The following is a 520,543-nucleotide window of genomic DNA, read 5'->3' as shown; positions in this document are numbered from 1 at the left end:
ATGGGTTATTTAGTCTAGTTTGTTTGGAGGAGTAGCTTTCTTATTGAGGTTTGAATTAAAAGCAGATTTCTGCCATTGAACAGAAATGAGAATACCATGACACATCATATGGCTGCTATGTCTTCGGAGGTTTACTGTTTAACATTTTCATGCCCAGTATTACATAGGCAACAATAACATAGTGTAGTTGCTAAAAAAAAAGTGGGGGCAACCAATCAGACCATAATGCCTATTGTTGGAAAAATAATTCTCTGTTAAATCATTTATATCAAATTTTGGGATGAAAATATTTGCTCATGGGGTAGAAGTCTCTGCTATTGAAATATTGTTATACAGAATTTTCTCCTTGTCAGAAACACGAATATCTTATTAATTTCAAATGAGTCAACAGATCAACCTCAGTAAAAGGGAAAAATGAAGAGAAACTAATGAAAAAGAAAAAAATGCAGAAGGAGGAAGAAATACTGACAGCCATTCATAAATAAATACCCACAGCATAAAGAATATGGTCAACATATTTCCCACTACTATAAACATCACCAATAAGGTTTTCAACCATATCCTTCCTGATATTTTTCTATCTATTCTTAAGTAGATATACAGATATTTTCTATTTAGACATAGGCATATGTCTTTATATGTACATGCATTTCAATTAATGTATTGTGTGCATTATTCAATGTCAGTACATAGAAATCTAAGCAACCATTTTTAAATGCTGAATGTATGATGTACAATAAATTATTTTACCAGCTATGCTTAACAGATGTTCATGGAATTTTTTTAAATATTTTTTCCTACTGAGAACAATGAATAAACCTACTTTTACATACATCTTTGCACAACTGCTTATTTCCTTAAAATAAATTTTAAAGAAATTAGGTTTTAAAGAAATCAGCTTTTAAAAACTGTATGCACTTACAAAAAAATAAACAAGTATATACATTCAAAATATCCTGAAAGTCTATACCAATTTACACTCTTACTGTTAGTGAAGAGAATTTTACTTACACATGCATTCAGCATCACTAAAATTTATCTATCTTTTTATTCCTCCTAGCAAATCACTTTGTAGGAGTCTGGGAAAGTAGGAAGCAAAGATAGAAAAAATGTCCCTAAAACTGCATAATCTTTCAGTCTATGCAGCCCTGAACTCATGACTTACATCAATTTTTAGTTTATATCTTTAATATATCCAGGGGCACTTTTTCAACTTCTTCTGAAAAATTCAATTTTAATTTATATTTGTTCACATCCTTTTATATGTGATTTGGACAGATTCAGGCTACTGAATATAATGGAAGAAAATTCCTCACTGCTTCCCTTGAGCTATTTCATACTTCCTGCTTTAACAGGCAGGAGATAGTCAAGAAATAATGATTCAGCTATTTCTTAAAGATTTCACAATTCTACATTAAATAACGAAAATGTGAATTCCTGGAAGGTATGGTATTTTTGAAGTTTTAGTGTCAGCTCCCATGAAGGGCTTGGACATATCCAGACCTCAAATCTCATAGGATTCCATGTTGCAGAATTTGCTAGTTTGATGATTTCCCCAATGGGATTTGAGCATCACCGTGTGAGCTGCAGGTTACTTTTGCAGGAAAGGGTATCAAAATAGTTTATAGTAAAGTTTAACTGTTGACTAAATGGCAGCAATGCTTTTTTTTTTTTTTTTCCAGTTTGAAAGAACAATGAAGGGGAGCATCAGGGGATAATATCTTACTTATCTCACTATCTGGATTATAAATGTGAAAGGATATTACTAAAACCAAAAGCATAAAGAGGCAATATGATGTTCCACATTTAATTTGTTTACTTAACGCATCATAGTAATAGATTTCCGAATGTTGACCCATGGGATGCCATAGATATTGAAATATAAAGATAAAATGAATGGATAAGATGACATGACTTGAATATATTTCAATTTTAAGTGCTTATTCCTAAACAGAAGAAAAGGCTGTAGCAGAAACGTTAGCCAGGATATGAAACGTGAAAAATATGCAACTGTTGCTACAAAACTCAAGTATTGGTTGTTGGCAAGGGTGTACAGTTTCTTCAGGATGGAGGGGTGGGGGCGAGTGGGATTGTCTTCAGTGGGTTAGGAGGGGATGGGTGGGGATAGGAGGCAATGGGCAAATGAAATATTTTGATGGCTACAGTTATTTATTTTTACGTGTTAATAGAGATACATAGATTTTAATATTATTCTTAGAATAGTAAGGTAATATTTAAGGGCATGAGGAATCATAATATAACATTAATTTAAAAGTGAGAGTGAGAGGATTGAATAAAAACTTAACAGGACTAACAAAATAGCTTAATATAATGAGCAAGAACATAGAGAAAGGTAAAAAGAGGAAAATTAATAAACAGTAAGTATGATGAGAATAAAACCAAAATATTGTCTTCACAATTTGATTGAAATGAAAATGAATAAAATTTCCCTGTCATGAAACAAGGAATATTAAATTGGCTATAAATATATATACAGATGTGTGTTATCTATGATAAACACACCTAAAATAAAATGAAGAAAAAGGTTGAAGAGAACAGGGTGAGCAAAATTATAGACACATACAAAGAAAAAAAGGACTGACCACTTCAATACATGAGATAAAGCAAAATCTACCACAAATGCATTAAATGAAAGAAAGGAATTATATCATGGTAAAAGCTAGAGACCCAAGTAAAGTTTATAACTTTATTCACCAGGCACACAACATCAAAAATATATAAAACAAAATCCTCCAGAGATACAAGGATAATTTAATCAAATAAACATGCAATGCATTTAAAAAAAAGGAGCAGAAGACTCCTTTTGAAATATGTGAAAACATATGTATATTTTACACGTTTGTCTTCTACTGACGGAGATTCTGCATTATTTCCTTCCATTATTAAAACATACAATTGTGAATCATGTACTTCATCTCACAGAGAGCCACAGGGGCCACATTCTCCAGTCAACCCAATAAAACTAAAAATCAACCCGAAAAAATCATGAATAAATAACCAAAAGTACTTTTCTAAACAAATACCAGATAAGAGTAGAAATCACATGGCTAATAATGGCAAACTAATTAATTTTATGAGCACTTCAAAAATCTATGGAATTGTGGCCTTGAACATTCTATTAACAAAGAAAGAAAGAAAGTCTAAAATTTAACAATTAATTGCACTTAAGGAAGGAGAAGACTAAGTTCTATTAGTCTAAGAGCAGAACTAATTTAGGCTCTGGCTTATCTAGTGTATTTAAGGTCATACTCACAAAATTTATGGGGAGATCTGGCAAGGATTTCAGACCTTTTTTTGACAATTTCCCTGTTATGGCCGTGCATGAGTCAGGCTTCTCTGGCCCTGTGGGGCCCAGGGACTGATTTCCAGCAAGGGAGAGGCATCTCACTCCAGTAGGAACTTTGGAGGAGTTCCAAGAACTCCTCTCTGCCGCACCCTTTCTTGCCCCTCCCTCCCCCCCTCCCACCCAAGGCAGGGGACATGTCTATCACTGGCAGCTGGATGCGTACTCAGGAGTCTGAGTGGGTCTCTGCAGGCTAATAGTGCCAGGATCGGGGAGAAGCACCAGAAAGGCAGTGATGCAGTTTGTGGCTTGCCCAAGTGGCCACTGAGAGTGAGTGGAGCCTTCAATCCAGCCCTGCTCCACTGGCCAAGTTGTGCCTCAGTTTGCCCACATTTCTGTCTCCAGTGGAGGGGTACCCTCTGACTTGCGCAAAGGTGTCTTGGGGCCACGAATGACAATGGTAGTGGAAGTATCATAGACTACACTACAAGTCAGAGGCTGCTGTCTTTCTGGGATGAAAGAGGAGTTGGGGAAGCCATGCAGATAGATGATGCAGTAATGAACTGATGCAATGGTCTGGCTCAACCTTCTGCTGGGAGGTGGGGACAGCAGGAAGGGAAACGCTGTCTTCTGGAAAGTTGAAGGCTTGGAAGCCATAAGAGCAAAGGGTTAGTATACCCTCCTGCACTCTCCTTTGCTCCCCATGAATGAGGACACAGTCTTTTAGGTCATGATGCTTTGTGGGCCTATGTGACATTGACTTCCACTCTCTGTGCTGTGCTCCTGAGATCCCTCAGCCTCCAGCCATGGAAGGAACAAGGCTGCCTGGCCCTTCTTTGAACATCACATGCATCAAATGTGGCCTAAGCATGTACCAACAGGACAGAGCCCTAAGTCAGGCTTGGAGCTTCCAATCACCTCTGAGGTTACACATACCCCACCCAATGCCACCTTCCACTGGTTTAAACAGCCAACTTTGAGGAAGGGCAGCACTGTCCCAGCCCTTTGGAACCCACCAGATTCAGTGTACCATACAGGGCAATATGGTATTCTGAGATCTTGCTACTCAGTCCAAGATCCAGGAGCATCAATATCTCCTGGGAGACACGGCCCCCAGGTGACTGGTGTGCACTCTCAAATATGGGAAGCATTTCACTACCAGGCCATTTCCTTTCTAAGTTAGAATTAGTGCAAGAAAAGATTTGGCATTGTTTTAAAGCTGAGATCTTTGAGTGGCGTGTGGTTGTCATGTTTCTACCCTTTTTCCTCTGGTTTATGTTGCTGAAAGGTCCTTAAGGCTGGGTCTGCATTCATGATTGAAAATTGCTGTTGGCATATGGAGCTTGTTTCATCCCTTCCTGGAACCCCAAGTCTGATTCTCACATCTATAGTTCTCAACGTTCTCTGGGGCTCTGCTGTTTGAAGAATGTAATGTAAATGCCACTCAGTTGGACAGCGAAGGACTTGCTCTTGATGAGTTTATCCTTTTCAGAACCCTGAACTGGTTAGTGCCCATCTTAGAAAACGTCATGGCATCATATTTCACATTCACCAGGAAACACCACCTTACACTCAGTAGTTCTATTTCCTGGAAGATGTGTGATGTGTTCATCTCCCTTCTTTCAAAGGAAACAATCCTTTGTTAGCAAGCCAAGATTTACCCAAAATGCTGAAATTAACTGCTCAGGAAGGGGCAGTTTTACTTTATTTTATTTTATTTTGTTTTATTTTATTTATGTTATATTTTATTTAGACACAGTCTATTATATTTCTATGGCATGATTTCAACAATAACAGCATACACTTCAATTATTTTATTCACACTGAGGTGTAGACTAATAAATAGTCTATTCATCATGAGGAAGGTTGCCAAATACCTATTATATATACGTGCTTTGTGAAGTTATTTTCAAAAAGGACTCATAAAGTATCTTTAAATGTGGTGTTTTCGAATTCCCCAGGACACTGAGCTTTTGTTCTCACCGTGTTCCTAAAGAAGGGAGTAGTGCATACTATACAATCAGCTGCGGTCTGATCTCTGCACAAGAAGGAAACACGTGGCCTCTCTCAGAGAGTTTACAGTCTAAAAAACATCCACAAAATAGAGAAAATTGAATATTGTGTTATGGTTGTACTGCCTAGCTTGAAGGTCAAAGAGAGAACCCATCTCTGCTGTAAGAATCAAGGAAGACTGTATACAAAACATGTGACTTAAACATTCCACATAAACAAGGTCAGGCTTGTCAGTGAATATGGGCGTGGGAATAGGAATTAAATGTCAGTCCGAATTTGTGTGCAGATAAACTATAAAATACCTTTCCCAGAATTTCTAAAAAAACATCTTTTTTTTTTTTTTCTAGCTTAAAATTATCATGAGAATGTCCTGCTCATGACAAGTACACTGGTTAGAGACCAGGGTCCAAGTCATGGGGCTGGAAATGCAAAGAAACTTGCAGTCTATATCAGAACACACAACATATACATACAGCATGAGGAAAACTGGGATTAGAATTATAATAGTATAATATATCTTCTGATTATCAGTGTAATGCATATCCATTGCAAAAAAAAATAGAAACAACAGGAAAGTAATAAAGATGCTGTTTGATCTGATATATTAATCAGAGGTGATTACTATAAGCATTTAGGACCATATTTTACTAGAATTTTTTGTGTGTGCATTTATATTCAAATATAAACACATGTGTTGATATCCTGCTGTGAATTCTTGGGACTGATAAGGTGAGATGAGAGGGATAAAGGAAGCTACAACACAATGTCTCTTTCAGTTGAAATTGCTTTGTCTTGCATTGATTTTCAGTGCTTTCATTTTGATGTATGGCATGACAAATTACCCTCTTTCACACCATTCAGTATTCGCTTATGTTGTCTACACTGTTCTATGTGAGGTTTGACACATATACAGGCTTAACAAAATGGAAATGATTCCCTTAGAATTCTTTCATGGGCTTTGATTGAGTATGCACAGGAAAGTTGAGAGTTACTCAATTATTTCTTAAAAGGTTTCAAGCGTCTGTATCTGTTCCAATATGAGTAAAATGTCTTGAAAATTGTGTTTCTGATGCAATTAATGTAAACCTTTGCACTGGGTTTGTATGTCTCTTAATCCCAAATTACCTGTGTTTTGCAGAATGGAACTGCTTTACTGAAAGTTTATGTCTTAAAGACATTATTTTAGACCATGTGCAAGAGAATCTGTGTCAAATATGGCCTTCATATATAGAACTCACTATTTGGAATGAGAGATACAAAGCATGTGGACTACACTAATGATGAGCTTAACAATGGATGTAAGTTCCAGAAAAGAGCAGAGGCAACTTGCCTTCGTGCCTCCTTGAGGAATCCCAATCACTCTGCCACATTCTCTTGGGCGTCATGTTCACCAGGAAACCTTCTCGGTGTCCTTAGCTGACACTGTAGACCCCCTTTCATGAAACTTTCATTAGATTATGCTTGTCTGTATCACTGTACTTAACTCCATTATTTTCTTCTATCTTTCTTTTTTTCTAGATTGTGAATATATTGAGAGAAAGTAGTACAGCATTCATTTTTGCATCCCTGGGAAATAGCACCTGGGACATAAATTTTTAAATAAACACTATTGGAATTTATGAAATTAAGGGAAGTTCAGGAAGGAAACTAGAAGGTATTATTTTGATTTTTTAGTTGCAAGCAGCTTTTTTAAGAAGCTACATTTTGGAAAGCAGTTATACTATACAGTGAAACTGAAAAGATTGCTCAGGGTTCAAAATGCTATGTCACTTAAGAGATCCTGGTTTGTTTAATATTTTTAAAGTTGTGCTACAAAATTCAAAGACAAGTTAATTTTACCAACTAGCCTTTATTTAAATAAGACAGTGAAGCTGGAAAAATGAAACTTCTTTCAGAATTTTTAAAACAAGTGATTTTCTAAATAATTGTATGGTCTCCAATTATTTAAACATAGTCTTTCCCAAACTCTTTTTTGTCTCCATCATTCCTTTTACCTTTTACCACTTTTTAAAAGTGTTTTATTAAGATATAGCAAACATACAATATTATACTAGTTTCAGGTATACACAATAGTTATTCAACATTTCTTTACCTAAAGAAGTGATCACCATGATAAATCCAGCAACCATCCAACGTGGTATGATGCTATCACAATACTACTGACTATATTCCCCATGCTGTACATCACATCCCCACGATTTATTTCTTTTATACCTGGAAATTTGAACCTCTTATTCCCGGTTACCTTTTCTCCTCACTTTTAAAATTTTTGAAGTAGAGTTGACATTCAATATTACTTTATATTAATTTCTGGTGTACAGCATAGTGGTTAGACGTTGATATAATTTAAGAAGTGACCCCCCTGACTAGTCTAGTACCCACCTGGCACTATACATAGTTATTACCGTATTATTGCCTACATTCTCTATGCTTTACTTTTACATCCCCATGACTATTTTGTAACTACCAGTTTGTACTTCTTAATGTCTTCTCCTTTTTCACCTTGTCCCCCAATCCCCTCCCATCTGTCACTCCAATAAATCTAGTACCCCTCTGACACCATACATAGTTATTACAATATTATTGACTATATTCCTTATGTTATACCCTACACCCCCAAGACTACTCTGTAACAATTTGTACTTCTTAATCCCTTCCTGTTTTTCACCCATTCCCAACCACAATCCTGTCTGGTAACCAACAAAATGTTCTCTGTATCAACAAGTTTCTGTTTTGTTTGTTTATTTTGTTCCTTAGATTCCATATAAGTGAAATCACATTGCATCTGTCTTTCTCTGTCTGACATACTCCACTCAGCACAATACCCTCCAGGTCCATCCATGCCGCCACATATGGGAAGAGGTCATTCCCTTCCATGGCCAAGAAATAAGCAATATTCCATTGTATCTATGTACCACCTCCTCTTTATCCATTCTTCGTTTGACAGACACCCAGGCTGCCTCCACATCTTGGCCATTGTAAACAATGCTGTAATGAACATATGGATGCACATGTCTCCTTGAAGTAACATTTTGGGTTTCTTTGGATAATTGCCCAGAAGTGGGATTACTGGGTCCTTCATTGTCACTTGTTATAGCTTTTGTTTTAAAGTCTATTTTGTCTGGTATAAATATTGCAACCACAGCTATTTATCTTTTTTCTTTTTTATGAAATACCTTTTTCCCATCCCTTTATTTTCAGTCTCTGTGTGTTTTTTGATCTGAAGTGAGTTTCTTATAGGCAGCATACAAGTATGTAAGGGTCTTATTTTCTTATCCATTCAGCCACTCTCTATTTTGATTGGAGTATTTTATCCATTTACATTTAAAGTAATTGTTGATAGATATGTAACTATTGCCATTTTATTATTCATATTTTTATTTATTTATTTTTTCATCGTAAAGAAGTCCCTCTAAGATTCCTTGTAATACTGCTTTGGTGGTGAGGAACCCCTTTGGCTTTTTCTTGTCTGGGAAGCTCTTTATCTGTCCCTCGATTCTAAATGATAGCTTTGCTGGGTAGGTTAATTGTGGTTGTAGGTCCTTGCTTTTCATCACTTGGAATGTTTTCTGCCAATCCCTTCTGGTTTGCAAAGTTTTTGCTGAGAAATCAGCTGACAGTCTTATGGGAGATGCCTTGTAGGTAACTAACTGCTTTTCTCTTGCTGCTTTTAAGAGCCTCTCTGTTTTTATCCTTTGGCATTTCAATTATGATGTATCTTGGTGTGGGCCTCTTTGATTTTATCTTGTTTGGGACTCTGTGCACTTTCTGGGCTTGAATATCTATTTCCTACAGCAGGTTAGAAAGTTTTCAGTCATTATTTCTTCAAATAGGTTTTCAATGTTTTGCGCTCTCTCTCTCTCTCTCTCTCTCTCTCTCTCTCTCTTCTTCTTCTGGTACCCCTATGATGCAAATGTTGGTACGCTTGATGTTGTCCCAGAGGCCCCTTAAAGTATCCTCATTTGTGTGGATTCTTATTTTCATTTTACTCTTCTAATTGGGTATTTTCTGCTATCTTATTTTCTAAATTGCTGATTCAATCCTCTGCTTCATCTAATTTACTATTGATTCTCTGTAATGTATTTTTCATTTCAGTTAGTGTAGTCTTTATTTCTGACTGGTTCTTTTTTAGGTTTTCTATCTCCATTTTTATGTTTCCTGCCTCTTTTTTGAAGTTCTCCTTATAACTTCACTGAGCATCTTATAACCAGTGTTTGGAACTCTACATCTGGTAGATTACATATCTCCATTTTGTTTAGTGTTTTTTTTTTTTTTCTGGAGCTTTGTTCTGTTCTTTTATTTGGGACATGTTTCTTTGTTTCCCCATTTTGGCTGCCTCCCTGTGTTTGTTTCTCTGTGTTAGGTAGGGATGCTGTGCCTCCTGGTCTTAGTAGAGTGACCTTATGTAGCAGGTGTCCTGTGGCACCCAGTGATGTAGTCTTCCTGGTCACCAGAACTGGGTACTCCAGGTGTGTCCCTTGTGTGGTTTCTGTGTGCCCTCCTGATGTCACTGAAGTTGATTGCTGTTTGCATTGAATGTATCGGATTGACCCTCAGGCTGATTGTTTGTGAGCACTAGCCATGACTATAATGGAGGGACAGTTGTGTGGGGGCTGACTCTACAGGGCAGGGTTTGCTTTAGCGGGATTCTGGTTCCTGCCTAGTCTTCTCTTTGGGTGTGTTGTCTTTGGAGGTGGCCAGGTGATGGTCCAGGCCAGTCTGAAGCTGGCCACCTGGACTGCCGGACCCAGGACCTCCTGGGAAGGGACCTGCTACAAGCCAAGTTCAGCCACAGTCTGGCAACCTCCAAGCAATCCAGAGATGCCTGCTTCCTGCATTGTGCTTGGAGGTGACTTGAGAGGCCAAGCCACAAACCGAAGCCAGCTATTGCTAGTGCCAGGCTTAGAGCTGCTCAGCCAGAGACTTGGGAAGTCCCTAAGCCAGATGCTGCCTATTTCAGTTTTGTGAACTTTTCAGAGATTTTAGGAAAGTCTGCAGCGTGAGCCAAGGCTGGCCATTTATACATAAAAGCCACTGGGAGTGGCTTCAGCGTGCCCAAATGTTGGGTGGGGGTGTGGTCTCAGGGAATCACTAGGGCAGGGCAGACCTAAGGTAATAGCCAGTTTGATGGAGACTCAGATATGGCGTCTGCCTGCGTCTGCACGCAGGGAAGGGGAGGGCTCAACAAAGGAACAATGAATTCTGCCAGCACCTCCATCTGGGAGAAAGCTGCCTCTCCAGCCCTTACCCTAAATCTAGAAAATTCAGTTCCTCTCCATATGCACCTGGTGCCTTCTGAGCTGCTGCCCCAGCACTGGAGCTCAGAGCAAATGAATCCGTCAAAGAGTAAGTCCATGCGCGGACCCTTTTAGAGGAGAGCCTGGAAGTACAGCCTCCCTCATCTCACTCAGTGAGTTTTCACAGCCAGAAGTTATGAGGACTTCTCTTCCTGGCACTGAAATCTGGAGGTGGGAAGAGTCTGGGATCCCTCACTCCTCAGGGGGCGGGGACCTGTGAAGATGAGTTTTCCCTTCCGATTTTAAATGGTTACATATGGATGTGCAACCAGTCCATTCTGAGTCTCTGTCCCTCTTACCAGTCTCGAGGTGGCGGCTTCTGTATGTCTGTAGTTGTAGGGATTCAGTTCAGCTGGATTTCAGGCAATTTTCAATAATAGTTGTGTTACCAGGAATGAGGCTGTACTTCAGTTCTTGTCTTCTTGAAGGAAAGAATTGAGTCAAGAGACAGAGTTTGTGCAGCATAGGACAGCACATTTATTAGTAAAAGCTAATACACTCCAAGACCTAGAATAGGCCAACCCAAGAGAGGGAAGCAAACTCTACTTACATTGTGTGAAGGTTTTTATCTCTATGGGTAGCATTGTCTCCCCCTCTCCCTCTCTGTTATCTTTTTCTTTCTCAGCTGAGGTGTCCTATTCTTCCCTCTGGTTCTCAAGGTTGTTTCTCAGGGTATCAGCATGAACCTATTAATTTCCCATGATTTATTTGAGAAGCTCATTAAAAATGGTCCTGAGAAGCAGGATGTATATTCTGATAAGCAGAATGGTTTTCCTCCCTCTCTGGTATTTTTTTCTTCTGATGATGATATATCTTGTTCACAATATCTTGCTGAGCAAGCAAGGTGTTTGTGCCCCAAGTAGGAGCAGCTGCAAGGAGCCTCCTAACTAGAGCTAGTTCCCTCCTTCTCCTGCTTCTTTCTATCTTTCTATGTACCTATCAATTATTCTTTGGTTTTGTTGTAATTGATGTCATCCTGAGAGGAGGTGAGCTCAGCATTTACCTACTCCACCATCTTGATCAGAAATCACCTCTACCACCTTTTAAGTCAACCTTTTAAAACACAAATATTTTTGTAATAGGTATCCAATGTGAAGCAGTTTGGCTGTAGGAGGCTTTTAGTGAAGGGAGAAGGTCATATTATTTGAGGAGGTTGTCATATTATTTGAGGAGGGTGTTCATAATATATACATATATGATTTATAGGGAAACTATCAGATCTAGTTAGCTTAATTAATATGTTTAAGAACAATTTGGGAAGAGTAGAGGTTAATATATTTGAATGTAAAGTGCAATGGTTCCAGTTTATCATATAATTCATATCACCTTAATCAAATCTATAAGGAGATGATTGTACTGCATTGTTGTTCTCAAATTTTTCATTGGCTTTTCTTGTAAAATCCCTTTAGGAATGGGTCATTTTCTAAGTATTATCTTTAGCCTGATTAACATTATTTTTAAGTTGAAACCCAATTTTCTTGAGGTTGTGTATATGGATTACAGTATTTTATTACAGAACTAGGAAAAAAGTGTTAGAGGCAGAGGGGATCTTGTAACTAACCCTGAACAAGATGAATATAAAGACAAGTACTTGTCACAGTACTAGAAAAGAACATAAGTTTGGTAATCAAGTGATCTTGGCTGTTTCTCTAGTTCTACTATCTACCTTGTAGATTTTCTATTAAGTAGGAATGAATCAAATCATTAAATACTTGAATTAAAATTGTTGATTACAATAAATGTTCTAAATATTTTGATTGAGAGCCTACTGAATTAAATATTCCCATAGAATACAAGCTCCATCAATGCAGGGATTTTTATCTGTTTTCCAGAGCCTAGAAACAACGCCTGAAACATAATAGGTGATCTATGAAATCTTCTTAAATCAATGAGTTTAATAAATTAATAGCTATGAGAAAATAAATCATTTAACATTAAAACTGTACTGAATGTAATTCAGTTTTGAATAATTCAGAATCAATATTATAACTACCACGTATCATAACATCATTAAAATGTTTTGATTTGGAGGTGCCAGATGTTTATTTTGGGGGTTCTCTTTTTATGGGTTGATGGGAATGAAGTTTATTGGGACTTAAGCTCTGCTTTAAAGTGTTTAGAGACCTGAAGCTTACTGTGTATTTGTTCAAACTTAGGCTTTTTATTAATGTTATTGAAACTATTCTCCATGTGATTCGTGGTAGAAGACCAAGAAATATGACTTAATTATAGGTAGCAAAATTTTGGCAGTAAACTATCAAATAAATTAACTCATTAATCTACCCAACCACCCATCTATTCATAATGGTTCTGCACTGGAAGCTGGCACGATGGATGAACTAGGAAGTATATGGTGTAGAGTGGTTCGATAAAGTCTTCCTGTTTAATATTTATTGGGCATCCTCAGTGTGCCAAGTAACCCACAGAATACAGATTAGATCACAGTTCTCACCTTCAAAGAGTAAGACATAAACATTTTGTAAAGTCTCTGTGGAATGAGGCAACTTGCCAAACCAAAAAATAAATACATTTTAAAAGGAATGACTGCAATTTTACTCTTGAATCTTGATTCATTCATGTTCAGTCTGAAGGAATAAATCTGAAACAGAGCAAATGGGGCATAGCTAGCCTGTGTTCAGTTACCAGGCCATTGAAAGTAGACCCATCCATCTGCAAAAGGCTATATTGAGCTGCCATTGTGGAAGAAAAGTTTGATTTGTGTTTTAGGAGACAATAAATTTCATCAGTTCTTAAAAAGTTGTGATATAGAGTCCAAGGAAAAGTTTTTCTAGAAAGTTGCCTCTATTTAATTAGGCAGTAACTTAGGAAAAATATGGCTTCCAGATAATTTTTTATTCATTTATTTTTTATTTTTTTCTTATTTTTTTAAATTCCCATTCCCCCACTCCCTCCCCTTTGGCAACCATAAGCTTGTTCTCTATATCTATGAGTCTGTTTCTGTTTTGTTTGTACATTCATTTTGTTTTTTTGGATTCCATGTATAAGTCAGATCATAGGTGTTGTCTGACTTCTTTTACTCTAATGTCCTCTAGGTCCATCCATGTTGTTGCAAATGGCCAGATTTTATTCTTTTTTATTGCTGAGTAATATTTCTCTCTCTCTCTGTATGTGTGTGAGTGTGAGTGTTTGTGTGTGTGTGTGTGTGTGTGTGTTTGTATTACATCTTCTTTATCCATTCATCTATTAATGAACACCTAAGTTGCTTCCATGTTTTGGCTATTGTAAATAATGCTGCAATGAACATAGAGGTGTATATATCTTTTCAAATTTGTGTTTTTGTTTTCTTCAGATAAATACCTGACATTTTTAAACAACTGACTTCTTAAACTGAACTATTCATTCTACCAGCTATTCATTCATTCAACTTCAACCAAATAATATACTCCCAAGAGCAATGATTTTGGGGGACAGGCTTCTGCCTTTCCACCAGGTGTTCACATTCCACCCACCCCCGAGTCAAATGATGACACTTGGGTGGTAGGGGATGGGAATAAGATCTTGAAATTTCCTGCAAGAGGTGGAGCTATGCCTTTTGCCTCCATCCCTGGCTGGATGCCTGATCCATTGCAGGATCTGAGGACGACATTGGTGGACTATCAGAGTATACTGGAGAGTGAAAGATTCATTGGGAAAGCTGATGGGAATATCCTGAACTGGAACCCTCTTTTTAGTCTAGAAATGTATAAAGGCAGGAGGCTTGTGTAACAGTTTGCCTAGCAAAGAGGTCTGTTCTGAAATTTGTTTCTGAAGAAAAGTCAAAGGGAGGAAATAGGATCATCATCCCAAGTCCGGTGGCCCCAGGAGGGAACACAAGAGGACTGCTTTGTTTCCAATGGCTTCCTGGAAGGAACACGGAGAGTAGACGAGAGAGCATAGGTGATAGGGTTGTCTAGGCACCCTGGCCAAGTGAGGGGACCTTCCACCTCACCAGTAATGCTGTAGGCCTTCTTTTGTTTTCCCCAGCACTGCTTGTCTGAGGGGAGGTATGTGTGTGTGGGAGGGGGGAGTGGGTTGGGCGGGGGGGGGGGAGGTAAAGGTAAAGCCTGTTGCCTGAATAATTAATATTCTTTTTAGAATATGAGGTATTGGTCCTAAATATGAGCTCTAATACCAAATTCTACCTACATACTCACCTGTCTCACTGCCCTGTTCAAATGCTGCTAGTGGCCTCCCAGTGTCTGCAAGGCAAAAATCCTAATTCCTTAGAAGATCATCGTTATGGCATTTGATCTTTACCTAGTTTCCCTTTTCTGTTAACCCCAATCTTTCTGTGTTTTATCCAGATAGAACAACCTAGTATTATTCACTTTCTCGTGAAATCATGATTTCACCCATTTGACAAAATATATAGATCACCTCTTATGCATCAGACACTCTTCCCGGCATTAACGATACAGTAGTTAAATCAGACATTCTTTTTCCTAACACAGAGCATATAGTCTGATGAATAGAATGTTTTTGTCTTAGTAAATTCTGTCCCTGCTCCTTAAATATGCTCCCTTCCCTCTTCCACTGCAGAGTAAACGTTACCTCCACTGTGAAGCCTTTATTCAGATAGAATAAATGCTAACTGGCTCTGTACTTTGTGTTTCTTGTTTGATAGAACTTTGTCTCTATTATTTGATTATCTCCCCCACCTAATTTAAGATCTCAGTGACAGGAGCTGTGCTATACCTATGTACACATCTACAATATCTGGCACACTGTGGGTACTTAAAAAAATGTGTGCTGAAACGCCTCAACTCTGTTGTCTTTTATTTAAATGTCTTTATTTATTTCTTTTATATTTTCTCAGGGATTATATAACATCCAGAGATTTGGCAATCCCAGTTTAGTTCAGAACAGTTACACAATCAAAATATGCTTTAAAGAAGTCTATTCCAAGCAGCACTGGTTGAATGATTTAACATATTTCTTTCTGTACCTAAACAATGAAGTCATTCCTGTCTTTTGGGCAAAAAATAAAGTACATAGCTCTCCAAATTATTCTCAAAATTAAGGATAAACAGCTGCTATCATTTTGAAAATATAAAACGCTTTTGACCACCAGAAGCTCATTTCAATGCATACAAAAATAAAGCTATATATAGTTAACAAAGATTTGGGTGTTGCTAAATTATAATCACTGAGTCACTGATTAAGGAATGGCTTCCATTTGGGACTTGTCTTGAAAATAAGATTTTTACCATCAAAATGGTTGTTTTCCTTTCTTCAGCATTTGATAAAAACTAAAGTAATACAAGATTTCAAACGGTAATCTGTGGCACTTTCAAAACTATCAGTTGAACTTTATTGATCTCTTCTTTCAGGAGAACTAAAATAAGTAGGTATATAGTTGATCAGAGCCCTAGACAACCTCAGAATTTACAAGACATAGAGTAAATTCAAGCATCTGAAATTAGCATCATAGCAGTGATGGTCTCAGCCTCCCATCGTGTCTGACAGCCCAGCATGGTATGAGAGTAGTAGAAGAAAGGCAGGATGGGGCCGCAGGGAGGATATCGTGCAATAAGGTAGCAGCAATCTGTATATAAAATCTATCACCCAACAGAATAATGGCAAACTCAGGAGATGACAGCATGGCTGGGTTATGACATAAGGCCAACTATCCACACACAACCCCAACACCTCTGCTCTGTGCATGCCTCTGGTTCTTAGATGCAACACCAGAAAAATGTCAAGGAATTAATCCTGAAATGAAAGAGATTTATTTTTACCACCTGGTGCAATGGGCTTGAAGTATAAATCAAGTTGACTTATAGGAAAAAAATTACATTTCTTGCATACTTGAGCTTAGATGCTGCTATGCAAATATGTTGTACTATATTCCTGTATATTTATGTGTATTTCTGAAGATATATTTCTAGAAGTGAAATGCTGGGTCAAAGTGTATGTATCTTGTACATTTTGGTAACTGCTACCAAATTGCCCTCTAAAATCATATATAGTTTTATTTCTCTACTAATGATGTATGAGTGCCCTTTGTCTGATGCTTTTGCTAATATTTATCAATAGCTTCTCAAAGATTAATTTGCCTGAAATATCTCCTTTAATTTTTAATTTATTTCCACAGAAATATCTCTTTTGGTTTGCCTCCAGAAAGGCCTTGTCCAAAGATAAGTGTATTTAGCTCAATTCCATTCAAATGCAATGTCACTAATTCATTTTTATCGTTTACTTTCTTTGCTTTGAGGACATGTGCAATAGAGGTGGAGGGCAACAGACTAACATTCATTAGGTGGTTACATTGAATCAGGTACTTTATAAATAGTATTTCTCATCCTAATAGCACTATTTCAGTGGTTTTCGAAGTGTGGTCAATAAACAAGCACATCAGCATCACCTGGGACCTTTTTAAAAATGCAAATTCTCAGGCCCTGCTTTAGACCTATGGAATCAGAAACTCTCTGGAGTTTCTGCACTCTGTTTTTCCTTTTCATAAGCCTTCCAGGTAATTCCAACATACCTGCCATTTCAGAATGACTGCATTATACCCATTTTATAGATGAGGAACTGAATTGAAAAGTAATCAGCTTGCTTCAAGTCACCAGCTATATAAGGTTGGTCTGACTTCAAAGTCAGCACAATTCTTCCTCCTTGTGTAAAGGTGACTTTGAATAGGATACAAGGTATAAAATCCGCTCTTAGGGAAGACAATATGGTAATATATGATAGTGTGGGACTCTGAGAAAACCAAGAAGCAGCAAAAGTTTGTGGATAACTACTAGTATTATGGTCAGGCAGTCACTAACAGAGGCTTCCAAGGCTCAAACACTGGGAGTGATAGACTTTGCCAATATATCAGTTGGGCCTAAAATTGACCCTGGGTCTGTGATTCCTTTTATTCTCACAAATATGCCAGAAATAAACAGTATTCAAGGGCATTGTCCCATGATATTTGGGCTAGAATTATTGTAGTGGTCATTTTTTAATCAGATTGTTTGGGTAATTTTTTCTATTGAATTCTATGAGTTCGTTACATACCGTGTTTCGCCGACAATAAGACCTAGTCAGACCATCAGTTCTAATGGGTCTTTTGGAGCAAAAATTAATATAAAACCCAGTCTTATTTTAATATAATGTAAGACCGGGTCTAATATAACATAACATAACATAACATAACATAACATAACATAACATAACATAACATAACATAACATAACATAACATAACACAATACTGGGTCTTATATAATATAAGACCAGGTCTTATATTAATTTTTGCTCCAAAAGATGCATTAGAGCTGATGGTCCAGTTAGGTCTTATTTTCAGGGAAACACAGTATTTTGGATATTAATCTCCTATCAGATACATTATTTGCAAATGCTTTCTCACATTCAGTATGTTGCATTTATATATTTTTAATGGTTCCCTTTGCTGTGTAGATTTTTAGTTTGATGTAATCTCACTTGTTGATTTTTGCTTTTGTTGCTATTACGCATACTTGGGGAGTCAGATTCAAAAAAATCATCGCCGAGATCTGTGTCAAAGAGCTTACCACCTACATTTTCTTCTAGAAGTTTTATAGTTTCAGGTCTCACTTTCAAGACTTTGATCCATTTTGAATTAATTTTTGTGTGTGGTGTTAGAGAGTGGTCCAGTATCGTTCTTTTGCACGTGGCTGGCTGGTTTTCCCAACATCATTTATTGAAGAGACAATCCTTTCCCCATTATATATTCTTGGCTCTTTTGCCATAAATTAATTGACCATATGTGTATGGATTTATTTCTGGGCTCTCTATTCTGTTCCATTGATCCATGTGTCTGTTTTTATACCAGTTCCATACTAATTTCACTACCATAGCTTTGCAATAGAGTTTGAAATCAGGTAGCATGAAACTTTCAGTTTTGTTCTTCTTTCTCAAGATTGTTTTGACACTCAGAGACTTTTGTGGTTCCATACAAATTTTCTGATTGTTTGTTCTATTACTGTGAAAAATGCCACTGGAGTTTTCATAGTGATTGCACTGAATCTGTAAATTGCTTTGGGTAGTATAAACATTTTAACTATATTAATTCTTCCAATCCATGGACACAGAATATCTTTCCATGTATTTTGTCTTCTTCAATGTCTTTTCTTAGTGTTCAGTATACAAGTCTTTCACCTCCTTGGTTAAATTTATTCCTAGGTATTCTATTCTTTTTGATGCAGTTGTACATGGTATTTTTTTTTTTATTTCTCTTTCTGATAGTTTGTTTTTAGTGTTTAGAATTACAACAGATTTTTGCATATTAATTTTTGAATCTTGCAACATTACTCAATTGGCTTATTAGTTCTAATAGTTTTTTTTTCCATGGCATCTTCATGGATTTATATATGTAATATCATGTCACCTGCAAATAGTGACAATTTTGCCTTTTTCTTTCCAATTTGGAGGTCTTTGATTTCTGATTCTTGCCTGATTGCTCTAGATAAGACTTTCAATACTCTTGAATAAAAGTGTTCAGAGGGGGGCATCCTTGTCTTATTCCTGATGTTAGAGGAAAGGCTTTTAGCTCTTCACAATTAAGTATGATGTCAGCTGTGGACTGTTCATATATGACTTTTATTATGTTGAGGTATGTTCCCTCTATACCTGCTTTGTTGAGAGTTTTATCTTAAGTGGATGCTGAATTTTGTCAAATGCTTTTCTTTCAAAGAAGACATACAGATAGCCAAAAGGTACATAAAAAGATTCTCAACATCATTAATCATCAGGGAAATGCAAATCAAAACCACAGTGAGATGTCACCTTGCACTTGTTAAAATGGCTATTACCCAAAATACAAGAAATAACAAGTGTTATTGAGGATGTGGAGAAAAGGGAACATTTGTGCATTGTTGGTAGGAACGTAAATTGTTGCAGCCACTATGGAAAACAGTGTGGAAGTTCCTCCAAAAGATTGAAAATAAAATATCCACATGATCCAACATTTCCACTTTTAGGTATTTATACAAGGAAAATGAGAACACTAAATTGAAAGGATATATGCAACCCTTGCTTATTGCAGCACTATTTACAACAGCCAAGATCATGGAAACCAACTAAGAGTTTATCAATGGATGAATGCATAAAGAAATTATTTAATTATGTGTTGAATATTATTGAACCAAAAAAAGAATGAAATCTAGGCATTTGCGACAACATGAGTAGGTCGCAAGGGCATTGCACTAAGTGAAATAAGTCAGACAGAGAACAATAAATACCATATGATAGTTCTTCTACATGGAATCTAGAAAACAAACAAAACAAAAAAACACAAGCTCACAGATACAGAGAATAAAGCGGTGGTTGCCAGATGTTGGGGAGTGTGGTTGGGAGAAATGAATGAAGGGGGTCAAAGGTAAAAAATAAAAATAAAAAATAGAAGTAAAAATAAAATTAACTAATTAAATATGAGACCTGAAAAAAAAAAAATGGCATGCACCTTAACCACAATAAAATCTATAGCAAACTCTAAAAAAACCTGTTCAAAATTTGCAAGCCTCTTCAATATTTAATAGATTGATTACTTAAGGACTAAAATTCATTACATAAGTTTATAGAGATTGAAATTTCTATAGACTCTTAAACACAGTATACCTTCAAGAAGAAAAATAGTTTTCAATGGTAATATAGAAATTTTTACTATTAAAGAGCCTTGTATCTCATTTCTGCTTATAATGTGCAGCATGGTCCTTTCACTTAATAAATCTTAGAGTTCATTTTGACTTACAGATTTCCTATATTACATACTTCTTATAGATCATTGACCAGGTCTGTTGTTATTGCCATAACATTAAAGAATAAATTCTTAAGGCATAAACTAGACCCTATTTTAACTTGGAAAGAGAATAACAATGTTGGTGTTATACTTATTTGTATTTCTTTAATAAGCAAAAGTATGGAGGGGATTATTATACCTGTGGCTGGGAAATATTCCTTTATAAAGTAATTGCTATGCACCAAAAATATAAATTGTGATTTATCTACTTTCCTGTGTTTTGGTATGAAGGATTCACCTGAACATTGAATCTGGTTGGAGTATTTACAGGGCTCACTTAACAACACTAACTAAATCACCATAAAAATGCTGTGTACTGGGAATTCTGCTCTAATAGGAGGGAAGGATTCTTTATTAGAGCTGTCTTCCTCATGACCAAGAATATTCATTGTTAAGATTGAGATTTCAGTGTCTGATTAAGGCTTTTATATATGGCCAGTAAGTACAAAAACTAAAAAAAAATTATTGTAATACTGATAATATAGCAAATGATAGAATCAAAGTTCAAAGAAGGCAAACTTATCTTGTGCTAGAATTAGGGCATATTTGTCAGAAATGATTATTAGTCACTGAAATATCTTTTGTTTTTTTAAGGAGAAAATACTACAGGTTTGTGGTAAAAAGCTTGGGTCACAGAAGAATGTGGGAAATAGAGAGTAAAGGGCTTTCATTCTTGGCAGAAGACAGAGCTCAGTGTGACTCATTGTTAAGTAAAAGAAAATTGGTTCTATGAGATGCAAACTTTTCCTAACTTGCTTTGCCTGCTTATATAGAAATATAACTCAGGCTGCATATAAGGAGTACCTGGCCACTACTAATTTAATTCAAGAATGTAAGCTTGGAAATGGGGCCCAATTGGTGGATCCTAAATTTAAGAGCCCTTTGAATCTGGAAGTAGGGTAAAGACAACTTTGACTTCTTATGATGTACTTGAATACCCACTAAGTATTTCCTGGTTTGACCATTAGGAAAGGGCAGTGCTTCTTTTCTCTGCCAAACTGTAAAACGACCAGACAAAAATTCCGATCAAGTTAGGGGAAAGTAGTGTGGGTTTTAGGGTGTAGTCCAGTGGTTCTCAAACTTTAAGCATCAGAATAACTTGGAGTGTTTGTTAAATATGGGTTGTTGTGTCAGACTCCCAGAATTTCTGGTTTATTTCATCAGGGGTATGGCCCAAGAATTTGCTTTTCTAACAAGTTCCCAGATAAGACTGATACTATAAGAACCACTGTAGTAGGGAAAGGGTTTGCATTTGGGAATCAGATTACTACCTCCAAGTCCTAACATTTAATTGCCAAGTGCTCTTGGACAAATCACTTAACCTCTCTGATTTGTGATCTCTTCATTGTAAACTATGCATGATGGTAGTAACAACAACTTAATGAGATTGCCCAGAATTGTTCGGAGGACCAAATGCAGTGATGCAGGAAAATGTTTGTGAATGTTGGTTAATAATGAACATGTAATGTTTAACTTTATGTGTTGGTTTGACTGAGCTAAGGGATGCCCACATAGCTCATAAAATATTCCTGGGTGTGTCTATGAAAGTGTTTCCAAAAGAGATTAGCATTTGAATGAGTAGACTGAATAAAGATATCTGCCCTCCCCAATGTGAGTGGCCATCATCCAATCTGTTTAGGGCCTTAATGGAATAAAATGGTGGTGGATGGTCAAAGTCTCTTTTTTTTCTTGAGCTGGAATATCCAACCATCCTCTCTTATCCTTAGACATCGGCTCCTGTTTCTTGGGCCTTCAGACTAGAATTGAATTATATCATTAGCTTTCTTTGTTCTCTAGCTTGCAGATAGCAGAATGTATTAATTCTCAGCCTCCATAACCACATGAACTAATCTCTATTGTAAATCTCTTTAGATAAATAGATATAGATATAGATATGTAGATATAGATATATATCTCATTTGTTCTGTTTCTCTGGAGAACCCAGAGTAATATAGTATGTTTCTTCCCCTTTATTTTTATAGTCAAAAACAAAACAAAACTCCTCCATCCACAAACTTACCTCCAGATGGCTTTGCCTTGCTTTTCTTAGGGCTGATGTAAGCCAAAGCAGGTGAGCAGTCTATCACAACAATAATTTGGAAATTCTGGTAGACAGTGTTGGCAACCTACCCAGTATCCACTTCTTCCCCATTTTTCTTGTTAACAGACCATTAATTTTGTTCAAGAATGAGGTAACTTTATGCTCAAAGAAGAAGAGTCCCTCCCCTAGCCCAGGAATGTGAATCAAGATTGGTCTAATCCCATCTTGGTAACCTTGGCTTTTTCTCACATGAATAATGCTAAGAGGAACAAATTTATACGTTCAATATATATTTATTCAATGTCAAATACTGTTCTTGGTACAGGGATGTAAAGAGGAAGAAGAGTGACTAACTAATAGTCCTAAATGGGAGGCCTACATTGAACAGATAATAACACAAATAATTTCACCAATGAAGTAAAAGTACTGTGTGCAATAAGACTGTGTAAATTAGAATCCTAACTCATTCTGGGGGAAAAGGGGAAAGGAGTATCAAGGAAGATTTTTGTAATTAAGTGTTACTTAAGCCAAGAATTAAGGATGGATAAGAGTGAAGATATTTCAAGTTTGCATAAAAGCTGTGAATTAAGAAGTTTTGTACATTACACAAGCTAGGAATATCAAATGAGATCAGATCATAGATGTTACATAGGTTATGCTGGAAGTTTCGGACTTTAGCCAAAGGGAAAAATGGGAATTTAATGAAGGATCGTTAGTCACAAGAGCAGATTTGCATTAAAAAAAGATCACCCTGGTTGCCCATGAAAAATGAATTGAAAAGGGACTAAGTGGGCCTATATGAAGGCTATTAACAGACACTGCAACAAGAAATGGTCACGGCTTGGACTAGAGCTGATCTGTCCAATATGGCAGGCGCTAGCAACATGTGCCTAGTGAGCACTTGAAATGTGGCTTGTCCAAGTTACAATATGCTGTACGTAGAAAATACACACCACGTTTTAAAGACTTAGCAAGAGAAAAAAAGAATGTAAATATCTCATTAACAATATTTTATATTGATGTCATGTTAAAATGAGAATATTTTGAATAGATTGAATTAAATAATAACATTAAATGCAACTTCACCTATTTCTTTTTACTTTTTTAATGTGGCTACTAGAAAATTTGAAATTATATGTGACTTGCAGGTGTGGATGCCATTATATTCCATCAGACTGCTGATCACTGTGTTTACAATGGAGATGGAAAGAAGCGGGCACATTTGAAAAGGGTTTAGGAAACTAAATTGACTAATTTGATGATTTATTGTGAGAGAGAGGATTATCAAGGATTGTATCTCTGTTTCTGATATGAATAAATGGATGGATACATTTCTTGAGCTACTGAAGAAGGAGCTGGGTTGAGGAGAGTGTGTGTGCAAGAGAATGTGCTCACATTCAGTTGTATTGAGTTTGATGTTCCTCAGAAAAGATATCTCAGCAGGATATATGAATTTTGGAGTTGGTCAAAGATAGCAAATGAAGACATAGAAATGGGTGCGTTCAAGGGAAAACTGATAGTTTCAAGAAAAGGAGACTGAGAAAGACATGTGTTGTCACACAGCTGCATGCCTCTCAGTCCCCTCGTACCCACCCCTAAAAAGAAAGAAGAGGCTGTGAGACTATTCCTTTCAGGGACATTGCTTCACCTTTATGTCATCTCCTTGTTTGGCCCCAAAGGATGGCTGGCTAGCCAATTACGGGTAAGATTCCTCAAGAAAGGAACAACCTAAGACAGGCACAGTAATGTGGGGACCACCAGGAGAATTCACAGGGTTGATAGAGGTGGGCATAGACTCCCAACTTCCCAGTCTAAAGAGAGCATCTGCCTCTGTGGCTGTATTCCTTCCCACAACCTGCTTGGGAAGTGATAACATCAGTTGTCCATCTCAGTAAGTTTTCAACATAAAGGTTTTGTCCCCTGGGGAGGTACAAACAATAATTATTTATACATCATGGGACTTTTGACAGGCAAGAGTGATTGGTTTGAACCACTTTTCTGGTATGGTGTATGAGACTCACAGACCCCAGTAAAAACAATGCTACTTCCTTGTATGTGCATCAATAAAAGCCACAAGGTGGCCCGATTCGGGGCTCTCAGTCCTGTGAAACCTTTGGCCCCTGTTTCAAAACTTTCTTGACTTCTGTTTCTTTCTTACCCCTTTGCCACCCCTTCTTGTTCTCTCACTGCCTGTGTTGCGCTGGACGTGACAGATCTGCCAGAGGGGTAAGAGGCAAACCGGGAGAGTGTGTTATTAGAAGAAAAAAAGGGAGCTGTCACCATATCAATAACTGCTGCAACAAAAACAGTAAAATGTTAATAATTACAACAGAGAGCCTTGTTCAATGAAGAAATACCTTATGTATATTTCCTCTTCCATGGCAATATCAGTATAATTTTATGTAATTAAGAAGGGAGAATGTAAGAAATGCAGGTACTCATTTTCCATAGGTGAGAAAGAGGATAAGAATAAGACAGTTCAGATCATGTCCTTTGAATTTTCATTCGTCTCACTGATGAAAAGAAGGAACAAGATAGAGAGGTGTAAAACTGAGACTTCAATCACTTGGATGATATGACACAGTACAGTTTCATGGTTTGCTATTAACATTTTAGCCAATGAAGAGGGAGTATTTCTAAGGCTTTGTGCTTGCTATATTGTAATTATTTTTATTATGAATTCAAATTCCTGAACTTTGAGTATAATGATTCTAAATATCAAGAATCAATAGATCATTAATGTTTTTTTTTCTTTTCTAGTACAAGTAGACTAGAATTCTAAGATAAGTGAAAATATGAAAAAGTAATAGTTTAAGTTATATAGATTGCATTAAAAATTTTAACACAATGTGAACCATAGGAAAACTTGCTTTTTAAAGTTTCTTCAAATATATACTAGATATTTATCTCTTTGTAGAAAAATAATTCATTTTTTAATATGGAAGGAATAGAAAATTCACAAACAGGATATATAAGAATTAAGTATTGAAAAAATTCAAGTTAGCAGATTGTCTGGATTATTCAATGAGTGCCTTTTAAACAGCTGATCAACTATTTGTGATAATCTATAATAAGATAGAATTACATTTCTTGCACAATATGCGCAACTATACTAAAATAAGCTCCATATGGTTAAATATCCAAGTGCAAAATGAAACAAATGCTAAATAATGCATAAGTGATTATACACATAAGCAGAAAACATAAAGAAGGATGGTGATAGATTTAACTTTATAAAATTGAAAACATTAAAAACACTCTAAAATGAAAGGCAAACTACAACTTGGAAGAAATATTCACACTATATGAGAAAGGTTAATATATTTAATATAAAAAATCTTACAGAACTGTAAGTAAAAAGATAAAAGTCTATTTAAGGTATAGTCAAAATTATGAAACAGAAATTACAAAAGTAAAAAGAGTAGAATTCTATTTCACGTAATTATTAGAGATTTTTTTAAATAATAAGTACTATTTTGAGTGCATGGAATCTTTCATATTCTGATGATATAACTTAATATAATCTTTTTGGAGAGCAATTTCAAAACATGCTTTAAACTTAGAAAACTGTGTATAGTTTTGACCCAGAAATTCTGCTTATATGGAAATTATATGTACAAAATACATGTACAAGAACATTCACTATAACATTATTTAAAATTATGAAAATTAAAACAGCCTACGTTTCTAGAAAGGGAGGATTGATTAAATAAAGCACGTTACAAACATACAATGAAATGTCATTCTAGAAAGATGTAAGAATAAACATTTAATATTCTGAACATATGTTAACAATATAAAATTTTTAAATGGTAACAAAATGTATGATGTCATTTACCACACATATGACTGTAGAATACACACCAAAATGTAGATGTGGTTACTTCTGGATGGTAGAATTATGGTGGTAGAGTAATGAAAAATTATTTTCTCCTTTTGGCTTGTCAGAATTTTTTTAAAAAATTTTTCTTTTATCTTTGTCTTCAATAACTTGCTTTTTAAAATTATGACATAGTTCAAACATACAGAAAAGTATAAAGTATAATATAACAAACATTCCAGAACTGACAATTTAAAGTGCCAAATCGTAACAATACTTCTCTATGTCAGTTTCAGAGTTTTTGTTTTTTGTTGTTTTTTTTTGGTCTTTTTTGGTTGTTATTTTTCAGATTTATTAAGATTTGCACCTCAGCCGTAAGGAAATAAGAGTCAGGAATTACTTTTCTACCGTAAGTAACTTAAATAAAATGAATTATAGAGGACAACTTTCTGATATCAAACTAAAGGCAGTCAGCACTGGGAACCTTTAGGAAAGGCAGATAAGCCCTAGAATCACCTATATGTTTTCATGAAGGTAATTGTTAGACTGTAGTGTTAATACATACATTTGACCTCTTCCTTCCTTCAATACCCTTCTTTGATCTCATTTCTAGTCTTTTCTCTTCATCTCCACTATCTTGCATTTGTTGTTTATCAATCCATGCAGGTTTTTGTATTTTTACTATGTACATCCATTTAGTAGTATATGGTACTGTTTTGTATAGCTTAAAATTTTATAGAAATGATATTACTATATATATATGTATATATATACATATATATATACACACACACACATATATATATTGCTCAATACTGTTTTTGAGATTTTTTTTCACATTAATCCCTGGAACTCTATTTTTTAAATTAATACATAGTGTTCTATTGTATGAATCTGCAATAATTTATCCATTCCTGTTTTGATGAACATTTAGTTCATATTTTATACAATAAATTGATATTACTTCTATAAAATCACAAAATTTACTGAAATTGTTGAGCAGTGGTGAAAAATATGATTTGATGGGCTTCAAATAATATACATTTGTCTGGAGTATCTTTATCTTGTACGTATTATCTCTTTTTGACTAAAATGCAAATATCCATAGATAAGTTCCCCTTACATAGATATGAACTGTGTTTAAACTCATAATAACTTGAAATTCTTCCATCTTTAATTAAAAAAACAAAAATAAAACCTTTACTCTCCTAAATGCTAAGAAGAATGTAAAGGAAAAAGCAAAAACCTGTGTTAGCCTTTTTTAAATGTAAGTTTCCTAGGCAGTCACACAACAGGCACAAAGAGAAAGTTTTAACCTTTTCTAAAGGTCAGCTGAATTTTAATGTATAATTCCCCATTAAGTTGACATAGAGCTACCTACTTTTCTGAACCCAAAGGTAGTGCTGATTGATGTTCACGCCTCTACCCTTGGGGCTTGGAACATAATGGACAGCTAGTAAATATTTGGTGACTACATGGATATTGAATATATTGATTTTGGGCTTTGAGAGAAAGTCTGGGAGAAGGCATGATGGTATTAAAATGTGGAAATTTCAAAAACACTTGGGTGTTTTACAAAAATGAGTGTCGGCAGAATATGCACTTTAAATTGGTATTTTCCTAGAAAATCTGACAAACATAATTATGGTAAATTACGATAGATTCTTGTATGTCTCGCTAACCCTTTTATTCAGTACTTACTAGATGACATTAAAGCTTCAATAAAGAAGTATCAGATAGCAGTATATTGGCACATAAATCAATGCCCATTTAGGGAAATATATATATATATAACATATGATGTATACATATTATGTACTAAATTGAAATTATGAGAAATTTTAAAAAGTTGATGTTATATTAATTCTTTAAAAATGTATAGTTTCAGTTCTATCATTGAATATTTTCTTTCGCATTTATTCTTATTTTCTTCAATATACACTCATATTCAGGTAACAACTTTCAAATCATAACTGCTTTGCAGGTAATGCACATTTTCCCTCTCTGAACTGTCTTATATTTTATTTTCTTTTAAAATAGTGATTAAAACGTAAAGGTAACTTTGAAAGGAAACAAAACTGATGTCTAGCTAACTATAAAAATGGAACCACTCTCCCAGCTGTGTTAGTGAAAATTCATAGCAGATAAATTTGTGAAGACGTAGCATTACATTTTATGCATTTAATTTCCACTCATTAATTTGCTCCACAATATCTTTGAGTGCCTAAAATGTGACAAGTTGTGTAGTAACTGTACTGACTGTGCTTGGTAGTCCTGAGCCCTGGGTTCAAACTATGACACCGCAACCAATATGCAGTTCGGTGCAGTGAGTAAGAATGCTGCCTCTGAAGAAGGACTTAAATTGTATCCATGTGACCCTGAGTATGATATACAATTGCTTCAAGCATCAGTTTCCTCATTAATTAATCGGGATAAAAATAGCCCCTAGGATTATTAAAAGGATGACATGGTGCAAAGTGTATAAAGCTCAGTGGTTGACACAGAGAGGGTGCACATTTAGTGTCCACACGATGATGCTTATGCTCAGGGAAAGCTGCATCTCTTTGGGTGTATGTTTCCTCAACAGTAAAACGCAGGGTTGAATAGCGTTCTCTTAAGTGGAAATAAATGATTATTTGAGGGGTTGGGAAAGCTTCTAGTAAAAAACATTTCGACTTCTATTGCCTTAGAATATATTAAGCATCCTAGTTGGAAGTTCAAATACACAGAGATAACAATTGTGTTCCTGAGCTATGCACAGGTGAAGTTTTTCATAATGCTTACTTTGCCACCTCTGAGACTCTTGCCAAATCCTAGCAATGGTAATACTTTCTTTAACATTGTGAAATAAAAAAGTGATCTTGGTCAGGATTGAAGCTAAATAGTTACCATTGTAGGAACCACTGATTATATTTTTTCCCACTTTCAAAAACGTTAAGGCCTGCCTTGTAGACATACAGTCATAATACCAGAGACGTTAATACTCAATATGTTACTCATAGTATTTACTGAATGTATCAGGATTTTAACACTTAAAATATAGCACTATTTATTTTTGAAAACCAGTTTTAAAATACACGTTCCAAAGATCATATTTGATGATCTGTTATTTACTTATACTTATATTAAAATTTGTTCTATTTTTGTTGTTGCCATAATAATATTTGGAGCAGATAGTTTGTTTTAAGCTATTGATTTCAATTGTTGGTTTTTGCTTGACATTTTGGGTTTGGGGGTTTTATCTGTTCTGTTTTGATTTTGAAACTTATTCTAAGAGCTTTCTAGTATCAATAGCCTGAACTCAGTTTGTCTATCAGGGGGAAAAATGCATACAAAACTGATAAATTGCCCGTAAGTCTTCCCTCATCTGTTCTGTTATCATTTAGAACTTCTATAGCATGTTGTATTTTCAAACTATTTTAGCACTGTTTTAATTTGTGTTATGCCTGTGCAATGAGAATGCCATAAATAGCCCCAAAGTAGGTTCATTTATAAGGGATCAGTACATATCTTGACTTTTAAAAGAAAATAAAGGCCCAAACTCAAAATCAGAAGTAACAGGTAAATATATTTAAATAAGCGCAGTATGAAAACAAGTCTAAAGGAAGTGGTCCTTGCAACAGAGGAAGAAGGACAAAATAACAAAATAACAAAAGCTATTTTAAAAATGCTTTAATAAGTTCTTTTTGTAACAGTACTTTAAAAAATGTATTATGTTGCCTACAATAAACAGCACAAATCTTAACTTTCTACAACTCAATTCATTTTGACAGATGCCCACCCTGAGCTTCCCTCTATCACACGCCTTGCACAGGATCTTAACTGCCTGTGTACATTTCTGTCTCTTCCCCCAACCTCTTTCTACAAGAGTGTAAGCTCTCTGAGGGTAGGGGTTGAGCCAAGCTCATTTGCTTCTCTGTGCCCTCACAGGTAGGTGCTCAGACAATGGAGAATAAATTCATAAACGAATAAACATTCATTAATAGGATATCTTATTATATGGCTTGGCTGCTTTCCTTAGTGGTTCAGATCTGGGAAGAGATGACGATGTTAAAGGTCAATAGGTACATGTAGCAGCTTCAGCCTGAGGGTGTAAGTGCAGTTCAGAGCTGAGAGAGAGAGAGAATGAACCAGGCAAAGATGCAGTGTCCTGGGGCAGACTGGTCCAGGAAACAAAAGGCAGTTTCATGTATTTGGTTCTTGGAGTCAGAAGCAGAGGTGGTGAAATCTAATCAACATCGGTTTGTTGACTCACTAGGCCTGTATAAAGGGGCTACTTAAGGTGTCAGCATCAAAAATCCTTCCTGAAAATAATATCCTGCATTGTTCAACAGTTTTTAGTGAAAGCAACCTCACAAAGATCAAGTATTAATTTAAAGTAAGTATGCCTTGCTAATTGGAGACCACATTGTGATCTAGGATACGTATATTTTGTAGTGTGTTACACATTTTGGTAAAATGTCAGGGCAAAGAAAAATGGATAAAAATACAAGTGGATGCAGCATGCTTATGAGAATAATTCAGTCATATATATGCTTGGAAGTCACAGTAGGCTAACAGTTATGATAAACAAATAGACTCAAATTTAGCGTCTTAACTATACAAGTGTTAGCTGTTGCTCATGGATAGGTCAAATGAGTGTTCTTGGCCTCATGGCTCTTCTGGACATCTCTTCTCCAAGTGGCAACTTGGAACCAGGCTCCTTTCCTCTTGGGGTTTCTTTCAGCACCTAGGGCCTGATCCCTCTCTGGGCATTCTGCACCCAGCCAGCAGGTGAGAGGAGAGAAAGAGCTGGAGGATAATAAATGACATACATATGTCCGCTTACATACCTTTTGCCAGAATTTAGTTATTTGCTGCACCCAGCTGCAAGGCAAGATGGGATATGCTGTGTGCCAAGGAGAAAAACAAACCAGTGATTTAAAGTTAGCCTTTTTTTTTTTTGCCACATGGCTAGTTCTATATTTTTCCCTTCCTATGAACTGTTAGGTTCATTTTTATTTTCATACTTTTTTGACCACCTTCACCCATTTCCCCCACCCCAATTCCCCAGCCCTTGGCAACTGCCAATCTGTTCTGTTTTGATGAGTTCAGTTTTTTAGATTCCACATATAAGTGAAATCATACGTATTAGTCTTTTTCTGTCTAATTTATTTAACACAATGCCCTCAAGTTTCATCTATATTGTCACAAATAGCAGTATTTCCTTCCTTATTTTTTTTGGCTAAATGATATTCTGGTCTGTGTGTGTGTGTGCGTGTGTGTGTGTGTCACATTGTCTTTATCCATTCATCTATACATAGACACTTAGGCTGTTTCCATGTCTTGACTATTGTAAATAATGTTGCAATGGACATGGGGGTACAGAAATCTCTGTAAGACAGTGATTTAATTTCCTTTGAATATGTAACCAGAAGTGGAATTGCAGGATCGTATGGTAAAATTTTTGAGGAACCTCCATGCTGTTTTCCATAGTGTCTGTACCAGTTTATATCCCCATCAACAGTACACAATATTTCCCTTTTCTCCACATCCTCAACAGCACATGTTATCACTTATCATGTTGATGATGGCCCTTCTGATGGATGTGAGGTGACAGCTCATCATGGCTTTGACTTGCATTTCCCTGATGATTACTGATGTTGAACATGTTTTCATGTACCTGTTGGCCATCTGTATGTCTACTTTAGAAAAATGTCTATTCATTTCCTCTGTCCATTTTGTAATCAGAGTGTTTGTTTTTCTGCTATTGAGAGTTTCTTTTTGTAATTGTTTTAAATTTTAAAAAATTAATTCTCCAAAGAAAATATCTTCTGTTTGACTGTAACTGCAATTTTCACTTTAAGGAGAAGCATAGCAGGTACTAGGCCAGACCAGAGAAGCTGGGGTTGCAGGGTGGGTGTGGATATGACTTGGACCTAGTTTAGGTTGCCAGTACTTGAGTTTATCCCCCAAACAGCAAGGAGCAGTACAAAGGATATAAATACCAGATGTGGGTGGGTGGACACAGTATTTCATGCCTCCCTTATAGTGGTTGCCCAAGAGTGTATGGTCTTGGTGACATTCGTGGAGGGAGATCTCCCGGAGATCGGAGGAGCAGGAGGACTGTGAATTGTTCTTGTCTGTTCCCAGCCTGTTCATTGCCCAGAAACAGCTTCTATGCCTGTCAATGGCTATAAATCTACTACTTAGGAACTTTGTCATCTTGTAATAATACCAAATTCTGAACATAAAAATCCTTTCTGTGCCAGCACTGGAATAACCTTCTAGCTGTGGCTTACCACAGGTGATACGCCATTGCCCTAACTCCAAAGACAAGGTTTGGGGGTCTAAAAATGTTTTACTGCTAATGTAAAATAATAGCGAATGTCAACTATAATTGAAAACTTAAATACATACATACATACATACACACATACTACATACATACATAAATACATAAATAAAATGCTATACTAACGGAGAAACAACTTCTAGCTGACAAGATAAGATCATAGGCTTTGATGTATCTTTATTTTTCATTAGAATGATTTTTTGGTACCTTTTCCTTTTTTACATACCTATACAGATCAATAGATAAGCACTTTTTGCAGTGTTACGTACAGAAGCAAACAAGTGTAAAATTCAATATGATTATGCAGCCACATGAGCATTTCTTTAAAGAGAACATCTCTCTAGAAATGTTTTCTACTTTCAAGTAAACAATTTCTTACATTTTTTTGTGTGTGCTAACAATGTCATGCATATTAGAAAATGGTTGGTTTCATTAGTTAAGAAAACTTATCAAATTGAGAAGATAATTAAAATCATGCATTTTGGCAGGTTTTCTTTCAGTGCAGAAGGAAATAAATCAGCATATTGAGGAAAAAAAAACAATCACCAGAAGGTCATTTTTGCCTCCCATTTGGGATTTATATAGAAGTGGGCCTCTTTCCCTTGCTTCCTAAAGAACTCACCATTTCATCTATGCCCAGTTGCACCCAATATGAGCTCTTGTCCTAACATCATCTGCTAAAGCAGTTGCCTCCTCCAACCAGATTTCAAGAGCCTTAAGACCCTGTTGGGTCTGTGTTTAATTCATCTTTGTATCTTTAGTGCATGATAAATTAGTAATTGCTAAGTGAATAAATATGGAGAAAACTTCAGTAAAAGGAAAAGTGACCACCAAAGTTACTGGTGGTGATGGCTTTCATACACCTAGTTATGAGAATTTGCTTTTTGAAATATTTTCACTGAGACATCCTTTTTTGAAACGTAAGGGACAACTTCCAAAAAAAGTTGCCTCTAAATCCATGTGTGCATAGCAATCAGTCCCTTGTAGCTAAGAATATTTAAGAATTTTAAATCTAACGTATTTTACACATTCAAAGGCATAGAAGAGCCTTCTTTAATAAATGATAGGTTACTCTCTCTATCAGTTAATGGTAAAAGCAATCTTGGAAAAACCAACGAAACTATCTTTTCTCCATGATTTTGTCACTGTAGTTAAAACAGAGGTTTATAGATTCCCCTTTAATCTGTGTGGATGTGAATCAGAAGGAGACTATTCAACAGGGGAGGTAACAAGAATTGTAATAATTCATTTACAATTTGTGTCGTGAGTACACTACCAAAAGAGAAAAGAGAATTATTTTTACTTTTTTTTATGGCCCAAGCTGTGTTTTTTTTGTCAATTTTATCTGCATTCTGGCTGGCAATGGAATCTTTTACAGACATCAAAGACATCATAGAATGGGTATAAAGATCTTTTACAGGATCTTTAACCTGGAGTTTTTATGTCCATTGAGTTAAAAATATTCCATTTCCAATCTGAATCAGAAATTAGCTAGATGGAATTATACCATGAAAATGAAAATGATTTTATTTCAATAGAGTAAAAGATTCTTACTCTAGTCTATGAAAGTTGGCATTGAATGTCAGCGACTTATTCCAGGGTAAACTTTTATAGTTACGTGTAGATCTGGAAAGATAGACTGTAAGATTACCAACTGCTGTGTGACTATTGTGAAGATTTTTTTCATCTAACTTCTTTAAATGTTGAAATAAAAGTGGTTACTACCCTTATTAGTTTATTAGGATTACAGTGACATCTTGTGGCATTTATTGTCGCTTTTAAAATTTGCCCAGGTAAATATTTAACACTTTAGTTCTTAATAAAGAATTTTAGCTTTATTAATGTAATATATAAATGGAACAACCCAGAAACCATTAATTGAAATAGAAGTCAAATGAAGAAAATGCTTTCTGTTTTATTTGGTTCAAGAAAATATTTCTGAATGATTTCAATTAGAAAAATATTTCTTTCAAAATTATCAAGATCTAGCATTTACTTTTTAAATTTTCTTCCATTAGCACCATTATGACAGAGGAAATGCCCTAGAAATTGGTTTCAATTCGATCCATGTGAAGACAATAAAGTTGAAAATTAAAAGTCTGCTGCTATGGAAGTATTGTGTGATCATAGCTTCTGTAAATTGCGAAGACCAGCTAATTAAAACAGTCTTACTGGAGGAAAGAGTTTTATTGAAAGAATAAAAAATTAGGGCAAAATTAAACCTCTGCCATTTAAATCTAATAATTATCAGCCTTCTCATAGACTGCCTCTAATTAGTGTGTACAATATGTAAAGTGAGAACGCTATTAAGCTACATTAAGAGATTAATTTTTTTAAAGACAAACTAGATTCAAGATTTCCACTCTCCCACTCTGCCCTTGTCACACACACACATTGCAGTTGTTAATGTTCACTTCTGCATGATGGATAGCAGAAAAATTCTTCTTTCAGATGTTTTTTAGTAATTGAGTTTAGTCTGCTTCAGGTACTGTAGAGTCATTTTGTGGAAAAGAATTGCCATTTGTAGGTAGCTTGTGAATATTTGCTTTTCTACTTCCTTCTTCCTTTTCTCCCTCCCCCACTCCCTTCCTCCTCTCTTTTTGAATTCAAACTTCTACATAAACCTCTGATAGCCAATGAAAACAATGCCTTTTGGAAATTATAGGTGATACCATTTCCACTTGCTATGCACTTTAATAGACATGATTCCCTCCCAAGTCTTGCTATGGATAACATATTATTTTCTAATTCAAGACATCAATTACAAGATACTCCTTTGTTTTATGTACTACTAAGGAAGAAAAAAATCACAGTTAGACTGTGACACATTGAATAGAATTATTTTAAACTCATTCAAAACATGAAATACATCTTTTAGACTTATTTAAGTGAATTTGATTATATATCATACTTATGTATATTGTACAATGAACATACAAGCAAAATACAATGTTTTTAAAACACAGTGTCCAGCTCCAAGTCACTTTCTGGGATGTCTGTGTTTACCCATACCATTGTCGTCTATCCGACTAAGAGCAGAGGTGATACAGTCATGCCCAGAAAGCAAGTTTTATCTCTAGGACTTTCTTCTAAGCTATTGACAAGTTTTGAAACTGGCATTTTATCTTACAGAAAAATCAATGAAAGGTTTTTCAGACAATAACCAGGATTTTCAGTGCTTCCTCAAATAGTCATTATGATTCTTTCTCGAATGGTTTGTTGACCGAGAAGCCAAGGGATTATAGTTAGACAACCCTCATGCAACAAGATTACGGCATGCAGAGGCAAACACCATCTAAAGTCATGACCGCTACCTTTACCAGCAATTGTAAAACACCAGTGCTCGCTCCATTTTCATAAACGTTAAAATGTGAAAAATGATGTGCCATAGTAAAGCTGAAATATGGTAATGTGAATGCTAATAGCTCGCCTTTTATAAGTGACTGCTATGTGTCTGGTACTACTTATATTTTTCATATACATTTATACCATTTAATCATTGATATACTTCTACGAAGTAGAAGTTATCATTTAAATATGTAGTTAAAACTTAAACAATTTGTTCCAGGGACAGACATCTAATAAGTGGTAGATCTCATGTTTAAACTTGGTTCTGTGTCATTCCACTGCCCATATTTTTCCCATAGGTATCTAGTTATAAATACTTAAACAGAAAATCCCAAAAGAAGGAGGTCACTCAATCATTTGGAAAAAGACAATCTCTCCATCAGAAATTTTCCTTGAATAATAGACAGAGGAAAGAACAATTGTGTGAACAAATGTCAGGTTTATATATTTGTGAAATATTACAAAACTTTCAGAAAAGTAAAGAGATGAAATATGATCTATTTGAGGGAGAGAAAAAAATGCTATACCAGCTAGAAACTGTGGTGACTGCAGAAGAAACATTTTTTGAAATATGCCATATATCACAAATAACCACTTAATTTTTCCAAATAAACAAAAACTCTGCAATTTTTAAAGAGAGGAAAAGTTCATCTATACTTAATGTATAATAAAGAGTGGATTTTGACCCAAAAAAATACATGTTTTGTTTGCATTGATTTTATTTTCATTAATTAAACATTCTTTTTACAAATCCATGGATCTGTCTCACCAAAATCATATGAACATAATGCACTTTTAGCTTTAAGCTTATTAATGTAAAAATATCTTTTATACTTTGAACTAAAGTAGTTAATAAAAAATTAAACTGGTTCTGTGAAAATCTCTCTCCCTGTCTTCATAAGACACAGATATTTTTTCCATAAGCTGTGTTTATGTGCATTCAGAGGCTTCCACATTCCCTCAAGAATAACTTTGTTGGCAATCATGAAACAAAGCAGCTGGGCTAAGTATCATACACTCTATGTTTGCATTACTAGAAGGAGACATAGAGAAAATGCACCTTAGCATTTGTCTTGGCAATAATTTTTTGGATATGACACCAAAGGCATAGGCAGCAAAAGAAAAAATAACAAATGGGACTACATCAAACTAAAAAGCTTCTGTACAGCAAAGGAACTATCAACAAAACACAAAGGCAACCTACAGAATAGAAGAAAATATAGGCAAATCATATATATAATGAGGGACTAATATCTAAAATACATAGGAAGCAAAATCAAAGAGATGTCTGTTTATTTCAGTATTATTCATAATAGCCAAGATATGGAAAAAAACTAACTGTCCATCAATGCATGAATGGATAAAGAAAATGTAATATATATATATATATATATATATATAATATATAATATATGTTATATGACATATATAATATATATAATATAATATATAAGAATATATACACTCCTATGTTATATATATGTACATATATAAACACACATATATGTGTGTGTGTACACACACACACACACACACACACACTCATACATAGGAATATTATTCAGCCATAAAAAGAAGGAAATCCTGCCATTTGTGACAATGTGGATGAATCTGGAGGGCATTATGCTAAGTGAAATAAGCCAGACAAAGAATGACAAAGACTGCATGATCTCACTCATAATGTAGAATCTGAAAAAAATAAGTAGAATTCACAGAAACAGAGAGTAGAATGGCAGTTGCTAGGGGCTGGGGTTTTGGAAAAATCAGGTGATATTGCTCAAAAGGTACATACTTTCAGTTATAAGATGAATAAGTTCTGGGAATCTAATGTACAGCATGGTGACTATAGTTATGAATACTATATTGTATGCTTGAAAATTGCTAAAGAGTAAATCTCAAGCATTCTCACCACACAACACAAAAAATAATGGGGGTGATGGATGCACTAATTTGATTGTGTTAATTATTTTACAATGGACATGTACATCAAATCATCACATTGTAGTACACTTTAAATATGCACAGTTTTGTCAAATACACCTCAGTAAAGCTGGGAAAAAAAATTAAATTAAAAGCAAATGATGCCTAATTGTTGATTTCCTCTGCCAAAATATGTTCAAAGAGAAAGAAGTTTCTGGAGGTTGTGCACACTGTGTGTGTGTGTGTGTGTGTGTGTGTGTGTCTGTGTGTGTAGTAATTTATGCATTTCAAAGGAATTGAAACTAAACTATAAGATGTTCCCTTCTCAATAGAAAGAAAAATATTGAAGAAATTATAAACAAAGTCAAGCAATAGGAAAAACTCGGTACTGTCAAGTATTCTATTTTGAAGCACTCCATAAACATACTAATAACAAGATTTTATTCTAAGGAGCATCTAAATTGTATTGAAATATGTTAAGGTAAACATTCTGAGTGGTAGCGTTTCATCTTATATTAGCTTTAAAAATTGTATTTTGGGCTTTATAAAACCCACGTGCCTGTCTAATGATGTTTGCTCTTCCTTCAGGTAACTCAATTTAGTTGACTAATAGATATACAACTACAGCAAATATGTAATGCTTAACAAGTAGTGATCCAGTAATGAAGACTCTCACAAACTCAGAATAACAATCCTCAGTCAACAGCAGTTAGCCCAATCTGTGTACATTATAAATGAAAACAAGAGCACTGTTCTAGAATAACCTCAGGTTCATGAATAAACTATGAGTTTTCTGAGACTATAAGCTGTAAAAGATTTAGTGTTAAGCATGGTGGCCTTGGGTATTCATAAATTCTTTTATGGGCTTTACCTATAAATGTACCTATATTTTTTTAAAAGAATATATGTCAAGGGTTCAAATATGCAGAGGAAGTCTGCATTTTTCTGTAATATGTAATAGGAAAAAAGGCTTTAGAGCAAAACCATATTTTTCTTTGTGTGTAAGTGCATTGCATTTTTAATGGAGACTACAGCTCCATCCCCTGAATCTCTCTAAGCTGTATGAAAATTACACAGTTTTTCTGTTTCCGTGTATAAAAATATCAAACATGAAACCTTTCTGTTAAGTGTAGTTTTGCTATCAACCTGAGTCCATGGATGCACAGCAATGGCATCAACTGGGAGCTTGTTAGAAATGCAGGCTCTGAGGTGCCACTCCAGGTCTGCTAAATGAAACTCTGTGTTACCATCCCCAGGTAATTCCAATACACAAAAATTTGAGACGCACTAATTTTGGATACTTTGTTGATTGATCTAATTTTCTATAAATTATATCTAAGTAACTACTACATAAATAAGTATTCCACATGTATCCTTTATTTTAGCAATATTCAAGATTTAGTGTGTAACAAAATCACCAAGGGGATTTGTTAAAAAAAAAAAACAAACACAGATTTTCTAGTTTTTCCTCAGAGTTTAGAATACAGTATGTCTAGGATCAGGCCTGGTTTCCCTAAACTACAACCCCCCTGAACAGAATTAAAGTTAATGATAATATCAATTCTTGGTAACAGCTCCAAATCTTAGGAAAATACCTAACACATGAGAAAGTTACATGCAAACTGTTTCTGTTAAATTCTGAAATGTTTCAAACTTTTTCTGAAACCGTTAATCACAGAATCAAAAGTTTGGTAATTAAATGTGCCTAGTTTCATTCATGGGACATGAGGAGATCATTCCTTCTTTTTCCCTCCCTGCCCCCGCTAAAGGAATACCATTATTTCAGCCAAAGTATAACAAAATAATTTACTAGAGACCTTAAGAAGTTAGTACTACCTCCATTGTAATCAACTACTTCTTATTCTAGAAAATAAGACCAATATAGTCTGCAAAGTAGTTGTTAAATCTCACCAGAGATCTCAAACACAGATGCATCCAGGAGCCATCCATCAGGTAACCAACGGGAGACACAAAAACATGATATCCCAATTACAGACGTTCAAGTTCAAAACAAAAATCTCTCACACAGAACAAACAAGAACACCTTTGTGGGAAGCATTCAGCCTGTGACCTGCTGGTTTCTGGTATATGTACTAGCACAGTTCTTCTACCGTGTTTCCCTGAAAATAAGACCTAGACAGACAATCAGTTCTAATGCATCTTTTGAAGCAAAAATTAATATAAGACCATGTCTTATAATATATTATGTAAGACCCAGTATTATATTATATTATATTATATTATATTATATTATATTATATTATATTATATTATATTATATTATATTATATGAGACCGGGTCTTATAGCAAAATAAGACCAGGTTTATATATTAATTTTTGCTCCAAAAGACGCATTTAGAGCTGATTGTCTGGCTAGATCTTATTTTCGGGAAAACATGGTAGTTATCCGGTAACATACCAAAGGGCGTATTTGTATTATTCATTTGCTCATATGGATTATTTGGGGACTTTTGGGAACTTGGTTGTAGTCTGTATTTTACTTAGGAAGCCAAGTGGATTTTTAAAGACATATTAAATAAGCTATAGCTATAATCTATGGGTTTGCATAGCCCTGTTTTTTTTTCTAAGAAGTTTAGACAAGGAGCCATATAGAAGATGTTCAGTTCACATTCTTTTACACTACACAGTAATACACCATCTTCAGAGAAAAAACAATTAGAATTTTTGTGGAGTACCTGTCTTTATTTCCCTTGTTAATTACTTATTAGGTAAAAGCGTATGATGCTAATTTACTTTGGTGCTTTGATTCTGCATGATTAGGAAAGATTTAAGATGTCCAGAAGTTTTCATACTTTGCAAAAGTCAAAAATTCCTTAATATCGTTAAATGTCTAGTAAATGTTTTTTTGTTTGTTTGTTTGTTTGTTTTAAATGTCCAGAAGCATAACTGTTTCCAAATTTCACCTAGAGGTGTATTTATACTGCAACTTCTCAAATGAAAAAGAGAGCTGTTTCCATGTTCAATATGTACTTTTATTTTAAATACCAGCACAACAAACACATGACATGACAGGACCATTACCTTAATAATACTGATAACATTCCTTGACAAATTGGCTTATAATTTACATACATTGTTTTTAATCTGGAGCTATTTTAAATATTATCTTGACATATACTGTAAAACACAAATCTTAAATATATACCAGTTGCAAACATAATGTGCTTTGTTACTATTTTCCTTGTCATTCGAATGAAATGATTTAAAGTTCCTCAAAATCATGTCCACTTGTATTCATTGTTTCAGGATGCATGACTCGTCCCATGAATAGGATTGTACCTGCATTGGGTTGGAAGTGAACAACAGAGGGGATAAAAAAAGGGGGGGGGGGCAATTATTTCCCTTCTTGCTTATAATGCAATGATCTCAAAATGAAAATATAAATAATTTCATTTAAAAAATCATTTGAACATTAGAAATTATCTGATAAATAATGTAGAAAGCGTTCTCATTTAAAAGAAAATTATTTCTCTTTAACCTATTAAAAAAGTTCTGTTTTCATAACAGACTTACCTGTTCTCCTATTCCTGATAAGAAAGAAAAATGGATGGTCGACAATAACTTGAGGATACAGCACAGCCATCCTACTAATTGCAATCATTCCTACAGTGCAGAGAGAAAGTAATTACATGTCTGTGGATGTGCAGGGAATAATGAGAAATTTCTTCAAACCATCTATGTTTAATACAAAGGCAATGGTTTACAGGAAACATGATTTTAAAGACTTAAGGAGAGAAAAAGTCTAACGGTGCTAACACTTCTACTGTAAATACACACACACACACACACACACACACACACACACACACACACACAGTTTCCTATCTCCACCCCTCCAAAACTAATAGGGCAATTAATTCTGCCTGTGACAATATTTTTAGTCTCAGTCTCAGATAAATACTTACGGGTTTACTAAAATGACCTTTGAGTTAAGGGAAGAGAGAAGTAACCCTCCCCCCCCCAAAAAAAAAAAAAAAAAAGTTTCTTTATACTCTCAAATCATTATTTGTCTGAAATGGGTATTTTTACATAGCAAGTCACCAGGCTTTTAGTAAGCGGCTGGAATGGCAGTGATTAAAGGGAAAATACAGCAATGGGAACCGAGATGTGTTTCCTACAGCTGGGAAACTGAATTCCCCTGAGATCCTTCTTCTGCACGATCATTTTATACTTGCTCAAGGGTAACTCGATTGTGAGAAAAAGGTCACTATTAAATTATGTAAGATTTTAAGTTTTCTTGATATCTGCGAATACTGTGTATCTATTTCCTCCTGAAAATACTTTTTTAACTGGTGTCATCCTTTTAATGGACAAATTTATGCAAAGGTAGAATATTGTGTACAACTATGATGTGTTACATTTTATGTATGTGTGTGTGTGGGGGGGGAACTCAACTAAACTTTGATGATGAGGTTGAAACCAATCCAAAAAATTAAAGAAAGGAAAAAAAAAAGCAATGGAAAAATCATTCTCACTTAACTAGGGAAGTCAGAATGATCAAAATGACCAAGGACATTTGCCTTTTGGCTTTGGACACATGATTTATGGCAATTTTTTTGAATTATTTATTTAAAATTGTGATTTTATTAGTATTATAATTCAGTTAAAGTTATTTATTACTTGCTATCATATGCTCTTGTTCATGTATATGCTTTTAAAAAATCAAAACCTTTCACTGACAAAATTAAAAACTAATCTGCACAAGTAATTAAGCAGGAAGAAAATGTTTCAGTGGGCAGCAGGGAAATATTTAAAACATTGAAACAGGCAGCAGAGCATGAAAGTCTACTCTACAGAGCTGCCAAATGTCCTCCCACCTTTCATTAGAAAATGGGAGGTGGGAGTCACGCCACATGGGGCACTAGAGTGAGTTTAGAACATTCTAGCTAGTTTTAGCTATACTTCTAAGTTAGAGCAGAGCCAGAGAAGAGTCAGTTTTATGGTTGGGTTCTAAAAATGACCCCTATCCCCTGCCCAAGATTGCTTCAAAAATACAAATCTAGAAAAGATGAGAAGATTTTAGAAAACAGCTTGGCACCTGAGGTGGCAGCGGCTTCGGAGCCTTCTTCATTAACCTCTATGAAGGACTTGTGAATTGCTTTGGAAAGAAAAATCTCTTTGTTATCTGCAAAAAAAAAAAAAAAAAAAAAAAAGATAATACAAGCATTTCTTCAGTGGCAGAGGTAGGGAAGCATTTTAACCTTTAGTTAAATGGATTTGAAAAATATAAGAAGAGGCATAAGATACTAATATATGATATAAACATAATGATGTAAAACATAAGATATAATGTTGTAAGATTACATTTATGATTTGAGAGAACCATTGAAAATGTGTATTCTGATTGTCCTCATTTCATATTCTCTTGTTAATTTTCTCTTCATTTTTATTGGTAATTTTCTTATTGCTTATTTCTTATATTGCCAGAAAAAGCAGAAAGTGTCTGTTTTAATAGCAACTTCAAATTAGTTCATAGCGCAGTATGAAAACATCTTACATGTTGTGCTCTAGTTTGAAATTTGCAAACACACACACACAAAAAAAAGATAGAAATCTAGATATAACCAGAAAAAGCATTAAAAAAAATCTAATCTCTAATTATTGTTGTAATGTAAATAACCTTGGCAAAGAAAAATAAAATTGTTTTTAAGTTGTAGAAATGTGAACATATAAAAAAGTTACTTTACATTGCATCCAGTTAATTGGCTTATTTGAGGAATACCCTAAAGTCAGAGGAAATAACATATTTTCAATATTAGGAGGACTGCTTTTCCCTTTGAATTATCTTTCTATTTATGCTTATTTTTAAATTAATGGTGGTTATCTGCTGACTTGTGTTCTCTCAAACTTCATATGTTGAATTTCTAACCCTCAAGGCTTCAAAACATGACTGTATTTGGAGATAGATTTAAGTTAAAATGAGGTCAATACAGTGGGCCTTAATCCAATTATGACTGGTGTCCTTATAAGACGAGGAAATTTGGACACAGATAGGTACAGAGGGAAGACCACGTGTGATGGTTAAATGTATGTATCAACTTGGCTGGGCCACAGTGTCCAGATAGTCAAACATATTCTGGGTGTTTCTGTGAAGATGCTTTCTGGATGAAATTAACATTTAAGTTGGTGGACTTTGAGTAAAGCATGATCCAATCAGCTAAAGACCTTAATAGACCAAAGATTGACTTTCTATGAACACGAAGGAATTCTGCCAACCACTGCCTTTGTACTTGAGCTGAAACTATTCCCTGAGTCTTCAGCCTGTCTGCCTACCCTTTAGATTTTGGATTTCCAAAGTCGCTACACTGTGTGAGCCAATTTCTTATACTACATCTCTCAATAGATGATGATGATTGATAGATAGACAGACAGATAGATATGCATAAATATGCATAGCTAGCTAGATGGATAGATAGATAGATTTGATCTAGATAGAGATTTTCCTGTTCTGTTTCTTTGGAAAACCTTGACAACATGTGAAGCCATAGGGAGAAGGTAGCCATTTACAAGCCAAGGAAAGAGGACTCAGAAGAAACTAACTCCAAAGACACCTTGACCTCAGACTTCCAGTCTCCAGAACTGTTACTAGAAAGTAGATGTCCATTGTTCAAGTCACTCAGTCTGTGGTACTTGGTTAGGTCAGTCCTGGCAAACTATACAATAGAGTGGCCTTTAGCCTTAGGTTTCCAATTTATCCCCAACAGTCAACAAAACAAACAAAAGATACCTCAAATACAAAAAAAAAAAAAAAAATAGCACAGGGTAGTTTACTCAAGTTTGTTCTCCCAACCTTTTTTCCAATTCTTGGAGGTATAATTCAAATTTAAGATAAATAACTTCATTGCTGATGACCAGCACCGATCAGTATTAGTAAAAGCACAGTTGATTTCCCATTAGGCTGCTTAGTAATATTCCATAAGTAACAAAGTCCTATCCACAACACTCATTTTCCTTTCAAGTTTTCAAAAATACGTAATTATCTTATATGGATAGGGAATGATGTTCAACAACGTTTTTGGTACATCTGTTGCACAGCACCTGCTTATTCTGAATAAAATCCAAGACAACTGAGAGGCATCTCTGAATATTCTTTTAATAGGGATATTACTTTCTAAGCTCATCTTTAGTGTTCAGATATAAGCATTGCATTGCGAAATAGTCCATCTCACATATTATGACATTTTCTTCTAGAATGCATTTGATGACTAGAAGAAAAATAAAAAGCAATAAAGATTTTACATTAAACAATTAAGTATAATTAGCTCCTTCAAATCCAGAAGACTAGTTTTTCAATGAATAAAAATAAAATTATAAATTGCCTTTATAACTAGTCAAACGTATTTAATTGGCAAAACAAACACATGATTTTCAAGACAGTAAAACACATTAACGATTTAGTAGTTAACTGATGCTGTATGATTTTCAGACTCTGCTGTGCATTTTCATCAGTCTGATCGGGTCATCCACTAAGAGCCAATATTACGGCCCTGAATGCAAAAGTGACAGAACCCAGTTCCTGAAGGGTAATGAGTGTCCACATCGCCAGCTAAGTCCTCTTCAAATATTCTGAGGGGAGTTCTCAAAAACACCTAATGATATTTCAGCCACATCAATTTGCATAGAGGAAACTACCTCCAGTAACTCCTGAACCTGATCTGCTGGCTTCAGTAGGCAACTTGAGAGAAAAGAATCTTGTTCCTTCAACTCTGGCCTCTGCCCCAAGAGTACCCTCCTCTAATCACCTATCCTTTCATATGCTTTCTTTTACTTATACAAAATGGTGGTAAGGAACTGTGGCAGAAAAGTCAAGACAAGGATACTAAGGGTTCTCCCAGAGAGCTAGTTATTTAAAAGATAATGAAATGGACAGATTTTTAACCAGATGCTTGAAGAAGAAAGAGAGATTGCCCAAATAAACAATATTAAGACCAAAAAAAAGGAGAACAAATCTAAAGATACAGAAGGTAATTTTATTAAAATCACAAAAAGTGCTATGTATAATTTTCTGCAGATAAATATTAACCAACTTTGTGAGGTATGATTTATTTGCTATAAACTGTATCTCTATACAATACACAGTTTGGTAAGTTTTGATAGATGTATATATCTGTGAACCCACCTCCACAAATAAGATACAGAATGTTTCCATCTCCCCTAAAAGATTCTTGTATTTCTTTATGCAGATAACTTTGAAAATGAATAGGCTTATGATCAATTTTTTACAGAAATGTATAAATTATAAATTGAACCAAGGGAAAAAAAATAGAAGATCTGGATAATCAAGTAAGCATTAAAGTACTAGTTGAATCAGTAGAGAAAAACTTCCCTCATCCTCAGAATTAAAGACTCCAAGTCTAGAGGGTTTGCTGAATGATAATAACCAAATCTTTAAGGAACAGATAAAAATTTCTGTTATAAGACCTTTCTAGATTCTAGAAAAAGTAATCTAAGTCTTACGTTGATATTAAAATTGAGCAAGGGCAGTCTTAAGAGAGAAAAAATATCATTAACCAAACTCACCTAATACCATGGAGATAAAAGTTCATTTTTATCAGAAAATTAAATCCAGCAAGATATACAAATATTTTTATAAAATGAATTTCAACGTTGTCACAATGTGTCATGACACCGCAGTTGAGAACAGCTCTAACAGACTCGAGTTTATATTAAAGCATCTCTGGGATGATCTTATCAAAATAGAAACCAATTTAAGCCACTACCCTACTTAAACATGTTTACCCCCTCTCCTGCTTGCTCTATCTCCCATCTCTATTTCAGTATCTCTCATCCCCCTGTAGCTGCTCAGTATTCAATAAGAGGGCCTCTATTAGGTCGCTTCTCCTTCATTCATGTAGCATTCTTCACTTCATACCCTGTGCTGCAGTGTATTTGAACTCCAATAGCCTGAACCTACCAAACTTTATCATTTCTGTGTCTTTGCTTCTCTAGAAACTCCCTTACCCCTTGTTGTTGTTCAGTCAGACAGCTAATCTACATTTAAGGCTCAGCTTCGAGGCCTACCAGGCCTTTTCTGCTCTCCTCTGATTTCTATCCCCCACTAAAGGAGAGCTGACCACTCTTCCCCACTGAACCCAGGACCTAATTCTATTGACGTCTTCATAGTATATCATAGTGGTATTGATCACTCTCTCTTTCTGGACTGTCAGCTTCCTTAAAACAAGGATTGTGTCATTCCCTTTAGTATCCCTGGCTTCTGGCATTCAGTAGGCCTAATAAATGAACTACCCTAGTAGAGGGAGTTTCCTGGTAATGTGTAATTTTCCAGTATTTAACCCAGTCCACAGCATAAACAGAAATGTATTAATAGTTGAATGAAAAGGTCAGCTATTTCGTAGGATTTGGGGTGTTGTCACGCTCTGGGCACCATGACCACAATTCTGTTCATAATTATTGCTATACAGTTGATTCCTGTAATAAATAAAATATGGCACTAATCCAAAGTAGATGCTCTAGGTAATTGATGGAGAACAGCACCAGAGAAGGAAAGAATACAAAGACCACACACACACTAAATAACTTAAAAATATAATCAAGTAGAAGAGCAAAGGGAATTGTATCCACCAGACCCGTGTCATTGTATACATTTCAAAGACAGCAAAATAAAGATCCAATCCAGTGTCCCAGCCCTCTGGGGTGGTTAACTGATGCATGATGGACAGCAAAGGTCTACACATGTAAACAAGACCTCAGAACCCTTAGCCTTCAGAGAAACAGTATCCTTTGCATATACAAGAGGCAGAGAACGTAACAAATAAGAAATTACATCACAGATACCGAAGGGGAAAAAATGATTTTTTTTTTCTTTTGGGGCAAGCTTCAAGTAGAAAGGTTAAAATAAAATATAAGCCCAAAGTGGTTTCATCAAGAATGTTTCTGTTGTCACTAAATTTTAGAAAGAGATCAGGTCATGCAAGGATACAGGCGAGCTTATAGCTTCCTATGCTTGCCTTCCGTCGTGTAATAGCTCATCGTCATGTAATTATGTGCCAGTCATGTTTCGTGCTAGGCCATACCCTTTCTCGAGGGCCTGGACCTTGTTTGTCCTATTCATCTCTTATCAATTCCTTGCACACTGCCAGGCACCAAGTTCTCACTCAGATATTTGATGAATGATAATGTGATAGGACTTAAGGAGATTTATTTTACACTGATAAGCTCATCTTATTGGCTAGAGAAAAGTTAACTATTCTCTAAAAAAGAAAATAAATAAGTCAAAGGCAAACAGAGCTACCAAAAAAAAAAAAAATCATACTGGCCCCAAGCAGTCTAATCGTGGCCACAACAGATGTTGCTGCCAAATGACGGCTCCCGCTTTCCTTGGGGCAGTGTGGAGCCAGGCTTTTCGCAGGGGTAAGATGGGAACTGGGCCAGTAAAACGCTAGGTTCCCCAGAGAAGAGCTGGGCTATAATTCAAGCTCTTCTAAAAGAAGCAGGGCAAAATACTTAGCATTGAGCAAATATGTAGTGAGTACCCTGTTTGTGTGAGGTATTGTGCAGGGCACCAAAGCCTCTAAGTATCTGTGCTTAGCATAATGTTGGCAGGATGGCCCTCAGATGCAAGTGGATGCTGTTACTTCCTTTGTGGCACTGTTCCCAAATACAGACAATTTACATAGATGTCTGCGTCAGGAAGGACATGCTTAAAATAACAAAATAAAAACTGTTCCATAACAGAACGCCAGAATATCAAAAGCATTTCTGCACTTAAGTTGCTAAAATATTTTTAGCTTCGGCCCGCGAACTTTAGAAAGGTTTTTAGAATTTGGGTTCCTTCAAGGTAGGAATAGTTTGTTTGTTTTTCTGGATAGATTTTGTTATAGACCAGCAAATATCATTTATTCATGCATTCATTCACTCATTCATTCATTTATTCATGCATTCATGTACTAAGCACCTCCTATGAGCCAAACATAGCTGATGCACTGGGTATACCTTGGTGAACTAAATATTTCCTTCTAATGGGGTTAGGACAATAAATGACAAGAACAATATAAAAGCAAATCAATACATGACCACAATTTCGGGGTGTGGTAAATGTAACTAAGAAATAAGATAAAGTATTGTGTTGGCTGGTAACTAGAGCATGGAAGAGGAGCTTCTTAGCACAGGCTGTTAGGAAAGGCATGTATGAGGTCAATTTGAGCTGAGACCTAAAGACTACAAAGGAGCCAGTGATGGGAAGATCTCAAAGTAGAGCTTCCAATGGAAGAAAACCTAGTGCAGAGGCAGACACAAGCCAGACGTGTTCAAGGAGACAGGAGATGGCCTGTGTGTCTGGAGCAGGAGGAGTGAGGAGGGCTGGAGGTTTGAGAGAAGCCCCCACATGTGGCGCAAGGCAGGGCCAGCACCATCTCCTCACAGCACACACACACCCAGTATCTGTCTTCCTCCCCATACCATGCTGGGCTCTGAGGACAGAAAGATGTCTATGACCCAGTCCCTGCTTCTGAGGACAGAGACACATATGTGAACAAATAATCTAAGGAACAGGTAAAATGTGTGATAGCACTTTGCACTATGAGACTCTGAATGAGGGAAAGTAAATCATCTAGGAAGAGCGAGATATCAGGGAAAGTTTCTCAGAAGTGGTGACATTTGGGCTGGGTCTTGAAAAATAAGCAGAAGGGTGAGGGTCAGAGAAGGGGGCAAGGGCATTCCAAGCAGAGGGTTATGTTTGCAAAGTGAGAGAAGCAGTGGGGAAGACCCAAGTCCAAGTAGAGCCTGGGCTATGAGGAGGTGGGAGTGGCAGGGGATGCACCTGATCTAAGAGCTTGGACCATGATGCTAGAAAGCTGGGCTTTATCCAGAAGTAAAGGAACACAACTGCTTTGATTTTAGAAGACACCTGAGGCAGAAGCTGTAAAGGGTGAATTGGATGAGAGAAAGCTAGGGGCAGGAAGATCAAGCTTAACTGTTGCAACAGTCCAGGTAAGAAAGTAGGAGCAGAAATGGAATTATGGCATTGAAAGATAAATCTATCCCTCCAGCTTACAGGTACAAGGAGAAAGAGAACAAACAAGGGCAGGGTGTAAGAGTCAGTCCAGCATAAATCTAAGCTCTTGAGTCTGACCTGGATATGGCTTCTGCTGTGTCTTCTTAACTCCTTTATTTTATTGGCTCCTTTATTAAAGCTCGTACTTCATGCTGAAGGATTTAGTACTCACTTTCTCCTTCTCCTTACACCTTCCAAGAGGATTATCTATTAATCGAAATGCTGACAGTCATTCATTTCCATTACAAAAATAGCCCTACTCTATAAAAGGATCCTTACTTCAACTAGATGAGCATTTTACATCCAGCCCAGGAAGAAAATGTTTCTCAGCACTCTCTACATTCCATGTTTATTGTATGAATGCTTACTATGCTTTATGTTAATGAAATTCGACATTAAAAGCAATGGATATTAAACTGATATGAAAAATATAGATACAATAAATACAGAGCATCTCATCTGATTCATTCCTTATTCAGTGAGTACAAAGGGAAAAGCACAGTGCTGGGTGCTTCCTAAGCACACAGAGGGATCAATCTTTGGTGGGTTGAAATTCTGGCAGGGAATATCAGATGCATAAGTAACGATAATATGAGATCAGATGTGAAATGTGACACAAAGTGAAGTGCAGAATATTGTAGAATTTAAGAAAGAGTGACTATTTCTGGTTGTTGTAATCATGGAGGCTTGAAAAAGTCAGGGATATGTGAGCTGAGGCCCAGTTATAGAGGTATTTTGGGTAGGAGAGATTTCATAAAGATGGGGCACTGGGGAGATGTGTGGCCCAGAGGGCATGTTCAGTTTTGCTGGGGCACAAGCTGTGTAAGGAATTAGCCAGAGTTAAAGCTGATGGGGGGCTGAGGTCTGAATGCCCCGCAGTGGACAGTACACAGCTGGCTGAAGGGAGGCTTTGAACAGGAACTGGAATGATCTGTGAGTGAGTTTTAAGGTGATTAATCTCAGTAATAGTAGATAAGTGGTAGATAAAACAGATTAAATGGAAGAGAGATTGGAAACCACTTAGGAGGCTATTGAAATAGTCCAGGGCAGCAGTAATGGGACTCTGAAATGAAGGTGGATGTCATGAAATAGAAAATAAAAGAGTGGATTCAAAGGGTCTTAGCAAAGGATTCTCAAGTCACTCTTTTTCCAGAAGCAGAACATGAAGCCGAGGTTGTTTTTGTTTTTATCCACCAGTAAATCACATTTCTTATTTTTGAAGAGAGATGAAAATTTTATTACATAATTGGAGAATGTAGCAGTATCACAGTAGTACCTAATCATTTTCTGGGTGCTTTTGAATTTACAAAATCTAATAATGTTATTTTTAAAAGTTTTTCTCAGTTTTTAAGAATTTTAACTGAAGAAATAATAAAGTAAAATTCCAAACAGTATACACAGTGGCACGTGAAACAAAAACTCCTGTTATCAAAGAACCTCTGTCCCATATTCTAGAGCCAACCACTGCTATTACTTTCTAAGATGTTGTTCAAAAATGTTCTATGCATTTAATAACTTAATACATCCCTATATTCTTCTCCTCCATCTTTAGACCAAATACTATGCTCCCATTTTGCTCTTCGATTTTTTTTTCCTCTCTCTGCTTCTGCTTCCATAGCGCTTTCTCTAGTATAGGGTTTCTTACCTCATCGTTATGGACATTTTGGGCACGATGATTCTTTGTTGTGGGGACTGTGCTGTGCAGTGTAGATCACAAGGATGTAAACTTCATCCCTGGCCTCTGCACCCAAATTATCAGCCGCACTCCCCAGTAGCGACAACCCAAAAGGTTGCCAGCTATTGTCAGTTGTCCCGTGGAGGGAAAAATAGTCCTGGTTGAGAACCCCTGTGCTATTAAAACATTTTAGTCACTGCTCCGTTTATTAATTCCAGCTGTTACGTCCTTCTCCCCACAAGTCTGCGTGTTTCTTTAGAGGAGGTATGATATTTTAATCGCTCTTTCATTTTTATGACATAGTACTTTGCTCACACTATCTGCTTCTCAAAGAGTTGTTAAATGAAAGAGATATAGCATTGAATATAATTAATGCTATACATCTTAAACACCATGAAGTTCTCATTAAAGTAGGAGATAATAACCAAATAATATATGCTAATAATTTTCCTGGATACTTCTGGGGAGGACTAAGTGTCATAGACACTTGAATCATTATTTGGAGATGCAACAACTAGACATGTGAAAAGGATACCAAGCACATAAGGCAGAGAATACGGTGCCCAAATAGATGATGCAGGGAATAAATGTACTGAATTCAGAGGAAACATAGAGGCAAGTGTTATGGTTGTGTCACTAGATAGTTTTTGAATGAATGATGCATACATTAATGTGTGTGTGTGCGTGTATATGAGAGAGAAAGAGAGAGAAGGATGTATTGGGTATTGGTTGGGGTGGCTGGCTGGAATGTTGGGGCCGCCAAGACTCAGATAAAACTAGAAATTTAAGAATCAAAGAATTCCCATTGAAAGCTTGAGAGGCTGGCTTTAGATCTTTCATCAAGTTATCCTAAGAATTGAATTGGGTTTGAGGATGGCCAATCCTGGATTTCTTACTGATGTTTTAAGGAGTTAATGTTCAAAGAAATGTAATGTATAAAGTGGTCCCAAGGAAACCTCTTCCCTCCTCCCCACCCCTCATTTTATCACTTAACGAACAGGTACTGTGTACCAACTATGTGTCAGCCCCATGCCAGGTACCAGGCATGAATCTGGGAGCAGGATGCTCAGAAGGATTCAATTCTGATGGAGATTTGATCAAACAGAGGTTTTGCGTATAGAGCAGGGGTGTCCAAACTGCAGCCCGCGGGCCAACTGTGGCCCACAATCCATTTTTAATTGGCCCGCAGCAAATTCTAAAAATATATTTAGTTTACTTAAATAAACCAGGTGAGGCAATACGTACTTCACCTCGACTGAGTGGCCTGGCTGTTTATGTATTTTACCGCATATGGCCCTTGGTGAAAAACGTTGAAAAAAGTTTGGACACCCCTGATATAGAGTATAGGAACTCTAAAAGATCTTATTGTGATTTCTAATCTCCAAACCATCTGCATTCATAATATATATCTATGGTGTACTCTCTCTGTACATAGTAAAGGTGATTAAATATTATGTTATAAACCTTCCAGATATGTAAAAAAAGTTTAAGCTACCCTGACCACCATAACTGATTTGCCATGGCAGTGCTACTCTCTCAGGACTGAAAAGCAGCAGATGTTCTATGCGTCTGAAATAACTGACTAGATGTTTGGGTGAAAAAGTGAAGAAGGAATCTCTAATCAAAGTGAAAATAACGCCATGGTAAGACAGCAGAATGTAATTATCCATTTGGAATTTGGCCAGTATTGTAGACAGATTCTCTCAGTTCCTAAGGGAGCATAGGAACTTTATACTGTACTTGAGCCGTGAATGTATTTCTGACTCAAACACAAACGTACCCATGACCTTTGGAATCTCTAACCATCCTATCTTCCTGACAATCTCACTGAAGAGTTCATAGCCTTAGTTGCTGGATGTAAGTCACGAAAACCTTTACTCAGGGAAAATTCATTTCTTTGTGTGGACAGGAATGTTTATATAGTAGACATTTAGAACAGCTCTACTAGTGTTTTGTGACGTAAGCTCTCTTACTGAGGGGTAGAAGTTGTAGTATCAAGTGCATCAGTGTCATCTCATTGCTGGAAGCTGGCTGCTGCTTAGAAAACGATCTGCCCAATCCTAAATCTGAGAGGACAGGCCTTTTTTGATTGTAGACCCCTTGAGAATTTATTGAAAATTATGACCAGTCTCTCTCCACCCAGTCTCTCTCTCTCTCTCTCTCTCTCTCTGTCTCTCTTCCTCCGTACCCCTATACGCAGTTTCAGGGATGGAGGCATCCACTCCTCTGAACTCAGTCCATGAGTCCTCACACTCCAGGTTTAGAAGCTATTTTTTGCTCAGATTGATTTTCCTGCTACTTCAGGAGAGGAAAACTCAATTCTTTCCTGTAACTCATGAACTGCTAAGGAATCTTCTATCACCTCAGCTCTGTCTAGTTGGAGAATTGGGTTCAATAAATTGCATATAAAGATGCTTTACATGTTGAGTTTCTTTTATCTTGATATGTAGTTGACTTTATCTCATGAAAAAAAAAACCAGATTATTTTCCGTGTTCTATAGAAATAGAAGTAATCATTATATAAGCTGAGTCTTAAACTCACAGGTACCTTATTTCAATGATAAATGTCTTATCATTAGCTGCTTAAAAATATTTCCAAAAGGATTTTACATGTTCTAAGTACTTCAGTGTTACTAACATGTTATGATTTTTACCCTGAACAAATTAGGGCATTTGAATCAAATAATTTAACTGGATTTTTTTCTTGCAATATTTAAATAAATTACTCAGTGTCAAATTTGCTAGGTATATTTCAAAGCTACTTCTTCAAAACCACTGTTTTTTATTAAAGACTTAGAATAATATTCACATCATCTCACTAGGCATTATTTTAAAATGTGTCTAGCTTTTACAGCAGACACTCATCCTCTCTTCCTTCTTCCTTCCTATATGATGTATTATAACCAGACATTTTGAGATATTCAATCAACACATTTATTGATTATCTACTCTACAAAGCATTGTGCCAGATGGGATGGGAGTTAAAAGATGTGTAAGACAGGTCTTGTAGAGAATATAATCTGCTATTGAAAATAAGACATGAACCAGAATAATATAAGCTTAATGTTATGATTATTCATAGCTTTACTTATAGAAGTTAAATGTGTTTGTTGTATTTAACTGGCAAATGATAGCTATATTTTACCTCAGAACTGCATAATATATAAAGGGTAATATAATACAAGGGATTCAGCATCATCATTTTTAAAAGCTTTTGTGGTATAAAATTTTTTTAAATTGATGTTTATTTCCTACCAGACAAGGCTGTCAAATTTGCATTTTTGATGAAAACTTCAGTAATTCCAAGAGCCTTCAAAACATCTTTTAAATCAATTTGCTGTTCCACTGTGAACCTGGAGAACACATAGGGGAAAAAATATTTAGTTACGGCACTTTAAAAGTGTTTAGTTACAGTATCACGGACAAGAATAAAATATTAGATATGATTTTTAAAGTCGGTTTTATAGAAGGTAAATTATACTAAAACTGGCTTTTAACTGCAAGTAATATTTGATTGTGCTTGTAAAACGGGGAATCGGAGAATAACATAACACAATAGTACTAAATTATTAATTAGGAAAAATATATAAAATGGACACAAAATCACAATGTATGGTAGAAAAATGAGTTTTGAGATCAAGAATCATTACCACTGTACTATGTAAAACTTGTAAATGAATAGCTTTCAATAGTCTATGACCTACTTCTATATTTGACTTTTTAAGCTGGTAATGATTAATCATACATTTACCCGAGGTATTTCATTCTCTTCTTAGTATCCTGGTCAACTTTCCACACTATGGAAAGCGTTAACTACATCCAACATTTCAACTCCATACAAATCAGAGAAAGGAAACATAAAAACTACCATGATATAGTTTACGTATATCATGATATGGTTTACATATACAATTTCTCCTGCTAGCACACAGAAAAACTGTTAATCAATGAAAGTGAGTTACATATTACATCTTAAAAACTATGCACTTTTACAATTACAGTAGAGATTTTTTTAAACAAAAGAATAGTAAATATTTTTTGTTTCAATGGATTTTATGAATTATTACACAAAAATTTGTCTCACTCTTATAAGAAGAAATAAAACATCATTGAAAAACTTAAAAGTAACTACAGTGGTCATAAACAGAATACTAACTTTTAAAAAAATTGTATCAACAGAAATCCAGATTGTTCCTAAAATGGAATATCTCCCAAAATAATGAATTGTATTACTCATCTTTCTATTATAGTAAACCATATGGACCAAATGGATGTATTAAAAAATGCATTTTTTAAAAAGTAAAGGGCTTTATTAATTTTTATAAAAACTGAAAACAACTAGTTAGAACTAAATATTTTTTTTTAACTTATATGTTGCCTCCTCATCAATACAGATCATAAGTTTTTAGGCAATGTCTGTATCCTTAAAAGAGCTAAGTCTCTTAGCTATTTAGTGAAAGTCACTAAAAGTTATATTAGCATCACTTCTGATGTTTAGTTTTTAGAGAATAACAGGGAATGATGGCTATAAACGAGACTCAAGACACCAAGAGGAATGATCATGGGAAAATAGTTTTAACAGGTTCATGTTTATGGAAAAATATGACCAACAGTGGAGTAAATATATAGTAAACATATTAAACTAAGTACTAAATTTTAGCTATATCCTACACTTTAACATGGACTTAATGTTTATTTTCTTTTTTTTTTTATTAAATTTATTGGGGTGACAATTGTTAGTAAAATTACATAGATTTCAGGTGTACAATTCTGTATTACATCATCTATAAATCCCATTGTGTGTTCATCACCCAGAGTCAGTTCTCCTTCCATCACCATATATTCGATCCCATATTTTCTATAAAAAGCAGATATTGATTGTGAAAGTACAAAAAGGGGATGAGAGGAAAGTATGGAATGTCTTGGAGTGTACATTTGATGGCTTTATTAAGGTGTTTGTGTGTGTATGTCTGTGTGTGTGTACACTCTGTTACTATTATGATTAATTTATCTTTTAGTCACTAATATGGAGCTTATGATATACTAGGAACTGTTCCAAGAGTAGGAAAAACAGATTAGTTTAAAAAACATCAGAGCCCTTTGAGGTAAATATTATAATTATCCTCAGTTAATAGAAGAAGAAACTTAGGAGCAGAAAGGTCATACAGGGATATGGGTCCAGGTCATAGGACGTATGTTCTAATTCTCCTAAAATAGAAACTTAAGGGAAGATATCAGTGGGGGATTCTTTTTACCTCTTAAAACAATTTGGTTTGTTTCACACTTCTGAGGCTGGTTGTTTAGGCGCAGATGGTAACTTACCCAGACTGAACTTGGGCATGTTCCTTCATTTCTTAGCCTCAGTTTTAGCACATGTAAAATGGCAATAATAATAATATCCACTTCATAGTATTATTGAGGGGGTTAAATAAGGCTTTTAAAAGTCTTAGGATGGTCCTGGCATATAGCAGGCATGCAATAAAGGGCAGATACTGTCAATAATACTTATTCTATTGCATTTATGTATACTATTCACATTATTATAGATGTTAAGGTGTTGTAAATTTGCATTTTATTGGTAGTGGAGTAATTTAAGTAAATAGCTGAATTCATTCCTGCTACTTTAACTGTAAATTAGTCAACTCTAGCATCTTTTTCATTTTAATATTTGTGGTATCTGGCCTAAGACAAAGCATATAGGTTGAAGTGAAATAAAATGTTGGTGTCATGGTAGTGTTTGTTCTAAGTTGAAGACAGTATGTAAACAATTTCCACTTATCCATTCTTTGTCTTTTTTTCCTTGTCAAACTATTTAAAAATAGCTATTATCCATTACTATCTCTTTCCTCTTAATATAGAATAATACTGACCTAAATAATCATTATGTCCCATATACTAAGTGCTTTCTATGTCCCAGACACTATGCATGTCCTTTTATGTATAGTACCTTACTCATCCAATCATCTGTATGACAATCTCACACAATCCTATGAGATAGGTACGATTTCTATTCCACAAAAAACAAACTGAAGTTCAACAAAGCTAAGCAACTTGCCCTAGTCACACAGCTAGGAAGTGGCAGAATTGGTTTTTCTAACTGCAAAGCCCCCCAGTACTAATCACTATAATTCTGACAATGGTTTAGTTAAAAACAAACAAACAAACTACAGGCACATTTTATACTTCAGCTACTGAATTTAAATATGAAAATCTATAAAATTGCTTTTTAAAATCAAAAGGCATGCCTGCTTTAACAAAGACTTACAATGTAGTTGTGTATTTGCAACTTTTTATCTGAATAAGTTGAAGAGGTATGCAGAGGGAAGAAGCATTGGAGACTGAGTAGATATATATGGAGAGCAAAGGTGAGAAAAGAACAAATATGTATATATATTACCTTTAAGGAAATTTATAAATTTATAAGCAATTAAACAAACCCTTTGTAGATGTTAAAGAACAAAATCTGATGGCTTACGTATTGTGCTTTTTTTTTTTGTTTTTTTTTTTTACAAACATGAAACTGAAGTACTTTATTAGTAGATAATCATTTCAAAATAACAATGTGATTTCTGGTTACAAAATAGAGAATGACTTTACATCCTTTGATTTCTAGCACTGATCACATATGGCAAATCTGAGACAGCAAAAGTCAGAATGAAAGGTACTACTACAGCCAGGTACCTCTGCCTTCCAAGTATTAAGATATTTGTTTTTGATTTTAGAAAACTCTTCTTATACTTAAACTGTATCATTAAAGACTGAAATGCCGGAGAATACAATGAAGAGGGTAATGTTCATTAGAACCAGATTTTTAAAAATCCTACCTAGAGAAAAGTATATATAAAACTACCCATAGATTAACACAAGATAAATACTAGGACTTAAAATGCACATTGAAAAATAAACAATAATAGCAATAACCATTTTTCTAAAGTGCTTTTTAGATTGTATATATTTTATATATTAGCCAAACTTCTTTTCTTTCTTTCTTCCTTTCCTTCCTTCCTCCTTCCTGCCTTCCTTCCTCCTTCCTTCCTTCCTTCCTCCTTCCTTCCTTCCTTCCTTCCTTCCTTCCTTCCTTCCTTCCTTCCTTCCTTCCTTCCTTCTTCCTTCCCTTCCCTCCCTCCCTCCCTCCCTCCCTCCCTCCCTCCCTCTCTCTCTCTCTCTCTCTCTCTCTCTCTCTCTCTCTTTCTTTCTTTCTTTCTAATTTTTTAAAATTTATTGGGGTGACAATTGTTAGTAAAGTTACATAGGTTTCAGGTGTACAATTCTGTAATACATCACCTGTATATCACATTGTGTGTTCACCCCCAAGAGTCAGTTCTCCTTCCATCGCCATATATTTTATCCCTTTTTGCTATCATGGATAAATTGGAAGAATATCTGACAATCTCATTTAAATCTTAGAGATGTGTGACTGTGAATAAACCTTGTAGTATTTCACTGGATTTGGTGATACCATATAGCAATCTTACTCTCTCCTGAATAGATTATTGTATTTTGGATTAAAATACCATTTCAATTCAGCTTCTGAGTCCTGTAGAATTTATTGTTGAGGGGGGAAAAAAATAACAAAAATACAAAAGTCATTGACCCTACTCCCCTCCCCCCTCCACAAATATACCCTACACATCTTAAGAAAACATTTTAAAGCTATTTGTATAAAATCTAGTATAATAGAAAGTAAAAGTACTGTCAGCAGGACAGGAACTGGTCAAATTACAAAAATGCAAAGTTGCATTTTCAGGTAATAATCTCCATATGAATAAAACTGTATAAACCATTTAAGACAGATACTTTAGTAAACCTAGAACACAGCTATTAGACCATTTTCACCTTTGCTAAAATTGGATCATATAAATCATTACCCTCGTTGAACATTCCTAATGCTGTAAAATGGAGGAGGTGGATAGTTTCTTGTTGATTATCATTGACATGTAAATATTTAAAAACAGTCAGTCAATCTCTTAAAAAGGGAAACCAAATTTATCTTTTCCAGTTTTTAGCCTTCCTCTCTATGCATTAGCCATGCAGAGGGAGATTTCGTAGAACTCCTAGAGAATTGGCTACATGGTAATTAATTGTGCCTAGGATAGTAACAGGCATTAATATAAGCAAGTGAGCTAAGCTATTTTATAATTGAAGAGTATCTCTTAGAATATGAAAAATTAATTTTCTTCTGCTGCTACATTCAGTTTCTCAGTGGACAGGACCTGGAGGCCACATTTTCTAGTGAATATGGTTGAAATAGAATATGTGATACTTATTAAGCATTTATTTAGAATTCTGTTAAAATACTGCTAACAACTTTGAATCTTCACAGAATTGAAGCATTTGGAGATGCTGCTCTTAATACATAAAATTTAATAAGGGAAGAATTAACACTGCTGAATTTCTCATATTATCAAAAGGAATTCATTGTAAAATGCAAGGAAAATACAAAATTAATGATAAAAAGTCTGGATGAGAGTTTAGATCTGACTGAGTTATTTAAATTTAATTGTTAAGTTTAAAAGTAAATTCTTTTAAAGTTAAGAGACATTGTTTATATAATAAGCATGCAGATGTCAATTATATATTAAAAAGAAAAAAAACTTGGTTTAGTTGTATTTCTTAGATATTTATTGACTACCTCTCCTTCAGAATAGACGTATAGTGGACTCTTTCTACATAAATATATTCTAATGGAAAGTTATGCAAGCTTAATATTTTAGCCAAAATATCCCACAAAACACAAACAATTTATAGTATGATTATCTTAAGTTTTATATGTAGACTAAGAAATGTATGACTATATATTATGCATAGTTATGTATTATGGATACATAACAGTAACATAACGTGTATATATATTTCAAGCCAAAATGTATACAGTTCTGAATAGTTTCCATTAACATAAGCAAACATCAACTAAGTATTTTTTGGAAAAGTAAGCATTTATATAATATGTATCTTTTAAATGACAATTTCTAACATTAGAATATGAATGAACTTTTAATAATTCAATTTTAATACTAAATGTCCTATTTATTACCTTTCAATGTTCATATTAATTAATCTTCTTTGTATAATTTTCCTAATATGGAATGAGTTAGAACTGTATTTCCACATGCACATACATATATGTTTATCTGTTATTTGTGTGTGTGTGTGTGTTGTTTTCTAGTCCAGAATTTACATACTACGTTTATAAACTTGTTTGTGTTTACTGTTCTAGCTCCCTTACAGAGTTTTAAGGTATTCAAGGACAGAATAAATATCTTCAGTTGGTTTTGGTTTTGCAAACATTTATTGTGCCTCCGTTATGGGGGAGAGATCTGTCTCTACACTAGAAGAAAAGCAAGACTCACAAAAGGGTAATTTCATTATACAGTCATAACATAAATGCATTGTCATGACAGTGACGTGCGTAAGTGAGGCCAAAGTGAGGGTCACCTGCTCCATCAGGAGTTCCATGGAAGGCTTCCTAGAAGAGCCAGAGCTGCACTCTGCAGGCTAAGTAAATAAATCTGGCAAAGCAATGTGAGGAGGACATTTCAGGCCAATGCAAAAACCACACACAGAGACCAGGGGCATGAAAACAGCATCGTGTCTTTGGCATAACTGCAAGCACACAGACAGCACATGTTACAAAATGTTTGATGTATTGAGTGGCCAGAGGTAGGGATGAGGACGAGAATGGTAGTCAGAACATCAAGCCCTGCAGGGATTTTATTCTTTCAGCCACAGGGAGATGTTAAGCTTCTTCTTGCTTATTTAGGGTTGCGTCTCTGCAACTAGCACAGTGACTTGCTTGCACTTTTCCCAACAATGTCAGAGATGATTTTTCCAGATACAATCAGCTTTAAATATTAATGAATTACCGAAGACTTTCAAGGGAAATGATACTAAGAGACAATCTATTGGAAAATCTTCTAAAATGAAGCTAAGAATACTGACTCATAGCTGAAACAAGGTCTTGTTAAATAGTACTGAATGAACCAAGAGAGCCTGTGTCTCTGGGCAGGACTGCATGCGTGTGAAAGAATACTTTTTAAAAAGGAGAAGAAGAAGGAGAAGGAGGAGGAGGAAGACGAGGAGGAGGAGGAGGAGGAACAGAAGGAAGAGGAAAGTAGCACAAGACTTAAAATTCAAAAGTAGTGGCAAAATATTTTGGGGGTCAGAACCTTCATGCTACCCCTTCCCCCATGGTATCCTAGGGAGTCACAACAGGAGCCTCTCACCTGGGCAGGTACACTTCCACTTTTTGCTTCTTCACAGAGTTCGCCCATTCTTCAATCAGCTGTGCTTTGACCAATGGCTCCAGGGTGGCCAGTGGAACTTCCTGTCTGGACAATATCAGCATCATACTTATCTCATCTCCCTCGTATGGTATTTCGAGGACTTGGTAGATACCCCCAGCTTCATTGGAGCCATCACTAAATTCCCCTAAAAAGAAAAGAAAGGTGACAAAAAAAGCTCATTACAAAGCTGAAAGAAAAGGTTTAAAGTTGTTATAACTTTTTTTCAAAATAGTGAATAGGAAATAAGAAATGCAGGCATCTGAGAAAAAGAGGGTTTATTTAAAAATAGACCTTGAAATTTAAGTGAGTCCTCAGCTCTGCAGAATTTATTTTATTTTAGAATCCCCAGAATTATTTCACATTTGTCACAACATGTTCTCTAGACTTACTTTTTATTTTTAAATAATACTTCAAATGAATATAGATTTAAAAGCTATTATTAGAAACAATGAAAAATTCTGGTTAGAAAAATACAGCCCTGGATCCAAGTTGGATATAAGTCACATTTAGTAATAGCCACCTGATTTCTGAGAAGAGAAAAATTGACCACGTAATACCTGGTACTTTATTAATACCACAGCTAAAAGCTTTGCGGCAAAGGCAGCACAGCCAAAATGAAATCTATTGCATTCTACAATAGCTATCTAGTGTATTTGTGGTGATTACGACCTTCAAATTAGGTACTTAGGTAAATTAGATCATTGGCTTTGTGTTCTATGAACTTAGCTAAATTGAGTAGGCTTTCATAAAATATAAATAAAGAAGTCTTTAAAACAAATGGTCCTGCCACTACTTTATAATTTCCCCCATTCAAAACAAAATGTAATGCTTTTGGCATGAATATTTTCATATAATTGATCTAGGGCCTTTAGATGTTCTCAAATAATGGGTATTCTCCCTTTGTTTTAACTGTTAAATTGATTAACTATGATTATAATCTTTTAATTTTACAATTTTTTTAAAAAATAGAATAAGCTATTAGTTCTAACATATATTTAGTTTATAATTATATTTCTGCTTCTGACAACAAACTATTGCAGTTCAATATGGTGTGTAGGAAGGATTAACACCAGAAACTTGAAAAGTCCAATGAATCATCTTTGAAAATAATTCCAAGAATATTGAGTTGTATCACAAATCATAGACCCTCAGTAAGTGAAACTATGAATGAATAATTATGCCTGACCATACATACACAAGTGTGAAAGCAAAATTTTAAAGGAATGCTTGTAATTTAAAAAGTTGTGAGAAGTCCAAGTCAAGAGCTGGGTGCAACATATGGTTCACTAAAAAACATCCCAAAGCCGACTTTTCGTAGCCAACATTCTTACACAAGGTCATGCATTTCCAAGTGAATAAAGCCACTCTACTGGTGTGATCAAATTTATAAATTAAAGAAACAGATTGGAAAGCTGTCAATGCATATAATACTCACTCAGGATCTAATTAGAGACTTTTGAAAATGGAGCCAAGGAAATTGAATTGTAGCCCAAACTAGATTGACAAGAAATTTAAGTAATGAATATTTAATGTTCCTTTTTAGAAATTTATTGATACACCACAAGAAGAGAAAAATGAAAGCCGAAATATCTTACCATAATAAAATTCTCCTTGTTGATACATCATTGGAATTTGGACTTCACTTTCATCATCTTTAGTGAAGGAAAAGGTTCTAGTATTTTCAGGTCTAAATTGGGACTTCCAGTTTCCCTTGAAATAGACAGCATTGATGAGGGCCAGATGAGTGACGGCATCAAAATCTCTTGGGGATACCAAGTCTTTGAACAAACCTATTCAAAAAAATAAATAAACAAATGGATGAAAATTTATATTAAATCGGAAGGTGAAAGGAGACCATCGGATAGAGCAATCCAGAAAAACTGTGTACCATTATCAAATTTGCAATAAAAATTGAAAGTATCTTATTTTCAAAGGAAAAGTTACACACACACGATTATATACGATTGTGACATAGAGTAAGCCTCAATAAATGTTTCTAAGTTAACTTTTAAACAATGTACATGATTAAAATGTCATCCCGTTTACAATTTCCTCCATGTATATTGGATATCTTTCTACCAAATGTAACAGGCACTTTTGACTACGTGGACACAGATGAGTGAAAGCTAATTTAAGTCATGATGCCTCATTGTCTATCCTTTGAAATGTTCCTTTCCAAATCGATTCTTAAAGACACTGGGTCTTTGTCGATTATTAAGTGTTTAAGAGAGTTTGGAAACAGTTTTTAATAATTCAGTCTACTCCAGGTAGATTATTATTCTTGATTCATTCTTTGAATGTTAAAAAATCAAGTGTATGTGTCTTTTATCCTACATTTCAATCTCAGAGTTGAAAACGTGGTCTTAGTGAAAGTGATCACAGTGGGAAGTAGTCTCATAGATTTATTCGATTAACATTATTTGAGGAATTTGAAAATATGAATTAATTTAATGAACATCTGTAGTAATCTACCTAGTTTCAATTTAGTCTTATTTTTTAGACTCTAATTTCAATTATTTTCATGGTAAAATTGGAAAATAAAATGACAAAATATGAAACATTTGAAAAAATGAAATACATTTACAACATATGAGTTAGAAATAAAATTTTAAATTAATGCATCTTTCTAATTTCTCTCCATTGAATTGGGCTTAAAATGAGCTACTCTTTATTAAAGGAATCCTATTCAAACTTTTGAGTACCAATCCAGTTCAGTGGTTTAAAACCACATGCAAAAGAATAAAATTAGACTGCTTATCACCATACACCAAAATGAACTCCAAATGGATCAAAGATATAAATATAAGACCTGAAACAATAAATTGCACAAAAGAAAACATAGGTACTAGACTTATGAACCTTAGTCTTAGAAAGAATTTTACGAATTTGACCTCAAAGGCAAGGGAAATAGAAACAAAAATAAATGAATGGGACTACATCAAATTAAAAAGCTTCTGCACAGCAAAAGAAACATGAACAAAATAGAGAGGACACCAACTGAATGGGAGAAGATTTATAAACAACACCACTGATAAGGGGCTAATATCCAAAATATATAAAGAACTCATAAAACTCAACAACAAAAAAACAAACAATCCAATTTAAAAAGTGGGCAGAGGACCTGAACAAACACCTCTTTCTAGAAGACATACACAGAATGGCCAACAGATACATGAAAAGATGCTCAACTCACTAGCTATTAGGGAAATACAAATTAAAACCACAATAAGATACTACCTCACACCTGTTAGAATGGCTATCATCAACAAGACAAGTAATAACAGGTGTTAGACAGATTGTGGGGGTAGGGGGAAAGAACCCTCATACATTGCTGGTGGTTATGTAAACTGGTACAGTTATCATGGAAAACAGTATGGAGGTTACTCAAAAAATTAAGAACAGAGTTAGCATATGTCCTAGGAATCCCTCTTCTGAGTATCTACCCCCAAAATTTGAAAACATTTATCTGTAAAAAATATATGTATCCCTATGTTTATTGCAACATTAGTCACAGTGGCCAAGACAAAAAGAATCAGAGTGTCCTTTGATAGATGATGGATAAAGAAGATGTGGCACATATATACAATGGAATATTACTCAGCCATAAGAAAAGATGATTGTTTTATTATACTACCATTTGTGACAACATGGATGTATCTTGAGATTATAATACTAAGCAAAATAAGTCAGACAGAAAAAGTTGAGAACCATTGATTTCACTTATATGTGGAATATAAAGCTGAAAGCAACAAATGAAAAAGAAAGAAACAAACAAACAAATGAAAACTCATAGACACAGAAAACAGTTTAGTGGTTACCAGAGGGTAAAGAGTGGGGAGAGACAGAAGAGGGTAAAGGCAGTCAAATGTATGGTGACAAAGGAGATTTGACTTCAGATGGTGAACACACAATGCACTATACAAATGATGTACCATAGAACTGTACACTTGAAACCTATATAATTTTACTAACCAATGTCACTGCAACAAATTTAATAAAAAAATAAAAGCCAACAAATATTTTTAAAATATGATTTTTAACTCTCTCTTATTCTATTTTAATGATAAGAGAGCCACCAACTGCCATTCTAATTAGATCTAATTTATTAAATAGCTCAAGCAAAATTTCATATAGTAGCTAAGATTATTATACAGAAGAAACCCACTAATTCGAAAGCACAGATTTCAGATTAGTTTATCAGTGCCAAAACTCTATGCATGCTGAAAGACTTATCTCCCTTATCAAATGTTTATTCACAAACAGTGCTTCTAAAAAGACTGTTCTATACAAAATAGTTATTAAATACTGAATTAAATGCTATCTAACATTCAAAATGCTAAAGGAATGTGGGGACAAATAATTTCAGTAGTAAGAGAGAGTTAAACCTAAGCTATTTGAGAAAGAAAAGAACCAAATGACATACTATTTGTGTTATTCTCCACCCACTTATTGATGTGGTTGGCCACAGCAATATTTTGACTGAAGTCCACATGATTTACTTCTCCACGAAAGTATTTTTTCATCATTTGCAAAAACTCATCATTGACATGTAATCCATTTTGCACAAAAAGGGAATTGGCAATTTTCATCACATACTGGCTCTCTTCAGCAGTTACCATATTAGAAAAATCCTTCAAAAAAGAAAATTCTTCACCTGCAAAATGCCAAAGGATAAGTTTATTAGTGTAACAATCACAGTGAAAGATCTAGGAAAGTGGAGGAGCACTAAAATCACAAGGGGGGTGGTGAATAAATCAGAGGCCCAAGGGAAAAGAACTGGCTCATTTTCCACAGTGACACGGTAAGGAGGTTCCAATATTTGTGCTGTTGCTAGATGTTCAAATTAACTTGTTTCCAGCTTAGTGTTATCAACTAATTATTTTTCATTTTAGTCAATATTTTGGTAAAATCTATAAAGTAAAGATTTGGGGGTTGTTTTCTCTCAAAGCACTTAGGTTACTTTCATTCAATTAGTCTTATTTTATGTTTATCAGGAATAAAAATTAAATTTAAGTATCACGATTAAAAATCAAATCAATCCTTTAAATTTACTTTTACTAGACAATTTTTAACCTTATAATTAGAAAATCCATTAGAAATTGTTTTACTTCTTAACTTTTAGAGTTAATTCACATGTATATTCGAATCATTAAAGTAGAAATCTTACATCATGTCAAAATGATTACAAAATATCTTTTGGTTAGAAATTTTCTCCAATCCAAGTACAACTCGTACATATAATTTTGATAACAACACAACATTAAAAAAAATCTTTGATGCTATTTAAACAGTGAAGACAGTTGATTTTAAGCAAAAAAATTCTGATATTCTTAGAGAATCATGTTGTTTTTCATTATAACACTCGTTGCAGTTGTAATTTTTTATTTATGTATGTGATGACTGATTAGTGTATGTCTCTCACTCTAGACTAAAAACTCCATCAGAGCAAGAACAATGTTTACTTTTGTTTATCACAGTAAGGTTTATTTAAATAATAATACTAAAATATATAATTTCCTTAGGTGAACTCAGCCAGAGATGGAACCAGGAATTAACACCTTTCTTGGGTTTCTGAATGCTTCTCTGAGACATACCATTTCAATGAGATCACTTTCCTACCCTGTATAAAAATTGCTGCCTCTGACATAAGACAACATAACTGAGTTGAAAGTGAAGGTCAAACCATCTTGAGAAATCAAACCTAAGACACTTACCATTTTTCAGTCTGTCATATCCCATTGAATGACGGATTTCTTTCAGGGTAGATCCTTGGGCCCCAAGTTCCATCACTCCCATTGCAAGGGTGACACTCAATGGAGAGAAAAGAATATTTTCATCTTCTCCAGTGTCTCGAAGATGGTTATACATATTCACTGAGAACTCAGCAATGGTTTCATCGGGGAATGCAGCCCCTAAAGCCAAACTTTGCAGAAACAGCAAAGAGAAGAGTCCAAGGAAAGCCATGTTGGAATAGTTTCAAGCCTGGAAAACAATAATTTATGTAACAATTATTAATTATTTCAGATAAATGGAGTGAGGTAAAATATATATGCAGAGAGTGCCGAAACAATGCATACACCTTTTAAAAAAGGAAAAAACTGTATTAAAATTATACTGATGGTAACCCCTTTGGGCACCTCTTGTAATTACAGAAGTCAAATGTGACTTGTATTCATCTTTTGTTATTGGTATATATTGAGTATTACAATGAACAGATTTTCCTTTCTTAAAATGTGTATAGATATTTTTGGCACTGTGTGTGTGTGTGTGTGTGTGTCTGTGTGTTTGTGTGTGTATGCATATATATTTATATATACATATGTATATACATTCATATATATACATATATGTATATACACACACAAACATGTGTGTTTATGTGTGTATATGAATTATTTCTTTAAAAAGTTGTAAAGTAACCCCAAAGTTTTTAAACATATACAGTGTTAATCTCTGCAACAAAATCCCTAATAAATGATACATTGGAAAGTCCAATTTTTTTAAAAGCCAACTAATAGTCAAATGAACAAACAATATTCATAACTTCTGAGATTACTCCCAGGAATGAGATAGCCCTGGTGCCCACCTTCATGGGGTTGTGTGTGTGTGTGTGTGTGTGTGTGTGTGTGTGTGTGTGTGTGTGTATGTGTGTGTGTGTATGTGTGTGTAGTAAGTAAATTATAGGTTATATTTGTTGAGGTTAATCTATCAATTTTTCTCAGCCTCACTGTATGTGTTTTGGTCAGGATTTTGAAACAGTTCACTCTATCTTATACTAAACTATATAGGTTCAGGACAGCTATTTATATGTATAGGGTTTAAGATGAACTAGTGAAGTTAGACATTTGAAAACGCCACATTACTACAGTTTATTACATTAGTGCATCGTGCATCTGGGCTACCAACTAGTGGGAAGTATCAGACACATACCTGCCATGAGCCCCAGTTTATTCAGCGCAGGCTGCAGAAACTACAGGAAGTGGTAACCCAGAGAAAAAGCAGATTCAGCTCATCCTTGTGTGGTTTTCTCTTACACATTGGTTCCCTAGGAGGCTGCTACTCCCAGTAACAATCTCTGAGCAGAGAGGAACCCCCTAAATATGTCCTTCTATATTTAGGATTATGCTACCATTTCAGCTTATACCAGCAAACTGATTATTCTGCTTAAGTGAATGTGTCCAAATATCAAGCTCATCTGGTTCTTGGACCGTTTTCTCTTGGGAAGAGAAAACAATGTCAGTGTCCAGATATCTCTGAATAATATTTCTGCCTCTAGGCACACCAGGGTTCCAAAAGCCTCGTCTCTCTGACAAACAGCCTTACTGGCACACACACACTGGGGATACGATACCCTCTTTCCTTAATATCCTTATACTTTGTCACTGTAGGCATCTGAAAGCTAAGCTGCGCATTTAACCAATTAAGCAGCCTATGTGTCCTTGACATTTTTAAAAAACATCATTAAAGCAACATACAAAGTGATGTTGAGCCAACACATTTGAAAAATTGTATTTTAATTAGTATAGAACATTAACAGCCCCCATTACTCAGTGAACAGAACGCATACACATTTAACTTAAGAGCAGTGTGTTTCCAACAGGTTTTTGAGTCAGAGCTTCCTAATGAGTTCTGTAATATTTTTAATTCCAATTTCAAAGAACTGCCTGGACATTTTATAAGTCATTCACATTTTAGGGTTCAGTTTTAGGTATCAGGTTTTTTTTTTGACTGAGAAATTCCAAGTTTCTGCCCTCCCCCTCCCATTTTGCTTTAAGTTTTAAATAATACTCGCATGTGTAGGAAGGTGAGGTCAGCTTTGTGTAAATATGGACACTCACAACTTGCTCTGTGAGGAAGCAAAGGATGCCTGCCTGTGGGAGATCAAGTGCACTGCTGCAGAACAGCATGTGACCTGCACGTCACATGGGGACAGCAGCCTTGGGACAGAAGGCAGGTGCCAAGAGAACACAGCTACCCTGCTAGTGTGCCATGGCTGGGAGGCTGCAGTGCCATCCTCTCTTCCTTTTCTACGGAGAGAACTCCAGGAAAAGGGGGAAACAGAATAGATGAGTTTTTCTCGTTTTAGATTCAGATGGAAATTTAGTAGGTACCTTCCAAGTTGAAAGAGAACTTAAAACACATCCGGTGTTTGATACTTAGAATGTAATGCTGTTTAGGAGAACTTTGAAATCCAAGTAAGATCCGAAAGCCCAAGCTCTTAATCACAACGCTATATTGCTATCAGATGTGCCATCTTGCCTTCCACTCTGTAAAGACTCAAATCTGGACCTCATAACTTTCCTTTAATGTTATCTAGTATAAGACCAAGCAATGAACGTCACTATGTGATAGTGTCTGTCACGTTATAACACAGCTATTTGGAAACCACTGCACTTAGCATGAATATCAAATTTCAGGCTAATAAATATATTTCATTCAGATAAAACAAAACTCAACTTATTGACAACCAATAAGAATTCCAGAAAACAAGGTCACATCTATTACGTTCATAGGCATTTTTGTTTACAAATGAATGTACCATAAGATAATAATAGCAAACATATGTTTGACCTTTGGCAAGTCACATGCATTCTCTGTCTTAGCTTTCGCATTCATGAAATAAAGACTAATCCCTACTCTGGATAACAGTAAAGAAATAAATGAGATCCTGTGTGTGAAGCACTCATTTTAAACTACAAGATATACCAGTTATTATTAGAAAAATATGTTTCCTAGTTGTGTATATTTGCTAAGTCAAACAAGAGTCTATAGAGTCAAAATGAGTGTTTTATTATTGTTTTGGCCCATCTATTGTAGCACCATTAGTCATTCATTCAATCAAGATTGATAGAGGTACTGTGAAAAATACCAAAATGTATAAGAACAGACTCTTATCCTCAAGGAACCCATATCACTGTGCAAGAGTATATAATCTATTACAATAGTTCTTATCTATTTAAGAAAAGAGACTCTTATAAGAATCAGAAGGGTAAATCATTTCTTCAGGAATATTAATATACATGGACAACAGAACTTTGTATTTACTGGCAGTGATATTCACTGGTCTCAAGTGAGGAACCTCTGGTCTACAGCAGACAGACCAGAGGCAAAATGAATTAGTGTTTTATGGCCTTCAGCTTGGCAGGGTTCCCTCACTGTGGGAAAGAGATGCCCAAACCACTAATGCATCTTCAGGCTACTAGAGGACTCCTAGAAAGAGTACCCATGTTCGTGAGAGGGGGCTCTTCCCAGGGCAGTGAGCAGAAGCCCAGAACAATCTTTCAGGTTCTGCTATGAATTTAGGAGTAGCATGGCTGTGAGTGGTGGGAGTGGGTCATATCAGGAAACTCCTTAGTAAAGATTTAAAGAACTCTGCTCTGGAAACACACAGATTATCCATAGTTAAGTGATCTTTCCTCCTTTTGAAGGCAAGATTTCCAGTGGGCAAGCAAAATGACCTCTGCTAGCCTGGTCTAGCATTTCTGATCTCACCTACCTCATCCCTGTTCCTTGGCCCCTTCACCTCTGCTGCCTCTGACGATTCTTTCGAGTCTATTTTTTTTCCGGGGGAGAGAGGAAGGTTTCCTTTTCCCCTGCTCCCTTCTAAGCGTACGTGTTCTCCATGGATCTATTCCTGGCCCTCTTAACTCTGGAATGTTCTTCTCACTACTGCTGGTGAACTTTTCTCAAAACAAAGATACTTCAAATGTTATCCCAATCATACTATTCCCAAGTAAGTAAAATTCTAGCTCTGGCTTTATTTTTATCTAAATTTCTGATGTGCATTGCAAATTGTTCTTGGGATATATAGTCTTTGATTCTTGCCAGCACTTCAAGTTCAAGGTGGCTCAAACAATACTCTGTCTTATCAATCAAACCTGTTCTTTTTTTTATTTTAATGATGAAAATTCATCTCAGTTTCCCTTATGTTCAATAAACTGTCCACACTTATTCCATACTGCAAACCTGACACCTCCTCCCCATCATCCCATGGTCATTGCCACGGCCACAGTGACATGCTTTCTTTCATGCATTCTCAAGGACTCCACCAATAGCTATCAGCCATTCTCTGAACCCCAGGTTACTATCCTTTTTGATCTAACATATGCATAGACTCCAGATGAATTATCTTCATGTACTGTTATGAACAGATATTCTTATATTTATAAAACCTCAGGATATCCTTCATGCCTCTAGACTAAAGCCCAAAATCTTTGGTCTCGAACATAACCCACTGAACTGTGATTTAACATCGCTGTCTATCCACAACTCTCCTTCATGGATCCTACAATTCTAGCCAGACTCCCTTTTGCAATACATATCCCAGAATTTCTCTCTTCTGTTGCTCGTTCTCCGGGAACTACTTCAGCCTGGTTCTATATGTTCAAATCCTCACCACTCCTCAAAGTTCTGCTCCACTTCCATTTCCTTCATTAATACCCTCCTGTTTCTTCAGTGAAAACAGCAATTTCCCCATCCTCTGAAATCTTGGCACATTTTATCTCTACCACAGCATATAACATTGCTTCCATTACAGATAATTCTGTACATGCCTCATCTCTTTTCCTAGGCTTTCTGAAGGCATAAATTAAAGTACGTTCACCTCCATATATCTTAAGATACTCAGAACAAGCACCTAATGAATTACACATAGTAGGTGCCAAATAAATATTTGTTGAATTAATAAAGCATGAGAGGTGAAGGCCCAGAATGTTGCATTAGAAGCAACATCAAGAGAAGTTGTTGCTTCTAAATTCTTGAGACTAATTTAATATGAGTCCACAGGTAGTACCTCATTTCCATTTTTTATTCCTTTTGATAAAGTGTTTTCTTATTGAGTCTGAGACCATCTTTCCAGCCTGACAAAGTGGCACTGTCACCAATGCTGACATAATGCAATGACTGGACATGGGATGCATTAACAAACAAGTATACCACCTTGAAAAATCACAAAAGGTGCTACCCAAATGTTACTGTATTAACATTAGTCTCCAAAATGCCAAGTCCCCACAATTAATCATAACACATTCTAAAATGAGTTACTCTCACACAGAGCATTACTTTGTACATTCATTATTTTCAAACTACTGAATAAAATGCCTTTACATAAAAACAAGAGGCTGTAGTACCACAATAGTAGTAGATAGTGCTGCTGTGCTAGAAAAGGCAGAAGTAGTTGAGTTGTAAACAAACTACCATTATTTCTTGCATCTCTACGCCTGTTGCCAGGGGTAGGGTAGGTTGTGGGCATTATAGGTGTGTATACTGCTTTAGAAAACACTTCTTTGAAACAAAATCGTCTTGTAGCTGAGGTATGAGGAATCACAAAACTAAAAACTAGCATAATAAAAAAGAAAATCTTTTTAAAACTTCCCTAGTAGTTTATCTTATTTATAGAGATTGGTTATTCATAAATGCAACTTATTTTTCTTTGATAACCCAATTATTTGAAATTAAAAAAAATCATTTCTTAATTATGAGTTGAGAAAAAAGGGTATTCTTTAGCAGGTGAGAAAAATGACTGAAGAAGTTTCTTTCTCTAGGAAAAAAATAAATAAATAAATAACAGCCATAGCAAATGACTAAGGAGAAATGTCTAATGCAAAAAGCACTGCCTTAAAGCTCTCTGGCCTATTAAACTCAAATTTTTGCATGTACAGGACTAGAAAAAAATGTTAATTAAGGGAACAAATATTATGTTGCAGAATTTTTATTTTACCAGGTAAATACATTGTGATGGGTGCAAAATAAATAAATAAATAACACGAAGAATGCCTCATAATCACATAAGAGAATGAACATTTCAGCATGAAAATAAGACAGTCCTTTAAAGTGATTTTTCCCCCCCGCAAGTGTTGGCACCAGGTGTTTGGGAACCATTGCTCTAACTTTAGTTATTACTAGGTCACTTGTTGAAATTTGGAACAGGTCAAAGTCTCCAGTCCTTTGTTTCCTGACTTACTGAGAGAAAGGGTTAACCTAGATCAGCAGCCATGAACCTGGGAAATTTGTCAAAGAATTTGTCACACACAAATAAAGTCATTACCTTCTGAAACAATCTATATTTTAGCTATCTGTAGTTTAGCAAGTTTCCTCAATTATAACATGCATGGTATTCCTTCTTGCCCCGAATTTTAACTTATCTGAAAGTGTAATAAATCATACAATGTCCACAGAAACCAGCAAATCCTCAAGCAAACAGGAAGTTGTGACACTGTTGTCATTTCCTGTGTTAAGGGTCATAACCTGGACAAACGTGAACTTTCGGCTCCTTATTTACTAGTATCATTGTTCCCTCAGTTGACTTATTTCCATCGGCGCTGCCTAACACTATTAAATTTTTGCTCAAACTTGAATCCAGAATTGTCCTCAACAGGACTATACATAGTAGCAGCACTGAAAACATAAAGGACCATTTGTGAAAAAGAGAACAAAAAGGAGGATATACATTTATTATAAGTGATGCCAGTATTTATCCCTTGAGAAATGAACTAACTGATTTTCTTGTAAAACAAATGTTTTATAAAGGATCCAAAAATAGAAGCCACATGCAAGTAGATACATTTGCGCAAGTAGATACATCTCTTGTACTTGGGATATATACAAAAGAAATTTCTGTTGAATGCCAAACAGGACAATTAAAAACAAAAGGATTTGTCAAATCTCTCAAAATAAATCAGTGTATTGAAAGCAAGAGAAGGTGAATGAGCCATGCGTGCTTTAAGGTTTGTTGCTCAGGTACTGAGCTGTCAAAAGCTTCCTGATAATTTTCAAACTTAGCTGTATAGATGTGTGGAAGATAGAGATGTGGGGGAGACTAGTCAAATAATCAAATGGAAATTTAGAGAATATACCAAAGTCATACTTCAAAATACCTTAAGATTACGTTTTCAATCACAAATGTCTTAAAAAGTTTTGATCAGAAAATGCATTATGAAAACTAACGTGTCATGATTAATGATGGCCAGTCTGATTCAGACAAATGATAAGAAAGCTTAGATTTAAACTTTGATTATTAAATGCATAATATGCTTGGGTATGAATAAATATACTCCATTATGCTATTTTTTTAAGAACTGTACATTTTTTTCCTTTTAAAATTTTATTTCTCCCCAAAAATGTGTTACCAAATAGAGATGTATCTTAAAACCAAGTGGTCAGAACCAAGTAAGGAAGGAAATACAAGGAGGTTTAATTCTGTAATCATAACATCTATTAAATTATCATATAAATGATTTAATCCTTTCTCTCTTTATCTTAAACTATATCTCTTTTTTTTTTTTTGCTTCTCTCTCCAGCTATTGAACCCACTGCGACCCTTTCCATACTCTCGCACTTTTCAATAAAATACATCTTTATGTTCTTTTTTCCTGTTTTATTGAATCAAGCAAAAAAGGAAAGCTCACCAGGAATCTCTCAAACAAGGAAGAAATGGGCAGATAAATCAAAGGGGCAGAACTATGCAGAGAGTAAACTATAAATATTTAATTTACTAGAAAAAAATTATGAAAGATTGGAAATGGACTAGAATGATTACTAGGTGTCTTTGATGAAAACCTATACATTATCTGAAGCATAACTCATCAGGTTATCTGACTCTATGGATTTTGGGCCCTACGTTATCTTTGAACAATATTACAGCTCTCAAAATCTCAGATATCTGATAGCGATGCAAGTAATTCTTGTCCATAAAAATGCACAGTGCACATGTATGGTTGAATGCAATTGATTATTGCTTTGTGGATATTGGGCAGTTTTGTATCTATTAAGCAAATGTATTTCAGTCTTGGTTTACATATTCATTTGATGGGTTTACATATTCATTTGTGTGTTTTTTTTGGATTCTCCCATAAATTGGTTGTAGCATCTTCCTGGTTCTCATTAATTAATGAGCTAAATAAAATCTTTGACATTTGTTCATTTTATATTTGTATGAGAGTCAAGATTTTAACCTTTTAAAAACATCTATTCTTAACTAATTTTTAAATCCTCAAAATTAGAGATTTTTCATTCAAAAAATATTTGGCCCGACAACTAAACTGAGAAACAATGGCTTAAAAACTGGGGAGGGGGGGTGAAGGAGGAGGGGTGTGTGGAAGGGTGGGAGGACGGGGTCAAAGAAAAAAAAATATTTGTTTTCATATGCTACTCCAATGAACAGAGTAGAAAGGAAGTGTAGCATAAGTCTTTTCATAATCAGTGAATATTCCTTAATTATTGGTTGAATTAGTACTGTACCACTGGTACCCCAAAATGATTCAGTAGGACTGTGTGACTTGGAATTACTGATGAGCTGGCTGTGCTACGGCCTAAAATTCTTGGGTATTTGGCAAGCATCCCAGAGGAAGTTTAGGCCTGGAATAGTCTATCATGTCCTGCTCACTTACGGACAAACCAGTCCTAGAAATGTTGAAAAACAACAGAGGGAAAGTGTAGTGCTAAAATTCTCCAGAAGATCTAAAGTGCTTCGGTGTATATGAGTATGTTAATTAGGAACACCTCAGCATGAAGAGGTGGTTAAATGGAATGAAGATAAACTTTGATTTAGAAGATTCGATTTCTTTGGCAGGACCCAAGTCTTTCAAGGAGCTTTTCAGTTTTCCTGGTAACTTCCCTGGGCCACACACTCTAACAGGAAGTAGGAGCTGTAAACTTTCAAGAATATTTCACAGCAAAGATAACCTCAGGAATTTATTTTGACTCAATAAATAGATGCTGAATAAATAAATCTCTGGTCAAAACTTTTCCTACCATAGGCCATAAGAAAGTTCTAAAATTAAAAGCCAAAATACTTTATTACTCTATGTCCTTCAAAAAGGTAGAAAAATGTGGTCCAATAAAACTTTCTGTGATGATAGAAATATTGCATATGTGTACTTGTTCAATAAGGTAGCCATTTGCCACTTGTGGCTAGCAGGCACTTACATAATATGGCTAGTGCAACTGAGAAACAGGAATTTTAATTGCGTTTTATTTTAATTAATTTAAAGCCATGTGGCTAGTGGTTACCATATTTGACAGGGCTAGAAGTAGGTTAAACAGATCTACTCTTCATAACATTGGTACTTGAACAAATAGCCCATAATACAAGTATTTAAAACAAAAAAATGGAGCAAAGTTAGTAGCATGAACCTCCCCAAAACATGTCTCTTTACTTGAGATGTTTTGTTTTGAAATATACTCCCTTCCTTCTTTATTTGGGAGCTATCAACTGATAAAGAGGCTCCATTTGGAGTTTCAAGAGCTTTTGGTTAAAGCTGGTGACTACTGAGGAAAAAAAAGTCAATGCCAACAAGAACCAGTGAGCTGGCAGGTCCCCAGCCTGCCTGGAAATGGGATTTGGACTTTCCATAAAATGATAATGAATAATTCTGGTTGGCACAATTGGGGAGACTATACTTGCCAATGAATGACTTCCTTTGGAATACTGTCAGGAGAGCTAAACAAGTGACACACAATCCCGAAGGCAAATTCAGAGAGTAGTTTCAGGGAGACCTGTTAAAAAGTCATCATTAATCAAGGTCATGTGTGGCCCAAGGGCATTTTGGAAGAAAGCCAGGCATTAATGGTTTCAGCTTACCCATTAATGTTGTAAGAAATCTCTACTGATTGTTCTCTTCCCCAGTCTGTGGGTTTAGCTGTTTACAAGGTTGTAGATGGTTCCTGCTGGAAACATTAATCCAGCCCCTCATTTTATAGGTGTGAAACAGTCATTTGTACTAGACAACTTCTGGTACACAAAGGATGTTCAATGAGCTAATATAGATGCTAAAAATAATTAAATTCAAATGTGAATACAATACCTGGAATTTCATTGATTGATTAACTTATTGATTCATTGATTGATTGATTCATTCAATAAACCTTGTCCTTGACAACTACATGCCAGGCCATGTACTAAGTGCTAGTGATACAGAGAAAAAAGGATGGCATAAAGTATATGTCTTTGTGATATTTTTCTTCATGTGTTACATCTACATTGCTCAAAGAGATGCCCAGCCTTTTGTTTAAAGCTTTAAAAATATTGACTTTTCTAATTTTCCAATATTAAAGTGTCGCTTGTGTAATAGAGTATTTAAAAGTTGTCCATAAAAAAACAAAAAATAAAAGTTGTCCATGTCTTCTAAAATCTCAAAATACCAGGTGTAAAGCTTCCTTTTCAACTGTTTTGCTAACGGAGGGAATCGCCTGGGAGTAGCCTCAGAGAGTAACCGCCAATCATTCACTAACATGTGAGTATATCCTGAAGGTCTGGGAAATGAGGTAAAATACTCAGAAAAGTTATGTAGTGCACAACCCTAAAGGACGAATTCTTACAGAAAGACTTTCAGAGCATCCAAAGCTAGTTTTAAACTTGTCTTAATAATACATAAACAGAACTGTAAATACACTGTTGTAATGTGATGATATCCTAATAGGGACAGTAGTAGTGAAGGCTGTTGGCCATACGCACCAAAGTATCACAGATTCTCAGTATTTATATCAGTTATCATATCATATTATATTGTATTATGTTCATTTATATTAAATTATATTTGGGTTCTTTACAGTGTTTCTGTCTTTTCTTTCTTTTTTAGATACCCTATAACACAGCCCTCACAGCTGTTGAAACCACACAAAGCTATTTCTGCATCTTAGCTAAAAACGAATAATCCCAATATCTGAGTGCTCTTTTAGTAAGATGGTTAGGCTCAAGGGATACTGACACCAAGGTGAATAAGGAAGGATATTAACATGACATCAAAACTTGTGAATTTTCATAGGTCAGAGTGGTCAAACATAGGCAACTTCAACCTACTACTTACTCAGCATTTACTTCCAGATGGAAGAGAACTTTCATATACTGTTTTGGTACTTTATGTTCAAACAGTTGTTTCTATGTTTTGAAAAATCATATCTTATATTTCAAAAAATGCATACTAGTTTAGAAATTTGGGAAAAAAACTTACTGTGATTTCCTGTTAGAATTCTTTTCTCTTCACTTTGTTGAGAAATGTTAGAAACTGACAGAAGGAACTAACTGATAAAAACACCAACTTAAATTAGATGGTTTTTTCTTAAAAAGAAAAAAAAAAACACAAAATACTTTTGGCTCACACTTTCTGTACCCTGGGGAAATTAATTTACATACATTACTTTTTAAACAGTCTTTTGCAGGACTACAGACCAGTGTGGAAAGTGAAAGTGTGACAATGTGTCTAAAATAATTTTCCTGCTTTGCTTTTTTAAATTTTTATTACATTTATTGCAGTGACATTGGTTAATAAAATTCTATAAGTTTCAAGTATACAATTCTATAAAACATCATATATATATATATATATATATATATATATATATATATATTGCATTGTGTTCACCTCCCAAAGTCAAATCTCCTTTGTCACCATATATTTGACCCCCTTTACCCATTTCTACCTCCCTCCCTCCTTCTTTTCCCTCTGGTAACCACTAAACTGTTGTTTTTGTCTAGCGTTTTTGTTTATTTGTTTGTTCATTTGTTGCTTTCAATTTCATATCCCACATATAAGTGAAATCATATGGTTCTCGAATTTTTCCATCTGACTTATGTTGCTTGACATGATATTCTCAAGATCCATCCATGTTGTTGCAAATGGCAGTATTTCACCTTTTCTTATGACTGAGTAATATCCCATCGTATATTGTACCACACCTTCTTTAACCATCATTTATCGAAGGACACTCTGGCTCTTTTTATGACTTGGACACCGTGAATAATGCTGCAATGAACATAGGGATACATATATCTTTACAGATAAATGTTTTCAGATTCTTTGGGTAGATACTCAGAAGAGGGATTACTGGGTCATATGGTAATTCTACTAAATTTTTGAGGAACCTCCATACTATTTTCCATAGTGGGTGTACCAATTTACATTTCCACCATACTGCTTTGTTTTTTAATGCTCCTATAAACTAAAAATACAAAATTTCCTGGATATTGATTAATGTATTAATGCTATCCTAAAAATATCCACCTGTTAACTCTACTTATAAATCTGCCACACACATTGTAATAGGGGGATTTCTAAAAGAAACTTTGGTTTCCTCTTCCTGTTTATCACTGTGAATGACTGAAAAAGTCACTTGTAATTTTTATTGCAGGGTGTGGGCGAACAAGTAAAACATAAGTAGATATAAAAAGGCTCTATAAAAGTATCCTGGTTACATTTCCTGGTAATTTTCAGAACCACATTAACGATATAGTAACACCACCTTTAGAAATAGTGTAGAAAGATGAATCAAGGAAATCAACCAATGTTAATATTGGATAGGAACAAAAAAGTTAGGGGAGATTGTGTACTTCTCTCCACAAAGCAAAGATAAAACCACTCTAAATAGTAATCAACCACTCTTATTTTCAGAGATCTCGAGACAAATGGATTTAATTACTTTCTTCTGAATCTCTTCCAAGCTTACCAGTCCTCAGTAATAGTAAATTGTCCCTTATTGTCCTTTATCAAGCTCCTTTCAACAGCTTATGGCTTTTCCCATCACTGGACAGGTAAAATAGGGGATGTTTTATGGATCTTATATTATGAGCATCAGTGCTCACAACTCTAGCACACCATTAAGGCACACTGTTTTCCTTAGTTCACCACTGAAGGGTCTCAGAATAGTCACGGTGAAATGCAGGCAAGGATGTTGGCTTTTTGTTTTGCTATCATGTGGGTTGCTTCTTACAGATCTGAAACATTGAAAGTTAAAGCCACGGGATGTAAAGTACCACATAGGGAAGATAGTCAATGGTAATTGTAATAGCAATGTACCATGTCAGAGGGGTACTAGATTGGGGGGGGGGGTTATCACTTTGTGAGGGGTCTTAATGTCTAATTATTATGCTGTTTTGTACACCTGAAACTAATAAAAAATAAAAAATAAAGTTAAAGCTAGTTGTATCAGAGAAATTTCAGAGAATATACTTATGACTCTAAAATATGTGTATTCTTCCTGAAATAAGGACAGATGAACATGATAAACAGCACCATGGGGTACAATCAGCCAAGATCCAGGTGGTGGGAAATTCCACATGACAACTGATTCAGTTTCAACAAATAAAACATAGAAATAAAGGGCAGTGAGAGTCAGGGAGGCAGAGAGACAGATGGCTTAAAAGAGACTTGAGAGATATATCAACAAATTGCAATGTCTGGACTTTATTTGGATGCTGGTTTAAACAAACAAACTGTAAAAATAATTTATGTTATTATGATACAATTGGGGAGAAAGAGTAGAATAAGTGGAAATTAATACCTTATTCTTAGATAGGAATACTCAGTATCATAAAAATGCCAGTTCTTCCTATATTACTCTATACTTGAATGCAATTTCAATACAAATAACAACTTAAAATACAAGCTATTTTAAATTTCATGTAGAAAAAAATTAAGAAGCAGGAATAACAAGAAAAATTCTAGAGAAAAACAAACAGTGATGTGATACTACAATGCATTAAAAAGCTATAATGATTAGAATAGAATAGTGAAAAAATATAATTTGGTATATGATAAAATTTGGCAGTGAAATCAGTGAGGTAAGATACATCATTCAGTACATGTAAAGAAGATGAATACTTTGTACTTTAAAACAAATAAATTCCAGATGGATCAAACTTTAATCGTGAAAATGAAACTTTAAAATTCCAGGGAGAAATCATGGGAATTTTAAAACATATTCATAAGTCTGTGTGTGTATATTTCATATATACAAATATTTATGTGGGTATATACATATGTGTGTATATATACATATATATGTGTATATATATACATATATATATATTGCATATGTATATCATATAAAACACACACATATAGTGTTGAAATGGAGAAGGCTTAAGTGTAACAAAGACTCAGGAACCATTAAAGAAAAGATTAATAAACGTGATACACAAAATAAAAAATCTGCACAGCAAAACCCATATGAGTAAAGTCAAATGACATGTGACAAACTGAAAAATATTAAATTACAGACTAAAGGATTATTTCCCTACTCTATGGAGAATTTCTATAAATCAATAAAACAAAAAAAATATTATAGAAAAATAGGCAATGGTTATGAATAGTTCACACAAAAAAAGATTTAAAACAGCTCTTAAACACATTAAAAATGGTCAAAGTCAATAATTACTGATTACAGTAAAATTATACTGAGGTACCATTTGCTACATCATTTTGATAAAAGTAATATTAAACCCTAAACTCTTAGTATTATTAGAGAATAACCATAGGCCATTTGCCTTGTGGACAAAAAACAAATGGGAATCAAAAAGCTGTAACCTCTTAGACATGAGAGAATATGCCTTTAATCTCTAGGTTTGGCTCTATGGTTCCATCTCACTTATGCAAAGATGACAATCTCAGATGATTTCTTCTATCCAGAATGCAACTGAAAAAGTAGAACAAGCAAATTCTTTAAGGTTTTTAAACAACCAAAATTAAAAATCCATAAAGAAAGATATTTTGTACTAAAGCTTCTTATACTTAACTCAGAAGAGTATGTCGTGGTCCCTACTCCAAACTCCTTATTTTATTTTATGCAGAATCCAATCTTAACATACATGCTTGTTTTGATTTCCCATTTTTAGCAAATAAAAAAACAAAGAAAAAAGAATCAGAGAAAGGGATTCCTGGAGACAGGCACAGTGATTCTAGGAAGAAGCCACAAAAAATGTTGGTCTTACAAGCAGATGAAAAGCTATCTAGCTCTGTCATAAGGCCTTAAAATGTAGGACCACTTACTACAGGCACATTTCCTGTATCGATTAGGGTATTACAGCAGCACCCAGTGTTGGATATTCATGATGATGCCCTTGAACCATCGCAAAAATATGAATTTACTGTTTGGTAGATTCCAGAGGAATGCATGTAATATACGTTAGATAAACTACCATAAGCCATTTGAAATAAAATACTGGGGCATTTACCAGTATACATTTCAGTTTTCTAGAAAACGAAAACACAAGAAAACAAATTCCTCCTTGGACGCAGCTAACTACATTACTGTAATTTAAAAGACAAATTATAAATTGCTGTTGGTGTCCTTTTGCCTTTAACAAACAAGTCAGATTTTCCAGCCGTCCATAATCCTGAATTGAGTAATATATAACTTACCTTATGATTACTAATTAAGGAATAGTTCTCTGGGTTTAATGACCTTATCGCAAAACATGGCCACATGTCATATTTCAAAATTACTTGACTTGGCATAATTATGTTAACAGAGTGAAATTATGTTTATATTTGAAGCTGCATGGCTTAATAACGGCAGCAGTCAGCACCATCTGTTGATGGCTCTCTGTCTGTAGCAGGAAGGCTCATCTGTGGTCAATTTTCTTTTTGGTTGCGAATCTCTTCACTGTTCCTCACTGTTTAGCCATGAAAATGGATGGCATTTTAAAACTCTTCCAGTGCTTTTTGCAATCAAGCTACTAGGCAACAAAATGTATCCTCACGGGAATGAGTTATTTTAAGATTGAGAATCCAGCATAATTAGGTGGTGTGGGTGGAGCCTCTTAGGGTCATTAATATAAGTAACGTGAGGCCAAAAGTCCTAGATTAAATGGTGTCTGTGAGAGCGTACCTCATTCAGAATGACATGACTTTAAAATATTTTTATAACCTATTTTTAAAAATCGAGACGATAAAACAATTTATCTAAATCAGCACTTCTCAGTGTGAGGTCTGGGGACTTCTGCATCAGAATTTCCTAGCAGGTGGCAAAAATGCAGGTTGGGGCCATATCACCAACCGCTTGAATCAGAAATGCTAGACATGTTGCCTGTATTTTTAAGAGATATTTCGGGTGATTGTTAGATGCAATCAAGTGTGAAAACTAAGTTGGTAGGATACCAATTAGGATGTGCCTGTCAGCAAAACTGAGGTGAAAACAAGGCAGTGACAGTGTGAGAGGAATGGGGAAGTAGAACTAATTACAAACAAGGCTCTTTACAAGCCAGCTCATTCATACTTTTACACTCGAGTGGCTGTGATGTTTCCATTTATTTCTAGGATTATTATTTAATATCTACCTCCTCCCTGGACTGCAAGCCCCACAAGGGCAGGAATCACACCGGTCTCACTCAGGACTACCTGGGACTAGCGTATTGCTTGCCTACTGCGTGAACGACTTAGGTATATTATCTCCACTTACAGATGAGCAAACTGAGACTCGGAGAGGGTAGCTAGCTTAGACCACACGGTTTATGATTAGCAGAGCCAGGCCCCTACCCCGCAACAGCCTTTCTTTGACATGTGCCATTCAATTTGTTTCCAGAGGAGACCAATATCAATATTGCCTGTCAAACACTCAAATCCAAAACAAAAAGACAACAACAAAAAAATCAACCTGTATCGGAGTTTATTTAGAAAATAAAACAATATGTTACTTTAGAATGTGGTAAATATCCTGGGGGCGGGGGGGGGTTGGTGTGGGGAACTGCACAGGGGGATAAGAGAGTGAGGGGGTGAGAAGGAATATTGCAATTTTAAATAAAAAGATTAGGAAGGTTTCAGTGCATAGGTGATTTTTGAGCAAAGGCTTCCAGGAAGATGTAAGCCACTGTTAACTGGGGTCAGAGGCGAGTGATTAGCAAGAGCAGATGCCTGAGGAAGGAGTGAATCTATTTAGGCCAAAGATCAGCAAGCAGGAAGCTGACACACAAGGCAATGGAGAGGGCCAGAAGGAGAGTGGGTGAACGCTTGATCAGAGTGAGTTAAGGAAGAATGGGAAGAGAGGATTCAGAAACTCAGCAAAGACAATTCTTTGGAAGAACAGACATTGGGCAGTAGCTAGATGGAGAAGAGGGTAGTCAAGGGAAGGTTTTCTTCATGTACTTGTTTTTTAAGGTAAAAGGAAAAACAGGATGTTCATTTCCTAGTAGTGATGCTCCAGAAAAGAGGGAGGACTGATAGTTCAGGAAAGAGAGGCATTGTGGAGTGGTGGTGTGAGGAGAGCGGATGAGAACCTATGCACAGATGGGGCGGGAGGAGGGGGTGGCCTTAGATAGTAGCAGACAATTCATCTGTAGAAACAGGAGAATAGGCAAAGTATATGGGTACAAATGCTTTTAGGTGGGGACCTGTGGTAGTGGGAGGCCATGGAAGTTTTTTGATGGATTCCTTTATCTCCATGAATTAGGTTCAAGGTTGTTAGCTGAGAACAAGGCTGGGAGCAGGTACTAGAGAGCCTGTGTTCATAAGAACATTTTCCACTGCATTCTACTGGTAGATATGCACTGTTTGGTATTTCTGCTTAAACATGTGGAAATATCGTATGCACATACTCTTGCCAAAGCAGTGTTACTCATCTTTGGTTAGAATTAACTTTGAAACTACAGTGTACAAGTAATGAGTTTTGAAAAATAAATTAATAGATGGAATACCTTCTCCTCTGCTCCCATTTATACTGCAACTTTATTCGCTCAAATTATTTCATATTCTGAATGTCACTGAGAAATTTAGATCACAGATGTGTACCCCAGAAGTGGGTTTCCAACCGTAATTTAATTGAAAGGGTTATAACTAAGTTTCACCATATGGGACTGTCAGATGTAATCAGTGAAATATAAGTTTTAAAGAAGACATTATTGAGTGTGTGGAAGCACATTTTCTAAGCAATGAGAGCAATCATTTAAGCAACAGAAATCACTCTAATATCATAGTAAATTAGGACATCAGTAGAATATATAAGTGTTAGAGTTAATGTTCTCATAGAATGAGTCATTTTGATTGAAAGAGAATATACCCTTTACAGACAAACATAAGACAGATAATAAAGGTATTACTCACCACTTGCCGCCCTACCACATCAATCAAATCTGTAAGGATAACATGGCTTCAAGTTTTTATACCAATACAATTAATGATACAATTGTAAATTGATACAATTGGGAATTTCGTTTTATTAACATGAGAGAATCTGGCAAATTCCTCAGCCATAAAGTAGAGGCCCACAAAGTTTTTAACCCGGGGTCAATGGTTAAAATGGTTTAATACACTCAAATTGCCATCACTGAACTTTCAGCTTGATATTTGGACTCTTCAAGTCTCTAAGCATTGCAACTTAGGGGCTAGTTTTGCAGTGGACTAACTTTATAACAAAACCAGTGATCCCAAAAGTCTATTATTCTAATGCCTAAAGGCAGGCTCAGAACAAAACATCACACCTGAGTAAACCATGTAAGAGGCACTGTTTTCTACCCCTCTAAGTCAGAGTTCACCTGCCCTAATTGTGCATGAGGAGTAGCTATTGTGCTAGTATTAGATCTTGCTCAAATATTGATGCTTAGATCCCATATTATCCCATATACTACCAAACACTGGCACTCCAAAGATCAAGATACAAGACTACCCACCCCACAGAAAATAATCATCTGGTCTTACTCTCCTTGAACTAGGCTAGAGTTATTTGCAGAGTTGTGATGAATGAATCTTAAATGTTACTGCCTTAAATCCCCATGATGTTGAACTCATCCCCCTTATAGGCAAATCTGAACACACGTGTAAAACCAGTGAAGGAAAGGTAAACTCATTCTGAACTGTGATCTTTGACCAGATTAGATAAATTCAGCAGAGCTGTTCCACTTCAATAACGCCTTGGTTTAAGCAGGTTAAGGGTTGTATGAATAAAGCAGTCAAGAACACACACACACGCACACGCACACGCACACGCACACACACTTTGCAGCCAGGCTACCAGAACTGAGTAATCTGTTGCCAGCTCACGAATTTAGGCTGAGGCAGTATGTTCAAGCAAAGGCCATAGTGTGAGAGGATTGGAGGCCGCATGTCTTCTCTCTGCTCAGCTGCCTTCTGCTGCCCTTGTGCCAGAACAGCATGTGGCACTCAGCGTTCCAAAGGCAGGCGGGCCCATCTCCTCTTGATATTAGGTACCCAGTCAGCGGCTGGCCTTTCTCCTACCAGAATCACTATAACTTTGGTAAGATCCGATTGATGGCACCAAGTAGAGGAATTGATGAGGCGAGATAGCTGGCCCACCGATGTATATGGGCAGCAAGGCTAATTTAAGCTTGCCAGGAAAGCAGAATGTAAGTAGATTCTAAAACAATCTCCAAAGCAGTTCACGTGAAGAAAATAAAGCGTACATTTAAACAGCAGCCTGTAAATGGTCTTTCACTGGTGGACAGGCACCAAATGTTTAGAGAAGTCGTAACAGGGACTGCGAGGACGCTGGGCTTCAAAGCCAATGTTGTTGTACTCTTGCTACCGTTTGCAGAGGCTGCGTTACCATCATTGCTACTTAGAATGACATTCCTAACCCTTGTCTCTTTCCAAACTCACCTCATGGAAGACGCCTCGCCAAAAGTCATTTCCATTATTGTATGCATGGTGCTCAGGGCAGTGTCTTGCCTAGAAGATGCTAAACAAATGTTTGTCACATGAAAGAAAGAAACAGAAATAGCTACATTGATGTAATATAAGTGAAAACTGGATTAAGAGGGAGAAGATTTGAAATGGAGGTCCAATTCTGTCCCTCACTAACTAAATGGTAAATCTTTTCTTCTTGCTGGAATTGTTTTCAAGTCTATAGAATGGGAATAATAATGCCTTCTCCAACTTCCTTGTGAAGTAGTTATGAGACTGCAGGGGTCATAATGAGGAAAATAAAATCTAGCAGAACACCTGGCTCCATACTGGGTAGCCTTGGGCAAATCACCAGCTGGCATCTATATCCTGTGTCAAGTGTGCATCATAAAAACATCCTTATTTCTTAGGCTTCTTTTATCAAGAGTCATTCAAATATCAGAATGTGTGATGACCTTTTTATTTATTTTAAAAAAATTTATATTTTAATTCTGAAATAATTTTAGACTTGCAAAGTGTTTGAAAAACATAGAAACAGTTCCCATATACTCTTTACTCTTTCCTCAAATGTTACATTTTACTTACAACTGATGCAGAATGATCAAAACCAGGAAACTAACATTGACATAATACTATTAACTGTCTACAGACCTTATTCAAGTGTTTCCAACTATTCCAATAATGTCCCTTTTCTTGTCCTGGATTCTATCCAGGGTCCCACATTGCATTTAGTTGTCATATCTCCTGCAATGTTCAAAGTATCTCATGAGTGGATACATTAAGACTATGCAAATATCCTAGTTCTCATCATACTATTGGCCACTAATTTTAACATCCCTTGATTATTCTTGTCTGCAGTTATTAACATGGTGTTTGCCAAATGGTGATTTTTCTGCTTGCATCACTTTTTACATTCATCAATTGGAATTGTACTGTAAGGAAGAGATATCCTTTCTCTCTCATTTATTTATGTATCCAAATTATTTGTATGAGCATGGACTCTTAGGTATTTATTTTATTCTATGGGTTATCGTCATTCCTGTCATTATGTATTTTTCAAATTGCCCTAGATTTGCTATGGCCTTTTTAGATGGTTCAACTCACATAGATCAATGCCTTGCTAAAAATCAATCCATTCCTAGAAATGTCTGTTTGGAGATGGGTATATGAGAAAATAAATAAATAAATAAATAAATAAATAAATAAATAAATAAAATGTATAGCTGAAGAAGGAAAAAAATGTCTGGGGTATCACACACATAGCATACTGGATGCAGATACCAGCAGCTCCAAAAGAAGACAAAGGACCTATAAGGAGATGGAAGCTCAGGATACTGAATACCCTTGCCATTTATACTCTGGCTGGAGATTTGGCCATCTGGTAATTGGCAAGAATTATCCCATCGTCCTTGCCACTTCCTTGCCAAATATCGGTGTTTAGCAATATTTATATTCCTGGTTAATCCGAATATATAACAGCCAGCAAGAAGTATAACTATGAGTTCAATAGCTGTATCTCATGGTGTGTGTGTGTGTGTGTGTGTGTGTGTGTGTGTGTGTGAGAGAGAGAGAGAAAGAGAGAAAGATCATCAGTTTATGCTACTTTAATGACAGAGCTTTTGAAAATACATAAAATCAACCTTGAGTATGATTTGTATAGCACAAATCCCTGTGCAAAAGATAGGTGATCATGTTTGTTTATAAAATCACTTATGAATTCATCACACAGACTCATACTTTGAATGTTTAACATATTCCTAACACTGGGCAAACACCGGATTAGACTAACAAAAACTGTCTTCATTGGTTTTGCAGTTTGGTGGAATGAGGTCTTTTCAAAAAGCTGGCGTGTTCCAGGTAGTCTTAGAAAAAGCTCTGGGATGCATCAGTGAAATGGCAGGGTCGTCTTTGCTCTTTAAGATTCTTTCCAGCACTAAAGTCATTTGATACTGTGATTAATAACTTGATTATTTAAAAATTACTGTTTAATGTGCCTTTTTCTCAAAATAGACTAATGAGTAATAGATGCACTTTTCTCTTTAATAAATCCTGTGTAGCTGTTTAAATACTGAATCTCACAGAGCTGATTCCCTGCGGGTGGAAAACCTCATTTACATAGTCACAGTCACCAACTCTATTTTTCACACAGTGGTTTAGACTCATGACATAATGAAGAGTCAGCTGAGTCTCATAATACATTATTTTTCAAGTCAGAGGAAGACGGTTGAATATTGTAGTTACTTAGTTTTCTTGTCTTCTTTTGATTAATGGAAATCAAATAGCTAATCTAAATAATTGTAGTGGTGGACTAGAAATTTCTTTCACGGCTATGACGGCCATATTAATTACAAGGAGCATATGCTTATCTACATCTTCCAAAATAAGATAGATGACTTATCTTATGACTGATGGCCAGACGTACTTATTTGGAAGTTTAATTCAGAAAACAATTTTAGAAAACCAGCAACACCTAGTAGTATTTTAATAGCTCATAATATAGGCTTGGGGCTTATTAACCTAAACCTAAACCATTTCATTAGTACTAGAACCTCAGGGATTACAGAGAAGAAAAGTGAAAAACATATGAAAACCAAAGTATTTTTTAAACGAGTATTTATGCCATAATATCAAATTCACATTTTAAATTTACAGAAATTTCAAGTAGGAATAGTCAGTGATATTGGTCTGCATTGTACAAATGTCCCAGTACCAAGCACATGCTGTTTATAGTACCCTTTTCCCTAACTTCTTAACCTAAAATAACAGATCTTTTTACAAAGCATAGCTATACCACAATGGACTTATTTGAAGAGGTCTAAGGCGATCATTTTACTTTTTTTAAAAAAGAACTGGTTTTCACTTGTAAATTCATTTTAAAATATTGATTCTACCAAGTAGATTCAAAATTAGGAAGTGCTTCCAAACTCTTATTGTGAAATATATCATGGATTAAAATGTATCACTTTTCCCCCTGCAGATACACTTATGTAGATGTGGAGCTTTATGTGTAATACTTACAGTGAGAGAGAGGACACAGTAGGCTGCTAGGAGAGTTGAAAGACTAAAGTGAAAGTGAGAAAGGGATTGGATTTGTTGACTACGTTCTGGAAATATCAGTTCAGACATCATAATGGCTCACTGAGCTGCCTGAGGCTGCAGGGAAGTTATCAAAGATGTTTGTGAACAGCAGGAAATGAAGAAAAGAAGTAATCCAGGGAGATCAACTAGGTGTCAGTGCTGGTGGGAATCCAGGAAGCAAGCAGCTCCTCGGCTGCAGAGGACAGAGACAAGACCAGTTTAACCCTGAACTCCATGGGTGGGCACGCAGACTAGTAATGAAAGACTGAGAAATCCTGACGTGGAAGAAAACTAAGGCATTTAGCTGATCAAATCCGGAAGCCCTATAGAGTAACAGCCTGCAAATGAGTTATGCTGTAAGTGAACAACTAACTGATGAGGGTGTGGCCAATTAACTTCCCTTCTTGAATGTCGCTCTATCAGAAGTGGTTTTACTTCCAATGGGTTTCTCTGATTAGTGACTTTCCTAGTATGTCCCAAAGATGTGTAAATTCAGATTTTACACTGTGGATTTCCTTAAAGCCAGGTCGTAAACCTTAATGTTATTCTATGGTGACATTTAAAATATTCAAATTTGAACAGTCTCCATATACTATAGAAAGCAGAGCTTCATGCTAGAAACTGCAACTTACGAAAATATATGCCCCATAGAAGCAGGGCACTTAGAATTGCTTAAATATTTCAATTGCATGAACGATCCAAATGCTTGTAAGTATTTTACAATTATAGACCAGCAGAGGGCTTTAAGAAGTACTTTCATCTATTCCAGTTGTTGAATTTGTGTCTCTGTAGCCTAAGGTCTGGCTGTAGTGTGTGGTTCTATTGGTTGATGGATTCTCACTTCTATTTCTGGGATTTGCAGACATCCTGTGATGATTCTAACCCTCATCCTTTTTTCCCTTCTGGATTTCATGCCTAATTAACTGATATAAAAATGATTGCAGAGCTCACAAATTCTTAAACCGAGGTAAAACAAAGGTAAATGTGGCATAACTGAGTCTCTTCCAACCACAGTCATCGGGACTATAACTATTTCCCTTGAGAAAGGAGCCTGAAGTAACATTAATACATGATTTGGGAGAGTCAGAAATCTATCGCACCATTTCTTTTTTTTAAGTTATGGGCTAGCAACTGTATTTAGAATTAAATCCAAGGTAATACACCTAGAGAAACACTCTGCAAGCACACATTATGATATTTCTTACCAACAGCAGACAGTAGCATCACTGTATAATCATTGCAGGTTCTTTTATATATATGTATATAAAATATATATACATATAAAATATGCACACGTTTACATTTATAATAATAATAATAATAATTATTATTATTATTGGCTAACCATTGAAAGTCCTCTGGTGTAGAGCCTTCATTTATCAGCTATTATTCTGGTGACACTGGTTCTAGGCAAGATTTAGATATGGTTCTTAATTTTTGCCTCAGCACACTTGCGTAATATATTTAAAAATAGCCCTGGAGTAGGCAATGGAGGAGATAGACAAGTTTAAGTAGTTTGCAAGAAGCTGCAGAGGTTATTCTAATGCACCCACCTCACTGCCCCCCATTCTCAATCTTCATGGGGTCCCAGGGCTTTTGAAAATCACTGGTACAAAAAAAAAAAAGAATCAAAATCAGGTTTTGAAAAAGGCACTAGATTTTCTGGCATTTATTGACTACCTGCTATATACTAAGCATTTTCTGTGTTTTCTTTTATTAAATCCTGCACCATATCATGAGAAAGGAACTTTGCAAAAGAGGAAACAAGAAGTTCATTCACTCAACAAATATTTATTAAGTATCTACTATTTACCAGACACTTTTTTAGGTGTTAGTGATACAGCGGTGAACAAAACAGACAAAGCATCTACTTTCAAAAGCTTACAATCTTAGGGCTCGGACAAATTGAGTTAACTCACCCAAAATGAAGATGAGGTTTGAGAGCAGCCTGTGTTCTACGTACTGTATACCACTTCTAGAGGCCCCTCATCATCATATCATCTTCTGAACAATCTGGTTTTCTTCAAGCACCAACATCCAAGATCGACTGTCACTTCAGGTACAACATCTACTAGGAACTGGGCCCTGGACACAGTGAGGAGCACAGCAGACAAGGGCCCGGCCTTACGGAGCTTAAGCAGCCAAATAAACAACACACACATGCATTTAATTGTAAATTGTGTTAAGTGCAATTAAAAAAGAGTGATGTGCTCTCTGAAAGAGTCATGGGGGCCTACTCTAGATTGGGGTGAGGGATCAGTATCAGGAAAGGCCTCTCTGAGCAAGGGTCATTTATGCTGACAGTTGAAGGATAAATGAGTTGAGGAGAGAAGCAGTACTCCAGATAGAAGGGAAAATGAAGGCCGGGAAGCAGGAAAGAGCTTTAACAATGTGAGGTGCTGAAAGAAATCAGTGACTAAAAGGGAAAGAGGAGGCTGGCTTAAGTAGGTAGGGGGCAGATCACATAGGGCTTTGGAGGCAGAAAGGATGTTGCATTTTCTTCTAAATACAGAACATTTAACAAGGTATTTATGGAAAGGGTTGTAGGGAATCTAGAGCAGAAGCCTAAGAACAAATTAGGTGGTCACTGCAACAATCTAGGTGAAAGGAGATAGTAGCTAGATTAAGGTGGTTGCAATGGAGATAGAAAAGAGTAAAGAGATTATTCTGGATATCCTTATTTAAGAGAGACTGAACAGGATACAGGTAATGCAAAGGAAGGATGAGTCATGATGACGCCCAGGTCTCTCCTGGACCATCTGTGTGGGTGGAAGTGCCCTTCACTGCAATGGAGAAGGATGGAGCGAGAACAGAGAAGGATGGGAGATGAAGTCAGGAATTTTGTTTTGGATAGGTAAATCTGAGAAGCCTATGAGACATCTACTTGGGAAGTTAAGGAAGTAGTTTGATAAGCAAGATTAGAGTTCAGAGTAAAGGTCTGGGATAAAGATACATTTGGGAGTGCTCAGCACATTTTAGACTATCTGGATGGATGAGATTTCCTGGGGAGTGTGGAGAAGAGACAGACTATGACCAAGCTCTGGGAAATTCCAATACCTGCCAGACTTAAGAAGATGAAGAGAGAAAATGATCATCCACGTGAGCACAGGGTCTGGCAGACAACAGACAGAATGTACGTATGTTTATTACTAACATAGCAACTATATTTTAGTTTCTTTTGGAAAACAGTTTCCCAGTTTGGAACAAATACCCTGTAGGATGGAATAGCTGACATACGATGTTGAACCATGTGAATTGTCCTTTTTTCTTTTTTTTTTTTTTTGTAGGTCAACAATAGTCAAATGTGGGCAATTTCATAAAGTTCACCCTAACATAAACACAATTTGGAACAAAATCCATTTATATCGTGAGACAGTATACAGTTCTACTACAATGTTGTTCTTTTGTACATGAGGAGTAATCTTTTGCTAACACTAGAGACTTGTTTTACAAAAGATGTTAAAACAAATCATACATGGTAATGCTGCATACCACTTACCAATCAATTAGTTTTACCCTGGCAGTCAAGCTGACAGCTTGAAAATGTCATTGCTAACTTATCACCATATTCTGACTGTTGATAACCCCAATACTATTCCATGATTATCATTCAGCAGGGTAAACCCATGCACATTTCACACATCTCGACTTTTCCGTCTGGCTTTAAACTTTTTTTCTGATTTCCTACTTACTCCTGTGCAGCCATCCTGTTCTTATTTCCCCATGCAAAACTGTGCTGCTGAAGTATTTCATAGAGCTTCTTAAACTCAACCTGGAAAAGCCTACATAATGCATAACCAGTCACATCTCTAAAGTAAACATATCACCATTAACAATGATTATTTTAGACGTTCGGATAGATACGCATATGTAAGTATACATAGAAAAACTTTGGTTTTCTTAATTTCTCTGAAAATAAGTCACCCTGGCTGAGTGTTTGCCAATAGCTGTGAATTTACTATTTAAGCACCTAACTTTTCTTAGACGATTTGCATAAAACTTACAGAAAATATATAATACACTTTCTTTTTATTCAGAAAACTGGAAATGTAACTATTTCTCTTCTTTGTCATATCTGAACATCATCATTCTAAACTTACTAGTCTTCACCCATCCGACTAATACCTATTGAATATTGTCCCAGGGCATATGAGTATGTGACACTGGACTTCACTGAGGTATCAAGATATGTACGAGGTGTGATTGAAAAATACGGTGAATGTTTAATTAAAAAAAAAAACAAATGTGCATTACAGTAAAAGACACATTGCCATGAATCCCCATCAAAATACTCCCCCTTCCTTCGAACACACTTATCCCATCTTCCTTGCCACTTTCTGAAGCAGTTCTGGACGTCCTATTTTGTGAGTATCCTTAGTTATGCTGCGGTAGCTGCCTCAATGTCCTGAATTGATTCAAAATGTTTACCTTTCATGGTCATTTTGACTTTGGGGAAGAGCGAGAACTTGCATGGTGCCAGATCCCATGAATAAAGTGGATAAGGACACACCATAATGCTTTTATTTGCTGCAAATTGCTGTATACCAGCAGTGATGTGTGACATGGAGCATTGTCATGATAGACGATGAAGTAGACACTCACAAAAGAAGACTTCCAGAACTGCATCAGAAAGTGGCAGGAATGGTGGGATAAGTGTGTTTGAAGCGAAGGGGGGGGGGGTATTTTGATGGGGATTCATGGCACTGTGTCTTTTATTGTAATAAATTATTTTTACTTAAATATTCACCGTATTTTTCAATCATACCTCATATATTTCAGAAAACCATACTTTTTTGTTTCCATTGTTTTCCCTCCTTCATTTATATTAAGAAGGTATATCAGTAAATCATTGTTAATTTGTCTAAACGTACAAATTAAACCTTGTTAAGCAGTAAATTAAACAGTTTATTAAAAGTAAATCGAATGCTCTGAATAAGGGATTAAGGTACTGCGGGACGAATAAAGTGGATTTTACAGCAAGAAATTTGGCTGGATTGGGAAGCTTAGGTTCTAAGGTATGCTTTGGTGGGAATTTTGGATCCATTTGATCAATAAGATCTTCCTGTTACAGGTTTTCATTTCCAAGTTATTCTAAAAGGAAGAAGAAAACATAAAATATTAGCTGGTACAGTATTATACTGAAAGTGAAACTGGGTTTATGGTTTTAAGTTGTCAGCCATATAAGCAAATGAGTGCCTTTACTTGCATAAAAATAGCAATTATTTCTAGTTTGTAATATATGGTTAACGATTCTCAGTGATGGATTATTCATGCTAGTTAGCTAGCTGAACGTTATGTTCAGTAAGCGCAGTAAGCATAATCAATATGTTTTGTGGTAGTTAAGAAGCGGGTATCAACTCCAAAACTAAAATTTTCCAACATAAAAGGAAAATGATATGAGAGTAACAAAAATTTTAAGACTGAAAATAAAGGAAATGAGATAGTATTTTAACTAAGGTTGACTTCCTTAATCTAAAAGCAAGGTTAGAATTTTTACATGGTGATGTATCAACATCTCAATGAACCATTACTTTTTATAATATGAAGCAAACTGAAGCAGATGAATAGAATCCTTTTAAGACAAACACATTTAAATGCTTCAGCTGATTTTTAATTATTACTTTCTAAAGGTTTCTGAACTTATTTTTTATTGTGGTAAAACACCAACATTTTTTCCATCTTAACCATTTTAAGTGTACACAATTGTTACTTTTTGAACTACTACAATGATTTAGTCTTCTATGGCTCACTCACAACTTTCTTAAGTCATTCTTCCTTAACCATCTCCCTTAACCTCATCCTGGGGGGTCACAAACTGAAATGCCTACAGAGGCCACGGTGGTAAGGTAAATGGCCCCAACTAGCTCAATACTCGTGTAAGACAATAGAGAAAGTTGGTAATTGTGGAACACTGGCATTTAAAAACAGTAACACACACACACACACACACACACACACACACACACTATTACCTGTGGGCTGACTTCTGCCTTGTTTTATAATACCTGTGCTGTAGCTAACAAGGAAAAACTGTCGATTATGTGTCTCAAGTCTTCCTTGAATCTATATTATCATTGGTACCGTATCTGGGCCACTGTCTTAACCTCTGTTTCTTCCTGAGTCGATTTTTGTCCTTTCCTTATTCTTCACTTGTATGTTTATTTTCTTGTTTCCCTTGAATCCAGATCTGATACCAAGGACCATATTTTCTTTTTCAGATTGTTTTATGTATTTTAATTCTATACAACCAGTACAGATAGGCTCCTGGCTATTAGATCTTTACCAATACAAATTGCCTTTTTGACCAGATTCAAGTTTTCTTGCCTTCAATTGTCTTATCTGAAAGACAAAGATACAGCTACCCTATATTTTTAAATTGATTTTTGTCTATTATTGCTTTGCCATCCTTTTACTTCCAACTGGTATGTTTTGTTTAGCTCTGTCTCTTTAAAAAATGAAATAATTTGATTTTGTTTCCACACAGCATGGCAGTTTCTATCTTTCAATAAAGGACTATATTTTTTGGTAATTGTGATAAATTCATTTAGCATTTTGTCATGCTTCTTGTTTATTCTTTTTCTTTTTGCATTGATCTTAAATATAGATTTTCCTTTCTTCTTAAATATATATTTTCTGTGAATATGAAGAATAAAACAATATCAACTAACTGACTCTACAATTTGCAAAATAAGGCATTTAAATATGCTTTCTTATACATCCTGTCCTGTGTTTTTGAAGTGATCTGGGGTATTTGATCCAGATATATATTTTTTCTACCAAAAGTCATTATATATTATAATCATTTTTTAATTTTTCTTACTTTTTATTTTTTTCAATTTATTGGGGGTGACAATTGTTAGTGAAATTACATAGATTTCAGGTGTACAATTCTGTATTACATCATCTATAAATCCTGTTGTGTGTTCACCACCCAGAGTCAGTTCTCCTTCCAGCACCATATATTTGATCCCCCTTACCCTCATCTCTCACCCTCCACCTCCCTTACCCTCTGGGAACCACTAAACTATTGTCTCTGTCTATGAGTTTTTGTTTCTCATCTGTTTGTCTTGTTCTTTTGTTGCTTTTGGTTTATATACCACATATCAGTGAAATCATTTGGTTCTCTGCTTATTCTGTCTGACTTATTTCGCTTAGCATCATACTCTCAAGATCCATCCATGTTGTCACAAATGTTCCTATATCATCTATTACTGCTGAATAGTATTCCATTGTGTATATATACCACAACTTCTTTATCCATTCACCTATCCAAGAACATTTTGGTTGTTTCCATGTCTTGGCCACCGTAAACAAAGCTGCAATGAACATTGGAGCACGCGTGTCTTTATGTATAAATGTTTTCAGATTTTTTGGGTAGATACCCAGGAGAGGGATTGCTGGGTCATATGGTAATTCTATTCGTAATTTTTTGAGGAACCTCCACACTGCCTTCCATAACGGCTGCACCAGTCTGCATTCCCACCAACAGTGTATGAGAGTTCCTTTTTCTCCACAGCCTCTCCACCACTTGTTACTATTTGTCTTGTTGATGATAGCCATTCTGACTGGGGTGAGGTGATATCTCATTGTGGTTTTTATTTGCATTTCTCTGATGATTAGTGATGTTGAGCATTTTTTCATGTCTATTTGCCATTTGTATGTCCTCTTTGGAGAAATGTCTCTTCAGGTCCTCTGCCCATTTTTCAATTGGGTTGTTTTTTGTTGTTGAGTTTCATGAGTTCCTTGTATATTATGGATATTAGCACCTTATTGGAGGCACTTTGCAAAAACCCTCTCCCATTCAGTTGGTTGCCTCTTTATTTTGTCGATGGTTTCTTTTGTTGTGCAGAAGCTTTTAAGTTGCATATAGTCCCATTCGTTTACTTTAGCTTTTACTTCCATTGCCTTTGGAGTCAAATTCATAAAATGCTCTTTGAACCCAAGGTCCATAAGTTTAGTACCTATGTTTTCTTCTATGCAGTTTATTGTGTCAGGTCTTATGCTTAAGTCTTTGATCCATTTTGAATTAATTTTGGTACATGGTGACAGATAGCAGTCCAGTTTCATTCTTTTGCATGTGGCTATCCAATTCTCCCAGCACCATTTATTGAAGAGGCTGTCTTTCCTCCATTGTATGTTTTTAGCTTCTTTGTCAAAAATTATCTGTCCATATTTATGTGGTTTTATTTCTGGGTTCTCAATTCTATTCCATTGGTCTATGTGTCTGTTTTTCTGCCAATACCATGCTGTTTTGATTATTGTAGCCCTGTAGTACAAGCTAAAGTCAGGGAGTGTGATACCTCCAGTATTGTTCTTTTTTCTTAAGATTGCTTTGGCTATTCAGGGTCTTTTGTGGTTCCAAACAAATCTGATGATTTTTTGTTCTATTTCTTTAAAAAATGCCATTGGGATTTTGATGGGGATTGCATTAAATCTGTATATTGCTTTGGGTAATATGGCCATTTTAACTATGTTGATTCTTCCAATCCATGAGCACGGAATGTCTTTCCATTTCTTTGTGTCTTCTTCAATTTCTTTCAAAAATGTCTTATAGTTTTCAGCATATAGGTCCTTCACATCCTTGGTTAAGTTTATTCCTAGGTATTTTATTCTTTTTGCTGCAATTGCAAAAGGAATTGTTTTTTGTATTTCTTTTTCAGAGATTTCATTGTTAGTATATAGGAATGCAATGGACTTTTGTATGTTGATTTTGTAGCCAGCAACTTTATTGTATTCGTTGATTATTTCTAATAGTTTTTTGGTGGAGTCTTTAGGGTTTTCTATATATAGCATCATGTCATCTGCAAAGAGTGATAATTTAACTTCGTCATTCCCAATTTGGATGCCTTTTATTTCTTTCTCTTGCCTGATTGCTCTGCCAAGGACTTCCAACACTATGTTGAAAAGCAGAGGTGATAGGGGACATCCCTGTCGTGTTCCTGAACGTAGAGCAAAGGGCTTCAGTTTTTCACCATTAATTATGAGATTAGCAGAGGGCTTGTCATATATGGCCTTTATTATGTTAAGGTATTTTCCTTCTATACCTATTTTATTAAGTGTTTTAATCATAAATGGATGTTGTATCTTGTCAAATGCTTTTTATGCATCAATTGATATAATCATATGATTTTTGTCCTTTATTTTGTTTATGTGATGTATCACATTGATGGATTTGGATGTTGAACCATCCTTGTGCCCCGGGATGAACCCCACTTGGTCGTGATGAATAATCTTTTTAATGCATTGTTGTATTCGATTTGCTAGAATTTTGTTTAGGATTTTTGCATCTGTATTCATCAGAGATATTGGTCTGTAGTTTTCTTTTTTGTGTTGTCCTTACCAGGTTTTGGTATCAGGGTAATGTTGGCCTCATAAAATGAGTTAGGAGTACTGTCTCTTCTTCAATTTTTGTAGAAGAGTTTGAGCAGGATTGGTATTAGATCCTCTTTGAAGGTTTGGTAGAATTCACTAGTGAAGCCATCTGGTCCCGGACTTTTGCTTTTGGGAAGGTTTTGGATGACTGATTCAATTTCATTACTGGTGATCGGTCTGTTTAGATTTTCCAGTTCTTCATGGTTCAGCCTTGGAAGGCTATATGTTTCTAAGGACTTGTCCATTTCTTCTAGGTTGTTGAATTTGGTGGCATATAGTCCTTCATAGTATTCTTGGATGATCCTTTGTATTTCTGTGGTGTCCATGGTAACTTACCTTTTTCCTTTCTGATTTTGTTAATTAGTGTCTTCTCTCTTTTTATCTTAGCGAGTCTAGCCAAGGGTTTTTCAATTTGGTTAATCTTTTCACAGCACCAGCTCTTTGTCACATTAATTTTTTTCTATTGTCTTTTTTTCTCTATTTCATTTAGTTCTGCTCTGATTTTTGTTATTTCCTTTCTTCTGCTGACCTTGGGTTTCACTTGTTCTTCTTTTTCTAGTTCTTTAAGGTGTAACATGAGGTTATTTATTTAGCATTTTTCTTGTCTCTTGAGATAGGCCTGTAATGATATAAATTTCCCTCTTAAAACTGTTTTGCTGCATCCCGAAAATTTTGATAGGATGTATTTTCATTGTCATTTGTTTCTATGTGTCTTTTGATCTCTCCTCTAATTTCTTCTTTGACCCAGTCGTTCTTTAAAAGTATGTTGTTTAATCTCCATGTATTTGTGTTTTTTCCTGCTTTCTTTTTGCAGTTGATATCCAATTTCAAAGCCTTGGGATCAGAGAATATGCTTGGTATGATTTCAATCTTCTTAAATTTGCTGAGGCTGATTTTATGTCCCAATATATGGTCTATCCTTGAGAATGTTCCATGTACACTAGAAAAGAATGTATAGTCTGATGTTTTAGGATGAAGTGCTCTATAAATGTCAATTATGTCCATTTCATCTAATGTGTCATTTAGGGCTGCTATTTCATTATTTTCTGTTTGGATGATCTATCCATAGCTGTCAATGATGTATTTAAGTCCCCTAGTATAATTGTGTTTTGGTCAATTTCTCCCTTTAGTTCTGTTAGTAGTTGCTTGGTATATTTCAGTGCTCCCTGATTGGGGGCATAAATATTGATGACTGTTATGTCTTCTTGTTGTATAGTCCCCTTCATCATTATGAAATGTCCATCTTTGTCTCTTGTTATCTTTTTCACCCTGAAGTCTGTTTCATCTGATATCATTATGGCTACACCTGATTTTCTCTGGGTACCATTTGCTTGAAGTGTCAATTTCCACCCTTTCACTTTGAGTCTATGCTTGTCCTTGTAGCTGAGGTGTGTTTCTTGGAGACAGCATATGGTTGGGTTTAGGTTTTTGATCCAATCTGCTACACTGTGCCTTTTTATTGGTTAGTTCAGTCCATTTACATTTAGGGTGATTATTGATATGTGAGGATTTCCTGTCATTCTATCTTTAGTTTTCTGGTAAGGCTGTGTCTCCATTGTTTCTTTGCCTTTTTGTTGTTGTCTATTATTTCTGAATGGTGGTATTCTATGATGTTTCCCTCTGTTTCTTCTTTTATTACAGTATATATTTCAGTTCTGGATTTTTTTGAGTGGTTACCCTTAAGTTTATGTAAAAGAAAGTTTGATATTTAGAGTATTCCATTTTCTTCAGCACGCTTACTTTCTCCATTCCCATATTCGGTTCAGGCCTTTACTCTCCCCTTTTTATGTTTTGGTTGCCACAAATTGTCCCTGTTGATGGTGGTCGAATAGCCTCCTTTAGTATTTCTTGTAGTGCAGGTTGTGTATTAGAAAATTCCCTCAGCTTCTGTATGTCTGGAAAGGTCTTTATTCCTCCTTCATATCTAAAGGATATCTTTGCTGGATATATTATTCTTGGCTCATGATTTCTCTCTTTCAATAGTTTGAATATTTGGTTCCACTCCCTCCTGGCTTGTAGAGTTTCTGCTGAAAAATCTGATGATAATCTAATGGGCTTTCCTTTGTAAGTTACCGTCTTCTTTTCCCTGGCTGCCTTGAGGATTCTTTCTTTGTCGTTAATTTTAGACAGCTTCAATACAATGTGCCTTGGAGAAGGCCTGTTGGGATTGAGGTAATTAGGTGTTCTATTTGCTTCTTGGATTCGAGGATCCAGTTCTGTCCACAAGTTTGGGAAGTTCTCATCGACAATTTGTTTGAATATATTCTCTGTTCCCTTCTCTCTTTCTTCTCCTTCTTGTATGCCCATTATTCTTATATTGCTCTTTCTGATGGAGTCAGAAAGTTCTTGTAGAGTTCTTTTATTTCTTTTAAGGCTCAAGTCTCTTTCTTCTTCCATCTGTGTAATTTCCAGGTTTCTATTTGATGTCACGATTCTTTCCTTCCTCTGGTCAACTCTACTACCTAAGCTGGTTATTTCATTTTAATTTCTTCTATTGAGTTCTTAATCTCCAGAAATTCTATTTGGTTCTTTTTAAAAATTTCAATCTCTTTCGTAAAATGCTCATGTTGTTCTTTGATTGTGTTTCTGAGTTCATTAAACTGCCTCTCTGTGTTTTCTTGCATCTCGTTGATTTTTTTCCGAACTGCAATCTTGAATTCTCTGTCATTTAAGTCACATATTTCCATATCTTTAAGTTCCTTTTCTGGAGACTTTTCGTTTTCTTTCTGAGCTGTCTTGTTGCCTTGGTTATTAATGGCAATTACTGATTTATTATTTCTCTTCCTAGACATCTACAGGAGTGGCTTCTGCAACAGGTTGATAGGAAGAGGTCTTTCTTTTGTTTTCCAGTACTTGTTGGTAGAATGTTTTATTTTCTCTCCGACTGTAGCCTGTTTTTCTCTCTCACATGGTAGTGCTATGTTTTCTCTTCACTATTCCAGCTTCTCACACAATGGGGGGATTCCTTGGGAGACAGGCTTCGCCTGGGTCACAGGGCGCAGTGTCCATGTGGGTATGCAGAGAGCTTTTGAAGTTCCAAAGCTCTTCCTGCACCAGATTCAGAGCCAGTATCTTTCAGCAGTTCTGTTTACTCCTGGAGGTATCCACCCAGATAGGTGGGGCCAGGGGCGGGGTGAGTTGTGAGACTTGGCCCAGAGCAATGGCAGCGACCACCACCATAGCCGGCCCCGCCTCCACAGCTCCCTCCCCTTTGCCAGAACCAGCTGCTCTGCGCATCTGTGTGTCCGAGGTCCACAGTTCTCAGAACAGCAAATATTCTGTTCTTTTGATCTGACACTGCCACTGTTCCACTTCTAGCACCGGGCAGGTGGGGGTGGGGCGAGCTCTGGGAGGGTAGGGAGGGGGCGGCTAGTCTCAGCTCCTAAGGCTTCCGTTCTCTGCTCGGCAGTGAGGGCTTAAACCACCATTTTCAGCCTTCTTCCCTCAGTCTTTTCTCTGAGGTCTCTGCCGTGTTGGGTTCAGCCATGTTATATGCTGTCCCCTCAGTCCTGTGGGCCATAAATGGAGCCCTAGCAGTCCGAGTTCTTCCCTCTCCCGCAGCCATGGTAGTTCTGGGATGCAGCGAGTTCGGAGCACTGAGCTAGGTCTGTGTCCTGTGCACGCGCAGCTCTGTCTCCTCACTTCTCTCTTCCCTCCTCCCCTGTTCTCGCAATTCACCCACCTTTAGGTGAATTCAGTAGTGGGCCTCTTCGTCTTGACTGTCTGCTGTGCAGGCAGTCCTTTGTGGAGTTATTGTTGTTCGATTAGTTGTAAATTCCAGGGGAGCTTTACAGAGTCTCACCTCACACCACCATTTTGATGACGTCTCCCATATTATAATTATTTTTAACATATTGTTTTAAAACAAAGTAGCAGGAACTATTTAAATGTCATTTGTTTCATTGTTTTATAATCCCAATCTTGAATTTTTGATTCTGATTATCTGGCCATCAAAGTATGCAATTGTTGATGTTGGTGCCACTGTGTGTCCTTGTGTGATTGAGAAGATTTTTCTTTTATCCTCATGCACACTGAATCATACTTTGGCTGGATAAGCTATTTTGAATCATAAACGTATTCCATTGCAATTGTATATTCATTGTTCCATTACCTACTATCATTAAATGCTGCAAAAGAGATGTCTGATGACAAGCTGATATTTCCACTCTTTTATTTGTATCTGTTTGGAATTGTTTAGGTTCTCTCCCCACCCCACCCCCACCCCCCACACAGCCCTTTCAGTAATTAAAAAAAAAAAAAACTTGAACAAAGTGTGGCTAGATCTAGGTCTGTTCATGAACTTTTGTGTTTTGAGACCAACTAGCACATAATGAGAATATTTCCTTCTATTTCACTTCTATCTGCTAGCCTAGGTTACTTATAATTTAATCTTGCATAACTCTACCCTGTTTTTTGGTGTTTTTTTTCATTTTCTATTCACTTATACTTTTAAATTCTACAATTTAGTGTTTTTTAATATATTCATAAAGCTATACAATCATCACCACTATGTAATTTTGGGACATTTCATTACCCCAGAAAGAAACCCCATAACCATTAGCAGTCACTCCCCATTCTCCCAATCTCTTAGGACTAATCTACTTTGTCTTTATAGATTTACCTATGCTGGGTATTTTATATGAAATCTGGCCTGCTATGTCTAGCTTTTTTTGTGTAGCATGTTTTCAAGTCATCCATTTTGTAGCATCTATCAGTTCTTCATTTAAGATCAATTAATATTCCATTGTATGGCCATACAACATTGTGTTTACCTATTCATTCACTGATAGACATGGGGATGTTTCTGGGTTTCGGCATTTTGAATAATGCTGTTATGAACATTGGTGTACAAGTTCTGGTGTGAACGTATATTTTCAAATCTATTAGGCATATGCCTTACAGTGGAATTTCTGGGTCATATGCTAACCATATGGTTAACATTTTGAGGACTAGCCAAATCGTTTTTCAGTGTGGTTGCACCATTTTACAATCCCACCAAAAATTTATGAGGGTTCAATTTTTTTCTACATCCTAATATTTGTTATTGTATTTTTATTTTAGCTATCTAGTGGATGTGAAGTAGTATCTCTCTGGTGGTTTTGATTTGTATTTCCCTCTGGACTACTGTTGTGTATTTTTTCATGTGCTTATTGGGCATTTTTATATCTTGTTTGGATAAAGAAATGTCTATTCAAATCCTTTGCCTATTTTAATTGGGTTATCTTTTTATTTTTAAATTGTAAGAGTTCTTTATGTCCTTTGGATGCAAACCTCTTCTCAAATATTTAATTTACAAACATTTTCTCCTAATCTTGGCTTGTATTTTCACTTTTTTTGTGTTCTTTGAAACAGTTTTAAATTTGATGAAGTCCACTTTGTTTATACATTTTGTCACTTGTGCTTTTGGTGTCATATTTAAGGAACCACTGACTAGTGCAAAGTGACAAAAATATACCCTTATGTTTTCTTCTAAGTTTTATACTTTTAGCTCTTATGGTTAGGCCTGTAATCCATCTTGAGTTACATTTTTGTAAATGGTGTCAGGTAGGGACCAATTTCATTCTTTTACATGCAGATATCCGTTTCAGTATTATTTGTGGAAGACTATCCTTTCTCTTGTCAAAAATCAACTGACTATTAATGCAAGGTATTTTTTCTAGACGTTTAATTCCATTCCACTGATGCATATATATGTGGTTAGGTCCTTTGCATTTCCATGTAAGTTTTAAGATTGGCTTGTCAATTTTTGCAAAAAAAAAAAAAAAAGTAGCTGATGTTTTGATACATTGAATCTGTAGATTAATTTGGTGAATATTGCCCTCTTAACATTAACTTTCAACCTACAAGCATGAGTTATCTTCCAATTTATTTAGGATTTCTTTAATCTCTTTTAGTGATATTTTGTGTACCATTTTGTTTTTGCGATTAAGTCTTATACTTCCTTTTGTAAAATTTACTAAGTATTTTTTATTAAGTACTTCTTTTTGATGCTATTGTAAATACATTATTTTTAATTTCATTTTTGGATGTTCATTGCTAGTGTATAAAAATACAATTGATTTATTTATCTTCATCTTATACCTTGCAACCTTGTTGAACTTGTTTATTAGTTCCAATATTTTATTATTTTTAATTTTTTGGTTGTTGTTGTTGATTCCTTAGGACTTTCTATATACAAGATATTTCGTCTGTGAGCAGAAATAGATTTACTTCATTTCCAACCTGGATGCTTCTCACTTTTATTGTCCAGAACCTCTAGTATGATATTGAATAGAAGGTGAAAGCAGACTTCTGTCTCTTATTCATGATCTTAAAGTAAAATGTTCAGTCTTTCACCATTAAAAATGCTGTCAGCTGTGGCGTTTTTGTAGATGTCCTTTATCAGGTTTAGGAGGTTCCTTTCTATTCCTATATTTTTGTGTTTTCATCATGAAAATGTGCTGGATTTTGTCAAATGTTTTTCTGCATCTATTGAGATGATCGCATGTCTTCTTTCTGTTGATATAGTACGTTACACTGATTTTATGTTGAATCAACCTTGAATTCCTGGAATAAATTCCATTTGATCATGGTATATAATTTTTAATTGTTGCCAGATTCAATTTGCTAGTATTTTACTGAGGATTTTTGAGTCTACAGATATTCTATTTCATTGTATTGGTAGTTCATGTTTTTGTAGCAATCTGTCCATTTCAGCTAGTTTATCTAATTTGTTATCATATAATTGTTCATAGTGTACCCTAATAATCTCTTTTATTTCTGTAAGATTGGTAGTGATGCCCCCTCTTTACTGTATTCACTTTTTCGTATCCTTTTCCTCTATAAAGTATCTTAACTTTTTTAATTGACTGGCATAGTTTCCCATTCAATATGCTGTTCAGTCTTAATTATAGGCAGACCTCACTTTATTGTGTTTTACTTTATTGTGCTTTGTAGATATTGCATTGTTTACAAATTTAAGTCTTGTGGCAACCCTGACTCAAGCAAGTCTATCAGTGCCATTTTTCCAATAGGCTTAGATGATGCTTAGTGTTTGTGAGCAATATTTTTTAGTTGAGGTATGTATATTTAGACATAATGCTAGTGCAATTCATAGACTATAGTATAATGTAAACATAACTTTTATATGCACTAGGAAACAAAAAAAATGGTGTGATTTGCTTAATTGCAATATTTGCTTTATTGCAGTGGTCTGGAACCAAACCCATAATATTTCCACAGTACGACTCTAATTGTATTTTAAAGACTGGGCTTTACTTTTCCATACATTTCCGTTGTTTGGCTCTTACATCAAGCTCATTGTCCCTATACAATAGTTTGTGCAACTCTTGAAAATTTCTTACAATTAGATGATACCCTTCCCAGTTTCCTGAACATTTATTTTAGGAGCAGGAAACACTTAAATGTAAAGCTTCAAATCTCAACTAGAATTTCAAATCACTCCATTTAAATTAAAAATTATAGTTCATTTAAGATAATAAATCCTAATAAAATCTAATAAATTTAATAAATATTTAATGAACACCTACCACATGCCAGGTATTGTACAATGCACTTTATGTGAAATCTTATATCAACATAAACAACCTTTGGGTCAAGTCACAGATTACAAAACCAAATTTGAACCCAGTTTTGTCTGACTGCAGAGCCCACATTCTTAACCAATGGTTGACAGAATTTTTTTTTTTTTTTTTTTTTTAAGGGCCAGGTAGGAAATATTTTAGGCTTGTGGGCTATGTGGTCTTTTTCACAATGACTCAACTCTGCTGTTGTAGCAAGAAAGCAATCTTAACAGTATGTAAATGATGGGCATAGCCATGTTCCAATAAAATTTGATTTACGAAAAAAAGGTAGTGTGTCTGCAAGCTGTAGCTTGCTGTCCCCAGCTCTTAACCAATGAACCACACTGCTCAAAGCGTTCCCTGATGATATCATAAACCACTTTCTTCTGCTTCTGGACTTCTATCATAGTAACTGTTGTAATACCACAGTCCAAAGGCACATATCCTTGTTTTCATGTCTTGTAATATCTTCTGTTGTTAACTACACTGACAAAAGATTATGCCAAGGAGTAAGTGATTTCATATAGTTTGTTGTTTCTCTCTATAGCACTCAACCCCATGTTACAGACTGTAAAAGTAATTTAGAAATTTACATGTAACTATATCTGGAGAGTTTTGTCCCAATAAAGCCATTCACCAAAGGTCACATGAGAAAATGCAAAAATTGGACAACAAAGTGTCAATATGAAAATGTAGAAAACTGAAGTATAGCCAAGGTTCTACGATCAACATCTTTGATTATTTTTTTATGTAGAAAAAAATTTTCATTTTCTGTTTTAATTTTCTCCTCAAACTTTCCTATCTCTAGAAATCATAATTGATCAAAACTCTAAGTCCAAAATGTGTCATTGTAAGAATGAGACATAATTTAGGTGATGGTCACTGTAGAGATGTCGATAATATTTTTCACATTTTAAAAATGGTTAATAACACAATTTTCCAGGATTAAAGATTTTTAGAGTGAGTTCTTCTTTATGAAACAATGGCATATTTTGCTTTTTCAGGCAGATAAACAAATTTTCTTAAAAAGAATCCTAATATTCAATTGTTCTTTCGTTTGCATTATACCCATAGTCTTGAATGCAGTCTACATGGGGATTTTTTGATACTTTGAGATTTAAAAGAGATTTATCATGAAATCACCCTTTTAAGCATTACTGAATATAACTGTAATGAAAAGTACAGGACAAGTATTAAATGAGGTATGGGCTCATGACTTTTTAACCAGAGATACCAAGTTTCTGCAGAATGTCTTTGCCTAGAGACTTGAAATTTGGTAGTCACAGAAGTGAAAACTTGGTATTCAGAAGATTATTGTTTTCTAACCTGGGGATAAAACAAACATACATGAGGAACTGAGTCAGAATGAGAAAGAATACAATTTAAAGTTAACATGATTTAATTATCAGATTATGGCTGAAACTACTAACTGGTTACCCCCAAATTATTTTCAAACCACTGTTCCCCTGCTTTATCCACCATAAAGGCCACAAGTCTTTGATATCTTACTGTCTTGAGCTTGGGGCAGCCACATGCCATGAACCAGTAAGTCCACAACGGACATTGGGAGGTCATTGGGAAAACTTTCATTTCCTGATTAAAAGAGAAAGACTGAATAGGTACAGCCATTCCTCATTCTTCCTACTCTGAACTAGAATGTGGTATCTGGATCAGCAGAAGCATCCACATTGCAGCAGGCACGAAAGCAAGCATGAAGACTAAACCCTGACAACATTGAGCCTCTAAACAAAAAGTAAATGAGTACTTTCCTCTAGACATCTTGTTCTGGAAAAATAAATCTCTATTGTTTTATATCATTGTGCATAAAACTTACAGCTGAAGGCATTTCTAATTGATACATACTTTAAAACTATTTTTTTTAATTGTCAATACTTTTGGGTCCTATAATGTGAGTAAAATTTTGCTTTTTAGATAATCTTGGATGAAAAGATTTGTTTTTCCTTCAAAATGTTTAATTTTATATTACTAATTATTAGATAATTCTGCTGTCATATTAAAAACATTAATAGTGATTATTAGGCCTTTATAATTTTATTAGTGTCTTATTTTTAAAAGACCATATCAGAAACTTTGAAATACAGAAAAAATTACCTTTCTGACTTAGATTTAGTTAATATACCTTGTGCTCAAGACCTCATAACATAATTTTTAAGGTTCCCTAATTTAGCAAAAACAAAAGTTATACCATTGTTACCTAGCTGTGAGAATACTGGTATTATACAAATTTCATCCAGTATTATATGTGAAATGATATGATATAAAATACAATTTAATCTGCTTTGAACATAGAACGAGTAATTCAATATCAAACAATTTAGGATACTTTGTAGTGGTTTCTTAACCAGAAGGCTGAATGTATCTAAAAAACATTAATTGCTTCAATGATTTTAAATTGCTTTGTGAAGTACATAACAATTAAATGCTCCAATAACTGATTTAATTCAAGTGAATGGCAAAAATTATATACATCATAATACAGTGTCTATAGTATATTACTAAAAGGTGGAAAACTAATAAAATTAACTAACTCTTCAAGTTACATTGGGTTAAAAGACCTCATATAAAGCTAGTTTTTTAAAAACAAAATTTAGGTTATCAAAAAAATGACAGAAGCAATCCAGTGTGGGGGAAAATATCAAAAGTGTTCCAGTGAACTCTTCCAGGTCCATTCAAATGAAGCCAAGATACTAGGGGTGGGGTGAGTAATGGGGGAATGGAAGGGGGTGGACTACAAAGTTGATAAGTAATCACTGAATTGCTACATTGTGCTATGGAGATCACTTTGTGACACCGAGTTACTATTACTTAGAACTCTGGTCTGAGACCTATCTGGGGGAAAAATACACAGGAAAACCAGACTGGTTAAATCCAAGTCAATTCCCTGCCTTCCTTCCTCACACACATTACAAGATGTGAGGAGCTCAGAAAGCTCCTTCCCTAGGCTGCACCAGAAGGGGGCCTGGAAGCAGTGCATGGACTTCCCAGTACCATGCACACTTCAGCAGCTACGCTAAAAGGCCAGCACTGAGCACTGTTAATGCCAAAGTTCAGAACTCATCTCTTCCTATGCTGACTCACAGATGACAGATACCTGCATAATTTCATTTAATAAGCCTGAATAAGGCCTTGCAATGCAACCATTTCACTGAAAATAGAACATTCAAGACCAGTTAAGTTTTAATTAAAATAAAGCCTCCCTCATATTACATTCATCTGTTTTTCTCTAAGTTTCTATTTCTATGTGTTGTGTCAAGGGAAAAAAAAGTCCTGGAAAGTGTATGGATGTGTGGGGAGTGTCCTTTAAAAGTACATCTTTAAGTCAAAGAGGCCAGAGAAGACTACACAAATTCCAAATGACATCCAGTTAATAAATTTATATCTAAAGTACACACACATATGCAAGGTTGCAGTTAATAGCAATGTTTGCTATATTCATTCAGAAATCCAACAAGAGACAGCAATATTTAAATTTAGCTCTACATAAGCAACTGTTGTGGGCAGAGGGCTGAATTTTGTGCTAAAACAGACGTCTAATAAAAACCCATTTTTGTAGTTGTACTTGTTAGTGAAAAATGTAAAATGATGTTTCACTATAGGTTGTCAAACATTTAAATAAGTTGTTACCCAGTACAGACTATAAATGAGGCTCTCCAAGCAAATACAAAGGTAAATGAAATTGTCTTACTCCTGAAGATAGGAAGCATGCGGTGAAGACTGTTACGAACTCAGCTACACAAGGCACAGTGCTAAGTATTAAGACAAATGCCAAAGGAACATGAAGAAGGAAGATTAATCATCAGTTCTAAGCCAATTTGTAGCAGCATGCTATTAATAGTAAAAGTATGTTAAAACAGAAACAAAAGGCAGTTGAATGTTATTATTACATTTACTACTAAAGAACTGTTTACAATTAACTAGAATTCTCCAGTCCTTATAATAAAAGAAAAATCATGTTTGCATTCTTAATTCTAACACTAATCATATTAAGCTGTTTCTGGAAGGTCAAATGCAAAAAACAATCAACGTGAAACCCCGCATTCAGTTAAACATAATCAGTCTGACTTTTTTTTTTTCTAAAAGAAACAATTAGAAAAATGGAAGAGCAAATTCAGTTTTTATAGAATGAAATATGCTCTTTATAGATAAGCATTAACAAAGATATTTTACTTAAAGTAAAATGGTGGTGAGGCACACACAGGCTACCCTAGTTGTAAAATGCAGACCCAAGGTGCCACTGGTTGGAGAGCCTATTCCCCCACCCATATTCCCTATCCTTGGGATGAATTTAGAAACACTGGCAGACAAAGTTGTAGATAAGTCTTTTTGCAGCCCACACTGTATGAATCAAACTGCACTCAATCGACAGTTTTGCAAAAGCTAACCAGCACAAAGATATTCTCAGTAGGTCTAATGTATAGTAATTATTCTGCGAGGTCAACTGACTCTTATCAAAGTGCAAGATGTCTCAATGCATACCTTAAAGAAGTACCGGTTAAGGGTTCTAACTCAGTAAGTGGTTATAGGGCTACTTCTTTATGCTGAGCATGATATAAGGTGCTCAGAACCAGCAGGACACAGAAAAAAATTATAGTCTCCAGGAGCTAATAATCTAGCTATTTAAAATACACCAAACTTGAGGGACTTAATTCTGAACACATTAGAGGAAAGATTGAAAACAGTACAAAAATAACTCCTTACCTTTGTATAATAATTAATCCTGATCCCCAAAGCAGTGTTTAACCTTAGGAGTTTGCTTTAAAGGTGCAGGGGTGGGGTGGGGTAGGGTGGCTCTTGCTCAGTTTTAGGGTCTGGCTCAGGTACCTCTGTTATTAAGGAGCAAAACATCATTTTAGGTTTTTATTTCTTTTCAATGGTATGTCCAAATAATAGTTAAGTTTAATTAGAAGTAACTGTATGCATGCACAATCTTTTCAGCTTTGCTTCAATAACCTATGATTATTTAAAATCTCATGAATCAGTATCAGTCTGACTCCAGTTAAAATGACGATATAGGAAAGTAACTGTATCATTATGGATATAGGCCTTTAGAAATTAATGAGTGGGATGGAGGGAGGGAAAACCATGGAATTGCTTACAGGCATTTAACAAAACAAAGATCTAACCTCTTTTTTTCTTGCTAAGGGTATCTTTCCCAAACAGTTTTCTTCATAACTATCCCCACTTGTAAACCACCTACCCCACCCCATCACACAAAAACCATTTGATCTGATCCTGAACCTTTAAGTCTTGCTCTTTGAAGTGCTGCATGCATCAGTGAATCCTCTTGTTAGAGAAATCCATGCTACTCAATAGTCTTAAGAGTCAAAATTTTGAATAAAAAAAAGCCCAAAATATATTTTGTAATTTGAAATTAACCAAATCCTTTGGCTAAAGAACATTAATCCCAAGAGCATCTTCCATTCAAGAGAGAAATTCTGCACTTCCTTGGTTTTTCTTTTTCATCCTATCATATATTCATTCACTGATAGCCATACACAAATAGTAAAAATCAGGAGAATAAATATGCTTCTAACCTAGGCAGTGCTTTACATAAAATTATGAACTGTCATGTAATAAACCTTCTCCACACCAGGAACATACACTCAAGAAGTCTTCAGATTATCTGATTTAATGTGAACATCAATTTAAAATGTGTCATGAGTTCAAGGTAACAAATACCTAAGTATCATATATTGCTAATGATTTTCTCCCTTATAAAAACATGATCTTCTTACTGTCAAATGATATAGGAACCTAATCTCTTACATTGACAAAATAAAAAGGATTCAAATCTTGGAAACAGGCAAAAAATCCAGTACTTTAATACCACAAACTCATTCATTCCTACCGATATTCTATCCTATCCCATATTCTGTCAGAGTAGACCTATAAATAGTTGTGATCAAAATACATCTGAATTTCAACAGTTTGATATTTATTTTCAATCCCATTTATTTATTAACCAATCTCCAACCAAACTCTTTCAAAAAGATCTTTTAATAAAGGCTCTGAAAGAACTTCATTGCCAGTGTTATTATTACAGGGGAGAAATAAGCCAGTGACAGCCAATGTTCAATTTCACAAAATGAATCAATAGCAGAGCCTGAGAGAGAATCTAAGACAGATTCAGTACAATCTACTTAATCACAAATAACAAGGGTAAAGAATCTTTTCCAAGCATCATTACACCCTATCCCCATTTTTCCCCCTACAATCATTTTCACAGGGGCCTATCAGCTACGTGGATTAAAAGACTCTCCAGTGATGTAGCAGATAAAATGGGATCCTTACCATGGCTGCTAAGTTTAGGGGCTACTGTGGCTTTTCTTTCTTCTAAGGTCTCTGCTGCTTCTAATACTTACCTGATCTGCTTGGGGACAATCTAAAAACCATTTTTTTTTTCCCCTAAGGTCTGTCAGTCTATATATTTCTCTGGTGTGTGAGAGTGTGGAAGGGGCTCCAGAGGGGAAGGGTAAATACACTGATAAGTCACTTGGGCTTATCAGTAGTAGCACTCAGTAGGAATGAACTTTAAGCTATGAATATAATTTCTTCCAGCCATTTATTTTCAAAAGGGAATTTTTGTGTGCCTTACAGAAACAAAATCCCAAAATCCTAAGTAAATCAGGAAAACGTGAAAACAAGAAACAGAAGGTAATTACTCCATTTTATTGACCCTCGTTGAAAAAAATCCAGATGAAAGTACCCAGGCAGACTCTAAAATATACAACTGTCAAAATGAAAGCATTTCAGAGGAAAATGTGCTGCAATATGCTACTATGATTAAAAGCTATGTAATCTGGGGAACCTCTGTAACAAAAAGAAAAAGAACTAGGCATATTGCTTTTTACATACTTTTCTATAAAGAAAAGGCTTTATAGATTTTGTCATTGTTACATCAAGATACATGCGGCTTTCATCTTTACCTCCTATTAAAACATATTTTCATCTATAGGTATTTAATTACATTCAAAGAAATGACATGGTTTAATATCAACCATGAACTATTATCTTATACTACTAACTGTGTTTTAAGTCTGAATCCATCATAACACATACTAAGAGTGATCAATTAGTACATACTCTCTAAACAGAAAAGATCCTAGCACTGCTCTTCTTGTACTTTTGTTGTTTAAAATGTACAAATATTACCGGACACCAGTGAGAGAATAAGGCGCACCAATGTAGTACACGGTATGTTCCTACTGTATAGGCTGAGTCTTGGTCTTTGTTCCAACATCTAGAGCCACTGGAAAGAAAGCTAAGTATCCATTTATTAAAACACATTTTTACATTGTTGCTGGCAAAAGTTATACTTCTGATAGGTTCAGTCATCTTGATTCTTCCTGCCTGGATTTGCTTCTTTAACACAGATCTCTTTCAATTCTAGGAACCTGCCATACAACCACCCTAGAAAACAGGTCGGTAGCACAATAATCTGATTAAGCAACGTAAAGGGTAGGTAGACATTGAAGAATGCAAAGTTATTTTTCTAGGGAGAGTTCTGAAGTCATTCTGTTCCATGACATTATTTTTTTTCCTGCCAGCTACGCACCTATGCTGATAGCATCCTTGTTCTCAATTAGCAGGGTTTCCTTCAATCCCCAAACAGTTTTCATGGTACAACTCACATCAAAAACACTAACCACGCCCTTTATACCCAAGTCAAGCACCTTTTCCTTTTTCCCCCTTCAAGTCTAAAACTGTACATTTCACCTAAAAGGGTTTGCACCAGTTCTCTAACGCGAGTCAAAGACTCTTTTTAGCTGTGCCTTGATATAATTCCTACTGGAAGACGCTTTCTCTCGGGCAGCGTGCGGACGCCAGAAGAGGCAGCCGCGCTTACCTCCCACACACCTGCAACCCCAGGCGGGATGCGGGAGCTGATGCTCCGAGGATTGCGCTCCGCTCCGCTCCTCCTGCTCTCTTCTCTCCTGGGAAACTACAGTCCAGGCTGAGCCTTCGGCTGCTACAGGGACCCAAGCTCCGCCTCCCCCTCCTCTAGTTGGTGAATTCGGCAGCTGTTGCTCCTCCCTCTGCTGGAGGCGGTGGGAAGCTGCTACCCGGGTTATCTTCCCGCTCCCTGCACTTTTGCAGCTGTTCTGCCACTTCCCTTTCCCTGGGGAGCCCTCTCTCATTCCCTGGCCTCACACCTGGAGCTGCCTCCCGCCCCGCCCCGGCGCCTTCGAGAGAAGCCCAGGCTCAATCTAGCCCTCCTCGACCCGCAGGTCTGGTCGCCTGGTGTGCCTGGGGCTTGGAAGGTTTCGGGGAAGCAGCTCCTCCCGCCCGGGCGCATCCCCACATCGCGCCCTCTCTCCATCCCGGCGATTCCCCCGATGCTCCCTCTCCGTCCGCGCAGCGTCCACAGATCAGCCTTTCCAAGTTCCCTACTTTGAACTCCCCCCCACTTGATCCCCTTCTTCCTCTGCTCCGCTAGACCGCCCCCACAAAGGGTGAGTTGCTGCGGGGCCGACCATGCACTCTGATTGGCGCAGGTGAGAGTTGACCCCTCCCTTCCTCCTCTTTCCGTGCATCCTCTCTTCATTTCACCTCCTCCCGCAAAGGCAGGGAACTCTCCTACTATTGGCTAAAAGTGTCCCCACCCATCGCCTTAGGCTCCACCGCACGGTCTGCCGGGAATTGTAGTCTTGTATGTACAGGAATTGCCGACGACGTCCGTGAGTGAGACTACGAGTCCCCATAGGCCCCTGCGCGACTCCGGCTGGGCAGGATTCCGGACAACGCCTGGTTCCTCTCGGGTCCTTCCGGCGTCGCCGGAGTGAATTGATCCGGGAGTTGAAGAGGGCTCCAGGGTGGGAAGTGAAGTGAGTGCCTCAGTTACCGGTAAGGTGTGGCTGTTCTGTCCAAGTCTCTGTAGCCCCGGGCGGAGCAGAAGAGGTTTGGGCTTACTCAGGGGCCCTGGCTGAGGCGCTGGGGCTTGGTTCTGGCAGGCGGAGCCGACGGGGCTGGGAACGGGGCCCTATGGGCGTAAGCGAGGTTACCCTACGCGAGTGGCGTAAAACGGGTTTGTAAATGCCGCCTGCCCTGCTCGGGCCTGAACGCCTCCAGGAAGTCTCCTCTAGGTGGGGGCGGGAGGGGAAGGGCGAGGTTGGCCTCTTGTAGCCCCGGAGAAGGGAGAGGGCGGATGTGTCTGGGGTGGGGTCCTCTAAAGGTGTGGCTTGGGAGGGGAGGTGAGACTGCTGTTTTCCCCCCTCTTTAGAAGTAGGGTGGGGAAGGAAAGGGCGTTGGGAGTCTTCTCTTAGAGTGACTCAGGTTATACCCTCTGAGGAAAGAGGAGAACTGTAAAAAAGAGTCAAATGTTGACAGAGACCTACAGATTCAGTTCCATTTTCATGATGTGGCCCCTCTAAGGAGGTAATTTTGCCCTAAGCAGAAAACCTTACCCCTCTTAGATGTAATTGTTAAGCTATGTTTGTACACCTTTACTGTTTTCAAAGAGCATTCTCTTTGGGATGCTGATGGGGAAACGGAGGGGATAAATGAGGTGCCCAAGGTCACACACGTAGAGGCATATCTTCTGATTCCAATCCAGTTGTAGTCCAGACTGAATCATAGTTGCTGCACCAGAAAGGAAGAGTTGGTTATGTTTTTTGAAGAGGGTGGAGGAAGTTGCAAAGTAATGCATTTTATGTATTTCTCAGAGTGCGTTTGTAAGGTGAAGACTTTTTGAACTGGGGAGAAATTCCTGAATAAAAGAAAGACACACACTAACCTTTTGGAAAAATAAGGAAAAAATCGACTTCAACTTACATATTTTTTCCTTTATTTCGGGTATATTAAATGATGGACTGTACTACCCCTTTAAATAGTAGATAATCATATAGGAGAACGTCAGTTAAACAGTATATCCCATCCTTACAGTTAGAAGATAGTCTTTTCCTAACTTAGGAATGTTTTTACTCTCATTTTGTAAAACTAACAACAGTGGGATTGGAATTCTTTCACAAAACTTACTTTGCACTTTTTGCAAATAATGCAGCATTGAGAGAGTTTAGTGTATGCTTTACTAGAAAAAAAGATAAGTTGCATTTTTTGCAGGTAAGATCACATTTTGTTGATTTTTATTTACGTTTCCCCTTCTTTCTTGGTTCTGGGATGTTTGTGTGTGTAAATAGCATCAGGCTTTTACATATTTCTCTTAGTGTCATCTGTTATTTTTAACACATTTTACGTTAAGGAATGGGAAAATAAGACATTGTTTTTTATATTGTGCAGAAAGTGTACTTGTTTCAGTCCTATCCTATATAATGGTTACTATGACCAATTATAGCTCATGAATATTATTGGATAGTTCTTTAATATAATTTTGGAGTATATTCATTGACATCAGGATTTCTTCATAGTAAGTTTATAAATAAGAATTAGGTATCTACAGATAGCCGGTAATCAATCATGGCTTACTGTTATATAAGTTGACCCTTGAAATACACTACAATTTGTATGTATTCTGCAATTATTTCTGAATGCACACTTTCTAGAGTCAGATTTTAACATTCCCAATGACTGAAGTTAAGATGGTCTGGACATTAATATGACCTTTAAAATAGAAGGGAAGTATGGTACTATAGAATGAAGTAAAATCAGGCATAATATGGTACCAAGAATAATGCAGACAGCAAGGAAGACCAACTAAACAAATGGAAAATTATTGGGGGATAATTGGCTTTGTGCTATATTAAAATGGTGAGATAGTTTAGACCATAAACAAGAGACAGTGACAGTAAAGCAAGAATGTCCATGTATTTTCTAGATGGTAGAGTAGGCATTTGCTTTTTGTTTGGGGGAAGTGTGAAATGAGTTCTAGCTTTCCACATGCAGGTAAGAGGTTGTGGAATGAACTTTTGAACTAAAAATTGGGAAGATTTGGAAATAAGTACAATTAATAATATACTTCTTCAGGATGTGTAAGTGTTTATCCTTGGTTCAGTTCTACCAATAACTTCTCTTTTCTGAGTTCCATTATAGTTATACTATTTCACCTAAGTTGCAGTGGTGGAATAATGTTTCTATTGTGTTTATCATCTTTCAGTCACATGCTGGGGTACTGTGGTCATTTTGGATATCTGCACTTTGAATAATTTAGAGTTCACAGAATTATGTGTACACTTGCATTTTTATAGTAGTTTGAAGTTCACCAATGTCTATATTCTCATTTTGGATTTTGTAGGAGCCTTGTGTCAGCCTTTGGACATCATCTCTTACGGGACTTAGCATGTCTCCCATATACATCTATCTCTTTCTCTTTAAGGATATAAGGTCATAAAAACAGGACTGTATTGATGTATTCCCAGTAGGTACAATAGTGAGTACCTGCTCGCAAAGAGAATGTAGAAGTTCAGAGTGGTTAAGTGCAAGGTCAGATAACTGGTCACAGGTGGAGTGAAGGCATAATCTACGTCTTCTTATTGCAAATCTTGAATATTGCAGACTCAGTTCCCTTAGATTATTTATTTTACAAGAAGAAAGATTTAAAATGACTTCAATATTCAAATACTATTATCATCGTACTCTGATTTTGTACTGACAGTTTATCTTTTGACTCTTATCCAGCTCTCCATCCTTATTCCCAGCCTTTTTCATTTACTGTGCCTTTTAGTTACTGTATACATAAATTTCTTCCTGACTTAGAAGTTTTTGTACATGTTCTATTGCCTATGTCTGGACTGCTTCCCCTCCCCTTTCCAATTCTGGCCAACTCCTAGTTAATTTTCAAGTCTCAGTTTAAATGTCATTCATCAGGGAACTTTTGCTGACCTCTTGACCTCTCCTTCCTAAAATTAGAGTAAGTTCCCATGATATCTTCACCATACTCTGTACTTCTTCTTTGTAGTATCATCACAATAGGGACTGTTTCTGTATTTATTTGATAAATGCCTGTCTCCCTTATTAGACTGTAAGCTACCTGGGCAGGGCCTTCTCATTTGTCCTGTGCCTTACCTAAATACTACACAGTATCTGAAACAAAGTAAGTGCCCAATAAATACCTGCTGAATGAATGAATAAATGATTGAATGAACGAGTACATTCACAGAGCCTCCAGCACTGTGCTAGGGACAGAAAGACAGAAATGAGTAAAACAGACATGCTTCCCACCCTTAAGTAAAAAGGAATTATTGACAGAAGCTTAATGTAAATTGTAGAAAGATATTTGTTCTTTTTTGGAAGTCTCTAAAAATCAGGATAGGTAGTTTTTTGTGGGCAAATGACAAAGGGGTAATTTCCTCTTATAACAAACTTTCTGTATAACAGCATTTTGGAGATCTTATCACTGTTCTGTTTTTTGCAAGCAACATTTATTATAACAAAATACAAACATGGAAGAAACTATTAATGGATTCTATTCTTCCCTAATGTTAATCTCATTTTGTCCTCAACAAAATCTATTTCCTTTTTTCTTTGTTGTTTCCTTTTCTAATCTTGCTATCTTTATGAATTTTACGTTTATGTAATATTACCTGCTTTTGATGCTTTCGACAAGGTGACTTTGTAAAGTTGAGTAGTGCTAGTTTCAACGCAGCTTATATTTTGGGATTCTTGAAAATTTTCGTATTTCAGTGGGTCTTATGATAATATTTGCTCTCATCCTAGATACTTATGAGAGTAAAAAAAAAAATCATTATTTTCAAAACATGCAAACAAAATTTCAAGAATAAATTGCATTAGGTTTTTACCCTGAAAACAAATCCTAATGCTTTACAGTACTATAGTAATGGCATAAAATAAATTCAACAGCTTTGAGTTGCTGTGCCCTTACATGCTTTCATGAATATACCAGTTTACTCTCTCATAAGGTGTTGTCAGAAAGTGCTTGCTGATATTTGGCTTTAAAATTTGATAATGATCACAGTTTTATTATTAAATATGTCTTTAATAAGTCCTAAATTTACATTTTTTAAAGTTGGTCCTTATGTTATTTGAATCTTGGATAAAAAATTTACACTTACCTATAATAACCAATGTATGGAGGATAAAAGTGAAGTACTGCTTCTTACATGTTGTTGTTTTCTTAAGGTCATTATGATGCATGTTACTAAGAATTTTAAGTCAATCCCATGATAAATTTTTTCTCCATTATATAAACTGTAAAAGTGATTTAGAAGTTAAATAATGTGATTGTGTATATTATTGCATTTAAAATGTTAAAGAAAGTTGCAGTCATAAAAGACTTACGTTTTAAGAATACACACAATGTAAAACATGAACACCTTCACTGCAGCAATTTGAAATAATTTATTTGCAGAAAGGTAAACAATGTAGTTTGGTGGTCTATTTTTACCTGTATGAAGGTTAAAAATACAGTTTTCTCATTTTAGCTACAAAATTAATTGCATCTTGAAAATGTAAAGTATTATTACAATCTTAGTTTTCAAGGACACCCTTACATTTTCTAATGGGTAACTTTTTTTTAACCAAAAAGTTAATTGAATCTATTCAATCTTATAGAGTTGCCTAGAATCAGGTGTCATTTAAAAAAACGAAACAAAACAAAAAACAAAAAAGAAGAAAGAAAGAGGATTTTATCAGCAAGCTTATATTGGGTAACAGCAGTGGAACGTATTAAATGGTAGCCACTACTGTTTACTCAGGCCAGTCCCTTGGAAATAAATTTACCAGAAGTAAGTATAGGTTGCATAATAATGACAATTTGGTTCATTCATTTATCAAATATTTATTGAGTGTATATTATGTGTGAAGCTGCCTTACATTTTCTTTGCGATGAGCTGGTATATAATATGATAGCCATTATTTATTGAACAGTAACTAAGTGCCAGGCATCACGCTAAGCATTTTACATGATCTCATGTAATCCTTGCAACAATCCTATGAGGTAGAGGCAGTATTGTCCCCAATTAAATGAGGAAACTAAAGTACAGAGAGATTAAGCAACTTGCCCAAGGTCACACAACCAGTAATTGCTTAGAATTAGGATTTGAATCCAGGCTGCCTGGCTCAAGACCATATTTTTGATCATTGTAGTAGAAATTATGTTACTGATTGAGCTCCATTGGAGGGCAGTTAGATTTAGAGTTGCAATAAAAAGCTAAAGTGTGTGGCAAAAATTAACTTGTATTCAAACTTACTCTAAAAAAATCCCTCTGGAGGTTACCACATTGGAGACTAACATAACTTCAACACAGCCAATTTTTCCTCTAGCATTGGAATACATAGAATTACATGCTCTTTGAATGCTAGTTGAAATATTTGACTTGTTATTCAGAGACCACGTTGGCAAATAAGTACATATGTATATTGTCATTCAGGACTCACAGTGTGGAGGGCTGCTCATTGTAAGAGACACTAAGTCTGGCGGGGGCAAATAGCGGATCCATGTCTCTTATCTATTTTATTCTGGGGTTTATGTGCATGTAATGGAATTACGAAGGTCGGACAGTTAAGTTCGTGAGCTCATGTTAGAAAAAGTGCTACATACCTCATTGCTGAATTATCACTACGGTCACCTTCGAAGTACTCTCCTTAGGAAGCTATGCACCGCAGCGCCTAGTCCATCCTTCAAAGCAATTTTGGAACTCTTTTTCTGGGATGGCCATCTGAGCTGTCAGCGTTACCCCTGATGTCCTGAATGTTATCAAAATATCTTCCTTTCAATATTTCCTTTATCTTCAGGTAAAGAAAGAAGTCATTGGGGGCCAGATCAGGTGAGTAGCGCAGGTGTTCCAACACAGTTCTTTGTTTACTGGCTAAAAACTCCCTCACAGACAGTTCCGTGTAAGGTGGTGCATTGTCGTGATGCAAGAACCATGAATTGTTGGCAAAAAGTTCAAGTTGTATAACTTTTTCACGCAGCTTTTCCAGCACTTCCAAATAGTAAACTTGGTTAACTGTTTGTCCAGTGGGTACAAATTAATAATGAATAATCCCTCTGATATCAAAAAAGGTTAGCAATATCATTGCAACTAGTTTGCAGATTTAATTGTCAGACCTCATATGATCACCTGTGTATTTCAATAGTTATTTTTCTGTTTTGTTTTCACAAAAAAATATTAAGCACATCCTATATATATATGTGGTTGTGTGTGTGTAAAGAACGTGATGTGTGTAAAGAACGTGATGCATAACTCCAGGTATGCTCCTGGAGTTATGCAAAGCGGCAGATTGACATGTTTTATTTCTTTATTGTCTCTCTTCCATGCAAGACTACACAACCTCAAGGGCATGGATTGTACCTGTTTATCACCACATCTCCAACTAACACTGTTGCTGACTTAGATTGACTCTGTAGATTACTGTGCTAGGTACTAGGAAATAGAGAAAGGAATAAAACTTCTCTTCAGGGCATTTGTAATTTAGGAATAGAAGAGGAAGGGAATGGCAAGACCATTACATGGACATTCAGCCTTTCTGATGTATATTTTTTTTCTGGGTTTTGTTTTCTTTGTTCCTTTTGATTCCCTTCACCCCCTTCCTGGTATATTAAGTACTTTCACGTTCATCAGTTCATTTGATAATTTTGGGTCAGAGTTGATAGGAAGGGAAAATATGAGTTTCTCTAACTTACCATTTGGCCCCTGGCACTGAAACATCCTTTCCGCTTTATTCAACCATCCTGTCTTCAGGACGAACTGGAGCCCCAGTGGAGATTGAGTTAAGGAATGGCCCTGACATGTTACACCCCTGCTGCCTTGGCGGACCTCTGTAAGGTGGCTATAACAAAAGTCAGCTGTGAATGGTAAATGAGAGACCTTGCTGCAACTGCTCCTTGCGCTTGTTCAGATTGTTGCAAGGCTTTCTTATTTCTTAATTTAATTCCAGAGATTTTGAATAATGCTGTGGTCTTATTCAGAAATCACATACTTTGTGAGTGCTTTTATCTACAAAAAAATTGGCATTTTGGTAATATTGTCAAAACTTGAGAGATTTCTGAGGCCCTACCTTATTTTGGCATGCTTCCTTAAAAATGAATTATAGTTTTGCAAGTGAAAGTTACAGGAGTAATTGAATATATAATATAAGCAGATACCATGTTGTGTCCCTCATTTCTTATTGTACTGTATTTGTATTTGAGATCAACTGTGTTCTAAAGGAAAGTTAAATGTCATTATCAAGATGGCACTTGCCCTTGTTAGCACCTAGTGTTCAATGAGCCAGAGGCAATTTGTTATCTGGGGCTAATAATTTTATCAACATTGGAGTGCTGTGCAGCAGTGTTTTGGTGCAAAGAAATTTTGTAAAGTAAGGTAAAGAAAGTACACACTGCATACTGTAGAGGACCTTAGGCAATTAGGAGTCGTTAAGTTTACTAGTAGTTGTCTAAGATTATACGTGCTACAGAGCAGGTAGGCCAGAACTGTTGTGGTACAGTCGCCTTAAATTGTACTTTCAAACAGAGAACATAGGAATAGGATAAGGGCTTAAATTCAGTTGAATTTCTAAGGGATTTTAGAGGAAGTCAACATTATATTGGAGAAATTAAAACAGGAGATCACAAATACTAGTAAAAAGACAGTAGATGTATCTCAGTTAAGCACGTAATGACTATTTAGTTAGGACTTATTTGATTCATGAGCCACTAGATTAAGAACTTTATGGGTAAAGGATGAACATATTCAAGGGGACAAATTTGTTTCCTGCCTCTAACAAATGTGTTTATTTCAGTTTTTTTCAGTACAGGATTTAACAAAAATTTAGGCATTGGAATAGGAAAAAAATTGAGGCTTTTCAAAACTAAGGAGATGTGTATTCTTACCCCTGAAAGAGTTGTGCAGAAATATCTTAGAAGTCAGTAGCTGCTGTTTTTGTTCTTGTTGCCTTTTTCCATCAGCTAATTCAGAGGTTAGGAGCCCTTTGATTGTATTGTCATCATTTGATCATCTGATATAGATTAGCTTTTATGGATTATTTCAAGAAGGTCCTTGATCGCATCTTGATTTCACTCTGCTGCCTAGTCTGCTTTTGGGCTGCACCCATCTTTATTAAGTTGATCTAAGAGAATAAAAAGTACTTTTAGCATACGTTTGGCAAATAGTTTTAATACATTTTTTGCGGGAAACGAGTAAACTCGTCATATCGCTTCTAGTTGGAACCGGCAAAAATTTTGCAAAGTAAATAAATAGAGACCTCTTTTTAAACTAAAACACTGAAAGTTTCATAGAAAAATATCAAATAGATCGAAAGATATGAATATTTTACGGAAAGTCTAATTTTGGCGAGAAAATGTCAAAAAAGCCCTGCGTTACGACGCGATTTGATGGGAAAATGCCCGCTTACAAAGTGTCCAATGCAGTTGTTAACCAAACTCGAAGTATTCCAAAACTATGTAATTTGCTTTGGATGATACATAACTTATTTCTGGTGGCTCAGTAATTTATTTATGCCTCCATTTTGGCAAATGGGGGATACAATGTTTTTACAATATGTATGTAAGCATATGGCCTTTATGACATTGTGATACCAGTATTAGGCTATCACTATGTGTGGCTATGCTGGGGCACAGCCAGAATGAAGCAAACAGAGCTTAAGGGCAAAATTTAAGAATGCACTCACTCTGTGTCATGCCAGTCAGAGCTAAATTTTGTGCTCTAGGCATCTGATTTGCATCACCTTAGTCCTGATGCCTTGTGTTTGGGTAAAATTCTATATCAATAACAATATGAATTGAATCCTTATTGTGTGTTAGTCACTGTATTAAGTGCTTTATATGCATTTAATACTCATAATAACCCTGTGAAGTGTTTCAGTTAATATTTCCATTAATCTCTCACTGAGTTTAGAGAGAGAGATTAATCTATAACTTAAATGATACCATCCAACTGAGCAAAAATTCAAACTTAGGTCTTTGTTTCAAATCTGAGCACTTACCCACTGCTCTATATGCTATCCATCTGTGTGTAAAAACAAAACAAAACAAAACAAAACTTCATTACTCTTGTTCATTTTATACATTTCTGTATTTAGAACTTCTCCCCAAAATATGCAAGTGCGTACACTGATAGGATGCATTTAACTTTTAAGGGTGAGTCTGATGTCTCAGCATCCCCAGTTTGGAGATCCACAAATGTGTGCTGCTGAGTACCATGAAGTAACCTTGAATCAAGCCCCATTCCAGCTGGCTCCAGTCTCCAAACATTCTACATGGGGTCAGGGGGCCTTGGCTATAAGCTGATTGACCCATGGATGACACAAACAACAGAGCGGGTTAGTCTAGAAGTAGTTCGCTTTGGCAGACTAACATGTCCTGTACAATAGACTATAGTAACTCAGTGTCTGTCACCATTCTGTTCTGTTTCTTCATGTGAATTTCTGTGGACTTTCATTTTTAAATTGTCAAATTTGGAGATTGGACTAGATAATATATGAAGTGTAACAATTAATTTTGTGAACTTGTTGCAACGATGTTGCTAACCTTTTTTGATACCAGAGGGTTTATACATTATTAATTTGTACCGACTGAACAAGCAGTTAACCAAGTTTACTGTTTGGAAGTGCTGAAAAGGCTGACTGAAAAAGTTAGGTGAAAACGACCTGAATTTTTCACCAACAATTCGTGGCTCTTGCATCGCGACAATGCACCAGCTCACATGGCACTGTCTGTGAGGGAGTTTTTAGCCAGTAAACAAATAACTGTATTGGAACACCCTCCCTATTCACCTGATCTGGCCTCCAATTACTTCTTTCTTTACCTGAAGATAAAGGAAATATTGAAAGGAAGACATTTTGATGACATTCAGGACATCAAGGGTAATTAATACGATGACAGCTCTGATGGCCATTCCAGAAAAAGAGTTCCAAAATTGCTTTGAAGGATGGACTAGGCGCTGGTGTTGGTGCATAGCTTCCCAAGGGGAGGACTTCGAAGGTGACCATAGTGATAGTCAGCAGTGAGGTATGTAGCACTTTTTCTGGAATGTGTTTGAGAACTTAATTGCCCGACCTCGTATAATGGCTGTTTTCACTTTAAATTTTATGGTCTTAACATTTAAGTTTCTTAAATATGTAAGCCTGTGACATGAGTAAGGTTACATTTGGAGATCTTATTTATGGAAAAATTTGGGTCGAGATATCTTTTGCAAGCCCTTAACTTTACCATTGGGGCCGTTCACCTTTGTTCTTCATAATGCTTTGTTTATCATGCTTCTGTACTGCTTGGCCTAGACAAGTGGTTTTCAAATTGTAGAGAGAGGGTGTTTAAAAGCATCTGAGAGGGAGGTTCTGGTAAATTGTAATTACTTAATACATTATTGGATGAATGAGCAGTTAAGTGTTTTATCTCTTACATATAGAGTTTGATAAAATATTTTATTTGAAAAAACAAACAAACAGAATGGATTTCTGCTGTTTTAAAGATGATTAAAATCATCTATTTTCCTCTATCTGGCTTTCAAGAGCCCTTGGTTCCCCTGGCTAGATGCTTATGCCAGAAACCTGACTTCTAGAAAGAGATTGGATCTTGTCATTCTTTTATAGATTAAAATGTACTTAATTGTAATAACTAATAGTGAATAATTGCTACATGCCATGCACTGTTCTAAATGCTTTATCTGTTAATAACATATTTAATCTTTACGTCAACCTTATGAGATAGATAACTTGTTATTCCCATTTCATAGATGAGAAAACTGTAGCACAGAGATGTTAGATAACTTACCTCAGGTCATACAACTAGTAAGTGGTAGACCCAGGATTCCAGGATTGAACCCAGGCCACTCTGGTTGTAGAATCACTTTGCTTATTACTCACCTCTCTGATGACAGTGCTATTTATTCATGTTGGCCAAATATGATTGAAACAATAGAGTTCCTAGTAACATTGTAGATTTTGAAGTTTTTCTTAGAATCTTAACTCTAATTTAACCCTGTATAGAAAAATAAATGAGTGATTTTAAATGGGTGATTTATAAGCATATGTTTAGAAGCAAGTGTGGTTCTATAATGATAGACTTAGATTAACAAAAAAATGATAAAATGAATTAAATTTAGAGCACTTACATATTTAGGCATTTTTCCTTCATGGGTCATCTAATTTGCCAGTGTTATCTGTTTTCAAAGACCTCAACTTTCAGGTGATATTTTATTTAGAACCTGTGTTACTTGTTAATTAATAGCTCAGCAAATGCTTATTTGATCAGTCATGTTTACAGAGATATTGAAGATTATATCTGTTTTATCTTGTTTTTTTTTTAAAAAAAAAAGACTAAAGCTGGACTCCTTCAACCAGTTGCTGGTATCAGATACCCAGAAATTGTGGTATAACAGAGAACGTGCCTTTAAAAATTTATCTGAGTGGAGTAGATCTTCAAATGAGGTGATAATTCATTGTAGAATGCATACTTTCTTTGAAGAGGTATTTAAAAGTACAAAAATACAGTGCTTAGTAACTTAGTGAAATTAAATGAAGTCTTTAATATAGAGGCTTATGGTTTGATTTAAAAATTACCTCATCTTTTATTCTAACGGCATCTCTTTCAAGTATACAGCTCAGCTTTCGTCCATGGTAAAGAGGAAACTAAAGCATAGAAAGGTAAAGTGACTTGAACAGACACGACGGTTTGTAATTGACAATACCAGGAGTTGAGCCTGTTTTCAGACCTTAATTCTTATGCTCTTTTGCCATACTGCTGCACAAATTACTCATTTGATATTTTGAGGAAGCCTCTCCCCCCAATTTTTTTGATATGTATAAACAAATAGAGTGGCAATGTGTCATGTATTACACTTACCATTAACAAGAGATTATTTCTAGATGTCCCTAAATGCAAAATTCAGTAAATGGTGAACTGACAGCCTTTCATGTTCAGGGAGGTTGAGTTCCACATTACATTATTTAAAAAGAAAACTATAGAACGAAGACCATAAATTACAAAAAATGTAATTTGAAGAGGAAGGAGGGAGATGTAGGTATATCTTGAAGGCTTCTAGCTCATGTTGGTCTCAGTAGGATATCCTACTTACTTTATTCCTCTGCCTCCCTTTTTCCTAGCTTCTTCCTCTAAACTTTTGTCTCTTGTTTGGAAGTGGCTCCGACACTTAGACATGAGAAGGCCCTAAAGGTAGGTTGTGATATCACATGCCCACCTTTCCAGCTATGGGAAATGGCCCGACTGAGCTACACAGCCTTGGAATAAATTCAGTTTCTCTACGAGCCTTATGGGTATAAATTGTGGTGCCAGGTGCTTGAGAAGAAAGCAAGGGATTGTCAGTTATTTGAAACTTGGAATCAATCAACTATTGAAGAGGATCTCCTTATTAGAGTTTGTGAAGAGTTTTTATGATTTGATGAGATATTTTCCTTTTTTTTAATTTTCCATGATATTACTTTTGAACCTAGAGTAGATATCAACACATAATAAAATTTTATCACTTAGTTTTAGAGTTCAGACCTTAAGGTGATATAATTTCACCCCTTCTGCTTCTGGTGGGGGAAACAAGGCCAGTGATAAAGTGAAACTTCCACAAAGTCAGAACCGAAAACCCCTGTCTCAGGTGCTTAGTCAAATTTAATTTTACCTATGTCCCTGAGACTGGCCTTAGCAGCTACATTTTCTGACTCTAGTCTGTGTTCTTTCCGTATCAGTGAATATCATCTTGTTCTGTTTCTGAGAGTCATCTGGGCTGTCTGCTAAAAATACAGTTCACTGGCCCTTTTTTTTTTTTGAAGATTCTGGTTAATCTTAGGAATATGTGTTTTTAATAGGCACTGAAGTGATTGACTGTGAAGGCTTAGGCCGCCCAACGTTTGGAAACTGCATCACTCTTGTACCTTTTCCCACAGAGAAAGTTTTCCTTTCTGCTAAAAGTGACATCACTTTTTGGATTTTGCTTATGTGTCAGGCAAGGTTAACAACTATGTTGGAAATTCTTGCGCTTTGAGAATTTTGTGAACTATTAACTTATACAATAGTTGTATCCCCAGGATTTAAAAAATATCCTAGCAGCCCTAATAAAAAATGAGACATCAGAATTTATAATCTCTGTTTTATTTTTCTTTATATTATTCTTATATCGTGTGCCACAGTTAATGCAAAAAGTTTTAAGTTATAATAAGTGTCTTTTATGTGTTGCTTATATTCTCCTAGTTTACTATAGTAGGAAGAGCTTGGGATAGCAAGAAATAAAAGCTGGTAAATGTGTCTGAGTTCAGACTTTGTTAATCGAAATAATTGGATTTCCATTTTTTGTTTTGTTTTGCTAGGCTTGATACTTTAAAAGTATTAGCAAGGCTGATTCAACTTATAAATTGCCAATCTCTTATCTCATTAATTTGTTTGTTCAACAAACATTGTGTACTGGGTACCTGCTATCCTGACTTCTAATATCTCTAATGGGAAAAAGAAATACACTTACAAACGGTAACAAACACATGGATGCTGCCTACTCCTAGAATGAATAAATGTCTTTTAGCTAAATGTTCAAGGGCAGGTTGGAGATCCAACAAAAATAAATAAAACTTCTCCCTTTAGGGAGGGAAATGAAAGGAATTAATAAGAATTTAGGATCACGTAAGAGGGCTAAGTACTGGATTTGACTATAGAGAAAAACTAGACAAATAGACCTGTGTACAAACGTTTCAGTTGTAGAATTTACTTAGGAATCTTCTTTTTCTCCCCAAGAACTGCATATATCAGTACCAAGGATTTCCTTTTGTCTACTTCTTTTATTTGTGAGTAAGTAAATAGCTTTAGCCCTGGTTATCTCATGCCCCAGATGAAGTAAAGTGAGGCTGTTGTAGGAAATGCTGATTCTGAGCCTTGAGATAAACCAGAGTGTAGTTCTGCAAATGAGTAAGCTCCCGTTGTTCGGTTGTTTGGGCAGGACAGGACAGCAACTCCTAAGAGTAGGAGTTTGGCATTGGAATGGCCAAGAACCTAGTTTTGTTGCCTCCTCAGTCTAAACAAATAATTGTCTTAAGCCCAGGAAGATATTTAAAACTAATTCATCTTGTGTTAGAAATTAGCAGGACTATTTTGAACATTCAAAAAAATAAAAGGAAAAGTATAAATAGATAGGTTGCTTATTCTATTCATTTGGTATCCCCATGTTACAAAGGTGTTTCTGAAGAAAAGTTGGTTGAAAAGTATACCTTTTATCTAAATTATTAGTATCTATAGCTCTGGTTCTTTTCTCTTTTTTAATTCTGTGGATAATCACCACTCAAAAAACAAAACTTACTTTGAAATGAAAACTTTTACCCCCAAACAATACATTTGAAATGGGAAACTAATGGTTCTTGCTGTGTTGCCACCATGCCCATGTATTTATCTATTTATCAGCCAGCAGTTGTAACCATAGGCAAGTTATTTTTGGGACTTTGGTTTCTGCTGTGTTAGAGCGTCTTTGAGGTGACTTTTTAAGACCTTTCCAGATTTGGGAGTTAGCGTCAGTAACCTTCAGTTGGCTATGCGTGATCAGTACTCACCCCAGAAGCCAGTATCCCCTAGAGGACTGATAATGTGCTGCCTGGCTGGCCAAGGCCTGGTCACACCCAGACTGAAAGGAAGGAAGCAACCTTCTCAAAGGGGCAGAGCCTCAGCCCCTGCTCAGTCAGGTGAACCTTGCTCTTTATCCTTAGGTAGCAGGCTCTTTGTTCCAGGTGATTGCAGGTTGTCCATTTAATGATTTCCAATAAAGCATATAGAAGGAATGACAGTATATTTTAACTTGAAGTTGAAATTAGAACAGTTTAATTTTTTAAAAGCCTTATTGGAATTGTTGGTTTTTAATCTCATGTAAACATTAGTGAAACCATGAGTGGCCCTCATTTGTGAATGTGTACTCTGAAAATTAGTAAATTTGTTCTTTGAAGCATTTTCTGTAGGAACAGTATTAAAAGGTGGTTAAGTGTGTTTAGGCCAGCCACCTATTTAGCCCATAATGTTGCTATACTACCCTTTTGTTGACAAATAGTAGTTAATAGTACTGAAATTTAGTTTAGGGGAAATATGTAGTTAATTTGAGTCATAAATATCTTAAGTGAAAATTTCCTGACATCGTACAATATTACTTACTAAACACAATTTAAAAAAAAAAAAAATCAATGCCAGTATTTGCAAAAGGTGAAACTTAAGTATTTGAGTAGGTTTTGTGTGGTAGATAGGTAGATGTCAGCAGGAATTCTGAAAGTGACCCTAGGCACTTTACTGAGCCCTTCATCTGTTTCTGCCTTTATGTATGCAGGAATAAGCACGTGTGTTTGAAAGAGTAAAAGACAAAAATGATTCTGTGGAGCCTACTTTAGTGTTTCACCTTCTTTATAATTTCACCTCCTTTTACTGAGATTATTGGGCTCAGACTTCCCTCTCACCAGCTTACTACATCAGCCCCTGCAGGCAGTTCCCTCACCCATTATGCTAGTGTACAAGTGACACTATTCTTGAGTGTTACTCTTGGCCTTATCAAAGGAATCAAATACAGAGGGTGCCAAATATATATATATATATATATAATATATATTCATTACCAGTTCTCTCATCCAGTTCTCCCATAGCAGTATAGCATCATGACGTCTCCTGTGTGATACTCAGTATTGTTCATTTTCTGTTTTTCCTTCCACGGTCTAGCCTTGTTTGTTGTTAGTACCAGGCTTAATACTGTATAGGTGATGAATAACTATTAAATAAATAATTTGTTAAATAAACAAATGACTCTTTTTGTCTGTTACCCAGTGAGACAGTTCTTTATTTAAGTTCGGTTGTTCCCCCTGTCCTGTTTCTCACTTGCTTTGTTCATTGATACCAGTGCCGCCTTTTCCTATCTAAACTGAGTATACAGTATCCATCATTTTCTTTTTTTTTTTTTAAATTTTATTTTATTAAATTTATTGGGATGACAATTGTTAGTAAAATTACATAGATTTCAGGTGTACAATTCTGTATTACATCATCTATAAATCCCATTGTGTGTTCATCACCCAGAGTCAGTTCTCCTTCCATCACCATATATTCGATCCCCCTTACCCTCATTTTCATTTTGACTAGTATCTCTATATTTCAATCCCTTTTCTTTGTTCCAGGTTTATAATGAACAGGTATTCACAATTTATTTCTGAGTGGAAAACTAGATTACCAAAATGACCTATTGAGTACTTAAATAGGCACAGCAGGGCCACAACTGATATTTACCTATTTCCTCTTGCCTATTATTCAGGTCCAATTGATCTCTTATAAAGATAATAGGAGGGCCCTTCAGATTTCCCTGCCTTCAGCTTCTGTTCCTTCATTCTATTTATAATGCTGTGACCAAAGCAATTAATGTTTGATCAGGTAATGGTTGTCTCTTGCCCTATAGAATAAAATTTAGGAATTGGCCATTTTTGTTGTTGTTGTTTTGTGAAGTCAGAGAGTGGATTTGAGCCTAGAAGTAGGAAAAACTCGATGTTTAGAACCGTCAGAAATGGAACCAGATTGTTCAAGTAGATGTTGAGTTACCCTTCACTGGTCTGGATATGGAAGGATAGTAAGCGGTTCCTAAATGGGGTGGGTTATTGGAGATTTTTGAAGTTATAAGTACTCCAGGCCTTTGATTATATCTCTCAAGCTGCTTAGATCTTCCTCAATTTGTCGCAGATAAGTTTTTAATAGGACCACATCTTTCTCATCCCCCACTGCATCTTGCGTGTAGTTGTTGCTAAACGGGTATTTATTCCATGAATAAATAAGCTCTGGGTATTTTACTTCTGGGTATTTTCTTGTGTAGATGAGCTGAAGTTCTTTGTTTCCACTTCAAACTTGATTTTCTGATGTGGGAGGCTCAGATCTGCATTCTGAGTACTGGCATTGAATCTTAGTCCTCTGCGTGTGTGATCTTGGACAAGTGATTGGTTATCTCTGAGCCTATTTTTTCATTTGTAAAATTAGAATGACAGTTACTGTAAAGTAAGTTATCGTGGTGTTTGTATTTTCTCCTTAATATAGTAAATCTCTGTTCTTTCTCCACTTTAACCAGGTCAGTATATGTTTTGTGACCTGTTCTTTTATCACAAAAAAGAGAAGAAATACTTCAGTGAATGAAGATTCCTCTGCATTTTAGCACTGCTTTTTCTACTGTAGTTGGCTTTTGAATGAGGATGACAATGGAAGAGATGAAGAATGAAGCTGAGACCACTTCCATGGTTTCTATGCCCCTCTACGCAGTCATGTATCCTGTGTTTAATGAGGTAAGTGGGTAAATATTTCCTCACACGATCTCTGCATTTCCTTAATGCTTCCTTCATGTATTCATTTGTTCCTTAATATAACAAAACTTGTATAAATGAACTCCATCTATGTGTTAGGCAATGTGCCAAGACTGCACATAAAACTATGGGAAAAACCCGATGTGTTGTGCCCCCTCTGGAGGTTTCACTGTAGTGGGAGAGAGAGACATTAAACAAAATAATAGAAATAATTAGATAAATGAAAAATTGTCGTAAATGCTGTGAAGTTAAAAAATAGCAGGTTGGACTTATGGATCAGGGCAGGCCTCACTAAAGAAGAGACATGCTGAGATCGGAAAAGGGTAAATAAGGGTTAGACAGTTGAAGAGTTGGGAGTAAGAACATTTTAGGTAGCCAGAGGAGCAGACACAAAAATATCCTAATGAGTTATATAGTCAGTGATGACAAACGTTTTTACTGATCAGTAGAAGATACAAGTCCTTTGTATTTAGAGACTATGTAGTTGCTTTTTTTTATTTGAAGGGTTTTCTAGGATTTAATATCAATACATTTTTGTTTTTTCTTTTAAATTAATATTAATATGCTAAAATATATAGAGCTAGAAGTTCCTTAGAAATGTAATTTAATCACTCCCCTTCTTTTAATGGTGAACTGAGGTCCTGATATGTGAAATTATTTTCCTGAAATTACTGAGGACTAAAATCTAGGACTCTAAATTTAATGGCTTCAGGCTTTTTGTCTATTTAATTATATTTTTTTGGTTGCTGTTTTACTAATCTAATTATGAAGCTATCAACACCATTAACCTTATTGTTGCTTCTATAACCTGGAAGCCCGCACCATTTCTAATAACTTTGCATCTCTTTTTGTAAAATATTTATATTACAGTAAGATTGTGGGTGTCAAAACTATTTCTCCTACATTATTAGGTTTAATGATAATGTATTTGATGTATTTTATGGTCTTGTGTCTTAGGGACAATAGAGAGTGATTCATCCTCTTCAACTTGAAATCCACAGACTTAGTTTCCATGTCTGATACATATTTTGGAACTTCAAACACTATCAAATAGTGTTAGGTTCAGTGACCATAGAAGAAAACTCAAAACAGCAGCTTGGATAAAATTTATTTCTCTTACATAAAAAAATGATAGAGGTAAGTGGTCCAGGACTAATATTATGGCACACAATTGTCAGAAACTCAGGTTCCTATTTCTGTCTCATCTTCCTAGTGCTTGCCCTCTGTTATCGAGGTTATCTCAGCATGTGGGAAGGCAGCTGAAGCTCCAGTCATCGTGGCCTAAGTTGTTTCCTGGAAGGGGCAAAAAGTGGAGCCAGGGAATGGGGTGATATTTCCAGCTGCTTTCAGCTTTCTTAATAATCTTTTTGAAAGTCCTACACAAGATTTCATTTACTACATGTTTTGGCAAGAACTTAGTCTTATTCTTATGACCATACCTAGCTGCAAAGGAGGTTGGGAAATTTAGACGTTTGGTACTAAAGAGGAAGCAAGTAGGAGTCTTCTTTTGAAAAAAATGTCACTATTATACTACTATCATGGTGGCATTGGAGACACTCTTTTAGGCCTGCTTATACCCATCTCTGGCAGCTGTAGTCAACACTATAGCACTTAATTCTACCATGTTGTTCTAATACTTTACCCATTCATTGCAAGACTAGAGTTAGAAGCAAGTGCTTCAGTCCTGTTTAGTAAATGTTTACTAAATTCCAACCATTTATTTGCTGAGTACTCTGCTAGGATCTGGAGATGCAGAGGAAAAAAGGCAACATAGCACTTCTCAAGAATCATAGAGAACACAGATATTTAAGGAAATAAATTAATTATCCTTATATCAGGTAGGAGGTAAGGAGACAGTCATTGAAAGCTAGTGAGTAATCTGTCCTGAGAAATAGTGTTTGGACTTCTCACATACTTCAAGAACCCTTATGACAGTGCCTCCCAGAGATGCTCCCTCTTTTTATATCTATAGGCTAACCCCATAGCTAACTAAATAGGCTGTTGGACCAAGTTGTTTGGGGTATATTCCATATTTATCTGATATTTTGAGTCTTTTCTTGAAGGGAGGTCAATTACATTGCTGAGCTTCAGTTTGATCCTCTAGTTAATGAAGAAGAATGAGAAAATTTTTTTCCTAACAATTTGAGTGATCTTTTTATACATATGGAAAATGGATTTTATTTAAATCTTGACTTTGGAAAATAATTATATAGGATGTGGGATTCTGGTAAAATGAACTGTTCAAATTAATATTGATACACCTTTTCTAATTTATTCACGTATATGGAAAGATAACTTGAAAGAAAAACAAATGGCTATGAATGGACTAGTAAATCTCTTTCAGAATTAAAGGCAGTGATTCTCTCCAGATGAGATCTGAAAACATGTGGATTAATGGGCCCAGAATTAGAATATGTTGCCAAATGATTTATAGTTGGTTCAAGAACTAATTGTTAGAAGTGAAATTTGGAAATGAAATGGCTGAATGTGGCGGGCTGAGAGATACTACATCAAATTGTCAGGGTCTAATTCTCAAATTGAGTTTACTGATCTGACATTAAGATACTAAGCTTTATAAAAATTTATTTGTGTAATGTTTTTAAAAAAGAATATTCAGAAATAGGCTTTTGGGAATAGTGTGATAGCAGGTTTTCTCTTTGATAGAGATAAAATCTAGGGCTTGGTTTAGGAATGGAGTCAAATAATTATTGTGTCTTCAAATGTGTAGTGTTGGGTTAAAAAGAATAAAATACTAGCATTGTTCTCTGACATTCCAGTGTATTAATGTTAACATCTGAAATAAGAAACCTAATCAGTTAAATGTTAATGTTTAACCATAGTTCAAATGTGGGTTTTCTATAAGTCTACTAGCACCTAAATTAGTTAAGTTTGGTTTTGTTTTTCTGGTTGTCAACTTAATCTTACAGAAAGTAGCAACACAGTAGGGATGAGCATTTTACTCTGAAGCTATATTATTCCCTAAGTTTTTCCAGAGTGCATTCATTGTAAGAGTTAAAAAGCTTATGCATTCTCGCAATATTATTACATCCATAACAGTAACAATGGTGGTCAAGAAGTCATCTTGTAGAACAGATTTTTAAAGATAGTAGGACATCCTTACACCTGAGGAAGTTTTAGTACTCCGGCTTACAAGGTAAAGTTATTTATGGCATTCTGGGAGCTTGATGCTTGCTAAACTTAATGAAGCTGTTCAAGAGAGCTGAAAGAGGAGGCTTCTTTTTTAATAAGCTGCTGCAGAGTTCAGAGTCCAAGTATATTGCATGTGTTGTAAATGTACTGTGAAATAGGTCTCCTAGTTGCATTATGAAATGAGTTTATAGACACCTCATGCCAAGTGTTAGATCAGGTTCTCATATACTGTGTTATTTTTTTACTAATTCTTTATATACGGAAGAGGAGTATGGTTCGTCCAGTTCTTCATTCTAGGAAAACATATACCATGTGTCTTCTTTTCCTGTGACTTTTTGGAGGAATTGTTTTAAGGTGAAATATAGTTTATGAAGAATTACGTATTGTATTTTGAGATAGAAATAATTTTGCAAACAAATACAAATTTTAGATCATCAAAGTTTATATGGTTGCTTATTAATAAAGCACACAAATGTGCTTCTGAATAAGCAGTTAGTATCATTCTATTCAGAAGCATCCGAAGCAGCTCTTCCTGCTCGCAGCAGAATGTGCTGTTCATAATTTTTCCCAGTAAGCAAATGAATTTTGGGAAAACTTCTCCAATTTTACCTAACTAGCCCCCCCCTCCTTTTTTTTAATGAAAAAAAAATCTCACCCAAATTTTGAAACTGATAAATATACTTATCCACAGTGAAGGCATGGGTTTCACCTGCAGTCCCACATTCCAGAAGTGATCAATATTTACCTTGGAAACAGGCTGTATAATCTTGTCTTAGTTCCCTTATCTGTAAAATGAAGCTAAACAATAATTCTCACAACTCTGAAATAAATGAATTCATATATTATAGTGCTTAAAATATACCCGACATGTAGTAAGTGTTAGCTGTTATTATTAAGGAGTCATCCACATAATTTCTGACAAAACTGTGATCATACCCTAGACTTTTGCTAACTTATAGGCAATGTTTTAATGGAATATTTTTATGCTAGTTAGATGACTCTGTTGACCTTTTTTGCCAGACAATGTGACTGCCCCAGGAACTGATTCTTTTAGAAACATTTATTGAACTTAATAAGTACTTAACAAGTATGAATTTACGTGAACTTAATATGAACTTAATCTGTGACACAGATGATTGCATTTGCTTCCTCTTTGGTAGCACAAAAGTTAATAGGTGGACTCTTGATTCCATCTACTTACTGTTCTGGCATTTATAGTTTTTGATCTGACTCATCTTATTCTCATTTGAATCATAAGAGGTGTTATGTGGAGTTTTTATTGTGACTTGGCCCAGTTTAATTCCTTTCATGGAATAGGATCCATAATCTTGGGTGGAGGGGGAAGGCAGATCAGCATGGGAAATCATGCTTGATTTTGAGGAAGTGAGATTTGTAGACAATTGAGAACCAACTAACCTAATTATTTTGACCTTAAAAAAAGACTTTTCAAAATATTTTATGCAAGCCTCTTTAAAAGTTGAGCAAATGGTTCAATGGATTTTTTCTTTTAAATTATGGATTTAAGAAACTGGCTTGGTACTGAAATATAAAGTATAAGATAAACAGAGCAAATAATAAATGAGGTCTCTGGATTCAAAAATATGCGTAAGCTTTTAAAATATTTTTATAAATGACCAGAGAGTTAAATTTGACAAGTTTGTAATTAACAGTAAGTGCTCTCAAAAACTATGAAGAATAGTAAGTTGTAGGAGGAAGTCACAAAACTGGGCAGAACATGAGGTTGGGATGAGACTCTGTGTTAGGCTTGCCATCATTTCCCTCCAAATGTACTTCAGCAGGCGCATTTCCTTTTAGGTGAGCTGAGATGTTGTGTATCCTTTTTTCTTTGATTTTCTTCTTTTCCTTTTACTGATAAAATGGAAGTCCTATAAGGCGGAGGCCCAGGGAGTACCTGTCATCTCAGTATCCATTAATGTAATTATATGTTCCCTCTTCCTTCTTTTGATTCAAAATACGTATAGTGTATTCACTTCACTATCTAGTACTACTGAAAAATGAATTCATTGGCTCCTTAAAGATTCCCCAGCCAATAACTGTTATCCCAAAAGCTAAAAAAAAAATACTAGATTTATTAGTAAAAGTATTGGAAACAAAATGGAAACTGAAACTTTTTCTGTTGCAATCTTACATAAAATCATTATGCCGTATTTTAAACCTGAAGAAAGCCATAAATGGGAGGACTGCCAAGAAACATGAGTTTAAGAGGTCACACTCTTCAAGGACCAGTTCAAATCTCATCTTTATAAAGACTTCCCTTTCTACTTCAGCTGTCAGTGGTTCCATTAGTTTCTATCTGATTCTTTGCCTTTCTTACCCTGACTTCCTTACATATTGCAGAAACTCAGGAATTTGTTGATTTGGGTAGTTGAAGGGATTCAGTGATAGGGTAGACTCCAGTCTAGAAAGGGTGAGTACAGGGAGGCAGGGTAGCATTAATGGTTTGTGCATGGGTTTTGGAGCTAGACAGATCTGGTATGAATCCTGTGTCTGTACTTACTAGCTATTTAATATTTGCATACACTTATGCAAATTGAATTTCTTCTGCTGTAAAATGGAGATGATGATAGCTAGTTACAGATTTATTTTGAGTATCTCAGAAATACTCTATGTAATAAAGTTCATGATAGGTGCTTAGTAAATGGTAGCTGTTATTAGAATATTACCAGAACCAGATACTCTCGTGGAAGGTACTGGTAAGAAGAATATGATTTTGTTACGAAATCACGTATCACAAATGTGAGGCCTAAAATAGAAGCACTTTTTAATAGAGAAGATAAAAACACATCCTGCTACCTAAGTATTGCAGGCTTTAATTATAGATTCAGGAACATATGAGTAATAAAGCCTAGTGGGCTTGCCACAAGATGCGTGGGTGTGCGATGCATCCCAGAATGACTCCCCACAGACTTCTGGTGAGGCACTTCACAGCTCCCAGATTTGATTTAATATGTTCATGTCTGACCTTCCCCTTTCTTGTCTAAGGTACACATACATAAACTTAATCAAGAATTCGAGAGATGTTGATGTTTATCTTGGCTAATTTTGAGTTCTTCACTGACTTTTCTGGACCTTTTATTGCCTTGACCCTTTCACATATTAGCGCACTACAGAATGAGTTATACTGATAATTGAGGGCACACATCTGACTCAGATCTTTAACTCCTTGAAAGAGGTCAGAGGGTGGTGTAAACCCAAATAAGGAAATGGGTTCCTATCAGGGTGGATATATTCATCTTGTCTGTCTACCTCTGCCTCCCTTGCACAAGAACTTGAGATCAGAAGAGCTGAATTATTATTTTAATCTTCAGTAATATTCATTATAATTAAATGAGTTGTGTGGAAGAGTAACATTTTTTATTTTTGGAAACATTCCTTTGTTAATTTTATAAACTTCTCATGGAGTTGCTATTTTGCTATATTTGTCTACCTGGTCCCCTTGAGTCTTCCCTTTTACTTACTAAGGCAATGTTCAATTTTACAAGGTTTGTAGAAGCCAAGTTAAATACTAACTCAAATGGTCCATTGTTTATTTTTAGAGATGAATTATGTATCTTTGCAGATTTTGTTGCTTTTGCCTGTGCTGAAGGTGAATCGCTTATAAGGAGATACAGGGTTCTTGGTATTCCTGTCTTGTTTAGAAAATAAATCGATATAAAGTGTTAGGGAGATTCCTTAAACCTGTGTGTATATGTTGTTTATAAAGAAAAACACATTTTCATTGCCTCAAGGGATTGAAAGGAATATTTATTGCATAATGGGATGTATGTTCATAAGGTTTTTGTAGAAATATTCTACTTGCATAATAATCTAGAAAGTTTGTAATACTTTTGAACATTTAATATTGTCCCAAATGTCACATATATTGAGTTTTATTAATTGGCCTAATCCTTAGGGACCAAAGAAACCTGGATTTAACTGCGGCTAGTTATTTTAAGCTTGGCAATAAATTCTTCAACAAATGAGATGTTTTTTTTATTTTTGTTTTTGTTTTCAGTAAAATAGTATGCCTTCTTTGGCTTACTGAGAAATGAATTATATAAAGTGTCTAATAAGGATGTTTGTCTTTCAAAATTATAAATCTCATATTTGATATAAAAATTAAAAGCATTTGGATTGAACTTTTGATTCAGTATTTTAGGTAACCATTTTTTAATCCTGATAAAATAGGACAGATATAAGCATCTCTGAAATCCAGATGATCCATTGTCTTCAATTTGAGTATCAAACAAACTGTTTATCAGCACTATTTGGTAATTAATAAAATAGACTAATCTCAGCTTAATCCCTGGCTGAGGATATTGAAAAGCAATTATAAAAAGGAGTAAGTTAGTAAATACCTTAAGTAATAAATGTTTCCTTTGTGTTGGTCATTTTATATTCAGAACACACACACACACACTTTGCCATATATTTGCAACAGAGCATTGAGAGTTAATCTTGAACCTTCCCTATTTTCAATAATTCAAGTGAATATGTTTTTTCTTTCTATAGAGACTTACTATTTTGTATTCTGTGCTTATCTTAGATCTACCTTTAAGGTGAGGTTTTTAATTTTTTTTATAAAAAAGAATAAAGTGCTGATATACATACCTTAATGTTTCATGGTTTCTAATAAAAATTTTAGATAGCCCATCTGTTTGAAGAATTATGGTGACTTAGAGTTATTAGCAAATATTTTTGTTAGTTGAATAATTGGTATGTCAATGTGATCACTATAGAATGCAGTACCAGAAATGTTGCTTTTTTCTAAGAAAATAGATAATAATGGTTTAAAATTTTTATTGCAGCTAGAACGAGTAAATCTCTCTGCAGCTCAGACACTGAGAGCAGCTTTCATTAAGGTAAGGTGCAAATAATTTATTGTGATTATATTGAAGTGTACATTATATATCAATCTAAATACCACCTGATAATTTATAGTTTGGTTCCTTTTAGCGAAAACCCTTTCAGCTATCTTGTGCTGGTTTTAGTGTACTATGGAAAGCTTAAAACACTTCCAAAATGTGAGCTGGAGCACATGTTCTTTCCTTAATATTCATCTTTTCTGCTTTTCAAGCTGACTTTGAATGCTCTCTCTTTAGCTTTTTGCATATTTTTTTATTTGACTTGTTAAAAACTTTTGTAAAATTACAACTCAAAGAGATTTTCTTCATATTGTTTAATAGTAGAACATAAGACAATGTTTTTGAGTGAGAAAATAAGACATCTGTGTATATCAGGTTAAAGACATTTTGAGAATATACTGCTAAGTCATTCAGAGTGAATTTTTTTTATTGTCTCTAGACCTGAGGTGTTCAATGGATAATCAGTAGCCACATGTTGCTGTTGAGCATGTAAAATATGGCTAGTTTGCATTGAGTTGTACTCCAAATATAAAATACACACCGGATTTCAAAGACTTAGTATGAGAAAGTAAAATAACTCAGTAATAGGTATTTTATATTGATTGAATGTTGAAATGATATTTTTGATCTACTCTTAACATGATTGCACGTGTTTTTTAGTTTTTTAATGGGCTACTAGAAAATTTAAAATTAAAGGGCTTGTATTTGTTTCTTGCATTATATTTCTACTGAGTGGCCCTGCTCTACATATTGGGTGCATTCTTTCATATAAAACAATATTTGCCCCCCTCCGTCCCCCTCAAATACATATCATGGTGCTCAAAACTTTTAATATTTATTTACTTTTTGTGTGTTTGTCCTATCAGTAGCTAAAACAATTTACATTTTGTGTAAAGTATTTCAATGTTTAAATCTATAGTTGAGTTTTATGGGGTTGAAACTGTAAATCTATCCAGCTTGATTCTATGGCAAAGATTAGTTTATAGCTACCACTCTAACTGGTAGCATAGATAGTGTCACTAGACATCTCTCTTACCTCACCACAAGAAATTACAGTGTATATGTTCGATTAGAACTATTTTGATGTATTTAATACTCTACAGTGTAGTGCCTGTATACATATGCATACTAGCTTCTTTAAAATATATCCTGCCAAATTATTGGGTTAATGAAGAGAATCAACTGAGCAATACCATCATCAGTTTGTTTATTTTTCTTTCCTTTGAGTATCGGTGTGGTTCAGAATGGCATATTTGGTCATTAGGGAGGCATAATGGAGATTTTTAAGCATCTTTGTGACCAAAGGAAAGAAGGAAAGGTGATGTGTTACACAGTGTAGTATTAATAAGGCAAAAGCCAGTTTTTTTAGCTTTCATTATACCCAGAACAGAGAGAAATTTCTCCTGTGTACCCTGATAAAGAAGGCTCTAAGTAGTAGATAGTATACTCTATGATATTCATAAAAGAGATAAAGTAATGAATATCATGAAACCTTTTCTTGTAATATCCTTATATTATATATAAGCTGATGTTTTAACACTGAAGTACAATTAAAAAGCAAAAACTGTATTTAAAGTATGTGGCTATGGTAGATCTGGTTTGATACATGGGAAAATTTTGCTGTCCATGGCCCTGATTCTTAATTGAGGATAGTGGAGGTTATTTTGGAGGACATTAGTTTTTCATTGATTTATTCTTAATTATATTTAATTTGTTAAATTTCAAATGAAATTAAAGGAGGGCATGCATTAAAAAGATAAAGATTTTTGTGTCTTTTAAACTATAACTTACTTGAAAAAGATTGAAAAACCTCACTCATTTATATGCATGTTTCCAGTTCTTGGTCCACAACAACAGTGATATTTATCAAGCTTTAATACCTATTTTTGTTACTTGGAGAAAAAGGATTAAAATATTTTTTTTCAAGATAAAATAATACTAGTGAATGTTATCTTTTAAGATACTGATACTGCTTTTGATTCCTTTCCCCCTCTGGGAGGTTCTGATCGGTTGTGCTGTTGAGAATCACTGATCCACAAGAGTGGATATTACTGCCCTTGGAGATAGTTTTCTCTCACAGTTGGATTCCTCATAAAAATTCGACACCCACAGAGTTGAGGGTTTTATTCTGGGGGAAAATCTAGAGGTATAAATAGAGTCTTTGATTGAAGGGTAGATCTGTTTATTTTGTCAGAGTCATTGGGTAAATTTAAAGGTTTTTAAAATTAAAAAAAAAAAAATCTTAACTGAGACTCAGCCAGAAGATACTGAGGCGCTTGTTCTTAAATTGTGCTCTGAGGCACTCTGGGGCTCCACAGCTATCTCGGGGGTGTCATGAGATATTTTTAAATTTTTGGAGAAATACAGCGATAATCAACATCTGGTTGACGCTGAACTTGAGGTAGCTTTCAGTTTCAACATATTTGATTGGGCTACATTCCTTTCAGTGATGTCATCTTTTTTAGCTGGACTTTTGGCCACTGCTGTGATAAAAAGTAAATACCACAAGAAAATCAGTGTACAAGGAAATGAGGGTGGAAGGGTCCAATCTAATTCCAACGTTGGAGAAATTGGCCAGAGTCCAACAGAGGCACAGATCTCATTAATAAATAATCATGGTTATTTAAAAATGAAATAAGACACTTTTCTTTCAGTTTGTGTATTTTTTTAAGGCTACTAAATTGTTAGGACATAAGTCCTAACTTATTGTTTGAACCTAACTACGTAATACACAGTACTATTAGGCATTTCTTTTGGCACTAAGAACACTGAACTGAGACAGTTAGGGATCTCTGTGAGATTTCTGTTATATTCTAGCTTTGGCATTTTGGGGCTCCAGACCAACTTGTTCTTAAAAACTTTGTTCTCAGGCTTTCAGCATTGAATTCTCTCAGCACCTTATTATAACTTAATCAGAGAGAGATTACTTTCTGCTGGCATCAATAGAGTATGCTCTCCTGCTTCGTAAGATAATATATTGTGTGTATAGATTTAATGCTACTTAGGGCAGATAAAGCATTTATCAAATATTGGCTTATTTGAATAGTGTATTATATGTAATTTTGTGGCAGTTCACAAAATTAATACAGTTTACACTACCTTAGGCTTATTTATATATCTTTTCTTTTAAAGGCAGCTTGTTTTATTTCCATAAGTTTCTAAAATATATTCATGGAAGGAAAAATCAAAACATTATATAGTGGTCACCTTATCTGCAGTTTCACTTCAGTTACTACTGTGGTTAACCACAGTTTGAAAATATGAAGTGGAAAATTCCAGAAATAATTCGTAAGTTTTTAAATTGCGCGCTGTTTTGAGTAGCATGATGAAATCTCATGCCTCATGCTCAGTCCCACCTGGGCCATGAATCGTCCCTTTGTCCAGTGTATTAATGCTGTGTGCTCCCCACCTGTTGGTTACCAAGTAGCCTTCTCGGTTATCAGATCATCTGCCACAGTCTCCAGTGCTTACGTTTAAGTAACCCTTATTTTACTTAATAATGGACCCAAGCTCAAGTATTGTGATGCTAGCAATCAGGATATGCCAAAGAGAGAAGCCTTAAAGGGCTTCCTCTAAGTGAAAAGGTGAAAGTTTTTGACTTAATAAGGAAGGAAATAATCGTATGCTGAGGTTGCTAAGATCTAGTAAGTACAAATGCAATTGTGAAGAGGGAAAAATAAATTTGCAAGTTTGCTGTTGCACTTTATACTGCAAAAGTTACGGCCACAGTGGATGGTAAGTGTTTAGTTAAGATAGAGTGTCATTAAATTTGTGGGTAGAATGCATGGACAGAAAAAATTCCAAATGATGACAAAAACATGTTGCACCAGAAAGCATTGCTCCTACATGAAGACATTGGCAAAGGATCATCAGCGGGTGACACAAAGTCATTTACTGCAAGTAAAGGATAGTTACAGTATTTTGAGAGAACACATTCGCATAACTATTATTAAAGCATGTTGTTATAATTGTTCTATTCTATTAGGTCTCTTACTGTGCCTAATTTATAAATTAAATTTTATAGATACGTATGTATAGGAAAAAAACGATATGGACAGCCCCCAACTTACAATGGTTTGACCTAATGATTTTTCGATTTAGAATTGTGTGAAAGCTGTATGCATTCAGTAGAAACCATGTTTGGAATTTTGAACTTTTGTTCGTTTCCTGGGCTAGCGGTATATGTGGTATGATACCCCCGTGATTCTGGGCAGTGGCAGCATGACCACAGTTCCTAGTCAGGCACTCATCTGTAACAGTAAAGGACTGATACTCTGCAGTGTACTGTGTTGCCAGCGTTTTTTGAATATTGTGTCCTGAGCATGTTTAAGATAGGCTTGGCTAAGCTATGATGTTCAATTGGTTAGATGTATAAAATGCATTTTCGACGTCATACTTTCAATTTACAGTGGGTTTATAGGGAATAGTCCTGTGGTAAGCTGAAGAGCATCTGTATATATAGGGTTTGGTACTTCCAAGATTACAGGCACCCACTGGGGGTCTTGGAACATATCCTCTGCGGATAAGGGGGCACTACTGTTAAAAGAAATGGAATTCAGTAGAACACATTTTATTGTTATTAATCATCTATTAAAATGATTTCCCTGAATAGAATTTGACAACAGTGAATATGATCTCAGGATTGAGATAAATGTATGTGTTTTCTTTTCTCATTTCATTCTACAACTTTATAGTTTTTGATACTGAAATCTAATGAGAAACAAGATGTTATAATGAATGGAAAGAACAATAAGAATAGCCGAAAGCTGGATCTGCTGCAGTGATACCAGAATGAAATTGAAAAGTCAGAGGTTAAATGTGCTTGATACATAACAAAACAAATAGATCACCATCTGATTAAGATCATCAGTTGTTTCAATTTTCTATTTAATATCAGGGCAAGAAAAGATAGAAAATCATCAGCATAATGATTGCAATTGGCAGATATCCTAAAAGAAACAAACTTAGATTGTGATTATAAAATTTAAAAAGTAATAAAATGGGACAAAATTACTGGAGAAAACCAAAATCTTCAAAATTAACTTTGGTAAACTCAGAACTCTATACTTACTCAATCTTGAAATGGCTGGAAGGTTTTGGTGCCCTAGAGAGTAACATAGAACCGATGTAAACTCGTTAGTGAAACTAGCTCAGGAGGTACTAAAAGGATTACTGATGTTCTGAAAACTAGTGAAGGGAATATTCTTGCTACAAAAGTAAAATAGAAAGTGAAAATCATTGTGTGGGAAAGTATTTAAGGGATTATATAGCTTCAATAAAACTTGGAAGAAATCCTGTTTTGTTTTTTTTCCCCCTTCCGTTAATTTAAATGCAAAGAATCTACAAAATACTGGTGAGAAGAGTAGTTGCTTGATCCTGAAGTTGAGAGATTAGCTAATGAAAAAAAGTTTAAAATCTTCAGTATATTTAAACTACTGAAAAGAAAAATGGTTGGATTACCAAAATACATGTAATGTTTATTTCTATCTTTATTATTAGTTTGATTGCAGAACAGTATAAAGGAGAAGTGAAAAATATTAAGTACTTTATGTTCAAATGTAAAATGGGACCATGGCTGTAATAAGAAGTTACTGATACACAAGCTTTAATAAAACATATGTGAATGCCATCCTCACACCTGCTTTGCAAAGATTTCTGCTCTTACAATTTGATTGGTCTAAGTTCCCAATAGATTCTAAACAGTTAACTTTTCATTTTGAAATTCGGATTTAGTTTCTATATTTCAAAACTAGCTTTCTCTTTCTTAATAGGCTGAAAAAGAAAATCCAGGACTCACACAAGACATCATTATGAAAATTTTAGAGAAAAAAAGTGTAGAAGTTAACTTCACAGAGTCCCTTCTTCGAATGGCAGCTGATGATGTAGAAGGTAATCAGAAAGACGCTTGTTTACTTTTCTTACAATTGTTGAAAAGCACTTCTTTCAAATCTTAATTATTTGACAAAAGGAGCTGCCACCTCTTATCTCCCCCCCCTTCTTTTTCATTATTATTATTATTATTATTATTATTGAGAGGATAGTGGGGAAAAAAACTATATAAAATAGAAAAGTAGTTCTGGCTTTTTGTTTTATATTTGTCAGATTTAATTACTTGAAGTAAATGAAGTGTTTGTTTATGCTGTACACTTTAACATTTTTTTTCCTATTAATATATTTGATGAGTTCTAGTTTTGCCAAAAGATAAGCTCTATGGAATGGTTAATTTTGTGTTGACCATATGCAAATAGAAGTTTGAAAGTAATGAGTTTGTGTGTTTTTTTTTAACTTTAGTATAACGTATTATTTTCAAGCATGGATTTGAGAGAACAGTATAACCATCCTTTCTGCTGCTTTCTTGTTTTTTGCTTTTTAAAATAATTAGGAATTGGTTTCACTTAAATTTAGTAGCTACATTTTCCCACCAATTTAGGAGAACATAGAGGTATAATTACGCATGTTTATTAAAGGATTGAAGGAGAAAAACAAATATTTTAACTGATTCCGTAACTTATAAGAAAGTCCTCATCATTATTCTAGACTTAAGCATGCCTGTTAGGCCAGGTTATATTGATTGGTCGGTAGAGTTTCTAGGTCTGCAGTGACTCTGGTAGTAACCTTTTTGCCTCTGCCAGGTCTGATTTAACTTCCTTTCCAAAACTGCTATTCTGTGATCCCAGCCCTTGTGTTGGATTTATAGTGGTGTTTTTGTTTTTAAGTGAGATTAAAATGTGTTGAATATTTTAGTAGGTTGTTTGGGGTTTTGACATACCTTGTTTCCCTGAAAATACGACCTAGCCAGACAATCAGCTCTAATGCGTCTTTTGAAGCAAAAATTAATATAAGACCCGGTATTATATGATATGATGTGATATGAAATGATATTATGTAAGACCCAGTCTTATAGTAAAATAAGACCAGGTATTGTATTGTATTATATTGTATTAGACCCGGTCTTACAGTAAAATAAGTAAAATTTTATAGTAAAATTTATAGTAAAATAAGACCGGGTCTTATATTAATTTTTGCTCCAAAAGACCCATTAGAGCTGATTGCCTGGCTAGGTCTTATTTTGGGGGAAACATGATAGTAAGCCACTATATATTCAGTCTAGAGGTTTTTGTTACAATAAATTAATCTTCCCCATTGGCGATGTATATTGCTGTTATATTTGTTATGAAAGTCATTACTTACTTTAAGGTTTCCTTGTAAAATGTAGCCTCAGAGGCCTGATAAATTTGATTGACTCCCTTCGAATTTTACTTATTTATTTATTTTTTAAGATTTCATGGGCTTTCCATTTATTCCAAATTAAAAGTGTACTCTTTTATCTTCTGCTTTTAACTTGTTAGGACCCCTCTTATTACCCAAATAAATTGAACTCTAACAGTTTCTGCTTTGTTACCTGTCTTTTCTAATTACCTGTCCTTCCCTACCCCACCCTTTAACCAACACTGTAAATTCTTAGACTTGAATTTGACAGGAAGTTACATGATGCTTTTTATTATGTATCTATTTTATCAGAGTATATGATTGAACGACCAGAGCCAGAATTCCAGGACCTAAATGAAAAGGCACGAGCACTTAAGCAAATTCTCAGTAAGATACCAGATGAGATCAATGACAGAGTGAGGTTTCTGCAGACAATCAAGTAAGAAACTTTTTGTTTTTGTTCTTCTTTTCTCAAAAGTACTTCAAAAGAACCACTCATTCTAGATGTTTTATTTTGGTATGACATTAATATTAAAATATTAATTTGAAATAAAAAATTTGGAATTTTTAAATGATACTTTTTTAACTTCTAAGCTGTGACATTTGACTTCAAAGTACAGTAACTTTTTTTAATGTTTGATTATAAAACAGTGAATGAAATGTATGTAAAAAATGGAAAAATGTAAATGTCAGATTAAAGTGAATAGAGAAGTTGGATAAATTATAGGGACTGATAACAAAGGATACCAATATTGTTTTTATTTCAGAAATGGTACACAATTCATTAGGATAAGTAATGTACTCTTGGTGAAGAACATTTTCTAATACTGACCTAATTGTGAAGCTCCAAATCCTTGCGTTTTGGAAACAGGTTTAAAAATACTAAAAATATGAGTGGAGCCAGGAGGCTGACTGTTAAGAAAGGTCATCCTAGAGGAGTGGTTCTCAAACCAAGAACCCTCTCTTCAGGGGTGAAAGGCTGGAGGAAATGAGGCAGTAACTGCAATCATAATTTCTAGATGAGGTTTTTTAAACAGAAGAATTTGGTCATTTTCTTCAGCCTCCATTGATAGAAAACAGGGAAATTTGGGGATAATTGTAGTGGTCCTATCAATACAACCTTTTGGTGAAACCACAAGTAGAAATTGCTAGAAAGGAAAGATGTAGCACAGTTCTTTTTTCTGGAAGAGGTCCATCATATATTTTTAAATAACTTAGGCTCATTTGGAATAAATATTAACACTCATTTCTCAGAAATAGTATTTTTTTTGTAATTCACATTGCAAAATGCGATTTTAGCTAGTTTGGGCACCTATTTTTAGTGATACAGTGAGAGGAGTATGTCCCATTTTAGAAAAGAATGGTTCGTGATGGGTATCTAACCCAGCTCTCAAGGAGTGACCCTCCTCTTTTTGGTCCTCTAATTGAGGACCAGAAAGGATGGTAAAGGCTTCATTGACTAGCAAAATCCATGTGACAGGACAAACACTAAGGTAAATATTTTACCTTTATTGAAAAGCCCCAACTTCCTTTAATCATTTCTAATATGTGAAGAAGGAAGACAGTCAACTGTTTATGGATTTTTATTTTTAGTTTGGTATATAAACATTTGGCCATTACAAGAACAAATTGTCAGTGATCTCAAACACAGTTGTAAACAGTTTATTCCTAGAATTTTCAAATAATTTAATAGTTTTAATTTGTTTTGGTGATGTATACTACATTTCTATGAAGATTTGACATTTTCCAAACAGTATTTTCAGCAAATTTTGATTCAAGTCATTGAAGTAGAGGTTTACAGAATCAATGTCATCTTAATAAATAATATTAATCACTTGTATGGAACTTACGTGCTAAGTACTTTTCAAAGTACTTTATATACGTACATATTAACTTATGCCCTGTAACAAATGAGGAAAGTGAGGCATAATAATTGAAGTAACTTTCCCAAGGTCACAGCTGGTACGTTGGTAGAGCTTGGTGCTGCTTCCCATAGATCATAATGTTGATGTAATCTGATAACTGACAAAAAAAAAGTTTCTGCTGTTTGGAAGAATGTAAAGGACATCTTATATAGAATGCCAGTAGGTAAGAGGGAGAACAGTTTTTTGGTTGAAACTGGGGTAGAAATGATTGGCCTAGAGCTCTCGCCATGCTATTTGACTCCCTTTCTCCCCTCTAGTGAATCCATGAAGCATCTCTGCTAAACCCATTATGGCTTTAGAGAGATACAGTTTGAAAACCACTTTAATAAGACGGCCACATTTTAATCATAAGGGTGTTGAGGTCAAGAGCCTTAGTTTTGCCCATAGTCACTGACAGGGCTGAATTAGGGGCTTCTCTCATTTATGGGGCCATAGAAATAGTTCAGTTCTGTTTTCTGGAGTGTACTCAGCCAACTGAATTAAGATTATTGGCAATTAAAATTTACTTCTTAACCATTTTAGGAGGGATAATTTGCCATGGAAACTTTGTTGATAATATGCATTATTTCCAAGACTAAAATTCAACAATGTATGAATTAGCATTCATTGCTAAAGTTGTAATTATTTCTATTACATATACATGTATATAATACATAATATTATTAGATATATGTATATAATATATATGTGTGTGTGTGTATATATATATGTGTGTGTGTATATATATATACATATGTGTGTATATATATATATATATATATATATATATATATATGTATACACACGTGGTGCCAAAAAAATGTATACAGTTTTTAAGAAAGGAAAATGTATTAAAATTGTAATACTCAAAATATGTTCATAACAAAAGATGAATACAAGTCATGTTTGACTCTGCAATTACAAGAGGTGCTCAAAGTGGTTACCATCAGTGTATAGTTTTTTCCTTTCTTAAAATGTGTATACTGTGTGTCTGTGTGGAGAGAGAGAGAGAGAGAGAGAGAGAGAGAGAGAGAGATACAGATTTATAGATACATATTGTTACCACGTAACTGCGTAACAAATTAGTGGGTAAAGCTGCACCAAAATTAAAAAATGACTTATTCTTTAGGCACAACATAGTGTGCAGTTACTATTATTCTTTAAAATATTTTACTTTCTTGTATTTAAGGTAGTTGTCACCTTCATTTTTTAAGCAATATTTTTCAATAAGCATGTTTAATATACCTCACATACCAAGTACTGTATGTGGTGTTATAGGTTATATCAAAGTAGAAAAACAGATTCTTGTCAGCTAACAAATATCCAGGTATTTGTGTATCTATTAGCAGATCTAGGCTTAAATCTCCATTCCGATTATTTAGTTTTGTGACCTTGGATAAGTTGCTTAACTTCTGTAATTCTGGTTTCTGCCTGTGAAGATGAGGGTGATAATTATGAGAATTGAAAGAAATGATATACGTAAAGTGCCTAGCACAAGTACTTAGCTTATTTTCCAGTTTCTCTCTATAGAGTTGATTAGGAACAATGATCCAGCAAACAGATATTTTAAAGTACTTTTAATTAATGAATGTTTCTGTTTGACTACATTTTAACTCACACAAATAATTTATAAAATTAATTCATAGGATTTTTTAAAGTCTGATACATTCTAATTAAAGGATGACTAGTGGAGACTTGTGATTTAATAGACCAGAAAGCTGTGCATTTATCTATTTACTCATTATAATCTACATTTGCATATTCATAAGCAAAAATTCACCAGAGTTTGGTTTTCAGTGTGGCTTTAAATTAGTTTTTCCAGAGTTGGCCAATCTAGACAAACTAAACATACAGCATAGGAATTTACTTCCTTTAGAGTGTTCGCATAAACATGTATTATGCAGATTTGGGTGAGATTAGCAACTCTACTATTCCATGCAATTTTTTGATAAGATGTGTATTTACATTTCATCTGCTACTGGTTGTCCTTTTTTACAGTGTGTGTCTTTCTCCAAAATTGCCCCATTAAGTATTTAGCTGCAAATTGCTAAGAGTCTTTCCTATTATACCCATACTATGTGTCCCTTGTCACAGAATCCATTAACTCCAGCATATAATTACACTATAGGTATTTTACCCTCAAGTTTTCTCTAGTTCTTTATCTATTTAATAAGTGTTTTGTGTGTGTGCTGGTATTTCCTTTTGTAGGAAACAAACCTTCAGGTATTTACTAATGTAATTTAGTTTCCTTGAAGCCATAAATGAAAATGCTGTTCTGTGTGCATACAGATGACTTAGTATTTGACATAAATTGCTGCAGATTGTTTTAGAGAAGGCCAGGCCTAGGGCTAAACAGCCTTCGTCTTTATAAAGTTCTGTGGCATATAATGGATCAAACCTTAGCTCTAGTATCTGAGTATCCAGGCAGTAGTTTTCAAACCTGGTTTGTCAGCAGAATCACCTAGCAAACTTATTTTTGTTTTCCTTTTTAAAGCACAAATTCCCAATATTTATTAGTAGGCCTGGAGTACTATCCACTAAACTCTTCCGTCTCCTGCTCCTGCCCCTCTTGTTTTTGCTGTCCAAGTGAGTGAGTGAGCATCCAGTTTCAGAACTGCTTTTTTGACCTATGGAATCCAGTCATTATCATTGAATATGAAATATATGTTCATCTTGTTGATTAGCCTTCAAAGCACATTTTTATAATCCTATTTTAGCAGAATTTAGTCAGTTGTGTATAAACAGGTAACTGATCGCTGTGTAATTTGCTCCTTTATATTCTGTATTAAATAGGCTCATTGTGGATTTGAAGAATCATCCATATTCAGAGATTTGACATTTTTTATTTGTTGAAATTATAATTTTCTTAAACAAAATAGGATGGTCATATGACACCATTTTATTAAGCAGAAGTGGACTTGTGGCCATCACAGCAATGCAGAAGGATTCAACTTGCTTGAAACCATGAATGAAAGGAATAGTTGTATAACTTAAAACTGCTATTACTAAACTAGAGGCAGAAAAAAGCGCATAGGTATCATTTCTATGTAAAATTCTTTGTCTTATTTGAATATTCAATGTTTTAATGTTTCTGAGTCATACTGATGGTTGGCATTCAGGAGGTATAAGTAAATATTTACTGAAATATTTAATAAAAATGTCATTATTACTTTAAAATAGGCTAAAATACCTTTTTATACCAAAATCCAGTCTACTTGTAATTTTTAAAATTCCCACATTTATTTACTAGAACCGTGCTATGAAATACACACATGCATACAGAAATCTGGGCAGTCTTGACACTGATCTTTTTTGTTTCTTTCAATCGTAGAGCTGAAGTGTGATAGGTACAAAATAATTGAAAGCTGGGATTTGTTATTAAAAATCAGTAATAAAAAGTTATATTTGAAACAGTCTAGATTTATATTTTACTAATTCATATCGTCATACTTGCATTTGAACAGCAAAAGTTTTGTAACAACAGCTAACAGAATGGATGTGAAAAAAGAGAAGGCTTGCTTAGAGAATGTGAGACTGTTTGAGAGGGCAGAATTACATTAAGTTCAGTTTGACAAAAAGACTAATTGCTATGAAGTTAGAACATGGAAATTGAAAAGCATAGATATAAAAGACAAAAAGAGTTCAGGAAAAATGATGCATGGATAGGAAGCATAATCAAATCAAATGAGAATTAGATTTTTTTTCTCTTCCATTAGAAAGGGGAGGAAAGTATTGATGCACATACATATAGCAAAGGATGATTGCTGTAAAAGTTAAGGTAGACTATTCTGATATTGTCTCTCCCAGAAATTTAAATATATTTTCTAAAGGAAATAGTCACAGATGAGGTTTGGAAGGGGAGGATACACAGTCATTGGATAGAAGGTAAATGCATCTTAAGAGAGAAGAGCTGTGCCTGAGGAGGCAATATTTTAAACATCAAACTATTAGGTATGTAACTTGAAGTGTGGATAAATATAGAAATAAGTTACATGTAGTAGCAAAATTTCATATAATTGTTCATGAGATAGCAAGAGTAGAGAATATGGTAACTTGAATTCAGCTATATTAGTGAAAGAAAGGAAAAATCATAACTGGAAAAGATGAGAGGCAGAGGCATATTCTTACAAACTTAAGTAAGTGATGCTGAGTGAAATGCTGCTTATTTGGGCAAGTTAATGTTGTAGAACGTCTGGTCAGCAGTGCAGGAGAAGTCAGGATCACAGAAGGGTCTGGGCTAAAACCCCCACTCAACCAGCCAGTCATATATTTGTGCTTGATGCGGTGTTTATGGTAGTTAACAGTGTGATTAGTAATTTGTAAACATGTATACACAAACTTCTTTCAAATGTAACTTATTTTAAGAAGATTCTTTTTTCCTTACCCCACAGGGATATAGCTAGTGCAATAAAAGAACTTCTTGATACAGTGAATAATGTCTTCAAGAAATATCAATACCAGAACCGCAGGGTAAGTTCAGTAGAAACCTTATGTGCTGCCACCCTAGATGAAACAGCTTGTTGTTTTGTTGAATTAAATCCTAAGACGGTTTGATTATTGGGAAGTTTTGTATCATTAACCACTGAATTTAAATATCCTATTACATGCGTTTACCTAAATATTCCTAAAAATGCTTGTCTGTTTTATAAAGTCTATTCTGCATTCTGTGTAATCTCCTATCTTTGACTTTGGCTTTTGTGTTATTTCTGTTATTTATTACTTTTTTCTTACTGTTTTTTGATGTCTGTAGGCACTTGAACACCAAAAGAAAGAATTTGTAAAGTACTCCAAAAGTTTCAGTGATACTCTGAAAACCTATTTTAAAGATGGCAAGTAAGTACTGTTATCATCCTTCTCTTTTAAAATGTAAATAAATTATGTGGTTTATATGATAGTAATACCATATAAATATAAAGCCTTTTACTATATCGTTAATACTTAAGCTAATACTAAGATAGACTGTTAAAAGTAGAAAGGAAATAGTTGATAATCCAGCCATAACTCGACTCTAGTGCAGGGGTTGGCAGACTTTTTATGGAAAGGGCCAAATAGCAAATATTTTGACTTGGTGGGCTTGTTGCAACTGCCACCTTCACTTCTGCTGTTGTTCAAAAGCAGCCATAGATGATACAGAAATGTGAGCACGATGACCTGTTCTAATAAAATTATTTGTAGACATTGCAATTTGAATTTTACATACTTTTCACTTGTTGCGTGTTATTCTTTTGATTTATTTTTATTTTTTTACCCATTAAAAATGTAAAAGTATTCTTAGCTTGCAGGCCATACAGAAACAAAGTGAGTGAGATGTGGCTTACTGACCCCTGAAGCAGTGGTTCTCAAACTTGAGTAGCAGTGGAATCACTTGGAGGGCCTCTTAAAGCACAAATTGCTTTTGGCTCCCATCCCCCGGAGCTTCTGATTCTGTAAGTCTAAGGTGGGCCCAAGAATGTGCATTTACTTCTAAGAAGTTTCCAGATAGTACTGATGCTGTAGGTCTATTGAGAACTGCTGTGCTAAGGTTAAAACAATGGTTCTCAATCTTGTTTGCACATTAGATTCTCTTAAGTTCTGTTTTTAAATATCCCAGTGCCTTGGCCCTACCTTCGGAAATTGTTATTCATTTGGCTTGCAGGGGGGCCAGGGTTTAGGTGTTTTATAAAAGTGCTCCAGGTGATTTTAAAGTGCTGCAAAGGTTGTGATCCATTGTCCTAGAAGGAGGGAGGCTTTCAGGCTTATTCTATAAAACAGGTAGAATACTGAAATGGTAAATTGGACATTATTTTTTAATTTACATATATTTGACTGTAGAATAGTCCAGAAACCAAGAAATTTTGTGTGTGTATGTGTGTGTGTGTATGTATGTATGTACATACAGAGGGTGCCAAAAAAAATGTATACATATTTTAAGAAAGGAAAAAAGTATTAAAATGATAATATATACCGATAAGAAAAGATGAATACAAGTCACGTTTGACTTCTGCAATTACAAGACGTTTTCAAAGTGGTTACCATCAGCATCCAGACACTCCTGATTACTGCGAACTGCTGCTTGAGCAAAGTTGACCAAAGTGTCCACTTGTATTGCTGCACATGCTGTTTCAATTCCTTTACACAGTATTATGCATCTCAAATTTATCATGAATGCATGTGCTTGTTTGGTGTGTTGGAGGTTCTTTTGCATAGTCACGCCTCCATTGCCGTTGTACTTCCGCAGTGTTCTCAAATTTCAAATACCACCTCAAAATGGTCTTGCGCTTCTTGAACGATAACTGTGCTTCCGCCATTTTCTTTGTCCTGCCTGTTGCATGGTGACGCTAGCATTCATTTGATTAACACCATCTTTTGAGTGAACATCGTACTACACATTGCTACCGTAATTCAATTCAACTTCGAAAAGTAATATATAGATAACATCGCTTAAAATATGTATACTTTTTTTGGCACCCTGGGTGTGTGTGTGTGTGTGTGTGTATAAAAATAAAATGTGTAAGGTGATGCAGAGGCCATGTCTTCTGCAGCATCGGACCTTATAGTGAATTCTTTGTAGCTCAAGTGGATTGCTAGGAAACTTGTTGACAAAAACATTTCTAATAGTTCTTAAACTCATTAAAATAGCAGTTATTTCAGCTATAATTAACAGGGGCCTCAAACATCATATCTTTCCATTGAAGTTTTAAGATCCCTACATCCATGTCAAGCTATTGCAATGTTATAATATTTTAAAATAATAAAATAATACATTAGAGTAGTTTGTTGATTTTTAAAGTTATTTTTAACCGTTCAAACTGGTCAGAATGTTTGTATGTATATATATTATGAATTGAAGACACTCAGCTAAAGCTTTAATGGTTTTGTGTTGTTCCATACTACTATTCAGGTTGTCTTGGGTAAATGTTCCTTGATGACTTAGTTTAATAAGCTGGCAGGTGTGTTCTGGAAGTAAACTTACATCTGTTTTTCCCGGATCTCCTCTGCTAAGCCCAAATAACCAAAAACACATTAAAAGAATAATTTACATGATGGGATCATTATTTCTGGTTCTAATTAATTAAGAACTATGTGCAATAAGCACATTGAAAGGTAGAAATTCATATAGAGCCTAATTTTCATTAATCTGAAATTATTTACTGTCTGTCATGTTTATATATTAGAATCACTTGGGTTCAGTATTTTAAAATCCCAATGCTTTGGACCCATAATTATTTTTAACAGTTTAAAGAGGCATATGGATTGTTCAAGTTTCCTGCTACTACTTTTCTCCATTCGGCAGCTTCTTTAAATTACAGTTATTATTTGTGTATGACAAATGTGTCATGAGTTTCATACCTGTTGCCTCAAACTGAAAATTATTACTGGAGCCTGATCTTTGAGCTGTCTTTCAAGGACGAATTAACTTTCATTCAACTAATTCTTCTTTGGCCCTCTTTTTCTGAGAACTGCAGGATAAAGATAACAATCTTTAACTAGGCTACTAAGAAACCGATAAGGCCACACAGTGGGACTAGGGCATCAGCTCTATGCTCTAGTCACATGAAGATGGGCTGATAGGAAATGTGATACAGCACAATGTAATTTTTTAACAACATTTTTATATACTACCAACTTCGAAATACTGAAACTACATGCTTATTTTGTTTTAAAAGTAGAATAAGCCTAAAAGTAGATTAGAAATCACAGATTTTCGTTTTGAAAGCAGGTAAGAGAGATTGGGATGAATCAAATTTGAAATAATTGGCTTTTTCTTCAGGATTTATAATGCTCATTGATATGTAGGTTTTGAGACTGAGTATAATGCTTTCGCAGATTTTATTTTGTTAAGTTCTTTGAACCACAGCTGGAGACTACATTTGAATCCTCTTCTTTTGACCAGTTATTTGACCTATAAATGAACCCTGGTACTTCAGGCACCACCTGTTGTTAGCCGGCCACCAACACCTAATTGCCCACCAGTACCACTAGGGAGCAGTAATTCCTAGACAGTTTCAAGTGATGGAGGACCATTCAATTCCATCTGGAATAAAAGTTGTTATACTCAGTACTAACCCTTTTTTTCTAAATTGACTTCATTGCTACTGTTAGTATATGGCATTGAGTATAATATTTTTAAAGAATGAATTTTTTGGATAAAATTAATGCTTTTTCTTTTTTTTGAACAGGGCAATAAATGTGTTCATAAGTGCCAACCGACTAATTCATCAAACCAACTTGATACTTCAGACCTTCAAAACTGTGGCCTGAAAGTTGTATATGTTAAGAGATGTACTTCCCAGTGGCAGTATTGAACTGCCTTTATCTGTAAATTTTAAAGTTTGACTGTATAAATTATAAGTCCCTCCTGCAGGGATCTAATCCAGGATGTTGAATGGGATTATTGCCATCTTACACCATATTTTTGTAAAATGTAGCTTAATCATAATCTCACACTGAAGATTTTGCATCACTTTTGCTATTATCATTCTTTTAAGAATTATAAGCCAAAAGAATTTACGCCTTAATGTGTCATTATATAACATTCCTTAAAAGAATTGTAAATATTGGTGTTTGTTTCTGACATTTTAACTTGAAAGCGATATGCTGCAAGATAATGTATTTAACAATATTTGGTGGCAAATATTCAATAAATAGTTTACATCTGTTAAACATTTCTTTACTTGAAAACATGGATATATATGTGAATATATATGTATATGTATGTGCATACATATATGTATGTACATACATGTATACACATATATATGAGATCAGAAGACCAAAACTACTTGGGGTAATGTCTAAAGAACGTCTAGCAGACGCTTACTAGCAATTTATCAGATAATAAAGCAGCAAGAATTTTAATTTTTTGTCCTTAATCACTGGGCAAAAACTAGTCAATGGAAATATTTTTGTTAGTTATTATATATAGGGTACTAAATATTTTTCCAGCCTGTTTTAAGAGACATGAGAGAGATGGCAATTTATAGTGTCTTCACACTGTAATGCCACTTTTTGAACTCTGTGACAATGTAAAATTAAGTCTTTCTGGTATGCTGGGCCCTAATAAGCTTTGCACCTTTTTTCCAAAAATAGCCACAGCTAGTAGTAATTTGAAGCTATACCAATGTTAGTTGGTTTGGAATTGTTATGAGTGTTAATAATATTAGATACACTCTTTAAATATGTATAGTTTTGTTTCACCATAGAGAAGTTTTAAGGAAATTATGTTTTAAGTATTCATGTTAAGTGATTTCATTTTTTGGTTATGATAAAATAAAGGAAAAAATCAGAATTTGTTTATCTTTTATAAAGATTTTAAATGTTAAATATTCTGTTGGCAATATAAATTTTGCTTTAATGCAATATAGTTATTTGAAAAACTTTTTTCTCCATTTTTAAAAATAGATGTTTTAAAGAATCAGTATCGTTGGCAACAGAAAAGGAATTTGTCTTGTTAGATGTAAACAGGAAATATGTGGAAAGAAGCCAAAAAACAACAGTTGGATGGAATCTCATAATTTATGAACATTTTACTGAATTTTTTTTTTTTCTTCCAAGATACATAGCTGGTAAAACATAGAAATTGGTGATCTTACTGCTATTTATTTCTGATACGAACCATTATTTACTCTTGGAAGTAGACTGATGTTCATTTGCAAAATAGACTTATGAATACATGAAAAAGTATAATTTTTTTTGATCAGCAGACTTTTCTAACATTAGCCTTTCTTCCTGTTGTCTGTACCTCCTTAACAGAACACATCAGTTACCAGCCGCGCCCCAACTCATCTGTTTTTATAAGCCCTTTATCTTTTCATTCCATTATCCAATATCTCTCATTTGTGTTTTCATGATGTTTACCTCCAGAAAGGAGGTTTATTCTCAGAATAATTCAGATTCTAATGTAACCCAAGGGGGGCTGAGTTTGTTGCGTGAGGAAAGGGCCAATGTGGCACCAGTTGGATAACATCTTCAGAGAACACAAACGTGGCTGGCTCCCAACGGAAAGGAAGAAAAGGAGACATTTCTTGAGCACCTCTGTAAGAAGCACTATTCTAGTTAACATTAATTTTCAACAGTCCTATTAACTATCTCTTGCACTTGAAGAAACTGGCTAAGAGAACTTAGGTTACAAGTGCTGGTAACAGCTGGAACCAGGGTTTGAATTCAGCATTTGTCTCCAGACTCCAGACTCTTTCCACTGAACTGTATTTCTCCATTGCCGAAATGCACCTTGTTTAAAATACTCCCTGACAAAGCTCTCCTTGGTCCACAGGAAATGAGAAAAACTAGGACAATGTGATCTCTTTTTTAATCTAAATTTATTTTAAAAGGTAATTTTTTATTTAGTGATCATAGCTATTTTTCGAATGTTAAAAATGTTCCTCATACTTCCTTTAAACACAATGATATAAATAGTAGATGGTAGTTTTGTTTTCTTTAATGATTGCATATTAATAAGCTTATAAGGTGAAACATGAAGTTGGCAACTCAATAATCAGTCCCTCCTAATTTTTTTTAACCTTTTTTATGGAAATAATTTCAAATTTACAGAAAATTGGCAAGAATAAAGTAGTACAAAGAACATCCACATGTTTTTCACCTATTGTTAAGATTTTACCATTTTGATTTTATCATTTGCTTTTTTCTTTTTTTTTCTTGTTTCTTTACCTTCCCTGAAGTCTCCTTTACTCTGGTTCATTTCCATGGCCACCGTTGTCTTTTATGGCATTGACATGACATGTTTTTGAAGAATACAGTCTTCTGCCTCCTCCCCTTTTTAATAGAATGTTCTTCATTTTGGGGTTCCTCGTTAGATTGAGGTTATGCGTTCCTGGTCAGAATAACCACGTTGGTGATACTATGTCATCAGGTTTTGGGCATACAGGGTCCATCTGCTCTTCGTTGGAGATGTTCATTTTGGTCATTGGGTCAAGGTGGTGTTCAGTTTGTCCAATGTATAGTTTATGTTTTTTTTTTACCTTGTATCTAATAAACAACCTGTGGGAGACTGAAGTCATGCTAACATCAGTATTTAGCATCCATTGATGGTTCTTGCTTACTCAGTCTTTAATAGTGGCAAAATGGTGACTTTCCAACTCCAGCATTCCTGCATGTACCAGTTGGCACTCAGCATTCTACTGTAAGAAGGAAGCCTCCTTCCTCATCCATCCATTCAGCCACGTGAATTTATTAACCATTGTTTTGGACTCTCGGTTTTCTATTTTTTCAGTGGCTTATTATTCATTACTTTGTTGCTTAAATTGTCTTAGATTTGAACAGTAGAAGCTTCTTCAGTGTGGTTTCTATGTCTTTGTGGCATCCACTACATTTTTTGTTTTTGTTTTTTTAAGCACATTGTCTTAAATAAAAGATGTTCCAAGATCTGAAATCAGCAGTGTCTCCAAGGAACCCTCGGGAATGGTGGATACATGGATCTGGCTACTGGATGTGTGCTCAATGCTGCTGGGCTTGGCCTGTTCAGCCGACAGTAGTAGGAAATGTGCATGTATGTGCATATACACACAAGTATGCATGCACACGTATGTTTTACCTGTGCTCTTATACATCTTACATTTGATTTCAGAAATCGTGTTCGTAGGATTCTTTCTTGTCTTTCCCATTCCATATTTCTCTGTCCCTTCCTCAGAATCCTGGCTCCCAAAAAAGTCTGTTTTTCAATTGTTCAATCCCTATAATACATCTAAAATAGTTTTTCTTGCATTTACCCACATCACTGTAAAAAACACACTTAAAAGACTGCAAGATTGTAGTTCTCTCCCTATCTGTATTCTGCCTAAGGCTAAGATACATAATTACATCCTGTGTTCATAAATTACTTGGATTCATTCTTTGTTCCTCCTTCACTGTGATTATGTTATTTGAAATAAATTGAGTTTATTTGTTTCAGTTTTCTTCCAGGTTTAAGCCTCCACTCTCCCCCCTCCCCCCCCCCCACACACTTCCCATCCTTGTTGGTTTAATTTTATTTTTTAAATATAGAACATTAACATGCTTACAAAAACTATATACCAAAAGGTATTCTGAGAGAAGTGTCACTCATATGTCTTCTGTCCATCCCCCCTGACCCCCTGTAGGTATCCAACTTCACTGTTTTTCCCTGTTTCTTTTTATGAAGAAAGGTAAATGAGTTTTCTTATCCCCTCTTTCTTACACAATTCAGTGCCACAAAATTGACCCATTTTAAGAGTTGTGCATTCTGACCGCAATCCAGTTGTAGGCCATTTTCATCCTAATAAAAATCCCTCATGCCCATTACAATTAATCCTTGTTCCCACCCAATCCTGGCTCCTTAGTTCCAGGCAACCAATAGCTACTTTATATCTCCATAGATATTTTTTTTTCTGGACATTTCATATAAATAGAATTATACAGTGATACCTTTTTAGTCTGGCTTTTATGTAGTATAAGGTATTTGAGGTCCATATCATTGCATATGTCAGCATTTCTGTCAATACGACTTGCTGAATAGTATTCCAGTATATGAACTTTGCATGTCTATTTACAGTTGGACATGGGTTGCTTCCTTTTTGGCTATGATGCATAATGTTTCTATGGGCATTGACCTGCAAGGATTTTTTGTGGGCATAGTTTTCATTGAGTAGAAACCTGAGTGGAATTGTTGGCTTGTATAATAAATTTATATTTAACTTTTTAACAAATTTTTCCAAGTGGCTGTACCATGTTACATTCCCACCAGCAATGTGTGAGGGTTCTTGTTTCTCCACATCCTCACCAACATATGTTAACATTTATATTATAGACATTCTTGTAGATACAAAGTGGTATCTAATGGTTTAAATTTGTATTTCCCTAATGACAAAGGAAATTGAACACCTTTCATGTGCTTATTATTAGCTACTTTACATACATGCTATTACGGACTTCACATTTTTCACTAAACATCTCCAATAAACACTCCATGTGAACTCATATCTTTATCTCCCAATCTCTATCTATCTATCAGTCCAGCATTGCATGGTGTGTAGGTACCACAGTTTATCTGTTAATCTCCTATGCTTGGGCATTTTGGTAGTGCTTATAATTTTGCAAAATTTCACATAATTTACAGTGAATGATGTGTTTCTGTTTTGTTTGAGGTATACCTTTGGAGTACATTCCTAGAAGTGGGGTTACAGAGTCAAAGGACATATGCATATGTAGTTTTATTAGATACTGCCAAATCTCCATAAAGGTTATTGCAATTCATATTCCACCAGGAGACCCCAAAGCTTCACTAACAATAAATTGTCAAGCTTTCTAGTTTTTGCCAATCTGATGGGTGAGAAATGGTGTCTAATTTTATCTTTAATTTCCATTTCTCCTATGAGTGAAGTTTAGCATCTTTCATTTTTAAGGACCACTTTTATACCTTTTTTGTGATTCTTATTTTGCATTTTTAATGCAAATTTAAAATATGTAGACAAATGTATCGATTCCTCTATGAAACCATCTGGGCTTGGTGCTTTTTTTATGAAGTAATTTCTTGATAATTATTTCTTTTATGCAAACTTTTTAAAACTTTGTACAGTAGTCATTTTGCTAAACTGTATTTTTCTAAGAAAGTATCCATATCCTCTAGGTTTTCAGATACATTTGCGTTGAAGTGAATAAAATAATTTTTTTATTTATTTTCCATCAATAGCTTTTTATTGTTATTTCTTATTCTGTGTGTCTTCAACATCTCCCCTTTTATTTTGTTTATTAAACAAGCAAATCCTCTGTCGATGTTTTTGTTTTACGGGATTTTACTCATTAATTTGATGTATTATTTTTCTATGCTCTAATTTTAAAAAAATTTTCAGCTCTTCATTTTATCTTGGACTTTCTTTTATTTTACTTAGTTCTGGCTCTTTCAGTTGAGAATGTAATTAATCTTCATTTTTTATTAATACAGGTATTTCTATGAAATTTTCTGTGATCAGTGCTTAGAATGTATTCCACAGATATATTTATTGTTTTCAGAAATTGTTTAATTTTTGGTTGTATTTCCTGTTTTGCCTGACAGTTAAGTTATCAGAATACCTTTAATTCCTAAGTGGAAGAGCCTTTTTGGTTGCATTATTTTCTATTTTTATTGCTTTATGATTAGCAAAGTTTGTGATAACTTTGTAGTACCTGCTGATGTTTTCTTTGTGCCCTAATATATGATCAGTGTTTTTTACACAGCTATGTGAATGTGTCATGTATACTTGTGAAGATTGTATTTTCTCTATTATTAGGATGTAGTAGTTAATATATATCCAAAATATTTACCTATGTTCTCTAGTTCTTATATATCCTTACTTTTTTGTGTTGTTCACTGGATCTGTCTTGTACCATGTGTAAAAGTGTCTAATAGTGGTGTGTTTCTGTCTTACCTTGCCTCTCGTAGTATTTGTTTTTATAGGTGGTGACTTGTGTTATTTGTTGTATAGATATTCATACCTGTTACATCCTAAATGTGAAATGTGGATTTTAATGTTATAAAGTGACCTTTTTTGTCTCATTTAATGCTTTTTTGAAGTTTGTCTTTTGACCTTGAGTTAAATCCATTCACATTTATTGAAGTGACTGTTATGTTTGGGCTTAATTTTATTATATTATTTGTTATAATTTCTGTGTATATTGTAAGTACTGTGAATCCTTGTGGATTTTTTTGTTTGTTTTTTGTAATGTGTCCTCTTTGCTTTTGAAAAAAGTTCCTAAGTGAGAGTCAATGTTCTTTTTCTACATTTTTTTACTCTCCCATCTCTCATTTTTAATTGCATTTTTCTACTTTATCAAAACAATATTTACATATTATCCTACCCCTGCCCCCACCATTGTTTCAGTCTTAACCTCTACAATTAAAAATGTGAATTGCTCGTGATTAGTACTTTTGCCTAAGTTTTCTCAATCATCTAGGTTGGATGAAAGTCATCCTCTAGTAGCTTTTATATTACACATTTATATTTATTCTCTCAGTTCTTGCATGTTCAACATTGTTTTCCTATAGTCGTATTTAAAGGATACCTTGGTTGTATATATCTTTCTTGGTTCACATTTTCTTTCCTTAAGTTTTATGAAAATGTAGCTTCACTGTTGCCTTGCTTTGTATGCTGTTTTGAGCAGTCTGATTTCAGTCTAATTTTGCTTTTTGATTATTTATCTTTGCCTGAAGACCCTAAAGATTTTTTATTTTATTTTAATTTTCAGAGTCCAGTAGTTTTATTAAGATATGTATCAGAGTTGATAATTCCAGGTCAATTTTTCTGGTACCTGATGGGCCCTTTCTATGTATAGATTCAACTCTTCCTTTATTTCTGGAAAGTTTTCTTTTACAGTTTTAAGTATTAGTTTGATTCCATTGTTTTTGTCCTTCTGTGACATTAGTTAGCATATGTTCAGCCCTGTTTGCCAGTCTTCTTCTATTTTAACCACTTTCTCTGTGACCTTTTTAACTTCTTTATTTCCTTTTTATTCTCTTGGTTGTTTTTCCCTGCTTTTTTTCAAGCCTTAAATTTTTATCCAAATAACTCTCTCAGGTACCTTTGAATGTATTCTTTATTTCTGATATAATTTCTTTTTTCTATGTCTTTCCAGCATTCAGTCAACTCTCATGTCTCCCTTGTGTTGCACTTTTCTATTTTTAGAACTCATACTTCTGATTTAGGCTAGTTTTTCATATACCACATGCCTTGTTTGAGGATATTTTATTTAGGTGGAGTGTGCTGGTATGATTTTTAGCTGCGTAGGTCTTTTTTTGGACGGGGATTTTCAGCAGCAGAAATGAGTTGTGTTGCTGGGGAAAGAGAAAGCTCAGCGTGCCTTGTCTCTTTTGTCACCTTCAGATACTTGATTTCCCTTTCTTATTTCTGTCTTTCCTTCTACTGCCCCTTCTTTTCTGGATACAGCTTCTTCAAAGCTGCCACTTCCAGTCCTGCCTCTTCTGTGTACCTACTTCCATGAACTATCAAATACCGATCTATGTTCAGAATTTTGGCCTTCATTGTTGCACTTTCTAGGGATGGTTTTACTTTTGCTTTTTTTTCAGTCCTCTGGTCCCACCTACTCCTTTTCACAGAATTTCTTAAACTCCCCCTTACGTGCTGTCCTCACCACAGGCCTGCCAGCAGTAGTAGAGAAGTGGGAACTCTGTTGAAGTGTTTCTTCTCTACTTACCGGTGATTTGAAGGTTGCAGTGTTCACTGTCTCCTAACACTGGAGGCATAAGTCATCTAAGGTTTAACTTACTCTCCTTGCTAAATGTATCGTTTTATTTAGGAGGACCTAGGGGATGTTAAGAATCAGACAGCCACCATTTTCTTTTTCCAATTTCTGGAATTTCCTTTTCCAATTTCTAAAATAATTTTGCTGGTTTGTGAAATGCAAAATTCCTGAATCTATGGATTGAAAGCCTGGGCCTTAGAGATCATCATCCTCCTGTATTTTCCCTTGGGAAGACGGATGAAGGAGAAAGCTGTTGGCTCCTCCCAGTTCTTCCTGTCCCCTTTTCCCATAGGCAGCACTAGTAGGAAATAAGCTCCATTTCTCTTTACCCTGGTCTTGGTACTCTTGCTGTTAACTTGCAGGTTAACTTGACATAGTTTTCTGTTCTGAGAAAGTTCTAAGTGGCATACCCATGTTGGCCAAAATGGAATACTCATGGGCTTCAAATTAGGAGATGTGTCTGTCAAGTCCAGTGATGATCCAATGAACTATGCAAACCAACTGTGATAAATTAGTAAAACCTGGTGTTACTAATAATGGCTAAACCCACTTGTATCAGTGTACTCTGGCTGCCATAACAAAATACCATAGACTTCATGGCTTAAACAACAAAATTTTATTTTCTACAGGTCTGGAGGCTGGAAGTCCAAGATCAGGGTGCCAGTATGGTCAGGTTTTGGTGAGGGCTCTCGTCCTGGCTTGTAGGTGGCCACCTTCTCACTGTGTCCTCATACGGAGGAGAGAGAGAGGGAGACAACAAGCTCTCTGGTGTCTCTTACAAGGGACTAATTCCATCGTGAAGGCCCTACCCTCATGACCTCATGTAAACCTAATGACCTCCAAAAGGTCTGATCTGTAAATATCACATTGGCTGTTGAGCCTTTAACATCTGAATTTTGGGGAACACGCTTCAGTCTACTGCACCACTCAAGAAATTGCCTGCCTGGAGTATGGAATTCAGGACTTAATAGGACAAATAAAATCTGATACGAATGGTTGAAAAAACAGTGTTTTTGAAAATGACAAAACTAAGTTGTGTTGTTTATATTGTGTGATAAAATGGAAATGAGTCCCACAAAGAATTGAGAGAGAGCACAGGAGATACCAGCCAAAAGAAATGGTGAGTGCTTATTAATGAACTGCTTTATAGCAAGGTAATGCCACAAAAGAAAAAATACACTAGTCATTCCTGAGAATACTCCAGAAGAGAAAGACTATACCGACTCAGATATAAGGAGATAGGGAATGGCAATTACAATGTAAATTTTATTTCCCTGGAACATATTTTTGGATGAGATACCTATTCTGCCTCTTATTAGTTATGTGACCTTATACAAATCATAACTTCCTGAACTTCAATTTCCTCAGCTGTAAAATTATGGAGCAGATGAGAGATGCCTCCCACCCCCACCAAAAAAATATTTATCTCCTTAGCCCTTTTACTCTCTTAATGAAACTACCCTCCTTGTGTTTTGCCCATGGCTACCTGTCTGCTTCCTCCCTCCACGAGAAGATAGAATGGAGGATGGCTGGCCAGTAGGATTTTGTATTAGTTAGGTCTCCAGAGAAATGGATCCAATAGGAGATGCCAGATTTTGTATATAAATACGAGAGAGAGAGAGAGTGAGAGAGAGAGAGAGAGAGAGAGAGAGAGAGCCCAACTTAATTGTTCAGCTTAGGATTTTTTGACTTCATGATGGTGTGGGAGGGGTACGCATTCAGTAGAAACCATACTTCAAATTTGATTGTTTCCCCACCTAGCAATACGCTGTAGGACACTTGTGAAGCTGGGCAGTAGCAGTTAGCCACAGCTCCCAGTCAGTCGTGCGACCTGGAGGGTAAACAACCCATGCTCTACAGTGTATTCATTGTGTTAGATGGTTTTGCCCAGTTAGAGGCTAATGGAAGTGTTCTGAGCACCTTGAAGATAGGTTCAGCTAAACTATGATGGTCGGTAGGTTAGGTGTATTAAATGCATTTTTGATTTATGCTATTTTCAACTTACAGTGGGTTTATTGGGACGTAACCCTATCATGAGTCAAGGTGCATCTGTACAGAGCTGAGAGAGAACAAGATTGAGTGGTTTTCAGATAAGGATTTGGCTCATGGGATTGAGGCTGGCAGGTCCCACGATCTGCACGGTGAGTTGGCAAGCCGGAGACGCAGCAAGGACAATAATAGTTAAGTGCCAGGTGAGGCCCTGAGAAACAGGAGAGCCAATGGTGCAGGTCCAGTCTAAGGACAGGCAGAAAAACCCAATATCCCAGGTCAAGGACCATCAGTCAGGCAAGAAAGAATTCTCTCTTACTCAGGGAAGAGTTAGCCTGTTTGTTAAAATCAGGCCTTCCACTGATTGTATGAGGCCCACCCACCTTAAGGAGGCAATCCACTTTACTCAGTCAATGATTTAAATGTCAGTCTCATTCAAAAATACCCATACAGAAACACCCAGAATAATATTTGACCAATTATCTGAGCACCTCTTCACCCATTCAATCTGATACAAAACTAACCATCACAGACTGCAAGGAAGGAGTCTTGGATCTGTTAGTAAGACTTGAAAAGGGAAAAGAGGCAACAGAACAACCTAGAAGAACTGACAAAACATCTGAATTTAGAATGTAATCAATAAGTGAAATATTCCATTGTCTTTGAAATATGATTATGACACCACTAATGAGTCCATTATAGTAATTTGGGTTCTGGATACAAAATTACCTTAATTTTTTTAAAAATTATTTTTCAATTATAGTTGACATTCAATATTATAGTAGTTTCAGGCATACAACATAGTGATTAGACATTTATATAACTTATGAAGTGATTCCCCCCAATAAGTCTAGTACTCACCTGGCACCATATAGAGTTATTGCAATAGTATTGACTATATTCCTTATGCTGTATTTCACATCCCTGTGACTGTTTGGTAACTGCCATTTGTACTTCCTAATCCCTTCACCTTTTTTACCCATCCCCCTCCACCCCTCTCCTACCTGGGAAACATCAAAATGTTCTCTGTATCTATGAGTTTGTTTCTGTTTTGTTTGTTCGTTTATTTTGTTTTTGGTTTTGGTTTTGGTTTTTAGTTTCCAAGTGTAAGTGAAATCATATGGTATCTGTCTTTCTCTGTAAAATGACCTTAAGTTTTGACTTTGGCAAATCATGTATTTTGGACATCCTCCCTTCCCCCATACAAAACAAATTATAGCTTTCCAACAAGTAGTGCCAAAGAAAGATGAAATGTAGTTCATTTTAGGCGAAAAATAAGTAGGACTAGTAAATTATATTTGTTAAATTACTGTATTGACAGTAGAATGCTACAGAATGCCATCCTCATCCTAAAACATACACAAAAACATTCAGAGACCAGAAGAGGAAAGGCAACATATTATCTGGTCAAGCAGCCTTCCCAGTGTTTAACACTTAATAGGCACTTCATAAATATTGAAAGAATGACTGCTTAGACTACTTGAGTTTCAGCAATATCCAATTTATATTAGGTATAGAAAAATCTGTAGAGAAGATTAAGAGACGAGTAAAGGTGTTAAATGAAGACTGTTTTTCTCTTGCAGAGCAACAGAGAAAAGAAATTAGGGAAAAGAATGCCAATAAAATCTATTGAAACTTCAGATAGCTTAAAAGGAAGACCTAAGGTAGGTGGCCTCACTTGTTAAAAGTAATACTAAAGAAAGAAGGGACGAAGACCATGATAAAAAAACACACAAGAATGTAAAAATGAATTTGCAGACTATGCCTTTCAGCTACAAGAAAAGAACTGAGGGGAAGAAGGTAAATGTCCTAGAGGATTCTAAATAACATTACCTTATAAATGTACTAAAATGCTTCACTCAGCATAAAATAATTAAGATACATTGTAAACGTGCTAAATAAGAGAGCAAACAGTGTTTCAGAAAGGATGTCTCTACACCTGGGCACATTGCCTGAAAAGATACAAAGTATCAACAGGACATTATCCTAAATGGAATTTGAAAAAATAAATTACATAGATTAAATTCTAAATGAGTTAAGATTTCTGTGGGGGAAAAAATGGCTGTATACTGTTCTATTTCACCTACTTTCCTGATTGGCATTTGTATTTGGTTTCTTTATAATGTTCATGCATTTTTCTTTTCTATTAAGCTTTTTTCAAAAATTGTTTCAGAGAGTTTTTTTTTTTTTTTATGATTTTGACAGTTTGACGTTTATATCCCAAGCAAAAGTGCTAAGCTTGTTGAAACATGTGTTACTAAGGTCTTTGAGAAAATAAACCCAGTCATTTGATACCACTGCAGGGAAATAGCAGTCATCTTTCTAAATCGAATCAGCTATTCACACACGTATTTATTCTATAATTATCCTATAATGTCTGGTTCTGAAACTATAGATAGGAAGTTACTCTCTGCATGGCAGTATGCGCACTAACATATTTCTTAACTGCCCCCTTTTTGATGGTTCTCAGAAGCGCTAAATGAGCTAACTTGGTTTCCTCCAGACTCGCTGTCTGCAAGGAATGGCCCCCTCACCCATGGTCCTTGCTAAAGGGAAGGGATCTTGGCTTGTACCTATGTGATCCTTCCTAGCTACACTGATTGAAACAGGAGTGAAACCTCATCCAAGGGGAAAACTTGCTGGCGGATGGCCTTTGAGACAGCCAATCCATAGTATAGCTCTGCTCAGTCAGGATGAGCCCGGCCACTTCAGATTCCTGCTCCAAATTCTACATTGGGCAGTTCTAAAGATTGATTGGCAGTGGGAGAGGGAGCTGAAAGAATACAATGAGCTATAAAGCAGAAGGGGCATGAGTAACATTAGGAGGCAGCAGAAACCATGAGTAAGGATGAGGTGGAGAAAATTGATCAGAGGGTAAATTGTCTGTAGTGGAAAAGTAGTGTAGAAACCTGAAAAGAAACAGCTGGAGAGTTTCTCAAGTTACATGTAGGTTAAAATCCAATTGACTGCTGTTGAAATAAAATAATCCAATTCCAAATCCTGGTTAGGTTCCAGAATGACCTTCCAGTACTTTCCCATACTGCAACAAACTTGGCAGTGCCATAATTCCTTATTTCTCCAGGAGTGCCTAATTTCTTTTTCTCTCCCATCCTCACCCCCTCTTTTCAATAACACTCCATAACAAATCTTCATTGTTTGGCTATCTGACTGAGCTTGTTTTTCATAACCAAAATAACCTAACCTACATTGCCTAATGGGAGTGTTGGAGTAGCTCTCTGTTTGCAGAGTATTGATAGTTGGGCACTAGTTTATTTTCCTAATGCCAAAATACTACAATTTAGTCTCTTAATTTCTCCGTTTTCCCCACTATATCCCTTTCCTCTTTTTTTCTGATAATTTACCACTAAAATAAAGGAGGGAGAGACAAAAGGTAACAGTGTAATTATGCATTGCTCTTCTTTCTGCTGGTCTGCAGTTATCTACTAAAGAACACCCGTGGCCAATCAGAATTTCCTTATAGTTTAGAAAAGATTGAACCCTGAAATTCTCCCTATCACTAACAGTAAAAGACTGCCAGACTTTTGTTTGTTTTTCGTTTTTTCTTTCCTACTTAAGAGAGAAAAACGTACACAACAGACACTTCCCAGGTAACAGAAAAAGCTTGAAGGAACTACAATCCTTAGCCATTCCTTTGCCTCCTGTGTGTTCAAAATATAAAAAGCACAGAAACAGGACAGTGATTTCAGGTGTAGCCTGTCTATGATCAGTGGTCAGGATGCTGATCTGACCTCCATCCCCAACTTCGTCCCCCTCATTCCTGCCTTCCCTCCATCCTTCCCAAATGCAAAACACCGAAGAAAACATGCCAACATACACAACCAGTTCTTGCTTGGACACCCCACTTAGCTGGTTCTCAGAAACTTGAGTCCAACAAATCTAAAATTGAACTTATTGCTGAAACTTTTCATATACTTCAGTATTTTCCAACAAGATAAATGTTGTTATCTTCCTAATTGTTAAGAAGTATTAGGTTGCAGGTAACAAAATTCTAATGTTTAAGTAAATAGGATTTTTTTTTTTTTTTTTTAATGTAAGAAATCTAGAAAAGGGCAGTTGCCACAGTTGGTTAAGTGTCTCAAGCATGGACTTTGAGATTTTTTGTCGTCTTGCCTTCAGCTACTCCAGTCATCATGTCCACATTCAGGGCAGGATGAAGAAAAAGGGGAGCACCTTTCCGCTTTTATCATATAAAACAAAAGCCTTCCCAGGCCCCCCCACTGTCTTGCACTTATGGTTTCATTGTCCAGAGTTGTGTCACTGTGTCTCATGGCTGTAAGGTATCGGATAAAAGCACCTTGTCTTGCCCGGTGTTGGACACAACGTTCTGCATGAAATGAGGTTTTTGTTAATCGAGCAAGAGGCAAGGAAGAGATAGGAAACCCAAACTGCTTGCACGATGGCTAGAAAAGGTTCAAGGTGGGTCCAGAATCGCCCTTGACACATTGACTGTAGGAGTTACAAGGAGCTTCTATATCCTAGACCTAAGGAAAATGAGAATCCCACCAAGGACTGTAACAGTTCAAGCACCTCTACTTCCCTATCGCAAATGATTCTGAAGACGTGAATAACTAGTATTGTGAAACGCTGGCTGCCCTGCAGAATGGGCACAGTCATGGGAACCTGGGTGGAGAAGGGGTGCTGTGCCACTCCCAGGTGTAAAAGCTGACGTGACCCCGGAGCCAGTGGCTTCCCTGAGTGCGCTTGTCAGATGAGAACCACAGGGCATCAGTGATCTTCCATAAATGCACATCTCATCACATCACATCCTCTGCTTAAAAACTTCTGTAGCTCCAGTGCCCTCAGCATGACACCTGGCTCCTCAGCACATCTGTCGTGAGCTAGACCCCCTCACCTCCCTCACTTCCCCAGCTGGAAGCCTGCCCCTTCTTCACAGCCCTCCTTCGCTGTGCGGCATGAGCCACGTAGATTAAACTGCTTTTATCCCCAGGCACTCAGTCTCCTCCAGACCTTTGACATACTGTTTCCTCTGCTTAAACCCCCTTCTCCCTACTCTTTATCTGGTGAATACCTAGCTATCATTTGGGTGCCATCATAACTATCAATTTTTTCAATCACATCTTCTTTCCTGATCACTCAGCTGTGGGTTCGTAGCCCCTGTGTGTTCTTGAATACACCGCATCACTGCTCCAGCAGCATTGTATAAGCATCTGCTTGTTTGTTTATCTCACCCTACTCGATTGGGAGCTTCATGAGACCAGGGGCCGGTCTGTCTTTGTCGTTTTATATCACCAATGCCTAACACTATGCTTGGCCTATCATACCCATCAATGCATGGGGAAATGAATGGATGGGTGAATAAGGAAACACATGTAAATTGTATTCTTTTGAGAGAATTCATGTGCCACAATTAAGCACTAAAACACCCACTGGTAATCCAACAAGAGAAGCAGGTGGTGTAGGACTCAGCAGGTGGCAGGTGTGCAGAAGTTTAACTGACAGATGCAGTAATTGACCATGTGATGATTTCATTCATCATCATTAAAAAAAAATATTTACAATGTCTACATTTATACTCTGGGTAGGACAAGTATGAATGCAATGCTATTACCTGGGACATAGCATCTTTTCTTTTCTGCAGAGGTCACAGAATTCTTATGCTTTCCCCTCTTCTCTTATTAAGTACTGGGAGTTTAAAGATCATGTGATTTAATTTTCTTTTTTTAATTTTACAAATGAAGATTCTGAAATCAGTGAAGTTGAATAACTTTCCCCAAGGTCATGCAGCTGGTTGTTCTCATGGATTTGTATCATTTTCCCCTTAGTTGGAAACCTGACTCACTTCCCTAAATTTAGCATCCACTTTGTAAATTTCTGAGCCAGACTGTTATCGCTGCTATATTTTCCCAGTAGGTGGATGAGCTCTTTTTCCTGAGCTGACTGCCCAACCCCCTCACACATCTGTAGTGGACACGGACACAGTAATCAGCCCCCACCCCCATCTTCATAACTCTGTACCCGACTCCAGAATGCATTTTAAAAGCTTGCCTTTTAAGAGCCTCATGTTTTTCAGCCATTGGCAAGAATTAATCTTGAAAATTACAAAACCAAAATATGTTGAGTAAATTAAGACCCATTTTCTCTGAAAACATTTGGTCTAGGCAATGATTGCAAAAGCTCCATCTGCATTTTATAAGATGCCTTCTCTATTAGTACACTTGCAACAATTTGATTCAGGAGTGTACTTCTGATATTAATTTGACAATTGCTGCTCCTGCCATAGAGAAATAGAGGCCCTTGGTCTTTAAGGCTTTTCATCAGAGCACCGTGTTTGAGAGCACTACGTGTTCTGTGAGAAATGTTTATAGTGGAGTGTTCCCTCTCGGGATCACAGCTTTCAATCTTCTAAAGTGCATTTGTCTCAGAATTTTGATTTTCACAAGTTTTGAATTCCTTGTTATTGCCTTTTTTAAAAAAAAATTTCTTTACTTTCCTAGATAGAATTTCTTGAAGTAAACAAAGGTGAAATGGCAGCATTTTTCACAGGAATGTGGATTTTTCTGACTGTGTGTGTGTGTGTGTGTGTGTGTGTGTGTGTGTGTGTGATAAGTAGAGGACTGGGCCAGGCGTTGGGGAAGTATGAAAGCGATACAAAATATATACTTGATGCCAATCCACGCCTTTTTCTGTGATCTCCTTTTTATTCATTAAAACATTCACTCAACAAATATTTATTTGGTACCTAGAATGTGCCAAGCACTGTGTTAGGTTCTTAATATTATAAGCATATCATTGTATTATAATAATTATATTTATATTTTATATTAGTTTAATAATACTAATAAACATATTAATAACGTACATTTCTGTACATAAACTGTCTTTCTTGTAATATGTATATAACCAACAATATTAGTTTCCAAGGCTGCCATAACAAAGTATGATAAACTGAATGAGTAAAACAACAAAAATTCATTATCTCACAGTTCTGGAGGCTAAAAGCACGCGATTAGTGTAACAGCAGGCAAGCTCCCTCGGAAGGCACTAGGGAAGGGTTTGATCCAGGTCTCATTTGTAGCTTCCGGTAGTTCCTTGGCTTCTGGCAGCATAACTCCAATTTTCATATTGCATTCTATCTGTGTGTGTGCATTTATGTACAAATTTCCCTTTTTTATAAGGACACAGTCATATTGGAGCAGGGACACACACTACTGTAGTATGACCTTATCTTAATCTAAACAATTATCTCTGCAATGGCCCTGTTTCAAATAAGGTCATATTCTGAGATACCTGGGGTTAGGACTTCAACACAGAACTTTTGGGACACAGTTCAAGCCGTAGCACCACTTCCGATGTCACTTCTTCCAAATCCATCCCTGCTCCATCCACCATGTCCCCTCAGCTATATTTAAGCAATCTCTTCCTTAACTGAACCCACATAGTACTTTATAATGTTTTTTACCTACATGATTCATTTTTTTAGATTTTTATGCCCATTACTGTTAAGATCCATGACTGATAACTATTGGTATCACCAGGGTGATACCCTACACGTTAAGTTATATAAATAAATAAAATGAATGAATGAACCAACCAACAAATATTTACATAGCCCTTCTAGTTAGCAAATGTTTTCATGTACGTGATCTCATTTGAGCTTCAAAACAAGTACTTGAAATGGGCATGTAGAGAGTATAATGCTAAGCGAAATAAGTGAGACAGAAAAAGCAGAGAACCATATGATTTCACTGATATGTGGCATATAAACCAAAAACAACAAAAGAACAAGACAAACAAATGAGAAACAAAAACTCATAGACACATAGTTTAGTGGTTACCAGAGGGTAAGGGGGGTGGGGGGTGGGAGATGAGGGTAAAGGGGGATCAAATATATGGTGATGGAAGGAGAACTGACTCTGGGTGGTGAACACACAATGGGATTTATAGATGATGTAATACAGAATTGTATACCTGAAATCCATGTAATTTTACTAACAATTGTCACCTCAATAAATTTAAAAAAAGAAAGAAATTATTATCTCCACGTATGATTGTGAAGCCCAAAGAAGGTGAATGTCCAGAGTTATATAGACATGGTGGGGACTGCATTAATGATTCTGACCTTAATGCTCTTGTGTCATTATATTTTTTGCCTCATGGAGATATATTTTATCTCCAGATTACACGTCTGCCACCCAGTTAGTGATCAGTGCTCACCCAAAGCTTTGTGGAGATCCACAATTCTCCCTCGCTCACAAGGCAGCTTGTGTGAGAGGCTCCCAATCTTACTCTCTTACTCAGCTCCTCTTTTCTCTCTCCCTGTCTCTGTTTCTATCTCCGTCTTTCTCTATGAGCATGTATGTGTATGTGTATATATGTATATGTATATATACATATACATATATACACATATATCCTCAAGGGAATATACATACATATATATATATATATATATATATATATATATATATATATATATATATATATATATGTGTGTGTGTGTGTGTATATGTATGTTCCCTTGAGGCTAAGCCATTCAGAGAGTCCATATTAAATTAAAATCCACTTCCCTTCTAGAATAGAGTATTTAATCTTCATAAACAAAATATCTGATTCTGGGATTTGGGCACTCAAACTGTCTAAGACCTGTGTTAGGTTTATGACAGATAGTAGTTACATTGCTTTGATTTTGGAAAAGAGCCATTTCTGATGTTATTAAAAACTAGATTCAGACAATGGCAAACAGACCAGGTCTTCTTAGAGAACACTTCTGTGGTTAGCATTACCTCTGACTAATTTTAAGGCAGATGTTTTCCACCCAAAATGTTAAATACCACACATACACACACATTGTATTTAATAACTAACTTTGAGAATATTGATTGATATGGCCTTGGTCTCTCTGGCATTTATTTACACATAAGCATTTCCTAAAAGCACTAGAAATGATTATAGAGTCTTGGCTTCAATATGAAGTGTCATGACGTGGGTAGTTTTGCTTCATTCTGTTTTACAATTATAATATGCCAATCCCTCAATGAACTCCTACCTGGTCTCCCCAAATTTGGAGAAAATTTGCCTTCCTCTGACTGTGTACTAATATTAATGCTAATTCATGTGCATAATGTTTTTACAATTCACAGGCAGCTTTCACTATGTTACCTCGTTTTAACCTTAAAAACCATTTTATGAGATAAACAATATTACTATCTTTATTTTGAGAACTGTGTTCGCTTGCCTAAGATTATAGGGTTGAAAATGAGAGATCTAAGACTTCAACCTCGTATTCTGACTCCAAATTCTAAGCCCCTTTAACTTTATTACCTAGGGTATATTTTTTTGTTTCATCACTTTCACATAGCTCAGCTTCCAAACTGGATTAGAATTTACTGTGGTGGTTAGCAGATTACTCTGCATAGGGATTTAGACTATAGGGAGTACATAAACAGATCTGAGTTTTGAATTCCAGCTTTGCTACTTTGCTGGGTGATCTTGGACAAATTAATCTGTCTAAGCCTCACTTTCTTCATTTATAAAATGATGACCATAATAGTGTGTACGTTATAAGATATCAAAGAGAATTAAATGGAAAAAAAAAATCAGTGTAAAATTTTAGCAGAGACCATCTAGCATGGCATTATTTATTATCTTATACATTTTATAACTTGTGTGAAGTTAGGCAAGATAATTGATCTTGTTTAGTTCCATCATCAGTAAAATAATAATAATAATAATAATAATAATAATGAAACAATATTAAGTATCTTGCAGGGATATCATGAGGTTTAATAAAATAATATTTTTGAAAGTGCCTAACATAGAGTTTGGCTTATACGAGGAACTCAATAATTGTTAATTTCCAACCTACCTGCTTTCTTTCTCTCTTCAAGGAGAAAATCAATAAATGTGTACTCGATTTTCAGTGACTCCTTTCATGCAATGATTTTATGACTATTTTTCAGTAGTTCTATGCATGCATGCAAGTGTTCAATATCAAGGTGACTTTGACGAACTGTTCTAAAACTCCAAGTAGAATAAAAGTCAGTGTTCTCTCAGAGGCAACATAAAGGAATTTGGTAACCTAGTTCAGAATAATAGCCCAGAAAGTGGCTCCCTGGTGAAAGCCCCGCTGACAAACAACAAGCCCACAAGTGACTTTGAAAATGGATATTGGATTTCAAAGAGAAAGACTGTTAAAGAAGGCTCAAAAGTGATTAACTGTTGGGAAAACCCATCAACATTTGAATTAAAAGACGGAACTTGAGATATTTTTAAGCACTGATTCTCAATGTTCAGTTCAGTGCATCCTAAGTGTCTGCTGATAAACTAAAATCACAGTGGCCTTTTTCAAATGGGTAGTGATGCTTAAATCAATAATTAGGATTTTGTCAATTTTCTATTCCACTTCCATATAGGGTTTTTGTTGTTGTTGTTGTTTTTAATTTGGCAATCACTGCTTAGACTAGAACTGAAAATACAATGATATACAATTTATTGCAGAATTATACATTTAGTTATTTTAGGATATCATGAATTCTCAGTGTTCAAATACTTGAGAAGTCTGAGAAATGCTGTTATGAAAATAGTTTTGTTATTTTGAACATCATTCAGCAGATCAGAAAAAAGCAAACATTATGTTGCCTAAGAGTTGACAGGGGACCTGCTTTCTCAAAATTTAGGATCAATTTAAAACCAACATTTACTGGTATGTGAATCTCTGAGCAGTGGTGGGCACAGAGCTGTATTTCATCCGTCTTTTTTTTTCTGGTGCCTAGGGTAGTGCTGGGGGCATAGTAGGGCCTCAACGTGTGTACTTCTTTCATAGAAATTGTACGTATAAAACAGATAAATAAATAAATGCTTTGTTTCAAGAGTGCTCCAGTACTTGATTGAAAGTACCTTGAAGATGCAATCTCAAGTTTTGTTTCCCTCATTTTCTTTGTTCACGGAATCCTGCCTTTGTTTCTGATTCGATGTGACCTATTCCCAGGACCCTGCCCTGAAAACTCAAAACTACAGGTGAATTTCATTTTCCACCCATCTTATTTTACTAATGAGCACACATATGTTGTGTAGTGTATGTTGCATAGTGTGGGCAATATAAGGCTGTAGGCATCAGTGAGGTATCATCCTTGTTCTTAGGGAGTTAATGTGGGAGAGAGATAGATACACAGGCAACTCGTTATCTCTCAAGGCAGAAAGAAAAAGTGTTCTGGTTAAAGTACAAACAAAATGCTGTGTTTGCTGGGGGGAAGGAGTAATGAATTCAAACTGGGAGGATTAGGAACAAGGAAGGAAACTAATATTTACTAAGGGCTTAAAAAGTACCAAAGGCTGGATTGGTGCTATCTTTCTCTCATGCTCTGGGAAGAGGTTGTGTTGAAACCAAGCCCTGGGATGTTTAGCTACTGGGGCCATTTGGGAAGGCACAGGTTCAAGAAGCAAGGCGTCCAGGTCATGCCACCTTTCTACTGTCCCCGAGGGACTGGGACCGCGACGAGAAGAAGCCTCAACTTCAGACGGTTTGGTGGGAAATGGGGCTGGTAAGGGGAAGCTGGTATCAGTTGAAGTGAAGAGGTGGAGGAAGAATTCTAGGGAATGATTAAGAATGTTAGTAAAAATAGGCTTCAGTGTGAGGGGAGGGCAAACAAAGGGAAGGAAAATTAGAAAGGTGAGGCCTGCATTTATGTTGATGGGTATAAATTATGGGGGCAGAAGAGAGCAGGGATTTGGGAGTGGACTGGGACGTTGTGATAAAGACACATGGGAGCAACTGTACAATGGAAAGAATGATTCAGTCCGAAGGTTACAAAGGAAGCCAAGGCCAGTGATTTGTCAGCTTGATTTGTCTGCTTGGGTGCTCAGCGCTCCACTCCACAAATGAGTGGTAGCCAGTCCCTACAGGAGAAGGGAGGAAGTGTTGGTTCATTTGTTAGCTTTCTCTCCCAACTAAACCATCCTCCCCTTGAGCACAGACTGCCCTCAGCACTACACCGTTCCCCAAAGAGCCTGGTATTGGAATGGGCCTGTGGCCGAGTTTTCACAAAATCATAGTTGGTTCATGGCAAGAAGATAAATTTCAGCAGGGTCAAGAGGCTAGTTATGGATTTTTACAGTGTTGTGGAAGTTTAACCTGAAAATTAAGCACAGAGTTACAAAGATTAGAACCATTTGCAACTTGACAATCTAGATTTATTTCTAATGCCATGATTTTACAGAAAGAAAACGGTGTCAATTGATTAACTTCTGCAGTAATTTGTTAGCTTCTCATTCTATTTTCCTGTTTTGACTAATGAAAATGTTTAAAGCTGCATCTTTATGAAGGCAAAGTAGGCCAGGCAGTTTGACTGTCTCAGAATAATTAGAGAATTCTGCATTGTCAGCCAGTGGGATACTTACCTCTCCTGGTGTAGCTTTACAGAACATTTTTTTTCTATTTCCTCTTCCTTCCCTCATTAGTGTCTGTTCCTGAACGAAGCCTAACTCTCCAGAATGCCACTATAAAACATTTTGCAAACATTTATGGGGCTGATCCAGCTGATCTAAATCTATTATTAATTTACAAGTTAGCATGGTAAGAAGACAAATTTTATTCCTATGTGAGATAAGTAGGGGAATTTATAATATTAGGGCTTAAAAATACTTTCCTAACTTACACAAAGGGCTTAATGAGGAAAGGAAAATTTGTGGTAAACATGTTCCCTCAGCCTTTCTGTGTCTGTGATATACATCTATAAATCTATAATCTATAATGCCACTCTTTTCCCCTGAGCTTAGCTATGACATCAGAATCCTCCTTAACATAGCACTGTAAACAGCAAGAGGTTGGGATTTGCATGAAAGATAACTAGACCAGTAATTGCTCGTAAAAGACTGTAAAGTCCTCACGGGTAGGCACCATGTCCAATTCAGGACTTGACATAGAGTAGGTTCTTAATAAATGGTTTTGGGAATGAATGATGAATAGAGAGATGGATGAATTCATGGATACATGAATGAAATTTCATCCCTCCCCTCCAAAAAAAAAAAAACTGGTACGGGAAGGCCTGTAGGATGCTACTCTATGTTGTGGAAAATTCCCTGTGTATCACCATGTGCCTTGTGAACACCAGCTCACCGTGGAAAGGCATACAATAAGTGACATCTAGTGAGGATCTTAGAGATACCGTATTTCCCCCAAAATAAGACCGGGTCTTATATTAATTTTTGCTCCAAAAGACACATTAGGAGTCTTTTCAGGGGATGTCTTATTTTTTCATGTACAACAATCTACATTTATTCAAATACTGTCATGTCATCTTCTTCTGGAACATCGTCATAACATACTAAATGCATCCGTCTGGCTGACCATCTTAACTGGGGCTTATTTTCTGGGTAGGTCTTATTTTGGGGGAAACATGGTATCTAGTGACAAGTTTTCAGTTCTATAGAGATGAAAACAAGATGCAGAGAGGGCATCCATGTGTAGTGCAGGCTCTGGGAGTCACTCTGTCCTATTCCAAACCTTACTAACTCTAAGGCCTAGGCATTTACTTTGTTTTTTCATCTGTAAAATGGGGGTAGTGATGTTGTCACTTTGTGGGTTTTTTGTGAAGCTTAATCAAGATAAGGAATGCAAAGTGCTCAAAAAATGTTAACTTTTCTTCTTTTTCCTGCCTTTCTATTAACAGTAGCTGAAACATCAATGGTACTGTAAGTAGTTTTATATAAGGTTTATCATATTATATTTTGCTGTGTTATTCCCCATATTTTCAATGAATTGAAAACCTTTTAAAACCATCCTCATTTTCAATACGTAGGAACTAAGACAAAGAGAAAATAAGGAATGGATTCTTATTAAACAAGAAATAAAATATTTCCTACGTGGAAAACACAAAATTCCTGAATGTCATGCTCTTTTCTTTGGCTAATCATATCAATTTATAATACATGACATGCTCCTTAAAAAAATATATATTTATAAAAGCTGTCTTTAAAATTTAATTAAAAAGAGAGCTGAATTGTCTTTTAAGAAAAAACTCAGCATCTGCATTATATATTCAAATCTTTAGGTCAGTCATTAGTTGTGGCTGGGGAAAGAGGAAAAATTGTAGTTGGTTTTATGTTGGTTGCCAGGAGACATCCAAAGCAGCAGGAACAGATGAAACAAACAACTCCACTTAGCTGGGAAGGTGGCCTTCAGAAGGGAGCCCTTCATTGGGATGGAAACCTTACAGCTGAATCATCTAATGTCTCCAGACAAGAAAACAGAGTTTAAAACCACATGCTAATAGAAGCAAGGTTAGCCAAAAAGGTTTGGAGAAGTTGCTTTTCTAATGCATTTAAAATGAGGAGTAGAAGCTGCACTCTGTGTCAGTTGCTGTAAACATGGGGGAAGCTTTACACGTTTTTAATCAAGCCAGGTTCAACAGGGTATAAGGAGGGGGTGTTTTAAAATGATTCAGCTGTAGACTCTGCAAATAAACTGTGGAACTAAGGAAGGGTCGGAGTTGAGGGCTTTCATTCCTCACCTGTCGCCTCGAACACTTTGCCTTCTTATTGTATGCCTTGAAATGTACTTTTATAATTTTTGTAATTCTACTGCTAAGTTGGGTTCCTTTTCAAAGGTACCTGTTGAAGGAGAAAAAAAAAGAAAAATGTATAGAAATAGTTGAAGGCTGTTGAAAGAGGTGGAACCATTATGAGTTACAATAATGCTGGACTTGAATTGAATAAGGGGTCACAGCCTGGGCCAGAGAGAACTGAAGGTGAAGACCACCGCACAGCTCTGCTTGAAAACCTATTCAGTGTGAGCGACTTTGTCAAAATACAGAGAGCCTTTGAGGTAAGCATTAATTTTATTTACTACAGACTGAGTTGTTAATGAAGGAGACTAGAATGAAACGAGAGAGATTTTTCTCTTAAAATTGTTTATGTATTTGATGGTTAAAACAGGGAATTGAAAAGAATTGGTCAGGGTTGGATTTAACCCCACAGTACTTTTTATCCCTCTGCTCTTCCAGCCAAATTATGTTATTTAGTACGAAATTGCTGTTGTTGAATATCGTTACCATGGAGGAAGGAAAATTAATTCTTGGAGAAAATTCTTAGAGATCACCATGTTTTCAGATCACAACCAAAAGTTATGGTTGTGAGTGGGGAAAGCCAGATAGAGCTCTAAGGTGACTCCCAGTGATAACGCCCTTGCATGGAGCATGGAAGTAGAACTCTGGAAATGCACATATGTGCCTCCAGTTTGCACAAATTCTCCTTGCCTCATCCCAGCTGACAGCCTTTCAAAGCTGACTGGGCATTTCATTGTCCCGAGATCCATGTGAGGGACCCGTCTCCCACTCTTTTTGTGTATATGGGAGCAATGCCAATGAAAACAAAATTTAAAGTTTTCATTTCAATTCTACATATAAAATAAATCTTATGAATTTTAGCTATAAATAAAGAATTTTCTTCTATTTTAGTTAATTAATTTGGAATTCTGCAGCTATGCATGCACATCAAAATGATGTTTAGTTTCTTATGCATATAGGAAGAAATGCTCTTCTGTGCTATGGAATTTAAGCAGGCGTGAGTCTCCATCCTTTCTATTTCATTATGTTTGCTAAACTATGATCTCGGGGCTTCAGAAGATTCCCCCCTCAGCCCCTTAAGGTGCTTGGGAGTATCCGTGTTAATTTGAAGCAGACATATTTATTTTGAAATATTACCTTGAAATTAATAAAGTATGATGAACTCTAACAATTAACCTGTAATTTGCACCAGTTGTAATCTTTAGTTATCCAAAAAATGAGTTGCTAACCATTGAAAAACTCTGCTCTCCTGTGTTTTGTATAACAAGTTAGATTCTACCTGTTGATAAATTAATGTCCCAATAGTATCAATCATCTATTTATAATAGAATCTATTTTATTTAGTAGCAAAGATATGCTCTGCCCTACACTTTTCTTATTTTACTCTTCATATATTTACTAGTCATCCAACCCTATTTGTCTGAAAGGTTTCAGTGCTGCTCATGTCCATTGCCCCAAAGGAATTTGCCATATTTTGATAGACATAGCAAACGTTTTGACAGGACATTCAGAAAAACGTTAATAGCAGATTATGACAGATTTGACTCTGGAATGAATAGAAATGTGGCAGTTTTGTCGTATGCTAAGGACACAAAGAATTTGAATGCTCAGGTCTATTAATAGCGTTAACATTATAAAGTTGATATGTTAGAGAGTGAACCTGCTACCGAAGGTGGGGTGGGTGTTCTTTTCACACTACTGATTATCTGGAGTAAACACATGTGAAACTGGTCAATTCAATCTCAAGATTTTTTTAACTTAAAACATCTCAAAGGCCAGACCCCTTATTTTGAAATTACCAGTTGGAAAAGCAGGTAGTACTGATGGACCAAAGCATATCAGAGATTGTATTAGGTTGGTGCAAAAGTAAATGTGGTTTTGCAATTATTTTTAACCCTCAAACCGCAACGACTTTTGCATTAACCTAATAGTTCAGAGCTTGCATGAACATCGTTTTTAAGAAGGAAATTGAGCTTTGCAGGTGTGCTTTCCAGAAAAAATGAAGTCCATCCATTTTTAACACACTCAATCCACAGGGAATGGAACAATCCAATGGCCAGTGTGCAACTAGGACTACAAGTTAGGCCTTTGAGCCAACACAATTTCCAAACACAGCGTGGACATCTATAGAAGAATGATACACTAGGCAATTTCAGTGCAGTCCAGTCCACCTCTCATGAGCGTTAGACCCACAGGCTACAGGTGTGGATTGGTGAAAAAGGAAAAATTGCCCTTAGCAGCTATCCTGCAACACAGAACTGTAAAGGCAGTGATTTGTAGTCTAGTCACTGAAAACATGTTCTTAGAAATGCCAAGATTCTGGCACTGCATCCCTTTATCTTTTATTTTATTTTATTTTATATATATATATACAGATTGCTTATTTGGGGCTGAATAGGTGTCAGATATTAGGTGAACTCCACCTCCTTTAATAGCAGTGACAGTACTTAATTGAAAAATGGGAAGTTGGGTCTTTAAGTTGTATAGCAAATATTTGACACATATTTCCAAATGAATATTGCATAGCATGCAAATCTTAGTAGTAACATTTATGAATAAAGTAAGTAATGCTTATGTTTATTGTATGATAGTGCAAATGAGTCAGAATCACTTAGTGTTTAAGAGACAGGAGTCAGACTTCCTGGATTTGAATTCCAGTTTTGCCACTTATAATGTGACTCTGCAAATCACTCAACCTCTTTCAGCCTCAGTTTCCTTTATTTCTAACAGGGGGATAATAGAGTTGTTGTGATAATTAAGTGAGATATTATCTGGAGAGCAGTTGAAAGTGCTTGAAACAGATTAAGTGCTCAATTAACATAGGTATTACATATTCAGTGAGTAGAGGTTAAACCACATGGCCTCCAACATTCTCTTGATTCTAATTCCTAAAAGAAATTAAACTTCTAATAACATAATTATGCTTCTACATTCCTTTTAGTTATGGTAGGAAGTGGAAGCAATAAAAGTTGCAAAGACATAAATTCATATAGAAGAGTAAAAAAAGAGTAATTTTTCCATCTCCAATTTCATATTTTACTAACATGCAAAAGATTTTAATTGATGCCTTGATCCTCTTATTTAGAACAAAAAAAGTTCCATGGGTAGAAGTAGTAGTACACTAACTTGTGAATTTCATTTTCTTTCAAGAGATGGTGTCCAAAAAGCCATATGTCATCTTGAAGGGAGTGAAACTCGTATTATGCATAGAATTATAAAATGGCTGTTATTCAAATTTTCCTGTAGTACTTGCAATGCTTTGAGAAATGACAAGGTCTCTGAATATTCATACTATTTTGATGTCAATTATATTTTACATTTTTCTTGGATACTTTGAAAGCCAGCTATTGTGTCAGGATGGCTGTGGTTTGCTGATTTTATAAGAATGCTGAGAAGTAGAAATTATGGTCCAACAGAAATAGAATGTTAGAAAAGCCCCAATGATACCCGACATACATTAAACTTCTGCCTAGGGCCTTGGTCTATTGGGGTCTGAATATGTCCTTTTTTGGATTCTTCACTATTGACCTCTGCATGCCAGGACATTCTGCTTTTTAATCCTGGATACGTTGCTGCCTATTTGGCCTGAAACTATAGTTTGCCTACATTGCTGGACCCACTGGATTGGGTCCTGCCTTGCCTCTGTCAGCAACTGTGTCTGTGTTATCTCCTGGAACATTCATTCCGGCCCAGGTTATGGTCCCAGAGTCAGGGGCTGGCCTCTCCTGTCTACTCCATGCTGCCATTTGCCCAAGCCCCGCCAAATCTTTAAATAGCTAAAAATGGACTCTCCTAAACCACGTATAAAACATGAAATGTTTATACTCAAAGTAAGAAAGGCCCAAACAGTTCAGTGTAAGAAAGGCATAGCAAAAGTCCTAGCAGGAAGTCTCCAGGGATATTCAGGGGGTCACTCAGAACAAACTTGTCATGGGAGTGAATGGAATCTAAACCCAATGCACTTGTGCTAACTTCATCTCAAAAGACAGAGAAGTTCCAGAGGCAATTCTGTAGGTCTGAAAATTGTGCTTGAGGGGTAATAAAATGATTAAATCCACAGAATTTTTGATATCCTTATGCTTGATTGTCTTTATAAAATTCCCAAGATGCCTGCAAACTGATTCTGCAACAGGGCCTATGAACAAGGCTTATTTGCTCTAACAAGTCAAAGCTGAGGCTTCTAATACCCCACCAGGCAGACTAGGCTCTAAGGAAATGTAGAAAATTGGATTTAGTTCTTTTCTACCTTTCCACTATTTGTCCTTCTTTCTAAACTCTCAGGATTGTCCTCAATTCATTATGGATCCAGTTTTCTCTCGGTCTTCTCATTTCTCATTGTATCATCACTCTCAAGGGACCAAACTTCCTGGATGTGTCTCATGTTCTAGAACTATCCTTGTGTTTTACTTTACTTTATACCCCAGGAATCACCATCCAAAACACATAAATAAAATCATCCATCATGGTTTCATTCATTCTCTTTCCCAGAACCATTAGATTTTGTTTGTCTTTCACAAAATATGAGACAGTCCATAAAGATCATTAAAAAAAAAAATTAGATAACACTGATAGTTAAAAACTCTGTATGTTATGTTACTTAATAAACTTCCAAATAAGAAAACCTTAATTTTTAAAGAATATGCAAACTGAGTGAAATAGCTCACACATGATAGAGGTTTATTTCTTATTCAGACAAAATAGAAAGCAGATATTTCTAATTGGGAGGCAGTTCCAAGTAGGGGTTCAGATACCAGCCTCCTTTTATTTTCTCCTTTCCACTCTTGCTATGCATCAAGCTAGTACGGGAAGAGCATGAAGGAGCAAGCGCATGGGGAAGGTTTTGTGGGCCAGGCTCACATCACAACTGCAAGGGCAACTGAAAAATGTAATCAGGTATGTGCCCAGAAAACAATTTCACCCACAATTCTTAGAGTTTAATGGCAAGGAAATTTCCTTCTTTCCTAGTAAGCCAGCACATTTCATTTTGTAGATTAAGGAGAGTCATGGGCCTAACAGTATTTTGTGTTTTGCTTTAGCTTCCAGGAAGTTCAAAGCTAAATTAAGTGTCCAGTTGATACAACAGTTCTTCACATAGATTTATCAGGAACAATTATCTGCTATTTTCATTATGTGATTCCTGTTCTTTTATCTTTGCTTTAATGGTCTAACCACCTATGAACGTTCTGTTGTAACTGAACTAAAATTCTTCCTGGAAATCAGTGGAGGTAAAAATGATGAATAAAAATTTAATCTTTCAAGTATGTTAAGATTTTATAAAGTACTTCTGTAGGTACCATGTTATTTGATCCTCTCATCAACCAGGGATGTAGGTAGAGCAGACATTTTTATTTCCTATTTACACATAGGAGAATGAAGTTTAAAAGTATTTAATTGAATTGCCGATGGGGCAGACAGAGCCAGGGCTCGGGTGAGCCCATTGCATGGCAGGGCACCCTTTGGACACAAGGCAACCTTCTTTTGGGATGTTGCTCTAAGGAACAGGATTCCAATAGAGTAAGGACTTCACTAACAATGCATTCATGCTAAGTTAATAGCACACGGGCTTGGTGTCCTGGTAACTTGGAATTAATGCATTATCATCAAATCATCGAAAACTCCTACAATAAAATCAATGCAGAGAAAGAATAGAAAAAATAAAAGGAAGAGATAAGAATAGCCCATTGATTTCGTCGTTGTTATTTTTTTCCTTTCTAAAGTCATCTCAGTGGAGACCTGTGAGAAGGTAAACAAGTAAAGCTTAATTTATAACTCTATTATATGGTACAGAGTGCATGCAGCAGCCTCAGTCAATTCATTACCTGCTGAACAAAGGCAGCAGGTCAGAGCATTTCTGGCCCCAACTCCCTTAGTGGAATTAAAAAAAAACACTATTTTTGATGGCAGCTGAAAATCAGTGAGTCTTTGCAGGTCCCTCTCCTCAGCATTAAAGTAATAGTGTGAAGACAAATCTAATACCACTGCAGCTGTCAGAATTGGAAATGATAGAGGACTCTCTGATGGTTTTTATCTGATTTGCTAGAACTCATGGGTGAGGTTAACAAATGATGTCATCACTAAACACAAACGAAGTTGGGTGTCAAGACACGAAAAATTAGTCTTCCTGAATGCTGCTGCCTTTGTGCTGAATTCTGTGACAAGTTCTATCAGCTCCGTGCCTTTTCCAAATTTTCTGTGTGCTTTTGGAACAGGTGTTTATAAAAATTAATCTGGATCAGAGAGGGTGAGAAAGAGTGTTTTGGTGAACAAACATTTTAACCCTGAGCTTCAGCCAGGACTGGAGCAGAGAAGGCAACCAGGAAACTTGTTATAAAGGAGAGAGAGGGAAAACAAAGATTTCTATCGCCATTCATTTGTAGTGCATTGACGTAGCCAGCCAGATCTGCAGACTGCAGCCTACTTTTTAAAATTTCCTGAATATTAAAAAAAAAAAAGACAACCAAAGAACTCTAATTTGTGCCATTTTGACTTCACATTTGTCGCTTATTTCCAAGTATAACATACCCAATGATGACTCAAGACCGCACCAGCTCTGTTGCAAAAAATAGGAGACCTCTGAATTGTCCGTTGGTGATATCTGACTTTTCCCCAGGGCCCTGCCTCACACTTGCTCAGGCCCAACTCCCCCAGGGTCCTTTCTTCCTTCATTATGTCTTACCACTATTTTATGACTATGACTCTCATTAAATCTTGACTCTCTGGGCACTGACATTCTCTGCTGAGGACTACCAGGGACTCCACTTCCCTCTACTTCTTCATCTCCCATGTGTGTACACATTCTTCCCGAATTCTCTCAACACATCTGAGGCCAGGTTGTCACACTGGTCTTGCTCCAGACCTGCATTGTTCAGTGTATTGGCCATTAGCCACATGTAGCTATTTCAATTAAAATGAAATAAAATAAAAATTTAATAAAATAAAATTCAGTTCCTCACAAATGCCAGCCACAATGAAAAGTACTCAGTCACCACGTGTGGTTAGTAACTACCATATTGGATAATACAGATTATAGAACATTTTCATTATCTCAGAAAACCTCATTGGACACTGCTGCTTCTCATGATATCCTACTAAGTTGTTTCACGTCTTCACTTCTGGCCACACTTATATGGCCAAGGGGCTACTCTCAGTCCCTCAGTCCCCCTGGAAACATACCAGACCTCTCATGTCTTTGATCCTGGATGCCAATCTGATTCTTGGCCCCAGAAATACTAGAAAAGATTTTCCTCATAGTAGTCTACAACCTATGTTTCCATGTTCCTTCCCTAGGACTGTAAAGAATGCGAACATCCATTCCTTTCAGGAGAATCCTTACCTCCCTCCTCCAAACCTCTGCCCCTACCCCACAGGTGTTTAGTCTCCATTTATGGTTCCAACAAGTCAGTCACAAAATTATCTGACACTGGGACATTACCCAACTTGTTTCAGTCATGCTGGTCATATTTTAGTTATTTGAATGCTTTAACTATATTTCTGCTTTAGAGCCTGTCAAATGCTGGTGCCTCACTTGGAATATCCCTGCCTCCTTCTGCTCCCTAGTTTCCCAGCTGTCACCCAGTCACTCTTCATGTTTAAATACTACTGTTTCAGGACAGTCTTCTCTCATCACCTGGGCTGGATTAGCACTTAACCACGTTCCTGTTTTCTCTTCTTAGAGCTTACTGTATGTTCTCTTTGTTCTAATAGCAGATGCTCTGATGAAGTCAATGCCATTATTTGTTTAAAGCCAAGTAGAAGGGTCAGGCAGGCAGAGAGAAGTCAGTGTGAGATCCATAGATTCCAGAGGGTGGAGACCATGTGTGCTGGAGGAGAGAGAAGAGTGCCTAAGATGGGACTTTAGGGAAATCCTTCAACGGGGTAGAAAAACTGCTGGCGTTGATACAATAAATAAAGAAGCAGGGTTATTTCCTGGAAGTAGAAGGTAGAGAAGCAAACAACCAGGAAAAGAAGGTGTAGCGAGTCTTATACAATTTCATTCTTTCTTATGATTCCTATTTATTTAACAGTCCCTTTATTATTAAAAAAATGTTGGAATACATTATTCTCCTTGTTAAAAATCCAAGTTACATGTGAAATTCCCTTATTACTATGCCCCACCCTCAACTACTGCACTGCCCTGGTAACTACTCTTAATATTGCATTTTGCAATGTATTTTTATTTATTTCTATCCATATATGCATATACACATGTCACATGTAGCTTTACTTTACATATATTATCATTTTTTATGCATTCAAGGAAGAGTGCCACACAAATAGCTGCTAATCATGGGAAAATATACTCAAATTCATTAGGAATTTGATTTGAAACTTTAGTCAAAAAAGAAGACATCCTTTTTCATTCGTCAGCTTGGCAAAGATTAAAAAGATCAATAATATTTACTGTTGGCAAAGAATCAGGGAAATGGGCACCATTACTAAGATTATAAAATAGCAATTATGAAACTGCAATTCCAGTTCTACAAACTCTCCTAAATAAATTATGACATGCACAGAAAAAAAAAAATATCTATAGATATATATCTATATCCATATCTATATCTATATGTGAATATTCATTGTTCTCAGACAAGAAAAAGCTAAAGGAATTCATCACCACCAAATGAGCATTATAAGAAATGTTAAAGAGACTTCTTTAAGAAGAAGAAGAAAAAAAGATAAAAAATATGAAAAATAAAATGACAATAACGACATATCTATCAACAATTACTTTAAATTTAAATGGATTAAATGCTCCAATCAAAAGGCATAAGGTCACTTTAAGTCACTTTAACTATATTCCTGTGGGACTTTCTGAATGACCCTTTATTGCCATGTCACCCTCTGCCGTCTTACTGTCTCCCACCCTGTCCACCTCCCCTTTCTGCCACTTTTCTCTGCTCCTCTGTCGAATCAAACAACAAAACCAAATCAATAAAAAAATATATCAAATTATTCTCCTTTCATTTACAGCAGCTTGAACTTTTTTCTTTCTTAATTGACGTCTTTCATGTACCTCAAGTTTCACTTTCCAACTAAATGGGAATCTCAAGAAATTTTCTCAAAGATATTTTGGTACCAAACATTAACTTGGTACATCTTTTACCTTATAAGAACTGGCACGAGTCCTCTGAAAGTGTACCTATAGGTTTTCAGTTTTTTTGTACGAGCAGCTTCAGCAGAGGGAAAGGGAAAAAAGCTGGATTGCAGTGGCTTGAATCAATTGGAGGTGATGAAATTGAGACAATGTGTGAACCTGATTCCTTCAAGATGGCTCTTTTACAGGAGGAGAATCATGGGAAGTAGCTAAAAGCAGATGGTAATGTCAAGGGAAGATTTTTAATGATTTAAGTGACTTGATCATGTTTAAAGGCTAATGAAAAAGAGTCAATAGAGAGCAAGAGGACGATGATGGGAAAGATCCGCTGAGATAGTGAAAGAAGGACATATCCAGAAGAGAGGAGCAGTTCTATTCTCACAGGAAGGAAAAGATGCAGGTCAATCTATGTGGGGGAAGCAGAAAATTGAGAAAGTTCCCATCTGATTGATATCTTCTCCTCTTTCTTCTCCTCCTCCTCCTCCCATTCTCCTCTTCATTGTTTCTGTGAATTAGGAGTCAAATTTCTCTGTAGGAGACTCAGACTAAGAATTCAGCAAGAAAACTTGGAAGGTTCCTAGTCATATAGAGGAACTTTTTGAGTTTGGAGAACAGGTATTTATTATAGTGGCACTGATTTCCTCATTTGTGTGATCTTTGCCCATCAGTGTTCAGCGGTCTGGATGTAGGCATGGTGAAGTTGCTTTTCCAGGGCTAGTGTTTTGCTAGATACTTGGGATGAAAGGACGAATGATCAAAGGAATGAACAGAGATTGGTTGAAGTGCTGGATCGTTGATTTGAGAAGGATGCAAGAGCAGGTAGGATCTGAGAATTTGGTGGAAAGGATTTCCCTCTAGAACCTGGCTCGAAATCTTTCTGACATTTTAGTCATTTCATGCTTACTTTATTGATTTAGTGTTCATATGTACATTTTAAGTATAATGTCATAAAGTTTTAGCATTCTAAATAAATAGTTTTTATCAAAACGGCATGAGATCATTTGGGTGTACACATTCCAACCTCATTTTTTTCTGGTTTGTTGGTGAACATGTTATCCTAGAGAAAATGAGGTTTTGTTGAAGTCATGGTGTCAGCATATTTGTAGTGTGATGAAAGTGGTTAGGAACTGGAAGTCCTTGGTTGTAGGCCTATTTCTACCAACAGTGAGCTATGTGACCTCAGAGAAGTCTTTTTAACTCTCTGGGCCTCAGTTTCTTTGTTTTAAATGCAGTGTTTGGTGTAGATTCTCTAAATTTCCTTCCAGCTCTAATATGCATGAAATTTATGCATGCATTGTTTGACTCAGTCTATGGTTTCCAACAAAGGGAAAGCAGTTGATTTTAAAAATGTGTTTAAAAAACAATAAAATGTAATTGTTTTTAAAAATATGTTTTAAAAACAGTTAAAATTATTCTTAAAAACAGTGTATGTTTATCCTTCTGTAATGATATTTCCAAATGATGCTCAATGAAGCTTAATTGTGTCTCACCTACACAATTCCTCTGGCCAAGCTCAGCCCCTCAAGTTTCTAGTGTAGGCACAACAGATGATGGTGATAAACATAATTTAGGTATAAAGGATAAGATCAAAAACTTCCACCCAGAGAAAACTGATATGGACAATTACATGTCAGGGATTATGATCATCTTTATTTAAAATGTAAAGATAGATTTATTAATTTTTTTTCCCTGCAGCTGCAATTCAATTCTAATTTACCAGTTGATAGAAAATCAGAGTATTGACAATTTGGTTCAGGAAAGTTTAGTTCCAAACTTAAATTCAGTATAGGTATTTCAAGGCTTGTGCTTTTGTTAGCCACAAAATTGTAACTCCATTCAGATCGGTGAGCTTTTGAGTCATTGATATAGTGTTAATGAAAATTGAAACCAGCTAAAATCCACTGAAGCAAGAAAAAAGAGCAAAACGAACCTTGGCTGGTAGACTAGTCTCTTCTGTTCTGTAGTTCAATCTCTCATGAATGTTCATTGGTAGGTGAAAATTGCAGGGGGTGATATAAACTGATGCATCTGTTTTGAAATAACATCTAATCTTCTGCTCCAGAACATGTTCACAGGGTTTGACAGCAAACCCTAATACATATTCATAACTAATATGCTTCGTAACCAAGGGAAATTGAGGCAAGTGAAACAGAATGAAGCATGAAAAGCAGCATGTTAATTTTTAATTTAATTAGGGAGATAGGGGGAAAGAACACATTTTGATAGTGCATACTAATTCAGCTGTCATGAGACATTACCCCCAAATCATGCCAAATATTTGGCAGAAGAAATGTTTTTGGTGAAGTGCTTGATAAAATTAGCAGATTCTGGAAAAACAAGCAACTGAGGTCCTATTAAAAATTATTTTTCATGTGGAGAAAAAGCATTGCAGAATTCTAATGATCTGAAGTAAAAGAAAAATAAAAGCTTTCAAACTAAGGAAAATGGTCCGTACAAGATTTCTGTGTATGGAATGTTTCTGACATGTTTAAAAGTTAAATTACATTTGAAATTGGAAAATGCACAGTAATTAGTATGATTCTTGTGATCTTGTTACTTTTGGTACCTAGAACCATGTGTCATTCACTGTGACCAGCACAGCAAGACCCACTGAAGTAAAGAGCATAGATCTTGTCTTTCTTGTTCAAAGCTGGTGCTGAGTGCTTAGAATAATAGTATTTGGAATGGAGCAGGCACTTAATGTTTGTTAAACGAATGAATAAATAAAACTAACCCATGTTACCTTGTGTGATATACATACATGCTCAGTGTACATTTATTAATTGAATAGATCAATGGATGGGTGGCTGGCTGGAAATGTTTCTCTAAGTGGCTTACAACTCACCATTTGACATTAATTTGCAGGATCTGGAAGGAAATACTAACCAACGGATAAGGGCAGTGATCCTTGGGTCAGTGACATGTGAATATGCTATCAGCTTTGGCAGAGGAGAAAATACCCACATTTCTGATCAAATTGAATTGTATGCTCTCCATAGTTTTTAACTGGGACTTGTATTCTTGTCTTGGGCAAATTCTTATTTACAGACTTGAAGAAGACATTTTTTCTTTCCTCATTTCCTTATAAAATATTGCTATAAGAGAAAGTTAAGGAAAAAACAAACACAAATAACATTTCTAACCATTTGCAGATTTTGAGAGCATTAAGTATCTTTAGAAATGCATTGCACTGTTTTACCAGAAAGTATGTAAATGTTTAGGCTTACTAGAACTATTTTTTAGCAACCAACTGGTGAGTCATATAAAGAATGAGAATACCACAGCTTGGTGAGGTCTTGGGTATAGGCAATCTTTGTATTTTGTTGAGAGAAATGTAAATTTGTTCAACCATCGTTGTAGGAGGATTTGACAAGACATATCAAAAACTTTAAGAATGTGTAAATTATTTGACTCAGCAATTCTGCTTCTAGGGATTTTCCCTCGGGAAATAATTGGACAACTGGGCAAAGATGAATGTGTAGAGATGTTTTGCTGCCAGGTTGTTTATATAAAACAGCAAAGCATTGGGAAAAATTGAAATCTTAATAATAGGGAGCTGTAAATTGTAAGTCTTCTCTGTAGAATATTGTGCAGCCATTAAAATTATGTTAAAGACCAGTGTACGCTGTACAAGGCATAGCTTCATGACATGATCTAAAGAGAAAAGCAGTAATCAAAGATATGTATATCATGATACCATTTGGTAAATAATACGCAGATATTTCTATTTATGCATAGAAAAAAAATATGAAAGGCTGGTGGAGGATGGTAATTTGGGGCTTTTCTATATCTTGTATTTTCTTTAGTAAAAACATAGATCATTTTGTGCAAAAATAAGTAATTTAAAAAATGTGTTCAAACACTCACACATTGCTAATTAAAAGTGCATGATCTCTTCTTTGTGAAGAAAAAAAGGTTGTCAAGTTTCTTATAAAGGGTATATTTTTGGAAATTTGCACTTAGATTTAGTGCTCAGTTTTCCTATAAATTACAGGAAAATCCAAGTCTGATAAAACTCAAAAGCTGAAGGGAATTCTACAGAGTTCATTTTTGTTTTTGTTTTGTTTGTTTTTAATAAATAGGCAGCTCACTAGACTTACTGTAGCTGCAGAAAAGCCTCTCTAGGTAAAAGGAAATGATTTTTAGAATATTCTTTGAAAGGGTTCAGGGAGACAGGAAAATTTCTAAAGGTCTAAAGATGTGCCTACTGAGATAATCAGCCAGATATTCTGAATATATTACCTTTCTTGGAAGAAATATTGGAAGAAATAACATTATTTTCTTACTCAAAAGTTAAATAGACATAGCAAAATAAATTTACAAACATTATCTTAGGAAGGGCTGAATGAGAATGTGTTTTCTAATGCATCATACATTTTTTGCTTTTATTAGAAATGGAGTTCTAAGCGACACAGGGGTACTTATTTTTATCTCAAAAATACCAGACTGAGAGTCTTGACTAATAGAAGTGAAAGGGCATACTTTAAAACACTGTTAGGTCATTTTTATTTGGTAGGTATACATTCAAATTGGAACAAAATGCTTATGAGAAGAAAATTTTATTAAAGCTATACTCATTGCATTTTCAATACTAAGCTATGTGCTTATTTGAAATACAGATGATTTTCATTGTCCATGGATTCTGTATTTGTGAATTTGCCTACTTGCTAAAATTTATTTGTAACCCCAAAATCAATACTTAAGGCACCTCCATAGTCATTCACAGACTTGTACATACAGAGTGGCAAAAATTTTGTCTTCCAATGTGCATATTCCAGGCTGAGGTCTAACAAGATGACACCGCCTTCTAATCCAGCTCTCTTACTATAAACAAGTGTCCTATTTGTGGTCCACTTAGAGCCAATTTTTTTTTTTTTTTTGCATTTTGCGCCTTTGTTTGGTGATTCCACTCTTTAAAATGGCCCCCAAGAGAGGTGGTAAAGTTCTGTCTGGTGTTCCTGAGTGCAGGAAGGCTGAGACGTGTCTTATGGAGAAAATACGAGTGTTTGATAAACTTCCTTAACTCGTGAGTTATAGTGCTGTTGGCCATGAATTCAACGTTAATGAACGAACAATATATATATTAAATAAGGTATCTTTCAACAGAAACACACATAAAACAAAATAATGAATTGATCAGTTGATGAAAATACCATGACCAGAGGCTCAAAGAAACCTTTCCCCAAGGAGCAATGATTCAGTATCTGCTAGTTTAATGTTTGTAGAGACCTTATAGAATACAACTACCATGAATAACAAAAATCAACTGTATATGGTTTCAGTGTTCTTTGTGAATATTTACAGAAGTGGACTTCTTGCCCTTGGTTTAAAGTTTCACTGTGGTACAATTTTACTGGCTATGCTCAACTTTCTTCAGGGATTCACCCATTTTATGTAAATCACCGTATTAATTTCCTACTGATGTTATAACAAACTTAGTAGCTTAAAACACACAACTTTATTACCTTACGGTTCTTGAGGTCAGAAGTTTCCAAATGGGTTTTACGGGGCCAAAATGGAGGTGGGGTGAGAATTGTCTTCCTTCTGGAGGCTGTAGGGGAGAATGTTTGTGTGCCTTTTTCAACTTCTAGAAGCTGCCTGCATTCGTTGGAGCATAGTCCTGCATCACTCTGCTTCTGTCATCATATTAAATCTTTGACTCTCCCACACCCCTCTTCCAGTTATAAGGATGTTGTTATTGAGAATGTCAGCTTGTAGCCCTATCAACTCAATCATTTGCCCCCCAGCCCAAATTCATTTAAGTATAGTACTGTTATAAAGTCAAAGATACTTTTCACTGTATCACAACGCTCTGATACTTAGGATGCTTTCACTTTTGTCTTGTTTTTATTCCTGTTTGTAGTCCCCAGAGCCAACTCAAACCATTTGTATGTCCAGAGAAGAGTTTATGCAGAGGATGACAGAGATTGTTGGTTGGGGCACAAAGGAAGAATATGGGGAGCTCTTTGACAAAGTGGATGTGGCCCAAGATGGATTCATTAATTGGGACAAGTTGACTTCGTTTATACTGTTAGCACTTTCTGAGAATTATGAACGAGCAAAGGCAACTGTGGTTCCCCAGTGGAAAGACCTTGAATTCCTCCCAGTGAAACACAAAGACACCATTCAAAAAGTAATTTTCTTAAAAAGTTCAAGTCGTTATCTGACCATCAGTAAGGAAGGTTTATTAGGAATCTGGGGAGAGAATTTAAAGCTGCAAGAAACACTTCCCATCACTTCAGATGCCACCAAGCTTAAACACCTGTGGGTGACAAGTCTGGTTTCACTGGAAAATGTAAACAAGGTACAACATCTTTATAAAATAAATTTACTGCTTGTAAAAGGGGAAAAATTATGGGACAGGGCTCCAGATCAATACCAAGTATAACACTAGCAGTGACAAAGAGCGGCTTTATTCTTCTGTGCCTTTTACCTGACCTGGAGGGAATGCAAGTACAGCCAAGGGAGCTACTCGATGTCCCAAGCTTTCTCTTCTGTGCCTTTAAATGACACGGCTGATACTGACTCAGGTTGTTGGCTCTGTCCCAAATGTGGCCATGCTGCATTACTAGCTAATAAGACCTTTACGACTGGATAGTTTACAGCAGAATCATGGATCTATATGCAGAGCTGAGAGGCTTTAACAGTGCATGGCACAGCTGAGTGCAATTACAGAGCACTGCTTGTCTGATTTTGATGATTTTGACCACTGTACTAATCGGTTTCTTAATTCCGATGGGTAGGGCCCATTCAGCCCAAATATCCTCATATAATTATACCCTATGAGCAAGATAACTTACTGAAAGAAAAATCAATTTGTGAGGGAAGGGTGCCACTTAAAGAATTCATATTCTTAGTATTTTATATTAACCAGATGATAAGTTTCACTTTGAAAAAATTTAAACACACCTACAAACAGGGATAACAGTACGAAGAACCAGTATCCACCCTTGACCATTTTCCAAGTCACAGCAAATCTTCTTTCATCTATATATTCCCTTTGTTGAAATCAAAAGCAACAATCATTTAATCTATAAATATTTGGTAGTTCTAAAATATGTCTCTTCTTAGCATAACCATAATGCCACTATCACATTTAATATAAATAGCAGTAATTCCTTAATATCATCAAATATTCAGTCATGTACATATTTCCTTATGATTTTTAACAGTTTATTGTTCGTTTGAACCAAGATCTGAAAAAAGTCCAAACATTGTGAAAAGTCTTTATGTCTCTTTTGACCTCTTTTGATTTTCCTCCATCTTTTCTTTATTCTTGCATTTGTTGTTGTTGTTGCTGTTGATTTTTTAATTAAAGGAACTCGGTCTTTGTCCTTTAAATTTTCCCACAGTCTTGATTTTGCAGATTGTATTTATATGGGGTTGTTTAACATGTCTACTGGTTCTTTGTATTTCCAGTAAATCAGTAGTCAAGTCTAAAGTCTCGGTGTTCCTAAATCAGGAGGAACAAAATGCTTGGTTCTCTCTCTTCTTGGAATGTTAACAGTTACTGCTGATTATTCCTAGATTCATCAGTTTATTAAGGATTGCAAGATGATGACGTTCTAATTTCATCATTTCTTCTTCCTTTATAAGCTGGAATACTTCTATTAAAAAAATCCCCTTGTCAATTATTTAGCTATCATGTAGTATAAATTGTATTACAAATAGTAATTTATTACAGAATAAATGACTACTTTTATTTACTAGTATTCAAAATTATCAGCTGGTTTTCTAAGATCCTCTAAGGAGAAAAAATGAGTACTCTTATCATTATTGTTATCAATTTCACTATAAACACATGGGTTTAAAAAAATTGAATTGTGTCTATCCATTGAGTTTTTATCCCATCCCACAAATTGTACTATCTTTGGACAGTGGAACGAATATAAGTCAGCTTCTGAGTCTGTTTTAATATAGCCCTAACAGTCTTTGAAAACTTCTTTGCTTTCTGGTATGACAAAATGTTCCAGGACTATCTTGTATATTTATTATGCAAGATCCAGAATCAGCCATTTCTCCAGAGAGCCAGTTTCTTTTTAGTTGGTGCTCTACTGCCTGGAACCATAAAGAAGCATCATCATCATCAGCTTACTATGTGATATGGCCTGCTCTGTTAATCCTCTCAAGATTGCCGTGAAGTGAATAGTATTCCCACTTCAAGAATCAGAGATTGAGCAAGGAGAGGTTGTGAAATTTGCCTGATGTTACACAGAATGTAATCAGTGTTGCAAGATTTGTGAATGGAAGCAGCCTGATTTCAGAACCTGTGCTTTTTTAGTCTTTGTTGCCTCCATCGTGGCACAGACTTCTTGCAAAGGGTCTGGTGTTACTGCTTAACTGATATGGATTAAAAGATAGCTCTAGTCCAGATTTTTTTTTTTATATCTGTGTGCAGCATTCTGTTGTTATCATGTAATGTTTGTGTTGCTATATTATGTAATGATTATGTTGTGCTTTTTCTTCTTTCCAGGACTGATAATTAAATATTAGACTTTCCTTTGCACTTATTCAACATAAAAGCTTAAGGGGTGTTGCTCTCTTCTTTTTAAAAACAGCTTTATTGAAGTATAATTACACAAAAATATACTGCACATGTTAAAAGTATCCAAATGAATACATTTTAATACATTTGTATACCTGTGAAAAACCAAGAGTACAGTGAAGATAATGAACAGTTTCATCACCCCCAAAAGTTTCCTTGTGCCCTATTGTAATCCCCGATCCAACCAACTCCCTTCCTTCCTTGTCAGGTAACGAATGATCTGCTTTTTGTCACTAGAGATTGGTTTGCATTTTCTAGACTTTTTCATAATTGACATCATACAATGTGTGCTCCTTTTTTGTCTGACTTCTTTAACTTGGCATACTATTTTTGGATACATCCATATTGTTGGATATGTCAGTAATTTATCTTTATATTGTTGTGTATGGATATAGCGTATCTTCACCAGTATTTGGTATGATCAGGTGTTTTGTTTCTCTTAATTTGAGCCATTTTAATAGGTTTGTATTTTATAATATTGTGGTTTTAATTCACATTTCCCTAAAGGCTAATAATATTGAGGATATTTTCATGTACGGATTTACTACCTGTATATCTTCTTTAGTGAAGTCTGTTCAAATGTTTTACTAATATTTTTTTGAGTTTATTTTGTTATTTATTGTTGGCTTTTGGGAGTTCTTTATAGATTCTGGGTATATACATTTATCAAATGGATACTTGATCAATAGTGTACACTAGTTCATGTTTTGTCTTTTCATTCTTTCAACACTGCCTATGGTAATTTTATTTTCAGATTGTTTGTTGCTAGTGTATAAAATACAATAAATTTAAAAAAATTATCTTATATCCTGCAACTTTGCTGAACTCACTTATTAGTTCTAATCTTTGTTGTTGTTAGTTGTCGTTGATTCTTTAGGATTTCCTTTGTATAAGATCATGCCATCTACTAAAAGAGATAGTTTAAATTCTTCCTGTTCAATCTGGATGTCTTTATTTCTTGCCTAATTTCCCTGGCTAGAACTTTTGTACAGTGTTGAATAGAAGTTGATAGAGTGAACGTCCTCATCTTGTTCCTAATCTTAGGGAGAATATATTCAGTTTTCACCATTAAGTATCATACTAGCTGTGGGTTTTCTTTTCACATGCTCTTTATCAGGTTGAGGACATTCTCTTCTATTCCTGGATTATCGAGTATTTTTACCATGAAAATGCGTTGGATTTTGTCAATTTTGTTTTCTTATGTATTGAGATAATCATACAGTTTTTGTCCTTTATTTTATTAATATGGTATAGGGGTGATGGAATATCTGGTGATGGAAGGAGAACTGACTCTGGGTGGCAATCACACAATGTGACATATAGATGATGTATTATAAATTGCACACTTGAAACCTATGTAATTTTACTAACCATTGTCATCCCAATAAATTTAATTTAAGAAAAATGGTGTATTACATTGATTGTATCTGTATGTTAAACTAACCATGCATTCCTGGTATAAATATCTCTTGGCCATGGTATGTAATATTTTAAAAATGTTTTTGGGTTTCTTTGCTACTATTTAATTGAAAATTTTTACATCTATATTCATTAGAGATATTGATCTGCAGTTTGTGGTGTGTGTGTGTGCTGTCTTTGTGTGGTTTGGTATTAAGATAATACTGGTTTCATAAAATGATTTGGGAAGTGTTCCCGCCACTTCTATTTTTGGAAGAGTTTGAGAAGTATTGGTGTTGATTCTTTAAATGTTTGGTTGAATTTATTACGGAAGCCATCCAGGCCTGGAATTTTCTTCTTGGGGATTTTTTTTTAATTTTTATTATTATTCATTCAGTCTCTTGTTCTATGCATGCTGAGTTTTTCTGCCTTCTTGAGTTAGTTTAGGTAATTTTGTTTTAGGAATCTGTCCATTTCTTCTAAGTTATCTAATTTGTTGGCATATAATTGTTCATGGTATTGTTTTATATTCCTTTTTTATTTCTATAAAATTAATAGTAACATTCATTCTTTTATTAATTATTTTAGTAACATGTATCTTTTCTCTTTTTTTCTTGGATTAGTCTAGATAGGTTTTGTCACTTTTATCGACAAATTTAGTTACCCTTTTAAAAATAGATTTTCAGATTTTATCTGATTGAGGAGGCTACTTACCCAGTTTTTAATCAATTGACTTCTGTGAAAGCATCTGCTTGCTTTATAAAACATGGTTTGTAAAGTTCCTGGTACGACTATGTGATGTTGTAGTTCTCTGTGTCTTTGTTTTTCCTTTGTGATTGGTCATCTAGTCTCTCATGGATGGAAGATGTTGGTGGATGTGTGAAGTAGGGATAGGGGAGAAAGTATGTTCAAAGTATGACTTTAATGGAAAACACTTTTTCTTGGTCAGAGTCCAGTTAGAATACAGCACATGTGTGCCACCATGCTATACTTCTGTAATAGTCTTAAGAACCCTCAAGGAACACTGTCTGATTAGGTACTAAAGATTAGCCTGTCTTCTTTGCATATTGATTTCACTAAATCCATCAGAAATGCTTTCTGATTTTCTACTTTGCTACTTTAGATAGCAGTGGCTTTTACAAGTAAAGAGATTTGTTTCTATGATCTACTATCCAAAGAATTCCCTTGTCAATATAAACTCCAAGGCCTGAAAGGAACACCAATTTGCATGGATTATTGGTATGACCCTCTCGATGCCAATGAATCAATTCTTTCTTTTGGGGATACAACTGGAAAGGTAAGCAAGGGAATGGTAAGATTGACCACTACTTTAGTGATCTAACTGTAGATGATTAGATCCATATAGAAATACAATGTAATGGATGTGACCTAACTGACCTACATTATAAACTATAAGGCCTAATCCATGATGGACATGGATTAGGTCACAATCCTTTTGCTTATGAAAACCAACCTTCATTGTGTTTTCTTGCCTAGGTGTAATCTAATTTTTTCTTATTTAGAAAAAAAAATTGCTAGCTGTTTTCACCATAAGATGCTTATAATCTGTTAGATCCCAATATTAATGAACATTAAATATTAAATGTCTAAAATTATCTCTTATAACACTTTCACATTAATTATTCTGATTTTCATTCATAAGGTTTCAGACTTCTCAGTACCAGCCTTATGGAAAGTGATTATTTCCGGTATCATGTAACAAAGGATAGATGCACTAGGGTAGCACAGGCACCCAGACATTGGATGCAATGATTTCTGTCTTCCTATCAAATTCCACCCGACCTCTGTAAAACTATTACTTACTGAATGACACTAGAGTATGCCTGTGAACTCTGAAGTAGTCTACTTTGAACAGTTTCCCTTCATAATTGTGAAAGCTTTTCATTCTTAACTGTTTTTAATGACAAGTGTATCATAAAAGCAAATGAACCGCCCTTGGTAATTGCCTTACCAACCTCATAGTTGTTCTGTCTTTTAATATAACTGTTTGTATCCTTTAAATAATATCAAAGAAATTCCAATTAATTAAATATCATTTTTTTATGAATCTTAAAGAACATGGACTCTTCTTGCAACAATTTCTCTGCCCATGCTTGTTTTTCTTTCAATGTTTGTCTCAAGGTTCAAGCCATTGCTTTCACGGCAGCCTTGATTTCCCTGTTTGAGCGTCCTGCTAGTGCATGTGAAGATGAAGAAGCCACCATGACCTTTAACTGGGCAGAACTGCTCTCTGGATACCACACGTGTTGCTATACGTTCGAGCACAAACTTCATCACGGAGATTGGGTCAGGCAAGGTACTGCATTTTGATAGTAATGAATGAAATGGTTACCTTCGACTTCTACATTTATATTCTTTGGTGAAAATGTTACATACAAAATATTCAAATCTAGAAACCAGTAACTTGTTCTCTGGAGGTTTTGTCCCGGACTGTGGGCTATCCCTGCACACTCGCAGGACTTCTTTCTTTTCTTTCCTTCTAAAATTTATACCTCATACAATTAATTCAGTGCATTGAAAAAGATCTCAAGAGAAGGGAAAAAAATTGTCACAGAATCCATTTAACTTCCAACTCTGAAACTAGCTAGTTTCCTCTAGTCACTTCTGGGCTGCATAAAAAACATAATTTAACAAGTTCCCTCAAAAACTAATCCTTTTTTCTTTATGGTCTCATGGGAAGTATATTAGCTTGACTGCCTTCAAAAGGGAATACTCTTAATTATCTTTTCTTCTATTTTTCTTTTTTTTTTTTTTTGATACAACGACTGAGTTCCTCTGATCTAGAGTACTTGAACAGCAGTTCTCTGTTGGATAGAATTGTGTTATAAAACAACTACAGAAAGCCAGAATTTCAAAAACCTAATCACCAGTGAGTTCATTAGTTTCACAATATGCCTAATTTTTCCAAAATTTGCATCTGATGGTTCAAGATCCAAATGTGCAACATCTGCTCTGATATCTCCTTTGGTCCAGAGACTAAGGAGTATAGTAATTTTCTAATTTCTAAATTGCTACACTAAATAATGCCCACTGAAAGAAACGGGAACTCATAATCTCATTGGCTTTAATATTGTAAGTCTATTCCTAATCTACTTTGAAGAAGGGACAGTCAAAATGGACCCAATTGTTGGCTTTTATGGTAGTTTCACCCTTTATGGGTTTTAGGAGGTTGGAACTAATTCTTTAATACATAACCCACAATAATAGTATTCCACATGAAAAACTATAGATTCTGCATTTTTTTCTTCAACATAAATCATACCATGTCTTTGGTATCTTCTCCTGTCCTTTAATTTTGGCATGATATTAATAGTGGGAAAAACAAAAGACAATATTTTTTTGTCACACCATGTGTGACAGGTACAAAATGATGTTATGTTTTCATAACATGAAAATAAAAATCACAGTACTAGAAACTGTAGGGAGCTATTGCAGCTGCTTCCAAACAAGCATGGTATTTAATACATAAGCCAAGAAATAGGTAGACTGCAGTAATAAAGTCATAGCCCTTCAAATCTACTTGTAGTAGGTTTCCTGAAGTTTAGTGTATTATTTGAGTTCCATGACCTTAAATTAACATGAATAAATGCAGAGAAGTAGCTGATAAGTTCTGTTTTGGGCAAGGTTGGGGATATAACAAGTAAGATTTTAAAACTGAGATTGTTTTTTTTGAATAAGAGTAATGTTTAAATATTCTCTTTATACTTAGGGAGATAATGAAAAGTTCTCATTCTAGACCCTGTTGCAATTTCATTTAAACCTCTCAACAAACAACCTTATTGGGGAAGTAAACTGCTGATGAGCATTTGTCTGTTAAGTTGAAGGAGATGGATTTTTCTCTTGGCCGATGTCAATTCATTGTTCATCACATTCTGACATCTTCTGATCTGTGGTTTCTTTGTCTACTGACAAGAGAACATGGGAAATTAGTTTAATATGAACAGTAGAGATTCATCTTTATGACCTAAGGAATCCAACTTTGAAGTTAGGTTCTAAATCACTGCAATTAGGAATTGGCTATAGAAAAGTTTTACATGAAAAAAAAAATTAGGGATCTTTGCTAGTTATGTAATTTGGATTACATATTTCTTAGCTCTTCAAATCAAAATTCACTGTAACTAAGTGGATAATCTTTAGAAGAATAGCTGAGAAAGTACATTTATCTTGGCCAGTTTATTTGAATTGTAGACTTGATGTGTCAATCAATCAGCAATTATTAATTTATCTTTTATGTGCCTTAAAACTGTCTTAGGCATTGGAGACTAGAAGAAAGGTGAATTATAGGCTTAACCCTCAAGAAACTTAATATATGAATAAGAATTAAGGACTAATATAAAATAATTTATTAGAACACTGTATCATGGTACTAAAAATTACTAAACCATATGAACAAGATTTTGACTCCTATTGTAATTTTTATGCAGGAAAAACCATTGGAAAAGCTATAAGGGTGGGTGATGGTACCTGAAGGATGGATAGGTGGAGGCAAAAAGGGAGAGTATGGTGAACAAGAATAAAGGTAGACAAGCAGGCATATGGATGAGGGAGGAAGAGATGGACATTAATGGATCAGAGACTGAATATTCACAGAACAGACGTGAATAGGTCTAATAAGGACATGCATTGGGAGATCTTATCAACCAGATCAATTCACATTTGATAGAAAATGAAACAGTGAAGCATTGAAGAGTTTTGAGGAAACTTGGAAAGACCTCATGCAGACAGTATTTAGGAAAGGTTTATTTGGTAGTTCTGTCTATCCTGGGTTGGAGGACAAAGAAAGAAACTTGTCAGACTGGCTAGTTCGAAGGCTTTTGATCATGAGTAAGTGGAAATGATAAAGCAAGGAGAGAAACGAGCAAACTTCTGAAACAGGAATCTTCAGGATTTGAGATCTGAAAATGTAGAATGTGTCTGAATTTTTGTTTCTTCATTTGTTTGTCTTGTTCCTTTGTTGTTTTCAGTTTTATATCCCACATATCAGTGAAATCATATGGTTCTCGACTTTTTCTGTCTGACTTACTTTGCTTAGCATAATCATCTCAAGATCCATCCATGTTGTTGCAAATGGCACTATTTCATCTTATAGCAGAATAAAGGGAGGAGGACAGAGGGGTGGTAGATGAGGGTCAAAGGGATGAAATGTCTGGTGATGGAAGGAGAACTGACTCTGGGTGGTGACCTCACAATGTGATATATAGATGATGTATTACAGAATCATACGCCTGAAACCTATGCAACTTTACCAACAATTGTCATCCTAATAAACTTTAATTTCAAAAAAAAAAAAAAAAAAAGAAAAAGAAGAAAATGTGGACTGATGAACCATTTTTGAATGTCCTACAAAGAAGTCTCCAGGTAGGGACTGTTTCACTTGCAGGTCACTGAAGCCCTCCTGAGCCCTGTGATCAGTCTCTTCCCTAGTTGCCGTCTCAATGTTGACTACCTCTTTATCTTGTGATAAGGATATCCCATCTTTGCTACCAAACAGGAGTATTTCTTGCTAGTATTGTTCCTGAAACTTCCCTTACCTTTGCCAAGCTCCTCATTTTTCCTCTTCATCCATCTAATTCAAATGGACTCTTCCTTGCATGATTTGCAAAGTTCTCAATTTTGGCTTTTTCCCTGGGTTGCTTTTGAAAATGTTCCTTTCAGATGCTCCTTCATCTCTGAAACCCTCATACAAATTTTTGTACCCACATCAGAATTTGGTCCTGTCTGTCATAACCATTCCAATCCCAGAAGGACATTTGGATGCCTCACATGCAAATCACATTTATCCATAAACTGAAACTTAAAACAATCTTCTTAGAGCAGGCAATATGGCCTTTGTTTTCTTAGTGTCCTCTATGGCACGTAGCACAATGTTTTATATGATTTTCCTTTTTCATTGATTTTAGGCAATTTGATTAGAATGTGCCTTATTTTTCTTGATATGTATGTGTGTTTATGTGGCTTAGAATTCATTGAGATTCCTGGATATGTACATCTATAGTTTTTATTAAATTTGAAAAAAAAATTCTAATGTTATTTTTCCATGTTTTTTGTCTTTCCCCCTTTTTTTCCCTGGAACTCTCATTATGCGTATGTTAGAAGCTTGATATTTTCTTACAAGTTATGGGGGCTTTAAAAATCTTTTTTCAATTACAATGCTTTATATTAGTTAGATTCTGCTTCTGTGTGTTCAAGTTCCAGGAGCTTTCTTTCTGGGATATTGCAGAGCAGTTTCAAAGGGTAGGGCTGCCTCTCTGGTTCAGGTGGATTAGGATGCCCCAGCTCAGTGCCTTCGTGGGTGTGTGTGTTGGGGTGGGGGGAGGTACTGCAAAGACCTGTAGCATGGGATGCACCTAGTGGAGCTATGACATGAGAGGGACCACCTCAGAGATCTCCAGCATGGGTAGGGTCGCTGACACAGTATGAACAGTACCCAGGGGAGTGACACTGCAGTCCCAGTGGGTCTGGAAGACAAAGCATCAAACCAAAGAGGATTATCATTATTTTTTTTCAGATTGGCTAATTTTACTTAAACTTAAAATCCCCCACTTTTTTTTTTTTAGTTTTTAACACTTTATTAATAAAAATTTTAAAAATATACAACAGTAGAGAAAATAGTATAATAAACTCCCATGTACCCATTTCTCAGCTTCATAATTATTAGCTCATGGTTAATAGTGTTTTGTTTAACATTTTTTTTATTAGTTTCAGGTGCACAAAACAATGTAATAGTTAGACATTTATCATTTATATCCCTCACACAGTGACAAGCCCCTTCCCCCTGTCCACTACCCCTCTGACATCGCACACAGCCATGACATTTCCACTGTCTCTATTCCGAATGCTGCACTCCGCTTCTTGTAACTACATATATATATATGTATATAAAATTGTAGTTGACATTCATTATTGTTCAGCTTCAGCTTCACGTGTACAGTGCAGTGATCAGGCATCTACATCATCCCTGAGGTGGTCTCCCTAATGAGACAAGTGTCCATCGGATACCCTACAAAATCTTTACAACATTATTGATTACATTCCCCAAATTGACTTTCATACAAAGGGGATTATTTTTGATCCATAAGATTTAATGGAAGTTTCCTGTGAGGTTTTGTATTTACATGGGATCTATTACTTCTTTCTTCTTCTCTATTTCTATATTTTGGAATAGGAATGCCTATCATATGCCTAGTCCATCATTACATTTTAGAAGCATATAACTTGTTTGGTTTTACAAGTTCACAGTTTGGAGAGGAATTTACCTTAGGATGAATTGTGTCCTGCGTCTTACCCATATCAGATTTATATGGTATTTAGGTGAGATTTGAACTTAGACTTTAGTGTTGGTGCTGGAATGAGTTCACACTTTGGGGACTTTTGGGATGTGCTTTGCATGAGAGAAGGGCATGAATTTTGGGGAAGGACAGGGGCAGAATATTATGTACCAAATTTTTGTGTCCTCCCCAAACTCATATTTTGAGATGCATAATGTGATGCTATTAGGAGGTAGTGCATTTGGGAAGTGATTAGCTCATGAAGGCATAGCTCTCATGAGTGGGATTAGTGCTCTTTAAAAGAGTCACCAGAGAGCTCTCTCACTTCTTCTCATGTGAGGACACAGCAAGAAGTAGGCCATTTGTAAACCAGAGAGTAGGCCCTGACCAGACACTGAATCTGTCAGTGCCTTGATCTTGGACTTCCCAGCCTCCAGAACTGTGAGAAACAAATGATTATTGTTTAAGCCACTCAGTGTATTTTGTTATAACAACTCAAATGGTCTGACATTTGGGTAAATGCTATTGAAAAATATTTCAGAAGAAAAGAGAAAGAAACAAAAGAAATCTTGCTAAATATTTGTAGAATACTGATTTTTATTTTTTTATTTAAATTGAGAGATTTTTATGGTTAAAAGAAAATGGTTAGGGTGAGAAAAATATGTTTACAAATAACATACAGTTTAATACTACATGAATGGATGTTGAGGAAAATTCAGTAGAAGAGACGGTAGCTCAAGAAGGAGAAAGTGGAGTATAGGAGGTGAAGTATCTATATAAAATTTTCTCTTCTTTCAAGTTTTAGATTTGAAGCTCAAGTATCTCTGAAAGGGGGCCCTACTTCAGTCCTAACCAATGAATTAATGCCTTTTCTCAGATTTATCAATAGAGATTAGAGCTTAATTAAAACTTTTTGGTTATTTGTTTTCAGCTCACTTATTTCAATATGAAGAGAAGGGGGGAAGGCTGAAATGAGGAGGCGGGGAGAAGGAGGAAGGCAGGCTGGAGTCAGGTGTAGGACAGTGGGCTTAATAGTGATTATGCTCCTTGGTCTGCAAGAGTTACTCTATTAGGAGAGAGCAACCAATGGTTACTTTCATTATATATTCTTTTTTACCCCAGCAACACAAATTGATGTTCTTAGAATTCCTTAAGAAATATTTTTTGCTGATTTTCTTGTGTGAGGAGGGAATATACAATTGCAGAAAGAAAGGCATACTTGAGCAAATATGATAATAATATTTCATTGAAACTAACGATAAAATAGCTGTGAAACTTAACTGTCAAAGGGAAAGCTTAGTTTCAGACATAAGAGTATTAGCTTACTGCTTTAAGATAAGGTTCATCTTCTTATATAAAATTTTGAAGGAGAAAATGATTTCATCTTGTCTGAAAGGTTCTGTGTTATATTCTAATGGAAACATAATTACATTCTGAAATGCTTGTAAAGTAAGTATAGATGTATTGGGCAATAGGGGCAAGACATAAATGTCTCAAATCTCAGGGAATTTTTCTTTTTTGTGGGGGTCTCACATAACTGCTTTCTCATATAGACAATATCACTGGAAACCTTGGAAACTATAGACTGGAAGTGCAGCTATTGAAAGAGTGAACTCTAAATTGCCAACAGTTAAAAACTGTTGATGTTTTATTATGTTGAAATATGTTTTTCCCCCTTTGTTTGGACATGGTTAAGAGAAGGTAAAATCAACATGGAAGAAGTCACCTCAAGACTGGTAGGAGGGGCAGAGACACAGAACAGGCTGGTCCCACACCTATATTTGACCATCAAAAATTAGGAGGGATCTATCAGTTGTGGAGATCTCCCCAAGAGGAGCGAGATATCTCAGCCCCAGGCTCCCAGGCCCAGGGTTCCAGTGCCAGGGAGAGAAGTCCCAAAACTTTTGGCTATGAAAATTGGTGAAGATAGTGGTTGAGTGGGATGAGGGCAGCTACACTCCCAGGCGCTCCTCCTAAAGGGCCCGCTCAAATACTTACTCATTGATGGTCTCACTCTGAGCTCCAGCTCTGGGGCAGCAGTTTCAAAGGTGCCAGGACATACAGGGAGGAACTGAATTGTCTGGCTGCAGAGCGAGGGCTGGAAGGGCATCTTTCTCCCTGGCAGAGGAGCTGGTGGAAGCCATTGTTTCTGTATTGAGCCCTCCCTCCTTCTGGCCTGTAGACATAGGTGGCTATGATAGCTGAATCTCTTTGAACCTAGCTAACATCATTTGTCCACCTATGCTGGTGGTTTCCTGAGACCTCAGCACACCCAAATTTCCAGCCCAACCAAGTCACTGCCAGTGGTTCTGCACAAAGGACCTGTCTTAGCTCATAATGACTTTCCTAAAATCTCTCAAAGCAACACATGGCTTCAGCGTGTCATATATATCTGGCTGAGCAGCCCTAAATCTGGCACTAGTGATAGCCGGCCTCAGGTTGGGACTTGGTCTCTCAAGGCACCTCCAAGCCCAGTGGGTGGTGGTCATCTGCAGATGGCTTTGTGGCTCAAGCAAACTGGGTCTGGGCAGGACTCAGGCTGCAGATGAACTTGGCCTGCAGCGGCTCCCCTCCCAGGAGGCCCTGGAGCTAGCATGCAAGGTGGCCAGCTTCAGACTGCGCCGAAACATTACCCATCCCCCTCCAAGGACAACACACCCAACGGGCAGACTGGGCAGGCACCACAGCCCTGCTAAAGCAAATCCTGCTCTATAAGGTCAGGCCTTGCATCACAGCTCCTGCACTGTAGTCACAGCCAGCCCTCACAACCAATAAGCCAGAGGGTCAATCCCTCCCATTGATGTGCAAACAGCAACCAAGGCTCAACCACAACAGGAGGGCACATACAACTCACACAAGGGAAACACCTGAGTTGCCCAGGTCTGGTGACCTGGGAGACTGTGCCACTGGGCCCCACAGAACACCTACATAAGGCCACTCTGCTAAACCCAGGGGTCATAACACCTCTACCTAATACATAGAAACAAACACAGGGAGGTAGCCAAAATAAGGAGACAAACATGTCCCAAATAAAAGAAAAAAACAAAACTCCAGAAACAGAACTAAGCAAAATGAAGACAAGCTATCTATCAGATGCAGAGTTCCAAACACTGGTTGTAAGGATGCTCAATGAGCTCAGAGAGAACTTCAACAAAGAGACAGGAAGCATAAAAATAGAGATAGAAAACAAGAACCAGTCAGAAATAAAGAATACAATAATGGAAACAAATACTTTAGAGGGAATCAATAGTAGATTAGATGAGGTAGAGGAGTGAATCAGTGATTAAGAAGTTAAGGTAGCAGAAAACACTCAATCAAAACAGCAAAAAGAATATTAAAAAAATGAGGATTGTTTAAGGGGCCTCTGAGACAACAAGAGTACCGACATTCACATCATAGGGGTACCAGCTGGAGAAGAGAGGAAACAAGGAATTGAAAACTATTTGAAAAAATAATGATGGAAACCTTTCCTAACCTGATGAAGGAAATAGATATACAAGCCCAGGAACAAGATGAACCCAACAGACCCACTCCAAAATACATGATTAAAATGCCAAAAGGTAAAGACAAAGAGATAATCTTAAAAACAGCAAGAGAAAATCAGTTAGTTACCTACAAGGGAGCTACTATAAGACTGTCAGCTGATTTCTCAGCAGAAACTTCGCAGGCTAGAAGGGATTGGCAGGAAATATTCAAAGTGATGAAAAGCAAGGACCTACAACCACAATTAATCTACCCAGCAAAGCTATCATTTAGAATCGAAGGACGGATAAAGAGCATCCCGGACAGAAAAAAGCTAAAGGAGTTCATCACCACCAAACCAGTATTATACAGAATCTTAGAGGGACTTCTTTAAAATGAAAAAAATAAAGATAAAGAATATGAATAATAAAATGGCAATAGTTACATATCTATCAACAATAACTTTAAATGTAAATGGATAAAATGCTCCAAACAAAATACAGGTGGTTGAATGGATAAGAAAACAAGATATGCTGCCTACAAGAGACTGACTTCAGATTGAAAGACACACACAGACTGTAAGAACAGGGATGGGAAAAGATATTTCATGAAAACGAGTAGAAAAAAAAAAGCTGGGGTAGCAATACCAGACAAAATACACTTTAAAACAAAGGCTATAACAAGACACAAAGAAGGACCCAGTAATTCCACTTTGGGTTTTTATCCAAAGAAGCCCAAAATACAATTTCAAGGGGATGTGTGCATCCATACGTTCATTGCAACATTGTTTACAATGGCCAAGATGTGGAAGCAGCCTGGGTGTCCATTGATGGATGAATGGATAAAGAGGAGGTGGTACATATATACAATGGAATATTGCTTGACCATGGAAAGGAATGGTTTCTTGCCATCTGTGGTGGCATGGATGGACCTGGAGAGTATTGTGCTGTGTGGAATGTAGACAGAGAAAGACAGATGCAATGTGATTTTGTTTATATGTGGTATCTAAAGAATGAAATTATGAAACAAAACAGAAACAAACTCAGACACAAAGAACATTTTGATGGTTGCCAAATAGGTGGAGGTTTGCGGGTAGATGAAAAGGGGGAAGGGATTAGGAGGTACAAATTGGTGGTTGCACAGTAGTCATAGGGATGTAGGCTATAGTATAAGGAATATAGTCAATAATATTGTAATAACTACATATGGTGTCAGATGCATACCTGATTTATTGGGGTGATAGTTGGGAGGAGTGTTGCGGGACAGGGTGAAAGGATTAGGAAGTACAAATTGGTAGTTACAAAATAGTCATGGATGTAAAGTAAAGCACAGGGAATACAGGCAATAATATGGTGATAACTATGTACAGTGCCAGGTGGTACTACACTATTCGGGGGGATCATTTCTTAAATTATATAAATGTTTAACCACTATGCTGTACACCAGAAATTACTATAAAATAATATTGAATGTCAACTGTAATTGAAAAAACTTTAAAGGGGGGAAAAGGTGAAGGGGAATAAGAGGTCCAAATTTCCAGGTATAAAGCAAATAAATCATGGGGATGCAATGTACAGCATAGGGAATACAGTCAATAATATTGTGATAGCATGATATTGTGTCAGATGGTTGCTGGACTTATCATGGTGAGCACTTCTTTAGGCATACAAATGTTGGACAACTATGGCGTGCACTTGAAACTAATATAGTATTGTATGTTAGCTGTATTTTAATAAAAATCTTAAAAAAGAGAAGGTACAAAACAGTTTGAACTGATAATAACATCACTAATTGCCGCAGTAATTAATGGACTGTGCCAGAGAATTTAGAATACAGGCACCAGGTTGTTTCCTTAGGGAGCCTTCCTAATTGATAGGAACTAGGTTTGGAAAAGAAGACAGATTTAATGTCTTGCTTGTGTGTTGTTCCACTTCACTGCGTCTAAATCAGTCCTCCAGACAAAAAGATAGTGTACCACTGAGTTAGCTGGAACACACTGCCTTTTCTGCACAGTTCCCTTACTGTGTTTAAAGTACTTGAAACCAGCTGTGAACTGGTTGCCTAGGTGTGAAGAAACAGGTCTGTTCCTGCAGCTCCTCTATAGCATGATGGAAAGATCCATTTGTATCATGGACATGGGTCTAATCAGCATTTTGAAAAGTCATGAAATTAATTGCATTGTTATTTTTTAATTTGCTTAGCAATGCTATATTAGATGCATTTTGATTTTTAAAAATGGAATCAATAGAGTTATTTCTGTCTTTCCTCTTTCAAATGGTAGTTGCTTAGAATATAGAGAGCCCTGTGGTGGTCTGAGAGAATGGGATTCCAACTTCAAAATAAGAAAAGCAACTGAAAATAAACTCTCTCAAACAAGAGAACATCAAAGAAAGTTCAAGGCAGGGTGTTTTACTAAGTCACATGACTCATAAAGTAAAAGCCTAGAAAATGATAATAAGAATTCCTAGTTAGAAATGGCCCAATTTTCTACCTTGTTACAGCTCTATCTGCTGGCAAATGATAAAGAGTGGTCTTATGCTAGCTTACTCTAAGTGCACCTAATAGCATTACTTAGTTTTCAGGTATTACTTTTCATTTTCAAATCACTTTTCCCACATTACCTAATTGCTATTACACAGGGTCATTTTGACACACACAAGGGCAAGGATTGATGGCAGATTTCCTTAATGCCTGTTTTTTTTTTTTTTTTTTTAAATGACTAAGTGGCAAGAGAGCAGAGAAGTTGAAAGGTAGCATCTTAATGGACAGAATTGATCAAGTTGTCTTTTTCTTCCTCAAAATATGATCTAACAGAAATTTAAAAAAAATTTACTCTACCTATCCCCAAACTCACCAAGAATATTAAAAACAAATCATTTAATTTATCAGCTCATCCCATTTCCTAGCTTGATATTTTAAAAAACATTATAAACTACCATTTCGTTTCCTATCTTTGAGAAGTGAGGAAAACATTTTTATCTATCAGATAATTCGGATTTAAGGAAATGGCTTTACTCTCACCTTTTACTCAGGCATTCTCAGGAGCTCTGGCATTCTACAGTTTAATCAGAAACAAGTTATATCTTGCTTTAGAAATAAAGTGAGAATTGTTGAGACTTCAATACATAACACTACAAGCCCATAACTGTCATTTGGCAACCTGCAGATTCAAATCTTAAAGCTATACTTTGAATACCAGAGCAGAATGTACTTCTTTATGTCTTTCTTTATAGCCTCTAAACTAAAGATGGTAATTGGATATAATGTGGGAACACATGACAAAGTAATTTTCTGGGTAGATATACCTTATTTTGATTGTAGTGTAGATATTGTGGAATTTCCATGGATTTGAAGATATAGTGTTTGTTGTATACTTTAGATCTTATAATACTGAATCACTGTGCCAAACTATAATTACCCTGAGCTTTTTCTGTAAACAAAAGGAATATTTCCAGTGAGGTTGCTTCCTAATGAAAACAATTGTTACTAGATTTTATATTGTTGATACATCTAGTAAAGCAGCAGTAGTGGTATAGCAGCTGATCAGAGACCTTTATGTCCTTGAAATTAATTGCTCCCCAGTGAGGCTCAAAGGACCCATTTTCATAGGAATTCATCACTTCCTAGATGCCTTCTTTTCTTCTTTCCTTCCTCCCTCCCTCCATCCATCCCTTCCTTCCTTCTTCCCTTCCTTCCTTCCTTCCTTCTTTCCTTCCTTCCTTCCTTCCTTCCTTCCTTCCTTCCTTCCTTCCTTCCTTCCTTCCTTCCTTTCTCCTTTCTCTTTTCTTTCATTTTTTTGTTTCTCTCTTACAGTCTACCTACTTTTTCTTTTCATTTTTTTAAAAGAAAAGACAGTAGATGTGAGAAAAGAATAGAGAACAAAGGGCATAAAAATACTGTTTCTAGGAGTTAAGAGGCATAGAAAAGTGAAAAGGCCAGTTAAAGTCATTTACTTTAAAGAAGTAGAAGCTTAAAAGAGGAGCCCAAAATAGTCATTGATGAACACAAAGCTTGAACATCATTAGTAATGGAAACTTTTAGAATCACTTGAGAAAGCAAGTGGAGTGTTTTAGAATCCAAAATGAACTTGTAGCTGGAGATTCGTCAACTGAGTTCTTCAGATCGATCATGGTTGGGCTTTGTGAGTGGAGACAGGAAGATTCTTAAAAATCCTGGTATCATACATAGATATGTATGATACCAGGATTTTTATATATATATAAAATTGTGTTCATCCACATCTTTTTGGTGGAGAGGGTCTATAGCTTTCATCACATTCCCAAAGGGACATTTGGACTCCCAAATTTTAAAAACTATGGACTAATTCTCTAGAGTATAAAATGATGGCTACTCTGTAGAATGTATTCTAGTGCTCTGCTACTTAGAGTGTGGTCCTTAGCCATCAGGAGCAGCAAGTGGGGTTTTGGTAAGAATGCAGAATCGTAGGTTTACTGAATGATAATCTGCATTTTAACACGAATCTTATCTCCAGAGGACATGTCCGCCTGTTAGGATTTGAGAAGCACTGTTCCAGTGGTCAAGAGATCATGCTCTGTATTCTCAATTTGTACTCTAGCTCTGCTGGTGTCCTGAGCTTTGATTTTTAATATTGCATATTATGTAATATTAAACCATATCAAAATCAGGGTCAGAATGCTTGGGCCCTGGTCCAGAGTCTGACAATAGTCAGTTGCTGACTTTGACCAAATCATGGAACTTGCATGGCTCTCTATTTCTTCATCTGTAAAATAAAGGAGTAGATTAGTCTTCATTCAGCACTAAATTCTGGAGTTCACCTTGTTTCCCACATGTGTTTTATCACCGCTTTTCATGTATTGAAATGATATCTTTTTGTCACAGGCTTTCGTTCTTCTTTGAAGTTCTATTATAATTTCTGTACCCCTCAATCCATTGCTTTATCAGGTGCTAAAATTTTCTCTAGTTATTTGATTTACATATCTTTTATTCCAAACTTGGGAGCATTCAGGATGTGTCTATTTCTTCTCTTATTAATCTTATAGCATAGGACACATAATAGACGCCCAATAAATCTTTGCAGATCGGATGCCATATTTTGAGAGAATGTCTATAGATGGCACATTGGATACTCAAACTCATTAACTTACTTTTAAATTTGTCATGTTAAGCTATTTCATAGTGAGATAGATATAAAATATGTTAAATTAAGCTATTTACATAATGTCATATCAGCTCTTAAATTAATAAATCTTAGTTGTTATCAAGCCAATAGAATAGCCTAGAAGAAAAGAAATGTATTGAGCTATCTTGCCTCTCAAAATTTCCTTTAGTAACTTTTTGTTGCCTTTAGTAACTTTTTGAAAATGTATATTTTCATATGTATGTATACACACATGCACATATGTGTGTGCATGTGTGTGTGTAAAGCAAATTAAGTTCTTTCACCAAAATAGTAAAACCATTTCCAAGTTAGCTACTAAGAAGTTAGGTTGCCATTTCCAGCACAACCAACAATACAAATGCTGTGGTGCTCACTTGGAGAAATGCATTTTTTTAAAATCATAAAATGACAGAGAATATAGGACACAAGACTCCTGTGTTAGAGAAAAGAGGACTTCCTGACTCACAGTGCAGGAAGCAGCATGACCATCAGCTTATTAGCGTCAGTTCCCTTGCCCTTCAGTCCCACAGAGGCAGAGCGGATGGTCCCAGATGAATACCTATACATACAGAGGGTTGTGTTACAGGAAAGAAGCCCCAAGTTTACAGAATCTGAGTCTTTTATAGTAGACAGGATGCACGCCTGCCTTTTGTTCCAGAAAAATACATTATCATTCTGAGTAGTAAATTTGTCTACCATTTGCTACAAAGAGAGAGAGATAGCATGTCTACATTCCAAGGTTGCTTTCTATGCAAACATCCATGAAAGTTAGTGTGGAACAAAGTTTCATAAGAAGTGCAGGAATTCTAGTGATCCGTTGAGAGTTGTCTTCCAAGAATGTCACTTTTGATTCTATATAATATGCAGATCAAAAGTATTTCCAAGAGCCAGTTTATTAAAGCAACTTTCCTTAAGCTATGCAAAGTTACAACATCTCTGTTTGTGTAAGGTGGGTATTTGGTCTTGAAGTCAAATCACAAATCCTTCAAGTGTGGGTGCAAATCATTGAGCAAAATGCAAAAGAGAACTTCCACCTAATCATGGAGGTCAGCAGTTGTCCGAAGTTGGGGAAAGAGCAGTATGGCTCTTTGTCTTTGGAGCATGTCAGTCTGACAGGAATGGAAAGGTATGTCAAAAGGCAGCAGGAGCACTTTCCCTGCTTGGGAAATGGGATTCTGCTCCAGAACATCTGGTAGTAGATCATCCAGAAGCAGGAACAGCCATTTCACCCGAGTCTCTAGCTGTCTTTGTGAATCATGGGAGGGTATTGAGTCCTAGCCATCCCAATCTCAAACATTCTAGACCAGTCAGAATGTAAATAAACCATGGTTTGATCATGAGCTGGAACTTTGAGAGCAGCAGATGGCTGCTAAGTTCCTGTCTGACTGCTTCAAACCCAGGAGGAAGAACTCAGGAACTTGTCCAATTATTCATCTTAGATCTCCAGAATCCCATATCATTATTGTGATTAATATTGTTTCCTTCATGTGCTCCAATTGAAAAAAGATTAAGGTATCCTTAGTTTGGGTAAAATGTTTGAATGTGGACTTTGCTGTAACCTTTCACTGTAAGTTCTTTAATGGGAGGTGAACTTTCACTGTAAGTTCTTTAATGGGAGGTGAACTTTCACTGTAAGTTCTTTAATGGGAGGTGAGGGATTAGTGAGGTGTTTTCTTAAGTGTTGGGTTGTGTCATCATAATCTGAGTTTAATTTTTAACTTTACATATTAAGACAGTTCTATTTTGCTCATGTTTTGTGAGAAATCAATTAAAGCTTGTTTTCTTTTTTTTATTAGTTACTTACAATGCATCTTTAGATGCTATCATTTCTAGTACAACCAACAATACAAACACTGTGGTGCTGGCTTGGAGAGAGAAATCCAAAAAGCACCTTAAAATGACATCCTTCAACATTGCCCAGGGCATTCATGCTTTTGATTACCACTCTTGGCTCAATTTAATTGGTATGTAAAATAAATCATGATAACTATGAGGGCCTCATAAATAGTCTGGGATGCATATTTGTATGCGTGGTACTTATCCACCTTGTTGCTTTATTGCCACAGACCAACTTGCACAGCTCACATTTTATTGTCTGAGAATGTCTGAGAATGGTGCATTATGGTGTACAGTGTATATGAACTACACTGGGGTGAAAATATGAGAAAGTGCCCCCATGCTTTAAGTAGTGTTTTTATTAGAATTAGTGGGTAGTAAAATGATGTAGAGAAAGAATGTTCAGTGTCTGCCATTCCACCATCTTTCTCACACCACCAAATGTTTGACCCAAACAAATGCATCATTTTCCTTGCTTCTGCTGCCGCTACCACTCTACTACTCTTACTATACACATACACAGAACCGCAAAATGTAGAATATTTTCACCTGTCAGAATATACCCTCTAATGCTGTTTGAAAATTTTCAGATTATCCTAGCTTTAGTTTATTAAAGGAGAGTGCTTTTGATGTGAAAGAGTATGTTTTACACAATAAATAAAAAACTAGTTTCCACCTCAAAAAAAAAAAAAAAAAGATATTTCAGCTGAGGAAATAAGCTATAAAAGTTTTAGGCATTAACTATTTAAATAAAACATATAGACATTTGAAAGCTGATAATTTGATATATGTGATATTAGTTGAAACACTGTATAAAAGTAAGATATTATTAAAAAATTAATAGGATAGTTTACAGGAAATGAACATATATGGTCTGTAGAATGGGTCATATTAACCCAATAGTTATTATTCATAAAAAGAATATTGATACACTCTTGGCTAGGGGGCTGAGTCTCTAAAATTCCCAACAATAATAGCTGACAATCATGGTAAAAGGCAACTTGAATATGAACTCAGGAATATGCCAACATTAAACTTTTAAGGAGTATTGTAGATTTATGCCAACATTAAACTTTCAAGGAGTATAGTAGATTTATTAGAGAAGGCTGGAGGCATTGGTGAATTGAGTTTGGAAGGACTCAAATATCAACCATTTCATTGACTGATTGATTAATTATTTCAAGCCTTTTCTACTAATTATTACTTTGAACCTGGCTCAGTGCTGGAAAAATAAGGGTGAAGAAACTGAGCTCCACAGTCAGCCCTAGAGGGAACAACAAAGAATACTTTTCTGGTCTTTCCACAGATCTGAAGAAGCACTGGTGTGCTTCCTGCTCTTGACCTACTCCCTGAATATAGCCAATGTACGTTAAAAAACACTTTAGTCTCTTAATAAAGCAGGCCAAAATATATTTGTGTTGCTTATAAATACTCAGTTATTTTCATGGCAGTGAAAATAATTTCTTTGCTTATAGTTTTTAGTTAATTTGGAAACTTTAAATATTGTTTTAGTTCTTATTCCTGGGATAATTTTAACATGTCTACATTCCTAGGTTCTTCTGGCAAGAGAGTGGGGCTCTAGGGATCTTTTGTCCCCTCCTGATGTGGCTGCTGGTTGCTTCCTAAGTGGGACTGTATTGTGTTTTCACCTCATGAATAGCCCCTCTTTCCTACTGCCTCCATTTCAGCTATTTCAGATGATTGAGCTGATGCCCTCTTAGCCTGGGCTTTGGAGCAGTGACAAGATTTTCCATCCTTTAAGACAGGGCATATTACTGCTTGAAGGCATTTATCTAGATAGGTGATAAATTAATTTCAAAAATGAAATGCTGTGGGTTATTCATGTTATTTAACACATTTTTTTCTTTCTAATTCTGATTAGCAACTGCTGGCATTGACAATAAAGTTTGCCTTTGGAACCCCTATGTTGTGTCTAAGCCGGTTGGTGTTCTTTGGGGTCACTCAGCCAGTGTAATAGCTGTCCAATTCTTTGCTGCAAGGAAACAACTTTTCAGTTTCTCCAAAGATAAAGTAAGTAACATTGTGCATTTATTTAGTTCTGCCTCTCCAGTTCTACCTAAACCTATCTTTGATCTGAGAGATGGTCTAGATTTTAAAAATATGCTGGCTAACTACTATGTCTTTGGAAATCTGTATTTGGGAAAGATATTGATGTCTTTGGAAATCTATATTTGGAAAAGATATTGATGGTCCCTTAACAATAATCCAGGGCAGCTGGACAAAGTATTTCATTAATTTTTTTTCCAAACTATGTATTCATGAATTTAATCCTTATTATTAAGCTCTTAATAGCTCACATCTTGAGAGTTTCAAAAGTTCTCACTAATTCAATAGAGAAGAAAATGAGGATGAGGAAATATTACTTTTGTAAGATACAGAACAGACACAAACAATTATTAATAGCTGTTGTTGCTTTGATATTGAAGAGACTCAGTAAGTAATAAATCAAGTAATAAATCAATGAAGAGTATCAAGTACATTAAGAACATTTCAATTAAGTATAACAGTCTATTTCTATTTGATGATATTGATGGGATATTTCAAATACGGTAGAAAAAACATGGTACTAGAAACAGATTGAATTGTGACCGTGTTATTTATTACTTATATCTCTTTAGGAAAATTTCTTAGTCTTTAAGAATCTTGTCACCTCAGTAAAACTCCCATTTTATATAATGCCAGTTAACATGTGATAGATTTCAAGACACTTGATTGTGAAGAGAAAAAGGGTGGGCAATAGGTTATTGGGGACAGCTTCTAAGACTCTTTCAGTGAATCCTACTTTTTGTTTTATTATAAAATGATACATGTATATGTAAAAATTAAATAGAAATTCATCTTCAACTCCTTGGACTTACCCCACCCACATAAGTCTTGCCAAACTTTGCTGTACACTTATCCCATAAATCTTCTCTCTTTCCCTTGAACTTCACCAATCAACTTGTAATTCCTGTGGATTCTACCATCAAAATATGTTTATCAGCCTTACCTCTCCCTCTCAGCTGCCACTGCTATAATTCATAAGCTTTTGCCTGAAATACCTGCAAAGGTTTCCAAACACATATCCCTACTTTCAGACTGGTCTGCCCTCCATTCTGCTAAATAAGTAGTTTGTATGAAAACTTCTTCAGTTCCTCATCTTTGCCCTCAGTTTAAATATCAGTTCTAAAATTCTTAACCTTTTATACAAAGTCCTCCCCTGGTCTACCTGTCCCACTTCACTTCCCACTTTTCTTTTCCATTCATTTAATGCTTCAGTCACATCAAACTACTGGCTGTTTTCACCACGCTATCTCATGACTTTGCAACATGCTCTTGCTTCTGCCTTCAGGCCCCTCTCCTCCATGATCAATCGGCAAATGCCCATTGATCCTGGAAGTCTCAGACTTTTGGGAGCCTTTCATGCACACGTAGGTGTTTCTTTCTCTGCACTCCCGTTGCCCCTGTGTGTTGCTCTTTTAGAGCTCGTGCCATGTTGTACTAAAATTGTTAGTTTGCTTCCTTAAGTAGAGTCAGCATCTTTTTTACCTTGTATGTTATCACACTGCTTGGCACCTTGTAGTATTTGTTCAATAGTTATTTGTTGGGAGCTTTAAGTGAAGACACATTACCATGAATCTCAAGTACTAAAGAAACACAAGAGCAAAACCGTATTTTTTTTTTTGATGCCCTAGTCAAAGTTAGTTGCTTTATTTTTTGAGATCTTTTAGCACTTTGTTCTAACTGCCATTATTGAATTGCACATAATCTGATTTCTATACTCAAAGTTGTATACATACATTGTATCTTTCACTAGATTTTGAGGGCTTAAAGGCAAAGATTATTTGTTGAACTCATTTTTGTGTTTCCCAGGACCTAGCACATATTAATGTACATTAATCACATGCTGAATATAATGTATAAAATAGTGTAACTGTCAACTAACTGATAGGACTTGTGAAGTTAGGGATTATGTCTTTTTTGCATTGTGCCATACACATAGTAAGTCTTCAATAAATCTTGAGGAACTAATAAATTTGTTTAGTAGTTAAATGAACAAATCCCTATCAAACATAAAAATGAAATAAATACTAGTTTTTTTTAATCATCGCAGAGTTCTCTGAAAGGTTTTATAAATTTAAAAGCAAGTGAAAAAATGTCTTTACAGTCTGAATTGATTGTGTACAGCTATTATCAGTGTTAAGACTACCTGGCCTCTTCCAAAACACTTTTATTATTCTATTTTTACTTTGATTTCTAAACCATTACATTAAATAAAGCTTGTTGTGCTGTCTTTCACATTAGTCTAAATCCATTTCACTTCAATGAATGCATAATAATCAAGGTTTTCATGTCTTCACAACAAACAGCAGGGCTTTCTGCTACCAGGTTAACCTCTGCTTTATTGACATAAAATTATTTTGGATATTTTAGAGGACTGAGGGTAAGTTAGGGAACAGGAAAAATGAAAGGAGGCATCCTTTTTTTAAAAAGAGCGTTTGATCGAATCATGTTTTGGTCAATGAGTTGCTAAATTAGAGGATTCTCAGACCAAAGCAATTTAGATCTAAATAATTTCCTCCAGAAGTAATCTGAAAGCAGTTCTCTTTTGGAAGACTGTACTATTGCCACTTTCCAGTGATGGATAGGCACAAAGTTTATTCCTATAGACTTTGGTATCATGCTAATTGTCTGATTGCATTTTGCTTTGGATTCCTAAACTGTCTCATAGGATGGCAGTCACTGATATCAGGCAGTGCCCTGCAGGAAGCCAGCAACTTGGTTATTTGAAGGAGGAATCGCCATGGGAAGTAAAAGGATTTCACAGCCTAGGGGAACTCTTTCTACTGGGGGTTGATATTCTAACCAGTGAACCTGATTAGGCTTTTCTATTGCTCTTAGCTCCTCTTTCCTGGGCTACTAATCCTGTGTTGACTATAGAATCAGATCAGTTTGTAACTTAATCCTTTGTTTGAGTTTCTGATTTTGCTCAGAGCATGGTTTCTGCCTTGTAGACCCAAGGTTGTAAGGAAACTACAAAGTCAGACTTTCCTGTCCATGCCTCCTTCTTACCTGTTTGTCTTCTTTTCCCTTCTCTATTCTCTGCACTCCTCAAGTTCCCTCTTGAGCGTATTATGTTTTAATTATGTAAATACATGGATTAATGCCCCCCCTAAAAATTACAAATGAAAAACACGTAATACAAGAAGGGAATATTGTTCTTGCTCATTTCCCCTTCAAATCAACTCCTTTCCCCCAAATAGCTATTAATAGTTAATGTGTATCTTCTCATATTGTTTTATCATTACCTAATATTTTATTATGTGATAATATATGATTTTTAATAATATATAACTGTATATGCCATTCTAAGTGTGTGTACAAATACAGTAGGTATTATTAGTAGTTTTCTGGTAAACAGTATCACACACATCGTATTTTTCTGCAATTTGTTTTTCTCTAAGTAATCTCTCCTGGAGATCTTCCCATGTGAGTATACATAGACCTGAATTTTTACCTGCTACATAGTAATTTATAGTATAGATGGTCAATCACCTACTTAGGAAAAATATACTGTGTAATTTTTTATCTTTATAAACCAACTATCTCTCACACACACACACACACACACCCCACTAAGACCTCATAAGTAAATATCTTTGTGAGGAGTTCCTAGAAGTGATGCTATTAAGTCAACAGGGATGCATTTCTTAAACAATTTGTGTAAATATTGCTGATTTCAATTCACAACTGTTGTACCAATTGGAAATACTTACTCATCAGAGGTGTATAAAGGTACCTGTTTCCCCATGTTCTTGTCTACAGTCAGTACCATTATTTTGTTCACCTGTTTGTGAACCTGATGGACAAAACATTAGGATGAATTATTTTTTCAGATATGTATTGGCCATTTGCATTCCATGCTCTTTGTGCACTATCTGATCATGCCCTTTATCTTTAACTAGACTGTCTTTTTCATATTGATTTGTTGTTTGAAAAATATTTTGATTATCCTTTGTTTATTATATGTGATGCACATATCTCTTTCAAGCAGAAATCTTTATGTTTGTTTATATCATTTTTCCCATTAAAAAACTTTTAATTTTTATGAAGTTGAATCTAAGAAATGACTTCTTTTTTATGGCTTTGAATTTCATGTCTATCCTAGGAATGTCTTCCATATCTCATCTTTATAAAAATAGTCTATTTTCCACTAGTACTTTGTATATTGTAGGATTGTGGGTTTTTTGTTTTTTTTTTTGCATTTGATTTTGCAGTTTATTTTTGTGTAAAGTTTTTATTTTCTACCAATGGATATCCAAAATTACTTTTTGAATAATTTCTCTCTCTTACTTTTGAATAATTTGTCTCTCTCATTACTTTTTGAATAATTTTCCTATCTCAGTTTGAAATGCCATTGGTTTCATCATTTGAATTACTGTATATACATGAATTTGTTTCAGGATGCTTTATTCTTTCCATTAGTCTACTTGTCTTTCCCTACACTAATATAATACTGCTTAACCATAGCTTTATTGTATATTTTAATAACTGGTAAGGCAACTCCTGTTTCTGCTTTTTGTTTGTTTGTTTGTTTTTTAATTTTAACTATATTGTGACATTTTATTCTTCCAAGTAAATTTTAAGACCAATATGTATGTTCCATGAAAAAATCATATTAATATTTAAGTTGGAATTTCATTGAATTTGATATTTGACATCTTTAAAATATTGAGAAAGCACATCCTGTATTTACCAATTTATTCATTCTTATAGCTGTTTTTCAGAAAAATTTTATGCACAGATTTCTTCCCCATTCCTTGTTCAAGTTTTTCCTCCATATTTTAGGAGACACCCTGATCATGTAATCATATTCTCACCTTTAATGGTGGTGTTTCTAATGGTGGTGTGTGTCTTCTTTCTGTAAAACCATGCATTAAGTTTTTAATTTTAACATAGTTTTTTATTTTTTTAAAATTATTTTCTTAAAAAAAATTATTAAAATATAGCTAACATACAATATTATATTAGTTTCAGGTGTCCACGATAGTTGTTCAACATTTATATACCTCAATAATTGATCACCATGATAAGTCCAGGAACCATCTGACACTGTACTATACTATCACAATATTATTTACTGTATTCCCTATGCTGTACATTGCATCCCCAAGACTTATTTGTTTTATACCTGGAACTTTGAACCTCTTATTACCGTTTATCTTTTCCCTCCTTTTTAAATTTTCAATTACAGTTGGCATTCAATATTTTTTTATATTAATTTCAGGTGTACAGTATAGTGGTTAGACGTTTATATAATTTGCAAAGTGACCCTTCTGACTAGTACCAACCTGGTACTGCATATAGTTATTACCATATTATTGATTATATTCATTATGCTTTACTTTACATCCCCATGACTATTTTGTGACTACCAACTGTGTTTCTTAATACCTTCATCTTTTTACCCTGCCCCCAAACACCCTCCCATCTGACACCCCAATAAATCTACTACCCATCAGATACCATACATAGTTATTGCAATGTTATTGACTATATTCCTTATGCTGTTTTCTACATCCCCATGACTACTGTGTAACAACAAATTTGTACTTCTTAATCCCTTCCCATTTTTCACCTACCTCCCTCCAATGCCCCTCCCACTTAGCAACCATCAAAGTGTTATCTGTATCTATGAGTTTACTTCTGTTCTCTTTGTTTGTTTATTTTGTTCTTTAGATTCCATTTATGAGTGAAATCATATGACATTTGACTTTCGTTGTCTGACTTACTACACTCAACACAATACCATTTAGGTCCATCCATGCTGTTTCAGATGGCAAGATTTCATTATTTGTATAGCCAAGTACTATTCCATTGTATATACAGAGGGTGCCCAAAAAATGTATACACATTTTAAGAAAGGAAGAAAACTATATTAAAATTGTAGTACTCAATATATACCAATAACAAAAGATGAATGCAGGTCATGTGTACACATTTTTTTGGCACCCTCGGTATGTACCACCTCTTCTTTACCCATTCAGGAACACCCAGGTTGCCTTCATATCTTGGCTATTGAAAATAATGCTGCAATGAACATATGGATGAGTATGTCCCCTCAAAGTAGCATTTTGAGTTTCTTCAGATAAATACCCATAAGTGAAATTACTAGGTCCTTCTTTGCTTCTTGTTATAGTCTTTGTTTTAAAGTCTATTTTGTCTGGTATAAGTATTGCTATTCTAGATTTTTCTTTTATTTTTTGTTTTTGTTTGTTTGTTTGTTTCCATTTTCATGGGATATCTTTTTCCATCCCTTTACGTTCATTCTATCTATGTCTTTTGATCCGAAGTGAGTCTCTTGTAGGCAACATGTATGAGTGTCTTGTTTTCTTATCCATTTACCCCCCCCATCTTTTGATTGCAGCGTTTAATCCATTTACACTGAAAGTAGTTATTGATTGGTATGTAGTGATTGCCATTTTATTATTCATATTTTTTTATTTTTTGAAGAAGTCCCTCTAAGATTCCTTGTAATACTGGTTTGGTGGTGATGAACTCCCCTAATTTTTTTCCCTTGAGAAGCTCTTAAACTGTCCTTCAATTCCAAATGATGGCTTTGCTGGGTAGAGTAATCTTGGTTGTAGGTCCTTGCTCTTCATCACTTGAATATTACATGCCAAGCTCTTGCTTTTAAGATTCTCTCTTTGTCTTTAACCTTTGGCAATTTAATTATGATGTCTCTTGGTGCTGGCCTCTTTGGGTTCATCTTGTTTGGGACTCTGTGTTTCCTGGGCTTGTATATCTATTTCCTTCTCCAGGTTACAGAAGTTTGCAGTATTATTTCTTCAAATAGGTTTTCAATTCCTTGCTCCCTCTCTTCTCCTTCTGGTACCCCTATATGCGAATGTTGTATGCTTTCTGTTGTCCCAAAAGTCCCTTAAACTCTCATGTTTTTAAGATTCTTTTTTTCTTTTTGTTGTTCTGTTTGGGTGTTTCCTGCTACATTACCTTCTAAATGTCTAATTTGATCCTCCGCTTTATCTAGTCTACTGTTGATTCCCTGTAATGTAGTCTTTATTTGTTCTTGTATTATTTATTTCTAACTGGTTCTCTTTTATGTTTTCTATCTCCATATTTATGTTTCCTGTCTCTTTGTTGAAGTTCTCCCTGAGATCATTGAGCATTCTTATAATCAGTTTTTGGAACTCTGCATCTGATAGATTGCTTTTCTCCATTTTGTAAAACATTTTTTCAGGAACTTTGTGCTTTTGAGAAACAGGGACATGTTTCTTTGTTTCCCCATTTTGGCTGCCACCCTGTGTTTGTTTCTATGTATTAGGTAGGGCTGCTATATCTCCTGGTCTTAGTAGGGTGGCCTTATGTAGTTGGTGTGCTGTAGGGTATGTAGACTTCCTGGTCACCTGAGCTGCGCACTCCTGTTCTGTCTCTTATGTGGGTTGTGTGTGCCCTCCTCTTGTAGTTGAGCCTTACTTGCTGTTTGAATATCAGTGGGAGAGATTGACCCTCAGTCTCATTGGTTGTGTGGACTGGCCATGACTACAGTGGAGGAGTTGTGGTGCAGGGGCTGACCCTACAGAGCGGGGCCTCAGCAGGGTTCTGGTGCCTGCCCAATCTGCCCCTGAGGTGTGTCTTTCTTGGAAGTGACTGGGTGATGGTCCAGCTTGTTTTGAAGCTGGCCACTGGATGCACCAATCCCAGGGCCACCTTGGAGGTGACCTGCTCCAGGTCACGTTCAGATGCAGCTTGTGCCCCACTTGGGGCCACCTGGTAGGAGCCACAAAGCCATCCACAGATGACGGTTACCTGTGCCATGCTTGGAAGTACCTTGAAAGGTCAAGCCGTGAACCAAGGCCAGCTGCCACTAGTGCTGGTCTTAGGGATGCTCAACCAGAGGTATGGGACATGCTGAAGCTTGTCTGGGTTTTGTGAGGCTTTGAAAGATTTTAGGATAGTCTGCAGCATGAGCCAAGTCAGGTGGTTTGTATGAAGAATCCACTGGCAGCAACTTGGGTGTACCTGAAAGTTGCGTGGGGTGGGGTGTCAAAATCACCAGGGAATGATGGACCAATGGTGTCAGCCAGCTTGATGGAGAATCAGATATGGCAGCCACCTGTGTCTGAATGCCAGGAAGGGGGAGGGCTTAACAAAGAAACAATGGCCTCTGCCAGTTCCTCCGTCTGGGAGAAAACTGTCCCTCCAGCTCTCTTCCTGAAGTCAGACAACTTAGTTACCAATCCCCCGCTTCTGCCCCCTGCCCCACACACATACCCTGTATGTCCCTGGTGCCTTTCTAGCTGCTGCCCCAGCACTGGAGCTCAGAGCCAGTGATTCTATCAAAGAGGAGGCCAATGTGTAGTCCCTTTAAGAGGAGCAACTGAAACTCCAGCTGCCCCCATCTCACTTAGCCACTATCGTCACTGGTTTTCACAGCCAGAAATTATGGGGACTTCTTTCCCTGGCACTGGAACCCTGAGCTGTGGAGCCTGGTATGGCACTGGGACCCCTTGCTCCTTTGAGGGGGCCTCTGCAGCTGAGCTATCCCTCCCCATTTTAATGTTCACATGCAGGTGTGGGACCACCCCTTCTACCAGTCTCAAAGTGACTTCTTCTGTATGTCCTTAATTATAGGACTTTGGTGCAGCAATATTTCAGGTGATTCTCTATGGTTGTTGTTTTGTAGTTTAGTTATATTTTTCATATGGTCCTGAGAGAAGGTAAGCACAGCGTTTACCTACTCTGCCATCTTGGCTGGAATTCCTTTTTTATTTAAAATTTTGTAACAAACTGGTAATTTTGGATAGTTTTTTGTAGTTTGCTCATTTGAGGGAATTTGACTTTTAGCTCTTTAATTTCATATTCATTGTTTTATATTCTTATCTAATAATTCCAAGATCTGGAGTCCTTGGTGATCTAAATCTGATATTTGCTGTTTTGGTTATTTTCCCTCATGGTGACTTGTTACCTTTTATATTTGGTTATTTTTTACCGTTACCTTGTTTCTTGCTGTTTCTAAATTATAGGCATTCTGAGCAACTAAATTGAAGATGTTTCCCTCCAGAGAAGATTTTTATTTGTTTTGCAGGGCAGAAATGAGGAAAACACTGTCCTGAGGATACAGTATTCTCCTTTTCTGTTGTCCAGTTTAATTGAACAGTCTCGCCTCAGTGCCTCCATCTTGCTGCTGGTCCAAGGCTTAGGCTCCTGACTGTAGTCTCTGCTTTCATGCCTACTGTTCACTGTCTCCATCTTAAGTTTGTTTCTTTTCCTTTCTTTCTTCTTTTAGACTGGTGGAGATTGTCCCCACTCCCTGAAGGCCCAGCGAGTCAACAGATTTATGTTTTATTCAGAACTGTGTTTCTTTGAAGCAGGAAGGCCCCCTACAAAAGCCTAGCCTGCAATGATACTTGAACTAGAGTTCCTTTGTTCTAGCTATTTTTTACTTATTTCCTTTAAAGCTGTTGTTAGTATAAATATTGAGTACAAAGAAAGAAAAAAGAAAGAAACCAAAGTGTTTAAATTTACTTTGTAAAATAAAAGAGAAACTGTGATCTTTGAAAGGCAAAGTTAGAAATCTTTTTAAAAACCAGGAAAACAATCTGTTATCTTTTTCATTGTTATGCGAGTAATGAGAAGGGCAAAAAATCAACTTAATTGAAATTTAAAAATTCCTCAAAGGAACTTTTGTTCTAAAAAAAGAAAACACCTGAAATAAAATGCTGGTATTAGTTAAAATTATTGCCAAATTCGAGCTGGGAAATCAATGAGGTTTCTGCAGAACAATTCACAATATTAAAAAACATTTTGACTTTTTCAAAGTCAATGACAGAATACACAAACAGACACATCATAAAAATCTGAGTCTTAGAGCTTAATATCTTTTCTCATTTTTGTCAAAAAGAATGAACAAAAAGAAGGAAGAATAATGGCTATGATAATTTAAAGATGAATAGCACAAGAGAAGATTTTAATTTCTGCCTAATATTTTATTTGACTTCAGTATTTGAAAAAATGGTCAAAATATTTTTTAAAGAAAGATTTGCTATATGACTTTAAGATAAATACATTAGCTGAAGTAGTACCAGCATATACCATGTCAAATAAAATTGCCTTTAAATAGTCACTGACTATGTTTTTCTTATCCAAAGGCTTAAATTCTAAATAAATAGGCTTGTTAATACATAAACGTATATTCAGGAAAGCCAATGCCCTCAGTTCTTGTTATCCTATGATTTGCAAGTAGGCTATCCATTTTTGTGGATTACCCCCTGAGAACTGAGCTGGTGCAGTGTTTTTCTCAAAATCCCTTAGGGATGCATTTCTCTCTCTCTCTCTCTCTCTCTCTCTCTCTCTCTCTCTCTCTCTCTCTCTCTCTCTCCCCCTCTCCTCATTGTCATTTAATATCCATCTTCTACAGGATGGCAGGAGTTAGTAGTAAATGTTTGATGAAACCAAACAAGTCTCATTTCCATATAGTCATCTGAATTTGTTTTCTACTTTTCCCTCACTCTTCGGTTATTATTGGGGAATTATGAATTTTTTTCACCTAACTACTTTGAATTAAATTTGGACATGTTGCTAACATGTAAATAATGTTTGGTTTTAAAAAGTGCACTGAAAACAGATTATTTATCTATGAGTACATCTATTCATGCACCTATCTTATCCATGAAGTTATCCATTTGTAAATGTAATATTGATAGGATAAAAGGCAAGTGTTATTTATTTATTTACTAAATTATTTATTAATTATTTACTTGGTACAATTTCATTATGCTTTTGTGAAATCATTCTGTTCATCTCTGGCAGGCAGCAGCGAGAAAGGATGTATATATATATATATATCCAGAGGTTGCCAAAAAAATGTATACACATTTTAAGAAATGAAAAAAGCTATATTAAAATTGTAATACTCAATATATATTGATAACAAAAAATGACTACAAGTCATGTATATATATATTTGGCACCCCTGGATATATATTTATATCTATATCATCTATATCTGTATCTATCTTAGCCTAATCTTCAGAGATTCCAATTTAATTTCCCTGCGAAAAAGGTCCAAGCATAGGCAATTTCTAAAGCACCATAGGTGTTGCTAATGTCAAAGTTAAGACCCACTGGAATCGAATATAGTTGTATAGTGAAAATTGAAAACCTTATGTCGGGTCACATATTATGACACGATATCTAGGAGAATGCTGGAACACTGTTAAATGCAGTTTATCAACGCTGTGGCTTTGATTCTTAGCAGACAGAAAAATGAGAGAATTAAAGATAGAAGGTGGACTTAATAGGATCGTTAATCTAGAGAGTTCTCCAGAGGAAGAAAGGGAAGAACTATACAAATGTATTTTAAGAAAAAATGAATATACACATTCTGATAAAAATATTTCTAATTTTAATTGCTAGAAGCAAGAAATAACCTGTCATAGAGTAGAGAGGTTGTCATTCATCTGCTTTAAATTTTTCCTTTAATTTATATGACTAAATGTCAATGAAATATGGAAGACAATATAAATTATTTAAACAACACAGTAGAAAATGATTCTGGGAAAATTATAGCCCAGTAATCCTGTTGAGTTATTGTTACTCTATACTCAAGTATGCCCCAGATTATTATTCAGATATGAAGTTAGTTTTTGTTTTTTAGAACAGAGTCCATACTAAACAAGACAGTATTTTGGACAACAAAGCCAAGACTATCATAAGTAATATGAGTGTTTGCAAATGATCTAGATGTGTCTAATTTTATGGCTTTAACATGCAAAATAACCATTTATCAATTCTGTTTATATTTTGAAAACATTGAAATCTACTTGCAAGTCTTGGTTTTTGTAGAATCCATATTCCTAAGGATAAACATTTTCTGGAGAGTTTCCAGAATATTTTAAATAAAAATAATCTAGTAATGATTAAGAACGAGCATGAATTACATAATAAGTTCTTTCCAAGAAAACCCAATTTATTTTATAAATGTATATTTTGGGGGTTAGAGGGATTAGTAATGCTGTTTATCTGGTAGGGATTAACTAGGTCAGTTTAAGATTTTTGGTAGATGGAGAGGTTACCCTATAAGCATAATTATTTCTGCGAGATATTTGAAAACGTCTCATAAAATTTCATTGTAGATTATATAAGATCTACAATTAGATGAATAACCATGTAGAAGTGAGGCAAGTTTTTTATGGGAGTGCTATATTCTTGGATTTGTCCTACCTAATTTTTTCACCAATTAAACTGGATAACAACATAGTTATTAGGTGAGCTACAATCTTCAACAGATCATATATATATATATATATATATATATATATATATATATATATATATATATATATATTTGTGTATATATATATATATATTTGTGTATATATATATATTTGTGTATATATATATATTTGTGTGTATATATATATATATATATATATATATTTGTATATATATTGACCATCATCAACCATCAACTGTGTTAAATGAAATGTGTGCACAAATCAGGGAAGGATTGTCAATATAATTGAATTGCAATTTGAAATTATATTGTCACACTGTAACTCTAAATCAGAAGTAGGAAAACTCCCAACCCTAGCTTCAAACATCAGATTTTTGAAGACCGGATGGTAGAGATCTCATTATCTAGGGTTTTGCTTGGTTAGGGCCTCCAGGTAAGTGAAAGGTATGATGGAGTGGCTTAATCAGTTAATGTAGAAATAGACTGCCTTTCAGAAGTCACAGCATCTGTAACTGTTGTGAGAACCACCTGAAATATTGGCTTTATTCTGAGCACATTGCTTAACACAAATCCTTGAGGACCCTAAGGTATTCATTGTACATATTGGTGAGTTGAGAGATACTGTCTTAAATTTAAAGTGCATTAATTAATTTGTAAATATGTTATTTTAAATTATAATAACCAATAGGGCTAAAAAATAAAATGCTCAGATTGAGAGGAATGGGGAAATAAAGGAAAAAAAAGTAGTGTTAAATAACTCCTTTCCTTTTAGAGTAGAGAGTCATTAGGTATGTGATTAATATATGTTATTTACACACACACACACACACACACACACACACACACACACACACACACAGTGCTATTAGTTGGTGTCATGAAGAAAACCATAACCCAGAAAGATTGAAAGAAGGCTGTCTCCCAGGAGTGTGTCTTGAGGTTCAGAGGGCTGGGCTGGGAAAAAAGCCTTTCAGTGCTATTGGATTTTATACCATGGACATATCTTACTATGATTTTTAAAAGTAAACAAGATCTTGAATGACCATCCTCCCTTGGAGAGAAAGTGAAAACAAAGTGAGATTATCAAGAGGCTGCCATGGTGGAATGGGATCTACAAATTGATAGCATGATGACTGAAGGAACTGGGATCATTTAACCTGGCCAGAGGTGTAAGAAGAGATTTATATAGATGTAAGAAACGAGATAGAGAGGATGTCTTTGGCTGAACATATTTAAACAATTACTGTAGAAATTCCTATCCTATGGATTTGGGGGGTCTGCACATATTTGTATACCTCCAAAATTATATAGAAAATCATGTCCTTTTATGGGTATATACATTTAGGGGGAAGGGACAGACCATCATTTTCAACAGATTTTTTTTTCCCCAAAGGAATATTTGATGTAAAATAGGTTAAGAACTACAGAGTCGCCTTCCTTATGAAATCATAAACACGTAGTGGTATATTAAACAGAGTTCTATTTTAAATAGATAATTTAGAAATAGTTCTTACATTGGATAAGATAGACTAGTTTATTTGAAAGAACCGTCTTCATTCTCAGATTCTAATATTTACACAATTTTCATTATTATTAAAATACATTTAATAATAAAAGAATAGTTATTGAACACATTGTATGCTGGTCCTCACGGTAAGTGCTTGACATGGGCTCTCATTTAATCCTCACAGCACTGGATGAGGAAGGTACCATATCATAAACTCAGAGACACAACTTGCTGGAGGTCACCATTCAGTAAGGGACAGAGCCAAGATTAGAACCCAAGAAATCTCGCCCTACAGTGTGCCTGCTAACCCCTTTTGAAAGGGTTTCTCACTATCTCCCTTTTGACTCTATGTCCCTCACTGGCCTGTGTTAATTCTGTACCATGATTCTCAGCAGCAACACTTGGCACCTTCAAAGCTGCCTTTCCTGTTTTTTCTCTGTCTTATTCTATCTGTGTGTCATTTTTGTGTCTTGATTGTCTGTGTTTGAATAAGAATCTAATATCTGCGGTTTATTTGAACTTGATTTCATTTAATACCAAATGCACACACACACACACACACACACACACACACACGTTACCAAAAAATGTATGCACATTTTAAGAAAGGAAAAGACTGTATTAAAATTACTCTACCCACTTTGAGCACCTCTTGTAACTGCAGGCGTCAAACATGACTTGTATTCATCTTTTGTTATCGGTATTGTATATTGAGTATTACAATTTTAATAGTTAGAAAGATGCTCTATTAGTTTCCTGTTGCTGCTGTGAAAAATTGCCAAGCTTGGCTTGAAACAGGAAAAAATGATTTTGTGTTCTGTGGGTTAGAATTCCAGCATGGGTCTCACTAGGCTAAAGTCAAGATGTTAGCAGAGCTGTCCTTGTTTCTGGGGGCATTGGGGGAGAATCTGTTTCTCTGCTTTTTCCATCTGCCTTGCCTTGGGACCCCCTTCCTCCATCTTCAAAGTCAGCAAAAGTAGGCAGAGTCCTTTCTACATCCCATCACTCTGATCTCCCTTGTGATTACATTGAACTCACCCAAATCATCCAGGATAATCTCTCCATCTCAAAATCCTTAATTTATCACACTTGCAAAATCCCATTTGCCATGTAAGATAATGTGGTGACACATTTCAGGGGTGGGGCTTGGACATGTTTGGGGACCATTAGTCTGCCTACCACAGGTACCTACTAATTGTCAGGCACTTTTCCGGGAATGAGACAAAACTCAATGCCTTCCCTAGAGGAGATTACAATTGATGAGGTATTTAAATGGATAAGGGAAATACAAAATAAATGTGCTATGACAGAAATGTGAACAATTATAGCAATATGGAGGAAACAACTGTCTGCCTGGGGTCGAGGATGAGGTAAACAAACAAACAAACAAACAAATTTTGGCTAAAAGCTTAGAAATGATATTGACATATTCATATGACTTTGTCACTTTTCATCCAGGTCTTGAGACTCTGGGATATTCAGCACCAGCTGTCCATCCAGAGGATAACATGTTCTTTCCCCAAAAGTCAGGACTTCAGATGCCTCTTCCACTTTGATGAAGCCCATGGTCGACTTTTCATCTCATTTAATCACCAGCTAGCGTTGTTGACAATGAAAAGGGACGCCAGCAAGAAGGTGAAAAGTCATGAAAACATCGTCACTTGTGTTCTTTACAGTTCGCTCTTGAAACAGGTAATGATGCTTTTCTGTCACTCTCTCAACACGTCACCACATCCAGAAGCTCATTTTCTTGATTCAATCTGAGGTCACTGAGGACAACTATAGCAAAAGGAACATGGGAAAGAAATGATTTAATAGTCATGTTTTTTTGCAGTAATGTGTGTTTAGGTGGATTTGAAGTATGATTTCATTTTCAGCCAGTGACCACGGCAGCACTGATGGAGTTACAAGGAATTGCAATATTTCAGCTAAAACAAACACAGCAAGGTAACATAATTGAACTTATCTGTGTTACCTGCTAGTTTGGAATGCCAACTGCAAGTCAACCTGGTTGTAAAATTTTCTTTTATGAACACCATCTTCCTGTATCCCTGCAGAAAATTCTGAAATATGCATGAAATGTAATTAGCAGAGATCCGTGTTGCCAGCACATTTTATACCAGTGGCTCACAGTGCCAGCCCGGAATGTCCTGATAATAAAATGATTCAGTTAAATGTGGTGCCACTTGGTATGCAGCACAAGTGTTGTTTGTCTCCCCACCACTTTAATGACACTCTGCAGCCTTTGCTTATGGGAGCGCTACCTGCATGTCAATGAAGACACGCAGCTCCTCTGGAGCTGAGATGTGCGTGGACCGCACGCCTTCTTAGAGGACAGGGAGGGCCAGCCGTGGGTCTCCTGCAGGGAGTGGGTACCAGTGAAGGTCAATCTGCTGCAGTGATCACCTCAGGCCTGACTGTAACTGCACAGCGGCAGCCCAGCAGATCTCCAGTATCCAGCTTGCAGCCAATTAAATTAATAACTCCAACCCATTCTTGCCTTCCCTTCTGCAGAAGCTTCTGCAGTCACACAGAAATGAATAGTTCAGATTTGGTGCAAGGGGTGGAAAGCTCTTTGTTAGGAATGAGCAGTATGTCATGTCACTACTTCAAACATCCTGTTTTCTGGTTATCCTAGGAGATAAAAGTCTTTTACAAAACAATCCATTTTGAATTCCATCTGTGGGAAACATTCCCCCGTAAATGTTTTACTGAACTTTATGAAGGCAACCAGTTAATTCGGCTCCCTGGTGGCCACTGAAAGACACATTTGTTTCCAGGAGAACATTTTGCTAATTGAGATCTGCAAAGTTAAAAAGCTGGGTTTCTGCGTAGATGTTAAGATCCCATATTGCCTGGCTATAAGATGAGCAATATTCACTGAGGAATTCAGGAAATGAGACACAAAGAAGATCTGGAATCTCCCATTTGGGACATGACGATAAAGCCAATATAACACAAATATATGTAAGTAATAGGCAACAATAGAATATGCACATATGGTATATGATGTAGGAAGAATCACTGTACGATTGAGTTGAATAATCACAGCACTACTTATTTTTGCTGTTAATAGTATAAATAAGTAAAAGCATTAATATGTATATAAAGCACATAGAGCTGTGTATCACATATATAAGTGCTTCCTAACAGCTGCTAAGCTATAAAGAAATACTTTAACATTGTATTACATTTATAATTATAAAAATGTATTGCAGTCAAGTTAAAAACAAAACAAAACAATATCACCCACAGTTCCATCAGCCAGTGATATTTATCATTTTAGAGTAATTAGACAAATCAAATAAAACAGTTTTGGACAAATGTCAGGAGCAAGGACTGAGGAATCAAAGATTAATTCTTACAGTACAGTTTCTTTTCCCCCATAGCTCAGGGAGACTCGGGTCTTTACGTGCAGGTCCAGGGCGTCTTCTTGGTCCTCAAGCTAGTAGGTGCCCGTGACAGGATTGTGGGCTGAGAAAGAAGGGGAGGCAGACACATTACCAATCCCCAAGTGTAATTCAGTATAATAAAGTAGAGGTAAGAGCCAAGCACTCTCCGTGGAAAGTGATCAGTTCTGCCTGGTGCTGGTGGATGACATTTCAGCAGAGCCTGAAAGCTACAGTGGGAATCTTTAAAAAGAGAAAGAAGTAGTTCCAGACAGAAAGCACAACATGAACACCTGCAAAGAGGCTTGGGCACTCATACTGTATTTATGGGGAGAAGGTTCACTCTGGTGTGGCTAAGTGTGGGAACACTTAGCAAATGCTGTGGTACTTGAGACAGTAAAGGGAGCTTAGAACCAGATAATGAAGGTCATTCACTATGTCTTTTGATTGGAGCATTTACTCCCTTTACATTGAAAGTAATTCCTGATAGATGCATAGTATTTGCCATTTTCTTATTCATATTCTTCTCCTCCTCTTCCTCCTCCTCCTTCTCCCTTTAAGATTCCTACTTGTTTAGTGGTGATGAACTCCTTTAACTTTTTCTTATCTGGGAAGCTCTTTATCTGTCCTTTGATTCTAAATATAGCCCTGCTGGGTAGAGTAATCTTGGTTGTAGGTCTTCACTTTGCATCACTTCGAATATTTCCTGCCACCCGCTCTGGTGGCAGTATAGTAGTTACTATGTTTATGTTGAAAAATCAGCTGACAGTTTTATGGGAGCTCCCTTGTAGGTAACTAACTGCTTTTCTCTTCCTGCTTTAATTAAGATTCTCTCTTTGTCTTTAACCTTTGGCATTTTAATTGTGATGTGTCTTGGTGTTGGCCTCTTTGGGTTCATCTTGTTTGGGACTCTATGTACTTCCTGGGCTTGTACATCTATTTTCTTCTCCACTTTTGGGAAGTTTTTCATCATTATTTCTTCAAATAGATTTTCAAGTCCTTTCTCCCTCTCTTCTCCTTCTGGTAACCCTATGGTGTGAATGTTGGTATGCTTGATATTGTCCAAGAGGCCCCTTCAACTGTTCTCATTTTTTTTCTTTTAATTCTTTTTTCTTTTTGTTGTTCTGATTGGGTGTTTTCTACTGCTTTATCTTCCAAATCACTGATATGATACTCTCCTCCATCTAATCCACTGTCAATTCACTCTAATGTATATTTCAGTTATTGTATTTTTCATTTATGGCTGGTTCTTTTTTATGTTTTCTATCTCCAGTTTTTGTATTTCTTATCTCTTTGTTGAAATTCTCCCTGAGATCATTGAGCATCTCTATAACCAGTTTTTGAACTCTGCATCTGGTAGGTTGCTTGTCTCCATTTTGCTTAGTTTTCTTCTTTTTTCCTCCAGCTTTGTTCTGTTCTTTCATTTGCGACATGTTTCTTTGTCTCCTCACTTTGGCTGCCTCCCTCTTTTTGTTTCTATAAATTAGGTAGAGGTGTTCTGTCCCCTGTTCTTGGTAGAGTGGCCTTATATCTTAACTGTTCTGTGGGGCCAAGTGGCACAGTCATGCTGGTCACCTGAGCCAGGTGCTGCAGTTGTGTTCCTTGTGTGCTCCAGTTATAGTTGAGCTTTGGTTGCTATCTGCACATGAATGGGAGGGATAGACCCTTAAGCTCACTGGTTGTGAGGACTGGCCATGACTACAGTGGAGGAGATGTTGTACAGGGGTTGGCCCTATAGAGCAGGATTTGCTTTAGTGAGACTCTGGTGCCTGCCCAGTCTGACCTTTAGGTGTGTCATTGTGGAGGTGGTTGGGTGGTGCTCTGGTGGGGTCTGAAGCTGGTCACCAATGTATTGTTTCTGGGACCTCTTGGGAGGGCCTCTGCTGCAGGCTAAGGTCACCTGCTGCTAAGGTCACCTGAGTAGGTGCCCTACTCATGGCCACTTGATATGAGCTACAAATTGTTGTATCTTCAAATGGTTGTCACTTGTGCTGGACTTGGAAGTACCTAGGAGAGGCTAAGCTGTGAAGTGGGGCTGGCTGCCGCCAGTGTCAGGCTTGGGCCTGCTTGGCAAGAGGTATGGGAAACACCAAGGTCAGATGCTGCTTGTTTGGAGTTTGTGAACTTTTGAGAGGTTTTAGAAAAGTCTGCAGCATGAGCCAAGACAAGCTATTTGTACAGAAAAGCCACTGAAAGTGGCTTGGATGGGCCTGCAAATTGGGTGGGACAGGGTCTCCCCAGAATCACCAGGGTGGAGTGAATTGTGTTAGCCAGGTTGAAGGAGACTCAGATATGGTGGGTACCTGTGTCTGCACACTGGCTACAGGGAGGACTCAACAAAAGAAGAGTGCCTTCTGCCATTACTTCTGTCTGGAAGAAAACTGCCCTTCCAGTCCCTGTCCTGAAGCCAGACAGTTCAATTCCTCCCTGTATGTCCCTGGTGGCTTTCAAGCTACTTCCCCAGTGCTGGAGCTCCATCTCACTCAGCCACAATCTCCAGTGGTTTTCATAGCCAGAATTTGTGCGGACTTCTCTTCCTGGCACTGAAACCCTGTGCTGGGGAGCCTGATGTGAGTGTAGGACCCCTCACTCCTCAGAAGGAACCTCCACAGCCAAAATATCCCTCTAGATTTTCCAACTGCCATATGTATGCGTGGGACTAGCCTGGTCTAAATCTCTTATCAGTGTTGGCATGGCTTCTTCTGTGTATTCTTAGTTATAAGACTTCTGTTCAGCTAGTTTTCAGGCAATTCTCAATAATTGTTGTTCTGTAGTTTGTTTGAAATTCTGATATGTTTGTGAAAGGAGGCCAACACAGTGTTTATCTACTCCACTATCTTGACTGGAAACCCTCAAGATCAAAAACTTGGAGAACCTCTGGGTTAGAGAGATCAGAATTCAAATGTTGGGTGGATTACTTATCATGTTTAAGCTTCAGTTTATTAACTTTTAAAAATGTGTGTTTCTGTGGAGCATAGACATTTCCTGTGCTATGCTCCACAGAGGTACAACATGTACCTCTCCAGCATTCCTTGCTAGGGCCTGACTTTTGGAAGCAGTCCTCCTTCCTCCCAAATGATCAGCCTAGCAAGGTGCTCTCAGGTCCCCAGTAACTCTCAGGTTGAATGTTGATGCTTTATGACACCACTTTTGCTTGTTAACTTCTTGGCATTCTTTAATCTTTATTTAACCATGTGTCCTGTGTAAACAGACATTAGGAAGAGTGAGCAAGATGGAGGGGATACTGAATTGGGCTTCTTCCCCACTCCGCCCCTCTTTAGGAACACCCGTTGAGGTGAGGATGTTGTTTGTCCTGTCCCTTCTCAGCCATTGCAATTCCTTCTCATAAACATTCAGTTCCAAGGTTTGGTTTTTGTCTTCTCAGCCTCCAAAGTCTCCAGGGACAGATCCAGCCAGGCTATGTCACCCCTCTCTGAGCATTGGTCACATTTCTAGTTGTTTTCCTGCTAACCACTTAATTAAGTGCACATTTTCCTCTCCTTCTCTGGTTTTAGCATAAGGGAAATATCCTATCTTCCACTTTTGTATTTTTCTATAACTTCTAACCCTCTTCTTAGCACCAAATGGGTACTCAATTGCTAGATTTGGGCAATTATTGTCATTTCTTATTCCAAATTCAAAAGGAACCCATGCTTTTTCAGTCCAGTGATGCTTGCTCTTTGATTCTTTGGTTTGGTGTCTTTTTTGAAGATTTTCCCTTTATCTGAATTTAGTGAAAAACTTTCCTTCTGTTGTTGTAATTTCAACATGTTGCTGACACTTTAGTGTTATTTCATTCTATTTGACTTAAGGGGGAACCTAACATAATCCCTATATAAAAACAGACTGGCACATTTCTGGGACTTTCCTTTATTTTCCTGGCTCTTGGCCTCCTAATCTAAGAAAGCGATGGTAAGTCATGCAAAGCCTTTTAAAAAGAACCACATACTTTCTTTCACTGGATGGTGAATATATAATGCAATATATAGATGATGCATTATAAATTGTACAATTGAAACCTATGTAGTTTTGTTGACGATTGTCACCCCAATACATTTTAATAAAAAGAAACAAAGAAAGAAAGAAAGAAAGGAAGAAAGAAAGAGAAAGAAAGAAAGAAAGAAAGAAAGAAAGAAAGAAAGAAAGAAAGAAAGAAAGAAAGAAAGAAAGAAAGAAAACTTGCCCTCACAGCTAGCACAGAACACAGAACAAGTTGGGACAGGATTAGGGAGTCCCTGGAATGCACAATTTTGAAAGAATCAAAGAAACTCAATATCCTGTAAGCATTTCCAAGGAACTGCCTTTGCATTGAGTTCTTAAATGAAGCTTTTCTTAAAAACCCATGGATTTTAGAAAGCTTAAAAAAGTATATTTGTAGATATAAACAGAAATAGATAAAATATCTGAGTTATCACTATGGCTCTTATCCTAATCATGTAGGTTGATGTGTTTTTGTAAAATAGGTAATGTTTCAGTTTGTTTTGCACCTAAGACACTTACAGTCAACTAGGTATTTAAGTGTCATCAAATTTTGACAGGCAATAATATTTACCATTTTTGTTATTGAGATAACTTAATTTTTTGTAAAACATTATGCAAACTTATTATAAGAAATTAAAACAATGCAGTCAAGTTCCATTAAAGAACTAAATATCACCTTGTTCTAAATACCTCTCTGTGCTTAGACTATTTTATATGATAGAGTTCTGTAACCTCCTTTTTTGTTCTCTAACATATTGGAATATATTTCCTTGTACCTAATTATAGATCTACTTCATCATGTAAAAAATGACAGCACAGTATCCCATTGTAGGTATGTATCATCATTTGCTGATCCATTTACCTTGATGAGAATTTTGCTATTATGAATTTTTTTGTACATAAATATGTTTGTGCTCATTACTTTATCTATCTAGAGATCTTAGAAATTACTTTCTCGGTTAAAATATATGCATAGCATATAATTTGATACACAAATTGCCTCCCAGAATCTTACCATTTTATCCAGTCTCTAGAGTAAACATATTAATCACATACGTGGTTACATAAAGAGACATGTCAGACAATGGTTGCATGGTTGCCTCCAGCAGGACTCCTGAGATGCTTGGTAGAATTCCCATAATTCAGCACAAGATACTGATTTTGAAAATGTGAAGATGAGACCTTCTTCACTTTATCCAGAGTGGCACTGTTTCTTGAGGACCAACACTGACACTATCACAGGAAACAATACCACATCATTCATGAAAAATGGAGCTGGGCCATAATTTTTTAATGACAGTACATTTTTTGTCCTCTTTTCTGTACAGCATTTTTTTTTTTTTTTTGGAATTGAGATATTTGAGAATCTAAACTATTCAATTTATACTTCCCTTGGTAATTGTAAAATCTGAGAAATGGGAAATGGACAAGCTTGAGGGAAATTTATTTCCACCTTACATGACATTATATTTCTTTAGTGCTTGTATTTAGGGCAAAATGAATGTGTTTCTCTTGAACAGAACTGGATGAACACTAATGAAAACTTTCTCTTTGCCTGCCTTATTGCTGAGTTCCAAGTGCCCTCCAACAGTTGATGTGGCTTTTCTTCACTAGTCAGCTTGCTCGTAAGGCTTTACTTGGTTTCATATCAGTCCTGAACCTATGAGCTCTAATCACTAGATGGAGACATGTGAAGTACCCTAGTCTTAAGGTTACAGCAAAACATATATATGCACACATGTGCACATGCAGGCACATGCATGTTTATTTAAATGTGATGAGCTTGGAAGAAATAACACATTTCAGTGGTACAAAACTGAAAAGGACATACAGAGAAAATTTCCTCTTACCCCTGTGTCTACCTACTCAGTTTCTTTCCCTGGAGGCCACCAGTTTTAGAGTTCTTTGAGCCCCCTTCAAAGGCTATTCTGTTCATACACAAGTAAATATGTATTTTTAAATATATATGTAATTAATATTTAAGAACATATTATTTTAAAAGCTTTTTATACAAATGATAGCATATTATACAAATAGGAACATTGCTCTGTACATTGAGTTTTTTCCTAATGATACAGCCTAAAGATCATTTTATCTCATCACCTAAAGAGTATTCTCTCTCTTTATAAGGCTGCATGGTACTCCATTACATGGGTTTACCAAATTTTTATGAATCAGTTCTTATGGACATAGAATAACTCTGGTATTTTTCTATTGCAAACAATGTAGTAGTTTTTAACCTTGAATACACAAATTTTAGCATGAATGAGGAAATAATCTGTGGGAGAAATTCCTAGAACTGGAATTTTGGGGTCAAAGGCTATGTCAGTAACCATGGTAGATGCTGTCAAATGTTCTCCATAAAAGCCACATCGAATCCATCTTCAGGGTAGGAGAGCACTCTTTCTGCAGCCTCTCTCATCATCACAGTCTAAGCTATTTTTAAACACCTTCTTTTTTTTTAAAGAGCACTTTTAGGTTCACAACAAAATTGAGAAGAAGGTACAGAAATATTCCAGATACCCCTGTCCTCCCACGTGCGTAACCTCCTTCATATCTATATTTCCCACCAGAGTGCTACGTTTGTTACAATTGATGAACTTTTATTGACACATCCTTATCACCAAATGTAACCACAGTTTACATTAGGGTTCACTCTTGGTGTTATACATTCTGTGAATTTAGACAAATGTATAATCACATGTATCTACCATTATAGCACCATATAGAGTAATTTCACTGCCTTAAATACCCTCTATGCTCCACCCCTGTCTTCCTACCCTCCTCCTCTCACCTCTGGTTACCTCTGATATTTTTACTGTCTGCATAGTTTTGTCTTTTTCAGAATGTCATATAGTTGGAATCATACAGTATGTAGCCTTTTTAGATTGGCTTCTATCACTCAATATTATGCATTTTCGTTTCTTGTATGTATTTCAATGGCTTGAAAGCTCTTTTTTTTTTTTTTTTTTTTGGCACTGAATAAATATTTCATTGTATGGATATGAACCACAGTTGTTTTTGTTTTATTCATTCATTTACTGAAGAACATATTGGTTGCATCGAAGTATGGTAATTATGAATAAAGCTGCTATAAACATGTGTGCAGGCTTTTGTGTGGACATATCAAGGAGCCTGATTGCTAGATTTTATGGTAAGAGTATCTTTAGTTTTGTGAAACATTGCCAATTGCCTTCCAAAGGAGCTGTGTCATTTTTCATTCCCACCAGCAATGAACGGGAGTTCCTATTTCTGCACTTTCTTGTCAGCATTTGGTGTTGCCAGTGGTCTGGTTTTATGCCATTCTAACGTGTAGCATCACATTATTGTTTGACTATGAACCTCCCTGATGACACATGATGTGGGACATCTTTTCTTTCACTACTTGCCATTTGTTTAACTTCTTTGGATCAGGTCTGTCAAGATCTTGGGTCCATTTTTAAATGGGTTGTTCATTTTCTCATTGTTGGATTTTCAGAGTTCTTTGTATATTTTGGATAACAGTGTTTCAAATGTGTCTTTTGGAAATATTTTCTTTCAATCTGTGCCTTGTCTTTTCATTCTCTTGGCAGTGGCTGTTGCAGACCAGAAATATTTAAATGTAATGAAGTCCAGCTTGTCCAGTTGTTCCAACACAGTTTGTTGAACCGACTATCTTTTCTCCATTGTATTATTGCCTTTGCTTCTTTGCCAACGATCAGTTGATTATGTGGGTCTCTTTTTTGTCTCTCTATTCTGCTCTAGTGATTCATTTTCTATTCTTTTGCTAATATCACACTGTCTTGATTATTTCAGCTTTATAGTAATTTATGATGTTGGGTAGTGTCATTTTTCTGGTTTTGTTCTTCACCTGCAATATTGTGTTGGATCATGGGTCTTGAGCCTCTCTATATGAATTTCAGAATCAGTTTAGAATCAATGCTATCTATTTTACCCATTAGAGCCCTTCATATATTAATCATAGTTATTTTAAATTCCTTATCTGATAATTCTAGCATCCCTATCATGTCTGAGTTTGATGCTTGCTCTGTATCTTCAAATGATGCTTTTTACCATTCATTTAGTATGTTTTGCAATTTTTTCTTCATAGTTGGACATGATCTACTGGGTAAAAAGAACTGCTATAAATAGGCCTTTGGAAATGTGGTGGTGAGGTGTGGGGGAGGGGAAGCCTTCTATCGTCCTATGATTAGGTCTCAGCCCTTCAGTGAGCCTGTACCTCAGGACTGTGAGCTTCACATGTGCTTCTCAGGTGCCCCCTGCCCCCCCCCCCCCCCCGCCCCCTTGGGTAGAACAGGAAGGCAACAGCTAGCTTGAATTTGGTATTTCCCTAATCCAGGTCAGTTAAGCTCTGATAAAACCCCAGCAGATTAGGCTGTGGTTACATAGTTTCTCCTAAGGGCAGACCTTGTTAAGAAGAAAATACTCTGACATATTTCTAGATAGTTTCTTTTCCCTGCCCCTGCCAGGAGCACAAGGGAATTTTCCTTGAATATTTTACAGTGAGAACCAATTTACAGTGGTCGATATTCTCAAAATAAAACTCATAAAATTGTGGGGTACCTCTACGCCTGGCTCCCTCTGGAATTTTTAACTCTCAGACTTGTCCACTTTGTGCCTCCAGCAATTTGTCAATCATAGTTTTGGTGTTCTTACCTTGGCGCTGCTTCCTGTGAGTTTTCAGTTCATGAGTCTTTGCTTGGCTAAGTTGTGACTCTCTTTAGTTGCCTGATGATCTTTCCGATTTGGGGGCAGCAATTTGCCCTGTGACCTTATTTCTTATATTAATCTAAGAAGGCTTGTTAATATTTCAGTTTGTTCAGCTTTTTACTTATTGTTAAGATGGAGTGACAACGTCTAAACGTGCAGAACTGGAACCTGGAAGTCCAATGCAATCTCAACTATTTTTGAAGTAGAGTTTTTCTTAGATTTTTTTTTTTAGTATATAGGAGGTAGTGAGGTTTTAGAGTTAGAGTTCCCAATGCTTTGCATTGAGCAAGTGATTTAATTTTTCTAAGCAATAGTTTTCTTATCTAGAAAATAGGAATTATAATACCCCTTTGTAGACTTTCTATAAAGGGTATTGTATATGAAGACACACAGAACAAAACAAGGGTAAAAGGTAAATACATGTTATTCAAAAAAAGGTGAAGTATTTTTCTGACTTTGTCCCCTGGTTCCTGTGGGTGCCTGGTGATTTTGGAAGTGTTTTGAATGCCAGTATGTTGACCACAGGTGGTCACAGCCTGTGGCCCCTCCCCTCTCACTGCCTAAACCTTACTAGCCTCCTTGTTAGTCCTTGAACATGGAACTGCATCAGGGCCTTTGCATTGCTGTTTCCTTTGCTGGGAAGTCTCTTCACTCAGGTACCTGCATGACTTTCTCCTTCATTCAGTCATGTATTTCCTCAAATGATTTCTCAGGGAGACCTTCCCACAGCCCCGAACTTTGCACCCACTCCAAATGATCTCTACCTCCTTCTCAGTTATATATTTTTTGGAATGCATACCATTTTATATATAAACATTATATATACATACATATGTATTTATACATGCATATATATATGTGTGTGGATATATAATCTGGTTGCATCTCTCCCCTTCTCCCCCCACTAAATATAAGGGCAGGGATATTTCACCACTGTATCTCCAGTGCCTAGATCCTGTACCTTGTGTGTTGTAGGTGTTCCATAAATTTAAGGAATGAATTTGAAAGAGAAAATTACAAATTAATCTAAGAAGAGGTGATATGCAATAAATAAGATTTATACACGGAGAATGACTGCCTTAAATATTTGAATCCTTTTTCTGTATCAGGACTTTGAAATATTATCATTCTCCTTACTTACAGAGATGTAACTTCTAGAGATTTGATGCAAAATAAAGGAGGTAACCTGTTTTATGTTATTAACTCATAAATAGCACTGACTGAAAAAATAAAATTATAAAACAGCAATTTAATCAAATGCCCTGATCCCTTGGTAGCCAGCGACATGCAATGCTGTAATTTTTGATTCCTCTTCTTGCTTAGACCTAGGAATTTAGGATGCATATAAAAGACAATTAAAATGTCTACTCTTGTTGGAATAGCACGAAGACAATTAAGGGACACGGATACAGTGTCACTTCTCTTAGGATTGTCTGATTGGCTGTGACAGCCTCAGATGAGAGAGATAAAAACACCCGTGTATTCCTAAACAGGTATTAACTCAGGTACATAAAGTAGAGTGTGCTTCCCACAGAACAAGAGTTTGCTCACGAGGCCCTTTGTACTGCAGATGGTTACTAGGATAGGACTGTTTCTGCTCTGCAGTTTGGGGCCCTGACTGCATCGGCTGCTGTCTGATCGGATGAATAGCAGCCAGGAATGAACTGAAAACTTAAAGAGATTTGCTATCATCAAAATGTGACATATGAATGTGATGCCACTATTTCATCGTGGGCTTTATTACTGATTAAAAACAGCTTGCTAAAAATAAAGTCCCCTCTGTTCTATAGTCAAATCACTCCCTTCACCTGCCAACTGATGTTAAATGTACCCCTCTCTCACCATACTTGGAAAGTCTGCCTTGTTATTCTCGTATTCTAACATTGTCATAGTGACAGTAGAGTCTGGTTAATACTGGTTGTGTGTTGTGACATAGTCAGTCCTTGTTTTTCAACACATTGTTTTCCTGAAGCCTGCACCTTAAGGCAGATTGCCATAAAATGAAATCTGGGTGGCTATGCACTGTTGTCATTATTGATTCTGATTTCATGAGAAACTGTTTAATGAACACAGAAAGATGCTGAAAGCTGTTGAGTAGTACCATGTTTCACCAAAAATAAGACCTAGGTGAACAATCAGCTCTATTGCATCTTTTGGAGCAAAAATTAATAAAGACCCGGTGTTATGTTATGTTATGTTATGTTATGTTATGTTATGTTATGTTATGTTATGTTATACCTGGTCTTATATTATAGTAAAATAAGACCGGGTCTCATATTAATTTTTGCTCCAAAAGATGCATTAGAGCTGATTGTTCGGCTAGGTCTTATTTTCGGGGAAACACGGTATGTTGGGGCTCTGCCAGGTGGGCAGAGGAGGGAGAGTACAAAGCAGCAAGAAGCAAATTTTTATTAATTTCTGATTGAATGTGTATATTAGGTAAAAATGGTGAGGTGGATGATTAGATGCTTTGTAATGTGGCTGAAGCCAGTCTTGAACAAGTAAGCAAGTCCTTCCTTTGAGTAGAACCTTATATTATTTAGATTTTTTTTTTCTGTCAGGGAATGCTCATCATTTAGAACTGAAATGCCTAGCATTTAAAAATAAAATCCTCACAACCTTTAACCTTTTCTTGAAAGACCATTATAAAAATTTTCACTTATGCTTGGGAAATTGTATGTTTTCATGGTTTTATCTTTAATAAATACAATCCAAATTCCTAAGCAATTATGTAAGAAATTCACAAGTATTGTATAATTTTAAATCTTAATGTACATCTACAAATCTGGTTTCTAAAATTGCAATTGTCTATATTTCCTGTCATGGTTGGAAGGAAGAAAGCTATTAAATATTTTCTTAAGTAGATTAGGGTGTAAAACGTGATTTCAGCCCAAATAAAGGGTCAGACAAATGAAGCTTAAATGGAATAGTAACATTAGCTGATTTTTATGGCTTATTTTTATATGCCATGTGCTGTCCTAAGTGCTTTACAAATATTGGCTTATTTAAACGTCTAAAAACAGTTGAGGTAGTTACTAAGATTCTCTCTGGTTTATAGGTGAGGGAAGTAAAGCTTAGAGAGGTTAAGTAAAAAGCCCAAGGTCAAACAACGGACATTCAGACTCGGGCATCTTGCCTCCACATCCAGTGCTCATAGCACAAAGCAAAGCAAACAGAAACACAGTCAGTTACGTGCAATGATAATTAAAGTGTTAGGTCACATTAATTCAATGATTCAGGTCGTTTGTTCTAGAAATTACACTATGCTTAACAACAATAATAAATATTTAGGCTACTTTTGATTTCACTGAGAGAGAATGTGTAACAAAAATAGTATTGCATCATTTAAGAAATGTTCAGATTCATAGTTGTCATCTCAGGAAAAAGCTATGAGAGCTCATGTGCTCGTGATCATGTTTTTGTTGCTGAGACATAAATATAGCTAAGTGGTGGCCCTTTTCCCAGTCCCTCCTCTTCATTTTACCTCCAGAACTCTCTTAGGTGATCCTCTCTTGCCTGGAGTATTACACTAGCCTCCAGATGGTTTTCCCAGAACCCCAGTTTGTTCTCCACACTGCTGCCAAAGGAATCTTCATAAACTAACCAACAAAAAATGCTATATCACTCTCTTCCTTATTAAGAACAATTGTTCTTAATTTTATTTTTGAGTTATACACCCTACTGATAATCCAATAGAAGCGATGGACCCTTTCTGAATAAAAAAGAACTTTATGCACAATACTCATTATTCTCTGGCATTGCTCATCAGGGATTTCAAACATCTTGATAACCAGCTTGCTCCTCACCTGATATTCTACCATTTATCCCATCAACTACACTTTGGCTCCATTACATTTCTTATTATTTTTCATGCTTGGAATATTCTTCAAGTTCTCTTTCCTAAGTAAACTCTTAATTATCTGGGATACTCTGCTGGAATAAAGGGAGGCCTTATGGTGTGTCTGTCATAGGCAGCTGATGATTCAGACCTCATTACATAAGCTTGGGAGCAGTACTTAGCTGATTAGAATCTGAGTTTCATCACTGGTCCCATGAGGGTGGTAACATTATTTATTTTACAGACCTTTTATAAAGATCAAATAAGATAATGAATATAAAGGTCTTGGCACTCAATAAATACATGTTCCTATCTTCAATCCCAGATCAAACCTCCTCGCCTTTTACTCATCATTCCCCACACCAGTGAGTGAATTTGGGGTTTCCCTTCTGTGCCCCCACAACACCCAGGGTGATACTTCTAAATTTGTAACATTTGTTTGGCATTTTATGTTTCTTTTCTATTTCTCTACCTAGACAAGTACTGTGTTTCCCCAAAAATAAGACCGGGTTTTAAATTAATGTTTGCTCCAAAAGACGCATTGGGGCTTATGTTCAGGGGATGTCATCCTGAAACATCATGCTAGGGCTTATTTTATGGTTAGGTCTTATTTTTGGGGAAACACTGTAGTTCTTAACCCAGGTTGCACACTTAAATAACCTGGGGAAGCTCTTTAGAAAATGCCCCTCTTGGGTACAATTAAATCAGTCTCTGGTCTGGTATGCAATTGTGGTTAATAAAGTTCCCCAGGTGATTTTAATGTACAAGCTTAGACTATAGATTTCTTGAGAGCAGTGATTCATCAGCGAACCCACTGCCATCCTGGAGGTGGGCACACAGTGGATATTCAGTGTCTGTAGAATGAACGAATGCATGCATGCCTAATGGCCAAATTTCCAGGCCTTCTGCATATGCATTTGATAAACTTTAACCCATTTAATTATGAAAATGTTGCACTCACATATAACATACTCATAATAAATTTACATTTATACAATGGTAATCAAGACATGCAGATAAAGACATGCTTTATGTTGTCTCAAAGTACATGTTGATTCAGGCAAGTTTTTATCTACACATTTGTATGTTTAGTGTTTTGTTTTTTCTCTTTCATTCTTTTGGGTCCTAAAGTCAATTTGGTGAGATGCTTTAAACTTATACATCTCTTAAAGGGTGCTTAAATGTCTAGAGCTGAAATTAGCAGTCTACTTGCCACTGTAAGATAAGATTTCTCGTTGTTGAACTACTATATATATATATATATATATATATATATATATATATATATATATATATATATATAATCCTATCCTTACTATCATTTGTTTCGTTGCCTTCCTCTTGGACTGTATATGCACATTTATATTTAACCTTCCTTTGTTCTTTCTTTTTAGTGACCTATCAATAATTGTGTTTAGCTGTAAAAATATACACAGTACTTTCAGATAGGAGAAAGAGAGAGACTAATGGCATTAAAAGCAATAGCTCTAGCAATTTGTTGAAATTAACTTTTTCTCATAATGGCTGGTAGTGCTTTCTTTTCTGAATGCTAAATGGAAACTGATATGTAATGAAATGTTTCTTTTCACATAGTACATAGTGTCAGAGCACCATGACTAATAAAATCAGTTTTCTCATTTAAATGCAAAAGATTTATAAGTTTATTTTCAGTAGGATTCAATTTCAGGATGGCCTCTAGACACTAAGCTGAATAGTGGGTAAGGCAAGTAAAATCCTATCTTTTCTGATAAAGAGAATCATGACTTTATTACCTTAGTTCCGGCCTAGAAATTGAGATGTTGTCAGCTTAACAAAAACAAAGAAAATATGTATGTTTAAAACATGTCTCTAAATGTTGAGGGATCTCAGTAGTGAAAATGTACAGCTTAGATATTTTTATTAAAATAAAAATGATGGATTCTGGGGATATATTTAATTTCTTTACAATGTTATTTTCTCTTAGGTGATCAGCTCTGATGTGGGGTCAACTGTTTCCTTCTGGATGATAAACAATGGGCAGAAAATCAAACAATTTACTGGTTGCCACGGAAATGCAGAAATCAGCACTATGGCCCTTGATGCAAATGAGACAAGGCTTTTGACGGGCAGCACAGATGGGACTGTAAAGGTACGAACACAGCAATGCTTTTCTATGAAGATAAAAAGTGTTAAAATATTGTGTGAGGAGATACAGCTTTGACTATATTTATTTTTGCCTTTCTGGCCTGGCAAGAAGAGAGATGAGACCAGATAAATAGAACTAAATAACCCAAACTATCTAATAACAAAGCTGTTAGAAAAATAAACCTCTGTAAGAAAATGAAGAAATGATTTTTTTGAATAAATTATTTAGAATAAAAACAACTTGGCTTATTTATTATAGGAAGCCTTTTCTAATCTTTTGTATATAGGACTACTTTGGAGAGTAAGAGGCCTGAATAATTTTTATGTGCTTCAGTTAATGTCTCTAGTTTTCTTTTTCTCAGTTTATAAAATGAGAAATCAGGGCAAGTAAGTCAGCTTTAAAAAATGGCATAGATGCAGAAAATTAATATTTTAAAACCCACCCAGGTTGTAATTTACATTTTTATGTGAAGGTAAGTGAGACAGATAGAAAGAAGAACAATCATAATCTTATTTATTATCCATCTTAAACAAACATGATTTTATGGTTCCATTTTATTTTAATTTTGTAACTATTATTAATCTCTTCTGGGAGGAAGGTATTGCAATTTTACTTTGCAAAACTGATCAAACTTTCATTCAAAGCTAGATACTTACAATCTGAAATCATGCCCACCAGTGAATCTTCCTTCTTCTTCTTAGCTCTGAGGGTAATGACAGTGCTTGATTGGAGATGGTTTGTGACACTCAGGCAACAGGATACAGTTCTCTGAATAAGTTTTAGATGGTTTTCAAACTTCTGTCATAACTGGAGTCAGAAGGGTATTAATTAGACATACCTTCCATGGTAAGGTGTATGATGCATTTGGGTAGATTTCGGGGGAAGGTAATAGAAAGCTATCTGGATATGTAGGTAGAACATCCTGGAAGTTGGGGGCAAGAATTCCAGGCTATTCTAGGCTGGCTGTGTCAGTGTGAAGGATGTGCTGTGGCACATTTCGATGAGACTCTCTGGAAATCAGCTGCCCTTGGCCTCTGGGAAGGTTAGTGATATGAGTTATCAACTGGGACCTCGGGTTTAAACAAAATAATCAAATTCATGGCAGAACTGGTAATATGTGAGAAGGTAATGGGGCAATCCCAATCTCAGTAGTCAAGGTGGAACAAAACAGATACAACTGGAACTGGAGTATTAGACTGTGGCTTAGGCAAAAGGAAAGAGCAAGCGCCCCACCTACCAGTCCTAGGGTGTGAGATGGAAACCAAAAATGAAGAAGATTAGGTTCCCTTTACCCCTGTCTTGGAAAGTAACTGTTCTTAGAGTCCAGGGTAAAGTAGACCTGCAAATGGCTGCTAAAATGGTCCCAACGAAGGGACTTGATATGATCTGGGGACAGTCAGATCTTCACGATACCTATTTGACAGTATTATTTTATGTGGGCTTGGTAAGAGCCATGATTAGAGGGGGAAAAATTACATGGGTGAGGAGACCTGCACCCCTCAATGTCTCCGCTCAAACCTTGGCATCTTAGAAGTTAATGTGAATTTAGTAGTATAATCGCCACTTTTGAAGGTACATTTATCTTTATCACAACAGCACAACAGAATTCTGAAATTTGGCAACCTCTACATAGGACACATAAATCAGGCTGTATTCTGAGAAGAAACAAGGACGAATGACATTTTCCAATCTCATTTATCATTTATCATCCAAAACCAATACCTATGGAATCAAAGATTTAAATGTATTGCCCTATTTATCAAGGTGTTGAAATATCTGTTTTTAAATTAATTAATGTTTTGAATAATTAATGCATACATACAATAAAATTTGATAAATAAAAGAGATATACAATATAAAGAAAATCTCTTTCTCCACTCTGTTCCCAGCTCCTCACTAGTGGCTGTCATGGCTACCAACTTCTTGCGCATCTTTCTAGCCTATGAGCACCATTTGTTACTCAATGGCAGCCTACCATCCATGCTGTTCTGCATTTTGCATTTTCCTGTCTTGGACATTAATTCATACAAATGCAAACAAAAATTGTTAGCTAACTTTTATTGCATATTTACTATGAACAAAGCACTGTCCTAACTATTTTAAACACACACATACACACACACACACACACACGCATATACATCAGTATGGTTGGTACTATTATTATCCCAGTTTTACAGATGAGGAAACTGAAGCCCAAGGAGATAAACCAACTTGCTTAAGGTTCATAGCTGGTTGAGTTTTGGCAGAGCTTAGACACACAGAGGTGACTCATTCTTCTTAATGGCTACATTATATGCTACTGTATAGATATTATATATTCTGATATTCAGTCTGTTTCGGCAAAGTTGATTCAAATCTTTTAGCTTTTATAAAAATACTTCAAGAATATTCTCCAAAATATGCCATTTCACACATTTTAGTGTCTCTCTGTGATGATTTTCTAGAAGTGGAATTTGCAAGTCAAAGGTATGTGCGTTTTAAGTTTGACAGTGCCAGTTTGCCCTTCGTGTGATGTACCAACAATGTCTCATAGCAAGGTTTAGTTTTAACTGCTGGTGTCCTAAGATGCTCTGTCTTATAGCACATCCATTGGGTCTATGTCTTCACCATTGCCTAAGGAGGTAAACTACAATTGCTTGTGCCTCTGTAGCGTTGGGTCTAGCACCCACTATCAACAGGAGGCTTTATTGGCAGATGGTGGGAAACCTAGTACATGTTTCAGGCTCTGGATTATATTTTTAAAATTCCAAGTATCCCTGAGGAGTAAGGTTCCTGTGTCGTGAATGAGGAAACCAAAATTTAGATAGACATACTTAGAACGAAAACCAGAGTTGCAAAAGTCTCCAAACTGTGGCTTTTCATGATTTTCATTTGATACCCACCCTTAAAAATACACACTAATTTTTTAGTCTTTGAATCCAGTATTATTAGAATAGATTGATAGGGTTACACATAGAGTAATAAATATAATGGCAAAATTTAAATGGTGAGAGATTTTTTTTTTTTAATTACTGCATATCCTGAGTGAATCTACCCTAGTCCAGAATGGAAGCACAAGAATTTAGAATAAACTTATTACACCATGTTGTTCTACTCATTGGAGAAGATATGACTTTTTTTTTTTTTTCTTGTCTCAAAGGTGATTTTAATTTTCTTTTTTAAGGTATGGGACTTCAATGGATATTGTCACCACGTACTAAATGTTGGGCAAGAGGGAGCTGTGGATATTTCACAGATTCTGGTTCTTAAGAAGACAACACTGGTTATAGGCTGGGACAGGTAGGATATTCTTCATGCAAAATAGTAGGAAATTAAAAGGTGAATATTCTTGTTTAAGCCAAAATCTAAAAGAAAAAGAACATAGTAATTTTGACTGATTCTGAGTCATTAACTTGCTGGTGACCTAGCTGAGTAAAACTCTATTTGGATTGGACTGAATGCTTGCTTAGTGACTACAATAGTATTAAGATCATGTTGCTTGAGCAGCTTTGAGAAGTGTTATAGGATTTGCTCCTGGCTTTGGGAATCTGTCTGTTTCTTTAACCATTCCAGATAAGGACATAATATCATATCCTGAATATTAACTCCGAAACTTGCCCAAATTTTATAGGCAATACATTCTTAATATGTAAATGACATTCCTTCCACTGTAAAAGAAATGTGTTCCTTCTTCTCTTGTTACTTATTTTAAATTGCAGCACAAGAGGGAACTAGCCCACTCAATTCTGTGTTAGTACATCCTTCCTATCAGTGCAGAGAAGGGCCTTTCACAGCCCACTTACTGTTCTCAAGGAGCAATCCTTCCATTTCATTACAAGGAAAATTACTTTTCTTTCCTTTTTTTTCCTGAGAGAGTTAAGGGGTCATAAACAGGGCCCTTTCTATGGCATTGTATAAGTACTAGGAAAATTAAAGTGTGATGTTTTGAAAATACATTGTCCATAAATTCAACAGTTCACAAAATATTGTTCTAATAGGTAATTTGCCCAGCATTATTCACTATAGAATTATGATGTTAATGGTTTGAAGCTAGGATTAAATCAGATTTTTATACCTAGAAGACTAGTAGTATATAGATGGGGATTTTTGTCAATCATATGAAAGGATTTTCTTCTAATGCAAATGTGCGTATGTAGACTAGAAAACATAATGCCACACACAGCTTAGTTTTCAGGGGAAGTTTGACTATAAGAAAAGTAAGTATACTCCAGATTATTCTACTTGTTACTGAGAACTAATATAATCCTCACTTTGAAAGACCAGGCTTCTTCACATCCCTGGAAACAATCATGATCCATTAATGACTCATAACCACTCCAACAGATCATGGCCTAATGATTTCTATCATTAGGCTATGCAATGAATAAGTTTAATTCTTTAATATCATGCAGGATATTATGCAGGACAGATGCAGGATAGATGTGCTATATACAGCTGATCCAATTTAAATTTTGAACCTAACAAAAAAATTAAAGAAATTAATCAGTGTAAGCAAAACTTTAGAGATACTGTTGTCTTAATTATATATTTTTAGTTATTCATAGTTAGAAATTAACATCAAATATAAGGTTTTTTGATTGCTTATAGGGGAAAATTTTTGAAGATTAGATATACAGAGGCATCTAACAGTGGTTTAAAGGAACACCCAATGTTTTGATTCATATTGGTGGGTGGTCAGTTTCTATAATCTCGGGGAGGAACAGTTATCACTCCTCCCATCTTTCTCCATCTTTTCCGTCTTCCACAAAGTTGTCAGGACTTGGATCTCTTAGTTGAAATTGAAAGTTAGTGAATACATTCCCAAGTATATAATTTCACTTAATATTGTTGGATTTAAAAATTGTATTTCCTAAGTCAGAGACGTTATATTAAGATGGATTTTGGAAGATCTTTGCAGGGACCTTTATACCAGCAAGCATTTAACAAAAGAGGCAAGAGGACAGTCACCTGTTTGGTTATAGCTGGGGAAGTATGGTTCATTAAGACAACTCCTTAATAGTTTAGTGATTAGAGAAGAAATAACTAGAAGACTGACAGTTAGCTTATTAAGCTTTCTTTAAAACCCAGAGGAAACTATTAAACTGAAACTTTAACTTCAGTCTCTATCTAAATAAAGAGACTGGTTAATAATTTTGCCCAGAATGGAATAAAAATTCCGTTTATTGAGTTAGGTATCTAAATATGCCATCCCATTTATTTTATTCATGAAGCTTTTTAGCACTCGGCGATTTACAAACATTATCTAATTTAATCTGTAGTTTCATCTTGAGAGGTGTGCAATATTTTATAGGTATCTCACATCTCTATCTTTAGCTATTATCTCTCCAAATTCACTATACGTTTGCTTGCTGGAAGTGTCTGACTGCAATTCAAAATTCAACATCGTCTGAACTGAATGTATTATTTATTCCCCTCTCCAAAACTGCTTCTCCTCTTAGATTTAGACTCAGCCATCCATCTTGGTTTTTGCTTCTCACTTATCTTTACAAGTAGTTACTAAGCCTTATCTATTTTATATTATAAATATTTCTCAAACTTATTCCTATTACTACTACAACTGTATGATTTAGAGCATCATTTTTACATTCATGAATGTCACAACCTTCCAATTTGTCTTTTCCACTAGTAATGCCCCCTCCCCTTTACCTCTTAAGTACATTCTGCATATTTTAGCTATAGGGATTTCTTCCTACAATGCAGTCTATCGATGTTACTTCCTTGTTTGACACCTTCCAGAGTGACTACATAATAAATTGAAATCCCACCATCCTGGACCTATACTTAGTTTCATTCTTACTCATTCTTGTGTACATTCTAAACTTAAGTAACAACTTGTTGTCAGTGTTCCCATACAATCCTGACTCTTTCACATCTGATGCCTTTATTCTCTCGTCTTATCTAGAAATCCATCTCCAAATATTTTTTCATGTGGCCTATGTTTATTCCTATTTCAAGTCTCATTCATACATCTTCTCGATCAGGGTATCCCCCTTTGCTCCCAGGATGGAAATATACCCTCTTTGTATCTTTGTGTGTTCTAGCTTCCTGCATTTTATCTAACACAGATACATATAACATATAATATATATGTTATATATATATATATATATATATATATATGTTTATGTATACATTATGTATAATATATATGTATGTAAAATATATATGTTTATGTATACATTATATGTATGTTATATGCTTAGTAGCTAATAAACATATATATAACATATATAGTATGTATATGATATATTGCATATATAGTCTCTGGTGCTTATTACATGCTCAGTGATATTTATTGAATGACTAAATTAATGTTTATTGAATAGACAAGGAATCTGAAGATTAGAGATGTTAATTATTTGTGGTCACACTCTGAATAAGAGGAACACAGAGTAGATATTCAAATCCATTTTATCATCACAATAAATCAGAAAGCTAAATTTTATCAATCCTCTTTTACGAGGGAGGAAACAAGGCTTGAAGAGGTTGGATAGTCTGTCTAAGGTTACAGAGCTAATAGGCATCTGAGTGAGAATTCTATACCAAAATCCAAGCTCTTTCCATTATTTCTGAGTTGCAGATGAAGTCATTAATTTATGGGCAAGCAACTGTATTCTTTTAAACAAATAATTTGAGTAGGTTATTCATATCAATCAAAGGTATTGAATCAGTTCTGTGCATTTGAGGAAGCACATAAAAAACACATCTTATCAACAATACCTCAAAGTTTTAGCTTACCATTATTTTTCCCCTCTAAGTCCCACAAATATTTTTAAACTGCACTTAGATGGCAAGCACTGAGTTAGGAACTATGATGGATTTAATGTGAAGAAGCATGATTCCTGCTGTCGGTGGTAACACATTCTAACGGGAGTCAACACATACATGGCAGGATATGGTAGATGCCACTGTGAAACTGTCCTAAGCAAAACCTATTTAGCGAGATGCTATTGGTTTTTTAGAAATATGGTCATTCATGTCTAGAGAATATTCTGTCAGAAAAAAGAAGCCCCAAATTCAGAACTTCTAGAAATATGTTTCTTATCATTTAAAGCAAGTTATACTCAGAGACAAAGTTGTGAATTGACATTGGGTCAATTAAAAGAAACACCTTGTTAAATAACTGGTCATATTTATTTTGATAAAATTAAATGAATGAATGATCAATTATCTTTGCATTTGTTTAAAGTAGTTATGTAATATGTATATTCTAATAAAATCAAATAATTGTAATAGTTTAACATTTTATCCTGCCCTAAATCTCTAAAGTTCTATACTTAACAACTTTCTATAAAAATAGACTCAGAATCTTAGTTTCCTCCACTTTATTTCTCTCTTTTCTGTTAAAGGAGAAATCACTGTTTATGAAAGTTTTATCTCTGTAAAATATCAAGACTTATCCAACTACTGAAAAAGAAAATATTTCACATAATTTCAAATAGTCTGAAAATATGTATTGCAGTATCCTTCACAAAGCTCAAAAAATCAGGTGCTCAGTAAATAGCTGTTGATATAATTTGATTTCTAAAAGTATTTTTTAAATGAAATGAGATTAGGGATTTAAAATTTCTCAACAATAAAACTTACCTATGAAAAATATTAAATTCTTAATAATTACCTTAGTAAGAAACTATAATCCTGTATGACTCAACTGGTTTCTACTATGAGGATAAGAATCAGAATGAAAACTTCTAAACTTCTCAAGTTTTCAAAAATTGAACTAACCACACATGAACAATTAACTTTGAAGGGAACCACTAGTTGACTGTTTTTTTTCTTCTTTCCCTGACAATTTCCATGTTCTTTACATGGTAAGTTTTAGTAAAAGTTATTTTTCTAACTCATTCATCCTAAAAGAAGTTTTGTGTTTTTTGCATTTCTTTGCTTTTTTTTTTTTTTTTTTGCATTTTTTGCACTTGACAGATAAGATGATTTTGTTCTCACAGAATTGGTCATTATATTTAAATTCTGAATTAGAGATATGGTCACCTTCACAAGATGACACAATGACTCAGTGGCAGTACTCTCAGGATTTCAAATGTGGGTTGTAGAATGGAACTTGTAAAGTTCTTCAATGTGATAAAGAACAAATCACTCAGACTCCTAAAATGACCTTAAAATTGGCTCATTCTGTGCTTTAATTTTACTCTTGGCAAAAAGTACAGACTTAAAAAAAGTTATTTTTGAAATGGACAAAGTAAGAAATACAGTGTAGATTCTGAAGGTATTTTTAAGGATAACTGTCATATCAAATGAAAGTTTCAGGTTAGGTTTTAAGGGAAAGGTGGCAGCTAATTAGTTTCTTGACATTTTGACACATAAGGTCAAATATCAGGAGGGCTACTTTTTACACCATTTTGTGCCTTTGGGTTGTATTCCCTAAATATATCTAGTTAATAGGGTACCTCGGTGAAAAGACATTTGGTATTGAATTTCAGCTGAGAGATAATAGAAGAGGTATAGAATTGACCTCTTCCCTCTCTCTCCTGCCTCATACTCTCCATTTCCAAGGGGCAATATCTTCAAACTTACCAATTGGTAAAGAGAAAATTAAAAATTTATACACATAAAGCTATTATGAGATTACAACAACTTTAGAACTTCAAGTTACCTTATTTATCATATTTTATCTTGCTAAGCCTCATACTAATATTACTAAAATGACATTAATATTAAGTTATTCATTAAAAATATCATACATTGATTCAGCAAATATTGTTAAATGCCTATTATGTTTTTGGCAGTATTCCAGGCACTGCTGATGCCGAAAGGATCAAAGTCCCTGCTCTCCTAGAGCTTATTTATGGTAAAAGAGATGAAAAATAAACATAGACCATGATATCACATAATGATAATGTATTAAAGAAAAACGATATAGGTGAGGCATGAGAGACTCAAGGGAGAGTCTTCAGCTGGGGTGATAAGGAAAGGCTTACTCGAGGAGCCCACATTTAAGCAGATAATTTTTCATTCATTCATTTGACAAGTATTTATTGAACACTCAATATGTGCAGGTTACTATGCTGGCTACTGTGGGGTTTCTGAATAAGATAAGATCCCTGATTTCTGAGAGCGTACAATCTAGTTTAGGAGTAACGTACAATCTAGCTATGTAATATTTATTAAATGTTGTAAGTAAAATGTGAACCATGTTAGAGGTCAGAAGAGGGTAATATTTCTTTCAACTCTAGTTACTAAGGAAGTCTGCCTGAACAATACATGCCTTAGGGAATGGGTATATGGATAGTTAGATGTGAGTTTGTGTGTGAAAGGAAATCCATGGAAGGAAGAGCACATCATAAGTGAAACAAAGCAGCTAGAAACATGAAGTGTGATTAGAGAACAAGAAAGATGCTTAGAGAGCAATAAGAATATTGTTTGGGTTGAACAAGAAGATGAATTTTGGAAACTTAGCTCCTGAATACCCCTAACAGTTCAAAACAGCTCCTGCAAACAAGAAATCTACTTGAAACCTTGTACTCTATCTTTAAAATCCAGGTGAGTTTTGTATTCTATTGCATTAATGCATCACCCTTATTGTAATATAAAAAAATGTGTTCCCCAAAAATCCTTGAATAAAATGAACACTTAGGGAGGTGTGTCATATTTGCCCTGAGGTTCCCAATAGCTCTGTCAAATGTTTAGTTGGGCATTCACACTTTACTTTGTTAAGCAAGAACAGAAGAATAGAGAGACATAATTCTAAAAAAGTTGATTGGACCTAAATATTATTGTGTCTTGAATAACAGGCCCCCGCATTTGAATTTTTTCATGTAGGAAATGGAAAACAATGTTTTTCAACAAGGCATTTAGCTGTTTCCTCACTCTGCCTAGAATGCCTTCCTCTTTCAAATCCTGCACATCTATTTATGGCCCAGCTCTAATATGACCCCTCAACTCAACCTGTGATTCCTGCACCTGGAATTCCATGGACATTGATCAGTACTTCCTTGGAACTTACCACATCTCACTGCATTTTAGTCATTTTATGCTCATGGCTCTATCCCCGACAGCACCATGAATAGTGACTTCCAGAGAGAAAACAAGAAATGCTTGTAGAATAAATGCCTATTAAGAGCTCCCCAAATGATCAATCTAATCGCAGGATGAATAATATACTAGAGGGGGCTAGACAAGAGGCAGCAAAATTGGTTAAGAGGCTGTTACAATTGTTCAGTTGTTCATGAGGAAGTGAGCACTGAACTATGGTAGGAAGTTGTCATTGGCTGTTTAAAGTAAAAAAGAAGGAATGAATACATAACATAACGCAGAGGTAGAATCTTGAGTATTTTATTTAACTGAGAATGAGAATGGCATGCAGGAGGCTAGGATTTTGGTCTATTAACAAAAATAGGGAATTTAGAGGCTTGGTGTGAAGGGAAGATGGAAATTATGGATTTTGATATACTGCTGATGTGAACATTATATTCAGTTGTCAACTGGCAAGGGAGAACTGCTCAACACTGGAAAAACAGTTACAAATGAAGATAAATTTAAGAACTGTTTGTATAGTAGTGAGATTGGAGCTCATGGTGGTCTACAAAATCCCTGAACAAGCTTTTTGGAGTAGAGAGATGGATTGGAAGAATGACAATAAGAAATGCCCACATTAAAAGGAGGGAGAGAAAGAAGGGAATGGAAAATAGAGAACAGAGAATAAAAGATCAGGGAGGCGGGAAGAAGCAGGATATACTAGAAACAGAAGAGTTTCTAGGAAGAGCAGAAAGACACATCCATCAGAGAGTTAGGAGTTACATTGATAGGACAATTGGGAGACCTTCAGAGTGGTGGGACTAGAGGAAGCATGATTTCAGGGAGGTGAACAGTAAGGGTGAAGACACCAAGCCTTCAACTGCTCATTTGAGCTGTGTGTGGCTCTGGAAGGAGGGAGAGGCTTAGCATAGGCTGGTAGCTGGAGTTCAAATCAGGTGGAAACAGGATAGTATCAATGCCCCTACAATTTAATTTTTGTGCTCCTCTTTTCCCCACCAGGCACCAGGCCCAAAGCCTTTCATTCTCTGCCCATCCTAGCCTGCGTTCAAATTCACCAGCAGTCCCCCAAGATACTGACCTTCTTAAAATTATTATTTCTGTTACAAATATATCTATCCTGTGTACCATTCCTTTAGAGTGGCATTTTCTAACTGTTTTCCACAAATGACAGCTCTTTAAGATGAGAAAGGACTCTGTGGTCGAGTAAATATGGGAAATGCCACAGGGAATGTGAACACATCCTGGGCACTCTGATGGAAAGAAATCTTCTTAGTTTTGTTCAAACGCCAAGTATTATGTCTTCGCAGACCCAGCCCCCTTTTTATTGTTACTGTCACAAAACTCTTAATGGTTCTATAGTACCCATATGGGGGATCTTTGTTTTAGAGTCTTGGTGATGGATAATTAATCTGATAAATGCATACATGTTTGGGATTAATGATGGTGAAAGGATGATTAACCTTCTAATATTAAGTATTCATAATTTATCAAAGAATTCAATGAGAGAATTCAAAAGAAAGTTCAGTGTGGAAAGTTCAGTATTATGGATGACATGTGGGAATAAAATTTGGGGTAGCACAGTCTTTTAGGCCTCTCAAGTCACACCACCCAAGAAGAGGATGGCTACTCTATATCACTTTTAAATCCACAGCTAAATGTTATATCCTTTTTACTAGGGCTATTACGGTGTTTCGACCTCCCAACTTCAATCAATTTTTCATCCAGCCTGAAGAATGGAAAGGAGGAATACAGCACCGAGATGATATCTTGTGTGCTGCATTTTTACCTCCACAAACTCTTGTTACAGGTTAATTGAACCTTCACTTGACAATCAATGATCAATGGTGCAAGCTTGGTTTCTACTATCTTACTCATTTTAAAAAAGCCTTTTCCCAACTGCAAAATGAATAGATTTATTTATTTATTTATTTATTTATTTATTTATTTATTTATTTATTTTTATTTATTTTAAGAAGCAGTCCTTGCACATAATCTACTCTTGGTCCTTATTTTTAGGGCAAGCCATCAGCTCCCGAACCTGATTATCTGGCCTCAGATCCTGGTTGCACCACTTGCCACTGTACTATATTGAGCAAGTTATTTACTCTAAATCATAGTTTTCCTGGCTAACAATGGTGTATCTGTATCTTAGTTCATCATAAAGGTTGGATAAGATAATCTGTGTAAGGGTTTAATAACAGTGCTCAGAACACACAAGCTAATCAGTACAGATTGGCTTTTATTTTTATTGTCCTTTTTCCAGGAGCAGCATTAGGCTGTTGGATACAAATCACACTTCCGTGGTACTCAGATGTTTCATAATGGGAACATATTAACCCTTTGGCACAATTTAGTCTAAGTAATATTGATTAAAGACTGGCTTCACAAAAGGTCCACAATCCAAGCTCCTAAAAGGATCCATGAGCAGACTTTGATGTGACATATTAAAGTGGACAGAAATTGTTGTATCATTTCCAGCCAAAGAAAACAATTTATAAAGACAGATTACACTATGAAATTAACAAGTCCATATTTTCACAGCCTACATTTTTTTTATAGAACCAAAAAATGTCATTGATTAGGGGGAATGAAAACTTATAGGAAAAGAGCCAAGATATCTATCAAATGTTACACTGTGAGGTTTACTCCTCTATCTGTACTTACATTTCCGCTGTTTGGGGGACTTCCCTGATTCCCTTCCAGTAGGACCAACACTGCTATTCAATTCGCTTTATAGCTGCTGGAAGTCTCTCTCTGCAGGAAGTATCACATACTGAACTGTGATGGAGACTAGTAACCTATAAGGCTGTGTAGTTATTTTGAAAGTGTCACAAAACACCATTGTAATTGATGAGTAGATAATGTCTTCATTCGTTCTCATCCCATCGGTCCTATGTGAAAATGTTTGGTCAAGCATTCTGCAAATAAAACATTTCAAAATCATAAGAACAGATAGGTACTCCCACGGGGAGCTAATCCATAGAAATACATCATCACCCTCGGCCAGTTTGTGAGTTACACAGGTTGCCCTCTCCAGGACATACAAAGTTTAGTATGCATGACACTCTTCTTTCTCCAAATCCCAAGAAAGGCAATATCAGTACATTCTACTCGAACTCTGCTTTTCTCCTTTGCTCTCCACTTGACATTGGCACTGCTCAGTAGGGAGTGCTCCTCACTGAGCTGCAGAGAGCAGTGGTCTGGCAGGCATTGCTCCGCCCTCAACACAGGCTTGCTCAGATTTAGCCTCACTATTTGGGCTTTTTTATGTTCTCGGTGAAGAGCAGTAGGGAATGAGTTTCTATAGGGAAAATTTTCGGGTTGGAGAAAACAATATTCAATAAAGAATATAGGAAAGAGGGAATGAAAAGAAGACTCACACACACACACACACACAAAAGACATAGGAAACGGAAACCTAAAAGGACTTGATTTGCTTGTCCTCGCTCAATAATAAAAAGGTATGATAATTATTATTAACACTTTTTCAGTACTTATAATATGCTAGGCACTATTCTAAGTACTTTTCATTCTTCACAACAATCCTATGAGATAAATACAATTTTTCACTCAGGTTTTTAGGTAAGTAAATTGTGGCATCATGTAGAGTTAAATAACTTGCCCAAGGTTCCACAGCTGGTAGGTGGCAGAACCAAGACTCAAGATTAAAATTGTTTAATTGCAAAACCCTTATTCTGCATGTTTTATTACTATAAAGTAAAAAGCTATAATATCATGTTTCCCTGAAAATAACACCTGGCCGGACAATCAGCTCTCATGCATCTTTTGGAGCAAAAATTAATATAAGACCCAGTCTTCTATTACATTATATTACATAAGTCCCAGTGTTATGGTAAAATAAGACCGGGTTTATATTATTTAAGAGCTGGTCTTATAGTAAGATAAGACCGGGTATTATATTATATTATATTAGACCTGGTCTTATAGTAAAATAAGACTGGGTCTTATATTAAGTTTTGCTCCAAAAGACACATTAGAGCTGATTGTCCGGCTAGGTCTTATTTTGGGGGAAACACGGTAGTAATTTCTACCATTCCTAATAGATAGGCATGTTGGGAGGATTATATGTTCTAAAGTTTAATAAAACACTAGTTATTATTATTCACTCATGTCTCCAAAAATATATAGAATACCTACTATGTGCCAGATTCCATGTAAGATTTTATGATAATGACTTCTCACTGCTGTTGCTCATATTCTCTAACTTTCCGGCAATTTGTGTTCTCCATCCTGGCTCATTTAGGAAGTTATGATGGAGAAATTGTTCTGTGGAACAATAGTACAGAAAACGCTCACTATGTTCTTCATCCCAATTACCAGAGTCCGCTAAAATCACAATCAGGTGAGAGTGTAAGTTTGAAACTAAAATAATGTAACTAAGTCAAACCACAGTGGACAGGGCTGCTTATTCATGTACCTGATGCATCTTGCTCCTAAATTATAGACGATTGGCTAGAAGAGCGAGGGATTAGTGATACTGCTCTCTTGTCGAAGTAACTAAAAAGAACCTTGAGATTTACTTGGTTTAGCAAATTCTCCATGGCATGCTATTTCTTTATGCTAGATCAGAGTTTCTGAATTACTGACAGCAGGTCTCGCATTTCTATCTAGTTTAGTTTTTGCCAGTAGACCTCACCAAATTGCCTTTGAGTGAACCTTGGGTACACCTTGGTAAGAAAATGGGAACTCATGTTCACTTGCTAGGCGGCTCAGGCTCCGTCTGGAGCTTGTATTAAATATGATGCCACCTGGAAATCTTAAATTATTTCTTGCTTTAGAAACCGGTGAGGAGCATTAGAGGGGAGTATATTGTATTTTATGAGAGTTTAGCTGAGCACATGAATATTTTATACTTAAGCAAAATGTCTTGACAATTGCCTTTTACAATTGCATTTTAGTTTCCTTAGATACTGAAGATTTTCCTCAGACTAATTTATTTGGGTAATGAATGTATCATTCCTCACAGCCCAGAGAGGTTCTGTTGTCTCAATTGGATAAACTCAGAGGCTAAATTGGACCTTAGGAATAAGACTGGTCATTAGATACAGCTTTTTTTGTGTGTGAAAAGCCAAGCGACTGATTTGATAAGAGTAAGGGAACAAACTTAAGAGATTTAGGACTTACTGCAGGCACAAAACTCTTATTTGCTTTATGTACCAGAAGCTAACCATTAGGGTTCACTGCAGCCTCCATGGAGAGGGTGGAATTCTGCCTCTTCCACTACATTGCCCTTCAGGAGAGTTACGTTTGCTCTTATAGCCAACCTAACTGTGGCTACAATTAAAAACATACAGGTAGATAAGAATGAAAAGCAGATAATATCAAATTCTGAAAGGCACAAGAAGCATTGCTATAGATTTCTTGCTTTAAAAATTTGAAGATACTTATGTATAGATTTTTCATAGCTATGTGCAGACTATTCATAGATTCTAAGATGAATATCCCCAGTTTCTGTTAATTTGGCCTGGAGATGATGTCATGAGATAATCAAAATACCATTAGGAATGTCCCCTCTAAGGTCACTCACTAACAAATAACATTGCTAAAAAAATCATTATTTAAATATATTTAAATAGTCATTATATCTCATGTTCATTAAATCATTTGCAAGAATACTATTAATGATTGATAAGCTGAAAATGCTGTGATAATAGAATCACATTTGTTTTGAACATATCAGAATCTCTGAGATGTTAACAGTGATTACAAAATGAAGTCTCTGTTAGTTCACATCAAGGGAAAACACAATAAGCGTGTATGGAATATGCAAACAAAAAGGGAATTAAACAATCCTTCAAGTTGGTGTTGAGGAAGTGAATATCAGAAGTCTTGATGGATGTTGACTGCAAATCTATTCTGAGACCGTGATGAAGGCAGGCCTGTTGTTTTTCACAAGCATTTGTTTGAGAAGCGGATGTTTCTCTTTGTTAAGACACCTGGCTTTGTCTCCATCACAGACACAGAGCCTCAAACGCTTCTCGGTGCCAGGAGGAGCTGCTCCAGCTACCCCATAGCAGACCAGGCTACCCTGGGAGCTTGCTCCTTTGAGAGTGACATCAAGTGTAATAACGCTGTTATGAGGCTTTGTTTCCTTGAAGCAAGAAAAAACACCTCAGCGACAGGTAAACTATGTATTTATATTTTGACTGTAGACTGCTTTGATATGTTGTAAAATGTTAGAAAAGGGAGCAATAAAAAGAGTTCAATCCAATTGTGTCTAGGTCTTGTAGAGTTTGACTGCCTCTAGCTAACAGTCAGTACTGGGTCATGGGAGGCCACAGGCCACGGCACATGACGTTAGGGTTCAAGAGGATGGGTCCAGACACAGAAGCTAGATTAGACCCTGCCAGCACTTTGTACAGTACTGCATATGTCAGGATCAGAGTGAGGAAAACTCTGGCAAACTGCTTAATATGAGCATCGGTCAGAATTGGTATTTCAGCTATGACAAGAAGGTTTGGTAGGGCCCAGGAAGAAATATGTTCCAAATGTGTGATTTCAGATTAGGTCTACATGCAGCACACGGGTGGAGTCTGGGACTGACTGGACTGGCACCTGGCTCACAATGGGCTAGAGGTAATAGTGAGAAACTTGGAGATTGGAGGCAATAGCAAAATTTAAAACAACTGCTGATCCCAGCGCAAGAGGGCTGCCTACTCTTTATCTTATTTTTTTGGGGGGGAGTCGGGAGTAATTCTTTGGGGACATTTACCAGCTGTGCATACTTTCCAGAATATGTCAGTGACCTAGTTAGAGCTTTTGCTGGGCTGTATGCTAACACTGGTGCTACCATACGATTAACTGAGTTATTTGGTATTATATATAGAGGAAATAATTTTCTTAATTTCACCTCTGTTTTCAATGGCCATGTTAGCTTAGTGTTGATGCAGCCTGTGTTTTCCCAAAATCAAAATCTCCTTTTGAGAATAACACATATTTTTTATCTTTTATACCAAAAAAAAAAAAATCGTATTTTAGAAATATTTTTTCTTAATATTAAGAATCTAGACATATGTGTGTTACATGTTTAAAAAAATATCTGAACCATGTTTTCCACATTCACTTTCCCATATTCAATTTACAGATGGGAAATCTGCATGATTTTCATATAAAAATTTTCAGCATAAAAATCTACAAAGGTATACCCCTATAGAGTTTTAGAAACACTGTGGAATATTTAAAATATATTTTGAAATGGTTAGATTATAAAATTTTCTATTTTATAGAATGCAGTTATACTCACAATATGAACTATTATCCTGAAATTGCTCTCATTTCCTCAAGACTAATTCTTCTTAATGTTATCAGTATTCCCAAATTGTTTCCACTGAAGCAGCTATATGCTATCATTTCTACTTTAAACAGATATGATTGTTAATCGGCAGTACATTTGTGAAGCAAATTGGAAGTCATCTACAGATTTATCAAATAAGAATAGGAACTTTGCCACAGAAGAATAATTTAGGTAAAATGCTTCTACAGAGCATATAAAAATAGAAAATGAAAAGGTTAGTTCTAGGCCTATGAACCAAAAAACTGTCCCATAAGAGCTTATAACAAACTCTTGATGAAAAATTTAAAAATAAGCTCATGAATAAAATTTTAAGCATGCCACTATATAGAGAAATAAGTAATTATGCTGCTTTAACTATGTATATATATACATCCACATCTATGCATGGGGAGTTTACTTCTTTGATATATGTGTCCAATGGGTTATTAAGAAAGATAGGTATCAGTATTATCATAAAATTGCAACTAATATTTTATAAGTTTATTTGAAAGAACACATTAATTCTGTTAAAAACCCGAATAATATCAAAAGAATGAAGGAAATTTAATAGAATATCTTGCATACCCTATCTCTTTTAATGCTCAACATAAACCAGTGAGGTTGTCATAGGTTGTTATTTTATATTTGAGAGAAAGTGCTGGCAATTGATGTCAGGGTTACCCACCTCTCCAACATTCATATGCTCTCCACAGGGCAGGACAGTGAAGTTGGCTGTGGTAATCATTGTCAGTTTCCTAATTAGGTGTTCCTTTACTGGTTAGGAGGTGCTAATTTGGTGTCATGTGGAGGATCTGGATATGTCAGATTCTGGGATACATTTAAGAAGCAACTTCTGGCTGAATTTTTGGCTCACAGTGGAGTTGGATCCATTATTATGTCTACTGATAAATTGAATCAATACCTCGCCACAGGAGATCTTGATGGATGGTTGAAAATCTGGAATATAGAGGTGAATTGAAAACATTCTCACATCATCTTTATTATTTTTTGATTGCCTCTTGTAGCAGATAACTATGAATCCTGTGTTGTCTGTTTGTCAGATAAAAGAAGAAATGTTCAGTTGTTTGAGTATTTCAAGGGAAACATTTACTTGTATTGAGCAGAGACTTCCTTTAAATAATTTGCAGAGAAAACCAGATTTTTTTATATAAAAATCTGTTAATATAGTCAAGTCAATCACCCAATTTAGGAATGCAATATTGTCAGTAGGTACTGCAGCATTGTTTGAGCATAAATAATTAGAATATACCTTATCTGAAATAAGACTATATACATAATTTAAATGAATTACGGTCCTTCATCTAACATTATTGCCATTCTGAGTTAGTTTGGGATTTTTGTGTCACCAATGACCTCAATTTTCTATTATAAAACTGTATAATATGTGACTACCTATACATAGTAAAGTTAATCACTATCAAATAACTAACTTTACTGTTGTTTTCTTCCCATCCTTCCTACCCCCCCCTCCTTTTTTTTCCATGTCTCAAGTTAGTCAAATTAGTTAGAAACTTTTTTGAACATTAATACCATTTTTCTAACCTCTGTTATCATGAACTATTATTTTGCATTTGGATCACAGATTATTGTTCCAAAATGTATCTTTTTTCATTTCCATATCAAACTTTTTTTTTAAAAAAAGCTATGTTATTACAATAATTTAATATTGGTCTTTGTAACATTCTGACATTTTTTTTTCATTCAGGAGTACTGTCTTAATTCCAATGAGAGCAAAATCACACAGGCCCCAACTCTGATAAGATCATTCCAACCTCATGAAGACCAGATAAGTTCCTTAGAGATGTGTGAGCTTGGTGGCCATAAACTGATTATCTCCTCTGCAGACTGCAGTGTTTGTGTGACTGATGTTTGCGGTGCTCCCGTTTGGATCTTCGGTCAGGTAGACATATTACTTCTTTATTATTCTAGAATTTACTTGACTTTTAGTATGAACTTGGGCTAATTTCCGTTTGAATCTCATGGCTGTTGATGTTCATTAGTCATGAAAGAACTGACTTCCATTTCTGGATTTGTAGCTCCAGGCATCTCTTGTCCTGTTTACCATCCACCATGGCGTACCATCATGTGGGGGATGCCAGAGACAGGGAAACGTGAGGACTCTGTGCCACTCAATATAGTCCAGGTTTTCTGAGAAAAAAATTTACCTCCAAGTGAACTTCGATTTCAAAATTTAGTGAAAATACAATGTGGATAAAATTACCATGTTGTACCATTATTAAACAGAAAGATGACTATGACTATCAAGGAATAGTCAGGGTAATAATCAAATAGAAAATTTTAGAAGAAACAAACATTTCTGTTCATCGTGTGGTTTACTCCTGTGAAAATAATAATAGCTAACATTTGCTGAATTTTCCCAGTATGCTTGGGGCACTATTCTAAGGTCTCTACTTGAATTATCTCATGCAATCTTCACAATTACCCACCCATAATGGAGGGACTCTCATTATTCCTATTTTACAAATGAGGAAACAGGCAGAAAAAGTTTGAATAAATTGCCTGAGCTCACAAAAGTTAATATGCAGTAGAGTTTTGCTTTGAACTGAAGCTGGCTGATTTCAGAGCTCACACTTTTAACTCCCTCCTCCTATGAAACTAAGCTCTGATTTATACCTGTCTACGGGGGAAACAAAGGAAGTGGGGGTATGGAAGAAAGGAACTATTCATTGACTCACATTTCTATTCTTTCTCTCTGTTTGTTTTCATGGGAACTCTGCTCTTGTTCCCTTTGTGTTTTGGGAACAAACTATGGGTTTGTTCTGCTTCAACCAGTACTGTTCAAACGTGTTGTGAGGTTATGCTGAAACCTCAATTTCTGTTTGGCTGGTTGATTTGGTTCCGTCCGGCAACCTCAGATGTCACTCTCATGCTGTAAGTGTACAGCAGTTCTCTTCATGTTGGAAGACAGTCTGGTGTTGCTCTATTTGTGAAGTCAGTTTGATGATGTCAGCCTGTGCTGAAATAATTCTATATAACCCTTTAGGACATGGAGAGTGATGGTAAATCAGAAAATAATCTGGGGAGGGGGCCCACATTTGGCCAGCTAGTGTGGGAGTCTCAAAGTAACACTCAAGCTGTGCAGTCTCTTCTGCTCTGTAAGTGAGTCAAGTGCTAGACTTTTCTTAGGAAAAACAGCATCTGAGTGGGAACTCAATGGGTGTGTGGGTAGATGTGTAGTGAGTGAGACAGAGCAGGGCACACTGGTATTCTGAGCATGAAAGGAGTTGGAAATCTGTTTGGGACAGTGGCAAAGTTAATACAATCCCAACATTGCTAAAGGACCAGGTCACATGGGCTCTGAGATGAGATGGAGGTAGGAATGACCAGTGAACAAAGCATCATCAACCAGATGACAGCTGGAGCATAAGGAGTCCCATAGATGGCGCGGAAGCAAAATTAAGACTGTTCTAGGGGTGGGTGTCATAAAAACTGTGTTCACTAAACACAACCTGCATCTAAATTTTATTTTAATTAAGAAATATGTAGTAGTAAAACTGTTCATTGTTATGCCTTTGATATTTTTTCTTAGTTGGTTTATCCAATCTTTTGTATTTTGAACTTCTGTTCCCAAAGCCTGCATGAAAATAATTGTTGTTTTTTTTTTTTTTTTTTCCCCTCCTGCTGGAAAAGAGCCACCAGAGCTGGTGTAGTTTTAGAAAGTAAAGTCGGGCAAAGCTGGGACAGCTGTGTTTTCTACTCCTTTTGGCTTGAGCTTCTAAAGTTTTTTTAAGGACATTTTTTATCAAGCTGTCTTGAATATGGGTGTTTCTCGTTCCAAGGGGCACAGGGGAGAGGAAGAAGGAATGGGGAAGGGAGGAAAGAAGATATAGGAAGAGACAAATTAGCAGATACTGGAAAATAGCAAGTGAATGTCCTTCTCACATTGTGTAAGACGAGACATCCTTTTACAGCAAGATATGAGAGGCAGAGGGAAATACATAGATAAGAAGAAAAAGAGAGCCAATTAGTAAATATAACTGGGCTCAGAATAACTTTACTGAACAAACTTGATTTGTAAAGTCTAGTGACTTTTGCCCTACATTTGACTGAGGCATTTATCTTTTAGTTGAATTAATTCTGGTATAGCAGTTATAAAAACAGGTGGAAAACATTAATATATATTAATTTCCTACATTAAGACTTAATTTTTCAATTACATAGAGCCGATTAAACTATTTAAAATTTAATGCAATGTGATTACATATATTTAATGGAAGAAGCTTTTCTTTTTTTTTTTAATAACTGCAAATCAGTTTTACAACATAGTTATTGCTCTGAGGTTGCTTTTCAAGTTAGATTTTTAAAAGTAAGTGGTGTGGTATGTCTATTTCTATAGTTGGAGAATTTGGAGTGGGGATGATTTAACCATAGAGATACATTTATCCCAGAAAACTGTCAGATGATCGTGGTATAAAAAGAAATCAGATGATGTGTGCACTTCCTCAGTGTGCCTCTTTGAGCACTCACCATGGTTGGATTGTGCAGAATTTGTGTATTGGCACCTCTCCTTCTCATCTGGGGGGCAGTGACTAGATTGTGCCTGTTTACAGTGTTTAACATTTGATTGAGTTGCCCGTATTTAAACATTGGAAGATTTCATATAAGATCCAGATTTCTTGCTTCTCTTGAAAAAGAACATATGTCATTCCCTGAGATTAACTGTAAAACGGGTTCTGTCTAATTCAGTGCTGTCCCCACCTTTCCCTCTTGCCTATGACACTGAGGCTGAATTTCATTTGCTATTGATCATCTTATATGGGCCTGGACTCGTTCACTGACATCATCTTCCTGGTCTAATTTACTCTGTAAAATTGTTTTACAAGGTTATCAGTTTGTAGGTCAGTCAGATATCCTGGGGATATCTAATGTTACCCTCATATCACACAGGCTGTGTTCTCTGGTACATTCCTTTGTATGAAATACTAGGGGTACCAAAAAAAATGCATACACATGACTTGTATTCATCTTTTGTTATTGGTATCTATTGAGTATTACAATTTTAATACAGTTTTTTTTCCTTTCTTAAAATGTGTATACGTTTTTTTGGCCCCCTCTGTTTGAACTGATATAACAAGGAAATCAGTTCTGCTTTTTAAATAATAAAATAGATTGTCACTGGGAACTTTTGCAAGATGGATACATATTAAGAACTATAGCTAATAACTGTGAAAAGTGTTATATAACATATTCTGGGAAGAATTGCTCAATAATTGGACAGGCTTTTGAGATAGTTTTAGGAAATACGATGCAAAGAAAGTAGTTGTATGAAAGATCAACTCTGGTAATTCTTCAACAAAAATCTTGCTTTTCTTTTAGTAAATGTACATTTTGTTATTCAGTATATTAAAGTAGGAATTTTGTTTTTTTTGTAGTTCATTGTTATCTTTGCAGGTAATTTTTATTTGTTTCTTATGACATTTATCACTTCTACCTTTATTAAAGTTACATGTATATGTCTTGTCTTCCTGTAAGTTCATTAAGAACAGGAATCATGTTTTATTCTTTATTTTTCGTCTGTTCCCAGGACTTTAATTAATAGTGTAGTGTAGTGTACATGTTTAAGGAAAATAAATTTCATAAAAATAAAATAAATCTCTTTGCTTTTACAGGCAAAGCATTGGCAAATTGAAAACTGTTTTTCCCTTCCTAAAAAGGATATTAATTTAATGGAAAATGAGATTCAAGAAGAAAACATAAGGGGAATTCCTTTACTTACTAAGGAGGAATCAGTTTTAGAACCAACAGAACATTCTCTACTTGATAAGAAAAACAAAGATGAAGCAACATACAAGTAAGTTTAAGTGTTACCCAGATAGCAACTGGAGTCCGAATAAGACCTAGGTAAGATTGGCCCAAATTTCCTTCTGTGCTCTCTGAAATGTTCAATGACTACCTCAAGATTTCTCTGAAAAATTGGGGCTTGGTAGGTTTGTGTATGGCAGGGAGAGAATTTATGTTCTCAGGGTTATATCTGGTTCTTATTTCTTGCCTCCATTAAATTCTTGATTTCTAGTCAGTGTCTTCCAGTCCTTGGTTTCTGATCCATCACCAACCTTATTGTGGAAATTAGAACCTTTCCTCAAAAACAATATGTGTGTATGAATATATGTATGTATGTGTGCATGTGTGTATTATCTACATCAGAAAGAATGTCAGATTTTACTCCTGGTTTTGGTAAGGAGTACAGAAGGTTATATGACAGAAGTTGAAATAGGTTAACTTTGAATATTGGATGTGACTCTTCTTTTAACGCTTCTGTCCTTTCCTTCATGTTGTTAAACCATTTCTTCTCTTTGCACCACTCTGCCAGATCCCATTCTTACATTCCTTTTTCTGTCTACTGTCAGGCAACCTTAGTTATTTCCTATACTTTTGCTCACTCCATGCTCTCAATTTTGCCTTTCATACTAAAGAACTGTTATTTTTTTGGAGAATGATTTTATTCATTGTATTTTCTTTGATTCAGATGCAATGTTTTTTTAATATGTGGATATATTACCTTTTTTACGTTTATAGAAAAATTGCACAGATAGTACAGTGTTCTTACATACCTCACCCCACCCCACCCAGTATCTTGCATTAGTGTGGTACATTTATTACAATGGATGAACCAGTATTGATATTTCATTATTATTATTTATTATGCAGTCCATAGTTTACATTAAGAGGGTACAGGTAATGGTTCTCTTAAGACCCCACCCAGTGACCTCTGCATTGAACATTTCCAAATTAATGTACTCTTGGTCAATCTCCTGTGGCTCAATCCCACCAGCTAGGGTTGCCTTCGGAAATACCCATCACAGTGTTTTTCTATTACAGTCCCCTCATACTGGCATGTGTTCCCTCTTGCATAAGTCCTCTTGGGTTAACTTCTGCTTGGCCAATAGGAAACTCACTCATCCTTGCCACACCGACTGCTCACTGGTTGCCCCCTCTCCCCTTGTTTACTTGGGTAGCTCCAGCCACAGCATTTGCCTGTAGCCATTTTTAGGTATTAATGAGTCACTGGTCTACTCTTTCCCTCTAATGATTTCTCCAGACAGTATACATTAAACCCTTTGATTGATCTATGTGAATGGAGCCTAAAACTGAAGGGGAAGCTTCCCTCCTCTTTCATGGGAGTGGGACTGAACACACACCAATAACTCTGTCCTCGCTTCTCTTACGTTATCACATCTTTGGTCTGTTTATATCCTAGAATGGTAGTTGGCCTGGGTGTCACCAGGTTGGTTTTGGAGCTACTTCACTTTGGAATATGGGAATGCTTTTTCCTCTTAATTAATTATTATTCTTTCAGATCTTTTGGACCTCTGCTGACAGGGAGATAGAAGGGAAAAAAGTCCCCTTTAAACATCCTGTTACACTTTGGTATTTGTTCTTCCATTTCCTTGAATGATGGTTTGCTGAAATGTCAAGTGGCATTTTACTTTCAGGCAGAATGATCTTTTCAATTTAGAAATATAGCATGACCAATCCTGTACAATAATAGAATGCTGGAAATGGAAAGATTTCTGATATGATAAAATGCCCCCACCCAGCTACCCAACTTAATTTTTATAGATCAGGAAATCAAGTTACCCCTGGATAACACAGGTAGATCATTGTTTCTCTTCCTGTCACACTTCTAGAAGAGTGAAGGCAAGTGTTACAGATTCCTGTTTAGGAGTATTTCAGCCAGTATACAAATGCCCCCTTCCTTATGAAAAACTCAGTTATCATTTTTTTTAATCAGACTTTCCTTAGATTTACAAATTGGCAATTTGAACTGTTTACTTTTTTCCTGGTTTCTATCTCATCTTATTACATTTCCTATTATACCATGACATTTTTTTTGTTATGAAAATTAGTGTGATATATTGGTTTTTAAAGTCACAGATTTCTCTTAAAAGTAGAGCTTTGTATTCTGCCAGATTAAATAGGTGAACAGTAGCGTGATCTTCTTACCTTGTTTATAAGTTTCTGTAGGCCTAGAGAGGAATTTCCAGTGCCAAGAAGAAAGATATCTCTATTGAACTGTATCTTGTCAAATGACAATACGTCAAAAAATAACCTGTGATCTTTGCAATTTCTACCTTTATTTAATTCAGATAACTGGACTGAAATAATTATAAGACTTTAACAATGAGAGAACAGAATAATGTCATTTAGAAATTATTGAACTAATTGAAAGAAAAATGTTAAAAACATATCCTCAGAATTAATGTGTCTGGTATACTCCTCACTTTTCCCAGGAACATGACTAGCAATTTTTCCCTTCCTTAGATTCTCTTGTGGGAAACATACAAGTGCAATGTCATTGTCAGCTGTAAACTATTCTTCGTGGCCTCTATCTAATACTGAAGAGATTACAGATCATTTTTTCCTTAAGAAAATATTATTCTTAACAATGTGCCCTTTTTTTAATCAGATTAATAAATCCAAGGAGAGAATCATGCCAGTTCATGTCCATATGGAAAAATATGAGAAAAATGTTAGACAAAAGATGGAAAAGTACATTTAGTATGTGTTAATACAGGTGGGGGTATGTTTAAATGAGTGAGGGGAACAGTAAGAAAGGTGGAGAAGCAAAAGGAAAAAGCCATTTAAAAAAAAAGGGAGAAGCAGGGAAAATATGGGAAAAATATTAAATAATTTAAAACTATGTTCTCATCTTAACTTCTAAGATTCTTTTTCCATGGTAAAAATCTTGGTGTATATCATCTTCTGGCTTAAGGTATTTTATAATATTACGGCTGAGAATTAGATAGCTGGTAAAATGTCATCTTCAATTTAAGCCCTGAGGAGATGAAGATTAATATAAAGTTTAACAGAATAAGGGAGCCCTAATGCTGAGTGAAAATTGATACAGAGAAATAGATTTTTCCCTTCCTCAGGTTCTGCAAAATTGATATTACAGTTAGAAAGAAAAGGAATAAATAAATGAAAGGAAAAAATAGGCAGCAAAAACTACAGTGGACATGCATTTTTCCCCCCCCTTAATTTATGACAACATTTCGTTTCTGGACTCACACAAAATTATTCTAATAAAAATTATTCTAAAAATAAGGTAAAATAAATCATTTAGAAAATATAACCTTAGAATATTTCTTTATCACAAAAATAATACACGTTCACTAGGGGGAAATTTGGAAATACAAATAAACAAGAAGAAAAAGATGAAAAGAAATTACCTGTAGCAAAAACATTGCTAACACTTAGGAATTTTACTCTCGTGCCTTGTTCTGGGCATACTTATGCAAATAAATAAATGGAGAGTTTATTAAAATGAGGACTTAGTGTACATTATTTATAACCTATTTATCACTCAGAAATACACAACACGTTCATTTTTGTACTATTAATATGAGTGTCCACAGACGTCAACATTCGTAACGACTTCCTAAGAAAGTATCATGTAGCTTTCTAACCATTCTCTTGTTTTTAAGCATTTAGACTGTTACAAATTTTAACTGGGAAAAAATTTCTTTACATAACTTCATGAACACCTGAATTCAATAAATTCTTTGAAGGTTTAAAGGTTTTTAGGTCATCTTGCTAAATTGCTGTCCTGACGTGTGGGCACTCCTCCAGTGTATATGAAAATGGCTGCCTTTGAACCAACTCTGGCTATTGTCATGATAAAAACCCGTTGTCATGATAGTCCATTATTGTTTTAAACTGCATTTTTTATTATTTGGGAGAGTGAATGTTTTTTCAGATGTTTATTAACCTTTAATAGTTAAATGATGAATTTGAAAGGGATATTCGAAGTCTACTAAACTAACCCCTATAGCATCTTTAAGAGACGTACTTTCCAGCTTCTTCTTGAATAATTGCTATGGGATGTGCTCACCTTCTTACCAGGTAGCCATCTTTACTAGGGAACCATTCTTTACCATAGAATGGCTCTAATGTTAAGTCCAATTTATCCATTTGTAGGAGTCTTTTTTATTGATCTTCATTCTTATTCTAGGGTGACAAAGAACAGTCTTCTTGACATGCTATTATTGGATAAATTTATTTTTTGGTTACTATTTAAAATGTTTCTTATGGAGAAAGGATTAATTATTAGAAAGCAGGATAAAAAAATCATTAATTTCTTAGTAAGTTTATATAAGGTGGAAGTCACACTTAAAATCAACGTTTTTTAGACATGTGAATTAATTATGGTGTTGTCAGTTCTATATTCTTGTTATGAGGAAACTGATATTTAATATTATGTATATGCTTATTGAGACCTAATTATTCTGCTAGTAGATCTCATGTGAGAAATTAAATTGGAAAATATACAAAACATTAAAATCTCATTTTAAATCAGGCATTATATGACATAAAACACTTGGAGGATTAACAGACTACTTCTGCCAACAATCTGTGGCAATAACTATTCTATACCTATGTATGACAAATGAAAGCAAATTAAAGTCTACTCAATTTTTGAAATTTATCTTAAAAAATACTAGTACAGCCTATTATTATTTTTGTAAATGCCACATCTCCTTACTTTTTGTCTTATCATCTGATAGTTGCCAGGAGTATTAGAACTGGCTATAGGGGTTGTTGAAACTCTTGGCTTTCAGTGGAAAATATTGCCTTATTATTGCTTAAAGAAATATTAATAGCAGCTAACACCCATTGAGCTCTTACAATATTACAGGCACTGTCCTAAGGTCTTTATGTGTTTCACTCATTTAATTGTCACTGTCATCCTCAGAGATTGCTACAGTTATGATCCCTATTTCACAACTAGGAAAAAAAACACAAAGAAGTTAAGTGATTTGCCCAGTGTCAACCAACCAGCAAGAGGTGGATCAGGGATCGATCCCAAATCAGACATTCTGGCTCCAGAGTCAGTACACTTTGCCACTATTCTATACTCCTTGTCCAATAAGCCTCATGTGACAATATTGAAAAGTTATTGGTTTCTGAGTCAAGTGATCAAATATTGTGCCAAGTACCTGCTATGTGTAAGCCACTACTCTAGGCACTTTCACTTTCCTTGAGCCTCGTTGTCACACATCATTCTTTCCTTCTATACCCAGAACTGAGAGATGGGAGGTCAGTCAGTTAGAGCCTTTCCTTCTCATATGATTGATGGCCAGGTTACCGGAGCCCATAGTTACCAGACCCTCTTTCCTGCATCATCATGTAAGACATTTTTGCAAAAAGTTTTCAACTTTATCTAAGCCCTTTGTTTCATTCTTCTATTTCTTTATCTTCATGCATTAGAAATATTGGGATTTTAGGAATATTAACCTCTTTCTAGTTCCCTGTACATTTTCATAGTAACCACTCCCCCAAATATCAGATATCTATGGAAAGGAAGTAATAGGTTGGCCTTTGAATATGTAGTTAAATTTACAGTCTAATTATTTAAAGAGCTGCCTTTTGTCTTGCAGCTTTATCAATATAGCTGTATTTCCTCGGCAGTCACCTAAGTAGTACAATTTGTTGTGATTCCCAGGAGATTCTCTCCTACCTTCTGCCCATTTCTCCCCCTTTGTGGATTAAACTCTTTAGTGGAGATAGGCAAAGGTTTTTGTTATATACATAATAATGTTTTATTTAAATACCGCTAGACGACAGAGCCAGAAAGCAAATGGTGTAAAAGCAAGAAGGAGTTCAGGGTGTTTGGGGAAAAGTCAAGGTCTTGTGTTAAATAGTCAAAGACAGACTTCACTACTTCTGAGCCTCTCTCAACCTTTTGTCCCTCAGTTTATTTCAACAATACTCTTCTGGGGAAAAAGGAATTCTTAACCTAATAACCACAAGGCCTATCTTCACCATACTGTACCCTTCCTACATCCACCACCAACTTCTTCTTGTTACAGATTCTTTTACCATTATAAAATGACTCTCTCATGATACTGTCATTCTTGTCTTCAAAGCCTAGGCAGTGGCTAAATAACGTATTCTTTTTCATAGGAGATGGCATGTTGCAAGGGAGACCATCCCAATGTGATTTCGGGGAAACTGCCTCCTGCCCTCACTCTTTTGGATGTCAAAGGTTTCCTTTAAAAAATCTATAATTCCAAAAAATTTCTGTAGATACTTCCCCCAATCATGGCAGTAGAGCTACCCTCCTCATCCCCCGCCTTAAGTGTGGGCTGTGCTTGGAAACTTTCTTCCAGAGAGCAGTGTACAGAAAGAAAGGAAAAGTAACTCTACAGTACAGAAACTTGGCAAACACAGCCTTGGCCGGGTGATAAAGTGAACATCAGCAGTGATAGATAAGTCACGTTGACAGCGTGTATCTTTGAAAAGATGTGATGAGACTAGCCTTCATTTTTATTGTCTTCCTCCCAACAACAATTATCCCCCTCTAATCATAAGAAAAAATTCAGACAACCCCAAATTGAGGGCTCTTCTACAAAAAAATCTGACAAGTATTCTTCAAAACTTTCAAGGTCAGGAAAACAAGAAAAGTCTGGGAAGCTAAGGCGTCAGATTTTTGGCAGCACAACTTGTAGCTATTAAGGTTGAAGTTTATGACAGTGAGTATTAAACACATTGAGACCATTTCCTGTTTTCTGGCTGGAATTGCATAGAACTATATAATAAACTATATTACATAGAACTATATAATTATATAGCTCTATATATTATATAGAACTATATTATATAGGACTATATATTATATAGAACTATACAGTGGTACCTCAGTTTTCCAACGTAAGCCATTCTGGAAGACCACTCGAGTTCTGAAACGTTCAAAAACAGCCGACAGCTAGTCCTCAGGATCTTGCACTCAGCGGAAGCCGGGTGACCTGTTCAACTTCCGAGGCGTGTTCGAAAAACCGAAGCATTTACTTCTGGGTTTACAGCGTTCGTAAACTGAAATTTTCGTCAACGGAAACATTCTAAAACCTAGGTACTACTGTGTAATGGACTATATTATATAGAACCATATAAGTTGCACACAGGACAAGCATAGTGTGTGTTGCTATGAAATTTTCTTCTGCATAGCATTTTCCCTTACCTGCCAGTTGATATGAAGACAGAATCTTTGCTTTAACTAGTTAGTCACTTGGCCTCTCTAGCTCCTATTTATGTATATCTTCACCTGGCTAGAAGACAGTTTTTTAAAAGATTTGACTTGATTGTTATAAACAAATGATTGTTATAAACAAATGTCAGCACTTAGGTTCATGGGATAGAGATGTTTTTCTTTGTAAAAGTAAAATAGATATTTACAGCCAGAAAGTATTTGTTCATCCTTTGTGGTTAATATTTTATTTCACCATGAATTATTTTCTTCTAGGGCTAGATCATCAAAAGTCATAAATCTAGGTATAAAATATAAGGAAAAAAATATCCGTAAGAAAAAATCACATAACCTTTATAATGATGAAGTTATACAAAAATCATCCAGTAAGTAATCATTGTTGATATATTTTCATAGTGTTATTATTTTGTAGATTGATACGAATGAGACCAATGAGTGTCAGGAATGTTGGTATTCCTTGATGAACTCGAAGGTAAGGTCCTGTGATCTTTACTTAACAAAGGAGAAAAGTGAGGCTCAGAGACATTAAGTGACTTGCCCAAGTGTGCACAGTATAAATGTGGCAGAAGTATAAGGTCAAAGCCAGAATATACATACCAGCTGCAGTGAGCATCATTCCCAAGGCCCTTATTATAAACATTTTTTTTTCAATTTATGTCCAAGGGGCAGCTGCCCTTTCATGAAGCAGGTACATTAATTTTAGAATTTGTGTTAAAATTTTGCTATCGAAAGGTACATCATTATTTATTAATATTCAATGCACATTTATAAACTGATGTACTCCATAGGATTTTGTCAGGATTGTAAGAGATATTATAGAACCTCAGGTTCTATAATATGCCAGGCATTGTTCTAAGTGCTTTACATATAATATCTCTTTATTAATAATATTATTACTGTTATTAACATTATTTTATTATTATTGTTATAATACCTTGGAGCATGACCTTTGGAGTGAAACACAGTTGAACATAAGTCTAAGGTTGGCTGTTTACAAGCTATGTAAATTCAGCAAGTTATTAAAGCATCTGGGGCCCCTCCTCTATTTCCTCATCCGTCGGAAGGGCATGATGACACTTTATAAGTTGTGAAGATTTCTCCTTTGCTTTGACAGACACTTGTTTCTCAAACTGTGTTCGCTGTCCTAGCAGCATCAACATGACCTGGATCTTAGAAATGTAAATTTTGGGGTCCCATCCCCACTCTACTAATAAGAAATGGCGTGGTGCATAAGAGTTTATGTTTTAACAAGCCCTCCAGGTGATTCTTAAGTGGGGTAAAGTTTGAGAACCATGGACATATGTAGCCTGTGACTTGCCCCATAGCAGGTGCTCAGTATCTTCCCCGATCCTGAGCCAGCACTATGACAAAAGCACAGTTCCTACCTTTGCAGAGGTAACAGTCCAACAAACATGAAATCACATCTTGAATTTAGCATTTGTGCACTTCCATTCCATTATCCAAACGTTTTCACTTTGTCCAAGACTTTGCTTTGAAGGGCATGATTAAAAGAGCTTTCTTTCCTATCAGCTCATTGTGTGCATCATAAATACAATAACACAGCTCTGGTTTATATTTTAGCACAATGAAAAAGTACCTGCAAATTCAAACATTTAGATATTTTCTTAAATGCTTAAAAAAATAGATTCCATATCACAAAAGATACAATTTTCTTGTAGATAAAAGAGAAACTGGAGCTTTCCCCAAACTGCAGAATACTCATTTTCAAAGGAAAATAGCAAAAGAATACAAAATTAAAAAAAAACAAAAAACAAATGAATGGGGAGCCTTGAGTTCCATTTGGTCCCTTTGAATAAAAGGACTGTGGATTTTTCATGAACAGCTGTGTTTATAGGGTTTGCTGATCACTGCAGCTGTCCCAGCTGAGTAGCAGGAAGGTTAAATTTAAAAAAGTTAACTTGGAAATGTGCTAGCTCCTTCTGAGGAATTAATGATATACTCTTTTTCTGTCCTCTAAAACGTGCTTTGTGAAGGCACATTTAGATCATTAAGCATTGGAATCCTGGAAGAGCTACCTGAAGTGAATAAACCAGCTTTTCTTCTAGACCAGGAGAAATATTTTAGGGAAGAGCAAGAGGAGGAGTGTCCCAAGACTCCAGAGCTTCCATCACTTTATAAGAGTGAGTTCTCAGCCATCATATACTTCCATCATCTCTTCCCATGAAACTCAACCAATTAAAAACAGAAAGTAGAAATGCATGAAAGTAACATGTTTGCCTTCTAGGTTTCAGTGAAATGAAGTGTGGTTTGACTGTTAAGACTTATATAGCTTAGCTGCTGCTCTGTTTTCTCAGAAAAGACAGCCAACATGCTGGAATAAAAATAATATTTTATTTTGTCACTTTTCTGAAGTCAGAATGCCATGAAGAGGCATTATGGATTGCCATGGATGGAAAACCCTCCCCTCATATATGTTAATTTTCAAAACAAATACCAGAGAAAGAGACATCATAAGACTGCTTTAGAACAGTCTCTGACAATCTGGTTTTGTTCTTTTCATGTGGAACACTACAAATAGAGGCTCTTTAAAGTGTATTGTCTTAGAGACTTCCAGCTGCAGTGCTAGGCTCATATGATGAGAGGACCAGAAAGGTGAACTTAGGAAATAAAAGGGAATGCTCTTTCAAGATTTGGAAACAAGATATGCCGAATAATGCTCTATTTTTCAGGCTGTTATACGCCTCTGAGTTTGTAAGAATTTGAAGAATAAGTTCTGTACAAATATCCTATCCACATAGAGGGGCCCTGTGGGAGCACAGACAGCACAACCTGATTCTCAGTGAAGCACTCAGAAAGCATATGGACACTGCAGGGAGCTTATTTAAAATAATTAATGAAAAGTGCAAGTTTCAACTTGTAACAGTCAGAAGATCAGAAGTACACTCGAACCATCTTCTGAGATCTGTGGTTTCTAAACTTTTCAAATCCTCTGAGATGGGGATTCAACATCATCCTTGAGAAAGAATAACCTTGTAGGAGGGAGGCGTTTCTTTTCATCCATGCTTGAGGAAGTTTAGGCCTCTCGTCTTTGGTTGGTTCCCTATGGAAAGGGAAAACAGCTGGTCAAATTTTTTTTTTTGAAATTCCATTTGTAAGCAAGGTACAGCTGTCATTCCTCATTGCCACAGTTTCCAGTCTAATTATCATCAGCTTCCTTTGCTTTTCCTCAGAGTTTCTCTTTTCTAAATTTGTCATCATTTGTTTGCTCTCATGAGGGTCATCTATGGTTTCTGCTCATTTCTTTTAAAAACATGAATCCACAAACTTCAGGGCTCCAAGTAAACTTCAGTGCATCCGACAGGGCTTCCAGTCTATCATTCTATTCTTTTTCACCAGGATGATTCATGTTTAGGGATAAATATGGGGAATACTTATCTGGTCTTCCTGAATCAGAGATGAAAGAGAGTCTGGGGAACATACACTAAGAAGAGCGCCAGAGAGCCAGGATAAAATGGAAAGATAGTCCAGACACAGAACATGCACAAAGAAGGAAACTAAGATGGACCAGGAATCAGAACTGAGGCAAGAGGAATGGGCAACAGGGAGCATTCAGAAGCTGGAGAGGAGGAGGTGGGAGAGGTCAACAGTCAGGACCGCCATCACCTCTCCTCAGCCATGTGAATGCCTGCTTATGAGAGGGGCCCTATATATTCTCCTCCATCCACGGATGAATTGTCCTACTGGACAGGGAGGATGTGTCCTACTGGACAGGGGGAGGTGAGGTGGCTGGCTGAATGCAAATACCTAAAATACCTAAAAGACTAATACATTTTCAAATATATTTTCCCCTCTGGATTTCTTAATACAAACATTTCCTGTAATTCTCAGTTTTAAAAAGATGTGTTTTTCTCTTGTCTTTTTCTTTTTTAAAATTTTCTTCAGCATTTCTCCCTTTCCCTTCTCTGAAAGTGAAAATAGTTTCTTTTTTATTTTTTTTCTGTAGTTTTGTCAACTTGAGGGAGAGACAGATACAAACTGTTGAGGACATCAGAATGCACAACACATAATACCGCAGATGACGTTCTTTGGAAGCACCAAGGAAGAAACCATATTTATTAACTCTGGCTGGGACAGAGGAAGGAATTCACAGTGGAAGTCATATTAGAGCTAGGACTTAGAATGAGTAGGCATTAAAAGGGTAAGGGAGGAATAAAGCAAGTCAACATCAAGGAAATAATGTAAGGAAAGACCTCAAGGATGATGGAGGGTAGATGTTCAAGGGATTCCAAGTTTACTGAAATGGCTGACTTCAGATGGTGACAGTTTAACTGAGTTTGACACATAGGAGTAGAGTTGAGTCTGGAATGTGTTGAGTTTGAGGTATGCTACTTAGAAATGAAGGTTTGGAGGATGGAAGAGAATTGTAACATGCTTGGCATAGTATCATAGACCCTTCAACTAGCAGACACTGAAATAATGTTTCCTCATGTATGTATTCAGCTTTTCCTAAGGTGGACATTGAATACCTTCTCTGTGCTAGGCTCTGTACTGGATGCTGGAGACACAGAGCTCACATGTAGATACCCAGCCTTCCAAAATCTTGGAGACTAGACTAGTTGGTGAAATAGACAGATAAGGAAACAAATAATTATGTATTAGGGCTATAATAGAGATAAGCACTGGGTATTGAGACCACATGGAGATTTGCAGATGGTGTTTGGAGAAACCAGATTATGACTGAGCTGCATATTAAATGTTAAGTTGGTATCAGTCAGGTAAGAAAAAATAGGGATGATATTTCTGGCAATGGAATAGCATACACAAATGTCGGGTGGTATGAGTAACATGTGTGCTAGGGAATTACATGTAGTTCCAAATAGCTGGGGACTAGAAGAGGCATGATGGAGAATTAAGGCTAGATAGGTAAATGAGGCCAGATCATGGAGCCCTTAGTTTTTTTCTGTGTGCTAAGGACTTGGACATTTATTTTGCCAGGAATGAGGAATCATTAAAATGTTTTAATCAAGCATTCTAAATGATCCCATTTTATCTCTTTTTAATTTTTCAGTTTTTATATTTCTTTGTATTATTCTTTTAGTGATTACTCTAGAGGTTGCAGTATTCTTTCTTGTGTTCTTTATTTCTTCTTGTGGTACTGTTTCCATCTGAGATTATTTTCCTTCAGTCTGAAGAATTTCCTACAATTTTTCTTGTAATGTGGATCTGCTGGTGAGTTATTTTCCCAGCTTCTGTGTGTCTGAAAAATGCATGTATTTCATTTTGTGTTTGGAAGAATATTTTCACTGGGTTTAAAACTCTGGATAGCAGGATTTTTCTTTTCTTTGTTTCTACTCCTTAAAGATAACATCCCATTGTTTCTTTATTTCCATCGTTCCTATTGAAAAATCTACTCTTAATATCGTTGCTTGTTTGAATGTAATATCTTTTTTTTTTTCTTGACTGCTTTAAAGATTTTTCTCTTTATCCTTGTTTTTCAGCAATTCTATCATGATGTGTTTAAATATTTATTTTCTCTATATTTATACTGCGTGGGGTTGATAGGAATTCTTGAATGTACCTTTCTTCAATTTTGGACAATTCTCAGCCATTATCTTTTGAAATATTGTTTCTTTCCAATTCCCACTCTCTTGTCTTTCTGGGATTCAATTACATGCACATTAGACTTTCTCATCATATCGCAAGTGTTTCATATGTTCTTCTCTTTCCATTTTCTTTTCTGGGTTTCATTTTGGATATTTTATATTGACTTGTGTTTACATTCACTAATCCTGTCTTTTGCCAGTCTACTTTTAAACCCACGTGATTAGTTTCCAATTTCAGATATATAAATATCTAGATGACCCTTGGTTTTGCTTCTACTGCCTATTTTTCCCTCTTGGTTATTGGTCACATTTTCCTTCTTTGTAAGTGCTGTAATTTTTGTACAATTTTTTTTATTGTATGACATAAATTATATATAAAAGATCCATAGATACTGAAATTAATGTTATTTTCTCCCAGAGAAAGTTCACCCTTTCCTTAGTTCGACAGAGAGCATGAGGGGCAGATCACGTTAATCCAATAGAAATTGAGCTTGGTCAGTGCTGGGCTACAGCTTTCGTTAGATTTACTCTGCTGCTGACTTGAAATGTTTTGGGCCTCTCCCTTTGTGGGATATTGTCTCCTAAGTCCTGAAAAACTGTAGGAAACCGTTCTCTGCCTCATCAGTCCAATCTAGAGTCCCCCACACTATCCCAGTACTCAGAATGGGGAGCAATGGCCATAGTGACGGAATTTCTCTAGATTCTAGTATATCACACCAACCCACAGAGTCATCAAAAACTTTTCTAGTTTTATTTTCCCTTAGAATAGTCTCTCTGTCTGCGGTAGGCCTGTTTCTCAGAAATACCCAGAAATGATAAATCCCCAAAGGGAAGAAAATATTTGGCAATCTCAGCTCATCTAAGAAAGGTTCTGTAATCTCTAGAATTTTAATTTGATAATCTTTGCTTCTACAGTCCTCTGATGGCTTTAAAGATTTATTTCTGAATTTACCTATGTTTTTCCCCTATCTAGTGCAATGAAAAGAATGGCCTGCTATTACCTATTAAATCCAATCCAGAATAAAATTCCTGTTGAAATGTTTAAAACAGGAAAGTGGCATGACCACATTTGCATTTCAGAAAGCTTTCTGGAAATTGTGTAGTGGATGCATTATACTGAGGTTAAACTGAAGGCAGCATATTATAGTAGTGGGGACATGTTTGCAGCCAGCTACCTGCTTTTGGATCCTCAGTTTACCTTCTACAAGTTGTTTATATCTGGACAACTTACATAAGCTACTAAGTCTCAATTTCCTCATCTGTAAATGGGACTAAAGATATCTGCTTCTTGGAGTTGTGTGGGTTAATTTTCGCACAATGAGTAGCACATACTTAGCATTCATTAAATAGTATCTATTATTATTCTGAAGACAAGGAGGCCCCAAAAAGGAAGTAACTAATTTGAGAAATATTAAGGAAAAATAAAGGAATATGTCCCCTGATGAGAAGTGAAGACGTAATTATCAGGTTTCTAGGTTGGATAACTATGTCAAAAAAAGACTTTTTGAGAGAGGAAATACAGGAGGAGAAGGTAGTTATTTGTTTTTTTTTTTAATTTATTTTTTAAATTTATTGGGATGACAATTGTTAGTAAAATTACATAGATTTCAGGTGTACAATTCTGCATTACATCATCTATAAATCCCATTGTGTGTTCACCACCCAGAGTCAGTTCTCCTGCCATCACCATATATTTGATCCCTCTTACCCTCATCTCCCACCCCCCCAGAGAAGGTAGTTTACAGAGTCAGTTTTTAGATTATATTGACAGAGGTGCCTGTGGGACATCTACCAAGAAAGGCTAATGTTTTCCCAAGAACTGACTATAGTAGGAAGGAAAGACCAAGAGTGACAACTGAACAGCAACTATAGTCAAGATGGACATGTTTTAGAATTAATTTTATTTTTAAGTTCACTTTTTTTCTGATTTAGATGTAATACATGGACATTATAGAAAATTGGCTATAAGAAGAAAAGATAACTTTAAAGAACACAGGAATAGCAGAGCTAAAGAGCGGCCACTACTCCCAGGCCTGAGACAGAGAGACCAAGGGCGATGTTCACCTAGCAGGTGGAACTTGCTGGAAGTCTGCTTTCAGGGGTGCCAGGGGAAGCCATACTCAGGGAGGTGCTGTGTCTAGAACTCACTGAGAAGCCATCACGGGAGTGCAGGGGAGGAATCACACTGGGGGTCCTCTACTTGCCTCTCAGGGTGTTATAGAAATTCGTTCACTGGTTGTGGCAGACAGATGACACTATGCTGTAAAGCCCTGAGAGGGTGACAACAGAAGCTGCTGGCTCTGGGCTCTGGAGAAGCCATAGCTGCATCACAGGAGCCTGGAGCTGGTAAAGCCACTGTAGGAGCCTGGTACTGGAGAAGTCATGCTGTAGGAGCCTATTGCTGGAGAAAACGCACTGCGGGAGCCTCCTGAGAAGAGCACTCACTTGAAAGAGAAATCCCTTCTCCTTCAGTGTCCCTACAGTGCCCTCTAGTGACAGAGCTCAACATCGCACCAGCTGGCAAAGGAGACATTATTTACGGGGCTCCAGTCCATCATCACAGAGCAAGCAGTAAAGAAAGAGTGGCTTTGGAGCTGAGGGCCAGTACATTGATAACTGGTATCTTATCATCTTACCTGGCTCTTAGTGCTTTTTACCCACTTCTGGTTCTTTACATTAGTTTTTAACCTTTGAAATTGCAGTCATTATTTCTACTAAGTTATTGATTATGGTTGTCTCTTGGGAATTTCCATTTATAGAGGGAATAAAACATGAAACACTCAAAGCAATAAAGCATTAGCCTGGGTTCAAATCAAGACTCTATCACTTGCTAGCTATATGACCTTGAGCAGGTCAATGCAACTATCTGTGCCTTAGTTTTTTCAGTGAAGAATGGGCATCATGTTATTTACCATTCTCATAATGTTGCTGTGAACATGAAATAAAATAACCCATGTGAAGTCCTTAGTACAGGGCCTGACACCTAATGAGAGTTTGATACATTTTCTTTATGGATATTTTATTATTATTCTACTAAGCGGCTCTATGAATAGGAATTATTATTGTCCCTATTTTCTATATGAAGAATCTGTGGCATAGACTCTGTGGCATAGGCACCTAGAGTCTGCAGCGTAAGCATAAAGGGTTTAAATACCGTGTTTCCCCCAAAATAAGACCTAGCCTGACAATCAGCTCTAATGCATCTTTTGGAGCAAAAATTAATATAAGAGCAGGTTTATAATATAATATAATATAGTATAGTATAGTATAATGTAATATAATATAATATAGCATAATATAATATAATATAATACCGGGTCTTATATTAATTTTTGCTCCAAAAGATGCATTAGAGCTGATTGTCCAACTAGGTCTTATTTTCGAGGAAACACTGTAATTTACCTAATTTCACATAGGTAGTAGAAGGTGGACCCTAGAGGAGAAGTGTCCATGTTATTCAGGTGACCATGTTATTAATATTTCTAAGTGCAGCCTTCCTTGTTCAAATAGTACACAAATCACATTCCCTAGGCAGCCTATTTTTATGCTGATTTTAAAACCAACCATTTTCCTATAATATTATCTATTTTTATCACTTTTATTTAAAATCGTTCATCTTTTCAGGACAATAATTGCTGAACTTAAAAATAGTTATTACAAAAGAGAGTTTTAAGAAGTCTCCATTACTAATATATTGCCCCTCCATGCTATCATTAGTGTCCCTAAAGTCTTCACACTGCATTTTGCATACACTTCTTCAATCTCCATAATTACAGTGTGCAGAAGGGTATTTGGAAATTGTATGATGAGAAGCATTGTGCCAGACTTACTTTCAATGTTCTATTACTATCTATCCCTTTGGAACTAGGGACAGTTTTCAAACACTTCCTAATCCCCAGGTGACTTTTTATTCTTACCTGCTGGGTTTTTAATGTCCTTTTGTATTCTCTTTCTTTCCCTTTCAAGTTGAGACATCTTTTCACACTCTCTCTTCAGCTTCCAAGTTGTTCCCCGCGGATTCTCAAATAGCTTGAAACCCTTCTTTGATATGCTTGATTCAAAAACCAGGAAACTACTTAGAAGTGTCTCTGGGTCAGGTTTCGATAATGAATTCACATTGTATCTGTAAATCTTTAAAACTTCCAGTGCAGAGAAAATGCTGCATTAGTGATAACCTCAGGTGAATTGTTTTGTTGTTGTTTTTCTGTCAAGACAAAATGAATGGAACAATTAAACAGGTGATTTCATTCAGACTACTGCAATAGAGAGAATATTCATTAAAAAGGAACATCTCAAAGAAAAGGAAGGGGGCCTGAGCTTATAGAGGCAGGTCAGTGAATCCACAAGTCTTATTAGGCGTGTGAGGAAGGGTAGAGAGAGTCTTACCTCAGAATACAAGAGAGCAGAGTGGTGCTTTGCTGTTGCTGTTTCCCCAAAAACAAGACCTAGCTGGACCATCAGCTCTAATGCGTCTTTTGGAGCAACAATTAATATAAGACCCAATCTTTTTTTACTGTAAAGTAAGACCGGGTCTATAATATAATATAATATAATATAATATAATATAATATAATATAATATAATATAATATAATATAATATAATATAATATAATATAATATAATATAACGTACTATAATATAACGTACTATAATATAGCATAATAATATAATACCAGGTCATATTAATTTTTGCTCCAAAAGCCACATTAGAGCTGGTAGTCCAGCTAGGTCTTATTTTCGGGAAACATGGGATCTGTTTCCGAAACAAAAAAGGGTGGCAGGATTCTTAACTCTCTGCTTTCCAGGAGCATAAGGCTCAGGTAAAGTTTAACATTATCAATCCCCCCATTTTTGTTCATGATGGATAAATATCATCAATCACTGAACAACTCAGAAGTGATCATAAATCTGGGTGCGGCAAAGCAGCATCTAAGAAGTTGTTTTTCAGGGATTCTTGTTGGCATCACTCCTGCATAACGAGTTGAATGATATGTGGCAAGGTGATGGCAATGGTCAGTTGTTTGGGAGTCCTGGACATCCTGAGAGAAAAGGATATCTGCAAGGCAACATAGCATCTGGACAGGGATTTGGGCTGTCAGGTTTTCTCAGTTGGAGGCAGGTGTGAGAAGTGGGAAAGTTAGTTTGGAGAATTGTAGTCAGATAATGAAGGGAAGTGGAAGAATTAAAAATTTTCTAAATTTTGATAGGTTGTTCAAGGTTAACAGTTTCCAATCCAGTTTGCAGGTAGGTGCCAAACCGGTATTATATATTTCCAAAGAAGGGGAGGAAGTCAATTGAAACTCTACCTGATTATGCAGATTAGACTCTACCACATATCTATTGATAACCTGCAATTTACAGAGAGGGGACAAAATAGTTCAGAAATAGTGAACTCAGCTAGAATCTGACCACCTGGAAGGGTGTGCTAGAGACAATATATGGTTTTCCATTGACACACAGAATTTCTCTCTGTAGGTCTTAAATTATAGGTGAAAAATATACGTATAGGTTTTCAGTCAATTCTAGTTTAATATATCTTTGCTTTAGAATATAATCTTAAATCTAGTACCAGTAAAGAATCATTGATGTTATAAAACCCTTCTTACTTGAGCAAACGATTAAAACACAAGAAGAAAATATTTATAGATGTGTTCATTTTAAGTAAGAAATGAGAGATTACTACATATGATTCACTCCAGTAAAATTTAAATAATTAAAGATCCAGAATGAGCACAAAGCTCAGAGAGATTTTAGAAGTAAAAATCCTTCCTATTATTTTATATCTGTGTTTACATGATAACACCAAATAATCTTAAAAGTCATACACACCTACCAAAATTTGGGTCATGCAAAACAGAAGTCATTAACCTATGAAAAACATTTTTTTTAAAAGGTTCAGTAGATGTTCCATATCATATGTCATCATGGAAATGCAAAGTAAAATTACAATGAGATACCTTCACACACCTGTTAGAATGGACAGAATCTGGAACACCAACAGCACCAAATGGTGGTGAGGAGGTGGAGCAACAGGAACTCTCATATATTGATGGTGGGAATGCAAAATCATGCAGCCACGTGGGAAGACATTTTGGTGGTTTCTCACAAAACTATGCATGCTCTTGTCAAACCAGCAATCATGTTCCTTGGTATTTATCCAAAGGAGTTGAAAACTTATGTCACACGAAAGACGGCAAATGAATGTTTATCACAGCTTTATTCATAATTATCAAAACTTGGAAGCCACCAAAACATCCTTCAGTAGGTGAATGAATAAATAAACTATGGTTCATTCAGACAATGGAATATCATTCAGCATTTTTAAAAAAGAGCTGTCAAGCTATGGAAAGATATGGAAGAATCTTAAATGACTATTACTAAGTAAGAAAAGCCAACGTGAAAAGGTATATACTGTATGATTTCAACTATATGACATTCTGGAAAGGGTAAAACTATGGAGACAGTAAAAAAATCAGAGGTTACTAGGGAGTGGGGAAAAGAGATGAGCAGGAGGAGCACAGAGAATTGTTTAGGACAGTGAAAATACTCTGTATGGTAATATGATAATGGACATATATCATTATCCTTTACCCAAACCCCAAAAATGTCCAACACCAAGAGAGAACCCTTGGGTAAGCTATGCACTTGGGATGATTAAGATTCATCCTTGGTAAAAAAGGAACCATTCCGGGGAGGTTCCAGGAGGCTATTCTTGTGTGGGAACAGGGAGAATATGATAAATCTCTGTACCTGCCTTTCTACTTTGTTGTAAATCTAAAAATACTATTAAAAATAGTCTTTAAAAAGAAAAGAAAGAAAAGGCTCAATAGGTCGTGAATAACAATCATTCAAGAGTCGTTTGTAGACTATTACAGCATTGTAATTAATCTTCACCACTCTGTTGCTTTGTCACCTGACTCTTACTAGATGATGCTGGAAGTTGAATGACAGCTTGGCAATACTGACCTAGAGTCTAGATTTAGAATTAGAACCATGACGTCAAAATGTGTACAGTGGATAATAGCATGGGCATCACCCGAAAGCACGTTAGAAATGTAGCATTACAGGCCTCAAGTCAAATCTATTGAATCACAATCTGCATTTTAACATGATTTCTAGGTGATTTTTCATGCACATTAAAGTTTGAGAAGCATTTATCTAGATGACTTAGAAGATAAGAATTAGAGAGAAGGTTTTCAGAATACTGTGCACTCATAGGATAACAATGGCTGGTTATTGCAGTGCTATATTGACATAGTCACCAAGTCCCTTTTTACCAGGCTGCCTCTGCTTGGTTTGCCACTGTTTTTCATGTGATAGTGGCCAATTGGGGGGCGAGGGAAGGATCAGATGACAAAAGATTAACTTTGCTCCATTAAAATCACTGAATCATTTTATTTTAGTGAAAATGTTTTAATAGCTTCATGACCATTACATTTTTTATTTTCATTGCTTTAAAAGCACCTTTTGGTTATCATTATAACAAATCTTGTCAGGCAGCCAACTATCAAATGAAGTGATGAATATAAATATCATATTTTCCTAGTTATGAAATAATGAAAATAAACAGTTACCAACAACACTAGATGTGGATGCTTATGATCAGGAATTGAGGTGAGTGGATGGATATTCCGATATATGACATGGAGAACCACCCTCCTTTCACCATGAGCAAGCCCTTGGGTCTCTGGAATGAAAAATTCTAAAGTGTGGGGACTGAGCCCACCCCTTTGCATGCTTGGGGGTATCTTCCTTTATTTGTTCATTTATTCACCAAAGATATTTGCTGAACACCTTCCACGTACCAGACACCATGCTTGGTGCTAAGAGTATGTGGAGTATAAAGGGAAACAAATTCTTTGCTTTCGTTGCATTTAGCATCCAGGCGAGAGATAGACAATGAATAAGTAACTACATATAAGAAGAAGTTAAGTTTGGATAGTGGAATTGATAATAGGTATGAAGAAAATGATACAAGATAATGTGAAAGGATGTGCTAGGATGAACATCAGTGAATGTCTCTCTGATTTTTGAGCTGAACCCTGAAAGAAGGAAGCAGCCCCCAAAGAACAGGTGGCAGAATATTCAAAGGAAAGAGCACAGAAGTGTAAAGCTGCTAAGGTGGGAATAAGGTTGACATGTTCCAGGGACAGAGAGAAGGTCAGTTCTGCTGGAGCAGAGTGACAGCTATGGAGACTGGCACCAGATGAGGTGGGCAGGGCGGGGGAGAGTTAGGGATCAGGCCATGTGGGGCCATGTAGCCTGGTTTAAGTGTGAAGGGAAGCCTTTAGGGTATTTGAAGAAGAAATGTGACCCCAAGAATCCATATACATTTGCTATTGCTAACATTTCTAAGAGAACTGCTCTCTGAGATTCTAAGTAAATTGTGGGGCCTGGAAAGCAAGAAGTTTGAGACTTGAGGTTCCTATGCTCTCACCTATGTGGGAACTTGAGGGTGCTTTAAGATAAGCTATATTATTGAAATAAACATACATTTTCTTTACAAGGATTATCCAACAGATTCCAGTTACAAACCAGAGGAAACCTGACAAACCAGTCTTTTGGTCTCAGTAGGAACACTTTGCAGTGTTGTGTGGTAAACAGTGTATTTCATAGCAAGTGGATCAGTCAGTGTTCCAGGAAGCGGCAGAACCAGCAGGACCATAGGTTGAAATTTATGACAAGGGCTTACTGAGCAAGTCCAAATTGAACAGGGTTGAGTCAGGAAGGGAAGATCATGGGCAGGCTGGGCACAGGCTGAAGCTGTTGTCCAGTGACAGAATTTCTTCCCTCTTCTAGGAGCCTCAACCCTGTTTTGAAGACCTGCCAACTGATTAAGTCTGGCTCACCCTGATTATCCAGGATAATCTTCCTTACTTAAAATCCATTGATTAGGGACTTTAATTCCATCTGCAAAATTCCTTTACAGCAACGCCTAGATTAGTGTTTGATTGAATAACTGGGACGTTAGCCTTGCCAAGTTAATACATCAAGAAAACATGTCATCAGAGCAAGGTTCAAGACTTTCTTTAATAATCTTAAATAAATTCAGTAAGTGGTTAATAGTTTCTTACATGTATCATAATCCATTGCAGACTCACTCACATCATCATAAGAAAACCTTATGCCATTAACCTGACAGATGTTATTACTCTGAATAGTGAGAGGAAATGATTACTATTTCCCTTTTAGAGGGTGTTAGGTTAATTTTGAGATGTTTTTGTCCCATAAAGGAGATTACCAATGACACCAATGAAGGTTACGTTGTTTTATGGGCCTCTCCTACAAAGATCCTTAAGAGCAGTAGGAAAGTTACTGGGAGTTTCAGAGCATAGAAGGTGAAGAGCAGAAGCCAGGTTGCAAGCCGGAATCATTTTCATGTAAGCCTTTTAGGTATCTTTCCTAAAAGAGGTTTCAGAAGAAAAGAACCCAACTCTACAAATCTCCGGTATTTTGTTGATTTTTTTTTTTCTCATCCTAAGTAAATAGCCACTTTTATGAATAATTTTGTATTTGTAATTTTATATGATTTTTTAAAAAAGTGATTCGAAAATTGGAAGCTTCAGGCCCAGAAAACAGGGATCCACCTCTGCATATGAATATTTTAATCATATTTAACTAAAAATTAAAAAATGAATTATTCTGGCAAGATGGTTTCTCTCAAGATCTTAAAAGATCCTATCAGTTTGTTATCGGTTTAATTGTCCTGAAACCAGTTAATTACATTTAAAATTATTTGTCTAATTTAGTGACAAACATCAGTAAGAACAGCTAGAGTTTACTTCAGAAGTAATATTCTGGCTCCACGGTGAATCTCAAGAGAACTCTAAGACATTCAGAAAGCCTTGTGATTCTGAAGTGCTAATCTGCAGTCAGGTGGGACAGGACTAACTGCTAATGTACAGAAATCCGCATCATCTCCTATTGTGGTATTAGGCAAAATGAAAGTATTTTCATATATAGCCTCCCTTATGAGGTAGTTCCGGGTTTATTCATGTTTGCTGGAAAACAAACAAACAAAACAAAACAGAATGTATTCATACAGTTCAACTATTAGAACATTTAAAAAAATATTCAATGAAAAGTCTCTCCTTTCCATGATGCTAACCTGTCCATTTCTTACAAGCACCTATTTCCAGCAGCCGTAATTACGAGTTTCTGTGTACCCTTTGAAAATTTCTGTATGCATTAATGATTTTAGATTTTGAGCCCTGCTTTCTTTTGGTTTTTATTTGCCAAGTATACTTTTCCAATTCTTGCATTTCAAATTTTCTGACTTATTTTATTTTAGAGGTGTATTGGGTTTTGTTTTTGATCCAACTAAAAACAAAAACAAAAAAAAAACAAACAAAAAAACCCTCCTTTTTAAAAAAATTATGAAATTGAGCACATTTAACCTTATTGATATTTAGACAGCTTGGTTTTGTGTTTCTCATACTCTTTTACGCTCTTTATTGTTTATATATTTTTAAGGTTGTCACTGGATCTGTAATTTTTTCTTTGTTTTCAGTTTGTTCTAGTGGTGCTTTTATAATCATAGGTTGATATAATTCTTCTAACCCTTAATTTCTCTAAGACAGTTAAATATTAGATCCATGCTCAATGATGGTAAAACAAGCATGTATTTTCATTCCCCTCCCTTTTTTCCACAACACAATTATATTCAATAATATGATCTTTTTGCTTACTTTTATTTTGTTAAATTTTCTTATAGTGCTGTTACTTAACTTGGCTTAAGTCCATTGTCTCTTAGGTATTGTTGATTTATCATGAGTGAAGTATCTTCTCCCTTAGCCTCCAAATTTTCAGTTGTATCATTTCTACATTGTCAAGCATTTGGTATTTACCATCTATGTTTTCATCCTAAATTCCACATTGTTTTAATCTCATATCTACCTTTACATATATTCAATGCTCACTATCAAATCTTTTTCCAAAATTTCCTGTCATTTCTCAATTTGTTTTTCAGTAATTTTCTTAAAAAGGACTCTTGGAAACAATAGTCCCTGAATACCCTGTGTATTGAAACTATTTGTCATTTTTAGATTTGATGCATAGCTTGGATATTTACAGTACCTGTAACTCACATGCTCTTTCCTTGATTATCGTGTTGGTGTTGCTTTACTGTCTTCTGGTATTGCTTATGACCATGAAGACATCTAACATAAGCTAGATTTCTCTCCTTTTAAGTGACTTCTTCATTTTTTCTGGCTGCCAAATGATTCTGTCTTTATTTTTAAAGTCTGATCATTTTACTAGGCTATGTCTTGGTTTTGACTATTTTGAGTCAATTATTCCAGATACACAGTACAGTTGGATCTCAGTATCCATGATGTTTTCACTGGCAGATTCAACCAACCTCAGATTCACAGTATTCAAAAAAGAATGTTATGTTGTTGCTGACATGTACTATATAGCTAGGCCTATAATGGTTGAGTCCATACTGAACATGTAGAGTAATTTTTTCTTATTATCCCCTGAACAATACAGTATAACAACTGCTTACATAATATCTACACCATATTAGGTATTATAAGTAATCTAGAGGTCGTTTTAAAGTACACAAAAAGATATGTATACCACGCATTCAATATTAGGCACTTGGATGTGGATCCTGTATCCAATCCCCCAAGGATACCAAGGGATGACTGTATGTCATATCTGTATATGTCTCTTATTTGAGGAAAGATTTATTACATACCATTAAATATTTTTTGTGCTTTGGTCTTCTTAAGAACTCACCCCATTTATGTTGGATCTATTTTTTCCATTATCCACCATTTTCCTTTCTAATTTGTTCTCTTTCTAATTTTCATCTTATTAATTATATTTGTGTTTCTCATTTGTATCCTCCATATTTCCCATTATGTCTATTTTCACTTGTGATACTTTTTTCCTGTATTTTCTTGAGTACTGCCAGCTCACATTTCATTATTTCCTGCCATGTCTTAGTCTCTTCTCTGAGTCCTTTCCCTTCTGTTCTGTGATCTTCCTTCATAGAGGCAAGTGCTTTTTCAAGTTTTAAAATATAATTTGTGGCAAAATGCCCAGTAACAATATTTATCTGTCCAATGGCAACCTTTTTCTGGTGTTGGTTCATGTATTAGTTACTTTTGCTGCTCTTTTAAAAATTTGTTTTGTTTTGAATTTTGCTTATAATACCTTTGTGTCCATGGTTTGACAGTTATTAATTTTCTAAATTGCCTCTTTTAATTAATTAGCTTTTTAATGAGTTGGCTTTTCTTAGACCTGAAATTTATAGTAGGTCCCTGGATGAAAGCTTGTGATGTGTGATCAGTAAGGCCTTCAGTTTTTACAACCCACAGGGGCAGACTGTGTTTAGCGAAAAATAGCTCCTGGGTGTGATTCTTTATGTAGCCCTGCCTTATCTGTTTCTCTGAACCAAAGGAGGTAGGGGAGAGCTTTTGTTTCCTGTCTTGTTCACCTCTGCTTCCATCCATAGATATAAATGAAAGATAAATCATTTGTACTGCCAGCTGATCCCCTCCCCTTCAGTGAGTGTCTTTTTTGCTAGCACTTTCTGAGATGCTGCTACTGATGGCCTACTTACACTCTCCACTCTCATCACTTTTGTTGTGTAACTTCTGCCCAATCTCAGCTGTTTGGATGCCCTTCTTCATATTTTATAGACTGCAGGTCACATCTAGCTTTGTGTTTTGCTGAACATGGAACATGGAATTTGTTTGCAGAGTTATTTTTCCTCATTTTCCTGCTTGTTCTTGTATAATAGCCAAAAGAAAAAGGGGAAAGATCATTGGCTTATATAGTCATGATTGTATGGGAAGTAGAGAGTTTTGGCCTTTTTCTTTTTTTAATTCAAATATATATAGATGCTGTTATACGGTGAGGTGTTTCACTGTTTATACATAGTTTCTTTATTTCAAATTCCTTGGCTTGGCATTTAAAGTGCTCCTCAGTTCAGCTCTAAACTCTTCTACTTTCATCTCCTTCATATATTTTATACTTCTGTTAAATTGTACTGAATTATTCAGAGTTCCCTGAATAATAGTTCTTATTTCTCCACACTTTTATGTACTTTGTTCCCTCTAGTTGACATTTCCTTTCCCCCTTGGTAACCCTTCCATGGCCCTTATTATCAATTAAAATCCTTTCTGAATTTTAAGTTCCCCTCAGATAATATCTGCTTCTTACGGCTTTCCTCTGATTTCTGCACATTGTTATAATCTCTTTATATGCTAAACTGCAATTTACATGCTTATATTCTCTTAGAATTCTATCCTATGGTTTATAATGTTTTGGTTATTTGGGTACCGTTTCTACTTTCTACTTCAGTTGGAAGAAAGCCTGTGACTTTGTCATATCTGTGCCCCATTTACTCCTGAGCACAGAACATTGTACATAACACACATTCAGTAAACATTTGTTGAAGTGATAAAATTAAGCAAAAAGCCAAAATTCGTTTTTGAATGCATGGCACGATTTCCTCCTACTTCTCACTGATACACAATATAACCACTCATGGAGATAATTTGTCTCTCTTTTTCTCTTTTTCTGAAGCCACAGATCCCTGCAGATCAAAGTATCTTCTAAGGATGCGATTGCAGATGTGCTTGTTTAGTCATGCAGATAGTCAGACTGTGTTTTGATTATTTTAATTGTCTTATTTCAATCCAGAATAATTTGTTCTTGGCTTTTTATGAGTCCTTCGTAACTGTTAAGTAGATTAAAAAACAAAAATGGAAAACACAATCTTCTTTAGTCTTCCGTTAAATGGTAGATCTCTATCATGATATAAATACATTAATAGAAGTAACTTTTAAAACTTAACTTTTAAATTTAAACTGATGTCAAAGGAATAGCAGAAGTTTAAAAGAAAGTTTTCCTGAATAAGCTCTTGGTTTAAGAAACATAGAATTTTTCAGATGAAGTAAAATTTGAGAATTTTTTCCCCACTATTTCATTTAATTGGGTCCCTTCCCGAATATAATTTACATGTCATTTTCTTCATCATTTTGTAGCTTTGAAAGCTGTATTTGTTGAGAAAAACCTGTTTCCCAAAGACATTCTGGATCGTGAACAAAGAGCCAAACAATTGTGTAAAGAAACAAGTAGTGAAGTGAAGATAAAAAGAAATAAGAAGCAATTATAATTGAAAGAAAAATATTTTGTCACATAAAGTATGTATATGAAATGCAGAAAAGGAATGAAGAATTCTGCACCACTTTTATTTTTATTTTATATTTGAACTTCAGAAAGTTTTACTTTCAGTCGATATTTTAGTGCTGCTTTTATCTGTCACCTTTTGCTCTCTCTGTATTCTCAATAAAAGAAAGATTGGATAAAAGATAGGGCAGCATCAATTGGTATTATCTATTATCAAGTGTTTTTATATAAAAATGTACAATTTCAGAACAAGGTATCCCTACCAGTTACACCTTTGGTTGCTTCTATAGACCAATAGTTTTGATCAATTTTCATTGTGAAACCCTCACTGAAATTAAATATGAAAAGTACTTACACAGTGAATATCTACAAACTTCATTTAAAAAAAACAAAAACGTTCCCACTAATTTACACTTCCTAGCTTTTTAAAATGATTCTGATACTGCAATTAGACCTTTTCATTATCAGCTATTCTATTAATTCTCATTGATTTATAGCCATTCTTCTATGTACTTATCGAGAAATCACCACCTAAGTTCTACTTTTATAATTTGTTATAAGGTACTCTAAAATTGGGTGTCATAGTACAACTAAAGAGGTAATAGCCTCAAAAAAAAATAAAAATAAATAAAAAGGACTGGGGCTATATAAAGGACTCAGTCTATGTGGAAGGTCAAATAGGAGATGCTGGTTTTGAAACATAGGCTTCACTTTTTGGATCCATTTTTCTTTATAAATATCATCATCCAGCAATCAATATTATTATGCTGCTTTATTTATTGTGTCCTATAGGAATAATTAATAATTTCATTGAGATAGCTTTAGTTATTTACTATACATTAATATTTTAAGGAGTCCTTTAAAAATATTTGTATTTTGAGAAGAATTTTGCAATAACACCCACAAATAAAGAAAATAACGAACAATGTGTAGGGGCCTATTCTGTCCAGTTACTGCAAAATTCATCATGTTTAAACTTCACAATAATTATATAAGATGTATCTATTTCAAGGTTAAAAATCTGAGATTTGGATCCATTAGAAGAGTGCTCAGTTATTGATGGCAAAGTTGGGATAGGAGCCCAGATCTGCTTTTCTCCGAAGACCATATATTTTGCCCTTCACCGTTCTGTTCACTCATTAGTATATAGTCAGTGAAATGAATTGTAACAATAGAATTTACATCATCAGTAGGTTAAATGTTTTAATTTGGCAGAAAGGGTGGCAGAGGAAAGGTTTTCAGGAGACAGTTCCCTACTCCATCTACATTTAAGTGCATCCTGAATCAGGCATTCTATATACGTATAAACACAAACACACTGCCTATATGTATCTACACACATATGAGAAAGATAGAGATAGACAGATAGATAGCGATTAGTTATATAGATAGAGCACACATATGTGGTGAAATTCTAACAATTGGGGAAACTAAGCGACAAGGAGAGAGGGAGATGGTAACTCTTTGTATTATGCTAGCAACTTTTCTGTTAATTTAAAAGCATTTCAAAGTAAATTGTTTTTTAAAACTGAAAAGGCTGGTTGAGACGAAGGATTTCTTGACATGTTCAGGCAGAGGCTGATTCCCTCACAGGGACATTGCAGAAAATTCTTCCACAGGTTGGGAGGTTTGATTGGACAATCCATCATTTCAAACTTAGAGCATATGATTTATGAATCATATATTGTTAACAGTACAGTGGAGTGAAATTTGAGCTGCATTTCCAGAAATTTAAAAGAATATAAAGATGTTAAAAAGATGTAATATGGATACCAAATACTTTATGAAGGCTCTTTTCCCCTTCCATCCATCCATCCGTCCATTCATTCATTATCCATCCTAATATTGAAGGTATATGCAAAGAACTATTTTAGGTACGAGACATACACAAATGGAGGCACATAAAATGCAATGGTTTATTAAGCAAAGATTGAATGGGCCCACTAGTTTTTCTGGTAAACTTGGACATTATTTTACTAGACACATTTAATTATTATTATTTTTTTTACTCCTGCAGATGACTTTGAAGTGATTAGTCTGAAATAGTCTAGTTCAGATAGACAAACCTCTCTATAGTCTACTACGTGTACAAGGTACTATGCTGTGTGTGACCCGAATCCCATCCTTAGTTAACTTCAGTGCCTCTTCTGTGAAAGGAATTAAGAGGAGCTATTGCACAAGTATATTTAATGAGAAAAGAATTTTTAAAGTTATGAAAGTCTCTTTTAATGTTATTGTTTCTAATACTAGGAACAAAATGCATACATAAAAAGAAAAAAAAAGATATTCAGTTATTGTTTTAGTTTTATACCTTATAGCATCTAATTGTGCTGGATAGGTAGCAGGGTCTCACCTACCAAATGTTAATAGAACTGAAGACTTTATGAGCTATTTCTGAAATTAACATTTAGGTTTAATTATTTAAGATCCAGTTTTCCACAGTGAAAAGAACTTGTCATATTAAAATAGGATGTGCCATCATTTTTAATAGGCTACTTTGTTTGTAGTATGAAGATTTACACTAAACATAATTTAACCTGTTCTCCTTTCAGAACATTTTCCTCTTATCACCCAAAATATAGAGAACAAACTGATAAAGGATAAAACTGTCTGAAATTAATCCATGGAAGAATTAACTTTTAAGTCCTTTATTTATTAATGAGAGCATTCGGTTATATGTTTTTTTAAATTTGAAATTAAATATATTTTTAGTTTAAAAAAACAACTATTAAATGTGAAGAAAGATAATGAGATTAAACCTGTCACCCCTTGCTATTATTTTTATACATAGTCCCAGGTTTATTTTTTTTACAGTAGGGGTGACAGTGATGATGCTCAAATTTATACCAAAACACATTGGCTGTCACTAACGAATAATTGTTTTTCCTGATGTGTTAGGGGCAAAATAGAGGTGTAGAAGAAACAGATTTTTGAAAATATTTAAAAGGCTTGCAGTAACATTTTATGGACACTTAGGTTATCTTTATTAAAAAGATATTAAAATAGCTTAAATCAGGGAGGATAAATTCATGGCCATTGCTTTTTACTTCCCAAGAGACAGGAAAATGTAGTCTTCATGAACTGCTCTACCATAAGGTCCTTACAGAACAACTTCATTAAATGATCTTACTAAGACAGAGTGTCTGTCTCTGTCACTGGGAGGAAAAGTAATGGCCTATTCCTGGGGAAATCGCATTATGATCCAAGTAATGTACAGACATAATAATTTGGTAGCCAAGTGTACTTGTGATGGATGTTTGCTGGTGTCACTACATGGGTAAGAGAGCATTGATTGAACGACAGTCTTAGACATTCAGACTTATTATTTGTAATTGCAAAGTAGAACAAAAAGAATGATAGTGTTCTTGTGTTGCATAACTGTGTTCTGGAAAAATTATCTCTAGTACTGTTAAGTGAAAAGCTGGAAATGAGATTGTTTATATTAGATTAAGTAGTAGTAGGATATAACCCAGAATTTAGAAAAATAAATGAGAGATACCTAGATGGTTAATTTAAAATGTTAGTCTAAGAGTTTTTGTTTCTTTATTTGTTTGTGTTTTTCCTTTGTTGTTTTCAGTTTTACATCCCACATATCAGTGAAATCATATGGTTCTCAACTTTTTCTGTCTGACTTATTCTGGATGGTGAATGTGATATATATCACACAATGTGATATATAGATGATATATTACAGAATTGTACACCTGAAACCAATGTAACTTTACTAACCATTGTCACACCAATAAACTTTGACTGAAAAAAAAAAGAATTGTGGTAAATTAGGAGATTAAGTCCAATAACAGTCATCAGGCTACTCAGGCCTCTTATTAAGCTATAGCCCTATTAGGACTGAAAATTGTTAGCAGGGTCCTTGAAAATGTATTTCAAAAATAATTCCTTTTAAAGGTATCTATATTCATTTTATTTCTTTTTAATGAATTTATCAGAAACAATATTACATTTAATAATCAATGGTGAATACTTGCTTAATTGTAATTGGAACATGTTTTCTAAAGTTTCAATTATTATTTTGTTTTTTTCAGTTACAGTTGACTTTCAATATCACTTTATATGAGTTTCAAGTGTACAGCATAGTGGTTAGACATTTATGTAATTTGTGCAGTGATTCCCCCCGATTAGTCTAGTACCCACTTGCCACTATACATAGTTGTTGCAACATTATTGACGATATTCTCTATGCAGTACTTTACATCCCTGTGACTATTTTGTAACTACAAATTTGTATTTCTTAATTCCTTCCCCTTTTTCACCCAGCTTTCCAATGTTCCTTTGCTCTGGAAACCATCAGTTTAGTTCTGTATCTCTGAGTCTGGAACTAAATTTTCATTTATCTTATCAGAGGCCACTAACAAATAATCCAATGTGTTTAATAGCTGATTGCCACTGACGTGATTGATTTGAACTAGAACAATGACATCAAAACCCATTCAATGATGCAATGATGCATTTTTTATTAATGAATTGTCTGCAGACGAAATCATGTAAAATTTAAAAATCACATAAAAGTAAAACCTATGTTTATTATCAAATTCCTTAGGTTGAATAGTATTATCTTGATATAATTTGATAAATCAATAATCTTAATCTGGTCTTTTTTATTCAACATAAATATTATATTTATTCAATATCCAGTTTTTTCCCGAAGGATTCAAATGGGCCTTATATTCACAGGCAATTTCTTTGACTATTGTAGAATTTGATGAATTGTTGAGAATTCTGCAGCAGTAATTTGTCTGTGCATTCTGGACTTGATTCAGCTTTAGTCTTTTTCTCATAGACATTCTGAAATATTTATGATGGAATACATTGGTAATCTGATATGGGAGTCCTGTGAGAAACAAAAAGAACTAATTACTAGCAAATTTACAAGCACGGGCACATTCTTTCAAATTCAGTTTCTACTAATAAAAGAAGTGAAATAATGGATGAGATAATAACACAAACTTAATGATCTTTTAAAATTCTATTATTGTTTTCTCTCTCGATTCTTCGGTATTTGATCACTGGTAATTAACCTGATCATGTGAGTCCTCTTATACAAACGTGGTGAACACCTGCTTTGGTTTTAGAGGAATTAATCAAGCAGTGTTCAAGATAAACAGTGTTGGCCTTGAGCGATCAGCTATTGCATGTACTAGTGTTTCCCAGAAGGCATATTTTAGTTACAACATTACTGTGATTACTCAGAAGCAAATTTGGGGTAAGTACCTTAAAATTAAATAGATTTTGAATATAGTGTATATGCTATAATATTGACTCTGAGTATTTAATAGAATAGGAATGCATTCCAATGAACTTTGGTGGATATTGTTTAAATTTATCAGATTAGCTTATTACTCTTCATTCTCCTTAAAAGATGTCATACATTTAAACATCAAATTCTTATAGAACTATTCGTCAGGTTGTTTAGTTCATCGGTGCTTTGTGATTTCTGATGTGATACAATCCAAAAGCCAATGAGGTAAGAATTTTTAAAGCCAATTTTTTTGTATGCACTTGTAATTTATTAAGTGTCTAGAAATATTCTAGAATAAACAGATGCTCAAATAATGTACATTTTAAGTATTAAGGTTGTTAATAATAATGAGAGGGAAATTTACAGGTTTTACTATAAGTAAAAGTTATGTATTTTATGTAATATTATGTAATATTATTTATTATTCTAATACAGACTAAATACATAAAGATGTACCTAATGGAGTAACACTTGATGACTTAAAAGTACTGATAACATTTTGACTATATATCTACAAACCAACATTTGGGCAGAAATTTTCTGAGATATAGAATATATTAGAAAATAATACACAGAAATTTATTTTGCATGTATAACTTCTCTTATTCATTAGCTTTTAGTATTGTTGTGCTGCTATTTACAATCTTATATTCTAATTTAATCCTCGGTAAAACATTTGCTTGATATGATATATATAAATATTTATATTTGTAGTTTATCAAAACCCTATTTTCTAACAATTGTTTTGGATTAAATTTGGATTACATTTGGATTACATTTTCCTTTGCAACTTGTATATCTAGACAAATAGATTTAACTACATATATTAGAAAACAATTTGAAATATCTAGATAATGACTCCACAGTGTAGTTTTGGAGAATGTTTGACTATTAGTAATTACATGTAAGAGTGATTTTAGTGACTCTTAACCCATTCATGGGTCATGGTGACCTTCCTAATGGTGTGCAAAACACTCTAGAAATATAGGTCTTCATTTCTTTAAGGCTCACAGTACATTACTTTGAAGACTTTCATCTTTACCTCCAATGAAAGTTTACTTCCTAGTAACTTACTAAACTATGGGTTGTTAAGGGTTACTAAAGTGTATTATCTGTAAGGTAGAATTAGTGTTGCTAAAATGTATGAGTCCTTTAGAGTGTAGTATTCCACAAGTCTTTGGTAAAATTGCAAAATTCATTCTGTTCAAGATGTAATTTGGGTTGAATTTCCTACAGTTTTAGTGGAGAGTATTTTAATAGGGTGTCATTAGTGTTGTGAATCGGTTATAGTTTTCAATTTAAGTTTTCTTGTATTTGTTGTTTGTCAAATTATTCTTTGATTTTTTTAATGCTCTCTTCTTTTGTTATAGCTGTACCATTTATATTTAGTTGTAATTTTGTTTCTTTTCTCTCTTTGGAAATGTACATGTGGGTTTGGGGGTATTTTGCCCTATACATTTCATAAAGTGTTAGAATTCCTATTGTAAAAAGCCAGATTACTTAATCAATTTAGAATACATTAACTTCGTAATGTTATAGGTCCCAAATCACAAAGTAGTGTGTTCATCTTTTATTCCATTTCTCTTTTTTGATCTATTAACTATTCTGGAGTAGTCTGGACAGAGGGTTCTTGATATCAGAGTTACAGTTATCCCATTTAAAACTACAGGAAAAGATAAGAAAAAGATCATATAGCTATTTAGGTATATTATTACTAATTATTATGCTCCAGAATTATAATTTATCCTTTGATTTTAAAAAATCGCTATATATTTTGGACTGGTTCTTGAAGGAATATAAAAAAAGACCATTAGCCTATGGCCTATTTCTCTAATAGATGATGCTTAGTCTGAAAATTGGCATTAGAATCTTCTTGTGGTAATTTGTCCTAAAATGACAGAAAATTCTAATAGGTAGAAAGTTTTCTTTTTAGATTTTTATATTGTAAAACTAATATATTTATTAGTTCTGAAAACTAATATATTTTGAATTAATGCACAGAGGTCAAAATGGATAAGATCTTGTTGTGGAGTCTCCTATTGACTTTTTCTGGAAGTCAAGCCTCAAGATCCTTGGCTCAAAGACATACTGAATTTGCAGTGGATCTTTATCAAGCTATTTGTTCATCTCATAAGAACAACATTATATTTTCCCCCCTTGGAACAACTTTGGTTCTTGGAATGGTACAACTGGGAGCAAAAGGAAAAGCACAACAGCAGATAAGACAAACTTTAAAATTTCAGGACACCTCAACTGGTGAGATTTTAATATATGATTATTTATATTGGATAAGGTCTAGTCAAATTTATTTTTTAAGTATTAGAGAGAAGTTCAGGGTCATAGAACTTTAATAAATTAAAAATATTATAGAAAGTTTAAAATCATAATAAAATGGAGAATTGTAAATGTAAATGATATTTATTCATTTATAATCGTTTCATAATGAAAATGTTGCCAAAATAGTTTAAGAAATTAATTCTATACAGATATAAAATTGTGTGTATATCTGTATAATTTATTCTACTCTAATTTAGCCAGTTTTAATTAATTGAGGTTATGTTGTACGTGTGTGTTTATACGTATACCAGGGGAGCCAAAAAATGTATACGAGTAGATACTTTGGTCAGCATTGCTCAAGCAGTAGTTTGCTGTAAGCAGCAGTGTCTGGATGCTGATGGTAACCACTCTGAGCATCTCTTGTAATTAGAGAAGTCAAACGTGACTTGTAGTCATCTTTTGTTATACATTGAGTATTATAGTTTCAATACAGTTTTCCTTTCTTAAAATATGTATACATTTTTTGTCATCCTCTGTATGTACCCACCACATATGTATATACACAGATATTCTTCCACTGTCACTTACTATGTTGTGATCATTTTCTCATATCATGCAACTACTTCAGAATATAATTTTTAATTGTTGTATTTTACTACCTCTTATGGAAATACCATCACTTACTTAATCCTTCTTTATTAGTTTGCTTCCAATACTTTTTTTATAAAAATGCTTTGGTGGGTACCCTCACCCAGAAATCTTAGTGTGCATCTCTGTTTTGTTAGCCTTTTAAATTAATTTTCTAAGTAAAATTTAACTTTTTCACTTAAATCAGGTCAAGAAAAAGCATTGATGTATATATTTTAGAAGTTTATTTGGTTAATAGTTTTTTAAGAAAATTTTTAGGGATAAAGAGCATTTATATAGCCCTTCAGAGCCTTTTTGAGTGTGAGTGTTGTTGTTTTGGAGTCTCCCAAAGGTTCATCTGAGATATTGTATAGAAGCTTTAGTGCTGGCATTCCATTTGAAGGGGTGGTTGCCTATTTTCCTGACTCTTCTGTGTTCTCAATTTCCATAATAATTTTAATTTCTAACTTTTACATCTGTTAGGTAGTCCATCCTGAACATCAGAGGAAACATCCAGGTTTTTGATTTGGGAATTTATTCACTATAACTAATTTCAGTATGTTTGCCTTAGTGCAGATTAGTTATACATAGGTATTTGCTTTTCTTCTTTACAAGGTTTTACTTGTGTTACTTTAAATAAAGGCAATTTTATAGAGAAAAAAAGTTGATGATAATGAAATTCATTGCAAGAGTTTCCCTATGTGAATAATGGAAAATGAAGCCACTGTGTTCCAGATTTAGTCTTCACTGTCTATATTAATTTCAGCAAATCCCACTATACAGTCCCAGAAACATTTCAGTCCCATGATACTGCTTTGGAAAGTAATAGAACATTTATGAAGATATGTAAAGTTGAATCCATGATAAATTAGTAAAATTAGAGCCTCTGAAATCTAAATTACCTTAAATGGATTTCATCTTATATAGAAACACATGTCTTAATAACTCTAGGTTGTGAATGAAATAATAATCATAATGATAATGATGTCACTTTCAAGTATATATAGTGTCACAGTCACTGTTTTATGTGCTTTATGTACATGATTTCATTTAATATTCATAATTACTCTGTGAAGTAGACATAAGCCTGCTGTACAGATGCGGACACTGAGGCAAAGAAAGATTAAGTAACTTGCCCAGAACTATTCCAAAAATAATTCACTGAGGGTTATAGATCACATGAGCAATAATGAAAATTTCTATATTTTCCTTAGAAGAGTACATATAGATAATTTCATATTAACATTTTGACACATATAACAAAATTTACCAAACTTGCTTTCTATTATGCTCCCTTAAGGGAGATACAGATGAAAGATAACTGCAAAAAGAAAAGAAAGACTAGCCAACAATGGAGAAGATGTGAGAAAGAAACTCTGGAAAAAAAAGAGGGGGACACTAAGGAATAAAGAAAAAGGAAACAGAGTTAAGGGAGGGAACAGAGTGAACGTGCAACAGGTTGGAGAAAATGTTCAGGGGGTCTGGAGAAAGAAGAGCAAAATAGCACTAAGGGTAGAATGAAGGGTGTGACAGATCAGAAGAAGGCAGTGTCTGGCAGAGCCATATTGGAACCCAAGAAAAAAAGAAAAATCAGTAATAATGACCTTGCCTTTATTTAAAGTTTTCGTATTTTGTTCATCATGGATTTCTCTTAATACTGATTTTCAAAATACAGAGGGTGCCAGAACAATGTATAAATATTTTAAGAAAGGAAAACTGTATTAAAATTGTAATACTCAATATATACCAATAACAAAAGATGAATACAAGTCACATTTGACATCTGCAATTACAAGAGGTGTTCAAAGTGGTTACCATCAGCCTCCAGACATTTTTGATTATAGTGAAATACTGCTTGAGTAACGTTGACCAAAATGTATACTTGCATACATATTTTTGGCACCCCGGTATATATGTTGCAATAAAATATTATTTATCTTGATTACTGAGTTTGATAGCATCTTTTTAAATTTTATGCGCAAGGTGAGTGTCTCTGACTTATGTTAGTCCGAGCTCTGCCTTCGATTCCCACTGACTGTCAAAAGATATACTCTGTTGAATCAGTCTATATTTTACTTTTTTCTGCTAGCAATCTGTTTCACATTAACAGCTGGCTTATTCTACAGATGGGCACACAACTCCTGGTGTCCCACCCCACTGGTATTCTCAGTACCAGTTCCCCTCCTTTCCCCCAATACTAAAACATCTGTTCAGAACTTACCTTCTCCAGTTTACTGAGCCTCTGGTAATGCTCTATTTTCCTTGGCATCTAATAATGCTGCTTACTAAGCAAAGGCTAAATTGAAGGTGCTTCTTTATTCCAAGATGATTATGGAAAGAGAACTGGACATGAATTCCTGACTCAGCTCTGCAATCAAATGACCTTGTGATTTGGCACCTCTCAAATTACTGTATCTCTCTGGATTTTAGAATCCTCACTATAAAAAGATGAATTTGGATGAGATGATTTATATGGATCCTTTGGCTAAAATCGTCTCTAATCCTATGACGGCCTTAGTTTTCATCTTTGGATCTCTCACACTGCATATGGAATTGGTATTCTTACCCTTCACATCAGGAGAAGTAAACATGTACTGAATTTTAGAGCAGTGTCTGGAGGTCTGGTACAGTCAAACCAAAAGTCACATTAACTCCATGACCTGTAGGTTTTCCACGGCTCTAATGTAGGAAATTAAATAAACTTATTCTCATTAACTATAGGCAGCCATGTATATGTTTGATCTGTGCTACAAGAGATTGTGAATCAATAAATTAAATCAAATTTATAAAGCAGATAACTTTATATTCTCCTCCCAACTTGTGCTAGTTGGTGATATTTTTCATTGACTTCTGAGTACAGCGATTTGTCAAAGGTCAGCTGATTGTCACATAGTCTTAGACCTTAAGACATGACATAAATCTATTTGCTCTGACAAATGAGTTGGGACTATTTTTTTCTTCCCCTCTCCTTTACTTTCCCATTCCTTTAAAAATGTTCGTATGTTACAAACTCCTGAAAACTGGTTTCAACGTTTGCCACATTATTTCTGACTCTAATTAATTATTTTAGAGAAGTTCTAATGACTTCACTCAGGAAGTCTTCTTTGTAACCTCCTGGGTATTGAGATATTTCTCTTGACTTCAAATAGCAAGAAATGATTGCATCTGAAATCATTGTATAAACAAGTAAAATAGATTAACTTTCTTCCCTTCCTTATGTAAGGAATTCCAGGGTTGTAAAGAATTACTGAAACCCTTCCAATCATATGGAAGGAAATTTTTGTATCTAAAATCTTTTATGTCTTGTGCCTATGTCTCATGAATGAAGAATCAAAATTTGAAATACAATGCAATACACTTTCCAGAACCTCTTGTATCGTTGTGCAGGTTATACTTACACAAGAGTGGCAGGACAAGGAGGTCAGTGGGGACTGAAATGTAGCCTCTATTCAGTGGGGTAAGATGTGAGACTATGGGCCTTAGCACTCCAGTAAGAGCATCTGTTCTTATTTGCATGGAGATACCCTATGGGCTGCTTGCTCTCTGAGAAAGTGTTTACACACACACACACACACACACACACACACACACACGCCTTATTTCCAATAGACACTGAGTAGCAAGTTTCTCTCAGTAATACTTTTTTATTTCTCTTTATTCAATGGGCACCTTACCATGATAAACTATTTATGTTTCTTCAATAGAAATTAATTGCATATAATCAACTTTAAAGTTATAAAAGTGGTATTTTCGGCATTTAACTGAAAATATAATAATGGCCCCAAATAAATCTTTGATTTGAAATATAGATCCCAGACTAACTGACTGAGTTCCAGGATTAAGCCAGAAGGGAATGAAAATTATCTGTACCCTTTGATAATGAATACAGAGCCACGGAGTAATGTTCAGAGCTGAATTCTCTCATAGGCACATACGAGGTGTGATAAAAAAAATACAGTGAATGTTTAAATTAAAAGACACATTGCTATTAATCCCGCTCAAAATACTCCCCCTGGCTTTGAACACACTTATGCCATCATTCTTGCCACTTTCTGAAGCAGTTCTGGAAGTCCTCTTTAGTGAGTGTCTTCAGTGAGTTGCACTGTCATAGCTGTCTCAATGTCTTGAATCAATTCAAAACATTTATCTTTCATATTCATTTTGACTTTGGGGAAGAGCCAGAAGTCGCACGGTGCCAGAGCCAGTGACAAAGGTGGATGAGGACACACCGTAATGTTTTTATTTGACAGAAATTGCCATATATCAGAAGTGATGTGTGACATGGAATGTTGTCATGATGGAGGATGAAACCATTTGCCCATTTCGTGTTAATGCATTGTTTGTGATCCATGATTTATGGCATATTTTAAAACACACCTTCTCTCAACCGTAGCTCACACCCGACTGACTGCACCTAACAAGTTGAAAGTTGTCACACACTGTTACTAAGGTTCGAAGTGCTGCTTCCCGTATTGAAGATCCCTGCCTTTCTATTGGATGGCACTCAGTGCAGCATTTACCATATTTTTTATCACACCTCGTATACTTTCTGACAAAACTGTGGTCAGAATAATCTGATGATAAATAAATAATAGGCCAACAGTGAGTCTTAGGTGACTCTCATGGACTCATCTGGCTAATGATTATAGTTTGGATGGTTAAATACATTTAATGTTCATGTAGATAGCCAAAGTATATAGACTCATGAACCTGAAATATGCAATTCTGAAACTTATGCAGCTAAAGAGATGATTCTAGGGGTTGCTTCGTAAATTTCAAATCTTGGACAGGTGCAATTGCTCATAAGAGCAATTCTGTCTTAAGCTGAAATAAAAATAATATTGAAAAGGATTGCTCATCACTGTCATAACCCTATCAACATTCATTAACATTCCCGTTTCATAAAAATCGCATGTTATACAGAGAGTGAAATTCTAAAAATAAGTTCCAACAACTAAGAATAAGCTCAATTTGACTATAAACAACGAGTTTCCTTCATACTGTTTAAATGCATATTCTTGTTTTTGACAAATTTCAAACTTACATGGACATTTTTTTTTTCTATGTAAAAGCTGGTTTGTCCAGAAAATATATATTCTGCGGGAGATAGATACATGCTTAAAATATTGATACTAAATTAGAAAAGATTGTTAGTTATACATGAATGCAAAAAATGATGATATGAATCTTATTGCTTAGAAGCAAAGCTGAAAATCTGTTGTTTTTATGTTGTTCGATATGTCAGTGTACATTATAATTATTTTTTAGAAGAAGAATTTTCTGTGCTGAAGTCATTTTTCTCTGCCACCTCGGAGAAAAAACAAGAATTTACATTTAATCTTGCCAGTGCCCTCTACCTTCAAGAAGGATTCACTGTGAAAGAACAGTATCTCCATGGCAACAAGGAATTTTTTCAGAGTGCCTTAAAACTGGTGAATTTCCTGGATGCAAAGGCTTGTGCAGAGACAATAAGTACCTGGGTAGAAAGCAAAACAAATGGTAAAGTTTCTCATTTTCATAACATCATTATTTGATATTGTATTCATGTTTTTTTAATACCTAAAGTAAAGAATGGTTGAATATTTTCTCACTAAACTGTCTCAGAGGGATCAAATCACCTATTTTACTTCCCTATTATTCAAAGTAATACTAAATTAAAAAAAAAAAAAATTGTAAGCTGTTTTGAAAAGTACAGAGGTTCTCTCTCTCTCTTTTTTTTTTTTGAGAGACGACTGTAAAATTCTTAATGGAAGAATTTTAATAGTTATTTTTGTTTACTGGTAGGTGTTCTAAAGTACGGCAGTAGGAATAATATATTTGGCCAGATAAAAGTTAGATCTGTCAATCCCAAATGTTTTCTTTCCCACAAAGTCTATAAATAATTAACACATCTTAGTTGGATGTGTTAATGTTTAATAATAAATGTTGATAGTCCTATCGTAAACATGGTAATCTTAACTTTAAGTTAAATACAAGCTAGCACAAATTCCAAAGGGGCTGTGGGATGGTATAGTAGAAAGAACATAAGCTTAAAATCATACAGATGGGTTCAAACCTTAACAAGTTCTAAGCTATGCCCTATTTAAAATGGGAATGTTATGAAAATTTCAGGATTATTAGAAAGTTTCATAATAATGTATGTGAAGTGACAAACATATATCTGGTCCTTGATTAACAGTAGTCTGTTTCTTCTCTTATTCATTCTGCTACAAAAAAATTGTAGTGGTGTAAGATGGTGTAAGATGCTACTGTTTTATTTATGGGAAGCCTTATATGGAGGACCATAGCAGAAAATGTGAGACGGTGTTGTGAGCTGTGTTCACAGGAAAGTCCTGTTAATAGGATACAAAATGAGAACATCCCTAGACAGCTCCATGGCACCCAATCATGTTTTTGTCTCATAACTTTGAAATGCTCACTGGACATAGAAATAGGAAACTGTTTTTTTCAGAAGAAGAAAATCATACTACCAGTTGCATACTTGTCTCTTCCCAATGGTCAGTGGCTGCAGCTGCAAGAGTAGCAAGTTTGAGTTTACCATTAAAGTATTGATTCTAATTGTCCTACTGGAGAACCTTGAAATAAAGTTTAAAAAATACCAATAAATATGCAGGAAGAGGTATTTAGTTTCTGTTCTTTCTGACTGAAAAATGATTTAAAAAAAATCTCACTAAAGAGAGTTCATGACTAGGTCTGTCCAAATTTGCCTAAGACAATCCCCTATCTCCTGTTTCCTAGAGAAACCCATTTGCACCTGTTTCTAAATATTTAATAGTGCTCCCCTTTGCTCTCAAAATTGCTACTTTTAGATGATGAAGCACCCTGTTTATAACTGATCTGCAAAAGAAATTTTTGTTTTAATTCTATTTAAAGCACTTTTACTGAACCACTATTGCATATTTCTTCCTACCTCCTCCTCTACACCCTTCACAGGAAAAATTAAAGACATGTTTTCAGAGGAAGAATTTGGCCCTCTGACTCGGCTTGTCCTGGTGAATGCTATTTATTTCAAGGGGGATTGGAAACAAAAATTCAGAAAAGAGGACACACAGCTGATGAATTTCACTAATAAAGATGGTGCAGCAGTCAAAATCCCAATGATGAAGGCTCTTTTGAGGACAAAATATGGTAATATGAGAAAGCACACTCTAAAGCATGACTTTGGGGATTGCCAAGTACATTTAACATTTTATGTTCTCTATTCCAGGTTATTTTTCTGAATCCTCCATGAACTACCAGGTTTTGGAATTACCTTATAAAGGTGATGAGTTTAGTTTAATCATTATACTTCCTGCAGCAGAGATAAATATAGAAGAAATGGAAAAACTGATTACTGCTCATCAAATCTTCAAATGGTTCTCAGAGATGCAAGAAGAGGAAGTGGAAATAAGCCTTCCTAGGTTGGTAATGCCATTTTATTATTCTGGTTCTTATGTTTTTACTTATGGAGGAATTTGAATAACCAGATGAACGAGAACAAATGCTTGAAAAGTCTATTGACAAAAATGAAAAGAAAAATGCGTTTGGAAGTATTACTCCACATTATGGATACAAAGGCAGGTCTAAACATCACCAGCATTGCTTTGCCATGAGGGAGACTAAATTTAAGTGCTCAGTAGTCCCTGAAAGAAGTGAAGAAATGTAAATCTTCAAACTAGAATGCAGGCATTAAAAGGAATTATTATTCTTTTTATTGTACAAATTTATTTTTTTCTAATTTTTTTTCCTGATTGGAATTTAAAATATTTGTCTTCTGTTGTATTTAAGGAAAATAAAACCCCCAAACACTTATGGTACTATACAATTAAAAGCTATGTTAAGTCACATTTGACCGACAGTGCTCTAACAGTCATTGAATTATAAATAGAATTATATGGTCAGTTTTAGATAGTTAATGCAAAATGGAATATACAAAGGCATATCTCAGGAGACAGTAGTTATAAACACTAATTTCTTAATATAATGCTTCTAGGAGAAACTTCAGAGAGTACGGTGTGCCCAAATAACTCAGTTCACACTCTACCTGAATTTTTAAAAAGAGACAGATGTCTAATAGATTATATTTGTTCTTTTATTTTTAAATTTTCTTAACACTCATCAAGGCCTGCATGGTCTGTCCACCTCTCTTCCAGGCCCTTGGTCTCACACCTCCTGGCCTTTTTCTCCTTCTCCACTTAGCTAGGACCCAGTCAGTCATTTTAATCATACTGTCATCAGAGTTGATGGTTTTGTCACCTTGTCTTTGCCCCTCTTTAATTCTCTCCCCAACCATTGTCAATCCTGAGTCTACACGAAAAGCCACTCCTCCTCCACAACTACTGATTGTGTTTACCAAAACCCAGAAAGCAATCACTTCTGGTCTCACCAAGGCTGGAGCTTGGAACTCCTTGTGGATCTTCAGAGGACTTTCTTTTCTAGTACCCATACCACATAAAAACCCCACCCAACACCAAAACTTTACCTCTATTCTTAATGTACTACTTTATGCTGATATCTTTTACTCTCAACATACGTCTCAACTTCGTTCCTTAAAGGAAACATATCATCAAGCAAACTCACCTCTTTACTCTTCACCTCAAAATATGTACAATTCTTTGCTAATCTCTTCCTCCACTTTCCTTAATGCCCTGGAGAAAGATGTGTCTTTTTCACTCGAACTCTGGGATATTGATACAAATATTATTAACCATCCTATTTTTCTTAAAAATCTTTCTTTAACCCTGTGGCACTACACACTTGTATTTATTTTTTTGATCTCTCTGTCAAATTTACTTGCTCCATGACTTACATTTTTTTTGTTTCTGTTCACAAATAATGTTTACCAGAGTTTCATCTTCAGAAATTGTCCTCTTCTTACTCTCTCTTTCATTTATGTATCTAAATCTGAATCTCCTCCCCCAACCCCTTTTTCTATTCTGTATCATCTGTATATCTCTTCCTGAATGTTATTCAGTCTTTCAAGGAGTGTTCTTTTTAGCAACTATCATGTGCTGAACATTGGGATATAATGGTGTATGTGACAGATAGTTTACCTTCTAATAATAGCAGTAATAAATTTTGGAATTAAATTGTTTATTTTCAGTTTTACTTCCCTTATCTCTCCCCCTCTCTCTGGAAAGATCATAGTTTGGGTCCAAAAAATCCTGAGTTTGAAAATGGACTATGCCGTGTACTATCATTGAAGTCTTAGGATTGTCACATGACTACGGTATCTTGAGTTGTGGTTTTATTAGTATAAAATGAGGGTAATGATACCTGTAACTCTAAGTGTCCCCAGCTTCATCAGCCTAGATAACAAATGTCTAGAGAATGATGCATACATCCCAAACTCAATTGACAACAGGAAATACAAGTTTTTTGCCAGAATTCTCTTCTCCAACATTTTAGGAATCCCTACAGGAATATTTCACAGTCACAAATCCATCCAGAACAGCTTTTCCAAACTGTTTGGCCTTCTTATCAGCTTCTCCAAACTGTGGCCACACTTTCCATACAACTTCTCCAAAAGTGTAGACATAGACTTTTTTTGTTTTAAATTTCTCTAAGAACAACTGTTACGGGTTGAATTATGTCTCTTTTAAATTCATATGTTAAGTCCCAAACCCCACTAACTCAGAATGTGACCTTATTTGGAGATAGAGACTTTACAGAGGTAATCAAGTTGAGTGACATCATTAGAGTGGGCTCTAATCCAATATGGGTGGAGTCTTCATACAAAGGAAAAGTTTGGATATAGAGATACACATAGAGGAAACAGTCAGTGAAGATGTGTAGGAAGAAGATGGCCATCTATAAGCCAAAGAGAGAGGCCTGGACCAAACCTTCCTCGCACAGCCCTGAGAAGAAATCAGTTACCCACGTTTTGGACTTCTTGCTTCTACAACTGTGAGACAATAAATTTCTGCTATTTAAAGCACCTAGTTTATGGTAATTTGTTAAATAGTTGGCCTTGGCAAACTAATACAAATAAGAACAACTTGAGTGTTCAACCAAACTTTACTGGAAGCGTGTTCTTAATAAGAGGGGCTTACAAGGTAGTTTCAAATCAGGTGCCAGGGATGGGTATTCCTGGAGTATAGGCCTTTTTTTTTTTTTTGTACCAGAAAGCCTTATCCTGTTCATTGCTGTTAGCCTGCCATTATCATGGTGTCAGAGCCCACTCTCACTGAAAAAGGTGTTTTTCCCATCTCGCTCCTACCCAGGCTCCAGAGTCCTCCAACTTTTCCCAGCATATAAAGAAGATAACACAGATTTTTCTCCCATCCTCTCTAAGGTCAGGTTCCCAGTCATGATAAGAATCTACAGCAGTAGATTTCAACCCACAGTGAAACGATGTTTTCATATCATGTCAAATATATTACAGCCTCATCATGTCAAATTTCTCTACCTTCATGTTACTGGTTCTATTTGCGTAATGAAAAGCTTTTGCCAAACAAATGAGCACCTTCTGACTTTACAGGTGAATTTGAATCTTCAGTTATATGGGAACAGAAACATTAGTTGGCAGCTGTACCCCTCTTTTTCCAAACAATTTCGACCACCATTTTTTTATTTTTTTATTTAGTGGTCGTTCAATTAAGTACCTCATTACGTACTTCTATTCATAGCACAAAGTCTGGCAAATAGAACGTGCTAAATAAATGATGGCTATTTTTCTTTTTTTGTTAAGAGGATCACTGCCCAGCCAGTACCAAACTAGAAAGTCTTCTGATTTCTAAATTTCTCTTACTCTTATCCTCTCTGTCGCATAGACCCTTCTTCATGGTGTCCAACCAGTAAGTTATCATTCATTCTTCAAGGTTTCCTCACAATTAACTGTTTTCAGAGATTTCCTCAACGTGTAGATTTCATCAACATGGTCAATTAGAATCAACAATTCCTTATCTTTATTTCTTGAACATTCTGTGTGAATTTACATTATAGCAGTCAATACACTGCTTTTTCACTTTTTGCTCACATTCTTGTCAATTCTATTAAGATGTGAGCTCTGGGACAGGGGGTTATGTCTCCTTCATTTTGGTTTCTGTAGTCCCTAGCACATTTCATGGTACATAGTATGTACTAAATGAATATTGTTGAATTAAGTCATACAAATATTTTCAAAGAAAGATTCTGTTATTTTCTTTTATCTAATTTTACATATCTCAAAAATCAGAATTCAACTTTCTAGTCACTCTTTAATTCATTCCCTCTGAGGATTCTGATGGAGCTGTTCCTCCTTCCCTTATGTGCAGCATAATGAAAAACAGGGCATCAACCATTTTCCTGGAATCTTCTCACTACAGAAATAAAAATGACTTTGCTTTTAATTCATAGGACTGAAAATTTTGTTATCAATTATTCAGTCACATTAATAAAACATTACATTTAAAATGTATTAACATCTCCCTATAAAAGTATTAGTCTTCCAGTTTATTAAAGGAAGGATTCCCTTATGTGTTAAGTTCATGAACAATTTTAGTTTTTTAGGACACATTTGTTGAATTAAATTCCCTAAACATTATGGATTGAAAGTTCTGAAATGCATTTCCCCCAAAATGAATAGTTTTCTGACAACAGAAAAATATCCCCTTAAAATCTGTTCAGTACAGAAGAGGGAAAACTATACAGGCTCAATAAATACTTTTGTGTAGACTGACAAGTTTACATTTTATTATTCACTGAGGTAGTTCTTTTATATCTGAATGAACGCATTATGGTTTCAAACTGACAATTGAACATTTTGGTAAAACTGAAACAGTTTAATCAGGTGTATTAGTTTCTTACAGCTATTATAACAAATTACTACAAACTGGTGGTTTAAAACAAGAGAAGTTCATTTTCCTCACAGTTCTGGAGGCTGGAAGTCCAAAGTCAAGGTGTCTGGTGCACCATGCCCTCTCTGAGACTCAATGTAGAATCCTTCCTTGCCTCGCCATAGCTTCTGATGGTGGCCTTTATCCTGATTATTCCTCTGCTTGCACATGCATCACTCCAATCTTTGCCTCTCTTGTCATGTGGTCACCTCTCTTCATGTGGCATTCTCCTTTCTTATAAGGACACAGGTCATATTAGATTAAGGGCCTTCTCTATTCCAGTATGACCTCAACCTAACTAATTACATCTACCATGACTCAATTTTCAAATAAGTTCACATTATAAGGTGCAATTTACTAAATGCTAAAGAGAAAAAATTAATCTAAGAATGCTTGCATATAAGCAACAGTAGAAAGGAACATGCCACTGACTATTTAGATTATAGTTACTGTTTAGGAAACAATTCTCCTTCCCTTCTTTGATGTATGGACAGTTTAGAATCAAGGGCAACAAGATAGAGTCTAGTCTAAAAATATTAAGGTGATTTCTAGTGTTTATTATCTGTAACATACCAGATACCTAATTTTGGACATTATCCTGCAGTTGGATAGCAACTAAAATAATCATATCACTTTGTCTAAATGCAGTATGGGATCCTGTCAGCATCTTAATAGTCAAACATCCTCAGGTTGAAGAGTCTAACACACAACTTGCTTTGTATTAGATTCTTCTGTTTATAAAAAACATTCTGAGAATATGTTTTTATGATTACATATGTGGAAAATGTGATCATTTAATACATGTAAGTAAGGTAAATAAGCAAGTAACTTTCATCTACATAGCATTTAAATTTGTTAAAGCATTTAGCATGTATATTTTAATACTAAATACTGTGGTTCTATAGTCTAACTTGGTTATATCTTATATTTCACAGATAAGGAAACTGAATCCCTCCACAATTAATTGATTGACATTCAACTAAGTATTGGGTGATGGGATAAATTCTCATATCTATTGGCTCACAGATTTACAGTCTTATTAGTTTGCTACTTATTAGAAAATGTTTGTCCTGTTCAAAAGCACAGATCCATTGGGACCACTGTAGACAAGGAACTAGGACAGTTACAAAGTGATACACATAATCCCTGTTGATAAGATGGTTACCACTTAGGTGGAGTGGTGCAAGATTTGTACAAGAAATTTATTGACAATAGCCAGTCGTATAGAGTAAATACTAAAAGAATGGTACAACCAGTAAGCACTAGGAGATTCACGAAAAAAGAGAGGAGAGAGGGAAGAAGCACAGAAACTGGAACTGTAAACAAAGGCTTCATGAAAGAGGGAAGCCTTGAATTGAGCTTTTAAAAATCAACAGGAATAAGTCTCATATGTGATGAAAAATTGTTGAAAATTTCCAAGTAGGATAGTGTAATGATTAAATCAGTGTTTTAGATAGATGTATTTGGTAGTCACAATGCCCTCGTTCATGCTGGATAACTTGTTTAAATTTTTTTTCTCATTCTCCCCTACCATCCCCATTTTTCTGGATAACTCCTAATGGTCCTTAAAACCAAGTTTGGGTTTTAGAAAGTTTTCTGATCTGTCCATGTGAGATCCCACATCTTACCTTCTCCTTGCTGGGAAAAGTTCTCCCGGTACCTTGTGTTTATTTCCGCATAGCAGTTATATTATAATTATTTGTTTGTCTTTCTCATTGGACTGTAAACTTGTTGAGGTCAGGAGCTATGAATATTTCCTTTCTGTGATCCCAGTACAAAGTATGCATCTAAAAAATAGCAGCTGTTCAATGCATTTGCTGCTTTAATCTAAATAGTACTTATGTTCAGAATGTGTTAAAGAGGGAAAGATTGAAGCCCAACAGATCAGTTAAGAAACCACTGCAATAATTCAGACACTGAATAAATAGTGTTTAAAAGAAGCAGCCTCCCTGGGAATAGTAAGGAGCTGGGGAAGTAGAAAGACTTTGGCATGTGACTGACTAGATATGGGTGAAAAAGGAATAGATTGTCTTGAGGTTCTAAGTTTGACTTACTAGGAAAATGATAGGACTGTGATTTCTTATTCTTTTGTAGCATCCTTAACTGGGCACCATGGATTTCTGAAGAGTTCTGGGGCAGGCTTTACAGTCCTTGAAGCCCTTGAAATTATTAGCAAGTTTATTCCTGAAAGGTCATATGTGTATTTTCCTTGGGTGAGATTTTGTAGTTGTCACTGAATTTTTGGTTGTCCAGGTCTTTAAATTTATTAAATACTAAAGTTCTATTCAAAAGTATAGTAATAACTAAAGAATAGCCATAGTCTGAGAGGAGTTCTTTAAAAATATTGACTGTTGCGGCATCTCACTGTACCTTTTATCAACTGTTAGAACCAGATCATGGAAAATAGAACATAATATTGAGGACAAAGAATTTTGCCACCTTCTCACTGTATAGTTTTAGTTTTTGTTACTAAATGGGATAATGATAATACATCCCTCTTATGGTTATTGTGAGGATTAAATAAATAATGTGCATAAAAGTTTTAGTACTTGATACTACCTTTTACTATTATTTTTATGATTATCCTCACTCAGTGTTAACATTTATTATCTTATAGTACCTACACTCTCCTAGCTACTTCTCTTTACCATGTCTCATTTATTCCCCACAACAAGTCGATAGAGATCTATTTTTATACTCAGGTTACAGAGGAGATGCAGACAGGTAAATACCTTGCTTGTGGTTACACAGCTAACAAATGGCAAAGTCAGAATACAGGTGTAATATGGGGCCAACATGAGGGAGAGCACAGAGCAGAGGAAATAATCAGTGGCAGAACGAGCAGCAAGATAAAAGATTTGGGGCAGCAGTGCCAGGTGACTTTTGCAAAGAGCAAATGCCCCCCATAGGACACAAAGTATCATCTTCTTGCTGGGCTAGAAATCTACCCCAGGCTTGGCCAGCTGTGGATTTCTAAGTGGGTGAATGTGACTTGTGTGCGGGTAAAAGTGAACTCAGGGAAAACGAGGTTGGATATGAGAATAGCTGTGTCATGACCAATTGCACTAGTGGTTACAAAGTGTTGATTTTTTTAACCTATTGGACACAGATACAAATTGGAATCCCAAATTTACATCGAACATTTTCCACGTGTTTCATATCTGACAGAAAGAATTTTTAATCCAGCCTTTGTAGCTAATAGAGTATATCACACATTCTCTCTCTCTCTCTCTCTCTCTCTCTCTCTCTCTCTCTCTCTCTCTCTCTCTCTCTCTCTCTCTCTCTCTCTCTGAAATAACTGGTTAGAAAGTGAACAGAAACTACTATGTACTTACATGATAGTCCAGGGCCACCACTGTCAAGCATTGCGTTATATTTTCATCCTTGTGTGCAGCTTTAAGATTTGGTTTGGTTGGTTCTAAGACAGAACATTTCAAGGTGGACTCAAACCCACTTTATCTAAACTGGGATTACAAATAATAAGGATACGGACCCCAAGGGAGAACCATCCAAGACTTTTTTTTATTAAACAAGAGTCCTGGGTATAAAGAAAAATGAAGGAACACCACCAATCCACCGTCAGGCCTGCAGGATAGGATTGGATCCATCTCAAGACGGAAATTCTGAATTTTTTCTTTCATTTTCTGCAGCTTTTACCTGTGTAAGATCCCTTTTAAGCACAATGGTTGCATTTGACAGTAAGTTGCTGTCTTGTTAGCAAATAGATACGATTTACATATGCTAAAACACTCATTTCATGATTATTTAGTTGTTAATTGTCTATACAGTCCTCTTGCTGCTCAATCTTTTACCATTGAGCTGTATTCTGTTGACAAATTTTACAGGAAAGTCAAGGAAAAGGGGAAATGAACTACCTCTGGAATAAATATTCAGACACAAAATTTGGAAGAGGTACACAAGTAATACTATATATAATGATTGTTAATTAATTTTTATTAGATGGCCACAGGAGTTAGTACATTAACTTTGACTTCAAAAGGACCAAGGTTTGAATCTTGGCTCTGTCTCCTATCTTGACCTTGAATCTGAAAATCAACCTCCTCAACCCTCCCTTTTAAAAATATGTTAATGGGAATAATAATGCTAACATCATAGGTTTTTTTGTGAAGATTAAAAACTATAATCTATATTAAGTGCCTAACACATGGAAGTACTACTTCACACGTGGCTATTCATTGCTCCAGTAATTATAGATAATTTTAAATTGGTTGCAGAGTTTACTTTGATTAAATGGTTAAATTGGTTTCTATTACTGTGAGTTTCATTGGACTATATTATGAGCAGGACTCTTACTTAAGGGACTTTAGTGAGAATCAGGCATTATTAGAAGTTGTAATAAGTCTCGCAGTATTCCTATTATCATCCTAAAATTATTGTACTGTTACACTAAAATTAGCCAATTTATAGGTGGAGGATTTATCTTCCACCTCTTAGAAGCCCATATTCCATTCAATTTAAAAATAGAGTGTGGTAATGAAACAGAAAACAAAAAAGACAAAAAAGAAAAGAAAAAAAATAATCCTCAAACCATCAAGCTGCACATTATTTTTCTTAGCAGGAAGTTCAGAGGAAGAAATTGAACACAGTTGGCATAAGACAAGCTATTTTCATTATCAGTAGATTTTAATATGCATGTTGTGCCCATTCCCAGTTAGCTAGGGTTCTGAATGAGTTAACATTTTCCAAAAGTGCATAATATTTTACCAAGAAATAATTAAGGCCCAGTAAATTTCTGCCATGGCATGTTCATCGTTTTGAAAAATTATAATTAAGAAGCTTGCTTGTTCAGTATTTGGCAATGAAGACAGTGATCTAATTAGACCGTTTGCTCAAGCTAATTTCTAGTTCCACGTGTGGGCCTACCTGTTAACTAAGTACTGATCTAAGCAAGGATCTTGTGCTTGAGCAGTTGTGTCTGTGTCCAAACCAGAGAGCACAGGGGCAAATGCCCAGCAGGGCACAAAGCAAGTTGGGCGGGAATAGCCTGGGAATTTGGCTGATGTGGGAACATACAGAAGGTGCCCAAAAAATGTATACACTTTTTAAGAAAGGAAAAAAAAACAACTGTATTACAATTGTAATAATATATACCGATAACAAAAGAGGAGTACAAGTCATGTGTATACATTTTTTTTGGCACACCCCTGTTTAAGGAACTTACACTCTTTTCTTTCATAAACAGAGTTTCAAACCTGGTTTTCAAATGTAAATTGATGCTTTAAGCATCTATAAAATAGCTTCTCTTATTACATTATTATCATTAGTATTAGTATTATTAAAATGGTAATATGAGGGTCAGTGATTGCTGTTGACTTGGTATCACAGATCAGTGCCTAAGAGAATCTTTGAGATTCCCTGGGTAAAGTCCGTTTTCACATCAGCCTGGACAGGTAGTCTGCATCTGGAATCCTAACTTTTGGCCTTGTGTCAGGAATACTGGGCATTATTGTTTTTCTCCTATAATTTTTATCTTTTATTTTACTTGGAAGAAATTTAGTTCCCTTTTAATATTTTACCTCTTTACAAGGCCTATTGTGACGATATTAGGTGTGTTCATAAACTGAAAAAAGTCACATCAATTGTGACAATGGATGGGAAGGATAATAAGTTATTAATCCCTCTCTGTATCCCAATAGCCAACAGTCTCCCCCAAAGCCTGCTGGTTCCTATTCCCCTCTGATAGTATTTTGGGCATCTGCTAGGAACCATCTTAGATGGTATGAAAAAAACTAAGTGTATATAGTTGCTGGAGGAAAATTTTACACTTCTCTGGAAGGAGCTAAGCAATTGCAAACTTAAAATCCTCACCCTGTATTGTTGGGTAATTGTTCATTTAAAAAGTAGAGTAGTCTCTTCCCTCTTCCCGCCAACCATTTATCTGGGAAGCACGTTGTTAGCAACCCAAAACTGCCTAGTGGAACTATGGAAAAATGGTGTGAAATGTAAGGAAATGTAATCAGGTTAAGGAAAACAAAAGATTTCATAATATAACTTCTTCCAAGTCATCCACTTTAGAGTTATTAAAAAAAAACAAAAAAACATTTTGAGAGCATATGTGTATAGTGTTTCAAGACTTGTCTTCATCTTTTTTTTAACAGATTTAAAGTAGAACAAAAATTAGACTTCAAAGAAGCTTTGTATTCTTTGAACATAACTGAAATATTTAGTGGTGGCTGTGACCTTTCTGGAATAACAGGTAATATGATAAATAATTCTTATTTTATCATGTTAATGTGTTTTCTTAGGAACTATGTTAATTGAATGATCTTAAAACTGAAACAGCATCTGGCCCCAGAAAATACATATCCAGTGAATAAATGCCATAGTCATATTGAGCTGTTTGTAAAGAAGCACTCTATTTTGCATTTAAGTACTTTCCTTTAATGAAAGCCAGAAAACATTTTAGAATGTTAGATAAGACTTCCAACAATTCTTATAATGAAACTGTGTAGGTAAAGTATTACATGGGCTTCTATTTCATTCCTATTTGGATTTCCTTATTTGAACAATGGGAATTACAACTTCGAGTCTCTCATCTAAGCAGAACTAATCAAACTCTTATAAACCAATTTGCAAATGTTAATTCTGTAATATTAGAGCACACAAAAGGGGCTTTCACACCATGGTGCATGATGAACACAATCTAGAAATTGTAATGCTACAGTTTGTAGGTTTAGCTTGGGACTGACCACAGATCTCAGGACATGGAGCTCTTACTCTATCTTGCACCTAGCAAATTGTGCAGAGCCAAGATGTTCCCTTGCACAGCAAAGCCTGAGACAATCTTTTAATTTTTCTCATCCTGGCGATACCCAGTAGTTAATACCTAATGAAAGAGGGGAAAAAAATGATGAAGAGGACCAATTTGTCCCAAGTTACTTACCCTGTTTTAAATAGTCTAGTTTTCTATAAAGGGGCCTAATAATACAAGCCTACCTATCTGATGTGGTTTTGTATCATAACATGGAATTTTTGTGCATTCCTATATAAATATCTTGACTTAGCAGAAGTATTCATTAAATCATTCACTCATCAATTATGTGAGTAAACGAACAGAATCAGTGAGCTTTCCTGGTGGAGGAGTTGGGTGCGGTACACAGGTGACATAGATGTTCATTGTCACCTTCCTACATGATTTAGCTACTTGTTCTCATACTGACAGATCTGACTTCTTTGACAATTTCATCAACACCAGAAATAAAACAGTCAATATGAAACACTGCAACAGGACGCCCTCTAAGTGTGCCCTAGAGCACAGTCACCTCCCCACCCTGAAATGAACCATGCCATTTTTCAAGGACCTCTTCCTCTTAAGCTTCTTTCTGGCCTTCGGAAGCTTACTCACTATACCTTAGGCATTTCTAACAGCCACTCACTCGGCCAATTGCCAGCAATTTGTGACTTCTACACAATTTCTTGTTACAAGCAAATTTGTCAAGAAAATACCTCCAAAATGCTTTATAAAAGAATTTCTGTGAGAGAATAACCCTGAACAGAGAAGAAGACAAGTCCAACATTGTCAGTTCTTTTTCTCCCGGGTTACCTATTTGAGTTGTTTTACCTTCTTTGGTCTGCTTTATTGCCTGAAATAGAACCACCCCAGCCAAGGCTGGCACTACATCTGGTCATTAGGAAAATAGTGAATTCCCTGCCATCCCTACATTTCATTTGTGCAGTAAGCATTCACTAAAGGCTGCTGGGAACCAGCCCACACCTAGTGCTTTGGGATATTTATACCAAAAAGACAACCTTTTACTCATGTAGTTTCCAAGGTTTAGACGAAACGTTTTCAGAGTTTCTTTAGAAACTTTGAGGTGAATATTTGACTTCTAATTGTTATTACCTTTTATGTCGTCTTTAGTAAAACATTTAACCTTTGTGATCCTCACCTTGCAAATCTGTTCAATGAGACAGTATATCCTGGTGGTGGAAATAAATGAAAGAATATGTAAATCACCTCGTTCAGCATCTGACACATAGTAGATACTCAGTGTATGTTAAATTCAAAAACAACAAAGGAGGCAATTGTACATTAATATTTACTTACACATCTTCTAGCAAAGCTGCAGGAGGTTTCTCATCCCCTGGATTTGACAAGGACATATGAGGCATTTTCATAGAAACAAAGGGAAAGAGTTATTATAAAGGTATAGAAACCAGTGAATTTATGGAGTCCAGATTCCTTGTTCTAGCCTACTGCCCCTCAGGTCCTATTCTTTTCCCAAGACTGTGCTGTATCCATAATAAGATGGAAAACACAAGAACAAGCTGCTCAGTCTACTTAGCCAGAGTCACTTGGGGTACTTTTGTGAAACTGGGAGAAATTCTCCACTCATTCCCAACCTGCTTTTTGGTCCTTGCTCTCAGGATGAGCCCCTAGGTCATCTACTTGGTGCTCTCCTATGTGAATCCTGTCTTTTTCCAGGCAATCCCAGAGAAAGATTGTTTTTTTGCCTGACCTTAAAAGACCAATCTCCTGCATTTCAGTTAATCCACACAATGGGGCGAATGCCCCCTTTTCTCCATCTTATGTGTCAGAATTAGACAGGGTGGTGAAGGAAGACTGCTATTATGAAGTGACATTTTTGCTGAAGCCTGAATAACAAGGAAGCCAGTCAGGAAAAGTTCTGGGGAAGGAGTTCTAAATGGAGGGAGAGCCAGTGCTATGGTCTCGATGCTTGATTTTTGTAGCTTGATCTACTGGATAAGGACAGGAGGGTAATGGATGAGGATAAAAAGTAATTGGGGCCCAGACAAAGTCATCATAAACAATTTGCAGTTTATTTTTAGTGGGATGGGAAGCCATTTTTTATGCAAATTAGCTTTGATGACGTCTCTCTATTTTGTCTGAGGGGATTTACCTTTCAGTAAGCTGTTAGAGCTGGTTCCGCTTTACTAAGGTATTTCTTCATGAATACTTTTAAATTTGGTGGCTTTGGTGGAGTCCACCTGCATCACATCAGCTTTCTCGCTCAAGAGAGACAAAGTTCCTTCTTCTCCTTTTTCTTAAAATTTCAAGGCCCATCTTCCTCTCCTCCTCCCATTTGTCACCATTGAACACACAGCTATGGTTCAGTTTGAGGAAGGAACGTTGTTATATCTATCTGGTCTTAAAGGAGCAGAGATGGTTGATGACTTCTGAACTCATGGTTTCACTTCCCCCTTCTCGAGGAGACTAGACTCGCAGGCCACTATGTCAGAAATGCTTCACACATACATCAGTTCCACCAAGGGGAGAAGAGAGGCATCTCCCTCAGCTTCCATCTACACCAGAACAAAACATTGTAAGACACTATCTTACACTGAAAAGTTTGATAGGTTTTAAAACAGCTCTGAAGTGATTTTGTAACAGATACCACAAAAGCTCTTTAGACTTTCACAGCCTCATCAGTCTTGAAGGAAAGTAAATTTTGTTTTAAACTCAGATCAAAACTGCATACAGAATTTAAAAGGCAAGTTGGCTTTGAGGTTGAATATGTAGGGTAGGATTAATTTAAATCTGTAAAGCGTCTTTCAACTTGTCTGTAGACCATGTTGGTGGGCAAAACCCTCTCTCCAGTGAAATATTTCACTTAGTGGGATACCTGATTTGAGGCTTATATCCTTCTATCTTTACCTTTTATATCTGAGCTAAGCTTTGTTTCTCTATCTCTGTCTCTGTATCACCCTGTAAAAGTTATACCTAAGACACCTTTATCTATAGGAAATTATCTAACTTGGAAAGAGTTTTTTTCTTTTTTCCTTTTCTTTGTTCATTTGAAAATGTAATTAACTGGAGACCTAATAAGCAATGACTCTGAATTTTAACCCTTAAATACACTTTCATATTTTCCAACAGATTCATCTGAAGTGTATGTTTCCCAAGTCGTGCAACAAGTTTTCTTTGAGATAAATGAAGATGGCAGTGAAGCTGCAGCATCTACTGGTGAGATGAATGATTTCCCAAAAAGCTAGGAGGAAAGATGAAGGCAAATGAGCATTAGGGTGCTGGCACTTTGCAATAATCTGTTCTCCCTGTTCCCTCCTGTTGTCTAGTGCTCTGCAGGAAGAAAAAAGAAACTGGTTGTACAAGATGCTTGTGCATCTCTGTAGCCACAGCTTAATGCAAAGGGAAGGGAAGGGATTTGATTAGAAGTTGAGCCTCATCTACTGACATTTGCTTATTTGCACACGGAATTACCTGCCAATTAGCAGATAGGACCTGTGGAGCAAACTTTAGGCTCAAATATGAAATCATTATTGTTCAGGAATGCTCACTCTTAAGTAATGGTCTTAATTTCATTCTTCCATTACACCACGTTAGCCCCTGCTTTTCTAATTTGATTCTTGTCATTATCTCGGTGGCAGTGGTTCTCAAACTTAGCTGCACGTTAGAATTACATGGAAAGCTTTTTCAAATCCTGTGCCCAGCACACAGCCCCAAATAATTAAATTTGTATGTCTGGACGTGAGATCCAGACACAAGTGTTTTCTTGAATTTTCCTAAGTGTTCCCCATGTGCTTCCAGAGCTGAGGACCAGTGCTCACAGTGGCTGGCAGCCTGTTTTTGCTACTGCAAGTGTAGTACATAGGCCAGAAGCATGCTCATCACTTGAGAGCTTGCTAGAAATGCACACCCTCCAGCCCAACTCCAGACCTACTGAATTAAAATCTGCATGATCTGTGTACACACTGTAGTTTGAGAACCACTCCTCTAATTTCCTTGAATTGATGGCATTGTGAGTAGTATCTATGCTACATATAAATGATACTAGAAAAATTATTGGAGGAAAACCTTGAGTTAAATTGGAAATGGAAAAGCTACTTTAATGAATCCCGCTTAGGTGTATTTAAATATTTTAGATTATTTGGATTCTAACCAGTATGTAAAAGATATGTATCACTTAAACTCTCTTATTGATAAATTTCTATAAGTTTATGTCCATGTTATGAATTTCTTGATTTATTTGTAATGCTACATAGTGCCAGTGGATTTTGACGTCTGGGTGTGACACACTGGGCTCTCACTACCATTTTGTCATCTCCTGAAGGACTTCGCATTACTGTGCTCAAAAAACATAGATTGGAGAGGATGAAATATTTCAATCCTTGGAGAAATCTAAAGGTTGCATTGGGATGAGGTTACTGGCCCATGTAGACAAATTTTACATAGAACTGGAAGATTCTTTATAGATCATTGTCTGATCCTCTCATATTGGTGAAAAAACAGGCCCAGCAATGTGAAGTAGCTTGCCTGAGGTCAGACTATTAATTGACAGCGGAGTTTGAACTGAAATCAGGTTTCCTAACATCAAGTTCAGAGCTCTTTCTGCCATTGCCTATTGCCTCTCATTTTAAGTCTAGCTTTCTCTTAAAAGGATGTAACAATCTTTAAGGGATCAGCAGTGACCCTGATGTATCACACTTCAGAATAGTCAGCATGAATATTTTTACTTTCAGGCATCTGCTCGGGGGTTGCTTAAGAACAAAAAACTCAAGTATTCACCCAAATGAGAATGGAGGTGATACTGACTCTGCTTTCCTGATTATCTCATTAGTTCAGATATGAGTCACTATTCATTGGTAATTTGGGTTATGTTGCCCTGATAATCCAGATAGTAGGAGTACCATGCATTTTATATTACTAAGGTTATGTTTGATTGTGAAGGGGATCAGAATATGCCACACCAAAATACGCCATTTTGACAGAAAAATTACTTTGAGCTGCAGGTAATTGAGAAACAAAACATACAAAATGAGCTCTCTGTCCTCCTCCTATCTGCCTAAAACCAGGGTATAAATTTCACCTTTATCACAGGAGATCGAAGTTGGCACTGAAAGGACTCTGCATAACAAACCTTACTAAATAAACCTTATCTACCATTATTTTTCCCTCTATATTTATCTTCCCATGATTTATTGCCCCTAGAACTCCAAATCATTTTTCCCTTTGTCTAGTCACTTCTCCACAACTTACCACCCTTTGTAAATATGGCATATAAGCTCTTAAGCCTAACCACTTCTTTGGGTAGTCATTTCTTTTCTATGAAGCTCCTGTGTGGATAAAAAATAAAGCATGTCTTCCGTTCATCTGTTTTTTGTCAGTTTAATTTGCACATCCCAAACAAAGACTGTAGAGGAACAGTTTTTTCCTTCCATACAATTATTTTTCAATTCTAATCACACATGTTACATTTTTAAAAATTGCTTTTTTCACAGTTTTGAAAAAATTGTACAAAAGCTCTGTACTGTTAGTAAAGAAACCATCTAAGTTGAGTGTAGAAGTATTAACTTAGAAAGAAAAGAAATCCAACCATTTATATTTACCCACTCTAAATATAGACAAAGGACACAATGGAGCAGCATAATATAAATTATCATAGTAAATAATTGTTAAGACATAAAATCTCCTAATCGCATGATAAAAACCTCATATACATTCATAGCACAAATCCTAAAAGCTCTGAACTCACAGAATAATTTTGGAAAGGTAAGTTAAAAAAATAAATTTTAACTCAGATGTAATTACCACAAGCCTGAAGAATGGAAATAAAGTGCAAACATATCTGCATAGGAATTAGAGTTGAAATATTATAAGAATAAATCATATAATGTAAATACACAGTGAGCAGAAAATTACTGTTTAAAACATAAAATATTTCAACTGCTTTCACTAAATTGAATCTAGTATCTGGCTTTCTTCTTCACTGAGCATAAATGTGAAGTTAGAATTAGTCTATGAATGATCCAATATTTATTCTTCTGCTCTTTGGTTTTTAAATTTATTCCAAACTTCTCTCTATTTAGAAAATGGTAATATTTCCACTTGTTAACTCTTCAAACAAAATGGCCTTTCCTGTCTACAAAAAGTATTATGGATATACTTTCTTTACTGATCTTTTAATGTGAACATCTAAATAACTGCTGTCTCTTTTTCGTAGGAATACACATCCCTGCGATCATGAGCCTGGCTCCAAACCAATTTATAGCAAATCATCCATTTCTGTTTATTATGAAGAATAACCCAACAGGTACCTTTTTGAGAATCCCCTGGCGGAACTGCTTAAGTCAAGCAGACCTATTCCTAGCTGCTGATTGCAATCTACGTATCTGAATCATTTATTCTTTCAATGGGTATTTGTTGAGTGCCAGTTTTGTACCAAGCATTCTATTTTAAGAGATGACAGGGGCCTAAAATAGGGCAGTGGTAATAATAGCTGAGGACATAGCTGTTACATGTTCTAGCCATTTTAAATACTTATCTCTAAAGCTAACACTATTCTAATAGGTTAGACATTTGACTAATGAAGACATAGAAGCTCGAAGAGGTTCTGGAGTTTGTCTAAGTGGCAGGGTGGGAACAGAACCTACTTGTCTCTGAAGTTAGCTCCCTACAGTGCTACAATAGGGTTGGGAATTGGAAATTATATATAGAGTTGAGAATGTTTCAGAGGTAGATTCCAACAGAATAAGTGACTGGGTATAGGCTCTGAGTGGGAGGGAGGGCTCAAACATAATTTCAAATCTCCAATTTGGGAACTTGGTGAAAGATGATGCAGTTAGGTACAAAAAGTAGAGGTAATGGTAGATTGGACTGGCATTTGACACAGTGTTAACATGAGGAAATGCAGCTTGTCAGGGTCAATGTTTCTGCGCTTTCTCTTATGAAAAAGAGAAGTCAGGAATGTGGATAGAGTGAGGGAACTTTCTTTAAGTTTATATTTAGGACTCTTCAGGAGCCATAATCATCACATGAGGGTTATAAACCAGAGGAGAGCAGATACTGTTTTTCATTCATTTCTGTATCCAGCCAAGTATTTGACAGAGTGACTTGCACATAATATCAATATCCCTCAAGCCTGAGAGTATGGACATGGCTGTCAGACCTGGGCTCAAGTCTCAGCTCAATTAACTAATAGTTTTCACACAATCACTTATACTTTCTTGGCCGTATTTTCTCTATTTCCTACATGAACATAATATTTGTACCGATCTCAGAGATTTAATAAAATAATATATGAAGCCTGTAACTCTGTGTTTGACACATAGTGTTTATTATGATGAACAAATCAATAAATATAATTGAGTGAATGCTTGAATAAATAAAGGAAAAATGAAAGTTTCTCTGTAAAAGTTGATTTACATGGAAATGAAACATAATTAATTTCAGGATCTGAATCTGTTAGATTCACTAGGGACACTGGTATTATTGGCTCCCTAAAGGATATACCAGTCTCTTTTTTAGTCTCCATGACACTAGTGCTAAATGACCCTTCTGAAAGTTGTATCTTGAAAACAATGGAACAGTTTTAGATTTGCTGATATTGCACGAATACAACTTCATTTCCAGTAGAGATTGTGTCAATGTTAAAAGATATTCTGATTATGTCATTTGAGCCATACATCTTTAACCTTTGGATGACTCTAATTTCTTATAATTAGTATGTAATTGTTGAGTATGGAGAACAGAAAAAATGAAGTTGTATTGGGCATTGACACACAAGGAAATAATTACATTTAGAATAGTGATGTCTGACTCTTTATTTTCCAAGCTGATGACTAGGGCTATGTAATAGCTGTCAGTTAAACAGCAGTGAAATTCAAAACTCCAAATAATCCACTTATTCATTTATCTGTGATAGTCCTTCACTATTGGACCTTAATGACAATTTCCACTATTTTATGATCTTAATTGTAATGAAACTTTCTCAGCTAAGGTTACTCCCTTAAAGTATTATTTAAAATAAATGACCACTCATTTATCATTTATTGAGGGCTGTAAATTGTTGCTATATAAAATGTAGAATAGCCTATTATTTTAAGACAATAGACATTCAGTGGTTTATTTTTCTCTCACAAATGGACTCAAGAAAACATTAAGATTAACAAAGATGGTCATTTTGCCTAGCATAGTAGACTAAGTGGGTTAATGCTCTACATAAAATATATTCATTTGACAATTTCAGAAATATGAGGATGAATGATTTTAGATTTAGTACAACCAATTTTTATCTAGATTTAAAATTTATTTGGGGTTAAATAGTTCTCTTGTGCAAAACCCATACATTATTTGTATTTTCCTATCAGGTTAGTTTTATGTTTTAATATAGTCATCAAAAGCTCTTATTAAGCTGAACTTCCAGGGAAATGAAGAACATTTTTTATTCTTCTAGGCTGAGGATCTAGAATAGCTTTACAGATTTTCGGAAGAAAACTGTGGAAGATACTATATGAAACATGCCACTTCTGACAAAGTAGTGAATCATGATTTTGAAACTGACAGTATGCCACACATATTTAAAAACAGTGTGTTCAGAACGCTTTCAGATCTTGAGTTGAAGGGAGAAGCGGACCGCAGGGTATTTATTGAGAAATCTTTTCTTGTAGGCTATGAGCTTTGATTATGTTATTGTATTTTAATATTAATAGGTAAAATTTGCTTCCATCTGATGGATACATTGTATAAATGTAATGACTAAATATGGTTGGAGGCACCTCTTTAAGAAGGGAACATAAAGAGAAAAATGGACACGATAATGATTTCTGCTTCAGCCTGCCTCTAAAGCCATTGCTATTATGTCAAGGGAGATTTCACTAGTCTGTCCATTTTAGTAGTGAATAGATTGTGACTGCATAAAGACTTAATTCAAATTGTGGTTCTCCTTGGTCAAAAAAACAGATTGAAAAGTCTGAGATAAATGACTTTTATGTAATATACTACACTTCTAAGTGTTTAAAATTTTAAACTATTGTCTTCAATTATGAATTTCTATAAAAGTTATTTAAAAATTTTCCTGAACAATAATTCTGACAAGCATTTTGAGGTCATAGAATTATAAAGATACAAGAGTCACTGATAATCCTATTGTGACTAAACAAAATATATATCCTAGGAAAATTACTTACCTTGTTTCCCCAAAAATAAGACCTAGCCAGACCATCAGCTCTAATGCATCTTTTGGAGCAAAAATTAATATAAGACCTGGTATTATATTATATTATATTATATTATATTATATTATATTATATTATATTACATTGACCAGGTCTTATATTAAAATAAGACCAGGCCTTATATTAATTTTTGCTCTAAAAGATGCATTAGAGCAGATGGTTCGGCTAGGTCTTATTTTCGGGGAAACACGGAATACATCCCTATCTATCTGAAGACTAAGGGTTTTTGTTTCTTTTTCTCAGAATGATTTTGATATTTTTTTATTATTATTGATTATAATTTTTCATAAAGTATTATTGATTGTAATAATTCATAAAAAGAAAAAACTGCTGGAGACTATGGCTCTTTCCATATTTTTGACTTCTAAAAAGTCTTTGGACTGAACAGTAAGAGTTAACAAAAAGGACTCTTTCACTGTTATTCCAAATATATTTAAATATACTTTTTATCAGCTTTAAAATTATGTAAAATTTATTTTATCACTTTTGAAATTAACCTTTATCACATGACCATAGGAACTTAAAGAAACCCTTGACATTGATCCATTCAAGCCACTTCCCTTACCGTAATTGAAAAGAAAGGTGAATGGATTTTGACACATCATTTATTTCTGTTTTGTCCCCTAGTTCTTACTTTCTTTCCACTTGCAAACACAGAATGGCTGTAAATTAGTGTTTGCATTTATGCTGTACATTATATCACCTTCATGATGTTTTGAAAACACTAGTGATATGAAAACATTGTCTTTAGCAATGAGCTTTGATTCAGAGCTAAAGGAGATCTGAGAAGCTACACTTTTAACCCTAAGGGCTATGTTACATGCATAAAAAGATGACTGCTAATGCCTTACATTTAAAACTCTACCATGCTCATTACCATTTTATTATGCTGTGTTTGCCTGACTGAGTCTCTATATTTAGAAGAATACCTCACGGTCACTATATTTTTGCTTTGCTTTATGAAAACACGACGAATGTATTTTTCATGGCAAGCTGTTGTGGGTGTTAATTTACATTATAAATTACCAGAAAATGATTAATAATGATATAATTATGTATTTTAGACAAAGGAGATGCTTTTGCTCTTAGACATTGCTTAGTTATCTCATAGAGAACAAAGACTAAATGATTTGTTAAAATAGTAAGAAAAACCAATTATTAACTTTTTTTCCAGAAATTCTTGAAGTATGTTTTTTTATTTTCCTAGAATCAATTTTGTTTATGGGACGGGTGACAAATCCTGACATCCAAAAGATGAATGGAAGAGATTTAGATTCACTGTGAATGAAAAGTACCACCTCAGAATATAAGATGATTCCTGGAAAATAGTTGATTGGCCAAACATCATCTTGCAAATGTATTCTATATATCTTTTTATGTTTTAAATGAGCCTTTGTTAATCTGTATTGACATAGACCTGTATTAATGAATAAGTGAAATTATTGATAAATAAAAATGCATTCAATGTTTCTATTCTTTCTGTATGTTCTATAAAGTCTATATGAAAGCAGTTAACTTATATAAAATATTGCTATTACTTACTAAAATATTACTAAGCTATTTTGCATATTAAATTCTTAGATATCAAAGTCTATATTTCTAAAAGACAACACTAGCTAACTATCAGGCATAACAGCATTAACCAGACCATGGGGAAGTAAGGTCAAGATAGAGTGGGTATTGTGGTTGCCTCTCTGGGGTGATACTTAAGATACAGAGATTTGGTATCTATGACAGTAGACAAGCTTTGAGGTTTTCGCTCATCGTAATTAGATATTCTATGTGTTACATTTAACATTTGCCTTGTTTTAATACCTTTTGGAACATATTAATTTTGGTTCTGATTTTTGCTTTAAACATGTGTAGAAAGTAAAAATGATGAGAACTTTTGTAAAGCTTTCCTGTATGTGAAAGTGGCAGCTAAATTAGCATGACTCAGGAGGCTGATCTTACACAATTTTACACCACTGAGCTAAGGAAGTGTTAGAGCCAATCTATAAGGATTAAATGGAGAACCCATCCTCTAAATATTCTAACATGTCAGATGGAAATATCCAAAACACTACTGCGTTCTAATGACTTGATATAACACGTTTCACACTTTTTCCATTTTCATGTTAATGAAGTAAAGTGTATCTTTGTTTGTCTTTGGGATTCTTGGTAGAGTTTAATGATAATCACAACCCATTGTTGAGTCCTAATTATGTGTCAGACACTAAAGTAAATAGTTTATCTACATTGTTAAATGTACTAAAAAGCCTATGAGTTTTCTCCTGATAAAGAAACTGAGACTCAAAGATGTTACATTAATCAGTCAGGGACATAAAGCAAATAAATACGGTGGTCTTTACCATATTTCAAACTTTGAGCCCAAGTTTAAATATGGTAAATCTGAGCTAGAAGTCTGTGACCATAATCACTAAGTTATAATTCCTTTTATGAGATCCTTCAGTGTAGTACAGGTCTCCCCCTGAAACATTTTGCTGTCTAGTCTCCAAAGTCTGGGTGTCCATCTCCAGCAAAATCTGGAACAATATTCAAGATATTATGAAGACAATTTTAGAATTAATTGTGATTGCTTAAAACCATAACATACTTGAAAGCGATGTTTATTTTCCTAGACTGTCAGCTCCAGTTTACTTAGATACAGTAAATGCTAATCTATGTGTTAATGATATACCACAGATTTGTTCCTCACCATGGAACTGGTTTGAAGATGTGCTACCTCTATTCAGGAAGAAGAGAATAAGAAGCTCAGTTAGGAGTATAGTAGTTTTATTCAGGCTTGGCCTGGATTTTTGTTTTCCTTGGATTGCCTGAGTTCCTATTCTCTTCTTCCACGTGTTACAAGTCAGTCTGCTCTGGAGATTCATTTATTCTTTCCACACATTTTAACTGAGCTCCCGGCATGTTCCACGCACTGTTCTAGATACAGGGGATAAATCAGTGAACAAAACTGACGTGGTGTCTGCCCTCAGGGGTCTGACAGTTTCCTGGTGGCAGCAAGAGAGTAAACTGGTGAACAAATACAAAAAGAAGTTTATTTCAGATGGTGAAAGGTAATGACAGTAATAAAACAGTATGAGGAAATAAGAAGGGTATTATAAAGTGAAATGATGTAATAAAGTGACTGCCTAAGTTTCACTTTAAGTATATGTTTTTATAATGTGTTCCTAACATATTTGCTTTTCTTCAATAAGATCTGTTAAATGTACATCTCAGGTTCCCTATTATGGAGCTGGAATTTGCATTGTAGGGTAGGTAGTTTGGGTTGTTATTTCTCTTCTCTGATTTCATGCTCTGTGTCTGGTAGGTGACTTGGATTAAAAAGGGAGATAGTTTAAGTTTTTATAGCAGAGAAAGTAGCTTTCTGGTGTGGGTTCAAGCTGAAAATCTCCCCTTCTACCTTTCTCTACAAATAAAGTTGCCAAAAGACTTCAGAGAATAAAATCTTTAATCTTCACCTTCAGCTGCAGTTAACTCAGTAACTATTACTGTTGCATATCACAAAGGTTTGAAGTGTCTAGAATATTTTTATAAAATAGATATCTATTATGAAATAAAATAAGTACAAAATGGTTTTTTTTGCCAAACTATATGACTTTTTTAAGATTTACAACAGTGCATAATTTTGTGGGATAAAAATATTGTCAAGTTAAAACTCCCTGTAAAAGTCTACTACATTACATGTATACTTTTTTCCCCCTCCTTGAAGTAAAATGGTCATTTAAGTAGTAGAATTTTGGGGGGGAAATTTGGAATTGGGTTTTATTGACTTCACATAGTTGTGATTCACCTTTTAGAGAAGTCTGCTACGTCAGGCTTTGGGACCTAAGAGGTCAAAGGCCTAAGACAACGAACACTTCCTTTTTTGGGGATGAGGTTTATAGAATTCTTCTGAATTAGATCACAAAGATTTGGAAACCTTGTAAGATACAAAGACAACTTTAGGCAGATTTCGTTAGAAGTCAGTGCTTTGGACCTCTGGACATAAGATATTTTCTCCCAGTACGGCCTCAGACCATTGAACATACTCTATGAGGAGCTGTTCTCCTGAGCTGTGGATCCTGAGACTTACCCCATGCATAAGATGGAAAAGGGGGGCCACTGTAATGTTTGCTTGTAAGAGTTTTGTTTTACTGACTCCCGCCCCTTTTTCTCTGTCTCCTTATGTGATCATCTCTAAATCTGAAGCCCGAAATCGAAGAGGTCAAAAATCTAGTTTCTTTCTCTTTCTGAAGCCTGAAGTGACCACCCTGATGGTATACAAAAGAAATAAAAGATGGGATATTTTTCATTGTTGAACATTATATTTTTGGCTTGTCATCTCCATTCTCTGGGGCTTCAGTGTCCTCACCTGTATAGTGAAGGGTTGGACAAATCCTACTGAACGTCTTTCTTCCGAAGTTCTATGTTAGAAACTTTGGAATTCTCAATCGAGACACATATTTGAAATAATGTCTTTTGAATATATATTGTCTATATGCAGTGCTTTGTCTCAAAACAAAACCAAACGAAGCAACCCAGGATGTACCTCTCACGAGGATCCTAGTTCATTACATTATCCTTAACTATCTATAGTTGTCTTTTTATAGTTTTGAGATTTAATTTATAAAAACAGAAGACATATAAAACAATTTTACTATTGTGGCAGAAACCTCTTTCTAGCGAAGTTTTTTGATCATGGTTTCCACCGTGTGGAGCTGTTGCCGGGTAGCGGTGATTTAGCCAGAGACTTCATTTCAGCCACTGTTGCATTTATCTAAGTAGGGCCTTGTAATTAGTTCTAATCAATGGAATGGGAGTGGAGGTGAGTGTGTCACTTGTGAGCTCAAGTGATAAGAACTAAGAGTCCCTCTCTAAGTGCTCTCTTCTAATCAGCTAGATGTCAATGCTCAAGGTGACCCTGGAAGCCCTAGAAGATGCCAGGGCCACTTTCAGCCTAGATTCCTCTATCACTGTGCATCACAGACCCTCTTTGATGCCTGGGTCAAAGCCAACCAACAGTATCTTACTGGCATTGAATTGTGATGTGAGCAAGAGTGATCTTTTCATTGGAATTTAAGAGACTTATTAGTGATGAGAGTGAGTGTTAATTTAGAATGTTTAATGGGGTACTTCTATAATAAAATTCAAAATATGTGGCATAATTTGAAGTTGGACAGCAATAGCAAGAACAATACAGACATAGAATGGAAAACAGGAGACCTTGTTAAATTGTGGAAATGTTTGGTAAAATTGTTGCCTGTGATAACTTGGAAACTAGATCCTGTGCATACTAACCCAGTATCCAGCCAGAGACTACATCTCTCTTGAACTTAGTAGACTCTCTTGACCTGTTCTCACAAGGTGGATTATGTACAGAAATGCTGTATGTTACTTCTAGCTGCCATGATTAGGAAGTAAGTTTGTCTATTTTTCTTTCTCTTTTGACCATTCTGCTGGCTGTATATCAATATTAAGGATGACTGTGGAAGCCTCACAAGGCATCTGGAAGATGGCAGAGGCTCCATCAACATGGGTCCCTGGATAATTGCATGGGTAACATACATCTTATCCTCTGCCCTACCAGCACTGACCAGGGATTCACACACTGGAGTCTGCTCCAAGCAAGAAATACTCCATATGATGTTAGGCCATAGGAACTAGGTATCTAGTCTCACCAAAATCGTATAACTTTGTTCTTAATGCATGTTTTCCATATATATCCCTATAATAGATGTTTTCTCATCCTGATGCTTGACATCTGTTAAGAAAAAGTTCTAGAATACTATTTCAGTTTGCCTAATTCATGAAAGGAGATAAGGAATGATATTCCAGTGTATTTCCCCATGCAAATTGCTCAGCTCCTTCATAAAAATGTATCTTCACCAAAGGAGAAAAAATAATATAAAATGCAGAAAGCCTAGTAGGTAATACGGTGTTTTGCTGGCTGCCATGTAGCTTTTTTTGATTGAGATTCTTTCCATTATATACAAACAAACAAAAACAAACAAACAGCCTTTATCCTTTACTTCCTAGTTACTGTGTGTGTGTTGCAGAGGTGGGGGTTTGGAGAGAGTGGAGGTATCTTCTTCAAAGATTTGTCCTGAACAGATTTTTTTTCTTTTTTGTGTTTCCTCTTTTTCTTCTTTTTTTTTTTACATTCAGTATTATTTTATATTAATTTCAGATGTACATTATAGTGGTTAAACATTTATATAATTTACAAAGTGATTGTCTTGACTAATGTCCACCTGGCACAGTACATAGTTATTATCATATTATTGATTATATTCCTATGATTTACATCCCTGTGACTATTTTATAACTACTAATTGGTATTTTTTAATCCCTTCATCTTTTCCACACTGCCTCAGCCCCCCTCCCATCTATCACCCCGATAAACTAGTACCCATCTAACGTCAGACATAGTTATTACAATATTATTAACTATATTCCTTATGCTACACCCTACATCCCATAACTACTGTGTAACAACCAAGTTGTACTTTTTAATCCGTTCTTCTTTTTCACTCACCTTCAAGCCCCCTCCCATCTGGCAACCATCAAAATTTTCCTTGTATCTATGAGTTTAATTCTGTTTCATTTGTTTATTTTGTTCTTTAGATGCCACTTATAAGTGAAATTACATGACATTTGTCTTTTGCTGACTGACTTATTACACTTAGCACAATACTCTCTAGTTCCATCTATGTTGTTGCAGATGGCAAAATTTCCACCTTTTTTATAGCTAAGTAATATTCCATTATTATGTGTACCACCTCTTCTAAATGATAGATTTGCTGGGTAGAATAATCTTGGTTGTAGGTCCTTGCTTTCTATCACTTTGAATATTTCCTGCCAATCCCTTCTGGCCTTCAAATTAGTTGATGTCTTATGGGAGCTCCCTTGTAGGTAACTAACTGCTCTTCTCTTGCTGCTTTTAAGATTCTTTGTCTTTAACGTTTGGAATTTTAATTATGATATATCTTACTGTGGGCCTCTTTGGGTTCATCTTGTTTGTACTCTCTACACTTCCTGGATTTTTATATCTATTTCCTTTGTCAGGGTAGGGAAGTTTTCCATCATTTCTTAAAATAGGTTTTCAATTCCTTGCTTCTCTCTTCTCCTTCTGGTACCCCTATAATGTCAATGTTGGTACACTTGATGTCCCAGAGGCCCCTTAAACTCTCCTTGTGTTTTTTGGATTCTTTTCTCTTTTTTTCTTTTTGCTGTTGTGATTGAGTATTTTCTGATACCTTATCTTCTAAATTGCTGGTTTGATCCTCTGCTTCATCTAATCTACTGTTGAGTCCCTTTAATATATTCATTTCCATTTTTGTATTCTTTATTTCTGACTGGTTCTTTTTTATATTTTCTCTCTCTTTGTTAAAGTTCTCCCTGAGATTCTTAGGCATCCTTATAACCAGTGTTTGGAACTCTGTGTCTGTTAGATTGTTTGTCTCCATTTTGTTTATTGTTTTTCTGGAGCTTTGTTCTGTTCTTTTATTTGAGACATATTTCTTTGTTTCCCCATTTTGACTGCCTCCCTGTGTTTGTTTCTATGTATTAGGTATGGTTGCTATGTCTCCCAATCTTAGTAGAGTGGCCTTATGTAGTAAATGTGCTATGGTGCTCAGTGGCACTGTCTTCCTGGGCACTCCAGGTGTGTCCCTTGTATGGTTTGTGTGTGCCCTCCTGTTGTAGTTAAACCTTGATTGCTATTTGCACATCAATGAGGGATTGACCCTCAGGCTCATTGGATGTGAAGACTGGTTGTAATTACAATGAAGGAGCTGTTGTGCAGGGGCTGACCCTACAGAGCAGGATTTGCCTCAGCTGAGCTGTGGTGACTGCCCAATCTGCCCCTTGGGCGTGTCATCTTTGGAGGTAGCTGGGTGATGCTCCAGCTCTTTTTGAAGGTGGCAACTGGGTGCACCAGTCCCAGGGCCACCTGGAAGGGGATCCCCTGCAGGCCAACTTCAGCCACATTCTGTGCCCCACGCAGGGCCACCTGATAGGATCCACAAGGCAATCTGCAGGTGGCCGCCACCCTCGCCGTACTTGGAAGTGCTTCAAGAGGCCAAGACGGGAACCACAGCTGGCTGCTGTTAGTGCTGGGCTTAGGGCTGCTCAGCCAGAGGCATGGGGCATGCTGAAGCCAGATGATGCTCGTTTGGGTTTTGTGAACCTTTAATGGACCCTAGAAAAGTCTATAGCATGAGCCAAGGTAGGTGGTTTATATGAAAAAGCCACTGGAAGCAGCTTGAGTGTGCTGGAAAGTTGTGTGGGGCATGGTCTCAGAATCACCAGGGTGTGGCCAGCTTAATGGGAACTCAGATTAGGGCGGCCACCGGAGTCTGCATGCTGGGAAGAGGGAGGGCTCAACAAAGAAACAATGGCCTCTGCCAGCTCTTCCTTCCAGGAGAAAGCTGCCCTTTCGCCTTTCGACCCTCACCCTGAAGCCAGATCTCAGTGTCTTCCTGTGTGTTCCTGTCACCTTTTGAACTGATGCCCCAATGCTGGAGCTCAGAGCGAGTGAGTTCGTCATTGGGAAGTCACTGTGCGGTCTCTTTAAGAGGCTCTGCTGGGAGTCCGGCTGCCCTCCATCTCACTCAGCCACAATATCCGCTGGTTTTTACAATAAAAAATTATGGGGACTTCTCCCCTTGCACTGGAACCCTGGGCTGGGGAGCCTGGTGTGGTGTTGGGACCCCTTGCTCCTCTGGTGGGGGGTCTCCACAACCAAGACATCTCTCCTGATTTTTAATAGTTATATGCGGGTGTGGTACCAGCCCATTCCTTATCTATGCCCCTCCTATCAGTCTTGAGGTGGCTGTCTCTGTATGTCCTTAGTTGTAGGGCTTTGTTTCATCAAGAGCTCAGGTGATGCTCAGTGATGGTTGTTTGTAGTTTAGTTGTAATTTTGATGTGGTTGTGAGAGAAAGTAGACACAGCGTTTACCCACTTCACCCTCTTGACTGGAACCTCTCTCCTGAAAAGATTTTTGACTAATAAAAAATATTATGCCTACTTGTAAAAGAAGAAAATGTGATCTTGCTGATGATATTTAAAGCATGTTCTCAATGCTTCACAGAAAATGACAAAGAAAAGCTGGTCTGAGAAATTCTCAACAGGCATTGTGAACACCAAAACAAATTTTCTTTTGGATGATATGTACAAATTAGATTTGAATGATTTGGTTTGTCATGCCTTGTATCATATTATTCATATTCTTGTATCCATTGAGAATATAGAGAAAAATTCTGACAAGTGCCTGTTTTGTAATTAACAATAGCTTATATTTATAGATATTCCCGTCTCTGAGTAATGTATATACAATATCTTATATATTCTTCACATCTCTGTCACATTCTTTATAAAATGAGAAAATTGGAACTAAAATTTATGAAACTTTTTTTTAAGGACACACATGGAGTGTATATGGTAGAACTAATATTTGAACTCTGGTTCTCTTACTTTACACCTCACCTACTTAGTTACTAAGCTAATAGTTGGCCTCTTAGTCCCTAAGCTAATGATTGTTCTTTTTTTCACAGCCTGGTGGCTTCTTTCCTATTAAACTGATTGTCAGATCATTCTAAGTAGAGCAAAGGAACTAACATATCTGATGCCCATCAAAGTATAGTTGATGTGCATCAGAATTACCTAGAGGCTTGTTAAAACACAGATTGTGTTTCTGATTTGGTAGGTCTGGGTTGGCTCCTAAATATTTACATTTTTAACAAGTTTCCAGGTGATGCTGATACTGCTAGTCTGGGAATCATACTATGAGAACTACTGAAATAAGGTATATTGCGTCTCTATACTGTTATAGTTCCTTTGCTGTACTCAGAATGATTTGACAATCAATGTAATAGGAAAGAAGCCACCATGCAAAAAAGAGGCCAATGAGAAAAGACTACATTAAAAATCCAAATGAAAAGAGATAAATAAATGACAAAGATAAGGATTCCTCCTTGCATGAGGAATAAAAGCAAGACTGTATCCAATAGGCAAAGCCATCCATAATTAAATCCTGCATTTGTAGACTAATCTTTACCCATCTGTAGTTGGTCATCCAACACATCCACAATCCCCCACCTTGAGTGATGATGTTTAAGCTACTTCCTCTGGCTAAAATGCTTTTCTCTCCCCTTCTGCAAAATCTGCCAAAGCTCTAATTTTGCTTCATGACCTAGTTCAAATATTTTCCTTCCTAAAAAAAGCCATTCAAGGTGTTCTCAATTTCAACTTCTTCCCATTAACATTCTGTGGAGACAGAGCCAGGAGAGCAGTTTCCAGGCTCTTGGCCTCATGTGGAAAGGTGCTGGCTCAGTTATTAGATGGCCATCAGCTGTAATCAGATGGCCATCCACTGTGGCTGGGTGGCCATCAGCTGTTACCGGTTAGCCATTAGCCACTAATATAACTGCCGTTGCTACGGTAGGGGGTTGGTTGGTTGGCAGAGAAGCAGACGGCAGGTTGCAGGTCATGTGGCTTCTACTTCCTGTGTCTCCAACCCAGCTGCCAGTGAGAATATAGCGGTATGACTCCCCTATCTATGGCTTTGTTGGTGTTCCTTTTTGGCCTCACCATATCCTGCATTCTTATGAGGTGAGCAGGATCAGAGACCCTATGTGACACACTCTTTCCCCATATTATAATAGTTCTTTGTTTGAGTTGCTCATATAACAATAGACCCAGGAAAAATTGCATAGTTTTAAATTACACCATAGTGAGGTCTTATTCCTCTTTGTGTTTCCTATAGGACCTAGGACTCCACTGCAGATGCTCAATGAGGAGTCAAAAACAAAACAAAAATACCTTTGTTAATGTCACTAATTCAGATATAGATTTGCCTTTTGGGCTGTGAGGCCCCAAAAGTTGTAGATAATTGTTTAGGGTAGGGTATATTTCAACTGTGAGTAACAGTAACTCAGAAAAGGGTGGCTTAAGATGATTAAATTTTACTTCTCTGTTAAGTAAAAGAAGTCTAGAAGTTGCCAATCTATGGCTTGTGTAGGGGTTCCACAGTTATCAGACTCAATCTCCTTCAGTTACTCTCTCCCTATGGTGTTGTATCTTAATCAACTTGGGCTGCTACAACAATATGCTATAGACTTGGAGGACTAAATAGCAGACATTTCATTCTAACAGTTCTGGAGGCTGAGAAATTCACAATCAAAGTGTCTTCTGTAGGTAATGTGACCTTGTTCTTTACTCGTTTTTGCAATTTGTTTACAGTGTGGTTTGTATCAGTTTCATTGTGTTTATCCTACTTGAGGTTGTTGTCTTTATTGTATCTGTGGGCTAGTAGTTAACATCAGATTTGTAAATTTTTGGCTACTATTTTTCCAAATATTTTTCTTTCCTCCCCCACCTCTTCTGGACTTCAAGTACATATGTACATGGTAGACTGCATTGCAGTCTTCACAGGACACTGTAGTTTTGCTTGTTTTTCTCTATGCATTGGTTTGCATAGTTTCCATTGTAAGTTTCAAGTTCGTTAATCTTTTCTTTTGTAGGATCTAACCTTCATTGAACTCTATTCAGTGAACGTTTCATTTAGATGTTTTATTTTTTTATCTCCAGAAATTTTATTTAAAAAAAATGTTTTTTTATTTTTCTCCAAATTGTATTTACTTTAAATACTCGAGTATATTTATAATAGCTATTTTAAGTCCTTGTCAAGTAAATTATTACCACTGTTATTTTGGGGTCAATTTTTCTATTCACTGATTTTCTTTTATTTATGGATTACATTTCCTGCTTTTTCACATTAGTAGCATTTTGATTGGATGCTGGGCATTGTTATTATTACTATGTCACTGTGATTCTGGATTTTTTTTGCCTGCCATTGAGGAGGGTTGAGTTTTATTTCAGCAGCTATACAATTGTTAAATTTGGCATGGAATTAAGAACAGATAGAATATAACAGTTCTACTCTGGTGCATTTTCAAAAGATTGTAAGAGAGGACATTTTATTTGATAAAATTATCTAGAGGTTATTGAAGAAAGATAATTTGGGAGCTGAGGTAGTTGAGCTTTCTTAAATACACCAAATCACAGCATACGCTCTCCTTTTTAGAGATTTGTAGAATTCTGTAATTTTATTTTCATTATTATAGTTATTTATTTATATACATAATATACCAGTTGGTTAGTATAAAAAATATATCAAAACTGAAAAATGCTAGGATAGTCCATTTCTGTATGTGGACACATTCAAAGGAAAAAAAGTAATGTTAGTCATCTAAGACATTTAAGTAAAGTCAGTTACTAATGTATTCATTCTATCTACATGATGATGAAAAGTTAACAAACCTGTCTGGTATATGGATTGATATATAAACTTTTTCATATCCATCTTAAATTTTCCCAAAGTATTTTATGTATTAGCAAATTTAAAACAGGAATGTGATTTCCCCTTCAGAAGTTATTGGTATAGGATGTCCCAAACATGTTAATTTGGTAATTTCATTTAAAGGCCACAATGACATCTTCTTTATGTCAAAATATTTAATTTTTTTTTCCTTTTTGATCATATAAAAATTAATTTACTTTTGATTTTTGGTAGGTTAATGTTGTGGTTGTATAATGTACAATAATACTTTCAAAGTTCCCGAGACATGATGAAGTCAAACTATTTTCATAATACTATTATGAAGTTAATTGCCCATTTACTCTCAGCCTCACATGAGTGTACAGCAAAGTTTCCATATGTTACAAGCAGTGTGATAGTGCAACATATTGAATACAGAAACAGATATGAGACTATTGCAGTCATCTATTAAATAAGATATAAAAGAGATATAAAGAATATAAAGACATGCTAATTTTCTCTGTGACTTTTTAAATTTGGAAGATAATGTTTTTTAATAAAATACATCATTTATGTTAACATGTAATAAGTTGATTATTGCCATTTTAAAATTAATATAAATATTTTAATTGCTAAGTTTTATTTTCTCATATGACAAATATCTAGCTCTTTGGCATGCACAATTATTTTTTACTATGGAAAGATAACTTGAGACCAAAAAGTTTGTGAACACCTAGTGTATATACATAGGCCACATTGACATGAGACTTTCAAACCATACAACAAATGAACAAACAAACAAAACAAAACTAGATGACGAATGGCAAAGAGAGTAGACGCATGAGTCTGGGAAACCAGGACTGTATTACACTGTGAAATAGGTACGTCACAGTCTAAGATGTCCGCACAGTGTGGATAACTATTTCAAGTACTACAACACTTCCCCCTTAAATTTTTTTCTCACACCGGAAAAGGAAATGGAAAAACTATAAAATATTTTACATGACTACGGGACAGATGGACTACAGAGCATGACTACAGAGCAGAATATAGCCACAAGGAGGACCACAGAAAATCAATGCAAATTGAAAAAATAATACATTTATTTATGTGTGTGTGTGTGTGTGTTTCCCCCTTGAGGGAAAATAAAATCATAGAAATTGTTTTGTAGAGAACATGCATTAAGAGAAAAGCAAAACTCATTTTTTATTTTCTCTGTGTTTGCAGAGATCTTTACAGGGTAAATGAGACATTCAAATAATATTTTGTCAAGGCACTAAAACCCACAGGCTGAAACAGGAATGGTTTATTTAAGGACACAGGGATATTTTGATTACTGAAAAATATAAATTGTAACCAAGTTTCTGGAGGGACCAGTACTTGCAAATAACCAATATCACGTCTTCAGGATGTTATTAAATTATTATGCTTCCTTTTGGAGCACTACAGTTTATCCTCTTGGCTTTTCGCTGAGACCCTCTCAAGTTCATCTGTCTCTATAGATTGGTGTTTTTGCTCATTCATGGATATTGTTATATCTATGACCATATGGGTTATATATATGACCCATGGAAGTTCCTGCATTTATAAACCAAGCCACCATCAGAGGCTGGCTACCATCATCAGATTCCAATTCCAATTCCTTATAGTAATCTGATTGGCTCAGTTTGGGTTATGTCCAGCCCTAATCAAAATACTTATTGCCTAGAAGTATTCTGGAGCTGATGCTTATGAAGGAATATCAGTTAGTTCTCAGAGACATACCTTGTGAGCTAGATAAACACTACCTTTCACTAGTAAGGAGATATGTAAATATATCCAACAGATTTCTACTTATCTCTAGGTAACTTAGTTACCTTACCCAGTGGCTCAGCCAATTGTGATTTCAGCATATAATCACTACAGTTTTAGCAATTGGTGCTAAAACTCTCTTTATATCTCATAGTAGGTATCTGTTTTGGTAGAATTCCCCTGGACAATTCTCTTTATGAAGTTGGAGGCTCCCTAAGCAATTGCTATATTGTAATAAAATTTCTTTCTTGGGTACCAACTCTCACCTAAATTAATGAAAACCTATATATAAATGGAAGCTGATACAACCTGAGAACATAACTACTGTGGATATGTGTAGGTCTGCAGTGAAAGCATATAATTGACTTTTAGAATTGGGATCAATTCTTAAAGTATTCTGTCCAGAATGTTCTTTGTCAGAATGCCTCATCACTCTTGGTGATGTGAGAACTATAGCCAGCTGACCTCATAAAATGGAAAGTCTAAATGCTATCCCTTTCTGACAAACTGAATCGTCTGGCATGCAACAATGGACCTTTCCTGGAACAGCTAAAAATCAGAACTGTTTTAGTAGGAATGGGATTTACTCTCCTTCAATCCTGCCAGAATGCTGAGAAAATGTTACACCTAACTGTCTTATTTGGCCATGTACTGTATCTTTTCTTCCTCTAGCTAATGAGAGATATTTGAAGTGGGATTTAAGCTTGCCTGTGTCTTATCAGGATTGTTTTACTTGTGTCTCTATGTAAGTACCCACTTAATTAAACGGGAAAAAATAATTTCAGTGGCTCCACACTTGGGACTAGAGAATTGGATCTTAATTAGACTAATTTAATAACTAGGGCAATATGACATATGCAGCAGTAATAGTGCTTTTTATAAACAATTCATTTGAATTCTCCATTTTCTATGCTTATATCATGGCAGTGCCCAGAAATCATTTCTTCTTAGTGTATAACATATCCTAGGGACCCAATTGGATGTTATGAATCTCCATATAACACAGCTAACAATTAAAGTACTCAGGAGTATACTTTTCTTTTGAAATCAGGTGGTAGTATTAGGAAACAGGACCAAAACCCAACTCCCAAATCTCCTAGCTGCCTTCTACTACCCTAGATTCAGTATCATCCTTAGACCCAGGCAAGAGTTTGAGTCCCATGTTATAAACCTCCTCTGACCATGTCCTCTGTCCAAAAAGTTAAAAGTCTATAAAACCAAAGGGTGTGTCCATCTAGAGCTTGGGCCTCTCTCTTTTAGACCACATTTTGGATCTCTGAAATTCTAGAATTCACTTCCCAAACAGCCCCAAGTCTGCTTTCAAGGTTACTATAGGGTATTCCTAGAGTCTGTTCTCTCTAAGAAATATTGCACAGCTAGAGGGCCTACCCCAAGATACAAGAAAGGGCCAGAGGACTGGTGTTTGCAGTGGCATAGAGGGAAGTACAGGTTGGGACAGGCATGCAACCAGGCCCCTCCCAAAGTGGGACAAAGTGGGATAGAAGGGAAAGAAGTGGGTTATTACCTTCTGGGAACAATGGACTGGCTCTCTTTAGGCTGCCATGTTTTGTTACAAAAACACAGCAAATTCAAGAATTCTAAATTCAAGCTTGGCCTTTCAGGTTATTATGAAGGCTTCTTTACTGAAGTAGGAGAATAGAGATATTTTCTTTAAATTTTTGACTTGGATATATGGTAGATGGGCCTCCATTTGTCCTCTTCTCAGGAACCTACAAATGTTGGAGTTCAGCATGCCCAAATTCTTGGAAATCTCCAGAAAAATACAAATGCTTTATTCATACATAACTTTTTGCCTTAACTCTAAAGCACTTGTTTTATTTATAGGCTGAGTTGGACAGGAAGAGACAAAAACAAAATCCCCTGGTTTATGATAAGACAGCTTAAACTGGAATCAAATCAGGCAGAGCAGCTTGTTTACATCTCTCCCAAGCACAGAGCTACATTTAATCCCTTTATATTCAGTCTTCAAAAGCAAGGGAAGGTGAATCTAAGGAAATATTGACAAAGGAGAGTGGAGCAGAAAGATTTCACTTTAAGACTCAGAGTGAAATAAACTATTCCAAGATTTCTGTATCTGAAACCTATCCTGGGTCCTGAAAGACATTTTCTCTACATGTGGCTATGATTTCTTAGTGAAGAGGCAATGATGACCAGCAAAGTATTATTTGTAGTTCTTGGGAATATATCAGGTTAAAAACTATCGACCGAGTAATTTCTCCCGTAACTCATTTTGCTTTTATGATCAAGCCCAGTACAAAAATCACTTTCAACAGTTGTTACAGATGGATATCTAGACTTGGCAGACCTGACACAAAGATTACTGCTCATAGAGCAGCCTGAGAAATGCTCTCAAGCAGTGCCTTTTGGAAAATAATGCTTACGCGTAAACGAGGTCAGTGTCTGCCCAGGTGTGCCCTAGCTTACACAAACATAGCCTGCGATGATGCTCCAGGGAGAGCCAAGATTGCTATTACACAGCATCCAAGTAGCAATATGAATACTAGATTTAAATTTTTTATTATCCTTCATTTGGTAAATTAATCCTGCAGTATTTTTTTAATTAAGCATATAGATATCTCATTCATGCAATTTTATGACAACTAATATTGAAGTACAGTTCAGATGTCAGGAAAGTTAGCAATGTCAATATACTCACTGCTGATCTTCTGATGAACTGCCACGTTTTATGGCAGGTCAAAATGTGGAAGCATTAGCCATATGGTCTGTTTTAAGCTTGACACTATATTCAGCTATGCAGCAGTGTTAGTGCTCATAAAGCCTAACTTTTGCAGGGCTCACCCTGTGTGTAAGCAGGTTACATGGTTGCCTTTGTGGCATGATTTTAGAGGCTGCAAACTCTTCCTAATCCCAATATTTTTAAATTTCTTCTCTGTACCTATCATTGCACTAAAACCTGTGCTAAATGCCTGAGCTAGAAAGACATAGTCTTTATTTTCCAAGTCATTAGTGCTGTGACAGTAGCAGACATGGCTGACTTGCCAAGACTTGCCAAGAGAATTCTTGCCGTAGAGGAGCTCCTTGTCATTAAGTAACTAGGTCTCCATGCTGCCTGTGTTAAAAATGCAAACATGGGAGATAAAACTCACTCATCTATTAACATCTGTATTAGTTAGGTAAAGGTTAAGCGGCTATGAAAAACAGAAAGTAGGTCTCAAATACAGTGGCACTGAAAGATTTTTCAGTTTTTAGGCAATGTCTTCATCCACATGATCAAAGCTGGGTTGCAGTTGTACCATGTTCCATGTTCTGGCTCAAGGCCAGGAAAAAGAACAGAGGTCCAGGCTAGCCAGTTTTCTTTTAAAACCAATGAGGTAGACATTGCACTTGTCACTTCTACACATATTCTCTTGGTGAGAACTAAGGCACATCTCAGAGGCAGCTGCAAAGAAGTCTGGAAAACAGTCACCAACCAGGTGGCCACACCACCCAGTTTGAGCTCTAGTCCTATAAAGAATAGGAGCATAGGTTTTGATAGACAACTAGCAGTCTCCACCAAAGACTCATTCAAAACATCAGCATTTTCGGCATAGTCTATTCAATAAAGTAGCTATTGCTTTTGCAAAATCTTGAAGTGATGAAACAGAACAGCAATATTTTTAATGGGGAGAGAGTGGATAAGTACTTTGCAGGCTAGTTGGAGCTGATTGTGATTTGGGTGCAGAGGTGACACTCTATTGTCTAAGATAAGCTTGGAGGAACATATGTCAGCCAAAAAAAACTTGGAGGCACTATAACGGATCACCTGGGGGCACAGTGGAGGTGTTACACTGAGCTGGGTTGGACTAGGTCAAGGTCTTCCCAGAGCACTCTGCCAGCACACCAATAATTATAATACTCATATAAACTATGTTACGCCTGCATTTGCCTCTCTGATCGGAGAAGTCATATGGTGTGGACATTACCTTTGGGCATTTATACTTATAAAAATATTTTAACATTAATACCAGAAAAAATCATTTTCTTAAAAAAACCTTGATATGGATATTTTATTGAGTAGGAAACAAACTGCTTATGAACAGGGTTACTTCAAACCCAAAGCTGGTATGAAGCTCAGAGTCCTTTACTTCTCTGGAATGGGACCTCCACAGCCAAGATATCCCTCCCAATTCTTAGCCACCACACACGGGTTTGGGGCCAGTCCATCTCCACCACTCCTGCCAGTCTCCCTGTGGCTTCTTCGTTATATTCTTAGTTATAGGACTTCTGCTCAGCTAATCTTCAAATGATTCTCCAGGTTGACTGTTTTATAATTTAGTTGTAATTTTGATGTTGTCAAGGGAGGTGGCAAGCACAGCAATATCTACTCTGACATCTTGCCCTCACTTCCAGAGATTGGAAAAAAATCACTTTACATTAATGTATTTACACTTGAGAAACTTCATACTTTTTCCTTTCTGGTATCCTTACTTGGATTTTGTTAGAGAAATTTAAAGTATACAGTGAGGGTCATAAACATGTGTTTACACCTATTCATTTAAGGTTTTGAAATGCTTGATGTTGCTGGGATTCTGCCGTTATGTGATAATCTGGCGCCACCCAGCAGACCGAGAGATCATTGACTTTGTGGCCATTTGTAAACCAGGGCTGAGAGTAGAGCAAGCTGGCAGGAAGGCATTACTAGTGGTTAGGCACTCAGGCTATTCAGGAACTACTAGAAGAACATTCATCTTTTGAGTGAGATTGTTACTTTTCAAGTGCCAAGTCCTATACACAAAATTTAATTTATTTTTTTTTTATGTTTCACAATTCCCATTCCTCATGTTCTTTTCAGAAATAAAGTTGCGGTTTGGACCTTTGCTGCCACTTCCCATAGTCTTCTCACTCCTTTCACTTTATTCCTGGAGATCATGGTAGAGAACATTAGAGAACTCACTAATTTGCAGTAAAATCTGAATTCTAAGATATTTTCCTAGATGTATACATGGTGCTCAAGTCCAGGGGTTATTCTAATGAGAAACATCTTATTTACATCTTTTCCACAGACCATTTCAATCTCATGAGTTCCACGGAGAGTGTCTCCATTGTATAAATTACTAAGAAAGCTGTGTTAAACTTTTCCACTTTTGTTGTAAAAGATAAAAGTATGCTTTTGCCCAAATTGCCTTGATGTGTTTATCACCTTCTTCTTTATAATTGTAAACCTTTCCTAGAAACTTTACACATACAGTGCTTCTCATAAAAACATGCTATTAAGGGCTGTTTCTGAAGATGTCACTTAGGTTGCAAATCAACATAACAGAAAAGAAACTATGCTAATCTCTCCAGTCAGGAAGAATTTATTGGTCACTTAGGTTGAAGAAAGTGTCTCCTTCACCTTTCTCATAGTTCTTAGTGGTCTTTTGAATTATTGGTGACACCAACTTACCAGGAACGCCTTCTTTGATTACTAATTTCAGGTTAGGAGTTCCTATTCAGTTTAGAAGTCAAGCTCCCTGAAAAAATAATCTATACAAACTTTTTCTTCATCTTCATCTTTCATTCAGTCCACCTCTTCACAAAGCTATTTTGTTAAAATTGGGAGAAATCTTCTATTTGCCAAATGCAATGAGTGCACTTCAGTCTTCACTTTCTTGCAGCATTTAGTTCCCATGGACACAGTTCTTCTTGAACTAATATCTCTCCTTAGTTTTGGTAACAGACTTTTTCTGATTATCATCTCATCCTTTCCCTTTTTGTCTCCATTGCAGATTCCTCTTCCTGTATCTACACTTTCCATGTCAAAGTTCAAGTTCTGTATTTGGCCTAATTGGGTTATTTCTACCATTCCAATGACTTCAATCACTGCAACTATCTCTAACCTGACCTCTTTCCTGTGCTCCAAACCCACATATTCAATTACCTACTGGACATTTTCAACAATGTCTCAAAGCATCTCAAAAGTGTACAAAAGTTAACTTATTGCCTTTCTTCTCAGAGGTGATTCTCCTCCTTTACACCGTTTTGATGAAAAGTATCCATCCACTCCCCTAGAAAGAACCCTTGAAGATTCTAGATGTCTCCTTATTCCCACCTCCCACCTGCACCAAACATGCAAGAAATTACGTTTCTATTAATTTTAGAAACCCAATATAAACCAAATATAGTTCTAGTTTCTTACATTATCTCCTCTACCACCACAATTTCTTTATTAATTCAGATCATCATTATCTCTAACTAGATTGCTGTAATGACTGCTAATTAGTAACCGCTTTCTCTCTTCTTCAATACTTCCCCAACAATGCTACCAGAACGTAAAATGTTCTCATTATATTATTTTCATATAAAAACTTGTTCTATTAATTATTGACAGAAAAAATGTTGAAATATCCTACTATAATTGTAAATTTGTCCATTTATTTATTTTTTCTCCCCCTTTCTTCTGCTCCCTGCCCCCAGTTCAAGCGTTGTTTCTCAGCCCAGCTCCAGGGAATGCTGTTGTTCAGAATCTTAGCTGTAGAGGGCGCAGCTCACTGGCCCATGTGGGAATTCAGCTGGCGACCTCGGTGTTAGGAGCACAGCGCTCCAACTACCTGAGCCACCAGGTAGGCCCCAATTTGTCCATTTCTCTTTGCAGGAGTAATAAAGTCTCCTGTGGATTTGTCTATATTTTGTTTCTGTAAGTTTTGCTTTGCTTACTTTTAAGCTCCTTTATTGGAGGCATATATGTTTAGAAAAATTTTGTCTCTTTGGTGAATTGACTTATTTATCATTATGAATATTGCTCATTATCTCTGGTAATAGTCCTGTTTTGGAATGTACATTGTCAGATATTAGTATAGCCATGCCAGGATTTTTCAGATTGGGGTTTGCATGGTACTTTTTTGCATACTGTTACTTTCAACCTATCTGTGTTGCATTTAAAATGAAATTTTTGTAGAGAACATATTATTAATATTAGTAATTGGATTTTAACTGCCACTAGCTATTATTAGTAATTATTTTTAAATCCCCTCTGACAATATCACTTTTTCTTCAGCATGTTTATTCCATTTACATTTAATATAATTATTGATGTTATTTGCTTGAGCTTCAACATATTCTTTTTATTTTCCATTTGTTTCCTCTGTTTTGTCTTGGTCATACTTCTTTTGCTTCCTTTCAAATTAATCTAATATACCAGGGGGTGCCAAAAAACTGTATACAAATGGACACTTTGTCAGCGTTGCTCAAGCAGGTGATGGTCACCACTTTGAGCGCCTCTTGTAATTGCAGAAGTCAAATGTGCCTTGTATTCATCTTTTGTTATTGGTGTATACTGAGTATTACAATTTTAATGCAGTTTTCCCTTCTTAAAATGTGTATACATTTTTTTGGCATTCTCTCTATTTTTAGAGTTCTGTTTTATCTAACTTGGACTTTTATTTTACTTTTTCATTTTATTTTTCGAATAGTTGCTCTGAGGCTAAAGTACGCACACTTAAACTATCATTTTCTATCTTGAATTAATATTGCTCCTCTTCATGTATAATGTAGGAAACTCACTAAATTATAATTCCACTATCCCCATTTTATCAATTTTACTATTCATATATATATATATATATATATATATATATATATATTACTATTACATATTATAATCACTACTACATAAATGTTGTTTTTTTCTTTAAGTGGTCAAATATATTCAAAATAAATTAGAGGGGTAAAAAGAAATTGGAAGCATATTTACTTCACTTACCATGTTTAGAATTCTTCAATTATTCCTGAAGATCTGCATTTCCAAATGGTATCACTCTTTTTCAGACTAAAGAACTTCTTTTAACATTTCTTGTAGTACAAATCTGATGGCAACATATTCTCCACTTTCATTTATTATTTATTCATTTATTTTAAAATGTACATATTTCACATTTTTTAAGGCTATTTTTACTGAATATAGGCTTCTAGGTTAACATTTTTTAAATTGTTTCTTTTTAGTATCTTAAAGGTGTCAATCCATTGTGTATGGCTTGCATTCCTTTTAATGAGTTTGTTGCCCACCCCTCACACCCCCTTCATACCCCACCCCCACCACACACACCCACAAACACATATGATGGACTTTTACTTTGGCTTCTGGTTCCTTCTAGAATTTTTCTCTTTACCTTTGAATTTCAGTAGTTTGAAATGCCTAGCTGCATTTTCTATGAATTTATTCCACTTGACATTCACTGAGCTTCTTGTGTTTATAGATTTATGCATTTTAAACATATAAGGAATAATTTCAATCATTATTTCTTTTCTTTCTTTCTTTCTTTTTTTTTTTTTTTTCTTCGTCTGCCTTATTCTGTCTTTCCTGTCCTTTTGGGACTCCAATAACATGTATATTTGACTGTCTGATATTGTCCCACAGGTCAACTAATGTTCTGTTTGGTGTATTTTTTGTCTTTCCTTTTCTCTCCATGTTTTATTTCAGATTAGTTCTTTTTATTTGTCTGCAAGGTCACCAATCATTTAATTATTTGTTGATTTTTTGGTAAAACATATTTTTTTATTGTTGTGTTTTTCAGATATATAATTTTTATTTGTTTTTTCTTATATTTTCTATTTCTCTGCCAAAACCACTCATTCATTCACCTGTTCTTCCCATCTTTTCTTATTTAACATAGATGTTTTAAATTATTTTGTTAATTCTTGTATCTGGGTCATTAGTGGTCTACTTCTGTTGATGTTTTTCCTTGGTTTTGAATCCTATTTTTGCCTCTTTGCAGGTTTTTTAATTTATTATTGCATCCTGGAAGTTATGTATAGAAGAAAAGTAAGAATTGAAGAATAATACTGATTTTCCTCCCAGGCACTTAAAGTTCTCTCCTCTGTTGGTCAAATTAGGGAGGTGATTACTCAAATTTCAGCAAGTGCTCATTTGGTTGGAACTGAGCTTTAGCTCACTTCTGGTCAGCCCAACACCCATCTTCCAAAGGAAGGGTATCTCATTGTTCTTATCAGGATTTGATTTGGAATCCCATGTAACCCCTTTAAGTCCCTCAATTTCAGGTATATGAAGAATGTGGGAGGTAGGGCAGATGGAATGATTTCTTTCTGCTTATCAGTCCACTTTTACTTCAGTTTTTTTCAGTTAATTTGGAGTAGGGTAGAGATGATTTCTGTGCTGAACAAATTATTGTTATACTTGATAGTCTTTCAGATGCCAGCATGTCCCACCTGTCTCCACCATTGCCAGTAGCTCAGATGGCTTTGTCTCCAGTTCTAGGTCTTGGGCAGCCTTCTGCTCTCCTTGCTTCTACACTGTCTAGAGCTCAGTGCTCTCTTATGAAGGGCTCCTCTCTTTAGAAATTTGTTTATCAAATCTTTCTTGTATCCATTATTCTTTGACAGTCCCATATACAGATATGATTTTTATATTATTCAGGTGTTTTTGATATTCTCATGGTTCTCATGTCTTCTGTGTCCTAATTGGAATCAGAAAGTGCCTAGAAAAATCTGAAACAGTTTTTGATACCGTGTTCAACTGTTACTTCTTAGAAGTCTTTGCTGAACTTCTCATTTGAAACTAATTTTTTTTTTTGGTTTGGTCCCTGTATATAATCTATAACATCGGTTGTAGTACTTTAGAGTACCTAGTTGTTTATAAGATTTAACCTTCTATAAGATTCTATAAGATCATAAAATATTTGAATCCAAGGGCCATATTTTATTCATTCATTTAACACCAATGCCAATCTATAGTGTAGATTCTGCTTCACAATAGACACATAATAAATGTTTGTTGAATATGCCATATTTTCTCTTGTCTCCATGACCTTGCACATGCAATCCCCACCCCGACTCCTAACCACCATTTATGAAATTCCTTCTTTCCTTTTTGTGAGAAACTCCAGTTTATACTTCAACATTCAACTCAGTCAATCTATTTTCAAAGTCAAACTTTCAGAGCACCACATTGTATGGTAATCTTAATTGTTTCTCCATCTTCAGCACCAGAGTGCAAACTATGAAAAATAGTGGAAGGGAAGGAGCTTAGTGTTTTTAAAGGAATATTGGCTTCAGTTTCATTGGGACTGGGGTTTAAATGGACTGGATTTGTGCTTAATAATTTTGAAACAATTAGCAAGTTTCCTAACCTTTCTGAGACTGCATATATATATAATGGCTGACACATATTGGTTTCTATAAATGGCAGTTAATATCACATTGTGGTACTAATAAAATATTTGTTATTACAAAGTGTAGACGGAAAAAAGGGCCACATACTAAACCTTACAAGCTCAACGGAGACAGCATGGCAGGCCCTACAAACTCAAAGACCAAAATTAACCACATAGCATAGTCTGAACATAAAAATTCCTAAAAACAGGTCATGACTGGTAATCATATCCTAGGCTTGTAGCTTTCTTGATAAAGACCAGTCTTTACCTTAAGTGAACCTGTCTGTTGTCCTTTTGCATCTAAGAAAACATACCCTTGGAATGTCAGAGTAATCTCCATTTTCTGGACCCCTCAGTTCACTCCCACTGCACACAACAGCACGAGACCACAGAACCAACCTTTCATTGTTATCTTGTTCCACAAATACCGTCTCTATGTGTTGTAAATGTTAATTATTAATTATCCTGTACCCACAAATGCAAAAGAAGTATGTGTCTCTCCATTGTATTTTTGATCCAATCCCAGAGATTCCTCTGCTTTGCTTTCTCCACCCCTTTCATCTACTACTAATGCATTTCATGTAACCATCCTTACGTCTCCTCCTTTGATTCTAGTGTATAAAATAAGCAGCAAAACTGCCATTTTCTGCAATATTTTCTTAGTCCTTTGAGAGTTTGCTTCCTGGCAACTGTCAGTTTGGCTCAAATAAACTCATTAAAATTGTCTACAGGTTTAGATTTTTCTTACATCAACAAAAGTATTAACAAAATACCTATTTATGAATGAGTGAGTTTATTAGTGAGTGAATGAATATACAACAGCTGGGTTTTTATTTGGATTATCTCTGTAAACTGTTTTTTCTTTTATGTGTGAATTGCTGATTCTTATCAATTTAACAATGAATCTTAATTAACTGTTTCTGTACAAGGTTTTCAATGAAGCCAAGTTGACCTGACAATTTAAAATCAATTATTTCTGGTGTCTCACATGTCCTCAAATTTTGCTAAAAGTTTACAAATATCATAGATTAAAAAATTAATTTTTTTTCATGCACTATTATAATTCTTTAGATGAGAAAAAAAAAAAAAAAAAGGTTTGTAGTAAATACTGGCATAGTATTCTGGTGTCTAGTGTGTTCCCAGGATTCGTGGTCTCACGTACCTGAAGAATGAGAACACGGGCTCGGAAGGAGAGGTAAGGCTTAAGCAGTACAGTTTTATTATAAAAGCATAAGAGAACAAGAGCAAAAGGAAAGCTCTCCTGAGAGGGAGTTCCGAAATGGAATGCCCCGGCAGGCTGGGCTGTGCTGAGAACTATAACTCTGAGTCAAAGCTAATTGGTCTTCTGTACTTGGGCAGTTAATCTTGGTGGGCTCAGCAAGCTGATTGGCTCCCTCCTCCTCCTACACCTGAGCTGATAGTTTGGGCGGGCTCTGCAACTTGCAAGGCTTTGTTAACTATTAAAGTTATTTCCTCTGGCTTTGTTACGGTCTCTGCCTTAATCCCCTCCACTGTGGCCTTGTCCCTGACTGCCTATGGCTTTTTTTCTATCTCAATACCAACCAGTAGTGATAATAGTTGCTCATTAAATCTTTATACAATCGACGTAGATATATTACACAATAAATTCACTAGGTATAGAAAATATTTTCTAACTAATACAACATACATATCACAATTTATGGCCAGTAATTTTAAAGTTTATAGAAATCCAGGCAATATTTTCTGAACAACTGGGGATTTCGTTTCCTATAGAAAAGCATATTATTGATTATGTGATCTGGTCCTTCAGAGAATCTTATTCCTTTTTATGGTTGTTGTAGACTGACAATAGTATATTTGACATTTCAAGACAAAATAAATTTGCATTTCACAGTTATAGTCAAGTCATCATTTTCTGCTGTGATAAAATATTGAAAAGAAAAAATAAAAAAGCAAGACATCCTGACACATCTGCACATTTCTGCAACAAACAAAATGAAGAATTTCAGAACCCACAAATTAATTTCCCATTGTAGAAATTCATTATCTGTCTACTTGCTTGACTGAACAGCTTTATGACTGAACAAGAATAAGCGCTCATTCATTTTTGTCCCCCTTCTTGAAGCTCATCATCGGTGAAACAAAGTGCAGGGTGAAATTGGCACACTACCTATTATGTGGATTTTTCTGTTGTACATCAGCATGCTACTAGCCCAAACTTTTCTTCCCACCCCCTCTGCTTGATTTTCCATGACTGTAATTTGCAGTTTGCTGAGCTTAATTAAACTCATTCTCATTTCACATGCAAATACAACCTTTCAGTTTTTTTTTGTTTTTTTTTCTTTTTTGCCAGTGAGTTTGAGTTTAGTATTTGGAAAAACAATACAAGATTTTTCCTCTCCCAAATGCTGCTGATTCAGCAAGGCATTTTTCCTTCTGAAAGGCAAAGCCACTTCAAGTAAAAGTTCTTCTAAAGATGATTTGTTTTTTTCTTAGCCTTATAAGTTTTGTCATCGTCTGCATTTCTCTCACCATAAAAGGCTGCCTCCTGCCTTTCCCTTTTATTTATTGTCTTCTGTACTAACAATAGTTTTCTGGAAGCAGCGAAATTTCTTACCCTCTGACTTCTTGCTGGTCAACACAACTCTCCACTTTGACATGTTACATTTGGGACTGAAATATTAATATATGAAAGTAAGTAGTGTTTCAAGGAAGATAAAATATGGAAATAACATATATCTGATCATTTTCTCATGACATGAAAAAGAAAATAATTTGTGTGTTTGTTTATATGTGTGTGCACATGCTGGAATGGGATAGGGAATAATTTATTTTCAAAAGACCATCATGGGTCATTCACACAGTGTGTATATGAGGTGACTTGTGTATCTTTGCTAGGGTGGTGTTCTTTCTTATTCAAAGCAAACAGCAATTCAATTGGTAGCTGAAAGAAAAACCGAAAAATGCACAGGAATTCAAACCACGGAAGATAAGTAAGATGTAGGTGAAGGAGTTTGTGAAAAGAAACCGGATTTCTATCACCAAGAATCTCTTTGCTTAACTACTATATCATTAATTCTGCGGACCAGTAGTTGACTTCTTCATGTTTATAAATGAGATGCTTAAGGATTTAATAATTAGGGAAGAAAAAAAAAAGGTAAGCAGTGTCATGCTTATCATATGAGACTAGGACAGAGTACCTTTCTGCTCTTTCCAATAACAACCAGATCTAATGTGGTGGTGATATTTTATTTAAGTCCTGTGAAAACCAGAGACAGATCATTTAAATCCCCTGAAGTAATTTTGCTGTATCTCAGCCTTCATCATCCTTTGTTCTTAGGAAGAAAATGGCAAGAAAAATTGCTAATGTAATTTCTTCCAATTAAAATGTTCATTGACAAAACCTTATAGGCTTTAGTGTATCATTATTACTATGTTTATTTTGAAAGGACTTTGTCATTTGCAGTTTCTCATTTATAAACCGTGAATATTTATAACATACCCAGGCATTCATGATTAGCTTCAACAAAACAAAGCAAAATAAAATGAGCTGCTGCTTCTTAAACATAGGTTAAATCTGGGCAGAAAAATATAACAAAACTCTCTGGATTTATGCACCCCAATTTTCCCCACTTATTTGATACTGTGTATGAGTCCATTTGAATATGTTAAAAACAAGAAAATAAGCCCAAAATGGAGTTGCTTATGCTAAGCCCATGTCACCCAACTGAGACTTAGAATTTCTGCTCTCTCAGAAATGAATCTTAAACCAGTCAATCAGGAATCATCTGATTAGCACTAGTGAGGTCATGTGCCTAATAGACCCCTGCCATCCCCTAAAGGAAAGGAACTTGGGAATAACCAACCTGCTTTTTTTGCCTAGCATAAATTCCTTGTTCCTGCTCCCATAAAAGTCTTTCATTTTGTACTCCTCCCTGTAGCTCCTTTCTATCTGCTAAACTGGATGCTGCCTGATTCAAATCAATTTTTGCTCAAATAAATTCTTAAAATTTTTAATATGTCTGTTTATCTTTTAACATATATTTGATATAAATATATATATATATATACATATGCATAAATACTATTTCTTTGCTATGCAAAAAATGTTTCAAATGTGACTGAATTAAGATTTTCATGAAATTTTTTAATAGCATATTTCGTTAAAATCTGGTTCATGGATTATGTGCATCAGAATTATCTAGATCAGGGCTTCTTAACCTGTGTGATGAAAGTTCTTTTTATCCTTATTTTGTGGAGGACTGATATTTTTGTTCCATGCTGTGTACAGTGAGACAAATCCATTAATCATGGGACTTGGATATTGCAGCAATGTCATACGGTTCAGAAAGTTTCTGGTCCCTTACTCTCATTATCTGTACTTCTTCCTTCCATGACTGGTAATAATCAGTTTGCAAACTCACACTGGTCGTCAAAGCACACTTTGAGTAGTACTGACTTAGCAAGTCTGGTGGCAGTCCTAAATAATCAGAATCTTGTGAGATGGGTCTTAGGGACTGGTATTTTTAACAAGTCCCCAGGCAATACTTATGCACCCAGAAGTTTAAAATCTATTGCCTTCAGATAATTTAAATATTGTAATTGCTCTCAATCATAAACCCATAAAACCCATATAACCTATTATCGGTTATAATGTTTTTTAGAGCAAAAGGATTTGTAACAGGGAATTTTCCCCACAGCCAAGCACGTGGTATTTCCCCCACAGTTGCTTTAACTGTCCCTCTAATAGTCATTGTCCAGGCCCTGCATTCATCTTTCATCCTCTGAAGATTTCTATTCTGTCTATCTGTTAGACACATTTGGTCTTTTTTTTTTTTTTTTTTCTCTCTTGGCTTTTAAAACATTGCTTCAGTTATTCTACTCTTCCTACTTCTGCATATCTTTCACTTATTTTTGTCCATTTCACTTCTGGCCGTTTTACTTGCTCTAAATTCAACCTTATATTTATCATATTTTGGTACATCCTTTCTCCCCCAGTGATTTTATCCATTGTGATGAGTTCACTCTATCCCATCTACATTAACAATTCCAGATTTTTCAAATTTAACCCAGTGTTCTCTCCACTACTCTGCTCTGCCTATCAGATTATCATCCTTAATGCTCTTCCTCTCATTTCTATCCCCGTCATTGCTAACAGTCTTTTGCTCTGTGGCTTGAAATTGGCCACACAAACTACATTCTGTCCAATTCTGTTACAAGCCATTTCAGGTTTTCTTCAATGTGAATGTTGTCCACTAGAGTTGTGCACCATAATAGTGTTGATTTTCTCAATCTCCCAGGCTTACAACCATGCAGACTAACCTCATTTCCATAATCATTCATTTATAAAGTTAATCTTTGGGCGGATCCACCTCTTCATGTATTTTTTTTTCAATAAATACTGTACACGTATTTTCTCCTCCTTATGATTTTCTTAATTTTTCTTTTCTCTAGCTTACCTTAGTGTAAGAATACAGTACATAATACATATAAATGCAAAATATGTGTTAATCGATTGTTTATACTAGCAGTTAAGCTTCTGGTCAATGGTAGGCTATTAGTTAAGTTTTAGGGAAGTCAAAAGTTATACATGGATTTTTGGCTCTGCAGGAGGTAGGTGCCCAGTGCCAGTGTGTTCAAGGGTCAGCTGCACATTTGACAACAGAACCCAGTTGGGAGCAGCTGACGTAGGTGCAGGGAAAAGCATCTTGCAGCTGTCAGCTGTCTTGTAGTGCAGCTGCAAGACAGCATAGAGAGCAAAGATGGATCTGGCCAAACAGGCACAGGATCAGCATGCTAGCTTAGATGTATTCAGAAACTGTATTTTTACACGGATTAGTCTGGGCTCTATTGCGGAGAACTTTTGCCAGGAGAATAAGAATTCTGAAATCATGCCATGGCTTGACTGATTGCTTTCTCTTCAAGTGATCCCTGAGTGAGATATGAAGGGGTACAGCAAAACAAAAAAAAGACCTTATTTTAACTGAGCTTTGGACTCAAGCCTGAAAATAGAACTCCAGTAAATGAGGGTGAACCATGCACAAGTTTCCTTATATTCCAAGGAAGCCAAAGCCTTAAACCAAAGTAGGCCACATGGCTTTCTCTCTTAATTTCATATTCTTGCTTTAGGTCTTCCAGATATAGATATAGATATAGACATAGATATAGATATAGATATAGATATACACATCTATCTATCTATATCTATCTATCTATCTATCTATCTATCTATCTATCTATCTATCTATCTATCTATACGAAATGGCAAAATAGGGCAGAATCAAAGAGAAAAATGTGAAAAAAAGGTAAATAAATTGTGCTCTGATATGGTAAAGCTTGCTTAAGCTGCCACCTGGGTGTCTCAAACCAGGACAATATATCTAGACTTAGCAGTCATGTGGGAAAGGAACGATGAGAAGGATGACAGGCCATGGTAAAGGAGCAGGCCCTAGAGCTCGCCTCAGTCCCACTGATACTGAGTGGAACAAAAGGGAGAACGTGGGACCACACAAAGCAAGGCGCTGATCTTATAGCCCTTACAAAACTCCTGAAAACATGACTCAGATATGCCTTCTACCCTGTAGAGTTGCAGAAGGAGGTACAGATCTTTCTCTGTGCCAGAGAAAGGGAGGGATAATGAGAAAGGAGTCATGGGCCTACTTTGAGGCAGCTCAAAGACAACATGCGACTTGAGGAGACCAACATGTAATTAACAGTTCCTATTCCTTTTTGCAGTGTCTGGCATGGGCCTGGTATGGGCTTTAAAAATGTCACACAGAAGTTAATTGATGCTGTCATACAAGTAAAGTAAAAATCTTCTCAATATTTATTTTTTTTGGAAGCACATTGATATGTCATGCTATCCAGACCAAAAATTAACATGGAGTTAGATACTTTTGTTTTTTAAATATAACTTTGTCAACATTACTTTTGAACATAGATATCCAGCACATAGCATCAGTGTGTCTCATTGCAAAACTGAACAATTATAGTGCCTGCTGCTGTTTTATACACACATCTTGCCTTCTCAACTCTTTATTGACCAAAATCCCAATAATAGAATATATTACCCTTTGAAAATGTGAGCTTAACCAAATTAAAGGGTATTGTCTGAGTGATACTTACATTGTATAGACATTTGGAAAAAAGTAGATTAGAAAGTTTCCCAATTATTTTCTGATCATAACATTCTTGCATTGATTATAGACTACAGATTCTCAGGTCTTCTGGGGATTTTGATTCAGTAGATCTGATGTGGGGCCAGGAAATTGGAGTTTTTAACAAGTACCCCAGTGAGGCGTATGATCAAGAAACATACCTATAATGTTTCTTTCAAATCTACTCTTCTACAATCCTATTGTAATCAACTGGACCCCAAGGAACATAATTTTAATGAGTGTGTCAGACTTAACATTGCACTGAGAACAGAGAGGGTGTTCAGTCTTGATTTATTTGACCATTGGAGAGCATTTTACAGATTCTTAGCCTTCAATTTGTATGCATAGTGTACGGCCAGTGGTGTTTTGGATAGTGACTTGGAAGTGCGAGTGTATCATTAGAAACAAGGTTATTGTGATTTTCAAAACACTTCACAGTTTATAAAGTATTTTTATTGTGTGCTTTCTTGAAAACCTCATCACAACCTCATAAAGTTGTTAAAGCACTATTACTGATATTATACAAACGTGAAATTCATGGATGTTAGACACCTGCTCCTTTTTTCACTCAGCTACTACATGTGGAATTCAGATTTAATTTCACATCTCAGGAGTCTTTACTCTATGATCTTTTCGTGACAGCTGCTCCTCTAACACTGGTAATCCTCTCTGTTCTTATAACACAGCCAGCGGGGGGGGGGGGGGGAATAAAATAAATAAATAAATATAAAAGAAAGAAAGAAAAAAAACAACAAAAAAAACACAACCTTATTCCTGCATAAAATACTCCAGTATCACAGGTAAAAACCAGCTAGTACCAAAATTGATAACTATCATACAGAAAATGTGAGATCAAAAGTGGAATAGTCAAGAACACTATCTCTACCTAGGGAAGAATTTTAGTAATTCCTAATGAGTGAAAGGAAATACCCACCTAGCTCAATCTATAAATCTGCATATCTCACTATTTTCCAACCACAGTCTTGACCTTAATTTTTCTGAACAGCATAAGTTACTGGTGCACTTTTGATAGTGTTGGGGAGTAAGTCCTACTGAGCACAGTAGAAAATTTTAGGCCTCCTTTCAGAGGATGAATGGTTTGAATTAGAGTGATCATTGAACCAGAGGCATGTTTTAATATGTCTCTATTTCCTTCTTTGGCTGAAGACTGTGAACTAACTGATGTCAAGGTCCCCATCTTCTTTGTCCTTCCCTGAGGTTGGTACTTCCACATATAATCCTTGGACATTGTGAGTGCTTGGTAAAATGTGCAGATTCTTGAAGTCTACTTCAAATTTACAAAATCACCATTTCTAGGGTTGGGTCCTTGATATTAATATCACTTAATTAGACATTTTGCCAGAGAGAGAGATGAACCTGGTTGTGCATGCAGGTACCAACACTTTTTCCCCCAAAATCAATACATGACTTGCATTGCTTTGATTCAACAAGCCATGACTGTTAAAAACAAAGATAAAAAAATTTTGGGATGGTATCTATGTTTCTGAAAAAGGAACAGTTCAGCAGGCTGATGAATAAGATCTAAGTTGTCCAGCTACAGGTACAAACATTTCTTCAGAAGCTAGTTCCCTAAGTATATGTCAAACTCTTGGCAGCTTTCTGTAGCACCTATGAGAAAGGATCAACATTAATTAAGACTTGCTTATTTCAGGAATGTAGCATTTTTTCTCACAGAAATGAAAATTAGATGCTTGCCTTTCTTCTCGATGGAAGAAAAAAAAGTAAGTTGGAGAGATGAAAGGACAGGACAACATTGTTACCAATTCAACTGGGATATTCTATTTAACTTATTCATCTTCATATTTTTGAAGAATAAGCAACATATTCTTTGACAGGATTATAAAATCCTAAACTGTGTTCATGTGCGTGTGGCTTGTATTTGATGCAATCAGGAAATAAAATAATGCCTGAGCCAACAATCTCCAAACAATTTATAGTGGGAATAAAATATTTTCAAGTCTCAAATATTAGTTTTGCTTAGCCATAAGCTATATAAAGCCTGGGGGGAAAGTTAGAGAGAAAGTTGAGAAACACTTTGAAATGTTAAGTTATAATACAACTCCACCCAATGGATTTCTGCTGAATTTCACTTGTGTTGAGAAACACTATATATAATAGAAGCCATCTAAATTTATATTTGATCACAAACATGTGAAAATTAAATGATTAATGATGTGGATTGAGAAACGGCTGGAAGAAAATGCATCCACGTATAAATATATAAACAGCTTTTAATATGTATGGAAAATTTAGAATATATTTTCTATTTAAAAATATTTTTCACATTTTTCCCTATCTGTAAGTCTACACAGACACACACACACACACACACACACACACACACACACACTCTTAGGCGCGAGATATGACAATTAAGTTCGTGACCTTGTTACACCGATGTTGCTAACCTTTTTGATATTAGAGGGATTACTCACTGTGAATTTGTACCCACTGAACAAACAGTTAACCAAGTTTACTATTTGGAAGTGCTCTAAACACTGCATGAAAAAGTTAGATGACCTGAACTTTTCACCAACAATTCATGGCTCTTGCATCACGACAATGCACCAGCTCACGTGGCACTGTCTGTGAGGTAGTTTATAGCCAGTAAACAAATAACTGTATTGGAGCACCCTCCCTACTTATTTGATATGGACCCCAATGACTTCTTTCTTTATCTGAAGATAAAGGAAATATTGAAAGGAAGACATGTTGATGATTTCAGGACATCAGGGGTAATATAATGACAGCTCTGATGGCCATTCCAGAAAGAGAATTCCAAATTGCTTTGAAGGGTGGGCTATGCCCTGGTGTTGGTGGATAGCTTCCCAAGGGGAGTACTTCAAAGGTGACCATAGTGATATTCAGCAATGAGGTATATAGCACTTTTCTAGGATGATTTTATGAACTTAAATGTCCAACTTGGTGTGTGTGTGTGTATAAACTTAGTGAAAAAGGTCAATAAAATTCATTTTTAAAGTGTTAAAAAACTTTTTACAAAATGCTGATGGGCTTTTTGGGGCCATCTACATGATACAAATGTTATGCTTCTTAGCTCTTGTATCATGTATTTAATTGGTTGTGACTTGTAATCCAATAGTTCAATAAAGACAGAAGTTAGATAATTGCATTTTACTTCCACCTTTTCCATTAACTTGGTTTTCTATTATCGGCAAAGAATTTAATATCTCTACTTCGGTTTCCTCTTCAGTGAAATGAGGACAACCACATTAGCTTTTTTATTTTTATTTATTTATTTTTTAACTTTAGCTTCAAGAATTAATTGAGGCGATGACTGGAAAGAATCACAAGTACATGAAGAAAATATTCATTAATGTTCTGCAAGATAATATCATTACTTTATTTCTTGGAGCAGTTTAGAAATACTAGTGTCCTAATATTTTTTGAAAACTAAACCCAAATAAGTAATGCTAAAAAATAAAGAAGATTGTGATAAAATCAATAAAAAATGACTAAAATAATTGGCAATAGAGATTTGTTTAGCTGAGCATAAGAAATAATTAAATATGCTTCATGAATGTTAAGGTAAGCCTTAAATTGCTAGAAAATATTAAAATATAGTGGCTTAAATCAGATAGGCGTTAACCTTTACTTTTACATAAAAGTCTACCTGGAGATAGGAATTCAGATTGATAAGGAGACTATATCACTCACATTCCATAGGTAAGAATTTAGTCATACAGTCATACCTAACTTTCAGAGAGGCTGGAAATAATATAATCCTTAAGTGGTTTACTGCTTTACCAGAGAACAGAGGTGAAACATTTTTTGTTTGTTTGTTTATTTTGTTTTGTTTTTGGCTAATTAGCATTCTGCTAGTTATATTTATACTTAGCTTGGTTTCTGAAAACAGTTTGTGAAATCATTGTATAGGAAAGATAACATATCCTACATTTGCTTCCTAGATAATTTCATCTCATCCCATTGCTTTAAATTCCATCTATATGTTGATGATTCCTAAATTTTTATTTTCAGTTTTGATTCCTGCTGGAAATATACCAGAATGGTATAGTGAACAATTTGCTCATCCATCTACTTGGTTGTCTAAAATCTTAAATTTAACATGTCAAATCATTCACTGGCACCAACATCCACCCAAAATCTAAAAAACATTTTTGATTTCTCCACTTCACATGAAGTCGATCCCTGACATTCCCATGTGTCTTTCTTCCATTTGTAATAGAAACCCTGAGTTTTATATGGGCACCTGGCACCTCAGCTACAGACTGTATTTCCAACTTTCCTTACAGTCAGGTGTAGTCACATGACTAAACGCTGTTTAATGGGATATAGACTGAAGTCACACATGTGATTTCCAGGTTATGCTCACAAAATAAGTGGTGGCAAATGGAACTGTCATATTTGCCCACAAATGCTTACAGCAAATTTATTCATAAGAAACCAAAACTAGACACAATCAAATGTCCACTAATAGGTAAATATGTAAACAAATTGTGGTATATCTATCCAATGCAATAGTTTTCAGCAACAAAAGAGAACAAGGTGCTGATCCACACATCAACACAGAAAAAATTCTGAACTATTATGCTGAGGGAAAGAAGCTTTACACAAAGGAGTGCATATTTATATTTACAATGAATTTTGAACCAGGAAAAATTATTCCATAGTAGCAGAAAGCAGATCAGTGGTTCCCTGGGGTATTGACAACAGAAGCAAGCAGGTACTTCTTTGAGATGATGTATATTTTCTATATCCTGACTTTAGTGGTGGTTACACAAGTATACACATTTTTCCAAAACTCACTGATTGTAATCTTAAAATATGTATAATTTATTGTATGTATGTTACATGTACCTCAATAAAGCTGGGTAAAAGAAAAGATGGCCTTATCACAGAAGAGACTGAGTGGTAACAATTAAAAATCAATTATGTTAAAAGGAAGCAATAGAAATAGAAATACAAATGGCCATTAGAAAATGTTCAAACTCGCTAAGAGGTAAATGGAAATTGAAGACATGATTTTCACATATTAATTATGTAAAAAGACAAACAGGAACAGAGGATTCTGGTTTCTAGTATGGCATGTAAAAATTTGGAAGTCACCATTCAGACCTAACAACAAGTAAAAAATTGAACAAACTGAAAAATCAACAACGCTTCTTAGATCTATGAGAGAAGTGAGGTCACAGGGCAAGGCATTGCCCCCTAATTGTATTGTAAATCCCTACAGGCAAATACAGAGAATCACATCTTAAAGGAACTGAGACCTGCTTGGGAACCAGTGCCAAAGTATGGAAGCCTGAACTGTAATTTAAGAATTGCTGGAGGTGCAGTGTGGACAACTCAGGGAATTAAAAACTCCAGGGGGACCCAGTCACCAAAGGAACTCCACGCTTTTGTGAGTTTTTCCTCCTGAAATTCTACCAGGTTTTCACAATAAATAATGAGGAGAAATCCCTTCATGCTTCCTGCAGGGGCAGAGGAAAAGAAAGATAAACCATTTTAAAATATGACAGAGCATTCTGTTCTTAAGGTCTACACTTTGGAGAAATTATTTACACAGAATCTAACCTCTGGATTTTTTGTTTGTTTGTTTTTTGGAGCCTGACTGATCTGGGGGAGGGGGAATACCCAACTCCAGCTGGCTTTAGCATTCTGTCCCACCTAAAGGGGTAATGAAACAACTGAAAAACATGAGAAGTACACAGTCCACATGCACAGATTCACTAAAGGACTGAGACCTAATCATAGGACTTGAATGTTTACCCTCCTCCCATACCTTCCACCACATTACTAAAGGCCCATTTATAGCAGTTCCTTTTACCCACACACCATGTCAGCTATTTAAAAACAAACAAACAAACAAAAAACAAACAAACAAACAGAAAAAAACAAGGCACTCTCAAAGTGAAAAAAAAAAAAAAAAGCATAGTTTGAAGAGACAGAATCAGCATCAGAACCAGACTCACATATGGCAGGGATCTTGGAATTATCTGCTTGAGAATTTAAAACTACTATGATATTTCGGGCTTTAATGAATAAAGTGAACATCATGCAAGAACAGATGGGTAATGTAAGCACAGAGATTACATTCTAAGAAGGAAGCCAAAAGCATGCTAGAAATAAAAAATGCTGTAACAGAAATGAAGAATACTTTTAATGGGCTTATTAGTAGACTGCATATCTCTGATAAAAGAAGCTCTGAGCATGAGGATATCTCAGTAGAAACCTGCAAAACTGGAAAACAAACAGCTAAAACATTGAAAAAAAATTTATAGAACAGAATATCCAAGTGCTGTGGGACAGATGTAGAAAGGGGAACATACATGTAATGGGAATACCAGAAGGAGAAGAAAGAGAGAAAGGAAAAGAAGAAATACTTGAAACAATGACTGAGAATTTCCCCTAAGTAATGTCATACACCAAAGTACAGATGTAGGAAGCTCAGAGAACACCAAGCAGCATAAATGCCTAAAAACTATAGGAATATCATTCTCAAATTATAGGAAATCAAAGATAAAAACAAACAAACAAACAAAAGAAGCTTAAAAGAAGCCAAAAAGAGAAACACCTTACATGGAGAAGAGCAAAGATAAGAATTATATTGATTTTTCTTTAGAAACGAAATCAGGTAGAAGAGAGTGGAATGAAATATTTAAATTGTTGAGAAAAAAAAATCCCACCAACCTAGAATTCTATAGTTTCAAAAGTTAACCTAGAATTATCCTTCAAGATGGAAGGCGAAATGAATTTTTCGGATAAACAAAAATTGAGGAATTTGTTTCTAGTAGACTTGCATTGAAAGAAATATTAAAAGAAGTTTTTTAGAGAGAAGGAAAGTTATATAGGTCAGAAAGAGATTTATGTAAAGAACAGAAGAGCACCAGAGAAGGAATAAGTGAAGGTGAAATAAATACTTTTATTTTTATTATTCTTAATTGATCTAACAGGTAACAGTTTGTTCTAAATAATATCAATAATGTATTCAATTTTGTAAGTATATATTATATATATATAAATATAAATAAATATATATGAATATGTGTATATATATAGATATATATATGCTTATATATAAATAAAATTAATGGCAACAATGATACAATGAAAGCAAGGGAGGAATTTGAATTATTTTGTTATTATAAGGTACTCACACTACCTGTAAAGCAGTATAGTGTTACTTGAAAGTAGACTTGGATTCGTTGTAAATGTATATTACAAACCCTAGGACACACTAAAAAACATTTTTAAAAAGCATAACTGATATGCCAAGAGAGGAGAAAAATGGAATTATATAAACTGTTCAATTCAAACCAAAAAAAAGGAGAAAAAGAGTGGAAGAAAAAATAAGAATGAAGAACAAGAGCAACAAATAGAAAAAAGTAAAAAATATAGAAATTATTCCAAATATATCAACAATCACGTTGAAGGTGAATTGTCTAAATGTACCAATTAAAAGACAGAGGGTGTTAGAATGTGTCAAAAACCAATACCCAACTACACATTGTCTAAAATAAACACACTTTAAATATAAAGACATATAAATTAAAAAATACATGTATGGACAAATATAAATAATACTAACACTAATCAAAAGAAAGCAGAATAGCTGTTTTAATTTCAGACAGAGCAGACCTCAGGGCAAGAAAAGTTATCAAGAATAAAGAGGTCCATTACAGAATGAGAAATGGGTCAACTCTCTAATAAGATGTAACAGTTTTTAATATTTATGTGCCTAACAACTGTGTCAAAATATGTGAGACCAAAATTAGAGACCTGCAAATAGAAATACGCAAATCCACTATTATAAATGGAGACTTCAACACCCTTCTCTCAGAAGTGTACAGATTCAACAGACAGAAAATCAGTAAGGACACAGTTAAAGTCATCAACACCATCAATCAACTGGATATAAAGAACATCTACAGACTACCCAACAACAGCAGAATACATATTCTTCTAAAGCTCACGTGGAATTTTCACTAGGATAGACTACATTCTAAGCCATAAAAACACACATTAACAAATGTAAAAGAGTAGAAATCATACAATGTCTGCTTTCAGACCACAATGAAAGTAAACTCGAAATTGGTAACAGAATGATAGCTGGAAAATCCTCAAATACATAGCGATTAAACAAAACTCCTCTAAATAGCACATGGTTCAAAGAAGAAATCTCAGGAGAAATTATATGTGTGTGTGTGTGTGTATATATATATATATATGGAGAGAGAGAGAGAGAGAGAGAGAGAGAGCTAAATGAAAAAGAAGACATAATTTATCAATGTTTGTGAGATGTAGTGAAAGCAGTGCTCAGAGGGAACTTTATAGTGTTTCATGTATGCATTAAAAAGAAAGAAAAATCTGAAATAAATCATGTAAGTTTCAACCTATAGAAAGAAAAATACTATCAAATTAAATCCAAAATAAGCAGAAGAAAATAAATAAGAATTAGAACAGACATCAATAAAATTTAAAACAGGAAATCAGCAGAGAAAAATCAAAGAAACCAATAGGTGGTACTTTGGAATAATAAACTAAACAAGACTCTACCCAGGCTACCTAAGAGAAAGGACACACATTACTAATACTAGGAAAAGGGAAGTCACTAGAGATCTATTGGACATGAAAAGAATAATCAAGGAATTGTATGAACAATTCCAGGCCCACAAATTTGATAACCAAGAAGATATGGACAATTCCTTGAAAGACACAATCTGCCAAAACACACATGAAGAAATAGACTATCTGAATAAGCCTATATCCATTAAATAAATTGAATCAATAATGAATAACCTTCCAAAAGAATGAGCACCGGGCACAGACGGATTCACTGGTGAATTCTACCAAAACTTTAAGGAAGAAATTATGCCAATCCTGTACAATCTCAATGGGAAGATAGTAGCAGAGGAAATGCTTCCTAATTAATTTTACGAGGCCACATTACCGTAATACAAAAACCAGACAAAGACATTACAAGAAAAGAAAACTATAGACCAACATCTCTCCTGAACATAGATGAAAAAATTCTATCTTCAGTCCTATACATATGTATTGGGGACCATCCTTCATTTCTTACCCTCTCATCTAATCAATTCCAAATCCACTTATGAATTTTTCAACATAAATATTAATCCTTTTACTTGTCTTTAATCTTGCTTCCTCTATCTTGGCCTAGGCCCCTCGGACCTACAAGACTATAGCAATACCCTCTTAATTAGTCTCCTCTTTGCCAGAGTTGTATGACTCCCACTTTTTTCCTTTCCATTTCCCCACTTCTAAGTCCCTTTCATGTTTCAGTAATGCTGGAAATGTTTAGATTTCTAGACTTACCATATTCTGACTCACTGTGGGGATGTTTGCATATGCATTATTTTTTCAACACAGAACACTTCCTAATTTCACCCCCCCACACCCCATCCCAAACCTGTCTGGAGCTCCTACTCAACTATCTGGTCCAAATTTAGATAGGGCATCATTTATGCTGGGAAGCCTTTCTTGAGCCTCAACTGTTGGCTTAGTGTCCTTCCTCTGTGCTCCTACAGTATTGTGTTCTCACACAGTTTTAGCAGTTATTATTCTGAATTATTTATTACCTGTATCTACAATCTAGACTTATTGTTTTGTCTGCAAGGACAGAATACAAATCTGTCTTGTTCATGGTTATATCCATTATCTATCAAAGTCCTTGGGACATAGTAGGTCCGCAATAAGTATGTGCACACCTTCCACACCTTCATGAAAGCTATCTACGTTAGACACATATGGCTTTCTGAACTAATGTGAAAATGGGTGCACAGATCACGTTAACTCACAGTGAGCATAAGTATGGGAAATCTAGTTTGTTCCATAATGGAGAGAGTTGTGACAGCTCCTTTTGAATGTTTTGGGGAGCAAAGGTAAGGCTGTTATAAAATGTTTCACAAAATCTGATGAAAAAAAATCTGCCCTTGGGGTTAAGAATAATAGGAGAACAAAGTTGATGAAAGAAAATTACTTAGACATTTCATGTCAAACAAACCTTGTAGCTCTTGTTTTGTGCCTCACAGTTTAAGTGCATGAGAGAAAAATGCAAATTTTCCAAATGAAGTACAACTAACAGTGCATAAATCTCAAGAAGACAGTAGGATACACTTATCCAAACTTGGCAAGGATCAGAAATGAATGACTTTTTCTCTGAAATGCCAGCTTTTTTCTTTTCAAGATTAGCTTTTCCCTAAATCTACATCTGTTGTAAATAATTGTGGACTATTGAAACTGACACAGGTAAACTTAAAGCAAAATAAAAAATAAAGCTGATTAAAAACTAAACAAGAGATTTTAGCTTTTGTTTTGAAGGAATGGCTTCAAAAGAATGCCAGCTCATTTTCCTGTCTTTGTATACGTAGGAATATTAATTTAAAATTATGAAAGACATATTAATGTTCTGCTGCTGTTTAAAAGAATCATCTGGGAATCGGCACTTTGGACTTGCCTTATAAAAAAAGTTACTTTACATTACGATTGTTCTGGCAGTCATCTTAGTTAGGATTCTTCGTTCTGCAAAATTGAAACCAAGCCACACTAGTTTAAGAAACAAAGACAAATTTATTTTGAGGATACAAGGATATATCATGGAACCCAAAGGCTAGTATGTAGCTAGTCCTCAAGAAAGGGAAAATTCCATGAAATTACCTCCCTCCCTCCTTTTTTTCTTCCTTTTATCCTTTCTTCCTTTTTTTTTTTCCTTCTTGTGGTCCAATGGTAGAATATTGCTAACTTCTCTTTCAATTTCAATCATACATTCTCACAAGAGAAAATCTGACTCGTCAGTTTGGACTTCTTGTAAACCATTACAAGGGTTAGCTGGGTTGTACAGGAAAACTTGGCTGCTGAGGCTCACAGATTATTTCCAGGCAAAGGGAAGGGGATGAAGGGCTGATTATTGGTGTCCTTTATAGTTTATCAATTTCTGGATGTAACCAAGAAATGTCACCCTCATATTAAATTTGGAGTGTGTAGTAAAAAAAAATAAAAATAAAACAGTATTATGTTAGAATAAAGTATCTTTCTAAAGGCCTCATCAGGTGAGTTCTATCTTCACCTACTCTGGACCTGTTTACATGAATTGAATATAGGTGAATCAATATTGACAACACACATTCCAGCTCTTTTTTTTAACCACTGTGCATAATGCATGCTTCTTGAAAGTAAGTGTATGAATGACAACAGAATAATTGAGGATCATATGAATACATTCATTCAGGTTGTCAAACTCATTTGTGAGGACCCTGCAATAAATACTGTTGGATAAAATAGTCCAAGTATGGCTTTCATACCAGTCTTTGTTAAGAATGCTGAATAAATGTCTCTATCAAAACCACCCCCTCCATACTTCTTTGAAGGCTACCAGGACATTTTTCAACTCTTCCTTTGGTTTTGTTACTGTCTTTCTTTAAAAAAAAAAAAAAAAAAAATTAAGTAGGTGCAAAAGTAGTTGCAGTTTTTCCAATAATTTTTAACCTTTTTAACCGCAATTACTATTGCACCAACCTAATAAATTTATTGGGGTGACAATGGTTAGTAAAATTGCATAGCTTTCAAGTGTACAATTCTGTAACACATCATCTATAAATCACATTGTATGTTCAGCCTCCAGAGTCAGTTGTCCTTCAATCACCACATATTTGACCCCTTTTACCCTCATCTACTATTCCCCCTGCCCTCTTACCCTCTGCTAACCATTAAACTATTGTCTATGTCCATGAGTTTTTGTTTCTTTCTTTGTTTGTCTTGTTCCTTTGTTGCTTTCAGTTTTATATCCCACATATAGTGAAGTCCATATGTTTCTCAACTTTTTATGTAGGACTTATTTCGCTTAGCATAATAATCTCAAGATCCATCCATGTTGTTGCAAATGGCAGTGTTTCATCTTTTCTTATGGCTAAGTAGAATGCCATTATGTATATATACCACATCTTCTATATCCAATCATCTATCAAAGGACACATTGGTTGTTTCCATGTCTTGGCCACCGTAAATAAAGCTGCAATGAACATCGGAGCACATATATCTTTATGGATAAATGTTTTCAGATTTTTTGGGTAGATACCCAGGAGAGGGATTGCTGGGTCATATGGTAATTCTATTCTTAATTTTTTGAGGAATCTCCACAATGCCTTCCACAACGGCTGCACCAGTCTGCATTCCCACCAACAGTGTATGAGGGTTCCTTTTTCTCCACAGCCTCTCCAACACTTGTTACTATTTGTCTTGTTGATGATAGCCATTCTAACCAGTGTGAAGTAATATCTCATAGTGGTTTTTATTTGCATTTCTCTGATGATTACTGATGTTGAGCATCTTTTCATATGTCTATTGGACATCTGAATGACCTCTTTGGAGAAATGTCTCCTCAGGTCCTCTGCCCATTTTTTAATTAGATTGTCTTTTTGTTGTTGAGTTGTATGAGTTCTTATATATTTTGGCTATTAGCCCCTTATAGGAGGCATTGTTTGCCAATATCTTCTCCCATTCGGTTGGTTGCCTCTTTGTTTTGTCGATGGTTTCTTGTGCTGTGCAGAAGCTTTTTAGTTTGATATAGTCCCATTCATTTATTTTAGCTTTTACTTCCCTTGACTTTGAGGTCAAATTCATAAAATCTTCTTTGAATCCAAAGTCCATAAGTTTAGTATCTATGTTTTGTTCTGTGCAGTTTATTGTTTTAGGTATTATGGTTAGGTCTTTGATCCATTTTGAATTAATTTTGGTACATGGTGACAGATAGCAGTCTATCATCATTCTTTTACATATGTCTTTCCAATTCTCCCAGCACCATTTATTGAAGAGACTTTCTTTTCTCCATGGTATGTTTTTGGCTCCTTTGTCGAAAATTATCTTTCCATATTTATGTGGGTTTATTACGGGATTTTCAATTCTATTTCATTGATCTGTGTGTCTGTTTCTTTTGGTCAATACCATGCTGTTTTGGTTATTGTTGCTCTGTAGTACAAGCTGAAGTCAGGGCGTGATACCTCCAGCATTATTCTTTTTTCTTAGGATGGCTTTGGCTATTTGGGGTCTTTTGTGGTTCCATAGAAATCTGATGATTTTGTGTTCTATTTCTTTAAAAAATGCCATTGGGATTTTGATGGAGATTGCATTAAATCTGTACATTGCTTTGGGTAATATGATCTTTTTAACTGTGTTGATTTTTCCAACCCATGAACATGGAATATTTTCCATTTCTTTATGTCTTCTTTGATTTTTTAAAAAAATGTCATATAGTTTTCAGTGTATAGGTCCTTCACATCCTTTGTTAAGTTTATTCTGGTTACTCTCTATATGCTGATGACACTCTAGTATATATGGCCCACTCCCATCACTTTCCAATAACTAGACCTACATTTTATTTTTATCATTTCCTATTGCTATCTCAAAAGTAAAAACTTCAAAACTGAACTCATTTCTACACCACCTTCTTGGTTCCAACTCTCTGTGAACTGTTCCCTATTCCTCGATAACCCATTTCTTCAGTCTCCAAGTTCTGTCGGAGGTGAAGAAATCCCATTGAACCTGTTTCACTTGGCCTGTGCCCTCTATCTTGATTTATTCCAGACTCATCATTTCTATCTTGGACTAAAATAGCCATAGTTTAAACTTGTTCTTTTGCTTCTGTGTTCTCCTTTTGCTCCAACTTCACATTGCTGCAATTATAATCTTTGAAAGATGCTGCTATAAGCATAGAGAGATGATTATTTTCTGTTTTAAAAACAATTTTAGAGTTTCTATTGTGCACAGGTACTGTCTGAAGTTCCTTTAAATTTGTCCACAGCACAACTTTTCATCCTTATCTCTCTGCTACAAATACTATGTTTGAACCATCCAGAAATTCTGGCCAGGCAGCAAACATTTCATGCTCCCATTTTTTATAGATACATACCTGCGGCATTACATATTCATTATTTGTAAACTCATTTCCCTCAATGGACAGTGGGTTCTTCAAAGAGAGAGATGCAGTCTTTGTTCTCCTTTGTATCCATCTTAGGCCAGTGTCTGAGATAGAACAGGTGTTGGCTGACTTCTGATTAAATGAAGCTATGCCCACCCAACAAGCCTATACATTTATTGAGAAAGTACCGCACATTACAGTGATCATGTGCCGTGATCATTTTCCTCTACTTGTGAAACATCAGTAATAATTGCCTTTTGTTATGGAAATTTATTTGCTGAAGAATTCTGTGTCATGAATGACAGCCAGAAATTACAATGCTGAAAAAAATTTATTAAAGGACAATGTCACCTCCTCACTACAAATTTCTTCTTTTACTTTCTTTAAGTTTAGTCTTTCAGACACAATTAAATATATTTATATCATTCTAATTTAGGTTTGGAGAAATCTTTTTGTGATTTTATGTTGACTCTAAAGCTCAATTATCCTTGACAATTTAAAAAATCCCATATGTATGTAATAAGATGTTATATCCAGTGTCTGCCAAGGCATGAACAAAGTAGATGCTCCCTTTCAAACGAAGGCTACATTGTAGGATTTGTAAAAAGGAGATGATAGAAAACTTGCTTTGTAAGCCTGACCTGACCCTGGACTTCTGCCTGTAAAAGAGTTTAAGGAGCCAAGAAGTGGATTACTTTTGGAAAGCTGCTGGTTTATTTTGTGTTCCATCTCCCTTCAAAAGAGTAAGGCTTGGTATTATCAAAAATAATTTCAGTAGTTAAGAACATGATGTTCTCTAACTATAGAATGTACTTGTTTCACAGTTTATTTAATTCATTAAGGAAGGAACCACCAGAATAGTAAAGCTGGATTAGAAAAATTTGATAGGCTGACTATATATAAACATTGACAAAAATTGGTACGTGATTTTTAGGTTAAATACAAAACTGATTAATGTACTACAGGGCAATAATACCCTAAACCCTGGGATTATTTTATCTGAAGGACAGAAAGTATTTGCATATATAGATACAAATGATGTGAAATATGTAGATGAAATAAAGCCTACCAATTAACATGTAACTTTACAGTTACATGTAAAGTTTTAAAGCCTTATGAATAGTATATGATAATTATAAAAAGTTACATTTTCTGAGAGAATAAGGTAATCTTTGAGTGGGCTCTTAGAATAGGCATTGAAAAGACGTTCCTTATCTTATTTCTATGTTTTGGACAATGTTAGTTAACAGTCCCTGACTGTCATTTCAAGCCTGGTAAGATGTACATCAGTGGGTCCCTGTAGTTGGGGATACGGTGGACTGGTTTTTGATTCCCATCTGAGGAGTCAGAAGTGCAATTGTTAGGCTTGCCGGTTGCTGGTCTATGAGCCAAAGAGGAGTGACTATTTTGGCTTTCCTGCACTCCCACAGCACAGCAGGGCAAAGTACATAAGAGCACTTTTTGTAGGTCAGACATGGAAGGTGCAAACATGTAACAGAAAGTGAGTCATTTAAAATTCTGTCCGGCAGGACTATTGAGACCCTGCAGAGAGAAGGGAGACTAATCACTTGGTTGATGCCTGGGGGCTCAGTGAGCAAAGGTCTGAGGAGAATGCATCACCAGCATCTAATAGAATGCTGGTAAGAGGTCCCCAGTGGTCTCTGGAAAACGGACAGCTTAGTCAACGTAAGAATGTCCAGACCTGTAGAGAATTTTTATAAAAACGTATTTGAGTCCAACAAGATATGTCTGGAAGCAAGATCACAACAGACTGAGAAAAATGCCCTTTAGAATGGTAATTTGCAGCTTCTCTTACTTGGAATTAAGGGACCATAAGGAAGATTATGTGAAGGCAGGAAAAAGCATGGTGAGGATGGAATTACAGGATAGTTAAGATTATGTGCTCTCTTACAAGTGGTCAAGCTTTAGAAGAAGGGGTCTCAAAAGATGGTCTAGCTTTAGAAGAAGGGGTCTAAAAAGAGGCATTTCAGAAAACATTTGTTAACCTAGATGCACAGAAACAATGGACAGAGCTTGCTTTTGGCAAAGATAAACCTTTTATTAAAAAAGTTATATGCCTGCTGCATGACTACCCGCCATGACCTGCCCAGTTTGGAATTTATGATCAGATCACCCTGTGAGGTCACTTTCTGTAGAACCCATTTTTCTTCCACAGCTTTAAACAGCTGGCAGGCAGAGCACAAGTCAAGTTAGGACTTCGCTGCTTTAATCCTTATCCTTTCCTGTGATCTTAATGCAAGCAATTAATAAGACTAAAGCAAGAATGGATGATGAGGAATTGAAACATAATCCTTTCCTCACAGGTCCTTGATTTCAGGCTTGCTTGCAGTAAGCAGGCCCAACCACTGCGGAAGAAAAAAAAAACAAAAAACCCCAAAAAACTTAGTGCTAAATCACAGGCAAAGTTTTGACTGGAAATTTTTCTTCTCTTCTAAAAACATTTTAATACCTGTGAGTGACCAACAAAGTTATGACACCTGCCACAAATTTCCTACAGGCAGCAGGTGGCCTACAAAGTACAACATAAGGTTGCTTAATGCGTTTGGCTTGCTTAATGGAAGTGTGTGTGTGTGTGTGTGTGTGTGTGTGTGTGTGTGTGTGTGAGAGAGAGAGAGAGAGAGAGAGAGAGAGAGAGAGAGAGAGAGAGACAGATAATGTGTCTTTTTCAGCATGACCTTGCTGCTATCTTTTGAATTCAATAAGTCTATGCTCTCAATTTCTTCCCTGTGGGTAATTTTTATCTCTTTAAATTAAATATCCTTAGCTCAATAATCTTGCGTTCAAATCTTGTGTACTCACTGGTACAATGAAGCATGAATTTACAAAAACCCTCAGGAATACTGTGCTCCTGATACAGACATGGAAAAGTATTTACAGAATTGTTGGTGTGTCAGCTAAATGCACTCTGCTTCAGGATATTGGCTCTCTAGAGGTGTCATTGTTTTTATATGTTTCATTTCATTTTGTCACTAATCACGGTTCTGAAAGACAAATACTTCATATGTTTCATTTTATTATGTAACATGGCATGGGTTTACATTTGGCTCTGCTTTTCTTTGCATAACTGTACATGAGCTAAGATAGTCTCCTAAATATAAGTAAGATAATGTTCCTTTAATGCTTTTGAAATGTACCACAATATTTTATACATTATTTTTATGAGTTTAATTCTACTATTGCATCAGTAAATGCATTTTCAGAATTCTTTTCTGAAGCAAAAAAGTTCTGTACATAAGTGATCAGAGGTTTTATGTAAAATACTACCATTGATTAGGTCAGAAATGAAGTTTATTTACTGTTCCTTGTCTGGAATGTTCCTTGCCCTGACTGCTCATCTCTTTCTCCCTGCCTGCATTCAGATACTTCCCGGACCATCTTACCTAAGCTTGAACTCTTAATTATTTTCAATTTCTTTTTTCTGCTCTGTCTTTAAAGCGCCTGACATACGAGGTCTGACAATTAAGGTGCAACGGTATTGTTAACCTTTTTTGATATCAGAGGGATCATTCATTAAGAATTTATACCAACTGGACAAAGAGTTAACCAAGTTTACTATTTGGAAGTGCTGAAAATGTTGTGTGAAAAAGTTAGACGATCTGAACATTTTGCCAACAATTCATGGCTCTTGCATCACCACAAATGCACCAGCTCACACAGCACTGTTTGTGAGGGAGTTTTTAGCCAGTAAACAAATAACTGTATTGGAACACCCCTTCTACTCACCTTATCTGGCCCCCAATGACTTCTTTCTTTGCCCAAAGTAAAGGAAATATTGAAAGAAAGCTATTTTAATGACATTCGGGACATCAAGGGTAATATGATGACAGCTCTGATGGCTATTCCAGAAAAAGAGTTCCAAAATTGCTTTGAAGGGTGGACTAGGTGCTAGTGTCAGTGCATAGCTTCCCAAGAGGAGTACTTCAAAGGTGACCTTAGTGATATTCAGCAATGAGGTGTGTAGCACTTTTTCTAGGATGAGTTCACGACCTTAATTGTCATACCTCAATTTGGTACAAAGGATAAAAGAGCTCTGAGTTTGCCAAGAAACCTAGGTTTTAGTCTTGACTTTCTCTATTGTGACCTTTGAGCATGTATGTGGGATTTCTGAACTGCGTGGGTTAATTCTTTTTGGGTCTGTCTTTCATTAGCTTTGTAATTTTGAGTTGTTATTTAAACTTTCTATTCCTTAGTTTCTTAGATATAAATTGGGCTGTTATTAGAATGAATTAGATATTACAAATCGATCTCTTAGAATAGTGCTTGGAATATAGTAGGGACTCAGTAAGCGTTAGTTAACTGTTATCTCCTCCAGGAGAAAGGCTCCAGGGTCTGCTTCCTAGCCCCTCTCTTTCACTCCCTTTCCTCCTTTCTTGGTAGGGCTCCCTTGCTCCCTCTGCGGGCCTGCAGTGGCAGGATCAAGCGTTGTGGTTGCTATGGTACCGATGTAACGCGGTAACCAAAGAGACCAAGGCCGGAAGCTCTGGGCAGCTACTTGGGGCCCGCGGATGTGATGCAGCAGGCTGGGGTCTCCAGGTAAGTTGGCTAGCGGCGGATGGGAGCCCGCGGAGTCGACTTAGTGAGGGAGCTCCTGGGGTCTGGGCAGTGAGAGGAGCCCGGTGGGACCTCGGGAAAGGAGACTGGGCTCGGAGTGGAGCCGGGACGCCCGGTCCGCTGGAGTTTGATGAGCCCCTGACATGTGCCCGACACAGGGCCAGCCCCGTGGGCTGCAAGACTTGGCCTTGACCTCAGGAGTTGAAAGTTTTTTTCTATAAACAAACGACTTCCCGGCCCATGGTGCTAATGGAAGCCTGAACCGAGGGTGAACCCCAGACAGCGAAAGCGGACCTTGAGGAATGTACTCCTACAACCCACCCTTTTAAAATGCTAGCCTCTTTTATCCTTTGCACTTATTTGCGCCTTATGAAAAATTTGGTGCCCTGAAAAAGCATTGTCACACCCACTTTTGTAGCCTCCTTTCTGTATGGGTGGCCACATGCACCCACTTCATTCTAGAAGTAAGTACACTTCTCCCAAGTAAGGGTCGCAGAGAGGGCTACCAGATTCCTGAGAACTCAGAAGCTGTGGAACTTCTTTCTTTCCTAAATCAGCATTAGAGGTGCTCAGATATATAGGTTCAGTTATGTATTTTTTTTGAACCCTGACTTTTTAAATTCAAAGTTAGTAATTCTCAAAAAAAAGTTATATAAAGTTGAAGCTTCACAGTATTAAAACTATACAAACTGTATGCTAATGGCAAGTGAAAAACACACACAAAAACACAAAAAAAAAAAGCAAAAACAAAACCCTCTGCCTCCCTTCCTCTACTACCTTATCTTAGAAGCTACATAGAGGCCTGCCATGACCTACCGTAATATTGCTGGTTATACTAGGTATTATAAATTCATTATTTGAAAGTACCTCTGTCCTTTGTTTATTTCCTTCAAAACAATACTTTCCACAATTATTTCGTTTTTAATTTTTTCTTCTTTCTTTCACCAGAGTGTAAGTTCAGGGATGATTGGTACTATCCCTGTCTGGTCCACCTTGTTCCTTAGTGCTTAACCTGATACATGGCACAGAAGAGGTGTTCAAAGTATATTTGTTGAAAGTCTGGTAGGGTATGTGGAAAAAAGAAAACAAGGTTTGTTGAAGTGGAAAAGAGGATGATGTGTTTGTTTAAATTTTTTTTATATGTGCAATAAATTTAAAGCAGTAGAAAAAAATTAAAACTTAGCACATTATTATTGGCAGTACACTATTTGTAGGCCCACTACTAATTGCTGGGAATTCAAAGATCAATGGTAGGACTGCCTTCAAATATTTGAGATACTCGGGGAAACAACATCTATATACGCAAAGCAACAACAACAACAAAATAACACAAGGCAGCAGTAATAGTAAATGAGTGTAATACACAGGATGTCCTTACAGGAGAAGCTCACTTTTGATGGAAGAAAGTTTCATGGTAGAGATGTCCTTCACACTGAACATTGAATAAAATAAAACTTGGCCAGCAGAGTAGTGGAAAATAAAGATTGGGATGAATAATGGAAGATGTTAAGTACCAAGCAGAGCAAGGTTTTGTTTTTTTTTTGTTTTTTGTTTTTGTTTTTTCCTTCCCTATGGCTATGGGGAACTATTTAGAGACCAAAAATTTGTGACCTCATTACATGGAAGCAATCTGACACCCAAACAATTTTTAATGGTTTTTAAATTTATTGCTGTAAAATTTAGAAAATATTTGATGTCAAACAGTGCTTTTTCCAAATTTCCATTTCACTACAGGTTAAGAGTATGAAAGGTGAGAATGATATGAATTAATCATTTTAAGTATATAGAACCATATTTAGATTTCAAGTCTTAAGAAGAGCTAACGGGAGTGGAACAAAATTGTGATTTCTGGCTTTGTCACCAATCTTGGACAAATGCCTTAATTTTCCCATTCATAAGGTATTCACAAGTGAACACCTAGTGTAATAGTGGGTTGTAGGAAAATGAGTGGAATAGGTTAAATATATGAACGAGCTTAGGTTTCTGAAAGGTATGATTTATAAATTGAACACTTTCATTGTTATTTGTAATCATATAAAGTTTTTAATTGATACAGAATTAATAATTGTATATTGCTTTATAGTTGTGCCTTTCAAGTTTTTTTGTTTCTTTGTTTCAGGTGCACAAAACAAAGTAATAGACGTTTATCATTTATATTCCTCACACTGTGTCAACCCCTCTCCCCCCATCCACTATCCCTCTTCTGACATCGCACACAGCCATTACATTACCACTGTCTCTATTCCTAATGCTGTGCTCCACTTCTTGTAACTATATACATACATACATATGTACATATACATATATATATATATAAACTTGTAGTTGACATTCATTATTTCTCAGCTTCAGCTTCAGGTGTACAGTGCAGTGATCAGGCATCTACATCTTCCCTGAGGTGGTCTCCCTAACGAGACAAGTGTCCATCGGATACCCTACAAAATCTTTACAACATTGTTGATTACCTGACATCAAATTGACAATTGGCATAAAATGTGGTCTATCTTGGAAAATGTTCCATGTGTGCTTGAGAAGAACATGTATTCTGTAGCATTGGGGTGAAATGCTCTGAAAATATCGATTAAATCCAAGTGGTCCAATGTGTCATTTAAGGCTGTTGTTTCCATATTGATTTTCTGTCTGGAAGACCTGTCCCTTGTTGTCAGAGGTGTGGTGAAGTCCCCTACTATGATAGTGTTACTGTTAATCTCTGTCTTTATGTCAGTCAATATCTGTTTTATATATTTAGGTGCTCCTATGTTGGGTGCATAGATGTTTACTAGGGTGATGTCCTCTTGTCGGATCGATCCCTTTATTATTATATAGTACTCATCTTTGTCTTTTAATATATTCATTTTAAAGTCTATTTTGTCAGATGTAAGTATTGCAACTCCAGCTTTTTTCTTATTTACATTTGCATGAAATATCTTACTCCAACCCTTCACTTTCAGCCTGTGTGTGTCTTTTGGTCTAAAGTGAGTCTCTTGTATACAGCATATACAAGGGTCTTGCTTTCTTATCCACTCAGCCATCCTATTTCTTTTGATTGGAGCATTTAATCTATTTACATTTAAAGTGATTATTGATAGGTACATAGCCATTTAAAAAAATTGTAGTTAGATTGTTTACATCTTTCTTCTGTTTATAGAAGTCCTTTTAATATTTCCTGCAATGCTGGCTTGGTAGTAATAAATTCCTTTAGTTTATTCTTTTCTGGGAAGCTCTTTATCTCTCCATCAACTTTAAATGATAGCCTTGCTGGATAAAGCAATCTAGGTTGTACGCCTTTGTTTTCCATCACTTTGAGTATCTCCTGCCACTCCCTCCTGGCCTTCAATGTTTCTGTAGAAAAGTCATTTGATAGTCTTATGGGAGATCCCTTGTATGTAACCCTCTGTCTTTCTCTTGCTGCTTTTAGGATTCTCTCTTTGTCTTTAACCTTTACCATTTTAACTATAATGTGTCTTGGTGTGGACCTGTTTGGGTTTATCCTGGTTGGAACTCTCTGCACTTCCTGGACTTGTATGTTGGTTTCTTTCACCAGGTTAGGGAAGTTTCCGGACATTATTACTTCAAACATGTTCTTAATCCCTTGCTCCCTCTCTTCACCTTCTGGTAGTCCTATGATGCGCATGTTGTTGCACTTGATTTTGTCCCAGAGGTCTCTTAAACCATCTTCATTGTTTTTATTCTTTTTTCTTTTTGTTCCGTTTGGGTGATCTCTGCTAACTTGTCTTCTAAGTTGCTGATTCAATCCTCTGCTTCATCTAACCTGCTGGTAATTCCTTCAAGTGTGTTTTTTTTATTTCAGTTATTGTATTCTTTAGTTCTAACTGGTTGTTCATTATGATTTCTCTATCCTTCTTTATGTCATCACTAAGCTCCTTAAACATTCTTATCATCAGTGTTCTGAACTTTGACTCTCTCAGGTTGGTTACCTCTATTTCATTTGGTTCCAATTCTGGAGGATTCTTCTGTTCTTTTATTTGGAACATGTTTCTTTGTTTCCCCATTCTGGCTAACTCTCTGTGTTTGCTTTGATGTATTAGGTAGATGCCCTAGGGTTCTTAGTTTTTGCTGGGTTATCTTATGTAGTATGTGTCCTTTATGTTTGACTTGCACCACTTCCTTCTTCTCCTCTACGTGTGCCCCAAAGGTGACTCTTGTGTTGTGTATATTGTCCTGTTAAAGTTGATCTTTAATTGCTTTTGGCTTGTGAGTAGGTGGGATTGACTCTTTGGCTGACTAGTTGTGAGATTTGGCTCTGCCCACAGCAGGATGTTCTGCTGAGTGAGGGTTGACAGCTTAAATGAGGTTTGGCCTCTATATGCTCTTGTGCTTGTAGAGAATTTCCTCTGGGTATGTCACTTATAGGTCAAACCCGGTTAGTACTCTGGTTTGGTCTGGAGTTGGCCTCTGGGTGTGTTGAATCTTGTGCCTCTTAAGCTGTGCCCTGGTGAAGGGCAATTTAAGAACAAAGCAAACCACCAAGCACAACAACAACAACAAAGAAAAAAACAAATATATTCACATGTAAAAACAACCGATAACCCACACTCAACACAGGCAAAGATAGCAAACATATAAAAACAAAACAAAACAAAACAAGCAGCGCGAGTCTTGGCTTAAACCCACCAAATAATCTCCAGGTTGTCCTCTGCTGTACCAAAGAGTCCTCTGCGTATTGTGCAGGCAGGGCCGGTCACCTGGTGCCCAGAGTGACCTTGAGACTACAGATTTAGATGAGTGGGGCTAAGAGGTCTGGATGGTAGTTTCTACAAAGTCAGTGCAGTTTGTGCTCTTGCCTGCACGTATGTGCGCTTAGAGTGAGCACCACCAGCCCTGTGCCCAGTTCTCCTGAGTCTTAGGGCACTTCTTCTGTGTGTGTGTGTGTGTGTGTGTGTGTGTGTGTGTGTGTGTGGTGGGTGGGAGATTTCTGAGCTGCTGAAAGCCCAGAGCTGCGTTTGCCGCCTACTGCTGATCCCTGGGAGTGTCTCTGCAGTTGTAATTGCCCTGCCCTAGGCAGGCCAGAAAGGAGATGGAGGGGTCTCTTCTCTCCCAGCCCAGCAAAATCACACTCTTTCCCGCCTCTTCCCTGGGTCAGAGCTGCAAGCCAGTCTTCCCAGAACCTGAGCACTATGGCTCCTCTGTAATCTGAAACTACTCCTCAGTTCAGGGGCCAGCTAAAGTCTCTGGAAGGGTGGGGGTAGGATTGGGAGAGTGGGAGGAGGAGACCAGGTATGGAGTTTGTATCCTTTGTTCGACCTAGGGCCCAGCTGGAGGTCTCAGCTGAGGTTACTGCATCAAATGCTGGATATGTTGCCCTCTTGATGGGAGAGATCAGCTGTGGGATGCAGGGAAAGAGCCCACCTCCTGGGTTTTGTGGTCTCTGTTCAGTCCTGGGATCTCCTGCGTCTCTGCAGCTGAGGATGCTGGCCGTGTCTCCACAGCCATGGATGCGGGCCACGTCTCCACAGCCATGGAGGCGGCTGTGTCTCCACTCCGCTCTCTTCCCTCTTCCCCTACTTGCCCAATTTGCCCATCTTCAAGTAATCCTCGTCCGAGTCTGTTAGCTGTTCTGCGAGATGAGCAGAGAGTTACAGATGTTCCATTTGTGGTAAGATCCAGAGGAGGACTCAAGAAGTCCACCTTGCTGCCGCAATTCTGTGCAAAACGTCTGGCTGCTTGCCGCACGAAAGCCAAAACTCGAGAGCTCAAGTGTTTTTTTCAAGCTATAGAAAAGTTTCTTTATATTAAATCTGACCCAGAGGCCCATTATGTAAAATAGATGAAATCAGAGAAGCTGTGGATAAAGCAGAGCCTTTGATGCTCTCCTCACGTCCTTCTCAAGGTAGTTTCTAACATTTCCCCTTCCCTTGTATCTAAAGGCAACTTTCTCAGTTGTTCTGTAGGGAACTTGGTCATGGAATGTAAAAACTGGGTGACTTGAGTACCATTTAGTGCCTTGAAGCAGTGTTTATTTATCAAATAGGTGGGTTGGCTGAAAGATGGAGTGCAATTTGGAAGTCAATACTGAATTTTCTTTCAGGGCCTGTGTAGGAGAAAATGGCTTATACTTATTTAGTGGGCCACTCAAGCACAAGATAATATGCTAGGGATTATGTATTATCAGTCTTTTCCTTATTTAAAAAAAAGGAATAAAAAATACATATATATGTGTGTGTGTGTGTGTGTGTGTGTGTGTGTGTGTGTGTGTGTGTGTGTGTGTGTATATATATATATGTTTAGAATAAAGGTAATATCAGAGAAAATATTAAAGGTACAATTCTTTTAAAATTTTAAAACTACTATTTTTATTTAGATTTATTTTCATTTAACATTTCTTGCTTGGGTTTCTGATTTCTAAATACTATGGTAAACATTTTAATCCATCCAAAAGAGCTTGCTTATTAGACCCTTTTTAAATATGTGCTAAAGTAAAGAAAAAATCCTATTTATAGGTTTTTAACTTTTCAGGTCTAAGATTATCTGGGTCATTAGAAGAATCAACTAACCTTGGATAAGTTTTCAGTTACTAAAATTTGCCCATCTTGAGAACAATGATTTCCCAAACTTCCCATTCTGCCCATGGTATGATGATAAATTCTTTAGGAGGCTAGGACAACTCTTGATGAATTATCTGAGATCTAGATTTATAGCTCATTGTAATTTCCTTGTTTCCATTCTGTGGCAGCTGCCTTCGGTGCTTCGCTTGCATTCCCAGAATGAGAACTGTGTAGAAAGATCATCAAAGCATCATGGACAATATTGGGTCACATTGTGTGTATATGTGTGGGGAAGAATAAGGTTGGGTACAGAAAAGTGATGCAGCCCAATAAAAAAAGTAACTACAAAATTTTCCACAAACAACTGAATTTTCGGTATTTCATTACAAGAAAAAAAATTGAATGACCAAAGGTCAAATGGAACTCTGAGGTTTGCGTAATAGGTATTTTATCTGTATTTCCCTGGTTCATTAGGTGACTAGATTTTTGTGCTTTGCTATTCTTCCTACTAATGTTGTTATAGCCTAGTTGTCCCAAGAAAGGTGACTAATTCTCTGTTGGTTTTATGTAAGGAAACTGGCAGAACAGCATGACTCACAATTAAAATTTTCCTTTTTCCTTCATACAAGAAAATTGGCTTTTGTGTGTGACTCGATAAAACACTTAATTGAGAAGAAGCCATACTAATTGCATTCAGTGAAGTGAAATACCCCCCGAATAAGACCATTTATTGGTTAAATCACATTATAAGCAGAGCTATAAATATGAATCATCTCATCCTAATGAAATTCAAAGACTTTTTCTTCATTCATTTCAGACTTTGTTTATCAGATCAGCTTTATGCATATGTACATCAGCTGTAAAATTGTATATTTCAGTGTTTAAATAAAATTAAGTCAATTTAAATTATTTAAAATAATTAGACACACTAACTTTGGGGATTGTTTTATTATTATATTTTTAAATAATAATGGTAATGTTAACATTTTAGAACTTTTCATGAAAAACTTACTGACAGTAGACAAGGCCCAAGAGTTGGATTTCCTGTTTATGATCAAAAAGGGATATAGACTCTATGTTACAGGAGCAGGATAATTCCTGGAGGTTTTTTAAAGGTAGCTTTTGTAACCTCTGTTTCATAAAAATGAGATAAAGATTTTAACGTATAAAGAAGGCATAGAAAATACATCCTCCCTTCCCAAAAGCAAACAAAATCCTACTTTTCCATTCCTGGGGTACCTTTAGTTCTCTTTGATACTAAATTTAGCTTTGAGAGATAGGATTTGGTAGTTGAAAAATGAGTCTGAGTTGGATGTTCCCAAGTACTTCTTTTTGTCCTGGTATTGCCATTGTTTGTGTGGCTTTCCCTTTGATTATGAGTTGAGGGAAGGAACCATGTCTTATTTACCACTGTGATTTCAGTACCTATAATAAGGGTCACAAGGGAGCAGCTACATATATGCCTATTGATGGAAGGCACAAATACACTTAGTCTTATGATGCTCACTATATTACTTACAATATAAAATTATTTCATGAAATTTCATTTTGGAATTATCTTCGGAGAATAACTTCCTTCAGAATTTCCTCTAAGGCAGTAAAAATCTACCCTTTCTTGCTAGATTTGATTTCTGGATGTAGAGTAATTTGAAACTAGGTTTGATTGAACAAAGAAAGTAGTCCCTTTTGTTGGACAATATTGTTTTTAGTTTTCAGTGAAGCACACCGAAGTACATTTGTGTATTTGTTGGGGGTATGATGGACTCTGCAGTCAGTTTCAAAAGAAGCATTCCAAAAATGTTTTGATCAGTGGTTGCATCATTGACGTTATGAGATAGTCTCCCAAAGGAACAACAAAGAAGACCAAGTTATTTGATTGTGTAGACTGATGTCACCCTTCCACTTGGTTACTCCTGTTCTGGTACCTTCTCTCCTTAAGTCTTTGAGCAAAGCTTCTAGACTTAGTTTCTGTCCTGCCCTGTAAAACTTTTAGCTTTTAGTGACTCTCATTACCTAAGAATAAATTCCAAAAGTGTTAAGTTGGCATTTAAAGCCACTCATTACTGGGCCTCAGCCTACATTTCCAAACTTATGCCTACTTTTCCTTATCCATATAATCTATATATCAACCAAATGGAACCAGTCATCAGTTTCATTCAAGAGCTGTTCTTACAGTGTAGAATGTCCATCCAATCCTTATCATCATATGTAAGCCTAGCTTCTCCTTAAAGCCCACTTTAAATGCTAGCCAGTTTGATTTCTCTCTTTCCTCTCACTTCTTCTATTATTACATCTATCAATTTGATGGCCTTTATAATTTCTACGTTGTTTTATGGCTTTTATATGTAGGTCTTATATAACCTACTTGACACTATGTCATTTGAGCCCAGAAAACAAATGTCCTTGGGCCTTGACTCGTTCATGCCTCTCAGCACAGTGCCTTCATGTAGCAGAGCCTCAATAAAAATTCATGGGGTTGTGAGCACATAGGAACACATATATAAACTGATAGTAGCAAATAGTTTGGCACTTAAGACTAAGGACTCTATGATATTGCCTCTTCTATTTAAGAGTGTTTGGAATTTTTTTATTCAAATAAAACCTAACAGTTTTGAATGTAATTCAGCATTACTGAGGAAATTATTATAGAACCACGAATAATTTGGATACTCAGGAAACAGGGTGTTCTGAATAATTTAATTTTCTGGTTAACTTGGAGTTGGGTAGAAAATCTGTTTTATTTCACCTCTTGTTGAAAAATTATTTCTAGATATGCTAATTTCTGATCTTAGGCAAAGAGCATCATTAAAATTTTCTTTGATAAATGAGGATGTTAAGATGCCTTTGGGTAATTTATTACATGCCTTAATTCTCATTTTACAGTACCACATATGTTAAAAAAAAGAGGTTTTTAAGTTTGGATTGTATCTATAAGGTTCTTTTCTTTTCACTCTATTTAGCCTTGGATATTATTTTTGGATGGGAATACCTGATATATATTTTTATAACCTTAACATAGGAAGAGCCAGAATATATGTTCTATTTATCTTTATGAATGCATTCTTCACTTTCAGTTGAATATTTCCACAGTCTTTTGCCACATAATTATTGGTAAAATTTTATTTCCAAGAGATATATTATATTTATAATTTTATTAGTGTGTACATTTATATAACAATTAAGCTTATGTAATTTTTTTTATTATTTAACCTTTGATTTAGCCTTTTCAGTCATAATTATTTCTGTTTTTAAAATTTTCTTGAGTTATATGTAGTTTCGAATTTGTAAGTTAACTATTTTACCTCAGGCATAATTATATTGTCTTTGTTATTTTTCAGAAGTTTGCATAAATCAACAATTTTTAGACAATATTAAGACACTAATCATGAACACCAAAGACTTTGTAGTTCTTCCATGGGGAAAACCTGGACATTCGGTAAAGCTGAAATATAAGTAAGTGTATACATATTGATGTAAATAGAAATACTTGACTTAAATAAAAATTTTCTGTATATTGTAATGTATTCTTTTTACATGAGGTTATTTAGAGTTGAACTCAAATTTTGTCAATTCTATCACCATATTTTTCACAGCTGTAGTTTAAAAACTTTAAAAAATAAGGACTAAAAATATTTATTCCCCAAGAATCGAAGTGAAAAGCTATAAATGGAGGTTGGGCTTACTAACTATTAAAGCAATATAACAAAAAATTACAAATACTTTTATGACACTTGTTCAAACTTAAAAGAGAATTACTCTGAAGAAACTGAAATTTAGGGAGATTATTAGGGTGAGTGACCTTTAAAAAGGGAATAGAAGGTACTAACTACCCTAACACTTTGCATAGTTAAAAGATGTTTTATTGAATTTACCCTTCCCAAAGAGAGTATCTTCTGTCCTAGATTACCTGGTGGATGCATTCAGCCAGAGCCAAGCAGATCTGGGTATCCTGGAAATTTCATGACGTGGCAGGGTACCAGAAGTTTCAAGATATTGTCTGCCTTTGAGATCATCCAGAGTCACTGGAAATTCCCAAGTCCTTCCTCTCAAATATCACTAAGGGCCAGCCAGCATGGGTTGGGGACAAACTGTCAATTTTAATTTTAGTTTTTGAATTCTCTGATCCAGATCAGTAGTTCTGTGGGTATTCATTGTCTTCAGATCTTTCTTAATTCTCCCTTTACTTTTGAGATACTGTGTGTAAAATCATTGTGTAAATTGGAAAATGTTATATAAATTTATGGCATTATCATGATAAGGTTTACCATTTTTTGGTGGGGAGCAAAGCTATGCAATTGCTAGTATTACCATTTTTTCTTTTTTATGGAAAAAGAGAAGGGGGAATGCATTATTCGGTTTTGGTGACATGTTTCAAGTCTGTGTGTGATACAAAGTATGATCAAACAATACGGTGAATGTTTAAATAAAAACGATTATTACAGTAAAAGATGCATTGAAATTAATCCCCCACAATATATGCCCCCTCACTTTGAACACACTTTTCCCATTGTTCATGGCCACTTTCTGAAGCATTTCTAGAAGTCCTCTTTCATGAGTGTCTTTAGTTGTGCTGTCATGGCTGCCTTGATGTCCTGAATCATTTTGACTTTGGGGAAGAGCCAGAAGTTGCATGGTGCCAGATCCAGTGAATAAGGTGAATTAGGACATACCATAATATTTATATTTGACAGAACTTGCCATATACCAGAAGCGATATGTGACACGGAACATTGTCATGATGGAGGATGATTTACAGCACACTTTAAAACGCACCTTCTCTCAACCATAGCTCACACCTGACTGGACTGACTGCACCGAACAAGTTGAAACTTACCACACACACTGTTACTAAAGTTCAACACACGACTTCCCATATTGAAGATCCCTGCCTTTCCATTGGATAGTACTCGGCAGCAGCATTCACTGTATTTTGTGACCCACAACAGAAAGGCTCTGTGTTACACATCAATTCTAGAATACGGAAATTTCTGTCAAATAAAAACACTATGTTGTGTCCTCATCCACCTTATTCACTGGATCTGGCATTGTGGGGCTTCTGGCTCTTCCCTAAAGTCAAAATGACCATGAAAGGTAAATGTTTTGAATCAACTCATGAAAGAGGACTTCCAGAAGTGCTTCAGTGGCAAGAATGATGGGACAAGTGAGTTCGAAGTGAGGGGGAGTATTTTGAGGGGTATTAATGGCAATGTGTTTTTCACTGTAAATTTTTTTTTTAATTTACATGTTCACTGTATTGTTTGATCTCACCTGGTACTTATAAACACTCATCCAACAAACATTTATTAAGTACATGTTCTACATACTATACTAGGGGATGGTAGATATAAAAGTAGGAAATCACAATTTTTGCCCTCAAATAGCTTGTAGAGGATGTGAATAAGTAAAATTACATTTATGACATAGTGTGAAACATAATGTGATGTGAAAACACAGGGGACCATAAGAATATGTCCCAAACTTCTGAGGTGAGGTTAGGAGGTCCCCAAACTTTGCCTGAAAGATGCTGTTAGTAGGGTAGGTACTGGGTGAGAAACTTGGGCAAAAGCACAGAGACCACATAATTTGGGGCCTTTCAGACATATACAGTTGGCTAAAGTTTATAGAACAAAGTTGGAGAGAACGGCAGGGTTGTATAGGTAATAAATTAACATATGTGCCACACTGAGGAGTTTGGAATTTATTTTGGAGATGCAGGGGAATCACTGTTCTCTGGCCTGTATGTGTCCCTAATCCACCCATGATCCACAACCGGTATAAACTAGGACGGTAACACCTACTCTATGGTAATTGCTCTGGAGTTCCCATTCTTGGCCTTTCCTTATTCCAAGCCTGTTTTCATTTGACATCCTCTTAACAAATGTCTTCATATTTTCTGACATTATGGTGTTCTCCAATTCCTCACTACCTCTTTCCCAGCTCCCAACCCATTTCAGTGGGTGGATTTGTTGTGTTGACATGGTCCAGGATCAACTTTAGTTTTTCTTGCCTGTCCTGGCTCTGTAGTCAAGGCTGTCTCCAAGAGGAATCTTTTGTCTTGTTCCAGATCCATAGAATTCCACCATAAACTTGAACACTTGGTCAGTAGGTCAGTCCTTTTTATTTTGTTTAGTCTCACCCCTTTCTTCTACCACAGTGGGAACTTCAGAACCATTAAATTTTTCTAAGCAAATGAGTGACATGGCCATGTTTGTGCTTTTGAACTCTTCCTCCGGAAGCCACATGGAAACTGTTATAGGCCCTTGGGACTTTGGGCAGAGAGACCAGCTCAGGGACTAATTATGAACTGTGTCTTCTGCCCATCCGAGAGTGATCTAGTTTTCCTGATCACTCAAGTAAGAAACCTGGGATTATCTCAGATTTCTTTCTTGTCCTTTGCCTGGTCAGTCACCTACTTCTGGTCAGTCTCTTAGTCCAATTAATTCTATTTCCTTATTTTCTCAAATGCTCCCATTTTTCTCACCACTGTTTCTATCTAGTCAGACCAGCGTAATGTCTCTATTATTAAAATTACTGACATAGTTTCCTCACTGGCTGCCTTACTTCCAGCCTTGCACCCTGTAATTAATTTTCCATTATACAGCCAGAGTAATCTTTCTAAAATGCAAGTCTGATCAATTCTCTTAAAACCCTCTAATGATTCTTGTTGCTCATAGAATACAGATCCCAATTTCTCATCATGACCTTTGTGGCTGTTCATTATCTTGCCACTGTCCACCTCAGCAGTTCCATTTCCTGCCACTTTTCCCATCCTGCACTTAATGCCTGGTCACACAGGACTTCTAATTCCTTGGCCCACACATCACTCTTCTACTTATGCACACACTTTCTTTCTTCCTGGAACACCGATCTCACCACTTCCCTTTAACTGATAAAGTCTTTTCACACCTTAGGGCTCAGCTCAGACTTCCCTTTTTCCAGGAACTGTTCCTACATGCCCAGGGGCTGGGTATGTGGTCTTTCTCTGTGCTCAGATACCTCCCTGTACAGCTCCAATGAGAGCGTCATCATGCTATGTTTCAATTACCTACATGCTTGTCTGTGTTCCTTTCTATACTGGAAGCGCCACTGTGTCTCATATCATACCACCTACCGCAGTACTTGTATGTAGTAGGGGCTGGATTCCTCCTTGTGGAGCAGATGTAATGAAAATAATGTCTCCTCCTCAATATCTTTGCCAGTTTCTCTGAACTCTCCGGACAGCCTTTGCCTCCTATCACTTTCCGTATATCTCCCTGGATTGTGTCCATTTGGGGACATATCTTTGGCCCACTTGCTCTTTGGTGACTGCTCATCATCTCTGTAAATTAGTTGCCTTTTCTGATCTCCATTATTCTTATTTTGTTTCCTTGCCATAGCATGCCTGGTCACCTACGCTACATGATTATAGTAAACCACTAGTAATGTAATAATGAAGGAAGAGGTTTAAATTCATGGTAGATAATACAAGCTAGAGAACTAGGTTGGCTTAGACCTATGAAAGAGAGAGTTAGTGACTAATGCTGAATAGAGACTAGAATTGTAAAATGAAGAAAATGGCCTGTGTCAAAAGCTTGATGAGCTTCAGATAATATTATCAAAATCTCTTGTACAAGAATCTACAAGGGAGCTCTGCTCTGTTCTCAAAAGGTCTCTTCTTATTGCTTTTCTTTAGAGGAAATGATAGGTTGGGCTTGGCTCAGTTCTCATTTAATCCTTTTAATGGCTTCTATACCAAAATGCTTAATGGGTACTTTTTCCCTAATAGGTCCCGAGCAGGCTCTGCTCTTTTTTGTTGTTGTTGTTTACTTTTTCGATTATACATGCCTGCCATAAAGGTAGAAATTTATTGAAGGTTTCCAAGATGATCAGTTCAGCAAAAATGTGTATTCTGCCTATACAGAAAAAAAAGTGACTTTAAACACTGTGCTTCAAACTACTTGAATCCTTAGAGGAAGCACAGTATGGAAATTAGAAAATAATTTTTTCTTTTGTTTCCTATTCATATGTCATAGATATTTGTTCATATATAAAGATACAGCTCGTATATAAAGTGAATTATGATTCGAAACTTCTAGCAATGTAATAGGAAAAGCAAAAGTCTGACATCTGAAGAGATACCTTGCTTGAGGAGAATGTTAATGGAAGGCACTTGCTAACTTTAGAAACCATATTTCAAAGAAATACAAAGAAGTTAAAATACTTCATCACTATTTATTATTCATAATTCTACTTAAGAGAAAAAATGATATAAAATTATTTTACCTTGTTTTTGTTTGTTTACCTCAAATAAATATTCTGCATTTAAATCTTTTTCAGAAATGCTCAAGAACTGAGGATGGAGAAAGTACAGTTAGAGATGGAGAACCAAGAGATGGAAAAGAAACTACAAGAATTCCATTCAACAAGGAGCAGAGAAAAGGAAGAAAGAGTGTAGGTGACATTTTTAGAGAATTTCAGAGGGATAAACAAAATTATGTAAAGAACTATTTTATGTACTATTATAATTCCTATAAAGATCTGTTCTGAATGAATAATCTCTGGTTTTCCTGATGAACTAGCAATATTACATTTCCCGTACTACTTTTACTTGGGTTTCTTATATAAGGCACGCTGTTTTTTAAAATTACCATTACTTTTGTTTCATCTGAGCCTTATCTGCTCTTGCATTTTCTTATTTCTTTTCTTACGTTATTCTTTTGAATGTTTAGGACAACAATGCAGAATTTGCCTTTTGCTCCCATAAAATTGACAAGAACAGAAGATTACCAGTTTATATGTAGAGTCCTTTATATTTATTAAAAGTATTTTGGGGCAGGCGTGTACAGGTACACCTATAAGAATCATTCAAACCCTCAATATGTTTGAAATATTTTTAGCAAATGTGCTTTATCTGAAATTTTATTAATGATAACTCTCCAATGTTGTGCTTGTATATCTGTACTAATTTTACTGAGAATTTGACTTCATTATAAAAATAATAAATAAATATTATAAAAGTTGAATAGAAGTGATAGTTACATAATGAAAGTCTATCTCTTAGCTATAGACTGACACCCAGCACATTTTGTAGCACCAGTTTTAACAATTAAATTTTTCTCCCTCTAATGTCTTATCTTTTAATGATTACATATTATTTCTTTGTGTGGACATAATAGCATTTATTGTTCAAATCTTTATTAAGGTTTCAGTATTTTGTGATTATATGTACTGCCATGAATATGCTTATATATATATAAAAGTTATATATATATATATATATATATATATATGTATTTTCCTTATACCAGGGATGGCAAAAAAATGTATGCACATGACTTGTATTCATCTTTTGTTATCGGTATATATTGAGTATTATAATTTTAATACAGTTTTTTCCTTTCTTAAAGTGTGTATAAATTTTTTTGGCACCCTCTGTATTTGCAAGAGTATCTATGGGGTAAATTCTTACCTGTATAATTTTTGGTCAAAGTATATACGTAATTTACATTTTGGTAGACAATTGGGGAAATTGTTTTTCAAATAGGCTTCAAAAGTGTGTAACTTTCTCCTGTACAGAATGAGAGTGCATGTTTCATGTGCTTTCGATAGTACTAAATATTACCAGACTCTTTGTATATTAAATTTGCTTTTGTTTGGTGCTCAAAGTGATGATCATCAAATATCTATTAAGTACCTTCTGAACCATTAAAGAAAATTCAAATATTTATTGTAGCTTTAGTAGCATTTATCCTTAGAGCCTAACTTTTTGAAAAACATTCAGGACACATACACACCCTCTCCAAAAACTGAAGCATTGGTTTAATCCATGCATCTCAATGTTGTACATTGTCCCAGGTGACAAAGTTTATTGTGTGTCTTGCTGCTCTTCTCTTAATGATCCAGTGGCCAGTTCTATTTCTTAACCTTCACTGCTTTGGATTTCTTAGTGGATCACAAATATGTCTGTGAGTCAGAGTTTCTGAAATCAGCCCTCAAGAGTGAATTTTCATTAGCTCAGGAACCTTTTCTAGATATTTTTTAAAATGTTCTAAAGCTTGACTGCATTTTCAGATTAGTTAAATGCTTTTCTAAGGTCACGTAGATAGTAAATGTCATAGCCAGAATGAGAACCTGCCACTCACTGCTTAGAAGGTTATGAGTCCAATGTTCTCATCTTGACTTTATTATTTATTATCTGCGACCTTGCACACGTTTTTGTCTCATTATTTTTTAAATAGGAATTGGACTCACTGCCCTATTAACTTCAAAAACAAATGTGAAGCTCAAATAAAAGTGTTTTGAAAACTAAACTATAAAACTAAACAGTTTTTTGCCTTCTCTGCAATCCCTGTTACCTTTTGATGGGGGCTCATTCGAAGTCTTAATAAGGTATTGATCACGTAGTAGATCTGCTGAATATTCTTATTGTTTTGCTTCCTTTTCCTCTTTACATTTGTGGACCCTTAGCTTTTCAAACCATATGGCAATCTTTAAAATTTCTATAAATCCATAAAGCTATTCTTAGTCATTATAAATGACTGAAAAACGGAATTCTTCATCTGTTTGGACATTTCACTGTTATTCATTTTGTCTCAAAAGTTCCAAATACGATAGAGTTATATTTTAGAATTACGGAGGATATTGTGGCATTATTGACATTTTATTTTTATTTTGTGGTGGTCTGTTTACATGTTAACAACTGAATTTCCGTTTCCTGGAACACGGAAAATACATTTGTTTTCATTAAAAGGAGATGTGTACTTAGTAATTACATTTTTGTCTTCTGTTTATATGTATTGAAGGTCAAGTGGATATCACTGGAAATCTGGAAAAGTGGGCAAATTGGGTAATCAATCACATATAATGTCACAGAATAAAGGAAATGTTATTAAGGTAAGAAAATACTATTTGATTCTCAGGCAATTTGCTAAGCAAGAAGATATAAATTATTTTTTCAGATGTTGCATTCCCTTTCATACTTAAGAACTTACTATTTTGGTTTTAACAACTTTGTATGTTAGTGTATTTTGATTAAAATTAAAATTTTGTAGGTTGTGTACAAGTTTCATCATTCAGATATGTTTTTGTTTTTCATCTGCAAGTTGATCTTTAGAAATTCACCTTGAGTTGAATTTTTCTAAACCAATTTTTTCCATTCAGTTCTGGTTTCAAGTATGTACAATAGAACTATGTAGTTCTATATTAAGGTGAAAGCTATAATTTCACATACCAAAGAATAGATATTTTTCTGTCTTTGTATTATATCACATTGGTTTAATGTGTTTGTGTTCTATTTGAATAATAATTATTATTCATATACTGTTGATTGTATGTGTAAAGATATCCAAGGAAAAAATTCTTACAGGTTTCCAGATAGAATTATTTTATCTTTACTATCTATTATTACATTATATGTGTAATTAAAACCAGATTAAGTGTATTTCTGTACAGAAAACTGTTTTGCTTCTGGATTCTTTAGTACAAGATCTGTGACTTTGTAAGTTTTAACTTATATAGCTTTTTCTTTTTTTTATATAACTATCATTAAACTTTCATTGGGCAGTTGGCATCTATAAACATCTTACTCAGTGCTTCTAAACTTTTTGGCTTTGAAAAAACATTTTATTCTCTAGTGTCATTCTCTTACTGAAATATGTTTCTTTAATTTTTGGATTAAAAGTTTTATAATTTGCTTTGCATTATTTATTACTTTTTGAGATAGTGTTCCATGTTTCTGATGTTATTGTAAATATATTAAAAATGCTGACTGTGATTATTGACTTCTTTTTCCAGTAGCTTTTATTAAGTGGCTTCTTTGTGGTATAATGAATTATCCTTATTCTCAAGGGGATCCTCATCTAGTTTGGAAGGTGATGCACCTATAAAAATATATAGAAAAATCAGTATGTAATTTTTGTCATAGCTATTTAGTGTGTGAACCATCTAGTGCCTGGGAAATAATAGTTTAGTTCTACAAATATTTGAGAATCTACAAGATCTACTTGTAAGGAAAAAAAGTGATGAATAAGTCATAATGCCAGTCCCCACAAACCGCATGATTGAGTAGAGGATGAAAACTTGGAGGGGCAGGAAGCTGTTGAAGGTGGGTATAGAAAGTGAGCTAGAGCAGGGGGCAAGGCCTGGAATACCAGACTCAGGAGTCTTAAATTTTTCATTGGGTGAATGGAATTCCCTGAAAGCTTTGGAAAAGGAGGGTAGCGAGACTAAGGTGATAATGTATGATAGTTGATGTGTTCAAATATCCAGTGCATTTCGAGTTAATAAATACAGAGACAATGATATCTAAACTGTTTTGATTATGCATCATATCAATAAATAATTTGTTTTGAGCATGGACTTTCTACCCATAAACTATTTATTTATTTATGAATAAAATGTGTGTGTGTATGTATATACACACACACGCATACTTGTTTACTATTAGTAATATATATAATACTAATATATACAGATATCTATATCTCTCTCTCTCTCTCCATATATATATATATATATATATATATATATATATATATATACTTGTTTACTAACATGTCATGTGCATTGTAAACCAAAATATGAAAATTAATCAAGGATAATATAAATATCAATAGATGTTTCTTTTCTACACTCTGGCCTTTTCCTGAACTCCCTCAGGCATGCATACATGCTACTTTGGAGGCCACTGATATAGAAGCAGAGAGATTATTTGGAAGACTATTGAAATAATCTAGAGGTCAGATGAGAAGAGTCTGAATTAGAATGCAGCTGAAGAAATATAAAGGAAAATATGAAACCAAGTAACAGTGAGAAAGGAAAGGAGGAAGTCAGATATATAACTATAAGATTTCAGGCCACATTGACCAGGAGATAAACAAAAGAAGGAAGTCATAAAAAATGTTCTGGGGTATAGATTTCCTTCCTTCTTTCCTTCCTTCTTTCCTTCCTTCCTTCCTTCCTTCCTTCCTTCCTTCCTTCCTTCCTTCCTTCCTTCCTTCCTTCCTTTCTTTCCTTCCTTTCTTTTTCTTTTCCCGAGCTTTATTGAGGTATAATTGACAAATAAAATTATAAGATTTTTTAAATGTACAACTTGATGATTTGATATATGTATACATTGTGAAAAGATATCCCACATCAAGTTCATTAACACATCCATTATCTCACATATTTCTTTTTGTGTATGTGAGAACATTTAAGTTCTACCTTCTTAGCAATTTTCAAAGATTTAGAGTTTTATTTGAATTCTCATGTGTTAGTTGAAGCTGAGAATGTAAATGTGCTTCCTAAGAATTTATAAAAAGGAAAAGAAAGGTGAGAAGGATAAAGCTCAGGAAGGGCAGCTGTGAAGGGTCAAGGAATATGGTGGCAGAAAACTTTAATATTTATTCACTATCTGTTTTATTTCAGTCAACAGGTTTGCTGCTTCTCCTTTTTTATTCCATTTAGTATTTGTATCACCCCTAAAAGGCAATTGTTATTTTTCCAGTCCGACAGAGGAAGTAATTATACATCAAATAAGTTTAACTTGCTCAAAGTCAAGTGTCAGGACCAAGATTTGGAATGCAAGCTTTCAGGCTGATTCTAAAGTAATTTGCCAGCTCTGTAGTAAAGGGAGTCTGAGAAGAGAAAGAATGTTAAGAATAAAATCAAAGTAATATAATTTTACATAAGATGAAAGTAAAGGAGGGTGTTGAGAGAAAATATGGAGAAGTCAACATTGGCTGATACATTGTGTAGTGGACAAAGTCTTGAATATAGTTTTAGACCAGTGTTTCTCCACGGGTGCAATTGTACTCCCAGGAGACATTTGTCAATGTTTGGAGACATTTTCAATTATCACCACGGATAACTAAGGTTTTTGTTTCTTTGTTTTGTTGGTTTTTTGTTTTGTTTTGTTTTTGCTAATGGTATGAGATGGCTATAGGGCAGGGGTGCTGCTATACATCCTACAATGCACTGGGAACCTCTGACAACAAAGAATTATCTTGGCCAAGGTCAAGAAACCCTGTGTTAGTTAGACTTTATAGATTAAATTCCTCATTCATTTCATTAACTCTGTGGTTTAATTCTGCAAGTCATTTAACCTTTCTGAGTTTCTGTTACCATTTTTGTAAACATGCATAAGAATACTTGCTAACTACGTCACAGAATTTTGAGCAATGTGTGAGATAATAGGTGTGAAACCAATAGTAACACTGACTGAAAATCACATTAGAATGTCTAGTTAGGGTCTATTTAGGGGTAGCCGGTTAGCTCAGTTGGCGCCTGGTGCCGATAACACCAAGGTTGCCAGTTTGATCCCCACATGTGCCCCTGTGAGCCTCCGTACAAAAAAAAAAGGTTAAAAAAAAAAAAAAAAGCCTATTTATGGAGAATGAGACTTTCTAGAAACACTGAATTTGACTTGGTGATTGTATTATTATTAGATGCAAACATATTTTCAAGTGGTTGAAAAAGAAAGGTGGGTGGCAATGAGTAACAACTAGTGTTGCAGTGACCATGAGAACAGAGGGTAATGTCTCAAGGGTTTAACAGGATCAAGGAAGGAATTCATTTTATTGTATTTTACAGTCAGGGAGGAAATGTGGGTCAGTTTGTAGTTGAGGAATGGACTAACTAGTGGAGGAAAGATTGAAGATGCAAATGAGAGAGGTGCCATTTGCTGGGGGTCTAGTCTTTGAAGAAGAGAGGGCATATTTTCTCTGAGATAAGAAAGATGGAAGAGAAAACAGGTGGCAGTACGGGGAATGTTTTAGAGGTTTCATTTAACAGCAGGTGAGGTAGGAAGCTGTGGCAAACTCTTAATGGGAAGACCTCAGCATTCTTAGTAAATTTGAAGGTAAGATCATCTGCTCAGATTAAGGAAGAGAAATGGGGTGAATTTGAGTGTTTTGGAATAGAGAAGGTTGGGAGTAGCCAGTCATGATTGAGGTTTAGCAACAAATGATAAACGGATTGCTGAAGAGCTGTAAGAGCCCACTGGAGTTGTTCAGCCTGTATTTGTAGGGGACCCACTCAGTATTATGTCATCACAATGGTAGGTAGATGTGGGAGGTCTAAGAGGAAGAAAGTGAGGTGATCATGGTTAGCACTGAGAAACTCTTGAGTTTGGTTTTTGAAGGTGTGGCCATTCAGATTGCTGCTTAGGTTCAAGGTTTTGTCATAATGGTCTGGTGGCTGAAGAGCCATTTAGAGGTTCCTGGTAGTCAGTGTGTTAGAGGGTTTTTCAGCATCAAGATGTCAGGTGAACATGGACATTGAAGTCTCCACGATCATCACCCAGAAATGCAATAGAGACACTGGGCAGATTCCTAAAGTTCAGCTGGAAGAGGATTTTGGGTATTGCTAACGGCAATAAGTGGATGGTGAGGACCTTCAGTAAAGGTGACTTTGCTGAATGATGAGAGCAGAACAATATTCTAGAAGCAGCACTGGGAAGCAAACAGGGAGAAACATTTTCTTCTCTAAACCTGGTGAGTGAAAGGGAATAGAAATGGAGCTAGTTCCTCTGGAAAGGTGTGTCCAGTTAATGTGAACTTTTTGGAAGAGACATTTTTAGGAAATATTTAAGACATAAGATAGTTAAATGACTATTTAATAAGAGCTCTGTGGAATGGCAGGGGAGCCTAGATGGCAGGGGAGCCTAAATGGCAGGATAAGCAGTAGAGAATAGCAAAGGTTAAGTAGCTAATTGGATTAAGAATGAGAATATCTAAAGAGGTTGCTTATGGGAGAAGTGTGGGCCCAGCATGCCATATGAGGGCTTTGGTAGGAGTTTGAGGCATCTGTGAATGCCAGGGAGGCTAATGATGACAGCATAGCCTGACCCCAATGACCCAGATGCTATGTCTGTGTGGTAGAGCCACTAAGCTGTCCCTGACCTGTGATGGCACACCTTTAGCATCTGCTGGTAGAGGTAAAAGAGGGTTAATAAGGCATAGGCTTCAGTATGTTGAATTACTGATGTTTGGATATATATAACTACATGAATATATATATATATATATATATATATATATATATATATATATATATATACATACGGATATGTGTTGTGGTGTGTGTGTGTGCGGCCTTGGTCCAGCCTCACTCCACCCTCACCTCTTTCCCAGATAAAAATTAGACTTAGAAGGAAATTCTGCTTGCCTAAAAATAGCAGCTAGCGGTTTATTCATTGTAATATTTTTATGCAGTTTGACTCATTTAAGGTAAATATGACTATATTCATAGAACAGAAAATATTCTTCAAAATAATAAATACAAATTACAAAATGTCCCTAATAATGGCTTCAGTTCACTTTGGCAAATGCATTCTGCCCAGGTTGCCTATAATCATATTGATCTTCTTGCAATTCAGGTGTAGTGTTAAGGTAATAATATTGGATCATTCGGTTATGATAAATGAGATTAAGGTATCAGCACCTTGTATAGCATTGCCAGTTTAAAAATAAAGGTGTGATTCACTAAAAATTGATGATTTCAATCCTGTTTTCTTTTCTTTTGTGTTTGATACATAGCATCTGAGTAGCTACTTAAAGAATGTGAACAACAAATACCCATTTGAAGCAAAACCACTAGAGTCAGTGAGAATAATTAGGCCTAAATTTTCAGATGACTGCAACTGGTACAGGCATAGACGTAGAGGCAGCCATTGTTCTCATATTCTCATGTACAAATTGGGCAATTGAGCATGCAAACTGCAAATTGAAAACCCGGCATGAATTGACCGTGTCTGTGTAAATGTGCACCATCATCTATGCTCGTTTGTGTACTTTGAATGTTGGTTTTAAAAAGACCAAGCCCAGTACAGGCAATTGGCAAGTCTATTTTAGTTCTTAAAACCTTAAGATCCAAGGAGTTGAAGTGTTTATCTGAAATACCTAGCAGAGAGCCTCATTAACTCATTTTGTTTTGTTTCTTTTGGCTACAACTTGGGAAAGTCAAAAATCACAAATAATATATTTGAAGGTTAAGTCTGAGATGCTTAAACACCTGGTTCTCTAAATTGGGCAAATAAGATAAGATTGGTGTCCACAGTTATGTAAACAGAGTAGTTCAGTCAGAATTCAGTTTAGATTCATCCTACACAAATATTAGGCTTTGTGTCTTTCAGAAAGATCAGAGATAGAAAAGTCTTTATAGTATTTTAAGAGTAATGCTTTCACAAAAATCATTTCATGATATAATGATTTTTGTTTAAACATAATTTATGGCATGTTTAAAATCTGGTTTATATGTATATTTCCAAAAATTATTTTCTTTTTATGAATTTTCTCTTAATTAGAAGATCTATATATGCTTTAATGACGATCTTTTCTATGAATTTTATATTATTCTTTCAAAATGTTTTGTTCAAGATGCACCAAAATGTTATCGCTTTCTAATATTTTTGTTAATAGCTTAAACTGTCTTTGAATAATAGAATGTATAGTGACAAATAGTATTTATTTCATTAATACAGCTTTCTGCTGGAAAAGTGAAATTAAAATTACTGAAGGAGCAGTTTCAAGGTAAACAGTTTACCACTCTATTACTAAATGCTACAGATATAATTCATTATTTTTTCCAACTGAATTACATAAAAATTAAAGTACCGGAATTGTTCATGCAATATAAAAAGTACAAACCCCCAAATTATGACTCTTTTATCTTTGATATTCAAAATATATTTTATTTATGCATTTTTTTGGGGGGGCTTAATTTTATGTCAAAAATGTCAACTTAGAATATGATTATAATATAGCGTTTTTCAAAAGTGAGGACTTGGCTTAAAATTTGTCGATATACACTTTAGGAAGATCATTTAGCAGTATAAAATTATAATTTGAAATTCTACTCTAGGAAATTCAGAGAATATTGAAAAATTCTCTTATATTTTAATACATCTTGACAATAGCAAAAAGAATAATCGATTTTTAATTTATAATAATTCCAAAGACATAAGATTTTTTAATAGAGGATAAACATTTGATTTGAATGGTTAAGGTAATTTGGTAGTTCTAGAAATATATATACATATATAATTTATATATATAACATCATATATTACAATGTATTTATATATTTATTACAGAAGATGTCCTGTGTGGGCTTTAGTTTGATCTAGAGATGGGACAGAATGCCATAGGAATTCTATCAAGAACATAGTTTTTAACTGTTATTACATTTTGTAATTTTATATGTCTAGTTCTGATTCTAGTTCAAGAGTGGATATGAGTGGATATGAGTGGATATGTGTGGCCCTGTGGTCACGAGGGGCTGGAGGGAGACCGTGGGCTCCCCAACCTCCTGGGAGGATTAGACTTGGCTAAACACCAAACATCGTATTTAAAAGTAATTAGTCTGACTTGTTTTTTTTTCTTCCAGAGGCAGTGAGACAACCACTTAATTATAAAATGGCAAATTCCTCTGGAAGTGAAAAACCCAAGATAAAGGGGAAGGTTTGTGGACAGTGTGAGAACAAAGCTGCTCTGCTAGTACGTACACGATAGTAAGATATTGGGATAGAACTTTCGCATGGTCTCTGACACCTCTCCCAGCTTAACCTGCTTTAGTAGCCAAATCCTTGTCCTTGACAGTTACTAAGCGTGAAGTGTGCGTGCTGCTGGGGAAGGCCAAGGACACACTGAACCTCTTCCTGTTTAAGGTCACACCTTGTCTCTTAAGCTCTCTGTACTGGATCACCAGCCCACAAACAGCGCATAGTAGCTCCCATCTAAAACCAAAACCGAAACTGAAAACAAACATTCTCCTTGGACTCCCACAGCTCCCTCTGTATCTCTTGCTAACACCTCCGAGGAGTTGGTGACTTCCTGTCGTCATATTTTCTTCTCTCTCTCTCTCTCTCTCTCTCTCTCTCTCTCTCTCTCTCTCTCTCTCTCTCTCGGAATAATTTACTTACTGTGAAGTGGACAGATCTTAAATGTACAATTAGATGCCTTTTGACAAATGTCTGTATACCCATCATGATCATAGAATATGCCCAGAAGTTCCCTTGTGCGGTTTCCAATTATTCCTCCCACAAGGCAACTACTGTTCTGATTTTTAACACCATTCATGGAGTGGTGCCTATTTTTGAACTTTATGTAAATGGAATTGTGTGGTATATATTCTTTTGTGTAGGATGGTTTTTTTTTTGCTCTGTGTAGAGGTTGATTCACATTGTTACATTTATCGTTGGTTCTTCATTTGTGTTACTGAGTAGTATTCCATTGTACAGATACACCAAAATTTATTTATTCATTCACTTGTTGAATGACTTGGTTGTTTCAGTTATTTTTCCTATTGTTTTTAAGGCTGCTGTGGACATTTAAGTGCAAATACGCCATAATTTAAAAGTTACCATATTTAAATACATAGTTATTTTAGCTATATTTTAAGTATACAGTTCGGTGGCATTAAGTACGTTCACATTGTTGTATGATCATCATCACCATCCATCCACAGAGCTCTTTTTAACAGAAACTGAACTTCTGTCCTCATTAAATAATAACTCTACATATCCCCTCCCTTCAGTCCCTGGCAACCACCATTCTATTTTCTGTCTATGAATTCGACAATTCTTGGTGTCTCATACAAGTGGAATCATGCAGTATTCATTATTTTGTCACCATTTAGTATTGTCCGTATTTCACTTAGCATAATGTCTTCAAGGTTTATCCATGTTTTAGCATATATCAGAATTTCCTTCTTTTTTAAGACTGAATTATATTCCATTGTATGTAATTTCCACGTTTTGTTTATCCATTGTCCATTGATGGACACAGGTCACTTCCACCCTTTGGCTATTGTGAATAATGCTGCTGTGAACATGGGTGTACAAATGTCTATCCAAGTTCTTACTTTCAATTATTTTGGGTACACACCCAGAAGTGGAAATGCTAAATTCCCATTCTCTCTGAAACCCTCTCCTTTCAGAAATAGGTCTCCACGACTGCCCAGCAACTCCTCCTATTAAGGTCATCAGTGACTTCCACATTCTTAAATGCAGTGGTCAATTCTCAGTTCTTCTCTTAATCTATCAGTAATATTTGACACAGTATTCCTCTCATCTCCTTTGACTCCTCATTTGGCTTCCTCTGAGATATCATTCTGCCTTGATTTTATTTTACTTTGCTAGCTGCCCCTTCTCAATCTTTTTTGTTGGTTTTCTGTGTTCTTGACCCCTTAACATTGGAATGCTACAGAGCTTAGTCCTGAGGTCTCTTCTTTAGTCTATAGCTCTACAGGTAACTCCAGTATAACACGGTTGTTAGGTTCCTAAAAATGCCATTATGCAAATCCGTGTTATATGAAGCAAAGAACTAGTACAAAAAAGGGGGTTAGGTTCCAAAAATTGAAAAAACACACACCGTACTATTATATTTTTATAATTAAGAGAAATATCTTTATTAAAGCCATGTTCACCAAAAATATAACATATTAATATGTATTAAATAATGTTTTCTTCATCATCACTACTAAGCACTATTAACTGAGGGCATTTTCTTTTTGACAAGATATCTTCATCCTCTGAATTTAATACTCCATGAACAAAATGATTTAAAAGTCTAGTAAATTTTAAAATTCTGCAGTCAAATCTGATGCGTCCACGCTCGAATGAAAAATTTCAAATGAAATATCTTTTGCTCTTAAAAGCTTTTATTATGTTCCGTGTTATTCAAGGATTTCTCTAATTTCAAATGAGAATTTTTTTGCTCTTAAAAGCTCTTATTACACTCCGTGTTATTCAGGGATTTCTCTAATTCTCAAACCGTGTTCAAGTGAAGCTGTGTTTTAGGATGCCGTGTTGTACTAGGGTTTTCCCCAATTCTCGAACCGTGTTAGAGTGAAACCGTGTTATAGAAGTGCCATTTTATACGAGGATTACCTGTACGTACTCTTTAGATAATTTCGTTCACTCTCTTGGCTTTAAAGACCATCTCTACTTTGCCAGATTTACATAGCTAACTCATATCTCTCCTCTGATCTTTGAACTCAAGCTGCCTAATTAATACCTCTACTTGGCTAACAGGAATCACTAACTTACCATGTTCAAAACTGAACCATAATTTATCTCCAACAATTTTACCCCCTCCAGTTTCCTCATATCAATAAAAGTCAACTCAGATGTTACCTACCCTGACAGATCTTTGTAAAATAGCAACAGCTCAGTTGCACACTCTAGTTTCATGAAGGTCCTTCATTCATCTACATAGCAGTTATCACCCTTTAATATATATTTATTTGTTTATTTTCCATCCACCTATAATGTAAACTTCATGAAAGTGGGGATTTAGTTTTGTTCACTGCTCTGTGCCCACCACCTAGAATTATGCCTGCAATTTAGTAGGTTCTCAACAAATATTTGTTGAATGAATCATTTCTTTAAAATATTTCTTTAATATGGAATTTAGATATATCTTCCTTTCAGCTAGTATTGAAGATACTCCAATATCTTTTGTAATTTAAAATATTTAAAGCACACTTAGGAAATAGTTCCCCCCCAAAACATTTAATGATTATGACTAATATTGTAGATTATGTTATAGTTTTCGAGAACATAGCCATAATCACTCTGACTTACGACTATATTACTAGCGTTATTTCATGGTAGTTTTAACTGGACTGAAAGAGTTAGAATGCTGTAAATCTAATATAGGGCTAACAACAGTATTAAATGAAAAACCCTGGCTGTTGGTATAATGTTCTTACTATTACATCATACTATTATCTGATTTGATATAATGGTGAAAAAATTTAAGGAATCTTAGTCAATTATACTTATCTAGAAATGTTTAAAAACATAAACAAATGCTAATGTTCCTGAAGTTGGAAATATGAAAGCTGAAAGAGACTTACTTGTTGAGTTGAATTGTTGAGGTCCATTGTTCATAATCTGAAAAGGGTTTATGTAGTAGCTATGAGGCAATATTTTTATTGAATCCTATGTACTGAGCCCTTTTTAAAGGCCATGGAATTTGAACAAATGATACGTAGTAGGTAAGACTTGACCTGGAAATAAAGCACCTCTTTTTCCGTAGAGTAGGAAATGCAAGAAAAAGGGCATCCCAGACAGCATCAAAAGCATTTGCCTTTACTGGAAAGCAGATAAGTGACATGTGCAATAATTAAAAAGCTGATTTACCTGAATACTGTTATATACAAAAGCCAGGATTTAGGCCCTAAACATACTTAAACATTTCACTAAGATTTTAAGAAAGGATATTCTCTGACTTGAAATGAAAATAATATCTTAGGATACGTGTCAAGGCACAATAATAAGTTATTTAAAAATTCAAACTAGGTAGGCAGATCTAATTAAGCAGACTGGTAGTGTTGAAGTGTTTTTAACTTCCATCATTCTACATGATAATGCTGAGTGGATGATTAGAGTCAACCTTTCTGTATTTTATGACAGGGTCTTTATGAGGGAAAGATTGTGTATTGGGGTAGGGGTTAAGAGCTTGTGTTTTGGGGATTTGAATCTCAACTTTACCTGTTATTAACTATGTGACTTGCAGCAAATGACTTCATTCCTTCATAATTCTGTTTTCTCATTTGTAAAATGGAATACTATAGATAACAGTAGTCTATACCCCAAAGTTATTGAGGATAATGAGTAATACATGTGAAGTATTTAACATTGTGCCTGCTATATTGAGAGGAGACAATAAAGTGTGTATTTTTGTTGTTGGCACATTTTCTTATGTCCTGATGCATTCACATATATTGGTGGTAAAAATAAAATTCCAAACTTACAAATTTCTTATTTTTTTAAAGAAGTTACAGTAGCTTTAGGCTGTCTCTACATGACAAAAGTGAAATGGATAGTTAAAAATTCTACATTAATTTGGCAAATTTGCATAACTTAACTCAAATGGATTCAGAGGGTTTAGTACAACTGGTCTAGCCTTAATCAATTAAAACGATGTTTGCTAAAACTGCACTTGGGTATTCCATCATCAAAGAAGTATCTGTAGTGGAATGGAATCCTTATCTATGTTTTACTATGTTCTTGCCAATTATACAAACTGCCTAAAAAGATTTTCCACTTGGCGGTCATTTTAACCCAATTTAAATCCAAATATGCTTATATAACAAAATATATAAGCTTACTCTGCAACTCCAGCTTTGATCTTCCAGTTTACAAAATCTGTTTAACTACTTTTATTAAAAGTCTGTTTTTAACAAATGCATGGCTTATAATTATATGTTGAAACTGATTTTCAGTCCTCTCTATTACATTGTGAAAACATTGTCAAATATATATAAGAAATTTATTAAAATATTAAGTAAAATAAAAATCATGCAGAATACATTTTGAAATATACAATAATATAATAATACTGCCATATGTATGTGAAATTATAGCTTTTTAATTGATTTGGCACTGGAAAAAATATGCATTTAGGTAATGTGTTTGTCATAATTTCTCTAAGAGAATATATCTCTTGAAACAAGAGTTGAAAAGGTAGGACTTGTTCCCATACCAGTAATAGTGTTTATTTTTCCTCTGCTTAAATTAAAAATCCAGTGTATAGCTAATCACATTTTAAAAAATGTATTTGGAATTTGACAAATATTGGACTGTGATAGCATTTCAAATACTGGATTTTTATTTTGCTGCAGATTTTATCAAGGTTTTTTTTCAGTGAATGATTAGCACTACAAGTTATGATTAATGATTGATTTAATGATTAGTGGGTTATGGGTAAAAACTTGAGCTTTGATCCAGACTTTGGGGTTAAAGTCCTGGCTCTGTTAGCTGTACCTGGACAAAAGCTCAATTATGTTTTTTTGTTACCTCATCTTCACAATGAACATATAATGATCATCCTAAGTTTAAAGCATTGTTGTGAGAATTAAATGAGGTGAAAAATATGAACTGCATTATTCAATTTATCCCTAAATTAAAAAAAAAAAAAATTACCTTTCAACACTATAGAGAATTTGAAAGGTAAATGTAAACTTGTCCATAATCATTTCACTACTCATAAACATTGCTGACATTTTGATGCAGTTCCATCTAGTTTTTGTTTTTGTTAAATATGTTTTCTTTTTATTTATTATTTATTGTTTTATTAAATTTATTAGGGTGACATTGGTTAATACAATTAAATAGGTTTCAAGCGTACAATTCTATAATACACCATCTATATATTGCATTGTGTGTTCACCACCCAACGTCAAATCTCCTTCTTTCAACATATATTTGACACCCTTTACCCTTTTCTATTTCCCCTCTTGCCCCTTATCCTCTGGTAACGACTGAACTATTGTCTGTGTTGATATATATATATATATTTTTCTTATACTTTCTTTCCTTTGAGGGATCTTCTAAGAACACTTTTTAAACCATATTTTGAGAATCATCAGTGAAGGAGTACTAATCAAAGATGTGTATGGGGACATTTGGAGGCAAACAGTATACATATCATTTGAAACTAATTGTGCCCTGTAAATCCATACTGAAAGATATAAGAACTCCTAAAAAGGAAGTAGTTTTGATTCAGAGATAATGCTGTTTAGTTTTTGCCAGTTACGGAAGTTTGACCTGATGCTGCTGAGTTTTTTATGATTTATTAAAAAACTGCACATACACATATGCCCATATACCTAAAACTTATATTCTACCTATTTATTTTGCTATGAGAGTAATTAGTTTACAAGTTAGTTTTTCTCAGAATTAAATCTTAACTCTTGGACTTTTCAATTCTGATGACATCTAGGTATGTAACTGGATAAAGATAATTGCAATGGCATCTTTATTCAAACATTTTCTCAAAGTCCTATAAGATACGACTTTTAAAATCTCTTTTAAGGTATGCCTTGAATGTGGAGAAGATTATTGTTCAGGATGCTTTGCTAAAATCCACCAGAAGGGGGCACTGAAGCTCCACAGAACAACTCTTTTGCAGGTATGTCTTTAAAATGTACTGGTAGTGAGTGTATTTATAGAATGTTTCAACACAAAAGACATTTAAAACATGCTTAATTATCTAGAATTTAAGATGATTTACATTAATTTCGACAATTCTATTATATACAGACAGTCTTTACATATATCTTAAAACTATTTTACTGAACACTAATCTGGGTTCTATTTTGCTGTTTAAACTGCATTTTAATATAGCTCCTGAAACACTTAAGTTGATTAGAATTTTTAGATTATGCATTCTATCTGTGAACTTGACATTTAAAAATTAGACAATATGTTTATCTATTGTTTTAAGTGAACACATGACTTAAGTATTGTTTCTATCTAATGTATAAATAGCAATCTCATGTTTGCTTTTCATGTTAATTTTTAAAATTATTTTTATTTGTCCTCACCCATTATTATTTAAATAAGCTTATCTCTCTAGTTTTCCTCCTACATATCAGAAGATTTTATTTATCCTCATATAGCCATTGTTTATTGAAATGCCTAAACTCAAACCATGTCAGATGGTTTTAAAATTCTAATACTTAAGCAATGACTGTGGTTAAATATAGATATGACATTATACCAGTTACATTTAATGATGGATTTATGTGTCATAAATTTCATTCATTTTACAGTAATTTATTCAACAAAGATTCCTTGAGTGCCTTTTAGGAAGCAGGGTCTGAGGTAGGCAGTTACTTTACACAGATGAGTAACACTAGGAACCTGCTCTTAAGGACCTGGAGATAAAAGTGAAACCAAGGACCTTCTGTAATAAATTAAGGATTTAATATTATTTTAGAGGCAGAGTGATGGAGATGATCAGATCTGTATTTTGAACAATCACTGGTAGATTTCAATCTTTACATGTTACTTGAATATAAATTTTGATAGCTCTAATGACCCAAGTCATGGTAACTACAAAACATAAAATAGACCTCATAGTAATATTTACCAAAGATAGTTACTTTCCAGTGGATACTCAATGTTTAGAACCTTCTGGCAGAAATGATGGAGGGAACCAGAAAAAAACAAACAAACAAAAAACCCCAACTACCTGCTATTCCCCTCCCTCAGGATGGTACAATTGGAGAGTCAGAGAAATGAAAATTAACATATATAAAAGTGAGTGTAATTGTTAACATAGAAATAATATAGAATTTAACTAGTCACTCCCCTTAAGAGGAAAGAGTATAATTACCCCACTGTGAGTTCATGTTAGGAATTTTCCATTCATTGATTTATTCAGCACATTTTCTGAGTTATCATTCAGTGAATTTAGGTACTGTGCTAGTTGGTATGAAAGATACAGAGGTATGAGACATGGCTTCTTCCCTCGACTTCAGTATTTGACCTTCAAGATTTATCCAAGTCTGATTCTCTTCTCTCTCTCTTTCCCTCCCCCTCTCTTTTCCTTTCCTCCATCTCTCTCTCTCTCTCTCTCTCTCTCTCTCTCACACACACACACACACACACACACACACACACACACACACACACGGGAAGTGGGAGAGGGAGAGAGAATATTAATTTCAATCTCTGTTAAATACTTAATTGCAATATAAATGCATGAGAGGAATTACTGTTCTCTTGCTTATTTCTCCTTGTTTTTGTCACCTCTGTTCCACTCCCCCCCACCAATCTTTCCCTAGTGTTGAGGTTCTTGATGATCTTGTGCCTTGGCCTGATGACCACTGTTGAGCAATGAGTGGATATCTCTTTCTCTTTGACACTCATTAACCAGTCATAAAGCGTTTTTAGTTTTCCACCATTTTAGTAACTATTAAAGTCATGAGATTTCCCTATTGACTGAAGAAATCATACCTAATCGGAGAAGTTAGGGAAGATGTGTAATGTCTGAATATTAGGTATTACTATATAAAAAGCAAGCATTCTAGGCAAAAGAATACTTTATACTCTTTACTTATGCTTACATTTCTGGTTAATTTAAAGCATAGCCAAGTTTCATAGTTATAAACCGTTTAAGCCCCCATCCTGCAGCCCAGTGAGTCTTTACAAAGTTCACAGTCAATAAGGACCATTTTGTACTGGATTATCTTGTTTTACTTAAGAGATAAATCCCAGAAAAATTGAAGGCAAACTAGTACCATTTACATGTTGACTAACACTATCATTTCACAGGGCCTTTCTGTTGATTTATGATTGATTTATAGTTGGCACTGATTCCAACACACGTAGTTTGTTTTTTTTTTTCTTTTCCATCTCCAAACTCTGTTGGATAATTAATTATCTGCAAAATAAAATGTAAATGCATGAGAGGAGTTACTAAGGATGAAAATTTACTATATCTGGAATGATTTTTCAACACTAAAGTTTGAAACAGAAGGGTTTTTCAGTGGGTAAGCCTCATGCCTGATGAAAATACGGTTTTAATAGGTCAGGCATTCCTATTTTCTTTTAATAACATACACTTAAACAGAAGAGACAAGGTTAATCAGAGATAATAGAAGACGGGGGAAACAAACAAAATGCATTCTGTTCTGAAGTATGACATACACAAATGGAGGTTGCATTAAATAAATCATTAATAGGTTCTGATATGTATATTTTCTTAACTGGAAAGGAGATTTTGTTGAAAGGAGAAACCTTGGGAAATGGGGAGCTTAGTAATGAGAGAAGAGCTAATTGAGGTAGAATTTCTGTATTTTCTGGTATGAGGCATTTATACACAGCCTTTTTACATTGTTTTATCTCCAAAGAAAGGTATGCCTATATAAATATGGATATAAGTGGGAATATATGTTTGTTTGAAGATACCTACATGAAACTAATTATCAGGAAGAAACAAGTGTCATCAGAGGATAATTTATGCTTACTAACTTTTTGGTAGATTTTTATTCTTTTGGTTGACAATGACCAATATTAGCTTTTAGACTCACACTATCATTATTCTGTTAATTTTTAGAATAATACAGTATTTTAATTTATTTTATTCAGTTTTGAGGTATAATTGACATAATATTAGATTAGTTTCAGTTGTACTACATAATGATTCAATATTTGTACATATCACAAAATGATCACCACAATAGGTCTAGTTAATATTCGTCACTATAAATCTTTTTTGCAATGAGGACTTTTAAATCTACTCTCTTAGCCACTTTCAAATAGGCAATATAGTATTATTAACTATAGTCACCATGCTGTACATTACATTCCTGTGACTTATTTGTTTTATAACTGGAAGTTTGCTCCTTTTGACCGCCTTTTCCCATTTTTGCCAACCCCCCACCCCGGCCTTTGGAAACCACCAATCAGTTCTCACAGTACAGTGTTTTCAGATCATAGCTAGTCATTTTGGAAAATATCATGGATACTTACTTGGATGATCTTTTTTATTATTAAATTTATTGGGGTGATGTGGGCAGTAAAATTATGTAAGTTTCAGGTACACACTTCTATAAGACATCATCTATATATTGCACTGAGTGTTCCCCGCCCAAAGTAAGTTCTCCTTGCATCACCATATATTTGACTCCTTTTACTATCTTCTACATCCCTCCTCCCCACTTACCCTCTGGTAACCACTAAACTGTTGTCTATGTCTACGAGTTTTTCCTTGTTTGTTTGTCTCGTTCATTTATTGCTTTCAGTTTTATATCCCACATGTCAGTGAAATCATATGGTTCTTGACTTTTTCTGTCTGACTTATTTTGCTTAGCATAGTAATCTCAAGATCCATTCATGTTGTTGCAAATGGCAGTATTTTATCTTTTCTTATGGCCAGGTAATTTTCCATTGTGTATACACATATGTACCACATCTTCTTTACCCAATCATCTATTGATGGGCACTTCAGTTGTTTCCATGTCTTGGCTACTGTCAATAAGGTTGCAACAAACAGGGGTACATATATTTTTATGGATAAATGTTTCCCAATTTGGGGGTAGATACCCAGAAGAGGGATTGCTGGGTCATACGGTAATTCTATTAATTTTTTGAGGAAACTCTATATTGTTTTCCATAGTGGCTGTACCAATTTACATTCCCACTAACAGTGTATGAGGGTTCCTTTTGTTCACAACCTCTCCAACACTTGTTATTCCTTGTTTTGTTGATAATAGCCATTCTAATAGGTGTGGAGTGGTATCTCATCATGGTTTTGAATAATGTGGCCTGTTTTAAATGCTGTGCATACACATATTATAGATGCTATGGTGTGCCATTTTTCTTAAGAGTAACATTGACTAATATTTATAAATAGTAAATATGTACATTTTTTAGGATATTTACATCACCTGGACTCTAAAATCATGTTAATTATTATAATTCCTTTTTGAGGGAACATTTGTTCCCCATCCTTATATTTCGATCTTATTGGTGAGACTTTGGGAGAAGAAAGTGAGCTTCTAAGCTTGGCATATTTCTCAGCTGTCTGAGCTGTGCTTCTGTGTTAAATGCTGCAAGACTCCTCCCAAGAAGATGCTGTCCTATTGGCAAACTATTGTTCCTGTTCTTACCCTCCTTGAGTAGATTGATGCCAACAGTGGTTTGATGCCTGTCTTATGAATCTGAAAATTTAGTTAACCCTGGTAGACTCCTTGGTGGGCGTTGCCGTTAAGTCTTTAGATTAATCAGATTTTCAAAAAACTGATTGGCGGGATACCCAAAAGATAAATGAAGAATACTTGTATAAGCATCATTGACAATATTTTTTTTAAAAAATAGCTTTCTTGAGATGTAATTCATATACATACAATTCATTCATTTAAAGTATACAATTGCATGGATTTTAGTGTGTTCATAGCTGTGTGCAACTCTCAGTGCACAATTAATTATAGAACATTTTCATCACCTCAAAAAGAAAGCCTTTTCTACTACTCCCATCCTTTTCTATGTCCCTCCCCCCCCAGTCCCCTGGTAACCACTAATCTACTTTCTGCCTTAGCCTATTCTGGACATTTAATATAAATGGAATTACATGACATGTGGTCTTTTATGTCTGCCTTTTTTTTAACTCAGTATAATATTTTCAAGCTTCACCCATGTTGTGACTTTTATCAGTATTTCATTTATTTTTAATACCAAATAACACTCCATTGTATGGTTATACCACATTTTGTTTATCCACCCATGGTTTGACAGACTTTTTGTTGTTTCTGCTTTTTGGCTATTATGAATAACATTGCTATGAACATATGTGTACAGGATTTTGTGTGAACATAAGTCTTCACTTCTCTTAGCTATATCTCTAGTCGTGGAATTGCTGAGTCAAATGGTAACTCTATCTTTAATTGTTTGAAGAACTGCCCGATGTTTTCCAAAGTGGCTGCTCCACTTTACACCCCATCATCAGTGTGTGCGAGTTCAGATTTCTCTGTCCTAGCCTTCACTTATTATCTGTCTTTTTGATTCTAGCATCTTAGTGGCATAGTATCTCATTGTGGTTTTGATTTGGATTTCTCAGAGGACTAATGATGTCAAACATTTTTTCATGTGCTTATTGGTCATTTGTGTATCTTCCTAGAAAAAAGGTTGACAAGAATTTTTTGAGAATCCAAGACATAGAATAGTTTAATAGCTTGCAGTTTGGTGAAACTACATCTGTAGTAATGACTTTTTAGATACAAGTGCTAAGAAAAGTGAGGGAAAGAGAAAAGATGATATTTAAAAGGAGTATGAAAATGGGAGAGTAGGGTTTCTGCTACCATCAGAAGAGTTGGAAGAACATAGTGTTTTAGAGAGTATGTTACAGAATCAAGTGACAGATACAGTGGAGAGGGTAGATGCAGGGCACAGGTTAAATGCAGAGAAGGCACCAATAAATGTCAAAGGGAAAGGAAGGTGTTTCTGTGATATTTATGCTGAGGGAATCTTTAAGATAAAACTCATGTATGTGCATGCTCAGAAACTTCAGCATTGTTGTGAGGATCAGATTAAATGACAACAAATATAAAAGTATTCTGATCATAGCCGGTGTGCCATACATTTGGTTTCATTAGTCACGATATATTGTTAGGAAAAATTCAGCACAATTCCTATACCATTTAAGTTTAGAAATTAGAAAACAAAGTAATAATAATGATAATGAGTCTGAAAAATTAATGAAATGGTTACTTTTGGTTTTAGGGCTGTTTTCCAAAGTTGAACCCTTATGTGAAAAAACAGTGAAGTAAAGTTTAGAGCTTAGTATATCAGAGTATATTTATAAATACAGACTTCCTCCTTATCCAAATAGAGAATAATCAAATCTCAATTTTGGAGGGGCCATAGAGACCATTGGTCTAATCACATGGCTGAACCTTTAATCTGGGTATCTGAGGAGACTTTGTAAATTTGCGGGTACTACTTAAGTTATCTTACAGTTTTTTTCATCGATTCTGACAAATTTTGCAGTAGTTCTATTTACTATATTTTATGTTCATTGGTCTTTATGGGATAAAACTAATCTAACTGTGATATCACAGCAAGAATATATATATATATATATATATATATATATATATATATATATATAACAAAGATGATAAATTATTATTTGTTGGTGAGTTTGTTCTGTTGTGCTTAAAAATGTCAAAGCATTGCATATAAAATCATGTGTTCCTCATGTAGCTCAAATATAAATAATTGCTGAATATAGTTAACTCATTTGGATGCATTTTTACATGTAATATTAGTTGAAAGTAATAGTAAGTGCTTCCTAAGATAATTAATATAGTGAATGATTATATGGCATCAAAACTGTGAATAGCAGATTGCAGGTGTGAATTTTCCGCATTATTTCTTGTTGCTATTCTGGTTTACTTTTAAGATTGCTCTCTAAATAGAAGTTTTAATGTTGTAATAAAATTTGAAAGGCACAATTGTTTAGACCAAGATCACATTTTGACTTTTCTTGATGCCAAGTTATTTAAAAATTTTTGACAAATATGTTACCTTTTGAGCTATTTATATGCTGTGTTGTTTTATTTTAAAATATTTTGATTGCACTAAGTTTGTGTGTATTTTCTCATATTTTCGCATGTTACTATATCATAGTACTAGATGTACAGTTCAGATTGGTTTTATTTGACATTTACTATCTGTTGAATAGCAAACTGCATTTATAATTAGGGGTATGTGTCCTGGTCCTTAATAATTTTTATTATCTTTTTATGTGTCAAGCAGGAATAATAATGCATTGATCTTTGATTAATAGAATCTGTAGTTTCCATTAGACCTCTAGAGGTAAGGTAAATCTAAGGGTCCTTTAAGTTCCACTTTTAGTCATACTTAAATGATACTGGAATAAGCAATAGTTTCCAGTCATATAAATTTCACACTTCCAGGATTTGATTCCTATTTGGCTGGAAATAAGAAGTGTTTTATACCATCGATATTTTGTACTACTCATGCAAATTCTATTCTGTTTTTGGAAATATGTTAAGCAGAACTGGGTTTAAAACATGATTCTGTTGTGAGGTCCCCTGTCACAATTTTCTTTCAGCTGTAAATATTTTGTTTTCTCCTGTTTTTCATGTATTTACATGAGGATTTTTACTCAAATTCTGTTCTTTGTTTTTAGTTTCAGCCATGTGGAAATTCCTGTTCTCCTCTGCTTTTCCAGGGGCCTGATGTTTTTTTTCTTTCTTCCTTTTGATCCTAACAGTAGATGAAACCTTTGGTCAGATAATTTATAGCTATCTTTTTCTTCAACTTTCATAGAAAATTCAGAATTGACTCTACGGTAAAGCATATTTTTAGGGAATAAATTTGTACCAAGGCTATCTGTAAAGATGAATTCATCAGAAACGCAAACAATGTGCTCTAAGAATAGAATACATATTTTAATAATGTAACAGAACTGAGAGATAAAGTTCATCTTTTTCATTCTTGTTTAATGGATTAAGATGTTCAAAATTATGTATTCTTATAAGTGAATTTTACTTTGCAAAGATATTTTTATTGAGTGAAAATTTAATGGAGTTAATGCATTTTGTTATAGATCCATGATAATTTGAAGAATGTATCTGCTTGGTATAGTCAGTATTCCTTTTCTATGTAGCTCCCAATTCATTTAGTCTGATTTGTTATTGTTGATTTTAGATAACGGTATCCTTATATTGTCACCACGTAATGTATTCAGTGCAATGTGTACATAGAAATATGCTGGCAAAATCACCTGTAGGAGTTTTCTTCTATAAATAGATCTTGAGCAAATGTTTTGATGACTTTTAATAAAAAGTTTACTTTGTTATAAATTAGAGCATAATTCTTCAGTGTACATGTATTTCTGCCATATTATATGCTTTCTGAAAACCTTTCCATTCTGGAAAATCACCCACCTAACAAACATTGCTTCAGAAAAATTTGGGCTAGGAGGCCACTCAAATCCTACGGCCCACTGTAATCAGAGTCCTAACAAAAACAGTTAACCGTCCTAATAAAACCACCAGCATTCATCCCTTAAGGACTTGTGCTTCCTTCTCTGTGGTGTAGGTCCCAGCAGCAATTCACTTCTAAGAGACCATTTTCATCGAAATGAAAAATCTCAGTCAAACTACTGCCTTCTTTATTAGTCCATTGTTTTAAATCAGGGGGAATATGTTTATAGCTTCTTTATCTGCATTTATATTTTTTTTCCAGAGACCTTAACTTAGGGGAATGCGTGGTTGTTAAAACCCTTAAAACAGTCAGTTCTTGCACTAAGGGAAGGTATTTCTATAAATTTTCAGCTTTTTCTGTAAAGTCTTCATATATTACTAAGATTTGGGCTTTAATTGTGAGACAGTTTGCTCCAATTGCCTCAAAACACAGTAATGTACTGGAAAAGAAAAACTTAAGAATCAATAAAACTCCACAGTTTTACTAACGTCATACCCCTATTTACCAATTGGCTATGAGGTAATTCACAACAAAGGAACCAGAAAAAACTGTACTTGGGAAATTCCTGATATGCAAAGGGGGTATCCTCTCAAAGCCAGCCTCCTCCCCCCAAAAAATTATATGTATATAATTCAAAAATTCCACTAGTGTGTAATTTGATTTTCCTGAAATGCTTTTGTCATTAAAAACTATCAAAGCCCAACCATAGTCAACAATCACTGCAACCAATGAATTCATAGTGTTTCTTGAATTGTGCTGTAACGCAATTTTTTTCCATGTGTGTATATGTAGCTCTCTCTCTCTATATTTGCTTAGCAAATACAAATGAAATAACAGAACTCTTCCGAAGAAATTAGTTTTCAGTTTTTAATGTAAGGCTGTGGTGGCAATAAAGCTTTACTAAAATTTTACAATTTGAAAATCAGTGGTAGTTAACACCATGGAAAGAGACATTCCACCATTTTCTTCATATTTAGGAAGTAACCTAATCTAAATTATGTGTGAACTTATTTGAGCTGGAACTTCTGGATCACAAAAGGATGCATGGCTTTGTCAACATGATCTCTAAAATTTACTGCTGGATAGTGAGGGTTTGGGATCATGATGGTAGTTAGAGGTTTGAAGCATGGACACTACCACAAAGTATATCATTTCTCTGAAGGAAAACTTTTCTTCTTGTACCTTAACTTCTACAAGGTGCCATCCATTCCAAAAAGCTATAAAATATCACCTCTCTTTACTTTGATTAATGATACATTGTCAGAGTGATGAATTCTTCTAGAGTATAATTTGAAAGATAATATCATTCTAGGGACAAAAAAAAAAATAGTTCAGGTGAGAATTTAGAACAGTTACCAGATGAAACCCTACCATCACAGAGTGCAGTGAAGGATATGGGGGGAATCTGGAAATGCCAGCAGTAAATCACCTTCTTTGGCTTTAGTTTAAGCTTTAGTCTAAGTTTAGTTTATTCTACAGTGAGATATATGATTTACTATGTGTCCCAAAGGCTGTTTTGGTTTGATTTTTAAATATTTTTAGCATGTAGATAAGTTGTGCTGGTAATTTTAATCATTTTCTTTCTCTTCTGCCTCCTGTTGATACCTTTTAATACTGCTATATGTAAATTTCCATATTTATAAGATGGAAATACAATTATCTGGAGTTTCAAAATTGGAAAGTATTTTAATAGATATGGTACAGTGATGATACTTCATGCATAGTTATCTATTTTAAATATTTTATAACAATAACCTTCACATTCTTGATCATTGGTTCCTTATTACTTAAAATGATAGTTTTTATGTTATTAAGTGACAGAAGATGTATTTTCTGTCTCAAATCTAAATGTGTCCTTCTAAGCAGAGACAAAAGACTGCAGAGATATATACCAAACTACTCATAGCAGGTACCTCTGGGAAGTACTATTCATGAATTAGAAGGAGCCTCTATTTCTTACTTTTAAATATAGTGTATTATGATTTGTTTTCACTGGGTTTCTGTAACTTTTAAAAAATGTTGCTAATTTAAGGCTATGTCTATGTATTTGTTAAATTTTTATTAAATTTATTGGGGTAACATTGTTAGTAAAATTACATATGTTTCAAGTATATAATGTGATAATACATCATCTATATATCATATTGTGTGCTCACAATCCAGAGTCAGTTCTCCTTCCATCACCATATATTTGACCCCCTTTTTCCTCTTCTACCACCTCTCCTTCCTCCTAAGTATTTTATTATTTTTGATGTTACTGTGGATATAATTCTTTTCTTTATTTTTGGATTGATCATTGTTACTATATAGAAACACAATTTATTTTTGAATATTGATTTTGAGTCCTATGACCTTGGTAAGCTCACTTATTATAGTTATGTTTTATTTATTTATTTTTTTGATTCCTTAGGATTTTCTACATTTAGGATCATATCCTCTAGAAATAAAACTAGTTTTACTTTTTTCTTTCCAAATTAAATGTATTTTATTTATTTTCCTTGTCTTATTGTGTTAGCTAGAGATGTAAGTAAAATGTTAAATACAGTTGGTAAGTAAGTGTTCACATCCTGGCCTTGTTCCTGATTAAGGGCAAACCATTTAGTCTTTCACCATTAATTATGATATTAGTTGTAGGGTTTTTATAGATGCTCTTATATAAGATGTCTTCCTCAGTTTGAGGAAGTCCCTTTATATTCCCCGTGTGTGTGTGTGTGTGTGTGTGTGTGTGTGTGTGTGTGTTTTCCTGCTCTTACTGAAATGATCATGTTGTTTGTCCTTTATTAATAGGACTTATTATAATACTTGATTTTCAGATATTCAGTTGACATTGTATTACTGGGATATAATTTTACTTGGTCATGATACATATTTTGCATGTTGGTGGATTGGACTTGCTAACATTTTGTGAAGAAACTTTGAATCTATGTTTATGTGGGATGTTGGACTGTGGTTTTCACTTTTTTGTAAAATGGTTATCTACTTTGCTATATCAGCATTATATTGGCCTCATTAAATGAGTTTAGAAGTATTTTTTCTAAAGTTTAGAAGTATAATTTAGAAGTATAATTTTCTTCCTTAAATATTGGCTAGAATTTTGTAGTGAAGCAGTCTGAGTGGGATTTTTTTTATGGGAAGATTTTTAAATTACTTATTCAATTTATTTACCTTATTGTTCTATTTTAATTTTCTATTTTTTTCCTCAGTTAATTTTGGAAATTTGTGTCTTTCACTGATTTTGTCTATTAAATCTAAGTTGTCCAATTTGTTGGCATACATTTTTCAGATTCCATTATAATCATTTTAATTTCTGTAGATCTATAGTGATGCTTCTTTCATTACTGATTTTGTTAATTTGTATTCACTCTTTTTTTTCATGATCAGTGTAGCTACAGGTTTATAAATTTTCAAATCTTAACAAACCCAGTTTTGGTTTCATTGATTTTTTTTTTTTCTGTTTCTTTGATGCCACTGTGATCCTTATTTTATGATTTCTGTGTACTTTTGGACTTTTGTTCTTTTCTTTTTCTACTTCTTGAAGTGAAGCTTAGATTATTGATTTAGACCTTTTTTTCTGCAAAACAAGCACTTAAAGCTATAAATTTTACTCAAATCACTGTATGAACTCTATCCCGTACATTTTGATATGTTGTGTTTTAATTTTCAATCAATTTAAGGTATTTTCTAATTTCTCTTGTGCTTTATTTATTTTTTTCATCCAAAGTTTAGAAGTGGGTTGTTAAATTTCTAAATATTTCATTTCCCAAAATTATTCATTGCTGATTTTGTTGTTGTTGAAATCAGAGAACATGCTTTCCATGATTTCAATTCTCATGAATTTACTAACACTTATTTTATGTGGATCACATGTTCTATTTTGAAGAATGTCCCATGTGAGCTTGAAAATGATTCATATTCTGTTGTTGTGAGGTTGAGGGTTCTTTAAATGTCACTTAGGTCAAGTTACTTGATGGTGTTCAAGTTTTCTGTATCCTTACTGATTATCTGTGTAGATATTTCATTAATTTTCTGAGAGGGAAGTATTAAAATTTCTAATAGTAATTTAAAATGGGTTTGTTCTCTTTTTAGTTATATCTATTGTTGCTTCATGTACTTTGGGGCTTTGTTGTTAGTTGTATGTATAATTATTATGTCTTCTTGTATTATTAACTGTTATTATTATAAAATATCATTCTGCATCTTGTTATATTGTTTGTCTTATTAAATAACCCCTCCAGCTCTTTTATGGTTATGCATTTATATATATATATATATATATATATATATATATGTATATATATATTTATGTATATATTTATTTATATATATATATTTCATACTTTTATTTTTAACCTATTTGTCTTTGTATCTAAAGTTATTCTCATAATTGGCGTAAAGTTGGTATTGCTTTTTTTTTAAATCAAGTCTAACAATTTCTGCCTCTTAACTGGAGTGATTAGTCCATTCACATTTAATGTAATTATTGATATAGTTGGATTTACAGCTTCCATGTTGCTATTTGTTTTTCATATGCTTATGTAATTTTATTCCTCTATTCCTCCTTTACTGCTTTCTTTTGTGTTAAACAAAGATTTTTTATAGTGACATTGAAATTACTTTTTTGATGTGTGTGTGTGTGTGGGAGTGTGTGTGTACATGCATGTGTATGCATGTATTTATTCAGCGGTTGTTTTAGGTATTACAATATATGTCTTAAAATAATTTACTTCACATTGATACTGACTTATTATAGTAAAATATTGTGATGGCTTTATTTTAGCTCTATTTTTCTCCACTTCTTTATGTTATCGTCATGCATATGCTGTCAATGTTATAAACCCATAGCAGTGTTAATGTTACTGCTACATATAATTTTATGCTTTTTTAAAAGAGATTAAGAGAAGAAAAGAGAAAATAAATATTTAAACATCTTTTATATTTATTCATATATTTATATTCCTGGAGTTCTGCCTTTCTTCTGGTGGATTTAATACCTTTCAGTCCAAATACCTTTCTTTATTATTTCTTGTAAGGGATCTCTGTTACTAATGAATTATCTCTTACTTTGTCTATTTGGGAATGTCTTTATTTTTGCCTTTATTTTTGAAGGACAGTTTACTGAGTATAGAATTAGTTTGGCAGTTTTTTTCCTTTCAGCACTTTGTATCACTCAGTTGCCTTCTAGTCTTCATTTCTTTCAGATGTGAAATCAGCTATTATTCATATTTTTGCACGCTTATGTGTGATGAGTCATTTTTCTCTTGTTCCTTTCAAATTTTCTTGGTCATCTTTGGCTTTCAGTAGTTTGATTATGTCTTTTTGTGAATCTCTTTCTGTTTATCTTTCTTGAGTGTTGGTGAGCTTTCTGGATTTTTAAAGTAATAATTTTCATCAAATTTGAGAATTTTTGTACCATCATTTCTTGTTATATTTTTGTGCTCATTTTTCTCCCTCTAATATTCCCACTAAATATACTATGTTGGTCCCGCAGATCTCTAAAGCTGTGTTATTTTCTTCAGTCTTTTCCTTTTTGCTTTTCAAATTGGATAATTTATCTAGATCTATTTTTCAGTTCACTGAGTTGTCCTTTCATTTACACCCATTGTTAACCTATTTTCATCTTTCTCAAGACTTTTCTTTTGGTTCTATGATTTCTGTTTCTTAATCTAGTTCCATTTCTTAAGCACTGTCTAATTTGGTAGGCATTCTATTTTCTTGATATTAGAACTGTTTATCCTACAGAGAAGGAATATATTGTGATTTATATAAAATAGTTGCAGTCATTTGAATGCACTATTTATGTTATAACTCTGCTAGGTGTTTTTCATCCAGAATGTATATTTTTCACAAGTCTGCAAGATACTGTTTTCATTTTACAGGTACAAACACTTAGTCTTAGAGAGGCCCATGATTTGCTCTTTTGTGCTATTATTCTTAGTGCCATTGATTTTACATGTGTTGACATTGACTTAGAGAGTTTTGGTATAAGGAAGGAATATTCAAATGAAATTTTTAGTAATTTTTATCTAAGTAAGTCAGTTAAATTTGAATAACAAACATTTCTCTAGTACTTAACCAGCATCAAACAATGTTCTAGTTGCAAGTGTGAAGGACAGGGCTGCAGGGAGAAGACTTGAAAGCGGGTGATGTAAAATTGTATATAAGGCAGAGTAAGACATGCTTCCTTTTTTCAAGGAATTCATAATCACTAAAGGGAAGACAGATGTATTCAACCAATTATAATAGAACTGATAAGTGATTTGAAACAATGATGTTCAAAACTTAAGTACATTCAAGTTACTTGTTAAATTGCAGATTGTAATTCAGTGAGCCTGAGTGGGACCTGACATTTTGTATTTTTAGCAAATTTACAGGTGACTGTAATGCTGCTGATTTATGGCTCACGTAATGAGGAGCAAAGCTCTAGTATCGATGTAAGCAAGGATTTATAAGGACACACAGAAGACATGTTAATTTTGCTGTGGTTAGTTGAGGAAGAAAACTTTGTTTCAGAGAGATTAAACAATTTTCCCTTTTGTGCTACTTTTTATAATGCCATTGGATATTCATTGGCACTGCATAACATTTGATCTGGACCTAAAATTATAAACAGAATTATAATAGGAAAGCTCACCTTTCCAAACAGAGAGGAAAACTTTGGAAAGACAATAATGTATTTATGTACGTTATTAATGGGAAACACTTTTCTAAAGCAATTTTTTTTTTTTTTTTTTGCTAGCTCAAGGAATACCCAGGTAGGGGTATTTTCCAAATATGAGGTTGTACATTAGGGTAATGCTTGCTGCAGTAAACGAAGGACATTTGCTAAGAAGTAAGACCTATTGCTCGTGTTCCTAATGCCAGGTTCTCAGAGAGCTTCTGAAGGGCCTGCATCTTTATCTTGGAGTTTGTTTGGTTCAAGCTCAGAAGGCATTCAGAACTCTGCAGGGTCCTTGGGCAGGTCAGCATAGTGCTGGTAGGAGATTCCTCAAAGAATAGGGCCTTCCCAAGATTTGCCTGTTCCTTTTCAGCCACTCTGAAGGCACTTGGAAAGGTTTTTTGAATTATTTTTCTCAATCATTTATTTTAATTCTTCAGTTATTCTGCTCCCTCCCCAACACCTTGTTTTTACCATATGTTATTTGCCAGGCATGGTGGTAGCCATACAAAGATTTATGAAGACATGATTTTTCTTTCTGTGAGCTCATATGGTATGATGGGATCTATGGACATCAACAGATGATGTAAAATCAATATTGTAAGGATTGGTAAGATCTACTCAGCATAGGAAGAAGGTACAGTGAATAGGGGGAGTAAAGCAGGAAAAGGTTTCTAGACCTGTGGGGATACGTTGGGACAAATCCAGAAGGAAAAGTAGGTGTCTGCCAGGCAAAGAAGAAAATAGTGGAGAGAGGGGCTTCCTAGTAATGGAAATTCATGAGCAAAGGCACAATATGAAGAGAAACTCGGAGTGCACTGGGGAACTACAGGTAGACACACTTCTTGATGTGCACTTTTGAATAGTTAATAGTTTTTAAAGAGGTTTTACCACCAAGGGACACTTATTACTGCGTATTCATGCTTCTGTTGATTAGCTATATTTAGTTCGTTAGCTGTGATGTGCACTGAATAACATCTACTTATTTGGGATTGTTGTAGTGGAAAGGCTATGAGTCATTATAATTATATACACCTGGGGTCACTTCCCAGCTCTGCCACCCATTCACCATGGGACCAAGGGCTAGACATTTAAACACTCAGAGCTTTTGTTTCTTTATCCCTAATACAGAGATAAAAATAGGTATGCTTTAGAGTTGATTTTAGGGTTATATCACATGTTTTTAAGATACTTAGGACAGTAGGAGCCCAGACTAGCCCCTCAATAGATAGCAGCGGTCACTATTATATTGGTTGATATAAATGTCAATATGTGTTTTTAAATATTAAAACGATACATTGAATTTAGTTGTCATAGAATAATGAAAATATGATTTGATGTATGTAAGTTACTTAGGCTGACATATTAAGCTTTTTCATCATATTTTGTTCCTTTGTTTAATAGGCAAAATCTCAAATATTCTCCAATGTATTGGATGTTGCCCATCGGTTTATAAAGGAAGTTAATCCAGATGACCCCAGAGGGGAGATTCGCTCTACAAAAGAGATTAGTAAAAGTCAACATAAACCCAAATCTCTTCTTCTGCAGGGAAGCAGCTCTGAGGTAAGCTGAGGAAAATGTAGTAGACATTTTCTGTCATACATGATCATGGAGACTGTCATTCGTATACTTAACTAGAGCTGTAGAGTTTTGCAGGTTATTTTTATCACATTGTTATTTAATATATATATATATTTTTGACTAATCAAAAACATCTTGACTGTAAAAAATCTCTTTAAGGATATTGCTCTGATTCCACTGAACACTGATTTTTTGATGAATGATCCTTAGACTATGTGGCTTTCTGGGCATTTCTACCATGTCAGGAAATTAATGAGTATTTTGGAAGAACATAGAAGTAGATAACACCATGCAATATAATGATTTTATATTAATCAGGACTTCAGAGAGGCTAAAATACAAAACACTGCCAAGTGTTCTGGGTGACAATAAATCTCACAGTTATTTAAATTTGGATTTATACCAAATGGTGGTAATTATTGAGATTGATTACTGATCCCAAGACGTGCTAGATAAGTATTTATCAGCTCATTGTCTATATTTTTATAGTAGACTTGTTGTATTGATTTTTTAGCAAGAAACAAACTTTCTCAATTTTGACCTATGTGATGATCGTCATTCTTTTAGATACCATTCACCCTTTCACTGCAGTTCAGAAATAGTGCATAACTTGGCCCAAATCACACAGTGTGTTGACAGAGAAAGGCTTCAACTTCAGTTTGTTGCGTTCCAAACCCATGCTCACAGAACGTAAAAGAAAACATGTTCTATGCTAGTAGGATCTCTTTACAGCAGAACTATCCTTGAATTATTCAAGAAATCAGCATATTTGAGTGGATTTTGTGTTCTAATAGACCTGCCAAGGGTGTTTGTGAGGAATCACTGAATGTGTTACAGCCTCATTATTATAATAATAATGTATTGAAGACTGACTATGTGTCAGACACTGTATTAAATATTTTATATGTATTATTCCTTTTTGTCCTTTCTTAGTTATTCTTTTTCTTTTCAGATGAGAAAATAGTGGCAAAAGAACAACAGTTTTTATAAATAGCCCAACATATCATTGATAGTAGAAATTATATTTGAGCCCAGATCTAATTCCAAATTACTTGCTTTTAACCACTTCTCAGAGGCTATGGTTTTAAGGGTTCTCCTATGCTCCTGCCATTTTATCTAATTTATCCTATCAGTAATAATAGTGATAAATCAACAACTGACATTTATTAAACATCTGATGCTAGGTATTGTGCTTATTCCTTTACCTGCTTTACCTTATCCAATAATCACAATAACCACATAAGTTTTGCATTGTTGTTACCCCATTTAACAGATGAGAAGGGCAGCGGTGGTTAAGTAAGTTACCCTAACAAAAAGCTATAGAGCTTACTTCTTTGCCTGCGCCTCTAATCCCTACAATAAATGCTGCCTCTTGTCCATGTAGCTAACTGCTCTATAGCCCCTCCACCTCTTGTCTTAACTTAAGAACCATTAATTCAGTGGTTTCATCCAGAAGTATATATTAGGAACAACTGGAGAAACATTAAAGAAACACTCCCTCTTCTGCACTTCTGATCAGTGTCCATGTCCCATGCAGTTTACCATCAAAAAACTCTCGAGGGGCGGCCGGATGGCTCAGTTGGTTAGAGCACAAGCTCTGAAAAACAGAATTGCTGGTTCAATTCCCACATGGGCCAGTGAGCTGTGTCTCCTACAACTAAGATTGAAAACAGCAACTAGACTTGGAGCTGAGCTGCGTCCTCCACAACTAGATTGAAGGACAACTTGGAGCTGATGGGCCCTGGAGAAACACACTGTTCCCCAATATTCCCCAATAAAATAAAATAAAAAAAGTAAAGTAAAATTATCCCAGCTACTCCCCCATGGTATCACCCAGGAAGTAAAGAGATCAGGAAGTACAATTATTTAAAAAACAAAAACAAAAACTGAAAAACTCTCTTGAACATTTGGTCACTTCTATTCTTATTGCTATTCCAAGTACTGAAATAAGCTTTTTTTTAAAATGTAAAAGATTTATAAAATGGAAATTCCATATCATTCTCTCAACTTACAGGAATCAATACATATTTCAGTTTTGTATGTAGGTATTTATTAAAACAAATAATAATATACTTTGCATACTGTTCTGCAAACATGCTTTTTACAATTAATATATTTTGATATGAATATATACATTCTGTAACTTTTTCATTGAAAAGTGTTGTTTTGTATATAGAATATATATGTATACATGTATATGTATATGTGTGTGTATATGTATATGTATGTATATATATATATATATATATATATATATACACACACATATACACACACATACAGAGGATGCCAAAAAAATGTATACACATTTTAAGAAAGAAAAAACTGCATTAAAATTGTAATACTCAACATATACTGATAACAAAAAAAAAATGAATATAAGTTGTGTGTATACATTTTTTGGCACCCCCATTATATATGTGTGTATGTGTGTGTGTGTGTATATAAAATCTCCATATGATACAATCCTAAAATTCCTAGCTGAAGAGGGTTATGCATTTATAATGTTGATAGATGTTGCCAAATGGCTGCAACATTTTAATTAGTTTCCTTGCATCCAAACTATTTCCCAATTTTCTCTCTCCCACACCATTGTGTGGGACTCTTCAGTGCCTTTATGTTTCCAATAAGTTTAAGTCTAACTTTGTCTGTAGGGCAGGCAGGACCCTTTGTGATCTGCCCCTGCTTGTCTTTCCACCCATTATATTTTTTCATATCCCATTTTTTGTTGTAGCCACATAAACTACTTACGGTTTCATGCCATTGTGCTCTTTGACTCCAGGTCTTAGCATATATATCATTTCCATGCTCTGGAATCCTGCCCCTGCCACGTTTTGCCCCTAGAATTCTTGTTTATCTGACTTAAATATCTGCTCCTTCGACGTGTTTCTATTGTGAACTTCCTAACCTGTGTTTCTGTGACCAACAGCTTTCATATTGTCTAGCAGGTTCCCAGATGCTGTTTGTTTATATTTAACATTTTTTGTACGCATATTTAACAATCTTCTCTCAATTGTACTTTAACAAGCTGCCTGTTATTTTGCAATTAAGGGCTGAACTTAAAGGATTCTACTCTTGTATCTAGAAGATACAGAATGGGGATTTAGCAGTTTGATCAGTATAGGTTATCCACATTTGATATAGTTCACCATGGTGTAGAATTTGTTTTAGCTTTCCAATCTAAATGTTTTCTCTGATTCACTGGATAACTGCCAAATCCTACCTTTATTTTCTTCTGTGTGTTCACAGTGGATTTATGTTTTTACTGAATTCGTCTTTCCCCCTTCGTTATGCTAAGAAGCATGTAATGTTTCGTATGCATTTATTTGTTTATTCATTCAACCTACTTTTCATGAGCACCTACTTTGTGTCAGGCATTGTCTTGGAACTAAGGGAAAAAACAACAACAAAAAATTCCTTGGTCTCATTACATTCTAATTGGGAGAGACAAGCAGTAAACAAATAAACATGTAGAGTAAATTCAAACAGAAGTAAGTTATTTGAGAAAAAATAAAGCAGATAAGAGATTAGAAAGTGAGCGGGAAAGGGGCTGTATTTTAGGCTCATAAGTAGGGTCATCACCTACTTTCAGAGTAGGTGACATTAGAGCAGAAACTGGATGAAATGAATGGAATGGCTGTGTGACGATGTGGAGAAGGATCGTTCCAGGTATACAAGACCCTCAAGCAGGAATGTGCTGGGTGGGTTCCCAGAATTTTAAGCATGTAAGTTTGGCTGGAGCAGGGTGAGTGAAGGGGAGAATTGAAGGAAATGGAGAAAAAGGTCAGGTATACAAGGTTATGTGAGCCCTTGTAAGTCCTAGTAGGATCTGGGGCTTTAGAGAGAGTCATTGGAGGATTTTGAGCAGAGGCGTGATGTGATGAGATTTACATGTGAAAAACTGCTCTTTCTGTGGTGGGGAGGTTGCAAGATCAGGAAATTGAAGTAGGACTTCTACAAACAAGGCTAGTGTTGCTTTCCAGGGAGAACACTGGTGAATAACATAGTGAAAAATCCTTAGTTCTTCAGGCTCTATTTTTAATAATTTCTGAAGAGACTGTTTATAATTGCTGATGGAGTTTTTAAAAAGTCAATGGAGCACATAAATAGTACAACTTAAAAAAATTTTATTCTAAGTTAAAAAAATAATATGTGTTCAGAATGCCTAATAATTAATACTACCTATATTTTAAGATCCAGAAAATATAGTAAAGCATACTTAGTTACATTTTTCATTGGTTTAGGCAGAAGTTTCAACAACAAAGAAAGCAGAATGTACAAACCCAAGAGATAGGCTCTTGTGTGAAGGGTCATTTAATGAAGAAGCTTCTGCCCAGTCCTTTCAGGAAGTTTTAAATCAATGGAGAACTGGACATCATGATGACAATGAAAAACAGAAATTACATGCAGCAAAACCAGGTACAGCTATTTTTCTAAAATTGATGTTGTAAAAGAAAGCTGAATTTATTTTATTTATCTCTGTTCTCTGTGACTATAAATGCAATGTTCAAAAACTACTAATGTTAGGATAACAGTTTGATATAACTGCTTAAAGGAATATTCATTGTGTGACCACTTGTTAGTGGTTTAATATTTATAGAACCCCTGTTTCGTATGTAAATTCAGGCTATCAAGTGAATTCAGAATTGGTTTCTTTCAGCTCCCCTTCTCCTAGCAGAAAGTTTTTGTCAGGACAACTATTTCTTTATTGAACTGTAATTATAACACATAAAACAAGGGGATCTATGAGACAGAGAAGTAAATACTTTTTTTATATGTGTGTTGAAAACTATATTTCAAGAACTGCCATGTACTTCAGGGGGAGAATTGATTTGTCTTTTGTTTTTCTTTCTTTTTGAATAAATACTTCTTGTTTTTATTTTTCCTTGATGATTTGCACACCCATTTCCTAGACATTGAAGAACTAGATGACTGATGTGTGTGGTATCTTTGCTTTGAGTTTCCCAGTATCTCTTGAGGAAAATCATACTTCTTTTTTTAGTTTCAGGTGTACAAAATAAAGTAATAGTTAGACATTTATACCTCTCACAAAGTGATAACCTCCCTCCCCCAATCTACTACCCCTCTGACATAGTATATAGCTATTACAATTCCACTGACTCTATTCCTTATGCTGTACTCCACATCCTGTGACCATATATATGTAATTACAATTATGTATATATATAATTATAATTATAGTTGATATTCATTATTATTCAGCTTCAGGTGTACATTGCAGTGGTCAGATACCTACACCATCCATGAAGTAGTCTTCCAATAAGACAAGTGTCCATCTGATACCCTACAAAATCTTTACGTTATTGGTTGTATTCCCCAAACTGTCTTTTGTTTCCCTGTGGCAATATTGTGGTTACCGATTGTGCTTTCTAATCCCCTCACCTTCTCCCTCATCCCACTCCCCTCCCACCTAGCAACCCTCAGTTTTTTCTCTATATCTCTGAGACTGTTTCTGATTAATTTGTTCATTTATTCTATTCTTTAGATTCCACATATAAATGAGATCATATGGTATTTGTCTTTCTCTGTCTGACTTATTTCACTTAGTATAATGTTCTCTAGGTCCATCCATATCATCGCAAATGGTAAGATTTCATTCTGTTTTATGGCTGACTAATACTCCATTGTATAAATGTACCACAGTTTCTTAATCCAGTCATCTACCAATGGGCATTTTGGTTGTTTCATGTCTTGCCTATTGTGAATAGCACTGCAATAAACATAGAGGTGCATACTTTATTTCAAATTAGTGTTTCGGATTTCTCTGGATATATATGTAAGAGTGGAATTGCTGGGTCATAAGGTAGTTCCATTTCCAGTTTTTTTGAGATACCTCCATACTGATTTCCATAGTGGCAGCACCAGTCTGCAATCCCACCAGAAGTGCACGAGGGATCCATTTTCTCCACATCCTCGCCATCGCTTGTTGTTTGTTGATTTATTGCTGATAGCCATTCTGACCAGAGTGAGATAGTAACTCACTGTGATTTTTATTTGCATTTCTGTAATGATTAGTGAGGTTGAGAGTTTTTTCATGTATCTTTGCCATCTGTATGTCCTCGTTAGAAAAATGTCTCTTCATGTCCTCTGCCCATTTTTCAGTTGGCTTGATTTTTTTTTTTTTTTTTTTTGGTGTTGGTGTTGGTGCCCTTGAGCCTTGAGTTGAATGAGTTTTTAAAGCAATTGTAAATGGGACTGTTTACTTAATTTCTCCTTTTGATAGTTTATTATTGGTGTATACAAATGCAACTGATTTCTGAATATTAATTTTGTATCCTGCTACTTTATAAATTCATTTATCAGTTCAAATAGTTTTCTGGTGGAGTATTTGGGGTTCTCTATATATAGTATCATGTCATCTGCATACAATGACAATTTTATTTTCTCCTTACCAATTTGGATGCCTTTAACTCTGTTTCCCCAAAAATAAGACCTAGCCGGACAATCAGCTCTAATGCGTCTTTTGGAGCAAAAATTAATACAAGACCCGGTATTATATTATATTGTATTATATTATTATATAATAATGTATTATATTATATTATATTATATTATATTATGTTATGTTATGTTATGTTATGTTATGTTATGTTATGTTATGTTATGTTATATTATATTATATTACATTATATTATACTGTGTCTTATAGTAAAATAAGACTGGGTCTTATTAATTTTTTGCTCCAAAAGATGCATTAGAGCTGATTGTCTGGCTAGGTCTTATTTTCAGGGAAACATAGTATTTTTTTTTTCTCGTCTGATTGCTATGGCGGCTAGAACTTCCAGAACAATGTTGAATAAAAGTGGGCAACCTTGTCTTGTTCCAGATCTTAAGGGGAATGTTTTTAGCTTTTCCCCATTGAGTATGATGTTAGCTATAGGTTTACCATACATGGCCCTTATGTTGAGATATGATAACTCTATTCCTGCTGTACTAAGAGTTTTTATTATAAATGGGTGCTGGATTTTGTTGAATGCTTTTTCTGTATCTATTGATATGATCATATGATTTTTATTTTTCATTTTGTTAATGTGGTGTATCACATTAATTGATTTGCGGATATTGAACCAACCTTGCATACCAGGAATGAATGCCACCTGATCGTAGTGTATACGCTTCTTAATGTATTACTGAATTCTGTTTGCTAATATTTTGTTGAGGATTTTTGCATCTATGTTCATTAGGGATATCGGCCTATAGTTTTCTTGTTTTGTAGTGTCTTTGTCTGATTTAGGGATCAGTGTGATAGTGGCATCGTATAAAAGAGTTTGGGAGCCTTTGCTTCTTCTGGATTTTTTGGAATAGTTTGAGAAGAATAAGTGATAATTCTTTTTGAATGTTTGGTAAAATTCATCTGTAAAGCCATCTGGTCCAGGGCTTTTGTTTGTTGGGAGCTTGTTGATTACTGATTCAATTTCAGTGGTAGTAATCAGTCTATTCAGAAGGAAAACCATCCTTTTAAAAGCATTTTATTTATGAATTTTATTACTCAGAATCTTGTAGACTTCAAGTTGTTTTTCATTGAAAATAAAGTGTTAAATAATAAATTTCAATTCTGTTTCTGAGTTGACAACATCCAATTTTTCTATTTTTATTTCATTTTTTTTCCAGTGAAGGATCTCTCCTGATTAATCCTCCTTATAACACAGTGCAATTTCTATCGTCAAGGTATTGGATACTGTCTTCCCAATTAGCACTAGATTTTTTGCTAAATGATTTTTTTCTTTCAATTTTTTTCCTACACTTCTTTGTGATACATTGACTTCATTAATATTTCCAAGACTTTATTTGTATATTCTCTTTTTTGTATGTACTTCAATATTACTCTCATTGACAATGATTTTTATGTGCTTTTTTATTTTAACTATTATATTTTGATGTATTTTCACTTTTTTACTCCAAAACAGGCAAAGTTCCCATAGAAACACCTTTCGATTGTTCAATTTGAAAGACTTGATATGTTAAACGATGAAAAGACTGATTTGATCAATTAAATCAGCCTAGGTCAAAGAAAAAGTCCAAAACCACTTAAAATTTTTGGGAATAATGTCATGATTATTTTAAATGATTTGGTTACAACAAAAAAGTTACCAAGAAGAAAATATAAATAACCAAATAACCCTGTCCTACAATCTGGAGATAACCAATGTTAAGATGTTGGTACATATTTTTCAATAAACATAATTACATACACACATACACACACACACACACACTCTCTCTTTCAAGACTAGATGAGATAATGCTATGTATGCTATTTGTTAACTTTTTCACTTAGATTATGTCATGTACAACTTTCCATATAAATATAGACATACATCATCATTTGTAACTGTTGCATAGTGTTATTCTTTACACTTGATCTTAGCCAAAAGAGCAAGAAGCTGATAGTATTCTTTATGCCATGCTTTACTTAATCAGACATTTACTGATGGATATTTTGTTTCTAAATCTTAATATTATAAAATAAGTTTTGGTGACTATAGCTATTTGTTGTATTTGTATAATTACCTCAAAATAAATTTCTAAATGTATAAATGTTGTTTCAGTGTTGATTTATTTTATGAAATTTTGATGAATATTTTCAAATTACCTTCTTTAAAAAATGGCTGTCAGTTAAATGCTCACTAGAAGTATGTAAGGTGACGATTCCCCTACACTTTCTAATTTTTTAACTTTAGCTGATTTATTTGGTGGACAATAAATGTTTATCATTTTTAGCTGGCTTTTCACCATTCACTTGTGAAATAATATTGGCTATTTTAATTTTTTTGTAAATATATTTAGTACTTATTTTTTGACAATATTGAGTTACCAACTAATGTTTTAAATATTAGGGATATAAAACTAGATAGTCATTCTTTTAACAAATAATGAGTACCTATTAAGTGCTGTGTGGGAAAGTGATGTGCAAAAGCAGTCACAATCTATTCTGGAACTTATAGTTAAATGGAGGTCAAAGAATTGATCACATGATCAGTTTAAGCTGGATGGAGAGGTGCGATACCTACACCAAGTGAAAATTACCATGCACTGAAGAAATAGCAGTATCCTGTCAATTTGTATCACATGTCTGTGAAACACATGGGGGAATTGATTTTTAAGAGTGTTAGATTAAGAAAGATAAAATATAAGATTAGATCAGGTTGAATTTATCAATATAGATGTACTTATACAACACACAGGGTTTCATGTGTTGGCTCAAACACTTTAGGAACGGTATTAACAATCTGCCAGTTTGGTTAATTGAAGCCTGGATTTGATTTTGCTGTTAATAACAGAGATACTGCAAGTTCCCTGACATTTTGTTAGGGAAGAAGTTTGAAGGCTCTGAAAGATAGGAATGTTGGAACTAATAGTGTGCAGCCTACTCATTCATCCTTTATGTGTACCCTCTATAAAGGCCCAGAGGACCCTCTCATCACCGAGGTATTGAGCACCAGAATCCTGAAAAAGGTTTACTGTGGCGGAAGATGATTGTGGGTGGAGATGCTTTAATGGAATTGAACTGCCTGATTTCAAAGAAATCGTGGCAACCTGAAATGGTAGAGGCCAGGTGTTGGCCTCTGATCATCAAAGTTATGGTGGAAAAATTACCAAAATAAGTGGCAGGGAAGAGTAATAATGAAAATACTTCAAGTCATAGAGATCTGTGATGCTAATTGGGATACCCATGAATGAAAAAATTGTACAGTCTCCTTTTTTTATCTGATAGGCATAGACCCAACTTGAACCACTATATTAGAGATTCAGAGTTTTTATAAAGTTTCCAGACCTAAACCAATCCACAGATCTGGAGCCCCTTAATTGAAATAGAGGCTGAGTCCTTTCATAGGATTTTGTAGTGTGGCCATACGGGTACACTATATATCTTCCTTCAAGCCTTTACTACAGAACTTATGGCTATTTCCCAGGGTAAGCATGCAATGAAGAGAGGCAACACACCTTTGGAAGGGTTAGTAAATTCTGGCTCTGAACTGATACTTATCCTTGGAGACCCTAAGCACCACTATAGTCCACCAGTTAGTCTCAGGAATTTATGAAAGTGATGTGATAGATAGTATCCTGTTTGGATTCTGTTTTATAGTGAATGCATTCGTACTATGAGACCATTATGTGGTTATTTTCCCAATCCTAATATATATTGGGAATGAACATACTTAGTAACAGGTAGAATTCCTATGTTGGTAATCTGACCTTTGTCACGAAGGTACTATATTGGTAGAAGACCCTATAATGGTCGCCCTCTCCTACCAACTTCCATGCAAAAATAGTATTCCATAAGCAATACCACATTTCTGTGGATTAGAGAGATCGATACCAACATGAAAGACTTAAAAGATGCAAGAATACTGTTTTTATTATATTTTCATTTAACTTGCCTATTTGCTGCAAAAGCCAGTGGTCTTGGAGAATGACTATGGGTTATAGTAAACTTGATCAATGATGATGATGTCAATCACAGTTGCTTTTCTGCATGAAGTGTCTGTACTGCAGAAAACCAACACATTCTCTGTGGCTGGGTGGGAGGCTGTTGGCCTAGTGCATGGGTTGGTAAACATTTTCTGTAAAGGGCCAGATAGTAAATATGTTAGGCTTTGAGGGCCATTCAGTAGTAGTCAACTCTGCCACTGTAACATGAAAGCACTCATAGATGATACATAAACAAATGAGTGTGGCTATGTTCCATTAAAACTTTATACATGGACACTGATATTTGAATTTCATATAATTTTTACATGTCATAATGTATATTCTTCTTTTGATTTTTTTTTAACCATTAAAAATATGTTAAAAAAAACACTCTTAGCTTGAAGGCCATGACAAAACAGTTAGTGGACCAGATTTGGCCTGTGGGCTATGGTGTGCTGATCCTTGACCTATCAAATACAGCCTTTGCTATTTCCGACAATAAAGATAATCAGAAATAGTTTGAATTGATGTGACAGGGATAACGGTATACCTTCACAATTTCACTCCAGACTTACATTAACTCTCCTCCTTTGTAACATTATATAGTCCAAAAGGACCTTGATGGTCTTGATATTGCACAGAAGATAAATGCTTGCCCATTAGATTGATGGCATGGTGCTAAGAGTATTTAGTGATCAGGGAATATCTGTTATAGGATGATTATATTGAACACTTTCTATCACAAGTGGGACAGTGATTTGCCCTCAAGGGAAAAGCCATATATTTCAGATATGGATTTGTCTTCTCTGCCGGTGGTGTGCCTGCCCGCAGAAGCCTTATTTAACACCATGATATCTCACACAACATTGTCTCAGATCAAGACACTCATTTTATTATGAAGTATAACAGTAGGCTCATACCCATGGAATTCACTGAGCTTAATATAGGCAGTGTTATCCAGATGCAGCCAACCTTATAGTTTTGTTGAATGGCTGCCAAAGGTCTGGTATGGGAAAAGACATCTTGTGAAGTTGGGGTGCTTTTCCAATTGGATGCTGTATATTACATGACACTCCAGTTTTGCTTCCATTAAATAAGAAGTTAAGACTACCCGCTGGCATTTTGAGGCTCATCAGCCCTAAGTTAATAGTCAAGGGTCACTATATAGTCATGTTGGTTGAGTACAAGAACCAAAAAAAAAAAAATTCAATTATTATTGTGCAATGACGAAAAGATAGACTTCATCTGGAAACCATTCAATGGCACACATTAATTTTTCTGTGTTCAGTAATATTGTTCATTAGGAAAATATGACAACCTAATGAAAAAAGGGCTTATATGGTCTTGGATCCTTTGGAAATGACGATTTGAGTGACTCCGCCAAGTAAAGAGGTGTTAGCAGACAGTAATATGAGCATGGAATGGATTGTGAAAGAAGGAAACAGTGGTAATTAACTCAACTTAAGCTTCAAAACCAGCTACAACAACACAGACCATAGCAGCTATATTTTATGTTGAGTAATTTTTTTTCTCCTTTCTTTTTCCTGCTACCTTATATGATGTGTACTACTGATATCTTGCATTTTAATTTAGGTTTCACTTGAGAGAGTCACTAAGTCAAAATCTCTCTATGATACAAAGTGCCTATAGGTCTTTGTATTTTGTGTTTGTTTTCTCTGTGCTTTGGACAAGAGTTTCTTTCTTTTCTTTCATTTTGAGAGAGAGAGAGAGAGAGAGAGAGAGAGAGAGAGAGAGAGAGAGAGAAATGGTTGTTTAGATGCAAAATAAGTAAACCCTGTCTCTCCAGATCCATCGTCTTCCATTTCTGCCCTATTCTGTGCCCCTAGAGATTGACCTCTAGAGGCTTAGGGACTGCATCACTTGGAATTCCCTGTTCTCTGGCATCTGGTTACGTTTGGCCAACTGGAGACACTAACAGGACATTGAAGCATGTCAAGAAAGAGGTAGAGGTATTTACTCTCCCTCTCCTTGATGTGCTGAGATTTTGCAGTGACTGCATTTTCCACTAATGTTCTTAGCATCACTGAGATGAACTCTACCCAGCCGTCACTTTCAGAGACTTCTTCCAACAATTCTCTTACTTTGTCCTCTCAAGCTGAGGGTTGGTAATAGTTTTCCACTATTTTCAGTCTCTTGGTGATGCAATATCACTTATTCCATTAAGCCTAATGCATGAGTATGTGTGAGTCCTTTCATTTGACCTTCTTCAAATTACCACTTTAAGTTTTCTTTTTCTTGTCAGGACTCTGAGATACAGATGATCAGAAAAATTGTCCCAAGAAACCAAGATTTGAGTTAAGGTCCAGATAATTAGTTGGAGAGTGGGGACAGAAAATATCATTTTTTCCATTACAACCCATGCTCTTATGGATATTCTTGTGCAGGTCTCCTGGAACACATGTACACATTTCTAAGATGTCTATTCCTGGGAGTGGAATAGCTGGGTCATAAAGTGTACATATCTTCAACTATACTAAATGGAGCCGAATTATTTATCAAATTATTTGTATCAGTTTACACTCCCACCTGCAGTGTGTAAGAGATTTGGTTGCTTCCCATTATCACCAACACTTAAATTGTCAGATTTTTAAATTTTTGCTGGTCTTTGTGAGGGGTGAAGTGTCTAATTATTGCATTGTTTTTGTACACCTGAAAGTAACAAAATAATAATAATAATAATTTGAAAGAAAAAGAAAAAAATTGCTAATCTGATAGAGATAAAATGATACATCTAATTTGTGCACATCATTGCAAATGATATTTTCACGTTTCTTGTCTATTTAGCTTAGTAATATGTTTTGAATTTCTAGATATTTGTTATTGATTTCTAACTTAAATTCATTTTAGTGTTCTCTAAAGTCTCATTTCCTTCAGTGCAAAAGGAAAGTACTTACAATGGCCTAGAAGGTTCCCAGTAATCTAAAGTCTGTGATCTCTTTGATCTCAACTCCTGTTACCCTCCCCCTTGCTTGTTCTGTTCCAGCCACGTTGGCTTCTTGCTCCTCAGATATCTCAGGCACATTTTCACCTTAAGACTTTGTGCTGTCTATTAAGGAAAATACCCACCATCCCATCTGTATGAACAATGGAGCATCTCACACAAATTCTCACCAAAAGTAGCCAGTAAACTGAAACAAGGGAGCAAACCGAAACCTAAGTTGCATAGCTTACATGGCATTTTTTTTCAGGGAGACGTGCCTCATAAATCCATGTATTCTAGCAATTTTATAAGGAATTCCAAACAAGGACTATCTTGATAAATTCATTATGTAGCTAAAGATTCTTCCTTTAGCAAATATCATTGACCTATTTGCCGATAGATCCATTTGTTAACATATTCACAAGGAAATGAACCCAGGTCATCTACCATTTTTTATGTCCTGGGAATAAGCCATTGGTAATGGGAGAAGAGTGAATCACAGTCCAGCTGCTCTACCTCCTTCCTCTTCATCCCCTGTCTAGATTTGGGGGTTATCAAGCACAGTGGCCCTTCTCTATAACCTATACAGAAAAATTAAAATAAAAAGTGATCCTCATTTTTTCTTTCAGCTTTCCTGTCAAGAAATATTTGGGTTTGTAATGGAAAGGGGGTCTTACAGTGGAAGGATCTCCTTTTCCCCATGACTTGCTGTTATTGTCTTATCTCCCGCTCTTTCAATTTAATACATTCTGGTGGTGTTTCTAAGAACTTCCTCAACTGCTTTCTTCAACATTCTGTTCTCTTTGGAAAGAATAGCACTGGGGTGACTTACATTCTTTTGGTTTATTTCTGTTGCTCGTGTTTCACAGTTTCTGGAAGCTATTCATTAAAGGCTACAGTATGAGGCTGGGACTAATCTCTAGTTTCAGAGACTATAAAAATACTTTTCCCATCTTTACTACTTCCATTTTTTCCTCTTCCAACATTTTCCCCCTCCAACATTTTCCCACCATGATGGCCAGTTTGGAGAGGGATGATATCTAGGAGGCTAGAGAGACCAGTAACCATGGATTTACACTGCTTTCTCTCCCAGCAGTCTCCACCAGTTTTAAATATCTCTGAATAGTGGTTTTAATTGAGTAGTACTTCAGGAACATCTTAAGCATCTGGAAGGAAATTGCCATGTATGAGGGCAGTAGTCTCTTCTGAGTGCTATTCTGAATTATTTATTTTCTGTGCTGCATAATGTGTAAATATTATTATTAGTAGCTATAATCCATACCTTTATGTGTCTGTGTATTTATAGAATCTATAATTAATGTATTTGTACTTATAGTTAGCATTTAAAAGAATTAGTTGCTTTAAAAAACCTTGTGATTCATTAGATTCTTTCATTTCAAGGGATTATTGAAGAAAACTTTCTATACAGTCATTTAATAAATCACCAATATTTAACACTTTTACATTATTTAAGACTAGAACTGTTGATTATATAGGTAAATATCCAAGCATATTTGCCTCAAAAATGGTGAGTTCTATATCTTGAGAGAAGTTGTGGTAATTTACAGACTAGGGCACATTAATTTTGCATGTTATGTTTATTTTTATAGACTCATTGGAAGAATGTGAAGTACAAACTAATCTGAAAATTTGGAGGGAACCACTTACTATTGAATTTAAAGAAGACAGTATATCCTATATGGAAAAATTATGGCTTAAAAAACACAGAAGGTATTTCCTGAGTTTTGTATTATTAACAAGAAATATAAAAACTATTTATGTTTTTTGCTTGTGTGACATGCTTTTTTGTAGCAATTTTATGTGAGCTTCAATTTACATAAATAATTTTAAAGCCAATTAAATCTTCATGAAGCTTCTACTGTTCTAATGAGAATTTTAATTATAGTAATATATATAATGCATCATTAAGTTAGAGTTTTCCTTGATAAATGGAAATGTATATGTGGGAAAAAGGCACAAATATGGTCTAGAATTTAAGAATAATAGCAAAATAAATGAAAGGTTACTTTGAAAAGGTATTGCTCTCAGATTTTTTACATTAGCATAAACTTTTGAGGCTATACTTTTCAGAACCTACTTTTAAGTTAATTACTTTTAATTTTATAATTTTATTAATAGTATTCAAATATATTTTATTCAAAGACTATTATCATTAGATGCACCATTTCATGCATTGGTTAAAAGTTTAACATTAAGTATTAATAAACAACATTTATTTTTCACAGTTCTTAAGGCTGGGACGTCAAGATAAAGGTGCCAGCAGATTCAGTGTCTAGAGAGAACCAGCTTCCTGGTTCATAGATGGTCAGCTTCTCACTGTGTCCTCACATGTGGAAGGGGCAAAGAGGTCTTTCTTGGGTCTCATTTTTATAAGGGCCCTAATCCCATTCATGAGGACTCTATGTTCATGATGTAATCACCTCCCACAGGCCCCCTACCTCCTAATACCATCACATTGTGGGTTAGGATTTCAACATGAATTTTATGGGAGCACAAACATTCAGAACAGAGCTTTCTGCCCCTGGCTCCCCCAAGGTCATGTCCTACCCACATGCAAGATATGTTCATTCTATCTAAATATCCCCCAAAGTCTTACCTCATTCCAGCATCAACTTAAAAGTCTGAAGTCTAAATTCTTACATAAGTATCATCTAAATCAGATATGCGTGAGACTCAATGTATAACTAAATAACTAATTCTGAGGCAAATTCTGTGAACTTGTGAAATCAAACATGGAATGTGTTTTCAAAATACAATGGTGGCATGGGCATAGGGTACATATTCCCATTCTAAAAGGGAGAAGTAGGAAAGAAGAAAGAAATAACAGGTCCCAAGCCAGTCTGAAACCTAACAAGGCAAATTGTATTAGCTCTTAAACCTTGAGAATGATCCTCTTTGTCAGTGCTCTGCCCTCCAGACCCACTAGGATGGAGGTCACACCTTCTCGGCACACTAGAGCAGGGGTCTCACCTTCTGGACACACTGAGGCTACATCCCTGCCCCCGTAGTTTTGCTGGGCAGGGGTTGGGTCCCCAAGGCTCTGGGTGGCTCTGCCCCATTCCTATGGTGGCTCTGTGCTGGGTCGCATGCCTATTACTCCCCTGTGTTGGAATTGTGTTGCTCTTCCAGTCTGAGGTCACAGGGACAGCCTTCTTCCCACAGTCTCCCTGGGCATTGTCCTAGTGAGTGCTCTCTGCAGTGGCCTGGAGGTCAGTGATGGGAAGGCAGTCCTAATGACTTCTGAATTGCCTATGGGGTCAGTCTTCCACTGTCTTGAACAATAGGTCCTGGCTTTTGTTTAGATGGCTGACTAACCGCCCTATCAGGTGATCCTTTGGCCATATACTTCCTGGATAGGCTCTCTCATTTTTTTCAATATGAATAGGTTGAGAATGTTCCAAATTTTAAAGTATGATTCTCTTTTGATTAGTAATTATGTCTTTAAGTAGTTTCTCTCTTCTTACATTTTACTATGAGCAGTAAAGAGAAACCAGAACTCTTCCTCAACACTTTGCTTAAAAATTGTCTCAGCCATATATGTAATTTCAACACTCACAAATTCTACCTTCCACAAAACACTAGGACAGAAACACTATTCTGCCAAGTTCTTTGCCAATTTATTAACAAAGATTGCCTTTCCTCTATTGTCTAATAACATGTTCCTCATTTCCATCTGAGACCTCGTCAGAATGGCATTTACCATCCATATTTCCAGACAGTCTATTCAGGATTACTTAGGTATTTTCTAAGAAGATTGAGGCTTTTTCTACAGGTCTCCTCTTTCTGGGCCCTCACCAGAATTGTCTTTAAAGGTCCATTTAGCAATGTAGCCTTTTTCTAGCATGGACTTCAAACCTCTTCTACTTATTACCAAGTTCCAAAGCTGCTTCCTCACTTTTAGGTATTTGTTTCAGCAGTACCATACTTCTGGTACCAATTTCTGTCCTTGTCCATTTGGGATATTATCACAGAATACCACAGACTGGGTAGCTTATAAACAACATGCATTTATTACTCAGAGTTCTAGTGGTTGGAAAGTCCAAGATCAAGAAACTGGCAAATTTAGTCTGGCGGCAGCCACTTTTTCTGGTTCACAGGTGGCCATTTTTCCACTATGCCCCCACATGGCAGGCTTCTTATATAAGAATACTAGCCCCACATGAGAGTTCTGCTTTCATGACATAGTTACCTCCCCAAAGCCCCACCTCTTAGTACCATCACACTAGGTGTTAATAGTTCAACCCATGGATTTTGGGGGGACACAAACATTCACATCATAGTAATTAATACATGTTTTAGGGAAGATTCTTTGAGATGATGAAAAATCCTGTTTTTCTTTACATTAGCGTCTACTAATTTTAGCATTTATCAGTGGGTTTTGCCTGCAGCAGCTATTACTCTGCTGCTTTATTAATAATTTTCTATTTCCTTCATTCCTTCTGTATTTATTAATTCAAGTTCTTCAAGGAAGAATTTCCATTTATTCATTTGTTTTCTTATATGGGCTCATGAATATTCATTTTTTGGATTAATATACAAAACCATTTTTATTTATTTTGTGACTCAAATAGTTTCTGTTTTGACCACTGAGAGCTCTTTCAGGTTGACCCCTCTCTTTTTTCAACATGTTCTCTTCCTTCCTTCCTTCCTTCCTTCCTTCCTTCCTTCCTTCCTTCCTTCCTTTTTCTTTTTTGCTTGTTGGTTAGTTTGGTTTGAAAACCGCTCGTTTTTATGCCACCCAAGAGGAATTTCCCTGTCCTAGCCCAAGAATCATTCCTCCTAGGAATCATGATTCCTTTCTTGGAGAATGGTAATCAGTAACCAAGATCTGGACTCCAACTGTGCTCATTGCTACTCAGGTGTTACAGATCCTGGATCTTCTCAGAACATCTATGAAAAAAAAAAGTATATATATATATATATATATATATATATGATATATGATTTAGTTCTGTGCCTATCTACCTGGATGTCTATTAAAGTAAACATTAGTTCACACTCATACCTTCAACTCCAAACCAGCATCATGCAGTTCATTAACATTCTCCCTTTTCTTATGTGTAGTTTCTTTCATCTACAGTGAGAATCCTGGCTCTCATCATCTATGATATAGTTATTATTTTGTTAACTTTAGTTATATATATATATATATAGTAGTTTCTGAGTTACTAAGTAGTATCACTGTGAGAAACAAATTTACCAACTAGAGTACATTGTTTGTGTACAGCACTTTTTATCTTTAGCCTACTGTATCCAGTCAAAACCTTGTTTTCCAAATTTGCTTAGGCCACGACACTGATTTCTTTCCCATCTCCTTTAGAATGGTTCTATCATTCATTGAGTATTTTAAGAAAATTTCACTAGCATAAACTTGTGTACAGTTCCATAGGTTTTTATGAATATCTAGAGTCATGGTTACCATAGTACCAAACATCACAGATCCTTCATCCTACAATTCCTTCATACTTCCTCACTGTGGTCAATGCTTCTTCCCAACCCATGGCAATCATTGGTCTGTTTCTATCCTATACATTTGTCTTTTTCTGAATGTCATGTACATGAAATCATACAATATGTAGCTGTTTTTGTCCTTCATTTAGCAAAATGCATTTAAATGCATTTATGTATATATATATATATATATATATATATATATATATATGTGTATATATATACACACACATATATATATATATATATATATATATATATTCCCCCCCCCCCCCCAAGGAGGTCAGAGCTCACAGTGGCCCATGCAGGAATCGAACTGGCAACCTTGATGTCATCAGCACCACGCTCTAACCAGCTCAGCTAACTGGCCACCCACATGCATATTCTTGAATGAATCAAAATCCGTTCATTTTTATTGTAGAGTAGCATTTTATCATCGTAATGTACAGTTTATCTTTTCATCTGTTGAAGACTATCCTGCCGATTTTTAGTTTTTTGTAATTATGACTAAATCTGTTATAAATATTTGCATATAGGTTTTTATTTGAATATAAGTTTTTAATTCCCTGGGTAAATAAAAACCTCGGAATGGGATGGTTATGTTGTATGGTGAATGTATGTTTATCTTTATGAGAAACTGCCAAAATGTATTCCAAAGGGACTGTATAGTTTTGCATTCCTTCCTGCAGTCTATGAGAGTTCCAGTTGTTTTCCATTCTTGTCATTGCCTGGTATTTTCATTTTTTTTTTTTCCTTTTTCTTTTGATAGTCATTTTAATAGGTGTGTAGTTGTATACCACTTAGTTTATGTGGCAGGGTTTTGAGTTCATTCATATTCTATTCTGGTTGTTCCTATGTAACTACTGTTTATGTTGTCTATATCTCTTTTAAAATACGATGCCCTTAACAGCCCTTCAGATGTGAAACTCAGTAGTATGTACCTGTTATGACCTCTTTCTAATTTAGGAATTAATACATAAAAGTAATCTCAAGGTCACTTAGCTTTTTTGGTGGCTACCTTTCCACATCTTTCACATTGAGTTTCTTATGCCATCAAAGAAGCACAATTTTGTTATTAAATGATCACCATCATTTGTGCTTGGACACATACAAAAGGCTTTAGTCGTGAGCCCATGAAGTCCTGAGCTACACTGAATTCTTAATGTTGGCAAATTTCCTTAGGATAATGGTTATTGAACATATTCTCCAGGATCTTATTTACACAGTTATTTTTTAACAGTAATCGTTTTTGGACTTAATTCTTTATGTTTTAATTATAGGTGCTGGTGTAGGGCAATCCATTTGCAATTTACAAGTTTGTGGTTGTAAATCAATTACAACATTTGTGATGCTGTGCTTCTGAAAACTTTCCTATGTTGACAACATTGGTTAGGGTTAAGACTTTATTTTTTACTATAATTGTCATGTTTTATAATAGGCTTGCAAATATATGTTGTATTTTGTTTTGTTTTTATGTTTCTTTTCTGATTTGGATATAGTAACATTTTTCGTATTTTACATGCAACCAACACATAAGTATTGATAGATCTGAATAGCCATCTTAATATCTCCAGTAGATCTATTAAATGCTAGGAAAGTTTTGTGAAAGAGAGCATACAATTTGGATACTGAATACTTTAAGGTGAATATTAGCAATTAGTTGGTATTCCCACTCTAATTTTCCTACTATTTCATTACATTTAATTCCCAGTTCTAGCTGATCATCAGAAGCACCCGGGGCAAGTTTTTAGAATACTGATTCTTCAACCCAGCACCAGACAGATGTAAAAATCAGCTTATTAAAGGATGGATTGGCTTTTCAAAAAATATCTTCCCTGGTGATTCTGATGCAAACAGCCTAACACTGATTCATAGAATATTTTTATAACCACTATAACAAGTTTCCTCAATGAAATGTTCTAAATGTTTATTTAAAATTTGATGAAAATCTGGTGAGGTAACACTATTCTAAAAGGTATCTCATCCTTTATTTATGTGGCATGATTTTTTAACAAAGCATTGATGCCGAGCTCCCAATATCCAGAATGAAGACTTAGTTTATTGACTAATTAGTTGTTTGTCAATGGACAAATCCCTTAAATCTCTTGATCCACATTTTCTCATTGGCAAAATATTGAGTTTACAATAGATAATTTATAGGGCTCCTTTAGCTCTAATACTTTATTTTCTAAACTCTATAAGTCTTTGATTCAGGACTTTACTCATCAAATTAGGTAAGTTTTCACTTCATGAAAAGTATTTGTATGATAACCTGTCTCCCCCAAAATAAGATCTAGTCGGACAATCAGCTCTAATGCATCTTTTGGAGCAAAAATTAATGTAAGACCCGGTCTTATTTTACTATAAGACTGGGTCTTGCACTATACTATACTAATAATATAATATAATATAATATAATATAATATAATATAATATAATATAATATAATACCGGATCTTATATTAAATTTTGCTCCAAAAGACGCATTAGGGCTGATTGTCCGGCTAGGTCTTATTTTTGGGGAAACACGGTAGTACGTTTATGTGTATCTATGATTGATTTTTTAGTACAGTATATCCCTATTAAACTGGAAAGAGATTCCTGGTTATCAGGTGCCAATTTGTCTTTGGTATTTACTCTTCAATATTTTCCATCACTTAATTAAATTATGGAATGTAAGATGGCATCCTTATCCAATTTGCTAAGGCACAAAGATGAATAAAATATAAATATTTTGGAGTGTTCCGATATATACATTGCATATACTGGGAAAATACACATAGCCGTAGATTGCTAGGACAGTATCAAATGTTTAGTACCTTTACAAATTGCGAGAGGCAATATAGAGTAATGGCATAAACATGGACTTGGGGAGAGACACCTTGGGTTCAAATTCTTCTTCTGCATTTACTACCTGAATGACTTTGAAATAGTTGATTAACTTTGTGCTTCAATTTCCTCATCATAAAATTAATACCGATTCCTATTTAATGCAACTATTAAGATTTAATGCCCCAAATTAGAACAGAGCCTGGTATATTTTAAGTTTTTTATTGATGTTAGTTACTAATATCATTTAGAAGGCCCTGCTTTTCATATGGGGACCTCGTGAGCTTGCATGATTTAGAAGAGCTATAGCTCTTCTTTATTTATTACAGTATTTATTTAATAAAACACTTTTATTTATGGTTAAAAAGTGACCATCTCCCCAGTGATTTGGGAATACCCTCTAGAACTGGAGGAACAGTCTTGGCCTCTGAGAATCCCTCTGCTTCATTGCCTTCCATATGAGATGGGCCATATTAAAGTTCATTGTTAACTGGGTGATAGATACCACAGTTACATTCATATCATGGGAGCCTATATTATCACCCTACTGGCTTGTCGGAAGTTTAAAAAAATGTCTTCATGCTCCCTTAGATAATGCCAAAGCTGTGAGACAAAACGCACATTCATAAATTTGCTTTCTAAATAGTGTGCTATGTTTAATGGACTTTGTATGTCTTTTGCAAAAACACTAACTTCTATCATAACTTCATTTTTCATCCTAAATGAAAAAAACAACAACAGTGGGATATGCAATTTAAAAGTCTGTGTGATGTTAATTTGATTTACACAATTGTTTAAGTAGGTTAAGATTCTGTTATGTAATCATACTTTTCTTCCATGAATTAGAGGTACAGCTATGGTTTTATTATTAATTTTGTAGAGTTACCTATTTGTGACATAAATCAAGATCTTGTCTGGGAAGTTTTAGATAATGTGTGTTAGTCTTTGAATTGATTCTTTCTTGTTTTGTAGAACACCACAGGAGCAACTTCGAAACATGCTACCAGATATATTCATACCTCAGTGTACAACTGCTAGTGAGTCACCATGTTCTCAGCATGAAAATGATGAAGTTAGTAATGGTTAGTTCAGCCTTGATTAGATATTTTCAAATTTATGATTTCAAATTATATACACCAAAAATTAACCAACATCTTCTTTTTGTTATCTTTACTGTATCATTATCAATTGGACTATGCATCTTTTATCTCCAGATCAATATCATACACACACTTCTTCCCCTTTTCTAGATTTATTGTGCCTTAATTTAAATAGTTTTATCTAAAAATTCAATGTTAAGAAAATGTGTATTTTACTTGAACTAGGGAAATTGATAGCATTTATACATTTGTTTGGGTGCAAAAGAGGACATTATTATTTTATTGTTGGCTATTTATTTGAAGATAGGAAATTATTAGGTAAGTTATATTCTTTGGTGAAATTATTTTCTAATTTTATTTTCTAGTTGAGGAGACCAAAGTACAACACCCAGCTCTTTTTCTGCCAGTAGAAGAATTAAGCACAGAGAAACCTGAACCATCTCTAAAAATAGTTGAACTGGATGATGTAAGTGCATAATGACCACTCAAATTGTTTTAATAAATAGAAAATTTATAATATATAGTTACAACTATGTATTATTTTGAATAAGATTTCTTTCATAATTCAAAATAGTTTTTTTTATTTATTTTTTTTCAGTTTCTGGTGTACTAAACAACATAATGATTAGACATTTATACCCCTCACAAAGTGATAAACCCCCCAAGTCTACTACCCCTCTGCCATCATACATTTAATAGGAAACTTACAAGTGTTTAAATTAAAGATACTGATAGTAATAAACAGTATTATTGTAATGTAGCAGTAAATTTCTGAATTGATATCATGTCATTTTTTTTTTTTGAAGCATGTATTATGGGAGATGAAAAGACATTTGACTCTTTTAACCTATAGAAATACAGTTTAGTGTTTATTTAGTTGTCTATGTTATCAGGCTTTTAAACAAAGATTAGTCTCCTATGGTATCTATTTAATAAAATTTTTATACATTTGATTTTTGAATGTCATTTAATATTATTTTAATTTAAAGGAAACATAGTGTGAATTTAAGGGATTTAGTATAATAATAACTTGAATACAGACCTCCAGAATACAATAAGTAGAATCAGCTAAAGCTAGAGCCAGTCAGAGCTTGAGCTCCAAGCTGAAAGTTTAAGTTGTGACAAACTCAGTGTATTTCTGACTTTCTAGTCATCTACTAGCTGAATATACATACCACTTATCCTCAATCTTTATATTACTGTGATGGTCAAACAAAAATACTAGAATCTGGGAAGTACCTCTTTAAATACTAATTTCTTCTTTAGGTTAATAGCTTTTGCTATTAATACCAAGTAACATTTTCTTCTGAATAAATTTAAGCTATTGAACAAATAAATACACATACGCATGCATATACTATAGGTGTATACGCTTGTTCTTAAATTGTTGATGCATAGACTAAGTTTATAATATGCTAGCCAGAGAACTAAAAACATCTTTGTCACTAATCTACTTGGCACTTAGTAGTTACAAAATAATAAACATAAGTTGCTATTGTTGGTTCTGGGTGTGATATTAGAGAAGGCACAGAAAGTTACTGATCACAGTTTGGCAATAGTTTTGCATCTTTGGTTTGGAGGGCCCCATAGAGCTTTTAATTTTCTAAGAAAGATCATAAAGAATTATAAATGATACAAGATGGCATTTTTGGTTAAGCATAATCCATGAGTTTTTATGATGCTACTACATAGAGCTTACCTATATAGGTATTATTAAATATGTTATTCAATTCCTAGAAAATGTTTGTAACTGTGCTTGTATATAGTAATCATCATTTAAAAATGAAACACGAATACCACAAATTGATTTGGGGAAGAAAGAATATATGGAAACAAATTTAGTTCAGAATATTTTTAAAAAGAAACTTTCAACTGAAATTTTGTAGTTTAATCAGATTTGATCCAGTTACCCATTTCCTTTACATTAATAATACTATTTAGTTACATGTAGTTTAGAATGTGTACATAGCAATATTAAAACAAATATTAATGTGAATATCCCTATTCCAACTTAAGCTTTTACTATACTTGTTTTAATAAGGTGGGACTTTTGACTTTTTAACATATTTCTTTCAACTCTTTTCTTTTACTTGTCCATAAACCTGAAAGTTACACGTTTCATGATTATCAGAATACTTTTCTGTGTGAAAATTACATCTATCAACATAATGTTTTCACTAAGGGAAAAGCAGATTTCTTACATCTTCATCTGAGCAGCAGCTCTTCTTATTGTGAAGATAACTCAAAAGGTAACTTTTTTCTTGTTGTTTAATGTTATTAACAAAAAACGTTAGCAATTTAATAAAAACAATAGGTAATGCAGCATGTAAAATTTTTGCCTATTATGTTGTTCATTTTAAACCCAAAAAATTTGGTACTCAGAAGAAAACTGGCTGAAAAATATACCCACATGGGATTTTTTTTTTCCTGATTCTTTTGGATTTTGTACGTAGACAATCCTGTCATCTGTGAACAAAATCAGATTTAATTCTTTTTTCTCAATCTGTATACTTTTAAATTTTCTTTTCTTGTTTTATTGCATTAGTTAGACCTTCTAGCTTGGTGTTGAAAAAGAGTGGTAAGAGGGGACGTCCTATCCTTGTTCCTGATCTTAGGGGAAAAGTTTCTAGTTTCTCGTTGTGAAGTATGATGTGAAATATATGTTGTTTGTTGTTGTTGCTAATAGTCTTATCAAATTGAGGAAGGTCCCTTTATTTCTAGTTCTCTGAGAGTTTTTGTCTTAAATGGGTGTTGGAATTTGTCATGCTTTTTCTGCATCTATTGATATGACCCTGTGATTTTTCTTCTTTAGCATATTGATTTGACAGATTAGATTGATTTTTGAATGTTGAACCAAGACATCTAATTTTTATAACTTAACAGGACTTCCAATGAATAGATTAAATCATACCTGTACTTTCTACATCACACTTGAAACATTATTAAAAGGCAGTTTTGTCACCTTTTCAACAGTGATAGATCCTAATGGAATTTTGCAACCTTGAAAAAATATTGTAGAGGTTAGTTGTGAACATTTATGTATAAGAAATTGTATCTATTTGTGCCAATCAAAAAATTCAGGTAATTTCTATTGACATTTAGAAAGAAAGCACAGCATTATTGTGGAAGTTTCCCTATATTGAAGAGCCTTAATAAAGTTTTTCTTATAAAAGTATTTCGATGACATGGATGCTATTGTGTTTCTCATAGTACTTGTGCAATTTGAGAGGTGATAGTTGTTGGAAGTGGAAGTTCTCAATACTGTGTGTAATTGCCAGGCTGTATGAACATTTGATTGCGACAAGTAAGTCCTTTGGGCTGCAAAGCAGAATTTACATTACTGGAGATTATTTTAGTCATAGACTCTACTATTTTACATAGTCTATTTATAGAGATAAGCTATTTATATTGGAAAGCGAATAAGGGATTATCAGATGAATCTGTATTTAATCTGGATAATGGTATACTTGTATACATTTTTATTTAAAAGGAAATCAATGTGATACAAAAATTGTTAAATAATTTTTTTCTTCAGAAAATCTAGACCAATGTTTCACATCCCTAGCTGTACATTATAATCACCTGGAGAAATTGGTGGAGGGAAACAAACAAACAAACAAACAGCAATTACACATAGTGCTCGAGTCCCTCCCCCCAGCATCTGGTTTGGGGTCTGGCCCATACACTGACAATTTTAAAGAGTTATGTTCAATGATTCCATTGTGTAGCCAGGTTGAGACCAGTGACTTAAACCAAGGGATTTATTAAAGGCAGACTTAGTGAGGTGGTGACCAATATAACCTTACTTATTTTATAGCTCTTCAGAGTCAGGTGTCCCAGCTTAATCATTGTGTGTGTCCCTATCTGTTACTATTTTATCTGGCAGATTTCCCTTGACCCTCTCCTCAACAGTAGGCATGCCAACAAAAAGAGGCAACATGTGGAAATCAGGTTCCCTCCGCATTATTTCTCATAAATTGCTGTTGTAAAACTTGAGTGGGAGAGGATGTAGGAAAGTGGGAATTGAACCAAAGGCTAAATAAAAATGTACATAGATTTTAAAATTTCATTACGAAATAAAATCATTCCTCCTTCCATTAGCATAGCTCATTAAGGTTTAAATGCATACGTAAATTATGATTATCATTTCTGAACATAAGCGTAGTGAAAGTATTTTAGCCCTGAGAAATCACTAAAGAAATGTTGATAATATAGTGTTTATTTACACCACAGAACATTTGGTTTGTCAACAGATTAATCAATTTGTTTGTTTAAATTTACTTATTTAACTTTTATAAATGTGTGTTTTCAACAGCAGGGACTTCAAACGTAAAATACGACAACATTGTGGAATCTGAGGTTTATTCTCCTGCTGTTGAAAAATTAGGAGAAAGCAGCTCTTTTGAAAGACATTTCAAAGAGAAATGTATAGATATGGAAAGTAATCAAAAGTCTGATGATTCCTGCATATCACTTACGAGCAAGGGTTCTTTGCCAAGTGTTGATTTAGAAACACCTTACATTAAGGAGACATTATCTCAAGACATTGATGAATTTGTCGAATTTAGCGATCTGCAAGAGAGGACAAACTCTGAAGATTCAAAAACTACAAAGTACTCACTGGTAAATCTCTATTATGTTTATTATATTAAAAATTTATAAGCAACATTATAAGAAAATCTTATATTGACACAATATATTCTTAATTGTTACTTTTTATTGAAGTTAAAATATGCTACGTTATATTATCACGAGGTAGTTGAAGATTGACTTGTAAGGGAAAGAATGTTAATGACTTACAGGGCAAATTCTAATATGGTAAATGGCATTATAATAAATGGTTTCTATAACAAATCATACTTTAAGGTCCACTCACGCACCAGAGTAAGAGTGTTGTTACTTTTCTAAATAAAATTTGTCATTATGAAAAATTAGTATAATAAATTCTTTCTAGCTTTTTTACTCTATAGTCACTGGTTAAAATGAAATAAAGGCAGATACATAGATAGAATCAGTTTTTGTGGCTTAATGAAATTATAGGTTTTAAAGGTAATTCCTTCAGGCTAATAAGGAAATAGAGGTGTCGTTTTTGTTTCTTCTCAGAGGGAAAAAAAGGTAAAGTAGTTCATTATTGCATTATTGACGAATTTTAAAACAATATTTGAATATCTGTTTTACATGCTAAAATTCTTAAGTAATCGTGACTGTGAACAATAAACTCTTTGGAAACTGGGAAAATTAAATGTTAAATTCTTTGGAAATTGGGAAGTCATATGTTTAACAACCCTTTAAAGTCATTCAAAATGAATCTCCATGTGCCTAAACTGAAGGTGGGACCAAAATAGTTGAAGACTAAATATTGAGCTGCTGCTACTTTTGCTTGGGGACTAGATTTCTGTGCTCACCTTATGACAGTTCTCATTCCTTTCTGAAGTGAGAAACTGTAACTGAGACTCTGCAAAACCTTAGATCCTTCAAAGTTTGCTCAGTCACTGAAGGACTTCACCAGGAGACATACAGGGTCTGACAATTAACTTGGCGAACCTGTTGCAATGATGTTGCTAACCTTTTTTGATATCAGAGGGATTATTCATTATGAATTTGTACCAACTGGACAAACAGTTAACCAATTCACTACTTGAAAGTGCTGAAAAGGCTGCATGAAAATGTTAGGTAACCTGAACTTTTCGCCAATAATTTATGGCGATAACCTGGACTTTTCGGAAATAATCATGACGATGCACCAGCTCACACGGCACTGTCTGTGAGGGAGTTTATAGCCAATAAACAAATAACTGTATTGAAACATCCTCCCTACTCATCTGATCTGGCCCCCAATGGCTTCTTTCTTTACCCGAAGATAAAGGAAATATTGAAAGGAAGACATGTTGGTGACATTCAGGACATCAAGGGTAATATGACGATAGCTCTGATGACCATTCCAGAAAAAGAGTTCCCAAATTGCTTTAAAGGTTGGATTAGGCGCTGGTGTCGGTGCATAGCTGCACCCAAGGGGAGTACTTCGAAGGTGACTTTAGTAATATTCAGAAATGAGGTATGTAGCACTTTGTCTAGGATGAGTTTGCAAACTTGTCATACCTCGTACATATTCACAGATGCAAGAAATGAAAATAAACTGATTTCTGTGGGGGTTCTGGGCCAGGTCAATAAAATATAACTTGAAAAATAAAAATCTTGGGCTTTCACTTAGCATAGGTTTGAAGTTTGAATATACATTTCTGGTTTGGTATCTCCAAGCCACAAAGTTAACATTAATGTTACATTTGGGTATACTATTTATACCCAAATGTATCTGGCAGAAGTAAATCCCAATCTCTTCTAAAAAGTAATTCCCACAATTTAGGCAATAAAATATTCCAAAGAGAAAGCCCCACTGCAGATGAGCTACTTCTACCCTCTCCTGATGAAGAAAATGGTCATAGATTGAATTTCAACAAACAGAACAAACAAGAACTCTAATTTTCCAATTGCCACAGGGCATCATGAAGAGGGCTAGATGACACCTGCACATTCAGTGTCCTGTGTCATAGGAGAGGAATCCTGAATATAGGAAACCCAATTCTTTTATATTTGTTGTAAGCCTATCTGACTTTTGTCCTACAGGAGACAGTATCTTCTACAACCTAATTAGAGGCATTTGGCAAAACTTCAGATACATATACTGTAGTAGTTCATATATTAATGGAAAGCAGTGTAGCAGTTAGAACTACTTTTATTAACAAGGATACATCTCAAAAATATGTTAATTAAATATGAAAGGGTAAATCAAGTCTGATAGTATTTTTGGAAACATTTTAGACAATTGTAACATTTTATGGACACATTCAGATGTAATAATAGTAAAAAACATTATTTGGATAGAATATGTCAACTTTAATGAAATAGTACAATTAGCTCTCTCTATAAAGACATATGTGCATATTTGGCATAGAAATCTGAAGCAAATCTTTTAAATTACTGATATCAAATTGTGTGATCAAAGTGTATTATGTGTGTTGATATATCTACATATTCAAAGTATTTCATAATTAAAACTGGAATGCTGAAAAGCTTCTAATCATATCTTGATCCTTTATGGAACTATTATAAAAAATATGGTAAATGATTACATCATAGAGCACAGTGCTTTATAAATAGTGGTAGAATCTACTTCCTTTTCATCCCTAATGACTGCACATTAACTGTTTTTATTCTCCTCCTGCCCCTGTAGAAGCCATTCCCTGAGCAGAAACTACTTAAAATTCTGTTATGCTCCAGTAGAAAATACAAGAGTAAGCAGGAGGGGCAATTTTTAGCAGTGGCATTACTTAACTTCCAAATTGAGTGTAAGACAGTTCATTTTGCTCTTCAGTTTTCAGAATTTGGGTTCTTCATAATGGTGGAAGCGCCTATGGAATTAAGTACCAAGTTGTAGAGCAGCAGCGGTGAGGCAGGGTCAGGAGCAGGGAAGAGTGTGGACGAGTCAGGGGCTCTTGATTCTGGTTCTGAAATTACTAATAGTTAACTTTGTGAATTTGGGGAAACAAACAAACACTCTCTCACTATTCTCATCTGTCTATCAAGGCTTTAAAAAAACCCTTCCAGATTTGCTATTACTATCTAGTCCAAATATGTGCTTCACTAGAGCTGAAGGGATTCTGTAAATTGGTTTCAGTGTCTGGGAGAGCCAGTGAACCTGTCATGGGTAGAATGGACTTAGACTTGTCTTTGAAGGAGATAATTTATTGATCACTAACTAGGTTGTATATTTTTTACCATTTATATGACTTATAAATTTTAATAGAGTTACAATTTTCTCTGTGTTGGTTACTGCCTTGAACATTTGAATTTGGGCATTAATTTGATCGAGTAGGAAATTTTTCAATACTGATGGACACTCTGATCATATTTTAAGGCCATCTAGAGTTCTCACTTCTGAATCTCTAGTCTGTTTCCTACTAGACTCATGTATTTTTTAAATCCCATTTATATTCTCCCCGAGGAGGAAAGCATATAAAACAATGAATTCATAGGGTGATGGGATAAGCCTAGGCAGCAAATCAGCCAGGTCTATGTTCAAAACCTAGGTCTGCTAGTTTCTAGCTATATAATAAACTTCTCAAGTTACTTAGCTCGCTTTTGCCTCAGTTTCCTACTTATATATTTGCTTTATGATGGACATTTTGTTAATATGATTTTGTCTATGACCATGGTTGAACTTGATTTATTCCAATTGATACTTACTTTCACCTTTGAAATTATTTTATATATAGACCAAGACATTAGTCCAGAAGCATAGCATATGGGAGAGATTCTGTTTTCTAGAGTAATGTATGTGCAAAGACATTGAGGAAAGAGAATAAAGGAAAGAAAGGAAAAAGAAAACTTTATATTGTTTCATGAACTTCTGTCTTCCTTAGATTGATGGCAACTTTCAGATAATTACTGTAAATATGGTTTTTATATTTCTCAGAACCTACCGTATATATATTTTGTTATTATTTATATTCCCACTACTAGAACTTTCACTTGATGAGGGCAGAATCCATTCCAAGAACATAATAGGTGCTCAATGAATGAATGTTTTGTTTTGTGTTGATAAGATAAACTTAATTTTGTTGAATATTTTGTTTCCTAGTTGTTACAAGAAATAGCCCTCAGAAATAAGCCTATAACTGGAAAATATCAAGGACTTGAAAGATTCTTTGTTTTTGATAAAAATGAAAGACTCAACTTATTTCCTTCTAATAGCTTAGAACGCAGCTATTCCAGTACTAGGATTACAATTGCAGGTAAATGAAATCAGATGGCCTGTGGATCAACCTAACAATTCTCTGACACATTTCTTTAAACAGTTTGTCGTCATCTTTGGAAATACTGGGAACTCTGTTCAACGAATAAAATCATTTTATTCTCTAGCTGAAATTATTAACATTGTGTGAGTTGCCACATATTTATATTGAAGGTGTTATCAGAATGAGACATAGATGACTATAAGAAGACTGGAGAGAGATTGCATTTAGAATTTAGAAATGTGGCCCTTACTAAACTGTAACATAAAAATCATTTGAATCACTTTATTAGCTGTCATGCATGGTATGATGATTCTTAAATGCCATATTACAAGCAAATCTCAAAATCTTAGCATCTGTGAGATTTCTGAGATATATCTGTAATTTCCTTTTGAAATTAGGTTTCGATGTCATGTATACTCTTAGGTTTCCTACGTATTCAAATGTCTTTATTCATATACAGACTATCATACTTTATGGTATGTGGTTATATAATTTCTAAAATACTTGTTTCTATACAAGCCTATGTGTGTAATATCTTTGTAATTTTGAGTTTATTCTTTCTTTTTATTAAGCTACGTGAATCAAATGGTTTTATTTGTGTAATTATGAGGTTTTATCTTTTGAAATATATATCTCACTGTTGCAAATGTTCCTTATTTAGCTAAATATTATCCAGTAAGACAATAAATATAATAAAGCAACAACATGAATTTCTCTCCTTTTTAAAATGTATATTATTTTATGATTTTTCTATTTCAGGAAGCAGAGAATGGATCCCGGACGATAGCATAAGTGCATCTGCTGACAGTGCAGTTGCCTCGTGTGTTCTGCAGAGCGCCCAGAACCTATCATCAAGTAGAACCCAGCAAAATATAGGTAAGGTGGAGTATAAGACCACAGTGCCATGTTGTTGGCTCACATTGTTTATTAGCTTGTCTTACAGCAGTTTACTAGCCACCCTAAAAATTAATTGTTGCAGTTTTATAATTTAAACTGAATCATTTTAACTTTCTGTCCTGGACGTTCCTTCCCAAACCAAAAAGAAAAAAACAAAAACAAAAACAAAAACGAAACCCTAGAGTAGTCATTATTTCTCTCCAAAAACCCGTTATATTTATTCTTAGTTATTTTCTGGAGCAATGCATTAGAGAATGATATTTTTAACATCTCAGGACATGGTGTATATTTTGAACAATCCTCAGACAATACACACTCAATTTCATTACACTCTTAGGAAACATTGTTTCTATATTAGGTGTTGCTATTCCTCCACTTAGTTAACATGATGGCCAGACATAGCCCTTGGTGAAAGGAATGGCTGAGGTTAAGATTGCTGTTTGTAGCCTTGGGAGAGACACTTCCATTCTAAACCTAACACTGAATGTGTTAACCCTGGGATCTTGATTTAGTTCATTATCTTCATTGTCTAACCAAAATAATTGCAAGATTTTCTATAGGATAACTCTCCTGACATGTTGAATGTTTGTTGTAATATTTTTGTAGTGAGTGTATTCAGAGGATTTTGACATCATTAGAGTCAATATTATTAGTAGGTCATCATTGTTATCCAATAACATCTGCTAAAGTAGGTTTGCTTTGGCTGAATTTCATATGAAGTTGCAGTAGATGCTAATGAATTGAGGCCATTCAGCACGGATATGCTGAGTATGTGGGCACTGTGCTGGGCCTGGGAAAAGAGAGATGCATAAGTCACATTCCCTGATTTTCTGGAGGAACACTTGACTAAGGGGGCTATTTGCCTTTGTTTGAGGGTCACCTTCAAGCCAGAAACTTAATTACATAGGATATGTCTAGATAGGTAAGATTCTATGTTTCTCTTGCTTTATCTAAAAGATTATGTGTTTCTCTTGTTTTATCTAAATCCTGTGATTACAGCTGCTAGACTAGATTAGATACTTTCCATATGTATTTATGTCGCAAAACAGTCAGATATAAGAGGTTTTTCTTTAGTGGAAAAGCTGTCCATTTATGTTAAATGTTTTTTGCCTCTATAGTTAGATACCTATTCTCATATCAAAGTTTAGAGCCACTTCAAAAATTCTGGTTGTTTCCTTGTGAGGCTGTCAAAGGAATTGTTTTAAGTTACTGTCTGATGAAACCAAGTTCACATACATACATACTAGGACAAATCTCTAATAGCCAAATGCCTTTAAGTATCAATTTGGAATGGTCAGATGATATCAATAAATTATTATAAAACACATTTGTGAGAGCACCTACTTTAGGCCAGGCACTGTCAGACACTGGTGATACAAAATGAGTCCTACTTCCTGTAGCCTGAGGGTTTTGGTAAATGAGGGTTTAGGGTCCAGTGTAGAGGTTCCCAAACTTCCCTGTGAGCATAATTGGCTAGGAAACCCTTTGTAATATGCTTTCTCCACCTTACTCTTAGAAATTCTGATTCATTAAGGCTGAGATAGGATCCAGGAATTTGCATTTATTTTATCAACAACTTCTTCTTATGCTGATGTAGTAGTCCAAAACTCATACATTGAGAAAACTGCTCCGTGGGTAGTAAACACACAAATTATACCATAGGTTTTATAAAAGGACTATAAGTAGCACACTTTTGGAGATTGACATGTAATTAATAATATAGTACATGTGATCAGTTATAATAGATATTAAGTACGTGTGCAGTCTTTTAGGAATGAAGATGATGAAATAATTGCCACTGAAAGTATAGCTATGCAAGGTGTTAGAGATTAGGTGACATTTCAGCTGAATCTTGAAGAATTCATAAGATTTACCAGTTAGGGGCTGTTTGGACATAAATGGCTTTATATCTGTGGCCTGAAATAAAATAAAAATTTTCTGGCTATGCCATAATTTATGGAAATCTTATATTCTGAACTGATGCCACTATAGAAAGGAATTCCTATTTCTGTAAGATTTTTTTTTAAATTTATGAATGTAAAAATGTGGTAGTTATAAATATATGTGTTTAAGTCCATTGAAATACCCACCCTCTGCAGAACCTACTGCTACCTCCTCTCTCACCATCTTCCCGGCTCTGTACTCTGTACATGGCAACATCCTGCAAACATGGAGAAATCGGAAACTGACAGTCACAGTCACCTTGACTCTCTCCCCTACCACATCCTACTTATCCCGGGATCCTGCTGATTTCAGCTCTAAAATCGACCCCAAATGAAACCACTTCTATCTTTACTGCTCAAGATGAACCCAAACCAGTTGTCCATCATCTTTCACTTGTCTCCCCAAAATTCACTTTTGCCTCTCTCCAAAACATGTTCCTATGATTAATTTCTATCAAATTCTACTATTTATAGTCAGTGAGTGAACTGTTGATATTTGTAGTCATAAAGTTGTTTGTAATTTATAGGGAGTGAATCATATTTTCCGTAAACTTAAACCATAAATTTCATCATGCCAATCTTCTGCTTAAAAGCATCCCATCGCTTCTGGGAGAAGACAGGAAAACATTATATTCCTTACTATGCATTACACAGCAGTGCCGGTGCTGGCACTGCCTATCGCTCCTAACTGCAGCTTCTCTCCCACCTTGCAGGCCACTGGCTTTTTCTGTTCTTAGACCACATTCTTACCTTACTTCTCAGCTTTGAAATTTGCTCTTTCCTCTGTCCCAGGATGTTCTGAAGCTTCCATCTCCATCTTGAACTTTTTCATATAATTGAGTCTTTCCCATTATTCAGCCTTAGCCCGGATTCCACATCCTCAGAGAGGCCATCCTATGTATTTACTACTGGTCTCTTAAGTCCCTTAATCACATTTACCATCTTTTATCTTTCTTAGAGAATCTACCACTAAATAACATTATTTTTATTTACTTTTTTTCTGCTTACGCCTCCTTCATTGGAAAGAAAGCAAGGGCCTCGCCTATCCTGTTCAATGGTGCGTCCTCAAGGATGGAACGGGGCCTGGTATGTTGTAATTACTTAGGCAGTGTTTCTGAATGAGTGAGGCAGGATAGCAGGACTGTGTGTTAGCTTGGAGTGAGACTTGAGCTTAGGGGCAAGGTCTCCTTCACTTTTGAATACCCAGATCCTGGCACAGTGCCTGGCAGTTTTAGGATTCGACAAAGGATTTTATAATTGAATTGAATTGGGTGTTAATTTATAGGTTCTTAGAGTTGGAGGGTATTTCAGAGATCATTCTGTCCAAATCTTTAATTTTCCTGGTGAGATACAAATTGTCATGTCTCAGCTCACAAGCTAATTTCTAATTCAGTGAGATTGGACAATAAGGTCCTTGCTTCCCAGTTTAGCATTTGTTTTCCACTAAACCATGCTGCTAAACAAAATTTACATGTATGTTTCAAGAACTCTTAGAAACTATATTTCTATTTTTTTTAAATGTATAGATTCTTAGTAATTTACACAGTGGAGCAAGGATATCAATAGACAATATTTTGCCACCTTTATTCAAGTATAAAATATTAGGTCCTTTGATCAGAAAGGTATTTGTTATTGAAACACTGTGCAAAAAGCAGGTTACTCTGATTATGCTTCATCAGTTCTAATTTATAATTAGAACAGCAACAATTATTGTTGTATTAAATACTATTCAATGAGTGATTCAAAGTTTTCATATTCTTATCAGCATTCTTGTGCTCATTAATGAAGACCCTTCTATTTTATCTTTCACATATTTGTCATGGTTTCATTAGTAATCATAGAGTATATATTATTTAGCTAATACCAAGGACAGTTTATTTTGTTATATTTAAAGTATAACTGTGATCAGTGTTAATCTGTAATTTCCTAAACTGATGGCACAAGTTACTCCTAAAGTAATTTGTTATGCTTATAATCTACAAACTGGACTTTAAAAAAAATGACGGAATGATCTCTTCAGTACTGGCATTTTTCATTAGTGCCAGTTTTAACTGTGTTTTAAATCTTAACCCTAGCAGTAACATTTATTAATGTTACAATAAACATCAGAGAGAATGAACACTTACCTACATGAATAAAGTAAATGAATAAAATCATGGACCAAATTGGAGCATCTTCTATCTCTTTCTATGTGCTGGTTAGTCTAAATTATGCTTTGAACATATTTCCATTCAGAACGATGGTCTGTCTCTTTGTTGTGTGTTAGCGTAAATCTCATCATCCCTGGTGTACTTTTTTTTTTTTCTCAATTGGGATCAAGTAACCTCAAATACTGTGACAACTAGAGGTTGTTACAAGAGTTCAGCAAGTGTTTGTGCTCTCATGAATTTTCTGAAGGACATCTACATTGTGACAGCATTTTCTTACCTCATATTTGTCTGTGTTGGCAGAAGTCCAGTTCTTGCTAATAACATCTTTCATTTGTTTGTTTTATTTTAATAAGAGTTCCAAATACTTACAAATTTTACTTGACTGAGATATAGCACAATACAGATAGAAGGGTATGGTTTTATCAGTAGATGTGGAAGTGTTGATTTTTGTGGTTGAATTACTGTTACACTCACTGACCTGTTCTATTGCTGTTCCTACTACTGCTTTATTATGGAGGAATGGCAAGTTGCTTTGCTTGGTGGCTATGAATAAAATATTGGTTCTTTACATATTACAGGAAAAGGGAGAAGTCATTTCCAAATTCTTGCTATTAAAATATTTCTTAGGGATATTTATATTTATTTTGCTTAAAACACAGGCACATTTTTTGTCAGTTATTTTTCTTCAGAATTATCTCTGAGCACAAACAGACACAAAAGGTCAGGATCTTAATTTATTCATAATTTCATTCCAAGAAAAATTGTTTTCAAAATTGATTTCTGAAATGTTCATTAAAATCGATGCCCTTTGGGACTTACCTTAGTCAGTTTTAATTGCTTAAATAATTACACACTGCATTAAGATTCTTCTTAGGATACTAGCTACATGCAAAGTAGATCTTTAATGTTTAACCAAAAAAACCCCAAAAAACGGCTAACTCAATAGTTATTAAATGTTTAATACATGACAACTGCCTATAGCCATTCTTCTGAATTTTGTATTTTCCTTTGAGCCAATAGTTTGGGAATAATGCTGTATGGCATATGTTCAGTCAAATCATAATTTTTATGATAATGACGACAGCACTTCTCTAACAAATTCATTGTTTTACACAAAACCAATTTGTGTTAAGGGAATGCAAACTTATAATATAAATCATTCATATTTAATGTAAATATAGTCATCTAAATCAGATCAATGAATCAGTACACTAAAACCGTTACCTGTGCTATGCATTTCTAAATGTGTATCTTGAAAATTCCCTCTATTAAAGAATCTTGGAACAATGCCAAATTAAAATTAGTGATGTATTAGTGTAAGATTTGAAGAGATTTTTTTTTTCCTACTATGAACGAAACACACATGTTAAAGAAACCAACTAAACGAACCTTGAGATATATCAAGATAAATTGGTGACTGCACTAATAGAACAAAGTAATAACATGAGTTATATCTGTGCTTCTGGAACTTTTCTACTAAAGTACCCTATAAAGCAGCAGAGAGTGAACTCATATTTAGGAAAATCAGAGATGTGATCTCAATTTCTTTAAACCCTATGTTTTTTGTTTGTTTGTTTGTTTTAATATGTATACTAGCCTATTTTGTCTCCGTATTTTTTCTAATAGAAGAATAAATTACATGCCATCAGGTAAAATTGGTTCACTGGAGAGTAATACCATGTTTATCCTATGGGTTTTTCTCTTACAAGGCACTGCATGGTATTGTCCTAGAATTTAAGAAACGTGGCACAGCAATTAGCTATGGGAAAGGCTATAAGACTGAGTGCTGGATTAATGTGGAATTGACTTAGTTTACAGATGATTTGCTTCAGTTAAAATTAGTTTATCTTTTTCTAAGTGTAGAAAAATTTAGGGAAAAATAACCCAGTTTTCTGTATGACATGGTAAAAGTAATTTGGGATCAATAAATTGTGATAAACTAGTATGGATGATAATCCAAAATTCATTTTTTTCATAAATTCTGTTGCATAACTGCTCTAAATTTGAGGGGTTTGGTATTTTGTATCTTTAAGCACTCATTTGGAATTTTAAAAAGAGCTGACTTACAAAGTTTGTATTTTTCATTTTAGGCCAGACATCACAGAGACCTTCAACAGCAAACTTGCCACTTTCTAACTCTGTTAAAAGAAACTCCAGTTGCCCAAACTACTCTCATCCTCGATCAAGAAGTGCAGCCGCTCCATCATTATCTAGAGCGGCTTCTGAGATTTCCAAAATTGAATATATCGACATTACTGACCACAATGAGCCTTCCTTAGACAGCGCTGCTGATCAACAAACCTTAGACAGTTTGGAAAAAGAATTAAATGTGCTGAGAAATCTTTCAGGTAATGCTGTTTTTTTCACTGCGGACAATGTTAACTCTGCCTTCTTACTGATTCTTCATATTGTGTTCCAAGAAAACAAGCTAGCAAACACAAAAGCCTTTCCCTTTTCCTCTTTGAGCTATAGATTTTTGTGTCTGTTTTCTTGGCTATTCCCTGGTGTCACCCTGAAAATGTTATGTGTGGATGCCAACCTCACTAGAGACTGTGTTCCTTAGCCCACATAATACACAGTTAAATTCTATTGCAGAGGCACCTTTCTGTGGACAGAATTCTTTTCTCCTTTCTACAAAACCTCGAGTGCTTTATGTCTGTAGCTTTAGGAGAGCTGCTGCCCCGCACTGTTGTTGGAGAATTCAGCCGTGTTTCTCAAACTTCAACGTGTACACAAAGCCTCTGGGTATCTTGTTAAAAATACAGATTCTGACTCAGGCTGTCTGGGGTAGGGTCCGGAGATTCTACACATCCAACAAGTACCCAGTTAATGCCAATGCTGCTGGTTGGCAGGGCAGTTTGAGGAGTAATTATTCGTGTGCATTCTAGTTCCTGAACCTTGACGGGTGTAGTCTGGTAACCATATTCTTGAATTTAACAAAGGTTTGGTTTGGTAACAAAACATCAGGGGAAGTAATCTTAATTTTCATCAGAAAGTTGTTCATCTAGTTTGATGGAAGCCAGCTGCAAGTCTAAGAGGCAAGCTAGAAACTTCTCAGAAGCCTAGATACTCCACTCCTGGCTCCTCCTTCGGTTTTGTTTGTTGTTGTTTTAGTGAGAGTCACCTTAGAAGAACGACATTGCTGTTTTCCTAAAAAAGAGTACACCTCAGTTTTGAAAACTTCATGCAATACAATACAAAACAAAACAAAACAAGAAAAGACACGACAAAACAAAACAAAACAAAAAAACTAAAGGAAACCAAAATCCCCACAAAATCTCATTACTCTAAAAATAACCATTCTTAACATTTGATGAACATCATTTTAAGCATCTATTTATAAGTGTGCATATAACAATTTACAGTTAGAAGGTTGAATAAATTGAAGGAAAGAGAGTAATAATTTTCTAAACATAGGTTTTGCTCTATACTTTTTTAAAAGTCATATAACTACTCACTCTATTTAAGAAAAAATTGAGATGAAACTAAAGGACATTGTCCATTTCAGGTAACTACTTTTTCATCATAAGCTGAATGATATGAAATTGCCTTTTTGTAGACAAAAAATAGTGGGATATTTTACAAAGAGCCCTATAAAAATTAAGGAAAAATGTAAAGAGAAACAGTAAGCAATTGAGACCATTTTAAACTATATAATTTAATTTTAGACAATAATAATGAACTCCCTGTAATAAAATATAAGAACTCATTTATTTCTTATTTTTTTAACCACATATGACTATAGATAGTATTCAATGTATCCCTGTTACAGTGATGCTACTTTTCAGTTTTTCAAGGTTTCTTTTCACATTTCTTTTACTTAGTGAAAACTCGTATGGACTAAATGATCAATATTAGCATTTTTACTATGACTTCCCAATTGTGAGCCTTTTATTTTGATTCTTCCCTGAAAGGTTCAATTGTAGCAATCTTGAGAATGTCTGTGTTTCATCTTTACAGTCGATTGGCAAGTTAGCTAGGTTAATTTAGTGGATCACAATTCTCTTTCTTTGCACTTAGTACATATTTCTGCAGTGTTCTGTCCCTGAATATGGTGCTAGCTAATCCTTTAGCACAGGCTTTCCATTGAACTTTTGTTTGACGGAATTTGATTGTCAGATAATTTTTTCTCCCAGGCAGGGCTCATGGTAGCTCTAGTACTCAAGTTCGTTCATGTTTGAGCATGCCCGACTAAGTTTACATTTGAATGGCAAATTGGCTGAGGGTAATTTCCTTGGGTCATTTTTCTATTCATCATTTTCTCAGTCTGAATTCTGCTCTAAAGTAGTTTGAGGTTACCTTGATTTTTGACTTCACCCTCTCTCTTGCATGTGACAATGTTTCTTTCATCACTGGATGTTTGAATTTTTTTTTTTTTTTTCATATTGTTGAAATTCAGTAACTGAACCAGGATTGTGTTTCAGTTTTAATAATTCAACATTTCTTAAAACAGAGGGTTCTCTTTCTGTCTACAAAACAAGTTCCTCTTTATTTTCAGAGAAATTTTCTGCTGTTGTATATTTGAATTGCTTTTCTGTTCCATTTGGTTTTCTCCTGCTGAGAAACCTATTTTGTTTATGTTGTATCCTCTTTGTACAGTGCCTGTCCTTATATTTTCTTCAACTGTTTTATCCATTTTTTATTTTCCTTTGCATTTACTGTGATTCTCTCAAGCATGTCTTCTATGTCAGAATTTCAATTTTCAGCTAGTTGTAGTCCATTCTTTATTGATTGACTTAATAAGTTAGCTCTTGCTTTCACTATCTTTGGTAAATATTCACTTTGATATAATTTCAAACTTACAGAAAATTTGCAAGAATGTAAAAATAGTACAAGGAACTTTGTGCGCTTTACCCAGTTCACCACCCATCTTTTGCCCTATTTGCACACACACACACACACACACACACACACACACACACACAGCTCTTTTTTTTTTCTGAACCATTTGAGAGGAAGTTATAAACTCATGACCCTTTACCAATAATAATAATAATAATAAATAATAATAATAATAATTCAGTATGCATTTCCCATGAACATGGCCATTCTCTTACACAGCCACAGTATAATGACCAAAACTAGGAAGTTTAGCATTGATACAATGAGATTCTATAATCTACAGTGCATATCTAATTTATAAAAATTGTCTCAGTGATGTTCATTATAGCTTGTTTTTTTTTTTTTTTTTTTGTGGTACAGGATCTAATCCAGAAACAGTTGACCATTTAATTTTTTTCCTTTATGGTGTCTCTCACATGATGTTTGATCTTTGAGATTAGTTTTACTCTTTTAAAAATCTTTTTATTTCTTTTGTAGCCAAAGGACTTAGGGGAATTTTCTTATGGTCTTGATCTGTTTTCTACCAGATTTGTAATTTATTTAATGATTCTTTGCATGCTGTGGATGCTTGGATTCTGGTTTGTTCGTTTGTAAAGCTAGTTGCTGTCATTTCTTTGTATCTTACTTGTTCATTCTTATTGTGGGTAGCTTTGCTCACATCCTCTGTTTTTTTCTGACATAGTGAGACTATATTCTCTCTGAAATGCTTCCCACCTGTACTGAGATCTGTCGGTCTTCTCTTTGGAGCTACATTTGTGGGTTGGGTATTGCACCCTTTTACCCTGCCGGCTCAAAGGCATGGGAGAGGATAGATGCCAAACTAGAATGAACCTGGTATCTAGTGTGTTCTGTCCCTGTGGGGACACCTGCAAGTTTGCCATTTTCTTGCCACAGCAAAGATAGTGGGTATTTAGGGGCTTTAAAAAAATATTTCAAATACATTCTCTTTACTTCCCCTCCACTACTTTTCTAAAAATTGTTGTGGTATTGGTGAGACTTGTCAGTACTTTAGATGACTCTCCTTTTCCTATTACTAGTTTGGTGTGCATACTGGGCAGCAAGGTGGGGAGGGTTGGGCAGGAGCAACACCCAGCTATACCTCAATTAATTCTCCGTGTATTTCTTTGGTTACCCCTTGTCAAAGTTTATTATGTGAACTTGTATCCCTTTCTTTTTGGTTCCTGTTATGGTTTCATTTTATTTTTATTTTTCTGCTTTTTCTAGTCATTTCATTAGAGGTCAAGGGAAGAGAATTTATAATCTATCTGTATCCATCATCATTCATTTGCTTTACTCTAAATTACTAAAAAATCAAATGTAAATACCCTGGAAGATAATTCTCACACTAAAGGCAAACTCTAAAATGAAGCTTGTCTGGTTTGACCTAGATCTAAATTGATAACCATACAGTTTTTAATTAAAAAATGAAGAGTTTTTCTTATTTTGATAGATTGATATTTTGATAGATTTACAAATGGAATGCAGTACTTACAAATGGTAGTCATTTTGTAGGTTTGTTTTTAATCACTGAGCTTTTTCATTGCCTTTATCACGTCTGTTCTTAATGCTTCACTTTTGCCCTGTGTCTTTCCTTTTCTCATACACCAACACCAATATTTTCCCTGGGATACATAATTGTTCATATAGGAAAGCAAGCACACTTCATAGCCTGTGAACGGTCAGGGCTTCTCTGCTGGTCCAGGAACAGAAGGAAGTGCGTCACTTACACATACTTGACCCAGGAATGGATCTCTTTCTATTTGAGAAGATTGGCTTTGACTGAGTGCACAGCTTGAATGAGACACTCACCTGGAGCTGAGGAGGGAAGAGGAGAGCACATCAGCTGAATCAACCCCATTGTCAGGGAGGTGACAGATGCTGTAGTGAAATCAGGCCCTATTCTAGAAAATTTACTGATTCTGCACAAGGCTTTTGTATTCTGTTTAACATCAATGGACAGAAGAATTCTACTCACATTCCACTACTCATGATGCAGTCTGGAAAAAACTCTTCATGAGATTTGGTCTCATACAGACACAGCTACACAATTTGACTCTTATACAAATGTAAATGTGTTCGCATCCTTGTGAAAGCTGCATTTTTGCGAGTAGCAAACCTTGTGACTTGTTTTCTGTTAGCTCTAGGATGCATCCACTTCCACTAAATTCTATGGAAAATAACCTTGCCAAGGAGCTGGGAGTAGAAAAGACGGAAAATAACTACATTAAGTAAAGTGTTTCTCCATTGATTCAGAGTGCTGTGGTGGATATTAGAGCCATTTCAGAAGTAGGCGAGCTGGGCACGGTAGGGGATGTGTGTGTGTGCAGACACAGCTTCCTGCTGAATCAGGAGACAAGGGGAAGCAGGGTGGTGTGGTTGAAAGCCAGGCTCTGGGGCCAGATCTAAGGCGGGAGGGCTGGTTTTGAAACAAAACCACCACTTGCTAGCTTGCAGACATTGGGCAAATTATTTTCATAATCTCATTTTGTATCAGTTTCCATGTATGAAAATGGGTATAATAACAGGCCCTACCATAAAATGGTTCAGTGATTGAATTCAAATATGTATTACACATTATATTTATGAAAATAGATTTCTCTCTACAATAAGGAGTTTGGATGTCATTCTAAGAGCACTGACAAGCCATTGGGGTTTGAGGTAGGAACACACACACACACGCACACATACACACACACACTCAGCAGTGCCTAGCGCATAGTAAGTCCTGAAAATAAATCTTACATAAGGAATCAGTGGGTGGAGCTTTCTCCATGCTTTAAGGTAAGGAAGGTGCTCTTGGTAAGTCTAATTTTTAGTCCCGAACATCTAAAACCTATTTCCATTCTAAAACTATATTTCCTTCTAGACCACTTTGAGGATTATAGTTTGCTGTTATCTCATGAAATATTATCATTCTCTCCACAAATATCTTTGTAAATAACAGTATAGTCATTTATTTAATAAGCTCACCATATCAATATAACATTTATTAAGGTAACTTGTCAGTTTTTGGATGTTGTCATAACCTGAAGAAATTTGGAAAAAATCAGAGATACGTTATGAGAAAGTATCAGTAATGATGTACTTTAAAACAAGCACCTCTTCATAAGTAAAAATGACTCATTTGTTTCAAACTCATTCTGTTTTAAGAGTTTTTGCAGTCCTTAAATCCCCATAATAGTCTTTGTATGAGTTCCTAGGTAGTTACTGAGCCAAGTAATTAGAGAGAGAAAAGTACTTTTTCTTGAACAAGAAAGAGTAAAAATCTCTGATACTAGCAGATGTAGCCAACTGTCTGTGAAGTAGAGTCAGTGGCTTCCTAAGTAATTGAAACCTCTGTTCATTGGTTGACCATCAAGCAAGATAGTAAATTGTAAAAAAGTTCTAGTTGGGCTTTACAGGTAATAAATTAATTAGATAAGCCTTGTAAAGACCGTCAGGTTATGATGGGCTAGAATGGCAATATTTTTGCTTTAGGGTACCTTTGAATTTCTGGAAAAACCTGAGTGCTACATACAAGTGAAAGTCAACATATTAAAATTTTTTGATAAAAGGAACATGAAACTTTCAATGAGTAGTAATAATCACTGTTTTTATACGTAATGTTCCTCCATTTGATCTTTATTTTGTTTTTATATGTAATGTTCCTCCATTTGATCTTCATAGCTACTCTGGGAGGACGATGGGATAGATGCTATTTTTAATTTCCCCTTTGTGGATACAGTAACTGAGGCTCTGGGTGATGTGACCGCCCACAGTTTCCCCTGGGTGCATAAGAGTTCAGACACATACCCAGGCATACCACCATACCACAACGCTGCTTAGATCATTTGAAATCCCTACTTCAAATCAATATTGTGACCACTTCAGTGAGAGAGGGTGTGGGCAGAATAAAGGTAAAGGGAAGACGATATAGAGGGATAAACAAGAAAAGATACAGTGGTGAAGTGGAAGAGAGATGGAGGGAAAGGAAAGCAGGAGGCTAGGCTGGGGATGGGGCTTACAGGTTACAGGGTGAGTGTGCTGGTTTGTCATTCCCTCTTAAACATTGGTATGTCATTTGTAGGTATGTTGATAGTCCTTTAGCAGTTTTTGTTGTTGCTTTTGTTTTTGGTTGCTTCTTGGAAAACAGCCTATCTGCTTTGTTTCCATTCTTTGAAGTTTTTAACTTTTTAATGTTTTTAAACTTTTAATGTTTCTTTGGTCCTTCCTTTCTTCTTTATTTCTTTTATTCATATAAATGTTTATTTCCATGTGGAATAAAGATATATGTATGTGTTTTAAATGGCATGCATTTTAGAAATATACCTTGCAAGTTTATATTTAGTCAAATTTTCTGCTTTGTCTAATTCTTTCCTATTGTATTTAAGAGACTCCTCAATGATCAGACAACATGCACTCTTACTCCAGGATAGAAAAGGTTTAACTTCAATTCATTTTTTCAACAATCAGCTGACTTGACAGTTATAAAGTAAAATTTACAATATATTTATATTGAAATCTAGTTTTTCCCTGGTTCTGTATTAGAAAATCAGGACACTTGGGTTTTTGTACAATTGACCTTTCAGGATTATACTAAGCTGCAACAGTGTTTTTGGAAGCAGTTTTATTTTTCTCTGCCTTGAAAATCAAATGATGTCACCTTTGCTCCTGTTCACTTGCCAAGGTATTCTGAAATATAATCCTGAGAATGAATAATTACACAAAACCAGGCCATTCTTTTTGCATAATCTGAATTAGCACTGTGCTCATTCAGTTAGGACTCAAATGCCTAACAGAGGTTGAATACTTCTCCTGGTGGTATTCTTTAGATCTAAGAATCACTATTGGGTTTTAGCACTGGAGTCCTACCAATTCCAAATCCTGAATTAACTGCTTTCCTACAGGTAACATTTCCTATCATTGGGGCATGTAAAGGTACCTTGCATGCCTCTGTTCTTTTACTTGGTAGAAAACTAGGAGAGAAGCTGAAAGCTAAAGAATTAGTTTCTGGAACATAGTGATTTATGATATTGGTGAACTAAAAGAGCTTAGGTCTAGTTCCAGTTCGACTGTGTGGTTGTGTGAATTTCAGCAAGTTACTAATCCCCTGTGGGCCCTTAATTTCCTAGTCTAAAAAAGTGGGGATGGGACAAAAAATTTAGCTGAGGAATCTTTTTGTTTTCCTCAAAATTAATTTTATATTGAGCCCCCAAATGTAAATAAGACCAAAGGAAGCCCTTCCAGATTGCTTTGGGGTGGTGAGTGCAGGAGTCTCTTCCTTAAGCCTACTAAATTTCTCCATGTCTAATAATTTGAAATCACAAGGCTAAATAATTTTAAGGACACTTCTAGTTGTAAATGTATTGAGTCTATCTTGCAGCTGAAAGAATCCAAGTTAGTTTTAGTAGGGAACTCTACTTGCTCAAAAACTTCAAATTGATACTAACTACACACACACACACACACACATTTAGTTTTTCTTTAGTCAAGTATATAACACATTGTAGTTTGGTGTTTGGTTTTTCTGTTCAGGAAAATGTTCACTTGGGACTTTCATAAAAGTGAAGGGGAGACTAACACCCCGTAATTTTATCAGTGACTCAACTATAATTTTATGTGTGTGTGTGTGTGTGTGTGTGTGTGTGTGTGTGTGTGTTCACAGGATGTGGAGTACAGCATAGGGAATAGAGTCAGTGGAATTGTAACAGCTATATACGATGTCAGAGGGGTAGTAGATTGGGGGAGGGGTTATCACTTTGTGAGGGGTAGAAATGTGTAACTATTACGTTGTTTTGTACACCTGAAGCTAATAATAAAAGTCACCATAGCATAACCTTATGTACAAGTTAGATGGCTCTTAGAACTTTATCAATGACCAAAAAATGGCATTATGGCTTTTCTGATATCATAATCATTTATCTATATACTTGCGTTTTTGATAGTTTATATAAAGTACATTTGCTTATACATTTTGCTTATTTAATTTGTACTATTTGCCATTACCCAGGTTTAGTCAAGGCCGCCTTCATGAAACGGGAGAAGATTTAAGGCTTCCTTCTCTCCTTTCACATACAAATGTTTTTTTTTTACCCAAACAAAGCAAGGATGCTGGAAAAATCAAGGGCAGCTTTGCCAAGACTAAACTTTCCCTCAGATTGTATGAGGGTGAACCTTTTATATCTTAGAAGACAAAACGAGATAATAAAGTATTTAACATTCTGGCAGTTTGAGGAGTTGCACAATATTCTAGCTTTAAAGAGGATCACTGGATTTTCTTTGTAATTTTGTGAATTCTCAGGACATTTGGCACTTTTCTTAAGTATAATGTATATTGAAAATCAACATGACTATGTGAAATAAGTTAGACAGAAAGACAAGTGCTGTATAAGATCACTCTATATGTGGAATCTTAAAAAGCTGAACTCATACAAACGGAGACTAGAATGGTGGTTGCCAGCACTGGAGGGTGGGGGAAATTGAAAGATGTTGGTCAAAAAATACAAGTCGTAAGATGAGAAGTTCTGAGGATTTAACATATACAGCCTGGTGATGATAGTTAATAATACTGTGTTACATACTTGAAAGTTCCTGTGAGAGTAGTTCTTAACTATTTCATTACAAAAAAAAGAAATGGAAATTATGTGGTGTGATGGAGGTGTTACCTAACACTGTGGGGGTTATCATTTTGCAATAGATATGTGTTTCAAGCCAACACATTGTATACCTTAAATTTAAATGATGTTACATGTCAATTATATCTCTATTATAATTAAATAAAACTGGGAAATAAATAAAATTGGGGAATTTGCTTTTAAAAAAAATCAATATGATTAAAGTGACTTAATACCCATGCACTAATTTGGAACCTCAAATCAAACTGACTTCATACTCTGCCTTCCCAACTATCATTAGAATATTGAGAAATGATTAAAAATCTATACTGGTCCTCTTTATACTACTTATAGTTTACTCTGGATAAACTTTCAGAGCCATATGCTTCTTGAATTTATATGTTGACAATGCATGAACTAAAATATTTCAGATCCTTCAGAAAAACTTTACAGCCTAACCTCAGAAGAGTCACCAGCCTCCAACAACTATTTGCTGAATGTAAGTCGGACTACTCTAGATTTCCTTAAGACCTTACATGCGATGGACCCCTGTGAAATTGAGGAACTAAGGTGGGTTAAGCCAGTGGCTTATACATAAAGATAGTACATAGTAACAATTTTGACAAGCCCTAACTAGTTCTCTTTATTATATAAAGAAAGATTGTCCTCATGTGTGGACTTTGTATGGCTATTCTTTGTAAAATGTTTGTATCCTTTGCTGACCTATTATCAGGATTTATGAAAAAAATACTCTACTGCAAAATGTGTGTCAGAAAAATGAAAAAAAATTAGAAATTTAATAATCCAGCATTTCTTCATATATTGATAAACAATTGCCTTTCTTACATTAATGAACCTAATAAATTTCAGTACATTGCATTAATGTGAATAAAAATTTTAAAATAGAATATTGAGAAGTTTCTTTTTAGAAATCCAGTCCAGGTTGTTAATGATAGCATATTTTAATATGTTATCATTTCATCCTTTCCTCACATAAGGCAAGAGCATTACGGCATGTTGATCAGTTTATAAGGAACATAAGTTATTCTAATAAATGTTTAACAAACATATTTTATGTCACTCTACTGTTGACATATAGAAATTCCTTTAAAAGGGAGAAGGGTTTCTTCTAGAAGGGCTAAGATAAATGTAAAATAATATTCCCTTGAATTATACATTCTTTTGATTGGTTTGAAGTCTGATGTTACAGACTTCAAAAAGTCTGTAAAAAAGGGAATCAAGAGTCTGTTACTTTGCCTTTCTGAAGGAGGAAATAATTTAGCTGTGGTTCTTGAATTTTTGCATTTCCAATACCACTTACATTTTTTAAAACAAGGATCAATGTCAAGTTGCTATTTTCCCCCTAAAGTCATTCAAAAGCTACCACATACTCTCACCATCATTTCATAAAAGAAAGGACATTTCATACTAAAAATACAAGGGGCCTACTAACAGAATAAACTACAAGGGAACGTACTAACAGAATAAAAAACAGTTCTTTACAATTAAATCTATCACATAAAAGTTATTATCTTGTTCTTCTTTTCTCTTCTCTTCTTGGACCAGTTAAATTTTTTTGTCAGAGATCTGCACTGGTCCTGAGACCAGAGTTTAGGCACTGCTGATTTAACCTGTATTGCACATAAAAAAGAACACTAAGAACAGTTATATCCATCACAGGATGAAGTATTTTACATTATGTCGTGTCATACATGGGCTGCAATCTAGATAACTTAGACCGAAGTGTCTGAATTGTACAGGCTCCTCTCTCTTCCCCTGCTCTATCTCTTTTCTCAAACCTCAAACACCTGTGCACTAGAGCCTCCAACAAGAGTTCCTTTTCCACAATATAATGTGACAAAATAAAATAACGAAATAATTGCTGTCATTAATTTTGGTTTTGGCATATCTTGACTGGCTATTCACATAGTCCTAATTTACTGTACACAAAAGAGGTGATTTATCTGGCAGGCTATTCAAGGGGATTTTATTAAACAGCCAATGAAATGATGAATGTCCTTAATGATGACCCTGAGGCTCCGCAAGTTTCTGAATTGCCTTCTGAATCATTAGTGAAGACACGACCAGAGACCGTAAAACCTCTCTTTGGTACAACTGTGGCTTTATTTTTTGGAAGAGGGAGAATGATTGAGAATTTCTCATTAAAAGGAGGCTTGGTATATTGGGCACATTATGCCCCCAGTCGGTGACTGCCCTCTCACATCTGCCTGCCTCCAGTGACTTCAACGTATGTAGTATTGATCAGAAGATAAATGAAGAGTTGAAACCCAGTTCTGTATATTGTGTATTGATCTTTTAATGTATTTCCAGCTCTTCTAAAAAAGATACTGAAGTTGAGTCTTTGCTGACACTTTCTGAGAGCAGCACAGAAGAGGAGGAAGAGGATTTTCTTGACAAGCAACATGTCATCACACTACCATGGTCAAAGAGTACCTGAATTTCATTGTTTTTTCCATTTTGTACCCAGAGTAAACTGAAAAAACTAACAACTGAAAGGAGTAACCAAGGGATTACTTGTCCAGGTGCTGGAGATTTTTGATTATTAATGTCTCTGATATTTCAAGGTATGCAGACTAATAAAAAGTTAGCAATATTATGAGTTTAAGCGCTTTTCCTTCCAAATTATATATAGTATGTCAAATACTAATCTATATTACAGGTCATATTATTAAAATGTGGTGAATAAAAAAAACACAAAAAACTAACAGCTGTAACTGTGTCTGTGGAACCTACCATAAGCCAAAACATGATTATACTTAAAGTAATATTTAATTGTTAAATTATATTTTAATTATGTCATCAATAAGAGTGTATATTTGTCAGCCAAGTCATACTTGGTAATATTGTTAATTATACCTGGAATCCATTTATCACTTTGGTAATTATATATATATATTTTTTCTGTTAGTGTTTTGATATTTATAGAAGTTCTGGTAGCTTCAAAAGTTGCTGTTAGAAAAGAGAAAGAGGACCCAAAATAAAGTGGACATAATACATATTCTCTATTCTAGTAAAACACAGAAAAGACCCTCAAAGCATCTTATTTTGGGAGGGTCACCGTGATGGTTAATTTTATGTGTCAACTCGGCTAGGCTACAGTAGCCAATCTAGATAACTTAGACTGAAATGTCTCAATTGTTCAGGCTCCTTTTTCTCTACCTCTTTTCTCAAACCTAAGACACTTATACACTAGAGACTCCAATAGAGCTTCCTCTCCACAACAAAATGCGACAAAATAAAATAACTAAATAATTATTGTCAGATATTTGGTCAAACATTAGTCTAGCTGTTTCTGCAAAGGTATTTTTCAGATAAGATTGACATTTAAAACAATAGGTTTTGAGTAAAGCAGATTACCATCCATACTGTCAGTGAGTTTCACCCAATCAGTTTGAGAGCCTTATGAGAAAAAAGACTGAGGTCCTCCACAGAAGAGGGAATTCTGCCTTGAGAATGCATCCGGGTTCAAGATGCAGTGTTGACTCTTCCCTGCGTCTCCAGACTGCTAGCCTACCCTGTAATTTTTGGATTGGCTAGTCTCCACAATTGGTTCTGTTTCTCTGGAGAACCCTGACTACTACATTTAGTTTGAAGGACTGTTGTGATAGCCAAAGAAGATAACAGATGTGCAAGTATTTTGCTGGTCTCGGGTTCCTGTAGATAATGGGGTTGGTGGATGTTCAAGGTTTTACGTGATCTTGTAGCTCAGGGGCTTAAAAGCAGAAGAAGACATGGGGGGGGATAGTTTTATGGATGTCACTTTGTGACCTTTTAAGAGTTTGTTGACTTATCAGAAAAACATCCTTGCAGGTCGGTTTGCCATCACCACAGCAAAATCATATCTCAGGGTTCAAGCTCTTTTGTCTTCTCCATGATTCTGGATAATAATCCCTTATGCAAGATAGATGGTTGTTTAGGGTAAATTTATCTTTCATAGTTTTTCTGTGGCATCGATAAATTATACTGGCATTCACACACATCATTTACTCACGGTATCGAAAATGATGATGAAGAGTCCTATAGCCATTTCTATGTTTTTTTAATATAAAAATGGCATTTATTAAAAATGATTAACATAAATGAAAAATAAGCAATCAGGGAAGCCAATCATACTATCAGAATGATTTTTCTTCAAAAGAAATAAATATCTTAAAATTAATTTTTACTGTTCTCTTAGCACTTTCTCTATTCGCAATCCCACAGAGAGACAACAGTGAGTCACTGTTGAATCTTCATCATTTGTCTCAAAAGCCCTTCTGGCATCTTGTGCTGAGGCTGCTAGCTTTCTGAACTTTAGTATCTATAGTTAAAATGGGGATTGCCTGTTCATCTGTTAAGATAAGAAAATATGTAATTTTTTTTTTTTTAGCATGTCCACTCAGGTGTGACATTTCATGACTCTCCCTACCCTCCTTTGCTCTCGGACAACATCTTCCTTACACTTCTGATGAAGAAGAAAATTCTTTCTCTGGATGCTATTTATAAAACTCCAGTGTTTTTCTCAAAGTGGAAGGAGGTATTGTCCTACTCTCATTAAGGAAGTTGGACTACTACTATTCCTTCTGTATGTCCAGTCATAGCTTGAGTCTTTTATGAACTAGCTCAGAAAAATACTTTATAAGACACCATTGCCTTTTACAACACAAGAATTTTGAAATAAAAGTTAAGCTGATAGTTAATTGTTCTCAGGACATTTCCGGCCAGAATTTGAGATGAGGAGTGCACCACTGACTTTCTCATTTAACTTCCAGTATGACATTAAAATTAAACATGAGGGTCCTCTGTGGCAGAGCAGAGCAGACCCACTCTGCCTTTATTTGCTTCTTATAACCACATATTTCGAAAAGTTCCTTAACTCCTTTACCATTAGTCTAATGAGGAAATAAAAACTAAATAAGATTAGAGCCTTTGCCTGAAGCAGTTGCGATGCGCTCTCTCATTTAAGCTCAAGCTTAAAATTGCTGTTTAAGGCATGCCCCTAGGTCTGACTGTGGAATTGAGTTACAGACATTCCAGAAGAATCACCATCATATTCCTAATACTAGAGTTAGTACATGTGCCTCTTGCAACTACCAGACAAATGATCACATGATTTTACATACATGTTGGAATTTAGTAGTTTATATTAGACTTGCCTAGTTGTGTAATAGCTATGTGAAATTCTATAATTTCACAGCCCTGGACATACATATGATGGAAATAAATTGACATTAAATTGTATATGGTAGCATTAATATGTTATTTGATATTTGTGGAAGTCATTTACATTTAGTGCATTCAGTGTGTCACACAGCACAGACCAGTGGGGTACATCACCCTTAAGACCACTTATCTGTGAGGTAGACAGGAACCTTTTCTTCAACAAATGAATGTTACAAAATGGTTCCATCTCTGTAATAGGGAACTCAGATATTTTAAATAATGCCTTGAGTCAGAAAAAACAAAACAAAAAACAGTTCTCTTTGTCCCTATGATTCAGTTGTTGGAAAGGTCTTGAGCAAGGCTCCTCTCATCTTGGTGCTGGCCACGTGCTATTTCTCATCTCTAAGGTCTAAAACTGTACCTGCTCATCGAGACTTCTGCTAATTTGTATCTAAATTATCCCTGTTCCTTTCCTTTTAGTCTTTCTCATAGCATCCTACTTTTTCCTTTATAGCACTTATAATTATTAATTTATTTGTGTATTTTTGAATGTATATGTTCCAATTAGACCATACCTTTCAATAAAGCAAGGATTATGTGATTATGTCCATTTTCTTCACCGCTATACACTTAGCCCTTTATCATATGTCTAGCTTAGACTGCGCAGTCATTAGTAATGAATGGATGGATGAATAAATGAATGTGCAGGATCTATCTGATAAACCATCACTGTCCCTAACTTTTTCCAAGGGGAGACAATATGATCTATGTAGTGGGAGAAACAGATCATCAAGTTACACTATCAGCTAGCTGGCAGATCACTTATTTGAATGTGTTTCTTCCTCATGCAATGGAGAAAAAGATACTGATTTTACTTAGCTCAAAAGAACGTTGTGAGAATCAAATGCAGTAATGAATGTGAAAACACTTTGGGAACTGGAAAGTGCTCTGCCATGTTTATTTATCATCACTTTTCATGATTTTAGGCTACAGGCATTGAATATACAGACATTTTAATGGATGGATCAATTTGAATTTAGGATTAAGCTGACATAAATGATCCACGAAAATCACTCAATATTGAAAGTGGAGAATGCTTTCCGTGAGTTAGACAATGAGATTGAACGATGTTTAAAGCTGGCATTTATGTCAAAAGCTAAATATCTAAATTTATTAAAAACATTTCTGAAACATTATTTCTTATATTTATAGATTTCTTCTGTCATGTAAATTCAGAGCTTTTAAATATGAAAACTGCACTGAAACTTTATCAACACTCTGTGTGTCATACTTTCAGAGAGGAGAAATTTAAAAAGTGTCCTATGTATATATACTTCCCCAAATCTGTTCTTTTATAGGATATTCTGTTCCACAGCATGATTTTCATCCCTGGCTATTTATTACTAACTAGCCGCATTTTCATAAAGAAAAAAAAAATAACTTTGCTTTCTCAGAGTTCATCTGTGCCTGTAGTTTCACCTCCCCCTAAAGTCATAATTCATTGTTAGTGACATGCTATTGTTTTGCTGGGTAAGTGATTATGATATTGCAAACAGGATTATGAGTTTAGCTGGGAAATAACCAGCAGGCATCATAGATAAACTCGAAGGAAATAAAGATGTTCTTCTTTTCATGCAAATATCTTTCATAGTTAAGAAAAAGGAGTTGCTATTCTTAATGTTCTCTGTGAAGTGACAGTTATGTTTAAAATGAAAAGAATTAATTAATTGATGGGGTTATCCTGTGTTTCTTTTTTCAAATACATATACTATACAATAACAGTTGTGGAAACAGTTCTGAAAGGGCTTTCTATATGCTTTTATTTCTGACAGACGGAAGCGATATGTATATAGCTATTCAGAAAACTAATACTCATTATTCTAGTACAAAGGCTTAGAAAGATTTCCAAGAGGAGGAATGTATTTCACTCTTATTTTACAATTAACTAAGCCTTATATATGCATATTCAACATAAGTTAAGTATGAAAGTAATGTTTAGGGTAAATCTTGATATAATTCCACATTTTTAGGTAATTGTCATATTTTTATAGGATCATATTATGTTTATTCAAACAATGGCAGAGTTCTTAAACAACTTCTACACTTAAAAATAGAATTGCAGGGCTGGCCTGGTGGCTCAGGCGGTTAGAGCTCCATGCTCCTAACTCCGAAGGCTGCCGATTCGATTCCCACATGGGCCAGTGGGCTCTCAACCACAAGGTTGCCAGTTCGATTCCTCAATGGTGGGCTCCGCCCCCTGCAACTAAGATTGAACACGACACGTTGAGCTGAGCTGCCACTGAGCTCCCGGATGGCTCAGTTGGTTGGAGCATGTCCTCTCAACCACAAGGTTGCCAGTTCGACTCCCGCAAGGGATGGTGGGCTGTGCCCCCTGCAACTAGCAACAGCAACTGGACCTGGAGCTGAGCTGTGCCCTCCACAACTAAGATTGAAAGGGCAACAACTTTACTTGGAAAAAAGTCCTGGAAGTACACACTGTTCCCCAATAAAGTCCTGTTCCCCTTCCCCAATAAAATCTTTAAAAAAAAAAAAAAAAAAAGAATTACAAATTCTATTTGTAGAATAGAATACTACAGGCAGGAGATGAACAGATGCATCTTTAATTTTCCTAAAGTAATCATCACATTTACTTTCTCCTCTGACCTATGCCATAGCCCTGGAAGAATAGCTTGTAAATTAAGCTCTTGAATCAGTTAGGATTTGGTTTGATTTTATATTATAGGAAACATCAAATAAGAGTGGAATAACATAGAAGTTTATTTCTCTTGTATGTCAAGTCTGGAAGTAGACAGTCAAGAGCTGTTACAGCATCTACATCTTACTATGTTGTTTTCATCCTCAAGGTCACCTCATCATCCAAGATGGTTGTAGATCTATAGCCATCATGATCTGAATCCCATGCATCAAGAATGAGGAAAGTGAGGAGCGCAAGATAGGCACCTCCTAGGTGAGGTAGCTTCCTTTGAACCAATCCTCCTGGAAGTCTCACCCAACAGTTCTGCTTGTATTTTTTTTGGCCAGAGCTTAGCCACATCTAAATGCAAGGAAATTTGGAAATGTAGTTGATTAAGTGGGCACATTTCTGCTCAGAACAAAATTGGGTTTGTGTAACCAGGGAAGATGAGCAAAGCGGATCCTGAAAGCTACTTGAATTTTTGTCGCAGGCTCTAATGTTATTCTCTTTACTGATCCACAGCTGCTTATTTTCGGAATAGACAGACTTTGCAGTTAATATGGCTTGAAATATGAGATAGAAGCCAACCTTTTGAGATTTAAGTAAGTCAAATTTAAGAAACACTGCTATACTTAAATCACTCATTTTTAAAATATAAATCATACCTCTTTTTCATCTGAAAGATACTTTAGTTACACAGAGACCTCATCATTATTCAGCTTCAAGTTTTCACTTTAGGACTTCTTGAAATACATTCCACATCTCTTTATAGTTCAGTCTTTAGGCAGATGCCCAAACCCAATGTGCTTTGGCAAAGACTTGCAATGTACTCTGTTAAAAATATTATGATATGAAATATTTGTCTCAAACATTAGGGTATTTTGAAACTGGTGATGTTGGGAATTTTCACAAGAATACACAGAGAACAAATATGAAATAGTTTCCTATGGGAATGTTGAATATTACTATAGCAGAGCCAGAGATTATAGATGGTCTCAGAGATAAAGCTTCATGGTTATGTCCCCACATAGCAGTACTTAAACCCTTCATAGTCCATGTATAAAATGGGAGATTAATTGCTTTTAAACTGAGTTCTGGGGACTCAGGTTTTCTTGATGCGGGGGAGGAGTATGAAGTAGAACTGAGTTGTTCAACAAAACATCAATGCTTGGATATTTTTTATAGAAAGGGTTTTTTGGTAAGATTAAAGAAAAACATTTCTGCCACAAAAGTTAGAAATCTGTGGCCTTGAGTCCTTCATGATCTCTGGGCCCCCTCTCAGTCTGGTATTCTGGGATTTATGTTGTCACAGAATGTTATATGTTTTCAAGATATGTGACTCACTTTACATCTCTTCTGTAAGACCAGACTCCAAAGAACCATGGAGAGAAGATAGTTTCACCTCCTCAGCTCATTGAAAAATATCCAAAAACAATCCAAATTTATTCAGCCATCTATATTGCTAACTGACTTCCAGTTAGACTTTTTTTTTTCCCAAGGACAGAACCCACTCAAGACATGAAAATAAAGTGTATTTATTTTAGTAAGAAGTGGGATTGTATGGAAATCCAAGAATAGGATCTGTAGAAAAATTGGCCCCACAAGAACTGAGAGTTCCTAGACCTAAGACAGCTCTCTCTCAGCATGGTGGGGCACTCATGGGTCCCCACATTTCAGGGGCATATTAGCTATTTTCCCCTATTGATTGGTTTTCTTTCTTTCCCTTCCTTCCTTCCTTCCTTCCTTCCTTCCTTCCTTCCTTCCTTCCTTCCTTCCTTTCTTTTTTTAAAAATATATACTGGGTTTTTTCTGCACATTTTTTAATTAAAGATTTTTATTAAAATATAGCTGACATACAATATTATAATAGTTTCAGGGGTACTCCATAGTTATTCAACATTTATGTACCTAATGAAGTGATCACCATGGTAAGTTTAGCAACCATCTGACACCACACAATGCTATCACAATATTATTGATTATATTTCCTATGCTGTACATTACATCACCATGATTTATTTATTTTATATCTGGCAATTTGAGCATCTATTCCCTGTCACTTCCTCTCCCCCTTTTTAAATTTTCAATTACAGTTGACATTCAATATTATTTTATATTAATTTCAGGTGTACAACATAGTGGTTATACATTTATATAATTTAAGAAGTGACCCCCCTGACTAGTTACCCACCTGACACTATGCATAGTTGTTACCATATCGTTGAGTATATTCCCTATGCTTTGCTTTACATCCGCATGACTATTTTGTAACAACCGATTTGTACTTCTTAATCCCTTTCTCTTTTTTCACCCACGCTCCCAACCCCCTGCTTATCTGGCAACCATTAAAATGTTTTCTGTGTTTATGAGTTTGTTTCTGTTTTGTTTATTTTGTTCTTTAGATTCCACATATAAGTGAAATCTCATTGCATCTGTCTTTCTCTGTCTGACACTCCACTAAACACAATACCCATCAGGTCCATCCATGCTGCCGCAGATGACAAGAATCCATTCCCTTCCACGGCCGATCAATATTCCTTTGTATATATGTACCACATCATCTTTATCCATTCTTCCATTTTTCCAACTAGGCTGCCTCCACATCTTGGCCACTGTAAACAATGCTGCAATGAACACATGGATGCACACGTCCCCTTGAAGTAGCATTTCGGGTTTCTTTGGATAAATACCCAGAAGTGGGATTATTGAGTCCTTCATTGTCTCTTGTTATGGTTTTGTTTTAAAGTCTATTTTGTCTGGTATAAGTATTGCTACCCCAACTTTTTTTAATTCCATTTTCATGAAATACCTTTTTCTATTCCTTTATTTTCAGTCTGTGTGTGTCTTTTAATCTGAAGTGATCCTTTTGTAAGCAGAATATGTAAAGGTTTTGTTTTCTTATCCATTCAGCCCTTCTATGTCTTTAAATTGGAGCATTTAATCCATATACATCTCAAGTAATTGTTGATAGATATGTAATATTGACATTTTATTATTCATAATTTTACTTTAACTTTTTTTTTTTTTTTTCTGTCTTAAAGAAGTCTCTCTAACATTCCTTGTAATGGTCTGGTGGAGATGAACTCCTTTAGATTTTTTTCTTGTCTGGGAAGCTCTTTATCTGTCCTTCAATTTTAAATGATAGACTTGCTGGGTAGAGTACTCTTGGTTGTAGGTCCTTTTTATCACTGAATATTTTGTGCCAGTCCCTTCTGACCAGCAAAGTTTCTGTTGAGAAATCAGCTGGCAGTCTTGTGGAAATTTCCTTATAAGTTACTAGTTGCCTTTCTCTTGCTGCTTTCAGATTTTCTCTTTGCCTTTAGCCTTTGCCATTCTAATTATGTGTCTTGGTGTGAGCTTTTTTGGGTTCATCTTGTTTGGGTCTCTCTCCCTTTCCTGGATGTGTATATACATTTCCTTCACCAGTTTAGGAAAACTTTCAGTCACTTTTTCTTCAAATAGGTTCTCAATCCCTTACTTTCTCTCTTGTCCTTTCTGGTACCCCTATGATGCAAATGTTGTTATGCTTGAGATAGTCCTGGAGGTCTCTCAAACTATCCTCATTTTTTCCAATTCATTTTTTTTCCTTTTGCTGTTCTGATTGGGTCTTTTCTGCTACCTTGTCTTTCAAAGTGCTGACTCAATCCTCTGCTTCATCTAATCTGCTGGTGAATCCTTCTAGTGCATTCTTCATTTCAGTCATTGCATTCTTCACTTCTGATTGGTTCTTTTTATGGTTTCTATGCCCCTTTTTATGCTTGCTGTCTCTCTGTTGAAGTTCTCACTAAGTTTCCTGAGCATCCTTAAAACCATCGTTTTGAACTTTGTATCTGGTAGGCTACTTGCCTTCATTTAATTTAGTTCTTTTTCTGGAGTTTTCTCCTATTATTTCATTTGGGACACATTTCTTTGCTTCCTCCTTTTGGCTGCCTCTCTATGTTTGTTTCTATGTATTAGGTGGATCTGCTATGTCTCCCAGTCTTGGCTGGGTGGCCTTATGTAATAGTTGCCCTCTGGATCCTTGGCACAGTCTCCCTGGTCACTTGCTCCAGGTGCTCCAGGAGTGTGCCTTATGCAGGTTGTGTGTGCCCTCTTCTTATAGTTGAGACTTGATTGCTATTGGCATATTAGTGGGTGGGATTGACCCTCAGGCTGATTGGCTGTGGGGTTTGGCCACGCCCATAGCTTATGGGCTGCTGTGCGGGGGGGGGGGCAAGGGGGGGGCTTACCCCACTGAATGGGATTTGCTCCAGTGGGCTCTTGTGCCTGTTGAGACCACCCCTTGTGTGTGCCACTTGTGGGACTAATTGGGCAGTGTTTTACTGTGTTCTGAAGACACTCTCCAAGTATGTTGTTTCTGGGGGCTATTGGAAGGGGCTCCAGTACAGGCCCAGGTCACCCACTGTCTATGACTGGCTGGGAATTACCTGGTAGGAGCTATAAATGGATCCACACTTGTTTGCTGCTTGTGCAAAACCTGGAGGTGCATGGGAGAGGCTACTCTGTGAACTGAATACGTCTGCCAGCAGTACTGGGCCTGGGGTAGCTCCACAAAAAGCCAGGACATCCCAACGCCTGCTGCCATCTGCCAGCTCCCTTAAGGTTCAGTCATTGATAAAGCCCAGTGTTAATAAAAGTTAGGTGAGGCAGGGAGTCACTCTAGTGTGAAGACTTGTGGTTACCAGGTAATATAGATTCTTGTTTGGTGCCATGTTGAGCCTGGAGCTACTCAGCAAATGTCTCAAAGCACACTGAGGCCAGTCCCACCTCTGATAGTTTTCCAAGAAAGAGAGCAATGTGGGCAGGGCTGGCTTCTCTTGGAGAAAGTACCTCAGGTGTTGGGGGAGTTAAATGGGGCGGTGTCCCAGTGAGTCAGCAGAATGGAGATGCAGAGCTCACCAGGCCAATCAGATTCAGATTTGGCTGTGGTGGGGGCGGGCTCAACATAGGAAAGATGGTACCTGCCTACCAGCTGCACAGGAGGAAGCTTTCTCACAGGGATAATGGCTACTGTCCTCCAGCCCTCAACCCAAAGCTACACACCTCAGTTTGATCTCCATATACCTCTGAAACCCCTTGAGTCACCGTCCCTCTGCCAGAGCCCAAGGTGAGTACCTACAAGTGAGTCTGTTCTCAGGCCCCTTAAGAGAACGTCTGGGTTTTCTGCCGCCTTCTGTCCCACCACGATGGTCAGCATCTCCACTGTTTTTCACAGACAGATGTTGTGGAGGCTCCTTTTCACAGCACCACTACTCAGGGCTGGAGTCCCTCGTTCCTCTAGGAGGAATCCCCATGGCCAAGATATTCCTCCTGATTCTGAACAACCATACAGAGGTTTGGGGCCAGGCTGTTTCATGTCAGGGCCTCTTCTATCAGTCTTGATGTGGCTTCTTTATATCCTTAGCCATAAAACTTCTGTTCAACTAGACTTCAGATAATTCTCCAGGTTGATTGTTCTATAGTTTAGTTATAGTTTTAATGTGGTCTCAGAAGGAAGCAGGCACAGTGTTTACTCTGCCAATTTAGATCTCTTGATATTCCCCCTACTGACTGGTTTCTTATGCTCACTCATACGTTTTGCTTATGCCCAAGGATTTAATTTATTATGGTTCATTCAGGTCTCTGCCTCTGCCACATGGCCTTTCTCTCAAGTAACTGATTCAGTCTCTTGAATTGATTTTTCAATTCTAAATTCATAGAGAGAAGGTGGATTTATATTTTCAAACCAGGCAGCATGGTTGCCTAAGAAGAGCCCAGAGATGAGTCCGTCTCAAACAGTTGTTGCCAGGCCGTGGTGAGAAAGAGAGTGGAAAGAAGGATGAGGGAAAGATGATTTGTTGTGAAACATCTGCATCTCAGCAGGCCCCTGGCTATGATTTACGGCAATTAAAAAACAGTGAAGTGGGTCTGGTATGCCACAGACTTCTCGGAAAGACCCTGAGGGAAGTAAGTCAGTGTCAAAGAGATGAGGTTGGCAGGACAGAGTTGTAAATATTGAGGTGGATGTGAGGAGGTAGACAATAATGGAAAGGGCATTAGGGGCAGGTGGCACATAGGACCACACTGATTGTGTGGGAAGAGTGCAGGTGGTTCTTTTAGTCTCAAACAGCATCAACTTGAAGTACAGGTCCTCTTACTAGATGTCCCCAAGGTTATCGTCTCACATGTGTCTCGAGTGTAAATATTACTCCGTTCTCAAAGAGCCATTTCTGGAAATGAGTAACCTGGAGCTTCATTCTAATTTTGTTTTCTAATGTCCTCATCGTAGACACTTTTTAATTTCCAGGACACATCCACACGACAAGTATGAAGTGAAATTTCACACCAAATTTCCCTTGGGGTAGAGTATTCTCTGGAGGTCCCAGCAGATTTTCAAAGCAATGTTACAAAAGTGGCAGGTGTCTTCCCTTGGCTTGAATTGCATCCAGTGCCAGATGATTCTGATGGGAGCTCAAACCTGTTGCACACAGATTCCTCTTGATTGGTTCTTGAAAGGGTCCCGTTTTCTTCTTTATTGAGGAGGAACTAAACCTCAATCAGATGCTTGTGATTAAAATAAGAGATAATGACAATAGAACTTACACCAAGTATATCTCTCCTCCCGCTGTCAGAAAATGCCAAGGTGAAAACAAGCCATTTATCTGCAAGTAAACATTGCGTTGGGGTAAATGGTTTATTTTCCAAGTTTGAAACAGTTATAGTTTGAAGCATCACTCTCAAGCTTTTAGGTTTATTATAACATCATTAAAAACACATTTAGTTGGTATTAGGGAAACACAGTTCATTGCACCATTATGTAAAAGACAATTCTAACATAAAGCTAGTCAAAAACAGTCTCAATTTAAATTTCTGTAGTTCAAAAAAAAAGTATTTCCTACCTTTTTATGAATAAAAATATCTGATTTACTGAGATGTCTTTGAATAGCTGAAATATTCTGTTTTCTAGAAATAAGAATGATAGACTACACTTATAATAAATGGCCACATTTTTATTATATAGTATTTGCTATTCTAGAATGTAGAAATAGAAATGTGTCTTTTTTTTTTTTTAATTAAATGTAGAGAAATTATTTTACTTGATTCTACAACACCAGTCAACATGAATGCCGAAGAAGAAGAGTGTTTTTGCTTTTTCTTTTAGAATCCCAAACTTTAGATACAGGTTAAGCATCTAATTCTTGGAATGAATAGCCTTTGGAACATCTACCACAGATTTGGTGGGAAATTTGTTTATAAAGGAGATAGAATTCCCATCCCTTTCTGAATCCAAAAAGTTCCTCTTAGAGAGTGGACAGCATACCATTACAGCTTCCATTGAAAAATAGATTGCTTTGATTGCTTCTCCTTAGTCATTCCCTTCACAATCATTTTTGCTTCCTCCATAGTAAAGTTCCTAAAAATACATGTTTGCACACCAGTTTTCACAACTCCTGTATTCTTTTTGACCCATGGAATTAGGCTCTTGTTCTTACCATGACCATAATGTTCTTGTCAGTAGTGACCTTTATATTTCTCAGCGTTCATATCAGTTTCTCAGTATCATTTGATGTGGTTGATTACTCCATTATACTTGAAACTATTCTTCACATATCCTTGAGGACATTGCACTCTCATGACTTTCTTTTTATCCTATTGACTGCTCCATCACAGTGTTGTCTGAAATTTCTTCTCTTTTTCTCAGCTCCTGGATATCAGTGTGCTCAGGGCGCAGTATTGTAAACTTTTATATCTACAGTGTAAGTGATCCTGTCCAATCTGAATGACATAACTTCATTTTAAAAATCACCCCCTTAACTCCAGATTATGATACATACATGCCTAAAACAGAACTTCTCATCTCCCTTTGCAAATGGGCCCTCTTTTTGTCTTTCCCATTTTTTCAATAATAGTGCTATTCACCTAATTGCTCAGGCCAAACACACTAGGAGTCACCTTTGAATCTTATTTTCCTCCAGGCTTATATTCATTGTGTAGTAAGTCCTATTAACTCTATCTTAAAATATACTCTGAACATTGCCTGTTCTAATTGCCCACACCACTCCCACCCAACCCAATTCACTCCTCTCACACTTTATACAGTGTCTGTACTTCACAAAATAGCCAGAATTATATGTTTACAAAGAATATCAGATCACATGCCTCTGCAGTGCAAACTCCTCCACTGGCCTCACATTACGATTAGAATTAAAGCCAGAATTTCACAAAGGCCACTGAGGCAACGTGCTATCAGACCCCACCTAGCTCTAGGGCCTCGTTGCCTGCCCCCTTCCTCAAGCCCACTCTGCTCTGAGGACACTGGCCTCAGAAGTCAAGAAAGTTCTAGCTTCATACCTTTGGACTCACTCTCCCTTCTGTAACACTCTCCCCCTTGATCCTCACATGGCTCCCCACCCTCTTCAGGTTCAGATCTTACCTCAAATGTTTCTCAGAGAAGTTTCACTGGCCACAATATGTAAAGGAGCCATATAGCTCTCCACTCTATCTCCTTGCACATGTTCCCCTAATGTTAGTACAGAAAGCATTTGTTTAACTTTTCACTAGTGTCTTCTATTAGGAGATAAGATTCCTGAAGGCATGCGCTGCCTTGTTCATAACTATGTCACTAATGTGTGTCTGGCACAGAGAAGGTGGGTAGTATATATTGATCAAATGAAGGAAGACTTTTCTTTGAAAAGGTCTGTGGAAGAGGCAGTTGATAGAAGAAACTTTCTACAATAACTTTATAGTGTATATTGAGTACTTATAATGTACTGTAAGCATTTTTCATTGCCTCACAATAAACCCACATGGTGAGAACTATTATTAGTCATCATGTTACATTTGAGGAAACAGAGGCACAGAAAGCTTAAATAATGTGCCCAAGATTAACAAGCTGATAAGTGAGGATGCTGGATTATAAATTTTGATTCCAGAGTCTATATTTGCCAACTTGTACTATATTTCCTTTCTACTTCTTCCCACTTCTGTGAACTTTAAAAGATAGTTTAAAAGGTAGTCTTAACTTTAGGTGTTAGGACTGGATCTAAGTTTTTTGTTTTTGTTTTTTTCTTTTAATATCTTAATATAGCTTTATTATAGGAAAGTCATAATTTAATTCTGAAAGAAAGGTGTTTCTTTGGGGAAAAAAATCTCCTGCATTGCCTTGAACCTAAGTAGATATTTATGAAAAACGAAATCTAAGTATGTGGCAATATTTCTACTGTTAGCATTACAAGGGTTACTTTGCTTCTAAAGGTGGAATACGTAGTGTTTTTTGATGGATAAGAGGTGATTGGTGGGGAGGCTAAAGCTAGTGTATGGCCTTTTTGTCCTTGGCTATAGTCTCAAATACCACTTAGATCATCAGATTTCCTAGTATGTCTGCCCACAAAACAATTTTGTGAGGCACCTCACTTATATCAGTAGTCAGCATTATCCACCTAATAAACATTTTTGACAATCCATTATGTTCTAAGCCCTGAAGTAAGCTTTGGGGCATAAATGAATAAAGTATGAATCCTGCCTCAAGGCATTTATGGTCTGACAGGGAGGATAGACACATAAATAATTGCACTAATGAATGTAGATTAACCTCCCTTCTGTGAGATTTGCACTAAGGAAGGTTTTAGAGAAGTGATGTTCAATTTGGGTCTTGAGAATGATTTAGGTCTGTCATCACAATCAAGATAGTTGGGTGGTGGCTGAAAAGCATTCCTGGAAAAACCTATGTGGCAGAAACAGCCCACATATATAGGACAACAATTGTCTTTTGGGATTTCTCATTAATAAGTTAATTAATTATCATTCAGTTCTGTATTCAGGCAATTTATAGCTGAAAGATTCTGAATTTCCATGTGCTAAAGTTGTCTTAAGTTTGTTATCAGAGATCAGTATATTCTTCTAACCTCTAAGGACTTGACAATCTGTTTTAAAGGGACATGAAACAATATAGTCTATTTTTTAAGTTATAAATTAAGTAGTGATGACAAGATAGAAAAACGAGCAAGGGGGACCTCCACTGATATGTGGGGACAAGCGGAAGCCAGTGTCATTCAGCATAACAGCAGCGTGCTTATTTGCCTCCCAAATTCCTGGAAAAAGAGTCATCATCAGGGACCTCCGGCAAAATGAGTGATGAGATCATGGGCTGTCTTTCTTTTTGATTTTCTGGAAGAGGGAAAGCAATATCTACACAATTTGTTGAGATATTTATCTTTTGCATTGTGATATGCAAATTAGATTTAACACAGAGAAAAATATTTTATGTTATTGTGCTTCAGAGTCTGCTCCATGAGCATTGGTGGTTCCAAGAAGACCTCACAGGGTGGAGGATATCAGGAGGCAGGGTTGTGATGCCTACCCAAGTTTCAGTCACAGAAACTCTGCTTCTTTCTCCTACTTATCACTTTTTGTATAAGATTTTCCCATACCAAAAATTTCTCATTTGAAATGTTGAAATAACACTGTTCTAATTCTAAATGTATTATAATGAGAAATGAGTCTTTCTTATGACTTTTATTTTAATCGAATGTAATGGTACTGTGTACATATCACATCTGTACAGCATAATGCACATATTCGTAAGATGAACTGCAGAGCACCTTGTTGAAGAGAAACTCGACCCAAAATCTGAGTCATTGTTCTGATGATGCACTTTTATCCTATATATTTAAGAAGCCCTTTAACTCTGTAGCCCCTACTTCTGCTGAAAGTAGTTTGAGTGTGTGAAGTGACTCTACAATCTATTTTCAATCACTAATACTTGTAAGAAGCTGAACAAATAAGATAAAATTTTAGTCTTTTTATTTCAGTATCAGAGGATTCTTTTTTTTCTGCTCTTAAAGTATTTGAAGATGTTTTTGAGGTGGACCTATAGAGATCAGGAGGGTCCAGGACCTAGACTGAAGACATATTCCCTTGGTGGGACAGGAACCAGGTGATCAGGGGATGGGCCATCATCCAGTTATAGGCAAGAAGAGTGGTCCGGCCTTACAGTGGACACACTAGAAACAAAGGGGAGGGAGAATTAGCTGAGCCCTGTCTTCCGCCTGGTATACAGGACAGTAAATGCAGTAAGATCAAGGGAGAACCACAGCAAGAGATCACAAGGGTCTTGAACAAATCATCAAAACAGGGCTCAGGAACAATAGGATACACGGAGACTTTTGGTCAGAGAATTAAGTTGAAATCCATTCCTTAGCTTGAGGTCTCTGGAATATGGTGGAATGGGGTCTCTGAAGAACTGTCAAAAAGTTTGTGAATCCTCTATGAAATTGTAAACTTGCATGGTTTTATAATATATAAAGAGTTCATAGCTTTCATCAGAGTTTTAAAGGAATTCACATATGAAAAGTTTCAGGTTTTCTACAGGGTACCCAACATTAGATGTGATTAAGGCCAAGGTGAACTTGATGCTGAGATATCTGAATAACAAACTGTTTCCCAATAAAAGGCAGGAAGGGATCCAGAATGTGTGTAGGAATCAGCCCTAACAGGAGGGTTAGCTGGCTCTTGCTTTGAGTGGAGGCAGAGGGAATTAGCAAAGTTTAATTAACTCTGTCCTTGCTGAAGTCTTCTCTCTAGCCAGAATTAGGGCAATAAACAAAAAGTGCCATTCCAGCCTCATCAGTAGAGATTTGCATGTGTCTTTGCCAGTGAACTTCGATTTCACTGATAAGTGAAAGAGCAGTGGAAGAAGGCTCTCATGTTTTAAATCAAATTAGGAGATGGTGCTATCATTTACAGAAATGTTGTGACAAAATTTAAAAGGAAAATTTCTTGTGATTATATATATTTAACTTATGCCATAATATTTCCCAAACATACATATTTTTGTCAAGGTAAAGTGACCTGCTTCCTACCATTTAATGATGATTTTTAACTTTTATTATTATAACTATGAAATTTTATTATATGAGGTTCATACTGTTTTTTTCTGTGGTTTGATATCATTCAGAAATGATATGTATCATATCTGCAGAACAAAATTTTAGTATGGCAATTTATCAAAAATACATGGAATTAAGCAAATATAAATCAGTTTACTTATGAGAAGTCTGAAAATGATACAGTAAAATATCTTTAATTGATTTGCTTTGGAATGTGATGGCTGGTTAATTCATAGGCTTATTGGGAAAGCAATCTAGTCCTGATGTGGAGATAATGGACTACTAATTGTCATGCATTGGAGCCTGTTAATATCTTGTTTCCTACCCACTATGTTCCCTCCTGTTTGCATGTCTGCCAAGCAGATTGACCTGAACTGTTGGATAAGGTTAAAGTGCTTAAGGCATTAAAATTGCCAGCCATTTCACTTTCATCTACTGCTAATGTTTTTTTGATTATTAGTATTTTAAAAGAAATGTTGGGACATTTAGCTATCAGAGAGAAATCAATCTCTTTTAATGCCACACAGTTTATATGCGGAGCCATTAGTAATAAAGACATACAAGTTGGATCATGGAGCTGGTTAAGAACACATTTAGCAAGAGTATAACAGAAGTTATAAATTCTCAAGGACTGTAAATATTTGAAATTGGATGAAGGGGGGGGGAACACACATGAAATAATGATTTGAAGGCATATATTTGCTTGAGTTTCAAGTTGACCAATGGGTTATAAGGAGTGTTTGTTCATTAATCATACGCCTGACAGAGGAGAGAGTATTAATAGAAAGGTAAGAACTAGAATTGACCTGAAAGATCAATTTTACCCAAGCCAATGATTTTATAAAGAAAACTTGTGGGCCAGAAAGGTTAAATGACTTACCCAAAGTCATAGAGCTAGTTAGTCAGAGCTAAAACTAAATTTCAACTTAAGATTCTCACACAGAATCTCTTCCAGGATGTGTGACTTATGGTTTACTAGCATAGCTCTCCTAGGAAAAATCTATTTCGTTCATTATTCATTAATTTTTAAAAAAAGTTTTTATTCAGAATGTACCATATTCTTAGCACTCCGCTGGGCATTTTGGACTTAGGAATCAATAACCTCTTGGCTTCAAGGAGCTTACATACAAAGGGTGGTGGGGGATAGTATAGCATAGTAGTTTAGTAGAAAGCCAGGTATGGGCTGGGGTGAAGAACCTGAGGGGAAGGCCAGGTTGGGGGTGGAAAGGGAATCCCTAATGATGAATAGATTATTGTTAAGTCAAGAAGGAGAGGAAATAGAACCCACTGCAAGACTACAAGCACATTTGTGTGGGATTTTAAAAGTGTTCCCTTTGAGCAGCTATATCCCAATGGGCACGTGACTTGGATAATGAATATAGGACTAAATTTCAGCCCAATCACTCCCTGTGCCTCAATTCTTATGTCAGGCACAATCTCCGTTACATAAACAGACAGGTGTTCCAAGATGAGGAACCCTAATAGGAAAAACATCTTGACCTTACATCTGAAAGGTCATTATTAATTTAAGAGAGGTCACTATTTCTCTTCTTAACTCTATCTATAACTGCCCAATCTGTCTAAATGTCCAAGAGTGACACATTATGCTGCTTAAAAATATACTTTAATTTACATAAATTGTTATTTTGTTCTGAGCTATAATAAATAGCATAGTTATTACAGGTTTTGAATCCTGACCTCATCAATTGCTTATTAGCTATGTGAACTACCATGAGTTAATTTTCCTGTCCTATAAAATGCAGACAAAACATGCAATAGGAACTTCATGACATTCTTATGAGGGCAAAGAGAGTAAAAATATTTAGAGTGCTTCCAAAAGTGCTTGGGGTATAGTTAAGTCCTATAGAAACAAACATTAGCTGTTATTATCTAATTTGATTGATATAGTAATTCTATAATGTCAGCAGTATATAATTATCCCATTTAACATATGACCCATAAATCACTTGAGATCTCAGAACTGCTTAAGATCTTATAAGATTGATTGTGGACTGTGAAAGCCCAAAGTCCTTCCTAAAGCTTTTTTACAAATTCCTCATGGCTAGCACTCTCATGGTTGCCTTAGATCCTTCACTCTACTGAGAATAACTTGACTTTTCTCATTGAGTCATCACTCCTCCCTCTATATCTTCCACTCTTTACCATCAACCATCAGTACAAAGCTCTTCAGTGTAGTAAGATTGAAATTTGAGGATTTTGACAAGATATCAAATTGCACCACAGCAAACAATTTAAAATTGTGCCTTTTCTCCTGCTCTGCCACAGAGATGTGTAATGCCTATGACATCTGATGTTGTGCCCCCATACTCTCGCCATCTTGCTGTCATCTCTCTCTTCCCTACTATTTCCTCTTTGATTTTTCTTCCTTTCTTCATTCTCCTTTCAATAATAAAAGCCAAATTTATCTCCTTTCCTTGTGCAAGGAAACTAAGACTCCCCACCCTCCCACTCCTCCCCCCTCCCCCCACCTTTTCTTAGCTTCTGCTTCTGTCCTCAGGATCTTATCTTCTATCCCAAATGTTTTATCACACACCTTTTCTAAACAAAGTCAATTCTCTCTCAGGATCTAGATCATCTGTTAAGAAAATTGATTTTTCTTCTGTGTTACCAACACATGGGGAAACCAAAGAGAACTCATGTGAATTGCTGAAAACTACCCACATGATATTCAGCAGAACATGGACTTGAATCAAATTGCTTTGACTCAAATCCAGTACAATTTCTGTTGTCTTTTTATGTAAGAAATAGCTATGAGATACTTGAATGTTTTGTCTTTTGACATATTTATTGAGTATGTGTTCAATTGAAGGCACTGCTAGGGATTAATGTTTCAAAGATGAATAAGACTGAGTCTATGCCCTCAAAGTACTTAAAAATTTACTGTGGGCAGCAGTATTCTTTACAGGTTACAGAGAAAATGACCTTGCATCAATGAGAGTAATTCTGCTTTTGCCAATATTACATCTTGGCCTACTAAGACTTTTGTTGAAGAAATAGTTTATAGCTATTAAAAAAAAGGAAAATGAAAGAAAAGAAAATGGAAGATAATAATCAATATAGAGAGATGAGTGTAGAACTCCATTGTTTCATCATTTAATACTTCCTCAATCAGATGCCCTGATAGTTCTTGACCAGTAATTCAATTCATTCCTCTTTAAATAAATGTGCATTATTTTAAAATTCAGAAGAACATACATATGAAAGTAAAATTAATCTCACTTACCCTACTCATTTACTTTTGTTAACTCTTTATCATATTTCCTTTTAATTTTTGTCATAACATGCACACGGCTATAGCCAGAGAAAATCTTTCGTGTTATGAACTAAATAGTGTCCCCTCAAAATTCATATTTTGAAGTCCCAACCCACAAATAAGGTTATATTAGGTCAGAACGTAACCTTATTTGGAGATGAAGTCTTAAATAGGTGATTAAGTTAAAATGAGGCAGTTTGGATGGGGCCTTGATTCAATATACCTGGTGTCCTTATAAGCAGAGAAGGAGACACCAGGAGTCAGCATGCACAGAGGGAAGGCCATGTTTGGACACAGTAAGAAGATAACCATCTGCAAGCCCCAGAGAGAGGCCTCAGGAGAAACCAAACCTTTCAATACCTTGATCTTGTACTTCTAGCCTCCAGAACTGTGAGAAAGTTAATTTCTGTTGCTTAAGCCACCCAATCTATATTATTTTGTTATGGCAACCCTTGCAAACTAATTCAATTGGTATCATGTTTGTTCTACAATTAATATTAGGTCATAAGCTTTTCACCATGTCAATAAAAATTCATGAGCTAATTGCCACAATAGGGAAATATCATAATTTAACTGTTCCCTATTGATATTCAACTTTTGTTCCTATTTGCTAAAGAACTTTCGAAGTTAAGAATTAATGAAATCATGGGTCCCTTATTATGGTCTGAATAAGAAGCTATTGGGTTCATTATCTGGGGTAAAATAACACTGACAGCTTATTCCAACTAAGACTGGTAAAAGAGGCATCACACTTTCTACTGGAAACAGTGTAGCTTGATTGCAGTACCTCGTTATTGCAGTTAAAGACCTGTCATATGAACCTCCATGTTCAGGGTTTTAAAACATTGGCTATTAAGACTTTATTTGAAATGAAGTTATGCAGAATCAATTTTTGCATTTTCTTTTTTCAGCCCTTCATTCCTGAGCTTTCATTGTAACTTGTTTTGAATTTCATTAAAATGATAAAGGGGATTACTAGCAGGAGTTTACTAGCTTCAGATATTATCTTTGGATCCGTTAATCTAGCAATTTTGCTTCAAAATAGAATTTCATAGACCATTGCTTGATCATATTGATTAGTTCAGCTTACTAAGTTATTTTAAAACAAAACCCCAGAGATATTCAATTCTAATAAAGTTTGCACATCTCCAATAACTGCTTCTCAGCTATTTAACCCACATCCTGATAATACTTCTCACAACTCTGAGGCAAAGAGAACAATTGCTTATTCTGTCTTCTAGTACATTATTTAATGAGGATAAGCTTTTCCTGAAACAATTTGGAACTTCACAGTGTGATAGGAAGACCACGGATTATTAATCAGGATAGTGAATCGGGCTCAAGCCCTGTCCTCTCACTACTAAGAAGCCTTGTAAACATGGACACTTGGGCCACTGGACCTCCAATGACATTATTAAGCCTCAGGCTGATTACCTGTATGGTAAAGGAAATAGTAAATATAGCCCCCATCCCTCCCCACCCACCTCAACTGTTAGGGACCAAATGCACATGTACTTTAAAAACTGCAAATGTTAGTTATCGTTATTCCCTGGTGCAGAGAGGAGAGCTATGCTGACCTTTCAAACAAGTAATACATGCTTGTTGCTCTGCTTACATGAGGATGATGTATGGCATGAAAATGTAAAGCTTCCCTAAAATAAAGAGAACAAGAAGTTTCCTAGTTAAAGACCATACGAATTTTCCATACCGTCAAGAAACGTCTCTCAAAAAGTTCATATTCCTATGTGTAGAGTTGCATACTCTGTTTTGAGGACTAGATTTATTTTCTTCTTTATTTGAAATGCAGAGTCATAACAAACAAGTCTGCGTTTCAACTCACGCTGTTATTTTCAGTTATTTAAACTGTTATTTTTAGACACTTTTTTTTGGTGGTTTACAAAAAAAGTTAGCCGGTTCCTCTGGTTTAGTACAATTTACCTCACTTACATCAGTATCCTAAAATAAATAAACAATTGGAATAGTTTTTCTCGTGTTTTTGAATTGAGAATATTCAGTGTCCTTCATTTTGTATTACTAATTGGAAACCATCAGTAATGGGGCATTTATAAATCAGTTTGGAATGGAGTTCTTCTTTGACTTTTTAACTGTTTAATGAGAAAGGAGTAACCAGATTTTTTTTTTATTTTTTATTGTTTTTTTTAGTGTTTGTGAAAGGAAGGAAAGGAGGAACTTGTATTAATGAAAAAATCTTGGTTATAAAATTCTCCGCTCACACGGAGCAGATCTAAAAATAACTTGTGTTATGGAAACATGAAACAGGTTGTCCCCCTCAATCTACTCTTATAAAACCCAACCCTAGCCTACCACATGGACCTTATACTGTGAACCACATATAAACTTAGATTGTGTTTGAGCTATTAGACATGTTGGTCTATATTGTAGTTTGCAATTCCTAGGGAGTTTTTTGTTTGTTTGTTTGTTTATTTGTTTTTAATTGAACCATCCTGGACCTACTGAATCAGCACTCTTTGGGATGAACTACAAGGAATTCAGAGTACAGGGTATTCTGACAGACAACAAAGTTTGGGAACTACTGAATTAGGTGATTCATTTATCCTCACACAGACTAATAGCCCTACCTTTGGTCAGTTATTCTCTCTACCTAGGATATTCTCTCATACTCAGCTTCGCATTTCCATTCAAGTTATCTTCTAAGGCCTAATTCCAAAGCTACCTCTCCATGAAATCTCACCTGAACCTTCCAGAATCAGTGGGATAGCAATTAGCTGAGGTTACTTCCACTTTGCTTATCCTTCTTTGGTGTCACATACTGTGTCTTTCAGCAATTATTTGGGACATGTCTTCCTCCTCATCACTATAACCTGCAAGTTCTCTGAGGAAAGAGAACCTTGCTTCTCTCTACCACCTGACTGAGTGTCCATACTCATTATTCCCATATATTCTCAAACGTTATAAACAACAATACATGTTTAGTAAGTGGAGTTTATTAACACTTCAGAATCCAAGAGAAATATGGTACAAAATAGGAATAAAATTGATCTATATACTTATGCAATTATTTAGAGAAAGTGTATTAGAATTAAAGCCCCAGGGTAATCTGAGAATCTTTGACACTTTTACTTAATTTCAGGCTCCGGTTTCAGAAACTGAGTCTCTTCAAAAGGCATATAGAGATGAGGTGATGCTGAAGAGTCTGAATACTCTTTAGAAGTAAGTTTTCCAAATAAAAATATAGGACATCCAATTAAATTTTAATATCAAGTAAGCAGTGAGTAATGTTTAGTATAAGTATGCCACAGACATTATTTCAGGCAATGTTGTTTATCTAAAATTCAAATTTAACTGGGTATACTGGGTTGAATTGCGTCTCTGCAAAATTCTTGCCACCTGGAACTTATGCACGTGATCTTGAATGCAAATAGGATGTTTGCAGATGCAATCTAGTTGAGGGGATGCAATCTAGTTGAGAGGAGGTCATATTGGATAATGGTGGGCCTTAAATCGAATCACTGATGTTCTTATAAGAAGAAACACAGACACAGAGGGCAGAGGCCATGTGAAGATAGAGGCAGAGATTGGAGTGATGTACCTGCAAGGTAAGGAATACCAAGCATTGTGGGCAAGCACTAGAAGCTAAAAGAAACAAGGAAGGATCCTTTAGTAGAGCTTGCAGAGAGAGCATGGCCCTTCTGACACCTTCATTTGAAACCTTTAGTCTCCAGAACTGTGAGAGAATAAATTCCTATTGTTTCACAGCACCCAGTTTGTGGCATTTTTTTTTATGGCAGCCCAGAAAACGAATACGAGTGTCCTGTCTTTTTATTTGCCAAATCTCACAGTTCTGTAGAGGATGACTCCAGTTTTTAAAAAAATATTTATTTGATCATATCATGAAGTATTCATGAGAACAGGATGTGTTGTGATTATAGCTATAGAGTTGTAAAACAGATTATTGAATAGACCATAATTTCAATAGAGTTTTGAATTGATTGTAGGAAGAGATGGCTTTTTGATAAACTCTAAAATTAAACAAAAATCTTACATAAACATGTGCATATCACACAACCTTTTATAAGCTCTAGTGCTAGTATTCCCTTACTCACTATAAGAGGTAAGAAAAAAGAATAAATCTGTACATGTGATTTCCTTGATAATAGTAGAAAGCATAGTGAAAGGCATAGTAGATGGCATCAGTGCCCCACTCATGTCCTCTTTGCTTACTCAGGAGATCACGTACATACAATTTCCATACAACCTGATGGTTTACTAAGTCTTTCTGCTTGAAAGTATTCTCTGGATGCTGTAGCTAGCTTTTTTGGGCATCATTAGGCCAGATGAACCAGAAAGGTTATGCCCTTGGAGTGACCTTCAGCCAACAAAGCATGAGTGCTTGTAGATGTATCTGCCAACTTTATCAATTCTCAGTGATACAAACCTGAGGTGCATTTCACAGTCTGTCAGTGGTCCTCAATGTCATTGGGCCCCAGTTTCCACGGAAGTCAGCTGCTCATCAACTCACCCTTCATTGGCTTCCCTGCTTCCCCTCACACTTCCTCATTCTTCTATGTTCTTCCTGAAATCATATACCAAACCAACTGTGTGTAAAGCTTTATCTCAGAGCTTTTGTTTTTCTTTCTCTCTCTGCTTTTGGGAAAACCCAAACAAAACCAAAGTGAATTCATATTTAAAGAGCTTTACATTAAACATATATATATATATTTAAATTGCTTTTCAGAAAGAGTAAATCTGCATACACTCCTACTACATGACATTTACTTTCATTTTTTTAACTGATTTAAAGTCTTATCCACACTTCTGAATCCTGTGTGACAAAAATAACCCGTTTGCCTGACAGAATTAGAGCACTTTTGAAGGTTTATTATGTCATTAACAAGTCCAGCAGCAGAAGTTTTAATGAATTACTCAAAATATCTAATTCAAAAACCTGTTATATTTTTGCCCAGTGGTTTTTAAAGCTTTGTGATTCCATTCAGATCTGATAAGTGTTTTGATCTCTGCTATTTGGCTGGAAAACTGACACAATTTTATTTATTTATTTATTCATTCATTTATTTGTTTGTTTATTTTTATTTATTTATTTTTTAAAGTAGTGAAAGAGCAGTTTATTAGAAGAAAAAGGACACTTCAAAGAGGTAGAAGTGGGCCTGGGCAGAAGGCAGTGGCTCAAGAGCCATTATAAGAAGAGAAAGTATACTCCAAAGAGTTTGGATCAGGCCAAGCTAAAGAAGGGGCTCAAAAGGCTCAAAGGCTCACAAGCCCCCGACACAATTTTAAATGGGACCATTTGGACAAGATTTTTTCAATTTGATCTTCCAGTTCCTGAAACACAACCTCTACTATTTTATGACTTTCATTTTTTTAATGTTCCTCTTTTGAAATAGTCACAGGATGTATGCTAACAAATTTTTAATTGACCTTTGAAAGATATGCCAACTTCAAATCTAATAAATAAAGTCCTGTTGAGTTTTGCCTTCACTTTACTAAATATGTTTCACGAATATTATACATATTTTTTTTCTACATTATCATATTAGGATATCCATGTGTCTGTGACAATAAGACAAGGAAAAAGAGGTCTCTTTAGGATTAATAAAGTTGGTATAAGATACCAAATCTACCCACATTCACTGAAGCATGTAAAAAATACAACAAACCTAAAGGGGAAAACATAGGGACTATTCTGAGAAATTGTTTCTATAAAGCTAGATATAACATTATCAGGACACTCCTCTTCAAGTAACTAAGATTCCTGGAGAAGGGTTATTATGTTTTCCTTCACTTTTGGATCTTGGCTAATTCCCAAATAATATTATAGAAAAATCAACGTCAATCATCTAGAAAAGATCCTTCAGACAGCTCAGTTTTTATCAAGCAGTGGATACTGGTTATATATAATTCCTTCATGGTTGATCAACAAGATTTTTCTAAAATGACCCATAACTGCACTGGTACTTGTATGGTACTTACAGATTAGGCTGGAAGACTTGTCATGGACACAGACGTTTACCTTGGTCCAGCTCAATCAGTCCTAGGGATCCAGAAAAGACTAACTCATATGGCAAAAATGGTTATAAGGAGGTAAAAACAGAGAAACATCTAGAGTGTGTGTGTGTGTGTGTGTGTGTGTGTGTGTGTGTGTGTGTGTGTATCTTCTAAAGACAACTCAGTCTGGGTAAAAATTATTGATGCAAATATTGAGATATCACTTGAATAGTAATTCATTAGAACTGATTAGGGTAAGTGAAACAAGAATGACATGTTGAGAGATGGGGAAATTATAATTTTTATTAATTATTTAATCCAACAATGTGCCTTGCCTTTGTAGACTGTTTTGGGTAAATGAGTCTTGGTGGTGATAACCCAGGATAGATTTCTTATATTAAAAATGTCCCTATTTTGATTATGGTAAAAGCAGTGTTATTAAAAATAATGGTGTGTAGAAAACCATAAAATATTTTCAAGACTCAGAAGTTATTTTAAAGAGATCAGATGTGTGGTTACCAGAGGTGAGGATGGAGGTGGGGAAATTGGATGCAGGTGGTCAGAAAGGTAGAAACTTCCAGTTCTAAGATAAGTATGTACTAGATGTGATGTACAACATGGTGACTATGGTTAACACTGTGGTGTGGTATATTTGAATGTTGCCAAGAGAGTGATCCTAAAACTTCTCATCACAAGAGAAAAAATTAAATATATATATGAGATAATGGATACTAATTAAATTTATTGTACTAATCATTTCACAATATATGTAAGTCACGTCATTATGCTGTCATTAAATTTATACAGTGCTGTATGTCGATTATATCTCAATAAAACTAGAGGAAAAAATTTAAAATAGTGAAAAGTAAATAAAAAAGATGGAAAACAGACTTAAGTGAGCTGGAATGATGGCTCAAAACCAAAAAATTAAATTATTCATGATTAAATATATTTGCTTACACATACTTTATTTATTTATTTATTTATTTTTAAATTAACCATTTCATAAGTAGGGCTGAGAGAAACCTGAAAATAGTGATTCATATAAACACATGTAAAAACTTTAGTGATATTACTTGATTCCCTTGTTCAGCAAATGGCTGTCAAGGAAAATAATAGCATAATTTTTTTTTCTTTGATAATGGTCTTCCAAAGTCAATATGGACATATAACTGAAGCTTTTTATTTTTTTCCTATGTACAGTCAGGGACTACATACCTTGTTATGTCAAATATCTGGACACATACTGTAGTCTTTATATGTCAATATTTTTTCTATAATTTCCACACAGTCAATATTAGAATGTAATGCTTATAGTATAGCAAGATTTGATGATCATTACGTTTAATAACAGTTTAATTTTAAGATAAAGTAATCTTTTTGGAATACTATTCACTTTGACAGCTTGTCAACAGCACTTTTTTTTTAAAAAATTTTCCCTATTGCATGTACTATTAAAGATACCTGTCAATTTGGGTTTCCATGATGTTAACTATGTAATTTAATGGGTTGAAAGCATTAAATTAGAACTTCCAAATTGCCACAGCATAATCTGGAAACAGTCAGATAAGAAGAATCAGGATTCAACATTAAAGACTGTTTTTTCAAGTATGAGAAATGGCATGTGGTAGTAAATATGGGACAGTAAATTCTAGCATTCTATAGGTGGTGACATAATTAAGCAATTAGAAAACAAATAATAAAGAGGCTTGCACTCTATACTGATTTTAAAGGCTGAATTGTGGCTCTGACTGTGGAAATTCTTAACTCCTTAACAAGGAAGGCACCTTTCCATTTTTGTTTAATTCTAGTCTGTAGGTACATTTTTTCATGAGTAATGTGCAACTAGTGCCATGGGGCAATCTTTGACTGAATGCTCTCCTTGCACCAAAATAGAAGCATCACTGGTAAGAAATAGTGCATTGCATTCATTTAAATATACCAGCAGTTACTGCTCTTATACTGTATGTCAGTACCTGCTGGATGTTTTGGCATTTTCTTATAATGTCAGTAGTCAATGAAACAACTTTGCTATGGTTGTCTTCAAAGGAAGAAAATGATAGAAATTGTGTAACCTTAGAAAGGTTTGGAATGGCTCTTTTTATTTTGGAGTTCTTTTATCAGAGATTATTTTCCTTGGGTGAATCCAATGACATTGATGTGTTAGCCTCAAAAGGTTATACTGAAGGTTACAAGTTCCCATTTTTTAAACCTTGGGCACCCAATCACAACTTCTTTAAGTTTTTAAGGATGTTTCCAATGTTTCCTCTCTGTTAAGTCATTGATTGAAATATTCTAGCATATACCTGGAATCCTGATTCTCTAAGAGCTTTTATAATAAACGTTTTTGCAAATGGGTGATGCTGAAATTGAATTAATACTGAATGAATGAGAGTTATTTTACTATTATTGATATGCCACTTTAGTAATTATTAATTGTTGATAAGCCTGGCCTATGGATAAGGGTCCACAAATGTTAATATAGTTACTTTAGAATCTCCTTCTTAAATCATAAACATAAGGGATGTAAAGCTCAAGCGCCTATTTTATTAAAAGCTTTATAGGTCATTTTAAATACAGCCAGGGTAAAATCATACCTAAGCTGTATCTCTAATACCAGCAAACTCATGTATGTGGAACTATTTGTGTAGTAAAATGACTTTTTATAAGACAATTACACTAGATTTAAATTTCTTGCTGGCTCCAGAATTACATGTATGACTCTCACTCAGTGTAACATCTGAATCTTAATGAAATAGAACTGAGTCCCTGTGTTAGTTTCCAGGTTCTTAACTAAAACATTAGTGAAGTTTGCTCTAATGAGCTGTTCCATTGGTCATACCATAGAAAAAAAGGGACATTTTTAATGGTTAAAGAAACTGCCTGTGAGAAGCCATACTTGTTACAACAGGTATAAGAGACATTACTATGTGATTAATGTTTTGCAGAAGAATTTAAAGCAGCAGTAGTAACTTAAACAACAATGGAGTAAGAAAATGTTTGAGAATGGCTTCATGATGTATCACAAGTGTTACAGTGTGTGTATATCTTTTTATTTTATTTTATTTTTTTTTACTGTGGAAGCTCAAAATGAGTTAATTTAGAGGGGGTGACACTCCTGAATGTCAGCGTTAAGTGAAGACTTGCATTTATATGATGCCAGATGGTGTAAACTCCTATGACAGCTCTTAATTAGTTTATATTAGAAACCACTGCTTTAAACTCCTTGGCATGTAGAGATGGCTTGAGGCTTTCTATACGCCATTGTAAACATCAGATTTGATGGATTTAAAGACTACCATTGTGCCTTCAATTTAACAGTATATATGGTGATTTCGTAAATATGTTATGTAAGAAATCCTCAAAATGTTACTGTCAAAACAGATGGTGTGACTCTCAATATAAGAATTACTGCATCTACCAGGAAGAAAATTTGTTTTATTAAATTTCAGTCTGATTAAGACGGATGCTGATTAAATGTACACTTTCGACAAAGCCACACATCTTAAATTTCTATGTAAAATACTATTTGGAAAAAGATTAGTTCGGCATGTTTGTTGTTTTCAGGTTACTAAAAACATTCACGTTTCTTTTGAATATTTTTATATCATTTTATTAGATAAGAAGGAAGTCTCTCAATTCATAGTTATTCAAAAGCAGATTGACTGACATCAATTTCTTATTGCAGGGTCCAAGTCAATTTGAATGGTTAACCTAAGAGTTAATAAATTTCCATTCAGTGATATTGACCAACTTTATTCTTAATAAATTTCCTTTCTCATTACAAAAATAATGTTGTGTTAAACAGGAAAAATACATGCTAGGAGGATATGGAATTGTCAGATTGTCCTTTAGCACAAGAAAATATATTCTGATTTAATCCATCCCAAGCTTACATAATTTCAAGCAGAATTCAAAGACAAATGAACAAAGGACGAAAAACACCAACCTGAGTCATTGACTTTATATAACAACTACTATCTGGGATTTTAATGTATATTCTTTCATGGTGGATTAAAAATGGCTACAAAGTCTTCGTCACTCTTTCCGTTGAGAGATTGATTTGATTTCCTCTTAGAATATGGCAGAAGTGGTGCGATGTCAGTTTAAGCTTAGACTTTATGAAGACTGGAAGTTTCTGCTTTCTTAATCTTAGAATGACACTCTTAGGATACTCCTTAGACTCTCTCTGGTCACCACACTGTGAAAATCCGGAACAGATGGTAAACCCACGTGTAGGTGCTCTGGTTGATAGGCCAGATGGACTGCTAGTTGAGGCTGGAGCGCATGTGATAAGCCACCTCAGATGCTTCAGCTTGATAAAGCCCTCAGATGACTACAGCCCAGCTCACATTGCCTGGCACAGAAGCACCATTCAGTTGAGCACAGTAAACTTATAGATACATGAAAGATAAAGTGATTATTGTTTTAAGCCACTAACCATTGAGGTAGTTGTTTATACAGTAATCAAAACTCTTATCTCTGAGAAGGAAGTCCTGATATTTGTGTTTGAACAATGTGCTGGGGTTGGGACCTAAACCGAGATTTATCCCTCAGATGGGTACAAAGTGACAAACACAGCAAGAGCTGGAAAGAATTCCAGTTGACTGGCCAGGGCCTAGTGTCTGAAACACATGCTATAGCAATGTAAGAATTGTTGACATGAAATACTAGGTGTCTCAATTAGTCCGCACTTACATTTCCATAGCATGCTATCCAGAGATAATTATGCTCCAAGGTTCACAATGTGGATATTCAAAGGAAGTTTTCAGTTTTTCGTTTTTTTCTTTTTCATAATGAGGATATAGAGAAATAATAAATAAGAGCAGATTACTAATCTGTGGACAATCTAGCATCGATTATGCTTATTTCTGAGCAGAGGTAGATGCAGATATATGGGTGTCAAAAGTTTATATGAGTTTTGAAACTCTTCTTTAAAATGCAAATTTGTAAATATAGAATTTGGTTGGCAAATAAAAATTTATTAGAATCAGAAAATAAATCAAAGCAAACAACAAAATTTTATAAGCTGAAAAATATAACAATTGTCACAAATCCAGTAAAATGACATTATTTGTTAACTACTTGGTACATCTCTGAAATATATATAGTGCCCAAAATATATATGTATGTATGTATGTATATATATGTGTATATATATACACACACACACACACACACAAACACACACACACACACATTTTAAGAAAGGAAAACTGCTTTAAAATTGTAATACTCAGTATATACTGATGACAAAAGGTGAATACAAGTCACGTTTGACTTCTGCAATTACAAGAGGTGCTCAAAGTGGTTACCATCAATGTCCAGATACTTCTGATTATAGCGAACTACTGCTTGAGCAACGTTGACCAAAGTGTCCACTTGTATATATTTCTCTCTCTCTCTCTCTCTCTTCACTCCCCCCCACCCCACACACACACATACCTACACACACACATACACTATTTGGCATACTCTGCCTCTTCATATGACAATGACTTTTTAAAAATATTGTTTTCAATATTGAGAAGAGACAGAAAATGTACAATAGCTTGGTTAATCAAAATATGCTAATTAATTTTTTCACATCTCATTATTGGTAATCCCATATCTGTAACTTCTGTAGTTGGTTGCTCTCTCATTTCTTGTCTAGGACAAGCCCTCAGGGAAAGCCAGGCCTTCACGCTTCCACGGAATGACCTCTGATGATACAGCTGGTCCAGGTCAGCCAGGTCTTTGTTGTCACTGACACGCCTCTCAACAGCATGTCCTCCCATTTGGGCTATTCTTTAGGGAGGAGGTTGCCATGGAGCAGGTGACATCTAATTCACATCTTTCTTCTTGGGGTCAAGGGCAGGCTCTTGTTGTTCAAAGAAATCTACGGGGACAGCTGGGGGCGGAGTAGAGTTAGTGCTAAAAGCTTGCTGACCTTAAAGTGTAATCCCCAGGAAGGCAGGAGTATCCCATATCTCTGGTGCGTGGCCCGGGTCATTGCTTCCTTCAGAAGAGAAGGCACTGGGCCTTGGGAAGTACTTGGGCAAGGG

General features: G+C 35.5%; 4 protein-coding genes and 1 long non-coding RNA gene across 17 annotated transcripts; 3 read left to right on the top strand and 2 right to left on the bottom strand.

Moving 5' to 3' along the window:
- Positions 1–40,814: 40,814 nt before the first annotated feature.
- Positions 40,815–115,220, bottom strand: SERPINI1 (serpin family I member 1). 5 transcript variants are annotated; one of them, XM_074327440.1, is made up of 10 exons: positions 115,061–115,196; positions 111,913–112,037; positions 67,550–67,817; positions 66,259–66,489; positions 63,431–63,625; positions 61,776–61,980; positions 54,808–54,905; positions 42,903–42,989; positions 41,378–41,467; positions 40,815–41,143 (listed from the first exon to the last, which is right to left on the bottom strand). In XM_074327440.1, exons 3-10 carry the CDS (start codon positions 67,797–67,799, stop codon positions 41,067–41,069), a joined length of 1,233 nt encoding a protein of 410 aa, XP_074183541.1. In that variant the 5' UTR covers positions 67,800–67,817; positions 111,913–112,037; positions 115,061–115,196; the 3' UTR covers positions 40,815–41,066. The 5 variants fall into 5 exon arrangements, with proteins under 5 accessions (XP_074183541.1, XP_074183548.1, XP_019591356.2 ...); XM_074327447.1 differs by having other exon boundaries at positions 115,072–115,153; XM_019735797.2 differs by lacking the exon at positions 111,913–112,037 and having other exon boundaries at positions 115,072–115,220.
- LOC141570550 (uncharacterized) lies at positions 85,656–94,915 on the bottom strand. Its single transcript, XR_012494669.1, has 3 exons — positions 92,179–94,915; positions 91,813–91,865; positions 85,656–87,236 (listed from the first exon to the last, which is right to left on the bottom strand). It is a non-coding gene; the product is annotated as an uncharacterized LOC141570550 (long non-coding RNA).
- Positions 115,221–115,890: 670 nt separating the features above from the next.
- PDCD10 (programmed cell death 10) lies at positions 115,891–161,048 on the top strand. 3 transcript variants are annotated; one of them, XM_074327461.1, is made up of 9 exons: positions 115,910–116,058; positions 128,170–128,239; positions 133,131–133,341; positions 141,318–141,371; positions 147,146–147,263; positions 148,896–149,022; positions 154,879–154,957; positions 155,238–155,320; positions 158,647–161,048. In XM_074327461.1, the coding sequence occupies exons 3-9, from the start codon at positions 133,246–133,248 to the stop codon at positions 158,726–158,728; spliced, it is 639 nt and encodes a 212-aa protein (XP_074183562.1). In that variant the 5' UTR covers positions 115,910–116,058; positions 128,170–128,239; positions 133,131–133,245; the 3' UTR covers positions 158,729–161,048. The 3 variants fall into 3 exon arrangements, with proteins under 3 accessions (XP_019591379.1, XP_019591371.1, XP_074183562.1); XM_019735820.2 differs by lacking the exon at positions 128,170–128,239 and having other exon boundaries at positions 115,891–116,039; positions 158,647–159,755; XM_019735812.2 differs by lacking the exon at positions 128,170–128,239 and having other exon boundaries at positions 115,907–116,058; positions 158,647–159,755.
- Positions 161,049–180,022: 18,974 nt separating this feature from the next.
- Positions 180,023–341,184, top strand: LOC109449507 (serpin I2). 7 transcript variants are annotated; one of them, XM_019735864.2, is made up of 28 exons: positions 180,055–180,165; positions 181,103–181,217; positions 182,314–182,335; positions 183,250–183,467; positions 198,165–198,605; positions 203,368–203,541; positions 204,387–204,561; positions 219,932–220,099; positions 221,854–222,002; positions 237,194–237,427; positions 253,617–253,781; positions 256,945–257,060; positions 265,451–265,581; positions 268,039–268,137; positions 269,753–269,917; positions 271,851–272,038; positions 272,795–272,989; positions 276,720–276,901; positions 284,351–284,460; positions 286,090–286,236; positions 311,064–311,318; positions 317,235–317,465; positions 318,900–319,094; positions 319,174–319,366; positions 329,881–329,978; positions 333,621–333,707; positions 336,703–336,792; positions 340,923–341,184. In XM_019735864.2, exons 4-28 carry the CDS (start codon positions 183,324–183,326, stop codon positions 340,997–340,999), a joined length of 4,209 nt encoding a protein of 1,402 aa, XP_019591423.2. In that variant the 5' UTR covers positions 180,055–180,165; positions 181,103–181,217; positions 182,314–182,335; positions 183,250–183,323; the 3' UTR covers positions 341,000–341,184. The 7 variants fall into 7 exon arrangements, with proteins under 7 accessions (XP_074183519.1, XP_019591423.2, XP_074183511.1 ...); XM_074327410.1 differs by lacking the exons at positions 180,055–180,165; positions 219,932–220,099 and having other exon boundaries at positions 180,997–181,217; XM_074327411.1 differs by lacking the exons at positions 180,055–180,165; positions 198,165–198,605 and having other exon boundaries at positions 181,004–181,217.
- Positions 341,185–373,692: 32,508 nt separating this feature from the next.
- Positions 373,693–491,279, top strand: ZBBX (zinc finger B-box domain containing). The gene is made up of 22 exons (XM_074330499.1): positions 373,693–373,957; positions 376,295–376,462; positions 389,393–389,548; positions 399,411–399,525; positions 404,389–404,502; positions 406,854–406,944; positions 413,513–413,561; positions 414,418–414,527; positions 420,855–420,950; positions 437,343–437,501; positions 441,764–441,938; positions 452,505–452,625; positions 460,168–460,277; positions 460,661–460,771; positions 462,380–462,544; positions 464,611–464,918; positions 468,934–469,087; positions 469,850–469,966; positions 472,957–473,016; positions 476,171–476,428; positions 485,947–486,085; positions 487,847–491,279. The coding sequence occupies exons 4-22, from the start codon at positions 399,458–399,460 to the stop codon at positions 487,971–487,973; spliced, it is 2,532 nt and encodes an 843-aa protein (XP_074186600.1). The 5' UTR covers positions 373,693–373,957; positions 376,295–376,462; positions 389,393–389,548; positions 399,411–399,457; the 3' UTR covers positions 487,974–491,279.
- Positions 491,280–520,543: the final 29,264 nt, after the last annotated feature.

Source organism: Rhinolophus sinicus, linkage group LG01 (assembly GCF_036562045.2).
Source record: "Rhinolophus sinicus isolate RSC01 linkage group LG01, ASM3656204v1, whole genome shotgun sequence".
Classification (NCBI taxonomy): Eukaryota; Metazoa; Chordata; class Mammalia; order Chiroptera; family Rhinolophidae; genus Rhinolophus; species Rhinolophus sinicus.
This window is presented reverse-complemented; position numbering and strand designations above follow the sequence as displayed.

Bases quoted from the DNA above. Each gene is read 5' to 3' on its own strand.
- SERPINI1 (XM_019735797.2), bottom strand. From the start codon at position 67,799: ATGGCTTTCCTTGGACTCTTCTCTTTGCTGTTTCTGCAAAGTTTGGCT. The intron at 66,490-67,549 runs GTAAGTGTCTTA...GGCATTTTGCAG, and splicing joins ATATGACAGACTGAAAAATG to GTGAAGAATTTTCTTTTTTG. The intron at 41,468-42,902 runs GTGCCAAGCTGT...TCTGCACTGTAG, and splicing joins CGAAGCCGCTGCCACCTCAG to GAATGATTGCAATTAGTAGG.
- PDCD10 (XM_074327461.1), top strand. From the start codon at position 133,246: ATGAGGATGACAATGGAAGAGATGAAGAATGAAGCTGAGACCACTTCC. The intron at 141,372-147,145 runs GTAAGGTGCAAA...CTTTCTTAATAG, and splicing joins TGAGAGCAGCTTTCATTAAG to GCTGAAAAAGAAAATCCAGG. The intron at 155,321-158,646 runs GTAAGTACTGTT...TTTTTTGAACAG, and splicing joins ACCTATTTTAAAGATGGCAA to GGCAATAAATGTGTTCATAA.
- LOC109449507 (XM_019735864.2), top strand. From the start codon at position 183,324: ATGAGTTACAATAATGCTGGACTTGAATTGAATAAGGGGTCACAGCCT. The intron at 269,918-271,850 runs GTAAACTATGTA...TTTACTGGTTAG, and splicing joins AAAAAACACCTCAGCGACAG to GAGGTGCTAATTTGGTGTCA. The intron at 311,319-317,234 runs GTGAGATTTTAA...ATTATTTTTTAG, and splicing joins ATTTCAGGACACCTCAACTG to AAGAAGAATTTTCTGTGCTG.
- ZBBX (XM_074330499.1), top strand. From the start codon at position 399,458: ATGAACACCAAAGACTTTGTAGTTCTTCCATGGGGAAAACCTGGACAT. The intron at 420,951-437,342 runs GTATGTCTTTAA...TTTGTTTAATAG, and splicing joins ACAGAACAACTCTTTTGCAG to GCAAAATCTCAAATATTCTC. The intron at 452,626-460,167 runs GTATTTCCTGAG...CTTGTTTTGTAG, and splicing joins TGGCTTAAAAAACACAGAAG to AACACCACAGGAGCAACTTC.